This window comes from Callithrix jacchus, chromosome 9 (genome assembly GCF_049354715.1).
Source record: "Callithrix jacchus isolate 240 chromosome 9, calJac240_pri, whole genome shotgun sequence".
NCBI lineage: Eukaryota > Metazoa > Chordata > Mammalia > Primates > Cebidae > Callithrix > Callithrix jacchus.
The window spans coordinates 17,950,266-18,524,272 of record NC_133510.1 but is presented as its reverse complement, the minus strand read 5'-3'; the positions used below and the strand labels follow the sequence as shown (position 1 = coordinate 18,524,272).

The following is a 574,007-nucleotide window of genomic DNA, read 5'->3' as shown; positions in this document are numbered from 1 at the left end:
ATTACTTTTTAAATTTTTATTACTGAAATCATGCATTAATTAATTCAAGGTACATCTTAGTCAAATAGGCCATAATGCTGAATAAGAGAACATGCTTTGAGCTCCAAAAAGTTATTGTTCCCATCTGACTAACATATGCACTTAAATACAGTACTTTATTTACTAATAAAATAGTTAATAAATGGAGGAGTGCACTTTTGGTGAATGCAAATGAAAAAGGATCTATTTTCAGAAGAATCAATTTCAACTTAAGCTTATGCCCTACTGTCTGGGTTAATTTCTCAGCATGCGATTATAAAATAAATTGTTATCAGATTCAAACATGCTTACATTGAACTTCATTTGTGCTCTCTTGCAATAAGGAGACTAAGGTTTTACATCCAGTTCTGAAAGCCAGGGATCAGAGTGCAGGCCTGGTGAGAAAAGACCTGTATTTGGCTCATCTGCAGTTGAGAAAATTTAGCAGCACCGCAGATGAATCAATTAAGTTAATTCAGTTATCTTTTTATTAGAGAATAATCTAAATTAGAAAGAGAATGAACCCGGGGGAAATCCCTACAGATCAGGACCAGCATCCGATTTATAAGGTGCTTTGTGAACCAGTCTTAAGTAATTGGAGTTTTCTTTTTTCACCTTGTAATATGGAGTTCAGTTGACCAAAATAAAAATATGTGTTCATTGCCCATTTTGCCTGGTCTATCGTCTTACATATAATACACCTGATGCACTATCTTCAGTGTGCTGTGCAGTTTGCAAAGAGTTTTTTTTGACTGGAGTCCCGTGCAAATTTCAATTTTATATTTCTAAGTGATCATCTGGTTTTGAGTTTTTAAAAAAGCTAAAGAAGTCAAAGGATTAAAAATGTTTCAGTTTGGGGAAGCATGTGATTCTTATTTCACCTAGACTAGTTCATGGACTGAATCTTTTTAAGCCAGTTTTAGAAAATACTCTCTCCTTTCCCATTTTTTTAATAACAGGAAAATAGTCTATTTTGTCATGGATCTTGAAAGCTTCTGGTTCAACACCCCCAAAATCCTCAATGCAACAATGCATTGACAGTTAAATAGAGCATTAGAAGTCTACTTAGTAAAGTATCTACAAAGTGTGACGGAGTCACTAGGTTTTCTGTTTTGTTTTGTTTTTTTAAGTCTTTTGAGCTGCTAAGTGGGGCTTTTTTGTTTGCTTGCTTTTGTTTTTTAAACATCGGTCAGTAACTTGCTCTTGTTAACGCAGTTTTGGTTAGCTGTGGTGCAATTGCCAGTTCGGATATTGACCTGTCTATAATGGGCTATGCTATTATTCATATCCTCTTCGATCTCCATGTACTCAGACTTGCTCATAGTAGAGGAACTGCGGCGACTGAGGTCACTGTCAGAGGCTAAGTTAGGGGAACTGACGTGGAGCAACTGAGCCTGCTCTTCCCCCTCAGTTTCTCGGTGGTAGAAATAGTTGAAATTGGACACAATGACAGGTACGGGCAGGGCAATTGTCAGCACACCAGCGATGGCACACAAGGAGCCCACGATCTTGCCTCCAATTGTCACAGGGTACATGTCACCGTATCCTACAGTGGTCATGGACACCACCGCCCACCAGAAAGCATCGGGGATACTGGAGAAGTGCGACTCAGCTTCTTCCGCCTCGGCAAAGTACACTGCACTAGAAAACAGGATGACCCCGATGAAGAGAAAAAAGATGAGCAGCCCTAGCTCTCTCATACTAGCTTTGAGGGTCTGGCCCAAGATCTGGAGGCCCTTAGAGTGGCGGGAGAGCTTGAAGATTCTAAAAACCCTTACCAAGCGGATGACCCTGAGGATGGCCAGCGACGTGGCCTGCTCGCCCTTCTGGTTTCCTTCCTGCTCAGCTATCTCGGTGCCTAGGGTGATGAAATAAGGAATGATGGCCACAATGTCGATGAAGTTCATGATGTTTTTGAAGAAGTCCGTCTTGCTGGGGCAGGCAAAGAAGCGCACCACCAGCTCGAAGGAGAACCAGATGATGCACAGGGTTTCCACAATGAAGAACGGGTCCGTGAAGATGTTGGAATTGTAGATGACCGTGGTGTTGTCGATGCGGTGGACGGTGCCCGTGAAGTCCTTGTCATCCTTCAGCTCGGGGAGCGTCTCCAGACAAAAGATGACGATGGAGATGAGGATGACCATGACAGAGACGATGGCGATGACCCTGGCGGGCCCCGAGCTCTCTGGGTACTCGAAGAGCAGCCACACCTGGCGCTGGTACTCCTTCTCGGGCAGAGGGCGCTCCTCCTCCTTGATGAAGCCCTCGTCCTCCCGGAACTTCTCCATGGCCTCCTCGCCCAACTCGTAAAACTTGATCTCCTCGGAGAACATGTCCAGGGGCACGTTGACCGGTCTCCGCAGGCGGCCCCCCGACTGGTAGTAGTAGAGGATGGCGTCGAAGCTGGGCCGGTTGCGGTCGAAGAAGTACTCGTTCCTCAGGGGGTCGAAGTAGCGCATGCGTTTCTTAGGGTTGCCCAGCAGCGTGTTGGGGAACTGCGTCAGGGTCTTGAGCTGCGTCTCGAAGCGCAGCCCGGAGATGTTGATAACCACGCGCTCGCAGCACTCATGGTCGTCGTGGTCCGCCTGCCGGGGGTAGCTGCCATCCTGGGGGTGGCCCGGGGCGGCCGAAGCCTCGTCCACGTTCTCCCCAGACATCACCGTCATGGTGGAAGTCGGGCGCGGGGGGTGGGAGGCCAGGAGAGAGCCCGGGGTGGGAAAGAGCCAGGAGCCGGAGGTGGGGGGGACCCAAGCGGCCCCCCCACCGGAGTGCGAGTCTCCCTCACGCCCAGGGGGAGGGGATTCAAAGCGAGCAGTTCGGGAGATATGCGACTTCGCCTCGCGCTGCTTTCCCCTCCACCCTGCTTTTCACTCAATTTGGAATCCCCCTTGCCTGCTGGCCGGTGCAGCTTTTTGCCGAGGGTTGGATTTGGGTTGGGGTTGGCTTTTTTCTTTTCTTTCTTTTTTAAGATAATTTTTACTGATCCGAGGAGCCTTAACGCAGTGCTGTTCTAGCGGACCGGGCCATCGCTTCGGGGGTCGCCCTGGCCTCCCCTCCCCTCCGAGAGCCTTCCTAGGACCCGGTGCAGTGCCGGCTCAGCAGATCCCCACGCCTGCCACCCTCTCTGCTTCTCCTCGGCTCTCCCCCCTCCTACCCCTCTTCGCCTGCCGCCTTCTAAGCTCCCACCAGGGCGATCGATGGACGCTGCAGAGAAATAGAAAGTGATACGGGGGTAGAAAATCAGAAGCATTCCGATGGGACGGACCTACAGACACCGAAGAACACAGACCTCTAGCTTGAGAAAGCACTGGACGTTTGCTAGGGTTATCACACACACACGGACAGACAGACACGCAGACACCCGGAAATCCAAGTTTGGGGCTCTTCCATCCCACATTCCCCAATGCCCAACAGCCGATCTGTTTACAACTTCGTTAAACTAGAGATCGGAAAAGCGCCCAGAGACACCGGGGGAAGCTCCGGGTCCCGGGCAGCATCCCCACACCCCCGGCCTCCCCAACCCCGCGCCCCAACCCCCGCTTCTGCGGCCCGGAGCTGGGGAACCCCCTACCTGGCCAGCAGGCTTGGCGCAGGGGCGGTGCTGCGTCCGCGGAGAGCCGGCTTGGGAATGCGGCAGGTCGCCTTTGCAGTGCCCTGGCGGGAGCCCCGGCGGTCACCACAGCCAGCATCCGAGACGCGCCGGGCAAACTAGCCTCCCTGGTCCGCTCGTCCGACGCCCCTCTCAGTTGGACAATCGCGTTACGGAGCAGCAACGGCGAAAATGTTCATTTCCTACCCCCATTCTCACTGGTTGCCAGCAACCTGGAGACGCCGTCCTCTCTCCAGTGCAGGGAGTTCCGGAGGATGCAGGGCGGAAAAGCAAAATACCACCCTCTCCCGAAGCTCCGAGGCAAATGACGATAAACAGCACTCTCGCCCCCTCCTAACACTATGCGAGCCCTTGATTCGATCCCGAAGGAGGCGGGCGGGTAGGAGCCTGGATCTACATGGCTCTCCAGTTCCCTTCGCTCTCTGCACCCCTGCGAGGACCTCGCCGAGGCTACGCGGCGCGCGGGGAGCCCTTAGGAGCTTGGAGTCGGGCAGAGTGCCTGCGGCGGCGGGTCCGCTCTGTCCATTTCTGGGCGCTGCAAGATCAGCAGAAACCTGAGAAAGCGCCTGGAATACGGAGCAGCGATTGGCCCACCCGGGCGTGGGTTGGGGAGGGCGGGGGAGGGCAGGAGCGAGGAGGTGGATGGAAAATATGAGGGGGTGGTTTGCAAGAGAGCGGGGTTGTCATTCAGTTCCCACCCTCGCCAGCACAGCTTCTTCCTCTCCTACCAGAAAAGTCGACCACTAACTCTACTTCCCCTGTGACCCACCGCCCTGCCCCGCCCACGCACTGCCGCTAGCGGCGCGCGACCTTCCCCGGGAATTTCACATTGGAAATGGTCAGGTCCGACGCAATGCAGGAGGTGGTGTTTCTGGCAAAACTCCTCCGATGGGTTTGCTTTTGTGCAGTCCCACAGTAACCCTCTTCGATCGCACTGCTCTGCGCCCCATCCCGCTCTTTCCTCAAGGAGGCCCTTGCTCTCTGCGGGGTCCACCCAGCCTCCCCCCGCCGGCTGGACTCGCAGAGCTGCAGACTTTGGGCAGAGCCCAGCAGTTGAGGATCCACGGGTTCTTTCCATGTAGTTTTACTGGGCGGCGGCGGTGCTAAGAGCCTGTCCCTCTTTAACCTACGATGGGACTTGAAGTTTTCTTACGAACCGATTATTCTGAAATACAGAGAATGTGACTTGTGGGGGACCAAAGGCCTCGTGGGTTTGTGGGGTTGTCTGCCAACTTGGTGCTAATTGGGAATAATCTGAGAAGCAAGTCGCCTACTCACCTCCCACCCTCTGTCCCTCCTCCCGCAGCCTCTTTCCCCAGCCTAGTGCCTCCACTGGGCCACTTTCAAAGCTTGCAATTTATTCGGAAAGGGTCCCCCGCAGAGGCGCATGGCAGCAGGAGCCGGGGGCGTGCGCCGTGCCCTATGAGTGCGGCTGGAGCTGCGCCCCCAGAGGCGCTGCGTCTCCGCGCTTGCAGCGAGAGAAAAGGCAGCAGGCAGCTTGGTACTTCCAGGGCTGCGGAGTCTCTAAGAAGGCTGCAAGAGCCCAGAGTCGCAGCTGATTGGCTTCTCCCGCGGCCTTGAGACCACCCTTCTCACCACCGCGATTCGCGTGGCCTCCCGCCTACACCACCCACCTCCTTAATCAAAGCCAATGATTGCATCCTCCCCGCTCTGTTGTGGCTAGGGGAAAGCCGGGGCCTCTGCGGGATTGCCCGGGCAGTGCAACAGTCCCTGTCTGGAACTAGTTAAATCCTTCCTCCAGATTCAGACGCCAGCATTCCTTTCAGAAAAACAAAAGTGTATGTTCCCTCCCCTCCTTCAGATCCATACCCCAGCTTTTCTTTCATGAACAATCACTTCTCCTATACTCCTCCTTCCCATATTAAACTCGGCCCCTTTTCCACCTTCCACAGGCATATCCCTCAATCTCAACAGCTCCAAGGATCCCTACCTTTCTGCACTGCTGCTCTAGTGCAAATAAATAATCTTTTAAAATTTTTTTAAACTAAAAACAAACATATAAATATGAAGCTCCTGGCTGAAGTACCGTCAAGTCTCTTGGATTTGTTGCTGCCACTACTGCTGCAGTTAAAATCCTACTGGGGATAACCCTCCTAGACAAGGGTTTTCCAACCATATCATAGCACTACTGAGCTACTGAGCACTATTCTCCTCTTTCTCTGTCCTGCTCTTGTACCTCTTCCTCTAACTCACTGCCTTCCTTTAAATGTCCCTAAGACAGTTAAAGCTTCATGTGAATGCAGGTGTCCTGACTCAGCATTTGGAGATTGCCTTACTAGAAGGGATTCACAGACTGGATGGGATACCAGGTTCATTAATTCAGGGTTTTCTTGGTGGGCATATTAGGAAATCTTCAACATCTCTGATAGACGTGTTTACATCAGGACTGGACCTCCAAGGGATTGGAAGAAAATTGTGAGCTAGGAACACCCCCCCCTTCTCCTTCTCCTCCTCCTTTTCCTCCTCCTCCTCCTTTTTCTTCTTCAAGGCAGAGTCTCATTCTGTTGCTCAAGCTAGAGTGTACTGGTGTCATCATAGCTCACTGCAACCTTGGAGTACTGGGCTCAAGCAATCCTTCCACCTTATCCTCTAAAGTAGCTGCAAGGACAATGGTCACAAGCCACCACACCTGCCTAACTGGAACTCAGCATTCTTGATGCAAGTATTCCTTTGGAAAGGGTCTGAAGATATTTATTCATTCAACAAATATTTGCCCAGCCCCAGCTATGGGCCAGACCCTGCCCTCACACTGGAGTCACAGTTTTTAATGGAGACATATAAGGTCCCAGGTCTCATGAAGCTCATATTCTGGTGGGAGATGCCGACAACAAACACATATATCATGCACTATAATGTTAGATAAAGGAAACCAAGAAACCGGGATAGCAAGTGACAAATAGAGGTTTACAGATAAGAAGGGCTTCTGTACAGAAGTGACATTTGAACAAAAAACATCAACAAGAGACAGCAAGGAACAGGAAGATGAGAAGGACTGAGGTAAGAGCAAAGGTTCCAAGACAAGGACAGACTCAGCATATTCAGGAAATGAGAGGGCCACTATGGCCAGAAGGAAGTGACCAAGGAAGAATGTCATGTAAGGTAGGTCAGAAAGGCAGGCAGAGGCCGGATCACGCAGGGTCTCTCAGGCTACAGGAAGAATCGTTCATTTCGTTCTGAGTACAATGGGAACCTACTGGAAGATATGCATCAGTATAGTAACATGATTTCTTTAAGCTTATTCTGGCTATTAGAAACCAGACACAGAGTTGGAGGTTATTTAGCAGCATAAGCAATGACGGCTTAAACTATGGAGACTGTGCTGAGCTTATAAGGAGTTTTTGGGAAAAAATTACTTTTTAAAATAGAGATGGCAGAATTTGGGATGTGAGGAAAAAAGCATTTTAGAACTGTCTCCTAGGCTTGTGGCCTTAGTAACCAAGCGGATGGTAATATCATTTGCTGTAGGAGTGTCCCAAACAGTTTCACTCCCACCTGAATGTGAGCTCCTTGAAGTCTGAGGCCTCGGGTGTCTTAGTTGTCACTGTATTGGGCAGCTTAGGTCTCTCCTCAGATTCTCGCAAGCTCACCAGTGTCTTGTCCTGTGGCCACTTGCCCTATTGTAGGTGCTGCTGGAAAAGTCAACTCTCTGGGCGGCAGAGTTCTGCCTCCTGAATTTGACAGCACTGCAAGGCGTGGAATCTGGATTTCTCAAGACTGCAAAAAGGCCTAGGTGAACAACGCAAACCTGGGGGGGCATCAGCTCAATGGACCAAGAGGAGCTTGCCCAGTGGATATGCAAGCTAGGATGGAGCTCATCAGTAAACTCCCGCTACCTTTATTCTTTTCATGGCCAAGCAACCACGTGGTCGAATGAAAAGGCTGTGTCTCTTTGGGACTCCTGAAGCAGTAAACAGTTTCATAACTCTTCTCCTCAGATCTGCACCCTGTCCTTCCTTGTATCACTTTCCTTTTCTCTTCCTCTCAGGGTTCTGGGTTCATACCTCCCATTAAAGCATTCACACATAATCCTGTCATGGATTATCCTTTTTTTATTTATAGAAATATGCAAATGAGGATGTTGAATAGAAAGTTAAACATAACAAGATTAGAGTTCAGAGAAGAGGTCTGGTAGATCAAGGTTTCTCATCCTTAGCACACTTGGACTGAATACTTTTTATTGTTGTAGAGTGTGGTCCTGTGGATTTTAGTATATTCAGCAGCTTCCCTTGCCTCCAGCCATCAGGTGCCAGCAACACCTTCCCCAGTTGTGGCAACCAAAAGTGTTTCCAGGCATTGCAAAAATCATCCTCAGCTGAGAACCACTGGGGTAGATAGTAGTTAAAGCCAGAGTAGCAGATTAGAGCACTTGAACTTGGGGACAGAAAGGGTAGAGGAAATGTGCAGAGACTGTGCCTTAGAGCACTCTAATGCTTAGAGGTCAATACCAGAAGGAAGAGCCAGCAACAAAAACTGAGAAGAGTGATGGTGAGGTAAACAAAACAAGAGAGAGTGGGATCTGCAAAACCAAATGAGAACAGTATGTTAAGAAGAAGGGAGACATCACATTGTTACAAACTGCCAGTAAGATGAGTAGAATGCGGAACATAGAAATGACTCCCAGATTTAGAAAAATTGAGTTGAAAAGAGACTGAGGAAGAACTGAAGACAGTGGGTAAAAAACAGCTCTTGGAGTTTTGATGCCCAGGGGAACAGAAGAATGAAGTAGTAGGCTGAAGGAAAATGAAGGGTGATGAGATTTTTTTTTAGTGATGAGAGCTATTACAATATGTTTGTATGCTAAGGGCAATGATTCAGTAGAAAAGAAAGAAATATTGATGTGGTAGAAAGAGAAAAATTAGAGCAATGTCCTTGGGAAGGCAAAAGGAGAAAGGAATCTAAGACCCAAAATAAAGGATTGGCCTTGGGAAAGGACAATTTGTTTACAGAAGTGGGAGAGAGACAGAAAGCAAAAGTCAACTGCAAGTAGTTGAGAAGTGGTGGGAGTTAGTGGACATTCACCTACGCAATCAGAAGAAATGGTCTCAGTGAAAAAGAAAGCAAGGTCATCAACTGAAAGTGAGGATGGGAAAAGGGGCCTTAGGAATGAGAGGGGTGGCCAGGTGCGGTGGCTCACACCTGCAGTTTCAGCACTTTGGGAGACCAAGGCAGGTGGATCACTCGAGGTCAAAAGTTCAAGACCAGCCTGGCCAACATGGTGAAACCCACCTTTACTAAAAATACAAAACTTAGACAGGTATGGTGGCATGCACCTGTAGTCCCAGCTACTTGGGAGTCTGAGGCAGGAGAATCACTTGAACTCAGGAGGCAGAGGTTGCAGTGAGCCAAGATTGAGGCTCTATACTCCAGCCTGGGCAGCAGAACAAGACTCCATCAAGAAAGAAAAGGAAGAAAGAAAGAAAAGAAAAGAAAGAAAGAAGAGAGAAAGAGAAAAAGGAAGGAAGGAAGGAAGGAAGGAAGGAAGGGAGGGAGGGAAGGAGAAAGGGAGGGAGGGAGAGAAAGACAGAGAAAGAAAGAAAGAGGGAGGAGGAAGGGAAGGAAAGAGAAAAGGAAGGAAGGGAGGGAGGGAAAGAGAGAAAGAGAGAAACAAAGAAGAAAGAAAGAAAGAAAGAGGGAGGGAGGGAGGGAGGAAAGGAGTGAGGGAGGGAAGGAAGGAGGGAAGGAGAAAGAAAGAAAGAAGAGAGAGAGAGAAAGAAAGAAAGAAAGAAAGAAAGAAAGAAAGAAAGAAAGAAAGAAAGAAAAAAGTGGAAGAGGAAAACTGCAAAAAGACCACTTAGAACTGGAAAGCGAATGGGTTGGGGATGTAGCAGGTTTGCCTGTAGCACCAAGGGCTCAGTTGTGGTGAGGAACCATGCGTTTAAGTGACTGGGCCCTGGGTGGCTGAAATAAACTTGGAAGTGAGTCACAGTAGAATTCGTCCTGATGATCATTTATGGAAAAGTGTGCAACTAGTTCTACATGTAGTGTCCTTAGGATCCGTTTCTTAAGTGTTATGCAGTGGTAGGGCAAGAGATGGCATGAAGGGAAGTGGTCATACTAGGCAGGAATGTGCCCTTGGGCTCACCATAGATCCTGCTGAGGGCAATGTCACAAGCAGAGGAATGGAGGTCTTGCAAGATTTGAAACATAATTGTAAAAAATGTAATTGTGAAAAGTGATATAGAACCACTAGGACCTAAGGGGGAAAGCTCAGAAGTCACCAAAATTTTAACATGACAGTGAGTAATATGGAGTCCTCTTGGTGGCATTATGATTAGGCTCATTTGTGGAAGGGATCTAGGGATCTGCGAACCATTTGAAATTCTATACATATTTTAGGGTGTACATGTCTATAATTTTATTTCTAAGGACAAGATCCAAACTTAATTTTATGAAAATCTCAATGGGAGATTACACTAGTATAGTTAGAAGCCTATCTTAAATCAGAGACTAATTCTATTTCAAGCATTCTGATCCTGGATAAGTGACTATCACTTTACACATTCATCCTCTTATTTGTAAAATATAATGCCTATATCATAGGCTGCTGTGAGGGTGTAACACAATCAAATACTGATCAGTGCCTGGTATAGAGCTGATGGTCAAGGAAGTATCCGCTTCAAAAGAAAAAGCCACCAAAATGATTGGGAAACGTTGCATTAGACAGATCTTTAATAAATATTAGCTGAGAGAAAACAGTCACTAAATGCTAAAGAATTAGAGAAAAGAACAAATTCTACCTGTACCTTATACCTAACTTCAACATTCAACTATATCAGAATAACTAGTAGCAGACTTTTCCACCATAAACTAAAATATATATGCAGGGCAGCACAGAGTAATACTCAGGACAGGATGGTGATCTTTTAGAAAAGGGAAACAAATGAGGTGACCCCTATGATCACCCTGTTTTATTCCCTGGAGGTACTTTTCAGGAGCTATGCAGAGAGATGAGATACAAGCAGGATCTGACATTCTCACTCAGACAGAATTATAAATTGAGGAGGGTGAGATGACTGAAAGTCATGAGGCAAAGCACTGAAGAAAAAGGAGATACAAAGAGAAAAAGCACCAGAAATCTGCATGGAATCCCCCTTGAGTCTGTTGCTTAAAACTAAACTGTGCATGGCTAAGGTAAATCCTATGCAACTCTATGAAGCTGAGTTGGTTTAATATTTAAAAACTAGTCAATGCAGTTCACTCCATTCAGAGAACGACAGGAGATTCAAAATTGATTCCAAAACACTATTCAACAAAATTCAACACCCATTCATAATTAAAACAAAACAAACCTTTTGGCACAGTGGGAGTAAAGGGAATTTGTTTAACCTGACAAATGACATTCACACAAAAAACCTACAGCAAACATCATATTTAATTGTATAAAAGCTGAATACTTTTCTCCTAGGACTGAGAGCAAGGCAAGGATATGCACTCTTACCACTTCTATTCAACAACATATTAGAGATCCTGGCCAATGCAATAAAGGAATAAAAAGAAACAAAATATATAAAATGAAAATAAAGAAGAAAAACTGTCCTTATTTATAGACTGTGTATATGGAAAATCCTAGGGAATCTACAAAAAGCCACTAGAATATAAGTGAAGTGATCAAGGTTGAAGTACCAGCTGAGTATTTTAAAATCTGTTATTTTTGAGAGGCTGAGGCAGGTGGACCACAAGGTCAAGAGATCAAGACCATCCTGGTCAACATGGTGAAACCCGTGTCTACTAAAAATACAAAAAATTAGCTGGGCATGGTGGTGTGTGCCTGTAGTCCTAGCTATTCAGGAGGCTGAGATAGGAGAATTGCCTGAACCCAGGAGGCTGAGGTAGTGGTGAGCCGAGATCGCGCCATTGCACTCCAGCCTGAGTAACAAGAGCAAAACTCTGTCTCAAAAAAAAAAAAAATCAGTTATGTATCTAGCATTTAAAATAACATCAAAAAACATAAAATACTTAGTTTGATGTAATAAACTATGTTGTACGTTAGACCTATACATGGGAAATTACAAAATATTACTGAGATAAGTTAAAGAAGACATGAACAAATGGGAAGATATACCATGATCATGGATTGGAAGACTCAATACTATGATGATATCAATTCTCCCCAAACATCTAAAGATTCAACATGAACTTAATCAAAATACCATCAGACTTATTCACAGAAGTTTATCCTAAAATCAAGCTGATTCTAACGCTTATTTTAAAAACTACAAGGGACCTAGAATAGCTAAAAGAAGTTTTAAAAGGAACTAGGTTATAGGACTTACTCTACCTCATTTTAAGTCTTATTTTAAAGGTACAGTAATCCAGACAGTGTAGTATTGCTATAAGGAGAGACATATAGATTCATAGAACAGAATAGTCTAGAAATAGACCCAGTCATATAGGGTCAATTGATTTTCAAAAAAAGTGGCCAGGTAATGGAGAAAAGATGGTCTTCTCAACAGATGGACCTCAACCAACTGGACATTCATAAACCTTCACACACATCTCACATGCTATACAAAAATTACTCAAAATGGATCACAACCTAAAATAAAAGCTGAAGCCGTATTACTTCTAGGAAAAAAAAAGAGAAATTTTTTATAATTTAAACACAGATGCACCACAAAGTAAAAAGTTGACACATTCAATTTTATAAACATTTAAAACTTCTGTACTTCAAAAGACAGGGGTAACAAGATGAAAAGGCAAGCCACAGACTGGGAGAAAAATCCATCATACATGTGTCGGACAAAGAACTCATTGAGACAAATAAGTAACTCTTACAACTCAACAAGCAGAAGACAGATGACACAGTAAAAAATGGACAAAAGATTTGAATAGATACAAAAAACACATATGATTCCATTTGTATGAGATTCTAGACAAAGCAAACACAGATCAGTGGTTTCTGGGTATCAGGGATGAGGGGATTGACTGCAAAAGGGCATGAGTGAATTGTAGGAGTTTTATATCTTGATTGTGGTAGCAGTTACAAGGACATCTAATTTAGTCAATGCAACTGACACTTAAGGTGTCATATAATTGTACACTTAACTTAAGGTGGTTACATTTTGTTGTGTGTAAATTAGGCCTAAGTAACATTTATTTTAGTAGGACTACTTGGGCAGGCTCAGATCTTGGAGGAGTATAGACCTAGAAATTCACTAAAAAAAAATTATGGAACACCTACTATGCCTCAATTATTGTGTAATATCTCAGAGGCCAAGATAAAAAATCATATCCTCACCAGGTACGGTGGTTCACTCCTGTAATCCCAGCACTTTGGGAGGCTGAGGCAGGAGGACAACAAGGTCAAGAGATCGAGATCATCCTGGTTCAACATGGTGAAACCCCGTCTCTACTAAAAATACAAAAATTAGCTGGGTGTGGTGGTATGCACCTGTAGTCCCAGCTACTTGGGAGGCTGAGGCAGAATTGCTTGAACCCAGTAGGCAGAGGTTGTGGTGAGCCGAGATCGTGCCATTGCATTCCAGCCTGGGTAACAAGTGAAACTTCGTCTCAAAAAAAAAAAAAAAATCATATCCTCAAGGGCATATTCTAGTTGTGAAGACAAGGAAATAAGAAGGCAATTACAAGGTAACATGACAAACACTTTAATGGGACAGGTAGAGGTGCATTGAGAATATAGAAGAGTGGCCCCTATCCAAGCCTTGGGAGTGAGGGACCAATTCTCAGGGTAAGCAACAAGGTAACACATAAGATGAATCCCAAAAGATGAGTAGACAATGAGGTATGGATGTAGAAGTGCATTCTAGAACAAAGGCAGCAGCACGCTTTGAGGTCCTAGATGCACAAGTGAGTGCATAAAATGCTCAGAAAAACAGAACTTAGGTTAGTAGAGCTTCAAGGTCAGGTACAAAGACATGAGTGGCAAAAGATGAGGTCAGAGACGTGGCAGGAGCCAGGTCATAAAGCTTCTTGCTTGCTGCTATTGTGGATCCTGTTGGCTCCTTCCTGAGCTTCCAATCTTCCCTGTTATCTCCCTAAGAACTGCCTTCTACCTAGCTAGCCATGTGCCAGAAAAGAAGCCCACTGCTCCAGAGTATCTAATTCAGGAACTGGCCTGAGATGCAGTTCTCACTTAGGAAATGCGAGAAGATGTCTTCTGGAGGACTTCAGGGAGAGGCTTCCTCTGTGATAGGAAAACACTACAGAAAGACTGTTTTCCCTTCATCCTCTAGATGCCATGTCCGGATGAGTCATTGCTATATCCAAGCTGTTACCAGCCCAAATGATTAAGCCAACACTGAAGATGTCATCGCAGAGAGAGACAAAATCCCTGGAATCTGGCAACATCGGTAGGCTGCTGAATCAACCAGTCATGAAGCCTTCTTCGCATGGAACCTCCTGTTAAAAATTCAGTTACTTTCCTCATCGTCAAGTTACTGTTGAGTTTGCCCATTAAATCTCATTAAAGAACTTCTCCTTAAAAATTTTAAACAGACTTGCAAAACATCACGGATACACAATTCAGATGTAGGGCCTTTTGTCAGAACTCTTTCTGATTACACACATGAAAACTGTGACCCAAAATGGCTTACACAAGAAAAAGGGACTACTAAGAAAACAGCATTTTTAGAATAGGTTTGAAGCTTCAGGAAAGGCTTTCTCCAGCACTCAAGTTTATGACCGTGAGTTATTTTTTTCCTTCTGCATTTCTCCACCCCTCCAGGCCTCCGAGCGGATTCCACTCTCCAGCAGGCCTCTTGTGTGAATTCCCAAGATGGCTGCAACACTCCTGAGGCTATATTTCTCATACCTAGCTAGAAGTAAGTCCACTTCTCTAATGGCTCAAAAAAGGGTCTCAAAATTGGTCTCAGTGACTCTGATTGGCCTGCCCTGCGTTATTTTTTCATCCTTGAGCCAATCACTGCAGCCAGGAAGGTGGGATGTGCTGATTGGATTAAAGAAATCAGGACCCTTTCCCGGAGATGGACTGTGGTAAATCTCACCCAAACCGTGAGGTTGGAGATTTCAGAGCACTGTTAAAAAGGACAAGGGAGGACTGCACACCAGGGAGTTGATTAACAAGTGTCCAGAAAAGCCGGGATCAGAGAGAGTTCGAAATGGCTCCCTGGTCTTTGGCCTGAGCATCTTAGAGAGAAGTGTACAGATAAGGGATCACTTCAGGAAGATCAGTTAGAATAAGAACTACAGTGAGATGTAGCCACCAACTGGCCATTGATTGTCTCGCATTGAAGCTGCAGTTCCAGTAAAGTAGTGGGAACAGATACCAGGTTGCAGTAGGAAGGGAGTCTATGAAGGGAGCAAGTAATGTTAGGGCAAATCGGCATTCTTTGAAGAAATTTGAAACTAGAGGGCAGGGCCGGGCGAGGTGGCTCAAGCCTGTAATCTCAATAGTTTGGGAGGCTGAGGCGGGTGGATCACCTGAGGTCAGGAGTCCGAGACCAGCCTGGCAACATGGCAAATCCCCATCTTTAGTCAAAATACAAAAAGTAGCCGGGCATGGTGGCATGTGCCTGTAGTCCCAGCTACTCCGAGGCTGAAGCAGGAGAATCGCTTGAACCCGTAAGGCGGAGGTTGCAGTGAGCCAAGATTGCACCATTGCTCTCCAACCTGGGCAATTAAAAAAAAACAAAAACTAGAGGGCAGGAGAGAGATAGAGGTAATAAAGAGGTCCCTGAGGTCGAGGGATTTTTTTTTTTTTTTTTGTAACATTTGAGCATGCTTAAATGCTAAGAATGGTAACAGAAGAAAATATGAGCAAAAACAAGGTTGACGCTATAGGGGAGAAATGGGAAAATTAATGGAGAGCCATAGGAATAAGGAGAAGAGGGATCAAGAGTACAGCTAGAATCGTTAATCTTAGAGTAAGAGACCTCATTCACTGTAATCACCTGGAAAGAGGCAAGGGCTGATGGGAACGGATCACTGCACCTGTGAGTGGAGAGTGAATTCAGAAACTAGAGAAAGATTACATCTGAAGGTTTCCAGTTTCTGAGTGAAATAGATGTTACCTACTGATGGGCATACAAAAGGAGACCATGAAAGGTTGAAGAGAGTCCCAAAGAAGAATAGAAGAAAGTGGATTAGGAAAACACATGGAACCTGGCCATTGTGCCCCACATCATCTGGAAGGTGTGTAGTCCATTACCACAAAAACCCAGTCTTACTCACAGCAAATCACAAATCAATCAGAGTTCAATGACTGGGATAACGTACAGTCATGCATCACATAACAACCTTTTGGTCAACAAGAGACTGTGTAAGATGGTAGTCCCATAAGGTTGTAATGGAGCCAAAACCTTCCCATTGCCTAGTAACATGGTGATGTAACACGTTACTCACTTGCCCATGGTGATGCAGGTGTAAACAAGCATACATTGCTGTTGTCATATAAAAATACAGAACATACAATTATGTACAGTACATAATACCTGGTAATAATAAAACAACGGTTACTGGCTTATGTATTTACTATACTATACTTTTCATTATTATTTTATCATGTATTCCTCCTACTTATTGAAAAAGAGTTAACTGTAAAATAATCTCGGGCAGGTCCTTTAGGAGGTATTGTTATAACAGAAGAAGGTATTGTTATAACAGTTCCATGAGTGTTACTGCCCCTGAAAGCTTTCCAGTGGGACAAGAGGTGCAGGTGGAAGACAGTGATATTGGTGATCCTGACGCTCTGCAGGCCTGGGTTAGCGTGTGCCTGTCTTAGTTCTCAACAACGAAGTTTAAAAGATTTCTTAAAAATTAAAGATAGATAAAAGCTTATAAAATAAGGGTACAGAGAAAGAAATACTTTTGCCTAGCTATACGATGTGTTTATGTTTTAAATGGTATTATTAAAGAGTCAAATCGTTAAAAAAAAATTAAAGTGTATTAAGTAAAAATGTTCCAGTAAGCTAAAGTTAATTTATCTTGGAAGAAAGAAGCATATTTTAATAAATTGAGTGTAGCGTCAGTGTAGAGTGTTTATAAAGTCTGCAGCAGTGTACAGCAGTGTCCTGGGCTTCACATTCACTCACCACTCACTTGCTGACTCACCCAGGGCAACTTCCAGTTCTGCAAGCTCCATTCATGGTAAGTGCCCTATACAAGAGTACCATTTTCTATCTTTTATACCATATTTTTACATATCTTTGCCTTTTTTTCTTAAATTGAGAGAAGGTCTCACTGTGTTGCCCAGGCTGAAGTGCAGCGATGTGATCACAGCTCACTGCAGCCTTGACCTCCTGGGCTCAAGCCATCCTCCCACCACAGCCTCCCAAGTAGCTGGGACTACAGGTACACACCACCACACTTGGCTGATTTTTTGTAATTGTGCAGAGATGGGGTTTTGCTGTGTTCCCCAGGCTGATCTTGAACCCCTGGGCTCAAGCAATCCTCCTGTCTTGGCCTCCCAAAGTGCTGGGATTAAAGTCATGAGCCACCATACCGGTGCTACTGTATCTTCTCTATGCATAGATATGTTTAGATGCACAGGTACTTACCACTGTGTTACAATTGCCTGCAGTATTCAGCACAGTCACATGCTGTGCAGGTCTGTAGCCTAGGAGCAATGGGCTGGACTATACAGCCTAGGTGTGCAGTAGGCTGTGCAATCTAGGTTCCTATAACTGCACTCTATGATGTTTGTAAAATGATGAAATTACCCAATGATGCATTTCTCAGAAAGTATTTCCATCTCATGAACATATTTAACTGTTACCTCCCTTTTAAGGTGAGTCTTCCTAGTGGATCACCTTCCAATCCACTCAAACTCCACGTCAGGTGGAAGCCTAGAAGTTTTTCCTCCCCTTCTTGTCCCTTTTATTCTTTGTCCACTCCTCTGCCTTGCTCTCAGGGTCCCCACTCCATTATGCCCTTCTTTTATGGCAGATTGGAGAAACCTTTTTGTCCCTCACATCTGAGCTAGAGAGACATGTGCTTATGCTAATCCTAGCGGAGCAATGATGGAGCCTCCAGAAAGGATCACTAAAAGAAAAGCTGCCTTCCCTCTTGCTAACGTTGATCACCTCTCACAGTAATAATCAAACTGTGTTCTTCCGGCAAGCAAGAATTCCACCACTGAACCACTCATGCATCAAAATGTGCTATTTTGAAAAAGAGCCCCTCTCCACCAGAGGTAAGAGTGGGAGGAATGAAACCTTAAGAAGGACACACATAAAAGGCTCACAAGAAAGCATCAAAGGCCCAGTCGAGATCAGAAACCAGGAATCTGGAGAAATGTCTGATGTGTATGATCTTTCTCCAAAAAAATTCAGCAACTCTGGTGTTGAATAGAAAAGGAGGTTGATGGTATTGGTTTAAAAACAGTTGTTAAAATGATGCGTATGTCTGTAAGGTACAAAACAGATGAAAACACCAGAACACAGATTATAACTTCTAACTAACAATACATATGCTGGGAGTGCTTACATCTCAGAATGTTCTATAATAACTACATCTACCTGATGGCATGGAGCTTTGAGATCTCTATTCCCTAATCTTCTCTGTGCTGCAGCAGACCCAGAAATGTCTTCAGAGGTAAATTTTGCCCTTGCCATAGGTATTCCCTTAGCCCTATAACTTGTCAAACCTCAGTGCAAGAAACAATATCCACGATGGTTGAAAGGCATATGATACAGACATTTCCTAGAGCTGCTCTGTCCAGCACAATGGCCACTAGCAACATGTGGCTATTTACATTTAAATGAATTCAATCAGAATTGAACTGCTGTTCCTCGTCTACTGGCCACGTGTCAAGGGCCGAAGAGCCATGTGTAGCTGATGATTACCATGTTGGATGGTGCAGAGAGGGAACACTTTGACCATCACAGAAATTTTTATTAGACAAAGCTGCTTAGAGATTCTACCCTTGGGTTAATCCAGGCTCACAGTGAGCTCTACACAAGGGCAGCATCATTTGGGTCCCTCATAGAGTTGTTTTTATGCTTTTAGCTTGCAAAGATGAACATTACAAGAAAAAGGCCTATAAATGCATAATGGTAAGTATCATCTGGACTTTGTGGAAGCTGTCATCCACCGTGCCACCCAGTGTCTTCCGCTATGAAGATCCCTGGAAGAAATCTTCGTCTCAATGTCCGAGCTGTGGTTCTCTTAAACATCGATTATGCCTTGTGGTTCCCGTGATGCTTGAAGCTGACTGCATTTGCCTTTTTGTCTTCAGGCAAGCTTTTAAAGCTGCATTTTCAGCCCTCCTCTCGCAACCAAATAGGACCCCACATTATGCATTCTGTGTGCAGTGTGTGTGTGTGTGTGTGTGTATGTGTGTGTTTCTTGACCTCCTACGCTTTTAGGCTGCATGTATTCTTTAACTCCCTAAATCCTTCCTGACATAGACATAAAACATAAGCAAATAGATCAAACCATTGCATACATACATGCATACTTGCAGGCATACAATTATCTTTCATTCACAACTCAGATATGAGATCATTAGTAAAAACCCATATCCTTAAAACACAGCCCTTAAGAGCTCTAATTCATCCCTTTCAGTATCTTTCTCAGCCACGAGGACAGCACCCTACACCACTGCTTTGCTACATAACAGATTAACCAAGGTGTTGGTGTTATGTGACAAATAACCACATATTAAAGCACTAGGCTTTCAGAGGCTTGACCAATCCAAATGTAGTTGCCACTGGCAGGTAACAGGCAGAGCAAGGTCTGTCCCACAATGTGGCTATTTAAATGGTTTCCAGAGTGGTTGCAGTGCAGTTTTATGAATACCATATACTTTTCAGATCCTAGTCATTTAGATACAAAATGCTGATTTCAGACCACTGAAACTTTGTAACATGCTCCCCTCACCTCTCTCACTGATTCTGCAGCACACATTTTATTCACACAGTAAAGTAAGCCACGAATAAATACTGTGCTTACTTATCCAACATAATTAAAGATAGGGATGCAGTAGAAAAACCGAATTCAGAATTTCCAATTCTTTCTTTTCATATCTCACCCAAAAAAATACTCCACTCTGAATGTCTTGCATTTTTCTTCTTATCAATTAACTATTTACAATACCGAACATTCACAAGTCACATTTTTTGCTGAGGAAAAGGCAGAAAAAAATGCATTGCCCATACCCCCAATAAATTTGTTATCTTTATTGAGGAGACAAAATGTGTGAATGGAAAATGACAGCTTCCAAAAGAAGGCAAGTGATCAGTGCAATCGAATGTGTTCAAGAAGGCTTTTGGGGCGGGAGACAGGTGGTGCCTCATAGCATGACCAGCTGGAGCTTCTTTGCAGAAGCAGTGTCTCCCAAGGGCCGGCGGAGGGGAAGAGAAGGGTGCAATTTACGAGGAAGGGAAGGCAAGAGCAAAGATGCAGATGTGGGAAGCACAAGCCCTTTACGAGGAAGGGAAGGCCAGAGCAAAGATACAGACGTGGGAAGCACAAGCCCTTTCCGGGGACAATGAATAGGTCAGTCATGGAAGCGCACTCGAGTGGAGACGCAAATGAGCAGTGAAAGGACAAAACCGGGCAGGAGGGAGATGGAAGACCAAGCAAGGAACTGTGAAAACCCTGCACACTCAGCAATCTGCCCTTGAACAATCAAGTGTTATCAATAGGATACCAATTGCTGTTAGTCTCAGAAGGAAAAATAAAAGCCAATTTGCAGACAGTTTTCAGGTGATAGTAAAAGAAGGTAAGTTCCCAAAGACAGTCATCACCCAGCCCATGGTAATGGATTATTTGTTTTAAATCTTTATCTACATATCATGCTTTCTGCCTTTCAAAAGCATTATGCATTATTGCTTAATCCTCAAATAAACAATAATGGTAGGGGAAGAAAGCATTTATTATTCTCACATTCTAAGAACACTGAGTAGGAAGGGGTGATAGGCCTATGACCCTTCTGAGTTTTTACAGGCATTGTGGACACAGCCATCATACACTGGCCCCTGACTCCTAGTTCATTATTTTTCCTTTGTACCCCACTGCCTTAAATTGCTTCTAATTCATATTCACACATTTGGAATTCAGAGTCCATTGTCAGCGACTCTGGGATTTTCTGTTTAAATACCACATTCTAAGAAACACAGTAATTACAGTAGGAGGAAAGTGGGTTATTCAGAACATTCTGGTTTCGAGAAGGATAGCTGAACATTAAGAAAGATTGGTCAGCTTGTCTTGCTTGATTTTTCATGCTTAGGAGACAAATCTGTTTATTTGGGCTAGTTTGGTTTCTATTCTGCCGGAAAACAACGGGATGGATGGTTTGACATCCCAGGGGCTTTGTGAGCTGCAGTGATTCTGTGATTCTTTCCCCTAACAATTGGCTTGGATGACATTGTCAGGAGTCCAAATCTTATTGAAAGTGCATCAGAGAGGAATGCAACTGGATGTAAGCAATGTGTATATGTAGAATAACAATGTAAATATTTTATCAACTGCAGCACAACAGAATTAAATACTTTTGCTTGGACAAATGAATCTCATCTTCAAAGCCATTGCAAAGAAGCTTATATATCAGACACAATAATTTTGCAAATAGCAGAACACTTTGTGCTTCCCCAGAAACTCTACATTTCTCTAAAATCTTAGCGCATACTCAGCACTGCTGGAAACAGATTTACCTATTGTTGTTGGAAAGAAATCTCTCTTGGCAGCCTGATAGAACATACAACTCACCTATTTCAGCAATTAATCGATTCAGTCATATGCTTTTGTTTCTTCTGAGCTGTTAAGCCTCCACCCTGCCTTGACTCTCTGAGCAGTGTACAGCTACTTATTCAAGTCAGAGCCGTGACCCACTTGACTATAACCCATTTCCCGAAGGTCTCTCCCTCTGACCAGTGCCAATACTTATCCTTTACGGTTCACTTTCCAGCCCTCCCCGAAGACTCTGACCCACTGTGCTCTCAGATCTCTGATGTCAGAAGGGTCTCAGACCAGGAACGACCAGTAAGTTACGACAGGCCACCTCGACTCTGAATCCTCATGTTCTATAGCCTTCCCAGTCTCTCCTTCCCAAGAACAGGGTCCAGTGACCCTGTTCTCACTTCCAGACTTTTAATCATTTCTGAAAAGGTTTTGTATCCAATCCCTCATTCTCAGAAAACACCCTTTCTTTCTACTTTACAGAGAAAACCAGAATCCACTAAAGGGGAACTCCCACACTTCATTTATATCCAGCAAACACCTGCCCCCAGCTATGAACTGTGTCTTTTCTTCTCTAAGGCCCGTGCTTCCACCTTCTCAGGAAGCTTCACCACAGATTACCAGCAGATTCTCTCCCTTGTACTTTCAAATTCCCTCTTAAGTGTATCCTTCTGGAAGGCTTTTCCCCTACCATTTTGTGAAAATGCCTGTCTTGAAATGGAAAGAACATGTATCTGCATGACACAAATGTACACATAGCTGTGGGTAACGTAGACACGTACCTATGTCTATAGTTGATAACTGCTGATATATCTTCCAACACACCTGTGGGCCGGCGTTGACAAAACTTGGTTAAATATTGAAAATATATAAATTAATATTTATAAAACAAACAGGTTTAAGGCATAAAAAATTCAGTAAACAATACTGCACCGATCTTCAGGTTAATAAATAAAACATTGCCACCACCTTTTAAACCCCCAGGGGTCTCTGTGTCTCAACTCCTTCCCTGTCCCCTGACCAGAGCCTGTCATTTCATTCCCTTCCTTTTAAGTCTAGTTTTGCAGCATTTGTTTTCCAGTCTCACATAGCAGACTGTGTAATTTTGGGGACTTCTGAATGCACAGTTTGAACATCCCTAATCCAAAAATCTGAAATCTCAAATCTAAAATGCTCCAAAATCTGACACTTTTTGAACACCAACATGACATCATAAGTGGACAATTCCACACATAAATATTTAACACAAACTTTGTTTTATGCACAAAATTATTTAAAATATTGTATAAAGATACTTTCAGACTATGTGTATACAGTATATATAAAATATGAATCAATTTTGTTTTAGACTTGGGTCTCGACCCCAGAACATCTCATTATGTATATGCAAATATTCCAAAATTCAAAAAAATCCAAAATCTGAAACAGTTCTGGCCCCAAACATTTTAGATAGGGATACTCAATCTGTAATAGAATATTCCAAGCAGAATATGTATTGTTTTATCATGTTGTTTATTTTTTTTTAATTATTATATTTATTGCATATGTTTTTTTATTGCATTTTAGGTTTTGTGGTACATGTGCAGAACATGGAAGATAGTTGCATAGATACACACGTGGCAGTGAGATTTGCTGTCTTCCTCCCCTTCACCCACATCTGACATTTCTCCCCATGCTATCCCTCCCCAGCTCCCCCCTCCACTGTCCCTCCCCTATTCCCCCCAATAGACCCCAGTGTGTAGTGCTCCCCTCCCTGTGTCCATGTGTTCTCATTGTTCATCACCCACCTATGAGTGAGAATATGCGGTATTTCATTTCCTGTTCTTGTGTCAGTTTGCTGAGAAGGATGTTCTCCAGATTCATCCATGTCCCTACAAAGGACACGAACTCATCATTTCTGATTGCCGCATAATATTCCATGGTATATATGTGCCACATTTTCCCAGTCCAGTCTATCATAAATGGGCATTTGGGTTGGTTCCAGGTCTTTGCTATTGTAAACAGTGCTGCAATGAACACTCGTGTGCATGTGTCCTTATAGTAGAACGATTTATAGTCCTTTGGGTATATACCCAGTAATGGGATTGCTGGGTCAAATGGAATTTCTATTTCTAAGGCCTTGAGGAATCGCCACACTGTCTTCCACAATGGTTGAACTAATTTACACTCCCACCAGCAGTGTAAAAGTGTTCCTATTTCTCCATATCCTCTCCAGCATCTGTTGTCTCCAGATTTTTTAATGATCACCATTCTAACTAGTGTGAGATGGTATCTCAATGTGGTTTTGATTTGCATCTCTCTGATGACCAGTGATGATGAGCATTTTTTCATATGTTTGTTGGCCTCATGTATGTCTTCTTTTGTAAAGTGTCTGTTCATATCCTTTGCCTATTTTTGAATGGGCTTGTTTGTTTTTTTCTTGTAAATCTGTTTGAGCTCTTTGTAAATTCTGGATATCAGCCCTTTGTCAGATGGGTAAACTCCAAAAATTTTTCCCATTCCATTGGTTGCCGATTCACTCTAGTGACTGTTTCTTTTGCCGTGCAGAAGCCGTGGAGTTTGATTAGGTCCCATTTGTCTATTTTGGCTTTTGTTGACAATGCTTTTGGTGTTTTGTTCATGAAGTCCTTGCCTACTCCTATATCCTGAATGGTTTTGCCTAAATTTTCTTCTAGGGTTTTTATGGTGCCAGGTCTTATGTTTAAGTCTTTAATCCATCTGGAGTTAATTTTAGTGTAAGGTGTCAGGAAGGGGTCCAGTTTCTGCTTTCTGCACATGGCTAGCCAGTTTTCCCAACACCATTTATTAAACAGGGAATCCTTTCCCCATTGCTTGTTTTTGTCAGGTTTATCAAAGATTGTATGGTTGTAGATATGTTGAGTTGCCTCCGATGCCTCTGTTCTGTTCCATTGGTCTATATCTCTGTTTTGGTATCAGTACCATCCTGTTTTGATTACTATAGCCTTGCAGTATAGTTTGAAGTCCAGTAGCGTGATGCCTCCTGCTGCGTTCTTTTTGCTTAGAATTGACTTGGCTATGTGGGCTCTCTTTTGGTTCCATATGAAGTTCAAGGTGGTTTTTTCCAGTTCTGTGAAGAAAGTCAATGGTAGCTTGATGGGGATAGCGTTGAGTCTGTAAATTACTTTGGGCAGTATGGCCATTTTCACGGTACTGATTCTTCCTAACCATGAACATGGAATGTTTCTCCATCTGTTTGTGTCCTCTCTTATATCATTGAGCAGTGGTTTCTAGTTCTCCTTGAAGAGGTCCCTTATGTTCCATGTGAGTTGTATTCCTAGGTATTTTATTCTCTTTGTAGCAATTGTGAATGGCAGTTCGTTCTTAATTTGGCTCTCTTTAAGTCTGTTATTGGTGTATAGGAATGCTTGTGATTTTTGCATATGGATTTTATATCCTGAGACTTTGCTGAAGTTGCTTACCAGTTTCAGGAGTTTTTGGGCTGAGGCGATGGGGTCTTCAAGATATACTATCATATCGTCTGCAAATAGAGACAATTTGGCTTCCTCCTTTCCTATTTGAATACCCTTTATTTCTTTTTCTTGCCTGATTGCTCTGGCTAGAACTTCCAGTACTATATTGAATAGGAGTGGTGAGAGAGGGCATCCTTGTCTAGTGCCAGATTTCAAAGGGAATGCTTCCAGTTTTTGCCCATTCAGTATGATATTGGCTGTTGGTTTGTTGTAAATAGCTTTTAACATTTTGAGATATGTTCCATCAATACCAAGTTTATTGAGGGTTTTTAGCATAAAGGGCTGTTGAATTTTGTCAAAGGCCTTCTCTGCGTCAATTGAGATAATCATGTGGTTTTTGTTTTTGGTTCTGTTTATGTGGTGAATTACATTTATAGACTTGTGTATGTTGAACCAGCCTTGCATCCCCGGGATGAATCCTACTTGATCATAGTGGGTAAGCTTTTTGATGTGCTGTTGCAAATGGCTTGCCAGTATTTTATTGAAGATTTTTGCATCTATGTTCATCATGGATATTGGCCTGAAGTTTTCTTTTCTTGTTGAGTCTCTGCTGGGTTTTGGTATCAGGATGATGTTGGTCTCATAAAATGATTTGGGAAGGATTCCCTCTTTTTGGATTATTTGGAATAGTTTCAGAAGGAATGGTAACAGTTCCTCTTTGTGCATCTGGTAGAATTTGGCTGTGAACCCATCTGGTCCTGTGCTTTTTTTGTGTGGTAGGCTCTTAATTGCTGCCTCAACTTCAGACCTTGTTATTGGTCTATTCATAGTTTGGACTTCCTCCTGGTTTAGGCTTGGGAGGACACAAGTGTCCAGGAATTTATCCATTTCTTCCAGGTTTACTAGTTTATGTGCACAGAGTTGTTTGTAATATTCTCTGATGATGGTTTGAATTTCTGTGGGATCTGTGGTGATTTCCCCTTTATCATTTTTTATTGCATTTATTTGGTTATTCTCTCTTTTCTGTTTTATCAGTCTGGCTAGCGGTCTGTCTATTTTGTTGATCTTTTCAAAAAACCAGCTCTTGGGTTTATTGATTTCTTGAAGGGTTTTTCATGTCTCTATCTCCTTCAGTTCTGCTCTGATCTTAGTTATTTCTTGTCTTCTGCTAGGTTTTGAGTTTTTTTGATCTTGCTCCTCCAGCTCTTTCAATTTTGATGTTAGGGTGTCAATTTTGGATCTCTCCACTCTTCTCATATGAGCACTTATTGCTGTATATTTTCCTCTAAAGACTGCTTTAAATGTGTCCCAGAGATTCTGGTATGTTGTGTCTTTGTTCTCGTTGGTTTCGAAGAACTTCTTTATTTCTGCCTTCATTTCATTGTTTATCCAGTCAACATTCAAGAGCCAGTTGTTCAGTTTCCATGAAGCTGTGTCTGAGTTAGTTTTTGAATTCTGAGTTCTAACTTGATTGCTCTATGGTCTGAGAGACTGTTATGATTTTAGTTGTTTTGCACTTGCTGAGGAGTGCTTTACTTCCAATTATGTGGTCAATTTTTGAGTAGGTGTGATGTGGTGCTGAGAAGAATGTATATTCTGTGGATTTGGGGTGGAGAGTTCTGTAAATGTCTATCAGGTTTGCTTGTTCCAGGTCTGAGTTCAAGTCCTGGATATCCTTGTTAATTTTCTGTCTGGTCAATCTGTCTAATATTGACAGTGGAGTGTTAAAGTCTCCCACTATTATTGTGTGGGAGTCTAAGACTCTTTGTAAGTCATTAAGAACTTGCCTTATATATCTGGGTGCTCCTGTATTGGGTCCATATATATTTAGGATCGTTAGCTCTTCTTGTTGTATCGATTCTTTTACCATTATGTCTCTTTTGATCTCTTTGTCTCTTTTGATCTTTGTTGCTTTAAGGTCTATTTTATCAGAGACGAGAATTGCAACTCTCTCTCTTTTTTGCTCTCCATTTGCTTGGTAAATCTTCCTCCATCCCTTTATTTTGAGCCTTTGTGTATCCTTGCATGTGAGATGGGTTTCCTGGATACCGCACACCAATGGGTTTTGGCTTTTTATCCAATTTGCCAGTCTGTGTCTTTTGATTGGTGCATTTAGCCCATTTACATTTAGGGTTAGTATTGTTATGTGTGAATTTGACACTGCCATTTTGATGCCAGCTAACTGTTTTGCCCGTTAGTTGATGCATTTTCTTCATTTTGTTGATGCAGATTCTTCATTTTGTTGATGCTCTTTAGCATTTGGTATGTTTTTGGAATGGCTGGTACTGGTTGTTCCTTTCTATGTGTAGTGCCTCTTTCAGGAACTCTTGTAAAGGAGGCCTGGTGGTGACAAAATCTCTGAGTACTTGCTTGTTCACAAAGGATTTTATTTTTCCTTCACTTATGAAGCTCAGTTTGGCTGGATATGAAATTCGGGGTTGAAAGTTCTTTTCTTTAAGGATGTTGAATATTGGCCCCCACTCTCTTCTGGCTTGTAGGGTTTCTGCTGAGAGATCTGCTGTGAGTCTGATGGGCTTCCCTTTGTGAGTGACCTGACCTTTCTCTGTGGCTGCCCTTAGTATTTTCTTCTTCATTTCAACCCTGGTGAATCTGACGATTATGTGCCTTGGGGTTGCTCTTCTTGCGGAATATCTTTGTGGTGTTCTCTGTATTTCCTGGACTTGAATATTGGCCTGCCTTGTTAGGTTGGGGAAATTGTCCTGGATAATATCCTGAAGAGTATTTTCCAGCTTGGATTCATTCTCTTCATCACATTCAGGTACACCTATCAAACATAGATTAGGTCTCTTCACATAGTCCCACATTTCTTGGAGACTTTGTTCATTCCTTTTTGCACTTTTTTTCTCTAATCTTGACTTTTCATTTTATTTCATTGAGTTGATCTTCGACTTCTGATATCCTTTCTTCTGCTTGGTCAATTCAGCTGTTGAAACTTGTGCATATTCCTCTCTAAGTTGTCCATTCTTGTTATCATTTCCTCAAATCCTTTTTCAAGGTTCTTAGTTTCTGTCTTTCTTTCTTTCTTTCTTTCTTTTTTTTTTTTTTCTTTTTGAGAAGGAGTTTCGCTTTCCTTACCCAGGCTGGAGTGCAATGGCACGATCTCGGCTCACCGCAACCTCCGCCTCCTGGGTTCAGGCAATTCTCCTGCCTCAGCCTCCTGAGTAGCTGGGATTACAGGCATGCACCACCATGCCCAGCTAATTTTTTGTGTGTTTAGTAGAGACAGGGTTTCACCGTGTTGACCAGGATGGTCTCCATCTCTTGACCTCATGATCCACCCACCTCAGCCTGTCAAAGTGCTGGGATTACAGGAGTGAGCAGTTCTTAGTTTCTTTGCATTGAGTTAGAACATGTTCTTTTAGCTCATGGAAGTTTCTCATTACCCACCTTCTGAAGTCTGATTCTGTCATTTCATCATACTCATTCTCCATCCAGCTTTGTTCCCTTGCTGGCGAGGAGTTGTGGTCACTTGTAGGAGGCGAGGTGTTCTGGTTTCGGGTGTTTTCCTCCTTTTTATGCTGGTTTCTTCCCATTTTTGTGGATTTATCCACCTGTTGTCTGAGTAGTTGCTGATTTTCGATTGGGTCTCTGAGTGGACGTCCAGATTGTTGATGATGAAGTATTTCTGTTTCTTAGTTTTCCTTCTAACAGTCTGGCCCCTCTGCTGTAGGACTGCTGAGGTCCACTCCAGGCCCTGCTTGCCTGGGGTACATACAACTGCAGCAGCTGTGGAACCGTGAGGGTTGCTACCAGTTTTTTCTTCTGCTATCTTTGTCCCTGAATGATGCCCGCCAAATGTCAGTCTGATCAGTCCTTTGTAAGTTGACTCTTTGGATATATGGGGGTCAGGGAGCTGCTTGAGGAGACTGTCTGTACTTTATACTTGAGGAGACAGTCTGTACTTCATAGGAGCTCAAGTGCTGAGCTGTGAGCTCTGTTGTTCATTCAGGGCTGCTAGGCAGGTTTGTTTAAGTCTGCTGCAGCAGAACTCATAAAGCCCCTTTTTTTCCTCAGGTGCTCTGTCCTGTGGAGTTAAGGCTTTATTTATGAGTATCCATTGCACTGTCCTGCCCAGCAAGGAGACAGTCTAATCACTGCCTGCCTGTAGTGGCTATGCTGAGCTGCCATGGGCTCTGCCCTGCTGCCGTGGGCTCCGCCCTGCTGTCATGGGCTCTGCCTTGCTGCCCTGGGGAATTCCCTGTAGTCGTGTTTATATGCGTGTGGTTAGAGCTGCCGTGGTGATGGTGGCCCGCCTCTGTAGTGGCAGACTCTCTCTGTTATGGTGGGTTGCCTCGGCAACAGCAGGCTGCATCAGCAATGGCAGAGAACCTCCATAGGGGTCAAGTGCCTCGGTAATGGCGGACCCCCCTCCCCAACCGAGCTGCATCATCCTGGGTTCAGCTGTGCTTGCCGTGAAACTCTCAACCCCGAGCATTTCCAATTGCTGTTTTGTTTGTTTTTGTGAGGGTGGGACCCACTGAGCCTGATCACCTGGCTCCCTGCCTCAAAGCCCCCTTTTTTTTTTTTTTGAGTTGAACGGTTGACTCTCTCCCAGGTGTTCCAGTCACCTGCTGATAGGGCACCGGGGTCTGTGTGATTTCCTGTGCAGTGACCCGCTGTGCCGGCTGGAACAACGTTGCTGCCTGGGAATCTCATGGCCTGGCTTTCTGTTTAAGTCCTGTTTAATCAGATGAATGTGCTAATCTGCCTTCCGAAATTTCCAATTGCCAGTTTAACAGGGCAACCAAACCAGTGTATTTTGTATGGAGTGCCACTGCACTGCAGCCCCAGCCCAAACAGCCACACCGGCCCAAACAGCTGCACTGGCAGCCCGTGGGGCTCCTACACCTGGGAATCTCCTGGTCTGTGGGCAATAAAGATCCGTCTGGAAATGCGGCGTCCACTCACCCTCTGCACTTTCACTGGGAGCTGCAATCCTGAGTTGGTCCTACAGCACCATCTTCTCCCCTATCTCCATGTTGTTTTTCCTAGTCAATTTTCTGTTCCTGGAATTCAGTCATGTATTATTGTTGTGTAATAATTCAGCTTATGAATATAGGCAATGTATTTATCCATTTCACTATTGATGTATATATGAGTTATTTTCAGTTTGTTTGTGACATCATTATAAATAGGGCTAGCATGTCGTCATGTACATGTGCAAGTGTTGCTTTAAGATCTATATCTAGAATGGAAGATTTGAGCCATCAGGAATAGAGATTACCTTAGTTTATAAGGTAATGGCAAATTATTTTCCCAAAATTATTGAATCTTACTCTCCCACAAGCAGAATATAAGACTTATAGATGTTTCACATATTCACCATCACTAGCTATTGTTCAAACATTTAAAACTTTGCCATTCTGATGGATATGAAACATCTCATCATATTATTTTTTGGGGAATTGTGGCAAAATATACATCTCCTAAAATTTGCTATTATAACCATTTTAAGTGTACCATTTAAGGACATTGAGCACATTCACACTGATGTGCAGCTGTCACAACCACTCAACTCTAGAATGCCTTTCATCTAGACAAACTGAAACCCTGTACCCATTATAACTCCCCACTCCTCTCTTCTCTCCAGTCCCTGGCAACCACCATTCATTCATTCTACTTTCCGTCTCTATGAATTTGCCTACTTTAAGTACCTCACAGAACTGAACTCATGGGATGTTTCATTTTGTGATAGGCTTATTTCCCTTAATGTACTGTCCTCAGGGTTCATCCATGTTGCAACATGTGTCAGAATTTCTTTCTTCTTCATGAGTAAATAAAATTTCATTGTATGGATATACCATATTTTGCTAATCTTGAGGGACAATGGTGTTGCTTCCATCCTATTGCTATTGTGAATAGTAAATAGCAATATGTAGTGCTGCTATAAACATAAGTGTACAAACATCTGTTTGAGATCCTACTTTTACTTTTTGGGAGAACATATCCAGAAGTGGAATTGCTGGATTATAAGGTAATTCTGTTCTAAATTTTTTGAGGAACTGCCATATTGTTTTGCACATTCCCCTTATCATTTTACATTCTCACAATCAGTGCACAAGGATTCCAATTTATCCACATCCATGTCAGCACTTGCTTTTTTCTAGTTTTGTTTGTTTGTTTTTTGATACTAGCCATCCTATTGGGAATGAGGTGAAATATCTCATTGTATTTTAATTTTTATTTCCCTGACTTTCTGAAATTAAAAATCTTTTCATAATAACCATTTTCTATTGAACACCTGAAAGTCTTTTCCTATTTTTATGTTGAGTGGTCTCTTATATATTAATTTGTAACAGTTGTTTATATTGGCTTGGTGCAAAATCTATTGGGGTTTTGGTCATTACAAGTAATTAAAAGTAGTGGCAAAAGCCACAATTACTTTTGCACCAACCTAATATATGCTGGATATGAATTCTCTGTAAGTTCTATTGCTATAATATTTTCTTCCAGATTTTACTTTCTTTATACTATTTTTATGAACAGAAACTCTCAATTTTAAAATAGACAATGTAATGAATTTTTTTTTTACATTTTGCATTTCTTCTGAATTTTTTAAGAATCCTTTCCTACCCAAGGTGGAAAAAAAAGTATCTTAAATTTTATTTTAAACTCTTTTATAGTTTTCATTTTAACATTCGAAATGTGAAAATTCATCTACAAGGAATTTTGGTTTTGACATGACATAGGGACCCAGTTTCATTTTTAATGCAAAGGGTATCATATTATCCAAATAATGCTTTCATTGAAAGACTTTATTTTCCTTATTGAGCTACACTGTTAAGCTGCAGTATAAACATGGGTTTGGGTTTGTTTATGTGTTCTTTTTCCTGTATTACTGATTTATATTTTTGTGTACCTTACCAACTCTACACTATAATTTCTTAATTACTATAGTTTCACAGTCATTCTTAATCTTTTCTTCTTCAGAAATATTCTGGCTTTATTTGGCCTTTTTCTGATTCATATACATTGTGCCAAATTCCATCAAAATTAAAGAGACTGGGGCCATTATTTGCATTGAATGTAAAAATCAATTTTGAGAAGAGGTCTTCATTAGTGTCTTTCAATAAAAGTTTTATAATATTATCACAAAAGTCTTCTATGATTTTATTAGATTTATTTATAGCTACCTTATTTCATGCTATTTCAAATGACATGAAGTTTAAATATACAACTTCTAACTATTGCTAGGATAGAGAAATGCAATTAATTTTTTATGTTGATTTGCACTCAGCAAACTCATTACATTATCTAATTAATTCTAATAATATGTTTGTGGTTTCATTTGAGTTTTCTAGGTCAGAAATATGGCATCTGCAACTGATGATAAATTTATTCCTTCCTTTGAAATCTTTACACCTCATATTTCTTTCTCTTGACTTACTGTGCTATCTAGTATAATGACTAGAGGTGGTGGGCAGGATTGATTTCAACATTGCTTTATAAAGTATGATCTTTGCCTTAGGAAATTTGTATTATTTTGTATTTATTTTGATAGTGCTTATCAGATTAAGGAAGCTCTCTTCTAACATTATTTGCCTAATAGTTACTACCATTAATAGATGTTACATTTTATCACTTTTTGCATCTTTTAAAATAATTATAGTAGTTCCCTTATCTTAATTTGGGCTGCTGTAACAGAATAACATAGAATAGGTGGTTTAAACAACAAATATTTATTTCTTACAGCTCTGGAGACTAGAAGTTGATGTTCAAGACACTAGTAGAAGTGGTGTCTGACGAGGGCCCCTTTCTGAACGGCCCCCTTCTTGCTGTATCCTCACCTAGAGGCGGGACGGTGACAGAGGAAGAAGTGGTGTCTGACGAGGGCCCTCTTTCTGAATGGCCCCCTTCTTGCTGTATCCTCACCTAGAGGCGGGACGGTGACAGAGGAAGAAGTGGTGTCTGACGAGGGCCCCTTTCTGAACGGCCCCCTTCTTGCTGTATCCTCACCTAGAGGCGGGACGGTGACAGAGGAAGAAGTGGTGTCTGACGAGGGCCCTCTTTCTGAATGGCCCCCTTCTTGCTGTATCCTCACCTAGAGGAGGGACGGTGACAGAGGAAGTAAGCTCTCTTGTGTCTCTTCTTATAAAGGTACTAATCTTATCAGAAGGATACAATCCCCATGACCTAATTATCTCCTAAAGGCTCCATCTCCAAATACCCTCACACCGGGGACTAGGATTTCAACATATGAGTTGAGAAGGAGAGACACATTCTGTCCATAGCATCTCTCTTTGAATCTCTTAATATGGTGAATTTAATTTTCTCTATTATTAAACAGCACATCCATTCTTCAGTACAACCCCAATTTGCTGGTTTTGTGGTACTATTGTTAGAGTTTTTGTATCTATAGGAGATACGTGAGTGAAATTGGCCTGTGATTTTCCTTCCTTAAGATAGGTATCAAGGTTATGCTAGTTTCATAGTAAGAGTTAGGGAATCATTAGTTTTCTGTAAGGTATACTATAAATAGTTTAGTAAGATTGGAAATGTTTTACTAAATTTTTGTAGAATTCATTAACAAAGCCAACTAAGCCTGATTATTTCTTTATAAGAAAATTTTTATCTACTAATTTGGTTGACAACTTAAAGTAATAAGATTCATCAAGGCGGCTATATTTTTTTATTTGTTTTAGACCGCTATTATATATTTCCAAAGAAATCGGATTTTCAGATTTGTTGCATTGAAGTTGCTACTGGTGTCTTTTATTATATATTTAATTATGTGCACTTATAGTTATGTCTCCTTTATTTCCTTTATTCCAAATATTGTTTATTTGCACCTTCCCTTTGTTTTTATCATCAATTTTCCATGGGATTTGTCAATGTTATTAGACTTTTCAAAGAATCAATTTTATATTTATTAATCTACCCTACTATATATATCTTTTTATTTTATTAATTTCTGCTCTCCAATCCTTCTTGCAGCTTATACTACCCATTAGAGGTCATTTTTCTTCCTGAAGTGCATTGTTTAGTGCAGGTCTTCTGGCATTGAACTTACTGTTTTGTTTGAAAATGTCTTCGCTCCTTATTCTTGAATATATTCTTGCTATATATAGAACTCTAGGGTAACAGTTATTTTCTTTGGCTTCCGTTGTGTCTGCTGGGAAGTCTAATTTTAGTCTTATTGTTGCTTTTTTGAAGGTAATTTGTCTTTCTTCCTTTTAGTGCATTACCTTTGCCTTTAGGTTTCTGAAGTTTTCCTCTAATAAATCCAGGTGTCGTTTACTTTTATTTATTCATCTTGTGTAATTTATTAGGTATTTCGAATATGTGGACTTATGTCCTTCATGAGTGACTTTCTCTTCACATTTTGTCCTCATTCTCTCCCTGCTCCTTCTGGAACCATATCCTCTAGATTTCTTTACCTCTCTTCCATATTTTTCATCTTTTTGTTTCACTATGTTGTCCATTCAGAAAAGATAGTTGTCCATTCATAAAAATTATTGCTCCAAAAATTGATTCTTTAGAGAAGATATTTCTCAAAAGAGGAATGAAGACAAAGAAATGAAAGATAGATTAGAAAGTCACTGTTTTTAAAAGTGGCCTTATAATATATCTGTGGTTGACAGAAGTCAATAGAAAAGAAGAAAGAAGGAGTGAAGGAATGAACAAAGAAATAAATAATGAAACAAATTAAAATAGTATAACTAGATATATTTCTCTACCACTTTAAAGTCTAATCAAGATTTGTAGGCTTGAACCAAAAGCTATCAGTGACCTTAAGCCATCATTTAGTGCTGAAAGTGAATCCTCACGTCTCAATAAATGGACCCTATCATCTAGCAATGCTCTCCTGGTACTCTGACTAAATGCTTCTAACGTGCTTATGTAAAGCTTATTAAACATGCTTGCAAATCTAGAATATTGACCTAAATTATAACAATGGAATGCAAGCAAGATAGACGGAAGAATTTCCTGAAAGTAAGTATTGCTAAACCAGCAAATAAAAATATCTGGTGTTACATCCTTCACATACAGCATGTAAGATTTTCCATGATTGTATGATTCTCTGTGTCTCTCTCTCATCTCTGTATATGTATAATGCACTACGAAATCACACACACGAGCATGCATACACAGACGCACGGGTTCTTCTGCAGGAAAAATGAGAATGTGCAAGACATCTCTGGTACGTCATTCCAACCTAATGATTCTAGTAATCTAACTTTGGAAATCAATAGCTGAACCTCACTTTGGGTCAAAAGGAAATCTTGAGACTAAGAGACTATGAGATTGTTTTTAATACCTATAGGTAGTGGAGGAAACTCTTGACACTGTCATCAGCTCAAATTTCACTGTCACTAAGGCCACTCCTCTAAAATGGCATTTCAAGGGTCTTAAAATAAGCGTCTATTTGAACAAGTATCCAAAATCAGCAAGATTCCCAGAGCTCCTGGGGTCTCTGAGTTTACTTTGTGATAGTAACGTAGTGTCACCTTTGCATATTTTTGCTGGCATTTCCCTTTGGCAACCTCTTAATCCATCATGACTTGTGTCTGCAGTTGCTGGTAGACAGAGTTTTGGCTTTGATCGATGGGTTCTTTCTGCAAAGGGGCCATGGTTGGTCAAGGTGTTTTTCCATATCTGGAACGTATCTTTTTTTTTCTTGAGACCAGAAGACCTTACTATCAGAACATTAGAGTATCATCAGCTGGAAGCAGTGGCTCACACTTGTAGTCCCTGCACTTTGGGAGGCCACAGTGGGAGGACCCCTTGAGGCCTGACTTCAAGAACTGCCTGGACAAATAGCAGGACTATGTCTCTACCAAAAAACAAACAAACAAGATTTAAGTAGCTAGAAGTAGTGATGCATGCCTGTAGTCCTAGCTACTTTGGAGACTGAGGTGGGAAGATCACTTGAGCCCAAGAATTCAAGGCTTCAGTGAGCCACCTTGGTACCACGGCACTCCACTCTGGGCAACAGAGCAAGACCTTGTCTGAAAAAAAAAAAAAATTCTGTGTTACAAATAGGCTTTAAAAATCTTTGGGCAGGGGAAACTTTGCACAACCCTATAAAATCTGCATTCATCCCAGTACCTTGAGACCTGCTTTAGGATTTACAACACCTACTGTATTTGTGTCCCTGCCCCCCATCTCTCTCTTACCCAATCCGGCTGGCATATCAGAATTGGATTCATATTCCTGAAGTTCTGAGCAAATTTTTTCTTGATTAAGAATATCTCTGGGTAGAGAATAAAACAGTGGTTAACAGCCATGAGAGTAGGAGGGAGAAAATAAAGAGACCTGTATCTGAGAATATAAAGTAGCAGCACGTAGGGTGGACAAATCTAGAGGTCTAACGTACACATGAGAACCATAGGTAATAAAATTGTGCTGTATGAGGGATTTCTGCTACATAAGTAGCTTTTAGCTGCTCTTGACACAAAAAGGAGGTTGGAGTAACTCAGTGTGATGACAGATATGCTAATTTGCTTCACTATAGTAACCATTTTACTATCTATATGTAACTCATAACGTCATGGTGTACACCTTAAATATACACAATAACAGTATTTAAAAGAATACTTCTCAGTTATCTCCCACTTTTTAGGTTCTGTTTATTCATCTTATTTCCCACTTCTGCTGAGCCACCCCCACCCACTCCATCATTCAGGTGGGTCCCCTGACTCTGCCACTCTCACACCATCTGCTCCTTCACTTTCTTCCTTTGCTCCTGTACTCAGAAAGGGACAGGCACTGGCCAGTCCTTCCTTGATCCATCCTTCCTCTGCACTTCTCCTCCTACAAAGACCACTGTTGCTCTCCTTATCTCTGCTGGATTGCCTTGTCTAGTTTTTTGTTGTTGTTGTTTTCTTCTTCTTCTTTTTTTTTTTGAGACAGACTCTCACTCTGTTGCCCAGGCTGGAGTGCAGTGGTGCAATGTTAGCTCCCCACAACCCCCCTCCCAGGTTCAAGTGATTCTCCTGCCTCAGCCTCCTGAGTAGCCGGGATTACAGGCAGGCACCACATGCCCAGCTAATTTTTGTATTTCTAATAGAGACGGGTTTTCACTATGTTGGCCAGTCTCAAACTCCTGACCTTGTGATCCACCAGCCTCAGCTGCCCTAAGTGCTGGGATTACAGGTGTGAGCCACTGAGCCCGGCCTTACCTAGTTCTTAGTTATTCTTATCAGTGCCTGGCCAGCACTAGTCTGAAGAAGAATGAGGCAAATGCTGACAATTTCTTGCCTTCTTTTGTCTCATCCCCACTGCCATCCCCCTTCCTTATAATAATAACAACAACAACCACTATTAAATGTTTGAATTCTTTATTTTAATCCTTGCTATATCCCTTTTTACTAGACTCAGGAGAGTAAAGAAACTTTTCCACTCAGTTGCAGAGTCGAGATTCAAATCCAGGAATATCTGATCCCAAAACAATTCCACTTTACTACTTTCTGATGACCATCAATTATTACTCCCCTTATCCTTTCTCTTCTCCTTCTTTCCAATAACTCTTAGTAGGTGATTTGGTTATTTTAGATGAAACGTGGTGTAGAAGAAAAAGGCAGGCTTTGGAACCCTATAGCCCTGAATTGGAATTGCATCTTCAAGACTTACAAGAGAACCGGCTTTGGGGAAAATGACTTCACCTCCCGCCTTTCAGTTTTCTTTTCTTTTCTTTTCTTTTCTTTTCTTTTCTTTTCTTTTCTTTTCTTTTCTTTTCTTTTCTTTTCTTTTCTTTTGAGACAGAGTTTCGCTCTTGTTGCCCAGGCTGGAGTGCAGTGGTGCGATCTCGGCTCACCGCAACCTCCGCCTCCTGAGTTCAGGCAATTCTCCTGCCTCAGCCTCCTGAGTATCTGGGATTACAGGCACGTGCCACCATGCCCAGCTAATTTTTTGTATTTTTAGTAGAGACGGGGTTTCACCCTGTTGACCAGGATGGTCTCGATCTCTTGACCTCGTGATCCACCCACCTCAAAAGTGTTGAGTCGGTTTTCTTATCTCCTAAACTGAGGTCACCATGCCCTAGAACCCAGTGCAGGGCCTGGCATATTAAAAACATTCAACAAATACATGTTGATTAATTTCTCCCTCTTTCTTTCCCTTATTATTTTTGCCTTCTGTCTCTCATTTTCTCTTTTTAATTATTTGCTTTAATTCTAGCTCAGGTTGATCAAAATAGCAAATGCTATTGGGGACAGTTTGGGAAATTTGAATATTGATTTTTTTTAATATAGTAGAATGATTGTAAATTTCCACATATGATAATGGTGCGATTGCTAAGGTTTTTATTTTTAGAGATGCTTGCAGAAATATTCATGGATGCAATACTGTGATGTCTAGGACTTGTCTCCATAAAACCCAGTGAAGTTGGGGAGTGGGAAACAAAAGAGAGTATGGATGAGGATGCAACGAGATTAGCTTTGAGTTGGTAGGTGAAGCTGACCAGTGAGTGCGTGAGGATTTCTTATGCTACGTCTCTACTTCCGTGTATGTTTCAAAATTTCCGAAACGGAACATTTTCTAAAACATCCCGTGTATCAGGCTCAAGCCTCAGTATCTTCCCCCATCCTCACCGAAGTCCCCAATCCTCCCCTGGTAACATTCTGGGCAGCTTTCCTCCTTGCTTCCCCAGCACCTCCTGGGCTATTTCAGACTCAGTGCCAGCAGAGCGCCACACTGCTTCAGCCCCCGCAGTTGGCACATGGACAAAAATCTTTTCCTGACCCCAGATGGCACTGAAGCTTCCTGAGTCTGATCCTGTCAGCGTATTTTTTTCCAGGCACCTGATTCCTGGATGTGGCAGCAATAAAACCAACCGAGATTGTTTGACTGGCCCCCTCTGGAGCAGGTATTTCCCATTCCGATGTCGTCAGCCATCTGAGCATGCTGCTTCCAACAGCTCCGAGATAACAGCCGGGTAAGAATTTCACAGACTGCAGTGCATGCTTTTAGACTTCTAGCCAGGATGTCCCTAAGGGATGGAGAGCCACTGGGGTAGAAGGCATACTTACATTAGTGATTATTAATTGCAGCGCTGGTGCAAATAAACAATTTAGGGATGGCATTTTACTGGGAAGCTGGCATGAGCAAGGGGAAGAAAGCAAAGAGGAAGCACACATGGGGTTTCTTTGCTCTGCTGTTTGTCACACCATATGGACTCTTTAGGTTAAATGTACATAGCAGCTCCAGTTTTCATTGAAATAAAAAGATAAAGAGCTGAGTTATTGCCATCTTGGTTATTTCATAAGGAACGAGCAAAGAATGGTCAGCAAGGTAGGTCAGGCATGTCTGCATGGAGGGCTGGACCTGAGACCTCACTGGGTGGTTCCCAGGTAGTGCTCCAGGAAAGACCTTTGAGGGGGTGGGTATCGTCTGTGCTGTCACAAATCTAGAGGGTGGGTTATATGTAAAGCCCCTCCCACTGAGCTGTGGTTTACTTCTCAAGTCAGGTTGAATGGTAAAATCAAAATGTTAGACTTGGAGAACGAGCGTTCCAATTATTTTTTCTGAGGCAGAAATCCACCCTTGTTTCCAATGCTATGCATCACTTCATACTTTCAAAGTACTTCCGATCTGTCTCTCATTGAAGCCTCATGGTCCCTGAGGTTACGGCAGATGTTATCATCCCTGCCTGACAACTTGGGAAGCAATTAAGGCCAAGAGACATGACGATGAACTGATTTATCTAAAGCCAAACGAGTCTCTTGATTTCTAGTCTATGTTTTTCTTCCCCAAATCAACATGAGTGATTATGATCAAGAGCCATCAGGATCTTCAAGGAAATGGGCTGGGGAGAGTGGCTTGGTAGCAGGTAAAGTAGGTTCTAGTAGGCCCCACCACTGGGGTCTCTTACCTATCAAAATCAGACAACAGTTACCACTGATACTCATATGGGACAAAGATGCCAACAATAATGACAATGGCCTAGGAGCTCTGTCCCTCTGCAGTGCTGAAGGGAGCACACACCTTCCTCCTAGCCAGAGAGGACTTGTCCTCCAGTGCAGTAAAGCTCCATTGACAATCCGGCATGTTTTCCAGCACTGGGCTGGTAATTTCTGTGCTGCTTCATTAATCTAGATGCAGTGTTCCTCCTCCAAACTTTCCTCCCCACTTCCCTTTCTTCTTCCCTTCCTTTATGTTTTTAGTTAGTGTATATTCAGTACCTGCTTTCTCCCAGGCTGCACCATGAGCATAGTGAAAATATTTTCACCTGTGAACTACAGTATATTCATGCCCACCTTTGTCACTGTCTCCTTCCTGGAACACCCACTTCTCCCTTCCCTGTTAATCCACTGCCTGCTTCACCAGACAATTCAGACCACTCCATCCCCCAGCAGAGCCCTGCGCTGTGGATTACCAGTGGAACAATTTTCACCTTGGGGTTGAGTAAAAGTACTAGGTTCTTTCCTAACTCCAGGACCATTTATCTATGCAGCCTTCAGAAGTTACTTAACTTTCTGAGTCTCAGTTTCACCCATTATAAAATGGAAATTATAAAAACTGCCCAATTTACATATAAATAATCATTGCTATTAAAGCCAAGTGGAAAGTACCGAGGACGGTGTTTAGTCACTGGTTTAATATTTATGGTGTTTTATTAAATATAATTCACTAATCTAGGCACAAGATAAACCCTGCCCTCAAAGATTTATAATATAGTTTAGGAAGAAAAATGTCATCAATTACACCAGTATGAGGCCATGAAAGGTGCTAGGGAAGTTTAGAGGAGGAAGAAATAAATTCTGACTGGGGAGCTCAGAGATGGTGTCATGAAGGGGCCGGTTTGGGAGGTGGACAATGAGAGACAAGTGTGTCTGGGACATGCAGTTTGGAGGGAGGAGGCTGAAAGACAACGTGTGCTGAAGGAACGTCGTGAACAAATGGCTGGGTTTGGAGAAGGGGATGTCGTGCAAGCCCCGGAGTGGCATGTAGTTTAGTTTGGCTGAAGTGTAGGGGTTCATCAAGGAGAGTAATTCAAGATACACCCAGACATGTGGATTTGCAGTGGACTGTCAAATGCTGGGTTTCAGAAGTTAGACTTTATCTGAGAAGTCATCTAGAGCCATGGATGCTATTTGAATATGGAGTGTTCAAATACAAGAACACACTTTTGGAAGATTCCTTGAGGGAAAAAATAGAGAATGGACTAGAGATGGCATTACACAGGTGCAAGTAATAAAGTACTGTGATAGTCATTTGCTCCAAATAAGCAGTATCAATATCTGTAACTTCTTGTGATAGGTCTCCTTTCTCTGCACCATTTCACAAGTCTCAGGGCTTGCCTGGGCTCGTGGTGAGGAGCTGCTGGTCCTAACTAGTTGATGATTGAGTTCCAGTTCTGGGTTTACGCACTGAAGCCCAGTGCAGCAGCTATACAAGGTGTCAGCTTGAACAAGATTGAAAGGAGAGGCTAAGCACATTTAAGCTAACGGTGCTTCTCTCTTCCCTCCACCTTCTCTGCTCAGGTTTGGCTCTCAGAGGCTTGCGGCTTCACTCACATATAGAGATGGCTGCTAGAGAGCACATCTGGCAGGGCCCTGAGCAGATGTTCTAACCACTGGGATGTCTGAGCTCCAATGCTGAGCCTCCCCTCCTGCTCTTTTATAACAGGATCTGCTGGGCTTATTGCAGATTGGGCATAATAAAAACTGCCCTATTTACACATGAGACCATATACGGTTGTGAGTGATATGGCAACTGGCCATATCACTGGCAAGGAATCAGTAGCTTGGAGGGTTAGCTACAAACTTTCTTTCTCTCTCAGTGGGAGACCTCAGAGAATAGGAGGATGCACAGATCAACAAGTTTGTTGTTTGCTTGTTATACTGGGGAAAGGAAATGGTACCTATATACATTAGAGGACCATGAATCAATGACTAGTTACATAAAATAACCATCCACTTTAAGTGCTGGACACAGCAAACTATAGACTTTTTTCAGCCCTTGTGTTACGACTCATTATGAGGATCCCAAGTATATTCAGTGCATCTCAACATCTTGGGTTTCCTCGCTTCTTGACCAAATTTTTTACTGAAGAGGGAGGGTGAGGAGTACAGGAAACCATGAACTGGGGAGACTAACTGGTGAAGTGCACAAAGATACAGGAATTTTGATTATTAAATAATAGTAACAGCTACAACTTAATGAGCCCCTATTATGTATCAAATATTGTGTAGGACACAACAAATGTGACTTCCCTGAATATTTGTAACATTCCATTTTAAAGACAGGCAAACAAAGGCTCGGAGAGCCTTGCCATCATTCTATTTAATATTATATTAGAAAATGTATGTCAAAAGGAGAAATTATCCCATAGCATCGTGTAATAGGAGCAACAACATTTCTGCAATATTTTATTTGCAAAGCTATTCCACATGCAATGAACCATATTCCCAAGAGGAAAAAAAGAGAGAGAGAGAGAAAGAGGAACTAGGAAATTAGATCACAGGAGAATTAGGATGTGCTAAGAAATTTCCATGTGCCAGGCACATATATTATCTTGTTTAATTTCTAGGTGTTATTGCCTCTGCTTTGCAGGGGAATAAGCTCAAGCTTGGTAAGTTAAGTAACCTATGCAATGCTTACAGTTTGTGAGGGACAGAGTCAGGATGAAAATTAATATTGAATTTAATTAAAGGTGAGATAGACTGGGCCCGAGATGGGAGACACACTCTCTACATTGCAATGAGTTGCTGCGTATTGTGGTTGTAAACATCAATCAAGTATCTGTTTAGAACCTACTATTTGGCTCAAAAGAGTTGCCGAGTTCAACCTCCTTATTTACAGGTTGTTAGAGTGAAATATTCATGTAGACCCCTGAGGATGTGGCAGAAGTGGTGGCAGGTGAGAGCCTGCTCCAAGTAAGGAGCCCTTGAATGTGGCCTAGCAGGGACATGGGCACAGCAAGGAGTCAGGAAATGTGGAAAGAGTCAGAGATTTTTAATCATAGTTGAAGGTTGTTCTAAGTAAAGCCTACGACTAAACTGAAGTGAAAAGACCTGACCTTCAGAAATATGCACTGACTATTGATAAATGTGGTATAAGACCAGCTAGCAATAGAAACACAAATTCTACAAGGATGCTGAAAAGCAGAAAAGATATGATTGTCAAAAGCTTAAGAGAGGCTCTCTGGAAAATTAACAGAACCTTTTATTATTTTTGTAAAACTTACATTTGTTATGATTTTGCTAAGAAAGTTGAATGTGAAGTGAAGGCTGTCGCTGAGCGTTAGCAGCAAAATGTTAATAATAACAAAAACAGAAAGACTGAGCATTGGATATACTCTGAATTTATTCTCAGAGTAGGGGTATACTAGTAATAAATGAATATTATAAGGTAAAATAAGCATATCTTGGTGCTTGGTACATAAAAGGTGGTACTCATTAATTTTTGCTGAATAAATGAACAAATTTTCCCAGACCCTTAAAAAAGAGAGAAAGGGAAAGGTCTCCAGGTTTGCTGTAGGTAGTTTTCCCCAGCTGAAACAGGAAAAATGAGCTGTGGCAATTTGCTCTGTGAAGGGGACCGAGGGGGTCCTGATGATATTGCCATCCCAGAGTTATGAAGATAGACATTTCAGCAATACAACTTTTGTCATCAATCCAGCCATTATCACCTCACAGTGCTTTCCTTAAAGAACTTGAAGAATAGCTATGAATTAGCTCATATCATTGAAACACAAAGCTGTCTATCTTTTGCCTTGCAATGGAAGCCATGGATTTTCCCATTTGTTACACACATTTTAAATTTTCTTTTAGGAAAGGAAATAAAATATAACCTGTACTTCTAATTACTTGTGTAGTAGCACAGAATGATGCACAAGGGAAAAGATACTTTGCAAATCATTGATCCACATTAAGAATTCTTTGCCTGTTGACAAAGCACCTTGTCCATTGCAAGAGAGCAGAGAAGCATCTTCTCTCTGTATAGATCAGCAGTGAATTTGTTTTGAGGATAGTTTTTTCTTTCCGTGTTTTCCTGCTAATGGTCTTTAATTAGATCTTCCATCAGAACAAGTGGGGCTCAAATACGCTCTGGTGGAAATTCATTTTACTGAAGCATCATCTGCCAAAATAGAGAAATAGTTCAGTCCCTATTGGAATATAGGATCCTCTACCCTCTACTTTCTTTGTTCAAATGTTGTCCTCCTTCATTTCTTCTCATCTTTCCCCCATAGCTGCCAATTGCATAAGCAATGATGAGATTCATTTCTCCTCCCCACTCAACATCATCCCCAGAGGCTTCTGTGCTTTCACACAGCAACTGAAGAATTGCTGAAGTTTGGAAATAAGCAGTGAAGAACACCCAAATAGCAGAGTTGTGGAAAGGCAAGGTAAAGGACTGCAGTTCACAAGCAATGCCACAGGCTCTCCACAGCAGCGGAGAACCTTGTTGAGTAAAGTGTGGTCTGCAGACCAGAAGCACCAGCATCCCCTGAGAGCCCCACCCTAGGCCTCCCACATCAGAATCTGCATTTTAGAAAGATCCCTCCATGAGTCATATGCAGATCAGTTAGAAAAACACTGACCTAGTGCATGAACTTTAGAATCAGACAGTTGGGGATGGAGTCGTGGACTCCACCACTTCCTCACTGTGTGACCTTAGGCAGTGATATGGTTTGGCTCTGTGTCTCCACCCAAATCTCATCTTGTAGCATCCATAATTTCCATGTGTTGTGGGAGGGGCCCAGTGGGAGATGATTGAATCATGTGGGGCTTTTCCATGTTGTTGCTGTGTTAGTGAATGGGTCTCCAGAGATCTTTAAAAGGGGAGTTTTAAAGATGATTTTAAAATGGGAGTTTCTCTGCACAAGCTCTTTGCCTGCTGCCCTCCATGTAAAATGTGATTTGCTCCTCCTTGCCTTCCACCGTGATTGTGAGGCCTCCCCAGCCACACAGAGCAGCAAGTCCAATTAAACCTCTTTCTTTTGTAAAGTGCCCAGTCTTAGATATGTCTTTATCAGCACTGTGAAAATGAACTGATACAGTAAATTGGTACTGAGAGTGGGGAGTCGCTAAAAAGATACCTGAAAATGTGGAAGCGACTTTGGAACTGGGTAACAAGCAGAGGCTGGAACAGTTTGGAGGGCTCAGAAGAAGACAGGAAAATGTGGGAAAATTTGGAACTCCCTGGAGACTTGTTGAACAACTTTGGCCAAAATGCTGATAACGATATGGACGATTAGATCACTTTAGGCTGAGGTGGTCTCAGACGGAGATGAGGAACTTGTTGGGAACTGGAGTAAAGTTGACTCTTGCTATGTTTTAGCAAAGAGACTGGTGGAATTTTGCCTCTGCCTCAGAGATTTCTGAAATTTTGAACTTGAGAGAGATTATTTAGGGTATCTGGCAGGAGAAATTTCTAAGCAACAAAGCATTCAAGGTATGACTTGGGTGCTATTAAAGGCATTCAGTTCTGTTTTGTTTTGCTTTCTTGAGATGGAGTTTTGCTCTTGTTGACCAGGCTGGAGTGTGATGGTGCAATCTTGGCTCACTGCAACCTCCACCTCCTGGGTTCAAGCAATTCTCCTGCCTTAGCCTCCTGAGGAGGTGGGATTACAGGCATATGCCACCGTGCCCAGCTAATTTTTTTGTATTATTAGTAGAGATGGGGTTTCTCCATGTTGGTCAGGCTGGTCTCAAACTCCCAACCTTAGGTGATCTACCTGTCTCGGCCTCCCAAAGTGCTGGGATTACAGGCACGAGCCACTGCGGCATTGAGTTTTATAGGGGAAACAGAGCATAAAAGTTTGGAAAATGTGCAGCCTGACAATGTGATAGAAAAGAAAATCCCATTTTCTGAGGAGAAATTCCAGCCAGCTGCCGAAATTTGCATAGGTAACAAGGAGCGAATGTTAATCCCCAAGATAACGGGGAAAATATCTCCAGGGCATGTCAGAGGTCTTCATGGCAGCCTCTCCCATCACAGGCCCAGAGGCTTAGGAGGGAAAAATTGATCCACGGGCTGGCTTCAGGGTCCCCATGCTGTGTGCAGCCTGGGACTTGGTGCCCTGTGGTCCCAGCTGCTCCAGCTGTGGCTGAAAGGAGCCAATGTAGAGCTCAAGCCATGGCTTCAGAGGGTGCAAGCATCAAGCCTTGGCAGCTTTCACCTGGTGTTGAGCCTGTGAGTGCACAGAAGTCAATAATTGAGGTTTGGGAACCTCCACTTAGATTTCAGAAGATGTATAGATATGCCTGGATCTCCAGACAGAAGTTTGCTGTAGGGTCAGGGTCCTTGTGGAGTATCTCTGCTAGGGCAGTGCAGAAGGGAATGTGGGGTTGGAGCCCCCATAGAGAGTCCCTACTGGGGCACCACCTAGTGAAGCTATGAGAAGAGATCCACCATCCTCCAGACCCCATAATGGTAGATCCACTGACAGCTTGAACTGTGTACCTGGAAAAGCCACAGACACTCAATGCCAGCTTATGAAGGAAGCTGGGAGGGAGGCTGTACCCTGCAAAGCCACAGGGACACTTCCCAAGACTATAAGAACTTACCTGTTGCATCAGCGTGACCTGGATGTGAGACATGGAGTCAAAGGAGATCATTTGACTGCACCACTGGATTTCAGACTTGCATGGCACCTGCGGCCCCTTTGTTTTGGCCAATTTCTCCCATTTGGAATGGCTGTATTTACCCAATACCTGTACCCCCATTGTATCTAGGAAGTAACTAACTTGCTTTTGATATTAAAGGCTCATTGGGGGGAAGAGACTTATCTTATCTTGGATGAGACTTTGGACTGTGGACTTTTGAGTTAATGCTGAAATGAGCTGAGACTTTGGGGGACTGTTGGGAAGGCATGATTGGTTTTGAAACGTGAAGATAATGAGATTTGAGAGGGGCCAGCTATGCAATTATATGGTTTGGCTCTGTGTCCCCACCCAAGTCTCATCTTGTAGCTCCCATAATTTCCACATGTTGTGGGAGGGACCCAGTGGGAGATGATTAAATCATGAGGGTGGGTCTTTCCCTTGCTGTTCTGATAGTGAATGTGTCTCACAAGATCTGATGGTTTTAAAATGGGAGATTCTGTACACAAGCTCTCCCTTTGCCTACCACCATCCATGTAAAATCTGATTTGCTCCTCTTTGCCTTCCACCATGATTGTGAGGCCTCCTCAGTCATGTGAAACTTTGAGTCCAATTAAACCTCTTTCTTTTGTAAAGTGCCCGGTCTCAGGTATGTCTTTATTAGCCACATGAAAATGGACTAACACAGGCAGATTCCTGTTTCCACAACTTCAAGGTGAGAAGAAGAATTGCTTCTCCTTCGGTACTCTGGGGGAAGTATATGAGCAAATGCATGCTTACAGTGCTGACTAGCACATAGTTAACCTCTATTGGTGAAATGATTATGATTATGACTTTTACACGACAGTCTTGGCTAGGGAAATGTTGTGCTCCAAATTACATTGATCCTGGCCTCACCAGCCTCTATTTGGTCTATATTAAAACTGGGAAAAATGCACACTACGAATGTATCCCTCCTCACTTTTAAAAAGGAAAAAGTTTGATTAAAAACAAAACATCCTAAGATGTATTGTTTCGAGAAAAAAAAAGCAAGATGGAAAGCACTGTATAGCGAATACAACCTCTGTATACAAGTAAGAATATGCATATATGTCCATATTCCATTATATATGTTTAAAAATGCTTATTGTAGAGTGTTTTCCTATCAAAAGACCCAGTTATCACATGTTGTGGTGGAAGGAACATTGAATTTAGGGCTTCTAGGCCTGGGTGCCAATCAAAACTCCACCACTTACTTGCCGTCTCATTTTTGCCACTTCACTGGCCTGAGCTGTTGATTTGTGAAATCTTGCTTCTCAGGGTGTTGTCAGAAGTTCTGATTTGGATATGGTGTAGAGAACAGATCAAGAGACAACCACCAATGAAAAGGTAGTTTTCCATCTTGGCAGAGCTCAAGAGAAGAGGGCACACCAGGCCACAAGGGAGCATGTGAGGAACCCTGTCACTGGTCAGCGGGCAGAGGGAGAGGGCGGAGCCATGGCAGGAGCTGTGACTATGATTTCTGAAGGAAAGAATGATTGTAGGAGGGTGAGAAGGTTTAGGACTGGCTATTTTGAATAATTTCAGAGTGTTCTCAGCACAGCAGCTGTCCCTGTTTGCCTAGTCTTGGCTGTGGGGTGATTAGGGCAGATGGATACTAGCCTGGAGTGTGAGACCCCAGTAGAGGAGGTGGTTGGGGGTATGGATTCTGGCTTGGCTGGTTTGCATTGGACAGGCATGCTTGTGGGTGAGTTTTTTATTATCTCTAGCAATTGGCTGACCTTGGAAGGGACAGTCCCTCCAGGGTCTGCAAGGCCCCAGATGTCAAAGCATCAGAACACAGAAAATAAAAGCTGTGGTTAATATACCATGAAAGGATCTCATGAAAGCCCCTAGCATTACTGCTTACCGAATATTCCGAATATTTACTTACCTGCTTCCCTAGGAATTGTCTCCATCCCAGAGTAGAGAGGACTTAAAATTCAAACATACAATTAAGGGCCAAGAGTAAATCCATGAACAGATATTGAAAGCCCCTAGCACTAAAGTAGTTATCTTGTCTACACACAGGGTACTGCCCTTGAAATACCCCCAGAAAAATGTCTCTGGGGCACAACATAGAGCATTTTAAATCAATAATGTCTACTCTTTCATTCACTATTATAAGACATTTACTGAACACTTACATGCTAGCCCAATACTTAGCTTTGGGATAAGGACCTTCAGGATGTGTGCTGTGTCCTAAAGGGGCCCACAGTCCCATGGGCATATATCCTAGCACTCTGACAGGGCACGCTGGTGCTCACTGTTTTGTGGAAATACTTGGGAGAAACATCTATACTTTGATTCATAGTGAGGCATTGCTATTCCCCATCTGAAGGGGGGATGGGAGAATTTTCAAAGTGAAAGAGGTACCTGGAGTTGTAGAAATGGAAAGTGCAAAAAGTCCCAGAGTAGAATAGGGAAAAAAAGACAAAATAAAACCTAGATCTAGGTAAGGTTTCAAGGCCACTAGGTCCAACGCTGGTATTTTATCCATCTTCTGATGCTCAGACAGTGCCCAGTCACTCAAACAGGCAGAAGCAGGGATTAGATCCAAGCATGTCTCAACTGGACCTCAGTTGCTTACTCACTATAGTGCACTGTCCTGATCTCCACCCCGTTTCCTCCCCTCCTAGGAGTCTAGGACAGTATATTAGAGGACATTCAGAAAAGATCACCAGTAGAGGCAGGGAGGAGAAATGTATGTAGCAAATAAGCTCCACTGATTGATGCACAGAGCAGGTTTGCCAATTGCATGGCCCAGGGTCACCCTCAACGCCAGGCTCCAGGGAGCTACATATGAGAGGGTGTTTATATCCTACTGATCCTTCTCCTTCCTTCCAGCCACTCTACTAGCACACATGGCAGTCCTACCTGCCATCTAGGCAAGCCAACCATCAATACTATTAATAAGTTTCATATCTCTCTGAGTCTCCTCTTTTCTGGGTCGAATCATTCCAATTTATCAGCTGTCCATCTTGCTGCACGGTTTCCATCAATGTCTGCCTTTTGTGGTTGCTCTCTTCTGCACACTTGTATCTTGAGTACCCATTTTGAAGTGTCTTACACAGACCCACACACCCACGATACTCTGGAGGGGATCTATTTAGCATTGGTACTCGTTTCTATTTCCATAATCAAGTTGTTTCAGGCTTCAAAGCAATTCATCTTCATGATATCAGGCTTGTGCATTATAGACTGACTGTCCATGGATTTTCCATTCCATTCATTTTCATTTTGGAACCCACAAGGCTGCCATGTAAAGAAATTAGATTAGACAGAAGGAAAAGTGTTTCAGAGAGGAAAGGTTTTTCAGACCTGGAATGGGTGTTCTCTTAGAGATGTTCTTTCTTCATCTGGCTGTTACAAAGAAAATGGATCTGCCTCTGCGCCTCAGTGTTGGGGAAGGCCATGGGGACATGTGGCTGGATCCAGTGATTTGTGGACATTTCCTCCACTCATAAGAAAGACTAAGACAGCATCAAACTGTCATCATTTGCAGCATGATGTTCCAACAAAGCAAAAAAAAAAAAAAAGGAAAATTAATCACTGCACAAGAAAAAAGAAAAAGCTCCTCAAATGAACAAACCTGATCAAGAATCTGGAGAAGCAGGAATGTGTGCTTCCTGGTTAGACTGCCAAGACTGCAACACTTGGTGTTTTCCTTACATTATTCTTCCTTCGAGGAGGCCTGGTGCATCGCCCACATGACACCAGCTTATTTATCTTCTTGTGGTTGTGTGGTTGTATTTTCTTATGGGAAGGACATTTCAAGGGATATTTACAAGTAAGAGAATCCAAAAGACATAGCTTCAAAACACTCTTTCCTCCCCACCTGCTGAGCCAGGTTTTATAACATTATCCTTTTCAATCCAAGACTGATAACATGAAAATTAAACCATGGACATAAAATACCTTTCTTTGCTTTTTACCCCAGTTTTCCCTTGGTAAAATTTTTCTGCTCTCTTTTCTTAGTGGCCTCGATCCCATAATTGGTTGCCTTGGGCTATGTTTTATAGCACCTATCTTAGTCTGAAACAGATTCACAATATCCTCCCGATACAGAACACAGGGTGCAGTAGCACACCTGTTAGATGTGAACCCCAGTGGGGTGCGAGTTTGGGATGGGGGATGGTATGGGGAAGCATTCTGCTCCAATGCAGGTAAGCTTATTCTGCCAGGAAGTTCAAGCAATGTCTTCCACATACCCCTACTCCTTCCAGTAAGTGAGCTGCGCCAGGCCTGCTAGTGGAGGCTCCCCACATGGGAGGACAAGACAACAAACTTGTCTCTAACACCTACTTGGAGCCATGCCTTAAGGCTTGCCACTAGAGATATTTTCCTTTTTAAGATTTAATAATGGAATGTTTAAAATGTGCAAAAAAGTAATGAAATAATACAATAGACACTAAAATCAAACATATTATGATACTCACTTCAAACCTCCTCTCCAAAGACCATTAAGAATTCTGCAGAATCTCTACCCTCCATGTCCTTCCCTCTGTCCCGGACATACCACTATCCTAAAAGGTGTCTATCATTCCTAAGCATGTCTTTATGCATTTGCTGTATTTATGGTATCCTGCGGTACATAGCAAGTTTGCAACTTGCTTTTCTAAACTCAGTGTGTTTTGCTAACTGAGATGTATCACTGATGATACAGGCTGATCTCATTCATTTCTTTCATCTGCTCTACAGTATTTCATTTGCTAAACTATATTCATCATTTGTTGTTTATTAGATATAAATACTAACAGTTTGTGTACTGATCTTAGATCCAATAACCTCAATTAATACTTATTATTTATATTGTTGGTCTACAGATTATTTTTATTTTATATACTGGCAGCTCTTTCATCTGTAATAATGAGAGACCTTGTTCTTTCCTTCCAATCCTTCTTCCTTCCTTCCTTTATTTTCCTTGTGTAAACATCACTTTTAATAGAAGTGGCAATAGCGGGCATCCTTGTCTTGTTTCTAATTCTAATTTTCAAGATAATGCTTATTAGATCAGACCTTTTTTTTTTTTTTTTTTTTTGAGACAGAGTTTTACTCTTGTTACCCAGGCTGGAGTGCAATGGCGTGATCTCGGCTCACGGCAACCTCCACCTCCTGGGTTCAAGCAATTCTCCTGCCTCAGCCTCCTGAGTAGCTGGGATTACAGGCACGCGCCACCATGCCCAGCTAATTTTTTGTATTTTTAGTAGAGACGAGGTTTCACCATGTTGACCAGGATGGTCTCAATCTCTTGACCTCGAGATCCACCTGCCTCCAAAGTGCTGGGATTACAGGCGTAAGCCACCGTGCCTGGCCTAGATCAGACCTTTAAGTAAGATTTTTCTGTGAATTTTTGGTGGGCATTCTATCAAGTTAAATAAATTCTGATCATTTCTTAGTTTGCTAAGGATTTTTTTATTCTAACAAGAATTGAGTGTTGAATTTTTAAAATACTGTTTCCATATCTCTGAGATGCTAACAGCTTATTACTCTAATGTTGTGAATTATATTAGTAATGCTTTCAATAAACTCTTCTTAAACTCCTAGGATAAATTCAACTCAGCTACAATGTATTTTTTAATACATTGATGGATTTGGCTTGAGAATATTTTATTCAGGCTACTTGTACCTATTTATAACTGAAATTAGTCTATAATTTGCCCATCTTATAACTTGGCTGATTTTGACATCAAAGTTGCACAGTTGTCCCTGTTTGTTCTCTAAAGAGATTTAGATAGGATATAAATCTCCTCACTGAAGCTTTGGTAGAATTCAGTATAAAATTATGAGTATGGTGTTTTGTTCTTCACTTGTTTTGTAGGTAACTTTTTAACTACTGATGTACTTTAATAGTTTTACTGGTGTGACCTATTTTTTTATTTATTCAGTCTTGGTAAGTTATATTAATATTTTTGCCTAGATTTTCAAATGTATTGTCATACATTTAATTATAATTATTTCATGTTAAAATCTATACTGTAAATGGAATTAATTCTGTTTTCATTTCTATGATTTTGTTTTTATGCACTCTTATTTCATCAATATTGCCTAAGAATCAGCTATTTTGTTACTTTTTTCAAAGAACCGACTTTTTTAGTCATTTCTTTCTATATTTTTCTATTTTGTTAATTTTGCTCTTATTTTTATTATTTTATCTTTCTACTTCCATTAGATTACTGATTGTTCTTTTGTAACTTCTTGAGTTGGACTCTTATTTTATTAATTCAGCATTTTTACATATTTCTTATATATTTTACTAGTAGAATAAAAGGGGATTCTGAGGAGCATTTCTTTTAAATGTGTACTACTTGTATACACAATAAAATATGTCTTGGGAAGAAATACAATAACGATCACATCAAACTTAGCAGTCCGTGGGTGGTATTCCTTATAAAATGGCAAGCAGTCAATTGAAAGACAAAGGTCAATCAATTTGCTCCTGATACCTGCGAGGCAGTTGTGCTTTAAAATATCTGGAGTTGAAAAAAGTCAATCAATTTAAAGAAAAATAAAAATGATGTAAATTTGGCTATTCTTCAATGTTTAAAAAGACCAAATCCTCTAATTTTGGAGTGCAAGATTCCACACAATGACACTGGGCAGAGGTTGCTAACCATGATGTTCAAATCTTCTCTCTGTCACTCTTCTTTTGCCTTCTTCATCTATTAGTTTTTAGAAAGGTATATTTAAATGTATTTAATATTTACCTTATAATGCTGGCAATAGTTGCATTATATAATTTTAGTTTGAATTGTTAGGTGCAGTTCAGCTCAGAATTACTATACATTATTCATGAATTATTCCTTTGGTAGTTAAAGCATGACTATCTCCAAAACTGTCTTCTCAGGTCTTTTTTGGTTAGCAGGCATATGGCCATCCTGGACTTCTCTTAGATAGTATTTGCTTGGCGTGCATTTTTCCACCCCTTCATTTTCAACCTTGCTCCGTTGTTGTTACTCTTCTTTCCATCACATTAGGCTGTTCTTTTTCTCTTTCATTCTCCTCCACCAAGGTCTTGGGTTCTATAATGCTAGTGTGGCCACATGACACATATATACAAATACCCAGATTGAAACTGGAAGCTTTAAGAGAAGTTTCGATGCTCTTGGAAGCTGTTAGAACCCCCAGTCTGCATCCAGAGACAGGGGATTGGATATTGTGAGTATTGCAGACACCCGCCAGCCTGCAAGTCCATGCACAGCTAGTGTTTGATGGCCAAGAGAGATCCTGACTCTAAAGTTTAAGCACATGCAGTGCTTCTGCTGACTGATATTTATAGTTTTATGTAGGTGGGAAGGACGCTTTTTGGAACAGAGAGAAAGGTCTCAGCCCCAGGGAACCAATGTAAACCACTGTATGGTTGATCGAGTGCCTTCCTCCAGAAGATGCTTGAGAGTTTGTCTCCCAAGTCTCAATTCCTGATGATCACAGTGCTGGAGATCGAGGCAGAGTATCTCTAGCAGTAAGGGGCCTGACTCCAACCCCTGCTGAAGCAGATGATCTACTTGTACATTTGGCCCCTGCACATTGCTCTTCATTCAATGAGCAGACAGAAATCTTCTGCTTTGCTTTTTCTAAAACATCCAGGCAACATTAAGAGTCCTAAGTCAACAGGCAAGGTCCTACCTTCCCATCTCGGATCCACAAAAGAAAAAGTAAACTACACTCCATAGGATAGGAAGTGTGTGTCTGACATAATGAAGATGGGGAGTGCATTCAATGGGAGGAAGGAACAATGACTCAACTCTCTGAAGGGAGACCTACCAATGATGTACCAGGAAGGCTGACTGGTCATTCGTTTCTAGCTGTGGGTCCTAGGGAAAAATTATCCCTAGAAAGCATGCCTAGGAAAGTGGTGTGTGGTACAGAGGGGTGGGCACCATGGTTCCAGTCCTGGATCTACTATTTTTTTATTTAGTCCTCGATTTCTTCATTTGTAAGACAAGAGATGTACACCGAATCAGAATTTTCCAAAACGCCTTCATTTGACATCACTTTGACATGGCATACCCATGTGCCAACCTTAACGTGGTCACTTCTCTTCAAATTGACTTTGTTTTACTTACTACTTGCCTTGTCTTAATCAATACCATTTGTGGACTAATGGCTTTGATGCTGTAGTTGTATATTCTTTCTAAGCTACATTTAATTAAACACTCAAGTAATACAGCAGGTCCTCAAATAATGTCATTTCATTCTATGTTGTTTCCCCATAACGTTGATGAGAAAAAGAATTGCTTCCCAGAAAGGAAGTCTGTGTAGAGTCTGAATGTTCTCCCCATGTCTGCATGGGTTTTCTCTGGGCACTCTAGTTTCCTCCCACATCCCAAAGCTGTACCTGTTAGGTGAATTGATGTGTCCACATGGTCCCAGCATGACTGCGTGTGTGAATGCACCATGCACTGGGCTGGTTCCTGCCTAGCACCCTGAGCTCCTGAAAGCTCTGGCCACCTGTGATACGTAGCTGGAATAACTGGATAAATAACTATCTTATTTTTATTAATCTTTATTAAGTGTATGACTAACTCACATTTATTTCAATGTTTAATATTATTTGGGTCTTTACTAAGAAATTTGTTGATTCTTTTGAAACCAGGAATATACTTCACTGTTGTTTATATCAATTATTCTTAAAGGTGCTGTTTCCAGGAACATACAATAATGGTAAGTAAGGACTTACTGTATACGTGTTTAAAGTTTATGTCGCTCCTGGAATATCCTAGTATTCCACCAGTGATACAATATATCATGTTGGATAGTTATTGAATAGTCTCTAAAGTCCTTTCCAGTTCAGAGAGTCTGTGTTTTCATGAAATAAGCTTTGAATGATATCCCAAAGGCCCCAAAAAAGTCAGGCAGGAGGACTAGAGGAACACCGAGTAATAGACTTCAAGATCTATCATAGATGTCCTTCGCTTCTCAGGTTCATCCTTTTTGTTTGTGTCCTAGAAACTCTGTTCAGAGAAGGCTCCAGGTTGCTGAAAGCACAGTCTAAGAAATCCAAAGCTCACACTTGGAGTTCCAAACCAGGTTTATAAATAGTCCATCCAAACTAAACATAAAACCATAAGCAAGACAGGTGCTGGAAATGTGGAGAGCTCAACTTGGTTAATATGTGGGTTGGGCAGCAACGCTCATCACTACCAGATTATACACTACTGCGTGTTCTCCCCACCCCAAATGGTACTAAGCCTGGACTCCATTTGATGCTGACATTCAGCTAATTAAGAGTTTATATTTTACTTTTCCTTCATGCAGCAGAAACGTCATTCTTCCCTTCAGAGAAGTGCTCTGTGGGCCTTTCACCTACAGAGCCAGGAACACGTGTGGTTTAGGGCCTGTGTGTATTACTCCAGGCAAACAAGGCTTTTTGGAGACAAAGATGAATTACACTGAGAGAGGATCCAGAAAGCTATACTAATGTCTATACATTAACCATACCACAAATCCTTTTTGGTTATTCGTTTGGCTTTTGGTCCTCCTGTAGAATTTTGCCTGGTGTGAACTTAGACCTCCCATTAGGTAAGGGAAATCTGAGACATTATATCTGGCACAGGGGGAAAAAGTCACCTAGAAACAGGATGTCTGGGTTAGAATTAGAGTATGGGCTGCATCTGACTTTGAAAATATCACTTATCTTTATGGTCCTAAATATTTATAATCCTATAAGCTAGAACTATAATCCATGCCTTAGTAACCTCCTAAGCACGCGGGGCTTTTGTTTTATTGTCTGCTTAGTGAATACTGTTCGAGTACAGGCCTGTGATTCTGAGGCCTGAAAGAAAGAAGACCAAGATCCTATAGAAACTAGGAGTCACAGGGTGACAATGACAAGGTATTGAGAATGCAAGCCCAACTCCATCATCACGGTGACATAATCAGACTCTGTGTGCAAGCTGCTTGCAAAGGTGCATCCAATCACAGAGTCAGGGAGGAGCCCAGGTCATGAGTCTCTTCTCAGACGGCTGACTGCATAACTTATTGTCCAAACTAGTCTACTTTTAACAGCAAAAGCAGGCACTGGAAATCATTATGCCTGGACAATAAGCATAAACCAGGGCTGTCCTGGTAAACCAAGGCAGTGATCATCCCACCCATAAGTTGCAGATAGTCAAAGGGATTTTTCCTTCACCTCTGTGAGCTTCTCTACATGGAGTTAGGTAGAAATGCTAGAAAATCCATGTTGGACAGGCCTGGATGTCCTGTAGATACGAGGGGATTGGAACCTAGCGTCTACAGGGATCATAGACCTATTGTCTTACAATACAATCCAATGCAATGGTCCCAGGAGAAAGCCAGCAAAACCTCTTAAAATCCTTGTGCTCCAGTCCTGAAAGTCTCCAGACCTGATGCCTGAGTCGCCTGGATGAATGCACTGTGAATGAACCACAGTAGGGCCACCCTCCAAAGGCGCAATCTGTACGAAGTCCCAGATTCACAACCTTTTCCCAATGGCAAGGACATAGCTGCCATCATTACCAGGTGTCTCCACAATGCAGAGTGGTGAGTCCTGTTTCCCCTGGAAAATGCATCATGGCTCTTTGCAACTATGAGTCATCCACATGGTGCTTATTTCAGCCTGTGTCTGTGAGGGAAATCATAGAGGACCTTACAACCCATTCCCCTAATACGAATATGCATCGTACTTCCAGAAACCATCTCAGGAGATGTGGGCCAGAGACACTTCTATGAGTTCACCAAACCCACTGGCCTTTTCCTCCTGGGTACTTCATTTTAGTCTTTTTTGCAATAGATGGGGCCATATAACTGATTCTGGCCAGTGGAATGCAGTCATATATAATTTATGTCACTTCTAGAACTAGCCCCTAAAAATCTTCTGAGAAATCCTACTGTCTTTCTCCTTCCCTTCCTTACCTGCCAGCGACAAGCAACAGAGAACTATGGGGCTAGGAAATGGTGGGGCCTGGATCCCTGAATGACTACTTGGAACGCGGCATCCCCCATGCCCTCCTTTTTTTTACCACCTCACATGCAGCTGTGATGTGAGTGAAAAGCACAATTTATCAACTGAAGTCATGGAGATTTTGGGATCATTTGGTGCAACTCTATCCTGACCAATAAAAAAATGAAAGGAATTTTTCAAATCAGCCTGAACCAAAGCAATTAAAGAAGGCATCCTAAATGTCAGACAGAAACAGTTTGAAGGTTGCTCACAATTCTGGATTCTCTGGATCACTCTGCTCCTTCAAGAGCAGGAACGGCACAGGGCAAAGGTACGAGTGACCTACTTTTATATCCACATCCCCACAAAGGATGCAAGGATTCAACTCTCCCCAGTTTCCTCAGCTCTTTCAAGTGAAAAGAGTTGTTACCTCCCAAACTGCATGGTCTGGGCTGGGAGAGAGTCACCCCCATCAGTTACTCATCCCAGCCAGGCAGAGGGACTGCTCCCAGCCATCTCTCTCCACCAATCCCAACACAATCCAGAAAGTCTCATACACTGTTGACGGGAATGTAAGTTAGTTCAAACCCTATGGAAAAAAGTATGGAAATTTCTCAAAGAACCAAAAATAGAATCACATTTGACCCAGCAATCCCAAAGAAAAAGAAATAAAAAAGACACATTTTATCAGAAAGATACCTGTACTTGTATGTTTATCTCAGCACTACTCACAATAGGAGTCATAGAATCTACCTAAGTGTCTACCCATGGTGGGTCAGATAAAGAAACATGGTCCATGGAATACTATGCAGCCATAAAAATAATGCAATCATGTCCTTTGCAGCAACATGGATGTAGCTAGAGGCCATTATCTTAAGGGAAAAAACTCAAAAACAGAAAATCTAATACTGCATGTTCTGACTTAGAAGTGGATGCTAAACAACTGGGTACATATGGAAATTAAGATGGAAATAATAGGCACTGGGGACTATGAAAGTGGGGAGGCCAGGAAGGAGTGAAGGCTGAAAAATTACCTACTGGGCACAGTGTTCACTACTTGGGTGAAGGGGATACATACTAGAAACCTCATCATTATGTGATATATCCATGGGAGCCAGTGGACTCTGGGCCAGGAGCTGAGACATGGTTGCCTAGCGGGTGGTCATGTCTCCAGGTGGCCGGGTGTCAGCCTGGCGGCCTCTGCTGGGCCTGGGTCCCGGCTCCCCAACCTGGCCTGCACCTGCTGCAGCCGCCATGTGGTGCCCGCACTGTGGTGCCCGCACTGCAACTCGGAGAGGACCCAATGCCTGCTGGAGCTGGAGCTTGAGAGGGGCATCGAGGGCGAGGCCCCCAGCAGCCAGACCGGCATGTCCCTGGACAGCCCCTCGGCCTACCCCCAGGGCCCCTTGGTGCCCGGTTCCAGCCTGAGCCCGGATCGCTATGGGCACACGTCGGTGGGAGCCTATGGGGCTGTACTCGGGGCTGCCAAGGCAGCAGCAGTGCATGCGGAGGCCCAAGCTGCAGCACTGGACCTCCATCCTGCACAAGCCGGCCAAGGAGGAGGTCATCGAGCACTCACGCTCACTCTCCGAGTGCTATGAGCTCTCCTCGGACCTGCAGGACAAGCAGGTGGAGATGCTAGAACCAAAGCATTGGGGGGCGCCTGGTAACCTGCCACACGGCCGGCACCATCCAGACGGCATTTCGCCAGTGCCAAATGAACAAGAACTTCCAGCGGATCGTGCTGTGCAACATGAGGGTGCAGCTCTCCTTTGAGGGGCCTGAGAAAGTGCACAGCTCCCACTTCGAGGGGAAGCAGGTCTCAGTGACTAATGATGGCTCCCAGAGTGTGGTTAGTGTGGCAACCTCGGCAAGCCGACCACCCTCAAGTCTCTGGCCCCCTCCAGCGACTCCTCGAAGGCCATCACCGAGCTGGAGGACGCCTTCTCCTGACAGGTGAAATCGCTGGCGGAGTCCATCGACGACGCCCTGCACTGCCGCAGCCTGCACACCGAGGAGGCGCGGGCCCTGGAGGAGGCGCGGGCCCGGGACGCCGAGCCCCAGACGGGCCTGCACAACATGGACCGCCGCAAACTGGATAGATGACGGCCTCGTACGGCGACGTCAACCTGTACATCGACGAGGAGGAGCTGTCGCCCCCTCTGCCTCTCTCACAGGTGGGGGGCCGGCCGTCCAACACCAAGTCAGACCTGCGGCTGCAGGCTGGGGGCACCGCCCCAGACTGCTGGGCCCCGGCCCACGAGGACAAGGCCGACACTGACACAAGCTGCAGCGACTGCGGGTGGCGCACGTCCTGCTGCTCACCTTTGAGCCACCCAGCAACAGCTTGGTGGACCTCAGTGACCGCTCGGAGCAGGGCTTGCTCAAGAGGCAGAGTGCCTACGAGCGCAGCCTTGGAGGGCAGCAGGGCAGCCCAAGCATAGTTCCCACAGTGCCCCCCCCCCAACAAGAGCCTCCCCCGGGAGGAGCCTGAGATGCAGCCCCAGCCCCCCAAGCCCCTGGACAGCCACGTGGCCATCAACAGTTCCGCCAACCAGCACAGCAAGTCTGAGTCGGACTACTCAAAAGGCGACAATGACAGCATCAACAGCACATCCAACTCCAACGACACCATCAACTGCAGCTCCGAGTGGTGGTCCCGAGACAGCCTGCGGAAGCAGACCCTCAGCAAGCAGACCCAGCACAAGGAGGCCCGCAGCAGCTGGGACTCGCCTACCATCAGCGGCCACATCATCCGCAGGAGGCACTACCACAGCGGCCTGGACCTCCTCAAGAAGAAGCCTGAGAAGGGAGCCCGGTACCTCATCGAGGGTGGCTTCGTGCCCGACACGCCCGTGGGGTTGGCCCACTTCCTGATACAGTGCAAGGTCCTCCGCAGGCCGATGATCCACGAGTCCCTGGGCAACGGCAGAAGCAGTTCAAGCGCGAGGTGCTCGACTGCGTGGTGGATGAGATGGACTTTTCTGCGATGGAGCTAAGGAAATTCCATTGAAGCCCTCAGGAAATTCCGGTGCACATCCTGTCCAAGGGGAGGCTCAGGCTACTTGCATCTGCAACCCCGGAGTGGTGCGGCAGTTCCGGAACCCAGACACAGTTTTTATCCCGGCCTTTGCCATCATCCTGCTGAACACCGACAGATACAGCCCCAGTGTCAAGCCTGAGCGGAAGATGAAGCTGGAGGATTTCATCAAGAACCTCCGAGGTGTGGACGATGGCGTGAACATTCCCAGGGAGATGCTGATGGAGATCTATGTACAGATCTGTAAGCGAGAGCTGAAGCCCAGTGAGGACCATGTGTCCCAGGTGCAGAAGGTGGAAAAGAAGCCAATTGGGTCCCTGCATCCCAGTCTCAGCTGTGTGCCCTCTCTGCCCCACCGTTGGTTGGTCTGCTACTGCCAGTTCTTCAAGGTTCCAGACCCAAATAAGCCCCAGAAACTCGGACTACACCAGAGAGAAATCTTCCTGTTCAATGACCTCCTGGTGGTCACCAAGATCTTCCAGAAGAAGAAGAACTCGGTGACGTACGGCTTCTGACAATCCTCCCTGTACAGCATGCAGGTAGGTCCTGCTCTTCGAGAACCAGTACTACCCCAATGGCATCTGGCTCACCTCTTGTGTCCCAGGAGCAGACATCAAAGTGTTAATAAACTTCAATGCCCCCAACCCTCAAGACCAAAAGAAATTCACTGATGGCCTGCGGGAGTCCATTGCAGAAGTACAGGAAATGGAGAAGCGCAGGACAGAGTAGGAGCTCGAGAAGCAGAATGGCGTCATGCGGCCCAGCATGTCCCAGTGTTCCATCCTCCAGTCGGGCAACGGAACACTGAGCTGGGCCTGCCTGAATGACAGCTATACCAGCAGCAAGGGCCTCAAGCGCAGTGCCCTCAGCAGCTCCCTGTGGGACCTCTCGGAAGCCGGAGTCCATCATTAGCAGTCCTCACATATACCTGAGAGCTACATCAAGACGAGAGTGTCCATCTTGCCCACAGGAGACTATGCCCAACTCATTTTCCCTCCTGGGCTCCTTATTCAGGAGCAAGAGAAGGAAGCCCCCTCCCCAGGCCCATCTGCCCTCAGCCCCAGCCCCGCCACCCCCCCACACACATACCTGTGGTCCTGTCCTACCTGCAGCACTCTGTGGCTGGCCACCACCCGGGGCCCCCTGAGGGGCTGCTGCAAGACCCCATGCATGGGCATCACACCCAGCACTGCCACATGCAGCAGAACCCACCGCCCTACCACCACCACCCACCCCAGCACATTCAGCATGCACACCAGTACCACCACGGCCCCCATGGAGGGCACCCAGCCTGCAGGGCCCACGCCCATGGCCATCCACCGCTGCCCTCGGCCCACATGGGGCATGCAGCACACCACCACAGGCAGCCCCCTGCCCCGCCGCCCCCCACCAGCATCAAGGCCAAACCCAGTGGCATCAGCACAATTGTGTAGACAGCCTGGGCAGGGGTCCCAGGCTCCCTGAAACAGCTGCACACTACACAGGGCACACCTGTGGACCACCAGCAGCACACAAAACCCCAGGGTATTTCTGTTGCCATCTCTCTCCTTTTCCCTCATGGCCCAGCCAGAGCCCCAGGAGCCCACAAGGCTGGTGTTGTGTGGAACAAATGTCCAGAGTTCATTTAGCGTTGGCGCCCTGGGCACTGTTCACCTCAGTCTGAGGGATGGGTGGGCCTTAGCCACCATCAGCCCTGAAACAGTGCCACCAGCCAAGTAGATGTTGAACTGCCTCTCCCACTCCAGCTCTCAGCTCCCCTCACCCTAATTTACATGTATACGAAAACCCAACCTAGAAAACGAAGACATGCGATACAAAAACAAAGACAAAACAAACTCACCCCCCCCAAAAAATGTACCTTCAAACCTAAAATAAAACTTTTTAAAGAAAAGCATTTCACAAAATGGTCTGCTTAACACATCGTACTGTTTTCCAACTCTTTAGTGAGGAAGTGCTCCCCCTTGTCTGATCTAAATTTCTCTTTCGAAAGAGTCCATTTGCTCATGTAAGTCCTCAGAGAGAATGCACTCAACTTCTCACCCCCAGACATTTGCGGTCACCATCCACCCCATGGCAGTGTCCCCACGCTACCCCTGTGCTAAGCCTCTGCCCTCCCTACCAGCCACACTGTACCTGCAAGGCAGCAGCCCAAGCCCTGTGGCGCAAGCATGGAGGGAGCCAGGGAGGCAGCTCTGAGCTTTTAGTCACAGCCACTTCCTTGGACATTGCTTCACTCATGCAGATGGTGAGCCGGGTAAACAAGAAGTCCCTGATCTCCATCAGCATGTCAGCAAGCGCCTCACTCTCAGGCATCTGCTGAGCTGGGGGCATGATCTCCGTTTACAGTTTGCCCCTCCTCAGCATACCAGAAATGTGCCCTTGTGTAAACACTCAGAGCCCTTCCTCCAGGGGGGCACATGGACAGGACAGTGAACACCTTGCTCCTGGAGAGAATGAAAACATCACTTTCCTTCCTCCAGCCCTGTCTGCCCCTAATCACTCCAGTCCACCAATAGCCAAAGAGCCCTCATGAGCAGGGAGACACCTAACTGGCTCAGCTGCCAATTTTACTGAATCTGTCTTCAACTGCTACCCTTTCATTCCCCTTGGCCCTGCCACTTACTAGCTGTGTAACCATGGGCAAGTCACTTAAACTTTCTAAGCATCCGTTTCTCAAGTGAATAATAGTTCCACCTATCTCACAAGAGTCTCCCTTTGCTGAAAGGACTTGAAAAAACAAAACTCATACAGTGCCTGTGGATGCCAGGGTCTCTCTACAACTGTTCATTCCTTTCCTTTTACCTGTCCCACCCTCATGCAATCTCCTACTTGATGTTATCTCTTGTCCCAAAAAGAAGTGTGTAGGCTGGTCACAGTGGCTCATGCCTGTAATTCCAGCACATTGGGAGGGCAAGGCCAATGGATCTCTTGAGCTCAGGAGTTCGAGACCAGCCTGGCCAACATGGGGAAACCCCCTCCCAACCAAAAATACAAAAATTAGCCAGATATGGTGGTACACACCTGTAATCCAATCTACTTGGGAAGCTGAGGTGGGAGGATCACTGGAGCCTGGGAAATAAAGGTTGCAGTGAGCTGAGATGACACCCCACTGCACTCCAGCCTGGATGACAGAGTGAGACCCTGTGTCAAAAAAAGAAAAGAATTAATTTTTTTAGAAAGTGTGTAATTGCCCAATGACTGGGACAGATCTGCTTAGAGCAACGTTCTCTGCTCACTAGTGCTCGATAATCCCTTCCATCTGCTGGTCCTGAGCTTCTCACCTGTTGGTTCTTGAAACTCCAGTTACTGCTGACTTTTAAACTTCTGTCTTACATGCAGACTCATCATCAACTGCTCCTGCCTCTGACCTCTGATCTCTGACACTCTCTCCATCAGCTGGCCTTGCTCCCTCATCAGTACCTAACTGGTGGCCCTTCTCTCCTGTGGCTAATAATCTCCATGTCCAGGCTCCCAATTTATGTCAGTTGAGTGATTGAATACATGGTTGAATGAATGAGCAAATGAATAGAAGCACGATACAAACTGAAAAATGATTTGTAATCTTCTAGCCGACACTCTGGACTTGAATCTTCACACTTCATCCATCACTGTATGGGATTTGTACTCACTATTAAAAATATTCCATGACATTGTTTTTCTAGTTCTGGTAGGAGGTTGTGGCTGACACATATTTCTTAGGAGCCAGAGGAAAAATGTTGCTATCCCTTCTCTTCTGAAGGGGTGCCAGGCAAAGATAAAAATTTGCCTTCCTAAACAGAGCCTGCATAAACCCATGGCCTGGGAACCAAGATGCCGACTCCTACCCCTCATTCAGTTCCTGCATCTCCCAGTCAGTTGTGGCCTGGGCAGGTTACCTTGCCTCTCTCATCAGCTGGCTGCAAGCTCCCTCCAGGTCTGCATGAATACACGCCCAGTATGCAGAGGTGTTTGAGCCAGCTTATGCCGATTTGCTAGAACTCATTGTTAAATTTTCAGGAGTTCTGCAACCCGGTGGACATCATATTGTAGCTTGAAATTAGTCTCAGTGGGAGTATTTACCACAGGAGCTTGCAAATGCTTCTAGTCAGGGCTTTTTCACCAAAGAGTCGGTTGTTGAGCATACCACTGGTTGCACAGGCCTATTTCCTCATCTCTGAGTGCTCTGGGAAGCCCGAATGGCATGGAACCCGTAGTGAGCCTCAACTTCCTGCTCTTTAAAATGGGAGGATACTTCATTGCTTTCCAGCACACAGGCTGCACTGTCTCAGTCTCAGAAGTGTGTGGAAGAGAAGGCCTTTCTGCCACTGTGACATGAAGGAATACAGATAGAATCATAAAATCACACCACCCAGATCTTAGCCACTGCAGTTAACCTTCCTAACATACAAGCTTGATCTCATCATTTCTCTGCTCCAAAACCTTTATTTTTTTTTATTGCATTTTAGGTTTTGGGGTACATGTGCAGAGCATGCAATACAGTTGCATAGGTACACACATTGCAGTGTGTTTTGTTTGCTTTCTCCCCTTCACCCACATTTGGCATTTTTCCCCAGGCAATCCCTCCCCACCTCCCCCTCCCACTGGCCCTCCCCTTTCCCCCCTATAGACCCCAGTGTTTAGTACTCCCCTCTCTGTGTCCATGTGTTCTCATTTTTCATCACCCGCCTATGAGTGAGAATATGCGGTGTTTCATTTTCTGTTCTTGTGTCAGTTTGCTGAGAATGATGTTCTCCAGATTCATCCATGTCCCTACAAACGACACGAACTCATCATTTCTGATTGCTGCATAATATTCCATGGTGTATATGTGCCACATTTTCCCAATCCAGTCTATCATCGATGGGCATTTGGGTTGATTCCAGGTCTTTGCTATTGTAAACAGTGCTGCAATGAACATTCGTGTACATGTGTCCTTGTAGTAGAACGATTTATAGTCCTTTGGATATATACCCAGTAATGGGATTGCTGGGTCACATGGAATTTCTATTTCTAAGGCCTTGAGGAATCGCCACAGTGTCTTCCACAATGGTTGGACTAATTTACACTCCCACCAACAGTGTAAAAGTGTTCCTATTTCTCCACATCCTCTCCAGCATCTGTTGTCTCCAGATTTTTTAATGATCGCCATTCTAACTGGCGTGAGATGGTATCTCAATGTGGTTTTGATTTGCATCTCTCTGATGACCAGTGACGATGAGCATTTTTTCATATGATTGTTGGCCTCAGCTCCAAAACCTTTAATGGCTTCCTGGTGCCTCTGGGATACAGTTAAACCCTAACCTCCTTCATTATCAGCCAACCTGCCTCTTCTTTCTTCTCCTTCCACTCTTTCACGCACTATCGCCCCTTGTGGCTATTTTGCATATATGCTATATAGGCCGTTCTAATTATTGCCTGCACACTACTTGTGTCCCCTTTATTGGGTAAGGGCACGTTAACTTGCTCTTGGGAGAGAGTTGAGGCCATTATCTGGACTACAGATCTGGACTGCATGAGGAGTAGCCAGGAATTAAAAACATGATGGAAAGTATTGCTTCACCCCTGGGGCTCTGGAAACAGACTTCCTGCATGTGAGGCTCAGCTCTAGCACTTAACCTGCTATGTGATCTCAGGCGAGTTGCTTAACCTCTCTAAACCTCAGTTTTCTCATCTACAAAATGGAAATACTAGAAGAACCTACCTCCTGGAGTTGCCGTAAGGATCAAATGATTACATGCATGTCAACGACTCCGCCCAACGCCCAGTGTAGAGTTCGCACACAAGAAACATTTGCTGATACCAGTTTCATTGTGTTATCTTTGTTATGATCAACCTCAGATCATCATCATCATCACTTACATAAATAACTTAGCCTGTAAGTAAGTATCTGTCCACACATCTTTCTGAATTACTCAGCTCTTAGTGGAAATGTCTTCAGACCAGAAGTCTCAGGAAATAATTTAGTGCCATCCACCCTCATCCTCCAACACTGGTGAAGGACAGATTTTGAAGACTTCTAGAGCCCAGTTAACAGCTCTGACTTTGTACTTCCCCCACACTATGATCAGATACGTAAACCTGTAGCCAAGTAAGACATTTGCATTTGAGACCTAAGGCGGCAAAAGGAATTTTCTACTAATGAGGCTCGATCCAGGGCTTTTCCACCTGCACAGGTTATTATTAGCTCAGCCCTAGTTCTTTTCTGAAAGCACCTCCTCCTGGAAGCTGCAAATCTTCAGACCTGGAAGCTTAGGTTTGAGCCATCCCATTCCAGGACTAATCCACTCCAGAGCTTGCCAAGACAACAGAATAGCCCTGGAGAGCTGGTGGATCAGCGCAGAGACTTAAAAGGGAGGGGATGGCCGGGTGCGGTGGCTCAAGCCTGTAATCCCAGCACTTTGGGAGGCCGAGGCAGGTGGATCACGAGGTCAAGAGATCGAGACCATCCTGGTCAACAGGGTGAAACCCTGTCTCTACTAAAAATACAAAAAATTAGCTGCGCATGGTGGCACGTGCCTGTAATCCCAGCTACTCAGGAGGCTGAGGCAGGAGAATTGCCTGAACCCAGGAGGCGGAGGTTGCGGTGAGCCGAGATCGCGCCATTGCACTCCAGCCTGGGCAACAAAAGCAAAACTCCATCTCAAAAAAAAAAAAAAGGGAGGGGATGACCCAGTGTAAGCAAATGTGTTGTGAAAATTGGAAAATGCTATTCACATCCTGATGCAGTTTGATTGCCACCTTTAACACCCTTCATGGGTAGCTCATGGCATTCGAACTCCCTGGCTTGCCAGCTCCCTCCCCAATCTGACTCATCTCAAAACATCAGCTTGAGACGCAGAACTGGGTTCAACGTAAATTCAGACTCATCTGCACATATCTGAAGGCCCACTGGGGAGAATCTAACAGAGCAAGGGATTCACATGAGGCATTGATACCCACTGAGAATAAACTAATTCCGGAGACTGAACACACTCTCCATCTAGGAGCAGTGGTGCAGCATGAGTGGAAAACAGAGGGATATGGAGTGCGGTCCTGCTCATGTCACTCAGACTGCCAGCCCCGTGGACCTGAGCCCGACTCCTGCTTGATGCTGCATAGGGAAAGGGAATGAACTGAGAGGCTGTTTCATTCATGTAAAGAGTTTGGGTCTGCTTTCCCATTCAGAGTGACTTGTGAAATACATATATTTATATTCTGGTCAGCTTCTACCTCTTCCATATATATATATATATATATGGCTGATATATATCGAGCTGATATATAAATGTTGACCAGAAGCTGACGCAGGACTGGGAAGTAATCATGAGAAGCTTCACAACTGTCTTACCAGTGACTTGAGAGGAAAACAATGGTGGAAACCAAACATTAGCTGTCAAGACAAATTCTTAAGAGCGCATGGTGTGTTTTGGGGAGTAATTTTGGTTGGACAGAGGAACCTCCTAGAACATGTGGAGGCAGGCCCAGGAAGTACAGACTTTTGATGCCCATTGTGATCTGAAGTATGCCCAGGTTGGCACCAAGTCCTACAGAGAAAGGACTGTTCTTATTACCACAGAACCTCATCATCCAAATCCCACTCCACCACTTAAGAACAGTGGGCAGTTCACTTGAGCAAGTCACCTAAGCGCTCCATGTCTCCATCTTCTCTGCTACGATAATAACTACCTCCAGGGTCATTTGAGGATTAGCTAGACTAATTCACACAAGGGGCTTTGAGTGGCTTTTGCACATGGTGAGTGCTCTGTGTTAGCCACATCACCATCATTATCACCCAAAGATAAAAGGAACAGCACGATGATCCTAAGCCTGGCTCTGCACCCAGATTGTGTGGGTTTGAATTCTAGCATCCCCCTGACCCCTAATTGTGAGTAATTTACTTCTCCGTGCTTCTGTTCTCTCTGTAAGTAAGGATAATGTTATGGGACCAACAGGGTTCGTATGCCTGCTTCACAGTAACAAGCCAATGACACTGAGACAACAGGTTTTGCTGCAGAGAAAGAGTTTCATGATTGCGGGGCACCAAGTGAGGAGATAGGAAAAGACTCTCAAATCCTGGAGTTCTGGGCCAGGTGTTTTTAAGAGGCTCATGGAGGATGGGGAGCTGAAAAATTAGAGTCACTGATTGTCAGGGTAAGGGGGGTAAAATTATCAGGACTTGAAAACTTGGTGAGTCAGCTCCTGTGTTTTCCTTCAGAACAGCTGATTCAGTAGTTTCGTTGGTATGCAGGACCTGAAGGGATATCTCAGATGAAAAACTTAATGTTTCATAGTGCTCAAGTTGATGTGTCTACAGAGGAAGGAGAGGTCAGAGAGCAAGCTGGCCTAATGATTAACATTAAGTGTGGGGCAAACTTGGTTTATTTTTTTTCTCCCCTCCCTTCTCCTCTGAATAGTTTTATTAATGGGGATAGTTTCAACAATGTGAACATCTCTCCCTTAGGGTTGACTCAGGAATTCACTTGGTAGGGGTAGCAATGTCCATTATCAGACTTAATACTTCTATCCAGCATCTAGCTGGACTTGCTGGTGTCCTTACCACCCTGGCCTGGCACCCACCCATGTGACAATACTTAGCCTCACTGCTATGCATGTGCTCACACTAACTCCTTGCACGGAATACTCTCCTTTTCCCATTTTGTCTATCTAGATTCATATCTTAAAACCTGACTCAAGTCCTACTTCCTCCAAGAAGTCTTCCCCCAGCACAGTGATCTTTTACTTCTCTGATTTGGGACCTCATATGCTCCTACACAGCCCAGCCAGGTGGGCTGGGTCAGGTCCTGACCCAGGTGCCTGCTATTATCCCAAGCACCAACTCAGCACTGGAATCCATGAAGATGTTGGGGATAGGGTCATACATTGAAAACAGCCCTGCTCTCAAGGTTGAGTGAACGGGGAAAACAGACAAATGCATTTTCATCTGAGCTGACCAATGTTACAACAGATAAGTGCAGGGCTTCACAGAACACAGAGAAGCAAATCAGACTACGAGAGGCTTCTCAGGGGCACAGGACCCCCGTGCTGAGTCCTGAAGTAGGAGGAGCTGGCTGGTTCGGGCGCAGCGGCGAGAGGGAAGAAGGGTGTTCTAGGCAGTGCTACTCTCCTAAGGCAGCCATGAAAATCATAACAAACTGGATGGCTTGCAACAACAGAAAAGTATTCTCTCACAGTTCTGGAGGCCGGAAGTCAAATTCAGGGGTCAGCAGGGCCATGCTCCCTGCAAAGGCTCTAGAGAAGGATCTTCTCTTGCCTCTTCCAGCTTCTAGTGGCCACAGGCGTTTCGTAGCCATGGCTCTGATCTCTGTCTCTGACTTCACAGGGCTTCCCCCATCCCCACCTTGTCTCTCCTCTGTGTGTCTTGGGGAAGAATACTTATCATTGGATTTAAGATCCAACCAGATAATTCAGGATGATTGCATCTCTAGATGGTTAACTTAATTACATCGACAAAGATCTGTTTCCAAATAAGGGTGTGCCCACAGGTTGCAAGGGTCACAGTGTGGGCGGCCTGAGGAGGGGATGGTGGCCAGTTCATTTCCACTGTCAGCAGTGCCTCAGGGACTCAGAGTCGAAGGCTGTCACATTCACTCTGGAGCCTTCCCATGTCCTCACTGCTCGCCCTGTGCTTGCCAGCCCTCCATGGTCCTGCCTGTCTAGATCTCCCATCACTGCAGCTGTGCCACTTGCTTTTGGAGAGACTCTCAACTTGCAACTCAACTTTTCTAGACTTCTGTGATCTTAGTCAGAAAATAGATAGTAAATCTTTGACCTGCTGGTCTCACAGGCATAGGGAATTTGCAGCACTGTGGGTGTGAAAAGCACTTGGCACATTGTAAAGCATCATACCATAATGAATTAAGCCACCCTAAATCTGTTCTTGTACAAGCCACACATACAAACACATATGCATACTTACTTACTTTTATTGTTGGTTAATATTATTGCTCTATTACCTGATTTCTTCATTTCCTAGTCCCATTGTTGCATGATTTCAATTTTCGCCTATGAATTCACGTACGTTATAATGGTGTCTGAGTTCCTGGGTTGGGCAAGGAGGAATATCTCCTGCCTCTCCATGTGAAGCAGAGTTCCTGAGCTTGGGGAGAAGTCTGTTTCTTGAGGGTAATGGGTATCTAATGTAAGGTGGGCTGGTGACCGATGGACTCTTCCTCCCCAGAAGTAAGGGGTGCTTCATGACTTCTTTATAAACAGCTTTGGACCCAGCTTCTGCGGCCACTCCATGAGTGAGGAAAGCACGGAGGTGGCAGCCCTCTTCCAAGTCCCCCAAACTACCTCTGCTGAGAACACTGACTCCACCGGGTGGAGGTACAGACAGTCCTTGATGGCTCCTAGAAGCAGTGTCTGTCCCTGCTGATGTAGTTTCTTCTCTGTGTGTAGTTTGCATCCTGCTGAGAGTAGACATCATACAAGGTACATTTTTCAACAGCCTCCCAGAACCCTCCAGCTGATAAAAAGCCTAGTCACTCTGGACTCTGCATCTGATAGCCCCAAGTTCGAGGACCATCCTACCATGCCTGTCAAGAGGGCCTTGGCTTCCTTGGCCTGGGAGGGGATGTAATGCTTTCCTTGATTTTCAGGCTTTTTGTTTGTTTTCTGCCCTTGTTTTGTTCTTGAGACAGGATCTTGTTCTGTCGTCCAGGCTGGAGAGTAGTGGTGTGATGACAGCTGACTGCAGCCTCAAACTCCTGGGCTCAAGCTATCCTCTCTCCTCAGCTCCCAAATAGGTGGGACTGCACGTGCACACCAGCATACCTGACTAAGTCCACATTTCTAAACAGAAAGAGGCCACTTGAGCTTCTTGAAGGAATTCTAGCCTGGGAGCGGGGAACTTGGGTTCTAGTCGCTGTCACCAATTGGCTGTGTGACGCTAGAAAAGTTTCTTCACCTCTCTGGGCTTTAGCTCCCTCTTCCACAAAACTGTGGGGCTTAAATCTGATGATCTCTTTGGCCCCTTCCTGCTCTCATATGCTGAGGTTCTGACCTGCCGATTATCCCCAGGACTGAACTGCTCTGCTGAAGAAGGGGAGAGAGGTCACTCTTTTCCCTCAATTCTCTGTTGGGCTGGAGTGAAAAGGTCAGAGAGAAACTTTCCCCAGGGATGCTTATACCATGGCACATTTTTCTCTTTTTCTTAATTCATTCAGCAAATATATATTTGGTGCTTCATATATGCTGGCACTGGTCTAGGCACTGAGGGATTTGGTCATAAATGAAATAGATGAAAACCCGTCCTTGTGGAGCTCATGTTAGGAGACAGACAGTAAACTATAGGTGGTGAGATCTGTGACAGGTGGAAGAAACTGCAACTAAGATAAGGAGGGTGTCGCAGGGGGTGGGTGCTAGCAAGGGGAGTGACCATGTTAAATAGAGTGGTCAGGAAGGGCCTGACCGATACAGTGACCATTGATAAAGTCTGGGGGTCCTGGAGTTGAGAGTTCAGAATGAGTGAAAACCTGCATCCCTGGAGCATTGTGGAGATCTCTGTGAACAGGGAAAGAGAGCTCTGCAGCTTGGCCTGAGGCCGTCAGGAAGATGATGGTGGAGACTGTGAGGTGGGGAGCATGAGTCTTTGGAGGAGCACACTGCACTCTGGCCCCTTCCCCGCTGGCCAACAGAACCAGGGAGGCCAGGTTGTCCCGGCCCATCCACCGTGCAGAAGGTGCCTGGACTGTGTCTTAGCTCCCACCCAAGGCAGACAGCCTTACCCAGGGGTCCTGGCACTCCAAGCAGGGCCACACAGCAGCATCCCCAGCTCGCCCTTGTCTGAAGGGCAGTGCGGGTATCAGCAAACGAGCTGGAATTAGACTTCCTCACTCACTACCTCCTTCCTTCTCGAAACTCCTTGGTACAACTGAAGATGGGCAGGGAGGTCCAGAGAGCACCCCAGTTAATTTCAGAGCAGTTCCAGGCCCTGGGCCTGCAAACTAAGTTCTGTAAGGAGGCAGCAAGGAGAAGAGTGAGAGCCTCACCCAATGGGGTGGTGGCAGGACTCCTGAATGGACAGCCCTCTGTCTAGTCACAGAGAGGAAAGCTTTGGCTGTTTGGAAGCATTTTCACCAACTCTGTCTGGAATTTTCCATCCAGGCCCTTCTCCCTGACTACTCCATCCTGGTCTTGTGAATCCAGACCCCAAATCTGCAGACCTTGGAGTTACACACAAAGGGCTGGACTCAGGAGTAGGAGAAAGGGTGGGTCTGGGGGAGTCTCTGAGGACACCGTGGCTCATTACTGTCCCTGCCAAGTCGCTCTGAACGGCTCCCTTCTGATTCCTGCTTTTCTTCCTTCCTCTTTCCCTGCTGGGGAGCCCAGGACAAGATTGCTGCCTGTCACAGGGGGAGTCCATCCCACCCTGGTCCCCACCTTGCGACACACAAGGTCCCCTCTTCACCCAGGACGCCAGCTTTGCCCACTTGGGGCTGGCATCATGCCCAGTCATGACCCAAAACTTTCCACAGCTCAATTTGCAGAGGCAGGGGAGTGCCATGGAAAGAGGAGAAGGGGAAGATATTTGAGCACAGAAGTTCAGGAAAAAGAAAGAAAAGCACAGTCAATTAAATCAACTGCCACATTGGAAGGCAATGTCATTTTGGCCACTGGGATGGGAGGATAGTCAGCGGCTCTGGCTCCGAAGCCTGGGATGATTGGAGGGAGGAGCATGGTGGGTTCTTACTGTGCTCTCCAGCATGAGAAAGCAGCCCATCTGACCTGCCTGGGGACCGGGCTTCTCCCAACCTTCCCCAGGGCTCTCCTGATACCCTCTCATCCTCAGGAAGGTGCCACCATCCCCACCGCCCTGGCCTGCCCCACCTAACTCTCTCTGAAGTCCCTGTGAGAAACACTGAATGATTTGGCCTCCGTAGGGCCTTTAAAATAGACTGTGGATCCCCTGCAAAAAAAAAAAAAAAAAAAAAAAAAAAAAGTCCCTGGCTAAAAATAGCTCTCAGCCTCTAAGGGAGAAAAAAAGAAACTGCAGCAAAATTCAACTGGAGCAGTGACTTTCCTATCTCTGATGTTCCGGGTCAGTTCCAGCCCTGGAGAAGGCTGCGAGGGAGAGAGGGGAGGAGGGGGTCCTTCAAGGACAGGGGAAGGATCAGGATCGCAATCTGTGGCAAACATCTCTCTACATTCCCTGACTTGTGGTCACTGGGCCCTGCCTGGTCCAAGCAGCCGGGCAGTGCTCAAGGCAGCAGCAGGGAGCAGCAGATCCCGGGTTGGAAATAGGAGCCGTGCAGAGTGGCCACTGGGGTCCGGGGATGGAGAGGCCCCCAGGCATGGGTGCACTGCCCTAAAGAAGTGCACTCAGTGGAAGCTGGAGTCAGGACCAGATCTGATGCTGAGCGTGCCTCTGAGCCAAACAGCTCGGAATGACTAAGGGGTGAAGGAGTTGCTCTGTCTTGAAGAGCTCCTGCATCTGCACTCAGCTGAGGTGCAAAGAAGCCCTCTGGGAACGGTCACTCGGAAAGTCAGAATTCCTATCCAGGCCTTGAGTGCAGGAGAAGCAGAACCCTGCGGACTTCTTTGTGTGGGATCCTTTCTGTGCTGGCAGTGAGAGAATAGCAGAGAGACATAATTTTACCTGCTAAACATGTTTTAAGGCATACGGAAAGGGTACGTACACACACGCACACACACTTTTCATTTTCAATTCCGAAGGACAGGGTCTGCTTGTTTTGCACTTGCCGAAAAGCTGTCACCGCAACCTGGAGAAAAGTCAGGCTGCAGCTTGAGAAGGAGGAACTCCCGGTGCCTCATTTCAGCTGCGGTAGGCGCCCTCTGAACAGGGAGCTGCATGTGTTGGTCACAGGGACGAGCAAGTGTGAGTAAGGGAATGAGATCGTTGTGGGGTGGAACTCTACACCAAATCCCCAAACTAAATTTTGATAGCTAGTGTTTTGTTATCATAATTTGCCACTGAAGTGTACAGCCACATGCCCACAAAGACCCACACACACACACACACACAATGGAAATTTGTTCCTCAAATAATTACATAGGCAGCCCACCATGGATTCCAACATCACCTGGACTCCTATCTTATCTCCAAAAGCATTAGAAGGTCACCGCCATGCCAAGAAAGGGAACAAAGTGGTTTTTAGGGACTGCCAGATCATTTGTTAGGGACGAAGCAGTTTCCAAAGCTGTAGGGGAAAAAGGGAGTGATGAGAGGGGAAGGGGCCAGGACACCGCGGCAGGTTAGGGCACACGTTCCTGCTCAGCAGGCGCTGTGGCTGCTGTGCTGCCCTCTGTGGTGGTCACAATATGCCTGTCCCCAGAAGACGGCGGTTAACAGGGTGTGCGGTGGCACTCACCAGAGTTCATGACCCATACTTCTCTGCAAGTTCAGGGCAGGGAAAATACCCTCTCAGTCATTTTGTCTTCTTAACTTCAAAACCTGCTTTTCTGTCTTTTTCTTCCTTAGGAATTCCTCTGCCTTCCCCACCCCAAGGGAGCTCATCCTGATCTATGCCACCACATTCAGGGTTGACAGAGACCCGGCCAGAAGCTGGCCAGTCCAAACCCCCAGACCCGCCTCCCCTTTCCTCCAAGACCCTCCTGGGCAAGGAACGTTTGGGTCCTGCCAGCCCAGCCCTCCCCTGCTGGCATCTTCCCCAGCTCCTTGCCCTCTCTCCTGAGCTCATTCCATCTGCAAAGCCAGGATAGCGACCCTTTCTGCTTCTCATCCGTGAATGTGCTTTAAAGAAAGGGAGGAAAACCAAACGACTTAGAAAAGAAACCATCCCCCCTCGCTGCCAAGCCCTGGTTCTCGACGGTGTCTGTGCACATCAAGACGGCAGCGCTGTGCGGGGGCCTGTGCAGTGGTGCAGTGTTTTCTCAGCGGCTTCGCTCACTCTTTTCAGTACTTTTCCTCTTCTCACACCCCGGGGCCTGTGCAGAAATAGCCCTGGGTCCCCCTAGCGGCAGAAGCTCACAGAGCCGACCTGGGACGCTTCCCACATCGTGGTAATTAGCCAGCAGTTTAGTTACAACCACACTCTCATTAACTAACAGCGGGAGAAGACACGGTCCCCGTTTCCTTGGAGACCTAGCAGCGCGTGCTTCTATTGCATTGACTGGGGGCAAAAGCCCCCAGGTGGTTATCTGCGTAGTGTTTACTGCAGCGGATGGAGACCAAGACCTGGTATCACTGTGTTCCAGGCCGGTGCTACTCAAAGTGTGGTCCCTGAGCTACGCATTCAGCATCGCCTGAGAGCTTGATAGAAATGCAAATTCTCCGGCCTCTGATTCGGAGTTTCGGAGCCCAGGAGTCTGCATTTTGATAGGTTCTCCAGCTGATTCTGATCCACCAGGAAGAATGAGGACTGACCTACGCAAAGCATGCCCTGGCATTTTGTTCCTGTTAATCACCGGCAACTTCTCCTGTTTAAGAGCAGAACAAAAAGAAACTGAAAGATACTTCTTCCTTGTCCCAAGCAATATGCAATATTGTAATTATGCAATGATGCAATTATGTTCTCGATTGGAATAATATTGGATACGTATAGTGGATCCATACATGGTGTGGAATAACAATACGATTATGTGTGGATTGGAATGAGAAATGCTTTCTCCCAGGTTTGTCTCTAAGGAGATTCCCCTACCCCTCCCATTGTGGATTGGAATGAGAAATGCTTTCTCCCAGGTTTGTCTCTAAGGAGATTCCCCTACCCCTCCCATTGTGGATTGGAATGAGAAATGCTTTCTCCCAGGTTTGTCTCTAAGGAGAGTCCCCTACCCCACCCATTGTGGATTGGAATGAGAAATGCTTTCTCCCAGGTTTGTCTCTAAGGAGATTCCTCTACCCCCTCCCATTGTCATCCACTTTGCCATCTAAACCCACCTTGGAACAGAGTCACTGAAGCATGTCCAAGAGATGAAGCAGTACCGGGAAATTAGGAGCAGCAAGGACTCTGTCACCAATAGGAAGGCGGCCTCACAGAGCGCCACGAGCTGGCACTGGCCTGGCCGGCACAAAGTAAGCAGGATGAAAAAAGAAACCAGACAGCAGGCGAGTGACTGTTGACACAGGAAATGTAAACCTTAGCCCTGCACTTGCACTTTTCCAGCCAGTGCTGTGCATCAGTTACTGTCAACATTGTTGAGCTCAGAAGGGCTCAGCCTCATTTTGATGAGTCGACTGGTTCTAAGAGGCAATCTCATTTTATTTTAACCGGTGTTGTTTTTTTTTTTTAAATTGCTTGCTTATGTGGGGGATAGGGCCACTTTTGATACTATTCAAACTGCAGAAAGTAGCAAGTTGGTGACAAATGACCCATAACACAGGAAGAAAAAGTGAACATACCACTGTCTGTTGCAGGAGGAAACTTGGAGATCACCGAAATCAACTTCCTGCTTGCCAGACAGGGAAACCGAGTCCCTGAGTGGAAGACTGACACTGGAGGAAAAAGGGTTGTGTGCAAGATCACCTTTCCATGCCTCCCCTCCTCACTTCAGATCTAATGAAGTGCCTCCTCACTTCAGGGAGTCATTGAAAATAATTCAGCCTCATTCTTAGCCTGGTGACATTGCAGGAAATCTGTGAGCAAGTGGTGTTTAATTTGACCTGGAAAATCATTTTTCCAAAAGATACCTGATCTCTTTGCTGTGTCATCTCCTGGTCCCTACAGATAATTTCCCTCCACAGAGCAAACGGACCCCGCGTCATCCAGCCTCTGCATGGAGTTTTCAGGAACATTTTCCACTACTTCCTGCTGCTTCCTCTACAACCTCTTCCTGGAAGTTGCAGGCACCCATAGGCAAGGACTCCCTACGCTGCCCACTTGCTTTCACACATCAGGAGATCAGGAGCCTTTGAGGCATCGGCTCCCCAACATCTATTTAGAATCCCGGGGCAGCTGCGTTTACTTCTGCGTCCAATACCTCCAGGGGAGTGGGGCAGAAGGGCAGGTGATTGCCCATTAACTGGTCACCCAGCCACATCAGGATGGCTGGCCGTGGGGACAGCTGGCTTAGCCTCTGCCAAAGGGGAAGAGAATCCAGCAGCCCCAGAAGAAGGCAGTGCTGACTCCCAACCCTGAGTAGATTCACATCGCAGGTTGGGTTGGTCCTTCCCGGAGAGCTCTTCCAACAAGCCATTGCTCACCCATGGGCATCACTGACTGGCTAAGGAGAAATATTAAATACAAGTGGTGATGGCTCCCTCTAGTGGGCAGACGTCAGAGAGCAAATGTGGCTCTGCTGGACACTACAGGGCTGAGGTATGGGGCTCAAAGATTCTCATGCCTAGACCTCAGGTCACACACACAACTTCTAGAGGAAGTTGCGTGTTGGTTTCTAGAAGTTGTGTTTGTTTGTTCGTTCATTCATTTGTTTCATCATGTCCAGCGCGTGGAGGCCTTGGCCACAGAGACAATCACTCTTGATCTCTGACTGTAGCCTCACTGTCAGCCACAGGCCAGCTTGAAGCCAGAGCTCTCGGAGTGCTGCTCCCCAACCCTGGACACCTCTTCAGCCCTGCCTCACCGTGAACCAACCACTCTCCCTTCCCTGAAGCTTGCTTTCCTTCATTTGCTAGAGGGTGTGGCGTGCAAGTCCACCAGCTGACCTCCTGTCTCTAAAGTGCTTTGACACACGAGGACTCCATAGAGATGACTGAATAAATCATGGCTCATCGTTCATCTAAGAGGCCGCCAGCAGGATCGTTCATGGCCTTCTACACGTGGAGGGAGCCCAGCAGCCACGTGCACTTTCATGAACGTCACCACGCTTGGCTGTTGCGACAGCCATCAGATTCACCTTATCCCCACCTCTCCCACTTCCCCCCCAGCAACCAGGTTGGCTCCATCTCTCTTAGCTCTGAGATGGGGCTGAGAGCTGGATCCTCCTCTGCGGCCCACAGAGCCAAAGAGTCCAGACCCAGGGTTCAATCAGGGCTGTTGGCTTGGTCTAGGAGCCCCACGAAAATAAAGCAGAGAGTTCTAGACTTCCTTAACAGAAAGAGAAAGTCTATGCAACCCATCCCGTAATAGTGATGATAATCATGATGATGCTAACGCTTATGCCGGCAGGTACGGGGAGCACTATACTTACAGTGACTCATTCGATCATCACAGCAACCTTACGCCACAGGTCATCCCAAAACCTTCCACTCTGACCGGGACGCAGAATCACTGCAGTAAGAGCCAGAGTCACCCGGTTGCTAAAAATGCCTGCCACAGAGTGTGGATGCTTAACAGGTTTGCATGAATCTCCCTAGGCAAGAGGAGAGGGCTTCCATTCTCCAGGAAGATCCCAGAAATCGGTTCACCCTTGGTTATTCTTACCACGGTTACTAATCTCAGAATTACTAAAGTGGGAGGAGACACTGGAGAAGATCTGGTCCATTTCCCCGTTTCCCGATGAGCTAACTAGGCGGCCAGGATGTGGAGTGTTGATGTGAAACCACAGTGAGGTAGTGGCAGGGCTGCAGCTGGCCTCCAGGGCTTTATGCTTCAGCCCAAAGCTTGTTCCACTCTCCCATGTTGTGGCCACCACGTACTCGAGTGAATGAACAGCCCCAAGATCTCCCCTTCTAAGGCCCAGGAAGCTCCATGGCCGTCAGCCAGCCCAGCTGAGCTCTGGAAGCAGAATCTTTCCAATATCAGCCTACAGCACATAGGAGTGCCCTGGCAAATTGGTTCCCTGCTACCTCACCCTGAAAATAAAGACAAGAGTCACCCCTGGAGTGACGCATTCCAACGACAAGCAGACAGCAGAGAGCAGGGACAGTTGGAGGACAGCCTGGGCCATCAGCCCTCTGCTTGCAGATGCTGGGTGGCCGTCCTCCATTATCTGTCCACTCTGGAAGAGACCACCCTGGCCTCTCCTCAGGAACTATGATGGAGGTGTTCTCAGCCTCCCACTGGCTTTTCTTCTTTCCTCCAGAATGGTTTCAGGTCCTTCTGCTGAGGCCCTCCATGCACCCAGCTTTCCCTTCCCCACCACCTCTACCCCAGAGTATTTGGTCTCCTACTTCCCATTTTGGAGTAGCTTCCACCAGATGTCACTTGCCAGCTGGAGTCAGTGCCAGTCATGTCCCCAACTTTCCTAGGAGTGGCTAGGTGGGAGGAGCACCTTCCAGATAATCTGTCTCTACTGCTCTGTCGCCATAGACTTGGTGGCACTTCCCTGGCCTGAGAGCGCTTGGGGTTCTCTAGCTACTTTCTTATGGGTGCTCTGTCACATGGCCAGCCAAGAAGCAGACCTGGCCTTCTCTAGTGTGAGTATGGAGAATAGGAATGTGAAGAAGGCAGTGAATAAAATTGGGGGTGGGTGTGTGAAGGGCAGGAAGGGTGAGAGACTGAGAATGTATCACAGACGCTCAGATGCCTCCCACCCTGACTTGGGGTCAGGAGGACAAGCAGGGAAGGGCAATGGCAGTGCCCCCTCCCACTGGCTTCCTTGAGAGAAAGGTGGAGGCTGGGACATGGAGTCAGGCCCCATTAGACCTGTTAGGAAGCGTGGAGGAGGGTAGGCTGACATCAGAGCCTGTTTGGCTGGCTAGGATTGCCCCGCAGGTCAGCCTCTGGGAGCTTCTGGGAGGGGCAGCAACCAGCCTCAAGCGGCATCCAGGGATGGGGATCTGGCCTCCAGGACCAGTTGCTGGCTTGGCTGCCTTTCCCTTCTTCCACCCACCACTCAAGTTCACCACCTTGGAGACCTCCTGGCCTTCACCTTCTCTCATGCCCCCTCCACATCCAGTTCCTCCTGTTGGCATGCTCTGCAAAATGATCCAGAGCTGTCCATGTCTCACCACCTCCACTGCAGCAGCCTGGTCCAAACCAGCCTCAAGCTCTCTCCTGGATTGTTCAAACAGCCTCCTAACTGGTAATTCGGCTGCAATTTACATCTGGTCATATCCCATCTTTGCTCGGAACCCAGGAGGAATGGATTCCCCTCCAACCCAGAGTACAAGTGAAGTCCTGCTGCCTCACTGCCTCCTGCAAGCCACAGTGCCCTCCTTGCTGTTCCTGGAACATGCCAGCCATGCACCCACCTCAGGGCCTTTGCACTTGCTCCTCCTCTGAGGACGTTTCCGACCCTCCCCTGCACCACACATCCCCCTTGGCCTCATTCTGCTCTTATTGCAAACATTACCTTGTAAGTCCTACTTTCCGAGTCTCCCCTGCTTTAAGCTGCTGTCCACTCCCCATCCCAATGCAAACACACACACACTCCTGCTGTACTCTCTAGCCCCCTTGCTTGATTCTCCTCTTGCCTATATTCACCTAGCATACAACATATTTTAATTATTTATCGTATTATGTGCCTTTCTCCCCAACCAGAACCCAGCCTTCGTAGGGGCACAGGCTCTTCTTGCTTTTTTTCATTAATGAATCTCCAGCACCTAGAAAAGTGCTCAGAACGTAGTAGGCACTCAGCAAACACTTGTTGAATGAACAAATCAATGTTTGACACAGTTTAGGAAACAGACCCTCACAGGAGATGTCAGAATTGTCGGGTTTATTTAATAGGAAATTGATTGGGGTTTTCTAGTAGAGTCATTGGGTTTATTTAAAGAAGGCTGGCAGGGAAAAGGGTGTGTATGTTTGTGTGTGTGTGTGTGTGTGTGTGTGTGCTTGTGTGTTTTTCAGGGATGTTTGACAACCACTTTTACTTGTAGTAAACAATGTGTGAGCCCCTGATTATTTGTATGTAAGTGTTTTAACTGTATGTATTAACCAGACCCAACACTTCCTTCCCTTACTTCCTCACTCATTCATTCACCACACATTTGATGATTGACAGTTCTGTATCAGGTGCTCTCCTAGACACATGGCTAAGGCTACGGTCCCTGCTGTCTTCTGCAGCCTGATAATGAAGCCGCAGCACTGAGGACAATCTAGGAGGGTGTAGGCCTTAAAGCAACCTGGAGCCCCAGGTTTCCTAATTTTCTTTCCTATTCAGGAAAGTCATCCTGATCCTTTGTTTTGTCACAAAGAGGAAAAGATACTGGAATGAGTGACTAGCCGTGGAATGTCCCCGACCAGAGATCCTGGAAGAGTACAGGACTTGTTTGATTGTTGAGAAGTAACGTTACCCGCTCCCAGTGAGGACAGGCCGAGAGAGACAGCCATCAGCTACAAGAACAATGTGGGTGAACAGAAAGAATGTCCTTCTGGTACCTGGGAGACCCTGCACACAGCATCATCTGGCCTCTGGGAAGTCCACATTCAAAAAAAATAACTCTGCCCTTGATATTTGCCCAGGCATATGTGTAGCAGAGGAAGATAACTCTTAGATCATGGGTTATGCACCTTGCCTTCTTGCAGAATGTCCCCTATCTGTGGCCCAGATCACCACAGAGGGTGATCAAGCCCTCTTCCCGGTGATTCGAGAGTGGCCATCACATCCCCCGGTGCCGTGAGGATGCCGGAAAGCAGCAGGTGCTCTGAATCGTGGATACCTGCCTGCTCCTGGGGAGACCACTGGCTTGTCTGCCTCACCTGGTCGTCAGTGTTTTCTCAGGGCATAATGCACAACCTCTGAGACTTTGCCATGTATTTATTTGTCATTCTTCCACAGCCACCCTTGTCCTGGGTGGGTCTGCAGCATAGCCATGCACCTCCCAGAATCCCCTGACCACCCCATAGCTGGTCTCTGCCCACATCACCAGCTTTCACCCTCCCCCTACAGCTTCACCCTGACATTCTGGGCCCTGTCTTTAGGGACAGCGGGTCTGGTCTCAACTCTTTCTGGCTTGGTTGCTGCTCATGGGAGGCCACCAGACGGGTGTCAGGCCAGATCACTCAGTCAGTCTTCTGAAGAAGTTGAGGGTCCAGCCGCTGTCAGAATTCTATGCGTAGGTGTTCTTTCTTGAAGCACCTGCCAGCATTTTTCCTGCCAGGGATGAACCAGAACAAAAGGGCATGCAGTTAGTGATACCAGGGTACATTGTGTGAGGGAGGGAACCCAGAAACCTGGGAACACCAGTGTCCTTCCTCACCCTGCTGGCGTTTGCTTCATGCTCTCCTACCGGGCCCCCATCTCTAGACTCTCTGGTTTGCTAAAACCATACCTTCCACTGCCACCCAGTGAACCCCAGCAACTAACCAGTGACTCTGAGCTGGTGCAACCTGAAGCCATTTCTGCCCATGTTGTCCTTAATACTGCTGTCATTAATTCTCCACCTTTAATGGCCCCGGGGTCCTCTAGAGTCAAGTCCAAGCCATGTGTCGACTTCCAGGCCCCAGAAAGCACAGTCACATCTGATCTATCCAGCTGGTCTCACCGCTCCTGGACACCCTCACTGCCCACATGGTCCCAGGGGCCCCTCTCGGACACTCAACCTGCACCAGCAACAGGCGTGTTCCTCCCTCCCTGAAAGAGTTCCTGCCACCGCCTGGCTCCTCCTTACCCTGCCCCTACCCTGCCAGAATGTTCTCGAGTCTTCTTCCCACAGTGCTGAGTCCAGTCCCTCTAGGTCAGGCTGAACCCTCACCCCCAAGAACCCCTCTGGCTGCCCCCTCATGACTGATCTCTCTCTCTCTGCTCTGCACTCCTGCTGCCTTTACCATCTGGCCCACACAGTAGGTATGCGGTGATTTTCTATTGCAGTGCCTGTGAGATGTGCTGCCCCAAGTCCTGTGTTTAACATCCGCCTCTCCCGTGGCCTGGGCGAAGGTGAACTCCTCTCGCTGTCATCCCTGACACAATCCATGTGTCTCTGTGGCTACCACAAAGCACTCCAAGAGCAAGCCAACGTCTGGCTAAACAAGCAGACCAGCAATCACTGTCATTTCTGTTTCTGCACGTGAAACAGGAGCAGCAACATTAAGGTGTCCGTGACACTGCTTTGAAAAAGGTAAATAAGATTTCCATAACCTCCAGTTGGCATCATGATTGTGCCCGTGCAGTAGACTTCTGCAGAAGGGAAAGACTTCATATGTGTCATTTCAATGATTTGGGAGCAAACCCAAAGGTCCGTAACGTGGAGTAACTTGTGATGATACTGAAGCACAAATGTAAATGTAAAGCCTGGTGTTCGGGACAGTAGTTTGCCTGGAGACTGTCACTGACCCTCTGGCATCAGACTCACAAGGACATTGTCCGGGGAGCTTTTTACTGGCTTCGTCAGCGTGCAATAGCTCTTGCAAAGTGGCAGGAAAAAAGAGCAAAAATCTCTGTGTGAAATTCCAGTGGCCATCAGGCGAAAGGTGGCACCTTAGCAAATGGTCAAAGTTTCTTTGATTGTTTCAAAGTAAAATGAACAGAAAACTCATTACTCTTCGCACATACATGTGATTAAGGAAAAGCCTGCACAAGCACTTTTGCATTCATAAATGTGGAGTTCTGTCAGGTGCCTGAACACAAGTTCCAAATGCTAAGGGTCATTAGACTCAATTCTCCTGCCGTCAATGTAAATTACATGTCAGGAGCTTTCTCCCTGGACTGCTCTATGGCTCCACCTACAGTATGTTCTTAGGGAATGCACCATAATTTTTATATGAGTCCACAGAAAACATCACTGGAGAAGTCCATCTGATTTACAGTTTAAAATGGCAGATTAAAAAGTTGGATTTTTTTTTTTTTGCTCTCTCCCAGAACCCTCGAAAATAACAGTAAAGGAAATTTTTACAGAAGACAAAGGAGGTAAATTACAAAGACAATCAGAATATAAATCTCTATAAATCAGAATAGTGGATGAAATAGTTAAAAGCCAATTTGCTGATGATGGAAAGCCCCTGGAGGAATAGCATTTGACTTGGGAGAGGGGCCAGACTCAAAGCCTGGGTCCCTGCTGATGCCAATGAGATACAAGTTGACTTGCCCCCAGGAACGCATAAAGGCTGAGGAGTTGAGCGTGTCGGGTATAACAGAAGCAGGGCTGGAAGGCAGGGCTAAGAACTGGATGCAGTGAGACACACCTTTTCAGGTCTCCTTTGCAATCTCACAAAGCCAATTTGTTCTGGAGAAACTAGACCAGAAGGGCCTAGACTCAAGGAAAGCTGGCACCACATAAGGCTCTGGAGGAACCGTACTGAAAGCAGGGGGTTAAGTATGAGGGGAAGTCAGATGCTGAATGGTGAGACAGTTGGCCGCTTCCCCTGCTCTGCTCCCAGGATAATATCAAACAGGGAGATAGAGAATTTTTTCCTGGAGAAACCAAAGGATTCTGAGAAAAAAAGCCTGTAGACACTGGAGGCCCCCAGCGAGACGGCCTGACCCCAGCTTCATCCCTCTGCAGTGAGCTCACCATTCCACAAGCCCCAAAGACGCAGAGATTCCAGTAAGCTTCTTAGTACTTCACTCATGAAAATGAACAGAGATCCTCAAATTACAAACATCTCAGGAAAGCCTCCAAAAGGTCAAAACCAAAGGCAGAAACTCAGAGAAAACAGAAAATTCCAGAAGCAAGAAAAAAACTTCGCATATATTAAAAATCCTCGGATAAATAAGATGGAATATTTTAACCATGAAACAAGAACAGCCTTCTATTAAAAAAAAGAAGAAAGAAAGAAAGAAAGAAAAGAAACCACCCAAGAAGAAGAAAGTAATTCTTTGAAAATTAAAAATATGACAACCCAAATAGAAGCTTCAATAGAAGAGCTAGAAAATAAAGTTGAGGAACTCTCCCAGAAAGTGGAATAGAACTACAAAGGAGAAGAATAGAGAAAAAATAAGGAAATTTGAGAACCAGCCCAGGGGATCCAAAGTCTAATAATAGAGTTAATGAAAAAGAGAATAGGCAAAAAAACATGAAAGAAAATTATTAAAGAAACAGTTTTTTAAATGTTCAAGAATTGAAACCATGCATTTCCAGACCCAGAGTGTCCACTGAACACCCAGGACAATGGATAAACATAGACTTACATCAAGGTATAGCATCACGAAATTTAGAAATTAGGATAGCAGATTATTTTATTTTATTTATTTTTTTATTTTTTTTTTGAGACAGAGTTTCAGTCTTATTACCCGGGCTGGAGTGCAATGGCCCGATCTTGGCTCACCGCAACCTCCCCCTCCTGGGTTCAGGCAATTCTCCTGCCTCAGCCTCCCAAGTAGCTGGGATTACAAGCACGTGCCACCATGCCCAGCTAAATTTTGTATTTTTAGTAGAGATGGATTTTCACCATGTTGACCAGGATGGTCTCGATCTCTTGACCTCGTGATCCACCAGCCTCGGCCTCCCAAAGTGCTGGGATTACAGGCGTGAGCCACCGCGCCCAGCCCGGAGGTGGTGTTCAACCTCAAATGCTATCCTCATCTCTGCTATTACTTATAGCTAGAGGACTAGATCGTCCTGGAGTAGGAGGACAGAGTGGCCCCGGAAGTCAAGATGAAGGTGAGAGAGAGCCTGGTGCATCCGCACTAGGCAGAGATTATGTTTCTGGTGGGAAGTTTGCTGAACCCCACTCTCCATTTGGGTATCAGTGATAGGTATACAGAAAACTAAATAATGAAAAAGAAGGGCCGGGCGCGGTGGCTCAAGCCTGTAATCCCAGCACTTTGGGAGGCCGAGGCGGGTGGATCACGAGGTCAAGAGATCGAGACCATCCTGGTCAACATGGTGAAACCCCGTCTCTACTAAAAATTACAAAAAATTAGCTGGGCATAGTGGTGTGTGCCTGTAACCCCAGCTACTCGGGAGGCTGAGGCAGGAGAATTGCCTGAACCCAGGGGGCGGAGGTTGCGGTGAGCCGAGATTGCGCCATTGCACTCCAGCCTGGGTAACAAGAGCGAAACTCCGTCTCAAAAAAAAAAAAAAAAGAAAAGAAAAAGAAGATATTCAGTAGCTCCAGAAGAAAACAAAAGGAGTACAAGAAAGAAAAGAGAATTACAGCACTGTGCATTAAGTGGCTTGAGGAGACAGAAGAGACATACTAAAGTAGGATGAACACTGAACTATTTATTAAATATGAATATTTATTAAACTATGTCATTTATACTTCAGTGGGCTGAGAAGGGTGTGTGTCTATATTGTGGGGAGTAACGGAGGGTGGTGTGAGAAAGCTAAATCCTTATCTTCCATAAGTCAATTTTCTTAAGACTTAAAAAATGAAAATTAAAAAGCGATGTGAGTGTGTTATGGGTCTCGCATCCCTAATCCCAAAATCCAAAATCCAAAATGCTCCAAAAACTGAAATTTGTTGGTGCCAACATGAAATAGTGACCTATGCTTTCTGGTGATTCAATTTACACAAACTTTATTTCATGCACAGTTATTTTAAAATTACCTTCAGGCTATGTGTATAAAGTGTATATGAAACATAAATGAATTTTGGTTTAGACTTGGGTACCATCCCCAAGATATCTCATTATGTATATGCAAATATTCCAAAATCCAAAAATCTCTAAAATCTGAAACATGTCTGGTCCCCGTATTTGAGATAAAGGATCTGCAACCTGTACTGAGAAATCCAGTGGCAAATCTAGAAGAAACAGCTAAAGAGTTCGAAGAAGTTGTTTCGAAAGAATGCAAGATAGGGATGAGGAAGGGTAGGGCAGGGGATTATTATTGTTTTTGTAAGCCTTATTAAAATATTTTACCTTTCTGTGCTTAGACTAATATTCTAATTTAAAAGAAAAGAAATGACACATGAAAATGTCTCCAAACCGAGTCTCTAGACTGAAAAGCCTGAGTTCTGAGGTTGCCAGATTTCTCAAAAACAAACAAAAAGGAAATTTTATATAGTGAGCAATCTTTTAGTATAAGTACATCCCAAACATTGCAAAAAGTACTCCTAGTTTATCTGAAATTCAGATTTAACAGGCATCCTCTGTTTTTTCTAGGAACCCTATGCCTGATGTCTAACATATCCACAGCAATGCACGTAACCACAATCGCAAAGCACCCACAGAGAAAACCTTAACCACCTCCAGAGGGAGAGAAGTTCACCTACAAAGAAATCAGAAAAGCATGGACTTCTCACAGCAAGGGTGGAAGTTAAGAAGCAGCGGAGCAGTGCTTTCAAAATTCTAAGAAACCATGACACTCATTCTGGAATTTAACATCCATCCAGTAATTAATAAAGTTTAAGAACTGGATAAAGGCACTTTTAGGCATGCAAGTTCAAAACTGTGTTTTCTATTTACCCTTTCTTACCCTACTAAAGGGTTTGCCCCATCCAGAGAAGAAATAAACCAAGAAAGAATAAAACATATAGCCTGAGGAAAAATGACAAATGTGGGTGAAGGGGAGAAAGGAAGCAAAACACACTGCCATGTGTGTACCTATGCAACTGTCTTGCACGTTCTGCACATGTACCCCAAAACCTAAAATGCAATAAAAAATTTTTTAAAAACCGTATAATATACTGCTTGGCAATGCAGAAAATAGTCTTTAATAGTGATAATGACAGAAACTCTGAATGCTGATTTAACCAAAAAACTTACAGGGGAGGCAGTGAAAGCGGTAGAGGACATATGACTTCACGTACAAAAGCAAAAGGTAATGCTCATCATGCAGAGTCACAGCCCTTACAGTAGCCCAAAGGCCCTACACAATCGTGTCACCATGACTTACCCCACCCGAATGACCCTCCTCCTCGTTCCCCTTCCTCCAGCAGTAAAGGCCCCTTTGCTGTTCTGTTCCTCCGTTACCCCACGTCCTCCCACCTCAGGGCCTTTGCATATGCTGTTCCCTTTGCTTAGCATGCCCTTCCCCCAATATCCACAGAGTCCATTCCTCCCATCCTTCAGGCTCTGTGCTCAGTTGCCGTCTTCTCAGTAAGGTCACCCCCTTCTCCCACTCCCTTATTTAACATTGCAATTCTTCCCTGACATCCCCTGCATTACCTCTGCTGTCATTTCCTTTTCTCCATATTATCTAGAATCATCTCTGTAAAGAGCACCACCTCATTATAATGCGATGGTTATAGTAAGATTTTATTTAAACATTTGCTGGCCGGGCGCGGTGGCTCAAGCCTGTAATCCCAGCACTTTGGGAGGCCGAGGCAGGTGGATCACAAGGTCAACAGATCGAGACCATCCTGGTCAACATGGTGAAACCCCGTCTCTACTAAAAAAAAATACAAAAAATTAGCTGGGCATGGTGGCGCGTGCCTGTAATCCTAGCTACTCAGGAGGCTGAGGCAGGAGAATTGCTTGAACCCAGGAGGCGGAGGTTGTGGTGAGCCGAGATCGTGCCATTGCACTCCAGCCTGGATAACAAGAGCGAAACTCTGTCTCAAAAAAAAAAAAGAAAACATTTGCTTATTCTTCCTACTGGAATGAAGGCACCATGAGGACAGGGAATTCTGTTTGTTACATGTATCCATAATTTGTTCGCTGATGGATCCATGGTTAGAACAGAGTGACTGGTACATAGTAGGTGTTTAGAAACATTTGTTAAGTGAAAAAATAAATCAAGAAACAGCAACATAGGCATTTACTGGGAAAAAATAAAGATCAGTCCCAGAAAACAAACTTAAAATAACCGAACGTCATCCCCCAATGGACTTGGCTTCATGGTAAGAAAAAGAGAAACATGGGTAAGCTCGTTTTCCTTGCAAGTCTTATACTATTGACATGGTTTTAGATCTGTGTCTCCACCCAAATGTTATGTCAAATGTAATCCCCAGAGGTGGGACCTGGTGGGAGGTGAGTGGGTAATGGGGGTGGGTTTCTCATGAATGGTTTAGCACCATTCCCTTGGTGCCGTCCTTGAGATAGCGCATGAGTTCTCATGAGATCTGGTTGTTTAAAAGTATGTGGCACTGCCCAGCTTGCTGTCTTGCCTCGGTTTCACCATGTGAACTGCCTGCTCCCACTCTGCCGTCTACCATTAGCAAAAGCTCCCTGAAGTCCCCCCAGAAGCAGACACCTCCATGCTTCCTGTACAGGCTACAGAACCACAAGCCAATTAAACCTCTTTTCTTATAAATTATCCAGTCGCAGGTATTTCTTTATGGTAATGCAAGAATGGCCTAAGACAACTATTGTTTGGCTTTTCAAACTATGGGCATACATTAATAAAAAGTAAAGTATTTTTTAAAAACATGATCACTGTTTCGCCCTCCACCCAAATCATATTTCATTCCAATACCAAAATGAAGTGACCATTGAATTATCTACTATTTTATATTATTAAGGCCTAGAAGTCACCCTCTTCCTCCCTTTCTGTCTCTAGTTTATTCCCAAGTCCCTAAGTTTTCAGCCTTCCAAAGTTCTCAAATCCTTTCACCTCTTTCCATCTCTGTCACTATTGCCCTAGTACCCGCTTTCACCTGGTCACTGACAGCAGTTTTACGATTAGTCCACCCGCATCCACCCAGTCCCTCCAACCCATTTCACTGTGGCCAGACCAATACTTTCATCCATAATTCTGATCATATTACCCCACCTGATATGGTTTGGCTGTGTCCCCACTCAAATCTCATGTTGAATAGTAATCCCCAATGTTGAGGGAGGGACCTGGTGGGAGGCGATTGGATCATGAGGGTGGATTTCCCCCTTGCTGTTCTCATGATAGTGAATGAGTTCTCATGAGATCTGGTTGTTTGAAAGTGTGTAGCACTTCCCCCTTCGCTCCCTCTCCTGCCACCACGTGAAGTCATGTGTCCTTCTCTTTCAACCTTCCACCAGGATCATGCTTCCTGAAGCATTTTCAGTCATGTTTCCTGTACAGCCTGTGGAACTGTGAGTCAATCCAACCTCGTTTCCTTATAAATGATCAAGTCTCCGGTGGTTCTTTACAGCAGCACGAGAACTACCAAACCATTTTACGACCCCACCACGTGAAACCCAACTAAGGCATTCATCCCATGTCTCCAAGGGTGAAGATGAAACTCTTAACCTATGGACCTAGCTCCAAGCTCACCATCCTCATACTTACCCTGTTTCTCTCCTCATAAGACCTTTGGATATACGGTCCCCTCTGCCTACAATGTGGTTTCTACCTCCTCTGACTATTTAACTTTGGTTAATCATTCAAATATCAGCTAAAATGGCATTAACTTAAATTTCCCTAATTTGGACTTTCATAGCAGTTTTGTGGGTATCCGTTTCTAGTAACATATGCACAGTTACAATTTTACATTTGGGCTGAATGGATTAACATCTCCTTCAACTCCTCCTCCTCATCAGCACACACACACATAAGCTCCACAAAGGAAGAAATCATTTCTTTCATTTATCACTATATCCCCAGTGTCCAGAAGACAGGAGGACCTCAGTACATAAAGGCTGAAGAATTTGTTTAAAGCATTATGCTTCACTACAGCAACAACCAGTACATATTGCTTTGGTTCAAATAACACTTATTCTTCTGCCTCTTCCCTACCCTAAAATTCTACAACTTGGAGATCACATGTTTTTTCTTTGAAAGCCTGTTTCCCTCTCTCCTCTCTATATTGTCAATCCCATTTTTAGGTATAATTTCTGGAAATGGAAATTTACTGACGGAAAGTGTGCAAAAGATCATGTGTCGTATGAGGTTTCTATGCTGGCAAGCTAACATGGTACAAAACCCTCCTTCACACTTTGCCTTTTAGACATAATCATTGATGGTGTATTTCCAGCACTTCACACACGATCTTTAAATATGTTACCTCCCTTTGCACTTCAATACATATTCAATTGGCTGAATTCCAGTGAACATCTGATAGAGCACTTTAGGCAAATCTAACAATTTTCATCTTGCCTCAACTCTATTAAGTTTTAACACCTATGCTTTGTACTGTAGATGTCTTTATTTTCTTCTCATTTTTACAAAATAAAGACAAAAAATGCAATAAAATTGCCAAATTATTATACGTACAGCATTATTATACAGAAAAGATGATGATACAGGCTGACTGACAGGGCCACCATGAGAATGCTCATCTGTCAGCTACTGCACAAGACTCCAAATTTAGCAGAAGATGAGGGCATTAGGGAATTCTCAATGTGAACATCTAATGTGGAGCACCACTTGCTTATACTCCTTATACAATTAGGTACCACCTGATAATCCAATGTTAATGTCCTTTGTTGAGTAAAATAAGTTTAAATTCATCCTTTCTTTTTCTTCCTGCTTATCCAGGACTACATGATCAACCAAATATTCTTTAAAGTTCCTTCTAAGGAGTAAGACTAACAGGTTGTCTTCCTTTAAATAAGCTCCCCTTCAGACACAAGCTGCAATCATCATGGGGAGTCCTAAACATTTTATGTTTGCAATATATAATACAATTGAACAATTGAGAATCTTCCTTGTGTGCACTTTAAAAACACCCTATCCTCTGCCCCAAATCAGTCTCTGGCAATAGCTAGCTTTTGGGGGACACATCCTTAAATGGGCTCCACTCCCCAGAGCTTGGGCTATGCCACATCAGCAGGGAAGTCTGGGACCAGAATCTGAACCATCCCTCTTGCTGACACAGTGTGTACCACTGACCATCTCAATCTCATTGGAGTTAGGCTCAATAGCTGTTTCCCAAGCATTCTGCCATTTCTGTGATTGATGTGGAATGTGTCATCCCTTAAAACCTTGAGCTTGGTAAGATTTTCTGCTTCCCTCAGATTTGTCACCAAAGCCCTGTGCATTCACTCCCAGGAGGTGAAGAAGCGGCATGCAACACGTTAGGTCTACACTTTTAGTAGCAGCCACTCTGGCTGGTGCGAAATGGTATCTCATTGTAGGTTTGGTTTGCATTTCTCTAATGATCACTGATATTGAGCTTTTTTCATATGCTTATTGACCGCATGCATGTCTTCTTCGGAAAAGTGTCTGTTCATGTCTTTTGCCCACTTTTTAATGGGGCTGTTACTTACAGGAAAATTATCCAGACACTCTCAAGGGTCACATTATCTTTAAGAGGATATGTATGTCATAATCATCAATGAAATGCAAACTAAATACCATTTTATGTCCAAATTAATAGCTTCCTTCTCCAACTAGAATATTCAAGGGTGAATATTCAGAAGATTCAGGGGTGCATAAACACTCTCATACAGAGCTGATGATTTCTTTTCCCTGTTTGCCACTTACCATAGTCATCCATTATAATTTTTCACAATAGTTTTTTCTCTTCCTAAAAAATACTCATTATGAACAATTCACTGATTTCAGAAAACTATAAAAAAAAGAAACAAAAATTGTTCATATCCCTTCTTCCCAGAAAAAAAAAACACTTTGCCTTTGGAGTCACACCAACTTGGTCTTAGGCCAGTTGCTGGGTGGCCTCCTCTGATAAATGGAAATTATAACTGAAGCTACTCCATGATGAGAGGATCTAGGATAATGCTGATAGAAGGCACAGTGTTCTGTAACTGCTAGCTGTGACTATTCTTATTAATATTCTTCCAGTCTTTTTTCTATGTACGTATACATCCATGTCAATGGGCACTTTTTATGTTTCCACAAGGTGGCTTTAGTGTCCTGAATAGTTATTTAGGAAATACCTTGCTTTGATCAATAAATATAGTTGACTTTGAATAACTTGGGAATTCATGGCGCAAACCCCTGAGCAGTTGAAAATTTGCATGTAACTTTTGACTCCCCCAAAACTTAACTAATAACCTACTTTTGACCAGAAGCCTTGCTGATAACATGAAAAGTCATTTAACACTACTTCATATGTATTATGTACTATGTTCTTACAATAAAGTAAGCTAGAGAAAAGAAAATGCTAAGAAAATCATAAGGAAGAGAAAATATATTTACTAGTTATTAAGTGGAAGTGGATCATCATAAAGGTCTTCATCCTCATTGTTTTCACACTGAGTAAGCTTAGGAGAAGGAGGAAGGGGAACGGTTGGTCTTGCTGTCCCAGAGGTGGCAGAAGCAGAAGAAAACCCATGCATAAGTGGACTCATGCAGTTTAAACCCATGGTGTTGACAGGTCAATTGCATTCAATTTATTAAGATTATGAATCTTTCAACCAGGTCTTCCTTATGCTTTTGAGTCAATGCACAAACTTTACTATGCTATGCATTAGCACAGTTTACCTGCTTTTTTATGCATATTATGTCTGAACTCCTTGAGAGCCTTTGAAAGCAATCAGAACAGGAGAACATCTTGAAGTATATGCATTATGGACCAATGTTTTTTTTGTTTGTTTGTTTTTGAGACGGAGTTTCGCTCTTGTTACCCAGGCTGGAGTGCAATGGCGCAATTTCAGCTCACCACAACCTCCGCCTCCTGGGTTCAGGCAATTCTCCTGCCTCAGCCTCCCGAATAGCTGGGATTACAGGCACGCACCACCACGCCCAGCTAATTTTTTTGTATTTTTAGTAGAGATGGGGTTTCACCATGTTGACCAGGATGGTCTCGATCTCTTGACCTCATGATCCACCCGCCTCACCCTCCCAAAGTGCTGGGATTACAGGCTTGAGCCACCGCGCCCGGCCGGACCAATGTTTTTATTTCCCCAAAACTCATATGCTGAAGCCCTACACCTCAGGATGCCTGTATTTGAAGATGAATCTCTAAGGAAGTAGTTAAGGTTACATGAGGTCATAAGGGTGAGGTCCTGGTCCTATGGGATTGGTGACCTCGTAAAAAGGGGAGAGACACTGGAGCTCTTTCTCACTCTGTGGACAGAGGAAAGGTCATGTGCATCCTCAGTGAGAAGGCAGCTGTCTGCAAGCCATGAAGAGAGCCTTCATCAGAAACCAATTTGCTGATACCTTGATCATGGATTTCTAGCCTCCACAGCAGTTAAAAAGTAAGTCTCTGTGATTGAAGCCTCCCAGTGTACAGTATTTAGTTATGGCAGATAGGTTACGTGCTCTATTCAAAATCAGGCAATGGGTCAACAGCAAATAGACATAAGAAAGTTTCTCATTTTTCAGAGGCGACTGAGTAAATTGGACCATCATATCCCATTTCATGTAGGCTGCACTTGAAAACTATAACAGGTCAAGGAAAGCAGCTGTCTTCAGTTTCTGCTCCACAAATATTATCACCCTGTAAACTCACTGGTGGCCTCCAGTGTGTGGAAAGTGCCATGCTACCACCTCCCTGCATCAAAGGCAGAGAGTAGGGCTTCCTAGATGAGCCAGGAGCAACAGGGGCTGCAGGCAAAGCTTTAGGCTTGTTTCTGACAAAAATCTATTTGTCAAACATGTCCACTCAACTTGATTCCCAGGCGGCCCTGACATTTTTATGAAGGACATTCCAAGAACAATGGAGACACTGTTCCTTACCACCCCCTCCAAGCAGTCTGAGGAAGGGGTTCTTAGGTTCCTGGAGAGGGCCAAAGGGATGCCACTGTGGTCATGGCCACGGAGGTAGAACCTATGAGACCCTGTAGCCGAAGTCAGTCAGATGATGATAGGCACCCCATCCCTCCCCACCTTATGCCCTCTTAGAGGGTGTGCTTATTTTCTACTCTCTCAGAGTGGAACACTTGGAGAGCAGTCTCTGCAGCTTAGCACAGCAGCACCCAAACACAAAGGCTCTCTTCAAACCGCCCCTGAGCTGCAGAGCCCACTCAGGCAGTCTATGCATGCACTTCCAGCAGATGCTCAGTAAGGGACTGTAGTTCCTCGGCTTGGATTTCCATAAAAGCTTCCCAGAGGAGGAGCAACAAGGAGTGCATGGAGAGCGGTCTGCACTCACACAGGCAATAAGGGGTGTATTGTCCACTGAGGATATTAAAACAATAAAATTGGCCAAAAGTTGACTGCTTTTTATTTCCATATATGTCTGTGAGCAGAAAAATCACACACTTCTTTCTCTGCTCTCACACCACAACAATCAGCACAGACTTCTGTGATAAAATCTGTGGGGATTCCTCTGCAGCAGCACGCAAGCAATTGCAGCAGACACCAGCCAGTGTCCTCCAATTCAGTTCTGATGCTGACTACCTGGAGATAGCATCAGATCCCACGGGTTGAGGGCTCAGTTCCACAAGACTGCCCCCAACTTCCAGTGCCAGTCATAAGCCCCAGGTTGTTTCGCCTGTGCTTCTGAGGAACTGGTTTTATACACTGGAGTTCCCATGACCCCCTCCTTGGGTTTGCTTAATTTGCTAGTGTGGCTAGCAGAAACTCAGAAAACTCACTTACACTTACAGGTTTATTACAAAGGATAGTGATGAGGAGACGCACAGGGCAAGGTGTGGAGAAGGGGTGCAGAGCTTCTATGCCCTCCTGGGGTGTGCCACCTTCTAGGAACCTCAACATGGTCAGCTATCTGCAAGCTCTTTGAAACCAGCCCTTTTTGGAGTTTTGATGGAGGCTTCATTACATAGGCATGATTGATTTAACCACTGGCCATTGATGATAGCCTTGACCTTCAGCCCCTCACCCCTTGAGGGGGCAGGATTGAAAGTTCCAGCCCTATATTCCTGCATTGGTCTTTTCAGTAACCAGGTATCCTGAAACTAGCCATCAGTAAACTCACTGACATACAAAAATCATCACTTTGGAGATTCCTATGCCAGGAAATAGGATGAAGACCAGATATATATTCCATAATATCACAGTTAGCAATTATAAGCAATGTCAATGATAAAATATTTCTTGGGTGAGCTGCCCAGCCATGTTTCCCCGCAACTGGCTACATCAGACACTACTCCCACTGGGTCCCCTCAATACTAGTCTCTCCCACTCCCACCTTGCTTCAGCCAGAGGCATCATTCCAAAATGTGACCTGAGCATGTCACTTTGATCTAAAACTCCCACGTGCTCCCATGGCCTTCAGAATGAATCCCATGTCTAAGCAGCTTCAGGACTCTTCACAATCTTGAGTCCAACCTCCTTTTCTAGCCTTTCCTGAACCCTTTCTCTCACTCTGTATATCCCAAGCTCCCAGTTCCTTGAACACAGCATCCCATTCTTGAGCCCCACGCTTTTGGTCAAGCCATTTCTTTTATTAAAAATTTTATTTTCAACAATGAAAATTCCAAGTCATTTTCCAAGACCCCAGTGAAGTGTTAATTCCTCTGGGAAATCCTCCAGTGCCAAGAAACACTTACCCAGTCCGCCCGCTACACGCCTTCACAGCATCACTTACTGCAGAGTCTGCCTGATCTACTCGCTGCCAGCAGAGTCCAATCCAATTAACGAGAGTGAGGTCTTGTATAAAGACGGCGACTTTTGACCAGGTGTGGTGGCTCACACCTATAATCCTAGCATTTTGGGATGCCAAGGCAGATGGATCACCTGAGGTCAGGAGTTTGAGACCAGCTTGGCCAACACGGTGAAACCCCATCTTTACCAAAAATACAAAAAAAAAAAAAAAAATTAGCCAGGCAGTGGCACCTGTAATCTCAGCTACTCTGGAGGCTGAGGCAGGAGAATGACTTGAACCTAGGAAGCAGAGGTTGCAGTGAGCCAAGATTGTGCTGTTGCACTCCAGCTGCACAACAAGAGCGAAACTCTGTCTCAAAAAAAAAAAAAAAAGACAGTGACTTTTTATTCCATAGCTAGCTTAGGGAAAGAAGTACAGGCTTCGTGCCTCAAGGGCACCACTTTGCTTTTGGAAAGCAGGTACCTTTTAAAGGGAGCCTAGCATGAATGGCATGCAAGAGAGGAAGCTAACAGGTGGGGTACACATATTGGCTTTGGTGCCTTATCTATCAGGCAGCTGAGTTGGTGTCTTTGTGGGCAGAATGAGGTTGTAAAGGTAGCCAAAACTCTCCAGATGGGAGAGAGTTTCACAGCAGGAGGCTTTGGGTTGGAGATTGACTGTTGTCCCGTGAGGAAGTCTCCTGGTGGGAGAGTTCCACTCCAGAGGTTCTAAGCCCATAGTTAGATTAAATTGCTCTGTAGGGAGTGTCTGCTGAAGGGGAGGTAGAGGTTAGAATTACGTTTCTAAAGGGCTCAGTAGAAAATGGGGAATAGGGGGAAATGGAGAAAAAGAAAAAATAATTTTAAAAAAATCCTTATCTTTTTCTTAGAAAAATGGGAGTACTCAGTTACACTTGCATTTATTAGCTTCCCCCCTGCAGGCTCCAAGAAAGCTAAAATTCCTGAGCCCAGTAGGTGAGCCCAAGACATTGGCTGGACTACGTTTTACTGGTTAACAGAATTACTGGGCCTTAAGTCGGTCCTCATAACCAGCTCGCTTTTCAGTCCCCGGCGCCTTGGGTCAGACCAGGCCCCTTTCCTTTCTATGATTCTCACTCCATGAAATCAGCTGAGTAAGAGGGCTTAGAACCACTTTTGGATCTTGTTCTCTCTCCCTCTCCTTCCTGAAAGTCACGTCTAAAAGAGCTTGTCATAGATTTTGCCTCCAAGGTAGATGAGAGCAAGAGACCCCCACTTTGGCCTGCAGTCTCAGTTGTGGGTTTCAACTCAGCCTTTTACTAGAGAGCCCTGAATTGCAGGTGGCTGGCTCTTGCTTTGGATACTAATAAAGGGGTGCCTTGCTGCCCACTTTGGTCTTTACTCTCAGAACAGACTGGTATAAGGCATGAACAGGAGGAGGGGATCTGGGCCCTCATGTAAGCCCTAAAATTCTGCCCCTCACCCCCAAGCCCCTGCCTCTACCAATTACAGTTGTACTGCAGTCAGCTGTTCACTTGTGTCTGCCATCTAGATATGACCTTCTTAGAAGATTCAAGTTTCGCTCACTCTTAATTCTCTTTTTATATCAATTCACTTTTAATATAAATGTCTATTTTAAAAAATAAGTGGGTACAAGACACCGCAGAAGGTCCTTCTTCCACACCCTACTGGTTCCCAACTCAGTTGTCACCCCCCGCTCCTGCCTTTGTGCTCTCAGAACCCCAATTTTGTTCAGGTTTCTGGAAGCCAACACTTCAAAGAAGACAGCTTGGCTGAGAATAGTGGCTCATGCCCGTAATCTCAGCACTTTGGGAGGCCAAGGTGGGAGAACTGCCTGCACTCAGGAGTTTGAGACCAACCTGGGAAACACAGCAAGACCCTGTCTCTACAAAAAAAATAAAAATAGAAATGTATTAGCCAGACATGGTGGGTGTGCCTGTAGTCCCAGCTATTCAGGAGGCTGAGGTGAGAAGATCACCTGGGCCAGAGACATTAAGGCTACAGAGAGTCATGATCACACCACTTCACTCCAGCCTGGGTGGCAGAGCAAGACCCTGTCTCCAAAAAAAAAAAAAAAACATGAGGAATATGAAGAAGGAGAAGACAAGTCCCTCCCAGCCTAGAGGTAACTCTAAGTTAATCATGGTAATCCTAGCCTTTTGTCTATTCTGGTTGGGACAGCCCTGCCCTAACCAGAGCCTAAGGAAAGGCTCAGAGGAGACAGCTGGGGAAGCTTTCCTCATCCTTAGATCAACCCTTCCTGCCTTCACACACTGTTGTGTGAGGACATGATGCTTAGAACTGCTGCTGCCATCTGTGAGCATGAGGCAAAAAGCCAAGCAAGTCCTAAGAACAGACTCCTTCAAGCCCTAGCATCATTGGCTGTGGCAGACCCACTACAAAAATGCTCCACCTGCCCTTGGCAATGGTACCTTGAAGCTCCTCCCATCAAGAAGCAGAGTCTATTTCCTCATTGCCAAGTCTTAGTCAACAGCATTGCAGCAGAAGTGACTGCACCAACTTTAAATCTCAGAGAAAGGAGAGCTAGTCAGTCACATCCTCCTCCACCTTCCTTCCAAATCCTCTCACCTGGCAGGAAAGCCACCTAGGGTTGTATAAGAGGAGGAGGCACAGTGGGGACCAGTCTCGTTGGCAGAGAGCTTTTCTTTCCTGAAAGTCAGTGCCGAAAGACAGAAAGTCACTGAGGACCCTGCTGACCTCCCCCCACCCCCGAACCCGCCCCCCCCTCCCCCCCGCCACACACACACACCCACCATCCCACAAAACCCATGGTAGGCTGGCCCTGAAAGAGGAGAGTGAATCCTGAGAAAGGAAGTGAATATCCTGCAGAAGTCTGCTAGGGGGTGGCTTCATCTCAGTTGCAAGGCTGCTGAATAGGTAGGTGGGTAAAGGGAGTGCGGAGAATCAGCATTTGGAACTCTTCCCTGGGTGTAGCGCCACTGCCTGCATTGCCTGCAAGGCAAACCCCGCCTCCTCCCGCCGCCTCCCACTCCACCCAAAGCAGCCCAGGGACGGAGGCTGCAGGATTCTGACACAGGAAGTCTGCAGTCGCTGGGAGCCTCTCCAAGATACAGCCTGGGTGAAGGAAAAGGTTTGGAGAAGGAGAGGAGCAGTACAGAGAAACAAAAGTCCTCGGTTTGGATCGGGAGAGATTTGAGTCCGCAGTTGGTTGCAGGGTGGAGGATGGCGGCAGGGGCGGATGCCACTACCTGGTTCTGTTTCTCTTTCGCTGGCCACCTTGTTAAGCTCCCATTGGTCAGGTGTCCGGAGTGGGGCTCACCACTGCAGAGGGCTCCAGCCCTACACAGCGGCCTCCCAGGAAGGACTCAGGTGGGCTTTCAGGTTGTCGGAGTGGGAGGCAAGGGGTGAGGGAACCTTTGGTGGTGGATGTGAGAATCTGGGATGGTGGTGTGGGGCTGTGCCTGGGGGCAGCAGTGTTTGGGATGGGACTTTCAGAGCTCCTGCAGTGTACCGTGCACAGTGCTTTCTGCAGGATGGCATCGAAGGGGCTGGAGCTGGGGGCAGCATGTCTGTGTCCTCAGACCACTGTGGAGGATGTGGACTGTCCAGGCCCCAAGCTGTCTATCCCTCAGTGCTAACACCTGACTGATGGGATGGAGCGCGGGAGGGAAACGCAAGTGCCACCTTTCAGAGAGAGGCCCTCTGGGAAGGAAGAGTGGCTGCAGGAGAAAGGATGTGGCTGAGAAGGGGAAGAAAGGGCCTGGCGAGCGTCAGCACTAGGAGAAGCAACTGATTTCATCCGGAGAGAGTTTCAGGGGAGAGGAGGCTGCCCCTTCCCAAAAGAACTGGCAGGACTGGCCACAAGCCAAGTAGAGAAGGGCTGCTGCTGACTGGGGGAGAAGCTGTGCAGCCTTGGGCATTCAGTCAACCTCTCTGGGCCAAGGACAACATAATAATGCCTGCTTTACCGACCTTAGTGAACTGTTATGATGTTCCGTGGTGAAAGAGAGTTGTCAAATGTGAAGCGCAGTTAAACGTGGAGGTGCAATATCGCTGTCACCAGAAGTTCTTAGGCTGGAGGTGGGGACCCAGCTACGGCTGTGCACAAGAAGCCCTAGAGACGTGTTTTTTGTTTGTTTGTTTGTTTTAATCCTGAACTTGGAAACCGCCCTAGATCAGTTATTCACGTTAGGGCAGGCAGTCAACCTTTACCTTGTTCTGTTAAGCTCCCATTGGCCAGGAGTCCGGAAGGACAGGAAGTGGTATTTTTTAAAAAGTATCTGGGGATGCTGATATCCTGTGAAGGTTGAGACCCACTCCCTAAGACTTCCCCAAACTCCCTGAAGATGATCACTCAGAGCACATGTTAAAAAAAAAAAAATATTCTCAGGCTTCTCCCAGACCTAGTGAATCAAAATTTCAAAGGGTCCTGGCAATCTCTATATTTAGCAAACACTAAGAGCAGTGTGGACATGTTATGCTGGTGAAAAGTCTGTCGATTGGCTTCTTCTCTACTGGATAATCATACCCAGCAATGCTTCTGGACAGCGCAGGCAAATCAGCTCAGGGAGGGGAAGCACCCTCCTCAGACAGTAAGTACAGACATGCCGTGGGGGGAGGGTTACAGTAGACCACCAAATCCCCTCCAATTCCTGCTCCACCAGGGTGAAACACTCCAATTATAAAATGACACATTTCCCAGCCAAAGTGCCTGGGAACCTTAAGATAAAAAGGAAACCATGATTTATCCATAACTAATAGCATCAATTACGTGCTTTATTGTTTCATCAATAGATTGCTCAGGCTTTCTTGCTTCACACCCCGCTGACTCTGTTCCATTCATAAAATTATACAAACACATGCACACCCATGCACACTCTGCATACCCATGCACACCCATACACACTCTACACACCCATGCACACTCTGCACACCCATGCACACTGCATACCCATGCACACTCTGCACACCCATGCACTCTGCACACCCATGCACACTCTGCACTCTGCACACCCATGCACACTCTGCACACTGCATACCCATGCACACCCATGCACATGCACTCACAAGCACAGAGACCCCAAACCGCCAAACACACAGATGGGAGGACGAAGAGCATGACAGGAGCCGGTGAATTTTTATCAGGCAACTGCGTTACTCCATTTCACATTATCTGCAGTATTCCGTGCTACATTAGCGATGTTCCCTAGGAACAGGACCCCAGGGATTCCTCATGTTAGCTCTTTCATCCCACAGAGGCAATATTAGCTTAGCAGATAAGAGCACGACTCTGGAGCCCGACTGCCTAAGTTGAAATCCTACCACCCTGCTTACTGGATGCATGTGACTCTGAGCAAGTTACTTTTGTGAAAGGAGATAAAAATGGGACAACTGGGACAATTAAATGCTTTGGTACACATAAGCCCTGACGCACGTGCCTGGCACACAAGATGCTATGTGAGTGCTGCTATCCATTACTGTTGTTTCTGTTGCTTTACTATAGGTGAGAAAGGTGATACCTAGGAAATTCATTGCTCACTTCGTTCACATCTCTTGACTCTTTTGGGACTATAGGCAAGGAAGGAGTCGTAAATGTGAACAAATATCCATAAATACCTATGCTACCAGTGTTCATTGTAGCACCATTCATAAGAAACAACCTGAATGTCCAATAGGAAGTGGGTTACCAAAGCAATGCTGCATCTATATGATGGCTATGTAGTAATTGCATGAGAAAACTAGAGACATAGTATGAAGCTTTTCAAATGAAATACTGAATGATTTCTATAGATATACAGGTACAGACATAGACGAAGTTAGTCTGGGGGGGAAATACAACAGAGGTCCAACACAGAGTGTCTCTGGTTGTGGGGCTATGGGATTTTTATTTTCTTCCTTGTACTTTTCTAAATTGGAGTAATTTTTCATAATGAGCAGATATTCCTTTTAGCGTCTGAAAATAAAGCGTTCAATTGAAGCAGCTTGCTCAACGTCAGACAGCACATTAGGAGCCCACACAGGCTTCCTGTCCCTGTCCAGGGATTGTGAGGCTTCATGAGGCTGGGCTAAGAGCAGGAAGGGAAGCTGAGAGGGATGAGAATGATGGGCACACACCGAAAAGCAGCAGGACCTTGGTAGCGCTGTGTGGGGCTGGGCCCTGGCTCGGAAGCTTCCCAGGGCAGAGCTGCAAGGGCAGAGTTAGTCACTTTTTCAGGGACCTTCCTATCCCAGAGCCACTCTGTGGCATAGGGAGGTGACTCAGGCACTACAATCCAATGCCTGCCCTTGGGGCTTCTCACTGCTCTCTCCCAGAAATGGAAAAACCCAGCTTCTACTTTGTCTAAGGATACCAGAGAGTAATATCAACCTTTCTTTCCTATGTCCTTTCTGCAGATTCCTTCCATGAGTGTGGAGCCTGAGACCCAGGAAACACTGGTTTGCATCCCTGCTGGGTTGAGTTCCCCTGCTTCTCCTTAATATAGAAATGTCTTTTCATGCCCAACATTTTTCCAATCATAATGCCAAGGTGCTTGACACAGCCCAAACCAAGGAATGTTTATTTTGCAACACTAAAATAAAGAAGGATCTGAAATCACTCAATAACTAGGATAGACTTCATCTAAGAAAAATAGGAAGAAAGGAGGGAGGGAAGAGAGAAAGAAAGGAAGGGAGGAAGGAGGAGGGAGGGAGAGAAGGGAGGAAGGGAGAGAAGGAAGGAAGGAAGGAAGGAAGGAAGGAAGGAAGGAAGGAAGGAAGGAAGGAAGGAAGGAAGGGAGGGAGGGAGGGAGGGAGGGAGGGAGGGAGGGAGGGAGGGAGGGAGGGAGGGAGGGAGGGAGGGAAGGGAGGGAGGAGGGAGGAGAGAGGAAGGCGAAGGAAGGAGGGAGGAAGGGATAGAGGGAGAAAGAAAGGAGAAAGATGTTTATCATGCTTGATACTAGATAAAAATTATTGTATCACTTGCAAAACTTTGCTACAACCTGCTCAGTATATTTTTAAATGTAAAATTCTGATCTTTGTAAAATAATAGACTGGAGCATATGAGCTTTGAAATTCGGAGATTCTATATAAAGTTGAAAATCTAGTAACTCCAACTCTCTTTTGCAAAGATCACTCCAGTGGCAAAAGCCAAGCAATGAAGTCTGCCAAGTTTTCAGGGAGCCAGCTGCACATCTGATGAGTACACTTACGTATCAGCAGGATTTGCAAGCAGAAACCCAGCTGTCAAATCCAGCGGCCTCACTTTACAGTGAAGACTGATGGGAGAGCAATACGAAGGGCCACCATTTGCTGAGTGCCAGGCAGGCAACACTCGCAGGGTCACACAGCAGGTTAGTGGCAGACCCAGAATTGGATGCAATCTTCACCACCCCACAGTCCATTTGTTCTGACTTTTAGTGGCTTTAATACCAGAAACTTTTCTTCATGGCTCAAGATGTACAGAAAAGAAATCGCTACAAAGGCAACAACAGGACAAGAGCAAATACATCCTTTCTGTATTTGCCTCTGAGCATAGAAGGAACACCACGGAAGAAAGATTTGCAGCCTGGACTAGTTGATGAGGAGCAGACAGCAAGCATCAGGCCTTGCTGGGATGAGCAGAGAAGGGTCAGAGTTAAGAGCCATCAGCAGCACCCATGCCTCCCCCACCCTCAAAAAAAAAAAACTAGCAGAAAACAGCTTTCTGGGGGACTGAAATCCAAGCACCAGAGGAACCAGGTCCAACTGTGATGTATCAACACCAAAAATACTTCGGGAGAAAGGACAAATGTCACACTTGAAAACAGTGTTTAGGAATATGGAAAAGAATACTGAGAAAAACAACTCACTGCTGGTATTTGCATCTTTCTCAGATTGTGAGTAAGATTTCATAAATAGGGTAGTTAGAAAAGGTTATCATGAATGTTTTCATCAAAAGGTTTGATTCGGTTAGAAAAGTGATTGTAAAAAGAAATGCACGTTACAATTTTTGGTTTGGTTAACGATGTGCGTAGGAATTAGACTGCTAGGGCCGGGCGCGGTGGCTCATGCCTGTAATCCCAGCACTTTGGGAGGCCAAGGCGGGTGGATCATGAGGTCAAGAGATCAAGACCATCCTAGTCAACATGGTGAAACCCCGTCTCTACTAAAAATACAAAAAAATCAGCTGGGCATGGTGGCACATGCCTGTAATCCCAGCTACTCAGGAGGCTGAGGCAGGAGAATTGCCTGAACCCAGGAGGCACAGGTTGCGGTGAGCCAAGATCGCACCATTGCACTCCAGCCTGGGTAACAAGAGCAAAACTCTGCCTCAAAAAAAAAAAGGAATTAGACTGCTACACTGTAAGGCAAGCCATGCAGATGTCCTCATTTGCCTGGAAGACTGCATGAGATCTGTAGACATTTTCTAGCAAGATAGCTCTCAATCTAACAAATAAGACCATCTCTTACTGTTACCTTCTCAAAGACTTCTATTTAAGAAGACTTATAAGGACTATAGGGAAGAGGATGTCTTTTATCACATTATTCGGAGCCTTATCAAAACACCATTTCTGGTTCTGCACAACTCAAGAGGGGTATGAAGAACTTTAAGAAGGTTGACGAGAAGCCACAAAACGGTCCATTTGAAAAAAAACCTTTAATGGCTGAGGCTCCATTACTCAAATCCATTGCAACGAGCTTCAGATCTCTTTGAGTTTTTCACAATGTATTTTTGTTGGATGAGTTTTGGGGGTATGTGAGCAGATATTACTATAAAAGGGGGATGGAGATTCTGTGGTAAAAATAATTTGAGAAACACTGGGTTAAAGAAGTGAAATTGGATTATTTCTCCATGGAAAGTTATGCAGGACTGATGTTCTGCAGATCACACCTGAGGATCACATCTGAGGGACTCTGGCGTGAGTTATTCTAGGTAGTATGGTCACTTGAGTATCCATTGCAGCAGAAGACAAAACAGGACGAAGGAAGCTGAAAGTACAGCAGGAGATGTGTAACAGAGAAATGAGGAACACATCATGATAAAGGGTGCGCAAACACAAGTAGCTTGAAGGAGTCTCTATTATGGATTCTCCTTCTCTGGGCACTTTTCAGAATAGGCCTGGAATAATCTGGAAATGTTTCTAATGTACAGCAAGGCAGTGAGCTCCATGACTTTTAGAATTCTCTTCCTCCTCAAGTATTCCATGTCATTTGTCTTTATTCCCTATTTATAGTGAGTTCAGCTGACCGGCTTGCAGATTTAACACATTCCTGAAATGTTGAAGGTAAAGCAAATACCATCTCTGTAAGCTGAGTCTGTTTTCCACCGATTTGTTTTATAATTGCAAGGAAAAGCACCGACCTCACGCAGGAGAAGGAAGCATCGTACCCGCACCCTTGTGCATTCCTTCCCAGCTCATTCTCCTGCTTACGGGAGCCCACAGGTCAGCCAAGGGAAGAGCTGAGCCAACTGGTCCTTCCACACTCAGTCATTCAACCTCTCTGTGAATTCCCAAGTTTTCTGGAAGTTCTTGCTGATCTCAGCGATCCTCAATGGGTAAGTCACCTCATTGCTTATGTTCTTTCTTTAGGAATTTTAGAAAATCCCTGGGTATTCTCTTTTGCTGGCTTTTTTAGCAAGGAAACAGTTTCACTCTAAGAGGGTAGTAAGCCCCTTTACATGCGTCACCTCTGTTATGACCAAGCCATTGATAGTTGAATAGCTGAATCATGGTCACTGTTGGATCAGAAAGTCCAAATCCACAAAACAAGAGAAACTGGCCAGGCACGGTGGCTGAAGCCTGTAATTCCAGCACTTTGGGAGGCTGAGGTGGGTGGATCACGTGGTCAAGAGATCGAGACCATCCTGGTCAACATGTTGAAACCCCGTCTCTACTAAAAATACAAAAAACTCAGCTGAGCATGGTGGCGCGTGCCTGTAATCCCAGCTACTCAGGAGGCTGAGGCAGGAGAATTGCCTGAACCCCAGGAGGGGCAGGCTGCGGTGAGCCAAGATCACACCATTGCACTCCAGCCCGGGTAACAAGAGCGAAACTCCGACTCAAAAAAAAAAAAAAAAAGAGAGAGAAACTATTACCTAGATAGACATATTTCCCAAAAGACTGATTTATGAGAGCTTTGAGTGGTTTTAACTGTACCTAACATTTGGACAAGAGGCCTTGCCTATGCGGGCAAATAAGGAAGAGACCATGAAATGGTAACTTTTACTGAATACTCGCCACATACCAGGCCTGTTAGCATTATCTGCTTTAGTTCCACTGATTCACTGGCCACCATGAGGGATGTCTATTATTGGCCCAGTTTTACAGAGGAGAAAACCACGGCTCAGAGAGGTTCTGAACTCCTCCCTGGGCCACGCAGGTACACACCAGTGGGGAACAGCACTGGGAGCTGCCTCCCTCAGGGTGGACAGATATCACCCTCTGCCTGCACTGTTCACAGATAGACCAAGAGGCTCAGAACCGTGTCCTCATGTCTCCTGTCCTGCCTCACCTGACATAGCTACAGGTGTGGGAAATGCAGTGCTGCCCACCTGCAGATGTATCACTTACTGCATGCAGTGAGAAAAAGAGAGATTATAACAGAGTTTCTTGGAATTCTCCCTTTTTTATTTTTATATATATTTTTTGAGACAGAATCTCACTCTGTCACCCAGGCTGGAGTGCTCGAGTGCAGTAGTGCAATCTCGGCTCACTGCAGCCTCCACTTCCTGGGTTCAAGCAATTATGCCTATGTCTCCTGAGTGGGGATTACAGGAGCCCACCACCACACCTGGCTAATTTTTGTATTTTTAGTTGAGACAGGGTTTTACCATGTTGGCCGGGCTCATCTCGAACTCCTGATGTCAAGTGATCCTCCCGCTTTGGGCTCCCAAAGTGCTGGGATTACAGGCATGAGCCACCACACCCAGCCAGAGTTCCCACTTTTGAACATACATTTTGGAAAATATCTCCTAGTTCCTCAGCTATTTTTTTCCTTTCAAGTCTGATCAGTAATGCTCATCCCTTCCAATGCAACAGCATTCTCTTCCTTCTGCTGGGGGAAGAAATTATGATTGCATGAAGTACACTATAAGCCAGTTTAAATTCATTTTTTACTGACTACATGCTCTCTTTTAACTATATTGTGTAACTTTTTAAATGTGAAAGTACTCACTTCTCTTCAAAAGCGCCTCTGATGGGAAAATAATTGTATCATACACACACAAAACAACAACTTTTTGGAATTATGTCTGTTGGAAAAAAATTCGGCTGCAGGCATTCAAATGTGAGGCTCTTGATGGATTTTATTTAATCCTAACTTGATTGAACATTTACTGCCCTCTTGGAAAGGGCAAATATAAAGCTTAAAAAAAGGAAAGCCTTGGCCAGGCACGGTGGCTCACTCCTGTAATCCCAGAACTTTGGGAGGTATGAGATCAGGAGATTGAGACCATCCTGGGCAACATGACGAAACCCTGACTCCACTAAAAATACAAACATTAGCTGGCGTGGTGGCGTTTCTTATCTCCCTCCCTAGGAAATAATGTTGGACATGGCTCCAAATCTATGGCCATTTAGCTTTTGGACAATAAACTTCGAAGACAGCAGAGTCCACCTGAGAGCTGAAATCAACTGGGAATAACCCAGGAGAGGCAAGATCGAATCCGGGGATAGCCATGGGCCTCATGACATCGCAGAAGCAACCACACAGATGCACAGCCCGTGGCTGGCTGAGCAGTCGTTATCAGGAAAGCCACATGGTGCCACCTGGAAACCCCCGCACCGACGCCCACTCAGTCCTAGCCATCGGGAGGGGAGTGGTGCTCCAAAGTCTGACATCACAGAAACAGGAGGCGGTTCTCTAGCTGGACACATCTCTGATCGCGGAAGTCAGCCTGATTTCTCATTTTCATGATTCCGGATGGGAGCTCTGAATTGCATCACACCTTCCCCTGCCTGCTTAACTGGACGCAGAACACAGCATGCTCTCGTTACTCTGCAGTGCCTTCTGCTCTGTGCAGCCTCACAATTTCATCTCTCAAGGGTAGCTAGAACTGGCTCCTCCCGGCAAGCGGACTTCATTCCTGCTCTCATTTCTGTTTCTTCCAGCAACACACATACTCCCACCTCCATCTGACCTGCTACTTCTAAGTCAGATAGTCGAGTCTGAATCACTTAGACGAAATCCCACAGGAAGGCTCTGAGTACACCTGGAAGCACCAGTGTCCCCGGGGGTTACCAGGTGACATAAGCCAGGTCTCGTTTTCCCTAACCATGATGCTCTTTCTGTCTTTCCTTTTCTAAGCTTTGGTAGAAATGTACGTAGAGAGAAACGTCTCCCACCTACAAGAAAACATGGTTGGTGGCACAATTAAAACTGACAGGCGGGACGGGCACAGTGGTTCACGCCTGTAATCCCAGCACTTTGGGAGGCCGAGGCAGGCCTTGAGGTCAGGAGTTCGAGACCAGCTTGGCCAACATGATGAAATCTCGTCTCTACTAAAAACACCAAAAAATTAGTCAGGCATGGTGGTGGGCATCTGTAATCCCAGCTACTCAGGAGGCTGAGGCAGGAGAATCACTTGAACCTGGGAGGCAGAGGTTGTGGTGAGCTGAGACTATGTCATTGCACTCCAGCCTGGGTGACAAGAGCGAAACTCCATCAAAAAAAAAAAGAGTGACAGATGACCCAGCCTCAGAGGAAGGGACTAAGAAGTGGTGGGCACTGGGCAAAGAGGGCCTCTGTCCTTCTGCAGGGACAGAGCTGTGCCTCAGCTTCTGCTGATGGTGGGTGGAAACCAAACAGTCAGGATCAACAAGCCCACACCTTTACTTTTAAGAGAAACCAAAAATGCAGGTCTGTGTGTGAAATCTTCCAATATTTCTTAATGTTGTGTCCCATGTGGTTCACAAGCCACATGTGACAACTGAAGATCTCTTATAAGGAGAAAACTGCCCAGTTTTGGGTGCTCTGTGATTGCAATTTGGAATTGCGGGAGGCACGTAAAATCATAAACCAGGAGACTGCAGATGCAGAAAAAAGAAAAACAAAACACACACACACTTCCGAGTGAGTAGAAGGTCTGGTTGGCGAGGGTGTGCCTGGGCGCCTGTGTGTGCACACGTGCGCGCTCCTGGGTGAACGCGATCCTTCCCCTGAAGCACAGAAAGCAGTCTCTGCAGGGAACACAGCTATTTTCCCCACCATACCAGACCTTTTTTCTCTTTCCAGCAGGGCCAAATTGCCTTAAAGCAGCCGGGGAGTGCCTGGCTGATTTATGGCTCAACTACCAAGGCTTCTGGAAACGTTCTTCCTCCTGACCCTGGTCCTGTGATTTGTAAAAGAGCTCTGTAGCTGACAGTAACTCGTCTTTCTCTAGCAGGGCAACAAAGTGCAGGAAGACTCTCAAAGCTGCTTTCTGCCTCCCAAGGCATCAGAAGTCAGCGCTCCTGGGTAAGATGCTAACCCTCTGCATCCCTTCCTTCCTCTATAAAATACAGAAGACTCAGATAACCCCTTGCTTTCCAGATTTCCAATCTATGACAGTTTCCTTCTGTCCAGTCACTCAATTTAACAGAAAAAATAAAGCCTTAAGAGGTTAAGGAATCCCTTGATCAGTGAGATTGGAAGCCCATGGCTTGGCTGTTAAGGCCAGAGCCTGTATATGAGCTCCTCACTGTCCAGTGCCAAATACCTGTGGGCTGCACTAGTCCTCTGTCATTAGTCCTTCCTTAAAAATCCAGAAGTGGGTCATCTGATTCTGGGCATCTCTAGCTAGGCCCACTGCCTCTGTGCCCTGGAAACTCAGGGGAGGGAAAGACAAAATTAAAATTCATTTAATTCCATTGTCTATGGGCAGCTCTGCTAAGGGGTTTGTTCTGCTAAGGAGTTTGATTGGATTGAAAACGAATAGTTATTTTTAAGTGTGTGTGTGTGTGTGTGTGTGTGTGTTTAGATAATCCTTACAGTTCCATTTCCCATGGAAAAATATGCTAGAGTTGGAGTAAGAAAACTTGGGTCCCAGGCACAGCTCTGCCCCTAATTTCCTGTGTGATCTTGGGCAAATTATTTCACTTCTCTGCATCAGTATCCTCCTTCATAAAGAGGCATTCACTACCCCCTCCGTCTGTGACCCTCAAAACCGCCCTCTGCAATGCTCTAGGGCTTGAGGTACGGGTTAAGTGAGAATTCTCATGCTAGATTGGCTGGAAACACACTTTGTTAAAATATATACATATTACCAGTGTAACCATCCTATTCTTTCAAGATATATTCAGATTATATTTCTGTATATTAAATCACATCGTAAGAGCAATTATTTAAAGAAATTCTGCTGTGAATCCTCTAGGCAAAGAGCCTTCTGGTAAAAATAGCTAGCTATCCTGAGTCTGTTTTTTATGTCATATTTCTTTTGAATGTTTGTTTCAGAGAACAAAACTGCAGTCAGCAGGGCCCTGCCTTTCTCTGACAGGCAGATAGTTTCAGCCCCATTCTCATGTGGGTATTTGGTGTCTCTAAGGGCCCCTCTGCCGACTGGCAGAGGGAAGAGCCAGGCTTTGCTGAGAGTTTATTTCCTGCTAAAGCCTTTAACTGGTTGCCTCTTCTGAGCCTCACAGCAACTGTGTAAGGCAAGTGATGTTAGCTTCCTTATTTTGCAGATGACGAAACTGAAGCTTGGAGAGGTTAAATGAGGTACAGCTAATAAACATGATTCAGACCAATTCTCCAACTCCAAAGGCAAGCAAGCCAGCATGCTCAGAATCCTCAAACATGAGGGCAGCCACGTCACCTTGCCCTGGGATGGGACCTTTGTAAGAAGCCATAGTGGCTACGGCAGTGAGCTGAGGCTTGAAGACAGCAATCTGGCCTGCGCCAAGACCCCTACCAAGAGGCGTCATAAATGCTCTTTAGGCGGAGTGGAGGCAAAGGGAGACCCACAAGGGAAGGGGAGCTGGCTTCCTCCAACTCCAGGGCCTCCTGTCTCCTCTAGCTTAAAAGAGGGCAGAAAAGCTGAAACACACCCACAGGAGGTTAAAGGGTGCCCCCACCTGCAAAGGGGAGGGACCTGAAGGTGACTAGGGAACAGAATGGATGCTGAGGATGAGGACCAGAGCAGTGGAAGTTTGAAAGCCACTGGAACAGTGCAGGAAAACTCTGGGTCAGGATCTGGCTCATGGCTTCCGTTCCTCCTGCATTCGTCCCAAGGAGGAAGGCATGAGCAGGTGTGGCAGGAAAACTCTAGTGAGTGTCAACCACTGAAAATGTTAAAATGGGAGAGAGAGATCAGTGACGGTGGTAAGGAAGGGCTCCATAGAAAGATATTCCACATATACATGCTACCCACATATCTAATATATAGCACCATATATGTGTGTATACATGTGGATGTATGTATAAGCATGTATATGTGTGCCTATGCATGCATGCGTGTATATGTGTGTTTGTGTGTGCATATATGTGTGTATATGTGTGCATATGTATGTAGATGTTTGTGTGTGAATATATGTGTGTGTCTATATGGTTTTGCATGTGTGTATATATGTGTATGTGTATTTGTGTATATATGTGTATGTGTGTGTATACATATATATGTATGTATATGCATGTGTGTGCATGTGCTTTCAGAGACCCATAGGGGGCAAAAGCACAAGATGCCTACTGCTGTTTCATCAGAGACAAGCTGGCACATAAAGAAAAGCTTACATATACATTTAGGGGCTATGGCTTCATTCTCTCTTCTTGGCCAATAACAATTAGACCCTCACTGCATTCCATTATGTTCCACCTTCCCTGAAGAGGATGAACCACACATTACTGTGTGCCCTTAAACATATCACAACTCCTCTGAGCTTCAGTTTTCTTATCTGCCAAGGAAAAAACAAAGTTTAGCCTACCTAAGTCAGTTCATTGCCGTAGGATGATAATAACAGCTGACATCATACATTTAAACACTGTCCATATATTAATTCATTTAATCCTCAGAATAGCTCTATGAGATTGGTACTGTCATTACCCCCCATTTGACAGAGATGGAAACTGAGGCACAGAACACTTTCATAACTTGCCCAGTGTCACCCATCAAAGAAGGGATTTGAACCGCGACGATCTGGCTCCAGCAACTGGGCTCTTAACCCCTTTGTTAAATAGCAAGATGTCTGAAAGCACTGAAGGTGTTTGAAAATGCTGTGTAAATGAATGGTGCTATTCTTATTCTTGCTAGGACTACTCCCACTGGGAAGGATGCAATGCAGGGTCAGGATTCCCCGGGTGAGGATAAATCCTGCAGCCTCAGATCTGCAGCCCTGCTACCAGGTACCATGCTTCCAGTGGCACGTCCTCTCTGCCCCTCCCAACTGCGGGACTGTCTTCCTATGTTCTTTTTCAAAGCAGTGTCTCTGCTGCCAAGAGCAGGTTTGTCTGTCTCCTGGAGACAGCGGTTGTCAAGCCCTGAGAGAAAGCAAGCATGTCAAAAATAGCAGCGCCGGCAGACTGCGTGGCTGCGATTTCCTTTTGAAATGTCGGCTTTGCTCTCACCAAAGAGCCAGGGTCTGTCTGCGTTCCTTGCAGCCATTAAGATTCCAAAATGTTTTCTAGGAGGAGGCAAAGTGTATCTGCTGAGTCTCGTGACCAAGGAATGAGGAATTCTCTTTAGGGTGACAATGATGAGATTGGAGTTGGGTTTAAACATTTTTTTTTAATAAATCCCAGCAGGGCTAGGCCCCAGACAGGTCCACTGATAGCCAAGGTTAGATCAGTGCGAATGACACTTTGTGTAGGGCAGGAACCTTTCCTCTTTCGTTCTGAAAACTAGGAAGTCACTCTCCTGTTGTTACTGTGTGCCTCAAACACCACAGTCCCTTTGATAACCTTCAAAGACCATAGTTAATAGGTTTCCACTCCCCCTTTAAGGTACCAGGTGAAGCCAGGGTTTGCAGACCCAGAAGACCAAGAGACAGGGTGAAACACTCTCTCAAGCTCACAGCAAAGGGATGTGAAAAACACGACCAACCCCAAAGAGACCTCAAGCCCAGAACAGAAAAGTGGTTCATCAGGAGACCTGGCACGCTGAGACGCTAAGAGCCCCTCTGTCTTTCTTCCCCACGGCCGGTGTCTGGGAAGATCCCTCTCCCGGCCAATTGCTAAGCTCCAGACCTTATTCTGCCATGAGCTAGCTATGCAACCCGAGGCAAAATACGAAGTGGGATGGCGAGAGGAACTCCTACCACCTTGTAAATGGATTTCTTTTCCTCCCCTGAGTGACCGTGACAGGGAAGATTGGAGCACACTTTCCTTTCCACTTCCTTCCCACGGCAATAACATGCGGTCAAAACCCACGTGAGCCAGGATGGCAGCTCCTGCCAGATAGTCCTGGGAGGACCACACTCTCTGGGAATCTATCTTGGAATGTATGTCGAGTTGCAGGCAGGCAGAATGCTGCGAGCAAGGTCTCAGCCAACAGACAGGAGGAATGATAAGCTGCAGGACTGGCTGGTACATCTGAGGAAAGCACCAAGGGGAGGGAAGGGAGGGATCCGGTGAGCACAAGGTGAAGATGGCCAAGAGGAGAACAGAGTCTGGGAGAGAATCATTGAAAGGCTCAGTAAGACAAATGCAGGCTGCTACCTCCAACTTCGTTTGTTTACCCAAAGCACCAAAGACTGCTGGGACCTCCTCATAGGGCAGTTAAGCATCAGTGATGACTGTAGGGGGAGTGTGGGGAGGGGGCCAGGAAAAATAAAATCTTTATGTACCCACGAAACAGTAAAATTCAAAAACAAAATAATAACCATAGTAGATAAATAAATAAAACCTTGGCTCCTATGCTATCTCTTAAGGAATTCTGAGTTTATAAGTACAGGGACTTAGTGGGGTTTTCGGTTTATGGGAACTTTTCTTGGAGTTTTGTTTTGTTTTGTTTTTGCCAACAAAATATAAGTTCCTTGGGCAAGCTAAAGATCATATAATGAATAATGTTCAACATATATATTATAGTTCAATGCATGCTAATTATGCCCTGCCCTTATCCAAAAAATGGCATGACATAACTTTAGAGGAAAAAAATGAAAAAAAGCATGTAAACCTCATAACAATTTGATGTCAAAATGAAGCACGCATGCGCGCACACACACACACACACACACACACACACACCAGTTCGTGGTATTGTGCATGAATAGCAAGGATCAGCTGCATGTGAGCTCAAAAGTGTCCCCATGTGGCAGAAGAAAAAAACTGTCATTCTATTCTAGATATTGTCTGGTCCATTTTTAGACATGCTAAACTTCTAGATTTATAAAACCAACCCATTCTCCCAGCCCAGATAGAAAACTCCCAGAGTATTAGGTTCATTGCTTTCTTTTTTTTTCCCCACAAGTCAATGATTTGGGGATTCAATTTTTAGAATTTTATGATTATTATCACAATCCTGTTTAGAGCATTTCTATTACCCCCCAAAAGTTACCGGGAGCCAATGGTAATAGCACAACCTTCAACCCCCTAGGGGCGCCTCAGGCAGTCCCGATGTCCTGCTGCAGGTGGGAGCTAGCCCATGCTCTAAGACTTCTAGCAAGGGGTCCATCAATTCTCTTTGGGGACTGGCTGGTGAATCGTAATCCTCCTGTCGAGAAGTGTTCCCTGCACCTTGCACCACTGAGATTTATGTCCTTTCCTTTTGTTCTGCCTTCAGTACCTGAGAGAGACAGCCAGATACTAACAAAACCTTCAAGTGAATTAAGGTCAGTTCTAAGGCCATCTCCGAGCTAAGTTTTTTTCCAGGCTAACTCCCACCTTATGCCTGCCTCCTAAGCCCTCTTTTATCTGTTTATCTGACTATTTATACTGTTCCTCTGTCTTTGACCTCTCTGCCAGCCTTCTGCGGTTGGGACCCTGAGGTGGTCCAGGGCTACTCAGCAGAGGATTCATCTGAAACTTCTCAGGGTCATTCTCTACCTCCCAGCCTGCCTTCTCTCATTTCCACTTGTAGGTTCAGGACATTTCTGAGGGACATTTTTCTAAGCCCACGGCAGTCTCATCTTGCTTGGCAGGTGTAGGACTTGTCCCCAAGAGGTGAGCATGGCAGGAAAGCATAGCAGTGAGAAGTCAGGAAAAAGCAGAATCCTCCTGCTGTAGACAGACCTTAGCGAGCACAGCTGTCCTGGAGTTCAACGTGCAACCTTGACGCTAACCCTCTAGCTGCTCCCAGCCACCAACGAGGTTGAGAGAGGGAGAAACATAGGCAGGATGACACACACAGAAGGAAGAAGAGAGTAAAACAAAGGGGTTAAACCAGAAGGAAGAAAACTAGAGAAGAGGGAAAAAAGGCAAAGACAGTGAGAATGAAAAGAAGGTAAAGGAAAATGCACAGATAAAGAGATGATTTTTTAAAGAGGCCAGCAGCATCAAGGGGACAGAAATAGAGAAAAAGGAAACTGAAGCTGAAGGAGTCAAAGAAAAACATGCAGAAAAATTGAGGTAGCCCCCGAGGGAAGGGGAATGAAAAACTTGCAACTCTCCAGATGCGCACTCCCCCACCTTCTCTCTCTCCCCACCCCATTCTAATCTTGCCTGCAGGACTGAGCCAAAAATGAAAGTCCCCTCCAGTAGAACCTACCTCACCTGCAAAGGCAGCCAGCTGTCCCTCCTCGCTTCTGGGGGACGAATATCCCGTGTCTCAGGCTGAGGCTGGCAGTTCCAGGAAGTCCTCTGGAAGCTCTTGCCGGCTGGAGTCAAGTGTGGAAATGGCTTGGACGTTTCCTGTCCTGGTGTCTGTGAATCACCACCCCAGCCGTCCAGGCAACACAGAGTGCATATTCTCTCGGTGCTCAGGATACAAAATCCACATAAAGAGGCTCAGGGTCAGAGAAGGATCACTTGACAAAATTCTTCCCAGAAACTAGGTCGAGCTACAGCGTCTCAGTTTTTCTTCGATGTCTTAAGAAGAAAGCTCTTTGAGATTCCTCCCAGGAGCTAGATAGACTGCTCCCAGGGAGGAAGAAATTGCAATTCTTCATCTCTCGTGGAGGTGGGAAGAGCTTGTCTGTGCGGAGACGGGAACTCCAATATACCTAAGACTGTTATCACTCCTGGTGTGGCCCAGCCTGGCTGCCACTCCAAGGATAAGTTGTCCCCTCTAAGGGCTTCCCTTGGCAGCTCAAAAAAAAAATAATATTGATGTTGGTTTAACTGGGCAGTTGCTTAACATTCAAATTTCTGAAGAATCAGGAGTAAGATGAGGCAGCTTCAATGACTGGGTGGGGAAACTAGGAAGGAAAGTCCAGACAGGAAGCTTTGGGGCCCTGCTTCCTCCTCATCTTCCAAAAGTCCCAAATCCCTGTCCTGGCACTCCCAGCCCCTAAACCACTATGTGGGAAGTGCTCCCATTCGAGAAGCTGGGAAGATGTAGTCCCCTGGTCTCCCTGGATGCCCAAAGCAGAAGATAGAGAGAACAGTCTGGAAGGTTGCTACGGCAACCAGAGTCCCTGGTGAGCTGGGCTCTCCGCAAACCCTTTCAGGCGTGCTCTGACTTGAAAAGGAAATGTTTCCTCAGGGATGGTGATGAGGGTGATTACATACACATATACAGAGATACATGCATATCTGTCCTAACTTTTACCCTCCGCTAGGAGCTTCCCTTCTGCCTCTGGAATGGGCTCTTCTCTTCTTTCCCCAGATAGTCGGCAGTAACAAGAGAGGTTTGGAAAACTAGCACTTTCTGACCTCAGAGAAGGTTTTTGCATCATAAACACCTGTGTCTTCTACTGTATTTCAGGCATGGAGAAGCCAAGCACCCAGTCAAGGTGACCTCCAGCCATGGAAGGATCCCCCGAACACATCTAAAGAGAACCCTCCTTTCTGAAGGGTAAGAAGAAAGGCTGAGGAGCTCAGTCCAAGAGGCCAAGGAGGGATTTAGGGAGCTAATGCTCCATAATGGCCTATTCTTAGGAATCCTTGCTTGGGATCCAAGGCAGGAACTCAAGAGGAAGGCCTTTCCTGTGGGGTACAGGGAGAACTAAAAATCAAATCCGTGACTAAGATTCACACATTTGCATAGCAATGTCCCCAGCTTCCCAAACATGCCCCATGAGGTAGGGAGGGGAAGACAGTAATGCTCCCATTTAATGGGTGGGTAAACTGAGGCACAAAGAGGGACTGTGGACCCAAGTTACCCTGTAAAGCTGGGGCAAGATCGAGATTTAGATCTGGCACTCACAGAAGCCACATTGCCTCTCACGCAAACCCTCGTAAGGCTGTCCTCTTGTAAGTTGCTCTACGAGAAAATAATTTTTTTAAAAAAATTATCATCAGAGTCTGAAAGCGTAGATATAAAATTAAAAGCATGTTAACAGTCCTTTCAGTTTCAGAACTGCACCCAAAAGATCTCAGAACAGTACATCACAGTTTATCAAAGGCAAAAAACAAATGGCAATGTTATAGAGAGAGAAAAGAGGGGAGGTGGGCAGGTGGACAGATGGCAGTGGTCTCACAATGAGAGAAAATGGCTTAGGTCAAGTGGGAACGCTACCACATCACCTTACCAGTGAGAGCAGGTCAAATGCAGCTCCAAGGGGCAGAGCAGGCAAGTGTTTGCTTGACTCAGCAAAAAAGCCTCTTAGAGTGAGGCTGCGGGCAAAGGAATAACGCTTGTTCCTTATTCTAAACCACATATTTCACGCCCATAAAATAGGAAGAAACCCATGCTGCTATCCGATGTCTGGGGCTTTAAGCTGGAGTTTGCTTGAGGAAGCCTTCAACCGCAATCCTAAATCAAATTCCCAGGAAGCAAGGTACAGGGCTAGAGAAAACTTGGGGAAATGAGGGAGCAAAGGCTGCCATCTGCAACAGGATTCCTCTGCCCTTTTGAGAAAACAGTATCTGTTTAAGTGGCACCTGCTTCAGATTGTGGTCGAGCCAGTTGCTTGACTCTGTTCAGACCCTCCTCCTGACTCTGCTTCCCTTTCTCCAGCTCTTCTGTTCAGGAAGCCACTTGCACAAAAAGAGTATGTGGCTCTGAGAAAGAACCTTCTTGGAAGCTGGCGAGTCAGGGGATCAGAGTGGGGAGGACCCAATGTCGACCAAATACCAGTGCCTCTTGTGCTGGGGGCATGCCTTGCAAAATCCATTGGCCCCTTTGGTCCTAGACTAACCCCTGTGTCCTCCAAGTGGTAAAATTTGATTGTATTTTTTCTAATTCCATCCAAGTTTAGAAATGAAAAACCTATTTTGAGGCTGTGCAAATAAAGACTCTACCAAGGGTCATCTGCAGGATGCCCAGCAGGTGTTACAGAGCACTGGCGTAACAGCAAGGTGAGTGCTGCTGTCCTCCAGCTTCTTCCAGTTACCAAGTGGCCTAAAGCTAGGAAACGCACATGACCCAAAGCAAAGGACACTAAGGAGAGAACAAAGACTTAGGTATGGCTGGCTTCCATCCTGTTGACATTGCTGTTCCTAGAGATATTACAAGTCCCAGACATGAAAAATCAGTCTTGAGGGAAGGTCAGACCTGAATGTATATCTCATCCATGTGACAGAAGATGGGCATGATTGGGTGGCACCGTTGGAATTTCAAAAATGTCACATAGATGGATTAACCTTGAATACTGCAGGGATTAAGCAACAAGGTTGATAGTCCAGGTATTTGGTCCTGGATGCCAGGTAGTGGATGTAGGGGAAAGAGTCAAGAAGTCAACTGAAGCTAGAGTGAGTAGTGAAAATAAGAAGGAAGCCTAAGAGACTGTTAGCTCAGTGCTCTCCTGCTGCAGGCCCTGCCCGCATGGGTCAGACCTCGGTGAGCATTCTTTTCTCTGCATAGGCCCGGTGTGGAGTAGGAAGGTAGCTGGGTCTCCGTTCCCGGTTAGCCTCGGGGAAGTCAGTCTTGCCAAGTCCATTGTCAGTTGCCTTCATGTCCGGCGCAGGCTGCCCACAAGTGACGTGGGTATACTGGCCTTGCTCCTCCTGCTCCGTCTCCCGGTGGTAGAAGTAGTTGAAGTTGGAGACAATGACTGGCACAGGCAGGGCGATGGTGAGGACCCCAGCGATGGCACACAGAGAGCCCACGATCTTGCCCCCCACAGTCATGGGGTACATGTCCCCGTAACCTACCGTGGTCATTGTAACCACCGCCCACCAGAAGGCATCCGGGATGCTGGGAAAGAGTGAATCGTCATCGTCAGCCTCCGCGAAGTAGACGGCACTGGAGAAGAGGATGACCCCGATGAAGAGGAAGAAGATGAGCAGCCCCAGTTCCCTCATGGAGGCCTGCAAGGTCTTGCCCAGGATCTGCAGCCCCTTGGAGTGGCGCGAGAGCTTGAAGATGCGGAACACCCGGACCAGGCGGATGACTCTGAGGATGGCCAGGGACATAGCCTGCTGCCCATTCTGGCTGCCTCCTCCACTGGCTGGCTGCTGCTCCTGCTGCTGCACCAGCTCAGTGCCCAGGGTGATGAAGTAGGGAAAGATGGCTACCAAGTCAATGATGTTCATGATGTTTCGGAAGAAGGCCGGCTTGCTGGGGCAGGCAGAGAAGCGCACCAGGAGCTCAAAAGTGAACCAGACAATGCACAGGGTCTCCACCAGAAAGAAGGGGTCTGTAAAGAAGGAGCCCCCAAGAGTACTGAGTGAGGACGAGCCCCCGGTCCCCATTTCCCCAGGGGTGATGCCGTGATGAAATGTGTAGGAATCCTCTTCATCCTCTTCTTCCTCCTGACTCCCCCTGGAAACTGGGGAGACGCGGCTCACACCACCACCATTCCCTCCACCTCGACCATCTACACGGAACTGGGGCAAGGTCTCCAGGCAAAAGATGACTATGGAGATGAGAATGACCAACACTGAGACGATAGCGATGCCCCTGGCGGGCCCAGAGCTCTCCGGGTACTCGAAGAGCAGCCACACCTGGCGCTGGAAGGGCTGGGAAGGCAGCGGCTTCTCGTCCTCGCCACCCTCGGGCAGGCAGCCCTCGTCCTCCCGGAAGGCCGCCAGAGCCTCGTCCCCGAGCTGGTAGAAGCGGATCTCCTCCAGGAAAATGTCCAGGGGCACGTTGACCGGCCTCCGCAGGCGGCCCCCGGACTGGTAGTAGTAGAGGATGGCGTCGAAGCTGGGCCGGTTGCGGTCGAAGAAGTACTCGTTCCTCAGAGGGTCAAAGAAGCGGACCCGGCGGCCAGGGTCTCCGAGCAGCGTGTCGGGAAACAGCGACAGGGTGCGCAATTGTGTCTCAAAGCGCAGCCCGGAGATATTGATCACCAGCCGCTCGCTACTACAGCAGCCCCCGCCCGCGCCGGCCTCCGGGAAGTCTCCCGCATCCTGTTGCTCCCCCTCCGGCCCACGGACCTCCCCCGGCGCCGCCAGCGTAAGGGATTTCTCCGATCTCATGTCCCCTAGGCGGTGCGCTCCCCGCCACTAGGACGGCGCCCACGACACAACCTCTGGAGCGCGGCACCCGCTCCCCAGCTCCCGGCTGCGCCCTCTCTTTAGGGTGGGGCTCGCGCTCCTCCCGGTTCGCGGTCTGACCTGGCTGTCGGGTTCGTGAGCTCTGAAGCCCTGTCCCCTCAAGGCTGGGTCTGGGGAGGTGACTGGGCGCCGGGGATTTGGCTCTGCGCTTCCCGTTACCCGCGCCCGGGTGCTAGAGCTTACTGGGATGCCCGGAACCGCACACAGACGCGAGTCAAACTGGCTGCCCGAAAAGACGCGTGGCTTCGCCCCCAGAGGTGCCTGAGACCTGGTTCCGGGACACAGGGGTCCGCCCTCCAGCCGGTCTAGCTATTCCCAGTTCCCACTGCGCTCCTCCTGCCGCTCCGGACCCCCGGCTCCCGCTGGTACCGAAGCGCCAGATGCGCCTCCCTCCGGCTCGGCAAAGACTCCTGGCGGTGCTCGGCCTCCGCCCTGCGTCCACCGCTGGGCTGGGTCCGGCCAAGGTCGCGGTTCCGGCCGCCACAGCCGCCACCTCCTCCCGAGGAGCCGCGCCGCAGGCCTCGCACAGGGCCCTGGGCTGCCCCGGCCCCCTGGCGCGGGGACCCACCTCCCCACGGCTCAAGGCTTTGCTGCCGCCGCCGCAGCTGCAGCGGCTCGGCTCTCCGCTCTGCCCTTCCTTCCCAACACACACTCTCCAAGTGACGTGGCAGGCCCCGCCTGCTGCCCCCTCCCACCCCACTCCCACATCACACCCCTCGCCCAGCCAGGGGCTGCAGAGAGCCAGGGCGCCATGGAAATAGACGCACACTTGCCTCACCAGTAAGCTTTCCCGCGCTCTCCTGGCACGCCTCTCCCTTTCACACGTTCACATTCACGCCCCCCTTCACAAGCGCCGGCACCCTAATACCACACCCCCTCCACCCCCGCAATCGGCTTTTCTCATTTCGGTTACCGAGCTGACCTGCGCAGTGTATTTCATCAATAAGAAGACACACCCCGCCCCACCACACAATACAGAGCACTGTGCATCCACTCATCCAGAAATCTAAAGAAAACATTAAATCATGTATTCCTCTGTCTTTAGGAAGATTCGTTTGCCAACCTCTCCCATATCTACAGGAAAAAAAAAAATAGAGGAAGTATTTCTGAGATGTCTTGAGAGCTTCCAATTTGAATTCCAATAAAATTCTCCCTCTACCCTTGCAAGCCTAGGAGGGTGAGGCTGAAACTCTCTGAGAATTGCAAAGGGATGGTATAGAAAGGGTGGCAAGTCGATGAATGCCTTTCCCATCAGAAGTTTTCCAGGAGGAGCCCTGGGAGCCTGAGGCAACAGCCCCAGTGAGGGAGCCAGAAGATGGAAGCACCTCAGAGATAGTGCAGCCCAGACACGGGGCACCCTGGGGATCCTTTGCTTCCAGCCACCCCCCAGGGGATGCATCTGGAATTTCTGTTTATTGGGCAGCCCCAAAAAAGGAAGAAGAGGGCGAGTGGAAAAGGGGTATGTAAGATTGTTGATTGAAAAAATAATAGCTACATTTACTGGGCGTTGAATATGTGCCAGCCACATCTTTCCCAGAAAGATGTCCTCTGCTGGTAGGCCATGTTACAACAAAGACCCCTTTGGCAGTATTTGAGTAGGGCAGCACTTGTTGTCAGGGACCAGTTGACTCTCCCTAACTCTCCAGCAAGAAGGGGATAAGAATGGTTTTCCATTCATTTCTGTCTTTCTTCACCAGACCAGACAAGTTGGGGTCTAGTAGGGGAAGACTCACCTGATTTTTTCAGACTGATAGTTCCAGGTAGGGTTGACATTTGCTTCTCTGTGCCTCAATTTCCTCTTTTCTGGCTGGCTGTAGCCAAAATAAATTGGCTGACAACTATGAGGTGTGTTTGTATAGCTTCTGGTGCCTATTATTAGATCATTAGTACGCATTCGTTGAGGTTAATGATGAGAGTGACACATCAAGGTGCTCTTAAACCACAAGTTGCCTCTGAGAGTTCTTTGTATTGCACGGAGTGTTTTAAAACCACAGTGGTTCCCAGCAGCACTCGCTCTCGGAGGGCTGGAGGAAAGAGAGAACCAAGGCTCCTGGATGTGTCGGGAAGGGGTCAGGTGTTGAGTGGGTAAGAAAGATGCTGGCTTTAGAACTCACTGCATGCTCATTCTTCAGTCTTTCTCCTTGCCAGCTGAGCCAGGCAACAGCCTCTGCTCCCCTTCTGTGCTTGTACAGCTGATTTCTGGTACCAATACCCTGTGGGCTTTTTTGATCCCCCAGGAGAGAAATCAAAAGAGATCACAGCATAAAGTAGCAAAGAGAAGGTTTTTTATGAAAGCTTATGGGTGTGAGAAAGCAAACACCAAGAAAGGAAGTGGGCTGCTCTCCAAAGTCAAGGTGTGGGTTTCCTTTGTGGGGGTCTGCAGTAAGGGGAAGTCAGGGCATGTAGAGGTGAGGTTTTTCTGGCACATATGTGGTGGTTTAACATGCTGCTTCATACAACATATGCGTCATCAGCATCTGAAATCTACACCTCTGGGCATGAGTTTTAGTTTTAAAATAAAGAAAAGTTCACACTGAGGTGAAAGTTAAGCCTAGCTAGGCACGCAGAGCCTCAGGAAGGTCCCTAGTTCCCTAAACCAAGGGGTTAATTAATTTGAGGTGAATGGCTTCTTGGGCCTCTGATGCTGCCTGGCTGGGAGTTACAGCTTAAGTAAGGGACTTTTGTTCTTTTTTCTCCAAGCCACACATCACAACAGGAGAGCAGCCAGCTTGCCCGTCTCATACATTTCCACTCCATTCTCTCACCTTGCATGTCTCAGTGAAGCGAGAGAAAGCAAGTACACGGAGTCATCCAGAGGAGCTTTCTCACTTACAGCCTATGTCAATAAGTAATTTAGACTCCACACAAAAGTTGCTCTGTTTTTTTTTTTTAAAAGTTTGAAATAAAAGAAAAGGAAAACAACAAATACAATATAGAGATACTCTTTACCTTCATCCAATTATCCGTCGTTATTTTATGAGTCATAAATTGACTAACCCACGATTCTTTCGCTTTTTGTTTTCAAAATTTGTAATGAATGATTCATCTGCAGGTTGGTTTTCATCATTGCCAGTTTTATTCACGAGATTAGCAACTCGGTCAGTAAGTCTTCAGAACCAACCCTGGCAAAGCATGGGACGGCACCTGCATTCTGCAGAAGAGTACCCACCCTGATAAGGCATCAAGAACCTCCTCCATCTGGGTACCCCGTGGGTTAAGCCTGGCTGGGCTGCCTGCCACCCTACAGGCAGAGCTGATGTTCCATGGTTACCTTCACATCAAGCATGAGGTTGTGCCCCAAGAGAGGTTTCACTGTGCCAGGGGAGGTTCCCCTGAGAAGGAAAAGCCATTAGCAAATTCATGAATCAGAGTTCTGTTTTTAGTTGTTTGTGAAATAGACTCATTTTTTAGTTTAAGAAAAACCCTATCCCTAGATCACTCCTCCCAAGTGTATGTTGAGTACAGTCACACCTTCAGAAGTGCCAGTTCCCGGGTGAAGGAAGAAACAACTCTATCCGTAGACACTGCCAAGCCGCTTCCAGAGGCAGGTGATTGTTTCCCCAGCATTCACCAAGCACCAGTTTCATACCAGCAGAGATTTTCATGTTATTTTTTGTGGATTTATCTAGATTCAGATGTTTGCCATGGTCATAGCGGTGATTCATTTATTTCAAAAGCATTTATTGAGCAGCTACTGGGTGCCAGCATGGTGCCAGGTGCTGAGAATTTAGCAGTGACCTATGCACAATATCTGCTTTGATAATCATACATTTTCATGCAATGAACAAATTACATTCTAGACAGAAAATGCTTACAGTAGACAATAAGGAAGATGTTTTCCATATTGCAGTAAATGCTTTGAGGAGGATAGATGGGATGCCATGTCAGAAATGAACCTGGGGACTCAGTTTTGCAAGGGTGACTGGAAAAGTTCCCACTGAAGAGGTGGTATTTCAACTGACAATGCAAAGAGGAGAATGGAGCCTGGCACGGTGGCTCACGCCTGTAATCCCAGCACTTTGGGAGGCTGAAGCGGGTGGATCACCTGAGGTTAGGAGTTCAAGACCCACTTGACCAACATGGCGAAACTCTGTCTCTACTAAAAATACAGAAATTAGCTGGGTATCATGGCAGGTGCCTGTAGTCCCAGCTGCTCAGGAGGTTGAGGCAGGAGAATTGCTTTAACCTGCGAGGTGAAGGTTGCAGTGACCCAAGATCGTGCCACTGCACTCCAGCCTGGGTGACAGAGCAAGAGTCTGTCAAATAAATAAATAAATAAAGCAAGCCACAGTGCCAAAAGCAGAGAAGAGCATTCTGGACTGACAAGCGCAAAAGCCCTGAGCTAGAAAGGTCGTAGATATTCAAGGTCATAAAGAAGGTCCTGTGCTGGATGTAGAATCGGCAAGGAAAAGGGAGGTGCAAGATAAGACCGAAGAATTAGCTAGGGTACCATCTTATAGGGTGAGGTGTTCGGGTTTCATCTTAAGGGTTGTATGAAGCCAATGATGGTTTTCAACATCACCCACCCTGGTGATGTGATTGATTTACTTAAAGGCTGTGAGGGGAATGAATTATGAAGAGGTAGAAGAAGAAATAGAAAGACCAGAAAATTGCAGTCGTCTGGAGAAAAGATGACATTGACTTGGACCAGAGAAAGGTAGAGTGAGTAGAGCTAGAGTGGAGAGGAGGTGAGAGGAACTGAGGAGGTATGTTTAGAATATAGAATCAGCAGGAATTGGTCACCGATAGAACGTGAGAAATAAGCAGCCAATGGCAGGTTCAAGCAACTAGGTAGGTAGGTGTTGCCCTTTACTAAGAAAGAGAAGACAAGGGGTTAAACAAGTTGGGATGTGTCAGGACCTCACCTTTAGATGTATTAAATTGGAGAGGCAAATTATACATGCAAATGAAGACATCAAGGAGGCAGTTATTTATTCAGGTCTGGAATATGAATAAGAAATTTATGATTTATGAATTTAAAACACCTAGAAATATATAAATTCATGGCACGAACTTCTTTTGGAGAAACAGAATATGGACAATGAAGAGAAATGACCAGAAGCAAGTCCTTCACAGCAGTCCTCAATCGACCGATCAAGGTCAGGAGAAAGGGCAACTGGCCAAGGAGGCTGAGGGGTTCTACGTGAGGTCAAAGGAATGCCAAGAGACAGGGAGGCCCCGAAGACCAACAACTGAGACTAGACCCCAAGGGTCCCATCCTCCTGGGGCCACACTGGCCTTCCAGTGGAACACATGATCTACAGCAGGTCAGAAGCATGTCAGGGGCATCCATGGGAAGAGCCACCTAAGAATGGATGTACGTGCCCAACAAGATGAGCACAGATAACATGAAGCATCATGTGATAACCATTTTATTCTGACCTCTGCCCCAGGCTCTAAAATATACCTGTTCCAGGCATATAAGTGATCATGAATGATCTATCTGCCAGGTTTTACATTTTTACTTTGCTCTGAGAGTGTGTGTGTGTGTGTGTGTGTGTGTGGGTGTGTGCATGCGCACACGCCTGCGCTGTCATCACTCTGGTAATACGATCCCTGAAGTTTTCCTCTTTCTCTATGTAACTCTGGGAATGGTTCTCCTCCTGGCCCTGTCACCCACAGGCCTCTGGCTGTGAGGATGGGGTGGCGAGTGGTCAGCTCCCTTACCTCTTACTGAGAGAACACAACAGCACAACGCTTGTACACAAGCACACACACACCCTCCCTAGGACGACCCACCCCACTCTTGAGCTTTCCACTGTGGAATCCAAATCACTCAGAGCCAGTGAGAAGCAGAGGTGATGAGTCTGACCCCGTGTCCCTCTTCTCACTGTCTCACTCTGGATAAGGCTCTGCCCTCATCCTTCAGTTCTTCATGGAAGAACTGGAAGAACATGGAAGCCCCTCTGTCCAGACACAGCGTTCCGCCTGACCCAAACCCCTTCTTCCGGTTCCCTCGTTCACCCTTTTCCCCAGGACCTGGGTCATGTTGACGCCTCTTAACCTCCTCCTACTTTTTCTGCTGGAGTGAGAAGACAGCTTTGAATCCTAAGGAAAAAAGGGAGAAAAATGGATGTTTGGGTAATTCTATACTTTGCAGCCAATTTTTGCTATTTTTCTTTTGTTTCCCTCCCTCTGCACACACACACACACACACACACACACACATAAAAATTTGGTCATCTGAGTATTACATTAAAAAGAAATCAGGTATCTTGAACTTCGAGGGTTAATTTCCTGCAGAAGCCCCCACTGGTTCCACAAACTAACTGATGTGCCCTGCTGACACTTGAGAGCACAACGCTTCGGCCTGAAGTTCCCTTCTATTAATTTAGTCTCTGGATGCACTGTGGCCATTTCTCTCCTCCTGGGCTTCCCCTGTAAGCAAGTGGGTGCAGCTGGGGGGACAAATGCAAACACATATGCTCTACAGAAGCGCTATTTATAATTAGCTGCTTTGTCCAATTTTTAAGGAGGATGATGTCAGTTACAAAGTAGTGATGGTGATGATGATGTTCCATAATTCACTAGAGAAAAATCTCACAGCTTACACTTGAGTGAAACTGTATATTGGAAAAGAAATGCATTAGATGTTTGTACCACACCAATCAACAGCCTCAGGAAATTACTATCCATGCCAAGAAATAAATCTATAACGAACTTCTTATCCTTCGGGGAGTCTCCCAAGAGAGCTTGTTAGTATCCTAAGTTTGCCGTCTGCGTCTTCATCCAGTTCCCTTCCTGTGATCATCATTAACGCTGTTCTCCAAATGTCTCCAGCTCTCCACTTTTCAGGAACATGGAGAATTTTACTCTCTCACTCACTAGTGGCTGTGTGGTACCAGGCAAGTAGTTCTGGACGGTGAGCTATAAGCAGATGTGATGTGTGTCACTTGTGAACCAAAATATTTAATTCCCCTAGAGCTTTTTTCATGCCAGGCACAATGACCAGCTTTATTCAAGACGGTGGCTGCTCTGTCAGAGTGAGGTGTGTTCCAGGTGGGGTGGCAGGAAGCTTGGCCTCCAGCTGAAGCAATAGTAGCATGAGTGAGAAACAAACCCTTCTTGCTCTAATCCTCTGGTTATTCAGGGATTGATTTGTTCCCATGGCAGAATCAAGTCTATCTAAACTGAAGTAAGAAGCTACCGAAAGAAAAAACTTAAAACTTGTGACATTGGTTCTGTGGCCGGATGACAGACATTGAACAAACTTTGTAGGAGGCCATTGTAGGCAATCCATGTTGCAAATGGAAAAATATTTGGAAACCTGTCACCTGTGATAACTTAGAAGGCAGATGATATGCCTAAAATCTTGCATATCTAGGAGGAGGGTTGAAAAACAGCTTGTTATGCTGTATGGTGGCCACTGTTGGCTGCACCTGACAGTGTGGTACCAGATATTGATGAGCTCAGAAAAGATTTGGCCAGTTAGCAAGCAGAGATGAAATGGATAGGAGAGAGTCCAGAAAGGTGGGGGGTTTCAAGGTAGACAGAGGCAGCTGCTTCTCATTCCACAAAGAGGTAAACAAAACTTAAAAGCCCTTTATTCAAGAAAGATTGATGAGTACTTCAGCTCATGCCATGAAACAAATCAAGCACAGGGCAATTATGTCCATTGTCAGTTCCTCCGAATGGAATAAGTCATTTTAGGGCAAAAGTTTAATTGAGGTTATTGTTTCCAAAATTAATGAACTAGGCAAATTGGCTCAGGTAAGAGAGAGAAAAAATAAGACTAAAGCTCTGACATCCCACAGGTGATACATAGATCCAAGTTACTGCTGTCAGGTTCACGTTGAGAAGAACCATGGCTCCCACAGGCAAAACACACTTACTTACTCCCTAAGGAAGATAACCCCAAAGTCCTACCCAGTTTCGGTATCAAGCTGAAATGCTAGGTTCTCTACTAGTCCAGTAGTTTTGTCGTTGTCGTTGTCGTTGTTGTTTTGAGACGGAGTCTCGCTCTGTCACTCAAGCTGGAGTGCAGTGGCACCATCTCGGCTCACTATAACCTCTGCCTCCTCGGTTCAAGCTATTCTCCTGCCTCAGCCTCCTGAGTAGCTAGGACTACAGGCACGCACCACCATGCCCAGCTAATTTTTTTGTATTATCAGTAGAGACAGGGTTTCACCATATTGGCCAGGCTGGTCTTGAACTCCTGATCTTGTGATATGCCTGCCTTGGCCTCCCGAAGTGCTGGGATTACAGGTGTGAGCCGCCGCACCCAGCCAATAGTTTTTAGATTAAGGAGTGATATGTTCTAGTCTCTACATCAGTTTTGAATATGGATTTCTGCAAGTCAGAGACTTAGAAACAAAAAAGACAAATTATCTGCCTCTATCCCATAGCACAATATACAACGGCTCATTTAGAATAGGATAAAATAGGATAACTGTAATCATAGGTGTGGCTACTGGCTACTGGCATGTAGCTCTGCCTGAAACACATAGAAGATTTTAAGACAGTCATCCTGCCAAATAAACTGTGACCTGGACAAAACCATTCATGACTTTTCAAGATGTAAAGTGCCAGTCTTGCCCTAAATTATTATGGACAAGAAGCTGCCTAATAAAGCTACTCAATATCATCTGCAATTTCCATCTCTGATAGGAGCAAGGAGGGCAACAGAAAGAAGACCCTCCAGAGGGAGAAGCCATGGGCAGAGAACCGTGGGCTGGGATCTCCTCCCAGGCAGCCAAATGAGGGTCGAATTCTGTTTCACAGGGTTTCAGAGTCGTTTCGGACCAGTGCCTGCTGTGCTTCCTGCATCTTCCCCATTCCTGAATGGGAATATCGATTGCAGTTATCCCACTTCGAATGAATCATTTCTTGTCTTGTGGGAGAGAAAAGATTACTTATCTTTTTGGAGCTTAAGTCTCAGCGTGGAAAGGATCCACATTCACAGCTGATATGGACATCAGAACATGTGGCTCACTAATGCGAAAACCGCACTGTTACACGAGACCCTAGCGTTTCAGCTTGACTCCAGGACTGGGTAGCACTTTTAGGCTGTCTTCTTTAGGAAGTACCTAAGTGTATTTTGCCAGAAGGAGACAAACATTTTGTGACCCTAATGCCAAACAATGGTAGCCATTGCTGCTATTTGACAGACATTTCCAGCCTGTTCACCTCCTGGATGTACAGTAAGACTGCAGCCTTCTTGGTTTTCATATGGTTGGGTGAGGGTCACGTGACTAGTCCCAGCTGATAAGTTGTGCCTTGTGTCATATCTGGTCTGCAGCATTTAATTGCTAGTGCTCTTTTCTTCTGCCATAATGATCCATAGCACTTGGGAAGGTAGTAACACCATCAGCCTACAACCCAGATTGAAAGACATAGAGGCTGGGTGGGGTGGCTCACACCTGTAGTCCTAGCACTTTGGGAGGCTGAGGCCGGTGGATCACAAGGTCAGGAGTTAGAGACAATCCAACACAGTGAAACCCCATCTCTACTAAAAATACAAAAAATTAGCCAGGCATGCTGGCAGGTGCCTGTAATCCCAGCTACTTGGGAGGCGGAGACAGGAGAATTAATTGAACCAGGAAGGCAGAGGTTGTAGTGAGCCAAGATTGCACCATTACACTCCAGCCCGAGTGACAGAGTGAGATTCTGTCTCAAAAGAAAAAGAAAGACATAGAGCAGAACCCTAAGAGTGCCAGTAATGGCTATGTAGTCTGAGAATTAAATAGTCCTTTGCTATAACCCACTACGCTTTGTGGACTGTTCGCTACGGCAGCATAACCCTGCCTCTCCTGACCAATACGCCTGCTTGCATTCCTACTTGGAAGATAAAGACAATATGGCTGCAGAAAGAGAATTGAACATGGATCATGAAATTAAGTTCAAAAGCCTTTGTCCAACTTTGTCATTCTTCCTATTGCTTACTTCTCCTCCTATCTCAGCTTTCTGTAGAGACCCTCACTTTGTTTATATTGAGCTGGTGTGGACTTTTGTTTATTTTCTGAGCTAACTCTACCACTGAAATGATAGCAACCTGTTGTCTAACTCTGGTGTCCTATCTGCATCTCCAAAGGGGTCATGGACAGTGGCTAAGTGTTTATGATAAAGTGTTGTAATTTTCTTTATTAACTTTTCAATAAATATTGACTAAAGATAGTAATAGCTAATGGTAAGCATTTTGTGAATGCATACTGCATTCCACGTACTTTCCTAAGAGGTATGAGGTAGAAGCTTTTCCTAGCCTCCTTTTAAAAATGAGACCAGAAGGACAGGAAGTTTAATTACCAGCTCACAGAGCCAGTGGGTACCTGAGCAGGCATCAAATGCAACCATTCTACATAAATTTTAAGTTATCCAGGCATGATGACACATGCCTGAAGTCCCAGCATAGGAAACTGAGGCAGTAGGATGGCTTTAGCAGAGGGGTTGGAGGCTGCAGTGAGACTATGATCATGCCACTGTACTCAAGCCTGGGTGATATGGTGAGACCCTTCAAAAAAATGCAGCATTCTTGAGTCCAGAGCCCAAGTGGGAACCTCTCTTTCTTCAACTTCCCAAACTAGAACTACACAATTCTAGTTCTCACCATGTTAATAGATATTTACACAGAGCACTCCACCTTATAGTTCTGCTCCCGATGAAAGAACCAGCTGCCTAGAGATGTCAATTCTCTAACTCAGAAGAAAAAATAATTAGTCTGATAAAAAATTGATTTGATTTGTATACACACTCACCCCTATAAAATGAGCTTAGGACTCTTACCCTTTGTCTTAGAGAGGTTCACATTAGACATTAGAATAGTAAAGCCTTTGATACATCCCTTAATGTTATTTGACCCAGTGTTTCCCAGATGGATTTAACCACGAAACCCTATTTCTCACCAAGCCTCACATTCGGAGACACTTGTACATTATAGAACACAAGAACATAAGATCATAGAAACTAAGAACTAGGAGGATGGTGAAAATCATCTCAACCAACTGCATGATTTTGCCAATGCCAGAACAGGAGTACAAAGTGAGTGAATAATGTTTCCATGGTCTTAATGGCTATAATAACTGAAATCCAGATCTCTTAATTTCATGTTCAGCAGGACTCTACCCCAAAGGTTATAAGTAGCAAATTCTGCCAGGACGAAGCGGCAGGTCCGACAGAATCACAGGTTTCTCATGGACTCCAAGCATCCTGTTCACTTACATTGCCCATCCAAACGACCGAGGGACACAAGAATGTAACAACACAAATAGTGACCTTCATTCTGGAGAGCTTTCCAGTTTACAAGGAATGGGTCACATCTGGAGCCCTGAACACCAACGTTGGTGTCAAAAGCCTGACTCGTGGGCCTAGCTGGGCTGCTGATTCACCTGTGTCACCACATTTTCCTGCGCCTCAGTTTCCCCTCTTGCACCAAGAAGGGCTTAGACAAGAGGACTAAGGTCCAATGTAAGTTTGAATCCTAGTTCTCTAAGCCTCAGAGCCTGGATGTGTGCTCCAAATTCTAGGCGTATACCATTTCTGAGGGTCTCTGGGCATCTGCCCACTGCTGGGTAGAAAGAATCACATTTTCCAAGGAGCAACAGTGGCAGCACCTCCCTGATGACAGCAGTTTTCCCCTAGTTCCTGTCTTGCCTGATACTGCAACAGCAGACATCACAACCAGGTGCTTGATAAATGTGAGTGGATGAGTAACAATGAGGGAGAGAAGAAGGATCAAGCAACCAAGAAGAAGAGACAAAGGACTAGGTGGCTTCTGTGCAAAGAGCACCAGTTACTAAGCAAATGATCAAAGGCAGCTGCATGGGCGTGTGTGTGTGTGTGTGTGTGTGTGTGTGTGTGTGAGAGAGAGAGAGAGAGAGAGAGAGAGAGAAGTGGGGAGGAGTAGGGTGATGGAAGGAGAGCTGAATAAGACACACAAAGCCATGTCTAATTGCAGAAATTGCCCCAAATAGCAGGCACAAAGGGAAGGAATACCAAATGCCAGTCCATGGAAGAATAAAAACGCCATGACTTTCAGGGCACGTTCTGTAAAAATGGGGAAAATATTTTCCTGCCTCTTCTACCGCTGGAAGGAAGCACAAGTTCTTTGAATACGATTCCCCAAGAGATTGATCTTGAACCTCTGGCACAGCTAAGGAAATCATAGTTTTAAAATTCATATCTATTGCTTATTTTGGTAGATGTGGAATCCACGGGGCAGAGGTATTTTTAGTTCTGAAAACAAACGAAGGACTTTATGGTTAAGAATGGCCAAGCCTAGGATACGGTTTGTGATGGAGACCTTAAGGCAAGGAAGTTAAATTGCTTTGCATCAGAAAGAAAAAATTTTAAGTTTTCTCCCAGAGTCAGAAATTTGGAAAAGCCTATGGTTGAAAAAGAGAAGAAATTAGAGAAGACTAAATATCTGTTGAATAGGACAGGTCCCCAGAAGAGGATGGAAAGGCAAGGTTTCAAAGACATTACTTATAAGGCACTATTCCTGGTGGGATGCAGAGACTGGAGCAGGGATATCTGATGTCCACTTTTAGGCTGTTCTCTATCATGGGCTCAAATTTCTCTTCCAGTCTGGAAGAAGGAAAAGGAGTTTCTTCAGGAGAGGAGGAAAGGGGAGCTTAGGGAAGATACTAACAGAAAAAGAACACCCTGCTAGGTCCACTGGCTCACTTTTCCCCCTTTGATGCAATTAGATGAGAGCAGTGTGGTGAGCTGGACAGGCTGGTTGCCTGTTTCCATCCAAAGCATTTATGTCACCCCTGCGAGCACATTCCAGGCAGAGCCGCTGCTCCTTGCCTAGTGAGTCTATGTTGTAGGCATTTGGGTCTCTAAGATTCTGTTTCCCTTCCTGAGGAGCAAAGGGTGTGATTTTAATGTTCTGGTTCTCCTGCTTTACAGATGTAATGAAATAGCTGGGGCTAAATAATGCAAAACTCCTGGTCCACTGATGGTAACTTCTCTCTTTTTTTAACTACAGTCTCTAATTCACTCAAAGGAACAAATTATGTTTTATGGCCTTTTATAAAATATTCATCCCCTCCTGCAGCACTCTCAGTGGTTCAGGAAGCCTGGAAATGGCCCTGTGTAAGGAGGGTCTCATTTCCTCCCAGACGCAATTTACAGAGGCTGCCAGGCTCCTGACAACAGAGAGGGTGATGGTGCTGCCAGGGGCTGAGAACAAGGACTCCGTATAGACCTCCCGGGACATTTGGGGATTGGGCCAGGAGTGATGTGAAGCAGAAGGTGAAGGGGACCCGTCTTGCCCTTCTTTGGAGCACATCCATTTCATCCATTTCTTCTTGTAGGGGAAAGCCTGAGCCCTTCACAGACCACCTTCTCCCCGGCATCCTCCTCTCTTTTATTTGGGTGTTGTTTCCAGCCAAACCCAGGTTTAGGAAACAGTGCAGCAGCCAGAGTCCGGGGAAGGGGAGGATCAGTTTGGAGGGTGGGGTGGGAGAGGTTTCGGGAAGAAGAGGACGAGATGATGGCTGTTCTGAAGAGAAGGGAGATTCTCAAAGGTACTCCCGCCTCCTGTTCACTTACATTGCCCATCCAAACGACCGAGGATAGTGACCTTCCTTCTGGAGAGCTTTCCAGTTTACAAGGAATGGGTCACATTTGGAGCCTTGAACACTAACGTTGGCGTCAAAAGCCTGACTCGCGGGCCTGGCTGGGCTGCTGATTCACCTGTGTCACCACATTTTCCTGCGCCTCAGTTTCCCCTCTTGCACCAAGAAGGGCTTAGACAAGAGGACTAAGGTCCAATGTAAGTTTGAATCCTAGTTCTCTAAGCCTCAGAGCCTGGATGTGTGCTCCAAATTCTAGGCGTATATCATTTCTGAGGGTCTCTGGGCACCTGCCCACTGCTGGGTAGAAAGAATCACATTTTCCAAGGAGCAACAGTGGCAGCACCTCCCTGATGACAGCAGTTTTCCCCTAGTTCCTGTCTTGCCTGATACTGCAACAGCAGACATCACAACCAGGTCCTTCCTTCGGGCCAGGAGTGGGCTTTACGCACCCCTCCCCGCAGAGCCAGGCCTGATTCTCAGAGGGGGCGCGGGGGAGGAAATGTGCTACCAGATGCATTCTACACAGCACAGAGGCATAGAGGGAGGACGCAAACACACTCATCATTTCAGTGCTATTTCCCCTCATTTCCCTCTATTCTAAAGTATTCCTGTACCATTCTATATTGGGAAGTGCCATTTCTGAGGATAAAATGAAGGATGGCAGAAGCTGAAGGATCTTATACTAACAGCCAAAATACGGAGAGGTAAAAATTACAGTGGAGGACATTTCCAACTGATTTGTCATCTAAAAATCTCCAAGTACTCTGTATCCACCATTTTTTCCCAGAACCTATTAATCAGAGAAGCCTGTATCAATTCATACAGGCCTTTCATATCATCCTAGTATGTAGGTAAGAATCTGTGAGCCCCGAGTGCCTCAGGCTTTATTAACTCAAAATACACGGAATTCTCCACTTATTTCAGAGATGACTTGAGCAACATTTTATGTATGTGGAGAGAATAAGAAGAAGGCTCTTTGAGAGGACTGCCATTCCTACCCTCGCTCTTTCTTGTCATAACTGCCTTCTTTCTTTTGACCATACATACTGCAGACTTGAGAACAATCTGTTCATTTATTTAATAAATATGCATTAAGCATCTTCTATGGACCAGGTGCAATGTTGGGCCCTGCGTATAGAGTGAGGAACAAAAGAGTCACGGCCTCTGCCCCCAAGGATTGTCTATCTCGTCATATGTACACACGCACACACAGACGCATATCACCCCTTCCACGTCATGATGGTTAACAGCGAGAGTCAGCTTGATTGGAATGAAGGATGGAAAGTATCGATCCTGGGTGTGCCTGTGAGGATCTTTCCAAAGGAGATTAACACTTGCGTCAGTGGACTGGGAGAGGCAGACCCACCTCTGGGTGGACACCATCTAATCAGCTGCCAGCGCAGCTAGAATATAAAGCAGGCGGAAAAATGGGAAAAGGCTAGACTGGCTCAGCCTCCCAGCCTTCATCTTTCTCCTGTGCCGGATGCTTCCTGCCCTTGAACATGGACTCCAAGTTCTTCAGCTTGGGCCTCGGACTGGTTTCCTTGTTCCTCATCATACAGATAGCCTATCATGGGACCTTGTGATCATGTGAGTTAATACTACTTAATAAACTCCCATATATATGTGTGTGTGTGTGTGTGTGTGTGTGTGTGTGTGTGTGTGTGTGTATGTATATATATACATGTGTGTGTGTATATATATATATATATATATATATATATATATATCCTGTCCCTGTAGAGAACCCTGACTGATATACACATGCATATATGTAGGGAGAGAAAGAGAGAGTCCCCAAACAGCCCCAGCTCTTTCAGTGTTCAGGCATTCAGTCCATCCCAGGTGAGGCTTCAGACATCATAAAGTGATACAGAACAGTCCCACTGTGACTTAATTCCTGAATCACAGAATTGTGAAATATAATAATAATAAATTATTGTTTTAAGCCACTATGTGCTGGGTATCTTGTTATGGAGCAGTAGATAACTGGTTCCCTCAGGAAGTCACTCAAATAATAAGTTACAGAGTGGAGATTCAAACCCAGCTAAGCAGCTGTAATGAGCAGACTCCTAGGTAGTGAATACAATGTGAGAGCTCAGAGCAGCCCAATGCTAACCTATCCATCTGCTTTCCTGAATGCAGAACTAACACACACACACACACACACACACATGTTCATGCAGATGTACATGGGCATTGTATTAAACTGTCTCCTCACCTGAAGAACATTCTTACAGGAAAAGGATGTACATGCAGCCTCTCCCTTGGGGAGAAAGCATGTGCTTGTCTACTCAGAGAGTCAGCAGACCTTCAGGAGGCCAGGTCTGGCGCATGTAGGCCATGCTGTAGCCATGCTCTGCAGCCCAGAGAAACCAGGCATAAGGTTCCAATTTGAATTCCATTTCCATGAAAAAAACTTCCAGCCTAATCCTCTGGTCCTTCCCAAAGCCAAGAAGGGGCCCTGTGCTAGGGAAGTGCCCCACATCCCCACAAGACAGGTTTTCACTCCCCGGTCAGAAACAGGAAGACCAGGAATGTATAATGGGTACAGTTGGAGGGCTGACCTAATGCTGTCCAGAAATGCTGCAGTTGGCAGTCCCAAATTTGTCAGCTCAGAGATTGGCAGAGAAAGGAGCAAAGCCATATTTTGGGCACAGGAAAGGGAAGTTGCCATTTTTAACCCCTTCCATGTGTCCAGATTCCATTTCCCACAGCTGCTTAGGGAAAGGTCAAACCACGTGAGCATCCTGGATTCCCTTCAAGCCATGGATAGACTGGGAATGAGCAAAGGGGACATGAGCTCCAGATTGCAAAAGGAAACATAAAGAGGAGTGTTGAGTAATTTATAAGGTCACAGACGTCATATGCATCACAACAGCCACATTACCTAACTGGGGTGCCTGGTAGATAACACACAATCTATGTTTGTTGAATGAATGAAAAAAATGACCTCCATACAACTGCCTTGATGTCAAGTTCCTACAATACATCAGGAAGTGGCCTGATTGCTCCCAGAATCATGACCATGATCTTCTGAGGAAGAGTGGACACTAAAAGAGTGGGGCTCCCTTGCTCATCAAGATTATGTGGAAAGAGCACAGGCTATTGCCCCAGATGCCACCTATCAGCTGTGTGCCCCTGGGCATGCTCCTTAACCTCTCTGAGGCTGTTTTTTAAATGATGCTATTTTTTTCCCAAGTTAACGTGAAGATACTTGAAATCCTTCTCACTAAGCATGAACTTCCTAAGGTGTTTTCTTCCTTTCTCTTCACCTTGGCTTGCCACCTCTCCAGAGATAAAAGTCTTTGACTCTACGTCTCTTCATTCTTTCCCTTTCTTTCCACCTCCTTTCCCTTGCAGTCTGACATACCTGACAGCTCAGGCTTGCAGATAGACTTTAGGACCCGAGCCTCCACTGACATGCATCTGAGAAGCTGACAAGAAATATCTCAAAGGGGTTTTAAGAAAAACTATTGAAGACTTTGAGATGGAGCAGCTTGGGTTTAAATCACATCTCCTCCACTGCAGACAAGTTACTTAACTAATATGAGCTTCCAACTTCCCACCCATTAAAAAGGGAGCTACAGTGGCATCTTCACCAGCATTATTACAGGGCTGCCACTTTAGGATCTGACAGGCCGTGCCCTGCACAGGGCAGCTGGAGAGCACGAGGCTGCAATGGGACACACGTTGCCTACCCTACACCATTGCGTCCCTGTTCAAGGCTCTTTGCTCCTGAAGGAAGGAGCATTTTGTTCTGATTTGCACGAAGGTATTCTATAGGCAAAAGGTGGCTCTGGACTAGTATGAGGAAAAAGTGAGATAAAGCAAGAACATCACTTACCCTCATGCGTAATAGGAGGAAGCTTTAAAAATATACCCCAAATCTGCTTACTTTTTCTCACCACGTTACTGCTGCTGAAGTCTCTTGATGAGTCTCCTGCCAGCAGCATGCTGCAGCTGACTCATGATGGCTCACAAGAGCTGACTGCTTGCATTTGCAGGACTTTGAAGAGACCATGGTTGAACTGTTGGTAGTTTGAAATTGGCCATGGGAGGAGTATTTACACCACAGGAATTAGCAGACATTACAAACCAAGGCCTTTTTCCCTCTAAAGAGCTGGTTTATCTGCATTACCACTCACTCCACCCCCAGAAGACAATTCTCCACCCACAAGCAGAATGATTAAAAAAAAAAAAAACATAAATCCACATGTGTCATTTGGCTGAGTCAAAGACACCACCCCGTTGCACTAAATATCAAGTGTAAACTCTCAGCCTGGGTCTACACTATCCCCATGTAATTGGGCTAGCGCCTTTCTCTGAGACCTCACTGGCTAACACATCTCTCTCCTTCTCAGCTTTAGCCACACTGACCTCTGGGGAATTCCCAAACATGGAAAACTCTCTGTGGCTTCAACGCCTCTTACACTTGTATCTTCAGCCTGGAGCACTCTGCCTCCAATATACTTGCATCACTTGCTCCCTCACTTCTTTCTGGTCTCCACTTGAATGTCATGTCTTTGGAGAAGCCCTCCCTAATCACTCCATCTAAATAATATACCCCACCTATCCTCTGCCACTGTTTTATCCTTCCTCACAGCACTTATCACCCTGCCATCATGTGTATTTGTTTGCTAACAGCTTTATTGAGATGTAATTCACACACCATGCAATTTGCCCATTTAAAGTATGAAGTTCAGTGCTTTTCAGTGCATGTGAAGAGTTGTACAACCATCACCACAGTCTTACAACATTTTTATTACCTCCAAAAGAAACCCCTCTAGCCTTTACCCACAAAAGCTCCCCCAAACTGCCCTCCTCATTTCCCACTAGCCCTAAGCAATAACTACTTTCTGTCTCTATAGATTTGCCTACTCTGGATGTTTCATATAAATGGAATCATACACTATGTGGTCTTTTGTGACAGGCTTTTTTCACTTATCATGATGTTTTTAAGTGTCATGCATATTATAGCAAATATCAGTATTTCATTCTATTTCATTGTCAAACAATATTCCGTTGTATGGATACGTCACATTTTATTTACCCATTCATCACTTGATAGAAAATTGGATTGTTTCTACCATTTGGCCTTTAGGAATAATGTTGCCATGAGCATTTATGTACAAGTTTTTGTGTGGACATGTTCTTATTTCTCTTGCATATCTTCCTAGGAGTGAAATTTCTGGATCACACGGTAACCGTATCTATCTCCCTAGGAGTGGAGTTTCTGGATCACACAGTAACCGTATCTATCTCCCTAGGAGTGGAGTTTCTGGATCACACGGTACCCGTATCTATCTTCCTAGGAGTGAAATTTCTGGATCACACGGTAACCGTATCTATCTCCCTAGGAGTGGAGTTTCTGGATCACACAGTAACCGTATCTATCTCCCTAGGAGTGGAGTTTCTGGATCACACGGTACCCGTATCTATCTCCCTAGGAGTGGAGTTTCTGGATCACACGGTAACCGTATCTATCTCCCTAGGAGTGGAGTTTCTGGATCACACGGTAACCGTATCTATCTCCCTAGGAGTGGAGTTTCTGGATCACACGGTACCTGTATCTATCTCCCTAGGAGTGGAGTTTCTGGATCACACGGTAACCGTATCTATCTCCCTAGGAGTGGAGTTTCTAGATCACACGGTACCCGTATCTATCTCCCTAGGAGTGGAATTTCTGGATCACATGGTAACCCTACCTTTAACTTTCAGAGGAACTGCTTTACATTCCCACCGGCAATGTATTAGGGTTCTAATTTCTCTAAATCCTCACCAATAATTGTTATGTTGCTTTTCAAAAAAATCACTACATAGCCGTCCTAGTGAGTATGAAGTGGTATCCTGTTGTGGTTTGGATTTGCATTTCCCAGATGATCAGTGAATGTTGAGCATTTTTCATGTAGCTGTTGACCATTTGGATATCTTCTTTTGAAAAATGTCTATCCAGATCCTTTGTTCGTTTTTAAAGAGTTATTTATATATTCAAAAACAAGTCCCTAATTAGGCATATGCTTTGCTGTATTTTCTTCCAGTTTGTGGGTTTAAAATAATTAATGCACTTTCTTTTCCTCGAGCACTTTCAGGTTTACAGAAAAGTTCTTGTCTTTGCACTTTCTTGGTAGCATCATTAGAAGCACAAAGGCTTTTAATTTGATGAAGTTTAATTTACCTGTTTTTTTCTGGTGTCATAGATGAGAATCCATTGCCAAGTTCAAGGTCCCAAAGATAATGCCTATGTTTATTTTTGTTGTTGTTGTTGTTGCTTGGTTTTTTTTGTTGTTTTTTTTTTTTTTTTTTTTTTTGAGGGGTTTTCTGAGATGGAGTCTCGCTCTGTTCCCCAGGCTGGAGTGTAGTGGCACAATCTCGGCTCACTGCAACCTCTTTCTCCTGGGTTCAAGTGATTCTCCTGCCTCACCCTCCCAAGTAGCTGGGACTACAGGCATGTGCAACTGCACCTGGCTAAATTTTGTATTTTTTAGTAAAGATGGGGTTTCATCATGTTGGCCAGGCTGCTCTTGAACTCCTGACCTCGAGTGATCTGACAGCTTCGGCCTCCCAAAGTGCTGAGAATACAGGCATGAGCCACCTTGCTCAGCCATGCCTATGTTTCTTCTAAGAGTTTTATAGTTTCAGCTTTTACACTTAGGTCTTGGTTTATCTTGAGTTTATTTTTATATATGGTATGATGTATGGGTCCAACTGTGGATATCCAGTTGCCCTAGCATATGTATTTATTTTTTAAATGTACATATTTTCCTGCTTAGGCCATAAGCTCCATGAGGACAGATTTTCTGTTTTATTCACTGACAGATCTAATTTTAGCATCTAAAACATTGGCACATAGGGGGCACTCCATATTTGTTGAATAAATGAGGAATAATTAACTTGATAAATGTTATTTATTATCATGATTATTTTCTGCTTGCTTTTTTTTGTTGTTTTAGACAAGGTCTGTCTCTATTTCTCTGTTGTTCAGCTGGAGTGCAATGGTGCAGTCTACTCACTGCAGCCTCAGCCTCCCGGGCTCAGGCAGTCCTCCTGAGTAGGTGGGACTACAGGCATGCACACCATACCTGGCTACTTTTTGCATTTTTTTTTGTAGAGACAGGGTTTCGCCATGTTGCCCAGGCTGGTCTTGAATTCCTGGCATCAAGTGATTCTCCCACCTTGGCCTCCCAAAATGTTGGAATTACTATAGGTGTGAGTCACCATTATTTTACACTTTCAACCCCTCTGGGCTTCAACCCCTGCAGCTTAAAATTCCTAGGACTACGCCAAGTGCAGTGGCCACACCTGTAATCTCAGCACTTTGGGAGGCCGAGGCAGGAGGATCACCTGAGATCAGGAGTGCAAGAGCAACCTGGTTAACACAGTGAAATCGCATCTCTACTAAAAATACCAACAATTAGCTGAGTGTGGTGGCATGTGCCTGTAATCCCAGCTACTTGGAGGCTGAGGCAGGAGAGAATTGCTTGAACTCGGGAGGCAGAGGTTGCAGTGAGCCACGATCACACCACTGCACTGCAGCCTGGTCAGCAAAGCAAGACTCTGTCTCAAAAAAAAAACAAAAAATCCTAGGACTAACCAGTCTCTCCAATGTCTCCTACAGCCACCCGTGGTCCTGGGGTTTGATTCTTTCTGGTTCTGTTATCCTCCAACCAACCAGAAGGTCCACTCAGTCCTCCCACCTCCCATGTAAGCCTTCCAAGCTCTCTGTTCCCTCCCAGTTTCCTCTTCTCTCCTCTTTCTGGAGCTTCTCCCCCCTGAGCCATTCTAGCCTCTGCCCTCCAGGGACCACCTATCCTGGTTAAGAACAGTCGCCCTTCTTAGTAAGCCCTTAGCGTTTGCCTAGAGTCTCACTTCCACAAGGTGCTCTCAGGTTTGCCTTAGAGATCCCCATGAGACCCCCATGAGGCCAATCAAGCAGTCCGTGTCCTCCCTATCTTAAACATGAGAGCCTGAGCCCTGAAGGACTTCCTCAGGCTACCTGCAGGTCCCATAGTTTGTCAGGAACCAGGTCTCTGACTCCAAATGGAGACAACTCCTGTGAACAAAGGGATTTTTGTTTGCATGAAGACAGCTCTATCAGACTCTCTGAAATGCCTTCCCAAATTTCTAGTCATCCCCTTGGTTCAAGTAAGCATTTTTTTTACACCAGTTAACTTTTGACAAATGATCGCCGTATGCCCGACCCTGTGCTGTTGTACAGCATTATTCCTCTAATCCTCACTGACCTCCGAAGTTCAGAGAAGTTAATGAACTTCTAAAAAATCATGCAGCTAGCAAGGGGCAGAGTTGGAATTCAAGCCCAGGTTTTTAACAACCAAACATTGCAACTCCCTCCCATGAGGAGATTCACCTTAATAGGTTCCATTTTCCAGAAGGAAAAGCAAAACAAGTTAAAAGAAAAAGAATCTACAGAGTTCTTCTTTGCCCTAATGGAGAAGATGGCTCTGCACTGGTCCTTATCCTCCCCATTTCTGAAAAAGGAACCCTGAGCAGCTCCAGGTGCTGAGTCCTGAGTCTTCTGCACTCACCTGCATGCCTTCCTTCTTCAACCTATCCCTCCTCCCACTTCCCTCTAGCTCCTGCACCCCGCCCGATTCTCCAATCTCCCCACCCACCCACCCCAAGACCAGGCGCCTTTTGTTTTTATGTTCTTTTTCTGAATCAGAGAAAATCTGCAGCCTCCCCTCCCCCAAGTAGAGCAAGACTAGCCTGTGGCTGGATAAAAGCTCTGAGCTGTGAGCCGCAGTCATTATTTTACTTTAACTTGTCATGTCCTTTCTTCCAAACGATCCCTATTTATCACTCTGCAGCCTGCCCCTCAGCCTGCACACATGTGGCAGCGGCTCTCCTCTAACCCATTCTTGGACATCTTCAGAGAAGGACTTGCCTCCCAGGCCTCCATTAGAGCCTCCTCCCCACCGGTCCCCAGCCTTCTAATCGCAGAGTTCATTACGAAGTCTATTGCAGCTGTCAACAACTGGATGCTTAAGGATGCTTAATGGAGATGGAGCTCCGCCCCCCTCCCTCCCACCCCCCACCCCCCCACCCCCCCCACCCCCACCATGGCTCTAAAAGCAGCACCCATTGGTTAATAGTTTCTTTCTGCTGTTTTTTCAAGGTAAGGATTGAAATGGTGAAAGGGAAAAGAAATAATCCCCTGAATGTGTCTTTGAAAAGTAAATACTTGTTCAAATACAATAAAATCATCATCCCTGGAACATGCAGGAAGCGAGGCAGAATTTCCTGCATTCCTATTTATGATCTCATTAACTGGGGTGTGGAGGGGGAATGCCAAGTAGATTGAGAAGCCTGAGGACCCAAACATCTGTGGTAAGCAAAAACTTACTTGATTATAAAACACTGGCCTTAGCAGTCCCCCTACTCTCTGTTCTACTGATTTGTGTACTCAGTAGCACAAGCATGTGAATTAGTCTGGGCCTTTCTCTAAGGCCGAATTCTACTTAATTCTCTTTTAGGGGACCTATCTTGCCCTACTTATTCCTCTGATTTAATTCACTCCTCTTCTCCCTTTATCAGTCCTGATTCCGCTCACATTATAATCCTCAATTCAAGGGGGAGTTAGTGTGCACGAGTTGGGGATGGCAGAGGGAGGAGGGAAGAAATTAGTTGGAAAAGAAGCAGTAGAGATGGATAAGGAAGGCAGAGGACCCCGCTGGCAGAGCAGGGAAGCCGCGATGCATCTGTCAGACAGAGCTCTTTCCAAGGATGCCAAGGGCTAATGGACTATATATTTTTTTGAAGTATTTTTTACTGATACTAATGGACTATTTCGTATTGAGGACTTTTTCCTGATACATTCTAAAAGAAAACATTGAAGAGCCTTGCTCTCACAACCCACAATTTCCATTTCCTCCCTAAAGCATTTGTTGTTCTCTGAGGCACTCTTTGCAAGGCAAACACACACACACACACACACACACACACACACCCCAACACATGGAATACTTATGGCACACTAAACATTGCTCTAAGTTAGCAGCTACTTACCCAATTTAATTCTAGAAACAATTTTATGTTTATAGTTGGAGAGTTGAACAGACTGACCAGTTGTTCTGTAAACCACTTCCTTTTCCTCATGGACACATAGAGGGACTACATTTCCCAGCTTTTCTTGCAATTAATTAGGTGCTGTCATGTGAGTGAGTTCTGCACAGTGGATTGAGAGCAAAAGGGATGTGGGTCATTTGTGAGCTGGCCCATAAAACTACACAAACCTCAATATTCTCTATCCATTCCTCATTGTTTGGCCAAACAAGGAGGGCTCCGGGGACTGTGTTGGGTGAGGGGTTGAGAGAATCGCAGGTGGAGGGATCCCGAGTCCCTGAGCCATACCTGGAGGCAAGCTATGCAGAAGAGCCGCCTGACCAGGGACAACCACCTTGGACTGCCACATCAGCACGACATATATTTCTATTTTGTTAAACTCCTAAAATTTTGGTTACAGTAGTCAGTCTACTCTGATTAATACAACCCCCATTCTACAGCCTATGAAATTGAGACTCAAATAATTTCTATGACTGCCCCAACGTCAAATAGCTATTAAATGGCAGGGCTGGGATTCACAGCCAGATCTTCTGGCTAAAACCATTGCTTTTGCCACCATACCACAGCTGTTTCATAATTGCTTCTGCTATTGCTTTCAAGGAAGCAAAAAATCTGCTGAGACAAGCAGTCATTTTATACAAATGCATTTACAGTTCATTGATGCTGTCCTAATTAGCACCTTAATGAACATGGCCCTGGGGGAAAAGAGACCTAAAGCAGGGAGGTAATCAGGGCCAGATCCTGGACATAATATGGGAAGAGATGCTGCAAAGTCACCTTGAAGGACTCAAAGCAGCCTTAGCCAACAAGGACAATACAATTTTGGGGAGGTTGGCAGCAAGGGCAAAAAATGGGTACACTGCATTCACATTAGAAAAAGATAGACTATCTTTTTTTTTTTTTTTTTTTTTTTTTTTCAGAAGGAGTTTTGCTGTTGTTACCCAGACTGGAGTGCAATGGCACTATCTCGGCTCACCGAAACTTCCACCTTCTGGGTTCAAGCAATTCTCCTGCCTCAGCCTCCCGAGTAGCTGGGACTACAGGCACGCGCCACCGTGCCCAGCTAGTTTTTGTATTTTTAGTAGAGATTTTTGTTGATCAGGATGGTCTCAATCTATTGACCTCGTGATCCACCCGCCTCGGCCTCCCAAAGTGCTGGGATTACAGGCATGAGACCCCGCGCCCGGCCTGAGTATCTCTTCTGGCAGGAAGAAAGTCATGAAAATGCAGTAAACAAATCTTTGGAAAGTCATTATGCACAGCCGGCACACTAACCCATCACTCTTCTGTTAGAAAGTCTTGTCATTTCCCAGTGGCTATCGCATAAATTTCACCTCCTTCACTTGCAAACAAGGTTAATCATGATCTTCCACTCTTACCTACCCAGTTTTAACTCCTCCTTAAGGGGGGCAGAGGTAGAGTGTGAAGACAGTACATTATGCTCCAGCAATTTGAACTATCTTAAGTCCAAGAGCATACCACGCTTTGCAAATACTGTTCCCTCTGCATAGTCCTCCAACTCCGGTTCCAGCCTCCATAAAGATCAGATCAGGCACCATCCCATTCTCTGGTCTGGGTTTGATACCTCTCCTCAGTACCCCCATGGTCTCCTCTGCACACTACATTATATTTCTGGTCAAACACATTGCAATTGTCATTCTTTCCTCCTATCCAGACTATGTACTGTGCATCCTTCATATCCCAGCACTTCACAAGCACATGGAACACAGTAGGAGCTCAATAAATGCTATAGCGGTGTATGGGTACATGATTGAATAAGCAGAATCCTGAAGAAAAGTTACTTGCCACTGTGATAGGTAATGGGCTCCCCTAAAAATGTTCATATCCTAATCCCCGGAACTAGATTGTGTTAAATGTAAAAAGGGAATTCAGGTTGCTGACAGCTGATCTTAAGATAGGGAGATGACCCTGGATTATCCAGATGGCCCTGATGTACTCACACTAATTCATAAAAGATGGAAAAGGGAGGCCAATCAGTGTCCGAATGCTGACATGTAAGAAAGAGTTGACAAGCCACTGCTAACTTTAGAGATGTAAGAAGGCCACAAGCACAGGAAGGCAGGCAGCCTCCATAGGCAGAAGAAGGCAAAAACAAACAAAAGCAAACAACGCAAATTGTCTCCTAAGCCTTCCAGAAAGGTGTCAGCACTTCGTGCAAAGAAGTTTCAAAAGAGAAAACTGCTAGTCATTCGTCCACATTAATTAGACATCTGTGTGCAGAGAGCTGTGCTGGGGCCTGGAGGAGTACAGAGCTGTACCAGAACAAATCCTGACCTTGAGATCTAACCTTCCAGGGAATCTGGGGTAGGGAGCGGTAGACCAGGTAATGACTTACCACTAAAAGATGTTAGAAAGCCCTGAAAGAGGGAGGGAGGGAAACGAAGGAAAGATCTGTAACTTGAACATGTGGCTGAGCAGGTGTCTCTTGACAAACACAAGCACAGGGAAACGCTGAAGTAGGACGCTTGCCACGTGACAGCAACAGGGGCTTTCGAAGGCAGCCATCCTGTGTTGGCTCCAGATCAGGCTGTCCCAGGAAAGCAGAACTCACTACATATGGAAAAAAGCTTCCCAGTAACAAATCTACAGAAGAGAAGGGAATGAGGCTTAGACCAAGCTAAATCCAGAAGTCACTCCACACAGATGCCATTACACAGATGAAAGAATCAACACCCAGAGGAGGAACACTACCTTTGTTTTGAAGCCGCAGTCTTCACAGAACCACACGTCCTCAGCCCTTGACGCAATCTCTATGGTAATAGTCATTACAGGTGTCATAGCTAGTGTGTGTGGCTGCTTAATTCCCATTGTACTGTCTATTTCTTGAGGCAGGGGCTGATCTCACCTATGTTTTTAATTTTGATGAATAGTGATTAATACATGGTAATTAAAAAATAAATATTTGTTGAACAAATTAATGTAAGATCCAGAGAGGGAAAATCAAATAACAAGAGACTTCTCAAATCGAGGTACCAGGTGAGGCAGGAGAACAGGAAATTGGGGTAACCAAGGGTTAAAGCATAAGCAAAAGAACAGCAGGTGCAGCCAGTTCTAAGCAAGATTAGGCGACACACAGGCTACATCATCACTCCTGTGATAACAAGGCCGGTCTCCACTTCAGCCTCTGATTGGTCGGGGGCCAATCCTTCATAGGGTGTAACCAATTGGAAGTCTCTAAACGGCACCTGGGGTGTTACCAAAATCATATAGCTTAATAAAAACCCTAAAGAACATTGCAATCAATCGGGGCTCTTGAGCCGCTTTCTTGAGTCTGCTCCCACTCTGTGGAGTGTACTTTCACTTCCACAAATCTGTGGTTTTGTTGCTTTTTTCATTGCTTCATTCTTTGGTTGCTTTGTTTGTGCGCTTTATCCAATTGTTTGCTCAATGTGCCAAGAAGCTGGAAAACTCACAATCAAGACTTTTCATCCAGTAACATAGGGAAAAGAGATTAGTAGCGATTTTTCTTCAATAAATATTTATTACTTTATCATCTAAGATAAAGTTATGTTTATTATTTATTTTCATAGGACAGGGTCTTGTCATGTAGCCCAGGCTGGTCTCGAACCCCAATCCACTGGCTTCAGCCTCCCAAAGTGCTGGGACTATAGGCGTGAGCCACCATATCCAGCCAAGAAAGTTATGTTTTAATGAACGTGATTAAAAGATATTTTTTTTGTCTCTTTCAAAGCCTATGTTTTTCTATTCTTCAACGCTCCTGAAAACTCAAGTTGCAGTCCTCACTCAGGTGCTTACCAGTCATGTGACCTTGGACTGGTAAATTAATCACTGAGAGCCTTAGTTTCCTCATCAGAAAAGTTCAGACAATGGCACCTATTTTGTTAGATTGTCTGGAGGATGACAAGTAGCATTTGCACAACCTCGCAATGCTCAACACATAGTAGATGTTCAATAAATGATAACTCTTTTTTTTTTTTGAGACGGAGTTTCACTCTTGTTATCCAGGCTGGAGTGCAATAGCGCGATCTCGGCTCACAGCAACCTCCGCCTTCTGGGTTCAGGCAATTCTCCTGCCTCAGCCTCCTGAGTAGCTGGGATTACAGGCACACGCCACCATGCCCAGCTAATTTTTTGTATTTTTGGTAGAGACGGGGTTTCACCATGTTGACCAGGATGGTCTCGATCTGTTGACCTTGTGATCCACCTGCCTCGGCCTCCCAAAGTGCTGGGATTACAGGCTTGAGCCACCGCGCCCGGCCAATAAATGATAACTCTTACCAGCCTTCCCCTAAGCCGGGATACTTCCCTTTGTGCTCACCTGTGAAGCTTTGACTCCATCATTGCAGAGCAGCTCCAGCCTTCCAGGTTCCCTCCCATTCCACCCTGCATGAGCAGAGCTCTTTTCTTCTAACATGCTTCCATCTACCTTCCTTCTTATCAGATCAGCTGAGCCGTCTGCTATGCTGAGAAGCCGAGGGCAAGCTCAGCTTCCACACAAAACCCAGATTGAAAGAGATTCACCCACACCATTTCCCTTCAGAGTTATCCCCTAAAGTCTTACCTTTCGACACGTGACTTGTCTATATCCATAAATATGAACTAGTAAATAATGTTGGATTTCTAAAAAAAAAATATATATATATATGCTAAATTCAAAAATCAAGCTGGGCATAAGTCATGCCTATAATTTCAGCACTTTGGAAGGCCAGGGTGGGAAAATTGCTTGAGGCCAGAAGTTTGAGTTCAGACTGGGCAACATAGCAAGACCCTGTCTACAAAAATTAAAAAAATTAGCTGAATGTAGTGGCACATGCCTATAGTCCCAGCTACTCAGGAGACGGAGGCAGGGGTTAAAGTTTACAGTGAGCCAATGAGCTATGATTGTGTTACTGCACTCCACCCTGGGTGGCAGACTGAGACCCTGTCTTAAAAAAAAAAAGCTGTATCTATAAAGAGGAGTCCAAATTTTATGAAATATATAAACATGTTCAGACACATAGGTTCAAAGAAAAAAATATGAAAATAAACATAATTTAGAATTATGTCAAAGTAGTAAGATTATGTGTGGTTTTCCTTACTTGCTTATTTTGTGTTTATGTGTTTTGGAAATTTCTACAATACAATGTGGTGTTACTTTTACAGCGAGAAATAAAACAAGTATTATAAATTCATTTGTTTCTCTAGGCACTCCTTAGGGAGAAGGCAGCATGGAAAACACTTCCATTGGCTGCTGTGTTTACCTGTAGGCCCCACAGGGTCTCTCTCCCAGGACTCGCCCTCTGTCTTCCTTGCTCTTTTATTCCATTCAGGCAAATTCATTCTGGGCTCTCTTTTCTCCCAGTTCCACATCTCTGTTTGCTCATAGCCACAACCCTGGAACAGCTCAGGCCTCTCGAACAGGCAGTGTCCGCTTTCCACTCACCTCCTTGAACCCCTCTCAGTGGGAGCCTTCTCCACACCTCCTGCCACCCCTTCCAGCCCCATCTTTGATTCCCAGGGGTCCTGCTTTCTTTTCTGTATCATTCAGCTTGACTCTGCCAAGTGTGAGATGAGGAAAAAATGAAAATTAGAACTGTAGGTGGGAAGAAGGGGAAAAAAGAAAGAAACCCATAAAATTCAGAAGAAGCACGACTGCATTGGCGGAACTTTGGTATATTTAGGACAGGCATCCAGCAGCTATGAAGTCTCGAAAGACGACAGAAAGGAGTTCACAGCGTCTTCTTCTCTCTTCTCTTTGACGCTGGTAGTGGGAGGTAGGTGATTGTGTGTCTGAAAGACAGTAAACCGGATGCTCCTTGTGTGAAGACACCTGCCCTCCAAAGAAAAAGACCATCACAAAGTCCCTCCAGACAGGAGCAAGAACTCCTAGCCTCAAGGCAACAAAAACTCCTCTTTCCTGTCCCGAAAGCTGCACCTGAGAAGAGCATATTTACCTTGGTCTTTCATATTCTGACTCACGGCTTTAATTAAACTTTCTATCTGGCTATGTGTCTTTTACTACACTTGAAAAAAAATCCAATCTGTGGCTTGGAACTACTTGCACACCCAGTCTAGAGGCCCATTTATAATCACGAATATCTGGGGACCGGTATTTGTGAGTTAAAGGTACTACCGATTAAAATCACATTATAAGAGAATCTTTGTTTCTCCACAAAGTTTTCTTTTTTTAAACTTAGGATGTTTGTCTCTCTTCTTGTTGCTATTTCAGGGAAAAGAACTGCCAAATGGAGTTTTTCCATATTTGACTTAAAAAGGGGTGTGGGGGGTAGAAGTTGGTCCTTGTTATCACACGAGTGCCAACAGTTGGCCTGGAACAAGTGTTCACAGCCAGATTTTCAAATTCCAGTAACCAAGAGTCTGTAATGAAAAGACTCCTACAAATGTCTCTCTCTGAGGCCTCTGGCCAGGAGGAGTGGGGACCTTTGATCCTGTCTGGAGCCAAGAGACTCTGAGGATGGAGTGGAGACAGGCAGAAAGTTGCCAAGCACTTGGCTGGGTGTGCTTTCCCAAAGCACATCTGAGGTAAAGTCTGTCTGCCCCTGGATTTGCCAGACCGCTCCACACAGGGCCAAGGCGACCTGGACTTCAGAACAGGGGCCTGTTTATTGGACCACATTGCTTTCAGGGAGCGACTGGCCAGAGGGTCTATTTGCCCAACCTCAGCCACCCTCCCACAGGCATCTTGGCTGCTCTCTTAAGAACCTCCCTTCCTTGCCTTTTGGGTGGAAGTGGCCCTGAATTGCTGTTATTTTTCCAAACTCCTCTGTGCATAAACAAGATGTTTGGAAAAGCTCAGATGGCCACAGGTCTGCTGTGTTGGCCACCGACTGTCACTTGCAGGCAGCATCGGACAGCATCAGCGGATATGCTTCTACCTGGCTCTGATACTGCCCCAGCTACAAATCCCAGCCCCACCTCCACCCCACCATCTCTCCCTGTCTTTCTAAGAGAACTTTAGACTAATAGGGTGAGGTAGATGAGATGCCTTCACTAATTATAAGGGTGTTTCTTATCAGAATCATAAGGGATCCTCCCTGTTCCCAAAAGGTTCAAGGAAGAAAGAAGGAATCCCATAGGTGGGAATTTGACTCCCTTGACAGAGCTCTTCTCAAGATCCTAAGGGCTGGGGTAGGGCTCCAAAGAAGAATCCCTTATGGAAAATTGTCCATGAGTAAGGGTCCCCTGGGCAAAGTATTTCTGAGTAAAGGGCCTCTGTTACCTCCTTCTGACTGAACAGAAAGATACACACAAGCAGATTAGCCCACGGATCAGTGGGCAGCCAAGGCGGGCTCCACAGGAGCCAGGTGCATCCTGCACACATAAGCCCTCCCATCTGAGGGTAGGCAGAGGCAAGGAGAGCCTCTGGAGCCCTGCTGCAGGGAGGAGAATGAAAGTAGCACCCAACCAGCCCTGCCCAGCCAGTCCCCAGGCTTAGATACAGACATGTTCACACTGAGCTACCTCCAGCCATCGCCAGAGTATCCAAGGGCTGTCCAGGGCCCCTGAACCCACTGTGGCAGTGATTGGAGGCAAGCGTGACTCCCATCTACCCCGTCCCTTCCTTTGACTGTAAGCCCTGCTATCCGCTGACCCTGTGGCAGCTGCACCTCCAGCCACATCCATCCCATAGTGTCCTTCATCCCCCAAACTGTCTTTGCAGTTGCCACTCTTGTAGTCCCAAGCCAGTGCTTTCCTGTCCCCTCAGTCCACCTCCACTGTCCCCTCTGCCATGCTAGGGAACTCAATAGCAAGAGTTCCAGGCCAGGAAGGCACACAAGGCCAGGCAGGTAGTCAGTCCCCAGGACAGCAGTCTGCCTAGGACCAGAGTGCCAGCCCTCTCCTTTGGGTGTGACCTAGTATCTGGCTCCAGCTGGGCAAGAAGAGCCCATATGAAACTGATAGAGCCCCAGATTTTAAAAGCAGAGCACAACAGAGCATTCGTTCCTAGAGCATCTGAGCAGGATCCATGGCACCTACCCCATATCTGGGACCAAACTATAGGGAAAGTCTTTCAGTGGCAGGGAAGGCACTCCATGATAAAGGCTGGGGTTGGGGGCTCCGGGAAGGCGTTCCACAGATTTTGACGCTAGAGTTGGAGGTACTCTTGGATTCCCTTTGTTGTCATTGTTACTGCAATCTGCATTCTTAGAGTTTCCCCTTTCCCCAGGGATCAGAGGAAGCTGGGAGGTACATGTTGCTCCACTCCGTACTGAGTGAACTCCATCTTCAACAGACCTCTCCAACCCTGGAGAGAAGCTCTTGAAGACTGTAAAGTCACTGGACTAATTGTTGGAGATTAGTGGCTGTGACCCGGTGAGGTCTGGAAACTGCACCTGGGCTGCTGTCGACCTATCCGTGCCTCTCACAGCCAAGCATCGCACATACACACACAGGCATGAGAAGATCACAGAGGCTGCAGGGAAACTCACTGTTTCAAAAGCATTTGAAACACTTGGTCTGTTAAAAAAAGTTTTCCATTTTTTATTAAAATACCTAAAAGCACCACATTTTTATTAAAAATGCCTGAAAGATCATGTTTGATTGTTTAGTGGAGAACCCAGAGCAGTAAATTGAAGGAGACCACCTGGTGGGTTTAAGCAATGTTAGGGTAATGTTTTCCACAGATTCCCAACAGGTAGTATCTGTGGGACTCAGGAGTAAAAGAAAATCAGAACTCTCAGGAATTCTCCAAATCGTGTTATTCTTTAAGTGTTTCTAAAATTAATTATACTCTTTGCTCATTGTTACGGATATCTAAAAGTTATTCATAAATAGAAAATATTAAGTTCAATAGCATTTATCCATACTATGGTCTGTAGCAAATATTCAAACTCTGGGAAATTCCAGCAAACATGATTGTGGATATTCAGATAGTGTCATGTTCAGGTACCCCAGTAAGTCTAGCAGCACTAGCTTGAATCACAGGTTGAAACTGCAGCTTAAGAACATATTTTGCTTTCAAAACCGGATATTTCTTAAAACATCACTCATAAGATTTGTATGAATATTTGCATAAAATATACCACATATAAAAACTTACTAATATGTATTTTATTTGCAACAGTTACTCAACATTATAGGCAGACAAATCACAAACCCACATTTATAACATGGCTGTTGCTACCTCCAAGGATGATAAACTGATTAGATCATGGCTGCTTTTTTTTCTTTGCACTCCCGTCCTGGGTTTGGAAAATGTCAACCTTAATCTTGGACTGTGTCTGCGTTTCCTGCTCTTGCGTTCCACTGGACATCAATGGTTTCATCAAACCAGTCACAGCGCCACATCACTTGCAGAACTTTAATTCTCACAAGAGAATTTTAAAGCTCTTTTCTGTTTTCCCCATTTTCAACTGATTTTTCTTTGAATTTGGGATTTAGAAAACTGAAATTTCCTGAGCAATGTTCGGAAGGGATTCCCAAATGGAAAACCTGGTCAAAGTCTATTGCAGACCCATCAGGAAGGCCCACAAGCAGGCTCTCTGGAAAGTGGAGTAGAGAGCCTGATGAGGGGGGAGTAGCTGGGACGTGAGGGCCCCAGCACGAAGCCCCTGTGGCAACAGGAAAGCACAAGCCCATCTTCTTCAGTGTACTCTCAGCTAGACAATGTCCTGGAAGCAGAAGCACCAGCCTCACTTAACAGCCAGTGAAGAGCCTTCAAAGATTGGAAGAAGGTTGACAGCTTACTTTGAAAGGACAAGTCCTGACTTAGCCTTTATGACTTGAAAGAGAGAGAAGGAAAACATCAACATTAGAGGATGTTGAACTATCTGGTTTCATTAGTTAAAGCTAAAACTGTACGTACTTATTTTGTTATATAAAGTTGAGTTTCTTCCTGGGTTTTTTTTTTTGCTTTGGAAGCCAAACAGCCTTCTGGTGATATTGACAGATTTGGTTTTTATAGTTCCAAAAAGATGGCAGATTTGGAATCTTAAGACATAGTTCTCCTTGAAACCACATTTGTTAAAATGTTTGTGGGAGAAAATTGTGTTTGTTAAAATTATAATTTAAAGTCATGACCAGTTGATTTTACCCTTCAATCCTAGTGATAATTAACTCACCATGACATTATACAGAACTCACTCTATTTCATCATTCTCTATAAACGGACTGCACAGATTTCTTTAAACTTAGCAAATTAGCTAAAAGCATATTTCCTATTGTTAAAATGTATTGCAAGTAAAATAAGGGAATTCTGTAAGAGATTAACTTTAAAAGTCTAGAAATGTCAATGCATTACAGCATGGCTCCCAGCTCTGTATCCTTTAGGTCTAATGCAGATGAGAAAGTTGCTCCCTCTGAAGAGAGATTTGGGATGCTCAAGCCTCATGTGGGTGATGCTTAGGGGCTAGAGAAGAGGAACAAGCAGGCACATGATGGCAATGACCCCTGAGTCTCCAGGCCCTGCTCCCTTTGGACAAGTGTCAGAATCCTGGGGAAGTAGTGGCTCCGATAAAGAGCAGGACAGATCCAAGCTGCAGTCCTGGGATTTCTGTTTGAAATTTGACATCGTGGGGAGGAAGACAATCAAGGCTGCCTTGTAATTTTAGTTTTGGATAGGTGGAATCACAAAAGAAACAAGCCTGTAACTTTAGGGTCAACAAGAGAGGAACATTTTGTAACAGTAAACTGTGGTTCTTTAAGGCTGCTGTAGCGTGGCTTATTCCCATGAGGGGACAAATTGGGTATGGCCATCTGGAAATTGAGAGGTAATGTGGGATGGGGAGAAAATGGCCATTTGCAAGATGCCCCAGGGATTTTTCACTCTCTGAGCCAAAGAGAGGGAAAGAATGACAGGCCCATAGTTTCAGAGATCCAACTCCTGGAATCAAACACAGATTTCTCTGTTGGAGTTTTGATGACCTTTCATACTCCAGGGTCATCGACAACTTTACTCGTCAGATTTACTGTTGTTTATAAGGTAACACTGACTTGTAGTAGAGCTCCAACGTTCTCTCCAAAATTCACAGAGAGAGGCACCAGTAAATAATTAACTTGGTTGCCAAGGGAACAGTTTCCTGAGTGGACTGAAGACAGTCACTGAGACAACCTTCACATGTCCTGGCCAATGGAGGCTAGAGGCAGACAGTGACCAGATAAGCGGACTTCCATGTAGATCTTTGGGCAAGGAATGAGTACGTGATTTTAGGGCCAAGGAAGCAAATCAATACTTTCTTTGTCATAACTAACAGGCTACCCTGGAGAACAGAGCTGCTGGCAGAAGCTCGGGACCTCTGGGAAGCTGGGAAGCCTAAGGAGCTTTCTGTCATCCTCACTGTAAGTGTGAGAGAACCACAAATTTCCCTCAAAGTACACCAAACTTGAATTAAGCTGCTATTGCTTAACATTGCAGTTCAATGGGGAGAGATTTTTAATGTCTATCTGGATAGGCAGTCTTTGAGTTTAATCTTTTTTATTTTTCAACAATTCGAGATGTACAGAAAAGTTGCAAACATAATACAGAGAATTCTTATAAACCCTCTACTGTTTATCCAGATTCACTTTTCCACATTGGCTTTATCACTCCCGGTTCCATCTGTCTGTCTATCCCTCCACCTATTTTTAGTCTATCTGTCTATCTCCATCCATCCACTCCTCCATCGAATCTGCCTACTGCTCCATCCGTCCATCCATCCGTCATCTATCTATATAAAATCTCATAGATTACATCCCTCCCCTCCAACTGCATCCAGTGACTATTTTATGAATTAGAGAACATCCACTTATATACCCAGAATACAATGATCAAAATCAGGATACGATGCTATTACCTAACCAACAAACCTTGATCAACTTTCACCTATTGACTACTGCTGTTCTTTACAATCAAAGTGGGAAAAAGCCCTCAGGTCTGCGATCTAATCCGGGATCACACATTATGTTTTGCTGTCCCCTTAGTCTCCTTTAATCTGGAACACTTCCTCTGTCTTTCTTTGTCTTCCAGAGTTGACATTTTTGAAGCATACAGACCATTTCTTTTGAAGAATGTTCCTCAATTTGGGTTTGATTGATGTTTCTTCCAGATTATAGGTTCCGGTTCTGGATTTTGGCAGGAAAGCCATAGAAGTGATACTGTGTTCTTCTTGCATTATATCAGGAGGCCCATGATATCTGTTTGTCCGACAACTGGTGATATGAATGTTAATCACTCAGTTAAAATTACCATTATTTATTTTAATATTCAAATGTCCCAGATTTGGCCAGTGGAAGCCCCTTCAGCCTGGTCATTGTGGTTTGTGACATGTCCCATAATTTTTTGAGCAGTTTATAACTTCCTAAAATAGAAAGATATCCCAGCCTCAGCCCTAAAATTAGCTATTTCTCCAAAGACTCATAATTCCTTTTACTGGAAAATATTTAGAAACAAGATCTTCATGTTGCATGCTGGGTGTGATCAACGTGTGTGTGCATGAGTGAGGACATATGTGTTCATTTATAAGATAGCAATATAATTAGTTTCACTTATTTTTGTGTATACTCTTGGGTTTCTATCTTTATTGATTTTATATATTTATATTTTAAGCATTTGAAATATAATATGGTTCTAGAAGTCAAAACTATCACAAATATATAGTTAGAGAAACGTCACTCTCCCACATCCCTTCTATCCTGTTCCTATTACCAATTTTTTCTGCCCTGTTTCCAACCACCACCACCCATCGTAACCAATCTAATTATTTTCTCTTTTATTCTTCTTATGTTTTACTTTGCAGAAAGGAACAGATATAGAAATATCTTTTCCCTTATTTCTTACCTAAAAGGCACATAGTATAGATACTATTTTTCTTTTTCCACTTAACAGAAAATACTGGAAATCACCCCATATCAGTTCAGAGAGACAGTCTCTGTTCTTTGTCATAGCTGTGTAGTACTCCATTGTATGGAGGTTTTCAATTATTCTCTGATGTTCAGCTACATAGTTGTTTTTTTCAAACATTTTTCAGTTACAACAAATACTTCACAGAATTACCTTGTGTGTAAGTATTTTCTTATTTTTGGAGGTAACTCTAGAGGTGGAATTACTGGCACAAATAGAAAATGTACATACAGTATCTTTAGATATTGCTAAATATCCCCAGTTTGCATTCTTACCATTAACGTATAAGATTGCCTGTTTCCCGCAGCCCTTCCAAAAGCCTGTGCTGATCTACTTTTCAATTTTCAGCAACTTAAGTGAAAAGTCTCTTAATACAGTTTTAATTTGTATTTCTCTAAATATGAATGAGGTTGAACATCTTTTCATATGTTTAAGGATATTGTGTCTTTTACCCAACTTTCCATTGAGTACATGCTTTTTCAAAACTTTCCTGTGAATTGCATTTTCCCTTCCATTTGCCAGGCAGAAGCTAGAAGTTATACATTTGCTTAACACTCATCTTGCCCCTTGATTTTTTCATCATAAAATCTTATCTACAGTAATTTTAGTTCTTGATATGGCAGTGTTCACAGTGAAATTTTAATAAGGCTGTACATTTATAACCTGTACACCTTTAAAAGGCCATTTTTAAAAGTTTTAATTGATTAAATTCTGTATCAAAGTATCACTGTCCTGCTTGTTTAATGCAAACCTAATGATTCCCAAAATCATTCCCGGGCAGCACTGACATGGGATTAAAAGAAAAAAGTGACCCTCTGAAGAAGGGGTTCTAGGAGCACATACTTGAAGGGTAATTCCACAACACAACACAATACATACACACACACAGGGCCATCCTACCCCCTCTCCCACCATGGTGCCCAGTCCCACCACCCTCCAAGACCTTGCCAAAAATTGCCAGGCTGAGATAGATCTTCCCAACTCACCAACTAGCAGAAAATATTTATCCAGTGGACAGCCATAGAATCCCTGGTTTTAAGATTTTGCCTGCAATCTCTTCTTTGCCCCCAACAAGTGACGCCCCTGAGATTCAAGCCTCATCTTCTCCATAACTTGCAAGGGTAGGAGGAGGAAATAGGCAATTAAGTCATTAAATGTTATGACCTACTAAAAGAAAGGCTCCGATGGCCTTGGATCTTCTCACCCTTCTCAACACCCTATACCCTAGACAGCTGTTGTGACTCGAGGTGCCTTCTCCCCTCCCTTCAGCCTCCAAAATCTCTTTGGTGTGGGAGAGATTGATAATCCAAATAAAACCTCCATGGGAGGGTGAATGGATGAATTTTTAAAAGTTACTTGTCTATTTGCTGCAGCTCTCAGGACAACCCAGGCGGGAGGGAGAATTAGTGCCACCTGGAGAGCTGTCACGCTGCTGGCCTGAGGATGGCCCAGCCTCTCACGTGGAATGGCCCCCAGCAGCCTGGGGAGTCCCCGAGCAGACGAGCTGGGGAGGAGGTGTGGGGCAGATGGCGACGGTAGCTGTTGGGAAGGAAGGCTAAACAGTGTGGGCAGAAGTCAAAGATAAACTTCCATCCTCCTCATTCTCTCCCCACGTAACAGCCAAAAGATGCTGGTTATTTCAAGGAGTTTCCAAGAATGGCATTTGATGTATATCACGACCTTCCCAGGGAAGCTGGGGACGAGGCATCAGAGTTTCCTCTCCTCTCCCCAACAGAGACATCCCAGCACATGCAAAGGCCCCACCTGAAGTCACCATAAACACACACACACACGCACACGCACACGCACACGCACACACACCCCTTCTTTCTCACTGAGAAAGAAGTTGGGAGTAGAAGCCATTCCACTTGCAAGAACGAATGTCCTAGACCCAGCGCTGTCTGAGGATCACTGGCTGATAGTCCGACCCCAGTCTCTGATGGTGTGCTGGACTTTCCACACTCGCATGGTACAGGTCTGGAGCACAAGCACGTGGCTACCCAAAGGGTCCTTCTTCATCTCCAGACGCCACTTGGTATCCCTGTTTATGACAGCTCCTCCCTGGAGGGGAAGAGAGACAGAGCCAAGGTGCTGAAATGCCTCAGTAATTCATCATCTTTAGGGGCCCCTCAGTGCTCCGCAAGTCTCGCAGGGAAGAAAAGGAAGCAGAATACAGGATGAGATCATTCAGTGCTTCCTCTACCAGCCTCATGGCAAACTGACCAACCAGGCGCTGTTGCACTAGCTTCGTGTGATGCCCTCAGCCCCTCCTGAGACAGAAGCGTTGGGTCGGTACTCACTACCATGAAATGATGGCCTCTGTGAGAACCGTGGGCCTTCGCAACTTGGCCCTCCTTTCCACATCCTCACCCCTGAGCCCATGAGACCCATCAGGGTCACCTTCACCTTGTGCTTCCCTCCCTCCTCAGGGAAACTATGTTGTGCACCTGGAGCAGGAGCCACATTGAGAAATCTCAGCCTCTGAGGAAGCTTCCAGCCTCTCCTGTTGAGGGGGCATCACCAAGGTTTATGACTGAGAACACGATAGGCTTTAGTGCTAAAAAGTCAGGGTTGAATCCTTATTCTACCACATACAAACCGTGTGGGCCTGGACAAACTACCTCTCTCCAAGTCTCAATGTCTTCATCTCTAAAATGGGTTTAGAGTTCATACTAAAGTTAAAATTAGAGTTAATGCTGATGGAGCATCTTGGGCCTGACACATGAAACGGGCAACAAAACTTAGTTCATCTCTGCCACTCCCCATCCTAACAAGGGAAGAGAAACAAAGGGCCATCCTTCTCTTAGATCCTATGTGATCCCCACAAACTCCCTGAGCTTCTTCCCCCTTATCTTCATATCTAAGCAACTGACAGTCCTGCCATCTGTCCAAACCACCATCTCTCCTGGTCCTGCCCTCTGCTCCCAGCCCTCTCTCTCTACATCCCTCTCAACCCCTTTGCAGGATTCACATGAGCTGCATTCGTGCCTGGGTCAGGCTGTATCTTCTTTATGCCCTGCACTCTGCTATCATCCTCAGGGTTCATAACATTCATTCTGACGGTGCGTGAGAAACCGTGACCTGACTGTTCCCCTTCGGACAAACTGCCACCAACTTATTGAACACCAAGAGGGACTGACTGCAGCTGTAAAATCTCCAAATTTCTGCTTCCTCTCTCACCATCACGTCCCTGCTTCTCATCTCTTCTAATCACAAAGTGCCTCCAACAGCCCTTGCGCCTCTAAAATTTTCCCGTCATTGGACTCCCCCCGGCCCCAACCACCCTTGCCTCCTCTGGGCACCCATCCAGCATTGGCCATTCAGGGCAGCTCTTCAGATTCTGGAACTTCTCCTCCACCACTGCCACCACTCCTCTCTCAGTCCCTGCTTCCAGACCACAGAGCTCTCATGGACAGGGTCTGCCAGCTGAGCCGGTCTGGCTCATAAACCTGCCCACAGCAGCCTGGCCTCAGCACTCGGCTTACACCTCAGGGTTCCTCGTCCAGGCCTCCTCAGCATGCTTTGTCTGTCAGCCCCCCACCCCAACACTCACTTTAACAAAATGTCAAGAACACCACACTTCTAGTCGATCCTCACCTCCCCTGCAAGATATCAGCGATCCTGAAGACACCGCCTCACAGACGATCTCAAAGGAGCCACCCCATGCCTGCCTCATCTGCCAGCAGCCCCCTCTGTTTTTGAGCCCCAGCCATCTCGATGCTGAAGAAACACTTCCTAACATCCATCTTGTAGCTCTCCCTCTTTGCCAGTTCCTTTACTACTGCCTTTAAATATGTCCAAATGTCACAATATTAGAAGGACAAAATAAACCCAGCCCTTAACTCTACCCTCCCTTTCAACCAACATTCAGTGTTTTTCTCCCTTTCAGAATCAAATTCCCAAGCAACAAGGCAATAGCACACAGCAGTTAAGATTCCGCATTTGAATGGCGGGTGTTTACTACACTGTGCAATAATTGGATTCCTCGGTGCTCTAGTTACTTCACGGGCGAGATGGAGCTAGTGATCATATTTCTCCTAGAAGACACGTTTTAAAAGAACTGAGGCCGGGCGCGGTGGCTCAAGCCTGTAATTCCAGCACTTTGGGAGGCCGAGGCAGGTGGATCACGAGGTCAAGAGATCGAGACCATCCTGGTCAACCTGGTGAAACCCCGTCTCTACTAAAAATACAAAAAATTAGCTGGGCATGGTGACGTGTGCCTGTAATCCCAGCTACTCAGGAGGCTGAGGCTGGAGAATTGCCTGAACCCAGGAGGAGGAGGTTGCGGTGAGCCGAGATCGCGCCATTGCACTCCAGCCTGGGTAACAAGAGCGAAACTCCGTCTCAAAAAAAAAAAAAGAACTGAATGAGATCATGTTTAGCCCAATGCCTAGTGCACATAGGTATTTCAATAACTCTTGGTAATTATAATTTATTGTAACCTTTTAGACAAAGTCAGTGGCCTATTTTCTATTTCTGCTCGACTTCCATGTGGCATGAGCTTTGACGATGTTGCACACATCCGCTAGTTTCTTTCACATTGTTTTCATCCGGATCTTACACATTTTTGTTTTGCTTTTTTTTTTTTTTTTTTTGAGAGGGAGTCTCGCTGCATCACCCAACCTGGAGTGCAGTGGCGCAATCTCGGCTCATTGCAACCTCCACCTCCCATGTTCAAGCGATTCTCCTTCCTCAGCCTCCTGAGCAGCTGGGATTACAGGCGCCTGCTGCCATACCTGGCTAATTTTTGTATTTTTAGTCAAGACGGAGTTTCACCATGTTGGCCAGGCTGGTCTCAAACTCCTGACCTCGGCCCGTGATCCGCCTGCCTAGGCCTCCCCAAGTGCTGGGAATACAGGCGTGAGCTACCACACCCAGCCATTTTGGTTTTTGTTTTGGAGTGTTGCCTGTCCAAATGATGTTGAAGGGCAAAAGGTATTTTTAAAAGATTTTTGTTTTTGTTTCTCTTTCAATTTTACAAAAATAATAGATACTTCTTTAACTTGGAAAATATATTTGAAAAATATATATAACACTTTAAAATATATGACCAGGGCTCAGGGCACATGGGGGGCGCCGGCAGGTGAGGTGGGCATGGAGCAGCTACTTTGAGATCATCTGTGAGGTCATGTCCTCAGGATCACTGATGGCTTTCAGCGGGTCAGGAGGGGATGATTGACTAGAAATATATTTATAAAAAATGTATTTTAAAATATTTTATATATAAAGTACATAAAAGCACTCATAACAAGACAACATTGTATATGTGGTCTTTACATCTTGCTTCCTTATATAAATTTAATATTCCATATACATCTTTTTCAGTTTTATTAATTTTTTGAAAGAGATTGTTTCAGAATATTATTTGAGTGGCTCTACAATATTCAGTTCAAGAGATGAGCAAAGCATGCCCGACTGTTGGACCTTTACATTTTCCTAGTGTTTCACTGTGATAATTATTAAGATATTTTCCACATTAATACTGGCTCATATTCTATACTATCCGTAAGTAAAGATATTGTCCTAAAAAAGAATTAGTGCCTTAAAAAGAGCTGCAGTTAGTTTGGGTTCTGAGGAGTGTGGGGTTTTCCTACACGTGGGCAAGTTGCTTCTGGAGCCATGCCAGGCTCCATGCTTACGAGCGGTGCGTGGGAGCACTCCCTCCACACTTCCTCTTTCCCCGCACTTCCAACCTCTTACCACGAGTGCTCTCCTCCTCCTCACTACTCACTACTGTTCTTAGAGATCCTCTTTGTATTGTGAGCTATTGCTTCACCCTGAAGACGGGTGACTTTCCCCAAATCCCCCCTTATTTCAGTGGCATCACTATCTCAACACTGTGCAACTGAACTAAACGTTCATATGTCTGAATAGGCCTTCTCTTCTTAAACTGGGTCCCCTCTCCATCACTGGCTCTCTTGTGAGTCACAGGGGCCATAGCCTCGTCTGGTATACCCAAAACACAGAACCAAGAAATCAAAGAAAACAAAGGGATGATCTAGTCTCATCTCCCTCTCAATATTGGAAAATTCCTTTGGTAACTTTTTAGATTGATTTGTAAGTTGTGCCTACAAAGTAAAGTGAGAACCAGAAGAGCCCAACATTCAATCAAGTATCATTTTCATATCTGAAAAAAGTGTAGACCTAAGAGGTAAGATGGATGGAAAGAGATCAGATGGAGTGAACTCATTCAAGACTAACTCAATATTAGGTAACACACCAGAAATTGTATGATCACCTCCCTTTTTACTTTCATAGTTCTTGACATAGTGGCCATAGAAAAGGACCCAGCCTGCATGTTAGGATGGTTGGCAGAAATGCCCTGGATGTCCTGCCTTCCAGATCTCACAATCCTATCTGCCAACCCACATGTCTTTGCTATCAGTGGCCTCAGTCAGCTGAGAAGGCGATCTTCCAAAATTTTCTTGGCAAGGAAACCTTCAAAATGTTTGGAATGCATAATTATTTATTTAATAACGGTAGGCTGTTATCATGAAAAGAAAAAACAGAAAAAAAATGTGAAAAAAATGGGAATAAAATTGTATCTAAAAATATTATTTCTTTAGAATACATTGTATCTTTAACTCATGGGAGATTTAGGATAAAGTAAAGATATTAAGGGAATCAAATACATAGTACTTGCCAAAGATTCTGTGTATATTTACTTGTATATAAAGAAAAATTGGCATCTTACAGATTAATCTTGCGATAGCAATTTTAAAATGTGTCATTGAGTAATTAAATTGGTGACTTGGTGAAATTTTTCACTGACTTTATAAACATTTCCGAAACATTTAAGAGAACTTAAGAATTGATCAATTTAAAGTCAGATCACTGAAGTTCTTAAGAAATTGAATGTATTAAATTTGTTAATACAGTTCACAATGTTTAATGGCATTTAACTTATTAAATTTTAAAAATCCTCTTGTCAAAAGTTATCAGGCTTATAGATAAAATAATAAGATTTGTAAGCTGAACTTAAAAAAGAAAAGAAAGAGAAACCATGATTCTTTCAACACTCCTTTGAACCAGGTACCATGCTAAATGCTTTACACACATCTCATTACATTTTTAAATTTATAACTTATAATTTTGAATTTATAACTTTGTAAAAAAAGTGAATACTAATTTTTTAAAACAAAGTAAATTTGTAGTAGTTTTCTTCACATGAACACAAAAGTATGACTAAGGACATCAAAAACTCATATTTAGAATACAAGGAGAGGTGCTCAGACATGCTGTGCTTGGTGACTGCCATTGATGGGGAACTCACCACCATGCTAAGCAGCCTGTTCTTCTGTAGGAAACCTGAAGCTCTGGGGCCTTTAGAAAGCCCTCCCCTTGCTCCTACATAAGTCAAAATCTGCCTCCTTAATCTTTATCTATTGGTCTCAGTTCTGCCCTCCTGCAACACTAAACTAATCTACTCCCTCTTCCTCAGGAAGACAGCATCATCTTTTCTCTATCCATAGGCCTAACAAGCCTTTCAAGCTCTATCTCCAGGCCTGCCAATCTTTCATTTGCTCTGCAACCATTTGTGGAGTGCCTGCCATGTTCTAGGGCTTGTGCCAGATGCTTGAGAGAAAACAGCAAACCCCAGGCCCTGCCCTCCAGCTCACAGCCAAATGACAAAAAGAAGCAAGAGATGGTGAGACTAGGGCTATAAAAGGGCCCCTGAGAGCACATACAGGAACCACTTGCCCGGCTCCTATGGAGTCACAGACGGTTTCCCAAGGGAGATGATGTCTAAGGCCAGGGGAACACTTTGTAGTTGGCCTGGTGAAGAAGTGGGAGGAGAGGGAATAATACCCGCAAAAAGGCCTAAGGTAAGAGGGAGCCTGGACTTTCACTGAATTACCTATAGTTCCATATAATTGGAGCTTAAAATGAGACATCAGAGACTGAGAAGACATTACCCTGCCTTCTTCTAATCTATACTGTCTGGTTCAGGAAAGCTTAATCTGGAATGAAAAAAAAAAAAAAAAACCTCTGAAACTGTAAGCAAATCTTGCACATAGGTTCACATGTATATTTTCCTGGAGAGAGAGTCCATAGTTCACAACGAATTCTCAAAGGGGGCGTTAGCTTTGAAAAGTTAGAGACTGCTGAACTAGATTGTCCATGTGGCACCTGAATAAAGCACAGTCCTACATTCAGAGGCATGGTCACAGACAGACCAGTAGCTCCCTCCGGGAGATACTGTCCCTTCCTACCGAATTGGCCCAGGAGCGCAGAAGCTTTTGGAGCCACCCATCCATTGTCAATTCCCCATAGATTGCAGTCAGCCAAGACCCTTGCGTCATCATCATGAACATCTGCCAGATTCCTTCCACCCTGTCCTTTGTCATTTGGTGTTGAAGTTAAAGGCAGAGCTCCCATACTAGCTCCTGTCAGATTTCAGCCTGGTGTTCCACATTTTCTGATAATTATTAATAATAAATGGATCGCAATGGCTAATGCATATTGAACACTCCTCTGCTCCAGGCAGCACGATAAATACTTTACACACGCTTTCTCATTTAATCCTCTCAACACTGGCCTACAGAAGATATTATCTTCTCCATCATTTTATAATGAGGAAGCTGAGCTTCAGAGAGGGTAAGGAACTTGCTATAGGTGACTGAGCTAAGACGTGGGCCCAAACTCTCAACTGTTCCACTACAACAGATTCCAATATTTCTTCTCCTTAACCACCCCTGCCTTAGTCAAGAGACTCAGTGTTTCATACCCAGTTTCTTATTTCCAATCTTTTCCCTACCTGTTGCCACAAGAAGTAGTTCTCCTAAAACACTATCAAATCAAATCTGAACCTCTCATATATCTGTCCTTTAAAAAACATGTTTAACTCGCTGGACTTGCGCCTTGTAATCCCAGCACACTGGGAGGCCGAGACAGAGGGATCACGAGGTAAGGAGTTCAAGACCAGCCTGGCCAACATGGTGAAACCCAGTCTCTACTAAACATACAAACACGTGGTGCCATGTGCCTGTAATCCCAGCTACTCGGCAGGCTGAGACAGGAGAATTGCTTGAACTGGGACCCGGGAGGCAGAGGTTACAGTGAGCCATTGCACTCCAGCCTGGGCTACAGAGCGAGACTCCATCTCAAAAAAGAAGAAAAAAAAAAGGCCCACCATCGCCCCCGAGCGCGCGGCCGGCTGTCGCGGGGATGCGGAGGGGCGGCGACAGGGGCGGGACCCTGCGGGGACAGCTCCGCGCTCCCTTCGCTTTCTTCGCCCGCTTGTTCCCTCCTCCCTCGGCAGCCGCGGCGGCGGCGGCGGCGGCGGCGGCGACTGGGGATCAGACATGGTGGCGGATCTGAACCTGGAGTGGATCTGCTCCCTGCCCCGGTCCTGGATCACCAGGGGTGGCCGAGTCTTCTTCATCAACGAGGAGGCCAAGAGCACCACCTGGCTGCAACCCGTCACCGGCGAGGCCGTGGTCACCGGACACCGGCGGCAGAGCACAGATTTGCCTGCTGGCTGGAAAGAAGCATATACCTTTGAAGGTGCAAGATACTATATAAACCATAATGAAAGGAAAGTGACCTGCAAACATCCAGTCAGGGGACAACCATCACAGGACAACTGTATTTTTGTAGTGAATGAACAGACTGTTGCAGCCATGACATCTGAAGAAAAGAAGGAACGACCTGTAAGTATGATAAATGACGCTTCTAACTATAATGTGACTTCAGATCATGCGGTGCATCCAATGAGCCCTGTAGGCAGAACTTAATGAGCTTCAAAAAAAGTTCATAATTTTGGAAAGAGGTCAAATTCAATTAAAAGGAATCCTAATGCACCGGTGGTCAGCCGAGGTTGGCTTTATAAACAGGACAGTACTGGCATGAAATTGTGGAAGACACGCCTGTAATCCCAGCACTTTGGGAAGCCAAGGCGGGTGGATCACGAGGTCAAGAGATCGAGACCATCCTGGTCAACATGGTGAAACTCCATCGCTACTAAAAATACAAAAAATTAGCTGGGCACGGTGGTGCGTGCCTGTAATCCCAGCTACTCAGGAGGCTGAGGCAGGAGAATTGCCTGATCCCAGGAGGCGGAGGTTGTGGTGAGCCAAGATCGCGCCATTGCAGTCCAGCCTGGGTAACAAGAGCGAAACTCCATCTCAAAAAACAAAAAAAAAAAGAAAGAAATTGTGGAAGAAACGCTGGTTTGTGCTTTCTGACCTTTGCCTCTTTTATTACAGACATGAGAAAGAAGGGTCTCCTGGGAAGCATGCTGTTACTAGTTTTCAGATAGATTTGCTTACCTCTGAAGATCACATTAATCACAAATATGCTTTTAAGGCAGCCCATCCAAACATGCGGATCTATTATTTCTGCACTGATACAGGAAAGGAAACGGAGTTGTGGATGAAAGCTGTGTTAGACGCTGCCCTAGTACAGACAGAACCTGCGAAAAGAGTGGACAAGATTACATCTGAAAATGCACCAACTAAAGAAACCAATAACCTTCCCAACCATAGAGTGCTGATTAAACCAGAGATCCAAAACAATCAAAAAAACAAGGAAATGAGCAAAATCAAAGAAGAAAAGGCATTAGAAGCTGAAAAATATGGACTTCAGCAGGATGGTCAAGATAGACCCTTAACAAAATTGATAGTGTAAAGTTGAATTCTCTGCCTTCTGAGTATGAGAGTGGGTCAGCCTGCCCTGCTTAGACTGCACACTACAGACCAGTCAACTTAAACAGTTCCGAGAACAAAATAGTCAGTGTTAGCCTGGCAGATCTTAGAGGTGAAAATCACCCCAGTACAGGGCCCTTATACAGAGGCTGATGGAGTCATACAGGGAACAAATTCAGTGCAGCAATTGGAAGAGTGGATTAACATCCAGAAGGGGAGGAGTCATGAAGAAGAAAGCAGGGGAGTAATTTCTTACCAAACATTACCAAGAAATATGCCAAGCCGCAGAGCTCAGATTATGGCCCACTACCCTGAAGGTTACAGAACACTCCCAAGAAACAGCAAGACAAGGCCTGAAAGTATCTGCAGTGTAAACCCTTCCACTCATAACAAGACATCAGGACCTGGAGCAGAAGAGAAATGAGGTTCATGAGAGATGACACAATGTGGCAGCTGTACGAGTGGCAGCAGCATCAGTTTTATAACAAACAGAGCACCCTCCCTCGACACAGTTCTTAACCCAAAACCATGGTTAATATTTCTGACCAGACAATGCACTCTATTCCCACATCACCTTCCCACGGGTCAATAGCTGCTTATCAGGAAGACTCCCCTCAACGAACTTACAGATCGGAAGCATCTTCACCAATTCAGAGAGGAGATGTGACAATAGACCTCAGACACAGGGCCCATCACCCTAAGCATGTCTATGTGCCTGACAGAGGATCAGTGCCAGCTGGACTGAACTTTATAGTCTGTTAGTCCCCAGAGCCTCCAAGGGAAAACGCTGTCACAAGATGAAGGCAGAGGCACATTATACAAATACAGACCCGAAGAAGTAAATATTGATGCCAAGTTAAGCCAATTATGTGAACAAGATAAAGTGGCGCGTGCTCTGGAAGAGCAACTTCAGCAGCTCCACGAGGAGAAATACACGCTTGAGCAAGCTTTACTATAAGCCAGCCAAGAGATAGAAATGCAGGCAGATAACCCAGCAGCCATTCAGACAGTGGTGTTACAAAGGGACGATTTACAAAATGGACTGCTTAGTACATCAAGAAGTTCTCCAGCCACTGCCGAATTGGAACGAGCATGGAGAGAATATGATGAGTTAGAACACGACGTGACTATTACCAGGAAGCAGATGCAAGAGCAGCTAGATCACCTTGGTGAAGTTCAGACGGAATCAGCAGGAATTCAGCGAGCACAGATTCAGAAAGAACTTTGGCGAATTCAAGATGTCATGGAAGGACTGAGTAAACACAGCAGCAAAGAGGTACTACAGCAATAGGTATGGTAGGACCAAAGCCTTTCTCAACAGTTAAGTACAAAAATGAGGGTCCAGATTATAGACTCTACAAGAGCGAACCAGAGTTAACAACAGTGGCAGAAGTTGATGAATCTAATGGAGAAGAAAAATCAGAACCTGTTTTGGAGATAGAAACAGGTGGTTTCTTCAGTTGTTAAAGATTCCCATTTTCCTGTTGGAGTAGCCCCTCCAAGAACAAAATCACCAACACCCAAATCTTCGACAATAGCTTCGTATGTAACCTTGAGGAAAACTAAGAAGATGCTGGATCTAAGAACCCAAAGACCAAGAAGTGCAGTGGAGCAGCTCTGTTTGGCTGAAAGCACTCAACCTAGGATGACTATGGAAGAGCAGATGGAAAGAATAAGAGGACATCAGCAAGCGTGCCTGAGGGAAAAGAAAACAGGATTAAATGTTGTGGTGCTTCAGACCCATCACCTTTACAAAGCTCTTCAAATTTAAGGGATAATCCATTTAGGACTTCTCAGATCTGAAGGAGGGATGATAACGTGAAGGAACCGGACGCTGTCATCAGAGAAAATGATGTAAAAGCCAGACCGCAAAACTCCTGCAGCAGAAATTGTTCAACTAACAAGATGAACCCCAAAATGTGGACAGCAGCAAAGAGTTTAAAGAAAAACTGAAAATAGTTCATATGAAATGCTTTTTGAACCTGAGCCAAATGGAGTAAATTCTGTGGAAATGATGGATAAAGAAAGAAACAAAGAAAAAATGCCTGAGGATGTTATGTACAGCCCTTAAGATGAGGCACAGATCACAAATTACAAACCAGAAGGCCATCTTAAAGAAAATACAAAGAACAATGTTGATGATCAGGCAGAAAGTGTTATTTCTTACGAATCAACTCCTGAGGTTTCTAGAGGAAATCAGACAATGGAAGTGAAAAGTCTTTCCCCATCTCCTGAGTCCTCAGCATCGCCTGTTCCATCCACTCAGCCACAGCTCGCAGAAGGATCACATTTCATGTGTGTGTAGTCTCAGAAGAACTACACTGACTTCTGTTGAAACCATTCAAAGCTAAAGATGTGGACCTTCAGCAGTGTAAGAAGATAGTGTACAGTATATTTTAAATCTATGAAATTCATAGTTCTGATGCTTTTGGTCACAGAGCATCCTTTTATCACTTCTGGAAAACGTTTATTCCAAAACAGCTTTGATGGCCCGTATGTACATGCCGTAATCTCAAGGTTATTTTTCTGACACCAGCTTGCTGCTATGATTTCAGAGCACATAAGTAAAGGTGCTTTTTAATGTGCAGTCTATTGCCGGAGCTTACTTAGTTGCTGATTTCCAGATTTAGATGTTTCTTAAGTCTAGGTGAATTTATATATATATATTTTTTTTTTTTTTTGCTTTTCATTTTCTAAAGTTAGTTATTATTTCCAATGAAGCTTGTTTTCCTTTTTTTTTTTTTCTTCCCATTTTGGCTACTGCAGTGCTTTCGTTTCACGCTTGATTTGTAAAAATTATATATATATATAACATGCCATTTTATTGCTAAGTGAAGTATGTCCTGTTTTCTGCTATAATTCTTTCTCGGTCAGATTGTAATGTCTGCAGTTACTGCCACTCTACTGTCAGCTTAAACACAAATGTTATCACTTATCTTTTCTTAAAAAAAAATTTTAGGGCTGGGCGCGGTGGCTCAAGCCTGTAATCCCAGCACTTTGGGAGGCCGAGTCGGGTGGATCATGAGGTCAAGAGATCGAGACCATCCTGGTCAACATGGTGAAACCCCGTCTCTACTAAAAATACAAAAAATTAGCTGGGCATGCTGGCACGCGCCTGTAATCCCAGCTACTCAGGAGGCTGAGGCAGGAGAATTGCCCGAACCTAGGAGGCAGAGGTTGCGGTGAGCCGAGACCGTGCCATTGCACTCTGGCCTGGGTAACAAGAGCGAAACTCTGTCTCAAAAAAAAAAAAAATTTTCAAGTGTAGGTATTTTGAAGCACTGGGCTTATGCTTCATTGGAATATGTGTGTAGAGCCATAAGCAGGTTTTCAAAGCCAGTACTTACTTTGTGTACAAATGTAATTATGTTCATCATGTATATATTACACAATGAGCACATGTAATGTATTAAAGGCTACTTACTATTGTTAAAAAAAAAGATAAAGAAAGAAAAAAATCCATGTAGCTCACCTGTTTAAAATCCCAATGTATGTGCAGTCCATTCATAGCTGCCTTGGAGCATGGTTCTAAGGTGGGCTTCTCCTCTGCCTTGCCAGGATCTGTCAGGCAGCCATCACTATCACTGGCCTCTGCAATCAGTTGTCCCACAAAAAGCTCCCCAGTTAGGTGATAGTAGTTGTACTAAAAGAGAGCAGTGGACTCGCCATTGGCATCAGCAGCCAGCAGGAGACCCTAGCCAGAGGGAGGGCAGGAAGACTGATCTTGGAGCCCCTAGACATCCAGTCTCACCAGGAGCACTGAACCTTCCCGGACAACACGAAGCCACTTCTGCTTCCCTCTACTCCTTAGTCTCCCCTTGAATCCAGGGAGAAGACCAGGCCTAGGAGGGCTCCAATGGAATCATAGCTTACATGGATGAAGAAGCTTGTCTCTGAAGAAAAACCAAAACTGAACTCCAGAATCTGTCACCAAAGGCCTCAGCTATGGATTTGTCGTCAGAAAATCTTCTTTCAAATTCCTGATTTGACATGACCTTGCTCAATGAGCTTGGACCAGTAGGTTGGTCATGTGTCTCCATTTTTTCATCTAAGTGGAAATGATATCTACCGCGCATGCCTCAAAAGGTTGCTATGAGGGCAGCATGCAGAGTAAGAGGATAGATGTGAATAGCGTATGTTACAAAAAAAAAAAAGTCCCCTGGCTGCACCTTCCACACGGTGCCAGGGCCCTTCCATCCCTTGGAGGAACATCTGCCCAGCCTCTCTCCTCTCTAGCTCTGTTTCCCTCTCTCTAGGAGAAGCACAGGTGGCTTCACCTGTCCGCTTTCCCAGGCATTCAAGACGCAGAGAGAAGATGGAGGGAGCAGTGGGAGGAGGGGAAAAAGGAAGGGACCAGAGGTGACTGCCAATGCAAATATCACCATGGAGAATGAATGTGCGGTTGGTGGAGAAACCGAGAGGGTCCAGGCAAGAGCTACAGTGTTCAAGGGTACTAGAAGCAGAGACAAGGAAAAGAGATGGGGATCGGGGAGCAAGAAACGAAAGGAAACTGAGAGAGTTGAGGGCAAAGAGCTGAGGAGAAAGCCAGGGCAGGAAGGGCGTGTTGTGCGGGACAGGCAATCACATGACTCAGGCTGCATTTTTCTCTACAGTCGAACATGGAAAATCCAAAATGCAATTTCATCATCCGCACCGGTCCATAGCCTATGATGGTGTGCATTGGCTTCAAGAGTGCGTAAACATTTTTCAGGTACCAGTCAAAAGTTTTACACTTCAGGTTTTCCCAGAGTGCCATGCTGGAAGAAACGTCCCCAAAATCTATTCCGGAGTTCTGTAAATAAAACACCAAGTGTTTCTGTGCTTTGATTGATGGGAGCTCTGTTAAAGCAAACCAAGCATGGCCTGGGAAGAACTCTGCATTTCTATATTTGAGTGGATGAATTGCAACCTAACTTAATAGATACACAAGATTGGAAACGTAACTTAGGACCATGCGCCTGTAACAATAGCTGAGTCTTGTCCAATCCCGGCAGCCATACTTCAACCACTCACACACTGTCCAGTGTTCCAGCTGTGTTCAAATAAGGCAAATGTGGAGCGCTAACCAATCCAGCTGTTTCCATACTTCACTTCTGACATCTGTTCGTCACTTCCCTTTTTGTGTCTGTAAATCTTCTTCTACCTCATGGCTGCGCTGGAGTCTCTGAATCTGCTGTGATTCTGGGTGTGGCCCAGTTTGCGAATCATTCATTGCTCAATTAAACCCCTTTACATTTAATTTGGCTGAAGGTTTTCTTTTAACAGCGCCTTAACTCCACCTGTGGGCACGGGTCATACATGATGGAACTGAATATTTTTCTGATAGCCTGTGAAGTAACCTTGATGTTTTCATATTTCCAGGGAAAGTGGGAAAACCTTAAACCCTAGAAAATTCTGCTTTTCCAAACTCTTGCTCTTTTAAAGCCTGCATAGTGGGGCCGCTCAGGTGTATTTCTCCTCATAAGCTAAATTAGACTGCTCCTGTTTGAGATGATATTTACATTAATAAATCCCCAAAGCCTCCTCATGATGGCCAGAAAGGCTCTTGGGGCCAGGCACGGTGGCTCACGCCTGTAATCCCAGCACTTTGGGAGGCCAAGGTGGGCGGATTGCCTGAGCTCAGGAGTTTGAGACCAGCCTGGGCAACATGGTGAAACCTCATCTCTACTAAAAATACAAAAAAAATTAGCTGGGCCTGGTGGTGCATGCCTGTAGTCCCAGCTACCCAGAAGGCTGAGGCAGGAGAATTTCTTGAACTCAGGAGGCGAGGATTGCAGTGAGCCAAGATCGCACCACCGCACTACATACAGCCTGGGCAACAGTGCGAGACGCTCTCTCAAGGATCTTGGAAGGAGTACTCTAATGCCAACATTTGGAGATTAAAAGAGACTTTTTAGAAGTGATATTTTGTGGAGAATCAATGTAAAATAATACTGAAGAGGCAAATTAGAAAAGGAAGGCAGAAACCGCTTGTGTACCTGCCCTCCTCCCAGAATTTTCCTGTGGGGTTCATTTAAGATCATCCCCTTTCAAATTTTAGATCATCCTTTGATGGTTCAATTGTTTTACAGACCATTCTTTGTACAGGTTGGGTCAGTCACAATACGACTCCCTAGAAATAAAAAAACTAAAGATTTCCTGGAGGGTACTTGTTTTCCTAGCATACGTTGGTGTACTGGGACATCAGAATCAATTCTTACCCATCTTTCTTCAAACAATGAGCTAACTGGAGGAAGTTAGGGGCAGCTTGGATTGTGAAAGGAAGGATTTTGCTGACTTTAAAGATGGCTCAGGCATTTCTGCACGTTTTTACACTCTCCAGACCTGGAGATCCCAGTGTTAGCCTGGCTCCTAACCCTAGGAGTCCTTCCACACTTTCTCTTTCAGGTCCATTCATGGCTACCCACCTTCCTGACCCCCTGGCTTTCTGGGGGCTACATCAGAACCCACTGTGATGGAGGAATGAGTTTGTCAATGAGATGACTGCTTCCTGTGGGTCAGCATGGCTCCACATGCTCTAGCCCAGAGCCAGAGCTCAGGGACTTGAGACAGCATAGCATGCCAACCTTAAGCAGCCAGGGTATAAGATGTGGGCTGAGCTAAGAAGGCCATCACTGGCTGGGTGCAGGGGCTAAGACTTTTCATCTCAACAATTTGGGAGGCCAGGAGTTCCAGATCAGCCTGGGCAACATAGCATGACTCTGTCTCTACCAAACAAAGTTTGAAAGAATGCTATCCTCATTCTTGTGCATCCAACAAGATTACAGTGCCTTCTCCTACCATCTCACACCACGCCTGCCATGTTTGTCTCCCATTATAGAAGAGAGATGAAGAACATGGAACTTGGAAGCCAGATTTCCTTGGTTTGAATCTTACCCGCATTACCATAAACAAGTTTCTTTCAACTCTACATGCCTCAGTTTCCTCATCTGTAAAACTTAGAATAATAAAAATAAAACCTATCCATCCCCTACATATGTTGTGATAGCTAATCAGTTAATGTATAAAAGGGTCCAGAATGCAGTACTGTACTGTTACATAGATGTTAAAGCCATTATCACACCATCAGGACCTTACCCTAATCCTTTTTTTCTTTTTTTTTTTTTTTTTTTTTGAGATGGAGTTTTGCTTTTGTTACCCAGGCTGGAGTGCAATGGCGCAATCTCGGCTCACCGCAATCTCCACCTCCTGGGTTCAAGCAATTCTCCTGCCTCAGCCTCCCTAGTAGCTGGGACTACAGGTGTGAGCCACCATGCCCAGCTAATTTTTGTATTTTTTTTTTTAGTAGAGATGGTATTTCACCTTGTTGACCAGGATGGTATGAATCTCTTGACCTCATTATCCACCCACCACAGTCTCCCAAAGTGCTGGGATTATAGGCGTGAGCCACTGCACCCGGCCCTTACCCTAATTCTTTAGGGCTGTGTTGACACTTTTGTTTGTCTCGCCCCATTACGTAACCACCATCTCCTCCTCTTTCATTCTTCCGTGCTGCTGTTCAATTCCATTACTCACCTGGAGAGGTATGTTCCAGGCCAAGTAGACCATGTGTTTGTGCTCATCCATCCGGATTTCGGCCACTCACAGAGCACTGCACTTTAAGGCAGGGGTCAGATCCAAGGCACAAGGCTTGTGCTGTCTCTCTAGGTGACCAATCCAGGAGCAGGGCAAAACCTCGATCTTCCCTCCACACTGCCACACCTGCAGAAGACAAAAAAGATCACCTGTGCTTCACAGTCAGTGAATTGCATAGCTTACTGACACAGGAGACTACATTTTAGAACCAGTTTTAAAGCATGTATATTCAGTCCTCCCACTCCTGTCTTTATATTGCCTCCTATCCTTCTTATCTGACTCATCATTCCTTAGAAGTTTACCAAACTGCTTCTCTCCTGTCATCCAAACAACTACTGAAATCATACTTCCTTCAGGAAGTCTTCCTAAATGGACCAAAGGAGGGGCAGCCTCTGCTCCCTTATCCCCAAGGAAAATGCCCATGTCCTGAGAGGTGCCATGCCCTGAGCCACTCTCACTGCACTGTTTCTCATGCCCCTTCTCTCCTGCATGCTAGACATAGGGCAGTGTGGCAGACAGATGCCAAAGAGACCCTATGATTCTCCTCCTGGTGTCTATGGCCTTGTCTGATCCCCTCCCCTTGAGTGTGGGCCTGTGAACTGCTTATAACCAACAGAATATGGCAAAGATGGCAGGATGTGCTTGATTACACGTATCATGAATAAACTGCAAAATGTAGAGTCCATTTTGCCAAGAGATGCTCTCTCTTGTTGGCTTTGAAGAAGCAAGCTCCCATGTTGTCAGCTAACACACGAAAAGGGAAGACATTAAGAGTGGCTTCCAACTGATACCCAGCATAAAACCGAATGCTTCCTGAGCCTGGAAGACTTTAGGGAACTGAATGCTGCCAATAATAGTGTAAGCTTGAAGGCAGATCTTTCCACACCGAAGCCCAGATGAGAACCCAACTCCGGCTGATACCTTGAGAGCAGCCTTACAGAGGACCCCGCTAAGCTGTGCGTGGATCCGTGACCTGCAGAAACTGTGAGATAATGAATGCTTCTTGCTTTCAAACACTAAGTTTGTGATAACATTGTTATACAGCAATAGGAAACTAATTTGCATAACTTGACCAAAAGATACCATGGCTTATGACCCAATTACAAACATTTGTTTTTACCATCCTAATGGGTACAAAACATACTTGTCAAAACACGCACTCTAATATTGGGCTTAGAAAACATGATCTTCATCTCAGTAGCTAATAGGACTATCTAATCGGATTGAAGTGATGTCTCCTGTGTCTTCTCTTCATGGTTGCCTATGCGAGCTGCAGTTTCTAAGAGGTAATTAGCCCATAGCAGTGGCCGCAACCTACCACGGTCATGCCGAAGGGAGCCCCTGAGATAAGAGTGCGTAGCTTACCTCCCACTGGTTCAGTTAACATATCAAAACAGTGTCCAACTGAGTAGTCAGTCTCATTATCTGACTTTCACATTGTTTTCAACATTTTTCCACTGCTTAAAACCCTAGATTTGCCCTCCTCTGCATCCTATTTCCCAAAATAACGGAGTAAAAAAAGCAAGGCTTGAAATCAGACTGACCTATGTTTAAATTCTGGTTTCATCATTGCACACCTGGCAGCTAGAGTGCTTTGCCTCCTATCCTTCTTATCTGACTCATCATTCCTTAGACGTTTACCAAACTGCTTCTCTCCTGTCCTCCAAACAACTGCTGAAATCATACTTCCTTCAGGAAGTCTTCCTAAATGGACCAAAGGAGGGGCAGCCTCTGCTCCCTCATCCCCAAGGAAAGTGCCCATGTCCTGAGAGGTGCCATGCCCTGAGCCACTCTCACTGCACTAAGTTTCTCAAGACCCTTCTCTGCCTGCACACTAGACATAGGGCAGTGTGGCAGACAGACACCAAAGTGACCCCGTGATGCTTTGCCCCTGGCTGCCAGCTGTGCAATGATGGAGTAGGTTGAGCCCCAATTTATTCATCTGCGAAGAGGGCACAACCACTATTTGAGTTGTCAGCATGAGCTGTCAGCAGGATTAAATGCCATAGCAAGGAATCAGCTACGGCAGGCTCTGAGATAACTTGAGGTACACCTTCTCTTTCATTATCCTTCTCTGGCTCTCCTCACTGGTCCCCAGAATCATGTGGAGGTTACATCCCGCTTGCACTCAGGTATTATTCTTTCTAGCCAAACATTCAAAAATCCAATACAACCGTACTCCAATTTTCCTAGTTGATGAAGGTTTTCAACTCATATAAATTAGGGGCAAAAAATTAACTGTTGGCATTAAAAAAATCTTAAATTCAAGTTAAAAGTCAAGATTGCCTAGGCTGGGTGTGGTGACTCATGCCTGTAATCCCAGCACTTTAGGAGGCTGAGGCAGGCAGATCACTTGAGGTCAGGAGTTTGAGACCAGCCTGGCCAACATGGTGAAACCCCGTCTCTACCAAAAATAGAAAAATTAGCCAGGTGTGGGGTGTGCACCTATAATCCCAGATGCTCAGGAGGCTGAGGCAGGAGAATCACTTGACTGAGAGGCGGAAGTTGCAATGAGCCTAGATCACGCCACTTCACTCCAGCCTGGGGAACAGAGTGAGACTCTGTCTCAAAAGAAAAAGAAAAGATTGCCGTTTATGAAATAATGCTCATAATTAGCTTTCCCCAAAAATTTTCAAACTCTGCTCTTCCAATTTAGTCCCAGTTGCTAAACTCCTTTCATCATTTATCTTTTTCTCTCTCTCTTTCTCACACACACATATAGAGACATTAAGCTTCTCCTGATAATATTACTTTGTGCCATACACTCTCCTAATACTTTCCATAAATTTAATCCTCCCCATGCCGGTATCCCCCTTTAAGTAACCTGTCCATGTTTATCAGCTAGTAAATGACAGAGCTGCACTGTGAACCCAGGCAGTCACATGTTCAGTTCTGGCACAGTGCATGAATACACGAGGTGCTCAACAAATGTTGTTTTGTTGTTGTTGTTTTTGAGACAGAGTTTCGTTCTTGTTGCCCAGGCTGGAGTGCTATGGTGCAATCCCAACTCACAGCAACCTCTGCCTCGTGGGTTCAAGCGATTCTCCTGCCTTAGCCTCTCAAGTAGCTGGGATTACAGGCATACACCACCACACCCAGCTAATTTTGTATTTTTAGTAGAGACGAGGTTTCCCCATCTTGGTCAGGCTGGTCTTGAACTCTCAATCTCAGGCAGTCCGCCCACCTCAGCCTCCAAAGTGCTGAGACTACAGGAGTGAGCCACCACACCCCACCCCATCTCCCTTCTTCTTTTTTTTTGTAATCGCATTTTTAGGTTTTGGGGTACATGTGCAGAACATGCAAGATAGTTGCATAGGTACACACGTGGGAGTGTGATTTGCTGCCTTCCTCCCCTTCACCCACATCTGGCATTTCTCCCCATGCTATCCCTCCCCAACTCCCCCCGCACTGTCCCTCCCCTATTCCCCCCAATAGACCCCAGTGTGTAGTGCTCCCATCCCTGTGTCCATGTGTTCTCATCATTCATCACCCGCCTATGAGTAAGAACATGCGGTATTTCATTTTCTGTTCTTGTGTCAGTTAGCTGAGAATGATGTTCTCCAGATTCATCCATGTCCCTATGAAGGACACGAACTCATCGTTTTTGATTGCTGCATAATATTCCATGGTGTATATGTGCCACATTTTCCCTGTCCAGTCTATCATCGATGGTCATTTGGGTTGGTTCCAGGTCTTTGCTATTGTAAACAGTGCTGCAATGAACATTCGTGTGCATGTGTCCTTATAGTAGAACGATTTATAGTCCTTTGGGTATATACCCAGTAATGGGATTGCTGGGTCAAATGGAATTTCTATTTCTAGGTCCTTGAGGAATCGCCACACTGTCTTCCACAATGGTTGAACTAATTTACACTCCCACCAGCAGTGTAAAAGTGTTCCTATTTCTCCACATCCTCTTCAGCATCTGCTGTCTCCAGACTTTTTAATGATCACCATTCTAACTGGCATGAGATGGTATCTCAATGTAGTTTTGATTTGCATTTCTCTAATGACAAGTGATGATGAGCATTTTTTCATATGTTTGTCGGCCTCAGGTACGTCTTCTTTTGTAAAGTGTCTGTTCATATCCTTTGCCCATTTTTGAATGGGCTTGTTTGTTCTTTCTTGTAAATCTCTTTTAGTTCTTTGATATCAAGTAAATTCTTGATATCAGCCCTTTGTCAGATGGGTAAACTGCGAAAATTTTTTCCCGTTCCGTTGGTTGCCAATTCACTCTAATGACTGTTTCTTTTGCTGTGCAGAAGCTGTGGAGTTTGATTAGGTCCCATTTGTCTATTTTGGCTTTTGTTGCCGATGCTTTTGGTGTTTCTTAACTTTTCCTGCCCATCATCTCCATTTACACACATTAATGAGCCCCATCCCTGACATGGCCACTAGATGTCAGAATAAAGCACTCCATGGAGCTCTGATGTCCAAGATCTACTACTGGATAAAGATCTTAATAAGTGCTTAGACATTTTAAAAGGCATATATTAACACACAAACCAAGAAGCTGGATATAAGCAGAACTGCTTGATCCAAGAAAAAAGGGTGACTGTATAATCCAATAAAAGTCAATTTTTAAGATTACAAAATATTAAAGAAATAGAATTTCTTATAGAAACTGAAATGGCAGTGTTCTATGTGTATTTGAGAGAATGAAAACAGAGAGACTCAGCTTAGATGTGGAAGAGGAGAACAAAGCATAAGGAACTCAGAAATAATAACAGCTTTGGGTCCTAAGTTGAAGAATTGGGGTTCCAGCCAAATTCACCTAAAGCTCTGGTAGATAAGAAAACCCAGCCACAAAGTCTGGGGTCACCCTCAAGACTTTGCTAAGTATCATATGTAAGTAATTCTTTTTGCATTTGTATTTTGTATGTTAGAGACTACGTGCACTCCTGATGTCTATTCTGCTCTACATCTACAATTACAGAACAGACATCTGGGCACATAACCCACTAACTAAAGTCTAAACTTCCCAGACTCCTTTGCACACAGGTGTGGCCATGTGACTAGGTAATGATCAATAGAATGTGAAAAGAAACAATATACACAACTTTCAGATAGTGCTCTTAGAAAGAAAGAGCTTGCTTTCTCTTTCCCCCTTTTCTCTTCCTACTGGCTAGAATACAAATATGGTGTTGAATGTGGCTGGACCACAAACTAAAACTCTTGGTCCCTCTCACCCTCGAGCTGCCATATCAATCCTGAACTGCTTGTGTGCAGTAAGTTATAGGAAAGAGAAATTACTTTCTATCATGTTGAAGTTTCTGTTATTTTAGCCTGTCAGAGAAGCTGAATGAGCATTCTAATTAATATTATTATAAAGTCATATAAAATTCATTTTTACATTTTGACTGTACTATCATTCTTATGAAATACATTAAACAATATGTTTCTCTTCATTTCACAAATGGGAAAACTGATCGAGACCACTGTATTTGTCTGTTTTAACACTTCTATAAGGAACTATCTGAGACTGCGTAATTTATAAAGGAAAGAAGTTTAATTGACTTACAATTAAATTTAACTGACTTACATGGCTGGAGAGGCCTCTGGAAAATTACAATCATGGCAGAAGGCAAAGGGAAAGCAAGGTACCCTCTTCACAAGGTGGCAGGAAGAGAAATGAGTGCAGGAGGAACTGCCAAACACTTAGAACCATCAGATCTTATGAAAACTCACTATCGGGAGAACAGCATGGGGGAAACCCGCCCATGATTCAATTATCTTCACCTGGCCTCTCCTTTGACATGTGAGGATTACAGGGATTATAATTTAAGATGAGATTTGAGTGGGGACACAAAGCCTAACCGTATCAACAACCATCTAGAAAAAGTTCTTTTTCTCTGCCAAAGAATGAAAATGGCTTAAGATATAACCCAGACGAAACTCAAAGTTCATTTGTTAACATAAATGTGGAGTCCTGAGTGGGTCCTTATTGGGTACAGTACATGACTATGGGTCATCAGTTTCAGTTAGAAAGAAATTAAAGAGAGTGGAATGAAATAAACTCTAGATGGGAAATTACTTCGTTCCTCCAGACACCACAGTGGAACAGAGATCACCTTGTCACAGGCACAGAATTTCAGGGCTTGGAGGGGAAAAAAAGTCATCTTATAGAAGCTTAGTGCACAGTGAGTTAGCAGAGACAGCACTAGCGCTAAGGGTCAGTGTTTGTTACAATGCCACCCTGACATTCCTATTTTGTCATTTTTACCATTAAACATTTATTAAGGGTAAACTGAGTGCAACTCACCATACTAGGTGCTTGATGCAGCAGGCATGGTTTAGAGGGCTTGTATGTTGCACACAAACTCTTGAGTGGCAAAGCAGGATTTTGATTTAAGTCTGTCTGTCTCCAATACCTGTGTAATTTCCACTACTTTCCATTGCCTCTTTTAATAGAAGCAAGCAGATGTCAAGATGTAGAGTTTTCATTAGTTTTTCTTTGCTTGTTTGCTTTTTTGTTTATGCAAATGGTGTTAAGTTGTTATCATCTCAAAATAATATGTGACAAGATAGTATTGCAAGCCTCATGGGAATCCTTCAAGCCAAAAAACATACAACAGATACACAAAAAACTAAAAGCAAGAAACTAAATCATACCAACAGAGAAAATCACCTTCACTAGAGGAAGACAGGATAAAAAGAGGAAAGAAGAGACCACAAAACAACCAGAAAACAGATTTTTAAAAAAGCAGAAATAAGTCCTTACTTATCAATAACAACATTGAATGTAATGGACTTAACTCTCCAATCAAGATAGACTGCCTGAATAAATGAAAAAACAAGACCCACTGATCTGTTGCCAATAAGAAACATACTTCACCTGTAAAAACACAAATAAGCTGAAAATAAAGGGACCAAAAAAGGTATTCTGTAAGAATGGGAACCGAAAAAGAACAGGAGTAGCTATATTTATATCAGACGAAATAAGTTTCAAGACAAAAACTGTAAGACGAGGCAAAGAAGGTCAGTATATAATAATAAAGGGATCAATTTAGCCAGAGGCAACTTTAGATATATATGCACCAAACACTGGAGCATCCAGATATATAAAGCAAATATTATTAGAGCTAAATATAGAGAGATAGGCCCCAATACAATAATAGCTAAAGATTTTAACATCCTATTTTCAGCACTGGACATACCTTCCAGACTGAAAATCAACAAAGAAACATCAGACTTATAAAGTGCAATGAAATTTATATATATATATATATATGTAAAGAACCATCAGACTTAATCTGTACTATAGATGAAATGTATCTACTAGATATTTACAGACATTCATCCAACTGCTGCAGAATATACAGTATCTTCCTCAACACATGGATCATTCTCAGGGATGGATCATATGTTAGGTCACAAAACAGGTCCTAAAATATTCCAAAAATAAAAATAATAGCAAGTATCTTCTCTGACCACAGTGGAATAAAACCAGACATCAATAACAAGAGAAATTTGGAAAACAATACAGATACATGGAAATTAACAATATGCTCCTGAATGACTGATGAGTCAATGAATAAATTAAGGAGGAAATTGGAAAAGTTTTTGAAGCAAATGATAATGGAAACACAGCACACCAAAACCTATGGAATACAGCAAAAACGGTATAAGAGGGTTGTTTATAGCTGTAAGTGCCTACATCAAAAAGAGTAAAAACTTCAAACAATCTAATGATGCATCTTAGAGAACTAAAAAAGCAAGAACAAACCAAACCTAAAATTGTAATAGAAAATAATTAATAGAAACCATTTGTAAATGTTTCCTTTTGTTGCTACTGCTTTTGGCATATTTGTCATGAACTCTTTGCCCATGCCTATGTCCTGAATGCTATTGCCTAGGTTGTCTTCTGGGGTTTTTATAGTTTTGGGTTTTACATTGAAGTTTCTAATCCATCTAGAGTTAATTTTGTATATGGTGTAAAGAATGGGTCCAATTTCAATCTTCTACATATGGCTAGCCAGTTATCCCAGTGCAGTTTTATTGAATAGGAAATCCTTTCCCCATTGCTTATTTTTGTCAGGTCTGTTGAAGATCAGATAGTTGTAGGTGTGTAGTCTGATTTCTGGGTTCTCTATTCTGTTCCATTGTTCTATGTGTCTGTTTTTGTATTAGTACCATGATGTTTTGGTTATTGTAGCTCTGTAGTATAGTTTGAAGTGAGGTAGCTATTATTAAAAAGTCAAAAAATTGGCTGGGCATGGTGGCTCATGCCTGTAATCCCAGCACTTTGGAAGACTGAGGCAGGCAGATCACGAGGTCAGGAGTTTGAAATCAGCCTGGCCAACATGATGAAACCCTGTCTCTACTAAAAATACAAAAATTAACTGGGTGTGATGGCACACGCCTGTAATCCCAGCTACTCAGGAGGCTGAGGCAGGTGAATTGCTTGAACCTGGGAAACAGAGGTTACAGTAAGCCAAGATCCTACCACTGCACTCCAGCCTGGGCAACAGAGCAAGACCTCATCTCAGAAAAAAAAGAAAAGAAAAAAATTTAAAAATAACATGCTGGCAAGGTTGTAAAGAAAAAAGAATGTTTGGACACTGTTGATGGGAGTGGAAATTAGCTCAGCCATTGCAGAAGGCAGTGTGGTGATTCTCAAAGAGCTAAAGACAGAAATACCATTCAACCCAGCAATCTCTTTACTGGGTGTATACCAAAGGAACACAAATTATTCTATTATACAGACACATGCACGTGTATGTTCATTGTAGAACTATTCACAATTGCAAAGACATGAAATCAACCTAAATGCCCCTCAATCATAGACTGGATGACGAAAACGTGGTGCATATACATCATAGAATACTATGCAGCCATAAAAACTGAGATCATTTTCTTTGCAAGGACGTGGATGGAGCTGGAGGCCATTATCCTTAGCAAAATAACACAGGAACAGATAACCACATACCACATGTTCTTACATTTAAGTGGAAACTAAATGATGGGAACACATGGACACAAAGAGGGAACAACTCACACTGAGGCCTTTTGGAGGGTGGAGAGTGGGAGGAGGGAGAAGAGCAGGAAAAAGTAACCAATGGGGACTAGGCTTAGTGCCTAGGTAATGAAATAATCTGTAAAATAAACCCCCATGACACAACTTTACTGATATAACAAACCTGCGCTAGTACCCCCAAACTTAAAATGAATGTTAAAAAATAGAAAAGAAATAATACAATCAGAGCAGAAATAAATAACATTGTAATTTAAAAATACAAAAAAATCAAAGAAACAAAAATTTGGTTTTTTGAAAAGTTAAACAAAATTGACAAAGCTTTATCAAGGCTAAGAAAAAAAGAGAATATCTAAATAAACATAATCAGAAATGAAAAATTACAAGTGATGCTGCAGAAATTCAAAGGATCATTAGTGGCTACTATAAGCAACTATATGCCAATAAATTGGGAAATCTAGAAGAAATGGACAAATTCTAGACACGTTGAACCTGGTTCAATATTGTACCAGGAAAACAAAAATCCCAAACCTGAACAGACCAATAACAAATAATGAGATCAAAGCTGTAATATAAAGTCTTCCAGTAAAGGAAAACCTGGGACCCAATGGTTTCACTGCTGATTTCTACTGAACATATAAAGAAAAACTAATACCATCCTACTTAAACTTCTCCAAAAATAGAGAAGGGAATACTTCCAAACTCATTCTAGAGGCCAATATTACCCTGATGTTAAAACCAGACAAAGACACATGAAAAAAGAAGAAAGGAAGACTAGAGGCCAATATCTCTGATGAATATTGGCACAAAATATTTGCAAAATATTAGCAAACTGAATTCGAAAATACATTGGAAAGGTCACTCATCATGACCAAGTGGAATTTATCCTTGGGATGCAAAGATTGTTCAACACATGCAAATCAATCAGTGTGAAACATCATATCAACAGAATAAAGGACGAAAACCATGTGATCATTTCAATTGATGCTGAAAAAGGATTCAATCAAGCAACCTAAGTGTCCGTCAACAGATGAACAGATAAAGAAAATGTAGTACATATACACGATACAGTACTATTCAGCTATAATAAGAAAGAATGAGGTTCTGTCATTTGCAACAACATGGATGGAACTGGAGATTATTATGTAAAGTGAAACAAGCCAGGCACAGAAAGAAAAACACTGTATTTCTCACTTACATTTGAAATTTTTTTTTTTAATAAATTTTTTTTTTAATTTTTTACTGCATTTTAGGTTTGGGGGTACATGTGCAGAACATGCAAGACAGTTGCATAGGTACATACATGGCAGTGTGTTTTGCTTCCTTTCTCCCCTTCACCCACATTTGGCATTTCTCCCCAGGCTATCCCTCCCCACCTCCACCTCCCACTGGCCCTCCCCATTTCCCCCCAATAGACCCCAGTGTTTAGTACTCTTCTCTCTGTGTCCATGTGTTCTCATTTTTCATCACCCGCCTATGAGTGAGAATATGCGGTGTTTCGTTTTCTGTTCTTGTGTCAGTCTGCTGAGGATGATGTTCTCCAGATTCATCCATGTCTCTACAAATGACACAAACTCATCATTTCTGATTGCTGCATAATATTCCATGGTGTATATGTGCCACATTTTTCCAATCCAGTCTATCATCAATGGGCATTTGGGTTGATTCCAAGTCTTTGCTATTGTAAACAGTGCTGCAATGAACATTCGTGTACATGTGTCCTTATAGTAGAACGACTTATAGTCTTTTGGATATATACCCAGTAATGGGATTGCTGGGTCAAATGGAATTTCTATTTCTAAGGCCTTGAGGAATCGCCACACTGTCTTCCACAATGGTTGAACTAATTTACACTCCCACCAACAGTGTAAAAGTGTTCCTTTTTCTCCACATCCTCTCCAGCATCTGTTGTCTCCAGATTTTTTAATGATCGCCATTCTAACTGGAGTGAGATGGTATCTCAATGTGGTTTTGATTTGCATCTCTCTGATGACCAGTGACGATGAGCATTTTTTCATATGACTGTTGGCCTCATATATGTCTTCTTTCGTAAAGTGTCTGTTCATATCCTTTGCCCATTTTTGAATGGGCTTGTTTGTTTTTTTCCTGTAAATCTGTTTGAGTTCTTTGTAGATTCTGGATATCAGCCCTTTGTCAGATGGGCAAACTGCAAAAATTTTTTCCCATTCTGTTGGTTGCCGATTCACTGTATTGACATTTGAAATTTAAAAATCAAAACAATTGAACTCATGGACATAAAGAGTGGAAGGATCGTTACAAGGTAGTTGGGGGAGATGGGAATGGTTAATGGGTACAAAAGTAATAGTTACAAACAATGAATAACACAAATAAGACCTACTATTTGATGGCCCAATAGGATGACTACAGTTAATAATAATTTAATTTTGCATTTTAAAATAACTAAAAGGATATACTTGGATTGTTTGTAACACAAATAATAAATGCTTGAGGGATGGATACCCCATTCTCCATGACACAATTATTATTCATTGCATGCCTGTATCAAAACATCACATGCATGCCCTAAATATAGACACTTATACTCACAAAAAAATTAAAATTAAATTACTTTTAATTCAGGTTGTCCATTTGACCTAAACAAGCATGGGAAGTTGTCAGGGGCAGACAAGTGGCATCACTGCTGAAGCATGAAGCCAACATTTTTACAGACACACAAAAGTTGGTCAGAAATAGCACTGGTTTGAGGATTTGTTTTTTCTTTTTCTTGCTTTTTTAACAGAGACAAGGTTTCACTATGTTGCCCAGTCTGGCCTCAAACTCCTGGGCTCAAGCGATCTGCCTGCCTCAGCCTCCCAAAGTGCTGGGATTGCAGGTGTGAGCCACTGTGACTGGCTGGGTTTGAGAATTTCAGTGATATGATGATAAAAACCTGACTATTTGTCTTAGATTAGACTATATCTCAGCACACACTCAGGCCATCATGTCAGCTGCTCAGTACAGAAGCAGGTCGGCTGCCCACACATCTGCATTCCCTGAGCATGTTGCCCACTCCTGTTTCTGCTGTCTTTGGCCTTCTAGAAAGTTGTCTTCTCCAAGGTTGGTTTATCCCAGGAGATACTTGGAAAGTGCCCAGAGTCCTCAAGTGAAATAGGGACATCGATTCAATCCCAGCTTGACCGCTTCCCACCATACCTCCCAGATTATAAAGGCTGTATCAGGAGTGTCCCCTCCAGAAGTCCCATTGCCTCCATCCTTGGTCCCGTCACTTGGAAACATGAGACCGTATCCACCTTGAGTCAATTCCAGAATCCTAGAACAAGGGGTCCTTCTACCTTTCCATTTCCCATTTCTACTTTGTCCAATAAAGTGAAAGGAAATGTAGCCACCCTTAGGCTAAGTTCCACATTCTCTCCTCCATAGATGAGCATTCCACCATCCAGAGACCCGATCTCTCCCAGGAAGAGCCTGTTAGCAGCGAAGATGCCCATGATTGAAGGACTCCTACAGAGCACACAGAAAGAGTCACTAATCTCTCCACAAGGAACGGAGGTGAGGGGTGGGATGCTCAATGATTATTTGGGCTTCAGAACTCTATCTAAGTCTGTTCTTATCATGAAGGCCTTCCCTAAACCCTCAGGCTGGACTAAGTGCATGTAGCTTTCCCTGGCCCACTGTGTTATCATAACCCTTCTCAAAATACATTGAAATTACATCTTTTTCATCTAGATATCCTTACTTCATAGCCTGCTAATGCTTGAAATGGCCCAAATGCTTTCCAAGATTTTAAATTTGGGGACATTTTCATTTTAAAATGACTAAAAGAATTTTAAATTTTAGAAAGAATTTGGGCCAAGCATTAGCAGGCTATGAAGGCTTGATTAGCAAGCTATGAAGGCTTGACTTTTGCCTGAAAGTCTCTAAATAGCCCAGTGTGTCTGTGATTTCTTCACTGGGATAACTCATTGGAGTTTTTTCCCTCTATCCCTTGTCCTTTACCTCAACCCCTCCCTTCCTCACCCCAATTACTAGCACCAAAGATAAACAAAATCCATGCAGTTCATCCCCACCTTCCCAGGTGCTACCCACGTTCCCTGAACCTGCTCAGACTTAGTTCACTGGGGCAGTGACATCATGCAGATCAATCCAGGCTTGGGGCAGTGCATCGTAGCGGCACCAGAGTTTCCAGTTAAACCCATCAGCTGCCAGTTGATACTTATCCAGTTCAAAGGTGTCAAAATGAATGTTGTCAAACACAGGAGACACAGTCACGGTGTGGTCTTCTTGAATCCGAGCCAAGATTGGCTCTGCCCTAGAAGAAGAGCGTGCAGCAAGCTGCTCCAAGCACCTTGCCCTAACATTGAGCACCTCCTCCATTTAGGCTGTGCTAAGTTGTGAGTAGAACTCTGCAGAGTCCAGAGAATCTCTGTACCTTTTGAGGTAGCCGAGGCTGCTAGCAGCCAACCCGTGTCAAGAACAGGTTTGAAATTAGTACCCAAGGAGCACCCCCAGGCATTGTGAAGCAGGATTATCAGTATTTATATTTCTCCTTGAATTTATGTTATCTCTTGGTTCTCCCTGCTTCCAAAATGATGCTTCTTTCCTGTCTGATTCTTCACATTTTTTAAAGAACATAGCTCTCTTGATCATATCGTGTCATTTCAGGGCTCGGGAAAAATCTTTAAAATAAACAAAGGCTAATCTCTTCATCTTTACAGTTAAAGATACAATGTCTAGTTAAGTGAAGTGACTTATTCAAATTCACAAAGTATTTGACAGTCAGAGTTATGATCTAACTGTCGATACTCTCCACCATGCTGCTTCTCTTAGCCAAGCAAAATGCCTGCATAAAAGCATGCTCTTTTGGAGTTTCCCTTTGTTTAAGGTGTGGTGCTGACTTTCCCTATGTCCACAGTATTCTGTCTTGTGTTTAATACATGCCCAAGATCTCCTGTCTGCCCTTCCCAGAAGAATCAGCTTCCTTGAGCCTTATCATCCAACATTGACTTCAATGTGAGCGTCCAAGATGGCGACCACATCTGCTGTGGCAGCTTCCCAGCCACTGTTACGGGCTTGAGCAAGACCTTCCCTCTCAGGGTGTCATATTATTTTCAGTGGTCCTGGACACTTCTGGTTATAAAGTTTAATCTTCTCATCCAAGTGTACCTTTAGTCCTGTCAACCAAGTGCACACCTATAGAAATCTGAGTGCAATAATCAGTTTGATGCAGAAGTTTTATACTATTCCATAATAGCGGCTGGACTATCTCCAGCATAAAATGGGCAATTCTAAGAGTCAACTAGAATAGTAGTATTTCCTCTGTGCCTGCCTCTCTTCTCGCTTTCACCTGAAGTGTACTGTGATCGTTCCTAATTTCCTTGCCCTCACAGTTAACCTATCTTAGAATGATAATACTGCTTACTACCTGTTAGGCACTGTCACAGGTGCTTCTTAACATTGAGAGGTTCTTGAGAGAATGAGTAGGACAGACCTAGCCTAACTAAGGTACAGAGGCTGATGGAAAACACTGCAGGAAGGCCTGGAACATCTTCATAACTAAACTCTCAAGACTTTCTGGAAAATCCATAAATGACTAAAATTGTTTTGTTTTAGATATTTCCAGTTGATCTACTTAAGGACCAACTGGGACAGAATGCACAAATTAATCTCTTTGCCAGCTTCTAGCTAGTGAGTTTAGCTCAAAAATTATGCAAACACGATTCACTATTCCTGGACTGTTTACAGGTGGTTTTCTTTTCTCTCTTCCCTCTCTTTTAATAAAGCTTGTCTATGGCTTTGCTCCCTGGCTCAGCCTACCGCTGACTTCCTCACATGTAAGAAAAAAACCTGAATGCAAATCACTGAGCAGTATGACCCTGAGTTACTCATTGATAAAATCGATTAATTTAATTCTGAAAGAATCTCATGTGGTAGACACTACAATATCCCCACTGTGCAGATGAAGAAACTGAGGCACAAAGAGTTTTAAAAACTTTTCTGAGTCACATATCTAGTGAGTGGCATGCCCTGGACATGAGCCTATGCTGTCTTTAGCCACCAGGACACATTGTCTCAAGAACTCTGTGAGTACCTGGTTGGGTTTATCAAGTCCTCCCTCCATCTCCTCTCTCCCCATAGAATCTCACAACCAAGGAATGAGATTCTTGCTGGCCCCTCTCTCAAAAGAAGAGCATATTTGTGAGACCTACAGTGATTATGGCACCCACGTGACTATGGCAGTAAAACTTGCCCCATTTTAGATCTGCTGCACTCAAGAGTGATTGTCTCAATTATTGAAGGTGCTGAACAGAGCTACTATGTCTAAGTCTGTTTGCTTCCTCTGGGAGTAAGCTGGGGTAGCCAAGGCGGCCAGTCTGTATACCTACACAGACACTATTTTTACTCAGTAATCCACAGGAGGTGCCACTGAACCCGAATATCTAGATTCTAATTTGATCACTACATATTTCTGTGTCACTGCCCATTAGATGTGTCTGTTTTCTCAACTTAAGAAAAAAGTACCATGGTGGGCTTGGTGGCTCATGCCTGTAATTCCAGCACTTTGGGAGGCCAAGGTGGAGGATTGCCAGAGCCCAGGAGATCGAGACCAGCCTGGGCAACAGAGTAAAACTCTGACTTGTTCTTAGGGAAAAAAAAGGATATATATATATATATATAAACTCAACAAAAGTACCAGATATTCAGGATCCTTCCAACTCCAAATTTTTATGATCGTAGATTCTGAGTCACCTCCTGAGAAATAATGCCTATCATATAGCGCAAAAATTAAGGATGCCTCAACAGGTCTTCTGAAGACAACCTATGCTCCTTCCCAGCTTTGCTCTCCTGCTGGTCTCTTCTCCAAACCTGTTATTTCAAGCTGGTCAGCTCACGGGGCTTCTGGATTCCTCATTTTTGTTCACACCGTTCTTTCTGCATTCCCTAGTTCTCCACCCCAACCCAGTTTCTGAGTTGTCCTTCATTTACTCTGCTGTCTCAAGCCCTATGAAGCCTTCAAGTCCCAATGCAAGCCCATCTCCTCCAGGAAGCCTCCTTAGATCATCACACCCCCCTCTCTGTGCTTTCTGATGCTCACTGACAGTTCACCAGGTTTGTCACATTATTCTCCACACATTGACATATCTTTCCACAGATGGTCTTGCCTCATTAATTAACATGGAAACTTCTTGAACTCTATGACATCCTTTTCCCTGCCTAGTGCCGGCACATGGTAGAAACTCAACATGTAGTTGTTGATTGTGTCATTTTCCTAAAATCAGGGAGAAAATACAGCATTCCACCTACCTTGATCTAATTTCTAAAAAGCTTAGATCTCACCGAACATGTGAGTGGCATTAACATTTGAGTGATGTGAATAAAGCTTAACATCTAGGGAAAGAGAGAAAACAGGCAAAGCTCTGGCACCAGGTTGTGGCATTTCAAAAGTGCTACAAATAATACTGAGATAGGCCATAGGCGAGGAGCAGAATACTAGCTAGCATGTAATGGGAACAGGCTCTCTCCTGAGCCCTTTACGCACATGATTTAATCCCAAAACTGGCCCTACCAGGTAGACACCATTATTTCCTGATGTTACAAGTGCAGAAACTGAGGTTTGAAGTGGTTGAGTCAGTTGCCCCCACATTCACATGCATAGTGAGTTTCTCTTTTGACATGCATACTAGAGAGTTCCATTTATTTTCCTGTTTAACATAAAACAGATATTCGAGTTGTGCCTGGTGTAGGCCCAATTTGGCTGGTGTTTCCGTGGTTAATGAGAGAGACTGTCTAATTCCTGTCCCTGTAACACCAGAGAATGGCTGACAGTCCCCTCTTCTGTGACCATCCAAACAAATCATCTCTGTGGAAAACACAAATTGGCTTCAGACCCAAAGAGTGTGTTATGATGGAGTGCAATTTAGAACAATAAGAAAGCTTTCTTTTTTTTTTATTTTTTTATTTTTTAGAGATGGGGTTTCACCATGTTGGCCAGGCTGGTCTTGAACTCCTGACCTCGTGATCCACCCATCTCAGCCTCCCAAAGTGCTGGGATTACAGGTGTGAGCCACCGCACGTGGCCTTGGTTTTTCTTTATGTGTCCACCCTATGTTTGTAATGTTGGATTTTTTTTATTTTATTGTTCCACAGGAAAAAGTCCTAAATTAAGTCATATCTATACCCCATGGAACACAGAGGTATAAGTTGATTTTTTTTTTCACAGAAAAATATATCTTTCACAGTATTCCAGCTCAACCCTTGCACTTGCCTCATGAAGACCCTGAGTCCCAAAGAGGTGAGGGGACTTGCCTAAGGTTGTCTCTGCCAGGGAGCAGAGCCAGTGTCTTCAGAAGCCCAGGGCAGAGGTCTTTCTAATCAAGCTCCTATTTTTGGCTTGGAAAACCAGGTATGCAACTTGCTAACAGTCTCCATGCCCAGAAGTGAATGAAGCCTGTCTCTTTTCTCTGGTTTTCAGTGGAATTTTACTCCAAGAATTGTACCTTCTTATTTTTTGTTTAGTTCCATTGGAAGTACAAGAGAGGAAGGTATGCAAAGGATGAAGGTAAGCGTTTTTAGTGTGGAAGTCTAAAAAGGAAGGTTAAGCAATCATTTTGTTTGTTCTCTCTCCTGAGAGACAGGTTGAAAGTACAATAACCTATCTTGTACTTACGGATCCCCAGGGAAGGAACATATTCTGCCTCCAAGGAGCTGCCACTTCATAGCACTCATAGTCAGAAAACTTTTCCTTACTGCTAGCCCGAACCTCTACTTTAAGTTTTCATAACTTAATTCTGCTCTCTTTTATTTGTTGCACAAAATCAATAAAACTAAGAGCCAACACTTGGTGAGAGGCTACCATGTGCTAAATGCTAAATGCTTTACATAATTCATGTTTTTTTTGGGTTTTGTTTTTGTTTTTGTTTTTGTTTTGAGACAGAGTCTCGCTCTGTCACCCAGGCTGGAGTGCAATGGTGCACTCAAGGCTCACTACGACCTCTGCCTCTTGGATTAAAGCAATTCTCCTGCCTCAGCCTCCCAAGTAGCTGGGATTACAGGTGCTTAGCACCAAGCCTGGCTAATTTTTATATTTTTAGTAGAGACAGGGTTTTACCATGTTGGTCAGACTGGTCTCAAACCTTGTGATCCATCAGCCTCAGCCTCCCAAAGTGCTGGATTAGAGGTGTGAGCCACTGCACCCGGCCCATAATTCATGTATTATAATAGGAACATAGTGGTTAGAACTAGGGCTCAGGACTCTGAAGTTCACGGTCAAATCTCAATTTTGTCACTTACCAGCTGCAGGATATTGAAAAAGTTCCTTCATTAGTCCATGCCTTAGTTTTGTGCATCTGTATAATGGGTCAAAAAGTAGTTCCTTCCTCATAGGGTGGTTGTAATGATGAAAATAGTTAACACATATAAGGTGCTTAGAACAAGCAATGTTAGCTACCATGATGATCTCATTTAATTCTCACTATAGTTCATAAAACAGTCATTATCAACATTTCATATTTAGTGTATGAAAGAAAGCCAGAGCATGAAGACGTTGAGTTACCCAAGGACATAACACTTATAAAGGAGAAGCCTGGATTATGAACTCAGAAAATGAGGACTCAGGTCCACTGTCTTCCACATCTCTTCCTTGGGTGGGCTAGACTCAGGGCAGGGGGCACCCTGTGGGCAAGAGCTGTTACCATTTTGAAGAGTCAGCACCCAAAGCTCTCTTTTCTTCAGGCTTAGTGATCCAGGAAGAGTGGTCTATACCTCAGAAGGAGCAACTCCAGGTCCCTTCCTGGCATCTGGGGTCCTCCTCTAGACTCTGTTTCACCCCACAGTCTCCTTCATGGTGACTGGGAGGTGTGCAGGTAGATTTGGAGACACACAGTCCTGGCCTAACCCCCAGTTCTGCCACTGGCTTGCAGTCCAGTTTAAGCACAGTGTGTGATCTCTCAAAGTCTTAGTTTCCTCATCTGTGTAATTGAGATAATATCCTCTGTCTTGACTTGTGAAGATTAAATGTGGCTAGCACAAATAGACCCTCAACTAATAATCTTCTTGTTTTCCCTACAAGAGAAACCCAGGGTGTCATAAACTCTAAGCCAAACCTCTTTCCAGCCAAGCACAGATGACAAGTGATAATTTTTACAATTATTCTTTATCATGTTGCTCACCATTTGAGCTGAAATCATCTACCAAGATTATTTCCTTCAACAATCGAGATGGTGTCCGGATGATAATACTGGTGATGGCCCGTTGTATAACAGACAGAGCTACTCTTTGGGGATTTTCATATTTCTTTGTTTTAATTGATAAATAATAATTTTGTCTATTTATGGGGTACAGTGTGATGTTTTGATATATGTGTCCATTGAGGAAAGACGAAATCAAGTTAACCAACATATCTGTCATCTCAGCAACTTCTTTTTTTGGCAAGAAGAATGTTAAAAATCTATTACTTAGTAATTTCAAACTGTAACTGCGGTCACCATGCAGTTTTAGAGCATTAACACTTACTCCTCTGGTCTAAGATTACAGCCTTTCCGCAGCCTCTCTCCTTTCTTCATTCCTTCCCTTCCACTTCCCAGCCTCAGAAACCACCTTTTTCCTATTTCTATGAGAATGACTTTTTAGATTATTTCCAGGACATTTTCTTCCAGGCTTCTTCCTTGTGCTTGTTTTTGTTGTTGTTTGTTTGTGTTGTATTCTAACACACTCGCAGTTTTAAATTCTGTTTCTTTAACAATTAACAGTGGACCTTCGCCAGTTCACATTTTTTCGTGTTGCCACATAATTGTCAGTAAGTGAACATTTCACATCTCCCAGCCCTCCTTTTTCTAACAGGCAGAACAGGGTATATTCTTGTTTAATGCACATGCACAGCGCTTGACTTTTGGTGCGTTTAACATTTCTCCCCTTCCCAACACCTGAGCCAATAAATGGCCATCTTGAACCAGCATCCGCTTGGTTAGTGAGGAGCTGCTTTGTTTCATGGACACATTCTTATGTTTCTTTTGCAGGTACCGAGTTTTGGCAATTGGGGATGAAAAAGATCAAACCAGGAAAGAGGATGAACTTAACAGGCAAGTGCTGGTATGTAGAGTCGCTTTTCCTCAGCTACTTAACTTGGTGGCTGACAACCCGTTGCACTGGGCCTGTTACTCTAGGGCCAAATCTACCCCACTACAAAACCAGTCAGTCCAATCCAATGGGCAGACTGAGTTTTACTGGCACACAGTCATGCCCATTCTATACGTTGTCTATGCTGCTTTTATGTGAGAACATCAGAGGTGAGTACAGTTGACCTTTGAACAATTTGGGGGTTAGAGGATGCTGACCCCCTGTACAGTCAAAAATCCACATATCACTTTTTTTTCCTTCTGAGACAGAGTCTGTTTCTGTCACCCAGGCTGGAGTGCAGTGGGGCCAGGCTGGTGTTGAACTCCTAGCCTCAAGTGATCTACCCACCTCGGCCTTTCAACCTGCTGGAATTACAGGTGTAAGCCACCACTACTGGCCCTATGTATAACTTTTGACTCCCTAAAATTTAACCACTGATCGCCTACTATTGACCAAAGCCTAGCAACAACAAACAGTTGATTAATATAAGGTGTAAAGCCACTGTGCCTGGCCCCACATAGAACTTCTGACTCCCTAGAACCTAACCACTGATAGTCTACTGTTGACCAAAAACCTTGTCAATAACAAACAGTTGATAAATACATATTTTGTATATGTACTATATACTGTGCTCTCTATATACTTTACAATAAAATAAGCTAGAGAAAAGGAACTTGAAAAAATAAGGTAACTCACACCTGTAATCCCAACACTTGGGGAGGCTGTAGTGGGCGGATCATCTGAGGTCTGGAGTTTGAGACCAGCCTGGCCAACATGGTGAAACCCCTGCCTACAAATATTAGCCCAGTGTAGCGGGAAACTGTAATCTCAGCTGGTCGGGAAGCTGAGGCAGGAGAATCGCTTGATCCTGGGAGGTGGCAGTTGCCGTGAGCTAAGATCACGCCATTGTACTCCAGCCTGGATGACTTGAATGAAACTCTCTCTCAAAAAAAAAAATAATAAGGAAGAGAAAATCTAATTACTCTTCACTAAGGGGAAGCAGATCATCTTAAAGGTCTTCCTTGTTGTCTTTATTTTGAGTAGGCTGAAGGGACAGGAAGAGAAGGGGTTGATCTTGCTGCTTCCAGACTGGCAGAGGTGAAAGAAAGTCCATATATAAGCGGAATCTGCACAGTTGAGACCGCATTGCAGAAGGGTCAGCTCTAGTTGCGACAGATTCTATAGAGCCCACCACGACTAAAACATGTATTATTGGACCCTTTAGAGGAAAACTTTCTCACCCCCTGGCCTGAAGTATCACTGGCCAAGCCTAAAGGTAGGTTGAGGAAAGGATTCAAACTCCCAACCCATGAGCCTTCCAAGCAAAACTCTGTTCCAAAAGCTCAGGTTTTGTTTTTCCATCTTGGATAATCAACAGTCACTTTGATTTTAGCTCTGTATTTCAGTGAGAAACATTTTTTCTTGGAAAAAAACTTGTTTAGAATTAGAGGGAAAGAAACGAGAAGTACTAACCATGTTTGTTAGTTCTCATGTAAACTCATTCCAGGAGGTCACCCCTTATCCACTAAATAGAAACTCTTCTCCTGCAAAAACGTGACCTGTTAGTAAAGCCTAGAAACCGTCATTTATCGTGTTTTCTTTTGTGAATAGTTTTGGTGTTTGTGTCCCTTTTGTGAGATTCAAGTTTTCTTCCCTGAGAACTGCATCCGCCCGACATGAGCAGGGCTCATGGCCTCATGGTGCCCCGCCTTCCCCTCTCTTTCAGTGTGGGTGACATCCACTTTCTGGTGCTCCAGAACCTGATCCGGAGCACGCTGGCCCTCTCGGACAGTCAGATGAAGTCTTACCAGTCATCCCAGGTGGGTACCGGCTGCCCGGCAGCACAGTGGGGACATGGGCCCTTCCCAGGCCGGGCTCATGAGGTGCTGGCCCCTGCTGGTCTCCACCATGGGCTAGCAGGGGCTGATTCCCCCAACATGCCAGCCCACACATCTTTCGACTTTATTTTCTTATTGTTTATATTTTTATTTCTTTGTATTTATTGTGTATGTTTACGGCATATCAAACTAGAGGATTTGATATTTGTATACATTGCAGAATAATCACCACAGTCAAGCTGATTAGCACATCCATCACCCAACATAGCACCTTGCGATCTCTCCTCCTGGCACATTTCAGGTGTAGAGCATCAAACTGTCACCTGTCATTACCCAGCTGTGAGCCTCCAGGGCTCAGCATCTTATAGAATTGAAGGTGTGCAACCCTTGGCCAGCTTCTCCTCATCTTTCTCTTTAGTCCAGTGACCATCACAATCCTTCCCAGAGCTGAAGTTGTTAAGTCTAATGTTTAAGACAGAAAACGAAGCAGGAGAGGAAATGAGGCGTGGCAAAAGAAATGAGAGAGTAATTGAGCTTTTCAGATCATCACCTGTGAATGCCAAGATATTCTGGTCATGGTAGGTCACTGGGTGGGAAAGCTGCCTTTCCTGTGGACACTGAGTCATCTGTCTCCCAAGGACACAGGTCCCTGAGGCTGCTCTAGTGTGGCTGAAGGAAGATGACAGTGAGGAAGGGAAATGGTATCACACCCCCGGTGGAGCATAGGAAGTCAGTGCTCTTACTACTCTTTTACAAATGTGGACACTCGAGGTTCAGAGAAGTTAAATCATACGCCTGAGACCGCACAGCTAAGTCATCACCAAGGACCCCAACAGAGAGGTGCTGAGGGGCCCCAGCCAGAGCTACCCAGGGCCTCATACTCCCCCGTCATCGCAAAAGTGAGTTCTAAGGATCCGTTCATTTTGCATTTCATCTCTAAGCCTAAAAATCTGCTCCTGGCTTACATTAACAAGTCGACCTGATTGGGAATATGAGGGAAAAGAAAAAGAAAACAAAGGGACTTTTCTGTTCCCACTGATGAGTTTGGATGGTTGACGACCCGATGGTTAGGGTGCCTGGGAGTCCACAGAGAGATCTTGTAGCATGTGGAGCCCAAGCCCCATCATCAGAGACTCCAGTTAGGAGCAGCAGAGTAGGGCCCTGACAAGAGTGTGCCACCGCCCCCAGTCCTGAAGGGGCCCATGGGCCAGCCTTGCAGAAACAGCAGTGTCAACCCTGCGGGGGACCGCACGTGCTTGTTGCATTCCCAGGCACGTGCTTGTTACTTTGGCCACAGTGGGTCAGGGAGGACGGGGGGAAACGGAGCTGGTTCAGGAAAATGCCCTGCTTCAGAGCAGCACCCTGGCCCTAGTCTTAGCTGTGGCCAGGCCTCAGCACACCCAAGACTGAGTGTGCCTGTGATCTCTCCTGTTTCAGTCATCACCTGGAGGGTCTCTGTGCCTCCTGCAGGGACACGTGGGACCATCAATCAGAGAAACCCAAGAAATGTCCTCCATATGCTTGCCATGCCTCGTGTTTTATTTCCTCATGCCTGTTTTTCACATCCGGCCAAGGATACACATTTTGAAGTGGAAGGCCAGTATCAGTGCCATGCACCCCTCTGCCACCCCAGCATTTTGCAGATGAAGAAAGCAAAGTTCTGTCTGAGCCTGAACTTGCAGAGAAAATCATACATGGTATCGGGTAGAAGTTCCAAATAAACAGTCCACAGACCACATTCTGTTGGTCTCACACTTGTTTAAAAGGTAAAAAACAATTTTGTTTTCAAATTAACTTCCAACATTGCACATAGGAGTCCAAATTTCTGACTTCTGGCTTTGGGGTGGGCCTTCCAGCTCTTCTGCTCATTAGGGGCTCAGAGCTGGCGGGGACTTTGGGGATTTTTTTATTGCATTTTAGGTTTGGGGGTACATGTGAAGAACATGCAAGATTGTTGCGTAGGTACACACATGGCAGTGTGATTTGCTGCCTTCCTCCCCATCACCTATATCTGGCATTTCTCCCCATGCTCTCTTTCCTCGACTTTCTACCCCCTGCTGTCCCTCCCCTATTTCCCCCTGACAGACCCCAGTGTGTGATGCGCCCCTCCCTGTGTCTGTGTGTTCTCATTGTTCAACACCCACCTGTGAGTGAGAACATGTGGTGTTTGATTTTCTGTTCCTGTGTAAGTTTGCTGAGAATGATAGTTTCCAGGTTCATCCATGTCCCTACAAAGGACACAAACTCATTGATTTTTAAGGCTGCATAGTATTCCATGGTGTATATGTGCCACATTTTCCCTTTCCAGTCTATCACCAATGGGCATTTGAGTTGGTTCCAGGTCTTTGCTATTGTAAACAGTGCTGCAATGAACATTCGTGTACATGTGTCCTTATAGTAGAATGATTTGTAATCCTTTGGATATATACCCAGTAATGGGATTGCTGGGTCAAATGGAATTTCTATTTCTAGGTCCTTGAGAAATCGCCACACTGTCTTCCACAATGGTTGAATTAATTTACACTCCCACCAGCAGTGTAAAAGTGTTCCTATTTCTCCACATCCTCTCCAGCATCTGTTGTCTCCAGATTTTTTAATGATCGCCATTCTAACTGGCGAGAGATGGTATCTCAATGTAGTTTTGATTTGCATTTCTCTAAAGACAAGTGATGATGAGCATTTTTTCATATGTTTGTTTGCCTCATATATGTCTTCTTTTGTAAAGTGTCTGTTCACATCCTTTGCCCACTTTTGAATGGGCTTGTTTGTTTTTTTTCTGGAAAATCTGTTTTAGTTCTTTGTAGATTCTGGATATCAGCCCTCTGTCGATTCTGGTTATTAGCCCTTTGTCAGATGGGTAGATTGCAAAAATTTTTTTCCCATTCTGTTGGTTGCCGATTCACTCTTATGACTCTTTCTTTTGCTGTGCAGAAGCTGTGGAGTTTGATTAGGTCCCATTTGTCTATTTTGACTTTTGTTGCCAATGCTTTTGGTGTTTTAGTCATGAAGTCCTTGCCTATGCCTATGTTCTGAATGGTTTTGCCTAGGTTTTCTTCTAGGGTTTTTACAGTGGTAGGTCTTAAGTTTAAGTCTTTAATCTATCTGGAGTTAATTTTAGTGTAAGGGGTCAGGAAGGCATCCAGTTTCTGCTTTCTGCACATGGCTAGCAAGTTTTCCCAACAGCATTTATTAAACAGGGAATCCTTTCCCCATTGCTTGTTTTTGTCAGGTTTGTCAAAAATCAGATGTGTGGTGTTGCCTCTGAGGCCTCTGTTCTTTTCCATTGATCTATATCTCTGTTTTGGTATGAGTACCATGCTGTTTTGATTACTGTAGCCTCATAGGATAGTTTGAAGTCCGGTAGTGTGATGCCTCCCGTTTTGTTCTTTTTGCTTAGAATTGACTTGGCTATGTGAGGGGGATCTTTTTCACTGTACCCCACCTCCTAACCAGAAAGCCCAGTCCCATGGCAAAAGCCACACCCTCTACGTTCCAGTCAGGCCTGTCCCCAATATTATCCCACTGCTTTTTCCTTCTCCAGTTCCATCTCCAAGTGACATCTGGGCTCTGATGTGTAGTACCGAAGGCCTAGTTACTCTGCCTCGACCCCCAGGGGCGTGGAAAGTCACCTGAGAAAGACCACCTAGCCTGCGAGGCCTTCCTCCCCCAGCAGGAAGCAGGACACTTCTTTAGTGACTTCTTCAGTGGCTCCTGAGTGAGGACTGGAAGGCCAATAGCAATGTCAGAGCCCCATAGGGGTCCCCTTGAGGCCCCTGAGGATCTCAAGGTTCTGGGAAGCCAGTTGAAGGCCGCAGAATGGCTCACTGTGCCTGTGACAGCCCAGCCTCTTGGAAATATGAATGGGCAAACCACACCCCCCAACTACCCACACATGGCCTGAGCACTCCTATCCCATTGTATGAGAATACACCCATTCACTAATTACATTCAAATGGAAGAGAAGAGCAGAGTCAGAGAAGGCTTGTCACAAGGACTGAGATGCAGCTTCTCTCCAGTGCTCTGGAAAAGGATGATGCTATAATGGCCACTCCCAGCTTCTGCCGTCCACACATGGAGAGTGTTTCCCCATAAGGCCTAATGGTCCGCATGTCCAGGACTGACGCATGGCTGCTGTCTAGAGGAAGCAGAGTTGCACAGGCTTCAGTCAGGCAAGCTCTGGGGAACACCTGAGTGCTGCCCCAGAGCCCCAGCTGACCACCATGCTAGTCCCCGGTCCCCTTGTGTCCCTCCGCTGAAAGAAAGGTGCAGTGGTGAGGCTGATCTTCTCTCCTCAGTTCCACTCCTGCCTGGCAGTGTGACCTTGGAGGACCACTTAAAGTCCATGTGCCTCAGCCTCCTCTGGCACTCAGGGTTCTTGGGCAGTACCTAAAATCCTTAGACCATGACAGGGATTTTTCTTGGCCGGTGCTTTTGAGGAGACAGTCCTGTAGGAGCGCTTTCAGAAGCTGGCAGATGCTGGATACTCGGGAACTGCTGGTTGCTTGTCCTTTTCAGAAGCTTGGAGGAATAGAGACTCTGCTGACCACACAGTACTTTGAGCTGCTCTTCCACTAGGTGGGACCCAGATCCACAAGACTTAGCAGGCTGAGCCATGAAGTCACCATGGCATGTCCAGCAGAGGCACCTTCTTCTGCCTAGGCACTGGGTAGCAGCAGCAAGAGTTGAATCGAGGCCAGGCGTGGTGGCTCATGCCTGTAATCTCAGCACTTTGGGAGGCTGAGTCGGGATGACAGCGTGGGTCCAGGAGTTCGAGACCAGCCTGGGCAACATGGCAAAACTACATCTCTACAAAAAATACAGCAATTAATCAGACATAATGCCTGTAGTCCCAGCTACCCAGGAGGCTGAAGCAGGAGGATTGCTTGAGCCAGGAGGTCGAGGCTGCAGTGAGCTATGATGTTGTCCCTGTACTCCAGCCTGGGCAACAAAGTCAGAGCCTGGCTAAAAAAAAAAAAAAGAGTTGAATCTGTGTTCTCCTGGGACTTCTAAACAAGAAGTAAGCAGATGAGATCATTGCAGGTAGCTGCTATGGAGAAATTTAAACAGGATAATACAAGGCAGTTGACCACAGAGAAGAATGGAGAAGAATTTGTTAGAGGGGAAGTATTTGGCCTGAGACTTGAATGTTGAGGAATCAGCCCTGCAAAGATTTAGGGGAGTGGCAGGGTGAAGGCCTGAGGTAGGATGCCTAGGCTTTTCCAAGACATGTAAGAAGGCCCAGGAGGCTGGAGGGCAGTGAGTAAGGGGTGGTGTTGCAGGAGGCGAGGCCAGAGTGGCAGGCAGGTGGGCCCCACTCACCGTGCTCCCTGTCCTTGGAAAGGACTGGTTGTTGTCGCATACTGCAGAGGGAAGTCCTTGGGGGGTTTCAGGCAGGGCAGGAATGTGTTGTCCGACTTAGGCATCAGAGGATGATTTTGGCTGCTGTGGAGAATGGTCAGGGGTTAGCAGGAGGTGATGTGTGGAAGGAGGGAGACCAGTCAGCTGGGAATGATGGTGAGAAACAGCGGTGGCATGGACTAGATGGGCCAGGGCGGGTGGCACGAACTCGATGCACTAGAAGGTAGAGCCAACCCGAAGTACTGATGGCTGGGTGGGAGGCCAAGGGACACCAGGGTCAACCAGTTGATTCTGTGCTGATTCCTCTGTCTTTGTATCCAAAATAAATGGGCTTTGGAGGGAATAAACCCAGTCTCGTCAGTTCCCTGTCCTTTGTGGTCTGTGGAAGTGTGATGTGATGGTCTGAGACATGGGATTGCAGACTTCCTTAGCCCCCCCATACACATACACACTACCACACGCCACATGCCAGCCTGGGCCTCCCCCAGTCTGTCACTTCCTCTGTAAAGCATCGGTCACAGCCTCTGCATCCACATACCCTGACCGGCCGGAGAACCGTACTCACCCTCGCCACGCTGTCTTGCAGACTTTCCGCCTCTAGTTTATTTTTGTTTCTCTCATCAAGTGGTGTGAAATCCGTTTTGCATTTAATAAGTAGCCAGGCTGGAAGTCCACCCTCTTGGTCGGGCTTAGCCTCAGTCCCTCTTCCGTGTAGCCCCAGGACCCAGGAAGCCTCCCAGGCCCATTTGCAGCACCAGCAGCTGGTGCAGGGTTGGGGTGCAGAGGTGCATTCAGACAGGCCTCCTCCTGAAGTGTTCTTGCAATGTGGCTTCGTGTGGCAGCAGGTGTGGTATCATCAGCCTCCTGACCACATGCAGAGGAAACCCCTGAGAATATTCCCACGCTGCCAGCTTGATGGTTTCCCCTTCACGCCATTCTCCTTGCCTAACCTCCGGTCAGCACGGGGCTATAGTCAGATGCTCAGAAGCAACACCGAGAATCTTCTTTCGGTTCTTCGATCCCATCCCTGCCCTGTGATGGCAGACACCTTCTCCTCCCTAAACCCTCACCCTGAATGACCCTTCGGCCTCTGGAAAGTAGATTTCACAGCAGAAGATACATGTCTGAATCCAACAAGGCCATTTGTCACAGAGCCACCGCTCTGACTGCATGTCCCCATCTGAACCGAGGGTAGTGGCCAGCAAACAAGGAAGGCCCCTTGGGTCCCTCCCTCTAACCCTGGTAGCAGGGTCATGGAATGCTGCTCCCTGGACAGAGCCAGGGAAGTGACTCACCAGGCTTATGACATTGTGACAGCGAGCTTAAGCACACATGTCCCCTGCTTTCTATATGAGACCAGGGCTGGCTTTGTACGGAGATTGTTACAGAAAGCATGTTCACCATCTCTAGTTCAGCAGCTGTGTACTGTGAGCACTGGTGAGGTGAGCCTGCCAGCGCCCTCCTGGAGTGCCGCGTAAGGCCACATTGAGTTAGATGAGACAGGACTCTTCCTGGAAGATGCTCAGGCAGGCAGGGAAAAGAGACACACACTGCCAGCTGGGAACGCAGCGCCTTCATTTGGGATGGGAAAGAGAGCTTTAGGGGAGAAGTGGGGCGTTTCACGTCGTTCTCACCACAATGATTTGGTGGGCTCATAGCCTGTCCAAATGAAGGCTTCCCATGGCCACCCCCAGGCCCTTCCTTTTTGTCTGTGTAGGATTTCTACGTGGTGGTTTCCAAGCACCATCTGTACGGATTCATTCCAGTTTTTGGACAGAATGCGGGCTGCCAGCAAGTTGGATCGGCCTGATCGTTTCTCTTTCAAAGACCAGGATAATAACAAGCCCACGAATGACATGGTGGCCTTTTCATTGGACGGCCTTGGGGGAAATTGTGTGGCCGTCCTGACTGTCTTCTCTCTGAGCCTTATTTCCGTGGACATCAGGATCCTGGAGCAGATCATCATGGTAGACAAATCAATGCTGGAGAATGAGGTCAACAAAAGGTAAGAGCCGGGCGTCCGCGACATCGGGTCTGGACACATGCTAGGCATTGGCCAGACAAAGGACAGCAGGGGTCAGCAGTGCCTTCTGGGAGCTTGCAGGATGGGCTTTGCAGATGAGTGACAGGATTACAGTCCAGTCCAAGGCATCCTCTGCTGGTGCCTCCCGGGTGCTATGGGAATCCACCAAAGAGAAGAACGCAGCACAGCAGGGAGGGGAGGAGCAGGGAAAAGAAGGGAGGATTGGTCCTGAGGGCCTGGCAGCGGAACTGGGGCTTTGCAGGGAAGTGGGTGTTTTCTGGACTGAGAGATGGGCAAGAGGAACAGTCCTCACAGAGATGTGGATATGTGACAAGGGGTGAGCGGGGTGCACTTGAAGGTGGGGAGGGGATGCATCTAGGGCAGCCATACACCCCAGCCGTGGTAAAAAAGCACAGCCAGATGCTGGGGTGGCCACCGCTGCTGGGACCACTGCTGAGGCCCAGCCATAGAGGCCTCTCAAGGGAGGGGACAGGCTACAGTAGCAGCAGGCTGGCTGTTGCTCAGGCTGGAGCGCAGTGGCGTGATAATAGCTCACTGTCACCTCAAGCTCCTGGGCTCAGGTCGTTTTCATGCCTCAGTCTCCTAGGTAGTAGTTTGGTATGTGCCACCATAACCAGCTAATTTTTAAACATTTTATAGAGACAGGGCTTCACTCACTTGCCCAGGCTAATCTCAGGCCTCAAGGGATCCTCCCAACATGGCCTCCCGAAGCTCTGAGACAACAGGCATAACATATGCCCTGCCTAGTGTGTATAATATTCTAAATCCTTCGTTGTCATTTCAACAGTGTTCTTAGCATCTTTACCAGGAGTAGTTTCTATGTCAAGAAACTCAAGAAACAACCTTTGCTCATCTATAAGAAGCAACTCATCTGTTCAAGTTTGATTCTGAGATTGCAGCAATTCCATCCCTTCTTCAGGCTCCGCCTCTACTTCTAGTTCTCTTGTTCTTTTCACTGCATCTGCAGTTACTTTCTCCACTAAAGACTTGAACCCTCGGAGTTATCCATGAGGGTGAGAATCAACGTCTTCCAAACTCCTGTTGATGTGGGTATTTTGACCACCTCAAAATAGAAGGGTGACCCTTTTCCAGAAGATTTTCAATTTACTTTGTCCAGATCCATCAGACAAATCACCATAGTAGCTATAACCTTAAATGTATTTCTCTCTCTCTCTCAAGACAGAGTTCACTCTTGTCGCCCAGACTCGTGTGCAAGACTCGTATGTGATCTCGGTTCACTGCAACCACCTCCAAGGTTCAAGTGATTCTTCTGATTCTCCTGTGTCAGCCTCCCGAGTAACTGGGACTACAGGTATGTGCCACTACACCTGGCTGACTTGTGTACTTGTAGTTGAGATGGGGTTTCACCATGTTGGCCAGGCTGGTCTCAAACTCCTGACCTCAGATGATCCACCCACCTCGGCCTCCCAAAGTGCTGGGATTACAGGCATCAGCCGCCATGCCTGGCCGAGGAATGTTTTTTGTCTGAGCAGTAGGTCTCTAGAGTGGGCTTAAAATATTCAGCAAGCCACATTGTAAACAGACGTGCTGTCATCCAGCTTGCTGACCTATTTATAGAGCACAGGCAGAATAGATTTAGCATAATTCTTAAGGGCCCTAAAAATTTGGGGATGGGAAATAACCATTGGCTTCAACTCAATGTCACCAGCCACATTAATTTACAAGAGAGTGGCCTGTCATTTGAAGCCTTGAAACCGGGCACTGACTTTTCCTTTGTACCCATGAAAGTCCTAGATGACATCTTCCAATATAAAGCTGTTTAGTGTACAGTGAAAATCTGTTTAGTGTATACACCTTCACACTGATCCTGGCTAGATCTTCTGAACAACTTGCTGCAGCTTCTCCATCCACACTTGCTGCTTCACCTTATACTTTTTTGTTATGGAGATCGCTTCTTTTTTCTTTGAGACAGAGTCTCGCTCCATCACCAGGTGCGAGGCAGGAGTGCAGTGACGTGACCTTGGCTCACTGCAACCTCTGCCTCCCGGGTTCAAGGAATTCTCCTGCCTCTGCCTCCTGAGTAGCTGTGACTACAGGAGCACCACCACTCCAGGCTAATTTTTTTGTAATTTTAGTAGAGACAGGGTTTCACCATGTTGGCTAGGATGGTCTCGATCTCTTGACCTCATGATCCACCCACCTCGGCCTCCCAAAGTGCTGGGATTACAGGCATGAGCCACCGGGCCCGGCCTGGAGACGGCTTCTTAAACTTCGTGAACCAACGTCTGCTAGCTTTCAACTTTTCTTCTGCAGCTTCCTCACCTCTCTCAGCCTTCATAAAATTGAAGAGAGTTAGGGGCTTGCTGTGGACTAGGCTTTGGCATAAGGGAATGTTGCGGCTGGTTTGATCTATCCAGACTGCTGAAACGTTCTCCATGTCAGCAGCGAGGCTGTTTTTGCTTTATTATTGCTCGTGTGTTCTCTGGAGTAGCACTTTGAATCTCCTTCAAGAGCTTTTCCTTTGCCCTCACAGCTTTGACTAACGCTGGCTTTCAGCTGCCTTGGCTGTCACCATGCTTTCCTCACAAACCCGATCATTTCCAGCTTTGGATGTAAAAAGAAAGATGTCGAACTCTCCCTTTCACTTGCACACAGAGGGGCCATTGTAAGGTTATTAACTGGCCTGATTTTAATATTGTTGTCTCAGGAATAGGCAGTCCCAGGAGAGGGAGGGGAGTAGGAAACGGCTGGTCACTGGAGTTGTCAGAACACACGTGACATTTATCAGTTAAGTTTGCTGTCTTATGTGGGCATGGTTCATGGTGCCCAAAGCAATTACAGTGCTAACGTCAAAGATCGCTGATCACAGGTCACCGTCGCAGATGTGATAATCATGAAAAAGTGAAGGTATCATGAAAATTACCAGAGCATTTCAGACACAGATGGAGCACAGGTGTTGAAAGCGTGGCAGCGGTAGACACCCTCGAGGCAGACTTGCTGCAAACATTCAGTATGTAAAAACAAACCCAAAACCACAATATCCATGAAGCACACTACAGTGAAGTACTTGTGAAGCTGATGGTGTTCATTTTATGTTTTGTAACCACAATTAGAAATCTGTACTTTGGAGTTTGGACTGGGCAAAAATGCAGTAGTAACCTATCGATTATGGCCTTAGCAGAGATGTCTTCCACAGGAAGCAACAGAAGCCAGCATGGGAAATGCAGGAGCCCTCCTTGGCTTACCCCAGTCCTCGGCCTCTGTGCCCTTCACTTTATATCTTGAGCAGGAAAATCGTAGTGGCCAGGAGAAATCCAGTCAGCTGTTGGACTCCAGTCAGCTGTAGTCAGGGGCCTAGGGTCACAGATGAGGAGCCTGACTCCCAGGGACCCAGCCTGTCCACCCAGCAGGCAAGCCCTGTGCGCTGGAGCGTGCCTTTCCTAAGTGTGGTCTGCATTGGTCGGGGGAGGAGGGCCTGTCAGGTTGCCTCTGATCTTCCTCTGTGTCCTCCCAGCCACTCCTCTTGAAGAGCTACAGTGGGAACCTCCTGCCTCCCTGACACGTTCACCAAGCTGATAAACCCCCAGGAAAACACCTTCAGCTTAGAAGAGTTTGTCCGCCGGCTGGAGCTCTCTGGGTATAGTCCCGAAGACCCGACTGCTGCCTTGGAGATCCTGGAAGCCATTGTAGCCATGGGTTGTTTTGGGACTGACAAGGAGGAGCTGCGCAGATGGTTCTCGGCTTTGGAGCAGCCAGGTGGTGGGCGTATCAGGACGTTCCCAGACTGCATCCAGGTGAGCTGTGCTTTAGGTTAGCTGGATGTCACTGAAGCGGAAGTTGCAGCTCCCAGGCCAGGTGCACGCTGAGGATGGCCTTGATGTGGGGCATAGCACAGTGCATTCTTTTTAAGCACTGAATTATTTGTTAACGTTTGAAAACTGGGGCATTTCACGTCCGCTTTGAGGGTGCAGCTGTGGCTCTCTGAAGGTCACACAGCTGACACGGTTCGGGAGCAGCCAGGCTGAGCCTAGAGAGGAAGAGAGGCTGCTCCACAGCACGTGGCTAGAAGGAGCAGCCCCAGGGCTGGGAGCTGGGCCCACCTCGTGGATCTGCTGCTCAAGGACTTAACTTGCCCGAGAGGGAAAGCCACTCTGCTCGTCCCCCATCACCAGCGAGAACAATTCCCGGCTCCCCACTGATTCCTCGTGTCTCCTGCCCCCCCAGGCCCTCCTGGAGCAGCAGCAGGTACTGGAGGTCGGCAGCAACACTGTGTGCCTGGTGGCCATAGGCTCTGCCTGGCCCTGGCTCCCGCACTCTGTGAGGCTGAAAGACAGAGAGGAGGACGCCCATGCCCAGAGAGAAGACCCTCAGGCTAGAACCCTGGAGGGGTCTTCCAGCCAGGACGGCCCTCCTGAGAAGCAGGCACCCCCTCCTCACAGCCCCCAAGGCACCAAGAAGTACGCCATATGGGCCAGTGAGATTGAAGAGACCCCTGCTAAGAGGCCAGCGCTCCAGGACTCAGATTGCCCCCAGCCTCGGGCCTGGAGCAGAAGAATGGGCAGAAGCCCAGGCCCCGTCTCCACCCCCAGCTCTTGAAGACACTGCTGCAGCTGAGGCTGTGCAGGAGACCAAGAGGATGTCGGGGAGTTCAGTTCCCCAGGCCAAGAGCAGCTGAGCGGCCAGGCCCAGCCTCCAAAGGGCACTGAAGACCCCAGAGGTACCGCACGCCCTGTCCAACACCCCACCTGTGCTTTCCCTCCCCGCTTCCCTGATGGGTCCCACACCTTCCTCCCAGATAGGGGACCTGCCACTGGCACAAAAGGGGCTTGATTTCAGCTTCTCAGAACCTGAGCCCTGCGGAGAGGATGCTGCCTACAAATGCATTTCCAGGGGAGGGCAGAGGCCTCCCACACCCCAGGCAGCGCTGTGAGTTCAGCAGGAGCTCAGGCAGTGGGTCTGGGTTGTGTGCCGCGGCGGCTGCTGCAGGGTGGTGACAGTGTGAGGGTCTCACCTTCTTCGGGCAGCAGCATGCCCTTTCCTCTCCTGCACCATCTGTCAACAGTGGCCTTCTCATGTTGCTTCTCTGGGCATTTTTGTTTTCTTTGGGGTGCTTTTGCCTTGGGTTTTATACTACCCTTGTGGTCAGGGCTTCTGGGTGGGAAATGAGGGGTTTGTCGGCTTCCTCCGGTCTGGGGCTTGTCTGGGCCTGGGGTGCTGCTTGCACTCGGCGCTGTCTGGGGCAGTCTCCCCTGCCCCGCCACCTCCAGGGTGGCCACTCTGTGGGGAGACGATCATTTCTCCTTTTTTTGACACTTCATTCCTGAGCCTCGCGGTACCCAGCTCATGCTGGGTACTGAGTACCATGCTGAAGGTGGGAAGGCAGAGATGGCTTCCCTGCCTTTCCGAGCCTCTCACATCCTCTTCCTCTTCCCTCAGGGTTCACAGAGAGTTTTGGAGCCAGCAGCATCTCCCAGGCAGTGCGGGAAAGGTGAATGTGGGGTTCTGGTCCGGGGCCTCGGGTGGGGCTCTTGAGCGGGCCTGAGTATAAGGATTTGCATGAGGGTCTTTGAGGGTCTCTCCCCAGGTCCTGGCTCTGATAGTTTGCCCAGCACCGTGCTTCTCGGCAGGGACACTTGGAGGGGTGCAGTGGGCGAGCAGCAGGTGTGCTGGGTGCTGGCAGCACCCAGATCACCTTGGAATGAGCACTGTGCTTCCAGGATGCCCAGGGCGCTGGCAGAGAACCACACCTGGCGCGGTCAGCTGCACCTCACCGCCGAGCTACTTATGGCCCACAGGCCCCTCACCTGCTCCTGCAGATGAGCCAAAGGTCCACAGAGGGATTAGCCCCGAATGCCTAGCTGCCCCCAGGGACAGCCGTGCCCCAGAATTAGAGGAGGCAAGGGGGCCACAAAAGCCCCTCTGGTAGGGGTGCCTCCCATGTGTGCACTGACCCCTGATCGGCAGGGCCCGAGTGCTCTGTATCCTGGCTTTCAGAAGCTTAGTTGTGCCCCTGCCAGGGCCCAGACATGGTGATAAGAGCCGAGTGTCCAGCTCTTCTAGGTCCACCTCGCTCCTGGGCCCCAGGTGACTATTCAGTCACTGATTTAGTAGCAGAAATATCTGTTCCAAAGAAAGCGTGCCTGGAACCCTGCACATGGCACAGAGGAAAGCTTCAAGGTTACGCTCCTGTGAGCTTCACCAGAGGCTGGAGGTGGCTGCTGCCCAGGCTGCCAGGAGAGCTGGCAAATCCAGGAGTCCCAACCCTTGGCCCTCTCCTGCCAGTGTGGGGGGACCTGGGGCATGGGCACACCGAGGCCTCGGTTATAGCTGCATCTGAGCAGAACCCCACATCGTGATTCCATCCAGCTGGAGGTTATGGGCCCCTCTGTCCAGACAGGAAAGAAGTGGGGAGTTTGGAGAACAGAGAGCAGGAGGTGGCCAATCTTAGCCCTGTGACCTGGGCTGGGCCTAGGATACCCCCAAGGCTCAGTGTCTGTCTGAACCAGCTTCCCTCCTGCCCCTGCCAAGCCCTTGCCCTGCAGGGACTGTGAGAGCGTCTCCTTCATCGGCCGGCCGTGGCGTGGCATGGACGGCCACCTGAACCTGCCCATGTACAAGGGCATGATGGAGGCCATGCTGTACCACATCATGACCAGGCCTGGCATCCCCGAGAGCTGCCTGCTGTGCCATACCAGGGGGTTCTGCAGCCTGTCGCCGTGCTGGAGCTGCTCCAGGTTCGAGGCCTTCCCGGGCTCAGCAGGAGCTGGAGGCGGCTGTGTGGACTCGAGGGCACGGCCGTGATGTGCAGGCTCCAGGCAGCATGCAGGACCACCATACTGCTTACCTGCACCTCCTCCCCCAGCCTGTTCTGGGCTGTCCCTCAGTGTCCTTTAGCTGCTCCACGCTGCTGGCCAGGCTGGAAGATGGGGTGCCTGGGGTGCTTGTCTCTGATGCTTTCTCTATGTGAGGAGTCAATAAATCACAAGCTCACAGGGCCCCTGGGTCAAGGAGCTGCACCCTGGTATGGCTGCTTCCTGCTCAGCTGACAGCTGCCCTGTGCTCCTAGGACCCAGCATGGCTGGGGCCTCCAGCTCCTCTGGCAGCTAGGAGCTTGAAGTTCAGTGTCAGATTCCCCATGGGCCAAACAAAACCTCACCTGGAAGCCAGTCTTGGCTCCCAGGAAGATGGGATGCAGCCCCACTGCAGGCCTGCATGACATTCAGCATGGTGGCCCCACACTCAGGCCACTGCCTCTCCTGCCAGGGCCTTTGCCTGAACCCTCCTGGTACATCCCCACTTGCCTTATGCCCGGTTCAGGTGCCCCCTGCTCTGGGAAGTAGCTTCCTCATACAGAGAGTTCATTCCATTCATGCTTGAAGAATAAATCAATAAGCGGCGGTGTAGGACCCTTATAACCTGTGTGTCTGGTGTCTACAGGGCCTGGAGTCCCTCGGCTGTGTCTGGAAGTGCTGGCTGAGAAAGCCGAGGGCTGTCTCACTCTTCTCAACACCTGTGGTGGAAGAAGTGGAGGTGCCCTCCAGCCTGGGCGAGAGCCCCATGGCCTTCTACAAGCCCACCTTGGACTGTACCCTCCGGCTGGGCAATGTGTTTCCCCTCAAGATCAATTGGAACAAGTGGATCCACCTCTAGGACCCCTGTGGGCATCCCCTCCTCCCAGCCACCACCTGCCAAGCCACCCCACCTGGTGCTTGGCAGATGCCACCGTGCCCCGGCCTTGGGTCTGCTGAGCCTCCTGCAGCAGGGGAGGGGTGCTCCGGCCAGAGCCACAGCCCGACATGTTTTCCACTCTCCTGGAACTCTGGAAAGAGGGCTTCTCCACCTGCCAGAGCCCCAGGCTCTTCTGGGCCTGCCCCTTGGGAACTGGCCTCATCACACCAGGAATTGGTAATCTTGTCTCAGGGTCTCTGGAGTTGGCCTCACCTGTGCACACCTCACATTCCAGACTCCACCCATCTCGGCAGCGTCTCCTGGCTCCTTGAGTGCCCGAATGCCACTGAGAGCAAGAGCCTTATGGGATACACCTTGCAGAATAGGGGCAGTGTGCCCTGCTGCCCATGGGGACTGTGGCCCCTCCCCAGGCAGAACATCCCAATGCCTGGGTGGGACTGAGCCCCCCAGAGCTGAGTCTGGGGCTTCCTTTCTGGCCTGGGAGTCACCTGGCAGGCCCGGCTGGGCTGGCTCTCGTGTCCCTCTGCCTGGCTACTGATTCCCCGTGGGCCAGAAATGAGTCCCTGTAGGTTTCAGTTTTGTTTGTTTTTTTGTTCTTTCACCTTTTTTCCTCTGGGAAAAAAAAAAAAATCCCCGTGGAATGGATTTATTTATTTTTTGATTAAAGAGAAGTAAAATCCATTCTGTTTCGTGTGTTTCCTAAAGAACCACTGATTCCCTTAGGGGACTCCCCACTTTCGGCTGCAGAACAACCTGGAGTGGCTGTTCCCGTTGAAACCAAAGGAAGAGGGAAGGCCCTAATGCTAAGCTTGGCAGCCCCGCCCAGCCACAGCCAGCAGGTGAGAGACGGCCTCCGGGATGTAGAGGGGCACGGGCAGCCTCCTCACCACCTTCTCAGTGGCCCCAGGCCTGCCCCCTACAGAGCTGCTCCCAACCCAGCACCAAGCCCACGGTCACCTCCGCTGAGCAAAGCCAGTGCTGTCGGCAGGGCCTGCAGGATGGACCTGACCCCTTGAAGTTCTCTTGAATGCACATGATTACATTTTTTAAGTTAGTTGTCAACATTTTTTAAATGTAGAGTTTTCATATTTAAAAAAAATTCAGATGTCTATCTTCTTTTAAAATGTTCCAGTAACAATGGGCTTAGCTTTCTGCCTGTGACAGAAGTGCTGAGCAGAGGCCACTCCCTGTAGGTGGGATGTGCCCCGCCCCAGCCATCTGTGTCTCACACCCACCTGCAGCTTCTCTCACCTAGAAAAGTGTCCTCCCCGGGGAACATGTGCCCTTAGGACCCCTGACCTGACCCACCTTCCAACCCAGGAAGGGCCACTCTGGGTTGCACTTGTGGGCGAGGAGGGATAAAGACAGGGTCTTGGGGGTCAGAGTCCTGAGGGTGAGTCCTGTTCCCGTTGAAACCAAAGGAACAAAACCTCACCTGGAAGCCAGTCTTGGCTCACAGGAAGATGGGATGCAGCACCGCAGCTGCTCAGGCCTTAGCATCCTTTTTTTTCTCTCTCTCTCTTTAAAGTTTCGTTTAAACTTTAAAGTTTAAAAAACAGTAGTGTTCTCTGGGATTTTTTGAGGCAATCATGTAGAATAGTGGATGCGGTCTTCTTCATAAAATACTGAGCTAATGCTAATTATTTGGGAATGTGTGATGTTTGGAAGAAAGGTTTGGGAATCCAGCAAATGATTCTTAAAATACTGAGCACCGCATCCACATTTCAGAGCCTTAGTTTTCTCATGTGAGAATGGGGGGAAGAGCTGAAGAGCACTGGGTGCAAGTGCATGGTCCAGTTTAACCAGCTTTCCTTCCTGCCTGTGCCTCCCAGATGAGGGAGAGTGTGGGCCTGTGTTGGGAAATAGAATGTAGGGTTGGTGGGGACAGCACTCAGATGGTGAGATGGGGCTTCTGTGAACACCGGCCCACATTCCTACAGCTGTTGCCCAGGGATAATCTTGTTCCCTCTTCCCTGCCCTCCTACCCATCATGAAGCCTCTCATCTGCCCACTCATCTATCCATCCGTCCATTCATCTGTCTAACCATCCATCTGTCCATCCATCCATTCATCCATCTGTCCGTCCACCCATCCATTATTCTGTCCATTTGTCCATCCATCCATCTGCCCATCCATCCATCTATCCATCCACCTGTCCATTAATTCATCTGTCGATCCATCCATGCACCTGCCCATTCATCCATCTGTCCACTTACCCATCCATCCATTCATCTGCCCATCCATCCACCCATCCATTCATCTATCCATCCACACATCCATCCATCCACCCACTCATCTATCCATCCATTCGCCTATCCATCCATCTGCCCATCTACCCACCCACCCCCCATTCATCCATTCATCCACCTACTCATCCATCTATCCATCTATGCATCTACACACCCATCTATCCATTTATCCACCTACCCATCCATTCATCCATCCATCCATCCATCCATCCATCCATCTATCCTTCCAAGGCTGCTCTCTGCCCCTCCAAGCTCTGCACAGAAGTCCCCAGAAGCCACAGCATTCATCAGTAGTTGTGAGTTGAGATGCCTTCAGGGGCCAGGCAGGTAAGAAACGAGAGGAAAGGGGCCTTGGGTTAAACACTAGGGAGTGATAGTAACTGTGGAAAACTAAAACGCGTATGCCCAGGCTGTGAAGGAATGCAAATCTGGCAGACATGTTCAGCACTATCTACCAAATAAAACCTACAAAGAGGCAAAAATGGGTCTCTGGCCCTTTTGGAGCTGCCAGAACAGTGCTAGATGGTTGCTCCAGGTCTCCTGCAGAGAGAGCTTGGAATGCACAGCTCAGATGGGCTCCTGCACGAGGCCTGAACACCTTGGCTTTGTGTCCTTCCCTGTATCCCACAGTCCTGTGTTCCTCTCTTAATTCTATTTTCTTTTTCTTAGATAAGCAAATATATGAATGCATTCTCTGCCAAATCCAACGTTTCAAATCCTGCTGAAGCCTCTGGACCCCTCTCCTTGAGGGCCCCTCCCAGTTTCCCTCTTCCCATTTCCATTTATATTCATCTGTGCACACCCTGGGAAGCCCAGGCCTGTGATGCTGTGTGACATAAAACACGCCCTCAGTGCAGCTCACTGCCATTCAGGGACTCCCTCCATGTCTGCATTGGCATGGCTGTTATGGGAGTGTTTTGAGGAAGTAGCCATGGCCTTAGTGGAAAAACACCCGGAAAAGCTTTACCAGAAAGCCCTTCTCCACCGCAGCAATGCCCCTGTGTCCCACTCCTCAAACAAGGCAGTTCTGCAAATGTTTCCGTGGGAAATCATTAGGCATCCATCTGACAGTCCTGACAGGGCTCCCTCTGACTTCTTTTTGTTTCCTAATCTTAAAAATACACCTTTGAAGGGCACCTTTTTTCAGTTAACAATATAAAAAAGATGGCATCGCCATGGTAAAATTCCCAGGACCCTCAGTTCTTTAGGGAGGAGCTAAGTGGCTGGTCTCCTTGCTCACCAAAGTGTCTTGACCTTGATTGAACTTACATTGAAATGTTCTGTTTCTTATTTTTATCCTTGAATTCCATTGTCCATGAACGTTTTGTTCATGTATCTGCACATACATGCTGTATATGTATGTATTTGGCTGTGTGGATATGTGTGTGTGCGTGTGTGTCTGTGTGCGTGCGTGTAATCTCCTTCCTCACCTCCCAGTGCCCAACACAGGTCCATCCACCCAAAGGGTGATGTAAGCCTTGTTGAATTAAACCCCTGCCAGTTCACCCCATCCTCATCTCCTCTATTCCCTACCACAGAGGGCTGCTGACGATTGTCCTGGATCCATGCATTTTTGTGTCATTTCCTCCCTGACAGCAGAGTGTGAGGGCTCCACCGTCAGCCAACACCTGCAGATGGCAGTGCTGCCCAGCAGGTGGCAGCAGCCGCCCAACTGTCTCTGTTTTCCATTGCTTCCTCTTGGTTTCCCGTGTCTGTGCCCTTGGTCCATTTCTGTCTCCAGGGTGCGGCCAGTAAGAGCTGACTGGGACGAGGCATGACTTCTCCAAAAAATCGATGATGTCCTAGCAACAAGATTTTCTGAGCCTGCCAGATGCCAGACACTGTTCTGGGTGTGTTACACACACTAACTCCTGGCCCCTCAACAGCCCTAAGACGTCTGTCTCATCAGTATACCCATTTCATAGATGAGGAAACTGAGGCACAGGAGGTAAAGTTATGTCCACAGGGCTGGAGGCTGGAAAGCGGATCTGCTGGCATTCCAGGCTGCCAGCCTCAGGGACCTCCCGTCACACTGCCTTCCAGGGATGGGATTTGTTTGGGGTGGTGAGGGAGCCAGCATTGTGCTGGGAGACTAAGAGTAGGATGAAAGAGTTTCTTATCCAGGATCATCAGTTTTTTTTTTTTTTTTGGACAGACTCTCTCTCTGTCACCCAGGCTGGAGTGCTGTGGCACCATCTCGGCTCACTGCAACCTCCAGCTCCTGTTCTCAACAATTCTCGTGCCTCAGCCTCCTGAGTAGCTGGGATTACCACCATGCCCAGCTAATTTTTGTACATTTCGTAGAGATGGAGTTTTGCCATGTTGGCCAGGCAGGTCTCAAACTCCTGCCCTCAGGTGATCCACCTGCCTCAGCCTCCTAAAGTGCTGGGATTACGGGCGTGAGCCACACTGCACCTGGCCTGGGGCCTTCAATTTTCAAAAGAAAAACCTTCACGTTTGTCACTCTTAAAGATGAGGGAGACCTATGGTCGTCCCATGGTTTCAGCAATGGAGAAAGGGCTCTGGCTCTGGTTGCAGACTTCCTGGGAGGCCTGTTTCATCTCTACACCTCATTCTGTGCCCTTTCTAGGTCTGGGGCAGATGGTTCCCTCCTCTCCACATACTGCTTTTCCAGTGTCTACTCTACCATTGATTGATTGATTGATTAATTCATTCATTCTATATTTTTTAGTACCTGTTTCATACCAGGCACTATTCTAGGCTCTGAGACCCAGTGGAGACTAAATCCCTGCTCTAGTGGGGATAGACAGTAAACCTGATGGGTAAATAACAGACATATTGGAGGGTGTAATAAGTGTGATGGAAAAACCGGCCAGGCGCAGTGGCTCAAGCCTGTAATCCCAGCACTTTGGGAGGCCGAGGCGGGTGGATCACGAGGTCAACAGATCGAGACCATCCTGGTCAACACGGTGAAACCCCGTCTCTACTAAAAATACAAAAAATTAGCTGGGTACGGTGGCGCGTGCCTATAATCCCAGCTACTCAGGAGGCTGAGGCAGGAGAATTGCCTGAACCCAGGGGGCGGAGGTTGCGGTGAGCCGAGATTGCGCCATTGCACTCCAGCCTGGGTAACAAGAGTGAAACTCCGTCTAAAAAGAAAAAAACAAAACCAGGCAGTGGGGTGCTGCACTTTGAATAAAGGGCCCAACCCAGGTAGGCCGCATAAAGAAGGTGACGTCTGAGCAAAGACTTGACTCCATCCTCTCACCTTGCACAAATGTGTGGGTGTTTTCTGACTGCAGATGAGTCTTCTCCTTGTTCTTCCCTGTTGAGAATTTGAAGGAAGCGCCTACTCCTGTACTGTGAGTGGAATGGACTCCTGAGAGGGCAGGTGCATATGCTCACTGCTCCATCTTCCACTGGAAGTCCCCTTCCTGAGTTCTGTCGGTGCACCTGGGGCTGGGTAGGCTGTGCAGGGCTGTGCCATACCATGGGGCCAGCAGCCGGGTCCAGGCAAACCACATCCCCAGACAGGAGGGAGGAAGGGGCTTTCACCTCCAGCTAGGGGGCCAAAAGGCACTTGGGAATGGGGCAGGCCCTGATGGACTCCAGGAAAATCACTGCCTCTTTCTGGGCCTTGACTTCCCTCCACCTCCTTCCCTTGTTAGAGCATCTGCAACGCCCAGACAGCATCCCAGGCTGAGATCTCACAGGAACTGTAGATGGTTGGGGAGCTGGGTTTACGTGTTCTTTGAATCACTGCAGAGGGCAAAGGAGGGAAGCATTTATGAACTCTCTGGGAAGGAGACTGGGAAAGGCTGGGGCCACAGCCCTATTCTCTTATAACCCAGAGCCTAGCTCAAGATGATAGAAAGATAACCCACTGCTCACTGGGCATGGTAGGTCACACCTGTAATCCCAGCACTTTGGGAGGCTAAGGTGATTGAATCACTTCAGGTCAGGAGTTCGAGACGAGCTTGACCAACATGGTGAAACCCTGTATCTACTAAAAATGAAAAATTAGCAGGAGTTGTTGAGGCATGCCTGTAATCCCAGCTACTCGGTAGGCAGAGGCAGGAGAATTGCTTGAACCTGGGAGGCGGAGGTTTCAGTGAGCCGAGATCATACCACTGCACTCCAGCCTGGGTGACAGAATGAGACTGTCCAAAAACAAAAAAACACAAAGACAACTCACAGCTAATAAGGACTTGTCCCACCTCTCTTTTCATTCCCTGAGCAACCTGAGAGGCTGATTTCTAACCCCTGCTTTATAAAAGAGAAAACTGAGGCTCAGCGACAGCAAATGACTTGCCCAGGTCATTCATGAGAAATGCTAGAGCCTGATCATCTTGTCCCTTTGAATGGGGTCTTCTCCACATCTCATCATGAACTATGATTCTCAATGTTGGAGGTGAGGCCTGGTGGGGGAGAGGGGGTGATGGGATCATGGGGGCATATCCCTCATGAACAACTTAGCACCATCCCCTTGGGGGGATGTCAGTGCACGGGAGATCTGGGCGTTTGTTTGTTTGTTTGTTTGTTTGTTTGTTTGTTTTTGTTTTTTGATGGAGTCTGATTCTGTGGTCCAGGCTGAAGTACAGTGGCACGATCTTGGCTCACTGCAACCTCTGCCTCTTAGGTTCAAGCACTTCTCTTGTCTCAGCCTCTCAAGTAGCTGGGACTATAGGCACACATCACCACACCCAGCTAATTTTTGTATTATTATTTTTTTTTTTAGTAGAGGCAAGGTTTCACCATATTGGTCAGCCTGGTCTCAAACTCCTGACCTCAGGTGATCTGCCCGCCTCAGCCTCCCAAACTGCTGGGATTGCAGGTGTGAGCCACAAAGTCTGACTGATCTGGTTGTATAAAAGAGTCTATATCTCCACTTTACTCTCTTCCTCCTGCTCATGACGTGCCAGCTCCTCCTTCACCTTCCTCTGTGATTGGAAGCTTCCTACATAGCCTGCAGAACTGTGAGCCAATTAGGCCTCTGTGTAAATCACCTGGTCCCTGGTATTTCTCTCTCTTTTTTTATGTTTATGTTTTGAGACAGGATCTCACTCTGTCACTCAGGCTGGTGCACCGTGGCGCCATCTCAGCTTACTGCAACCTCTGCCTTCTGGGTTCAAGTGATCCTCATGTCTTAGCCTCCTGAGTAGCTGAGATTACAGGCATGTGCCACCATGCCCAACTAAATTTTGTATTTTTAGTAGAGACAGGGTTTTGCCAGGTTGGCCAGGCTGGTCTTGAACTCCTGGCCTCAAGTGATCTGCCCACCTTGGCCTCCCAAAGTGCTAGGATTGCAGGCATGATTCTGGCCCTGCCTGGTATTTCTTTATAGTGACACAAGGACTAATACAGCATTCTTCCTTAGGATGGAAGGAGAGTCGTTACTGTGGGGATAATATCAGAATAATGCTAGAACACTTTCTGCTGCAAGGGAGAGAAATCCACCAACCAGCATAAGCAAAAAAAAAGGAAATGTATCAGCCCATTGATTCAGTCAGGATAGGCGGGGTTATGCTGTGATAACAAACAGCCCCATTGCAGAAGCTTAAAACAACAAAGGATTGATTTCTTGCTCACAATACATGTCTGTCACAGGTGAACTGAAATTTCAGTCTGTATCTACTCATTCAGGCAGATGGAACAGTCACCATCATCATCTGTCTCTGTAACAGAGAGGAAAACACTCTAGGGGGCGTGGCAGCCATCTGAAAAATGCTCTGCCCCAAAGTGAGACTTACCAATTCTGCTCACAACTGGCTAGTCCCTGCCAGTCACTTGGCCCCATCTGGCTACGGATGGTCAGGAGGTACAATCCTGCCATGTGCCCAGAAGGCCAAAACCTGGAAATATTTGGTGAACAGCATAATGACGTCTATACTCATGTATCTAAATGGTCCAGGAGAAATGTGGTTTCAGGCATGGCTGGATCCAGGAGCTCAAGAGCTATTACCAGGACTATGTCTCCGTCTCTCAGCTCTGCTTTCTTGTGTGTTTCTTGCTACCCCTCCCAGTCCCCTCCTTACAGCTCAGTAATACCAGCAGAACGAGAATATGAACCAGCTAGGGTACATCTGTCCCTAAACTGTACTGTTGCCAGGGGGAAGGAATGTCCTATTGGCCAGGCCTGGGTCATGTAGCCACAGTTCCAGAGTGAGACTCAGCCACATCCCTGGGCTACTGCACGGGAAGATGCAGCAGGCACGCACAGGGGTCTGTCAAACCTTCCTAACCTCTTGATTTACGTGCTTTCCAGCAGAGCATGGTGAAAAAGAACTGAAATTGGCACCAGGAGCCCAGAGTTCTGGTTCCAACTCCGACCACTCATTCAGTGTGTGACCTCAGATCATCATCCTGTGCTGTGCCTTCGTTTCCTCTGTCAAATGGATGAGTCGGCCCCTCAGAGCTTGCAGATGGCAAGGTGAGGAGTGTGCCAGCTGGGAAAGTGTTGCGATGGGTCTCCCTTCCTCTTAAGTGAGGGTGCTTAGCGATTCTGGCATGGTCTTTGGAAGGTGAGGAGCCACCAGTCCCATTTGTTTCTGACCCTTAGTCATACTCCAGGCCTTTGTCCAAGCTCTTCCCTCTTCCCCAAATAGCTGGTACATCTAACAACTCCTATACATTTTTCATTTTTATTTTTTTTTTTTGAGACAGAGTCTTGCCCTGTTGCCCAGGCTAGAGTGCAGTGGTGCCATCTCTGCTTCCTGCAACCTCCGCCTCCTGGATTCTCCAGTCTCAGCCTTCCGAGTAGCTGGGATTACAGGCGCGTGCCACCACACCCAGCTAATTTTTATATTTTTAGTAGAGACTGGGTTTTACCATGTTGCTCAGGCTGGTCTCGAACCCCTGACCTCAAATGGTCCATCCACCTCAGCCTCCCAAAGTGCTAGGATTATAGTCATGAGCCACTGCTCCCAGCCTCCTATTCATTTTTCAAAGTCCAACCAACAGCACCTCCTCCCTGAAGCCCCCTGGCCCTCTTGATGTGCTGTCTGGGTTACCATCAGTAAGTGATCTGGGACTCGCTCATATCAGCCAAGAGAGCAGATTGTGCAGATCTCTTCCCGACTCTGTGTTTAGACTGAAATCAGGCACTTGAAATTACACCACGGAAATAAGCAAATGCTACAAATCAGGCTTTATTGAGTGCCTACTATGTGCCAGGCTGGGACTAAAGGCAGTGAACAAAATAGAGTTTCTGGCCTGTAGGCTGTGTCTTGTCTTCACCTTCGTCTCCAGTATCTGTTTATCTCTATCTATCCGACCAACCATTCTTCCTTCAAACGTGTTATCAAAGCCATTAAGAGTAATAGCAAAGACGTTTGCACCAACCTAATACGATCCTTCTATCTATTCACACGTCCATCCATCCTCTGTCCACCCTCCCACCTACTAATGCGTCCTTTTAGGTGAGCCAGCTCTTGTCTCTTTTTTTTTTTAAAAGACAGGGTGTTGATCTGTGACCCATGCTGGAATACAGGGGGGCAGTCACAGCTCAGTGCAGCCTCAAACTCCTGGCTCAGGCGATCCTCCCACCTTAGCCTCCTGAGTAGCTGGGACTACAGGCAAGCACCACCACGCCTGGATAATTTTTTTAAAAATAATTTTTGTAGAGATGGGGTCTTGCCATGTTGCCCAGGCTGGTCTTGAACTCCTGTCCTCAAGTGATCCCCTTGCTTCGGCCTCCCAAAGTGCAGGGATCACAGGCATGAACCACTATGCCCAGTCTCCAACTTCACTCCCCCATGTTTATGAGCTGAGTTTCTTTCATAGGTGGAATTCTAAGGGGTCTCATCTGCTCCAGTCCAGAGCACCCCCCATCTGGCCTCAGTCAGGCTCTCCCCAGCCATCTGTGTTCCCCTCCCTCACCCAGCGAGCTCTGGGTGCAGGAGAGCTGTGCTGGTTTCCTGAGAGCCTGTGGCTTATGTGGTACCTGCAGGTGGCTCCTGGAACCTGCTGCCCCCAAAAGGGTGTGAAAACCACAACACATCTGAACCCGAGTCCCTAGGGTGCAGATGTGGGTGTAGGGGTGGTGAGGGCTGCTCCCCCATGCAGAAGCTGTGCTTCCATTCTCACTCCTATCCAAGTCTCACACAGCCCGATCCCAGGCTCACAGTCCTACTCTTATAACCATCAGCATTCTAGAACATTCCAGCCTCCTGCCAGGCACTGAGGACTCTCATGCATTCTCTCAGTGACCTCTCCCAGCTACCCCACTTCACAGATGAGTTGTGAGGGAGCCTTCGACAGGACTGACTTCTGCTGACTTTCAACCCAACCCTGCTCCAAAAGCCAGAGCTGGCTCCCCTGGCATGGCCCTGCAGCCTGCAGTCTGGCCTTTGTGGGGGACAGCAGGACTGGGCCTGCATGGGGGTCCTCCTCCAGGCTCCCAAGACTCCCCAGGGTGCAGGTGCAGATGCAGGTGCAGGTGGTGAAAATATTTGGTGAACATCATAATGGCTTCCATTCTCATATCTAAATAGTCTGGGAGGAATGTGGTTTCAGGCATGGCTGGATCCAGGAGCTCAAGAGCTATTACCAGGACTATGCCTCCATCTCTCAGGCTCCAGGATGGAATCACACTGCTGCTGTAACCTTGCTTGGGTTTCAAAAAGCCAAGCCACTTCTAAGATGGGCACCCTTTGGGGAAAAACAACATATTTCCTTTAAAAATGTGTGTGTGTGTGTGTGTGTGTGTGTGTAGAGAGAGAGAGAGAGAGTGAAAGAGAGGAGAGAGAGATGAGTTTTATGCAATACCTAGCACCTACATCTAGCTTCTATACTAAACTGATATTTAGTAAGGTGCCTTGAAAATGTTGCTAAGGGGCCAGGCGTGGTGACTCACGCCTGTAATCCCAGCACTTTGAGAGGCCGACTGAGGCAGGCAGATCATTTGAGGTCAGGAGTTTGAGACCAGCCTGGACAACATAGTGAAGCCTGTCTCTACTAAAAATACAAAAATTATCCAGTCGTGGTGGTGCATGCCTGTAATTCCAGCTACTCGGGAGGCTGAGGCAGGAGAATAGCCTGAACCCAGGAGGCAGAAGCTGCAGTGAGCTGAGATCACACCACTGCACTCCAGCCTGAGCAACAGACTGAGACTCTGTTTCAAAAGAAAAAAAAAATGCTGCTAAGAATATTTTCTTAGCTTCTTAATTTACATTTCAACAGGTTCTGTGACAAATCATTGACACACACACAACTTGACTTCCCTCTAATTCTCCAGGATGACGCTGAATTGAATTGTTGAATTGGGGCAGGTGGGGGGGCCACAGCATGAAGTGTGGCTGCAGGGCCCTGCCTCGTTTCGGCCTGCACCCTTCCTCCATGAATGCCACGGGGGGAGGGTCCCATGAGACTTGACCTGGCACATAATTGGTGTTTAATAAATATCTCTTGGGTGCACAAACGGAATTTTTTAAAACTTAGAAGCAGAAGTCAGAAAAAGAAATCTTGGTTGGTGGGGAGCTGTTTCCAAGAGACAAGACAGACTGTTTTAAGCCTGGAAACCCCCCCAAGTGGTCCCCTGGAGGCAGGACAGCCCCACGGGTGCCCAGGCTGTCAGGAATGATGTGTGTTGTCACCCCCGCCCACCTCCTGTGCGAGCCTCTGCTGTAGCCACAGAAAGAAGGAAGCTGACATATACTGAGGCTCTGCTCTGGGCTGCATACTATACACAGGTGACATCACCAGTTTCCTGCAGGTGGGTCATGCCTTCTGCATTGTCCAGACAAAGAAACTCTAGCCCAGAGAGGGGAGGCGACTTGGTTCAGGTAGCACAGCCAGAAGGTATCAGAGTCGGGATTCAGACATTCCTCCATTGGTCTCCCAGAATCTTCCCAACCTGGGGCGGGGTCACCGTGGGCTCACTGCAACCTCTTTCCCTTCCTGCTGGCAGGTGATAAGGAAATGTATGAACTTCTTGCAGCTCCTAGAGGCAGATGCTGGAGGGCTGGGCTTGGCCTCTGCCACAAGCAATGCCCTGATCCCACAAGGCCCTGGAGGGGCCGTAGACCAGTTGGTAACACAAGACCCTGGAAAGGAGGAAGGCTGTTGTCATCTGTTGCCCACAGATACGTTTGCTGTGCACCCTGGTACAATCAGGTGAGCTCCCTGGGTCCAGAATGCATAGAGTACCATGGGCATTCTCCAGGCCAGGCCCACTGGCACGTGCATTCACACACACACATGGACGTGTCACTGTGCCCGCACCTGAGACACACATGCACCAAGATCCAGCGACACATGCACACACATGCACCTACACACACATGCACATACATGCACCTCACACACGCACATATGCACACACACATGCACCTACACACACACACCTACAAATGCACATACGTGCACACACACATGCACATGCACACACACAGATAATGTAAACATCACACTGGGCCCATCTGGGAGCCCAAAGGCTGCAGGTGTCTTCAATCACACCCCAGGTGACCTTGACTCTGGCTCAGGACCCAGTAGCCAGTGGCCAGCCCTGGACAGCCAGTCAGCCTCACTAGCTGGCCTAGTCCAGGGCTCTAGAGTGGCGACAGAATGACCACCCACTGGCGGAGGTAGCTCGGGGGCGGGGCCTATGTCTCCAGGACTGGTGAAGTCACACTCCACAGGGCTGCTACAGTCAGAGCCCACAAAGCCACTGTCAAATGGGTCCATATCCAGGCCGGCTGGGGGCGAGCCTGCCTCACTCTCTAAGGCCCCTCCGGGTGACTGGCCACCCCAGCGCAGTCCCCCAGCCCAGTCCTCCCCATATGCAAGGGGTGGCTTTAGTCTGTCCAGGAGGCTTCCCAGGGGCCCTCCTAGCCCAGGACTGCCAGCCGAGACACAGCCACCAGAGAGGATTGTGGTGCCCGCGTCCAATAGTGGGTCTTCTAGGCCTGGGCTGGGCTCATGGCCGGCATCCAGATCCAGGGCTGGGTAGCCATCATCCTCACAGCTGCAAGGCCCGGTACACAGCCCCTCTGCATCTAGCACAGTCACTGTGTTGATGGACAGCAGGCCGTATGGCCGGTCCCTCTCCTCGCTGTAAGCTGAGCCCCCTGAGTTCTGGGCCATGGCCCAGGAGCTGGGCTTGGGTGCGCTGTCAGACTCCACCAGCTCTGCTGGTTCTCGCAGGTCCGTGAGCTGCAGCCTCTTGGCCGGACTCCGTGGTAGGTGGCAACTGTACACCTCCAGGGCTGAGGGCACTTCTGGGCTCCAGGGTCCCAGCTCCAGGATGGAGGCAGTGAGGGTTGCATCCACCCATTTCTATGAGAGAGAAAAAGAGAGTGAGTCATAGCACAGGACAAGGGTAAGGTGAGGGTTTACTTATTTTTGTACTTTTATTCTTTTGAGACAGGCTGACTCTGTTGCCCAGGCTGGAGTGCAGTGGCACCATCTTGGCTCACTGCAACCTCTGCCTCCCAGGTTCAAGCAATTCTCCTGCCTCAGCCTCCCAGGTAGCAGGTACTAATAGGCATGCACCACCACACCCAGCTAATTTTTGTATTTTTCATAGAGCTGGGGTTTCACCATATTGACGAGACTGGTCTTGAACTCCTGACCTCAGGTGATCCACCCACCTTGGTCTCCCAAATTGCTGGGATTACAGGGGTGAGCCACTGTGCCCCAGCCAAGGTGAGCGTTCAAACTGACAGAAAGACATAGATGCAGAGACAAAGAGACATCAAGAGAGAAAGAGACATGAATACAAAGACACAGAGAGAGGCAGGAGGAAGAGAGAGGGAGAGAGGGAGGGAGGGAGGGAGGGAGGGAGGGAAGCAGGGAGGGAGGGAGGAGGGACAGAGGGAGGGAGGGAGAGAGGGAGAAATCAGGACCACGTTGTGCTCCCACCATAGTGGGGGTCCCCACTGGTGTCCCCCTCCTACTCCGGGCCTCAGTTACCCCACTCATAGAAGGGAGTTGCTACCCTTAGTAGCCTGACCATTCAGACAACTGGTGGCCCCATAGCCCAGGCAGGGGCTAAGATTCCTGAGTCAAGGAGACATGAGAGCAGGAGGGCCTGAGGTCTGAGTGACACCTTAGCCATCTCCTCCTTCCCCTCCTCCTTGACGTTTCTTGAAACCCAGCACTCTCTTGGTTTCTGTGTCCCCATCAGACAGACACTTGGCCCCGGGCACAAGTCTTGTCTCTTCCGTCTATGGCTGTATCCCCAGTGATTCCACTCCCTGCTCAGTGATTCCACTCCCAGGAGGCCGCTGTGTGCAGAGGACCACAGTGCCCACCTTTCAGATGATCACTCAGGGCTCACAGGACTTGAAAAGTCAGGAGCCCCCAGGGTTGATCTATCCACCGGCTGCAAAGGCCACTCTCTTGCCCACACAGGCTGAGTCATGGTTTTGAGACCTTGGGATGGCCAGTCTCCTGCATAATTTTTAAAGCACTTAGTGGGTACCAGGCCCCCAGCTACATGTTTTCCATGAATGGTCGCTCCCAACCCTCACAATGATTACTCCCATTTTACAGATGAGGACATTGAGTTTCAGAGAGGTTAAGCAACTCACCCAAGGTCACACAGCCAGTGAATGCTGGAGCTGGGATTCAAATTCAACCCCCCCCAACTCCAAAGTCCATGTGTCCCTTTGAGTCCATATGCAGCTCAGGATAAAGAAGAGCTTCTGTTATCCATCAGCTCATTCATTCATCCAAAACACATTTATAGGCCACGTGCAGTGGCTCGTGCTTCTAACCACTTTGGGAGGCTGAGGAAGGAGGATCATTTGAGCCCAGGAGTTTGAGACCAGCCTGGGCCACATCACACAATTCTGTCTCTACAAAACATAAATCAATCAAGCACGGTGGCACCATCCTGCAGTCCCAGCTACTTGAGAGTCTAAGGCAGTAGGACCAAGCCCAGAAGGTCAAGACTGCAGTGAGCTATGATCACCACTGCACTCCAGCCGGGACAACAGAGCAAGATCCCATCTCAAAAACAAAACAAAGCATGTATTAAGTTCCTGCCAACACTGTTGCAGGCACTGGGGATTCAGCAGAGCAAGGCCGACCAGGGACCAGATACCTTAGAACTGACGTACCGCAGACAGAAGCACAAAACAGCCAACAGGGTGTTTTCTCTTTTTTCTTTCTTTTTCTTTTTGAGACAGGGCCTTGCTCTGTTGCCCAGGAGTGTAGTGGTGTGATCAGAACTCACTATAGCCTCGACCTCTTGGGCCCAAGCAATCCTTCCCGCTCAGCCTCCCAAGTAGCTGGGACTACAGGCATGCATCACCGTACCTGGAAGATGTTTGTAGTGTTTGGAAAGACAGCATTTTGCCATGTTGCCCAGGCTGGATTCCAACTCCTGGGCTCAAGTGATCTGCCTACCTCAGCCTCCCACAGTGCTGGGATTACAGGCCCAAACACAGGCTACATTTTTTTTTTTTTTTGAGATGAAGTGTCACTCTGTCACCCAGGTTGGAGTGCAGTGGTACGGTCTCGGCTCACTGCAACCTCCGCTTCCCAGGTTCAGGCAATTCTCCTGCCTCAGCCTCCCAAGTAGTTGGGATTACAGGTGTGTGCCACCACGGCCAGCTAATTTTTGCATTCTAAGTAGAGGCAGGGTTTAGTTATGTTAGCCCGGCTGGTCTCAAACTCCTAGCCTCAATAGATCTGCCCGCCTCGGCCTCCCACAGTGCTGGGATTACAGGTGTGAGACAGCCCTGCCCCAAACAGAATACTTTCTGACAACAATGGGTGCTATAAAGAATGGGACACTGGACCTCAGGCAGAGGGACCACATCCTCTGGTAAGAAGGAGCCAGCCAGCCAGCAGGAGAAAAGCCATTCCAGGAAGAGGGCACTGCCAGTGCAAGGCCCTGGAGGATAAGAGATGCTGAGTGTGAGGAATAGGGAGGTCAGTGTGGTTGGAGTGGAGAGAGGCAGGGTGGGGGGTCAATAACGAGAAAGTCCAGGCTGGGAGGCTTGGAAAGCTTTTATTCAGCAGGAACTTCTACTCCAGCAAATTTAGCAGAGGACTCAGTCTACACATCCCTGTTGGGCCTAGAGAGAGCGGTCATGTTCGAAACCTGAACATCTAGATAGGGAAATTAATATCTGGTGAACTCCTATACATACTTCAAAACCCATCATCTTTGTCCGGTGAAAGTTAAAAAGCCACCACATTTTCCCTAACCCCATCCCACCAGCGTCCCCAGAAGTCCAACCAGAGGAGGAGACGAGGTTAATTTAGCTCTTATCCTAGCCCTCAGCACAGGCTCTTATGAGGTATTCAGTGGGTGTTGGGGCCAGGCACAGTGGCTCACACCTGCAATCCCAGGACTTTGGGAGGCCGAGACAAGCAGATCACTTGAGTCCAGGAGTTTGAGACCAGCCTAGGCAACATGGAGGGACCCCGATCTCTACAGAAAATGCAGAAAGTTAGCTGGGCATGGTGGTGCATGCATGTAGTCCCAGCTACTCTGAAGGCTGAGGTAGGAGGATCAACTGAGCCCGGGAAGGTCGAGGGTGCAGTGAGCCGTGATCCCACCATGACATTCCAGCCTGGAGGACACAGTGAGACTGTCTCAAAAAAGTGGACATTGGACAGAAAGGAGAGAAGGAAACCCAAAATACCTAGCACCCTTCCTGAGGGACAGCCATCCGGTTGTTGGGACCAGCTGGGACAGATTTAGGCTTGGTCCAAGAAAGAATGGCCCAAATTTCCAAAATTGAGAGCTGCTGCTCTAAATGAGGTAGTGAGTTCCTGGTCCCTGGGAGGTATGCAAGCTGAGCCTGGACACAACTCATCGGGGATGGTGCAGGAGAGGGGATACCTTCCCTGGGAAAAGGTTGGTTGGACCAGGTGACTCCCCCCAGCCCTGCCTCAAATCTTTCCCAGCCCTGACAGTCTAAGCTTCTGCCCTGGCCCTGAGCATTAAGCTGACACCAGCTCCCCTGCCCCTGGCTTCCAGCCATGACCGGCTGCTCTGTCCTTGAAGGCAAGAACAGTATGAAGAGCTGAAGGACGAGGTCACCTCCTGTAGCCTCCACAGGTTGGCCCACAACGCCACGCATGCCACGTGTACCTGCCACATGGATGTGTTCCACTTCGTGGCCTATGACATTTTCAGTGTCAACATCACAGATCGGTCTGGCAACTACTCCCAGGTGTGTGGCAGCTTTGTCCTGGCTGACAGCAGTGAGTATCCGGAGCCCCCAAGCTTAGGGTGGGGCTCAGCCTTAGCCCACTGAAGCTGCCTCTCCAGGCTCAGGTGATCCTCCCACCCCAGCTTCCATGGGACAACAGGTGTGTGCCACGATGCCCAGCTAATTTTTGTATTTTTAGCTGTGATGGGATCTTGCCATATTGCTCAGGCTGGTCTCAAACTCCTGGGCTCAAGTGATCCACCCGCCTTGGCCTCCCAAAGTGCTAGGATTATAGGTGGGGGCTGGGCCCCTTACTTGCTGCCCTCTGGGCCAGTCTTTCCCTTTCATCAGATCTAACCTGGCCTATGTCCTCACCAGGTCTTAGAGTTCTGCTTTTGCTCTCGCTATTTTTTACTAAAGTGTGAAGGGTTGATATTAGGTTTGAGCAATATGAAAGGAGCTGGTGTGGGACCTGGGACTTCTGGGCTTGTGTTCTGACTCAGCCCTGCCCCTCGGTGTGACCACAGATGAGGCACACCTACCTCTGGGACAGCTTTCCTACTAAGCAAATGTCCTTTTAACCCTGACTCTCTGGGATCCTGTCCCCATAATAAGGCAAGTGGGGGACACTGAGTCACACAGAAAACCCTCCTGGGTTTTTCCCTTCATAAGCTCCAGGGAGGCCTGTAATTTCCCTCCAGGCTGGAGGTAGAGGGGGGATCCCAGGGGTAGGAGGACCTGGTTGATGGGAGCAGTTATATCTGTGAGTTCAGAACCAGGGCAGGTGGCAGGACAAGGTGGTTCACACCTGAAATTCCAACACTTTGGGAGGCTGAGGCAGGAGAATTGTTTGAACCTGGGAGACGGATGTTGCAGTGAGCCACGATCATGCCACTGCACTCCAGCCTGGGCGACAGAGTGAGACTCCATCTCAAACAAAACCAAACCAAACCAGGGCAGGCCATGGAAGGGCCTGGAAGGTAGCTTTGGCGTGGTGGGCATGGTGTGTGTGTGTGTGTGTGTGTGTGTGTGTGTGTGTGTGTACCCAAAGCAGCCCCAGACACACATACACACGCTGCAAAAAGAGCCTGTCCTTGGGGAGTCCCCGCCCTGAGCTTGGGAGTTTCTGCCCTGAGATTCCCAGGAGAGGGGCTGGGTGATAAGAGGGTGTCTGTGATCCACACTCTGGGGGGGTCAGGTTTGCACCTCTTTGCTGAGGGGGTGTCGCACCACAGAGGGTGAGAGTAAACACACTCTGCACATGCACACTCACACACATTCCCAGGGTCACAGACTCACACACACACACAGACTCAAACTCACAGACGTCTCCCCAGCCCCAGCCTGCATGGCGAGGACAGAGGCCCACACTGTCTCTTTTGCTCTCTCTTTTTATTTTTTAAGACAGAGTCTCCCACTGTCACCTGGGCTGGAGTGCAGTGGCACCATCTCGGCTCACTGCAACCTCCACCTCCCAGGTTCAAAGGAATCACCTGCCTCGCCCTCCCAACTAGCTGGGATTACAGGCATGCACCACCATGCCCAGCTATGTTTTGTATTTTTAATAGAGATGGGGTTTTACCACATTGGCCAGGATGGTCTCGATCTCCTGACCTTGCGATCTGCCCACGTTGGCCTCCCAAAGTGCTGGGATTACAGGCATAAGCCACCATGCCTGGCATCTTTTGCTTTCTCACACACACACACACACACACACACACTCTATCTCTTTCACACACACACACATACACTCTTACATGCACACTCATGCACATGGATATTCACACATGCACTCCATCACACATGTGCACACATATATGCACATGTAGTCTCACACACATGCACACACACTCTCACACTCACATATACACTCACTCTCTCTCTCTCTCTCCCCCCCATGAATCTGGGATACAGAACATGAGGTCTCCTGCACATGCATGCACCCTCTGGAGCAGGGGCCCCTACAGCCTCTCCGAGTGAACTGAGGCAGGCAGCAGCCCCACTGCCCAGGCCACCCCACACCCCTCACCCCCACAGCTTCTCAGAAGCAGAGGCGAACTCAGGGCATCTGAAAAATGCTCTGTCCAAGAGTCAGACTTACCACTTCTGCTCACAACTGGCTAGTCCCTGCCAGTCATTTGGCCCCATCTGGCTACAGATGGTCTGGAGGTACAATCCTGCCATGTTCCCAGAACAGGGGGCACCTGAACCGGGCATAAGGCAAGTGGGGATGTACCAGGAGGGTTCAGGCAAAGGCCCTGGCAGGAGAGGCAGTGGCCTGAGTGTGGGGACACCATGCTGAATGTCATGCAGGCCTGCAGTGGGGCTGCATCCCATCTTCCTGGGAGCCAAGACTGGCTTCCAGGTGAGGTTTTGTTTGGCCCATGGGGAATCTGACACTGAACTTCAAGCTCCTAGCTGCCAGAGGATTTGGAGGCCCCAGCCATGCTGGGTCCTAGGAGCACAGGGCAGCTGTCAGCTGAGCAGGAAGCAGCCGTACCAGGGTGCAGCTCCTTGACCCAGGGGCCCTGTGAGCTTGTGATTTAGTGACCCCTCACATAGAGAAAGCATCAGAGACAAGCACCCCAGGCACCCCATCTTCCAGCCTGGCCAGCAGCGTGGAGCAGCTAAAGGACACTGAGGGACAGCCCAGAACAGGCTGGGGGAGGAGGTGCCGGTAAGCAGTATGGTGGTCCTGCATGCTGCCTGGAGCCTGCAAATCACGGCCGTGCCCTCGAGTCCACACAGCCGCCTCCAGCTCCTGCTGAGCCCGGGAAGGCCTCGAACCTGGAGCAGCTCCAGCACGGCGACAGGCTGCAGAACCCCCTGGTAGTGGCACAGCAGGCAGCTCTCGGGGATGCCAGGCCTGGTCATGATGTGGTACAGCATGGCCTCCATCATGCCCTTGTACATGGGCAGGTTCAGGTGGCCGTCCATGCCACGCCACAGCCGGCCAATGAAGGAGACGCTCTCACAGTCCCTGCAGGGCAAGGGCTTGGCAGGGACAGGAGGGCAGCTGGTTCAGACAGACACTGAGCCTTGGGGGTATCCTAGGCCCGGCCCAGGTCACAGGGCTAAGATTGGCCACCTCCTGCTCTCTGTTCTCCAAACTCCCCGCTTCTTTCCTGTCTGGACAGAGGGGCCCATGACCTCCAGCTGGATGGAATCACAATGTGGGGTTCTGCTCAGATGCAGCTATAACCGAGGCCTCGGTGTGCCCACGCCCCAGGTCCCCCCACACTGGCAGGAGAGGGCCAAGGCTTGGGACTCCTGGATTTGCCAGCTCTCCTGGCAGCCTGGGCAGCAGCCACCTCCAGCCTCTGGCGAAGCTCACAGGAGCGTCACCCTGAAGCTTTCCTCTGTGCCATGTGCAGGGTTCCAGGCACGTTTTCCTTGCAACAGATATTTCTGCTACTAAATCAGTGACTGAACAGTCACCCGGGGCCCAGGAGCAGGGTGGACCCAGAAGAGCTGGACACTCAGCTCTCATCACCATGTCTGGGCCCTGGCAGGGGCACAACTAAGCTTCTGAAAGCCAGGATACAGGACACTCGGGCCTTGCCGATCAGGGGTCAGTGCACACATGGGAGGCACCCCTACCAGAGGGGCTTTTGTGGCCCCCTTGCCTCCTCTAATTCTGGGGCACGGCTGTCCCTGGGGGCAGCTAGGTGTTCGAGGCTAATCGCTCTGTGGACCTTTGGCTCATCTGCAGGAGCAGGTGAGGGGCCTGTGGGCCAAAAGTAGCTCGGCGGTGAGGTGCAGCTGACCGCGCCAGGTGTGGTTCTCTGCCAGCACCCTGGGCATCCTGGAAGCACAGTGCTCATTCCAAGGTGACCTGGGTGCTGACAGCACCCAGCACACCTGCTGCTCACCCACTGCACCCCTCCAAGTGTCCCTGCCGAGAAGCACGGTGCTGGGCAAACTATCAGAGCCAGGACCTGGGGAGAGACCCTCAAAGACCCTCATGCAAATCCTTATACTCAGGCCCGATCAAGAGCCCCGCCCCAGGCCCCGGAGCGAGAACCCCACATTCACCTTTCCCGCACTGCCTGGGAGATGCTGCTGGCTCCAAAACTCTCTGTGAACCCTGAGGGAAGAGGAAGAGGATGTGAGAGGCTTGGAAAGGCAGGGAAGCCATCTCTGCCTTCCCACCTTCAGCGTGGTACCCAGCACCCAGCATGAGCTGGGCACCTCGAGGCTCAGGAACGAAGTGTCAAAAAAAGGACAATGATCGTCTCCTCACAGAGTGGCCACGCTGGAGGCGGCAGGGCTGGAGATACTGCCACAGACAGCGCCAAGTGCAAGCAGCACCCCAGGCCCAGACAAGCCCCAGACCGGAAGAAGCCAACAAACCCTTCATTTCCCACCCAGAAGCCCTGACCACAAGGGTAGTATAAAACCCAAGGCAAAAGCACCCCAAAGAAAACAAAAATGCCCAGAGAAGCAACATGAGAAGGCCGCTGCTGACAGATGGTGCAGGAGAGGAAAGGGCATGCTGCTGCCCAAGGAAGGTGAGACCCCCACACTGTCAGCACTCTACAGCAGCCGCCAAGGCACACAACCCAGACCACTGCCTGAGCTCCTGCTGAACTCACAGCGCTGCCTGAGGTGTGGGAGGCCTCTGCCCTCCCCTGGAAATGCATTTGTAAGCAGCATCCCCCCCTCAGGGCTCAGGCTCTGAGAAGCTGAAATCAAGCCCCTTTTGTGCCAGTGGCTGGTCCCCTATCTAGGAGGAAGGTGTGGGACCCATCAGGGAAGTGGGGAGGGAAAGCATAGCTGGGGTGTCAGACAGGGGGTGCAGCACCTCTGGGGTCTTTAGTGCCCTTTGGAGGCTGGGCCTGGCCACTCAGCTGCTCTTGGCCTGGGGAACTGAACTCCTGGACATCCTCTTGGTCTCCTGCACAGCTTCAGCTGCAGCAGTGTCTTCAAGAGCTGGGGGTGGAGACGGGGCCTGGGCTTCTGCCCATTCTTCTGCTCCAGGCCTGAGGCTGGGGACAAGTCTGAGTCCTGGAGCGCTGACCTCTTAGCAGGGGTCTCCCCAATCTCACTGGCCCATATGGCATACCTCTTGGTGCCTTGGGGGCTGTGAGGAGGGGGTGCCTGCTTCTCAGGAGGGCCATCCTGGCTGGAAGACCCCTCCAGGGTTCTAGCCTGAGGGTCTTCTCTCTGGGCATGGGCGTCCTCCTCTCTGTCTTTCAGCCTCACAGAGTGCAGGAGCCAGGGCCAGGCAGAGCCTATGGCCACCAGGCACACAGTGTTGCCGCCGACCTCCAACACCTGCTGCTGCTCCAGGAGGGCCTGGGGGGGCAGGAGACACGAGGAATTGGTGGGGAATCCTTCTCGCTGGTGATGGGGGAGGAGCGGAGTGGCTTTCCCTCTCTGGCAAGTTAAGTCCTTGAGCAGCAGATCCACGAGGCGGGCCCAGCTCCCAGCCCTGGGGCTGCTCCTTCTAGCCACGTGCTGCGGCAGCCTCTCTTCCTCTCTAGGCTCAGCCTGGCTGCTCCTGAACCATGTCAGCTGTGTGACCTTCAGAGAACCACAGCTGCACCCTCAAAGCGGACGTGAAATGCCCCAGTTTTCAAACGTTAACAAATAATTCAGTGCTTAAAAAGAATGCACTGTGCTATGCCCCACATCAAGGCCATCCTCAGCGTGCACCTGGCCTGGGAGCTGCAACTTCCACTTCAGTGACATCCAGCTAACCTAAAGCACAGCTCACCTGGATGCAGTCTGGGAACGTCCTGATACGCCCACCACCTGGCTGCTCCAAAGCCGAGAACCGTCTGCGCAGCTCCTCCTTGTCAGTCCCAAAACAACCCATGGCTACAATGGCTTCCAGGATCTCCAAGGCAGCAGTCGGGTCTTCCGGACTATACCCAGAGAGCTCCAGCCGGAGGACAAACTCTTCCAAGTTGCAGGTGTTTCCCTGGAGTTTATCAGCTTGGTGACCATGTCAGGGAGGCAGGAGGTTCCCACTGTAGCTCTTCAAGAGGAGTGGCTGGGAGGACACAGAGGAAGATCAGAGGCAACCTGACAGGCCCTCCTCCCCCGACCAATGCACAGACCACACTTAGGAAAGGCACGCTCCAGCGCACAGGGCTTGCCTGCTGGGTGGACAGGTTGGGTCCCTGGGAATCAGGCTCCTCATCTGTGACCCTAGGCCCCTGACTACAGCTGACTGGAGTCCAACAGCTGACTGGATTTCTCCTGGCCACTACGATTTTCCTGCTCAAGATATAAAGTGAAGGGCACAGAGGCCGAGGACTGGGGTAAGCCCAGGAGGGCTCCTGCATTTCCCATGCTGGCTTCTGTTGCTTCCTGTGGAAGACATCTCTGCTAAGGCCATAATCGATAGGTTACCACTGCATTTTTGCCCAGTCCAAACTCCAAAGTACAGATTTCTAATTGTGGTTACAAAACGTAAAATGAACACCATCACCTTCACAAGTACCTCACTGTAGTGTGCTTCATGGATATTGTGGTTTTGGGTTTGTTTTTACTTACTGAATGTTTGCAGCAAGTCTGCCTCGAGGGTGTCTACCGCTGCCACGCTCCCAACACCTGTGCTCCATCTGTGTCTAAAATGCTCTGGTAATTTTCATGATATCTCCACTTTTTCATGATTATCACATCTGCGACGGTGACCTGTGATCAGCAATCTTTGATGTTACCACTGTAATTGCTGTGGGGCACCATGAACCACGCCCACATAAGACAGCAAACTTAACTGATAAATGTCACGTGTGTTCTGACAACTCCAGTGACCAGCCGTTTCCTACTCCCCTCCCTCTCCTGGGACTGCCTATTCCTGAGACACAACAATATTGAAATCAGGCCAGTTAATAACCTTACAATGGCCCCTCTGTGTGCAAGTGAAAGGGAGAGTTGGACATCTTTCCTTTTACATCCAAAGCTGGAAATGATCGGGTTTTGTGAGGAAAGCATGGTGACAGCCAAGGCAGCTGAAAGCCAGCATTAGTCAAAGCTGTGAGGGCAAAGGAAAAGCTCTTGAAGGAGATTCAAAGTGCTACTCCAGAGAACACATGAGCAATAATAAAGCAAAAACAGCCTTGCTGCTGACATGGAGAACGTTTCAGCGGTCTGGATAGATCAAACCAGCCGCAACATTCCCTTATGCCAAAGCCTAATCCACAGCAAGCCCCTAACTCTTCAATTTTATGAAGGCTGAGAGAGGTGAGGAAGCTGCAGAAGAAAAGTTGAAAGCTAGCAGACGTTGGTTCACAAAGTTTAAGAAGCCGTCTCCAGGCCAGGCCCGGTGGCTCATGCCTGTAATCCCAGCACTTTGGGAGGCCGAGGTGGGTGGATCATGAGGTCAAGAGATTGAGACCATCCTGGCCAACATGGTGAAACCCTGTCTCTACTAAAATTACAAAAAAATTAGCCTGGAGTGGTGGCGCTCCTGTAGTCCCAGCTACTCAGGAGGCAGAGGCAGGAGAATTCCTTGAACCCGGGAGGCGGAGGTTGCAGTGAGCCGAGGTCGCGCCACTGCACTCCTGCCTCGCACCTGGTGATGGAGCGAGACTCTGTCTCAAAAAAAAAAGGAGTCGTCTCCATAACAAAAAAGTATAAGGTGAAGCAGCAAGTGTGGATGGAGAAGCTGCAGCAAGTTTTTTAGAAGATCTAGCCAGGATCAGTGTGAAGGTGTATACACTAAACAGATTTTCACTGTACACTAAACAGCTTTATATTGGAAGATGCCATCTAGGACTTTCATGGGTACAAAGGAAAAGTCAGTGCCCGGTTTCAAGGCTTCAAATGACAGGCCACTCTCTTGTTAATTAATGTGGCTGGTGACTTTGAGATGAAGCCAATGGTTATTTCCCATCCCCAAATTCTTAGGGCCCTTAAGAATTAGGCTAAATCTATTCTGCCTGTGCTCTATAAATAGGTCAGCAAGCTGGATGACCGCACGTCTGTTTACAACGTGCCTTGCTGAATATTTTAAGCCCACTCTAGAGACCTGCTCAGACAAAAAACATTCCTCAGTCAGGCATGGCAGCTGATGCCTGTAATACCAGCACTTTGGGAGGCCGAGGTGGGTGGATCATCTGAGGTCAGGAGTTTGAGACCAGCCTGGCCAACATGGTGAAACCCCATCTCAACTACAAGTACACAAGTCAGCCAGGTGTAGTGGCACACACCTGTCGTCCCAGCTACTCGGGAGGCTGACACAGGAGAATCAGAAGAATCACTTGAACCTGAGGTGGTTGCAGTGAACCGAGATCACACACGAGTCTTGCACACGAGTCTGGGCGACAAGAGTGAACTCTGTCTCGAGAGAGAGAGAAATACATTTAAGGTTATAGCTACTATGGTGATTTCTCTGATGGATCTGATCAAAGTAAATTGAAAATCTTCTGGAAAAGGGTCACCCTTCTATTTTGAGGTGGTCAAAATACCCACATCAACAGGAGTTTGGAAGACGTTGATTCTCACCCTCATGGATAACTCCGAGGGTTCAAGTCTTTAGTGGAGAAAGTAACTGCAGATGCAGTGAAAAGAACAAGAGAACTAGAAGTAGAGGCGGAGCCTGAAGAAGGGATGGAATTGCTGCAATCTCAGAATCAAACTTGAACAGATGAGTTGCTTCTTATAGATGAGCAAAGGTTGTTTCTTGAGTTTCATGACATAGAAACTACTCCTGGTAAAGATGCTAAGAACACTGTTGAAATGACAACGAAGGATTTAGAATATTATACACACTAGGCAGGGCATGTGTTATGCCTGTTGTCTCAGAGCTTCGGGAGGCCATGGTGGGAGGATCCCTTGAGGTCTGAGATTAGCCTGGGCAACTGAGTGAGGCCCTGTCTCTATAAAATGTTTAAAAATTAGCTGGTTATGGTGGCACATACCAAACTACTACCTAGGAGACTGAGGCAGGAAGACGACCTGAGCCCAGGAGCTTGAGGTGACAGTGAGCTATCATCATGCCACTGCGCTCCAGCCTGAGCAACAGCCAGCCTGCTGCTACTGTAGCCTGTCCCCTCCCTTGAGAGGCCCCTGTGGCTGGGCCTCAGCAGTGGTCCCAGCAGCGGTGGCCACCCCAGCATCTGGCTGTGCTTCATTACCACGGCTGGGGTGTATGGCTGCTCCAGATGCATCCCCTCCCCACCTTCCAGTGCACCCCGCTCACCCCTTGTCACATATCCACATCTCTGTGAGGACTGTTCCTCTTGCCCATCTCTCAGTCCAGAAAACACCCACTTTCCTGCAAAGCCCCAGTTCCGCTGCCAGGCCCTCAGGACCAATCCTCCCTTCTCTTCCCTGCCCCTCCCCTGTCCCGCTGTGCTGCATCCTTCTCTTTGGTGGATTCCCATAGCACCCGGGAGGCACCAGTAGAGGATGCCTTGGACTGGACTGTAATCCTGTCACTCATCTGCAAAGCCCATCCTGCAAGCTCCCAGAAGGCACTGCTGACCCTTGCTCGCCTGTGTCTGGCCAATGCCTAGCATGTGTCCAGACCCGATGTCGCGGACGCCCGGCTCTTACCTTTTGATGACCTCATTCTCCACCATTGATCTGTCTACCATGATGATCTGCTCCAGGATCCTGATGTCCATGGAAATAAGGCTCAGAGAGAAGACGGTCAGGACGGCCACACAATTTCCCCCAAGGCCGTCCAATGAAAAGGCCACCATGTCATTCATGGGCTTGTTATTATCCTGGTCTTTGAAAGAGAAACGATCAGGCCGATCCAACTTGCTGGCAGCTCGCATTCTGTCCAAAAACTGGAATGAATCCGTACAGATGGTGCTTGGAAACCACCACGTAGAAATCCTACACAGACAAAAAGGAAGGGCCTGAGGGGTGGCCATGGGAAGCCTTCATTTGGACAGGCTATGAGCCCACCAAATCATTGTGGTGAGAACGACGTGAAATGCCCACTTCTCCCCTAAAGCTCTCTTTCCCATCCCAAATGCAGGCGCTGTGTTCCCAGCTGGCGGTGTGTGTGTCTCTTTTCCCTGCCTGCCTGAGCATCTTCCAGGCAGACTCATCTAACTCAATGTGGCCTTACGCGGCACTCCGGGAGGGCGCTGGCAGGCTCACCTTACCAGCGCTCCCAGTACACAGCTGCTGAACTAGGGATAATGAACACGCTTTCTGTAACAATCTCCGCACAAAGCCAGCCCTGGTCTCATATAGAAAGCAGGGGACATGTGTGCTTAAGCTCGCTGTCACAATGTCATAAGCCTGGTGAGTCACTTCCCTGGCTCTGTCCAGGGAGCAGCATTCCATGACCCTGCTACCAGGGTTAGAGGGAGGGACCCAAGGGGCCTTCCTTGTTTGCTGGCCACTACCCTCGGTTCAGATGGGGACATGCAGTCAGAGCAGTGGCTCTGTGGACTTGGACATGTATCTTCTGCTGCGAAATCTACTTCCCAGAGGCCGAAGGGTCATTCAGGGTGAGGGTTTAGGGAGGAGAAGGTGTCTACCATCACAGGGCAGGGATGGGATTGAAGAACCGAAAGAAGATTCTCGGTGTTGCTTCTGAGCATCTGACTATAGCCCCGTGCTGACCGGAGGTTAGGCAAGGAGAATGGCGTGAAGGGGAAACCATCAAGGTGGCAGCGTGGGAATATTCTCAGGGGTTTCCTCTGCATGTGGTCAGGAGGCTGATGATACCACACCTGCTGCCACACGAAGCCACATTGCAAGAACACTCCAGGAGGAGGCCTGTCTGAATGCACCTCTGCACCCCAACCCTGCAGCAGCTGCTGGTGCTGCAAATGGGCCTGGGAGGCTTCCTGGGTCCTGGGGCTACACGGAAGAGGGACTGAGGCTAAGCCTGACCAAGAGGGTGGACTTCCAGCCTGGCTACTTATCAAATGCAAAACGGATTTCACACCACTTGATGAGAGAAACAAAAGTAAAGTAGAGGCGGAAAGTCTGCAAGACAGCGTGGCGAGGGTGAGTACGGTTCTCCGGCCGGTCAGGGTATGTGGATGCAGAGGCTGTGACCGATGCTTTACAGAGGAAGTGACAGACTGGGGGAGGCCCAGGCTGGCATGTGGCGTGTGTTAGTGTGTATGTGTATGGGGGGGCTAAGGAAGTCTGCAATCCCACGTCTCAGACCGTCACGTCACACTTCCACAGACCACAAAGGACAGGGAACTGACGAGACTGGGTTTATTCCCTCCAAAGCCCATTTCTTTTGGATACAAAGACAGAGGAATCAGCACAGAATCATCTGGTTGACCGTGCTGTCCCTTGGCCTCCCACCCAGCCATCAGTACTTCGGGTTGGCTCTACCTTCTAGTGCATCGAGTTCGTGCCACCCACCCTGGCCCATCTAGTCCATGCCACCGCTGTTTCTCACCATCGTTCCCAGCTGACTGGTCTCCCTCCTTCCACACATCACCTCCTGCTAACCCCTGACCATTCTCCACAGCAGCCAAAATCATCCTCTGATGCCTAAGTCGGACAACACATTCCTGCCCTGCCTGAAACCCCCCGAGGACTTCCCTCTGCAGATGTGACAACAACCAGTCCTTTCCAAGGACAGGGAGCACGGTGAGTGGGGCCCACCTGCCTGCCACTCTGGCCTCGCCTCCTGCAACACCACCCCTTACTCACTGCCCTCCAGCCTCCTGGGCCTTCTTACATGTCTTGGAAATGCCCGGGCATCTTACATCAAGCCTTCGCCCTGCCACTCCCCTAAATCTCTGCAGGGCTGATGCCTCAACATTCAAGTATCAGGCCAAATACTTCCCCTCTAACAAATTCTTCTCCATTCTCCTCTGCGGTCAACTGCCTTGTATTATCCTGTTTAAATTTCTCCATAGCAGCTACCTGCAATGGTCTCATCTGCTTACTTCTTGTTTAGAAGTCCCAGGAGAACACAGATTCAACTCTTTTTTTTTTTTTTAGCCAGGCTCTGACTTTGTTGCCCAGGCTGGAGTACAGGGACAACATCATAGCTCACTGCAGCCTCGACCTCCTGGCTCAAGCAATCCTCCTGCTTCAGCCTCATGGGTAGCTGGGACTACAGGCACTATGTCTGATTAATTGCTGTATTTTTTGTAGAGACGTAGTTTTGCCATGTTGCCCAGGCTGGTCTCGAACTCCTGGACCCACGCTATCATCCCGACTCAGCCTCCCAAAGTGCTGAGATTACAGGCATGAGCCACCACGCCTGGCCTCGATTCAACTCTTGCTGCTGCTACCCAGTGCCTAGGCAGAAGAAGGTGCCTCTGCTGGACATGCCATGGTGACTTCATGGCTCAGCCTGCTAAGTCTTGTGGATCTGGGTCCCACCTAGTGGAAGAGCAGCTCAAAGTACTGTGCGGTCAGCAGAGTCTCTATTCCTCCAAGCTTCTGAAAAGGACAAGCAACCAGCAGTTCCCGAGTATCCAGCATCTGCCAGCTTCTGAAAGCGCTCCTACAGGACTGTCTCCTCAAAAGCACCGGCCAAGAAAAATCCCTGTCATGGTCTAAGGATTTTAGGTACTTCCCAAGAACCCTGAGTGCCAGAGGAGGCTGAGGCACATAGACTTTAATTGGTGCTCCAATGTCACACTGCCAGGCAGGAGTGGAACTGAGGAGAGAAGAGCAACCTCACCACTGCACCTTTCTTTCAGCGGAGGGACACAAGGGGACCGGGGACTAGCATGGTGGTCAGCTGGGGCTCTGGGGCAGCACTCAGGTGTTCCCCAGAGCTTGCCTGACTGAAGCCTGTGCAACTCTGCTTCCTCTAGACAGCAGCCATGCATCAGTCCTGGACATGCGGACCATTAGGCCTTATGGGGAAACACTCTCCATGTGGTGGACGGCAGAAGCTGGGAGTGGCCATTATAGCATCATCCTTCCCCAGAGCACTGGAGAGAAGCTGTATCTCAGTCCTTGTGACAAGCCTTCTCTGACTCTGCTCTTCTCTTCCATTTGAATGTAATTAGTGAATGGGTGTATTCTCATACAATGGGATAGGAGTGCTCAGGCCATGTGTGGGGAGTTGGGGGGTGTGGTTTGCCCACTCATATCTCCAAGAGGCTGGGCTGTCACAGGCACAGTGAGCCATTCTGCAGCCTTCCACTGGCTTCCCAGAACCTTGAGATCCTCAGGGGCCTCAAGGGGTCCCCTATGGGGCTCCGACATTGTTATTGGCCTTCCAGTCCTCACTCAGGAGCCACTGAAGAAGTCACTAAAGAAGTGTGCTGCTTCCTGCTGGGGGAGGAAGGCCTCGCAGGCCAGGTGGTCTTTCTCAGGTGACTTTCCACGCCCCTGGGGGTTGAGGCAGAGTAACTAGGCCTTCAGTACTACACATTAGAGCCCAGATGTCACCTTGAGATGGAACTGGGGAAGGAAAAAGCAGTGGGATAATACTGGGGACAGGTCTGACTGGAAGGCAGGGACTTGGCTTTTGCCATGGGACTGGGCTTTCTGGTTAGGAGGTGAGGTACAGTGAAAAAGATGCCCCTCGCATAGCCAAGTCAATTCTAAGCAAAAAGAACAAAACGGGAAGCATCACACTACCAGACTTCAAACTATACTATGAGGCTACAGTAATCAAAACAGCATGGTACTCATACCAAACAGAGATATAGACCAATGGAACAGAACAGAGGCCTCAGAGGCAACACCACACATCTACAACCATCTGCTTTTTGACAAATCTGACAAAAACAAGCAATGGGGAAAGGAGTCCCTGTTAATAAATGCTTTTGGGAAAACTGGCTAGCATGTGTAGAAAGCAGAAACTGGATGCCTTCCTGACACCTTACACTAAAATTAACTCCAGATAGATTGAAGACTTAAACATAAGACCTACCACCATAAAAACCATAGAAGAAAACCTAGGAAAAACCATTCAGGACATAGGCATAGGCATGGACTTCATGACTAAAACACCAAAAGCATTGGCAACAAAAGCCAAAATAGACAAATGGGACCTAATCAAACCCCACAGCTTCTGCACGGCAAAAGAAAGAGTCACTAGAATGAATCAGCAACCAACAGAATGGGAAAAAATTTTTGCAGTTTACCCATCTGACAAAGGGCTGATATCCAGAATTTACAAAGAACTCAAACAGATTTACCAGAAAAAATCAAACAAGCCCATTCAAAAGTGGGCAAAGGATATGAACAGACACTTTACAAAAGAAGACATAAATGAGGTCAACAAACATATGAAAAAATGCTCATCATCACTGGTCATTAGAGAGATGCAAATCAAAACTACATTGAGATACCATCTCACGCCAGTTAGAATGGCGATCATTAAAAAATCTGGAGACAGCAGATGCTGGAGAGGATGTGGAGGAATAGGAACACTTTTACACTGCTGGTGGGAGTGTAAATTAGTTCAACCATTGTGGAAGACAGTGTGGCGATTCCTCAAGGACCTAGAAATAGAAATTCCATTTGACCCAGCAATCCCATTACTGGGTATATACCCAAAGGACTATAAATTGTTCTACTATAAGGGCGCATGCACACGAATGTTCATTGCAGCAAAGACCTGGAACCAACCCAAATGCCCATCAATGATAGACTGGATTGGGAAAATGTGGCACATATACACCATGGAATACTATGCAGCAATCAAAAATGATGAGTTCATGTCCTTTGTAGGGACATGGATGAATCTGGAGAACATCATTCTCAGCAAACTGACACAAGAACAGAAAATGAAATACTGCATATTCTCACTCATAGGCAGGTGATGAACAATGAGAACACATGGACACAGGGAGGGGAGCACTACACACTGGGGTCTATTGGGGGAATAGGGGAGGGACAGTGCGGGGGGAGTTGGGGAGGGATAGCATGGGGAGAAATGCCAGATGTGGGTGAAGGGGAGGATGGCAGCAAATCACACTGCCACATGTGTACCTATGCAACTATCTTGCATGTTCTGCACATGTACCCCAAAACCTAAAATGCAATTAAAAAAAAAAAAAAAGAAGGGAGATGGGGTGGGGTGTGGTGGCTCATGCCTGTAGTCTCAGCACTCTGGAGGCTGAGGTGGACAGATTGCCTGAGATTGGGAGTTCAAGACCAGCCTGAGCAACATGGAGAAACCTCATCTCTACTAAAAATACAAAATTAGCTGGGTGTGCTGGTGTATGCCTGTAATCCCAGCTACTTGGGAGGCTGAGGCAGGAGAATCACTTGAACCCAGGAGGCAGAGGTTGCTGTGAGTTGGGCTTGCACCATAGCACTCCAGCCTGGGCAAAAAGAATGAAACTCTGTCTCAAAAACAACAACAAAACAACATTTGTTGAGCACCTCGTGTATTCATGCACTCTGCCAGAACTGAACATGTGACTGCCTGGGTTCACAGTGCAGCTCTGTCATTTACTAGCTGATAAACGTGGACAGGTTACTTAAAGGGGGATACCGGCATGGGAGGATTAAATTTATGGAAAGTATTAGGAGAGTGTATGGCACAAAGTAATATTATCAGGAGAAGCTTAATGTCTCTATATGTGTGAGTGAGAAAGAGAGAGAAAAAAAGACAAATGATGAAAGGAGTTTAGCAACTGGGACTAAATTGGAAGAGCAGAGTTTGAAAATTTTTTTGGGAAAGCTAATTATGAGCATTATTTCATAAATGGCAATCTTTTTTTTTCTTTTGAGACACTCACTCTATTCCCCAGGCTGGAGTGCAGTGGCGTGATCTAGGCTCATTGCAACTTCCACCTCCCAGGTTCAAGTGATTCTCCTGCCTCAGCCTCCTGAGCATCTGGGATTATAGGTGCACACCCCACACCTGGCTAATTTTTGTATTTTTGATAGAGATGGGGTTTCACCATGTTGGCCAGGCTGGTCTCAAACTCCTGACCTCAAGTGATCTGCCTGCCTCAGCCTCCTAAAGTGCTGGGATTACAGGCATGAGCCACCACACCCAGCCTAGGCAATCTTGACTTTTAACTTGAATTTAAGATTTTTTTTATGTCAACATAAAAAAAATTTTTTGCCCCTAATTTATATGAGTTGAAAACCTTCATCAACTAGGAAAATTGGAGTAAGGTTGTATTGGATTTTTGAATGTTTGGCTAGAAAGAATAATACCTGAGTGCAAGCTGGATGTAACCTCCACATGATTCTGGGGACCAATGAGGAGAGCCAGAGAAAGATAATGAAAGAGAAGGTGTACCTCAAGTTATCTCAGAGCCTGCCGTAGCTGATTCCTTGCTATGGCATTTAATCCTGCTGACAGCTCATGCTGACAACTCAAATAGTGGTTGTGCCCTCTTCGCAGATGAATAAATTGGGGCTCAACCTACTCCATCATTGCACAGCTGGCAGCCAGGGGCAAAGCATCACGGGGTCACTTTGGTGTCTGTCTGCCACACTGCCCTATGTCTAGTGTGCAGGCAGAGAAGGGGCACGAGAAACTTAGTGCCGTGGGAGTGGCTCAGGGCATGGCACCTCTCAGGACATGGGCACGTTCCTTGGGGATAAGGGAGCAGAGGCTGCCCCTCATTTGGTCCATTTAGGAAGACTTCCTGAAGGAAGTATGATTTCAGCAGTTGTTTGGATGTCAGGAGAGAAGCAGTTTGGTAAACTTCTAAGGAATGATGAGTCAGATAAGAAGGATAGGAGGCAATATAAAGACAGGAGTGGGAGGACTGAATATACATTCTTTAAAAATGGTTCTAAAATGTAGTCTCCTGTGTCAGTAAGCTATGCAATTCACTGACTGTGAAGCATAGGTGATCTTTTTTGCCTTCTTCTGCAGGTGTGGCAGTGTGGAGGGAAGATCGAGGTTTTGCCCTGCTCCCGGATTGGTCACCTAGAGAGACAGCACAAGCCCTGTGCCTTGGATCTGACCCCTGCCTTAAAGTGTAGCACTCTGCGAGTGACTTGCCTTGAATTTCCTTGCCTGGAATTGCCCTGCCCTGCCCTGCCGTGCCCTGCCCTGCCTTGCCATGCCTCGAATTGCCTTGCCTTGCCCTGCCCTGCCCTGCGCAGGATGAGCAGCGGTGAAGGATGCTCCTGGGGTCCCTGGCTGGGAAAGGTATTAGGGGTCGCACGTACCTAGGCTGAGGCAAGAATACGTGTCCGGGGTAGCAGTGGCACTGGTAGCCTTTCACTGTCCATTAAGGAGCTTCTTCTGCGCGACCTTGAACTCGTGCCCACCAGGCGCCGGGAGGTTAGCGGGCAGCATCTGCTCGCTGAGTCGGGTCCCTGCCGCTCCTGGCCCTGCAGACTGGGAAATCTTAAAACTCCTCTTTGGAGTTTATAGGTGACGGCAGCCAGGCGGGAGCCTGTCTATGCGGATGTACCGACTCTGGAGCGGCTTCCATCACCAGCCTGCGCATGCGCGCTCCTGGAAGACCCAGCGGCACCGCCTCTACTTCCGATTGGCTCCGCGTGAGGGGCCGACCTCTGAAAACATCACGGCGGCGCGCCTCTGGTGACGTCACGGCCGGCGCCTCCGGTGACGTCACGGCGCACGGAGACGGGCCTCCGGCGACGTCACAGAGGCAAGCCTTACGCGACTTACGTGAAGGTGTGTTGCCTAGGAGCTGTGTTGTCTTCTCCCCAGAGCAGAGTCCGGTAACCTCCATCTCCGCTGCGTCCTGTGTGCTGCAGGCTGGAGAAGGGTAGGTAACAAACTCCGACCCAGCACAGTATTTATGTGGGTTAAAAAATAGAAAAAGTGTGTCCGGACACTAGGGAGGTGGGAAGTTTTCTTCAGGTCAGGAGTTCAAGAGCAGCCTAGCAAAGTGGTGTGACCCCATTTCTGTAGTCCCACCTCAGCCTCCCAGCTAGTTGAACCCCAAGGTTCAAGGCTGCAATGAGCTAAGATTCTACCACCGCACTCCAGCCTGCGAGACTGAGGTAAACCCTGTCTAAAAAAATAAAAAAGAAAACTATCCAAGTGTGCAACATTGGGGGACTGCTTAAAGAAAAATTGAGGCTGCCTGGGCCCTGTAATCCCAGCATTTTGGGAGGCTGAGGCGGGAGGATGGCTTGGAATCAGGAGTGTGAGACTGGCCTGAGCAACATGACAAAACCCCGTCTCTACAAAAGATACAAAAATTAGCCAGGCACAGTGCATGCCTAGCCTAATATTTTGTATTTTTGTGTAGAGATGGGAGGGGGAGATCCTCCCATTTTGCCCAGTTTGGTCTTGAACTCCTGAGTACAAGCCATCTTCTCACCTTGGCCTTCAGAGTTGTTGGGATTAAAGGTGTGAGCCACGGCGCCCCACTTGGTTTAGGCTATTTAGTAACAAAGTCCGTGGCTTGGCTTGCTGGCTCTGTAATTCCAGCACTTTGGGAGGCCAAGGCAGGTGGATCACCTGAGGTCAGGAGTTCGAGATCAGTGTAGCCAACGTGATGAAACCCAGTTTCTACAAAAATTAGCCGCATGTGGTGGCACATGCCTGTAGTCCCAGCTACTAGGGAGGCTGACACAGGCGAATTGCTTAAACCCAGGAGGCAGGGGTTGCAGTTAGTCAAGATCACATCACTGAACCCTAGCCTGGTTGACAGAGTGAGACTCCAGAGTTTGAGACCAGCCTGGGCAATGTAGTGAAACCCTGATTCTTCAAAAGAAACAAATAAAAAAGGCAGGTGTAACTGTGTCCACTTGTGTCCCCTGCCACTTAGGATGCTGAGGCAGGAGGATCACCTGAGGCCAGGAGCAGGTCTGCAGTGAGTAGGGTCATCCCACAACCCTCCATCCTGAGCAAAAGAATGAGACCATGTCTCTAGATAGCTAGCTAGATAATTGGTAAGTAGTTTTCTATCACAATTTTTTCTCTACATTTGAGCATATTTTTCTAAAGTAGCATTCAACACAACAGCATTTTACAGTGTTATTAGATGTTAATGTGATTATGTTTTTCTGAAATACAGTATCCTTTACAAAAGCAGTTTTTGTCTGTCAAAGCGCACGGATAGGTCCTCAAGTGAATTTGCCTGATGTTAGTGACCTTGGTACCATTTCCTCCCGTTGATTGCAACAGTCAGTAATTTGAGGTCACCGTTACCCTTGGAGGAAGAGCCCAAAGGCAACAAGTAAGGGCACTGGTGTCCAGTCCCTTCAAGAAGCATTTTCACCTTCCCTTAAGGTTTCCCTTGATGAACATGGAAGTACTGTATGTAGAATTGACTGTTCCAGCATCTTTGTATATTAGGCCAAAGTTATATGTCTTCCTTTTATGAGAGGCACCCTGGTAAGCTAGGGGAGTTACACATGAAGTCTGATCTTACCTTCTCTGTCCAGAGATGCAAGATGGTCCAATCAAATAACATTCTCTGAGCCTGTTTCTCTTTTACTTATTTTATTTATTTTTTATTTTTTAGAGACGGGGTCTTGCTCTTTTGCTGTGGTGTCATCTTAGATCACTGCAACCTCCAACTCTCGGGTTCAAGTGATTCTCCTGCCTCAGCCTCCTGAGTAGCTTGGACTACAGGCACGTGCCACCACATCCAGCTAATTTCTGTATTTTTAGTAGCGATGCGGTTTCACCATTTTGGCAGAGATCGTCTTGATCTCTTGACCTCATTATCCACCTGCCTTAGCCTCTTAAAATGCTGTGATTACAGATGTGAGCCACCACACTTGCCCTGAGCTCATTTTTTTAGCTGTAAAATAAGAATAACAACTGTACTAATCTAAAAAGACAGCTTATTGTATTGTCTTTTATTTTCTATGAAACTGTCTTTAACACAATAATTATTTTCTTTGCCGTGCCACATTTGTTTTTGTTTTGTCTTTGTTTTTCTTTTAGATGGAGTCTGTTTTGTTTTGTTTTTGTTTTCTTGAGATGGAGTCTCGCTGTTGTAGCCCAGGCTGGAGTGCAGTGGCATGATCTTGGCTTATCCTGTATCATACCCACAGAGACCCTTTTTTTCTCCAGGGCCTGGGAAGCAGCCAGGTTCCATGAGTTAAATGCAGATCTGAACCATACTGAGCTGGGATTAAAGTACACACCCTCCTCTTCTGAAAAGTAGCTAAGGATTCCAACTTGGTGTAGTGGAGAGTGTGGCAGAGCCAGACCAGACAAGGACCGATCACCTGGAAAAGCATGTTGTCAAAGGCCTTGGTGAGTGCTGAGTGCCAGAGCTCACACCGGTAATCCCAGCACTTTGGGAAGCTGAGACAGGTGGATCGCTTGAGTCCAGGAGTTTGAGTAGAGCCTGGGAAACATGGCAAAACCTGTCTCTACTAAAAACACAAAAATTAGCCAGGTGTGTTTTGAGATGAAGTCTGGCTCTCTCACCCAGGCTGGAGTGCAGTGGCACAATCTTGGCTCACTACAACCTCCGCCTCCCCCTCTTCAGGTTCAAACTGTTCCCATGTCTTAGCCTTCCAAGTAGCTGAGATTACAGGCATGTGCCATGCCACCACACTAGCTAGTTTTTTTGCAGAGACAGGGTTTCACCATGTTGACCAGGCTGGTCTCGAACTTCTGATCTCAAGTGATCTGCCCACTTTGACCTCCCAAAATGCTGGGATTACAGGCATGAACCACAGCACCCAGCCCCTTCAGGTGCGTTTTGAGGCTTCACTATGATACTAGTTTCCTGTTTCTGCTGGAACAAATTACCACACACTTAGGGCTTAAAACAACATAGACGTAGCTGGGCATGGTAGCTCATACCTGTAATCCACTTTGGGAGGCTGAGGCGGGCGGATCACCTGAGGTTGGGAGTTCGAGACCAGCCTGACCAACATGGAGAAACTCCACCTCTAATAAAAATATAAAAATAGCTGGGTGTGATAGTGCATGCCTGTAATCCCAGCTACTCAGGAGGCTGAGGCAGGAGAATTGCTTCAACCTGGAAGGCGGAGGTTGCAGTGAGCCGAGATCGTGCCATCACACTCCAGCCTAAGTAAAAAGAGGGGAACTCTGTCTAAAAAAAAAAAAAAAAAAAAAGCAACACAGATGTATTCGCTTATGTTCTGAAGGCCAGAATTCTAAAGTCGGTCCCACTGACTCAAGGTGGGAGCAGGGCAGGTACCTTCCCAGGCTCTGAAGGAGAATGAGTTTCTGGCCCTGGAGGCTTCCTGGAATCCTCAGCTTGTGCTGCCCTTCTTGAATGACTGGAGGTTCCTGCTTCCATCACTACACTTCCCATCGCTCTCCATCACCTGCTCTGCTCTGGTAAGGATCTGGGTGAGTACATCAACCCCACTGTGACTAGCCAGAATAATCTTCCTGGCCAGAAGTCCTTAACTTCATTATATCTCTAAAGCCCCTTTTACCATATGAGGTCATGTTCACCGGTTCCTGGGATTAGGTTATGAGCATCTTGGGGCATTACTATCAGCCTATTACAGGTATGCTGCAAAACTATTACACCTTCCTGGTGTTTCAGTGATTGGGAGGAAAAGGGTTTGGATTTTTGCTTTGGGGTTTTCTTTTTTGACATGGAGTCTTGCTCTTTTGCACAGGCTGGCTGCAGTCTTCGTTCCCTGCAACATTTGTCTCCTGGGTTCAAGTGATTCTTCTACCTCAGCCTCCTGAGTACCTGGGACTACAGGTGCCTGCCACCATGTCTGGTTAAGTTTTGTATTTTCGGATGAGATGGGCACATGGAGGGGGCAGTGGAAGGTGGGGGAGGGGACGGAAGTTTCTGCTATGTTGCCCTCATCTCAGAGTGATCCACTTACCTCTGCTCCCTAAGTGCTAGGATTACAGGCCTACATGGCCTCACTGGCTGCTGTAAAGTCTTATTTCCACACAAGTGAGATATGTGTTAGGAAGTTTGCTAAAAGACCCCTGGAGACATTGTCGTTGTGGCCTCCTTGTTATTTAATTTGATGGATCTTTTCTCCCCTCCTCCTTTTTAGAAATTAAAAGGATAAAAAGAGGTACTAAACTTTAAAACTTTTCCTACAGTCTCCAATTAAACTAATTATAAGAACCACCAAAAAAGGGAAACATTTTTTCAAAAGCAGTAAAATGATATGGACTGTTGAGATGTAAAATATAGGAAATAAGTCATTATACGTTAATGTTGCTCTGACGTAGGGACATATTATTGACAATCAACCTTTGCTCAATTTTCAGAGAAATGCAATGATGGTATCGCTGATCTATGTAAACACATTGAAGAACTATCTGAAAGAAAATATGGTATGTCTAAACTGGAAAAGTCCTGTAATACTTTGTTCATGAGTGTTTATACAATGGAGTCACAGTTCATCTTGTAGTGTCTGTCTAAATATTAGAAACTTTCTTTCTTTCTAGATTACTGTAAAGCTAAGGAAAAATTGTATTTCTTAAATTATCAGTTAGCATTTCTTTTAAACTTTCAGCATGAATATTGGCGATTTATGTACATATTTATTGCAAAGCCCTGGATCTTAGGGATTTAATTAATTTTTTAAACTAATTATTTCTCTTTATCTGCTTTGTTAAATTTGGTATTTGGTTGGGCATGGTGGCTCATGCCTGTAATCCCAGCACTTTGGGAGGCCAAGGTGGGCAGATCATGAGAATAAGAGCTTGGCCAAGTCTCTTATTCTGTTTGAGCCTTAGTATGCTCTTTAGTGGTCGTGAGAACTGAAGATCTATATTAAAGATTTGATAGCATGCTACACTGCTTCACATAATACTGGATATATAAACACATAATAAATTCATCTTGCTTATGTTTTAATTTACTTATTTATTTTTTGAGGCAGAATCTTGCTCTGTTGCACAGACTGAAGTGCAGTGGCATGAGATCTTGGCTCACTACAACCTCTGCCTCATGGTTTCAAGCAATTCTTCTGCCTCAGCCTCCCAAGTAGCGGGAATCATAGGTGTGCACCACCATGTTCAGTTAACCTGTGTATTTTTGGTAGAGACAGGGTTTCACCATGTTGGCCGGACTGGTCTTGAACTCCTGACCTCAAGTGATCTACCTGGCTTGGCCTCACAAAGTGCTGAAAATTCAGGTGTGAGCCACTGCACCTGGCCTATGATTTTATGATATTGTTAATTTAGTACTATTCTGAGTAAAAATCATTTGCTATTCAAGTTTTATGAATTCACTGTTTTATAAATTGACTGATAATTTTTATAAATATCAGTGCTTTTATCAGGTGAAACTGATTATGTTGTGGGGATTTTGTTGTGATGGTGGTTTATTAGATTATTTTGTTTAAAGACAATGTTCAGCTGTTGTGAAATTATAACAAGTGAAATTATAAAAACTATCTTCACACTTTATAATTTTAAAGCATTATTAATGGTAATTGCCTTAGGGAAAGATACTTTTTTTGTAATATGAAAGTATGATATTCAAGTTTAGTGTACAGCAAAGGATATTAAATATAAGCACTAATGTGCACTTGAAACATGAGTACAAATATCAGTGTTTAGCAGATAGACCTTAACACATACTGATAGCAAAGAAATGGAGCTGTTTTGATGGGAGACTGTTGGTTATGTTTGATTTGAATATTCCCCATGCTCTTGACTTTTCTTTTTTTTTTTTCTTTCTTTGAAACAGAGTCTTCCTCTTTCACTCAGGCTGGAGCGCAGTGGTGGGATCTCAGCTGGCCGAAACCTCCACTTCTCAGGTTGAATTTATCCTCTTGCCTCAGCCTCCCTAGTAGCTAGGACTACAGGTAAGTGCCACCATGCCCAGCTAATTTTTGTATTTTTGGTAGAGATGGGGTTTCAGCATGTTGGCCAGGCTAGTCTCAAACTCCTGACCTCAGGGGATCCACCCACCTTGGCCTCCCACAGTGCTGAGGTTACAGGTGCGAGCCACTCCCACCTGGCTAACACTTGACTTTTTTCTTTTTTGAGATGGAGTTTTGCTCTTGTTGCCCAGGCTGTAGGGCAATAGCTCAATCTCGACTCACTGCAACCTCTGCTTCCCGGGTTCAAGCTATTCTTCTGCCTCAGCCTCCAGAGTAGCTGGGATTACAGGCATATGCCACAGTTAATTTTATATTTTATTAGAGATGGGTTTTTTCATGTTGGTCAGTCTAGTCTGGAACGGTCTACCTCAGGTGATTTGCCTGCCTCAGCTTCCCAAAATGTGGGGATACAGGCATGAGCCACCATGCCCAGCCAGCAGTGGCACAGTCTGGTCTCACTGCAACCTCTGCCTCCCTGGTTGAAGCGATTCTCCTGCCTCAGCCTCCTGAGTAGCTAGGATTACAGATGTTTGCCACTATGTCTGGCTGATTTTTCTATTTTTTTTTTAGTAGAGATGGAGTCTCAAACTCCTGACCTTGTGATCTGCCTTCCTTGGCCTCCCAAAGTGCTCAGATTACAGGTATGAGCCACATTGCCCAGCCTCTTTCTCTCTTCTTACTGTGTCTTCCTTACAGGTAATCCCACCCTGCCCACCTCTTAAAAATATTATATTGTCTGTGTTTTTGACACCCTCATTCCTGGCCCTGAAGGTGCTCCTCATACCAGACCTCTATGTTTGCCTATCTGCTTGACCCCTCCTCAGGCTTCATGTGTCCCAGGCAAAGTCCCCATTTCCATCTCCATGAGCTCCTCTCAAGGTCTACCAGCTACCCAAGCCAGATGCCCAGGAGTTACTCTGAGGTATGATTGTCTCCCTTCCCGTATCCAGCCTTGCAAGGCCTGCTGACTCTACCCGAACACAAAGCCCAGGTTCTACCCCATCCTACTTCACTGCCCTCCAGTGCTCAGAGCCATGCCACAGAGCAGCCCGGTCAGGCTCATTGTAAGTAGGAGGTGGAGCCTGTCATTCTCTGGACTGTCATAGGTAGTGCCTTCCACTGTTTGTGGAGTAAACCTCACAGCCCCTGATTGGGTCTGCAGGGGCATCAGTGAGCTGCCCTCTGCCATTCCTCTGCTTTTCCCACATGCCGTCTGTGGAGTGCTTGCTCTGTGCCAGCCACTCTGATCATTTGTGTGCCTTTCTTCTTCTCAGGTCACAGCCTCCTGGCACCATTGCGCTGAGGACTGGTGTTTGTGGACTGCTGTTAGTTGAGGGCTTTCTGTGCTTCTCATTTCTATTAGCATCACAGTTGAAACGTCATCATGTTGGAGAGGACTTTACTGAGCACTGTCTCATCTCAGCCTTGAGGCTCACTGACTCATCCTCCTTTCATTTTTCACAGAGCGCTGCTGGCTTTTTCCTCCTGCTTCGGCACAGTGGCTCTAACAGCCCAGATCATGCCTGTCTTGTTTACTTCTCAAGCAGGTTCTCAAGTGATTCTCCTGCCTCAGCCTCCCAAGTAGCTGGGATCACAGGTGTGCACCACCACACCCAGCTAATTTTATTTTTAATTTGTAGTAGAGATGGGGGTTCCACCATGTTGGTCAGGCTGCTCTGAAACTCCTGATCTAAGGTGATCCATTCACCTTGTCCTTTCAGAGTGCTGGGATTACAGGTGTGAGCCACTGAGCCTGGCCAGGAATGGATTATTTTTATGCTTCCCCTTTTGAGACATTGCCATGGCATTTGTAAACTGTCCTGGTGTTGGTGGGAGTGTAGTAGCAGTGAGGACGACCAGAGGCCACTCTTGTCACCATCTTGGTTTTGGCTGGCCGCTTTACTGCAACCCATTTTATCAGCAAGGTCTTTATGAATTGTATCTTGTGCTGACTTCCTTCCTCAGCCTGTGACTTAGAATGCCTTAACTATCTGAGAATGCAACTCAATAGGTCTCAGCCTCATTTTACCCAGCTCCTATTTTAGATGGAGTTGCTCTGGTTCAAATGCCTCTGAAAGGGGAAAGGAAATCTTGGGATTTTCATTGCTGTGAACCACTGCACATATTGAGGAAATAATCACTACTTCCAACCTCATAATCCTGAAGTCATTTGGTACCTGTGAGTCAGGTGTTGGAAACTGGGCAGTGTGGAAGACAGTGCCCTGCCCCATGCATTCTGGAACATTTAATCTGGTGGGGAAATGTGTAGTAAGTAGGAGATATTTACTATGGAAGAAGGGGTTATGGTCTGGGAAAGAATTAAGTGGAATAAGGGGGATAAAGAGGCAGAGGGTGTGATTGGGACAGCCTCAGTGATGCGTGATGAGCACATTCTGCAGTTGGTCTCACCTCTTTCTAAAACTTCCAGTTTTCACTCTCAACCCCAACAAATGGTTCTTTTTTATTTTATAGAAAGTTTGTCAGAATTAGGTTTATATATTTCCTTGTTGAATTAACAGAATAATTTGATTTAACATCACTGTCTAGTATGACTGAAAGCTTCTAATCTTTTACTGCTATTTATGGGCCTTCAAATTTGATGCTAATAACATGAAGTAAGAATTTAAGACAACTCTTTAGGTGTTACAGGAAAGCCAGTCTAATAACAAAGAAATTAATTTATTAATTAATTTCAAGTTGACATTCCAGTTGAGTTGTGGAGGTGGGGGAGGCATTTTGGTAAATGAGTTCAGAAGTAAGGAGAAAGATCTGGCAAGAGATATCATTTTGGATTTTGTAGTAGTGTTTTGATAGCAGTCGTTGATAACACCAAAATAATTTATCAGTGAGCTCGCTGACAGCTCCCTGACTTTTCAAAGAAACAGGGTCGTGTTATGTTTTCTGGGCTGGGCTAGAACTCGTGGGCTCAAGTTATCCTCCTCAGTCTCCTAAGTAGTATCTAGGGCTACAGCCGTGTGCCACCATGCCCAGGTTTGAGCCACTCCCAGCCATCATGTTGCAAAATATTTAAATATTACATTCAGAGGTGCATGGGAGATCTGTATATAAATAGCACCATGTAAATTGCTTGAATGTTTTTGTTTAGAGTTTTGTTTGGATGTGGCTTCAGAGCAGGGATTAGTAAATTCATTTTTACTATTTTTTTCTTAAGGCAGATTCTCACTCTGTTGTTCAGGCTGGAGTGCAGTAGCTCACTGCAGCCTCTGCCTCCCAGGTTCTACTGATTCTCTTGCCTCAGCCTCCTGAGTAGCTGGGACTACAGGTGCCTGCCACCACACCCAGCTCTTTTCTATTTTTTTATTATTATTTTTTGATAGAAACAGGGTTTCACCATGTTGGCCAGGCTGGTCTTGATCTCCTGATCCAAGTGATCCCCCTGCCTTCGCTTTTCAAAAAGTTGGGATTACAGGCATGAGCCATGGTGCCTGGCCATTTTATTTTATTTTTTTTTTACATTTTAAAATTACAGTTTCTATACCTATTCAGAAGTAGAGAAAAGAGTACTATGAACACTAAAATACTTATTCCTCAATTTCTGTGATCATTATCATCTCTTAATTGTTAGATGTGTTTTGAAAGAAATGGAATGGATTTGGTTACTGGTTTTGTTTCTGGAGCGGAGAGAGACAAAGCAGAATGACTCCCACTGTTTAGATTTCCTAAAATGGAAGGATTGCCAGCAGATCATATTTCTGGTCTCCCATAGCAAATGTTTTCCTTCTTACTTTTTTTGTTTTTTTTTTTTTTTTTTTGAGATGGCATTTTGCTGTATTACCCATCCTGGAGTTCAGTGGTGTGATCTCAGCTCACTGCAACCTCCACCTCCTGGGTTCAAGCAGTTCTCCTGCCTCAGCGTCCCATGTAGCTGGGATTACAGGCACAAACAACCATGCCCATCTAATTTTTGTATAGTAGAGGTGGGGTTTCACCCTATTGGCCAGGCTGGTGTTGAGCTCTTAACCTTAGGTGATCTGGCTGCCTCAGCCTCCCAAGAATCTGGGATTACAGAAACGTGCCACCATGCCCAGTTAATTTCTGTGTAGGTAGTAGAGATGAGGTTTCACCACGTTGGCCAGGCTGCTCTCAGACTCCTGTCCTCGAATGATCCACCTGCCCTGACCTCCCAAAATTCTGGGCTTACAGGTATGAGCCACCCACGTTTGGCCAGTGATTGACTTTCATTTATTTATTTATTTATTTATTGAGATGAAGTTTCACTCTCATTGCCCAGGCTGGAGTGCAATGGTGCGATCTTGGCTCATGGCAACCTTCACCTCCTGGGTTCCAACAATTCTTCTGCCTCAGCCTCCCGAGTAGCTGGGATAACAGGTATGTGCCATCATACCCAGCTAAGTTTGCATTTATAGTAGAGACAAGGGTTTTTAATGTTGGTCAGGCTGGTGTTGAACTCCTGACCTAAGGTGATCTGCCTGCCTTGACCTCTCAAAGTGCTGAGACGACAGTTGTGAGCCACCACACCCGGCCCAGCTCTTGACTTGTTATACCTGTTGTATTATTTTAATGTTGAGTAAATAAATGCTAGCTCAGATGTTGTAGTTCAGGAGAATCTTCTGTTTCTGGTACTTTTGAAAATTATGTTTATAACTCCAGTAAGTGTTTTTACGAGTCCAGTAAGGTTACACTGATGTTTATGTTTTGCAAATACTACCTTTCCCATCTAGTACTATATGTATTATGTCATACTAGCTGATGTGTTTTTCTGGCTTTATGATGTGGTTCAGATTGCTGTAGAAAGTCTGGCTGTATCTACATTGGCTTAAAGTAATGGGATTTTGTTTTTTGAGCTGGAGTTTTGCTCTTGTCACCCATTCTGGAATGCAACGACATGATCTCGGCTCACTGCAACCTTCGCCTCCCAGGTTCAAGTGATTCTTCTACCTCAGCTTCTGGAATAGGTGGGATTACAGGTATCCACCACCACGCCTGCCTGATTTTTGTATTTTTAGTAGAATTGGGGTTTCCCCATGTCGTCAAGGCTGATCTGGAACTTGTGACCTCAAGTGATCCATTTGCCTTGGGCCTACCAAAGTGCTGGGTTACAGGTATTAGACACAACACCTGGCCTATGTTTATATTGTATTGTTAATTTAGTACTATTCTAAGTAAAAATAATCTGCTATTAAAGTTTTATAAATTGACTAACAGTTTTATGAATGTAAGTGCTTTTTATAAGATGAAATAGATTATGTTTTGGGGCTTTTTTGTGATGGTGATTTATTAGATTATTTTGTTTAAAGACAATAATTTGCAGCTGTTGTGACATTATAAAAAATCTTCACATTTTATAATTTTAAAGCAACATTAGTGGTAATTACCTTAGGGAAAGATACTTTTGTTTTGATCTGTAAGTATGATATTCAAGTTTAGTATACAGCAAAGGGTATTAAACTTCACTCAGCACTAATGTGTTATATGGTGCACTTGAAACTTTAGTACAAATGTCAATGTTTAGCAAATAGACTTTAACACATAATGATAGCAAAAAATGGAGCTATTCTGATGGGACATTGTTGGTTATGTTTAATTTTACTACTTCCCATGCTCTTGACATTTTTTGTTTCTTTGAGAGAGTCCTGCTCTGTGACCCAGGGTGGAGGTCAGTGGCATGATCTCAGCTCACTGCAATGTCCACCTCTCAGGTTCAAGCAATCCTCCTGCCTCAGTGTCCGTAGTAGTTGGGACTACAGTTAAGTGTCACCATGCTAAGCTAATTTTTGTATTTTTAGTAGAGATGGGATTTCACCATGTTGGCCAGGCTGGTCTCGAACTCCTGACCTCAGGTGATCCACCCACCTAGGCCTTGCAAAGTGCTGGGGTTATAGGTTTGAGCCTGTTCAATGACTAGCTCTTGAATTTAATTTTTTTTTTGAGATGTAATTTGGCTTTTGTTGGCCAGGCTGGAGTACAATGGCTTGATCTCAGCTCACCACAACCTCCTCCTCCTGGGTTCAAGCAATTCTCCTGCCTCAGTCTCCCAAGTAGCTGGGATTACAGGTGTACACCACCATGTCTAGCTAATTTTTTTTTTCTGTTAAGTAAAGATGGGATTTTTCCATGTTGGTTAGGCTGGTCTCGAACTCCAGACCTCAGGTGATCTGACCACCTCGGCCTCCCAAAGTGCTGGGATCACAAGTATCAGCCACAGTGCCCATCCCAGCTCTTGATGTTTTATAGATGTTGTATTATTTCAATCTTGAGTAAATAAATGCTAGCTGAGATGTTGCAGTTCAGGAGAATCTTCTGTTTCTATTAGTTAATTTTTTATAAGTCCAATAAGGTTACACTAATGTTTATGTTTTGAAAATATTACATGTTCCATTTAGTACTGTATATATTAAATAACATTAGCTGGTATGTTTTTCTGGCCTTATAATTTGGTTCAGACTGTTGTAGAAAGTCTGGCTGTATCTACACTGGCTTAAATATTAGGATTATTTCTTTCTCTATTGTATTTAATTTTTTTGAGCTGTAGTTTCCGTCTTGTCCCCCATGCTGGAGTGCAATGGCATCATCTTCTCTCAGTGCACCTGCTACCTCCTGGGTTCAAGTGATTCTCCTTCCTCAGCTTCCCGAGTAGCTGGGATTGCAGGCACCTGCCTCCACACATAGGTAGTTTTTGTATTTTTAGTAGAGATGGGTTTTCCCATGTTGGCAAGGATGGTCTCGAACTACTGATCTCATGTGATTCACTGACCTCAGCCTCCCAAAGTGCTGGATTACAGGTGTGAGTCACCATGCCCAGCTGTAATGGGATATTTTACTGTAGACTTTGATAATCAGAATTTTAGCATTTTGGAGGTTCTTTTAATTTGTTTCATACTATTTTTTGGACTCAATTACAATAACAGAACAAATTATAAAACAAAGAGCAATGCAGGGCATGGTGGCTCATGCCTGTAATTCTAGCACTTTGGGAGGCCAACGCGGGTGGATCATGAGGACAGGAGATCAAGATCATTTTAGCCAATATGGTGAAACCCCACCTCTAGTGAGTGTACAAAAATTAGCTGGGCATGGTGGCAGGCACCTGTAGTTTCAAATACTCAGGAGGCTGAGGCAGGAGAATTGTTTGAACATGGGAGATGGAGGTTTCAGTGAGCTGAGATTGTGCCATTGCACTCCCACCTGGCAACAGAGCAAGACTTCGTCAAAAAAAAAAAAAAAGTAAAGAGCAATACAGATTGAATAATTCTTTTCTACAAATTGTATTTAAATGATATCCCTTTTTTTTTTTTTTTTTTTAGTTACAGCTCAAGCTGTAAAAACCAAAGGTCCAGGATGATCTTGTACTTTTATTCCAGTCTCATGTGGAAGATCTTTATGCAGAAGGACTTCCCAAGGGATTTTATTCTGAGACCAAGTTTTCACTCTTGTCATCCAGCCTGGAGTGCAGTGGCATGATCTCGGCTGGCTGCAGTCTCTGCCTCCTGGGTTCAAGCAATTCTCCTTCCTCAGCCTCCTTATTGGCCAGGCTGGTCTCAAAATTCTGAGTTTGTGATTTACCTGCCTCGGTCTCTGAAAGTGTTGGGATTACAGGCGTGAGCTGTTGTACTCAGCCTACTTTACATATTTTTGTCTTTCACTTTTTAATTTTTCTGGGTCCAACCCTAAGTCAGTCATGCCAGTGTTAGCTTTTGAAACATGAACACTGCCCACATCTGACTGGCATGCAATTGACATTTTCTTTCAGAGTTCTGATTGGCTCCATATCAGGGGAGGTCTGTGATGTCAGAAGGGTGGGTTTTCAGGGAAGTCACAGGGACAGTACAGGGCCTGGAGATGTGTTGTTTTCTCCTCAGAGTGAAGCCTGGTAACTGCAATGTCTCAGGTAGGTTCTGTGTGTTGCTGGCTGGAAAAGGGCAGTTGACAAAGTCTGACCTGGTACAGTGTTTATTTAGGTCAAAAATAGAAAACTGTGTCCAGGTGTGTCTGAGGTAGGAGGAATCCCTTCAGTCCAGGAGTCCAAGAGCAGCCTGGGCAACATGGTGTGACCCTGTATCTGTAGTCCCACCTCAGCCTCCCAGCTACTTGAACCCCAGGGTTCAAGGCTGCAATGAGCTACGATCCCACCACAGAACTCCACCCTGTGAGACTGAGGTAAACCCTGCCTAAAAGAACAAAAAGAAAACTCTCCAAGTGTGCAAGAGTAGGAGACTGCTTAAAGAAAACATGAGGCTCCCTGGGCCCTGTAATCCCAGCGCTTTGAGGGCCGAGGCGGGAGGATGGCTTGGGCTTAGGAGTTTGAGACCAGCCTGGGCAACATGATGAAACCCTGTCTCTACGAAAGATGTAAAAATTAGCTAGGTGCGGTGCACACCTGGCCTAATTTTTGTAGAGATGAGGGGTGGTCTAGCTATGTTGCCCAGGCCGGTCTTGAACTCCTAGGTTGAAGCAACCTTCTTACCTTATCTTTCAAGGTTGTTGGGATTACAGGCCTGAGCCACTGCCCCCACCTGGGTTAGGCCATTTAATAACATAAGAAAGTGCTCGGGCAGCTCAGTGGCTCATCCCTCTAATCCCAGTACTTTGGGAGACTGAGATGAGTGGATCACCTGAGGTCAGGGGATCGAGACCAGCCTGGCCAGAATGGTGAAACTCTGTCTCTACAAAAAATACCAAACTTAGCTTGGGGTGGTGGTAGGCTCCTGTATCCCAGCTACTCAGCAGGCTGAGGCAGGAGAATCCTTTGAACCTGAGAAATGAAGCTTGCAGTGAGCCAAGATCGTGCCACTGCACTCCAGCCTGGGCGACAAGAGTGAAACTCTGTTTCAAGAAAAGAAAGTTAAAGAGCAAGACAGATTCAATAATTATTCTTCGCTGCAAATTGTGTTTAAATGATATCCCTTTTCCTTTTTGTCCTTCTACCTCAAGCTGTAAAAGCCAAAGGTCTGGTGATGATTCCATACCCTTTTTTCCAGTCTCATGTTGAGGATCTCTATGAAGAAAGCCTTCCCAAAGGAATTTGTTTTTCTTTTTCTTGAGACAGTTTTCACTCTTGTCCCCCAGGTCAGAGTGCTATGGTGTGATTTTGGCTCACTGGCTCTTGGGTTCAGGCAGTTCTGCCTCACAGTCGCCCACCACCATACAAGACTAATTTTTGTATTATTAGTAGAGAAGGGATTTTTCTATGTTGGCCAGACTGGTCTTGAACTCCTGACCTCAGGTGATACTAGGTGGAATAAGGGGGATGAGTGTGATTGGGGTAGCCTTTATGATATGTGATGGGCATGTTCTGCAGTTGACTTCTCTTTCTACAACTTCCACCTTTTACTCAGCTCTGACAATTGGTTCTTTTTTATTTTATAGAAAGCTTGTTAGAATTAGGTTTATATAGTTTCTTGTTGAATTGACAGAATAATTTTATTTAACATCATTCTTTAGTGTGACTGAAAGCCTGTAATTTTTTAACCATTGTTTGTTTATGGGCATATTTCTTTTTACAGATATGATAACTATTTCATTTTGTGTGTTTCTTATTCCAAAGAGTTCCTGTACTAGATCCTTTCAGATTTGGTGCTAATAACATGAAGTAAGAATTTAATACAAATCTTAGATGTTAGAGGAAAGCCAATCTAAGATCAAAGAAATTAATTTCTTTCAAGTTGAGGTGTGGAGGTAGAGGAGGCAATTGGATAAATGAGTCCAGAAGTAAGGAGAAAAATCTGGCAGTCGATGTAATTTTGGATTTTATAGTAGTGTTTCGATAGCCTTGTTGATATCACCAAAATAATTCATCAGTGAGCTCCCTCACAGCTCCCCATTTCTTTTTAAAGAAACCAGGTCTTGTTATGTTGTCTGGGTGTGACTAGAACTTTTGGGCTTATGTTATCCTCCTGCCTTAGTGTCCTAAGAGGCTGGGGCTACAGGCATGTGTTACCATGCCCAGCTTTGAACCACTCCCAGCCAACAGGTTGCAAAATATTTAAATTTACATACAAAGGTGCAAGGGAGATCTCTATATAAATAGCACCATGTGAATTGCTAGAATCTTTCCTTTTAGAATTCTGTTTGGATGGTTTCAGAGCAGGGAATAGTAAATTAATTTTTACTTTATTTTTGTTTTTGTTTTTGGTATTTTTTTAAGCAGATTCTCACTCTGTTGCCCAGGCTGGAGTCTAGTGGCATGATCTTGGCTAACTGTAGCCTTTTCCTTCTGGGTGCAAGTGATTTTCTTGCCCCAGCCTCCTGAGTATCTGGGATTACAGGTACCTGTCACCACATTTGGCTAATTTTGTGTGTGTATTTTTGGTAGAGACAGGGTTTCACCAGGTTGGTCTCTGAACTCCTGACCCAACTGATCCACCTGCCTCGGCCTCCCAAAGTTCTGGAATTGTAGGAGTGAGTTGCTGCTCCCGACCATTTTTTTTTTTTTTATATTTTAAAATTACAGTTTATATACTTATTCAAAAGTAGAGAAAATAGTACAATGAACACTAAAATACCCATTCCTCAATTTCTGTGATCATTAAAATGTCCACATTTTGTTCTGCTATTCTTTTACCTCCCTCTGCAGGAATATTATAAAGCAAATCGCAGTCATCACATTATTTTATCTGTTCAGTGTGCATTCCCGAACAGCCACTCTCTCATCATATCTGACAGATTTAGGAGTGATTTTTTGGTGTCAGCTCATATGTAGCCCTTAGTTGAGTTTCCTTACTCTTATCTGAATAGTATCACATTTCCTCATTATCTGAAAAAAATTTGTTTTAAATCTGGCTTTAAACAGTCTTCATGTGTTAACTTTGGTTGTTATGCCTCTTTTAATCTAAATCAGCCTCTGCTTACTATTTTTAATTTCGATTCGCTGAATTCTTTGTGGAAAGTTAATTCTCATTAAATAGCATGCTCACGATATTGAAGGGTTAAAGAACACTGATCTCATGGCTGCAGCGCAGATGAAAGCGTAGCCTGAAATGCACTACTGTAAGGCAGCCAATGGAGGACGGTTATTACAGTCACGGGCAGATAGTAGCAAAAAGCTTCTTCCAAATAATGTTTATGACTGGGCACATTGGCTCATGCCTGTAATCTTAGCACTTTGGGAGGCCAAGGTGGGTGGATCAGCTGAGGTCAGGAGTGTGAGACCAACCTGGCCAACACAGTGAAGCCCTGTCTCTACTAAAAATATACAAAAATTAGACAGGCATGCTGGTCGGCACCTGTAATCTCAGCTACTTGGGAGACTGAGGCAGGAGAATTGCTTGAACCCGAGAGGCAGAGATTGCAAGGAATCAAGATCATGCCACTGCACACCAGCTTAGGTTATGTTCCTCATTGTCTATAATGATTTTCTTTCTTTCTCTTCTGTTTAAGGATATTGAAAAACAAAGTTTAATCTTTGAAGATCTTTGAAGATGGTTTTTAAGACCAAAAATTTGAAGGACATGCGAATGATGTGTGTGTGGAAGAACTACTGGAAGACATTCCTTTCAGAAGTCCCTCATGATAGGGAATCCCAAGGCTGGAAAACATCATTCAAGTGGGCAATCAAATTACATTTGTTATTAAAAGGTAAGATGATAATCTGCAGACACAAATTCAGTGTCTTCCCTAAGAAGAGATGAATTTGATTAATTTGGGCCTTTTGTTTCCCTCTCATCATGACTTCTTTATACTTACAATTCACATTTAGTTTCTCTTACTAAACAAACATTTATTAAGTATAAGTATCAGATGAATAAAATATGCCCTTACATATAGGCACATAGAGTTGGGCTAGGGTGTTATCAACTTTTAGAGAGTGATTGTAGCTAATTGACTCCTTGTTCATTCTTGCATTTATTCGGTATAGAAGTAGTAACAGAGGTTTTAAGTTAACCTGCTTGTGGATAATTAACATGGTTGAAAGAGTGGTTTTAAGAATGATAAAAACTTGTGGTTCTGAGGTCCAGAATAAACACCATTAAGAAGTAATTCTTTTTCAACCTCCCCCTTAGAGGAGCAGCTAGCATGAAGTTTACATGAGTAAACGCAGTAGAGAAAAAGGAATGTGGGGTAAACAGACTCAACCAGGGAAGCTTTTATCATCTTAATCTTCACCTTATGACTTAAAGCTCGAATGTAAGAACTGGCTGTCTTCAGCCTGGCTCATTAAAACTTGGCTTTTCAAACGTTTGATACTGCATTCTATACTTCCTTAATATTTCCTTTAATATTTTTCCAGCCACCCTGAGTGAATCCCAGCACTGCCCTACATAAAATATATTTTTAATTATACTTCCTATTTGATGTCTGACTCCCCCTCCTCCTTCACTAAAAGGTAAGTAAGGGAAGGGATTTTGTCTGTTCTGTTCTGTTCTGTTCTGTTCTGTTCTGTTCTGTTGTAACCCTAAATCCCTAGAAGGTGCTCAGTAAATATTTGTTGTTTGAATGAATAAATCAGCCTATTATTGAATCAGTCAGTCTCCTGTGGAAGGACTTCTCATACCAGTGGTGCATATCTGTATGATAGCTGGCACAGGGACGATGTGGTCAGAATGGCTCTATGTGGACTAGTTTTGCTTAGCATAATCCCAGCGGGCTCCTATTGGGGTTAAGCCACAGTTTCAACCTTACTAATTAGTATCATTCTTTAATCATAAAGCCAGAGGATGTTAAGATTGGAATTGATCTGGGAGACTATTCAGTCTGCTTGTCTATTTATTGATGTGAGAATAACAGAGCCTAGAGAAAGTAAGCTGATTACTCACAATCATAAAACTTCAGAGGACAACCTGAAATTAGGCTTCTGATGTCAGATTCTGTAGTGTTTCCTTCGTGTGTTCCCCCTGGCTGAGACAGTTCATGGGCTTTCAGGTTTGACATTTTTCTCTCCAGTCTCCAAACAGAAGCTTTTATCCGGACATTCTAGGTTAGCATAGATGGATAATGACCCTGCAATGTGTGGATAATCCCAAAGGTTGACCACTGTGGATGGGAACTATCCCAGATGTGTCAGGAGTACCACAGGCATGCTCACTTCTCTATTCATTGGAGCTGTATACAGTGGAAAGGAAACACACGTCAAGACACTTTGCTGCTTCAGTTCTTTTATTACATGTCACAGTCCAATATGTCTCCATTTAAATTCAGATTTTTTGATGAATCATCAGACCAGCTGCAGACCCTTTTGTTCAGAAGTCTTGATCTCACCAACTGTTCATTTTCTTAATGGACTTCCTTACTTCAGGCATTTGTGTGTAGATGGTCTATTGTGGAGTTGTCAGAGGGGTGTGGAGCCCTCTCTTTGGGACAGTCAGTTCTCTTCGTGTAGCATGTCCTGAAGCAGGGCTGTCTCCATTCTCTTTGTGTGTGAAGTCTTCTGTTAAGCAGGGTAAAGTGAGAGAGGACTCCTAAAGAGAAAAACTCCTCCAGCATTTGCCGAAACATGTTTGTGAACTGACCAAGATGTAATTGGATGGCATGAAAAAGGCTAAAATTTATTTAATTTCTTGCTATCTGGTTTGTGGTACATGGTGCCCTAAATTGAGTTTAGAAGAAACTTTGCAGATGGAATTTTGTTCTGTTGCCCAGGTTGGAATGTAGTGGTGTGATCTCAGCTCACTGCAAACTTTGCCTCCTGGATTCAAGTGATTCTCCTGCCTCAGCCTCCCAAGTAGCTGGGATCACAGGCACCTGCCATTATGCCTGGCTAGTTTTTATATTTTTAGAAGAGATGAGGTTTTACTATATTGGCCAGGCTGCTCTCAAACTCCTGACTTCAAACGATCTGCCCACCTCGGCCTCACAAAGTGTTGGAATCACAGGTGTGAGCCACTGTGCCTGGCCGATGGTGTCATATTTAATTCTAGTCCCTGTGGCCTCCTTTACAATACCAGGCATGCATGGAGCCCATGGTTTTGCTGCACCTAGTTTTACTCAAACAAAGGCTCTGGACTTTCATAGTTTACACTGACATATTCTAGTTTGCCTCTGAAATGTACTCTGAGGATGCAGACTTCCAGATAGTCATTCTTGGCTTCCAGATAGTTATTTTTTGGTGAAGAGAATTTCAAGTCTTTTGAGTATAGTAGCCACACCACTTAGCTTCATTTTGGTTTGGTTACAAAATTTATTTTAGCTTAGTTTTCTTAGATTAAGGGGGCAAAGACAGAGCAGAAGCTTTTGGGAGGCTGAGGTGGGTAGATCACGAGGTCAGGAGTTTGAGACTGATGTGACCAACATGGTGAAATCCTGTCTTTACTAAAAATACAAAAGTTAGCTGAGCATGGTGGTTCGTACTTATAATCCCCACCACTTGGGAGGCTGGGGCAGGTGAATTGCTTGAACCCAGGAGTCTCTTGAGAAGTTGGGACTACAGCACATGCCACCATATTCAGCTCATTATTTTTATTTTTAGTGGAGACAAGGTTTCTCTATGTCACCCAGGCTGGTTTCAAACTCCTGGACCTAAGTGATTCACCTGCCTTGGCCTTTCAAACTGCTGCAGTTACAGGTGTGAACCACCATGCCTGTTTTTCTTCTCATTTTTCTCTCTTCCCTTCCTTCTTTGGTAGATGGAAATGTGTCATGTACCAGCTATTCATCCAATGACTGCTCCTCAGTTCCAAATTCACTGTTGACTGCCTGCTCTGCAAACGTAGAGGTGGGTTCCTTAAATGCTTCCTCTGTCAACTGGCGCGTTATTAAATGTTGTCAGTACATGGTACTAGAGGGGCATTATAAGAGGCTTTTCTTTCTAGTTGTGTGCAAATCTTCACAGGCACTGAGCTTTTCCAGCACCAGGCTCCTGCCCTGCATGGTGCTTAGCAGCACACAGTGACCAGCAGTTTCTCTGCATTTGCCTGGGTGGTTTTCTAGTGAGACAACTGTTTACTAATAGGTTAAGCTAGCACCCTAGATGGTGGATTTTCAGCAAACTCCAGAGGGCATATTGCTAGCATGTTCCACCATGTGGTAATGCAGCAATTCTGCCATTGAATTACCCATGACTGTGCCTTCTTTAAGGGGGGGTCTGGATCTCAGCCTTAGTGGGGAATCCCTTCCTTGCTCACTCTGTCTCAGTGTAGGGACAGTAGGAAGTTACTGCTCCTTGTAACAGCTGGTCCTATAATTTGTTTTTTTAGGCAGGGTCTCTCTTTTGCTTAGTCTAAAGTGCAGTGGTGAAATCATGGCTCACCACAGCCTTAACCTTCTGGGCTGAAGCAATTTTTTCACCTCAGCCTCCCAAGTGACTATGACTACAAGTGTGTGCCACCACACCTGGCTTTTTTTTTTTTTTTTTTTTTTTTTTTTTTTTGTAGAGCCAGGGTCTCACTATGTTTCTGAGGCTGGTCTCAAACTGCTGGCCTCAAGCAGTCCTCCTGCCTTGGCTTCCCAAATTGCTGGAATTGTAAGCGTGAGCCACCATGTCTGTCCTCTGCTAGCCCTATGTTCTCTAGAGTTCTCTTTCCTTTTGTAGCCAATCTCTCATATGGTGTTCCCTTGTTATATAATTAATTTTTTTATTTTAAATTTTACCAGTTTAAACTTTGGGTGATTTTTGTCTTTTGATTGGACTCTGACAAATACAGAACTGATGCTAGGAAGGGTTCTGGGAGAAAGACCCACACAAATGGGATCTGGACATAGGTTTGGTTATCCAAGGGGCAACGTTGAGCTCCTTGTCAATGGAAATGGGATGCTGGTGATTTTTAGGAAGTGACCTCATAATGTTTCAAGCTACCACTTCCTGTTGATTGTGATGAAATGCCAGCTGAGACACATGCCTTAGGAGCTAAGTGACTTCTGTACTTGACCACTATGAAGACTGCTGTGGAGAGGGTCCTTTTGGATGCAATGGAGCAGGGGCACCTAATCCCTGAATCACAGGCCGGTACTTGGCCACACAGCAAGAGGTGAGCAGCAGGTGGGTGAGCAAAGCTTCATCTGTATCTATGGCCACTCCCCTCTTTGCCACCTGATCTCCACCTCTTGTCAGGTCAGTGGCAGCATTACATTCTCATAGGCTCAGGAACCCTATTGTGTAACTGTGCATGCAAGGGTTCTACCTTGCTGTGTCTTTATGAGAATCTGATGCCTGATAATCTGTCACTATCTTTCATCACCCCCAGATGGGACCATCTAGTTGCAGGAAAACAAACAAGTTCAGGACTCCCACTGATTGTACATTATGGTGAGTTATATCATTATTATATACTACAATGTAATAATTACAAAGTACACAATAAATGTAATGTGCTTGAAATATTCCAAAACTGCCCCCTGCCCCCAGCCTGTGGAAAAATTGTCTTCCATAATATTGGTCCCTGGTGCCAAAAAAATGGGACTGCTGCACTTGAGCACTCACAGAGAGAGAAACACAAAGCTCAAGTCTTAGCATAGGTCATGGTCTGAGATCCAGAGAACTTCCGTGATAGCCCAAACACAATTCCTTATTGTTTCCACAGGGTTGATAATATTGAAAATCAAACACAAACTTAAATGTGTGAATTGCTGAATTACAGTGACAGTTGAATTCACTGCATCACCAAGGTTCTCATGAGAACCTGGGGGCACTAATAGGTGAAGAATGGGATTCTTTTTCTTTTTGAGACCGTCTCCCTGTGTTGCCCAGGCTGGAGCACAGCAATGTGATCTTGGCTCACTGCAGTCTCAACCTCCCGGGCTTAAGCTAGCCTCCTGCCTCAGCCTCTGGGGTAGCTGAGTTATGATCACAGGTATGAGCCACCACACCCAACTAATATTTTGTGTTTTGTAGAGATGTGGTTTTACCACATTGCTCAGTCTGATCTTAAACTCCTGGGCTCAAGACATCCACCCACCTTAGACTTGTAAAGTTTTGAGATTATAGGCAGCAGCCAGCATGCCTGGCCCTGTTTTCTTTGGTACTGGTTTATTTTGAAGGCCTCCAATTGTCTTCCTGACTTCTAGGCTTGCTGACTTCAGCCTATTCACTGAAGCCAGAGGAATTTTTCTAAAAGGCAAGTTTGGATCACAATGGGTCTTGATTAAAACCTGCTGGTGACTGCCCATTGCCTTTAAGATAAAATCAAAGTAATTTGGCCACAGGGCCTGGTAAGAGCTGGCCTCGGTTTACCTTTCCAGTTTTATCCTGCACCACCCTCCCCATATGCCTACCCTCCAGACACATGGAATGTCAGTTTCTTTGGGGGACTTTACTGGTGTCCTTCAGGAAACCCTCCCCTACCCTCATCATCACTCTTTGACTCTCATCTTTAGCCTCAGCCGAGGTGCTCACCCCATTCTCTATGATGCGACAAGAAGCCCCTTGGGAGCATTTCAGGCCCACTCTGTACTTCTGTCATTGTGCTCCTCACAGTCTGGTAAGTGTTGGCATACGATTGCTATATTAGTCTATTTTGCATTGTTATAAGCATACATATGAGGCTCAATAGTTTATAAATAAAAAAGGTTGGCCAGGCACAGCAACTCATGCCTGTAATCCCAGCACTTTGGGAAGCCGAGGCGGGCGGATCACAAGGTCAAGGGATTGAGAGCATCCTGGCCAACATGGTGAAACCCCATCTCTACTAAAACACAAAAATTAGCTGGGCTTGCTTGTGCATGCCTGTAATCGCAGCTACTCAGGAGGCCGAGGCAGGAGAATTACTTGAACCCAGGAGGTGGAGTTTGCAGTAAGCCTACATCGTGCTACTGCACTCCAGCCTGGATGATATAGTGAGACTCCATCTGAAAATAATCATCATAACAAACTTAGCTAGGTGTGGTGGTACATGCTTGTAATCCCAACTACTTGGGAGGCAAGATCACTTGAGCCCAGGAGATGGAATCTGCAATGAGTCATAATCACCTCACTTTACTTCAAGCCTGTGTGACAGAGGTGAACTCTGTATCCAAAAAAGAAAATAGTCATTGGGGAAAAAAGACTAAACAAGCAAAGGTGTCAGGAGAGTCCTGTGAATGTGGGTCATGTCAGCAGAGTGTAGGGACTACTGGGCAGGAGGGACTTGAAGAACGGGGTGGTGGAGACAAGGTCATTCATCCTAAACAGTTTGCCCTGTAGCATGTAGGTCAAATATCCCATGTTGGCCGCTGGTGACTGAACTGGGCTTCCTGTTTCTGTGTTTGGTTTGATCATCACAATGTTGAAAAACCTTTGAAGTGAATACCTTGCCATTTGCTACACTTCCTCCTGGGCTCTGGCATTACTCCAGGCTCCTTTCTTCATGTAGATTGCTTGATCTGCTGAGAGCTGTGTTTGTGCTCCCTGCAGATGGGTGGGTAGGAGGCGATTTAAGGAGGAACATTTAACATATGAGATTTTATATATGTATATATGTATATATATGTGTGTGTGTGTATGCATATATATGTGTGCATATATATATGTATGTGTATATATATGTGTGTGTATATATGTGTGTGTGTGTGTGTGTGTATATATATATATTAAAGTAAATAGACTGGGTGTGGTGGCTAAAGCCTATAATTCCAGCACTTTGTGGGGCCAAGGCAGGAGGATTAGTTTGATCTAGGAGTTCAAGACCAGCCTAGGCCACATAGTGGCCTTCTCTACAAAAAATTTAAAAAATTAGGCATGGTGGCATGCACCTGTAATCCCAGCTACTTGGGAGGCTGAAGTGGGAGGATCGCTTGAGCCCAGGAGTTGAAAGCTGCAGTGAGCTGTGATCTCACCACTGTGCTCCAGTCTTGGTAACAGAGTGAGACCCAATCTCAGAAGAAAAAAAAAGAGAGAGATAAATAGATCCAGCACTAGTGGGAGTATACTTTTGAGTGCTCTTTAGGACAAAATTATATTTTAATATTTTTTTTTTCCTTAAATTTTTTATATTCTAGCAAACCATTTTTTCCACAAGGAGAAATAAATGTCATCCAAAGAGCCCTAGGAGCAAGGGCAGACTCAGAAAGTCAGAAGCACTGTAGTCATTTTGAGCAGCTTCTATCTTCGGACTGCTAAGCTGGCAGTGCCAGGCTGGGTCCATTTTTTTCTCCTCTTTAATTTCTTAAACTGAAAGAGTCCTGCTAGAATCTGAAGTCATATCTGTGGGTCAGCATTGAGTCAGCAGTTTGCTATGTTGTGAGGTCGTAGCCTAGGAACTACAGAATACAAAATGCAAGAGAAAGCTGGAATAGAGCATCTCTCAGGGAAATGAGAGCCAGAGATACGGCAGTGCCCCATGGAGACAGCCAGCTGTTATTTGGCAGTGCCTTGTGGAAAGGCTGTACTTTGGTTAGATCTTTACAATCTGGAATGTGACCTTTAATATTATTAGTCCACAAACTCCAGTTTCTCATTTTTTCTGCATAGGTCAGTGTCGTGGGGAGTGGTTCATCTTAGCAGAATTTCCTGGTTTTCATGGAAGGTGTTCCATTTGTTAATTGACAAAGGAGGCATATTTCTCCTCTGGTAACCAGAAGATTTATGTCTTTTCCCTCGGGACTCCCTTGAAGGTTCTTGGGAAACTAAGCAGAGGATTAGGAAAGGCTGTGAACACGCTTGCTGATCCCTTCCTGTCCTACAAAAGAGCACACCTCTTCTGTAACCAAAAGACCCTTTTCATTACTGGAAAGGCTGGACAGACTGAGGGGTGTGTGTGTGTAGACACGGTCTCACTCTGTCACCCAGGCTGGAGTGTAGTGGTGAGATCATTGCTCACAGCAGCTTCCACTTCCTGGGTTCAACTCTTCTCCCACTTAAGCCTCCAGCGTAGCTAGGACTATAGGAATGTGCTGCCATGCCCAGCTCATTTTTTAATTTTTTTTTTTGTAGAGATGAGGTTTCACTGTGTTGCCAAGGCTGGTCTTAAACTCTTGGCCTCACGGGATCCTCCTGTATTAGTCTCCCAGTGGGCTGGGATTATAGATATGAGGTACCTCACCTGACCTGTGATGAGTTTTTGACAATGTCGTTGCTTTTTTACAGAAGCACCTAAGCTGAAGAGTCCCTTGAGAACAAGTACTATCCCATGGTTTCATAAACTTTCTTCCATTTGTGGTTCTTGACAAGTTAAATTTAAAGTGCATCTTATCAAGATGGATAAACCCAAGTTTTCCAGAGCTGGAATATAGAAAATGGATGGACATATAAGTCCCACTCACCCATAGCCAAGGCATGGAGACCTGAACACAGCTAGGCCCTGGACATCACCTTTCATTGTGAGTAGGCTGGTTGGTAAGTGCCCACTGGCAATAGTTTATGTAACAGCAAGTGAAGGAATCAAGAGTCAACAAAACATTTTCTGTCCCAATTCTAGCATTAATTTGATTAGATAATTATTCTATGAAGAATTTTCATATGCCACAGTTCTGATCAACATCTCAAGTGAACGGAAAAATTATATTTAAAAGTCAACCTTCTTTCTCACTCTGTTGCCGAGACTGGAGTGCAGTGGTGCAATTACGGCTCACTGCAGCCTCAGCCTCCTGGGCGAAAGCAATCCTTCCTCAGCCTCACAAGTAGCTGGGACTACAGATGCTTGCATGGATTTTGGTATACGTGGATATTGGGCAGCTGGAACCAATCTCCCCATATACCAAGGGACAAATTGTATCTGTTTTGTTTTGTTTGGTTTTTGAGACAGTCTTGCTCTGTTGCCTAGGCTGGAGTGCAATGGCACAATCTCAGCTCACTGCAACCTCCACCTCCCAGGGTTAAGAGTAGGCTAAGATTACAGGTGCCTGCTATTATGCTGAGCTAATTTTTGTATTTTTGTAGAGACAGGGTTTTATTATGTTGGCCAGAACATAATGGTCTTGAACTCCTGACTTCAGGTGATCTACCTGGCCTCAACCTCCCAAAGTGCTGGAATTATAGCTGTGAGTCACTGTGCTGGGACTTTTTTTTCTTTTTGAGATGGAGCTTTGCTCTTTTTTTCCCAGGCTGGAGAGCAATGGTGCACTCTCAGGTCACCACAACCTCCACCTCCCAGGTTCAAGTGATTCTCCTGCCTCAGCTTCCTGAGTAGCTAGGATTACAGGCACCACCGCACCTGACTAATTTTGTATTTTGTAGTAGAGATGGGGTTTCTCCATGTTGGTCAAGCTAGTCTTGAACCCCTGACCTCAGGTGATCCACCTGCCTTGGCCTCCCAAAGTGCTGGGATTACAAGTGTGAGCCACCGCACACAGCCTCTATCTGTTTTTACAATTATGCTGTTAAATACATGATGTTCCAAGACAGTGGTAAATTTTTAATGACAATTTTTAATTGAGTGGAATGACCATAAAAATAATAAAAGTAGCAGCTAATATTTACTGAGCTGTTACTAGGTGCCTATAAACACCATAGATTTTTAAATTCCCCATAATTCTTCCTTATTTACCTAACCGCTCTGTCTTAAATTACTCGTGCTTGCTTCAGTAGCACATATCCTAAAGTTGGAACAATAGAGAGATTGGCATGGCCTCTGTGCAAGAATGACGTGCAGATTTGTGAAGTGTTCCATATGTTTATAAAACAGAAAAATATTACTCCTAGATTTTCACTGTTTGTGCGATGACCTTTTGTTGAGGTTGAATTGTATCCGAAGATGATATTTCCAGAAATGAGATTACTGTGAGTCACAGGACGTTAGCATTCTTATTATACTTGATGTAAACTGCTGAGCTTTTAGGCATGGTGGCTGTCGGCCTATAATTCCAGCACTTTGGGAGGCTGAGGTAGGAGGATCGCTTGAGGCCAGGAGTTGGAGGAGGCAGTACAGTGAGTCACTGTATTCTATTTTAAAAATTTCCAAGCTTTACCCTGGTGGAAGGCTTGTATACAATTTAAACATCACTAATAGTAAAAGAAAATGCCCATTTCACTGCACCTTTGCTGGCACAGGGTACAATAACAAGTTATTTATTGTTTGCTTATTCTTAGTAAATAAAACACCTCATTAATACTTTATTTTTGTTACATTTTAATATATATTTTCTTATATTAGCTTATTAGCTTTCTTTTTTTTTTTCTTTCTTTCTTTTTCAGATGAAGTTTCACTCTTGTTGCCTAGGCTGGAGTGCAACGGCACAATCTCTGCTGACTGCAACCTTTTTTTCTTGGATTCAAGCCATTCTCTTGCCTCAGTCTGCAGAAGAGCTGGAATTACAGGCATGTGCCACCATACCTGGCTAAGTATTTTCAGTAGAGACAGGGTTTTTCCATGTTTGTCAGGCTGGTCTCGAACTCCGTACCTCGTGATCCAACTGACTCAGCCTCCCAAAATGCTGGGATTACAGGTGTGAGCTACTGTGCCCAGCTAGCTTTCTTTTTTGCTCCCCCTCCTTTTTTTGGAGACCAAGTCTCTGTAGCCCAGGCTTGAGTATGGTGGTACAGTCTCGACTCAGTGAAGCCTTGATCTCCTGGGCTCAGGCGATCCTTCCACCTTAGTAACTGGGACTATAGGCACATGCCACCATGTCTGGCTAATTTTTTTGATTTTTAATAGAGGCGAGGTCTTGCTATGTTTCCCACTCTGGTCTGGAATTCCTGGCCTCAAGCAATTCTCTGACTGCCCCCTTCCAAAGTGCTGCTATTATAAGCGTCAGCCACCAAGGTTGGGCTGTCCATGTCTTTTCTGTTTATTTGTAGAGTTAACATGTCTTTTACGAATTAGATGATCTATATATTTAGTCTTTTATTAAAGTATAAATATAGTAAATACTTTTAAATGAAGAAGTGAAAAATTTCCTTTACTCTTCAGACCCATAATCTTATCTCAGGAAATAATTGGCCATATTCTTCAAATACATAGGGGCTGATTGAATATCAATTCTCATTTTCATATTTCGTGGACATCTGTGTCAATTTCTATTGATGTATCTGAATCCTTTTCATGGTTGGCTAATGTTTTATTATATGGATATATCACAGTTGACCAGTCAGCCTCTATAGCCATTTAGGCTCCTTCTAATATTTGCTTTGAGTTCCTTATGTCATTAAAAATTAACCTCCTCAGCAGGTGTGGCAGCTCACACCTGTAATCCCAGCACTTTGGAAGGCTGAGGTGGGAGAACTGCTTGAGGGAAAAGCATCACCACCGGCCTCGTCAACATAGCAGCACATTGTCTCTAATAAAAATTAAAGATAACGTGAGCTGGACATTGTGGTCCACACCTGTAATCCCAGCTACTGGGGAGTCTGAGACTGGAGGATCACTTGAGCCTAGGAGGTCGAGGCTGCAGTAAGCTGTGATCACACCACTGCACTCCAGCTTTGGTAACAGTAAGAATGTGTTTCTTAAATAAAGTAAAAATTAGGTTGGAAGATTGCTGGAGTTCTGGAGGTTGAGGCTGCAATGAGCTGTGATTGTACCACTGCGGTCCAGCCTAGGGAATAGAGCAACATTGTTTCTCAAAAAAGTAAAATACAATAAAAATTAACCCTTTAACATATTTCCCAGTAACACCTTCCCTCTTATGTTTTTCCTAGAAGCTTTTGAATTTAGTTTACTTTTCACATATCTTTTAAAAACTTTTATGGGATTGCCTGATTTATTTTTAAAGAATGTCTTTTTGTCACTTCCAGCTGGATCTACCATGAAAGACATCAGAGTTCAGGAGGAGACTGGGCATCATGTTATTCAGGTACAAAAAGACTTGGACAATAACTCAAAAATGATCAAACAATAGTGCATGCGTCAAGTGCAATGGGAAGCTCTTCTGGAGAGTAGGAGAAGCTTCCAGATAAGGTGACAGTGAAACTGGCTGTTGAAAGATGAGGAAGAGCTGTGTGAGAGTAGGGAGCGAAGGGGGATGTGGAGGGATGGGGAATGGTCAGGGCAACCAGCACTTTAAAGACCTGGACAATTAAGATGGCGCATTTGGTTCAGGGAATGGGGAATTAAGTGTGGCAGGAATGCTTTGGAGAGACAGTAATTTGCTTGTATGGAATTTTGCCTGAGAGACCTCACTACAGTTTCTAATCTGGTGATGTTATCATCCATCACTGTCCCTGTCAGATAGTTTGGAATAGGTGTGATGATCACAGTAACATCAAGCATAATATTTCATGACTTCTCACAAAATCACAGGCAGGTACCAGTTATCCCCATTTCCTGAATGAGGTGATACAGACTTAGGGATAATGAGTGATTTGCCCAAGCTCACATGGATATTAAGCTGAGTCAGATGTAGGGACTGGTTTGACTTTAATGCTTGCTCTTTTCATGAGCACCATGTATTGCTTCTCTTATGCGGTTAGGCAGGTAGGTGAAAGGAAAGCCCGTGTTTCTCTCGTCACACACTTTGACTGACTGTGTGTGTGGAGCTTATACACCAAATTCTCCAGTGTTCTGGATATTAACTGGGTATCCTACAATGTTATTCTGACACTACCTGGAGCTGGCGCAGACCCTGCAGGTTAGGCGTTTAGTCCCATGAGACTACCCTCACTTCAGATGCCAATGGCAAGTATTAGGTTTTCACCTGTACTTCTGACCAACCTATTACAAATCAGGGGTTCTCATGACCCCCGTCTTTGATTTAATCATTTACTGGAACAGCTTATAGAACTCAGAAGAACAGTTTATTTTCTTTTTTTCTGAGAGACAGGGTCTCATTTTGTTGCCCAGGCTGGTGTGCAGTGTTGCAGTCATAGCTCACTGCAGCCTCAGCTGCCCGGGCACAAGTGGTCCTCCTTCCTTCCTAGTAGCTGAGTCTGCAGACTGCACCACATCTGGCTTACTTATTTATTTATTTGTTTTTAGCAATGGGATCTTGTTTTGTTGCCCAGGCTGGCCACAAATTCCTGGGCCCAAGTGATCTTCACACCTCAGTCACTTAAAGTGCTGGAATTACAGATGTGAGCCACCACATCTGGTGAGTTCATATCCTATTTTTTGTTCACTGTAAAGGATATGTCTCAGAAACAGCCAGTAAAAGAGATGTGCATGCCGGAGGCAGTGGCTCATGCCTGTGATCCCAGCACTTCGGGAGGTTGAGTTGGGAGGATCGCTTAAACGCAGGAGTCTGAGTTCAGCCTGGGAAACATGGTGAAATCCTCTCTCTATAAAAAATACAAAAATTAGCTGGGCATGTTGATATGCACCTGTAATCCCAGCTACTCAGGAGGCTGAGGCAGGAGAATCACTTGAACCCAGTATGCAGAGGTTGCAGTAAGCTGAGATCACGCTACTGCACTTTAGCCTAAGCTGCTGAGCAAGATTTTTTCTCAAAAAATAAATGAAAATAAATAAATAACTAGGTGTGGTGGTGTGCACCTGTTGTTCCAGCTACTAGGAAAGCTGAGGTGAGGATGCATTGAGCTGGGGACTGGGGAAACTTAGGTTGTGGTGAGCTGAAATTGTGCCACTGCACTCTAGTCTGGACAAAAGAGCCAGACCCTGTCTTTAAAAAAAAGAAAGAGGAGAAAGAAAGGAAGGAAAGGGAGAAAGAAATGAAAGAAAGATGGATGCCCAGGGGAAGGTAAGTGGGAGATGCACAGAGCTTCCATGCCCTCTGTTCAACATGCCGCCCTCCCAGCACCTCCTGTATTCAGCAACCAGAAGCTCTGCAAACCCTGTTGCTCAGGGTGTTTACAGAGGCTCTATTATGCAAGCCTGATTGATAAAATCTTTGGCCATTGGTAATTAAGTCAATCTTCAGCCTCTCTCACCTCGTGGAGTTCAGCAGGTGAGGCTAAAAGTTCTAAGCCTCTAATGTGGTTGCTTTCTCTGGCAATCAGCCCGCCTCCTGAAGAAATCCAGGAGCGTGCAGCCATCCAGTCATCTCAACCACATCCCCAAATGCATTCTTAGCATACTGGAGATCACAAAGTTCTTAGAGTCTCTTGTGTTAGAAAGCTGGGACCAAGACCAAATATTAAAACTAAAGATGCTCCTATCACCTCTATCACTGAGGTCTTATAAGCATTCAAAGCTCTGTGCCAGGAACCAGGGACAGAGAGCAAATATATATTTATTTTCTTTTTTTTTGAGACAGACTCTCCCTGTGTCATCCAGGCTGGAGCACAGTAATATAATCATAGCTCACGATAGCTTTGACCTCCTGAGCTCAAGTGATCTTCCCACCTCAGACTTCAGAGTAGCTGGGACTACACATGCATGTCACCCATGCCGAGCTCATTTTTGTAGAGACGAGATTTAGTTATGTTGCCCAGGCTGATCTCAAACTCCTGGGCTAAAGCCGTTATTTCACCTGAGCCTCTGAAGTAGCTGGGACTGCAGGTGCACACCACTATGTCTGGCTAATATTGATTTTTATAATTTTGTAGAGGTGGGATCTCACTATGTTGTCCAGGCTAGTTTCAAACTCCAGGCCTTAAATGTTCCTCCTGCCTTGACTTCCCAAAGTGTTGGGGTTATGGGTGGGATCCACCATGCCCAGCAGCCACAAAGATCCTTATAAAAGAAAGAGGTTAGAAGAGTGAGAATTGGAGCAGGAGATGTGTTGGTGGAAGCAGAGTTAGAGAGGGAGATTTGCAGATGTTTCACTTCTGGCTTTGAAGATGGAGTTAAGGGCCATGATCCAAGGAATGGGAGTGGCTTCTAGAAGCTGGAAAAGCCAAGGGAACATTTTAGAGCCTCCAGAAGGAATGCAGCCCTGCTGACACCTCAACTTTAGCCTTAATAGACCTAATTTGGGCTTCTGATTCCCAGAAGTGTAAGTTGGTAGATTTGTGGTGTTTTTAAGGGACTAATATAGGGTAGTTTCTGGCAGCAGCAAGAGGAAATAAACCTGACGCCAAGCATCGTGGGTGATGTTGGTAATCCCAGCACTTTGGGAATCCCGGCAGGAGGATCACTTGAGGCCAGGAGTCCAAGATCAGCCTGGGAAACATAGTGAGACCCTGTCTCTACAAAAAATTAAATTGACTGGGTGTGGTGGCTCACTCCTGTAATCCTAACACTTTGGGAGGCCGAGGATCACCTGAGGTCATGAGTTTGAGACCAGCCTGGTCAACATGGCAAACCCCCATCTCTACTAAAAATACAAAAATCAGCCAGGCATAGAGGCACACACCTGTGATCCCAGCTGCTTGGGGGGCTGAGGCTGAAGAATCACTTGAACCTGGGAGGTGGAGGTTGCAGTGAGCTGGGATTGCACCATTGCACTCCAGCTTGGGCAAGAAGAGTGAAACTCCATTTCAAAATAAAACAAATTAGCCAGGCATGATGGCATGCACCTATCGTTCCAGCTACTAGGAAGTCTTGAGGTGGGAGGATCAGTTGAGCCTAGGAATTCAAGGTTGCAGTGAGCTGTGATTGCAGCACTCCGCTCCAGCCTTGGTGATAAAGTGAGATCTTGTTTAAAAAAAAAAAAAATGAACACGGTGTGAGTGGGGACAGATGGCAATGCTAAATAGAAAGTTCAGGGGTGGCCTCCTAAGTGAAAATTGAGCAAAGACTTGGAGGGGAAGGAGCTGGCCGAGGTGCTGAAAGATGAGCATTGTGGGCAGAAACAACAGAAGAAAGTGTCTGAGGCTCTGGAAGGAGGTCAGTGGAGCAGGAGATGGGGAGAGAATTAGGGGAGGAGGCCATGGAGTTGCTGGGTGGGGATCAGTATAGATCGTGTAAGCCCTGGGAGGTTATTGCTGGGGCTTTGGCTTTTACTGTGAGATGGGAATTGTGGGAGGATTCTGAGCAGAGAGGCGACATGATCTGTCTCCTCATGTAAAAGCATTCTCTGGCTGCTGAGTTGAGAAAGACTGGGAAGATTTGGGTGGAAGCATGGGGGTCAAACTGTGGTAACATCCAGGTGGAAGATGATAGTGGTCCTGACCAGGGTCATGGGGGTGGTGAGAGTTGGTCAGAGGAGAGAAGTAGGGGAGGAGTCCAGGGAGTTGCTAGGTGGGGATCTTCAGTACATGGTAAAGACAGTGAACAGGATTTCCTGACAGACTGGATGTGGGGTGTGAGAGAAGGCAGGGGTCGAGGTTGAGTTTGTTTCTTACTGAATTCTTAAGTAATTTTTAAAAACTCTACTGCCTTTCCCAGTGTTACCAAATATGGGATACTAGATTAAAGAAATCTCTTCAGGTGCAGTGCAGTGGCTCATGTCTGTAGTCCCAGATGTCTGGGAAGCAGAGATGGGAGTATCTTTTAAGGGCAGAAGTTCAAGACCAGCCTGGGCACCATAGCAAGACCTCCTCTCTACAAAAATATTTTTCAAAATTTAATAAAATAAATGTAGCTAGGCATGGTGATGTGTACTTGTAGTCTCAGCTACTCAGGAGGCTGAGGTGGGCAGATCTCTTGAGGTCAGGAGTTTGAGGCCAGCTTGGGCAACATAGCAGGACTCTGCACTCTACAAAAAAAAATAAGAAATTAGCCAGGTATGGTGGCACTCAACTGTAGTACCAGCACTGGGGAGCTGAGGCAGGAAGATGGCTTGAGCCCAGGACATTGAGGCTGCAGTGAGCTATAAGTGCACAGCTGCACTCCAGCCTGGGTGGCAAAGCAGGACCTTGTCTCGCAATACAAATAAAGTAATGAAAAATATCAAGTCAGAGCCTTTTGGCTCTGCAGCCCTTGCAACCCTGGAGCCATGCCGTGGGGTTTTTATCACTGGGAATGAGGAGACCCCTGCCCAGTGTTGTTGCCTGACTAATCAGTGTTTTAAAAAATATGTTAATCGGGCCGGGTGCAGTGACTTACGCCTGCATTCCCAACACTTTGGGAGAATGAGGTGGGTAGATTACCTGAAGTCAAGAGTTCAAGACCAGCTTTGCCAACATGGCAAAACCTTATCTCTACTAAAAAACAAAGATTACTTTGGGAGGCCGAGGCAGATGGATCACAAGGTCAAGATATCGAGACCATCGTGGTCAACAAGGTGAAACCCCGTCTCTACTAAAAATGCAAAAAATTACCTGGGCATGGTGGCACGTGCCTGTAATCCCAGCTGCTCAGGAGGCTGAGGCAGGAGAATTGCCTGAACCCAGGAGGCGGAGGTTGCGGTGAGCCGAGAACGCGCCATTGCACTCCAGCCTGGGTAACAAGAGCAAAACTCCGTCAAAAAAAAAAAAAAAATACGAGACAAAAGAACAAAGATTAGCCAGGCATGGTGGCAGGTGCCTGTAATCCAAGCTACTTCAGAGGCTGAGACAGGAGAATCCTTTGAACCGGGAGGTGGGGCAGAGATTGCAGTGAACCGAGATTACAAGCTTCATTCCAGCCTTGGGAAAAGAGCGAGACTCTGTCTCAAAGAAACAAAAGGATTACTTATATTACTACTTAATAATTTTATTATTGTTTAATATGGAGTTTTGCTCTTGTTACCTAGGCTAGAGTGCAATGGCATGATCTTGACTCACTGCAAACTCTGCCTCCCGGGTATAAGCAGTTCTCCTGCCTCAGTCTCTCAAGCAGCTGGGATTACAGGTGCCTGCCACCACACCTGGCTAATTTTGTATTTCTTAGTAGAGACAGGGTTTCAGCATGTTGGAGGGCTAGTCTCAAACTCTTGACCTCAGGTGATCCACCCACCTCGGCCTCCAAAAGTGCTGGGGTTATAGGCATGAGCCATCTCACCCAACCAGTTTTATTATTAATAGGTAACGAGTAATAAGTATTTTTAAATGTTTGTTTCGTATTAGTTATATTAACATGTAACGTATTTATTATTAATATGTAATTAATAAAAATATTTTTAAAAGTTTGTTTTATTTTTTAACTTTAATGTAATTATTTGTGCAAAGAAAAAATCTTAGAAATCTTACATAAAGTTAAAAAATGTAACGGGATGCTAGACCCCAAAAGATTTAGAAGCATTACTCTGAGAACTTCCAGTTTAAAAATATTCACAGTAAGCCACATACAACTTGCTACGTGATCTATTTTGTTTTCTTTTTTGTTTTAGGATATGGGGTCTCACTCTGTCACCTAGGCTGGAGTGCAGTGGTGCAATCACAGGTCACTGCAGGCTTGCACTCCTGAGCTAAGGATCCTCCTGCCTCAGCCTCCTCAGTAGCTATACATGATGACACCTGGTTAATTTTTAAATGTTTTCATACACATTGGATCTCACTTTGTTGGTCAGGCTGGTGTCAAACTCCTGGCCTCTAGTGACTTTTCCACCCCTGCCTCCCATCCTATAGGCATGATCCACCACAAGGAGCACTTGTTCAATTTTCTAAAAAAATAAAAATTTCTAAAGTAAGCTTGTGGCAGGAAGATAAAAGTAAAAAACAGAAGAATACATTCTAATGATTTATTCCCACATATTCTTTGGAAAGCAAGGACTTTTAGTAGACACATTGTTTACAAAGACAAAGAAACAATGTTTTACAGGTACTTCAACACACACTATAATGTTCTTACTTGTCTGACATCGGTTCTTTTTTGTATTTTTAGTAGAGACGGGGTTTCACCATGTTGACCAGGATGGTCTCGATCTCCTGACCTCGTGATCCAACTGCCTCAGGTCAAGCTCTTCGGGCCCGCCTTGAGCCTTCCGATGACCTGGACAGGCCCAGCTCTTTCCTCCCAGTGGCCTCTGCAGGCCTAGCTTTTGCCTCACAGGTATTCCTTGAACCGGTTTCTACTTGCCTCCTGGTAGCCTTGACAAGCCCAGGTGTTGCCTCACTCTAACCTCATTAGGACCAGCTCACGGTGGCCTCTCCAGACCCAGCATCTGTCCCGTGACAGGCTGTCCAGGCCAAACCTTCTTCTAGTCACCCTCTTCAGGCACAGCTTCTGTCTCACACTGGACTCTTTAGGTACAGCTCATGCCTTTCGGCGGCCTCTTGAGGCCCAGTTCCTGCATCTCTGTGGCCTCTCCGGACTGACAGATTTCTCAAATCTGCCATTCCAGGTCCAACTCCTGCCTCTAGTCGGCCCCAATAGGCTTAAACTCTGCCTCACAGCAGACACCCCAGGCCAAGCGTGTGCCTCACCACAGTGCCCCCAGGCCAAGCTCCTGCCTTTCGGCAGCATCTGCAGGCCCAGCTAATGCCTCCCAATGGCCTGTCTAGGTGAAGCTCATGCATCACAACGGCCATTCTGATCAAGCTTTTACTTTTTGGCAGTGTCTCCAGGCCCAGAACTTCCTTTTGATGTCCAGCTCTTCCTCCCAGTTGCATCTCCAGGACCAACTCCTGCCTGACACCCTCCTTTGGATCAGCTCCTACGCAGCTCTTGGTGGCCTTTGTAGGCCAAAAACTTTCTCAACTCAAGTTCCCCAGCAGAAACTTCTGAGGAACAATGGCTTAAACAGGCATAGCTACTGGATGACAATAGACTCTCCAGGACCAACTCTTACCTCATGAAGGTTTCCCTGGCAAAGCTCTTGCCAGCCTCCCAGCAGCCTTGAGAGGCCCAGCTGCTGCCTGACACTGACTTCATTAGGCCAAGCTCCTACCCACTAGGTGTTCTCTCCAGGCTCAAAACTTCCTCATGTGGGCCCCTTCTGGGCCAGCTCCTGCCTCCCAATGGCCCCCTTGGACGCCGTCGGCCTCCCCAGGAGACCCAGCCTCTGATCTCTCCTGGCGGCATCCTCAGGCTTGGCTCCTACTCCTGGCCATGTCTACAGGCCCATGTCCTGCCTCCCGACAGCCTCTTTTGACTCGGCTCCTGACCAGCTCCCGGTGGCCTGGACAGGCCGAGCTATCACCTGACAATATCCTCTCCGGGGCCAGATCTGGCATCCCTGCAGCCTCCTTATGACGAGCTGCTACCTGCCAACGGCTTCCCCAGGCCAAGATCCTGACTGCCTTCCTGCCTGCATCCTGCCTCCACAGGCCCACTACCTCCCTCACAGTGGCCATTGGGGCCCAGCCCATGCCTGTGGCAAACCTCTCCGGACCCAGCTCTCACCTCACACTGGCCTCGGTCTAGGCCCAGGTCCTCCCTCGCAGCGGCCTTCCTCACCCCAGCTCACCTATCATCGTCCCTCCCAGGCCAGCTCCTGACTCTTGGCAGCCTGTCCAGGCCCGAAGGTTCCTCTCCAGGCCCGGCCCTTGTAGGCCCGGCATCTGCCTGCACCAGGCCCCTCCGGGCCCAGACTCCACCTTTCAGTGGACCCTCCAGGCCCAGCTCATGGCATCACCGTGGCCTCTGCTCAGGCTCAGCTCCTGCCTCTGTGACAGCCTGTATCCACAGGCCCCGCCCCCAGCCTCCCCATGGCCCCATCGGGTCAAGCCGGTGCATCCCGGTGGTCCTCCTGGGGCCAGAATTGGACTGCTGACTTCCTCTCTGGGCCCAGGACATCTTCAGGTAGGCCTCTCAGGGCCCAGCTCCACCTCTCGGCGGCTATGGGCCCAACTTCCAAATTTGCCTCGCAACAACCTCTGTGGACTCGACTCCTGTCCAGCTCCCGACAGCCTTTGTAGGCCCGAAAGCTCAGACTTGACTCAGGCTCTCCAGGCCCAGCTGGCTCATGCCTCACGAGTGGCCTCCCCAGGCTCGGCTCGTGCCCTCCGAGGGCATCTCTAGGCCCCAGACGTTCCCGAGTCGGCTTCTGCAGGCCTGGCTGCTGCTGCCTCCTCCCCCTGGCCTCGGGAGGCACAAGCATTGGGTCCTGAAGTCGGCCTCTCCAGGCCCAGCTCCTACTCTCCTGGCGTCTCCTTCCCATTGGTGGCAAACATCCTCACATGGGTGCCTCCAGGGCCAGCTACTGCCTCCCAATGGCCCCCTGGGGCCCAGCTTCTGCCTCCCCTCGGCCTCTCCGGGAGGTCCGGCCTATGTCTTCCTTCTGGCGGCCTCCGCAGGCCCGGATGCTCCTCCTGGCCTCGTCTACTGGACCACATCCTGCCTCCCGATAGCTGCTTTTCGCTCGGCTCCTGATCAGCTTCCAGTGGCCTTTCTTCTGTAGGCCCGAAGCTTTCTCAAGTGGGGCTTTCCCGGCCTCTGTTCTGCCTCCTGGTGGCCTTGACAGGCCCTGCTACCACCTGACATTGGCCCCTCTGGGCCCAGCTCTGGACTCACCGCAGCCTCCCCAGCACCAGCTGCTGCCTGCTGGTGGCTTCCCCAGACTCAAGATCGTGCCTGCCTGCATTCTGGCTGCATCCACAGGCCCAGCACCTCCCTCACAGTGGCCCATTGGGGCCCAGCTCGTGCCTGTGGCAAACCTCTTTGGACCCAGCTCTTGCCTCACTCTTGGCTTGAGTCTAGGCCCAGGCGCTCCCTCGCAGGGGTCTTCCTCAGCCCAGCTCGCCTATCACGGACTCTTTGAGGCCAGCTCCTGCCTCCCGGCTTCCCCAGGCCCAGCTCCTGCCTGCGCCAGGCCCATACTGGGCCCAGCCTCTGCCTTTCAGTGGACCCTCTGTGGCTTGGCTCCTCCCCAGCTCCTGGAGGCCTTTGTAGGCCCAAAAGCTCAGGCCCTCGACTCAGGCTCTCCAGGACTACCCAGCTCATGCCTCACACTGGCCTCTCCAGGCTTAGCTTCTGCCCACCCAGTGTTCCTATAGGCCCCAGATGTCCCAGAGTCAGCTTCTCCAGGCCCGGTTTCGGACTCCTCCTATTGGCTTCTGCAGGCCCAAGCATTGGGTTCTCAATTTGGCCTCTCCAGGCCCAGCTCCAGTTCTCCTGGTGTCTCCTCCCCATGGGTGCAAACGTCGTCACGTGGGTTCTTCTAGGGCCAGCTCATGCCTCCCAAAGGCCCCCTGGGCTTACTCCTGCCTCCCATCAGCCTCTCCTGAAGGCCCAGCATCTGCCTCTGTACTGGCGGCCTCTCAAGGCCTGGATCCTCCTCCTGGCCACGTCTACGGGCCCAAGTTTTGCCCCCGGCAGCCTCTTTTTTTTTTTTTTTTTTTAAAGAGATGGAGTTTTGCTCTTTTTTCCCAGGTGCAGGTACAATGACGTGATCTCGGCTCACCTCAACCTCCGCCTTTTGGGTTTAGGCAATTCTCCTTCCTCAGCCTCCTGAGTAGCTGGAGTTACAGGCACACGCCACCATACCCAGCTAATTTCTTTTTCTTTTTGTTTTGAGACAGAGTTTCGCTCTTGTTACCCAGGCTGGAGTAGAATGGTGCGATCTTGGCTCACCGCAACCTCTGCCTCCTGGGTTCAGGCAATTCTCCTGCCTCAGCCTCCTGAGTCACTGGGATTACAGGCACATGCTACCGTACCCAGCTAATTTTTTTTTTTTTTTTTTTTGAGACAGAGTTTTGCTCTTGTTGCCCAGGCTGGAGTGCAATGGCACGATCTTGGCTCACAGCAAAGTCTGCCTCCTGGGTTCAGGCAGTTCTTTTGCCTCAGCCTGCTGAGTAACTGGGATTACAGGCACACACCACCATGGCCAACTAATTTTTTTTGTTTTTGAGACGGAGTTTTGCTCTTGTTTCCCAGGCTGGAGTGCAATGGCATGATCTCAGCTCACTGCAACCTCTCCCTCCTGGGTTCAGGCAATTCTCCTGCCTCAGCCTGCTGAGTAGCTGGGATGACAGGCACGCACCACCATGCCCAGCTAATTTTTTGTAGTTTTAGTAGAGACGGGGTTTCACCATGTTGACCAGGATGGTCTCGATCTCCTTGACCTCGTGATGCACCTGCCTCGGCCTCCCAACGTGTTGGGATTACAGGCGTAAGCTACTGTGCCTGGTCCCCAGCAGCGTCTTTTGGCTTGGCTCCTGGCCAGCACCCGGAGTCGTTTTGTCTGTTGGCCCAAAGCTTCCTCAGTGTCCCTTCTGTTGAGGCCACCGGGAGGCAGAAGGGACGCCCAGAAGGCCCCACCTGAGGAAGCTTTGGGCCGACAGACGAAAGGCCTCTGGGAGCTGGCCAGTAGTCGAGCCAAAAGAGGCTGCCAGGGGCAAAACTTGGGCCTGTAGATGTAACCAGGAGGAGGTGCCAGGCCTGGTGTGGCTGCCAGTAGGGAGGCAGAGGCTGGGGCTCCTGGAGAGGCCACCTGATGGGAATCAGGACCTGGGTTCCAGGGGCCACTGGGATGCCAGAGCTGGCCCCGGAGGGGACCATGTGATGATGTATTGTGCCCACGTTGGGGGGTGCCGCCGGGAGGGCAGGAGCTGGACCTGCAGATGCGGACGTCATGACCCGGTGCTTGGGCCTCCTGAGGCCAGCAGGAGGACAAAGCAGGACTGGGCCTCAGGGCTGAGCTCTGGAGTCCCCCCAGCTTCCCCAGCCCCAGCTGCTGCCTGCTGGCTGCTTCCGCAGGCCAAGATCTTGCCTGCCTGCCTGCATCCCGGCTGCATCCACAGGCCCAGTGCCTCCCTCACACTGGCCAGTTGAGGCTCAATTCATGCCTTTGCAGGACGTCTCTGGAGCCAGCTCTCGCCTGGTGCTGGCCTTGAGTCTGGACCCAAGTCCTCCCTCGCACCAGCCTTTCTTGGCCCAGCTCGCCTCTCATAAACTCTCTGGCCAGCTCCTGCCTCCCACCGGCCTGTCCAGGCCCGAAGCTTCCTCCGGGCCCTGCCTCTCCAGGCCTGGCTTTTGCCTGTGCTAGGCCCCTCCGGGCCCAGCCTCCGCCTCTCAGTGGACCCTCCAGAACCATCTTGTGGCCTCATCGTGGCCTCTCCTCAGCCCAGCTCCTGCCTCTGTGGCAGCCTGTCTTCACAGGCTCAGCTTGTAGCCTCCCAGTGGCCCCAGGCGGCCCTTCCATGCCCAGCGTTGGCCTTCTGGCATCCTCTCCTTGTCCAGAGTGTCTTCAGGTCAGCCTCTTGGGGCCCAGCCCCTCCTTCCGGCGGCTTCTAAGGGCCAACCTTCCAATCTCACCTCGCAGCAACCTTTGTGGACTCTGCTCCTCCCCAGCTCCCGGAGGCCTCTGTAGGCCCGAAAGCTCAGGCCCGTGACTCAGGCTCTCAAGACTACCCAGCTCATGCCTCACGCTGGCCTCTCCGGGCTCAGCTTCTGCCCAGCCAGGGTTCCTACAGGTTTCAGATGTCCCAGAGTCGGCTTCTCCAGGCCCGGGTCCGGACTCCTCCTATTGGCTTCTACAGGCCCAAGCATTGGGTTCTCAATTCGGCCTCTCCAGGCCCAGCTCCAGTTCTCCTGGCATCTCCTCCCCATGGGTGCAAAACATTGTCACATGGGCCCGTCTAGGGCCAGCTCATGCTTCCCAAAGGCTCCCTGGGCTTAGCTCCTGCCTCCCATCAGCCTCTCCTGGAGCCCCGTCCTCTGCCTCCATGCTGGCGGCCTCTCCAGGCCTGGATCCTCCTCTTGGCCATGTCTACGGGCCCAAGTTTTGCCCCTGGCAGCCTCTTTTTTTTTTTTTGAGATGGAGTTTTTCTCTTGTTACCCAGGCGTGAGTGCAATGACCTGATCTGGGCTCACCTCAACCTTTGCCTCTTGGGTTTAGGCAGTTCTCCTGCCTCAGCCTCCTGAGTAGCTGGGATTACAGGCATGCACCACCATGCCCAGCTAATTTTTTGTATTTTTTTTTTTTTTTTGAGACCTATTTTCGCTCTTGTTACCCAGGCTGGAGTGGAATGGTGTGATCTCGGCTCACCACAACCTCCGCCTTTTGGGTTCAGGCAATTCTCCTTCCTCAGCCTCCTGAGTAGCTGGGATTTCAGGCACCCGCCACTCTGCCCAGCTAATTTTTTTTTTGGTTTTTTTGAGATGGAGTTTTGCTCTTGTTGCCCAGGCTGGAGTGCAATGGCATGATCTCGGTTCACCACAATGTTTGCCTCCTGGGTTCAGGCAATTCTCCTGCCTCAGCCTCCTCAGTAGCTGGGATTACAGGCATGCACCACCATGCCCAGCTAATTTTTTGTTTTTTGTTTTTTGTTTTTTTTGAGACCTATTTTCACTCTTGTTACCCAGGCTGAAGTAGAATGGCGTGATCTCGGCTCACCACAACCTCCGCCTTTTGGGTTCAGGCAATTCTTCCTCAGCCTCCTGAGTAGCTGGGATTACAGGCACGGGCCACCATGCTCAGCTAATTTTTTTATTTATATTTTTGAGTTGGAGTTTTGTTCTTGTTGCCCAGGCTGGAGTGCAATGGCATGATCTCGGTTCACCGCAATGTCTGCCTCCTGGGTTCAGGCAATTCTCCTGCCTCAGCCTCCTGAGCAGCTGGGATTACAGGCACGCGCCACCATGCCCAGCTAATTTTTTGTATTTTTAGTAGAGACGGGGCTTCACCATGTTGACCAGGATGGTCTCGATCTCCTGACCTCGTGATCCACCCGTCTCGGCCTCCCAAAGTGCTGGGATTACAGGCGTGAGCCACTGCACCTGGTCCCCAGCAGCGTCTTTTGGCTCGGCTCCTGGCCATCTCCTGGAGGCCTTTCATCTGTCGGCCCAAAGCTTCCTCAGGTGGCACCTTTCGGGCGTCCCTTCTGCCTCCCGGTGGCCTCAACAGAAGGGACACCTAGAAGGCCCCACCTGAGGAAGCTTCGGGTCGACAGACGAAAGGCCGAGCCAAAAGAGGCTGCCTGGCGCAAAACTTGGGCCAGTTGATGTGGCCAGGAGAAGGTTCAGGCCTCGTGAGGCTGCCAGTAGGGAGGCACAGGCTGGGCCTCCTGGAGTGACTGCCTGATGGGAACAGGACCTGGGCCCCATGGGGCCACTGGGATGCAGGACCTAGCCCCGGAGGGGACCACGTGATGATGTATTGCGCCCAGGTTGGGGGGTGCCGCCGGGAGGGCAGGAGCTGGACCTGCAGACGCAGACTTCATGACCCAATGCTTGGGCTTCCCGAGGCCAGCAGGAGGACAAAGCAGGACTGGGCCTCAGGGCTGAGCTCTGGAGTCCCCGCAGCCTCCCCAGCCCCAGCTGCTGCCTGCTGACTGCTTCCGCAGGCCAAGGTCTTGGCTACCTGCATCCTGGCTGCATCCACAGGTCCAGCACCTCCCTCACACTGGCCAGTTGAGGCTCAGTTTGGCCCGAAGCTTCTCAAGTGGGGTTTCTGCCTCCATTCTGCCTACCAGTGGCCTTGACAGGCCCTGCTACCGTCTGACATTGGCCCCTCTGGACCCAGCTCTGGATTCTCTGCAGCCTCCCCAGCACCAGCTGCTGCTTGCTGATAGCTTCCCCACACCGAGATCCTGCCTGCCTGCCTGCATTCTGGCTGCATCCACAGGCCCAGCGTCCCCCTCACAGTGGCTCATTGGAGCCCAGCGCTTTCCTCAAAGTGGCTCATTGGAGCCCAGCGTCCCCCTCACAGTGGCTCATTGGAGCCCAGTGCTTTCCTTACAGTGGCTCATTGGAGCCCAGCGCTTTTCTCACAGTGGCTCATTGGAGCCCAGTGCTTTCCTTACAGTGGCTCATTGGAGCCCAGTGCTTCCCTCACAGTGGCCCATTGGGGCCCAGCTCATGCCTGTGGCAAACCTCTCCGGACCCAGCTCTCGCCTCACTCTTGCCTTGAGTCTAGGCTCAGGCGCTCCCTCGCAGGGGTCTTCCTGAGCCCAGCTCGCCTATCACAGACTCTCCCGAGCCAGCTCCTGCCTCCCGGCGGCCTGTCCAGGCCCAAAGCTTCCTCTCCGTGGCCACATGGGGCCAATCTGATGCCTCCCGGTGGCCCTCCCGGGCCCAGCATTGGCCTGATGGCATCCTCTCTGGGCCCAGAACGTCTTCAGGTAGGTGTTTTGGGGCCCAGCTCCTTTTCTTGGCCATGTCTACAGGCTCAACTTTTGAATTTTCCTTGCAGCAACCTCTGGGGACTCGGTTCCTCCCCAGCCCCTGGCAGCCTGTATAGGCCCGAAAGCTCAGGCCCTCTGTCTGATCACAGCTCAAAGGGGGGAAAGGAACTAATGTTCTCAGGCTCTGGTCACCTAATTCCTGCCCTCCTTTGCAGGGTGGGTCCCAGGGATACAACCCACACTGGCTGTTTGTTCACTTGCTAGCGCCACCTGGCAGGTTCCTCCCTTGGGCAGACTGATTCAGGTGCTTCCCTTTTCTGATTTCCTGGCTTGAAGCCGGCGCTCTGCAGCTTCACAGTGAAGCTCAGCCGACAGTACAGAGAGCTCAGGGACCAAGAGGCTGGAAAGTGCCAATGGTGGTTGAGGGTCCTGGCCTGAGTACAAGGACCATTTCGTGATTGTTGTCACCACCACAAAGAGCAGTGTCCATCCCATAGCACAGCCTCAGCTCCACTACTTTTGCTGTGTCCCAGGCCTTAGAGGGGCTGCCATCCTCAGGGCCGACAGCTGACCTTGGCAGCAAGGAGCGAGCTACAGTTTCCCTCACGAGACTCCAACATCCCTTTGGGTCCTGCCCATTCAGTCTAGATCCTGGTCTTTGTCAGTGCTTTCACAGCAGATGGGTGGCAGGCAGTGTGATCCTGGACTTTGATTTATTTTGAGTCACTGTGTTCAAGTCAGGCTTGTAGAAGATGGTGCAGGGATATATGTGGAGGGCGTGCTGGATATTGGGGACATTAGGGCAAGGCAAGGAGACTGAAAGAGCCTCTGCAGCCATCTCTTCCCTCGGGCAGAATCATGAGGTGGCAGTGTGGGTCCTCGTGTGTGGTTGACGCTCTCCCCATCTCGCCCTGCAGAGAGGCCGGACTTGACAGACGCCATCATCCTCCGGAAAGGGGCCTCAGTGGAGCACATGGTGAGTTGACAAGACCTGCCCTAACAGGAGGTGGGAGCTCTGTGTGCCCCTTGGAGCGCTGTTCTGCCTGAGGTGCCCTGGGCCAGGGGTGGGCTCTGCTGGTCTCAATCTCAGATGATGACACACAGGCTCTGGAGTTGGACAGTCTGGGGCTGCATCTGCAGTACCACTTCCTAGCCATGTGCTATACCTCCAGCCTCTCCTGTGAGGTGGGATGTGCTGCCTGCCCCCCCTGGGTCATCAGGAAGATACATTGGATGAAGTCCAGCATGTAGGGCACTGAGCACGCTGCCTGTAGTGCATAGATGCCAGTAACCCTGCTCCCATGCCATTCAGGCATCAGCCAAGGAGTGGGGAATGGCACTGGCTCAACACAGAAGACAGGACAGGTTTCAAGGAGGCCACCTGAGCTGGCTTGTAGAACTAGCAGGTCTGGCAGTGAGGAGTTGGGGTGGGGAGCATCCCAGATAGGGGAGCGGGCATGCACAGGCCCCAGAGGAGGTGCTATTGGCTCAGGGAGCATGAGGCTGCCTTTCTCTTTCCAGAATTCTGTCACATGAACATGACCCTGCAGGCATTGGTGGTGGCCAAGTGTTGGGTCACATGGCTGTGCTTGGGCTGTTGCTTTCCCAGGTGTTATTTTCCTCAAGCTGATTTCTTCTTGGGATCTGTATCATGGAAGCAAGGGACACTGTCCCTCTAGCCCCTTATGACAGTGGTGGCTGGGATTGTAATCTGGTCTCATGCATTCATTCCTTCTGAAAGCCCAGCCCCAGGTCTCTGGGTGCCACCCTGGAGGTGTTGAACAAATGAGGCCATGCAATGTCCCATCTCTCTAAGACCTAGGCTTGAGATCACAGCAGGAGGAGCCAAGAAGACTCACGATCACCCTCCTGAATCCCTTCAGACACTCACAAGTGGCAAGCTGAGTAAAATGTAAGACCCATTTGTAGGCCCGAATCAGCCACCTTCCCATCTCTGTCAGGGAAGTGGACCTGCAGGCCTTGAGCTTAAATGAGGCCTCCAAAAGTGCTGGGATTACAGGCATTAGCCACTGTGCCTGGCCCTCCCCCACCTTTGAGGTCAGGGATGGTCAGACGACTGCAGACGTCCTGCTGCCTGGGGCCCTAACCTTATGCCAGCATTCACCCCCAGGACACACACCCCGGGGATATCTTTCTTGGCCTTGCCCTTGGCCAGTCCAGGCTGAGGTGACCCCTCTGCCCCCATTCCTCACCCAGGGCACCAGCACCAAGTACAGTTCGCAGCGGGTGGGTCTGACCCACACCATGGAGCATGAGAAGGTCATCCAGATCGTGAAGAAGGAATGGCGCCTGCCAGGCCTCCCGCCCACCTGCCTCATCTCCCTGGGGGCGTCGGTCCTACTGGGACACACAAACACCCAAACAAAAATACAAATACACACACTTCTCTGACACTCGGGGTGGGGGCCCTTCCAGGAAGAAACCCCCTTGTGTCTTCCACTCAAGGCTCTCCAGGCTTGGAAGCAGAGCTTAGTGGCTTCAAAGGCCCAGCTGACACCCTCCACAGCCTAAGGGGTGTCATAAAGTGCCTCCCTCTTTCTGACCCTCCCAGGGCAGCTCCTGCCCAGCACAAAACCCCCAGACCCTGGCTCTACACACCTGGGCCAGGGACTTCTGAGTTTAGAATCTGTTTTCTAAGTCCCCAGTTCTCCTGGCTCTTTTTTCTGAAATAAAGGATTGAAAACCATTCCTGTCCAGACTGAGAAGACTTTGTAACCTTGCTGAACAGTAGCCAGGTTGAGTCAGGTGGGCACAGGTCAAGCATTGAGGGTAGCAGTGGGCCTGGGAGTTGGAGAGGGTGGAGCCTGGATCCCCAGGGCAGCCCCAGGCCATGGGTGGCAAGGAGAATGCAGGGTTCCTCAGCCAGGCACAGGCAGGCTCTACCCAGGGAGTTGGTCATGGGTGTCAGGCCCAGACTGGCCCCTCCAGAGGGACCTGGCTGCCAAGGTGGGCAGCATCCCAGGAGGCCTTTGTGACCATCTGGGTGGCAGGGAGGCTCCCCCATGAGAACAAGGTGGCTGACCATTTCCTGTTGCCTCAGAAGCCAGGAGGAGAGGGGCTGGCAGGGGCTCGTTGAGTACCTATAATGTGCCAGGGACAGTGCCGGCACCCCACGGTATTCTACTGTCCCTTGGAAGCTGGTGCAGGTTGCACAGTTTTTAAATGCAGAGCCTAGATGTAAGACCTGTGAGCAGCAGCAAAGGCTTCCCGGAGGAGGTGTGCCTTTTCGGAGGGATGCAGCAGGTTCTGTGAGGCTGTCAGGAGAGGTAGAGAGCTCCAGGGGGGCCTAGGGCCCAGCTGGAATATGGAGCAGGCCCAGGCCCGGGTCCTGGGCTGTTTGCAGCTCCGCTGTCAGCTGCTCAGTCTTTTCTAGAGACAAAACAGGAATAATAGACATCATTAAATATACATGGGGCCCCAGGCGGTTGGCCTGGTGGGCTGGGCCTCCCTTCCCCATAACACCGAGCTGCTCTGCTGGGCCGATCGTGCTCCTGGGCCAGCCAGAGGACCCCCATGTTGCGGCATGCAGGCTGGGAGCAGGCCACAGGACCCTAGCCTTGAGTCCTTGGGGTTGGCCACTAGCTACCCTCCCATCCCAGACTGCAGGGGCAGCAGCAGAGCTGGGGCCTTGCCCCTAACTCACCTTGAGGCCCTTCGCTGCCTCCCTTTGTTCATCTGTGAGGGGTGTGATGCCCACGCAGCCCCCTCCTGGTGATGGTGGGATACCAAGACAGGCAAGGGCTCCTTGGCCCCTCTCCCAACAGCCCTGATGCCTGGCCGTGAGGCCCTAAGTGAGGGTTTCTACCTGGGTGGTGGCCATTCCCACTTCCACTTTACAGGCAAGGGCTCTGGCCCTGGGTGAGGTGGGGAAGGCCTTGAGTTCACACAGTGTCAGGCTGAGTCTGGGCCTTGGGTTAGATCCAGGCCTGTTCTGTCCCCCTGGCTGGCTGACAAGGGTGGGGGGAAAATGAGGCCAGAGGCTGGGGGGTCCTCAGGCAGTGAGGGCTCGGGTGAGTGGCTTCTGCCACTGGGCTGCATGTTCCTGGGCTAGGTCTGTTGTGTGTGGGAGTCAGGCAGGCACTACAGCTCTGTTGTGTCCTGGGCTTTCTGGATCTGTGGGCAGGATGGCTGTATGGTCTACATTTGCATGTGAGAGAGTGAGCGAGAGATCATGCAGCCGTGTATGCCCAGGTCAGTGTGAAGCAGTTCATGGTGCCCTTAGGGCTGGGGAAGCTCCCTGAGACCCCCTCAAAGGTCCCAGACCCCCCCAACCTGAGCAAGCTCCAGGCTTGGGCCTCACCCTGTCAGCCACCTTGTTCTCATCACTCATGCTCCCTGGCAATCACAGGCGAGGGTATGCACCCTCACCCAGGCCATGCCCAGGCAGCAGAGCTGCACTCAGCTCCCAGCTGGCATCCCTGCAGCGTCCCGGGGGTCATCTGCCCACAGCTTTAGAAGACTCAGGTACAGAGGAGCCAAAGAAATGCATATTATTCTGTCCCATGCTTGTGCATTCTCATTCTCCTTCTTTTTTCCTCTCCAGCTTAGATTCCACAGTTTTCTGTTTCAGATCCCTCCTTTGGCAAGAAAGCCAAGTCGAGAGCCTCTGCTTCCCACTCTGTCCTTCTCCTAGACGGCTCACCCCACCTCCAGCCTCCATCTCGCCAGACCTGGGTCTGAGCAGCCTTTTTGACTCTCCACTGCACTGCCCCATAGCCATCCAAATGCTCCATGTCCCAGACCAAACATGGCATTCCCACCCCACCTGGCCTCACCTCAGAGACACTCCGCACACCCTCCAGCAGCACCAACCCAACCCCAAGTTCACCTGGCTCCCCCTCATCCCAGCTCCATCTAGCCCCTCACCGGGGCCAGCATGTTTCACCTCATCCTGAATGTGTCCACTGGACTCCATCACAGCATGGTCCCAGTCACGCCACTGTCCCCGCTCCACTCTTTTCACATGGTGGCCTGAGCTGCCTTTTCTCCTGCTTCCTAAGAAGCCATGTGAGCCAGTGGTTGAGACCGTGGACACTCTGGAGCCAGATTTCCCAGGCTCAACTCCACCTACAAGCTCTGTGGGCCCATGTCCTCCTCTGCAAAGTGGGAAGAATAATCATACCCACTTCAGGAGGTTGTAGTGAGTTGAGTTCTGTGTAGCCTGGCAGTTCTGAACACAGGCCTTGCCGTCACAGGTCCCATTGCTTCCTCACTGTGGGCTCTCCGCTGAGGGATCTAACCTGAGATCAAGCCCTTCATCTCTAAAATGTGAAGAACAGTTGCTGTCCTACCTATGTGAGAATCTAGTGTGATACTTCAGAAAAGCATTTAGCACCAAGCCTGGCACACAGTAAACATCTGGAAATGTGGAACAGTGACCAAAGTCCCATCCCTTCCATGACTGATTGGGCTAGTCCCTGCCTGCCACCCTGGCCGCCTCTCATTTCACATGCCCTCAATCACTCTGCTCTAGCCATAGACTGTCCCTGAAGCCCCTCTTACTACCTGGCCTTTGCACATGCTGTTCCACTTGCCAGGAATACTGTTCCCTCTTCCATGTGATCAGCTCCCTCTTATCCTTATCTTGGCTCAGGGTTGCCTTGTCGGGAGAGTCTTCCTGGACCTCCAATGCAGTGTTCGCCCGTCTGGGGTCATGCCCTGACCTTCACAGCTCTTCTTATTGGTGTGACTCTTTGTTTAAAGCCTGCATCCAGGATAGGCATGGTGGTTCATACCTGTAATCCCAACACTGGTAGGCTGAGGCAGGAGTAGTGCTTGGGGGCAGGGAGTTCAAGACCAGCCTGGGCAACTTAGTGGGACCCTGTCTCTACAAAAACTGAAAGCAGTAGCCAGGTGTGGTGGCACACACCTGTGGTCTCAGCTGCTCGGGCAGCTGAGGTGGGAGGATTGCTTGAGCCTGAGAGCTCAAGGCTGCAGTGAGCTGTGATTATGTTACTGTACTCCAGCCTAAGCGACGGAACAAGACCCTGTCTCAAAAAACAAAAACAGAAAACAGTCTGTGTCCCCTACAACTCAGGGAACTTCATGAGAGCAGAGATCAGGTTTGCTTTCACTCCACTCTGCCAACCCTGAGTGCCCTGCATAGTGCTTGGCACATAACACATGCACAACTAATGCACAGCTAATATTTAAAGAATCAATAAATGAGAGACTAGTAGCCTGACACCCACTCTGCCTGCACAGAGGTCAGGGACCCTGAGAGGGAGGCAGGACCTGGAACCTACCAGAGAAGGGGCAACCTCAGCTGACTTCTTGCCTGAGGTTCCAGAGACCAAGAGGGCTCAGGTGGGCAGGACTTGCTGCCAGCAGTCACCCAGACCATCTCACTCAGAGCAGAGAGGCAGAGGCCTGTAGCAACGATGTTGGCAGATATAACAGCTGCTTACCCAGGCCAGCCACTGTGACCGGCTCTCCACCATTTCATGTAATGCCCAGGTCAGCCTTGGTAGGGGCGGTATCTACACTCACGGATGAGGAGACTAATGCTGAGGCTGCATGACTTGCTATGGGTCTGATCCAAGTGAGGAATGAGACCTGACCCAGAGCTCTGAGCTGCGGGCCTCCTCATCCCCTGGGCTAGAGCTGGGCTTGCCTCTCCGAGTGGCAGATCTTCATCTGGACAATGGGGTTTTGCAGGGGAAAGATGCCTGCCTGCGGGTTTGAGGCATGACTTGGGCAAGCCCCTAGACAATGGTGGCCTCTCTGCCTTTCTTTTTTTCTTTTTCTTTTTCTTTTCTTTTTTTTTTTTTTTTTTTTTTTTTTTGAGGAGAAAGAGAATAATATTTATTGGGCATACCACACACAAGTTAGATTTTTTTTATTATAAATAGCACCAGTCGCTCTGACCCTGATTTATTTTTTTATCTTTTTATTGCATTTTAGGTTGTGGGGTACATGTGCAGAACATGCAAGACATTTGCATAGGTACACACGTCGCAGTGTGTTTTGCTGCCTTCCTCCCCTTCACCCACATTTGGCATTCCTCTCAAACTTTCTTCTGGACAGACAAGGCTCCCTGCTTGGGGCAGACAGAAAGTACGGCTCTGGGAGGTGCTCCTGGTTCTGAAGAGCCAGCCCTGCCCCACTTTTCCCCAGCAAGTCTTCTGACCTCCCTCTGCCTCACTTTCAACAAATGTTATGTGGCTGTGGGGGTGGAGTTGCATCTGTGACATCTCAGGCCCTGACATTCTTCCTGAGAGCCTGTCTAAAGTGGTGTTTCCACTCACTGTCTCCAATTTTTTTTTCCATTTTCACATTTACAGTGTTGTCGGGGGTGGGGACAGTGTCTCGCTCTGTCTCTCAGGCTGGAGTATAGTGGCACAATCTCGGCTCTCGGCAGCCTCCACCTCCCAGGTTCAAGTGATTCTCCTGCCTCAGCCACCACACTGTGCATGCCTTTAGCTGGGATTACAGGTGTGCACGTTAAGACTGCTTAACGTCTCTATTTCCTTCTCTGATAGTGGGGAGATTAGTATCTGTATTGGAGTTGTTGTAAAAGGTTAAAGGTAATGTGTGTGATATGCCCACCCACTACCCGGTATATTAATGCTTATAAAAGATGGCTGTTCTTAGGCTGTCAGTACATGTTTGTTGATTAATAAGTTTATTTTTTATATGATTATGTAACTTTATAATTTTTATACATACATGCTAAACTTACTTTTTCTTCCTGAATGACAAACTTTTTTACGTTTATTTTTCAAATAAGTGACTTCGATAGACTCTGCTCCAGCTGCTGTCAAATCAGAATCTCATTCCTCGCCAAAAAAGGATTCTCTTTCTTCAGATGTCACTAGCAAACTATTACAAATACGCAGTCCTTCAGCTGAAAATAAGAGACCTAAATGGGTCCCACCAGGTATGGTATATTTATCAAGGGCAGTAACTTGGAAAATTATCACTGGTAAATTGTTTTCCTAGTTATAAATGTCATGTGTGAGCATTTCCCTATATTATTACATATTCTTCATGCTGCATTTATTTAACCATTCCCTTATTGTTAGACATCCAGGTTTATGATTTTTAGTGCTGTAAGTAAGATTGCAATAAGCACAAATGTCCTTATTTCAGGAATCTCTGAGCACATTACTGATTATTTTCCCAGGATAAAATTTCTAGTAGGATAATTACAGTGTTAGAGAGTATAAACATTTGAGATTCCTGATATATGTATTTCTGGCAGCACATCTTTTGCCCAAGACCTGCTTGACCTCCATAGTCTGACTGAAGCCTTGGGATCTATATGTGGCAATTCTAGCATTTAGCAAATGCTCTAGCAAAGTCAACCTCTGACTTTTACAAATTTCGCTTCTCTTTGTTTTCTTTTGCTCCACAGCCAAGCCTCATGGATCCTTCAAGAATTCTCTAAACTTCACCCTTCTTGACATTACTAAAACCCTAATCCAGGCCCAAATTGTTGCTGCCTTCCTAACCAGTCTTGTCTTTACTTTCTCTCATCCATGGACCCTCTAATTCAGTGAAACTGTCCATTCAGTGAAACACTTTTTGTCTCTCAAACATGTTATATGTTTTTTTGTTTGTTTGTTTGTTCTTTTTTAACTTTTTATTGGATTTTAGGTTTGGGGGTACATGAGCAGAGTGTGCAAGACAGTTGTGTAGGTACACACATGGCAGTATGCTTTGCTTTTCTTCTCCCCTTCACCCACATTTGGCATTTCTCCCCAGGCTATCTCTCCCCACCGCCCCCTCCCACTGGCCCTCCCCTTTTCCCCCCAATAGACCCCAGTGTTTAGTACTTTCCTTTCTGTGTCCATGTGTTCTCATTTTTCATCACCCGCCTATGAGTGAGAATATGCGGTGTTTCGTTTTCTGTTCTTGTGTCAGTTTGCTGAGGATGACATTCTCCAGATTCATCCATGTCCCTACAAATGACACAAACTCATCATTTCTGATTGCTGCATAATATTCCATGGTGTATATGTGCCACATTTTTCCAATCCAGTCTATTATCAATGGGCATTTGGGTTGATTCCAGGTCTTTGCTATTGTAAACAGTGCTGCAATGAACATTCGTGTACATGTGTCCTTATAGTAGAACAGTTTATAGTCTTTTGGATATATACCCAGTAATGGGATTGCTGGGTCAAATGGAATTTCTATTTCTAAGGCCTTGAGGAATCGCCACAGTGTCTTCCACAATGGTTGAACTAATTTACACTCCCACCAACAGTGTAAAAGTGTTCCTTTTTCTCCACATCCTCTCCAGCATCTGTTGTCTCCAGATTTTTTAATGATCGCCATTCTAACTGGCGTGAGATGGTATCTCAATGTGGTTTTGATTTGCATCTCTCTGATGACCAGTGACGATGAGCATTTTTTCATATGATTGTTGGCCTCATATATGTCTTCTTTCGTAAAGTGTCTGTTCATATCCTTTGCCCACTTTTGAATGGTTATATGTTTTACTCTCTCAGGGCCTCTTTTTATCCTCCTCTGCCTGGTATATTTTTATTCATATGTTCCCTCTCCTAAGCCCTTCCAATTCTACTCCTGTTTTTCTTTTGAGTGGCCTTTTTTGATTCATCCACAGTCGTCACTCCCCTGATGACTAGTATTCAGCTTTAGGCCTGAACTGTGAGGCTGCCATGATTACTTAACTAACAGAGTCTTAATTTCATCATATGAAATATTGGAAACAGATGTAATCTTTAACGTGCATTCTGGTTTACAAATTCTAAGATTTTTAATGAGGACCTAAAAGCTCTTTGGAGAAGGAAAGGAGGGAAGGTTAATTACTGAAATAATGATGTCATAAAATTCAAAGAGTAATACTTAGTATATTTCCAAGAATAAATAGTGCTTCCCCAATGAAAGAAATGTAAAAGAAATGACATAACTGTAGAAATTTAAAAGGAGCATAATAAAAAACATACAAGGAAACAGTAGAATGATGGATAAAGAGTTAATATCATAGAGCACAAAGTGCTTATAAAGTCAGTATGTGACAAGGTCAGGCAAGTGATGTAATGGGTGAGTTGGGCACATGCAGTAGACTTGGGTGAGTAGGAATTTTGCTGGACTCAGGAGCACAAACCCTTTGGAAGGAAGCAGCTGCTACTCAGCTCTGTCTTATAAAGGATTAAGGATTATGGGCCTGGTATTTCTAGATCTGATTTTTGTTTTCAAGAGTAGCCAGAAATTCAGATTTTAATATGAAATCTGCTAATCTTTGTAAGTTGACTTTTTTTAAAAGCACCATGTGAACCAAACAATATATCTGAGAGCTAGATTTGGCCCACACATTGCCAGTTTGTTACCTATCTTATACAACTGGAGAAGACCGCCAAGATCCCAAAAGTAAAATCAGCCAGTGGCATAAATATACCAGTGTCCCCAAGAACTATTAATATGACTAGAAAATAGGAAGAATTTCAGTCTTGCTGGTAATTAAAGAAGTGTAAATTAAAATAAAATATTATTTTATATCTCTCAAACTAGAAAACGATAAAGCAGTATAGTCCGAGTTACAGGGTAGCAGGTGTAATTATTTATTTTAAATTTATAATACTGTTGTGTAGGTGAGCAACTACAGTCACCATCAACTGTGAATATTAATGGGGATAATTTTGAAATAGATGGAAATAATTGCTACATTAGGGTAATAGTATAAATGAAACTAGTATAAGTAAATAAAAACAATGTTTGCCAGTTTAAACGGTATGTAATAATTGAAAACTAGACTATTCAAGGACTACTTGTAAAAATTGAAGGACCTTTAAAATGCATTTGCTTTTTCTTTGACTTCAGAAATTATCATTGTATGCATTTCTTTTTTTTTTGAGACGGAGTTTCGCTCTTGTTACCCAGGCTGGAGTGCAATGGCGTGATCTCGGCTCACCACAACCTCCGCCTCCTGGGTTCAGGCAATTCTCCTGCCTCAGCCTCCTGAGTAGCTGGGATTACAGGCACGTGCCACCATGCCCAGCTAATTTTTTGTAATTTTTAGTAGAGACGGGGTTTCACCATGTTTACCAGGATGGTCTCGATCTGTTGACCTCATGATCCACCCATCTCGGCCTCCCAAAGTGCTGGGATTACAGGCTTGAGCCACCGCGCCCGGCCTGTATGCATTTCTTTATGCCTTTACAGCTAGTGTTATTCATTCCCAGCTTTCCTTTTTCAGCTTTCTTGAAGTTTAAGTGTCATTACCTTGACTTCTGGGATGTTTGGAAATAGGCAATATTGTATTATTTCTGCTCTTTAGCACATTTCGTTCTTTTGATTTAGTCTGTTGTTTGATAGACTCTGGAAAGCAGAATAATGAGAATAATGCTCAACTACCTTTTTTCTTTTTTGCTTCTTGTTTGTTAAATTAATCTTTGTTAAGAGATTTCTGACATCATCAGCATCACATCATATGTTTCCTTTCAGCGGCATCTGGAGGTAGCAGAAATAGCAGCAGCCCACTGGCAGTAGTGTCTGTGAAGTCTCCGAATCAGAGTCTCCGTCTTGGCTTGTCCAGATTAGCACGAGTTAAACCTTTGCATCCGAATGCCACTAGCAGCTGAGTGTGGTACCAGAGGAATGTTTGGTTGAGAGAATTGCAGCTTTACAAGGGTGTTTATATTTAATTTGTGTTTATATTTGGGGCAGGTATTGTCATATAAAGGAATCCATTACCATGTCCTATAAATGATCTCTAGCTATTTTAAGTTTATGTTCTCTGTAAAGCTCTTTAAGCCTTCAGTGAGTTTTGTTTATAAGAACTGTCTTCTCATGCCTTTCCTTGTGAAAAGCATATTCTATTTTTCTATCAGTTCTACATGAAGGAAGTCCACATCACATGCTGTTCTTTTCTAGTTACATGATGTGCCTTTCTGGCTTTAGCTAGTTTATAGCACCTTAACTGTTCAGTTTTATGTAGCAGAGGAAACATTCTTATTTTTCAGAAGACATTTCTGAAATCTTATATGCTACTGAAGCTACCTTGTCAGTTTTATTGCAAAGGTTTTTTGTATTTTAGCCAAATCTTTTTATAGTATGAATTTGGAAATATTTTACACACTAAAATGGTTGTGGTTTTATGGATGCATCTCCTATGTAGATGGTTATTCTATAGCAAATAGAATTTAAAGACATTTTATTAAATCTTCATTGTCAAAACCTTTAATAAAAGTGGATATATTTTGAAATGCTCTTTTTCTTGATGCCACTACATTCACCTGTTCCTGATTGTCCACATTTCATGATAAAATGAGAGCTCTGCAGAGAATGTTACCCTTTTTGTTGTAAATATGAACAAGGGAAAGCTGTTTCTTCAAGTAGTAACTTTTTGTTAAATTCTTTAGAAAGCAGTTGTCAAGCACTTAGTCATCCCTATTGTGATATTAGATAATACAGGTTTTCAGGAAGCTTAGATTTGAATTTATGTTAAAAAACAATTTATGTTGAAAAACAATTAATATTTCATATTCATGGTGAAAATTTCAACTAGCTTCTGATCAATTTTTAATAAAAAATTTCAAATCATGTTAACTTAAAAAATATATAATACTTAACTCAGTTTTTCTTGGTTTATTGAAATATCCATGTTAATGTGAAAACAATTAATTTAGAATTGTGATTAAAGTGAGCATTTGTCTACCGCTATTGTATACTTTTTTCTTATCTAGTGTATATTTTTATAGTGTCATATACCAGCCCCCTAACCTGCCCCACCTGTCTCCTTTTTAGAAACATAATTTCCAGTTATGTAGCACTGAGGTTCTCTATCTGGTGCAGATCAACAATAAACAAGAGCCTACTCTGTATTAGGTACTGATATATTGAGTACCTAATACAGAGTATAGGTATATAATTGATTAATCATCTGGCACTAGCTTAATGACCTGTTTTGCTATGTTATTCATATTTATAGTTTATTTTTTTGAGGGGGGTGTTGAAAATCGCCTGATTTTAAAGTACGTTAAAATCAGCCTGGCTGAAGGCACTGATACCTTCAAGTTGCCAAACCCCATCTTACCCTGTGCATTAATTATACTCTGATGAAAGCATTTCATTTCCTTGGCTCACATGAGACATTTCTTTGTCAATTTCTTCCCATCTCCATGCCTACTCTTCATTATTTTGAAGCCTTCTAATCTTCTGTCACCTGTAGCTACTTCTTACCAGTTTCACGTTCTATGAAAACTCCAGTGGTCACTTATGCAACAGTGACTGCTACGTCAGGATCTTTACCCTACACCTTGCTCTTGACACAAAACCTGTGGATGGTCCACTGATGATTTGATGTACTGGATCAGTCATTGAATTCAGGCAGATCACGAGGTCAGGAGATAAGACCATCCTGGCTAACACAGTGAAACCTCGCCTCTACTCAAAATACAAAAAAATTGGCCGGGCTTGGTGGCGGGCACCTATAGTCTCAGCTACTCAGGAAGCTGAGGCAGGAGAATCGCTTGATGCTGGGAGGCAGAAATTGCAGTTAGCTGGGATCACACCACTGTACTCCAGCCTGGGTGACACAGTGAGACTTCATCCCCTCCCCCCCCAAAAATTCAACCTCTCCTACCCCTGACATCATCCCTACCGTGTTTTCTGTTGGTAAACGAATGGCCCTGCGATCACTGCAGGTGCCAAAGGTAATCCTGGGATTGAAAATTCTCTCCACCTTCACATCCAGTCACCAAATCTTACTCCATTTCCTAAATTTCTGAAAGCTAGCCTTCCATGTGTGCTCCCTTACTCTGAAACACCAATACTCACTGTTTCTAACAGGGCTCCTTGCCTTGATTCCTAACCTACTCGGGCCTGCCTTCCATTGTTACTGCCATAGAGGGTTTTGTAAAATAAAGTCAGCGTGAACACCCATCTACAGTCCACACACACAAATCTTACCCTGGTCTAGTTCACAAGCTACTTCGTGTCTGGCTGGCCCCTTCCTGCTGTTTCACCCTTGTCGGCCCATGTACACCTTTGATCCCTGCCCCACTAAACTGGGTGCTGCCACAATGGTGCCATGCTTTTCCATGGCTCTGGCCTTCAGACTAGGACTTGCTTCCTTTATGTAGCTAACTGCTACCCGTCCGTGAAGAGTCAAATTCAACTCAGCTCTTTCAGAATGTCTTTTCTGCCTGGACCACACTGTGTGCTCCTCTCCAGGTCAACCTACTGTCATTCAATTATAAATTTCCCTTTCATGTCTTCCTACAACCTGGTGCAGAGTAAGCACTCAAAAAGTGTTCAGCTGATTAATGGATTTAACCTGGAACTTTTGCGACGCATTTTTTTTTTTTTTTCTCAAAAAAAACTTCTAGATAGAGACGAGGGTGGTGGGGCGGGGGGCGGTCTCACTACATTGGCCAGGCTATTCTTGAACTCCAGACCTCAAGTGATCTCCTGCCTGGAACTGCCGAAGCGCTGGGATTGCAGGTGTAAAACCACCGCGCAGGGCCAGAACTTTTGATGCAATTCTGATAACCACATGCTTTGTTTGAAGAAGGGAAGAGTAGGGATGATTTCAAGTGTCTGGTCTGGGCAACCAATATTAAGCTCTTTTTGCTGGGATTTTGTTCAATTCTTGCCCTGTATTTTAAAGAACTGGGGCAAGAGAATGCGAGTAGGAGGATGAGAAATATGTTCTTTTGGCTGCTGCTCTGCAAGGTGGTTTGGGACTGGACCATATCCTGAGGAAGCCCTTTCAGCTCCGGAGTCACAAAAGGGCGGATGCCGTTTCTATAGCGACGGGAGGGGCCGTGGCCGTGTCGCGCGCTCTGCCTCGCGCTCCCAAGCCTCCCGCAGCGGTTGGCGGTTAGCGCCGGCCTCGGGCAGCTCCACTCGCCATCTACCCGCACCAGAATAAAAGGACCGCGGAGGCTCTTAGTTCGCGAGCATTCCGGCAAGACTACGAGCCAGCTAGGGTCCGCTACGCTCTTCTAGGTGACAAAGCTGGGAGACGGGGTCGTGGGGAAGAATGAAAAGCGCGCGGAATGCAAGAGTAGACTGGGGAGTGTGGGTCAGAGAGAGCCGGGCGGGGTGTGGTGCGCAGACTTGGAAAATACAGCTGCATCCTCGGAATCCAACATCAGTATACTTTTCTGTTAAGATGCCGATGCATCGCCGACTCCAGCTGAGTGCAGGACAGGGAGTGAGGGCTTCTGAGAAACTCATCACACCTACCCTGGAACTGTCCTTCCAGCCCTCACTGGGACGCCAGACTTTCTTCCTCCCTTTCTTTCTCTTATTTACTGCGTGTCCACTTGGTAGTCCTAAGTCTGTCCATGACCACACGCCTCGCATTGAGGCTCTGGCAGGCATTAACCATGTTCCCACCCAGCCCATATGCCTGGGCACCTCTGCTCAACCAGAGCCCAGCGCCGGTCACAAAAGCACGCTAAGGTGTGTGGAGATCATACACCCAGAGCTGCCGCTCACAGGAGATTCCCAGTATTAGCAAATCTCTCCTTTAAAAACAGATGAACGATGCACAATTTGAGGGGTTCTGAAGGCTATTTTGTGACATTTGCTGCATTTGAAATGTTCAGCAGCTCCTCAGAGCTTAGGAAAATTGTGACCCCTCTGACATGTCTTAAGCAACTGACAGTATCACCAATATTTTGTTTGTTTGTTTTTTTGAGACAGAGTTTTGCTCTTTGCCCAGGCTGGAGTGCAATGGTGCAATCTCAGCTCACTACATTCTCCACCTCCTGGGTTCAAGCTATTCTCCTGTCTCACTCTCCTAAGCAGCTGGGATTACAGGCATGCACCACCATGCCTGGCTAATTTTTTTGTATCTTCAGTAGAGATGGGGTTTCTCCATTTTGGTCAGGCTGGTCTTGAACTCCCAACCTTAGGTGAACCACCCACCTCGACCTCCCAAAGTGCTGGAATTACAGGTGTGAGCAACCACACCGGGCCACCAATATTAATTCAAGCTTCACTGTCCAGGCTTCACTGTCTAGGCTTAAGTGGAGACTTGGCAAAAGCAGGAGGCCATTTAGGGGAAAAGTTCAAACAGCGGAAACAACAAATGGAAATACCTTTTGTCTTGCTTGAGCGATTGAATCACCTACACGTGGTTGGTATGTAAAACCTCGTAGTTTTAAGAAATTCTTCAAGCATGGGCTCTGGCTGATTGCTTCTATTGCTTACATCTATGGTTTCTCGTTTGTTTTGGTTCTTATGGAGAACGCAGAGATAAACCGGAAGGGAATCTCTAGCAGTATGCCAGCCACTCTTCCCTGACTTTGCCTTCTCCAGCTCCACATATTGTTTAGAACTCGGCTAGAATCCATACTTCTCAAGCATGTGGAGGACCCAGCACTGGGAACTAGTGGTTTTAGTTGACTCCAAGCCCATTGTGAGTGTGTTGTGATAGCTCCCCAAAGAGCAGATGCTGGTGGAGGCTGCAGTAATAGAAATGCGATGACCGCATCAGAGGATATGGTCTTGCTGCCTGACTTAGCAGTGATTAGAACATAATCCAGGCTCTGGAGACTGTAGCCACTTTGAGATCATAGAAAACTATAAAATAAGAGCAACCACAAGGCAGGCTGTCTCTGTCAGGCCTGGATGTGCCATCATATGAAGACAGGTTTGAAAAAACTTCACAGAATGCCTGGAGATGAGGAGGTGCAGGGGAGGGAAGCAGGCGTTTTTCTACTCAGGTTTGGAACATGCAAGAACATGTAGGAAAGAGACAGATTTGTTCATTTGTACTCTGCAGAGGACAGCAAGGATCAGTGGGGGAAATTTTGCTCAATATCATTTGTTTTTCTAAGAAATATTTATCAAGCACCAACCATATGTAAATTAACAGCTGAGTGTGAAGTGGGTTGCCTAGAAAAACAGTGCACTCTGTCACAGAAATATTCCAGCCTAGATAGAGTGATTGTCAGGGATGTCATAGGAAGGATTCTTCCCCTGGGTGGGAAAATGGATGAGATCGTCTCCAAAACCACTTCTAACTCCAGAGTCTGGGAGTCAGTGCAGCAAGACACAAAGGAAATATAAAAAGCATTTTAATTCTTTTCCACATAGCTCACCACATATTTTGAGGATAAAAAGGGAGCATTTGCAAAGCTTTGAGCAAGGGTTAAATTGTACTGTTAGAAGCCAGATTTCATGCATTAAAAAAAAGAAAGGCACAAAATAGTTTAGTAATCACAGAGTTATCCAAGGGATGGCAAAGTTGGAATAAGTCACAACAGATATTTTTTTTCAGTCTTGTCAGTATTTTTGTAGATTTAAAGAAATGTAGACCCGAAAAGGACTTTAGAAATCATCTGGTCCAGTCTCATCATTTTGCAGATGAGGAAACTGAGCACAGAGAGGATAAACGACTCATTCAAATTCATGGCACTGTGTGTTAGGGGGTTTTGAGACAAGACTCCATGATTCCACAGCATTTCCTTTAGGGCTTGCTCCTTCTCTACCTCCAGAGTTGTCAGAGCTGAACAGAGGAAAGGGCTCTAGTTGTTTGGAAGATTTCACATTTACTGTTTTGTTTTGTTTTTTTTTTAAGATGGAGCACACTCTGTTGTCCAGGCTGGAGGGTGGTGGTGTGATCTTGGCTCACTGCAACCTCTGCCTCCCAGGTTGAGATTCTCCTGTCTCAGCCTCCCGAGTAGCTGGGATTATAGGCGCATGCCACTGCACACGGCTAACTTCCTTTGTATTTTTAGTACAGGTGGGGTTTTGCCATGTTGGCCAGGCTGGTCTCAAATTCCTGACCTCAGGTGATCCACTCACCTCGGCCTCCCAAAGTGCTGGGATACAGGTGTGAGCCTCCGCGCCCTTTGCACATGTTCTTTCATAGTCTCCTACATCTCTGTGAAGTAAAGGAAGAGAACACTCCACACAGAGTCTTGACAGGAAAAACTATTGTATTCATTTTTGCCCAATATTGAGATTTTACAAATCCCATGTCCAGTTGATGGCCAAAATTCTACCTGTTCTGTCTCCCAAATCTTTCCCAAGTTCATACTTCTATCCTCACTGTCACTGCCTTAATTGAGGCTCTCATTACCTCTTGTCTAGACACCCCAAATGCCTTCCTAGTTCCTCCAGATTGTGCTTCATGATGTTATGAGGGAGATGGTACCAGAATACAAATCTCATCTTAGCCCAGGCTTAGCGTAGCCACGTAGGCCCTAAGACTCCAACTTGGACCATGTGACCCTTTACAATCTAACCCACCTCCCTGGCCCTCCACCAGCAATGTCCAAGGAGAGTGCTCAGAATTTCTGGAAAAGACAATGTTCTTTCATGTCTATGTTCTTTGTGTGTCCTCCTCCATCTGCCCTTGACACCCCTGCCTGCCCCCCTCATTCTTCAGAGATGGTTCTGTCCCGCTTAAGCATGAAGGCTTCCTCAGCTCCCCCAGCTGACCGAGTCCACACCTTGAAGCATGCTCTGTGAGCTGGTTGCACAAGCCTGCATTATTAATACATCGGTCACATGCAGCATCATGATCTACTTACTTCTATATAGCTCCTTTCCTGGATAAGGAGTTCTCTTTGAGGGCAGAGACCATGTCTTGTTCATCAGTGAAATTGTCTCAGCAAATGTTTATAGAAAGAAAGGAAAGGAAGGAAGAAGTGAAACTATGATCATAAGCAGAGAAGCTACTGGTAATTTTTGTTTGCTTTTGTGCAGGATATTTTCATATCGTATGTATGTGTGTGTGTGTTAAAATTAACGTTCCCACTCACCTCCCCCAGCCCTACTTCTCAGAAGTCACTATTATAGTTCATTTCTTCCAGATTTTTCAATATGGCCTTGTAAAGTCATGCTTGCATTTTGGTTTTTGTTAAATAAATATAGACTTATATTACACACATATTCTACTGTGTTTTGCTCAATACATTATGGGCACACTTAAAGATCTTTGTAAATGACTGCATTATATTTCATAAAACATATGTGTGCCAAGTTTTTGAACTTTCCATTATGGACAGCTTCTGATTTTTCAATAGTTATGCTGCAGCAAATGCTAGCCTGACTCATCCTCAGTCCTCTGAATACTTTCAAAGTAGTGGTGCCATCATCATTTACACAGTGTGTGCAAGAGCCTGCCAGTGGAGTGATTTGTAGAAGCTGTGATAACATTTGCATTGGTTCCCGTTCTGCTCGTTTCTTGTATTCTTGATTCCCTTAGCTCTTGGTTAAGGTTAGAGGCTGAAAAGGGACTTGTAAAGGACACAGAGCAAGCAGTTTCAGCGGTGCTTTGCTAATGTAACAGGGAGTGGGAGTGTCCTGAGAGCCCTCCAAGACTCACCTTCCACTTACAGAAATTACACTAGATTCCATAAATGTGTGCAATGTTTTTTTGTCTTGCAGTAAGTTAATTATTCATAGAACTGTGCTCTGAACAGAGAATGCAAACATGACCAAATGATGTTTAGAGAAAGTGTTTCCACCAACTGTCCCCCTTTTTTTTCTATAGGTGTTAAACTATCCAAATAGCCCACAAATATGCCCATCTTATAGGAGACTTATGTTTGTGGCAAAAGCATGAAGTTTACTCTCCAGTGAACTAGAGGAAATGGGATTTTTCCCCCTTAGTTTCTTAAACCAAGAATCATTTGATTCTCTCCTTTTTTCCTGGCTTCTGTCTTTTGCTCTGACCTCCTGACCTCACGTGGCCATGAGAAGGGAAGCAAGGGAGAAGCAGAGACCTTGCTCCTGCTTTTAGGCCTGTTGCCTTCTTTTCTTCAAACCTGCCTGCTGTCTTTTGTCCCTGAGTGTGAGGGCCATTGCTTAGGTTTACTCCTGCCAATTACTTTTTACTCCCCTTATTGCAGGACTCACATGGATGCTAAAAAGCCAAGGACATGAGATTTGACTTCATCCATGGGTTTGAAAGAAAAGTTAAAGTATGCTAAGGTAAGATCTTTGAATTTTCATTGGGAAAGTGAGATATTGCAAGGACGTAGGGACTCAGGATCCAGTGCGGATGGTTGTACTCCAAGCACCTCTGGGGACAGTGCAAAGGGAAAGGTGTGGGGGATCATGCTGACTGGCAGGGCCAAACCTGGGGTGGGTGTGGAAGGAAAATCAGCAGAAGGGCAAGACCTTAATCTGACAGTTGAGCTGTATTCCAGAAGACCGTGGGTGAGGGCATCCACGGTATCTTTTATTCTGCCCTATATAAGCGGGATCCTACCAGAAGTGTCCTGGAATAGTTCAAGAACATTTCCAGAAAAGATCTGCTTTTTTTTCCTAACACAGACATGGTGTCTTTCCCTTTACTCTGGCTCAAAAACTAGTGCAGTGCCACTGCACTGAAGTTAAAGTTGTGATGGGATGACTGTGATAACCATCTATGGGATCAACTTCTAAATCAGGGGTATTTTTATTTTTATTTATTTATTTCTTTTTGTTTTTTTTTTGTTTTGTTTTTTTTGAGACGGAGTTTCGCTCTTGTTACCCAGGCTGGAGTGCAATGGCGCGATCTCGGCTCACTGCAACCTCCGCCTCCTGGGTTCAGGCAATTCTCCTGCCTCAGCCTCCCAAGTAGCTGGGATTACAGGCACGCGCCACCATGCCCAGCTAATTTTTTTGTATTTTTAATGGAGACGGGGTTTCACCATGTTGACCAGGTTGGTCTCGATCTCTTGACCTCGCGATCCACCCGCCTCGGCTTCCCAAAGTGCTGGGATTACAGGCGTGAGCCACCGCGCCCGGCCAATCGGGTATTTTTAAAATCCAGCAGCACTCAGTTTGAATTTCTTAGTTTGTTCAAAAGATCACATTGTTTGGGGTCTTTGTCCTGAAAGTTTTGCAGCAAACTTCAGCCCAAAGCACTCAGGTTTGACTTCTGAATCCTGCCTGCACCACTGATTGGGAGAAGCGGAGTTCGACAGCCTAGAAGGACTAGCAAAAACCGTCCTCGTATAAATCACATACACTTCCTGAAAATTAGGACTTTAGTTTCCTCTTCTAAGCGCTCTTCCTGATTTAACCCTAGGATTGTCCCTCTGGGGATTAGAACTCATCCAAATAGACCCTAAGGCTCTAGCCCGCTACTGGTACCACTGCCACATATAACAAAACACATTTATTTTGCAATTTACAGGTGCAATTTTGAATACTTAAAACAAACTTACTTTGATAAAATAAAAAGTACTGTAAAATAGTTGAAAAAATAAGCCTCCAGCAAAACATGATAATATAAGAAAGATGCCATTCTTTTCAAGTGTTAAAATATGGTGCAAACAGAACAGTCTTGGTTATGATTTTATTTTAGCAAAATCATCATGAGGTTTGCAACTTGCACTTTTTTAAGCTGCTAGAGTGCACATTTATTGAATGCTGAGGTGACACATGTGCCTTAGTGGCAACTGCTATTATTATTCTCATTTTACAGAGGGGAGATTGATATACAAGCAAGGCCAACTAGCTTATGGGTATAATGCCAGTGAGTGGAGGATGGAATTCAAACCCATCTTCTCTTTTAATTGCTATTTTTTAAATTTTTGAAAGTAGAGACAAGGGCCTTGCTGTGTTGCCCAGACTGGTCTTGAATTTCTGGGTTCAAGCAATCATCCCACTTTGATCTCCCAAACTGCTGGGATTACAGGTGTGAGTCGCCACACCCGACCAAATCCATATGCCTCTCTGTTGCATAATGACAGCTCTGTTAAATGTTTTTCTGTAAAGTTCCTTGTACATTACAATTAATTTTAAAGAAAGCAAACTCTGTTGCAGTTACAATGATAGAAATTGTCAAAAATAAAGTAAGTCTGGGCATGATGATTCACACCTGTAATCTCAGCACTTTGGGAGGCTGAGGTAGGAGGATCACTTGAGCCCAGGAGTTTGACATCAGCCCGGATAACATAGCAAGACCCCGTCTCTGCAAATAGTAATGACAATAATAAATTAGCTGGGTGTGGTGGTGCACACCTCTAGTCCCAGCTACTTGGGAGGCTGAGGTAGTAGGATCACTTGAGCCCAGGAGGTTGAGGCTGCACTGAGCCGGGCTTGCACCACAGCATCCAGCCTGGGCAACAGAAGAAAACTCTGTCCCAAAATAAATTAAAATAAAATAAAAATGCCATATTCAAAATTGATTTGCTCATGTTGTATTTTACAATAATTACTGGCAAATTTGCAGTATCATTTAAAAATACTCTTTAAACTTAAAACTACTGTCTTCGTATTGCTAGTCATTCTAATGGGTCTTAAATAAATCTTTTACTGTCTATTGGTTTTCCTCAGTGGACTTCTCATCCAATTGAATTTAATAGGGTTGAGTAAGGAAATGCAAACAAGTCAGTAACTGGTTTCTGCACATGAAGTCTTGGGTTTCAGTGGACAGTTACGATACTAACTGGAGAAAGAAAATGAATTGTATGAATCATAATCCCTTCATCTAAGAAAACGCTGAAGAGAGAGCTATGGATCTTACCATGTCTACTGCCCCAAGCAGGTGTTAAGAGGACAACTTAAATATTTAAATAAATGAATCATAATTTATGTTTTCACAGTATTTAAAGTTACAAATGATAAGTGTGATATTTATAATAACCAAGTATTCACATATTTTAATATGGATCTTGGTAACATTTCAGCCAAGGGAAATTTTTAAATGTGATTTCACTTGACTTTAAGAGGATAGTGTAGCCCTCTCTCTAGTAATCTGGAGTTCTTTTCAGAATGCCCTATTCATTTGGCTAACACGAGGTAAGACCTTGATGCCAGTGGAGGTTCCCTATCCTTTTTGCTTAGCTGGCAAGGATCAAAGAACTCTCAGCCTCTCAGGAGGCTGGGAGCGGTGGCTCACGCCTGTAATCTCAGCACTTTGGGAGGGAGAGGCGGGTGGATCACCTGAGGTCGGGAGTTCGAGACCAACCTGACCAATATTGCGAAACCCTGTCTCTACTAAAAATAAAAAATTAGCCGGACCTGGTGGCGTGCACCTATAATCCCAGCTACTCGGGAGGCTGAGGCAGGAGAATCTCTTGAACCCGGGAGGCGGAGTTGTGGTAAGCCAAGATCGGACTCTCAGGAAAATGCTCCGTGTTGTATTTATCCTAACTGCCGGCAGGGGGAACAGAGGTCTTTTGGTCCTCAGTCATCCCAACCAGTAGGCTGGAGGACTTCTGGCTTTTCTGCATGTCAGCGATGCCTCAGCTGGTTTCTGGGACTTGAGAAGCTATCTGAGCTCCTGGATCACAGGTTAGGCTATGTCAGGAAGAGAACCTGGGAGAGAGTCCTAGGGAGGGAAGCTGTTAATTTAGGATATTACATTACAATCTCCCTGACAACCACAAGATGCTACAAAGTACATCCAGAATCATCCTGAAGACACATCTGCAGTTTCAGCATCAGAAGCACAGGTACTTTTTCTCAGTTAATTTCTTAGATCCTTTCACTTGCCGAATATCACCTCCTTAGAGTGGGTTTCCTTTCCCACCCTTTCTAATTACAAATCTGTTTGCTTACTTGTTTATTGTCTGTCTTGCCCCCCAGAACTGCACTGTCCAATATGGTAGCCCTTGGAACATGGCCCTCTGCATGTCTCCTACTGGGGGCGTGCTGTGAGTGTCAGATGCACACCAGATTCCGGAGACTTGGTGTGAAAACAATAAATATAAAATGACGCATTAGTAATTTTTTATAGTTGGGTTAATATTTTGTCTTATTTTATCTATATCATATTGTAGTTTATATTTTATCATATGCCAATACCTCAATAAAGTTGTAAAATAATTTTATATTGTTTATATTTTAAGATAGTATTTTGAATATGTGTTAAATAAAACATTATTACAATTATTACAATTAATTTCATCTGTTTCTTTTTACCTCTTTAATGTGGCTACCAGAAAATTTTAAATTATATGCATGACTCATATAATATTTCTGTTGGACATTGCTGCTCTAGAATGGACACTGCACAATGGCAAAGTTTTATTGGACTGGTTCAGTGCCAGACCCCCAGAACCTAGGTCAGTGCCTCGCACAGAATAGCACTTGATGTGTACTTGTGGAATAAAAACTAGGAGTGTGTTTATTCATTTGTTCCCCCTACAAATATCTACTGTCTATTCATTTCAGATGTAGTTCTGGGGGCTAGGGATGCAGTGGAGAACAAAACAGGCCATAAAACACTCATAAACTGTAAAATTGGGATTCTTTGTAGGAAGACCAGATGTTTTGATTAAATGCTGAGAATGGTAACGACTCACCTTTATTTTCCCTGGCAGTTAAAGAGTTGGAATTGAATAGACCAGAGATTCTTAGCCTTGGTTGTGTGTTGGGAACACCCAGGGAAGTTTTAAAGACTACTGAAATCAGAATATTTGGGGGTCATGTACATTTTTTAAAAAGCTCTTTTCTATCACGTGGGGACAGGTGTCCATTTCATCATCAGCTCTAGACCTCAGTTAGGTCATTGTCTCTGACCCTTTGCTGTTTGTGAAACTGGAATAATTATTCCTGCATTCTCTGATTCCGGTGATATTAAATGAGGTAAGAGAATGTGAGCTCTCCGGCTGGCAAATGTTGGAAGCCCAATAAATATTGGTTGCTTTTACCTTTCCTCTGTCTCTCCATTTAACAGAAAGGGGCTTCCTGTAAGAGATGGGCTTATCAACGAGTGTCACACAGTGGAAGAGGGTATCTGAGGGCCATTCATTTTTTCATTTCCCTGTCTCATCAGCACTCCCTATACAAAAAGCAGGAACAAAACAAAACCCTAATCTGACCATTTGGTGTTGGGCAAAGAAATGGAAATCAGATGAAACTGAAGAGAGGGCAAGCAGCAGAAATGTTAATTGCTAGTTTTGTCTAGGTTTTTAAGGTGGAACACTATTATTTATGGTAATGCATTCACTTTTTTTTTTTTTTTTTTTTTGAGACAGAGTTTCTCTCTTGTTACTTACCCAGGCTGGAGTGCAATGGCACGATCTCGGCTCACCGCAACCTCCGCCTCCTGTGTTCAGGCAATTCTCCTGCCCCAGCCTCCCAAGTAGCTGGGATTACAGGCATGTGCCACCATGCCCAGCTAATTTTTTGTATTTTTAGTAGAGACAGGGTTTCACCATGTTCACCAGGATGATCTCGATCTCTTGACCTCGTGATCCACCCGCCTCGGCCTCCCAAAGTGCTGGGATTACAGGCTTGAGCCACCGCACCCGGCTTTCACTTTTTTTTTTAATTGAGATGGAGTCTCGCTCTGTTGCCCAGGCTGGAGTGCAGTGCCACGATCTAGGCTCACTGCAACCTCTGCCTCCTTGATTAAAGTGATTCTTCTGCCTCAGCCTCTGGAGTAGCTGGGACTACAGGTGTGTGCCATCACACCCAGGTAATTTTTGTATGTTTAGTAGAGATGGGTTTCACCATATTGGCTAGGCTGTTCTCAAACTCCTGATCTTGTGATCCACCCTCCTTGGCCTCCCAAAGTGTTGGGATTATGGGAGTGAGCCACCGCGCCCAGCCTGCATTCAACTTTTAAATGCAAATGGAAGACTCAGACTAGAAGAACTTGTAATGATCATTACAAGTTAACATTAAAACATCTAAAATATAATCACAAGCAGCCAATCTAAAAAATCAGTGGCTCAATGAACATAGGCATACACTTGTATATAATATCTACATTTGGGATGAATTGGGGCCCTGAAGGAGAGTTTTACATACTCTTCCCCATTCTTCCCCAGGGCCCCATTCTTCCCGAGATCTACATGGGAAGTACCAGTTTCTTTGTTCTGCATTTTCATTGGTGCTTTGATTTCTAATAAAAGGAAGGAGAACAAAGATTTGAAATTACTTTTGGTTATGTCAAAGGAATGTGAAATGAGCAGGAATTGTTGGGGGGCACATGTCTTTTAGTACAAGAATTAATCAGAGCAATAGATACTTCTATTGAAAGCTTCTTCAGGCTATGACAAATAGAGTAGCAGTTCGACATTGGAGGTGAGAATAGAGATGTTCAGAATGCAATCCGTGCCTTTCCCGTGTGTTATAGCCGTGTATGCTCGCTTCTTTCAACAATTTTGAGGTGGTCATCGCCTCCATTTGACAGAGAAGGAAACTGAGATCCAGAGATTTATATAGCAAGGTACCCAAAGTCGTTCTGGGAATAAAAGCTGAAATCAGGATTCAGATTTTATTCTGTAATTCATACTTCCTTTTCAAGAAATAATTCTCATGATTAAGTGTTGAGTATATGTGAAAGAATATTAAAGAGATATGTGTAAGGTATAAAGAATGATACTGCAGTACCATGGCCACTTTTGTGTGGACCTAACACAAGATTTTACAAAAGCAGTCCCCTGTGTGTCCCTTCCCACTGCATCTTGTCCTGTTCATTGTCCCCTGAGATAACTATTCTGTTGAGTTCTATATCTATTATTCCACTGATGATCTGTCTCTAAATCTTCTAAACTATGTGTTAGCTAATTTTGCATGTTTTTGATTTTTACGTACATGGAATCATACTGTTACACGTTCTTCTGAAACTTGCTTTTTATGCTTAGTGCTAAGCCAGTGTATACTGGTATAACATTTGGCTGGCTTTCACTGGGATAGATCAGGCCTCTTCTGATTGATCATTAATTGATCATTACCTGTGCCCTGAGTATTTAAATACTATGAATAAGATGATGATCCTCTGTTCTAGGAACACTGGTTATCAATTCATTTAACTGCCGTGTTTCATTATACAGAAACACCACATTTTTAAATCAGTTTTGTAATTAATGGACATTTTGTTTTTTCTTGTGTATTTGCAATTTATTTATTTTTTAGTTTTTTTTTTTTTTTTGAGATGGAGTCTCACTCTATCACTTAGGCTGGAGTGCAGTGGCGAGATCTGCAACCTCCACCCCAGGTTCAAGTGATTCTCCTGTCTCAGCCTCCCAAGTAGCTAGGATTACAGGCATCTGCCACCATGCCCAGCTAATTTTTGTTTTTTTGGTAGAGGCAGGGTTTCACTATTTTGGCCAGGCTGGTCTCCAGCTCCTGACTTCAAGTGATCTGCCCACCTTGGCCTCCCAAAGTGCTGGGATTGCAGGTGTGAGCCACCATGCCCAGCCGTGATTTTTTTTTTTTTTTTGACAAGAGTCTTGCTTTGTCTCCCAGGCTGGAGTATAGTGGTGCGATCTCAGCTTACTGCAGCCTTGCCTCCCGGGTTCAAGTTATTCTTGTGCCTCAGCCTCCCAAGTAGCTGTGATTACAGGTGTGCACCACCACGTGCAACTAACTTTTGTATTTTTAGTAGAAATGGGGTTTCTCCATGTTGGCCAGGCTGGTCTCTCAAACTCATGACCTCAAGTGATCCATCAGCCTTGGCCTCCCAAAGTGCTGGGTGAGCCACTGTGCCCGGCCATATTTGCTATTTAAAATCATGCAGCTATGAGCATTCTTGCTCATGTTTCTTAGTGTGTCTGTATAGACATTTCTAAGGTGTCTTCCCAGGAGGGAAACTGCTGGGTAACAGGATATGTGAATGCTTAACTTTACCAGATAATGACAAACTGTTTTCCAAAACACTGGTACCAATGTACCTTGTCAACAGCAGTGTGCACACAGTTCAGTCATTCCACGTCCTTTTTAGTACCTGATATTGTGTGACTTTTAAGTTTGCCATTTACTAACAATAATTAATTTTGTTGTTGTTGTTTGTTTGTTTTTTGAGATAGAGTCTTGCTCTGTCACCCAGGCTGTAGTGCAATGGTGTGATCTTTGCAATTCTTCTGCCTCAGCCTCCCGAGTAGCAGGGACTACAGGCACATGCCACCATGCCTAGCTTTTTTTATATTTTTAGTAGAGAAGGAGTTTTACCATGTTGGCCAGGATGGTCTTGATCTCCTGCCTCGTGACCCACCCCCCTCAGCCTCCCAAAGTGCTAGCATTACAGGCATGAGCCACCACGCCTGGCCAATTTATTGCATTTTAACATGTATTTTGATGATGATTGTTAATGGGACTGAACCTTTCTTCATATATTTATTGGCCATTTGTGTTTCCTGTTCTTCGAAATGCCCTGTCGTGCCTTTATTGTTTAAATATTTTTCTGTGGTGTTGTTTGCCCTTTTTATTGATTTGTAGAATATTTTACATATTCTGTCTACTAATCCTTCCTCAGTTGTATGTGCTACAAATACCTTCTCCTAGTTGTGGGCTTGTCTGTTTTTTACTTACTTAATTTTAAAGAGGAGTTTTAGGTTCCCAGAAAAATTGAGCAGAGAAGTACGCTTTCCATATACCCTATTCCTCTGTACAGTTTCTCCTATTATTAACATTTTACATTCATGTGTAGTTGGTGCAATTGATGGACCAAGATTGATACATTATTAACTGATGTTCATAGTCTACATCAGAGTTCCTCCTTTGTGCTGTACATTCTATTGAGTTTGACAAAGGCATAGTGTCATTTATCTACTATTATAGGATGATACAGGATAGTTTCACTGACCTAAAAATAGTCCATTGTCCATCTGTTCATTCCTTTCCCCCACAACAAACCCCCTGGCAACCACTCTTTTCCATCTCCTTAGTTTTGCCTTTTCTAGAGTATTGTACCATAGAATCATGCAGTACGTTGCCTTTTCAGACTGCCTTTTTACATTTAGCAAAGTTCTCCACTTTTTCATGGCTTGATAGTTTATTTCCTTTTATCAGTGAATAATACCACACTGTATGGATGTACCAGTTTGTTTATCCATTCACTGATTGAAGAATAATTTGGTTGCTTCCAATATTTTAGCAGTTATAAACAGATTTGCCATAAGCATTCATGTGCAGGTTTTTTATATGGATATACATTTTTTAGTTAATTTGGGTAAATGCCAAGAAGCATGATTGCTGGATTGTAGGTTAAGGCTACATTTAGCTTCAAAAGAAACTGCTACATTATCCTCCAAACTAGCTGTACCATTCTGCCTTCCCACCAACAACAAATAAGAATTCCTGTTATGTCACCTCCTTGCCAGCATTTGATGTTGTCAAAGTGTGTGGTTTTGGGCATTCTAGTAGGTGTGTAGTGGCATCTCGTTGTTTTAATTTGCAATTGCCTAATAATATAATATTGAGGATCTCTTCACATGCATATTTGCCATCTATATATCTTATTTGGAGAGCTGGTGTTTATTCAGATATTTTGCCAGTTTTTAACTGGATTGTTTCCTTATTGTTGAATTTTAAGAGTTCTTTGTATTTGTAGACACAAATCCCTTATTAGATATGTGTTTTGCACTTATTTTCTACCAGTCTGTGTTTTCTCTTTTCATTTCCTTAACAAAGTCTTTGCGAAGAAGTTTTAATTTTAATGAGGTCCAGCTTATCCATTTGTTTCATCATGATCATGCTGTTTTCATTGTAGCTAAAAAGTCACTACTGAACCGAAGGTTATCTAGATTTTCTTCTATGTCATCTTCTAGAAGTTTTATAGATTTGTGATTTATAGGTAGGTCTATGAGCCATTTTGAGTTAATTTTTGTGGAAGGTATAAGGTCTGTGTCTAGATTAATACTTTCTTCTGTGGTGTTCCATTGTGCCAGCACTGTTTTTGTTTGTGATAGGTCTTGCTGCATTTCCCAGGCTGGTCTCAAACTCCTGATCTCAAGTGATCTTCTGGCCTCAGCCTCTGAGTAGTTGGGACTACAGGTGTGTATCACCATGCTGGGCCTAGTACTATTAGTTGAAGAGACTCCTTTCTCCATAATTGATTTTGCTCCTTTGTCAATGATCAGTTGACTCTGTTACTGTGGGTCTGTTTATGGGACCTGTGTTTGTTCCATTGAACTATTTGTCTGTTCTTTCTTCAGTGCTACACTGTCTTGATCGCTGTAGCTTTATAGTCAGTCTTGAGGTTGGGTCATCAGTCGTCTAACTTTGCTGTTCTTCAGTTTTGTATTGGCTATTCTAGGTCTTTTCTTTTTCCATATGAACTTTAGAATCAGTTTATTGATGTCCATGGAATAACTTGCTGGAATTCTGATTGGGATTGTGTGGAATCTACAGATTAAGTTGGGAAGAACTAACATCTTAAGGAGATTTAGCCTTCCGACCATGAACATGGAAAAGATCTCAATTTATTTAGATAGTCTTTGATTTCTTCTGTCAGAGTCTTGTAGTTTTTCTCAGATAGATCTTATACATATTTTGTCATATTTATAGCTAAGTTTTTCAATTTCTTGGGAGTGTTAATGTAAATGTTAATGTGCTTTTGATTTCAAATTCCAATGTTCATTTCTGGTATGTAAGAGAGCAGTTGATGTTTGTGTAGTAATCTCTTTTATCCTGCAGCTTTTATATACTCTTGGGTTTTCTTTTTACTTTCTTTATGTTGTTTTTTGATAAACAGAAGTAATGAATGAAAAGCCGGTGCATTTATGGTATGCACTTTTTGCCTTAATAAATCGTTCCTTACTCTGAAGTTATACAGACACTGCCTTCTGAAAGTTTTATAATTTTGCCTTTCATTAGTTTTGAAAAATTCTTCTAGCCATTTTGTGATTATGTCTTTTATATTCTTTCTCGTCTTCTGAAACTCAAATTAAATGTTTGTTAGACCTTGTTTTATCCTCTACATCTATAATCTCTGACTAGATTTTTCATCTCTTTGTCTCTTTGCTGTTTGCTGGTTAATTTCTTCAAACCCGTCTTTTCCAGTTTGCTCACACTCTTTGGCTATGTGTAACATGTTATTAAGCCCATTCATTTGGTTTATAAATTCCACTGTCATAATTTCTAGTTTTGAAAGTTCTAATTTGTTCATTTTTAAATCTGTTTGGTTATTTGCATGGAGTCTTACATTTACTCACGTTTTTAGGCTCTTTAATTTCTTCAGGCAAGTTATGCAGAGTTAACTTATAAGTTTTACCTGATAATTCCAATATTTGGATGTTATATTTGGAAATATATGTACTTGGAAATGTGGGGGGCAAGATCAGATTCCGGTGTTCATAGTTTCTGCTAATTCTCACCCACAGCACCTTGTTGTCTTGTATCTTTTAACTTTTTCTTTTCTGTTTAAAAATGTGAGCTTACTACTCTTGTTTTGTGGAAAAGCCAGCTGAGCCTGAGAGAGTGTAAATGGTTTGCCAAAGCCACATAGCCAGCAAGTGGCAGAGTAAGAATGCCAGTCAAAATCCATCTGACTCTGAAGTCTGTGTACTTTTCTCTATCCTGTGAAGCCTTCAAGACCCTTGGCTGATGAACCCTTTTATTAAATCACCCCATATGTGATTACTGAGAGCCAAGCATTGTTTTCGGTGCTGGGATACAAAAATAAACAATGCACCTCTCCTTTCACAGAATGCACAGTCTAATGGGAGCATATACACAAGTGACAGTGAGGCATGGCAGTGCTCTCATGCAGGTAGAATCAGTTCTCTGGGAGCCCAAAGTTTTATGAAGCAATTGGCAATGCCCAGGGTACCATTTCATGCTTCACTGACATGTCAGCCACTTTTGTACTGTCACATGGCATGTGTTACAGGACTCCTTATTCATATTTTCTTCTGAATGGATCATTCCCCCTAGAGTTACGAAAAGAGGCTGCATGTGGACCCGAGGGAGGGCATTTTAGGTAGAAGAAATAACATATGCAAAAGCATGCAAAGGCATTCTCTCTAAATCGATACAGAGCCTTAGAAATCATCTACTCAAACCCTCCTATATGATGCATAAATACACGTTATGCTATAGAAAATTTAGTGTCTAATTTATAGAATGAATGTTTTCTAAATGTCTCCATTGTCAACTGTGTTCAGGCTGAGAACATGTTTTATCAGAGTAAAAGCATGATCTTATTTTTAATCATGCTTGCCACTTGGTTTCCTGGCAGAACACAGAGGTCAGAGGAGATCACTGGGTGGCAGCATGAGACAGGAAAAAGAGCCTAGAGGGCTTAGGTTCTGTATTTGGGCTTGCTGCTGTTAATCGTGTTATCTTGGACAAGTCACTTGGATAATCTTTGCCTCTCTCCATCTGTAAAATAAGGGCAATATACAACTCATGCCCTAAGATCACATTCAGCATCATGATTTTCCAAGGTGCATTTAACAGAAGTCCAAAAGATGAAGTATCTTCCCAAGACTCTGCACTGAATGCATTAGAAATTGACTCCAGCTGTCTGGACAATAGATGTCAGGATCTCCTCTTTCCACCTCTACCAGAGACAGAGCTGGTAGGGCAGGACCCCAGGAAGGCTACTACATCCATAAGATGAAAACTGGTCCTCCCAAGAGGCTGGCTACATTCATCCCACTAATGGGTCTCGGGGGTGCCACTGTGGCTGTCGGTGTGATCTGAAGGCGGCTCCTCCTCATCTAGGCTTCCTGGGCTTTCTCGTGCACAGCAAAGGGGCTTTAAAGGTAGACTCTTAGCTTCAAGTGGCCGTGGGAGAGATGCTGTGATTTGTTTCGGGTCAGTAGCAGCCAGGGTAGCTTAATCCTTTATGGGGGCTCTTAGGAGCCCAGGCACCTCTCTTCCTCCCTTTCAGTTCTTTGTGATGCTCTGCTGAGCCTAATTGTCTAACTAGTTGCATTCTGCAGAAAATCCCCAAAGAGTTTCTTTCTTGCTCCCGGTCACACCCACGTGCTGTGTGAATGTGTTTGTTTTTAACTCCTAGTAGTCCTGGCCTCTGAGAAGGATGACAGAGCCTGTAAGGAAGAAGCTGTGAGCTGATATCACAGATATTGAGCTTCACTTACCCATCCAACCACCAGGCACTTGGGGATTTTTTTTTAATGGGAAAGAGGTGTCAGCTGAGAAAATAGAAAAATCACGTGTGAAGTATGACTGAGGCGGGATGGTGTGATGGAGGTGTGCCTTTCTGAAAAGGCTGGGTGGCCTGAGGCCTGCAGTGTCCAGTTGCTCTCTTTTCTGAACTGTCCATATGAGGACATCCAGCATTCAGTCCAAGGTAATAAGATGAATCAATGCCTCTGGAGTTCTGCTCTAACTAGCCCTAAATAGACAAGTCCTATTATCCTTTGGGTCGTGGTGTGGAAGTGCAGGACATATACTCCCCTGTGGCCCTTGGGTAAACGGAACTTTTTACCCAGGGTGAGAGAGCCTGTGCATGCTGGGGGTCAGGGCGTGACATGATGAGAATGCAGAATAGAGGGAAGGCAGACCATGTAGGGACAAGACACCGAAGTGGACTTGGGACTGGGAATTCCACCCTTCAGGGTTCCTCTTTCATCCACTCTGACACAGAGATTACACGGTCAGGTCAGCGTGATTTGTAATGGGAGCAGGCTTCTGCCAGGTAGGTCCTTCTTTCCTACCATGAACCATTTCTTGTCTCCTTTGAGTACCAGTTCATTTATTTGGAACAAAGTGCTTCCTTTTCCAGGGTTCTCTTTGTAATTGCAGTTGCCTTTGAGAGGCAGGCATGAGCAGAGAAGATTCTCTTGTGTGAATTTGCTTATTAGAGGCTCTTCTTCCAAAAGAAAGGCCAGGGAACAGGGGATCACTGTTTCCTGGTGGGAACAGAAGCCACTAGGAGCCGGGAATGAGTCTAGAATGGGGCAAGGGCGGACTGCCCACCAGGAGGGGGAAGGACTGAAGTCAAAGCTCAGCTGTCTCCCTGGGCGGCCTACAGTTGTCTCAGATCTTTCAGGACAAGTGCTAGGTCCTGAAAATTCCTGCTCCTTCCCTCCTTCTCTCCTCTCCTTCCCTCTCACCTTATTTTCCTCCTCCTTTAGTGCATATTAAATGCCTACTACAGGTTGAGTATCCCTTATCTGAGATACTTGGGAACAAAAGTGTTTTGAGTTTCAGATTTTTTCAGATTTAAGAATATTTGCACATACAAAATGAGATCCTTTTGGGGATGGGACCCAACTCTAAACACAAAATTCATTTATGTTTCAGATACACTTTATGCACATGGCCTGAAGGCAACTTTATACAATATTTTAAATAATTTTGTGCATGAAACAAAGTTTGTGCACATGAGTGATGTCATTGTTGACACTCAAAAGGTTATGGATTTTGGAGCATTTCAGGTTAGGGATGCACAATCTCTAATGCAGGATGTCATGTTAGGCTTTGAGATAAGACCCAGGGCTTTGATTAAAGAGTCTTACAGACCAGCAGAAGAAACTAGTAGAACAACCTTGTCTAATAAGCCTTTGCCCGGTGCCGTGGTAGAAGTATAGAGCATGGGGTAGCGAGTGGCTCACGAATATGATCACAGAGGCTTCCTGGGGAAAGTGCTGCTATGGCCGGGGCCTCAATGCGGGTGAATGATCAGGACATGGACTTGGTGACGTCGTGGTGGGGTGAATGATAAGAGAACATTCCAAGCAGAAACAGAGCAGGAATGAAAGTGCCGAGATGGGGAACAGTGCCATATTTGAAAATGGCAGGAGCCAAAAGGCAGGGTTAGGGCTATGAAAAGGGTTGAGGCTGGGGGTGCTTTGTGAGCCTGGGAAGTCGCTAGGAGATACAGGCAACTTACTAACATGATCAGATGCTCATGTTTCATTTCTGAGGGCACTCAGGAGGCAGGGTAGAGGATAGGAGGGACTGGGGAGAGGCGGAAAAGCTGCTTAAGAGACGATTACGGTAAGGCTTGAACTCCGGATGTAGTGGGCAAAGAATCGTGAGGGGTATCTTTATTCTCACATAATTATGCCACTCACAGTGAGAAATCGTGACAATTTGAAGTTTGAAAAAGTGTTCTGCCTCTTACTTTTCTTGATTTATTCTTTTGAGACAGACTCTCGCTCTGTGGCCAAGGCTGGAACGCAGTGGCATGATCTCAGCTCACTGCAACCTCCGCCTCCCGGGTTCAAGCGATTCTCATGTTTCAGCCTCCCAAGTTGCTGGGACTATAGGCACCCGCCACCATGCCCAGCTAATTTTTGTATTTTTAATAGAGATGGGATTTCACCGTCTCTACTGAAACCATTGGCCAGGTTGGTCTTCAACTCCCAACCTCAGGTGATTCACCTGCCTCGGCCTCCCAAAGTGTTAGGATTACAGGTGTGAGCCACCACGCCCAGCCCTGACTCCCTTTTGAAAGTGAGATGATTGTCAGCTTGTTTTCATTAATATGAATTTGCAATTGAGGCACTTCCCTGTGACATCCTACAAAGAAGCAGTGTCAGGAAGAAGACACTCAATGAAACCCTACTCCCTCCTGAGACATGCAGCAGGTCCAAGCTTGGCTCTGGAGCCAGTCCCAGCTCACTTTGGGCTCTTGTCATGATGGCATGGGCACTGACACGCAGGGTAGGCTCTGTGGGACCCTCGGATGACCCAGCCAGAGGGACTGGTCTTGAAGTTCCAGAGCTGGCACATCATGGAAAGCCTAATGTTTGTTGCCATGGAATCTCCTGGGGGAGTATGAGAAGAATTCATAAAAAGTTGGAAAGGCGACATAAACATCAATGACATAAAGGAAAACACAAGTTCAGAGGTGGGAGAGACTAGTTCCAAAGGAGGGGATTATATTAGAATGTGGCTCACAAATCTGTCCATACAGAACTCACTTGGGGGAGCTTAAAATATGGGTTTCTGGGCTCTACCTCCAGGGAGCCTGAACTGTGTGATCTTCTGTGCTTAGTGCACTGCCTGGAACATGGACATGCTCAGTAAATGCATTAAGAATGAACGCATCTCCAAGGTCCATTCCAACTCAGTGATTCTGTGTGTCCTTCTGGCTTGGGAGGCAGGAGGGAGGTGTTGCTGGAAGAATCTTTGAGGCAAGAAGAAGAGCAGGATCACAGGACCAAGTAACTGGACAGAACAGTTTGGCACCTTTGTGCCAAATGGCTACTTTGCATAAATGTCAGGTGCAGAGTAGGGGCGGGTGAGCACACTGGTTTAGACTTTCCCCCTTCCTTTAATCATCAGCTTTTAAGCTGAACTCAGCTTTTATTAGAGGAAGGTGAGCTAGCTGAAACAGGCAGATGGAATTTGCTGTTGTTGTTTTTTTCTGAGAAAACAAAAGAAGTGTGAGAAACCAAGTGCTTAGCTAGCTCAAAAAACAGACACGTGTGAGGGCAGAAGAGGGACCCTGGGTTAGGACTTGAGACTGGAGCACCCCTCACCCCCCATCGGCCCACTTGTGGTGTGTTGACGCACTGTCTGGGTCCTCTGGGTCTATCGCCTAGTGATGGCAAGCAAGCCAGAAAGCCCAGGGAATCCCAAGACTCCAATGTGGGCCCGTGTGTAAGAGAATCTTAACCACCTCAGGCTACCTATGAGCCCAGCATCTCCAGTACCCTCTCTTGATTCCCACAATTGCTGTTTCCATAGACTGAGGCTCTCCTAGCACAGTTTCCCTGATGCCTCCTAGAGCCTGTTCCACTCTCTCCGGGCTCTCATGGAGAAAGTGCTCCTGCGCTTATTACTGCCTTCTCCTCCCTTGCATTGTGTGGAACCATTTACACTTATCTGCTATAATATCCTTTGCTTTTAAACAATGGTATTGTTGATGATAAAAGCAGTGCACATCGATACAAAAAGTTGGGAATAAAGAAGCTTCACAGTTTAGTTCTGGCTGTTTAGAAGGCTTCTGTGAGCTGTGATGGTCACAAAACGGAGAACTGAAAAGAGCTTTGGCTGGGGGCATGATGGCTCATGCCCGTGATCTTAATACTGGGAGGCCAAGGCAAGAGGATTGCTTGAGCTCAGGAGTTCGAGAAAGCCTGGGCAACATTGCAAGATCCCGTCTCTACCAAAAGTAAAGATAAAAATAATTGGCTAGGCTTGGGAGTGTGTACCTGTAGTCCCAGCTACTTGGGAGGCTGAGGTGAGAGGATCACTTGAGGCTGGGAGGTAGAGGCTGCAGCCTGGGTGACAGGGCAAGACACCATTTCTAGAAACAAGAGCCTCATTGGCTTTCTCTGATGTCCTTTCATCTTATCTCCTGTCCCTTCCAGAGGCTTCACCCAGCCGTTCTCCAGTGCCCAGGTCTTGGACTGCACAAGAAGCATCCCCTATGCTCTGGATTTTGTGAGTAAACTCTTTTTTACATAGAGGATTGTAGATTTAGATAAAACAGCTCAGGAATATTGAGGAGATTCCTGTTTTATTGGCTTAGAAATAACAATGTAACGAAAGCTCACTTTATTAAAGAAAAATCATCTTGCCACTGTGAATATGGGAGAGCACATCTACTTCCTCCTGCCTCTGGGGGATGCCTTGGTTGAATTACCTGTTATTATAAGGCATTGTGTGCCTCTTGAGGAAGCTGCTTAAAGACAGCCAACAGGCCCGGTGCAGTGGCTCAAGCCTGTAATCCCAGCACTTTGGGAGGCAGATGTGGGTGGATCACGAGGTCAACAGATCGAGACCATCCTGGTTGACATGGTGAAAACCCATCTCTACTAAAAATACAAAAAATTAGCTGGGCATGGTGGCATGTGCCTGTAATGCCAGCTACTCAGGAGGCTGAAGCAGAAGAACTGCCTGAACCCAGGAGGCGGAGGTTGCGGTGAGCCGAGATTGCGCCATTGCACTCCAGCCTGGGTAACAAGAGTGAAACTCCATCTCAAAAAAAAAAAAAAAAAAGACAGCCAACAATCAGCAAGTTCATAAACTTGTATGACCTATGGGTATCTGAGAATGGAGTACAGGTGTGCAGAGATGTAGAAGCCACCAGTCCTTGGGGTCACTTGGCCACCCGGGGCTGCTAAACTCCTGGGCTGCATGCACATGTGTACACACACACACACACACACACACACACACACACACACATATCCCTTTGCTCTGTCAGCTAATTTCTGAGTTCATCGTTTTCCTGTTCACAGGAAATAAGCAAAGGTCGGTCTCTCCATTTTGCAAATAAGGAAAATGAACTCTAGCAGACAACTTTAGCATATGCAAAGCACTGGTTTAAGCCCTTTACACATATGAACTCCCTTAATCCTCCCAACATTTTGAGATTGCACTAATATTATCCCCACATTGCATGAGGAGAGGCTAATAACTTGCCCAGGTACAAACAATGAGTAGCAGAGCCAGCAATCAAAATGGAAGAGTGTGATTTCAGAGTCCATACCCATGAGCATTATTTTATCACATTGCTGCCCATGGGGTCTTTCTGAAGTACTGCTGTGCACATGTAACTCTCAGCTGTACGAATTGTCAGTGGTCCACTGTTGCCCACAGGATAAAGACCAAGTGTCTTAGTCTTTCAGTGCTTTCCACACCTGCAATCAACCCCTGTTCCTGCTAACCCAGCATGAGCAGTGAAGAGCCCTGGAGCGTGCCTGGATGGTGCTGTCTCACTGAGCAAGCATGCTCTCTGCCTGTCCTCTCAGTTCAAGCCCAGACCAAACCTCACCCATTCAGGAAAGCATCCCTTCTTCCACCATCCTTCTCGGCTGACTGTATTCACAGTGATCTTTTCCTTCTTTGTTGGTCCTCACTGTTCATGCCCTTTGTTTCGTATTTAGTTTGGGTTATATTCTGTTAATGTGCCTTTCATTTATCTGTCCAGTCTCCCTATGGCATCCTCAATGTCAGCCTGTTATTGAAGATGCTTATTTTCATCCCCGCAAACCTATTTGATGAGAAATTGAGACTCAGTGAGATTTGCAATACAATATTTGCTCAGATATCATTTTCCATTCAATAGTGAAATCCTAAATATAGCGCATTAGTGAATTAACATGGTCTGAGACCATGCCCCATGCTCTATGCAACCCTCTCTCCCTCAGACTACCTCCCCATTCCAGGACGTCAAGATTGACTGTCCTAAACAGTCCTCATCATCACTGCTCTGTGCAGGACTTAGCTGTGCTGGATGGTATTAAGTGTTGTACCCAGTTGTTATTTCAATGAGGTCAGATTTTCATAGAAGCGGGTATGGCACCAGCTGTGTCTCAGCCTTGGATAAACAACCTTCCATTGCACAGGGGAGGTCTGAAAGAAGGAGAACCCCTGGTTTGGCTCAAAGACCAGAACTTCCATTCAATATGCAGCCTGTTGCTGCTAAACTTGTCATTTGAGTGCCAGCTTCACAATTTCTGCCATGTCTACATAGTCCGCACACTCTGCTTTATTACTTTCTTATAGAGACAGGGTCTCTATCTGTTGTTCAGGCCGGGGTACAGTGGCATGATCATAGTTCAGGATAACTTGAAAATCCTGGCCTCAAGTGATCATCCCACCTCAGCCTCTCAAAGCACTAAAATTACAGGAGTGAGATACCATGTGTGGTCTTATATTTTTTAACTTAAATTTTAATGTCATCCTAAATAATAACAACCACCATGTTATAGGTTCAATGTGCTCGTTACAGTTTTTCAAATGGATATTACAGAAAATGCATACCCAGTAGATAGCTTTTTTTTTTTTTTGAGACAGAGTCTCACTCTGTCACCAGGCACCAGGCTGGAGTGCAGTGGCAGGATTTCGGCTCACTGCAACCTCTGCCTCCAGGGTTCAAGCAATTCTCCTGCCTCAGCCTCCTGAGTAGCTGGAACAACAGGTGTGTGCCACCATGCCCAGCTAATTTTTTGTATTTTTTAGTAGAGACAGGGTTACACCATGTTGGCCTGGATAGTCTCAATCTCTTGACCTCGTGATCTGCCCACCTCGGCTTCCCAAAGTGCTGGGATTACAGGCATGAGCCACCGTACGCGGCCAACTCTTTTTTTTTTTTATTTTTTAAGACAATCTTGCTCTGTCACGAGGCTGGAGTGCAGTGGTGCAATCTCGGCTCACTGCAATCTCCACCTTCTGGGTTAGAAGCAATTCTTCCTGCCAAAGCCTCCCAAGTAGCTGGGACTAAAGGTTTGTGTCATTATGCCCAGCTAAGTTTTGTATTTGTAGTAGAGACCGGCTTTCACCATGTTGGCCAGGATGGTCTCAATCTCTTCACCTCATGATCTGCCCGCCTGGGCCTCTCAATGCTGGGATTACAGGCTTGAGGCACTGCGCCCAGCCAGGTAACTGTTTATCTGTGTACTGCACACATTATGTCACCTTCCTCTGCAGTGTGCTTGCCACCCTCTGGGACACACTGCTCTAGTATTTTGATTTTCTTCTCCTCACCCTTTCTAAGTGGGAAGTCTCTTCTGATCAGGTCACTGGTGTCCAGGCTGGGTGTCTGTGTTCTGGTAGATTCCACCATGACGCCTTCAGAGCCACACTCAGGGTGAAAAGACTTCCAGGCAAGGCAATGAGCATTTTCTTTCCTAAAGTGCAAGAGCAGTTCAACTGTTGCTCCTTACCATATCCAGGGTCTCTAGTTAAGATTTTATTGGGAAAAAAAGGCCATACTGATTATTTTTAAAGCATGAAAACCATAGGCCAAGCCCATCCAGGATGAACACTTTGGGAACGGTCATCTGTTTGGATAATCATACATTCACACATTCATTCAGTGCTTATTGGAGCCTCCCTTGGCTCTTCCTAGCTTAGGGGTCAGGAGAGCTGGCTTTAAGCATAGTGTGTTCATTGTAATGAAACAAAAATGTGCAGCTTGGGATGATGCCATGCCAAGCACCGTTCCTGTTTCCTTCCACTTGATCCAGCTTGAAGGTAAACTTTCGGTTCAAGTCCAGAAGCTGCCTTCCAATATCAAGCACTCCAGAATGACCCAAGCCCTTCATAAGGTAGGGAGTGCTGGTCAGCTTCTTTTCCCTAGGAGACAATGAGGAGAGGAGGATAGCAAGGGTGGCTTTGAACAGGCAGGTCTGGCCAGTTTATCACAACACGTATCATAACATGATGACAGCACTCTATCCACATCACCATGCCCCGTCTCCACATGATTTTTAAAAATGTTTTTATTTTAATTGTTGTGGATACATAGTAGGTGCACATATTTATGGGGTACATGAGATGTTTTGATATAGACATGCAATGTGTAATAATTACATCATGGAGAATAGGGTCTCCACCCCCTCAAGAATTTATCCTTTGTGTTACCTACAATAAAATACAATTAAATTACTATTGATTATAGTCACCCTGTTGTGCTATCAAACATGAGGTCTTATTCAGTCTGCGTTTTTATACCCATTAACCATCCCCACCTTTTCCCCCCACTACTGCCCTTCCCAGCCTCTGATAATCATCCTTTTAATCCCTATCTCCATTAATCCAATTGTTTTGATTTTTTAGATACCACAAATAAGTGAGAATGTGTGATGTTTCTCTTTCTGTGCCTAGCTTATTTCACTTAACATAATGATCCTTAGTTCTAACCATGTTGTTGCAAATGACAGGATCTCATTCATTTTTATGACTGAACAGGTATTCCATTGTGTTTAAATATCACATTTCTTCACTCATCTGTTCATGGACACTTAGGTTGCTTCTAAATTGTAGCTATTGTGACCTCTCTCCTGATTAGTCAATCAATCAGTGCCTGAGGGCAGGGATCCAAGAGAGTCGGTCAAATCAATAATGTAGTCATATAGGAAACGGAAGCTTAAGTTGCACTGAGGAAGATTTGTATGATATAACAGGAAGGACTTCCCTGTGTTTGGGTGGGAAGATATTGCAGTAATAATGATAATGGCCACCACTTACAGAATACTCCACAGAGATGGACTCATTTACCTCACAAAAGCCTTATGAGGTGCCCCATTTTTGTTCCTATGGTAGTGATGAAATAATTGAGGTTTAGAGAAAGAGTCAATGTGACCTGATGAAAGCCTACAGCTAGTAAGGAGTACAGCAGGGACTCAAACCCAGAGCCCAGGTAGTTGTTGACTCTGCTGCTCTGGAATCTGCTTTTCTCGCCAAGAACTTTAAGAATAGCATTATGTCCAGATTTGGGTTAGGCTCATTCTTTTTTTTTTTTTTTTTTGAGATGGAGTTTTGCTCTTGTTACCCAGGCTGGAGTGCAAATGGCGCAATCTCAGCTCACCGCAACCTCTGCCTCCTGGGTTAAGGCAATTCTCCTGCCTCAGCCTCCTGAGTAGCTGGGATTACAGGCACATGCCACCGTGCCCAGCTAATTTTTTGTAATTTTTAGTAGAGACGGGGTTTCACCATGTTGACCAGGATGGTCTCGATCTGCCGACCTCGTGATCCACCCGCCTCAGCCTCCCAAAGTGCTGGGATTAAAGGCTTGAGCCACTGCACCTGGCCTAGGCTCATTCTTGATGGGGGTTGGGGGGGCTAGAAGAAACGACCCCTGTGGACATTTTCTTGCCAAAGGCTTTTGTAATGTATGCAATTTCTCCTTCTTAGAACACCAGGGTTACTTCACTCCCCATTGTGGACACTAAGGGGAAGAAGAATATAATAAGCTTCCCACACATTAGCAGCCAAGTCCTGCTGAAGTCATCCCTGCTGTATCAGGTGAGTGCGGGAGGATGGGACCCTGAGCAGGTACGTGAAAGACCTGGTTTTAGTCCAAAATCAGTTCTATAAAGGCCCAGGATGGTGGGGACATCCAGCTCTTCAACACAGTATCCGCTGAAGGGTTGGATACCAGCACAGTATCCACTGAAGAGTTGGATTCTAGGGGAGAAGCTTAGAGGTGAGAAGGTTAGAGGTGCATCAGAGGCTCCTGGCTGATGCACCTGCGCCTTCACATGCCCCCGGGCACACACGCAGACATTTGCCTTCTTACGGCTGCCAGCTTTAAATTGTGCCCTCCAACTGTCACTGTGCAAGGTGGTCCTTTGCTGCATCGAGAGGAACTCACATAGCAAGCAGAGCCCCCAGGAATGCAAGTGCCCCGTTCATCTACACTCTGAGAAAGGGCAGGTCTTGCTGCTCACTCCACTTGGGGTGTGGCTGCAGCATAATCTCTCACCCTTTGTGAGTAATAATATACCTTGGACAAACACAGTGGCTTCAGGTTGAGCAAAGGATCTCTTTTCCATGCCTTAAGTTATGGTTTCTCTAATTAAGTACCCAATTTATAAGAAAGATTAGCTTACCTCTTGCATCAGCATGACCTGGATGTGGGACATGGAGTCAAAGGAGATTACTCCACGGCTTTAAGATTTAATGAGTGCCCTGCTGGGTTTAAGACTTGCACAGGGGAGTGCAGTGGTGCATGGGGCCTGTAGACCCTGTACTTTGGCCAATTTCTCCCATTTGGAATGGGAACATTTACCCAATGTCTATATTCTCATGGTATCTTGGAAGTAACTAACTTGCTTTTAATTTTACAACTTCACAAACAGAAGGGATTTGCCTTGTCTCAGATGAGACTTTGTACTTGGACTTTTGGGTTAATGTGGAATGAGTTAAGACGTTGGGGGACTTTTGAGTTAATGGTGGAGTGAGTTAATGGTGGAGTGACTTTGGGGAACTGTTGAGAAGGCGTGATTGGTTTTGAAATGTGAAAATGAGGTGAGATTTGGGAAGGGCAGGGTGGAATGACTTGTGATTGGTTCTGTGTCCCCACCCAAATCTCATCTCAAATTATAATCCCCATAATCCCTACATGTTCAAAGAAGGACCTGGTAGGAGGGGATTGGAACATGGAGACAGTTCCCCCTATGCTGTTCTTGTGTAAGTGAGTTCTCACAAGATCTGAGGTTTTATAAATAAGGGGCTCTTCCCCACTTTGCTTGCTCTCCCCTGCTGCCATGTAAGACATGACTGCTTCCCCTTCTGCTATGATTGTGAATTTCCTGAGGCCTCCCTAGACATGCCGAACTGAATCAATTAAACCTTTTTCCTTTATAAATGACCCAATCTCCAGTATTTCTTTTTTTTTTTTTTTAATTTTGGGCCAGGGTCTTCCTGGGCTGGAGTGCAGGGATGCAATCACACCTCACTGCAACCTCAAACTGCTGGGCTCAAGCAATTCTCCAACCTCAGCCACCCAAAGTATTGGGATGACACATGTAAGGCATTACACGCAGCCTCACATTTAAAGGGGTTTCAATAATGAGTTCAGGGCCAACTGCAGAGGCTCATACCTGTAATCCCCACAATTTAGGCGACTGAGGCAGGAGGATCCCTTGAGCCCAGGAGTCCAAGATCAGCCTGGACAACACGGCAAAACCCTATCTCTACAAAAAATACAGAAAAGTAGCCAGGCATAATGATGCACTCCTGTAGTCCCAGCACTTGAGAGGCTGAGGTGGGAATAATTTGAGCCCAGGAGGTGCAGTTAGCAGTGAGCTGAGATTGCACCACTGCACTCCAGCCTGTGAGATATCAAGATTCCATCAAAAACAAAAATAAAAATAAAAACAAACCCAAACCACAATGAGTTCATTTCTCCTGATATAAAGCAAGTTTTGAGTGCAAAAATTTATTTTGATTTTTAGAAAGTTAAGTAGTTTAAGAATGTGTATTCTTAAAAAGAGCACTGCACATGCAGAGGCCTGGGCCTTATCATCACCCTGACAAGCTAAACTGCCTCATCAACACCGTCCCTGCAAAGTTTCTGTAGAAGTTGATTCATCAATTAAAGGTCAGATCTGTGCATACACAGCTTGAAGAAACTGCCAGCAGTTCATTGCTAATTACCAGGACAAACATTTGTATTTCAAAGTTGACCAACAGGATGACAATTCTCAAAGCTCTAAAAATATTTTGTCCTACTAAATGCTAGCCTAGCTTATGACTGTTACCCATCCATGGTTACTAACAGTCAAAGGTAACACTGCTTAGAGCAACAAATGCCACAGGCACTGGTCTCAATAAATGCCTCTTTGTCTGTCACTATAAAAGCTGGTCTGGTCCCAACTCAGTATCAAGGATATTATTCCAGACAGCCCAGGACTATCAATTCAGAAGTTTCCTGAGCACATAAGTGCTTCGGATATGCTTGCAAGGGCTCCTGAATTGGAGTTTTCTGCATCATCTCTATAAAAACACTGTTTCACCTCTAAAGTCACTGAAGAATTGAAGCAGACCCTTGGGAAGTTTCCTAAAGGAGTGGGAGTGGCTCCAAAAATAACCTGCCTTTTAGCACCAGGCCACTAACCCAGAGAATTCACTTCATGGTGGGAGAGTCACTCAAAGCCTGCTATGAACCTAACCCCCCAAAAGGTGATGGAAAAGGCTAGAGGAAACCCCTAAACAATTGACCATGCCTTGTATCTTTCTCTAGAAACCCAATCAACTAACGGAATAGCCTATTTGAAATTTTAAAATGTAGATGCTACTCATGAGGGCTGTCATCGACGTAGGAAAGTTATTAACTCCAGTGGATGCTACGTTTCTTTCCCTGTATTAAAAAAGTTCCTCACATTTAATAATTTTGGTTAATTTAGATCAGTTTTGATTGAACAGACAGCATGAATCAAACTTAGTTCAAACCTTAATGATATTGTAATATTTACTAACAGCCAGTTCTCAATATAAAAGGTTTATGAATATTCTAATATTTCTACTTTAAAAACTTGCTTAACAAAAAAATCAAAGAAATGCTCTTTTGAAGAACAAAGTTTCAGGGCATGGAGGAAAGAGAAAGTGACCATTACAAATTCTTCATAGAACCACCAGGAATCTTGAATCCATTTAAATACAAATATAGAAGATCAGATTCTGATCTGACATTGTTTCTGCATTTTTAGAAACACTTTTCACTCACAAATCCAAGGTTGCAATGCCATTAAAAATATCTACAGGAAAGCACTGGTGTGAAATACAATATTATAATAGTTATTGCATTAAAGTAGTTACTTTTCTGTATTCTTCACATGTCCCACTATATGGCTATATAATTTTTATAATAAAAAATCATAAGTTATGGAAGCATTCAAGGTTACAAAGCACTGTTGACTTTATAAAAGAATTTTTAAAACAAATGTGCAGAAAGAAGCCATTCGACTATGATAGAGAAGCCGCCAGGTGGAAAGGCTCATGAGGTCCCAGGAGGAGCTCCAGGGGGAAGCTCATTGTTGGCCTTTCCAGCAGTGCTGTCCCTGGACACCAGAAGCAGTGGGAGCCCCTTGCCTGTGGCACCACGGACTCCCACCAAGGCACGTATGATGGACACTGTACTTCTATACATTTATTAGCGTTGGGTATATGGGGACTCTCAGGGCACTTCTGAAATGCATACTTGATTCCTTTTTACATCGAGGAAAGTAAGATTCACATACAAATACCAAGATGACCAATGAATGGTGGCCTCACTGGCAAAAGCAGCCATTGTAGGTAACCACATTGCCTCCCTAGCTTTCTGTAACCCATGGGATTGGGGAAAGGTTAAGTAACATTTCTTTTTCAAATTCATTTCAAACACTCAACTATGTTCATTCAAAAAACAGCAACTATATGCACAAGACTAAACAGAAATCATTCACACTGACAGCTCACGAAGGGGGCTCTCTGTACCCTTTCAGGAGGGTTTGGGGCAATAAAGCCAAAATCTGTATTTAAAACAGGTGTGTCTCATAAGATAAATTTTTAACTTACTCATTAAAGGTCCTAGTGGACATTCCAAACTAGTAACTTATACATAGGGAGAGAAAACATAAATGCTTACTGTATAGTTATACAAAAATAGAAATCTATCAATAGAGTCCAATCCTCAAGAAAGCACACAATTTGTGCCCAAAGGCTGTATATATATCAAGGAAGGGTGACTTCCTTCCTTGATCTCTAAACAACATCCTATCCATGTTGGGGGTATCGAGAGGTTGGGCATTTACCTAATGCCACAGGGTCCACTGGCGGGGGTCACAGCTGCTGGTTGGTGAATAAGGATTTAGTCTCCCTGCAGACAGGATTGACACAGAGCGGACAGCTCAGTGTCAGCTGCTTGGAGCACAGCTCTTTTAACTGGATGTGTGAATGCACCAAGTCAGCCAGGGCCTGGAAGACAGACAAGAGGCGAGGAGGCATCAGAAGCACAGGGTCTGCTTATCTGCCCTGCCCCCTCCTCCATCTGCCCAGGCCAGAGCTCTGGCTTGAGGTTTCTTTTCATCTGAGCGGTGAGCATTTTGGATCAAATTCTACAATATCTTCCTTTCCTGAGAATCCTCAGCTTAGAGAAGTTAAAACAGAGATTTCAGGAAATGAAATCCTCTTACCCCACCCTCTAGACCTTTTCTCTGGAAAGTAGGTTCGAAATTAGACATAGTTATAGGTGGGTAGAAATCAGAAATTTGGGGGTATCTGAAGGAAGACTGAACAGATAAGGATAAAATTTGATTTTATTTTTCTAATTAATTGGAACTCCAAATGTTCTAATATGTGAGAAAAACCAATATTCTGCAAGAGTTTCTCAGGGGATTACTCTCTGGTATGTTCTACTAAAATGGTTGGAACACTGTAGATACCTTAGAGAACAATGGATTTCCATTACGAGACTCTGCTTTTCCAATGTTTTCAACTTCACACGGAATCAAATGAGAAAAGGGAGGAAAAACACGACATGTTTTATTTTCCTCTTTTTTTTTCAAAGAAACTGCTAAAAAAAAATTCACATAGACACACACACACAATTCAAACTCTGACTTCAAGTGTTTGCAGATTTGCTCAAGAGTGAAAAGCATCATGGGGCAGGGCTGTGCGTTGATGCTGTTATCATAAATTATTCCTCAACTCCTTCCCCTCCCTGTCATCTTCCCACAGGTGATTTGTTTTTGAATCCTCTTTGTGGCTACACTTGATGAAATTCTCAGTTGAAATCTGCTTACCATTCTTTTTTTATTCTATTTTATAATGCATAATTTTACAGACTCTCCCTAAGTACAATGTTGCTTTAAATATAGACCTTTTCATACTTGTTTTGATCCCAAGTGTGAAAATGAAGTAAATTAACTTATTGACTATAAAATGGATATTGGACCCAATTCAGAGTTGGGTTTTAAAATATATTCCTTTTGTTTGTTTGTTTGTTTTTTGAAATGGAGTCTTGTTCTGTTGCCCAGGCTGGAGTGCAGTGGTACTATCTCTGCTCACTGCAACCTCCACCTCCTGGGTTCAAGGGATTGTCCTGCCTCAGCTTCCTGAGTAGCTGAGATTACAGGCACCCACCACCATGCCCAGCTAATTTTTGTATTTTTGGTAGAGGCAGGGTTTCACCATGTTGGCCAGGCTGGTCTTGAACTCCTGACCTCAAATGACCCACCCACCTCAGCCTCCCAAAGTGCTGGGATTACAGATGTGAGCTACCAAGTCTGGCCTAAAATATACTCTTATTGAGAAAAAGCTAGAGGAAAACATGGGAGGATTGTTTCAGTACCATCCCTATTTCCAGTTCCAAAAATATTCACTGCGTAATAGCTGAAATTGGTCTAATAATGATTTACTCAGATAGGATTCTTTTGTTTCCCTTTTCTTCTGGTAGCTTTTCAGTACTTGGTCATTTGTTTGTTTATTTATTTATTTATTTATTGAGAAGGAGTCTCGATCTGTTGCTCAGGCTGGAGTGCAATGCCACAATCTCAGCTCAAACTAAACAAAACGATGTCAGCCACAGTGACCCCTGGGTCACCTGGGTCAATGAACACACAGGTTTCCTCTCCCACTGATGACATGGAATTGACTCAATGTGTTGAGATTATTACTCAGATGATGTATTGATCAGAAGATTGAGGACACCATACATGCAAACAAATATAGTAAACAATATTTCTGAATGATACAGTTGATTTTTTTCCTTCAATGTAAGCTTCCCTTAAAATAAAAAATGGGAAGAAACCCAGCCAAAGCTATAAGGTGCAGGACACTTTTGTGGATTATGTTTTTTAAAAGTTCTGTGTAACTGAGTTTTATGAATCACATGATGACCTTTATCTGGAGGAAAATATCACCTTTGAAATACAAGACCTGTCTTAATAGTGGAAAGAATGGAAGCTTTATTCACTTGTCTCAAAACTCAAAACAGGTTTGTTGGTTGTTGTTTAGGCTGTTAGAGAAACAGCAGTGAGAGAAGCGTTTCCAGAAGCCATTATCATAAAGCCATAGGACATCTTTGGAAGAGAGGAAACATTGCTTAATCATTTTTCAAGTATGTATTCTTCCTTAATGAAAAAATATATCCTTGGTCTGTCAATCAGAGAAAACTGTTAGCTTGTGCAACTTCAACATGGTTAGTCAGTATCCCTCTCTTCTCTCAGAAAGAGGGGCATGTAGGCTAAAACCTTAAAGATGACTGAATGTAGTCTGATGCAGGGAGTTGGGGAAGAGTATTGCATGCAGAGGGAACAGTAGGTACAGGGGCCCAGAGGTGAAAGGGCATGTTGGATTCCATGTTCAGTTGAACCAAGTTTTCTCAGTAGTGGCAGTATTGACATTTTCAGCCAGATAATTCTTCGTTATGGGGGCTGTTGAAGAATGTTTGGCAGCATTCCTGGCCTCTAGCCACTAGATGTCATTCATAGCACCCTCCAGTTAGGACAACTGAAAATGTCTCCAGAGGGGTTGTCAATGTCCCCTGGGGGCCAAAATCACTATTACTACTATTGTTTTTGAAAACCGAAATGGCAGAATATTAGCAATTCCATGTGATACAGCTTAATAATTTGTGACGGTTAATAAGAGAGTTGGGAGGAGTGGTAAGAGACGAGTTTAGCAAGCTGTGGGCAAAGACAAGTCAGAAAAGCCTCAAGCTATCTGAAGGGAAGTACTTTCCTACTGTGGAAAATACGTGGATAGCAGGTATTATTTGAGCTCTTGAGAAGGCTCATTCTTCAAGAAGCTTTCTGCGAATAGATAATGCCATTATTTTAACTTTGTCACATTTTCTTTGTTAAGATCAGTGTGGCCTTCTTCCTTTCTTCCTCCTTCCTTCCTTTTTCCCTTCTTTCCTTTCTTCCTGTCTCTCTGTCTCTCATTCTATCTCCTTTTCTTTATTTTTTTTGAGATGGAGTTTCGCTCTTGTTACCCAGGCTGGAGTCCAATGGCCCGATCTCAGCTCGCCGCAACCAATGCCTCCTGGGTTCAGGCGATTCTCCTGCCTCAGCCTCCCAAGTAGCTGGGACTACAGGCGTGCACCACCATGCCCAGCTAATTTTTTGTATTTTTGGTAAGACGGGGTTTCACCATGTTGACCAGGATGGTCTCGATCTCTTGACCTCATGATCCACCCACCTCGGCCTCCCAAAGTGCTGGGATTACAGGGGTGAGCCACCGCGCCCGGCCCTCTCCTTTTCAAGTATTACTTCAACATACATTATAATTTTTTATAGGTCTCAGATGTATCCAAAGGAATTATTAATGCAGTTAAGGACCCTGATGCCAGAGGGAAGACCTTTACTTCTGTTGGGTAAGTGCTTAGTTTTTTAATTTAAAATTGTGCTATTATAATGAAAGAATCAATATCTAAATTAGTTACTAACAGATTTATTTGTTGCACTTTTATAATATCAGAATATTGCTTGCATTAAGTCAGAATTTGAGGGAACCTGAAATCCACTTTAATGAATAATTCTTCTGTTATCAAAGTCTGAGAACCACTGCCTAAGACTATTATATTTACTTAGTTCAGTGACCCTTAGGGATGGTTTTGTATGACTCCAGTGATGTTTTTAATATATAAAAGAATATTGCTGTAAATTCTAAAACACAAACAGAACACCTTTAGGGAGTGAGTATGGTTACAAAACCACATTAATTTTGATGGATACCCCCAGAAGCTGAAAATGGGTGCTTTATAGCACAATTACTAGTGCTGTGCAAGATTGATTATTTCTTTTATGCTCCTTGCTAAAATTTGCTCTCAGAAAAAAATGGGTACAGTTAGAGTATGTGATTTATCTGAAATTAGTAAATCATGTCACAGCTAGGCTTAAGGCTTTTTTTACTGAATTATCTAAAAGTCAAACTAAGACTTCATCTGCCAAGTTGAGAGGTATCAGTTCACCTAGTAAGTGGTTCAGAATCTTGTCATTCTGCGAAGCAACCTAATGACACTTGGCATTCTACGACAGGTAAGGATAAGGCTCAAGATTTAAGGAATAGCGTAATTCCTAAGAAATATTTGCCTCTAGAGGGAAATGATACTCTTCTCTTTAAGCAAAGAGGCATGGTATATATTCTCAGAATTATGAATCTATGCATTGTTATGTTCCACTATTATTCTTTAGTAAACCATTTGTTTTCAGTGCAAAAAGCTCTTAGTTTTCCATGTCAACTAGGAGCTGCAAAATGTATGTCTTCCTTTCAGTTCCCAGTTTGGTATATTAGCATGCAATCAGTTATATACTCTAGGTAAGAATCACAAAAAAAAAATGTATTCAATACAGGTTTCATAAAATATTAAACACAAAAGACATTAGTTCCAATTAAGAGGTACATGGACTAGAATTTCAGGGAATAAATGAACAGAAATGGCTTTGTGAATTGTACTTGCTCCAGCTCTGGATGAGTTGAACATTTTCCTCTTTACCTTTGCCCAGTCACTATCATCTTGTCTGGGCTCCAGTGAGTCATTCTTCTTCAGCATAGTGATGGAAAAAGTAATACTAGACATTGCAGGGTAAATATTTTTCCTTGTGAAATAGTAGATATGCATCAACACATTCCTTGTCTCTTCGGCCCTAGGAAAAAACTCCCTGATATTTTGAGGCTAAGGCAGAGGCTTAAGACTGTAATTTTGCTCCTAAGTTTTTTGTAGTTACTAATTATATTATCTTGATCCATTCTATTTGTCATTCATTCATAAAATGCCTATTGATACACACTCATACACATGACCGTGATAATGAATAAACACATTCAACAAAATTATGATGTATAAGATCAGCATAGAAAAATCAATTTCCATATACTAGCAAATGAACCATTTGAAAATAAAATTAAAATAATTTTATTCACAGCACATCAAAAATAACAGAATATTTCAGTATCAATTTAATAATTAAATTTATTATACCTAATAAGTAATAAGACATCCCATGTTCATGAATTGGATGAGTCAGTATGATTAAAATGATAATTTCCTTCAAATTAATCAACAAATTTAACTTAATTCTATCAAAATTCCAAAGGACTTCTTTGCAGAAATCGACAAATTGATTTTAAATTTATATGGTAATGGAAAAGACCAATAATAGACAAAATCATTATGTTTCATAGTTTCAAAACTTAATAGCTATAATTCTCAAGAGAGTGTGGTACTGACCTAAGAATAGGCATACAGATGAATTAACCAGAATTGATAGTTCAGAAATAACTCTTGATGGACAAGTCATTTTTGAAAAAGGTGCTATGGCATTTCAAAGGGGAAAGGATAGTCTTTTCAACAAATGGTTTTGGAATATCCACATTAAAAAAAGAGGAACTCCTATCTTGCATTGTACATGAAAAAATTAAAGTAATTAAGAGAATTCAGTGTAAGAGTTATGAAACCATAAAAATTTTGGAAGAAAAATAGAAAATCTTGTAGACCTTGGGTGCTATGGTGTCAAAAAAAAAAATGGATACGTTAAGCTTCACCAAAATTAAAACTCTAGTGTTTCAAAACACACCATTAAGAAAATGGAAACTCAAGTCACAGAGCAGGGGTGGGAAATATTTGTTAATTACATATCTGATAAAGGAGTATTATTCAGAATATACAAAGAACTATTAGAACTCAGTGAGAAGACAACCTCATGAGCAAAAGATATGAATAGGCATATCACCCACAGGAGATATATTTAATGGCTAAAAAGCACAGGAAAAGATGCTCCATATTACTAGTGAAAATGCAGATCAAAACCATCAAGAGATACCAGTTCACAGAGAGAAAATAACAAATGCTGAGGAAGACATAGAGTAATAGGAACCTTAGACATTGCTGGTAGTGGTGTAAAACTGTACAGCCACTTTAGAGAACAGTTTAATATCTTCTTGAAAAGTTAACCATAAATTTACCACATGGCCTATCAATTTTATTCCTAGACATTTAACCAAAAGAAATGAAAATTCTTTTCATTTGAACAGAATGCTCAATGAAGTCACCCCCGCTCTGCGACTTGAGTTTTCATTTTCTTAATGGTGTGTTTTGAAACACTAGAGTTTTAATTTTGGTGAAGCCTAATGTATCCATTTTTTTTGACACCATAGCACCCAAGGTCTACAAGTTTTTCTATTTTTCTTCCAAAATTTTTATGGTTTCATAACTCTTACACTATTTCATTCTTTTTTACACAAAGATTTGCACATGAATGTTCATAGCAGAATTATCATAAATGCTAAAAATTGAAACCATCCCACATTCTCATCAACTGATGAAAGGAGAAATAAAACATAGTAGCACTCCCATATAATTGAAGTTCAACAATAAAAAGGAATGAAACATTGAAGTTACATGTATGAACCTCAAAAACATGGTAAATGAAAGAAGCTGGACAGAAGAGATCACATGTTGTATGATTCCATTTATATGAAATGTCTATAAAAGGCCAACTGTAAGTAGATTTGTGATTGCCTGAGCCTGGGAGTAAAATGCAGGACTAAATGGCTGTGGAGGATCTTATCAGAGTAAGGAAAAATATTCTAAAACTGGTTTCTGGTAATGATTGTGCAACTTGGTAAATGTATGAAAAAAATCATTGCATTACATGATTAAAATGGATGAATTTTAATGTATATAAATTATACCACAATAGTGAATAGCATGGGTAAGATTTCGGCCTTTGTGGAGCTTATAGATTAATGATGAGACACGTAAGTAATAATTAAGCAAAATAATTAAAATAAGTGACCAAAAAGGAAAGTCCAGTGAATTGGAAAGAAAATCAGAAGGAGGGAGTTGATAACTATATTGGGTGCAGCCAGGAGGTTGAGTGGAGATTCATGGGCACCTTAGTGACCTTAATAACCTCATTTGAACATTGGGCAAAGGGTGATCGGATTGCAGTGAGATTTGAATGGCAGGATAAGAAGTGGAGGCAACAGTTAGGTAACTATTTGGAGAAGTTTGTAAAAGGAAGCAAAGGAAAGGGGTAAAAAAGAGAAGGCTGTGAAACATGAGTCTTGTCAAGGGAGACACCACCTGGATTTGGAAGATTGTACATCTTGTTTATAAATTGCTAAGAATGGTCCAGGAAAGAGATAAGCGTTGATGACTCAGGAGATGGGGACACCAAGAAAGGAGCAGAGTCCTTTAGGAATTGAGAGGAGTTGGATACAGAGTGCAAATGAGGGTTTGACTTTTGCAAAAAGACAACATTTTCTTCAATTTAATGAGGAAAATAATTCAGGATATATGCAGATGCAGGTAGGTTTGAATGTGAGAATTGAAGGGAGTATCCAGCCGGGCTCGGTGGCTCACCCCTCTAATCCCAGCACTTTGGGAGGCCGAGGCAGGTGGGTCATGAGGTCGAGAGATCGAGACCATCCTGGTCAACATGGTGAAACCCCATTTCTACTAAATACAAAAAATTAGCTGGGTATGGTGGCGCGTGCCTGCAGTCCCAGCTACTCAGGAGGCTGAGGCAGGAGAATTGCCTGAACCCAGGAGGCAGAGGTTGCGGTGAGCCGAGATCGCCGCGCCATTGCACTCCAGCCTGGGTAACAAGAGCGAAACTCCATCTCAAAAAAAAAGAAAAAAGAAAAAAAGAAATTAAAAAAAGGGAGTATCTTTTCCTGTTACAATTTGAGGTTAGCTAAAAGGCAGGATGGAGTGGGTCAAAAAAGGTGTGCGGAAAAGCTGAGGACAGAGAAGATACAAAGTATCCCCTGGGAGAATAGCAAAGAGCTTTTCCTAGGAGAACATGTAGGGCTGCCAAGCCGAACGGCGTGTTTTATTTGAAATTACTGAGAAAAACTATAAGGAGAAGTCAATTCGCTCAATTCCATTTCTTCTATAGTTTTGTCCTTCTGGGGTTTCAGGCTCAGAGAAGGCAGATGTTTGGGTTAACAAGAGTAAGGATTTTGCCTGGCAATTTTAGTGGTTACAGGCCTGGGAGACAAGGTTTTGCTGAGGATATTTGCAGAGGAAGTAACTAATGCTGGGCCATGAAATCTAAGCTGGGAGGGATGCAGGCTTCAATGTATCTTTCTCTTTGAGCAAGGGCACTTAAACTAGTCTTTCAGTTGCACTTAATGGAAAACAAAGTGCTTCAGAACAGCTGAAGAGGAAACCTATTATGTAGAATTAATTAGTTTACCCATAGTACCAGTTTTTTTTTTTTTTTCTTTTTTTTGAGACGGAGTTTCGCTCTGGTTACCCAGGCTGGAGTGCAATGGCGCGATCTCGGCTCACCGCAACCTCTGCCTCCTGGGTTCAGGCAATTCTCCTGCCTCGGCCTCCTGAGCAGCTGGGATTACAGGCACGTGCCACCATGCCCAACTAATTTTTTGTATTTTTAGTAGAGACGGGGTTTCACCATGTTGGTCTCGATCTCTTGACGTTGTGATCCACCCACTTCGGTCTCCCAAAGTGCTGGGACTATAGGCGTGAACCACTGTGCCCGTCCATGGTACGTACTAGTTTTGTTAGTCATCGTAAAAATTCAAGTTGTTCTTGGCGTAGCATGTATTATATGCTGTGTAATGATCCTTACAAATCCTTTTGGAATTTGTAGAAATGTACTTTAAAACCTTTGTCTGATATTTTCCCTAGCTGACAGTTTCTTGTTTGTTTTTTTTTTTGAGACGGAGTTCCGCTCTTGTTACCCAGGCTGGAGTGCAATGGCGCGATCTCGGCTCACCGCAACCTCCGCCTCCTGGGTTCAGGCAATTCTCTTGCCTCAGCCTCCTGAGTAGCTGGGATTACAGGCATGCGCCACCATGCCCAGCTACTTTTTTGTATTTTTAGTAAAGACGGGGTTTCACCGTGTTGACCAGGATGGTCTCGATCCCTTGACCTCGTGATCCACCCGCCTCGGCCTCCCAAAGTGCTGGGATTACAGGCTTGAGGCACCGCGCCCGCCCAGTTTCTTGTTTTTTAGTAAAGTATGTCAGAATAGGCCGGGCGCGGTGGCTCACGCCTGTAATCCCAGCACTTTAGGAGGCCGAGACGGGCGGATCACGAGGTGAAGAGATTGAGACCATCCTGGCCAACACAGTGAAACCCTGTCTCCACTAAAAATACAAAAAAATTTGCGGGCGTGGTGGCGCACGCCTGTAGTCCCAGCTACTCCGGAGGCTGAAGCAGGAGAATTGTTAGAATGCGGGGGGGCGGAGGTTGCAGTAAGCCGAGACTGCGCCACTGCACTCCAGCCTGGCGCCTGCCGACAGAGCCACTCTGTCTCAAAAAAAAAAAAAAAAAAGTATGTCATGATAATGAGGTTCTCACTGAATTAACTTCACTCAGCTCTTGGTTGTCATAGATTTTATTTCATGAAACACAAGTGAATTAGGAGATGGGTGAAGAAATACCAAAATATATTATAAGCAATGGCACTTATTAATGCTAGGTTAAAATTGTACAGAACTATTCAGATTAATGAAATAGAGCAGAAAGTCCAGAAACATTCCCATTGTATGTAAGGACATAGTATGTGATAAAGGTGACGTTTTGGTATAGGGAAAGATTCAGTAGAGTAAATGATTCTGTAAATAGCATTGAAGCAATTGGCTTACATTTTGGGAAAAATATGATTACATGTTTATCTTATGTCATGTACAAAAATATGTCACAGAAGGAACTTTATAGTAAAAAAATTTTTTTAATAAGCTTTAGACAAAATATGTGGAAATTTATGTCACTGCAGAGGAATTTTCTAAATATGAAACCAAGCCATAAAGAAAATCAGTAGTTTTGGTTGAATTAAACTATTAAAATTTTATGTGCACAAAACACTGTAAATAACACTAAAGGTAAAATACAATCAATAAAAGGTATTTCCAACAATATCACTAAAATATAGAGAATTCTTAGAAATTATTTGTATAGACAGGGACTCCAGGAGGAAAGAAAGGATAAATATATAAATGACCAAAAATACATGAAGAAATAACCTCTCATATTAAAAACATAATAATTAAAACATATGATACTTTTAACATAACAGATTGGCAAAATTTTTGTTTTATTATGACATCTCATTTTGGATGGAGGGGGCATTCTAACATTTTCTATAAATTGATAGAACCATTTTGAAAAGCAGTTTAGAAGTATTCAGTAAAAGCCTTAAAATTTCAAAGTCTACATTGAGCCAGTTCCACTTCTACAAATATATTCTAAATGCATAATCATGATAAGTACAAATATTTATTATAAGAATGTTCAATAAAGCATTATTTTATAAAAAATTTTTAATAGCAAATATCTCAACTGGCAACTGATAAAATAATTGGGATTACATGAATTGTAACTGTGCAGTCATGAAACATGGAACAATATATTGAATGATGTGGTGTTAAATGAAAAGTCATTACAGCATAGAATGGATTGTGTGTTTATAAACACAAAAATAATGTGTGCATGTAAGGGGATGAGAAGGATATAGATCAAATATATTAATTGTCTTTCATAATGGGATTATGGGTGATTTTTCTTTGTGCTAATCTGTATTTAGTACAGTAAATATATGTTTCCTTTTTATGAGAAAAATGCTATTTTGTTATAAAGGAAAATTTGTGAGAAGTATGCAGCTGAAAGAACTGTCTTTTTGTAGGCCAAATCGGTACCTCCTCTTTGAGCTGGTGAAGTACATCTATGCTGTGACTCACAGATTATTCCTCCCGTACCCCATAACCACGTTTTGCCTATTGGTAAGTAGAGTGCTCCTTTTGTGCGACTTCTGAAAAAGTTAACTCCACACACTTGTTCTTAATGTTCTCCCTTAGGGTTATAGGGTGTGTGAAGGACTAGACTCCACCTATCCTAGTATTATGCCATTAGCTCAAGGAAGAAGCAGAAATAGATTAACGCCAGTAAGAAAAATGTGTTGGGAGATTAAATCTGCAGTCCTTCACCTTTTCCAATTTAAAACCATTGAGTTTAATTTTGGAGAAATCACTTGCTTGGCACATACATAAGAGGCAGTCAGATTCCCCTGTGTTTCATGTTACTCATTATTAAATCAACCTTATGCTACTGGGGAAGGGAGTCAGGCTAATACAGACTTGGATTTGTGGTTGCCTTTTCTTTCCTTGCTTCTTAGTTCACTTCTTCCTTTTGTGGGTTAAATATCTTTGACTTGGCTGGGAGTGGTGGCTTATGCCTGTAATCCCAGCACTTTGGGAGGCCAAGGTGGGCCTATTGCTTGAGCTCAGGAGTTCAAGACCACCCTGGGCAATATAGCAAAACCCCATTTCCACAAAAAATACCAAATTAGATGGATGTGGTGGGCATATGCCTATAGTCCCAGCTACTGGGGTGGAGTGGGGGATGCAAGAGGACTGCTTGAGCTTGGGAGTTCAGGGCTATAGTGAGCTGAGACTGTGCCACTGCACTCCAGCCTAGGTGACAGAGCAAAACCCTATTTCAAAATGAAATCTTATACTTATCATGTCACACCCTAGTTGTCTGGTTAAGGGGACTGTCACATCCATTGTGTCATAAACTGATCTTCATTTGGATTTTCATTCATTCATTCAACAAGTATTTATTGAATGCCTACTATATCTTAATGTATTAGGTACTCAGAATGTTACAATAAACACTCAAAAATCTTATGGTCTAACGGGGTACCAGAAAAATAGACCATTAGAATGCAGCATGATAAAACAGTATTTATTGAGTGTTGTACCTTTCAGCCTATTTACTTGTCTCCTTTAATACTTACAGTTATCTATAAAGTAAGGAGAGTATATGGAGTGAGTGGAAGAGGAGGCCACAGAGTAAGAAACTTACAAGGAGGCTGAAAAAAAGTGATCAGACATTTAGGTGGGAAATGAGAGTTTGAAATTCTAGGTACCAAAGGGAAGTGAGTGCTTTAAGGAGGAATCGATGTTTTAAGAAGGGAAACATTGCTGTTCATTCACATGTATCTCAAGCCCCTGGAACAATGCCTGGTACACAGTAGGCACTCTGTTAATATTGATAGAATGAAGTCTTGCAGAAATCAAATAAAGGACCCAAAATGTCTACAAATGACCATTTGTGACCATGGCTTCAGAGCCGTGAAAGGGATGTAAGCCAGATTGCAATGAGGTACTTTCATGGTTGAACATACAACTGAGTTAGAGTTGGCATATGTATGCCCATGACGTGGCCTCCCGAGGACACTAGAAGAGAGACCTGAAGTGATCTGTTAGCATAGAATGATGGCACAGAGAGTTATAGATTTGTAAGGAGTGTTTTTTTTTTTTTTTTTGAGACGGAGTTTCCCTCTTGTTACCCAGGCTGGAGTGCAAAGGCGCGATCTCGGTTCACCACAACATCCGCCTCCTGGGTTCAGGCAATTCTCCTGCCTCAGCCTCCTGAGTAGCTGGGATTACAGGCATGCGCCACCATGCCCAGCTAATTTTTTGTATTTTTAGTAGAGACGGGGTTTCACCATGTTGACCAGGATGGTCTCAATCTCTTGACCTCGTGATCCACCCGCCTCGGCCTCCCAAACTGCTGGGTACAGGCTTGAGCCACCGTGCCCGGCCAAGAGTGTTTTTATTAAGCTATGTTAGCCTAGTAAATTGTCTTTTTCTGCCATTGAGGAATCTGAAGCTTACATGTTGCTGGAGAAATTCTAGCCAGCTTCTTTATTCATTTATTTATACTATGCACTAGAATGATGGTTTTCTAGCTTTTTAAATAGCTGTGGAACCTTGTGTTCACTGAATTTTTACATCACGACCTGCTGGGTAAATCCAGTAAAAGAACTGGTCTAGTTGCAGTGATGGCTGATACTCAGCACATACACTCTCAAACTCTTGGCCCCCAGGATTCCATGGGGCACCAGCAAATTCCCAGCGTCCCTCAGGTGCTAGTTTAAAACTACTACTGGCACAGTGGTGCACACCTGTAGTCCCAGCTACTTGGGAGGCTGAGGTGGGAGGATCACTTGAATTCAGGAGTTTGAATCCAGCCTGGACAACATAGTGAGACCCTGTCTATGGAATAAAAAAAAAAGGAAAGAAAAGAAAAACCCACTGGCCTGAGGAAGCTCACGTAGACTTTAAGAAGCCCTTCAGTTTTCATTAGCAGTGAAGAGATGGCAGTAATCAAGATAGGTGGCTTTTCTTGTCCTGGGTTTATATTGTCATCCTGATTTAAACCATAGATTTTAGGTTTCTCCTTGCTTTTGGATTTTTTTTTTCCTCAAGGGCCCCAGCTTTTAGGGATTACATTTTATATTTTACACACCATTTAGCTTGTCCTGTGTCTGTAAAGGCAGCATATTTGAATATCTGAGGTTTAGATTAGATTGCATTTCACAGATTGGTTGAATATTGGAGTTTCTCTGTTTTGCTGTTTCTTGGTTTCATTTCATTTTAAGTTAAGATCTGCTGTTTCTTTGGAGGAGAACAAGGTGTGCTAGCAGTTACAGCAGCCAGCTGAGTTGGCTTGAGAGGAGAAGGACTGAAAAGCAGAGGTAGCCTCAGAGGTCAAGGTGCCAGGATGTTGGTTATTTTCTTAAAAACGAACCCACCAACAGAAAACCACCATTCAGACTGTTCTACAGCAGTCTGTCTTCCTGTGGTTCTTACAGGCTAGCTTAAATTTTGGGTAGAGAGATGCTTATCACATTGCCATATATCCATTTCTCTTCCAGATGGATAGCAAGAATATTTGAAGTAAGTCCATTTGAACCATGGACAACAAGGGAGAAAGTGGAGCGAGTGAGTGTATGTGTGGAAAGCATCCACCTGGGCAGACAAGAAGTTAGACTGATTTTGGTTTGCCCTGCGTGCTTGTTTCCCTGCTCTTGTCTGTTTGCCATTCTTGCTGTTTGTGGTCAACCCCTCTGCTAGCACTGAAACTCATCCAGCTGCTCTACTCCAGGGGGCGGCTCCTCCACACCTGCCCATCATTAACAATGTTTCTTTCTCTGCTGGATCATTCCCATCAACAGGCAAAAATGCCTAATAGCTCCTCTGCCAAAGCCTCTGTTCCTCCCATCACCCTTCTAGCTACTTTGCTGTTGTGTCCCTTCACATCCTAACCCCTCCTAACATCCTGACAAAACTGTTGCCAGTTTTCTCATCCTTTCCTTAACCTATTCCAGTCAGACTTTTATTCCCATTTCTCTCCTAAACCTCTTTTCAAGGCACACAGTGTCCGTGCTGCCACATCCGGTAGTCAGTTCTCAGACCTCATCTCATGTTCCTGTGCATTTGCTGTTAGGGAAGATGCAAAATAAAGTGATAATACTATACCATATCTACCTTTGAAGACCTATGGACCATATTGACAAGCAGCAGCCAGGTTGTCCCCTGAATGCTACCTAAAAGCTAAAGTGTAGAGAATACGAGAAAACAGTGCTTAGGGAACACGTGGAAGTCAGCAGCTCTCATACTTTTTTCAGACCAGCTGTGTCTGGAGAGCTGAGGCCATTTCTGTGATGTCTCTTTTGTGGTTTTGAAAGATCAGGCAGGATAACTGGTGGTCAGACACTTCAGTTTATCTTACACTAAAGGGTCTCTTACATTTATAATGGAGAATATGCTGATACGGTGGCAAGCGTGGGTTTTGAATTTGGTTTGCAAACTGGCTTATAGAACTCTGGTAATGTGCCACATTTTCCCAATCCAGTCTATTATCGATGGGCATTTGGGTTGGTTCCAGGCCTTTGCTAATGTAAACAGTGCTGCAATGAACATTCATGTGCATGTGTCCTTATAGTAGAACGAGTTATAGTCCTTTGGATATATACCCAGTAATGGGATTGCTGGATCAATTGGAATTTCTATTTCTAAGGCCTTGAGGAATCGAAAAAAAAAAAGAACTGTGGTAAAAGAATTGATGACTTTCAGGTGGGTAGGATGAGGGATTGATGCTGCTGTAGGTGCAGATGGATTCCATTATGTCCTTTTGAATAATCCAAGATCTCTGCAAACTTTACAGTTCATTGTCTTTTCCTAGAAACAAGATGGGTTTAGTTTTCTAGCTCTACAGTGAACATTAGTCAACCCAGGTTGAGTATAGCTAGAGCAAAAAGAGGTAATTGGGTTTTTTTTTTTTTTTTAATGAGCGAGGAACAAATGCTGTGTTACCTCCTAAATTCAAAGTTAAAATTGAGTCAGAATGCCCATGCTTAGAAAATAGGGACCTGAGAGAACTGAGGAATGGACTAGCTCTGCTTTAGCCCTGATTTTATTCCTAAACCCTCCTGTTAAGCCTCCCCTGGCAAGTGTAATGACTTGTGCTTCCCTGCCCTAGATTTATTTCTGTGAAAATCTGTACATAGAATGGCTCATGTAGTGCCAACATCCTGTGCTTGTGGCTACGACTGGGAACCTTGATCTGATACTTGGTGATCTTGCCCTTCTTTTGTCTTAAGCCCTCATTCTGTGTTCTACTTTTATAGTGATTTGCATGAATTGAAAATTGCCACATATTCTTTGAAAGCAATGAAGTCTCAATAATAGGACTCATGCCAGCTTGAATGTTTAAATGCATGCTAGGGTTTGAATCTCTACATTCTCTATACTTAATTTTAAGTCTTTAAGAGCTTGAAGACCTTATTCTAACTTTATTAGTTTATACCTCCTGTTTGTTTAACAAAATACGTTAGCATGGGTAATCTGTAAATAGCAGAGGTATATTTCTCACAGCTCTGGAGGCTGGAAAGTTCAAGATCAAGGTGCCAGTGGGTTTGGTGGTTGGTGAGGGCTGTTCTTTCTACTTCTAAGATGGTGCCTTCAGGCTGTGTCCTCATACGGTGGACATGGGTAGAAGGGCAAAAAGGGACTAGGGCACTCTCTTCAGCCTCTTTATAAGAGCACCAGTCCCATATATGAAAGCAAGCCCTCATAATCTAATCACCTCCTAAAGACCACCCCCCCCTTAATACTGTTGCATTGGGGACTAAATTCAGCATGAATTTTGGAGGACACAAACATTCAAACCATAGCACTGACTAAGGAAACAATTTGGCCATCCTAAGCTAGTGGGTATCACCCTCTCAGTGTATGGAAATTGCATATAACCAGGAACTAGGAGCTGGGCATTAGATCTGGGTCACTCATATCCTCTCTTCATAAGGAGGGATGAGCTGAATCTCCATTTATAGGGGCTGTCCCCATGGAGACTTGAAGCCATACGCTTCTCAGGATTCAGGTTGCACATTACCTGATTGTCACAGTTGATTTGAGCCTGCAAGACTGTAAACCCATCCCGTTATCATGTTTTCATTCCTCATGCACATACATTTATCATTAAACCTTTGTGATTAAGCAAATCTATTTACCTTCTGATTCTATTTTAAATTCCTTTCATGTTCTTCCTTGGCCCTCCTGTGTATATCCCTCAGCTTTGCTAGGCCTTAAGATCATCGCACACTCTTCATCATAAGAATAAAAATAAATTCTGTGATGGAAGCATATATGGGAATATATGCAAAGATCTCTGAGAAGAGAAAGAAGAGTCTCTGAAAGGATCAGGAAAAACTCCATAGAAAATGGATTTTTAAAGCTACAACTTGATGTTAACCTGCTGAAATGTGTGTGGAGGAGGGTTAGGAGGAAGCAAGCATTCATGTTGTGAAGAGAACAGCACAAGCAATTGCAGTGGGTCATGAGTGAGTGGGTGGTTAAGAGTGGGAGACAGAGCCAGTGAGTTGGGAGGGGCACAGGTGAGTTTAACCTTTACCATGGAGGTGACGTAGAGCAGGTGAATTCCGTACAGATTTGGCTTTGAATATGAATTCCACTGCTTCTCAGTTATGAGATTGGACAAGGCACTTGACCTCTTTTTGTCAGCCTCCGTTTTCTTGTTTATAAAATGGAGGTGATAGTAGTAACTACATGATGGGATTGTATTGAGAAATTAAACGAGATCATGCATGTAAACTGCTGAGCCCTGCGCACTGAAGAACTAAGTAAATCTGAGCCATTATCATTTAAGTAGGGAGCATCATGCCTTACTGAGTCCATACATTTGTTTCTTGACTTAAAATAGCTGCCATTCCTGAGAGGGAGGGATTCCTATTTTCTAAATGATGGAAACAGGGACTTGCAGAAGGTAAATTGCCACTTAGTAAGTAGCTGAATTGGTTTTCCAACCTGGATCTATCTGGCTACAAAACTGATACCTTGTTCCAGGAAGGATTTAAGGATGCTCAGGAGGAAGACATTCCCAGAGTCACACTCTAGAAGATCAAGGAGTGAATGGGAGATGTAGTGGAATGGAGGGCATATTTGAAGAAACCTTTCCTGTGAAGGAAAATCCAAGACAGAATGATGTAAGGAGACACTTTAACTTGAAAAGATTCTTGTGAGAGAAGGAAACGGGCTATTTGCAATAGAGGAGAGAGACTAGAACAAAGTTGGAACTCAACTTCATGGAAGCAGAGGGTGGTGGAGTTTTCGAGGGCTGAGTGAGATAGTGTAAAAGCACTGGGGACAGGAGGCCATCTGAATCCCGTAAGGGCCAGGGTGAGGGGTTCATGGGTTATCTGTCTTTGCTGATTGGCTTTATCCAAAGGAAGAGTAAACATCCTTAGGAAGTAGTCCTGCAGCATGGAGCAAGATGCCCACCAAAGTTAGGCACATCCCACAGAACATGGAAGAAAGGGGTGCTATTTCCTTTTGTCATGACATTTCAGAGAATGGTTCCCCTGGGTCCTTGAGAACGACATTCCTGGGTTGTAAGAAGGCTAAGGAGGCCGGGCGTGGTGGCTCAAGCCTGTAATCCCAGTACTTTGGGAGGCCGAGGCGGGTGGATCACGAGGTCAAGAGATCGAGACCATCGTGGTCAACAAGGTGAAACCTCATCTCATTAAAAATACAAAAAATTAGCTGGGCATGGTGGTGCGTGCTGGTAACCCTCCTACTCAGGAGGCTGAGGCAGTAGAATTGCCTGAACTCAGGAGGCGGAGGTTGCAGTGAGCCAAGATCGCGCCACTGCACTCCAGCCTGGGTAACGAGCGAAACTCCATCTCGAAAAAAAAAAAAAAAAACCAAGAAGGCTAAGGAAAGTTGTATGTCTCAAAGGGGAACAGAAATAATTTGTAATTTTAAGTTTTCTGAACAAAATGCTCTGAGGGAAGTTGGGGTCTAATGTTAGAGATGTAGTTTGGATGTCCTCACCCAAATCTCATGTTGAAATGTCATCTCCAGTGTTGGAGTTGGGGCTTAGTGGGATGTGATTGGATCCTGGGGTAGATTTCTCATGAATGGTTTAGTCCATCTTCTTGGTACAATCCTCAAGACAGTGAGTTCTAGCAAGATCTCATCGTTTAAAAGTGTTAGGCACCTCTCCTCATCCCTTGCTCCTACTCCTGCTATGTGAGATGCTTGCTTTCCTTTCACCTATTGCCATGACTAGAAGCTTCCTGAAGCCTCCCCAGAAGCAGATGCCCATGTTATGCTTCCTGTACAGCCTGAAGAACTATGAGCCAATTAAACTTTCTTTCTTTATAAGTTACCTAAGCTCAGATTTTTTTTATAGCAATACAAGAATGGCCTCATAGAGTTAGGAAGAAGCCTGTCTGAAGTACAGTCAGGCTGAGGGGAGCTTTAAGGCCATCTTGATGGGGGGAAGTCTTTCAGTACCCTAATGCAAGCATATGGTGATGTTGGCAGAGAGGAAGGGCATAACTTGTGGTGCTTGGGGTGCCTGGCCCTAGAGGGAACAGAAGGGCCAGAATCCAGAGCACAAGTGGGATTGTATGGGCTGACAAGTAAAAGTATATGATAGCAATAGTGTATGATAGCATGTGTGCAAGTCCATTTTGTATTGCCACAAAAGAATACCTGAAGTTGGGTAATTAATAAAGGGGTTTATTTGGCTCGCTGTTTTGCATGCTCTACAAGCATGGCACTAGTGTCTGCTTGGCTTCTGGTGAGGCCTCAAGAAGCTTTTACTCATGGCAGAAGGAAAGGGGAGCCAGTGTGTCACATGGCAAGAGAAAGAGCAAGAAGTGGGGATGGTGCCAGGCTCCTTTAAACATGAAACTCGTTACCACTGGTAAGGCACAAAGCCATTCGTGAGGCGTCCTCACCCATGGCCCAAATACCTCCAAGCAGGCCCCACTTCTAACATTAGGGATCACATTTCCCATGAGATTTGGAGGGGACACACGTTGAAACTATATCAGCATATTAAACAAAACCATTCCTCACGTGGTCAAAGTACAAACTATTTTTTGTTTTTGTCTTTTGTTTTGTTTTGTTTTTTTGTGATAGAGTCTTGTTCTATTTTGCCCAGGCTGGAGTGCAGTGACATGATCTCAGCCTCTGCCTCCCAGGTTCCAGCGATCCCCCGTCTCAGCCTCCCAAGTAGCTGGGATTACAAGCATGTGCCACCGCACCCAGCTAATGTTTGTATTTTTAGTAGAGACGGGGTTTCACCATGTTGGCCAGGCTGGTCTTGAACTCCTGACCTCAGGTGATCTGCCTGGCTCGGCCTCCCAAAGTGCCGGGATTACAGGCATGAGCCACCGCACCTGGCCAGGACTTTATGTTTTATCACTAGGCTTTCCTTTAAAATCTCTGTGCTAGGCCGGGTGCTGTGGCTCACGCCTGTAATCCCAGCACTTTGGGAGGCTGCGGTGCGAGGATAACTTGAGCCCAGGAGTTTGAGACCAGCCTGGGCAACATAGTGAAACCCCATCTCTTTAAAAAAATGAAATAAAATCTCTCTATGAGAATATAAGGCACTAGAAGCAGGACTTTTTATCTGTCATATTCACTGCTATGTCCCCAACACCTAAAACAGTGCCAGGCGTCTGTTGAATAAATGAATGAATGAGGTGGGAAGTCTTTCCTTACACTTAGATGAAAACTCCATCATTCCCCAAATTGTCTGGTCTTGTTCAGGTAATTATTTCAATTCTATAATAAAATCTTGTTATAATATGCTCAGTTTGATAATTAGGATGCCCAGTGTTGTATAATAATTAAAGCCTTAAATTTCCTCTCTCCCCTACAGCTGGGGTCAAAGAAGACCATGTGGCTGGCTACTTTTCTGTATTTTCATTTATCTCCACCCCCAGTTTACCAGCAGTGGCTATCCTCTCTCAGGCTGGGCCAGGGGTCAGAAGGGTAGTCTTACAAGGCAAGGGTCTTTGCTGGCAGATGTCTGGGCCTTTTTAACAGCAGGTGTTTAAAGCTGAATTGGGTTGTAGTTTCAGGAAAGTGATGTTTTGGGATGGTAACTGAAGTAGTTGTTGAGGATAAAGTATCATATTAATAAAACATTTCCCATTAGCACCTTGGCACAAAATTAAAACTAGCTGTACCTCACTGATAAGGACCTGGATGGTTGAGTAATGATGATTTATCGAGTAATGATGAATGATTTATCGGGGGTAGGGGGTGTAGGGGGAATTGGGTGGAAGCAGAAGTAACAAATTCAAATTAAGGAGTCATAAGGTCATTGAGATTATCTAGTCTCACCTCCACATTTTATAATTGAAGAAATCGAATATAAAACAAGAGAAGAGAAGTGACAGCTTTATAGCATGTGGTTGGGGAAAAACATATCTTTTCTGGGGCTAGACAGTCCATAAATAGGAGTTGGAAATGGAAGTGTAGGGGAAATTCCATTGTAGTTCAGTGGAAAACTGCATTGTCTGGAGGCTAGACTCTGGACTAAGGCATTTCTTTCCTGGCTGATTTTGATTCTATGGGAGCTATCTTAAAACTCTGTAAGCTGTAGGTAACTGATAGCAGAGCAAAGTAATTCTTGTCCATAGATGTGTAAACCGTGTCTTAGTGCAGAGTCAGCCTACTTCCCTTCCCCAGTTTTGCTTCTATTAGCACATTTACTTCAGTAATTTTGATCTTTGGATTCTACTTGGACATTCCTCACTAAAAAATTAAATAACATTTTTGGCATGTGCTCTTCTTTTGCATCTGTTTGAGTTGCAACTTTTACCTTTATTTCAAAATTATCCTTTTTTTTTTTTTGAGATGGAGTTTTGCTCTTGTTTACCCAGGCTGGAGTGTAGTGGCGCGATCTCAGCTCACCGCAACCTCTTCCTCCTGGGTTCAGGCAATTCTCCTGCCTCAGCCTCCCAAATAGCTGCAATCACAGGCACGCACCACCATGCCCAGCTAATTTTTTGTATTTTTAATAGAGACGGGGTTTCACCATGTTGACCAGGATGGTCTCGATCTCTTGATCTCATTATCCACCAGCCTCGGCCTCCCAAAGTGCTGGGATTACAGGCTTGAGCCACCACGCCCAGCACAAAATTATCCTTTAACCAAAAGGACAGTGGTGAACTAGCCAGCCGGAGCTGCTCACTGTCAGTAATTTTTACCAGGGAGTGTCTGGTAACCCTTGGAAAAAGAGTCCAGAGTCCGTTTTTCCAAGGGGACATCTGGATCTAAGAAGTGCTGTATGGTGACCTGAAGTTGATCAAGTACTCCTCATATATTTTCTCATTTTCACCACAGCCTTGTGAGGTAGATACTGTCATGCCATTTTATGGGACAGCCACAAATAGGCCAAGCGTCAGAGAGTAAATGGCAACAGCAGGACCAGACCCAGGTTTTCTGTCTAGTGCAGTTTTTCTGGGAGCAGTGAGAGGTGGAGGAGGAATCTAAAGGGCTTGCTTTACAATTTTGCCTGGAGCCAGTCCACACCAGAGCCATGTGAGGTCACAAGAAATGCAAGTTGGGAAACAGAGTGGGATGGGGTATTTATAAAGAAGGTTCCATAACCCTCCATGTACTCCAAGTAACCTTGGATATGAGCTCCGTTTGGCTTTTTTGTTCTGTTTTGTTTTGTTTCCAAGCAGGTTTTTAAAGGCAAAAGGGGGAACAAGGCGTGAGCTGATACAAAGTTGTTTGTCAGGAATTCTCATTGGTTTATACAAATAACATTGGTTAGTGATTGGCTGTACATGGTTGAGTTACAGAGTATGAGCTATGGTGTTCAGCATGTGGCACTGTTAGATTATAACTACTTGTGTTAGTTGGTCTAGAATCCATACAGCAGGCAGCTTCAGGAGGTGGTTACTTAGCTCAAGGCAGGTGAGTGGGACATGACTGCTGTCTCATTTCAAGGGCTCTCTGAGCCAGGTCAGTTAGAGCAGGTTCACATTCCTCAGATAAAAGTTTATTTGGTTTCTCATTTAAATGATTTTTATCAGTGATTACTGGGTTTTGAAGCCTAATAACTTAGATTCTTTCTCTAGGAGAGTCTGAATCTAATGGTTGTAAACCAAAGTAAAAATAAAACCATAAATAAATTAGTAGGAAAGCTGGTGGGATCAGAGGGTGGATAAAAACAGCCTTTACACTTTTGAGCTCCATAATACATTTCACAGCATGAAACAATCATTCATTTACCTAAAAAATTGTTGACCTCCTGCCAAATATATTTTTACAGGTAAGGAGAAATTGGTAGATTTACCTACAGTTGCATAGCTGATATGTGGCCAAACATCAAAATCCAGAGATCTAAACCAGTATGTTTTGTACTCATAATTATATGCTCTGACATAAAACAAAAAGGCAGATTAGATTTCATGCTAATTACTGATAAATCTTTCTGTGATGCTGGTTCAATTGCCTTCATTGATTATTGCAGAATTTTCTATTTGATTCTCTTTGCTGAACTCTCATGACATTTTAGATATGCTACATGTTAGGGATTCCAAGCTAATTAAGAAATTGACACTACTCCAAAGACCTCCTAATTGGTGTCTTTACCTTTGATCTCTACTCATTCTGAATCTCATTATTGTCTAAATTTTCTAACATAAAAGCTTGAATTTTTGTTTTCTTTTTTCTTTTCTTTTTTTTTTTTTGAGACGAAGTTTCCCTCTTGTTACCCAGGCTGGAGTGCAATGGCGCGATCTCGGCTCACCGCAACCTCTGCCTCCTGGGTTAAGGCAATTCTCCTGCCTCAGCCTCCTGAGTAGCTGGGATTACAGGCACGTGCCACCATGACCAGCTAATTTTTTGTATTTTTAGTAGAGACGGGGTTTCACCATGTTGACCAGGATGGTCTCGATCTCTTGACCTTGTGATCCACCCGCCTCGGCCTCCAAAAGTGCTGGGATTACAGGGTGTTTTCTTATTTAAGAATGCTAAGTGATTCTCCTGTAATAAAGTAAAAACTCCTGAGCAGGGCCAGAGTTGGAATAAGGGGCAGAAAGGAAATTTAGTTCAATAGGGTTAATGATGTTCATTTTAGGCACGTGGACTTGTGATTCTGAGGAATCAGGAGGTGTTTCAAAGTTCACAGCCGGCATTGTGGCTCAAGTCAGTTCTGAAGGTAACAGATTTAGGGACCAATGCTGAATCCATGGGGGAAACAAGAGCCCTTGAAATGGGATACGAGTAGGAGATAATGCTGAGGATGCTGGGAGAATAATCTAGAATCAGGGTTCCAGGATCTTGGCATAGCCACCTCAAATCCTTTCTGCATCAGGCCTCATTTCCCTTTGCTTCTGAAGAAAAGGGAAAAATTAATACAAATGGTCCCCCAACTTACCATGGGTTCTGTCCCAATCAATGAGAAATTGAAAATATTGTAAGTTGAAAATGCACTTAATATACTTAGCCTACTGAACACCATTGCTTGCCCTAGCCTACCTTAAACATGCTGAGAACATTTACATTGAGTTACTCCTGGACAAAATTATCTAACAACAAGCCTTTTTTAATCATAAGGTGTTAAACATCTCATGTAATTCATAGAATATGGTACTGAAAGTGAACACCAGAATGGTTGTATGGGTACTCAAAGTACAACTTGTACTGAATGCATATTGCTTCTGCATGACCGTAAAGTTGAGCAATTGTGAGTTGAATCATATAGTAAGTTGGGGACTATCTGTGCTGCATCAAGGGCCCCAGGATGTGAACATAAATCATGTAAATCATTCTCATTCCTGGATAAAAATCTGTTTCGGGAAAGAAGATAAATTAGCATGATACACATCTGCAAATTACATTTGCCCAGTTTGAAGATGAGGGTCCAGCATAGTGTGACAAAGCGTGTTTTCTCATCAACACCGTAAGTAGTTCTGCAGACGACATGCTGCTCACTTTGCCCAAATTTGTGATTATTTCCTCAGGAAATGGAATTACTGGGCTAAAGGGAGTTAACATCTTTAAAGTTCTTGTTAACCACTGAGAAACTGGCCATGAGAAATACTGAATAATGCATATACATGTCAATTGCAGCCCATCATTACTAATGCTAAATATATCCTCAAAAAGTTTTTTGTTTAATAGGGTATAGAGGACATTTAATTTTTTAATCAATATGCCTTACTTTGATCATGAATAATTGCCCTGCCTTGCCTTGCCTCAAATTGCCTTGCCTGGAATTGCCCTTCCCTGCCCTGCCTTGCCTTGAATTGCCTTGCCTGGAATTGCCCTGCCTGGGACAGCCCTGCCCTGCCTTGCCATGGCTTGAATTGCCCTGCCTGGAATTGCCCTGCCCTGCCTTGACTTGCCTTGAATTTCCTTGCCTGGAATTGCCTTGCCCTGCCCTGCCCTGCCTTGCCTTGCCCTACCTCAAATTGCCTTGCCTTGCCTTACCTCAAATTGCCTTGCCTTGCCTTGCCCTTCCCTGCCCTGCTCTGCCCTGCCCTGCCCGGCCCAGGATGAGCAGTGGTGAAGGATGCTCCTGGGGTCCCTGGCTGGGAAAGGTATTAGGGGGTCACACGTAACTAGGCTGAGGCAAGAAGAATACACGTCCGGGGTGGCAGTGGTGCTGAACAAGTAAGGGCACTGGTGTCCAGTCCCTTCAAGAAGCATTTTCACCTTCCCTTAAGGTTTCCCTTGATGAACATGGAAGTACTGTATGTAGAATTGACTGTTCCAGCATCTTTGTATATTAGGCCAAATTTACATGTCTTCCTTTTATGAGAGGCACCCTGGTAGGCTAGGGGAGTTACACATGAAGTCTGATCTCAGCTTCTCTGTCCAGAGATGCAACATAGTCCAATCAAATAACATTCTCTGAGCCTATTTCTCTTTTACTTATTTTATTTATTTTTTAGAGATGGGGTCTTGCTCTTTTGTTGTGGTGTCATCATCTTGGATCACTGCAACCTCCACCTCTTGGGTTCAAGTGATTCTCCTGCCTCAGCCTCCTGAGTAGCTTGGACTACAGGCACGTGCCACCACATCCAGCTAATTTTTGTATTTTTAGTAGCGATGCGGTTTCACCATTTTGGCAGAGATCGTCTTGATCTTTTGACCTCATGATCCACCTGCCTTAGCCTCTCAAAATGCTGTGAATACAGATGTGAGCCATTACACTTGCCCTGAACTCATTTTTTTAGCTGTAAAATAACAATTGTACTAATCTAAAAAGACAGCTTATTGTATTGTCTTTTATTTTCTATGAAACTGTGTTTAACACAGTAATTATTTTCTTTGCCGTGCCACATTTGTTTTTGTTTTGTCTTTGTTTTTCTTTTAGATGGAGTCTGTTTTGTTTTGTTTTGTTTTGTTTTTGTTTTCTTGAGATGGGAGTCTCGCTGTTGTAGGCCAGGCTGGAGTGCAGTGGCATGATCTTGGCTCATCCTGTATCATACCCACAGAGAGACCCTTTTTATCTCCAGGGCTTGGGAAGCAGCCAGGTTCCATGAGTTAAATGCAGATCTGAACCATACTGAGCTGGGGTTAAAGTACACACCCTCCTCTTCTGAAAAGTGGCTAAGGATTCCAACTTGGTGCAGTGGAGAGTGTGGCAGAGCCAGACCAGACAAGGACCGATCACCTGGAAAAGCATGTTGTCAAAGGCCTTGGTGAGTGCTGAGTGCCATAGCTCACACCTGTAATCCCAGCACTTTGGGAAGCTAAGACAGGTGGATCACTTGAAGCCAGGAGTTTGAGTAGAGCCTGGGCAACATGGCAAAACCTGTCTCTACTAAAAACACAAAAATTAGCCAGGTGTGGTGGCACTTGCCTTTAATCCCAGCTACTCAGGAGGCTGAGACAGGAGAATGGCTTGATCCAGGCAGGCAGAGTTTGCAGTGAGCCAAGATCATGTCACTGCACTCTAGCTTGGGCAACAGAGTGAGACTCCATCTCCAAAAAAAAAAAAAAAAACCCATAAAGAAGAAAGGTCTACTTCTGGGGATTGGGTGGGGGACTGCTGACCGAACTGGAAACTTTGTTCAGGTGGGGTTGTTTGTTTGTTGTGAGATGGAGTCTGGCTCTCTCACCCAGGCTGGAGTGCAGTGGCACAATCTTGGCTCACTACAACCTCCGCCTCCCCTTCTTCAGGTTCAAACAGTTCCCATGTCTTAGCCTTCCAAGTAGCTGAGATTACAGGCATGAGCCATGCCACCACACCAGCTAGTTTCTTTGCAGAGACAGGGTTTCACCATGTTGACCAGGCCAGTCTCGAACTTCTGGCCTCAAGTGATCTGCCCACTTTGACCTCCCAAAATGCTGGGATTACAGGCATGAACCACTGCACCCAGCCCCTTCAGGTGGGTTTTGAGGCTTCACTATGATACTAGTTTCCTGTTTCTGCTGGAACAAATTACCACACACTTAGGGCTTAAAACAACATAGATGTAGCTGGGCATGGTAGCTCATGCCTGTAATCCAACACTTTGGGAGTCTGAGGCGGGCGGATCACCTGAGGTTGGGAGTTCGAGACCAGCCTGACTAACATGGAGAAACTTCACCTCTACTAAAAATACAAAAATAGCTGGGTGTGGTAGTGCATACCTGTAATCCCAGCTACTCAGGAGGCTGAGGCAGGAGAATTGCTTCAACCTGGAAGGCGGAGGTTGCAGTGAGCCGAGATCATGCCATCACACTCCAGCCTAAGTAAAAAGAGGGGAACTCTGTCGTTAAAAAAAAAAAAAAAAAAAAAAAGCAACACAGATGTATTCCCTTACAGTTCTGAAGGCCAGAATTCTAAAGTCAGTCCCACTGACTCAAGGTGGGAGCAGGGCAGGTACCTTCCCAGGCTCTGAAGGAGAATGAGTTTCTGGCCCTGGAGGCTTCCTGGAATCCTCAGCTTGTGCTGCCCTTCTTGAATGACTGGAGGTTCCTGCTTCCATCACTACACTTCCCATCGCTCTCCATCACCTGCTCTGCTCTGGTAAGGATCTGGGTGAGTACATCAACCCCACTGTGACAAGCCAGAATAATCTTCCTGGCCAAAAGTCCTTAACTTCATTATATCTGCAAAGCCCCTTTTACCATATGAGGTCATGATCACCGGTTCCTGGGATTAGGTTATGAGCATCTTGGGGGGGTCACTATCAGCCTATTACAGGTATGCTACAAAACTATTACACCTTCCTGGTGTTTCAGTGATGGGGAGGAAAAGGGTTGGGATTTTTGCTTTGGGGTTCCGTTTAAGCTTTTTTTTTCTTTTTTGACATGGAGTCTTGCTCTTTTGCACAGGCTGGCTGCAGTCTTTGTTCCCTGCAACCTTTGTCTCCTGGGTTCAAGTGATTCTTCTACCTCAGCCTCCTGAGTACCTGGGACTACAGGTGCCTGCCACCATGTCTGGTTAAGTTTTGTATTTTTGGATGAGATGGGCACATGGAGGGGGCAGTGGAAGGTGGGGGAGGGGATGGAAATTTCTGCTATGTTGCCCTCATCTCAGAGTGATCCACTTACCTCTGCTCCCTAAGTGCTAGGATTACAGGCCTACATGGCCTCACTGGCTGCTGTAAAGTCTTATTTCCACACAAGTGAGACATGTTTTAGGAAGTTTGCTAAAAGACCCCTGGAGACATTGTTGTTGTGGCCTCCTTGTTAGTTAATTTGATGGATCTTTTCTGCCCTCCTCCTTTTCAGAAATTAGAAGGATAAAAAGAGGTACTAAACTTTAAAACTTTTCTTACAGTCTCCAATTAAACTAATTATAAGAACCACCAAAAAAGGGAAACATTTTTTCAAAAGCAGTAAAATGATATGGACTGTTGAGATGTAAAATATAGGAAATAAGTCATTATACGTGAATGTTGCTCTGACGTAGGGACATATTATTGACAATCAACCTTTGCTCAATTTTCAGAGAAATGCAATGATGGTATCGCTGATCTATGTAAACACATTGAAGAACTATCTGAAAGAAAATATGGTATGTCGAAACTGGAAAAGTCCTGTAATACTTTGTTCATGAGTGTTTACACAATGGAGTCACTGTTCATCTTGTAGTGTCTGTCTAAATATTAGAAACTTTCTTTCTTTCCAGATTACTGCAAAGCTAAGGAAAAATTGTATTTTTTAAATTATCAGTTAGCATTTCTTTTAAACTTTCAGCATGAATATTGGTGATTTATTTACATATTTATTGCAAAGCCCTGGATCTTAGGGATTTAATTAATTTTTTTTTTTTTTTTTTTTTAAACTAATTGTTTCTCTTTATATGCTTTGTTAAATTCGGTATTTGGTTGGGCATGGTGGCTCATGCCTGTAATCCCAGCACTTTGGGAGGCCAAGGCGGGCAGATCATGAGAATAAGAGCTTGGCCAAGTCTCTTATTCTGTTTGAGCCTTAGTATGTTCTTTAGTGGTCGTGAGAACTGAAGATCTATCTCGAAGATTTGATAGCATGCTACACTGCTTCACATAATACCGGGTATATAAATACATAATAAATGCATCTTGCTTATGTTTTAATTTCCTTATTTATTTATTTTTTGAGGCAGAATCTTGCTCTGTTGCACAGACTGAAGTCCAGTGGCATGAGATCTCGGCTCACTACAACCTCTGCCTCATGGTTTCAAGCAATTCTTCTGCCTCAGCCTCCCAAGTAGTGGGGATCACAGGTGTGTACCACCATGCTCAGTTAACCTGTGTATTTTTAGTAGAGACAGGGTTTCACCATGTTGGCCGGACTGGTCTTGAACTCCTGACCTCAAGTGATCTATCCGGCTTGGCCTCACAAAGTGCTGGAAATTCAGGTGTGAGCCACTACATCTGGCCTATGATTTTATGATATTGTTAATTTAGTACTATTCTGAGTAAAAATCATTTGCTGTTAAAGTTTTATGAATTTACTGTTTTATAAATTAACTGATAATTTTTATAAATATCAGTGCTTTTATCAGGTGAAACTGATTATGTTGTGGGACTTTTGTTGTGATGGTGGTTTATTAGATTATTTTGTTTAAAGACAATGTTCAGCTGTTGTGAAATTATAAAAAGTATCTTCACACTTTATAATTTTAAAGCATTATTAATAGTAATTGCCTTAGGGAAAGATACTTTTTTGTAATATGAAAGTATGATATTCAAGTTTAGTGTACAGCAAAGGATATTAAATCTAAGCACTAATGTGCACTTGAAACATGAGTACAAATATCACTGTTTAGCAGATAGACCTTAACACATACTGATAGCAAAGAAATGGAGCTGTTTTGATGGGAGACTGTTGGTTATGTGTGATTTGAATATTCCCCATGCTCTTGACTTTTCTTTTTTTTTTTTTTCTTTGAAACAGAGTCTTCCTCTTTCACTCAGGCTGGAGCGCAGTGGTGTGATCTCAGCTGACTGAAACCTCCACTTCTCAGGTTGAATTTATCCTCTTGCCTCAGCTTCCCTAGTGGCTAGGACTACAGGTGAGTGCCACCATGCCCAGCTAATTTTTGTATTTTTGGTAGAGATGGGGTTTCAGCATGTTGGCCAGGCTAGTCTCAAACTCCTGACCTCAGGGGATCCACCCACCTTGGCCTCCCACAGTGCTGAGGTTACAGGTGCGAGCCACTCCCACCTGGCTAACACTTGACTTTTTCTTTTTTGAGATGGAGTTTTGCTCTTGTTGCCCAGGCTGTAGAGCAATAGCTCAATCTCGACTCACTGCAACCTCTGCTTCCCGGGTTCAAGCTATTCTTCTGCCTCAGCCTCCAGAGTAGCTGGGATTACAGGCACATGCCACAGTTAATTTTATATTTTATTAGAGATGGGTTTTTTCATGTTGGTCAGGCTAGTCTGGAACGGTCTACCTCAGGTGATTTGCCTGCCTCAGCTTCCCAAAATGTGGGGATACAGGCATGAGCCACCATGCCCAGCCCAGCTCTTGACTTTTTATAGCTGTTATGTTAGTTGAGTCTTGAGTAAATAAATGCTAGCTTAAAAGTTGCAGTTCAGGGAATCTTCTGTTTCTGTTATTAAAAAATTATTTTTGTAAGTCCAATAAGGTTACACTCATGTTTATGTTTTGAAAATATTACCTCTTCCATTTAGTACTATATGCATTAAATAATATTAGCTGGTATGTTTTTCTCACTTTATAATGTGGTTCAGATTTCTTTAGACAGTTTGGCTGTATCTTCATTACCTTAAAGTCATGGGATCTACCTATCTTTTCTTTTCTTTTTGAGCTGGAGTTTTGCTCTTGTCACCCATGCTAGAATGCAATGGTGATCTTAGCTCACTGCAACCTCTGCCTCCTAGGTTTAGGTGATTCTCCTATCTCAGCTTCCCAAGTAGCTAAGATGACAAGCACTCACCACCATAACTGGCTAATTTGTGTATTTTTCATAGCGATGCAGTTTTGACATGTTGGCCAGCCTGGTCTTCAATTCCTGACCTCAGGCGATTCACCTGCATTGGCCTTCCAAATGCTAGGATTACAGAGGTAAGTCACCCTGCCTGGCTGTAATGGGATATTTCACTGCAAACTTTGATGAACAGAATATTAGCATTTTTGGTGTTATTTTTATTTTTCTCACACTATTTTTCTTTGGACTGAATTACAATAACAGAAGTAAAGATCAAATTATAAAAGTTCAAGAGCAATGCCTGGCTCAGTGGCTCATGCCTGTGATCCCAGCACTTTGGGAGTCCAAGACAGGTGGATCACGAGGTCAGGAGATCAAGACCATCCTGGCCAACATGATGAAATTTCATCTCTACTGAAAGTATAAAAATTAGCTGAGCATGGTGGTGGGCACATGTAGTCCCAGCTACTCAGGAGGCTTAGGCAGGAGAATCACTTGAACCCAGGACATGGAGGTTGCAGAGAGCTCAGATTGCGCCACTTGACTGCAGCCTGGCAACAGAGCGAGACTCCATCTGAAAAATGAAAAGTTAAAGAGCAATACAGGCTGTGTTTAAATGATCTCCTTTTTTCTTTTTGTCCTTACAGCTCAAGCAATAAAAGCCACTGGTCTGTTGATGATCCTGTACCCTTTTTTCCAGTCTCATGTTGAAGACCTTTATGTAGAAGGACTTCCCAGAGGAATGTTTTTTCCTTTGTGAGACAGAGTTTTCACTTTTGTCGCCTCGGCTGGAGTGTAGTGGCATGATCTCGGCTCACTTTAACCTCTGCCTCCTGGGTTCAAGCAGTTTTACTGCCTCAGTCTCCATATGGGCCAGGCTGGTTTCAAAATCCTGACCTTGTGGTACACCTTCCGTGGCCTTCCAAAGTGCTGGGATTACAGGCATGAGCCACTGTGCCCAGCCTATTTTATGTATTTTTTTATCTTCCCCTTTTCAATTTATCTGGGTCCAGCTTTAAGTCAGTGATGGCAATGTTAGCTTTTGAAACATGAACACTGCCCACACCTGACTGGCTGCAACTTACATTTTCTTTTACAATGTTGTGTTACTTTTGCTGAAGAAAATGGTATCCATGTCTTGCTTTTAGGCCTGAGATTTTCAAAGCACATGTGGGAATATGTGATTGTTTTTATAGATATGTAGAGCAAATAGCCTTGAATGCAATGCAATATTAAAGGATCCCATTTGCGATTTTTGTAGTATGCTTCAAAGAGCTGTGTGTTGCCAAATTACCACTTTACTTGTGAGGACACCTGCTCCATGAAGCAACTTATGAGGCAATTTGCAATGATTTTTTCTTGTTACTCTGTAGAAACCTCAACTGAAGATTTAGTTGTGCTCAAGCATTCAGATTGTCTTAATTTTTTTCTGAGAGGGAGTCTTGCTCTGTCACCCAGGCTGCAGTGCAGTGATGTGATCTCAGCTCAATGCAACCTCGCCTTCTTGGGTGCAAGCAATTCTCCAGCTCAGCCTCCTGAGTAGCTGCGATTCCAGGTTCCTGCCAACACGCCCAGCTAAGTTTTATATTTTTAGTAGAGATGGGGTTTTACCATGTTGGCCTGGTTGGTCTCAAACTTTTGACCTTGTGATCTGTCTGCCTCAGCTTTCCAAAGTGTTGGGATTACAGGCAGGAGTTACTGTGCCCAGCCTGTCTTTTCTTTTCAAAACCACCCTTGGTGATTAAATATTAAATATGTACTAATGGATATTACTTTGCTAAATATTGCCTAGTGAATATTAAATATTCTCACCTTTTAGACATGAGCGATGAATTCAATAACTGAAGATTTACAGCTTGATAAACCAGCTTCAGGAGGTACTTCTTCAGTCTTAAGTCAGATGAGAAGATTATGTGCAATAATTATTGAATGATTAACATTGATTTCTTTAATGGTACCTTCCACATGAAATAATATGTCTCTAACTATTAATTATTTTCCAGGATAAGAGAATTCATGTTGTCAAATTCTAATACTCTCTAAAACAGTCAACTCATTTTCTTGTATTAACCCATTATAAATACATGTAGATACTGGATTATGGGTAGACAGAAGTAAAACAACAATCTTTGTCCTACTTCTCAGATGCGAGATTTATTTGGCATAGTGCATCAAACAGTTTATTGTTCAAGTCTATGCCAGTCAAGTGAACAAGCATTCATCAAATGCTCGTGATACCCAGAACATAAGAAGGTTTCCTTTTGGAGTATGGAGCCATACATATCATGTCTTAACTGTTAGATGTGTTTTCAAAGAAAGAGAATTTATTTTCTCACTAGTTTTGGCTCTGGTGTGGTGTAGGGACAAAACAGAAGGGAATTAAACTGTTTAGATTTACTAAAATCTAAATTTTAGATTGCCAGCAAGATCATGTCCCTAGTCTCTCCATAGAAAATGTCGCCTGCTAGCTATTTGTTTATTTATTGAGATGGAGTTTTGCTGGGTTGCCCATGCTGGACTGCAGTGGCATGATCTCAGCTTGCTGTATCCTCCCACCTTCTGGGTTCAAGCAAATCTTCCTACTTCATGTTTCAAGTAGCTGGGATTACAGGCACCTGCCACCATGGCTGCCTAATTTTTGTATTTGTAGTGGAGATGGGGTTTCGCCATGTTGGCCAGGCTGGTCTTGAACTCCTGACCTCAGGTGATCTGCCCGCTTTGGCCTCCCAAAGTGCCGGGATTACAGGCGTGAGCCACTGTGCCTGGCCTGGTAGCTGTTCTTGAGCACACCGAGTTGTGCTTTTTTCCAGCTTTAATGAATGTCTGGTTCTTCCTTTTTTTGTTCAGTGTTAGCATTGTTTCAGTGATAAGTACATTCTGGAATCTTAGAAATAATTTTAGTCACAGGAACGAAAAAATACTGCCTATCTTATAATAATATTTAGATTGGGCATGGTGACTCACGCCTGTAATCAAGCACTTTGAAGGCCAAGGTGGCGGATCACCTGAGGTCGGGAGTTCAAGACCAGCCTGACCAACATGGTGAAATCCCATCTTAAAAAATAATAATAACAACAATATTTAACAACCCAAGTTAGTAAACCGATTACATTGAGAAAGCTTGTATTTTTGTGATTTTTGACAGCAAAGGAAGAATGGTGTACCAGAATCACCAAATTAAGAAAGACAGTAGATCAGCTTTTCTGCAAAAAAATTTGGTAAGCCTTTTTTTCCTCCTTTAAAGTATGTTACTGAGTAATGTCTTTTGTTTTGTTTTGTTTTGTTTCATTTTCTTTATATGGAGTCTTGCTCTGTCACCCAGGCTGGAGAACAGTGGCTCTCTGCAACCTCCGCCTCCCAGATTCAAGTCATTTTCTTGCCTCACTCTCCCGAGTACCTGAGATTACAGGTACACACCACCATGTATGGCTAATTTTTGTATTTTTTTAGTAGAGATGGGTTTCACCATGTTGGCCAGGCTTGTCTTGAACTCCTCATTCTGTGATTCCCACGTTTTGGCCTCCCAAAGTGCTGACATTACAGATGTGAGCCACCACACCTGGTGGTAATGTTTTTCATGATGTTTTATCTTAGGAAAGTAAATACAATGAGTAGGACTCAGCTCAAGCTTTCTCTTACTTTTTTTTTTTTTTGGTGATGGAGTTTCAGTGTTGTTGCTCAGGCTAGAGTGCAGAGTGGCACTGGCTTGGCTCACTGCAACCTTCACCTCCCAGGTTCAAGCGTTTGTCTTGCCTCAGCCATTCAAATAGCTGGGATTGTAGGCACCTGCCACCATGCCTGGCTAATATTTGTATTTTTAGTAGAGATGGGGTTTCATCACTTTGGCCAGACTAGCCTAAAACTCCAGACCTGAGTAGATTCCTCCTCCTCCCAACATGTTGGGATTACAGGCATGAGCCACTACACCTGGACTCTCTTACTTTTTTTTTTTTTTTTAAATTTAGATGGAGTCTCATTCTGTCACCCAGGCTGGAGTGCAATGGGGGGATCTCAGTTCACTGCAACCTCTGCCTCCCAGTTTCAATGATTCTCCTGCCTCAGCCTCCTGACAGCTGGGATTGTAGGCATGACAACCACACTCGGCTAATTTTATATTTTCAGTAGAGACAGAGCTTTGCCTTGGTCAGGCTCCTCTCAAACTCCTGACCTCAGGTGGTTCAGCTGCCTCAGTGTTCCAAATTGCTGGGATTACAGATGTGAGCCACCATGCCTAGCCATCCTACAGTTTTTAATATGCATGGATTATGGAAATTTTAATCCTACATAAGAGGAGAGAGTTGGGTAACGGAACCCCATATGCTTTTTACTGAGTAAATGTTTCTGTACAGTCAAAGGTTTTCTGCAGGAGGATTGACACCATTGGGAAGCCTGTTTTCTTTGGGCTTTAGCTGTGCCTGGGTGCCACTCTGTAGTAACGGGGAGAGCTTCGGCAGTAGCCACCACTGGGCATTTGAAGGTACAACCTCAGCCAACCTGTCTTTTCTATCTTGTTCCATAAATACTTCATCAACACTTCAGAATACTTAGTTTTAATTTTTCATTCAACATCTTTTGCCACCCAAAGTTACTCTCTGCCCCATTTTTATTCTGCTTCTCAGCAGAATTCTAGGTTATTGTTCTCTGCCCCACCCCCATTTTTTATAAAAACGTTCAAATCTTGTGGACTCTTCCTTGGCTCCTCTCTGTCTCATTTTCAGTCTCTCAAGGCCCCTGCCCTCATCCTCTCTACACTAGAGAGTGCCAGCCGGCAGCTTCATCCTGAGCTAGCGCTCTCTCTCTCTCTCTCTCTCTCTCTCTCTCTCTTTCATCTTTCTCTTGTCACCCAGGCTGGAGTGCAGGGGCACAGTCTCGGCTCACTGCAGTCTCTGCCTCTCTGGTTCAAGCGATTCTCCTGCTTCAGACTCCTGAGTAGCTGGGATCACAGATGTCCACCACTATGCCTGGCTAATTTTTCTATTTTATTTTAGTAGAGATGGGGTTTCACCATGTTGGCCAGACTGGTCTCAAACTCCTGACCTTGTGATCTGCCTTCCTTGGCTTCCCAGAGTGCTCAGATTACAGGCATGAGCCACTTTGTTCAGCCACTTTTTCGCTTATTACTCTGTCTTCCTTACAGATAATCCCACCCTGCCCACCTCTTAAAAATATTATATTGTCTGTGTCTTTGAGACCCTCATACCTGGCCCTGAAGGTGCTCCTCATACCAGACCTCTATATTTACCTATCTGCTTGACCCCTCCTCAGGCTTCATGTGTCCCAGGCAAAGTCCCCATTTCCCTCTCCATGAGCTTCTCTCAGGGCCTACCAGCTACCCAAGCCAGATGCCCAGGAGTTACTCTGAGGTATGATTGTCTCCCTTCCCGTATCCAGCCTAGCAAGGCCTGCTGACTCTGCTCGAACACAAAGCCCAGGTTCTACCCCATCCTCCTTCACTGCCCTCCAGTGCTCAGTTAGAGCCATGCCACAGAGCAGCCAGGTCAGGCTCATTGTACGTAGGAGATGGAGCCTGTCATCTGGACTGTCATAGGTAGTGCCTTCCACTGTCCTTGGAGTAAACCTCACAGCCCCTGATTGGGTCTGCAGGGGCATCGGTGAGCTGCCCTCTGCCATTCCTCTGCTTTTCCCACATGCCGTCTGTAGAGTGCTTGCTCTGTGCCAGCCACTCTGATCATTTGTGTGCCTTTATTCTCAGGTCACAGCCTCCTGGCACCGTTGTGCTGAGGGCTGGTGTTTGTGGACTGCCATTAGTTGAGGGCTTTCTGTGCTTCTCCTTTCTATTAGCATCACAGTTGAAACGTCATCATTTTGGAGAGGACTTCACTGAGCACTGTCTCACCTCAGCCTCGAGGCTCACTGACTCATCCTCCTTTCATTTTTCACAGAGCGCTGCTGGCTTTTTCCTCCTGCTTCGGCACAGTGGCTCTAACAGCCCAGATCGTGCCTGTCTTGTTTACTTCTCAAGCAGGTTCTCAAGTGATTCTCCTGCCTCAGCCTCCCAAGTAGCTGGGATCACAGGTGTGCACCACCACACCCAGCTAATTTTATTTTTAATTTGTAGTAGAGATGGGGGTTCCACCATGTTGGTCAGGCTGCTCTGAAACTCCTGACCTAAGGTGATCCATTGACCTTGTCCTCCCAGAGTGCTGGGATTACAGGTGTGAGCCACTGAGCCTGGCCAGGAATGGATTATTTTTATGCTTCCCCTTTTGAGACATTGCCATGGCATTTGTAAACTGTCATGGTGTTGGTGGGAGTGTAGTAGCAGTGAGGACGACCAGAGGCCACTCTTGTCACCATCTTGGTTTTGGCTGGCCGCTTTACTGCAACCCATTTTATCAGCAAGGTCTTTATGAATTGTATCTTGTGCTGACTTCCTTCCTCAGCCTGTGACTTAGAATGCCTTAACTATCTGAGAATGCAACTCAGTAGGTCTCAGCCTCATTTTACCCAGCTCCTATTTTAGATGGAGTTGCTCTGGTTCAAATGCCTCTGAAAGGGGAAAGGAAATCTTGGGATTTTCATTGCCGTGAACCACTGCAAGTATTGAGGAAATAATCACTACTTCCAACCTCATAATCCTGAAGTCATTTGGTACCTGTGAGTCAGGTGTTGGGAACCGGGCAGTGTGGAAGACAGTGCCCTGCCCCATGCATTCTGGAGCATTTAATCTGGTGGGGAAATGTGTAGTAAGTAGGAGATATTTACTATGGAAGAAGGGGTTATGGTCTGGGAAAGAATTAAGTGGAATAAGGGGGATAATGAGGCAGAGGGTGTGATTGGGACAGCCTCAGTGATGCGTGATGAGCACATTCTGCAGTTGGTCTCACCTCTTTCTAAAACTTCCAGTTTCACTCTCAACCCCAACAAATGGTTCTTTTTTATTTTATAGAAAGTTCGTCAGAATTAAGTTTATATATTGTTGAATTAACAGAATAATTTGATTTAACATCACTCTCTAGTATGACTGAAAGCTTCTAATCTTTTACTGTTATTTATTTATGGGCATATTTCTATTTACAGCTATGATAATTATTTCACTTTGTGTGATTTTTCAAAAACAGGTGTTTCTTATGTCAAAGAGCTCCCTTCAAATTTGATGCTATTAACATGAAGTAAGAATTTAAGACAAGTCTTTAGATGTTACAGGAAAGCCAGTCTAATAACAAAGAAATTAATTTATTAATTAATTTCAAGTTGACATTCCAGTTGAGTTGTGGAGGTGGGGGAGGCAGTTTGGTAAATGAGTTCAGAAGTAAGGAGAAAGGTCTGGCAAGAGATATCATTTTGGATTTTGTAGTAGTGTTTTGATAGCAGTTGTTGATAACACCAAAATAATTTATCAGTGAGCTCCCTGACAGCTCCCTGACTTTTCTTTTTAAAGAAACAGGGTTCTGTTATGTCTTCTGGGCTGGGCTAGAACTCCTAAACTCAAGTTATCCTCCTGTCTCAGTCTCCTAAGTAGTATCTAGGGCTACAGCTGTGTGCCACCATGCCCAGGTTTGAGTTACTCCCAGCCATCATGTTGGGAAATATTTAAATGTTACATTCAGAGGTGCATGGGAGATCTGTATATAAATAGCACCATGTAAATTGCTTGAATGTTATTGTTTAGAGTTCTATTTGGATGTGGCTTCAGAGCAGGGATTAGTAAATTCATTTTTACTCTTTTTTTCTTAAGGCAGATTCTCAGTCTGTTGTTCAGGCTGGAGTGCAGTAGCTCACTGCAGCGTCTGTCTCCCGGGTTCAACTGATTCTCTTGCCTCAGCCTCCTGAGTAGCTGGGACTACAGGTGCCTGCCACCACACCCAGCTTCTTTTTTTTTTTTTTTTTTTTGGTAGAGACAGGGTTTTACCATGTTGGCCAGGCTGGTCTCGAACTCCTGACCCAAGTGATCCCCCTGCCTTGGCTTTTGAAAGAGTTGGGATTTTTTGGTGTCAGCTCATTGTTTGTTTTATATTTGGATCCAAACAATCTTCCTGTGCTAACTTTGGTTATTATGCCTCTTTTCATCTAAACCAGCCTCTGCTTACTATTATTTCATATTCCACGAATTCTCAGTGGAAAGTTATTTCTTTTAAAACAGCATGGTTACAAGGTTGAAGGGGTAAAGAATATTGATCTTGTGGTTGCAGTGCAGATGAAAGTGTAGCCTGAAATGTGCCGTGTGCAGCAGCAATGGAGGGGGGTTATTACAGGTCACCAGCAGAGAGTAGCAAAAGGCTGCTTCCAGATAGTACTTATCGGCTGGGTCCAGTGGCTCATGCCTGTAATCCCAGCACTTTGGGAGGCCGAGATGGGCGAACCACCTGAGATCGGGAGTTTGAGACCATCCTGCCAAAAATGGTGAAACCCGGTCTCTACTAAAAAATACCAAAATTAGCCCAGGCATAATGGCAGGTGTCAATAATCTTAGCTACTTGGGAGGCTGAGGCAGGAGAATTGCTAGAACCTGGGAGGTGGAGGTTGCAGTGAGCTGAGATCATGCCACTGTACTCCAGCCTGGGTGACAGAGCAAGACTACTTCATCTAAAAAAAAATGCTACTTAGGTTGTATTCTTTATCTTCTATAATAATTTTCTTTCTCTGTCTTCCTAAGGGTATTAAAAAGAAGTTTTATCTTTTAGGATCTTTGAAGATCTTTTTTAAGACCAAAACTCTGAAGCACGTTCAAATGATTTGTATGTGGAAGGACTACCGGAAAACATTTCTTTCAGAAGTCCCTTGTGATACGGAATTCCGAGGCTGGAAAACATCAGGTAAATGGGCGACTAAATTAAATTTTTATTAAAAGGTAAAATAATCTGCGGAAACAAATTAAGAAGAGATTAATTTGATAAAGATGGGCCTTTTGTTCCCATCTCGTCGTGACTTCTTTATATTTACAATTAATATGTAGATTACTATTTAGATTGAACAAGCATTTATTTAGTGTAAGCATTAGATGTGCAAAATTGCGTCTGACAAGAAGTATTTGGGCTTCCTGTCATTGGGGGCTTAATACTAAGAAAAATACAATGAAAAGTTATTGAGCATTTTTGGGGAATAAAGCAAGGATGGCATATCCCCTTACTGTCTCATTGAAGATCAATGAGAAAGTAAAAGCAAAGTATTATAAGTTCCATCAAAGAAAACCGTTTAAGTTTTTGTTCTTGATGTTATTTCTCTAATAAACAGCTGCTATCATTTCAGACCACTTGCTATGTAGGCCCTTAGGAATTTTTCACTAGAAGGCATGTAAAGAAAGACGAGCATTTGTAAGGGATTTAACGTTCATCATTTGACTGCATGACTCATCCCCAGAGCTGTAATTTTACTAACAAATTTTTCAGAAGCCAGTTAGCAGCTGCACCTCGCCAGCCAGCCACCCTCAACATCCAGTGCTCTTTTGTTCTTCTGTTTCTCCTCAAACTTGGTTACTCTCACAAAGTCCTTGCATTTCTTTTCTTTCCTTTTTTCTTGCTCCGTCACTCAGGCTGCAGTGCAGAGGTGTAATCACGGCTTGCTATAGTTTCAAACTCAAGTAATACTCCCACCTCAGCCTCCCAAGTAGCTGGGACTACAGATGTACACCACCACGCAAAGCTAATTTTTTTATTATTTATTGTAGAGATGGGATCATGCTGTGTCGCCCAGGATGGTCTTTAACTCCTGGCCCCAAGTGGTCCTCCTGCCTCAGCCTCCCAAAGTTCTGGGATTATATGCAGGTACAAGCCACCTGTGCCCAGCCTCCTATTTATTTTAAATAACAGCTTTATTGAAATATAGTTAACATACCTTACACTTCATTCATCAAAGTATGCAATTCATTGGTCTTTAGAGTAGTCATGGAGCTGTGCATCTGTCACCACAATCAATTTTAGAAGCTTTCATTGCCCTATAGAGAAATCTTCATTTCTTTGCCATTAGTTCCTACTCCCCCTATACCCCTGTGCTCCCATAGGCAACCGGTGATGTATTTTCTGTCACTATAGAGTTGCATAATCTGGACCTTTTATATAAATAGGATTGTGCAATATGTGGGGATCTTTGGTGGCTGGCTTTTTTTTTCACTCCTAGCATAATGTTTACAGAGTTTCTTGATGTCATGGCATGTGTCAGTATTTCTCTCCTTCTATGGCTGAACAGTATACTCCATGGTAGAGTCACACTACATTGTATTTATCTGTTCATCAGTTGATGAACATTTGGGTTGTTTTCCTGTATTGGCCATTATGAATAATACTGCTCTGAAGATTCATGTACAAGTTTTTTTGTGGACATATATTTTTATTTCTCTGGGATATATGCCTAGGAGAGAAATTGTTGCATTCTATGATACTGTAAATTTAGGCTTTTCAGAAACTGTTTTTCAAAATGGTTATACCAGTCAGGTGTGGTGACTCACATCTGTAATCCCAGCCACATGAGAGGCTGAGGTGTGAGGATCACATGAACCTATGAGTTAAAAACCAGTCTGGGCAAGATGGCAAGACCCTGTCTTTATTTTAAAAAATAAAATGAAAATGACAAGAAAAGAAACACCCAAACAAAGTGGTTAAACCATTTTATGTTCCCACCAGTAATGTATGTGGGTTCCAGTTTCTACGTTTTTACCAACATTTCTTCTTTAGAGGCAAGATCTCACTGTGTCGCCCTGGCAGGAATGCAGTGGTGTGATCATGGCTCACTGCAGCCTCGAACTCCCAGACGCTCATGATCCTTTTATGTCAGCCTCTTGTGAAGTTGGGACTACCTTCAGATGCCACCACACTCAGCTAATTTTTGTATTTTTAGGACAGACAGTGTTTCACTATGTTGCCCAGTCTGGTATCAAACTGCTGGACCCAAGTGATCCACCTGCCTTGGCCTCCCACACTGCTGAGATTACAGGTGTGAACCACCATCCCTGGTTATCTCTCTTTTTTGTCTCTTTCCTTCCTTCCTTTGGTAGATGGAAGAAAATAGTATCCATGTCTTATTTTTAGGCCTGAGACTTAATGCATATGAGGGAATATATGATTGTATTTATAGATGTTTAGTGGGAGATAGCCTTGAACACAATGTGATATTAAAGGATCCCATAAAAGATATTTGTAGTATGCTTCAAAAGAGCTGTATGTTTCCCAGTTACCACTGTACTTGTGAGGACACATGCTCCATGAAGCACCTGATGAGAAAATTTGCAATTGTTGTTCTGTTTTGTTACTCTGTAGATTTAGTTGTGCTCAAGCATTCAGATGACCTTTTCTTAATTTCTTTTTCTGAGACAGAGTCTTGCTCTGTCACCCCGGCTGGAGTGCAGTGGTATGATCTTGGCTCACTGCAACTTCTGCTTCCTGGGTTCACGCAATTCTCCTGGCTCAGCCTCCTGAGTAGCTGCGTTTACAGGCACCTGCCACCACTCCAGGCTAAATTTAGTGTTTTTAATAGAGACGGGGTTTCACCATGTTGGCCAGCCTGGTCTCAAACATTCAACCCGTGATCTGCCTGCCTCGGTCTTTCAAAGTGTTGGGATTACACGTCTGAGCCACCGCCCCCAGCCTGTCTTTTCTTTTCAAAACCACCCTTGATGATTAAATGTTAAATATGTACTAGTGGATATTACTTTGCTGAATATTGCATGGTGAATATTAAATGTTTATTCTCACCTTTCAGACATGAACCTGTTAATTCTACACGTGAAGATTTACAACTTGATAAACCAGCTTCAGGAGGTAGGTCTTCAGTATTAACTCAGATGAGAAGATTGTGTGCAATAATTATTTAATGCTTACCATTGATTTTTTAATGGTACCTTTCATGTGAAATAAAATGCCTCTAACTACTAATTATGTGCCAGGACAGGAGAATTCGTGTCGTCCAACTTCTGTTACTCTCTAGAAAAGTTAACTCAGTTTGTTTGTATTAAGACATTATAAATATGTGCAAATACTGCATTTATGTGTAGACAGAACTAAAATAACAGTATTTGTTCTACTTCTGAGATGCAGTATTTATCTGGCATAGTGCATTGAACAGTTTATTATTGAAGTCTACACCAGTCAAATGAACGAGCCTTCATCAACTGTCTGTGATACCCAGGACATAAGGTTTCCTCTTAGAGTATGGAGCCATGCATATCATCTCTTAATTGTTAGATGTGTTTTGAAAGAAATGGAATGGATTTGGTTACTGGTTTTGTTTCTGGAGCGGAGAGAGACAAAATAGAATGACTCCCACTGTTTAGATTTCCTAAAATGGAAGGATTGCCAGCAGATCATATTTCTGGTCTCCCCATAGCAAATGTTTTCTTTCTTACTCTTTTTTTTTTTTTGAGATGGCATTTTGCTGTATTACCCATCCTGGAGTTCAGTGGTGTGATCTCAGCTCACTGCAACCTCCACCTCCTGGGTTCAAGCAGTTCTCCTGCCTCAGCGTCCCATGTAGCTGGGATTACAGGCACAAACAACCATGCCCATCTAATTTTTGTATAGTAGAGGTGGGGTTTCACCCTGTTGGCCAGGCTGGTGTTGAGCTCTTAACCTTAGGTGATCTGGCTGCCTCAGCCTCCCAAGAATCTGGGATTACAGAAACGTGCCACCATGCCCAGTTAATTTCTGTGTAGGTAGTAGAGATGAGGTTTCACCACGTTGGCCAGGCTGCTCTCAGACTCCTGTCCTCGAATGATCCACCTGCCCTGGCCTCCCAAAATTCTGGGCTTACAGGTATGAGCCACCCACGTTTGGCCAGTGATTGACTTTCATTTATTTATTTATTTATTTATTTATTTATTTTTTGAGATGAAGTTTCACTCTCGTTGCCCAGGCTGGAGTGCAATGGTGCGATCTTGGCTCATGGCAACCTCCACCTCCTGGGTTCCAACAATTCTTCTGCCTCAGCCTCCCGAGTAGCTGGGATAACAGGTATGTGCCATCATACCCAGCTAAGTTTGCATTTATAGTAGAGACAAGGGTTTTTAATGTTGGTCAGGCTGGTGTTGAACTCCTGACCTCAGGTGATCTGCCTGCCTCGACCTCCCAAAGTGCTGAGACGACAGTTGTGAGCCACCACACCCGGCCCAGCTCTTGACTTGTTATACCTGTTGTATATTTTAATGTTGAGTAAATAAATGCTAGCTCAAATGTTGTAGTTCAGGAGAATCTTCTGTTTCTGGTACTTTTGAAAATTATGTTTATAACTCCAGTAAGTGTTTTTACGAGTCCAGTAAGGTTACACTGATGTTTATGTTTTGGAAATATTACCTTTCCCATCTAGTACTATACGTATTATGTAATATTAGCTGATGTGTTTTTCTGGCTTTATGATGTGGTTCAGATTGCTGTAGAAAGTCTGGCTGTATCTACATTGGCTTAAAGTAATGGGATTTTGTTTTTTGAGCTGGAGTTTTGCTCTTGTCACCCATTCTGGAATGCAACGACATGATCTCGGCTCACTGCAACCTTCGCCTCCCAGGTTCAAGTGATTCTTCTACCTCAGCTTCTGGAATAGGCGGGATTACAGGTATCCACCACCACGCCTGCCTGATTTTTGTATTTTTAGTAGAATTGGGGTTTCCCCATGTCGTCAAGGCTGATCTGGAACTTGTAACCTCAAGTGATCCATTTGCCTTGGGCCTACCAAAGTGCTGGGTTACAGGTTATTAGACACCACACCTTGCCTATGTTTATATTGTATTGTTAATTTAGTACTATTCTAAGTAAAAATAATCTGCTATTAAAGTTTTATAAATTGACTCTTAACAGTTTAATGAATGTAAGTGCTTTTTATTTTTATTTTTATTTTTTTTTCCTTTTTTTTATTGCATTTTAGGTTTGGGGGTACATGTGCAGAACATGCAAGACAGTTGCATAGGTACACACATGGCAGTGTGTTTTGCTTTCTTTCTCCCCTTCACCCACATTTGGCATTTCTCCCCAGGCTATCCCTCCCCACCTCCCCCTCCCACTGGCCCTCCCCATTTCCCCCCAATAGACCCCAGTGTTTAGTACTCTTCTCTCTGTGTCCATGCATTCTCATTTGTCATCATGTTTTGGGGTTTTTTTGTGATGGTGATTTATTAGATTATTTTGTTTAAAGACAATAATTGCAGCTGTTGTGACATTATAAAAAATCTTCACATTTTATAATGTTAAAGCAGCATTAGTGGTAATTATCTTAGGAAAAGATACTTTTGTTTTGGTCTGTAAGTATGATATTCAAGTTTAGTGTACAGCAAAGGGTATTAAACTTCACTCAGCACTAATGTGTTATATGGTGCACTTGAAACTTTAGTACAAATGTCAATGTTTAGCAGATAGACTTTAACACATAACGATAGCAAAAAATGGAGCTATTCTGATGGGAGATTGTTGGTTATGTTTAATTTTACTACTTCCCATGCTCTTGACATTTTTTGTTTCTTTGAGAGAGTCCTGCTCTGTGACCCAGGGTGGAGGGCAGTGGCATGATCTCAGCTCACTGCAATGTCCACCTCTCAGGTTCAAGCGATCCTCCTGCCTCAGTGTCCGTAGTAGTTGGGACTACAGGTAGGTGCCACCATGCTAAGCTAATTTTTGTATTTTTAGTAGAGATGGGATTTCACCATGTTGGCCAGGCTGGTCTCGAACTCCTGACCTCAGGTGATCCACCCACCTAGGTATTACAAATTGGTGGGGTTGTAGGTTTGAGCCTGTTCAATGACTAGCTCTTGAATTTAATTTTTTTTTTGAGATGTAATTTGGCTTTTGTTGGCCAGGCTGGAGTGCAATGGCTTGATCTCAGCTCACCACAACCTCCTCCTTCTGGGTTCAAGCGATTCTCCTGCCTCAGTCTCCCAAGTAGCTGGGATTACAGGTGTACACCACCATGTCTAGCTAATTTTTTTTTTCTGTTAAGTAAAGATGGGATTTTTCACGTTGGTTAGGCTGGTCTCGAACTCCAGTCCTCAGGTGATCTGACCACCTCGGCCTCCCAAAGTGCTGGGATCACAAGTATCAGCCACAGTGCCCATCCCAGCTCTTGATGTTTTATAGATGTTGTATTATTTCAGTCTTGAGTAAATAAATGCTAGCTGAGATGTTGCAGTTCAGGAGAATCTTCTGTTTCTATTAGTTAAAAAAAATTATTTTTATAAGTCCAATAAGGTTACACTAATGTTTATGTTTTGAAAATATTACATGTTCCATTTAGTACTGTATATATTAAATAACATTAGCTGGTATATTTTTCTGGCCTTATAATTTGGTTCAGACTGTTGTAGAAAGTCTGGCTGTATCTACACTGGCTTAAATAATAGGATTATTTCTTTCTGTATTGTATTTAATTTTTTTTGAGCTATAGTTTCCATCTTGTCCCCCATGCTGGAGTGCAATGGCATCATCTTCTCTCAGTGCACCCGCTACCTCCTGGGTTCAAGTGATTCTCCTTCCTCAGCTTCCCGAGTAGCTGGGATTGCAGGCACCTGCCTCCACACATAGGTAGTTTCTGTATTTTTAGTAGAGATGGGTTTTCCCATGTTGGCAAGGATGGTCTCAAACTACTGATGTCATGTGATTCACTGACCTCAGCCTCCCAAAGTGCTGGATTACAGGTGTGAGTCACTGTGCCCAGCTGTAATGGGATATTTTACTGTAGACTTTGATAATCAGAATTTTAGCATTTTGGAGGTTCTTTTAATTTGTTTCATACTATTTTTTGGACTCAATTACAATAACAGAACAAATTATAAAACTTAAAGAGCAATGCAGGGCATGGTGGCTCATGCCTGTAATTCTAGCACTTTGGGAGGCCAACGCGGGTGGATCATGAGGACAGGAGATCAAGATCATTTTAGCCAATGTGGTGAAACCCCGCCTCTACTGAGTGTACAAAAATTAGCTGGGCATGGTGGCAGGCACCTGTAGTTTCAAATACTCAGGAGGCTGAGGCAGGAGAATTGTTTGAACATGGGAGATGGAGGCTGCAGTGAGCTGAGATTGTGCCATTGCACTCCCACCTGGCAACAGAGCAAGACTTTGTCAAAAAAAAAAAAAAAGTAAAGAGCAATACAGATTGAATAATTCTTTTCTACAAATTGTATTTAAATGATATCCCTTTTTTTTTTTTTTTTTAGTTACAGCTCAAGCTGTAAAAGCCAAAGGTCCAGGATGATCTTGTACTTTTATTCCAGTCTCATGTGGAAGATCTTAATGTAGAAGGACTTCCCAAGGGATTTTATTCTGAGACCAAGTTTTCACTCTTGTCACCCAGCCTGGAGTACAGTGGCATGATCTCGGCTGGCTGCAGTCTCTGCCTCCTGGGTTCAAGCAATTCTCCTTCCTCAGCCTCCTTATTGGCCAGGCTGGTCTCAAAATCCTGAGTTTGTGATTTACCTGCCTCGGTCTCTGAAAGTGTTGGGATTACAGGCGTGAGCCATTGTACTCAGCCTACTTTACATATTTTTGTCTTTCACTTTTTAATTTTTCTGGGTCCAACCCTAAGTCAGTCATGCCAGTGTTAGCTTTTGAAACATGAACACTGCCCACATCTGACTGGCATGCAACTGACATTTTCTTTCAGAGTTCTGATTGGCTCCATATCAGGGGAGGTCTGTGATGTCAGAAGGGTGGGTTTTCAGGGAAGTCACAGGGACAGTACAGGGCCTGGAGATGTGTTGTTTTCTCCTCAGAGTGAAGCCTGGTAACTGCAATGTCTCAGCTAGGTCCTGTGCTGCTGGCTGGAAAAGGGCAGTTGACAAACTCTGACCCGGTACAGTGTTTATTTAGGTCAAAAATAGAAAACTGTGTCCAGGTGTGGCTGAGGTAGGGGGAATCCCTTCAGTCCAGGAGTTCAGGAGCAGCCTGGGCAACATGGTGTGACCCTGTATCTGTAGTCCCACCTCAGCCTCCCAGCTACTTGAACCCCAGGGTTCAAGGCTGCAATGAGCTATGATCCCACCACAGAACTCCACCCTGTGAGACTGAGGTAAACCCTGCCTAAAAGAACAAAAAGAAAACTCTCCAAGTGTGCAAGAGTAGGAGACTGCTTAAAGAAAACATGAGGCTCCCTGAGCCCTGTAATCCCAGCACTGTGAGGGCCGAGGCAGGAGGATGGCTTGGGCTTAGGAGTTTGAGACCAGCCTGGGCAACATGATGAAACCCTGTCTCTACAAAAGATGTAAAAATTAGCTAGGTGTGGTGCACACCTGGCGTAAGTTTTGTAGAGATGAGGGAGGTGTACATTCCTGAACAGCCACTCTCTCATCATATCTGACAAATTTAGCAGTGATTTTTTGGTGTCAGCTCATATGTAGCCCTTAGTTGAGTTTCCTTACTCTTATCTGAATAGTATCACATTTCCTCATTATCTGAATCTATGAAGAAAGCCTTCCCAAAGGAATTTGTTTTTCTTTTTCTTGAGACAGTTTTCACTCTTGTCACCCAGGTCGGAGTGCTATGGTGTGATTTTGGCTCACTGGCTCTTGGGTTCAGGCAGTTCTGCCTCACAGTCGCCCACCACCATACAAGACTAGTTTTTGTATTATTAGTAGAGAAGGGATTTTTCTATGTTGGCCAGGCTGGTCTTGAACTCCTGACCTCAGGTGACACTAGGTGGAATAAGGGGGATGGGTGTGATTGGGGCAGCCTTTATGATATGCGATGGGCACGTACTGTAGTTGACTTCTCCTCTTTCTACAACTTCTACTTTTTACTCAGCTCTGACAATTGGTTCTTTTTTATTTTATAGAAAGCTTGTTAGAATTAGGTTTATATAGTTTCTTGTTGAATTGGCAGAATAATTTTATTTAACATCATTCTTTAGTGTGACTGAAAGCCTGTAATTTTTTAACCATTGTTTGTTTATGGGCATATTTCTTTTTACAGATATGATAACTATTTCATTTTGTGTGTTTCTTATTCCAAAGAGTTCCTATACTAGATCCTTTCAGATTTGGTGCTAATAACATGAAGTAAGAATTTAATACAAATCTTAGATGTTAGAGGAAAGCCAATCTAAGATCAAAGAAATTAATTTCTTTCAAGTTGAGGTGTGGAGGTAGAGGAGGCAATTGGATAAATGAGTCCAGAAGTAAGGAGAAAAATCTGGCAGTCGATGTAATTTTGGATTTTATAGTAGTGTTTCGATAGCCTTGTTGATATCACCAAAATAATTCATCAGTGAGCTCCCTCACAGCTCCCCATTTCTTTTTAAAGAAACCAGGTCTTGTTATGTTGTCTGGGTGTGACTAGAACTTTTGGGCTTATGTTATCCTCCTGCCTTAGTGTCCTAAGAGGCTGGGGCTACAGGCATGTGTTACCATGCCCAGCTTTGAACCACTCCCAACCATCAGGTTGCAAAACATTTAAATTTTCATACAAAGGTGCAAGGGAGATCTCTATATAAATAAATAGCACCATGTGAATTGCTAGAATCTTTCTTTTTAGAATTCTGTTTGGATGTGGTTTCAGAGCAGGGAATAGTAAATTAATTTTTACTTTATTTTTGTTTTTGTTTTTGGTATTTTTTTAAGCAGATTCTCACTCTGTTGCCCAGGCTGGAGTCTAGTGGCATGATCTTGGCTAACCGTAGCCTTTTCCTTCTGGGTGCAAGTGATTTTCTTGCCTCAGCCTCCTGAGTAGCTGGGATTGTTTTTGTTTTTGGTATTTTTTTAAGCAGATTCTCACTCTGTTGCCCAGGCTGGAGTCTAGTGGCATGATCTTGGCTAACTGTAGCCTTTTCCTTCTGGGTGCAAGTGATTTTCTTGCCTCAGCCTCCTGAGTAGCTGGGATTACAGGTACCTGTCACCACATTTGGCTAATTTTGTGTGTGTATTTTTGGTAGAGACAGGGTTTCACCAGGTTGGTCTCTGAACTCCTGACCCAACTGATCCACCTGCCTCGGCCTCTCAAAGTGCTGGAATTGTAGGAGTGAGTCGCTGCTCCCGACCATTTTTTTTTTTTTACATTTTTAAATTATAGTTTATATACTTATTCAAAAGTAGAGAAAATAGTACAATAAACACTAAAATACTCATTCCTCAATTTCTGTGATCATTAAGATTGTCCACATTTTGTTCTGCTATTCTTTTACCTCCCTTTGCAGGAATATTATAAAGCAAATCGCAGTCATCACATTATTTTATCTGTTCAGTGTGCATTCCCGAACAGCCACTCTCTCATCATATCTGACAGATTTAGGAGTGATTTTTTTGGTGTCAGCTCATATGTAGCCCTTAGTTGACTTTCCTTACTCTTATCTGAATAGTATCACATTTCCTCATTATCTGAAAAAAATTTGTTTTAAATCTGGCTTTAAACAGTCTTCATGTGTTAACTTTGGTTGTTATGCCTCTTTTAATCTAAATCAGCCTCTGCTTACTATTTTTAATTCCCATTCCCTGAATTCTTTGTGGGAAGTTAATTCTTATTAAATAGCATGCTCACGATATTGAAGGGTTAAAGAACATTGATCTCATGGCTGCAGCGCAGATGAAAGCGTAGCCTGAAATGCACTACTGTAAGGCAGCCAATGGAGGACGGTTATTACAGTCACGGGCAGATAGTAGCAAAAAGCTTCTTCCAAATAATGTTCATGACTGGGCACATTGGCTCATGCCTGTAATCTTAGCACTTTGGGAGGCCAAGGTGGGTGGATCAGCTGAGGTCAGGAGTGTGAGACCAGCCTGGCCAACACAGTGAAGCCCTGTCTCTACTAAAAATATACAAAAATTAGACAGGCATGCTGGTCGGCACCTGTAATCTCAGCTACTTGGGAGACTGAGGCAGGAGAATTGCTTGAACCCGAGAGGCAGCGATTGCAAGGAATCAAGATCATGCCACTGCACACCAGCTTAGGTTATGTTCCTCATTGTCTATAATGATTTTCTTTTTTTCTTCTCTGTTTAAGGATATTGAAAAACAAAGTTTAATCTTTGAAGATCTTTGAAGATGGTTTTTAAGACCAAAAATTTGAAGGACATGCGAATGATGTGTGTGTGGAAGAACTACTGGAAGACATTCCTTTCAGAAGTCCCTCATGATAGGGAATCCCAGGGCTGGAAAACATCATTCAAGTGGGCAATCAAATTACATTTGTTATTAAAAGGTAAGATGATAATCTGCAGACACAAATTCAGTGTCTTCCCTAAGAAGAGATGAATTTGATTAATTTGGGCCTTTTGTTTCCCTCTCATCATGACTTGTTTATACTTACAATTCACATTTAGTTTCTCTTACTAAACAAACATTTAGTATAAGTATCAGATGAATAAAATACGCCCTTACATATAGGCACATAGAGTTGGGCTAGGGTGTCATCAACTTTTAGAGAGTGATTGTAGCTAATTGACTCCTTGTTCATTCTTGCATTTATTCAGTATAGAAGTAGTAACAGAGGTTTTAAGTTAACCTGCTTGTGGATAATTAACACGGTTGAAAGAGTGGTTTTAAGAATGATGAAAACTTGTGGTTCTGAGGTCCAGAATAAACACCATTAAGAAGTAATTCTTTTTCAACCTCCCCCTTAGAGGAGCAGCTAGCATGAAGTTTACATGAGTAAACGCAGTAGAGAAAAAGGAATGTGGGGTAAACAGACTCAACCAGGGAAGCTTTTATCATCTTAATCTTCACCTTATGACTTAAAGCTCGAATGTAAGAACTGGCTGTCTTCAGCCTGGCTCCTTAAAACTTTTCAGCTTCCCAAACGTTTGATACTGCATTCTATACTTCCTGAATATTTCCTTTAATATTTTTCCAGCCACCCTGAGTGAATCCCAGCACTGCCCTACATAAAATATATCCTTAATGATATTTCCTATTTGATGTCTGACTCCCCCTCCTCCTTCACTAAAAGGTAAGTAAGGGAAGGGATTCTGTCTGTTCTGTTCTGTTCTGTTGTAACCCTAAATCCCTAGAAGGTGCTCAGTAAATATTTGCTGTTTGAATGAATAAATCAGCCTATTATTGAATCAGTCAGTCTCCTGTGGAAGGACTTCTTATACCAGTGGTGCATATCTGTATGATAGCTGGCACAGGGAGGGATGTGGTCAGAATGGCTCTGTCTATGTGGACTAGTTTTGCTTAGCATAATCCCAGCGGGCTCCTGTTGGGGTTAAGCCACAGTTTCAACCTGATTAATTAGTATCATTCTTTAATCATTAAGCCAGAGGATAAGATTGGAATTGATCTGGGAGACTATTCAGTCTGCTTGTCTGTTTATTGATGTGAGAATAACAGAGCCTAGAGAAAGTAAGCTGATTACTCACAATCATAAAGCTTCAGAGGTCAACCTGAAATTAGGCTTCTGATGTCAGATTCTGTAGTGTTTTCTTCATGTGTTCCCCCTGGCTGAGACAGTTCATGGGCTTTCAGGTTTGACATTTTTCTCTCCAGTCTCCAAACAAAAGCTTTTATCTGGACACTCTAGGTTAGCATAGATGGACAATGACCCTGCCATGTGTGGATAATCCCAAAGGTTGACCACTGTGGATGGGAACTATCCCAGATGTGTCAGGAGTACCACAGGCATGCTCACTTCTCTATTCATTGAAGCTGTATACAGTGGAAAGGAAACCCAGATCAAGACACTTTGCTGCTTCAGTTCTTTTATTACATGTCACAGTCCCATATGTCTCCATTTAAGTTCAGACTTTTTGATGAATCATCAGACCAGCTGCAGGCCCTTTGGTTCAGAAGTCTTGATCTCACCAACTGTTCATTTTCTTAATGGACTTCCTTACTTCAGGCATTTGTGTGTAGCTGGTCTATTGTGGAGTTGTCAGAGGGGTGTGGAGCCCTCTCTTTTTGGGACAGTCGGTTCTCTTTGTGTAGCATGTCCTGAAGTGGGGCTGTCTCCATTCTCTTTGTGTGTGAAGTCTTCTGTTAAGCAGGGTAAAGTGAGAGAGGACTCCTAAAGAGAAAAACTCCTCCAGCATTTGCCGAAACATGTTTGTGAACTGACCAAGATGTAATTGGATGGCATGAAAAAGGCTAAAATTTATTTAATTTCTTGCTATCTGGTTTGTGGTACATGGTGCCCTAAATTGAGTTTAGAAGAAACTTTGCAGATGGAATTTTGTTCTGTTGCCCAGGTTGGAATGTAGTGGTGTGATCTCAGCTCACTGCAAACTTTGCCTCCTGGATTCAAGTGATTCTCCTGCCTCAGCCTCCCAAGTAGCTGGGATCACAGGCACCTGCCATTATGCCTGGCTAATTTTTATACTTTTAGTAGAGATGAGGTTTTACTATATTGGCCAGGCTGCTCTCAAACTCCTGACCTCAAACGATCTGCCCATTTCGGCCTCACAAAGTGTTGGGATCACAGGTGTGAGCCACTGTGCCCGGCCGATGGTGTCATATTTAATTCTACTCCCTGTGGCCTCTTTTACAATACCAGGCATGCATGAAGCCCATGGTTTTGCTGCACCTAGTTTTACTCAAACAAAGGCTCTGGACTTTCATAGTTTACACTGACATATTCTAGTTTGCCTCTGAAATGTACTCTGAGGATGCTGACTTCCAGATAGTCATTCTTGGCTTCCAGATAGTTATTTTTTGGTGAAGAGAATTTCAAGTCTTTTGAGTATAGTAGCCACACCACTTAGCTTCATTTTGGTTTGGTTACAAAATTTATTTTAGCTTAGTTTTCTTAGATCAAGGGGGCAAAGACAGAGCAGAAGCTTTTGGGAGGCTGAGGTGGGTAGATCACGAGGTCAGGAGTTTGAGACTGATGTGACCAACATGGTGAAATCCTGTCTTTACCAAAAATACAAAAGTTAGCTGAGCATGGTGGTACGTACTTATAATCCCCACCACTTGGGAGGCTGGGGCAGGTGAATTGCTTGAACCCAGGAGTCTCTTGAGAAGTTGGGACTACAGCACATGCCACCATATTCAGCTCATTATTTTTATTTTTAGTGGAGACAAGGTTTCTCTATGTCACCCAGGCTGGTTTCAAACTCCTGGACCTAAGTGATTCACCTGCCTTGGCCTTTCAAACTGCTGCAATTACAGGTGTGAACCACCATGCCTGTATTTCTTCTCATTTTTCTCTCTTCCCTTCCTTCTTTGGTAGAGGGAAATGTGTCATGTACCAGCTATTCATCCGATGACTGCTCCTCAGTTCCAAATGCACTGTTGACTGCCTGCTCTGCAAACGTAGAGGTGGGTTCCTTAAATGCTTCCTCTGTGAACTGTTGCATTATTAAATGTTGTCAGTACATGGTGCTAGAGGGGCATTATAAGAGGCTTTTCTTTCTAGTTGTGTGCAAATCTTCACAGGCACTGAGCTTTTCCAGCACCAGGCCTTGCCCTGCATGGTGCTTAGCAGCACACAGTGACCAGCAGTTTCTCTGCATTTGCCTGGGTGGTTTTCTAGTGAGACAACTGTTTACTAATAGGTTAAGCTAGCACCCTAGATGGTGGATTTTCAGCAAACTCCAGGGGGCATATTGCTAGCATGTTCCACCATGTGGTAATGCAGCAATTCTGCCATTGAATTACCCATGACTGTGACCTCTCCAAGGGGTCCTGGATCTCAGCCTTAGTGGGGAAATCCCTTCCTTGGTCACTCTATCTCAGTGTAGGGACAGTAGGAAGTTACTGCTCCTTGCAACAGCTGGTCCTATACTTTGTTTTTTTGAGGCAGGGTTTCTCTCTTTTGCCCAGTCTAAAGTGCAGTGGTGAAATCATGGCTCACCGCAGCCCTAACCTTCTGGGCTGAAGCAATTTTTTCACCTCAGCCTCCCAAGTGACTAGGACTACAAGTCTGTGCCACCACACCTGGCTTCTTTTTTGTAGAGCCAGGGTCTCACTGTGTTTCCGAGGCTGGTCTCAAACTGCTGGCCTCAAGCAGTCCTCCTGCCTTGGCTTCCCAAATTGCTGGAATTGTAAGCGTGAGCCACCATGTCTGGCCTCTGCTAGCCCTATGTTCTCTAGAGTTCTCTTTCCTTTTGTAGCCAATCGCTCATATGGTGTTCCCTTGTTATATAATTAATTTTTTTTATTTTATTATTGTACCAGTTTAAACTTTGGGTGATTTTTGTCTTTTGATTGGACTCTGACAAATAGAGAACTGATGCTAGGAAGGGTTCTGGGAGAAAGACCCACACAAATCGGATCGGCATAGGTTTGGTTATCCAAGGGGCAGCGTTGAGCTCCTTGTCAATGGGAAATGGGATGCTGGTGATTTTTAGGAAGTGACCTCATAATGTTTCAAGCTACCACTTCCTGTTGATTGTGATGAAATGCCAGCTGAGACACATGCCATAGGAGCTAAGTGGCTTCTGTACTTGACCACTATGAAGACTGCTGTGGAGAGGGTCCTTTTGGATGCAGTGGAGCAGGGGCACCTAATCCCTGAATCACAGGCCTGTACTTGGCCACACAGCAAGAGGTGAGCAGCAGGTGGGCGAGCAAAGCTTCATCTGTATCTATGGCCACTCCCCTCTTTGCCGCCTGATCTCCACCTCTTGTCAGGTCAGTGGCAGCATTAGATTCTCATAGGAGCAGGAACCCTATTGTGTAACTGTGCATGCAAGGGTTCTACCTTGCTGTGTCTTTATGAGAATCTGATGCCTGATAATCTGTCACTATCTTTCATCACCCCCAGATGGGACCATCTAGTTGCAGGAAAACAAACAAGTTCAGGACTCCCACTGATTGTACATTATGGTGAGTTATATCATTATTATATACTACAATGTAATAATTACAAAGTACACAATAAATGTAATGTGCTTGAAATATTCCAAAACTGCCCCCTGCCCCCAGCCTGTGGAAAAATTGTCTTCCATAATATTGGTCCCTGGTGCCAAAAAAACTTGGGACAGCTGCACTTGAGCACTCACAGAGAGAGAAACACAAAGCTCAAGTCTTAGCATAAGTCATGGTCTGAGATCCAGAGAGCTTCCGTGATAGCCCAAACACAATTCCTTATTTCTTGTTTCCACAGGGTTGATATTATTGAAAATCAAACTCAAACTTAAATGTGTGAATTGCTGAATTACAGTGACAGTTGAATTCACTGCATCACCAAGGTTCTCATGAGAACCTGGGGGCACTAATAGGTGAAGAATGGGATTCTTTTTCTTTTTGAGACCGTCTCCCTGTGTTGCCCAGGCTGGAGCACAGCGATGTGATCTTGGCTCACTGCAGTCTCAACCTCCCGGGCTTAAGCTAGCCTCCTGCCTCAGCCTCTGGGGTAGCTGAGGTATGACCACAGGTAGGAGCCACCACACCCAACTAATATTTTGTGTTTTGTAGAGATGTGGTTTTACCACATTGCTCAGTCTGATCTTAAACTCCTGGGCTCAAGACATCCACCCACCTTAGACTTCTAAAGTTTTGAGACTATAGGCAGCAGCCACCATGCCTGGCCCTATTTTCTTTGGTACTGGTTTATTTTGAAGGCCTCCAATTGTCTTCCTGACTTCTAGGCTTGCTGACTTCAGCCTATTCACTGAAGCCAGAGGAATTTTTCTACAAGGCAAATTTGGGTCAAAATGGTTCTTGATTAAAACCTGCTGGTGACTGCCCATTGCCTTTAAGATAAAATCAAAGTAATTTGGCCACAGGGCCTGGTAAGAGCTGGCCTTGGTTTACCTTTCCAGTTTTATCCTGCACCACCCTCCCCATATCCCTACCCTCCAGCCACAGGGAATGTCAGTTTCTTTGGGGGACTTTACTGGTGTCCTTCTTCAGGAAACCCTCCCCTACCCTCATCATCACTCTTTGACTCTCATCTTTAGCCTCAGCCGAGGTGTCTCACCCCATTCTCTATGATGCGACAAGAAGCCCCTTGGGAGCATTTCAGGCCCACTCTGTACTTCTGTCATTGTGCTCCTCACAGTCTGGTAAGTGTTGGCATACGATTGCTGTATTAGTCTATTTTGTATTGTTATAAGCATACATATGAGGCTCAGTAGTTTATAAATAAAAAAGGTTGGCCAGGCACAGCAGCTCATGCCTGTAATCCCAGCACTTTGGGAAGCCGAGGCGGGCAGATCACAAGGTCAAGGGATTGAGAGCATCCTGGCCAACATGGTGAAACCCCGTCTCTACTAAAACACAAAAATTAGCTGGGCTTGCTTGTGCATGCCTGTAATCGCAGCTACTTAGGAGGCCGAGGCAGGAGAATTACTTGAACCCAGGAGGTGGAGGTTGCAGTAAGCCTACATCGTGCTACTGCACTCCAGCCTGGATGATATAGTGAGACTCCATCTGAAAATAATCATCATCATAACAAACTTAGCTAGGTGTGGTGGTACATGCTTGTAATCCCAACTACTTGGGAGGCAAGATCACTTGAGCCCAGGAGATGGAATCTGCCGTGAGTCATAATCACCTCACTTTACTTCAAGCCTGTGTGACAGAGGTGAACTCTGTATCCAAAAAAGAAAATAGTCATTGGGGAAGAAAGACTAAACAAGCAAAGGTGTCAGGAGAGTCCTGTGAATGTGGGTCATGTCAGAAGAGTGTAGGGACTACTGGGCAGGAGGGACTTGAAGAACGGGGTGGTGGAGACAAGGTCATTCATCCTAAACAGTTTGCCCTGTAGCATGTAGATCAAATATCCCGTGTTGGCTGCTGGTGACTGAACTGGGCTTCCTGTTTCTGTGTTTGGTTTGACCATCACAATGTTGAAAAACCTTTGAAGTGAATACCTTGCCATTTGCTACACTTCCTCCTGGGCTCTGGCATTACTCCAGCCTCCTTTCTTCATGTAGGTTGCCTGATCTGCTGAGACCTGTGTTTGCTCTCCCTGAAGATGGGTGGGTAGGAGGCGATTTAATATATGTGTATATGTATATATATGTGTGTATGTGTGTGTGTGTATGCATATATATGTGTGTATATATATATGTATGTATATATATATGTATGTATATATGTGTGTGTGTATATATATATATGTGTGTGTTTGTGTGTGTATATATATATATATAAAAGTAAATAGACTGGGTGTGGTGGCTAAAGCCTATAATTCCAGCACTTTGTGGGGCCAAGGCAGGAGGATTAGTTTGATCTAGGAGTTCAAGACCAGCCTAGGCCACATAGTGGCCTTCTCTACAAAAAATTTAAAAAATTAGGCATGGTGGCATGCACCTGTAATCCCAGCTACTTGGGAGGCTGAAGTGGGAGGATCGCTTGAGCCCAGGAGTTGAAAGCTGCAGTGAGCTGTGATCTCACCACTGTGCTCCAGTCTTGGTAACAGAGAGAGACCCAATCTCAGAAGAAACAAAAGAGAGAGAGAGATAAATAGATCCAGCACTAGTGGGAGTATACTTTTGAGTGCTCTTTAGGACTTAATTATATTTTAATATTTTTTTCTTCCTTAAATTTTTTATATTCTAGCAAACCATTTTTTCCACAAGGAGAAAGAAATGTCATCCAAAGAGCCCTAGGAGCAAGGGCAGACTCAGAAAGTCAGAAGCACTGTAGTCATTTTGAGCAGCTTCTGTCTTCAGACTGCTAAGCTGGCAGTGCCAGGCTGGGTCCATTTTTCTCGTCTTTAATTTCTTAAACTGAAAGAGTCCTGCTAGAATCTGAAGTCAGATCTGTAGGTCAGCATTGAGTCAGCAGTTTGCTATGTTGTGAGGTCTTACCCCAGGAACTACAGAATACAAAATGCAAGAGAAAGCTGGAATAGAGCATCTCTCGGGGAAATGAGAGCCAGAGATACGGCAGTGCCCCATGGAGACAGCCAGCTGTTATTTGGCAGTGCCTTGTGGAAAGGCTGTACTTTGGTTAGATCTTTACAATCTGGAATGTGACCTTTAATATTATTAGTCCACAAACTCCAGTTTCTCATTTTTGCGGCATAGGTCAGTGTCGTAGGGAGTGGTTCATCTTAGCAGAATTTCCTGGTTTTCATGGCAGGTGTTCCATTTGTTAATTGACAAAGGAGGCATATTTCTCCTCTGTCCATAAGAGAAGATTTATGTCCTTTCCCTCGGGACTCCCTTGAAGGTTCTTGGGAAACTAAGCAGAGGATGAGGAAAGGCTGTGAACACGCTTGCTGATCCCTTCCTGTCCTACAAAAGAGCACACCTCTTCTGTAACTGAAAGACCCTTTTCATTACTGGAAAGGCTGGACAGACTGAGGGGTGTGTGTGTGTAGACATGGTCTCACTCTGTCACCCAGGCTGGAGTGTAGTGGTGAGATCATTGCTCACAGCAGCTTCCACTTCCTCAGTTCACCTCTTCTCCCACTTAAGCCTCCAGCGTAGCTAGGACTATAGGAATGTGCTGCCATGCCCGGCTCATTTTTTAATTTTTTTTTTTTTTTTTGTAGAGATGAGGTTTCACTGTGTTGCCGAGGCTGGTCTTAAAACTCTTGGCCTCACGGGATCCTCCTGTATTAGTCTCCCAGTGGGCTGGGATTATAGATATGAGGTACCTCACCTGACCTGTGATGAGTTTTTGACAATGTCATTGCTTTTTTACAGAAGCACCTAAGCTGAAGAGTCCCTTGAGAACAAGTACTATCCTGTGGTTTCATAAACTTTCTTCCATTTGTGGTTCTTGACAAGTTAAATTTAAAGTGCATCTTATCAAGATGGATAAACCCAAGTTTTCCAGAGCTGGAATATAGAAAATGGATGGACATATAAGTCCCACTCACCCATAGCCAAGGCATGGAGACCTGAACACACCTGGGCCCTAGACATCACCTTTCATTGTGAGTAGCTCTGAGATAACACTTCTGGTTGGTAAGTGCCCACTGGCAATAGTTTATGTAACAGCAAGTGAAGGAATCAAGAGTCAACAAAACATTTTCTGTCCCAATTCTAGCATTAATTTGATTAGATAATTATTCTATGAAGAATTTTCATATGCCACAGTTCTGATCAACATCTCAAGTGAACTGAAAAATTATATGTAAAAGTCAACCTTCTTTCTCACTCTGTTGCCGAGACTGGAGTGCACTGGTGCAATTACGGCTCACTGCAGCCTCAACCTCCTGGGCGAAAGCAATCCTTCCTCAGCCTCACAAGTAGCTGGGACTACAGATGCTTGCATGGATTTTGGTATACATGGATATTGGGCAGCTGGAACCAATCTCCCCATATACCAAGGGACAAATTGTATCTGTTTTGTTTTGTTTGGTTTTTGAGACAGTCTTGCTCTGTTGCCTAGGCTGGAGTGCAGTGGCACAATCTCAGCTCACTGCAACCTCCACCTCCCAGGGTTAAGAGTAGGCTAAGATTACAGGTACCTGCTATTATGCTGAGCTAATTTTTGTATTTTTGTAGAGACAGGGTTTTATTATGTTGGCCAGAACATAATGGTCTTGAACTCCTGCCTTCAGGTGATCTACCTGGCCTCAACCTCCCGAAGTGCTGGAATTACAGCTGTGAGTCACTGTGCTGGGACTTTTTTCTTTTTGAGATGGAGCTTTGCTCTTTTCTCCCGGGCTGGAGAGCAATGGTGCACTCTCAGGTCACCACAACCTCCACCTCCCAGGTTCAAGTGATTCTCCTGCCTCAGCTTCCTGAGTAGCTAGGATTACAGGCACCACCGCACCTGACTAATTTTGTATTTTGTAGTAGAGATGGGGTTTCTCCATGTTGGTCAGGCCAGTCTTCAACCCCTGACCTCAGGTGATCCACCTGCCTTGACCTCCCAAAGTGCTGGGATTACACGTGTGAGCCACCGCACACAGCCTCTATCTGTTTTTACAACTATGCTGTTAAATACATGATGTTCCAAGACAGTGGTAAATTTTTAATGACAATTTTTAATTGAGTGGAATGACCATAAAAATAATAAAAGTAGCAGCTAATATTTACTGAGCTGTTACTAGGTGCCTATAAATACCATAGATTTTTAAATTCCCCATAATTCTTCCTTATTTGCCTAACCGCTCTGTCTTAAATTACTCGTGCTTGCTTCAGTAGCACATATCCTAAAGTTGGAACAATAGAGAGATTGGCATGGCCTCTGTGCAAGAATGACGTGCAGATTTGTGAAGTGTTCCATATGTTTTTAAAACAGAAAAATATTACTCCTAGATTTTCACTGTTTGTGCAATGACCTTTTGTTGAGGTTGAATTGTATCCGAAGATGATATTTCCAGAAATGAGATTACTGTGAGTCACAGGACGTTAGCATTCTTATTATACTTGATGTAAACTGCCGAGCTTTCAGGCATGGTGGCTGTCGGCCTATAATTCCAGCACTTTGGGAGGCTGAGGTAGGAGGATCGTTTGAGGCCAGGAGTTGGAGGAGGCAGTACAGTGAGTCACTGTATTGTATTTTAAAAATTTCCAAGCTTTACCCTGGTGGAAGGCTTGTATACAATTTAAACATCACTAATAGTAAAAGAAAATGCCCATTTCACTGCACCTTTGCTGGCACAGGGTACAATAACAAGTTATTTATTGTTTGCTTATTCTTAGTAAATAAAACACCTCGTTAATACTTTATTTTTGTTACATTTTAATATATATTTTCTTATATTAGCTTATTAGCTTTCTTTTTCTTTCTTTCTTTCTTTTTCAGATGAAGTTTCACTCTTGTTGCCTAGGCTGGAGTGCAACGGCACAATCTCTGCTGACTGCAACCTTTTTTTCTTGGATTCAAGCCATTCTCTTGCCTCAGTCTGCAGAAGAGCTGGAATTACAGGCATGTGCCACCATACCTGGCTAAGTATTTTCAGTAGAGACAGGGTTTTTCCATGTTTGTCAGGCTGGTCTCGGACTCCGTACCTCGTGATCCAACTGACTCAGCCTCCCAAAATGCTGGGATTAGAGGTGTGAGCTACTGTGCCCAGCTAGCTTTCTTTTTTGCTCCCCCTCCTTTTTTTGGAGACCAAGTCTCACTCTGTAGCCCAGGCTTGAGTATGGTGGTACAGTCTCGACTCACTGCAGCCTTGACCTCCTGGGCTCAGGTGATCCTTCCACCTCAGTAACTGGGACTATAGGCACATGCCACCATGTCTGGCTAATTTTTTTGATTTTTAATAGAGGCGAGGTCTTGCTATGTTTCCCAGTCTGGTCTGGAATTCCTGGCCTCAAGCAATTCTCTGACTGCCCCCTTCCAAAGTGCTGCTACTATAAGCATCAGCCACCAAGGTTGGGCTGTCCATGTCTTTTCTGTTTATTTGTAGAGTTAACATATCTTTTACTAATTAGATGATCTATATATTTAATCTTTTATTAAAGTATAAAAATAGTAAATACTTTTAAATGAAGAAGTGAAAAATTTCCTTTACTCTTCAGACCCATAATCTTATCTCAGGAAATAATTGGCCATATTCTTCAAATGCATATGGGCTGATTGAATATCAATTCTCATTTTCATATTTCGTGGACATCTGTGTCAATTTCTATTGATGTATCTGAATCCTCTTTATGGTTGGCTAATGTTTTATTATATGGATATATCACAGTTGACCAGTCAGCCTCTATAGCCATTTAGGCTCCTTCTAATATTTGCTTTGAGTTCCTTATGTCATTAAAAATTAACCTCAGCAGGTGTGGCAGCTCACACCTGTAATCCCAGCACTTTGGAAGGCTGAGGTGGGAGAACTGCTTGAGGGAAAAGGATCACCACCGGCCTCGTCGACATAGCAGCACATTGTCTCTAATAAAAATTAAAGATAACGTGAGCTGGACATTGCGGTCCACACCTGTAATCCCAGCTACTGGGGAGTCTGAGACTGGAGGATCACTTGAGCCTAGGAGGTCGAGGCTGCAGTAAGCTGTGATCACACCACTGCACTCCAGCTTTGGTAACAGTAAGAATGTGTTTCTTAAATAAAGTAAAAATTAGGTTGGAAGATTGCTGGAGTTCTGGAGGTTGAGGCTGCAATGAGCTGTGATTGTACCACTGCGGTCCAGCCTAGGGAATAGAGCAACATTGTTTCTCAAAAAAGTAAAATACAATAAAAATTAACCCTTTAGCATATTTCCCAGTAACACCTTCCCTCTTACGTTTTTCCTAGAAGCTTTTGAATTTAGTTTACTTTTCACATATCTTTTAAAAACTTTTATGGGATTGCCTGATTTATTTTTAAAGAATGTCTTTTTGTCACTTCCAGCTGGATCTACCATGAAAGACATCAGAGTTCAGGAGGAGACTGGGCATCATGTTATTCAGGTACACAAAGACTTGGACAATAACTCAAAAATGATCAAACAATAGTGCATGCGTCAAGTGCAATGGGAAGCTCTTCTGGAGAGTAGGAGAAGCTTCCAGATAAGGTGACAGTGAAACTGGCTGTTGAAAGATGAGGAAGAGCTGTGTGAGAGTAGGGAGCGAAGGGGGATGTGGAGGGATGGGGAATGGTCAGGGCAACCAGCACTTTAAAGACCTGGACAATTAAGATGGTGCATTTGGTTCAGGGAATGGGGAATTAAGTGTGGCAGGAATGCTTTGGAGAGACAGTAATTTGCTTGTATGGAATTTTGCCTGAGAGACCTCACTACAGTTTCTAATCTGGTGATGTTATCATCCATCACTGTCCCTGTCAGATAGTTTGGAATAGGTGTGATGGTCACAGTAACATCAAGCATAATCGTTCATGAATTCTCACAAAACCACGGGCAGGTACCAGTTATCCCCATTTCCTGAATGAGGTGATACAGACTTAGGGATAATGAGTGATTTGCCCAAGCTCACATGGATATTAAGCTGAGTCAGATGTAGGGACTGGTTTGACTTTAATGCTTGCTCTTTTCGTGAGCACCATGTATTGCTTCTCCTATGCGGTTAGGCAGGTAGGTGAAAGAAAAGCCCGTGTTTCTCTCGTCACACACTTTGACTGACTGACTGTGTGTGTGGAGCTTATACACCAAATTCTCTAGTGTTCTGGATATTAACTTGGTATCCCACAATGTTATTCTGACACTACCTGGAGCTGGCGCAGAACCTGCAGGTTAGGCGTTTAGTCCCATGAGACTGCCCTCACTTCAGATGCCAATGGCAAGTATTAGGTTTTCACCTGTACTTCTGACCAACCTATTACAAATCAGGGGTTCTCATGACCCCCTTCTTTGATTTAATCATCTGCTGGAACAGCTTATAGAACTCAGAAGAACAGTTTATTTTCTTTTTCTCTGAGAGACAGGGTCTCATTTTGTTGCCCAGGCTGGTGTGCAGTGTTGCAGTCATAGCTCACTGCAGCCTCAACTGCCTGGGCCCAAGTGGTCCTCCTTCCTTCCTAGTAGCTGAGACTGCAGCCTGCACCACCACATCTGGCTAATTTATTTATTTATTTTTTTAGCGATGGGATCTTTTGTTGCCCAGGCTGGCCACAAATTCCTGGGCCCAAGTGATCTTCGCACCTCAGTCACTTAAAGTGCTGGGATTACAGATGTGAGCCACCACGTCTGGTGAGTTAATATCCTATTTTTAATTCACTGTAAAGGATATGTCTCAGAAACAGCCAGTGAAAGAGATGTGTATGCTGGATGCAGTGGCTCATGCCTGTGATCCCAGCACTTCTGGAGGTTTTGTTGGCAGGATCGCTTAAACGCAGGAGTCTGAGTTCAGCCTGGGAAACATGGTGAAACCCTCTCTCTATAAAAAATACAAAAATTAGCTGGGCATGTTGATATGCACCTGTAATCCCAGCTACTCAGGAGGCTGAGGCAGGAGAATCACTTGAACCCAGTATGCAGAGGTTGCAGTAAGCTGAGATCACGCTACTGCACTTTAGCCTAAGCTGCTGAGCAAGATTTTTTTCTCAAAAAATAAATGAAAATAAATAAATAACTAGGTGTGGTGGTGTGCACCTGTTGTTCCAGCTACTAGGAAAGCTGAGGTGAGGATGCATTGAGCTGGGGACTGGGGAAACTTAGGTTGTGGTGAGCTGAAATTGTGCCACTGCACTCTAGCCTGGACAAAAGAGCCAGACCCTGTCTTTAAAAAAAAGAAAGAGGAGAAAGAAAGGAAGGAAAGGGAGAAAGAAATGAAAGAAAGATGGATGCCCAGGGGAAGGTAAGTGGGAGGTGCCCAGAGCTTCCATGCCCTCTGTTCAACATGCCGCCCTCCCAGCACCTCCTGTATTCAGCAACCAGAAGCTCTGCAACCCTGTTGCTCAGGGTGTTTACAGAGGCTCTGTTATGCAAGCCTGATTGATAAACTCTTTGGCCATTGGTAATTAAGTCAATCTTCAGCCACTCTCACCTCCTGGAGTTCAGCAGTTGAGGCTAAAAGTTCTAAGCCTCTAATCATGTGGTTGCTTTCTCTGGCAATCAGCCCTCCTCCTGAAGAAATCCAGGAGCTTGCAGCCACCCAGTCATCTCAACCACATCCCCAAATGCATTCTTAGCATGCTGGAGATCCCAAAGTTCTTAGAGTCTCGTGTGTTAGAAAGCTGGGACCAAGACCAAATATTAAAAGTAAAGATGCTCCTATCACCTCTATCACTGAGGTCTTTATAAGCATTCAAAGCTCTGTGCCAGGAACCAGGGAGAGAGAGCAAATATATATTTATTTTCTTTTTTTTTTGAGACAGACTCTCCCTGTGTCATCCAGGCTGGAGCACAGTAATATGATCATAGCTCATGATAGCTTTGACCTCCTGAGCTCAAGTGATCTTCCCACCTCAGACTTCAGAGTAGCTGGGACTACACATGCATGTCACCCATGCCGAGCTCATTTCTGTAGAGACGAGATTTAGTTATGTTGCCCAGGCTGATCTCAAACTCCTGGGCTAAAGCGTTATTTCACCTCAGCCTCTCAAGTAGCTGGGACTGCAGGTGCACACCACCATGTCTGGCTAATATTGATTTTTATACTTTTGTAGAGGTGGGATCTCACTATGTTGTCCAGGCTGGTTTCAAACTCCAGGCCTTAAATGTTCCTCCTGCCTTGACTTCCCAAAGTGTTGGGGTTATGGGTGGGATCCACCATGCCCAGCAGTCACAAAGATCCTTATAAAAGAAAGAGGTTAGAAGAGTGAGAATTGGAGCAGGAGATGTGTTGGTGGAAGCAGAGTTAGAGAGGGAGATTTGCAGATGTTTCACTTCTGGCTTTGAAGATGGAGTTAAGGGCCACGATCCAAGAAATGGGAGTGGCTTCTAGAAGCTGGAAAAGCCAAGGGAACATTTTAGAGCCTCCAGATGGAATGCAGCCCTCCTGACACCTTAACTTTAGCCTTAATAGACCTAATTTGGGCTTCTGATTCCTAGAAGTGTAAGTTGGTAGATTTGTGGTGTTTTAAGGGACTAATGTAGGGTAGTTTCTGGCAGCAGCAAGAGGAAATAAACCTGACGCCAAGCATCGTGGGTGATGTTGGTAATCCCAGCACTTTGGGAATCCCGGCAGGAGGATCACTTGAGGCCAGGAGTCCAAGATCAGTCTGGGCAACATAGTGAGACCCTGTCTCTACAAAAAAATTAAATTGACTGGGTGTGGTGGCTCACTCCTGTAATCCTAACACTTTGGGAGGCCGAGGATCACCTGAGGTCATGAGTTTGAGACCAGCCTGGTCAACATGGCAAACCCCCATCTCTACTAAAAATACAAAAATCAGCCAGGCATAGAGGCACACACCTGTGATCCCAGCTGCTTGGGGGGCTGAGGCTGAAGAATCACTTGAACCTGGGAGGTGGAGGTTGCAGTGAGCTGGGATTGCACCATTGCACTCCAGCTTGGGCAAGAAGAGTGAAACTCCATTTCAAAATAAAACAAATTAGCCAGGCATGATGGCATGCACCTATCGTTCCAGCTACTAGGGAGGCTTGAGGTGGGAGGATCAGTTGAGCCTAGGAATTCGAGGTTGCAGTGAGCTGTGATTGCAGCACTCCGCTCCAGCCTTGGTGATAGAGTGAGATCTTGTTTAAAAAAAAAAAAAAATGAACACAGTGGGAGTGGGGACAGATGGCAATGTTAAATAGAAAGGTCAGGGGTGGCCTCCTAAGTGAAAATTGAGCAAAGACTTGGAGGGGAAGGAGCTGGCCGAGGTGCTGAAGGAGGAGCATTGTTTGCAGAAACAACAGAAGAAAGTGTCTGAGGCTCTGGAAGGAGGTCAGTGGAGGAGGAGATGGGGAGAGAATTAGGGGAGGAGGCCATGGAGTTGCTGGGTGGGGATCAGTATAGATCGTGTAAGCCCTGGGAGGTTATTGCTTGGGGTTTGGCTTTTACTATGAGATGGGAACTGTGGGAGGGTTCTGAGCAGAGAGGCGACATGATCTGTCTCCTGATGTAAAAGCATTCTCTGGCTGCTGAGTTGAGAAAGACTGGGAAGATTTGGGTGGAAGCATGGGGGTCAAACTGTGGTAACATCCAGGTGGAAGATGATAGTGGTCCTGACCAGGGTCATGGTGGTGGTTAGAGATAGTCAGAGGAGAGAAGTAGGGGAGGAGTCCAGGGAGTTGCTAGGTGGGGATCTTCAGTACATGGTAAAGACAGTGAACAGGATTTCCTGACAGACTGGATGTGGGGTGTGAGAGAAGGCAGGGGTCGAGGTTGAGTTTGTTTCTTACTGAATTATTAAGTAATTTTTAAAACTCTACTGCCTTTCCCAGTGTTACCAAATATGGGATGCTAGATTAAAGAAATCTCTTCAGGTGCAGTGCAGTGGCTCACGTCTGTAGTCCCAGATGTTTGGGAAGCAGAGATGGGAGTATCTTTTAAGGGCAGAAGTTCAAGACCAGCCTGGGCAACATAGCAAGACCTCCTCTCTACAAAAATATTTTTCAAAATTTAATAAAATAAATGTAGCTAGGCATGGTGATGTGTACTTGTAGTCTCAGCTACTCAGGAGGCTGAGGTGGGCAGATCTCTTGAGGTCAGGAGTTTGAGGCCAGCTTGGGCAACATAGCAGGACTCCGCACTCTACAAAAAAAAATAAGAAATTAGCCAGGTATGGTGGCACTCAACTGTAGTACCAGCACTGGGGAGCTGAGGCAGGAAGATGGCTTGAGCCCAGGACATTGAGGCTGCAGTGAGCTATAAGTGCACAGCTGCACTCCAGCCTGGGTGGCAAAGCAGGACCTTGCCTCACAATACAAATAAAGTAATGAAATCTCAAGTCAGAGCCTTTTGGCTCTGCAGCCCTTGCAACCCTGGAGCCATGCCGTGGGGTTTTTATCACTGGGAATGAGGAGACCCCTGCCCAGTGTTGTTGCCTGACTAATCAGTGTTTTAAAAAATATGTTAATCGGGCCGGGTGCAGTGACTTACGCCTGCATTCCCAACACTTTGGGAGAATGAGGTGGGTAGATTACCTGAAGTCAAGAGTTCAAGACCAGCTTTGCCAACATGGCAAAACCTTATCTCTACTAAAAAACAAAGTTTACTTTGGGAGGCCGAGGCAGATGGATCACAAGGTCAAGATATCGAGACCATCGTGGTCGACAAGGTGAAACCCCGTCTCTACTAAAAATACAAAAAATTACCTGGGCATGGTGGCACGTGCCTGTAATCCCAGCTGCTCAGGAGGCTGAGGCAGGAGAATTGCCTGAACCCAGGAGGCGGAGGTTGCGGTGAGCCGAGAACGCGCCATTGCACTCCAGCCTGGGTAACAAGAGCAAAACTCCGTCAAAAAAAAAAAAAAAAAAAAAAAAAAAACAAGACAAAAGAACAAAGATTAGCCAGGCATGGTGGCAGGTGCCTGTAATCCAAGCTACTTCAGAGGCTGAGACAGGAGAATCCTTTGAACCGGGAGGTGGGGCAGAGATTGCAGTGAACCGAGATTACAAGCTTCATTCCAGCCTTGGGGAAAGAGCGAGACTCTGTCTCAAAGAAACAAAAGGATTACTTATATTACTACTTAATAATTTTATTATTGTTTAATATGGAGTTTTGCTCTTGTTACCTAGGCTAGAGTGCAATGGCATGATCTTGACTCACTGCAAACTCTGCCTCCCGGGTGTAAGCAGTTCTCCTGCCTCAGTCTCTCAAGCAGCTGGGATTACAGGTGCCTGCCACCACACCTGGCTAATTTTGTATTTCTTAGTAGAGACAGGGTTTCAGCATGTTGGAGGGCTAGTCTCAAACTCTTGACCTCAGGTGATCCACCCACCTCGGCCTCCCAAAATGCTGGGGTTATAGGCATGAGCCATCTCACCCAACCAGTTTTATTATTAATAGGTAACAAGTAATAAATATTTTTAAATGTTTGTTTTGTATTAGTTATGTTAACATGTAACGTATTTATTGTTAATATGTAATGAATAAAAATATTTTTAAAAGTTTGTTTTATTTTTTAACTTTAATGTAGTTATTTGTGCAAAGAAAAAGTCTTAGAAATCTTACATAAAGTTAAAAAATGTAACGCGATGCTAGACCCCAAAAGATTTAGAAGCATTACTCTGAGAACTTCCAGTTTAAAAATATTCAGAGTAAGCCACATACAACTTGCTACGTGATCTATTTTGTTTTAGGATATGGGGTCTCACTCTGTCACCTAGGCTGGGGTGCAGTGGTGCAATCACAGGTCACTGCAGGCTTGCACTCCTGAGCTAAGGATCCTCCTGCCTCAGCCTCCTCAGTAGCTATACATGATGACACCTGGTTAATTTTTAAATGTTTTCATACACATTGGATCTCACTTTGTTGGTCAGGCTGGTGTCAAACTCCTGGCCTCTAGTGACTTTTCCACCCCTGCCTCCCATCCTATAGGCATGATCCACCACAAGGAGCACTTGTTCAATTTTCTAAAAAAATAAAAATTTCTAAAGTAAGCTTGTGGCAGGAAGATAAAAGTAAAAAACAGAAGAATACATTCTAATGATTTATTCCCACATATTCTTTTGAAAGCAAGGACTTTTAGTAGACACATTGTTTACAAAGGCAAAGAAACAATGTTTTACAGGTACTTCAACACACACTGTAATGTTCTTACTTGTCTGACATGGGTTCTTTTTTGTATTTTTAGTAGAGACGGGGTTTCACCATGTTGACCAGGATGGTCTCGATCTCCTGACCTCGTGATCCAACTGCCTCAGGTCAAGCTCTTCAGGCCCACCTTGAGCCTTCCGATGACCTGGACAGGCCCAGCTCTTTCCTCCCAGTGGCCTCTGCAGGCCTAGCTTTTGCCTCACAGGTATTCCTTGAACCGGTTTCTACTTGCCTCCTGGTAGCCTTGACAAGCCCAGGTGTTGCCTCACTCTGACCTCATTAGGACCAGCTCACAGTGGCCTCTCCAGACCCAGCGTCTGTCCCTTGACAGGCTGTCCAGGCCAAACCTTCTTCTAGTCACCCTCTTCAGGCACAGCTTCTGTCTCACACTGGACTCTTTAGGTACAGCTCATGCCTTTCGGCGGCCTCTTGAGGCCCAGTTCCTGCATCTCTGTGGCCTCTCCGGACTGACAGATTTCTCAAATCTGCCATTCCAGGTCCAACTCCTGCCTCTAGTCGGCCCCAATAGGCTTAAACTCTGCCTCACAGCAGACACCCCAGGCCAAGCGTGTGCCTCACCACAGTGCCCCCAGGCCAAGCTCCTGCCTTTCAGCAGCATCTGCAGGCCCAGCTAATGCCTCCCAATGGCCTGTCTAGGTGAAGCTCATGCATCACAACGGCCATTCTGATCAAGCTTTTACTTTTTGGCAGTGTCTCCAGGCCCAGAACTTCCTTTTGATGTCCAGCTCTTCCTCCCAGTTGCATCTCCAGGACCAACTCCTGCCTGACACCCTCCTTTGGATCAGCTCCTACACAGCTCTTGGTGGCCTTTGTAGGCCAAAAACTTTCTCAACTCAAGTTCCCCAGCAGAAACTTCTGAGGAACAATGGCTTAAACAGGCATAGCTACTGGATGACAATAGACTCTCCAGGACCAACTCTTACCTCATGAAGGTTTCCCTGGCAAAGCTCTTGCCGGCCTCCCAGCAGCCTTGAGAGGCCCAGCTGCTGCCTGACACTGACTTCATTAGGCCAAGCTCCTACCCACTAGGTGTTCTCTCCAGGCTCAAAACTTCCTCATGTGGGCCCCTTCTGGGCCAGCTCCTGCCTCCCAATGGCCCCCTTGGACCCCGTCGGCCTCCCCAGGAGACCCAGCCTCTGATCACTCCTGGCGGCATCCTCAGGCTTGGCTCCTACTCCTGGCCATGTCTACAGGCCCATGTCCTGCCTCCCGACAGCCTCTTTTGACTCGGCTCCTGACCAGCTCCCGGTGGCCTGGACAGGCCGAGCTACCACCTGACAATATCCTCTCCGGGGCCAGATCTGGCATCCCTGCAGCCTCCTTATGACGAGCTGCTACCTGCCAACGGCTTCCCCAGGCCAAGATCCTGACTGCCTTCCTGCCTTCCTGCCTGCATCCTGCCTCCACAGGCCCACTACCTCCCTCACAGTGGCCATTGGGGCCCAGCCCGTGCCTGTGGCAAACCTCTCCGGACCCAGCTCTCACCTCACGCTGGCCTCGGTCTAGGCCCAGGTCCTCCCTCGCAGCGGCCTTCCTCAGCCCAGCTCACCTATCATCGTCTCTCCCAGGCCAGCTCCTGACTCTTGGCGGCCTGTCCAGGCCCGAAGGTTCCTCTCCAGGCCCGGCCCCCGTAGGCCCGGCATCTGCCTGCACCAGGCCCCTCCGGGCCCAGACTCCACCTTTCAGTGGACCCTCCAGGCCCAGCTCATGGCATCACCGTGGCCTCTGCTCAGGCTCAGCTCCTGCCTCTGTGACAGCCTGTATCCACAGGCCCCGCCCCCAGCCTCCCCATGGCCCCATCGGGTCAAGCCGGTGCATCCCGGTGGTCCTCCTGGGGCCAGCATTGGCCTGCTGACTTCCTCTCTGGGCCCAGGACGTCTTCAGGTAGGCCTCTCAGGGCCCAGCTCCACCTCTCGGCGGCTATGGGCCCAACTTCCAAATTTGCCTCGCAACAACCTCTGTGGACTCGACTCCTGTCCAGCTCCCGACAGCCTTTGTAGGCCCGAAAGCTCAGACTTGACTCAGGCTCTCCAGGCCCAGCTGGCTCATGCCTCACGAGTGGCCTCCCCAGGCTCGGCTCGTGCCCTCCGAGGGCATCTCTAGGCCCCAGACGTTCCCGAGTCGGCTTCTGCAGGCCTGGCTGCTGCTGCCTCCTCCCCCTGGCCTCGGAAGGCACAAGCATTGGGTCCTGAAGTCGGCCTCTCCAGGCCCAGCTCCTACTCTCCTGGCGTCTCCTTCCCATTGGTGGCAAACATCCTCACATGGGTGCCTCCAGGGCCAGCTGCTGCCTCCCAACGGCCCCCTGGGGCCCAGCTTCTGTCTCCCCTCAGCCTCTCCGGGAGGTCCAGCCTATGTCTTCCTCCTGGCGGCCTCCCCAGGCCCGGATCCTCCTCCTGGCCTCGTCTACTGGACCACATCCTGCCTCCCGATAGCTGCTTTTCGCTCGGCTCCTGATCAGCTTCCAGTGGCCTTTCTTCTGTAGGCCCGAAGCTTTCTCAAGTGGGGCTTTCCCGGCCTCCGTTCTGCCTCCTGGTGGCCTTGACAGGCCCTGCTACCACCTGACATTGGCCCCTCTGGGCCCAGCTCTGGACTCTCCGCAGCCTCCCCAGCACCAGCTGCTGCCTGCTGGTGGCTTCCCCAGACCAAGATCGTGCCTGCCTGCATTCTGGCTGCATCCACAGGCCCAGCACCTCCCTCACAGTGGCCCATTGGGGCCCAGCTCGTGCCTGTGGCAAACCTCTTTGGACCCAGCTCTTGCCTCACTCTTGGCTTGAGTCTAGGCCCAGGCGCTCCCTCGCAGGGGTCTTCCTCAGCCCAGCTCGTCTATCATGGACTCTTTGAGGCCAGCTCCTGCCTCCCGGCTTCCCCAGGCCCAGCTCCTGCCTGCGCCAGGCCCATACTGGGCCCAGCCTCTGCCTTTCAGTGGACCCTCTGTGGCTTGGCTCCTCCCCAGCTCCTGGAGGCCTTTGTAGGCCCAAAAGCTCAGGCCCTCGACTCAGGCTCTCCAGGACTACCCAGCTCATGCCTCACACTGGCCTCTCCAGGCTCAGCTTCTGCCCACCCAGTGTTCCTATAGGCCCCAGATGTCCCAGAGTCGGCTTCTCCAGGCCCGGTTTCGGACTCCTCCTATTGGCTTCTGCAGGCCCAAGCATTGGGTTCTCAATTCGGCCTCTGCAGGCCCAGCTCCAGTTCTCCTGGTGTCTCCTCCCCATGGGTGCAAACGTCGTCATGTGGGTTCTTCTAGGGCCAGCTCATGCCTCCCAAAGGCCCCCTGGGCTTAGCTCCTGCCTCCCATCAGCCTCTCCTGAAGGCCCAGCATCTGCCTCTGTACTGGTGGCCTCTCAAGGCCTGGATCCTCCTCCTGGCCACGTCTACGGGCCTAAGTTTTGCCCCCGGCAGCCTCTTTTTTTTTTTTTTTTTTTTTTTTTTTTAAAGAGATGGAGTTTTGCTCTTGTTTCCCAGGCGCAGGTACAATGACGTGATCTCAGCTCACCTCAACCTCCGCCTTTTGGGTTTAGGCAATTCTCCTTCCTCAGCCTCCTGAGTAGCTGGAGTTACAGGCACACGCCACCATACCCAGCTAATTTCTTTTTCTTTTTGTTTTGAGACAGAGTTTCGCTCTTGTTACCCAGGCTGGAGTAGAATGGTGCGATCTTGGCTCACCGCAACCTCTGCCTCCTGGGTTCAGGCAATTCTCCTGCCTCAGCCTCCTGAGTCGCTGGGATTACAGGCACACGCTACCGTGCCCAGCTAATTTTTTTTTTCTTTTTGAGACAGAGTTTTGCTCTTGTTGCCCAGGCTGGAGTGCAATGGCACGATCTCGGCTCACAGCAAACTCTGCCTCCTGGGTTCAGGCAGTTCTTTTGCCTCAGCCTGCTGAGTAACTGGGATTACAGGCACGCACCACCATGGCCAACTAATTTTTCTTGTTTTTGAGACGGAGTTTTGCTCTTGTTTCCCAGGCTGGAGTGCAATGGCATGATCTCAGCTCACTGCAACCTCTCCCTCCTGGGTTCAGGCAATTCTCCTGCCTCAGCCTGCTGAGTAGCTGGGATGACAGGCACAAACCACCATGCCCAGCTAATTTTTTGTATTTTTAGTAGAGACGGGGTTTCACCATGTTGACCAGGATGGTCTCGATCTCCTTGACCTCGTGATGCACCTGCCTTGGCCTCCCAACGTGTTGGGATTACAGGCGTGAGCTACTGTGCCTGGTCCCCAGCAGCGTCTTTTGGCTTGGCTCCTGGCCAGCACCCGGAGTCGTTTTGTCTGTCGGCCCAAAGCTTCCTCAGTGTCCCTTCTGTTGAGGCCACCGGGAGGCAGAAGGGACGCCCAGAAGGCCCCACCTGAGGAAGCTTTGGGCCGACAGACGAAAGGCCTCTGGGAGCTGGCCAGTAGTCAAGCCGAAAGAGGCTGCCAGGGGCAAAACTTGGACCTGTAGACGTGGCCAGGAGGAGGTGCCAGGCCTGGTGTGGCTGCCAGTAGGGAGGCAGAGGCTGGGGCTCCTGGAGAGGCCACCTGATGGGAATCAGGACCTGGGTTCCAGGGGCCACTGGGATGCCAGAGCTGGCCCCAGAGGGGGCCATGTGATGATGTATTGTGCCCACGTTGGGGGGTGCCGCCGGGAGGGCAGGAGCTGGACCTGCAGACGCGGACGTCATGACCCGGTGCTTGGGTCTCCCGAGGCCAGCAGGAGGACAAAGCAGGACTGGGCCTCAGGGCTGAGCTCTGGAGTCCCCCCAGCCTCCCCAGCCGTTGGGGGGTGCCGCCGGAAGGGCAGGAGCTGGACCTGCAGATGCGGACGTCATGACCTGGTGCTTGGGCCTCCCAAGGCCTGGCTTTTGCCTGTGCTAGGCCCCTCCGGGCCCAGCCTCTGCCTCTCAGTGGACCCTCCAGACCCAGCTTGTGGCCTCATCATGGCCTCTCCTCAGCCCAGCTCCTGTCTCTGTGGCAGCCTGTCTTCACAGGCCCAGCTTGTAGCCTCCCAGTGGCCCCAGGCGACCCTTCCATGCCCAGCGTTGGCCTTCTGGCATCCTCTCCTTGTCCAGAGTGTCTTCAGGTCAGCCTCTTGGGGCCCAGCCCCTCCTTCTGGCGGCTTCTAAGGGCCAACCTTCCATTCTCGCCTTGCAGCAACCTTTGTGGACTGGGCTCCTCCCCAGCTCCCGGACGCCTTTGTAGGCCCGAAAGCTCAGGCCCGTGACTCAGGCTCTCAAGACTACCCAGCTCATGCCTCACGCTGGCCTCTCCAGGCTCAGTTTCTGCCCAGCCAGGGTTCCTACAGGTTCCAGATTTCCCAGAGTCGGCTTCTCCAGGCCCGGGTCCGGACTCCTCCTATTGGCTTCTGCAGGCCCAAGCATTGGGTTCTCAATTCGGCCTCTCCAGGCCCAGCTCCAGTTCTCCTGGCATCTCCTCCCCATGGGTGCAAAACATTGTCACATGGGCCCTTCTAGGGCCAGCTCATGCTTCCCAAAGGCTCCCTGGGCTTAGCTCCTGCCTCCCATCAGCCTCTCCTGGAGCCCCGTCCTCTGCCTCCATACTGGCGGCCTCTCCAGGCCTGGATCCTCCTCTTGGCCATGTCTACGGGCCCAAGTTTTGCCCCTGGCAGCCTCTTTTTTTTTTTTTTTGAGATGGAGTTTTTCTCTTGTTACCCAGGCGTGAGTGCAATGACCTGATCTGGGCTCACCTCAACCTTTGCCTCTTGGGTTCAGGCAGTTCTACTGCCTCAGCCTCCTGAGTAGCTGGGATTACAGGCATGCACCACCATGCCCAGCTAATTTTTTGTATTTTTTTTTTTTTTTGAGACCTATTTTCGCTCTTGTTACCCAGGCTGGAGTAGCATGGTGTGATCTCGGCTCACCACAACCTCCGCCTTTTGGGTTCAGGCAATTCTCCTTCCTCAGCTTCCTGAGTAGCTGGGATTTCATGCACCCGCCACCGTGCCCAGCTAATTTTTTTTTTGTTTTTTTTGAGATGGAGTTTTGCTCTTGTTGCCCAGGCTGGAGTGCAATGGCATGATCTCGGTTCACCACAATGTTTGCCTCCTGGGTTCAGGCAATTCTCCTGCCTCAGCCTCCTCAGTAGCTGGGATTACAGGCATGCACCACCATGCCCAGCTAATTTTTTGTTTTTTGTTTTTTTTTTGAGACCTATTTTCACTCTTGTTACCCAGGCTGAAGTAGAATGGCGTGATCTCGGCTCACCACAACCTCCGCCTTTTGGGTTCAGGCAATTCTTCCTCAGCCTCCTGAGTAGCTGGGATTACAGGCACGCGCCACCATGCTCAGCTAATTTTTTTATTTTTATTTTTGAGTTGGAGTTTTGCTCTTGTTGCCCAGGCTGGAGTGCAATGGCATGATCTCGGTTCACCGCAATGTCCGCCTCCTGGGTTCAGGCAATTCTCCTGCCTCAGCCTCCTGAGCAGCTGGGATTACAGGCACGCGCCACCATGCCCAGCTAATTTTTTGTATTTTCAGTAGAGACGGGGCTTCACCATGTTGACCAGGATGGTCTCGATCTCCTGACCTCGTGATCCACCCGTCTCGGCCTCCCAAAGTGCTGGGATTACAGGCGTGAGCCACTGCACCTGGTCCCCAGCAGCGTCTTTTGGCTCGGCTCCTGGCCATCTCCTGGAGGCCTTTCATCTGTCGGCCCAAAGCTTCCTCAGGTGGCACCTTTTGGGCGTCCCTTCTGCCTCCCGGTGGCCTCAACAGAAGGGACACCTAGAAGGCCCCACCTGAGGAAGCTTTGGGTCGACAGACGAAAGGCCGAGCCAAAAGAGGCTGCCTGGTGCAAAACTTGGGCCGGTTGATGTGGCCAGGAGAAGGTTCAGGCCTCGTGAGGCTGCCAGTAGGGAGGCACAGGCTGGGCCTCCTGGAGTGACTGCCTGATGGGAACAGGACCTGGGCCCCATGGGGCCACTGGGATGCAGGACCTAGCCCCGGAGGGGACCACGTGATGATGTATTGTGCCCAGGTTGGGGGGTGCCGCCGGGAGGGCAGGAGCTGGACCTGCAGACGCGGACTTCATGACCCAATGCTTGGGCTTCCCGAGGCCAGCAGGAGGACAAAGCAGGACTGGGCCTCAGGCTGAGCTCTGGAGTCCCCGCAGCCTCCCCAGCCCCAGCTGCTGCCTGCTGGCTGCTTCTGCAGGCCAAGGTCTTGGCTACCTGCATCCTGGCTGCATCCACAGGCCCAGCGCCTCCCTCACACTGGCCAGTTGAGGCTCAATTCGGCCTGAAGCTTTCTCAAGTGGGGTTTCTGCCTCCGTTCTGCCTACCAGTGGCCTTGACAGGCCCTGCTACCATCTGATGTTGGCCCCTCCGGACCCAGCTCTGGATTCTCTGCAGCCTCCCCAGCACCAGCTGCTGCTTGCTGATGGCTTCCCCACACCAAGATCCTGCCTGCCTGCCTGCATTCTGGCTGCATCCACAGGCCCAGCGTTCCCCTCACAGTGGCTCATTGGAGCCCAGTGCTTTCCTTACAGTGGCTCATTGGAGCCCAGCGCTTTCCTCACAGTGGCTCATTGGAGCCCAGTGCTTTCCTTACAGTGGCTCATTGGAGCCCAGCGCTTTCCTCACAGTGGCTCATTGGAGCCCAGCGCTTCCCTCACAGTGGCCCATTGGGGCCCAGCTCGTGCCTGTGGCAAACCTCTCCGGACCCAGCTCTCGCCTCACTCTTGCCTTGAGTCTAGGCTCAGGCGCTCCCTCGCAGGGGTCTTCCTCAGCCCAGCTCGCCTATCACAGACTCTCCCGGGCCAGCTCCTGCCTCCCGGCGGCCTGTCCAGGTCTAAAGCTTCCTCTCTGGGCCTGGCCTCCCCAGGCCCAGCTTCTGCCCGTGCCAGGCCCATACCGGGCCCAGCCTCCGCCTTTCAGTGGACCCTCCAGGCCCAGCTTGTGGAATCACCGTGGCCTCTGCTCAGGCCCAGCTCCTGCCTCTGTGGCAGCCTGTATCCACAGGCCCCACCCCCAGTCTCTCCGTGGCCTCATGGGGCCAAGCTGATGCCTCCCGGTGGCCCTCCCGGGCCCAACATTGGCCTGCTGGCCTCCTCTCTGGGCCCAGAACGTCTTCAGGTAGGTGTTTCGGGGCCCAGCTCCTTTTCTCGGCCATGTCTATGGGCTCAACTTTTGAATTTTCCTTGCAGCAAACTCTGGGGACTCGGTTCCTCCCCAGCCCCTGGCAGCCTGTATAGGCCCGAAAGCTCAGGCCCTCTGTCTGATCACAGCTCAAAGGGGGAAAAGGAACTAACGTTCTCAGGCTCAGGTCACCTAATTCCTGCCCTCCTTTGCAGGGTGGGTCCCAGGGATACCACCCACACTGGCTGTTTGTTCACTTGCTAGCACCACCTGGCAGGTTCCTCCCTGGGGCAGACTGACTCAGGTGCTTCCCTTTTCTGGTTTCCTGGCTTGAAGCCGGCGCTCTGCAGCTTCACAGTGAAGCTCCGCCGACAGTACAGAGAGCTCAGGGACCAAGAGGCTGGACAGTGCCAATGGTGGTTGAGGGTCCTGGCCTGAGTACAAGGACCATTTCGTGATTGTTGTCGCCACCACAAAGAGCAGTGTCCATCCCATAGCACAGCCTCAGCTCCTCTCCTTTTGCTGTGTCCCAGGCCTTAGAGGGGCTGCCATCCTCAGGGCCGACAGCTCTACAGCTTTACCTGCTCATGCGTAGAACAGCTTTACAAAGGTTAGGACACGGCTCAGGGTCACACCGCAAACGATTAAGCCACGGTCCACCCTCGACCTGGTGCCTCCAGAGCCTCGGTTCTCTTCTCTTCATGGTGAAATCCCTGCTGGACTTCCTGGCAATCCCTAGCTCCTCTCTGCAAGGAGTGAGCTCTGGGGCCCAGCCTTTGCCCTTGGTCCCATCACAGCCCCCAGCCATCTCCCCATGGCAGCCCTTCATCAGACACAAGCTACAATTCTCCACAGCACGGTCTTGCCAGCCCCCAGGAGAGATGCTGACCCTGGTTGACTGTGACCATGATTGGTGTCCAGAGGCGCTGGCAGCAGGAAAGTCAAGCTGCCATCAAGAGTAATGGGCTTGTTTCCCTGTGGGCACCGGCGAGCCAGCTGGCCTTGGTGCCCATGTTGGCCAGTGGAAATTGTCCCCTTTAATAGTGAGAAGTGGAGACCCAGCCTCTGAACTCACAGGGGCCCCTGCCTGACTGGCCGCCTCCCTCTTTGCAGCTGAGGCATGAAGCTGAACTTGGACTACCTGCTGGAGATGCTTTGGGAGTACTTGGCCCTGACCTGCATCTACACCAGGAAGAGAGGACGTGAGTTACACTGAGTGTAGCTGAGAAACAGGCTGAGCTTCATCCTCCCTAAAAGGCTGCCAGGCCTGTGGGTGGTGTCCAGAGACCCCGGCACCAGCTGTGGCCTTGCTTATTTAGACACATCGCAGCTCTTTTCCCTTCTCAGCACTGGGCACTGCTGGTTTTGAGGGTGCCCTGGTGGGGCAAGGCTACCTCGGGGTCCTCACTGGCTACAGCAGTTAGTGCCATCCTGACCTCCCCTCACAGTGACAGACCCCACCGCAGGAGCATTAGTGACCTGAATCCACAAGAGCCCTCCCCGTGTCTGACCCCCACCCATCCTCCTGGTGGTTACACACACACATATGACCTGGGGTCCCAGCTGCTGAATTCAGAGCACTTTGCATCAACCCTGACCTTGGCAGCAAGGAGCGAGCTACAGTTTCCCTCACGAGACTCCAACATCCCTTTGGGTCCTGCCCGTTGAGTCTAGATCCTGGTCTCTGTCAGTGCTTTCACAGCAGATGGGTGGCAGGCAGTGTGATCCTGGACTTTGATTTATTTTGAGTCACCGTGTTCAAGTAAGGCTTGTAGAAGGTGGCACAGGGATATATGTGGAGGGCGTGCTGGATATCGGGGACATTAGGCCAAGGCAAGGAGACTGCAAGGGCCTCTGCAGCCATCTCTTCCCTCGGGCAGAATCATGAGGCGGCAGTGTGGGTCCTCGTGTGTGGTTGACGCTCTCCCCATCTCGCCCTGCAGAGAGGCCGGACTTCACAGACGCCATCATCCTCCGGAAAGGGGCCTCAGTGGAGCACGTGGTGAGTTGACGAGACCTGCCCTAACAAGGGGTGGGAGCTCTGTGTGCCCCTTGGAGCGCTGTTCTGCCTGAGGTGCCCTGGGCCGGGGTGGGATCTGCTGGTCTCAATCTCAGATGATGACACACAGGCTCTGGAGTTGGACAGTCTGGGGCTGCGTCTGCAGTACCACTTCCTAGCCATGTGCTGTGCCTCCAACCTCTCCTGTGAGGTGGGATGTGCTGCCTGACCCCCTGGGTCATCATGAAGACACGTTGGATGAAGTCCAGCATGTAGGGCACTGAGCACGCTGCCTGTAGTGCATAGATGCCAGTAACCCTGCTCCCATACCATTCAGGCGTCAGCCAAGGAGTGGGGAGTGGCGCTGGCTCAAACAGACGTCAGGACAGGTTTCAAGGAGGCCTCCTGAGCTGGCTTGTAGAACTAGCAGGTCTGGCAGTGAGGAGTTGGGGTGGGGAGCATCCCAGATAGGGGAGCGGGCATGCACAGGCCCCAGAGGAGGTGCTATTGGCTCAGGGAGCACGAGGCTGCATTTCTCTGTCCAGAATTCTGTCACCTGAACATGACCCTGCAGGCATTGGTGGTGGCCAAGTGTTGGGTCACATGGCTGTGCTTCTGGGCTGTTGCTTTTCCAGGTGTTATTTTCCTCAAGCTGATTTCTTCTTGGGATCTGTATCATGGAAGCAAGGGACACTGTTCCTCGAGCCCCTTATGACAGTGGTGGCTGGGCTTGCAATCTGGTCTCATGCATTCATTCCTTCTGAAAGCCCAGCCCCAGGTCTTTGGGTGCCACCCTGGAGGTGTTGAACAAATGAGGCCATGCAATGTCCCATCTCTCTAAGACCTAGGCTTGAGATCACAGCAGGAGGAGCCAAGAAGGCTCACGATCACCCTCCTGAATCCCTTCAGACACTCACAAGTGGCAAGGTGAGTAAAATGTAAGACCCATTTGCAGGCCCGAATCAGCCACCTTCCCATCTCTGTCAGGGAAGTGGACCTGCAGGCCTGGTGCCGCCTCTGCCCCAGGGACACTGGGCTGAGGCGTTTTGTCTCCCACTGGGGCCTGGAAGACTTGTGGGCATGTAGGGGGAGGAGCCACATCGCACAATTGCAGAGTCCCTTCCCTGCCGCCCTCCACTGTCCCACCATCAGTGTGGCAACCAGAGGTCCACACTCTCAGGGCAAATGCTGGCTGCCCCTCCAGGGTCTCCTTCCAATTTCACGTGACATCTGGGACCCCTGTGACCTTCATCCCTACCAGGAAGCACTGGAGGGTGTACGCTGCTCTGGGAGTTTGGGGTGATGTGATATGTGGGAGGCTTCAGGTCACAGGTGGGGCCAGGAGGAGTGAGAGACAGTGTGGTTGAGCTTGGGATGGGGTTAGGTGGAGCCTCACCTCTGTCTCTCTCCTGTCCTCCAGTGCTTCTGCATCCACCGGTCACTCGCCAGCCAGTTCAAGGATGCCCTGGTGTGGGTAAGTGTCTGGGCGGGAGGCAGGCAGGGGCTTAGACCCAGCAGAGCCCCCGGATTAGGCATGGAGCAAGGCATTCACATTCCTCTGCATGGTGTGTTTTTCCTGTTTTTCCTGTGGGGATTGGCATGACTGTGTGTCTGTCCTCCATAGAATGTATGTGTTCACCCAGGCTGGACATGGGCCTTCCCCACCCTTTTCCTTTTTTTTTTTTTCTTTGAGACAGGGTCTGGCTCTGTCTCCCAGGCTGGAGTGCAGTGGCACAATCGCAGCTCACTGCAGCCTTGACATCCTGTGCTCAAGCAATCCTCCCACCTCAGCGTCACAAGTAGCTGGGAGTATAGGCACACACCAGCATGCTTGACTGATTTTTCATGGAGATGGGATCTTGCTATCTGGCCCAGACTGGTCTGGAACTCCTGAGCTCAAGTGATCCTTGAGCTTAAATGAGGCCTCCAAAAGTGCTGGGATTACAGGCATTAGCCACTGTGCCTGGCCCTCCCCCACCTTTGAGGTCAGGGATGGTCAGACCACTGCAGACATCCTGCTGCCTGGGGCCCCAACCTTACGCCGGCATTCACCCCCAGGACACACACCCCGGGGATATCTTTCTTGGCCTTGCCCTTGGCCAGTCCAGGCTGAGGTGACCCCTCTGCCCCCATTCCTCACCCAGGGCACCAGCACCAAGTACAGTTCGCAGCGGGTGGGTCTGACCCACACCATGGAGCATGAGGAGGTCATCCAGATCGTGAAGAAGTAATGGCGCCTGCCAGGCCTCCCGCCCACCTGCCTCATCTCCCTGGGGGCGTCGGTCCTACTGGGACACACAAACACCCAAACAAAAATACAAATACACACACTTCTCTGACACTCGGGGTGGGGGCCCTTCCAGGAAGAAACCCCCTTGTGTCCTCCACTCAAGGCTCTCCAGGCTTGGAAGCAGAAGTTAGTGGCTTCAAAGGCCCAGCTGACACCCTCCACAGCCTAAGGGGTGTCCTAAAGTGCCTCCCTCTTTCTGACCCTCCCAGGGCAGCTCCTGCCCAGCACAAAACCCCCAGACCCTGGCTCTACACACCTGGGCCAGGGACTTTTGAGTTAAGAATCTGTTTTCTAAGTCCCCAGTTCTCCTGGCTCTCCTTTCTGAAATAAAGGATTGAAAACCATTCCTGTCCAGACCGAGAACACTTTGTAACCTTGCTGAACAGTAGCCAGGTTGAGTCAGGTGGGCACAGGTCAAGCATTGAGGGTAGCAGTGGGCCTGGGAGTTGGAGAGGGTGGAGCCTGGATCCCCAGGGCAGCCCCAGGCCATGGGTGGCAAGGAGAATGCAGGGTTCCTCAGCCAGGCACGGGCAGGCTCTACCCAGGGAGTTGGTCATGGGTGTCAGGCCCAGACTGGCCCCTCCAGAGGGGCCTGGCTGCCAAGGTGGGCAGCATCCCAGGAGGCCTTTGTGACCATCTGGGTGGCAGGGAGGCTCCCCCGTGAGAACAAGGTGGCTGACCATTTCCTGTTGCCTCAGAAGCCAGGAGGAGAGGGGCTGGCAGGGGCTCGTTGAGTACCTATAATGTGCCGGGACAGTGCCGGCCCCCCACGGTATTCTACTGTCCCTTGGAAGCTGGTGCAGGTTGCACAGTATTTGAATGCAGAGCCTAGATGTAAGACCTGTGAGCAGCAGCGAAGGCTTCCCGGAGGAGGTGTGCCTTTTCAGAGGGATGCAACAGGTTCTGTGAGGCTGTCAGGAGAGGTAGAGAGCTCCAGGGGGGCCTAGGGCCCAGCTGGAATATGGAGCAGGCCCAGGCCCGGGTCCTGGGCTGTTTGCAGCTCCGCTGTCAGCTGCTCAGTCCTTTCCAGAGACAAAACAGGAATAATAGACATCATTAAATATACATGGGGCCCCAGGCGGTTGGCCTGGTGGGCTGGGCCTCCCTTCCCCGTAACACCGAGCTGCTCTGCTGGGCCGATCGTGCTCCTGGGCCAGCCAGAGGACCCCCATGTTGCGGCATGCAGGCTGGGAGCAGGCCAGGGGACCCTAGCCTAGAGTCCTTGGGGTTGGCCACTAGCTACCCTCCCATCCCAGACTGCAGGGGCAGCAGCAGAGCTGGGGCCTTGCCCCTAAGTCACCTTGAGACCCTTCGTTGCCTCGCTTTGTTCATCTGTGAGGGGTGTGATGCCCACGCAGCCCCCTCCTGGTGATGGTGGGATACCAAGACAGGCAAGGGCTCCTTGGCCCCTCTCCCAACAGCCCTGATGCCTGGCCGTGAGGCCCTAAGTGAGGGTTTCTACCTGGGTGGTGGCCATTCCCACTTCCACTTTACAGGCAAGGGCTCTGGCCCTGGGTGAGGTGGGGAAGGCCTTGAGTTCACACAGTGTCAGGCTGAGTCTGGGCCTTGGGTTAGATCCAGGCCTGTTCTGTCCCCCTGGCTGGCTGACAAGGGTGGGGGGAAAATGAGGCCAGAGGCTGGGGGGTCCTCAGGCAGGGAGGGCTCGGGTGAGTGGCTCCTGCCACTGGGCTGCATGTTCCTGGGCTAGGTCTGTTGTGCGTGGGGGTCAGGCAGGCACTACAGCTCTGTTGTGTCCTGGGCTTTCTGGATCTGTGGGCAGGATGGCTGTATGGTCTACATTTGCATGTGAGAGAGTGAGCGAGAGATCATGCAGCCGTGTATGCCCAGGTCAGTGTGAAGCAGTTCATGGTGCCCTTAGGGCTGGGGAAGCTCCCTGAGACCCCCTCAAAGGTCCCAGACCCCCCCAACCTGGGCGGGCTCCAGGCTTGGGCCTCACCCTGTCAGCCACCTTGTTCTCATCACTCATGCTCCCTGGCAATCACAGGCAAGGGTATGCACCCTCACCCAGGCCATGCCCAGGCAGCAGAGCTGCACTCAGCTCCCAGCTGGCATCCCTGCAGCCTCCCGGGGGTCATCTGCCCGCATCTTTAGAAGACTCAGGTACAAAGGAGCCAAAGAAATGCATATTACTCTGTCCCATGCTTGTGCATTCTCTCATTCTCCATCTTTCTTCCTCTCCAGCTTAGATTCCACAGTTTTTTGTTTCAGATCCCTCCTTTGGCAAGAAAGCCAAGTGGAGAGCCTCTGCTTCCCACTCTGTCCTTCTCCTAGACGGCTCACCCCACCTCCAGCCTCCATCTCGCCAGACCTGGGTCCGAGCAGCCTTTTTGACTCTCCACTGCACTGCCCCATACCCATCCAAACGCTCCGTGTCCCAGACCAAACGTGGCATTTCCGCCCCACCCGGCCTCACCTCAGAGACACTCCGTGCACCCTCCAGCTGCACCAACCCAACCCCAAGTTCACCTGGCTCCCCCTCATCCCAGCCCCATCTAGCCCCTCACCAGGGCCAGCATGTTTCACCTCATCCTGAATGTGTCCACTGGACTCCATCACAGCATGGTCCCAGTCACGCCACTGTCCCCGCTCCACTCTTTTCACATGGTGGCCTGAGCTGCCTTTTCTCCTGCTTTCTAAGAAGCCATGTGAGCCAGTGGTTGAGACCGTGGACACTCTGGAGCCAGACTGCCCAGGCTCAACTCCACCTACAAGCTCTGTGGGCCCATGTCCTCCTCTGCAAAGTGGGAAGAAGAATCACACCCACTTCAGGAGGTTGTAGTGAGTTGAGTTCTGTGTGGCCTGGCAGTTCTGAACACAGGCCTTGCCGTCACAGGTCCCATTGCTTCCTCACTGTGGGCTCTCCGCTGAGGGATCTAACCTGAGATCAAGCCCTTCATCTCTAAAATGTGAAGAACAGTTGCTGTCCTACCTATGTGAGAATCTAGTGTGATACTTCAGAAAAGCATTTAGCACCAAGCCTGGCACACAGTAAACATCTGGAAATGTGGAACAGTGACCAAAGTCCCATCCCTTCCATGGCTGATTGGGCTAGTCCCTGCCTGCCACCCTGGCCGCCTCTCATTTCACATGCCCTCAATCACTCTGCTCTAGCCACAGACTGTCCCTGAAGCCCCTCTTACTACCTGGCCTTTGCACATGCTGTTCCACTTGCCAGGAATACTGTTCCCTCTTCCATGTGATCAGCTCCCTCTTATCCTTATCTTGGCTCAGGGTTGCCTTGTCGGGAGAGTCTTCCTGGACCTCCAATGCAGTGTTCGCCCGTCTGGGGTCATGCCCTGACCTTCACAGCTCTTCTTATTGGTGTGACTCTTTGTTTAAAGCCTGCATCCAGGATAGGCATGGTGGTTCATACCTGTAATCCCAACACTGGTAGGCTGAGGCAGGAGTAGTGCTTGGGGGCAGGGAGTTCAAGACCAGCCTGGGCAACTTAGTGGGACCCTGTCTCTACAAAAACTGAAAGCAGTAGCCAGGTGTGGTGGCACACACCTCTGGTCTCAGCTGCTCGGGCAGCTGAGGTGGGAGGATTGCTTGAGCCTGAGAGCTCAAGGCTGCAGTGAGCTGTGATTATGTTACTGCACTCCAGCCTAAGCGACGGAACAAGACCCTGTCTCAAAAAACAAAAACAGAAAACAAAGCCTGTGTCCCCTACAACGCAGGGAACTTCATGAGAGCAGAGATCAGGTTGGCTTTCACTCCACTCTGCCAACCCTGAGTGCCCTGCATAGTGCTTGGCACATAACACATGCACAACTAATGCACAGCTAATATTTAAAGAATCAATAAATGAGAGACTAGTAGCCTGACACCTGCTCTGTGTCTGCACAGAGGTCAGGGACCCTGAGAGGGAGGCAGGACCTGGAACCTACCAGTGAAGGGGCAACCTCAGCTGACTTCTTGCCTGAGGTTCCAGAGACCAAGAGGGCTCAGGTGGGCAGGACTTGCTGCCAGCAGTCACCCAGACCACCTCACTCAGAGCAGAGAGGCAGAGGCCTGTAGCAACGATGTTGGCAGATATAACAGCTGCTTACCCAGGCCAGCCACTGTGCCCGGCTCTCCCAACATTTCATGTAATGCCCAGGCCAGCCTTGGTAGGGGCGGTATCTACACTCACGGATGAGGAGACTAATGCTGAGGCTGCATGACTTGCTATGGGTCAGATCCAAGTGAGGAATGAGACCTGACCCAGAGCTCTGAGCTGCGGGCCTCCTCATCCCGTGGGCTAGAGCTGGGCTTGCCTCTCCGAGTGGCAGGTCGTCATCTGGACAATGGGGTTTTGCAGGGGAAAGATGCCTGCCTGTGGGCTTGAGGCATGACTTGGGCAAGCCCCTAGACAATGGTGGCCTCTCAGCCTTTCTTTCTTTCTTTTTCTTTTTCTTTTCTTTCTTTTTTTTTTTTTTTTGAGGAGAAAGAGAATAATATTTATTGGGCATGCCACACACCAAGTTAGATTTTTTTTTATTATTAATAGCACCAGTCGCTCTGACCCTGATTTATTTCTTTATTTTTTTTATTGCATTTTAGGTTTTGGGGTACATGTGCAGAACATGCAAGACATTTGCATAGGTACACACGTGGCAGTGTGTTTTGCTGCCTTCCTCCCCTTCACCCACATTTGGCATTCCTCTCAGCCTTTCTTCTGGACAGACAAGGCTCCCTGCTTGGGGCAGACAGAAAGTATGGCTCTGGGAGGTGCTCCTGGTTCTGAAGAGCCAGCCCTGCCCCACTCTTCCCCAGCAAGTCTTCTGACCTCTCTCTGCCTCACTTTCAACAAATGTTACGTGGCTGTGGGGGTGGAGTTGGATATGTGACATCTCAGGCCCTGACATTCTTCCTGAGAGCCTGTCTAAAGTGGTGTTTCCACTCACTGTCTCGAAATTCTTTTTTTCCATTTTCACATTTACAGTGTTGGGGGGGGTGGGGACAGGGTCTCGCTCTGTCTCTCAGGCTGGAGTACAGTGGTGCAATCTGGGCTCCCGGCAGCCTCCACCTCCCGGGTTCAAGTGATTCTCCTGCCTCAGCCACCACACTGTGCACGGCTTTAGCTGGGATTACAGGTGTGCACCACCACACCCAGCTGATTTTTGTATTTTTTAGTAGAGATGGAGTTTCGCCATGTCGGCCAGGCTGGTCTTGAGTTCCTAGCTTCAAGTGATCCACCTGCCTCGGCCTCCCAAAGTGCTTGGACTACAGGTGAGAACCTCCATGCCCAGCCCACATTTATACTTTTAAATGTGACATTTTTGTTTGTTTTTTGACTCAGAAATGCACTCATATGGATCAAAAATCAAACTAATGTAGAAAGATTTACAGGGAGATAACCATTCTCATTAATTTCTTGTGTAGCTTTTGCTGTATTTTTTTTTGAGACAGAGTCTCACTCTGTCACGAGCTGGAGTGCAGTGGCATAATCTTAGCTCACTACAACCTCCGCCTCCTGGGTTCAAGCAATTCTTATGGCTCAGCCTCCTGAGTAGCTGGAACTACAGACACACACCATCATGCCTGGCTAAATTTTGTATTTTAGTAGAGACCGGGTTTCACCGTGTTGCCCAGGCTGGTTTCAAACTCCTGAGCTCTGGCAGTTTACCCACCTCAGCCTCCCAAAGTGCTAGGATTACGGGCTTGAGCCTCCACACCCAGCGCTGTATTTCTTTTATTTGTTTGTTTTGACACAGGGTTTTGCTCTGTGTCAGAGGCTGGAGTGCAGTGGTGTGATCACAGCTCACTGCAGCCTCAAATCCTGGCTCAAGTGATTCTCCCACTTCAGCCTCTTGAGTATCTGGGCCTACAGGCACTTGCCAACACTCCCCGCTAATATTTTAGTTTGTTTGTTTTTTAGGGACACGGTCTCATTATATTGCCTAAGCTGGTTTCAAACTACTTGGCTCCTCCCATTTCAGCCTCCGAAAGTGCTGGAATTACAGGCATGAGCCCCTGCTCCCTGCTGCAATATTTCTAATATGGAAACAAAAATAAATACAAGCTGAGCATGGTGGTACACACCTGTAATTCCAGCACTTTGGGAGGATGAGGTGGGCGCATCACTTGAGGCCAGGGGTTCAAGACCAGCCTGGCCAATATGGCATAACTCCATCTCTACTAAAAATAAAAAAATTAGCTAGGCATGGTGGTGCATGCGTGTAATTCCAGCTACTCGGGAAGCTGAGACAGGAGAATTGCTTGAATCCAGGAGGTGGATGTTGCAGTGAGCTGAGATTGTATCACTGCTCTCTAGCCTGGTTGGCAGAGTGAGACTGTCTAAAAAAAAAAAAAAAAGCAAATACAAGAACACAAACATATTCTTCACACACACACACACACACACACACACTTCCTACAGAAAGGCCTCAGTAAACACTGTAGACAGCAGTCTGCTTCCTGCACTAGGAGGTCCTGGAGATTGCTCCCTACCAGGACACAGAGACCATCCACATTCCTTGTTATAGCTGTGCCATGCTCCATCCTGGAATGCACCATGGTGTACTGTGGCAACGAGCAGCTCCATTTGTGTGTCATTCCCCATAAGGACATGTAGGAGGGATTCCCAGGGGTGGAATACGTGTTTCCTTCCTTCCCTCCCTTCCTTCTTTCCTTTAAAAAAACTGTATTTAATCTGCACTCCATACAATTAACCCACCAAAGTGTACAATGCTGTGGTTTTAGCATGTTCACAAGTGGGCCCGCCTTGTGACCAACACAGTCCTTTCTTTTCTTTCTTTTTCTTTTTTTAGATGGAGTTTTTTTTGCTCTGTCGCCCAGGCTGGAGTACAACAGCTCCATCTTGGCTCACTGCAACCTCTGCCTCCTGAGTTCAAGCAATTCTCCTGTCTGAGCCTCCTGAGTAGCTAGGATTACAGACATGCACCACTATGCCCAGTTAATTTTTGTAATTTTAGTAGAGATGGGGTTTCACTATGTTGGTCAGGCTGGTCTCGAACTCTTGACCTCATGTGATCCACCCACCTGAGCCTCTCAAAGTGCTGGGATTACAGGCATGAGCCACCATGCCAGGGCCTGGTCTTGTTTTTCTTGAGTCCTCTTCCATCAGGCGTCACTTCCCTTGTCCCCACCAATGTACTGGGACCACCCTTGTCACAGTCACCCCTGGAGCTCTAGGGAGCTGAATTCAGTTGTCAGCTCTCCATTCTTGACTAACCTGAGCCACGTGCCCATCTGTCACAGCAGCCCCACCCTCCTGTGAAGCACCCCCAGACCCCATTCCCTTCTGTCTCTCCAACCTCCCCCTCTGGCTGGCTTCCTGTTCACTCACTGCCTCCTTGGTTCCTAAGCACTGCATCCCTGTGGCTTATTCCGTGGCCTCTCTTCCCTCTACACGCATTCCCTCCCTGGTGGCATCCTCCAGAGCTGTGGCTTCAATGCCATCTAGATGCCGATGACTGATACTACTAGTCCTGATGGCTGTGATGGCCCCTTGGCAGTGCCCAGTGCCTAAAGCTGACTCCTGGGCCCTACCTCCTCAACTTGCTCTACCTGCAGCCTTCCTCACCCTGGCCGATGACCTGATGGCCTCTCCATTCTCCCTGCTGTTCAGTAAGGAAACCTGGGAGCCATTCTGCACCCTCCCCCACCCCCATCAAATCCTGTCAGCCCTACCTGCCACATGTCCCCAGCATCCTACCACTTCTCCACACCTTCACTGTTGGCAGCCTACTACAGGAGGACTTCAATGGAAACTCCCACACTGGCCTCCCTGCCTTCCCCCTCACTCCTGCAGCTGCTCCTCCCACAATGGTAGAGGCTCCTATCAAGACTGAGGTATTTTGCTAGGCCCAGTAGCTCACCCTTGATAATCCCAGCACTTTGGGAGGTCAAGGCAGGTGAATCACCTGAGGTCAGGGGTTCGAGATCAGCCTGGCCAACATGGCAAAACCTCATCTCTACTAAAAATACAAAATTAGCTGGGCATGGTGGTGTGCACCGGTAATCCGAGTTCCTCAGCAAGCTGAGGAAGGAGAATTGCTTAAACCTGGGAGTCAAAGGCCAGGAGCAGTGGCTCAGTGAGGCTGAGGCAGGTGGATCACCTGAGGTCAGGAGTTTGAGACCAGCCTGACCAACATGGTCAAACCATGTCTCTACTGAAAACACAAAAATTAGCTGGGCATGGTGGTGTACACTTGTAGTCCCAGCTACTTGGGAGATTGAGACAGGAGATTCTCTTGAACCTGGGAAGCAGAGGTTGCAGTGAGCTAAGATCACACCACTGCACTCCAGCCTGGGTGACATAGCAAGACTTCATCTCAAACAAAAAAGACTTGAGGTCTAATTCCATCCCTTCTCTGCCAAAAACCCTCCTCCCATGGCTCCTGCCTCATTGGCAGTTGAAGCTGACCCCTCATTGTGGCCTACAGGGCCTGTACGTGTGCCCCAAACTCTGACCTCACCACCCAGTGCACTCTCACTGCCCTCCAGCCACTGGCCTGGCTGCTCCTCCACCTGCTTGAGACTGTGCACTACCCACAGGTTCTCTTCATGGCCCCTTGGCCACTAGCCCTTCTGTGACGTCCTGTTTAATGTCATACCCCCACTTCTTGCTGTCCCTTCCACAGCACTTATACCCCGTTATCTGTGTTACTGATTGTCCGTGCTGATTGGCTCTCCCTCTGCCCACATATGGTAACTCCATGAGGGCAGGGTTTTTCTCTGTTTTGTTCACAGCTGTGTTCCCAGCACTTAGACGGTGCCTGCTATGCAGCACACTTCCCACAGAGGCTTTTGAATGAATGAGTGAGTAAATGCTGGCTACAGGACCCTTAGGGAAAGGGGCCAGGCTGACTGAGGAATCCAGGTTGGGGTGGGGATAGGCAAACACTGCAGAGGCCTTGGTGCCTGTTGGAGGCCCAGCTGGGCTCTGGTTTGTCCAGTGGCTTGGTCAGGGCCCTCCCCTTCCAGGCAGGAGCAGGATCTGGGGCCCGATGGACTATGCCACTGGCTCGGTCCAGTGTCCTACACCACTCCGAGCCCAGTGATGACCCAGGAGCTCAGTTGGCAGGAGTGCCTAGTAAGGAAGGTAGTTCTAGACCCGGCCAGGCCTGGGTTCTACCTTCTCAACCCAGGTGACCTCAAGCAAGTCCCTTCTCCTTTCTGAGTCTGAGTTTCCTCATTGGAGACTGGAGATACTAATAGTTCATATCTCACAGACCTGCTGTGAGAGTCTCATGAGACCACTACACCACATACCTGGCTGGGGCCGCCCTCTGGAAACTGACTCCAAGAGGAGCTGGGGCAGGTGTTGATATCTCTGGGCTTAGAAAGAATGTCTCGGCTGGGCGCAGTGGCTCACACCTGTAACCTCAGCACGTTGGGAGGCCAAGGTCAGTGAATCACCCGAGGTCAGGAGTTCGAGACCAGCCAGGCCAACATGGCAAAACCTGTCTCTATTAAAATCACAAAAACTACCCAGGGGTGGTGGCACTGGCCGGTAATCCCAGCTAAGCTACTTGGGAGACTGAGGCACAAGACTTGCTTGAACCCAAGACATGGAGGTTGCAGTGAGCCGAGATTGCACCACTGCCCTCCAGCGTGGGCAACAGAGTGAGACTCTGCTGAAGGGAAAGGAGGAGAGGGGAGGGGAGAGGAAAAGAAAGAGCAACTCCCCTGTCCTTCCTTTTTCCTCAAGAGGGCAAGAGCCACTGCCCAGAAGCAGAAGGGAGAGTGGGCAGCCCCTCAAACTCCTGCACTGCAGGAGGCCCACTTCCTGCACGCATCCCCGAACTTGCCCCAAAAGCACTTCATCCAATTTATCTGGTTTCCATAAAGCCCCACTCCCCATTGAGGTGAGACTGCCTACAGCAGGCACCACCAGTCCCTGGCGCAACTCCTCTGAGTGGCTGGGCACCGACAGTCTCTGGGTGAGTCTTGGGGAGGAGGAACAGGAAGAGGAAAGTAAAGAGCCAGAGAAAGTGAGCAGGGGGAAGAGACAGAGGGAAAGGGGAGATCTCACCTGCTGCCCAGTCCCCTATCCACTCCTGCCACTTGTCTGGGAAGGCCTCCCATGTCCGTTTCACAGCTGAGCACGCTGAGGCTCTGAGGCCACTGATCTGAGGGTGTGGAGCTGGCAAGTGGCAGAACCAGGGCCAGAACCTTGCTGCTCTGGGGTCTCTAATGCTAAACTTTAAGCAACCAAAGAATTCGCTCTGGGACCAAAAGACTGAACAGGAGTTCAGTGAGTAGAGAGCCTGATGTCATTTGAGGTCCATCTTGAGAACAGAGAGGAGGAAGAAGAGGAGGAGAGATGGTTCTGGGGCTTCATGTCTCAGAGCTGCCACTCCGCACCCCCGATGGCCTGCCGTTTCTCCCACCCCCTACCTCTTTTAGTGCAGGTTCTCAAAAGTGAATTAGACTGGCCACCAACCAGACTTCAGACATGCAGCCTTAGGTCAGGCCACATGAAGCAATCAGCTCTGCCCAGAGAAGGCAGAAACCACATGGCCACAGCCTACTCAGCCAGGGCAGAAAGTAAGGGGAGAGGACAGGGGTAGGTAGGGACCCCAGGCAGGCGCCAGCAGGAGGTATCTCCAGTTACCCAGTAGTTCCATCAGGTCTTGCTCCTTTTTGCTGAAGGAGACGGGGTATAGCTTATCACTCCCATTCTTCAGAGGGAACTGAGCACCAAAGAGGACAAAGGGCTTTCCTGGGCCCACACAGCCAGTTAGTGACAGAGCCTTGAGTCAGAGCCAGGCCTGACTCACCCTCCATTTCTGCCCCTCTACACCCGCTCCCCGCACACAAAAGTGGAGTTTCACTGAAACACCCCGATACCCCCACACACACCCCCACACAGAAGTGGAGTTCCACTGAAACAGCCTTCCTTGCTGTGCCTTCTGAGCTGGCAGCCCGGTTCCCCTGCTCATGTATTATTCAGCTCCTGAGACCCAGGCAGCTCGCTACGCTGACCAAAGCCCAGCACCTGCTCTGCCCATTCCCCTCCTCCCTTGCCCAGGACCTAGAGGGTCCAAGGTTCTCCAAGATGACTTGGTGGGCTTTGACCATCCCACCCTACGCCCCACTTGTGGCCCAGTTGCAGGTGTGCTGGTGATTTAGGACAGGTGGCATCCCATCTCTGTGGCTCAATGTCTTCGTCTGTGAAGCCGAAGTGACCCAAAGGCTCTCTTCAGGGGCTTGAGCCAGCTGTGGTCCAGGGAGGACCTGACCAGGACCAGCACTGATGTTCCCATGACGACTCCAAGGCCAGAATGTCCCACCCAGCACAGGCCTCACAGGCAGGCTTCCCCATCCCGGTAAACAACACCCACACACTTTCCGCCACTGCCCTAGGGTGAAACCCAAGGCGGCTCTAGAGGAGATGAATTATGGATCCACCCTCCCGGAGTCTGGCCCGGCCCCCCCCCACGCCACCCGGGGCGAGTCCAGTCTGCTTCCGGCCTAAGGAGGCCGCGTGTCCAGCCGCAGGCAGGAGACAGAGCAGGTCCCCGGGTCTCCAAGTCCCTGAGCCGGTGACACTGGCCCCAGGCCCAGCAGGGAGCAGGCAGCCACCATGGTGGAGGAAGATGAGAAGAAAGCCAAGAAAGGGAAGAAGGCGCCAGAGCCGGAGAAACACACAAGGAGCCTGAAGGGGACGTCGCGGCTGTTCATGGGCATCCGCAATCACACACCCAAGATCTCCAAGAAGGACAAGTTCCACAGAGTCTCGGCCTTTTTCGGGGCCTCCACACCGGCCCCAAGAAGAGCAAGCGCAAGAAGGCCCGCACCGTGCTCAAGTCCAGGTCGAAACTCATGACGCAGATGCACATGGGCAAGAAGGAGCGGGCAACGAAGGGCAAGAAGCCGTCCTTCATGGTGATCCGCTTCCCCGGCCGCCAGTGGCTACCGCCGCCTGCAGCCGTGCGCCCGGTCACTCAGCAAGGCGTCCACCGCCATCAACTGGCTCACAAAGAAGTTCCTCATCAAGCAGGCCGAGGAGTTGGGCAGCGAGCAGGCCTCGATGGATACCTGGCTGCAGAGCTCGGGCTCCCGCGTGGGCTCCCGCAAGCTGCCCTTCCCGTCGGGTGCCGAGATCCTGCGGCCTGGGGCCGGCTCCGGAGGTTCCCCCGCAGCCGCAGCGTCTAGGCGTTTGCGAGCCCCTGGGCTTCCGGCCTTTCAAGGACGAGGCTCCGTTCCATCACTCAGGCTCCCGCAAGTGGCTGTAGGGGCTCGAGGGCTTCCAGGACCTGAGTGAGTATTATGACTGCCTCCGCGCCTGCTACGACCTGCAGTCGCTCCACCGCTATGAGGAGCAGGAGCCCTACGTGGCGGGCCTCGGCCCCTACAGCCCGGCCTGGCCACCCTACGGTGACCACTACTGTGGCTACCCGCCCGAGGACCCCTACGACTACTACCACCCGGACTATTACGGTGGCCCCTTTGATCCGGGGCACACCTATGGCTACAGCCACGACTACGACGATTTCGAACCCCCGTATGCGCCCCCATCGGGGTACTAGTCTCCTTACAGCTACCACGATGAGTACGAGGGCGAGGCGCACCCACAGGGCTACTACCTGGATCCCTACGCGCCCTGCCCGCCCTATGACCTCCCGTACCACACTCGCTACGACGTATTTTACTTTAATCCCTACGGGGTCCCCTACACCGTCCCCTATGCAGAAGGTGTCTATGGCGGTGGGGACGAGGCCATCTACCCCCCTCAGGTGCCCTATTGTTACCCGGAGGAGTCGGCCTCGACCCTTCTGTACCCCTGGGTACCACCGCCCATCCCGTCGCCCCACAACCTGTATGCCCAACCCATGGATGGCATTGCCGAGCTGGAGGAGCCCGAGGACGCGGGCGGGGAGCTTCAGGGCACCTCCTTCCGCCTGCGCAGCGCCGCCTTCTTCGAGCAGCAAGGCACGGACGAGCCCGCCAGGTCCAAGCTGTGTCTCATCCGCAAGTTCCGCCTCTTCCCGCGGCCCCAGGTGAAGCTGTTTGGGAAGGAGAAGCCGGAGGTGCCCCTGCCACTCTCTCTAGACACTCCGCTGCCCGTGGGAGATGCAGACCAAGAGGAAGATGAGGAAGAGCTGCCCCCAGTGCCCGCCGTGCCCTATGGCCACCCTTTCTGGGGCTTCCTCACGCCACGCCAGCGCAACCTCCAGCGTGCAAAGCTGTCGGTCTTCAGCGTCCTCAGCGTCCACCGAGGCCTGGGCTTCGGCCCCGAGTTGACCGCCCCGCGCCTCGGCCGCCACCTCGCTGGCGCGGTTCCTCAAGAAGAGGCAGTCGGAGAAGAAGCCCATCCCGCGGCTCAGGGGCAGCCGGAAGGCCCAGGCCGGCGACCCCGCGGTCAGGGAGGCGGCCTACAGACGCTTCGGCTGCAAGCTGGCTGTCATGGACCCGGAGCGGCCCAGCACACGTATTGTGCTGATGAGAGCCCAGCCGCGCGCTCCCAGCGGCAACGACACGCGCCGCCCGCCGGTCACCGCGCCCACGCCCTCGTCCAGGACCCTCTCCCACTGGAGCTCCCACTCCCGGGCCCCCGCCCGCGCCGCCCCTCTCCCCGGTGCTCTCCCGCCTGCCCCGGCCGGCCTCGTCCTAAGGCTCCCTCCGCAGCCACCTGCCGCCCTGGGCCGCCCCAGCGCTTGTGCCCCCTCCGCCGCAGGCCAGCTGGTGGGCGTTCCTGGAGCCCCCTGCCGTGAGCCCGGAAGTACCCCCTCCCCGACCTACTGGCCTTCCCCGGGCCCCAGTGCTCCTTCTGAGGCTCCTACCGGCAAGGGGCGGCCTTCGGCTTCCGGGTGGCCTCCACAGGGGCGTCGCGGGGGCGTGGTCCCCGCTGGCCTCGCCCCAGCCCTCGCTGAGGAGCCTGCCGGGCCCGGCTACGGCTCGCCCTTGGCACCTCCGTCGCCTCAGCTGTCCATGCACGCGGGTCCCTACCAGCTGCCCTTCCCGCCCCCGGCCCGCCGCCCCCACTCGCTGCGGGAGCCCCCAGCCCCACGCCGAGCCTCCGGGCGCCTGGGCCCACCCGGCTCGCTCAGGTCGCCCTCACCGCCGCTACTGCTAGGCCACAGCCAGCGGCGCCGCTCCCTCAACCTGCCCTCGGGCCTCCCGCACGCATGGGGGCGCCTCAGCGAGCCGCCCACTGGAGCTGTGAAGCTGCGACTGCGCCGGCCCTTCCACCAACCGCCGGGGCCGGGGCCTGGCAGGCGCCCCTGGAGCAACGGGAGAGCCCGGGAGAATCCAAGAACTCAGAGACGCCCTGGACCGTGCCCCCGCTGGCCCCCAACGCCCACCATCCCCCTTGCCCGGAGGTGCAGGCATCCGCGAGGCTTTTCCAGACCACCCCCTGTGCTGGAAAACCCCTTTCTCCAGCATGTGAGCCCTGTGCCGTCCCCCACTCTCCAGCTGATGGACTCAGCTGCTGATATGACCAGGGTCTTCCTGGACAGACACCATGACCCAGGGCCTGGACAGCTCACCAAATCTGCTGGCCCAAGTCCTGAGAAGCCTGAAGAAGAGACCACCCTGGGGAACCCCAGCTGCCAGCAGAGACCAAGCCTCCAACCCCAACACCTCCCAAGAAGTCCTCCCAAAGCAAGACACTAAGGCCCAGCCTCTCATACCCACTGGCTGAGTGTGACCAGACCAGGGCCACATGGCCATCATGGCACCACTGCGGGACACTGCCCCAAGCCCCAGGCCCCTTGGTGCCCATCAGTGCCCCAGAGCCTTTGCCCAAGGGGGGTGAGCACCGCCAGGCAGGCCCTGGGCATTTTGCTGTGGTCATGCCTCGTGTGCAGAAGCTGAGCTTGCAATCCTGATCAAGTCTAAATCTCTCAGGTTCCAGAAGAATACAGGGAAGCCCAGAGTCAGGAGTACTTTGCCCAAAGTCGCTCAGGGTTGTCTGTCTCCATCTCATCAATGATGAGTCAGGCATGGGGGCGGGGGTGGGGCAGGTAGGACTTCTGCCCATCAGCAAATCCTTTTCACCTGCAGCAAAACCTCACTGGGTGGGTTTTTCCACCCAGTCAAGCCGGCTCCCCCTTTCAATGTGACCGTGACCTTCTCAGGACAGTATAATATCTCCTGGCACTCGGAGTATGAAGGCCCTGACTTCATGCTGAAGGGCAAGCTTCAGTATGAGCTGCAGTACAGGAACCGCGGAGACCCCTGGGCTGTGGTGAGGAATGTGGGGATCAGTGCAGCTAAGTGGGTGAAGGGGAGGGGAGAGAAGGGAGTGCAAGGGCATCTGTGTGGGAGAGATGTGTGAGCATCGTCATCCATGGCCAAGAACAGAGAACAAGGGTGCGAGCGCTCCCTTACAGCGGGCCACCCTCCCTCTCCTCACTTCTCCCCAAGGTAGGAGACCTCTGAATAATCTGTCCTCTCCATGCCTGTCCCCTCCACTGTCAGCATTCCAAAGAGACTGTCCCTTCCCCAGGCTTTACCCCAGGTCTAGTGTAGTCACAATAGAAGACATTTCAGGAACGCGGCCATCTGGAAGCTTCCCACTTGCTTAGAATGGCCATAGTTGGAGAGTTCCAGAAGTATCAGTGATTAAGAAGGTCCAGCCTGGTGCGGTGACTCACACCTGTAATCCCAGCACTTTGGGAGGCCAAGGCGGGTGGATTTCGTGAGGTCACGCGTTTGAGACCAGCCTGGACAACATGGTGAAACTGTTTCTACTAGAAGTACAAAAAGTAGCTGGGCATGGTGACATGAACCTGTAATCCCAGCTACTCTGGAGGCTTAGGCAGGAGAATTGCTTCAATCCAGGAGGCAGATGTTGCAGTGAGCTGGGATTGTGCCACTGCACTCTAGCCTGGGCAACAGAGCAAGACTCGATCTCAAAAACAGAAAAAAAAGTCCAGTGTTAGGGGGCCCATTGTTTCAAACATGAAGGCTTTGAGAGGTGTCCTTCCAGCCCACTATTTAGCACAGTCACAAGTGGGACCCTGCTCTAAAAAATAAAAATAGTAATAATGATAGAACCATCACAGATGAAGAGTTCTAGAATTGCCCATCCTTTAGAATGGTCCCAGCTGAAGATGTCCATGAGTACCATACTTTAGAAAGTTCCCAGTGGAAGATTTCCAGAGGTATCTATTGCTAAGATGTCTGTAAAGACTTCTAGAAATGCCCACTGTTGGGAATGTCAGTATGTCAACTCTTGGAATTTTCAACAGTTGAAGACATTCTCAATTGATGTATTGAGACTTATTCCAAGCATCAGTTGAGAATGTCTTCAACTGTTGAAGGATTCCAAAAGTATGCATTGCCTGGGATACTGCCAGACCATTGCCACTCCTGAGATATGCCCAGTCCTGCAGGGAGAGTTCACTGCCAGGACCGTCAATGGGTGAACTGGAGTCAAAGAGAAATCAAACAGAACATCCTATCACAGGCAAGGGCCAGGCAGTGCTGGTGAGTCTGTGCTGCCCAAGCCTGAGTCCAGCTACTCAGGCATAAGCCTGATTCTTGTGGGAAAAGAAGAGATGCACAGCCCCTCTGATGGAGGCTGGGAAAGAGGTGGCTCAGCTGGAGGCAGGGGCTGGCCTGGTTGCACCCTGACCTGGTGCGTCCTTTCCTTGTACTGGCAGAGTCCAAGGAGAAGGCTGATCTCAGTGGACTCAAGAAGTGTCTCCCTCCTCCCCTTGGAGTTCTGCAAAGACTCAAGCTATGAGCTGCAGGTGTGAGCAGGGCCCATGCCTGGCTCCTCCTACCAGGGGACCTGAAGCAAGTGGAGTGACCCGGTCATCTTTCAGACCCAGTCAGAGGGTAGGTGTGAAGCTGGGATGGACACCCCACTCCTGGTACCAAATCTTGTCCTGGTCTAGCCGCCCTAAGCCCTGAGCTTTCTGGCACAGCTCAGAGGTATTCAGTTCTTCATCCCCAGATGTAGCCCTTCAGTGCCATTTCTAGAGCCCCTGCTGACCAGGCTCTGTGCTGGATGCCAGCTGCTGCTGCTTCTGTTAGGCATTTGATACCCCTAATTCTGAAGTGGGAATCAGCCCCATCTTTCAGATGAGATAACTGAGGCTCAGAGAAATAAAGTTACTTGTCTGGGATGAGCAATGAGAACGTAGATTTGAACCACCTCACTTCAAGACACTAGCAGTAGCAGCCTCTCCCACCCCTTTCCACTCTACCCCAGACCCATTTCCCACCATGCTCACCCCACATCTGGTCGAGTTGGTGCCATTTAACCCTTTGCTTCCTTCCCAGAGTTAAAGGAAGGCTCTCTCACCTGCTGCTTCTCCTCCTGTTTGTCATAGTCTTCATTCCTGCCCTGTGCTGAACACCAGCATGGAGGCGAGGCCATGAGAAAGGCAGGGAGGTGGTCGGGCTGGGCTGCTGCCCCTCTATGGTACACCTAGGGTTGGAGAACCTGCCTGTCATCATGACCACAATGACGGTGATGGGATAATAACCAGCTCACAGCCACTGCATGCTGGGCACCGTGCAGGGCACTCACTTCACTCCCATGCCTATGAGATACTGCGTTGCCCTATTTTACAAATGGGAAACGGAGGCATGGAGAGGTCAAGAAATTTGCCCCAAAGTCACACAGTCCGAGGTGGAGAAATTGGAATCCCTGGTCCTTAAAACAGGGACTGTCCATGAAATTTCTTTTAAGCTTTAAGGCCCGAGGGGGCATCAGGGGCCACCAGATGGTTGTGAAGAGGTAGGTGCAATACTCCACACCTCTGAAATGGCCTCTCTCTTGCCCACCCCTGGTTGCAGATAAAGAAGTCGTGACTCAGAAGGGGCAGCATTTGCCCAGCACAGCACAGGCAGCCAAGAATGTAACCTCAATACCCCTTCAGGACCCAAGGGAGACTCGCTGCTCCCAGATGGGAGAACCAAGCCCTTTCACTGCTTCTTCTGGAGCACCCCAACCCCCACCATGAAACAAGAGGATGCTGTGGTGGGCCAACCCAGAGGTGCCAAGCAATCTTCTGAGGTCCCACAGGGTTCTGGCCAGATTCAGGCCTGTTACCTGAAGTCCCGCATTTATCCCCCATGGAAAGACAGCCTGATCACCTGATGATTATGCAATGGTTCTGATTGGGCATCCAGCATTTTGTAAAAAAAAGGTGAGATTTGCAATTGCAGAGAGGTGCCTGGGAGACAGGTTATTAGAGCCAGCCTCTGCCTCTAAGCTCCCAAAGCTCCCAGGATTGGCGGGGATCCGTATCTAGTGCCAAATAGCCAATCTTGCCCCACCCCTCACAGTGCGCAACGTGCCCCAATATGTATCTGTGGCCGTGGCCACCTGGGAGAGACTGTCAGATAAACTGGGCTGCCTTTCCCCATTATCCCTGACTCATGGCTGAGATGCAGCCAAGGTTCAGGCTCCCAGAGCAGGGGAAGAGGGGCCCAAGAGACCCCAGGGCAGGTCTCCCCAGACACTCACAGGGGATTCTTTCCCAGGGCCCACACATTGCACTGCTGCACCTGCTGCAGCCCATAGGTTCTCAACATTTGGTATGGGTTCACCGAACACTGAGGCCTTCCCCGATGTATGCCTGCTGTGCAGACGGTGGCCTCAGCACTATGGCTCCTCACAGCCCTCTGTTCTCCCTTCCCTACATGGGAGCCTGGCTCCCTGTTTCCATCCAGACAGATATCTGGCTACCTGGACTTGACATGGCCACCTAGAGCCCTTTTCCAGCTTGCTGGGCTATCTGCTCTAACAGTGGAATCTCAGGCACTGCACCAGGCTGAGCTGGGAGGAGTCTGGGGTGAGCAAAACCCCACAGCCATCTGACTTCTTTTGTTCATAGTTGGGTCCAGGCTCCTAGTTTTGCTTCCGGTTGATGGAAACCACCTGGGAGTGGGCAGTTGGGGGGCTGAGGGGATCTTTCTGTGGCCAGAGCCCTCTGAGTGTCCCTGTCTTCCACCCTGTGACTGTGGGCCTCTGTTCTGTCATTCTCAGGCTCAATAGGTTCCTCTTCCACCCCTCTGGCTGTCCCCACTCTGGGATCCAGGTCTATGGATTCTAGGACTCTGGAAGTTCTATCTGTCAGGTCCCAGGTGGTGGAAGTGTCACATATTTCTGGATTCCGTCTCCAGCTTTCTGCCTCTGGCATCCACCATTCTAAGACTGTGTTTTAAGACTTCAGATTTTAGTTCCAGGCTCTGACATTCTATGCTGAATTGACAAAACTCAAGAGTTCAAACCAGAGGCCCCAGGGGCTAGGGTCCAAAAAGAAATCTGTGCATCCCACCCGGCCCCAGGAGGCAGCTGCCTTCCTGACCCAGGCCCAGGGCAGGGGAGCCCCAGGCCCTATGTAGATGAGGTTCTGTTCAAATCTAATCTTGAGGTTGGACAGCACGGTGGTTTCCTGGAGGTCTCTGGAAGGGCACAGAAAGAAACGGTCAGTGCCCCCAGGGCTGGTCCTGGTATGGGTCTCCCTCCCCGCCTCAGTGCAGTGCCGTGATCAGATAGGCCTGAGTTCAAGTCCTATTTCTGACACCAACCAGCCAGGAGACCTTGGGCAAATTACTTCACCGCTCTGTGCCTGTTTCTTCAACTGTCTGACAGGTGTGATAATCATTTCTTCATCTGTCTAACAGGTATCATAATCAACAGGTATGATACTCCAGTGGGGGGCTGTGGGACACACATAGTCACAGTGATTGGATAATGATGCTGACCTATACACCCTCATGTTTTGAGCACCTACAATGTGCCAGCCTCCTCACAGCAACCACCCCACTCCCATCTTATGGATGAGAAACTGAGATGCAGAGAAGCAAATTGATTTCTCCAAGGTCCACCAGCTGGTGAGTGGTGGGGCTGGGATTTGAACCAAAGTCCATCTAACTCACAAAGCACACCACGTTTAGTCTTTGTGACACTTCACGACTGAGGCTCTGAAAATGTCCTGGGAGGTGAGAGGCAGGTGTAGGACGAGCTGCTCTGGCTGGGAGGGTGGGAACCCTATGGTGACCTCTTGCTGACCGTGCCGGCCCTGCCCACTCACTCCAGCTGTGTCGTGTCCTCCACACCATCCTCCCTGTGCTGCTCGTGGAACCGCATGGATGGCAGGTTGCGGATGGAGTATATCTGTGAGAGAGAGAGGCTGTGTCTGCAGGTTGCGGGGCAGCCCCCACCCCAGTTGGCACCGGCTCGGTCATACCTGGGGCCCACCACCATTGTTTGGGAGGAAACCCCAAGGTCAGGTGAGTCCTGCAGGTGTGTCCTTGCTACAGAATGCTGTGGCCCCTGGAACCTGCATGCGACCCTCATATATGAGACACATGCATGCCCTCAGTGCCCAAGCAGGCGCTCCCATGAGCTCCCAAGGGTCCTGCCCCGGAGGGTGAGCAAAGGCATGTGCAGGTACATGGGTACACCTGCCAGCTCCCTCCCAACCGCAGCTCTCCCAGCACCAGCAGACCCCACGTGTTGGCTTGTGTGACAACTCGATGGATGCTTGTCTCCTGGTGCATGGGGCCTCCAGGAGGGCAGAGATGGAGACTGTCTCAGCACCACACCCCCATGCTCATGCCGGGGAAAATGTGTGGACGCCTGCATATGGACCCACGCTCAATGGCATTTCTAGCTCATACAACTCCCAGACACACAGGTGTTCTTGTTGGCCTGCGGGCATGCATGCAGGTCCATAAGGCCCATCCGGGGACACACAGTGTGCAGGCACATGCTCTACCTGTCCACTTGGCACATACATCTGGGTGGACAGCTGGGTCCCCCCTACCCTGGAGGTCTGGAGAATGGAAGTCCTGATGCCACCTTTGGGCTGCAAGGTCTCCTCTGTGAACACACGTCTGGGCACATTGGCAGAGGGTGAGCAAACAACCCTGACCCCCCGGGATGCCACATCTGCTCAGATCTCATACACTTGCTTTCGTCATTTGGCTGTGGTTCACACTCACACACACTTGGGCACGCAGGCCTGAGCAGGATCCACATGATTGCAAGCACACACGTGTGCACCCTCAGCCTTTCCAATCCCAGCTGCACCCTGAGCAGGCGAGGAAAGAGGACACCAGGAGGGAGCCCTGCATGCCTATCGCTGGGCTGCTAAGTAGGGCACAGCGAGTATCAATCACCCTTTCGGCCCTGGCCTCTGGCCCACCCATCTGCCCACGTGCTTGCCAGCAGCCGCAGACCCTGAATAATTCAGCCACTCACGTATTCCAGGGTGAGGAGGGCCCAGGTATCCTTGCCCCTCACCCCTAGACACCCTGCGCCCAGCTCCCGCAATGCTGCAGCCCACATGGTATGGGGTACCCACCGCCGGGACCAGGGCCCCCCAGCAGCCAGGCTGCCCCAGTTGCCATTGTTGAGTCCTGCTGGCTGCCCCTCCCACCAGGCACCATCTGCAGAGGCTGAGAAGCACTCCCTGCCCCTGCTTGCCCCGCCCACCCCTGTGCATCCTGGTGGCCATGCCCTTCTGCCAAGGGCCACCCAGCGTCAGGCTCGAGTTCCGCCTTGAGTGTGGCAGCCAGGCGTGCGTACCCCTCAGAAGGGGCTGCCTGCCCTGCACCTGACATGGGGTTCCAGAAGGACTCCTGGCTCAGTTTTCTCTTTGGCAATGAGGAGACTGGAAGGTTGGACCCTGAGCCTCTCACACTAACCAATTCCAGAATCCTGCAGCCCAGGAGACTTCAAAGGGCAGCAAAAACCCTGAGGAAAGAGGAGGTTCTAATTTGGGGGAGGGTTAGTGGGAGGCAGGAGGAACAGCACAGACCTGGGTGTGCAGTGGGACAGGATGGACGTCCTGCAGTTTCACATCTGGCTTGGCCAGAATCTCTGAGGGGAAGTTAGGGGCCTGACTTGTCACCCAGATTGGATCGGGGAGGGCTGCCCAGGGCCTACAGATGAACAAAGATGCTTCCCCAGAGTGACTTGGAAGCAGTTTCCCATGTCTCTGTCCTGTGCCTGCCTGTGCTGGGCATCCCCGTGTTCAATCCTCCAGAGGTCTGGGAGGCCCAGGCTGTTCTTCCCAACTTCTAGACCCAGAGACTGAGGCCCCTGCAGGCAGCAGCTCTCCAAGGTTGCTGCACAGGGCTCCTCAGGCTGTTTCCCTTTCCCTGTTTCCTAGGCCAGAACCCACAAACCCTCCCTGAAATCTGTGCCCCCATACCTTGCTCTGCCAGCTTCGGGGGCTGACTTCCTCCCAGGGCCTGCTGAGGGACAGGCAGGTGGCTCCAGGGCCCAGATGGCAGGACTGAAGGTAGGTGTGGCCAGGGTCCGGAGACTCCAGGCTCTCAGCTTGGGTTCCCGGGCTGGCTGCACTTGAGGCTTCAGGGTTGCAGGCCCAACTCGCTGGAAAGAGCAGTCCCTCAGCAGGCCCTGGGAGGAAGTCAGCCCCCGAAGCTGGCAGAGCAAGGTATGGGGGCACAGATTTCAGGGAGGGTTTGTGGGTTCTGGCCTAGGAAACAGGGAAAGGGAAACAGCCTGAGGAGCCCTGTGCAGCAACCTTGGAGAGCTGCTGCCTGCAGGGGCCTCAGTCTCTGGGTCTAGAAGTTGGGAAGAACAGCCTGGGCCTCCCAGACCTCTGGAGGATTGAACACGGGGATGCCCAGCACAGGCAGGCACAGGACAGAGACATGGGAAACTGCTTCCAAGTCACTCTGGGGAAGCATCTTTGTTCATCTGTAGGCCCTGGGCAGCCCTCCCCGATCCAATCTGGGTGACAAGTCAGGCCCCTAACTTCCCCTCAGAGATTCTGGCCAAGCCAGATGTGAAACTGCAGGACGTCCATCCTGTCCCACTGCACACCCAGGTCTGTGCTGTTCCTCCTGCCTCCCACTAACCCTCCCCCAAATTAGAACCTCCTCTTTCCTCAGGGTTTTTGCTGCCCTTTGAAGTCTCCTGGGCTGCAGGATTCTGGAATTGGTTAGTGTGAGAGGCTCAGGGTCCAACCTTCCAGTCTCCTCATTGCCAAAGAGAAAACTGAGCCAGGAGTCCTTCTGGAACCCCATGTCAGGTGCAGGGCAGGCAGCCCCTTCTGAGGGGTACGCACGCCTGGCTGCCACACTCAAGGCGGAACTCGAGCCTGACGCTGGGTGGCCCTTGGCAGAAGGGCATGGCCACCAGGATGCACAGGGGTGGGCGGGGCAAGCAGGGGCAGGGAGTGCTTCTCAGCCTCTGCAGATGGTGCCTGGTGGGAGGGGCAGCCAGCAGGACTCAACAATGGCAACTGGGGCAGCCTGGCTGCTGGGGGGCCCTGGTCCCGGCGGTGGGTACCCCATACCATGTGGGCTGCAGCATTGCGGGAGCTGGGCGCAGGGTGTCTAGGGGTGAGGGGCAAGGATACCTGGGCCCTCCTCACCCTGGAATACGTGAGTGGCTGAATTATTCAGGGTCTGCGGCTGCTGGCAAGCACGTGGGCAGATGGGTGGGCCAGAGGCCAGGGCCGAAAGGGTGATTGATACTCGCTGTGCCCTACTTAGCAGCCCAGCGATAGGCATGCAGGGCTCCCTCCTGGTGTCCTCTTTCCTCGCCTGCTCAGGGTGCAGCTGGGATTGGAAAGGCTGAGGGTGCACACGTGTGTGCTTGCAATCATGTGGATCCTGCTCAGGCCTGCGTGCCCAAGTGTGTGTGAGTGTGAACCACAGCCAAATGACGAAAGCAAGTGTATGAGATCTGAGCAGATGTGGCATCCCGGGGGGTCAGGGTTGTTTGCTCACCCTCTGCCAATGTGCCCAGACGTGTGTTCACAGAGGAGACCTTGCAGCCCAAAGGTGGCATCAGGACTTCCATTCTCCAGACCTCCAGGGTAGGGGGGACCCAGCTGTCCACCCAGATGTATGTGCCAAGTGGACAGGTAGAGCATGTGCCTGCACACTGTGTGTCCCCGGATGGGCCTTATGGACCTGCATGCATGCCCGCAGGCCAACAAGAACACCTGTGTGTCTGGGAGTTGTATGAGCTAGAAATGCCATTGAGCGTGGGTCCATATGCAGGCGTCCACACATTTTCCCCGGCATGAGCATGGGGGTGTGGTGCTGAGACAGTCTCCATCTCTGCCCTCCTGGAGGCCCCATGCACCAGGAGACAAGCATCCATCGAGTTGTCACACAAGCCAACACGTGGGGTCTGCTGGTGCTGGGAGAGCTGCGGTTGGGAGGGAGCTGGCAGGTGTACCCATGTACCTGCACATGCCTTTGCTCACCCTCCGGGGCAGGACCCTTGGGAGCTCATGGGAGCGCCTGCTTGGGCACTGAGGGCATGCATGTGTCTCATATATGAGGGTCGCATGCAGGTTCCAGGGGCCACAGCATTCTGTAGCAAGGACACACCTGCAGGACTCACCTGACCTTGGGGTTTCCTCCCAAACAATGGTGGTGGGCCCCAGGTATGACCGAGCCGGTGCCAACTGGGGTGGGGGCTGCCCCGCAACCTGCAGACACAGCCTCTCTCTCTCACAGATATACTCCATCCGCAACCTGCCATCCATGCGGTTCCACGAGCAGCACAGGGAGGATGGTGTGGAGGACACGACACAGCTGGAGTGAGTGGGCAGGGCCGGCACGGTCAGCAAGAGGTCACCATAGGGTTCCCACCCTCCCAGCCAGAGCAGCTCGTCCTACACCTGCCTCTCACCTCCCAGGACATTTTCAGAGCCTCAGTCGTGAAGTGTCACAAAGACTAAACGTGGTGTGCTTTGTGAGTTAGATGGACTTTGGTTCAAATCCCAGCCCCACCACTCACCAGCTGGTGGACCTTGGAGAAATCAATTTGCTTCTCTGCATCTCAGTTTCTCATCCATAAGATGGGAGTGGGGTGGTTGCTGTGAGGAGGCTGGCACATTGTAGGTGCTCAAAACATGAGGGTGTATAGGTCAGCATCATTATCCAATCACTGTGACTATGTGTGTCCCACAGCCCCCCACTGGAGTATCATACCTGTTGATTATGATACCTGTTAGACAGATGAAGAAATGATTATCACACCTGTCAGACAGTTGAAGAAACAGGCACAGAGCGGTGAAGTAATTTGCCCAAGGTCTCCTGGCTGGTTGGTGTCAGAAATAGGACTTGAACTCAGGCCTATCTGATCACGGCACTGCACTGAGGCGGGGAGGGAGACCCATACCAGGACCAGCCCTGGGGGCACTGACCGTTTCTTTCTGTGCCCTTCCAGAGACCTCCAGGAAACCACCGTGCTGTCCAACCTCAAGATTAGATTTGAACAGAACCTCATCTACATAGGGCCTGGGGCTCCCCTGCCCTGGGCCTGGGTCAGGAAGGCAGCTGCCTCCTGGGGCCGGGTGGGATGCACAGATTTCTTTTTGGACCCTAGCCCCTGGGGCCTCTGGTTTGAACTCTTGAGTTTTGTCAATTCAGCATAGAATGTCAGAGCCTGGAACTAAAATCTGAAGTCTTAAAACACAGTCTTAGAATGGTGGATGCCAGAGGCAGAAAGCTGGAGACGGAATCCAGAAATATGTGACACTTCCACCACCTGGGACCTGACAGATAGAACTTCCAGAGTCCTAGAATCCATAGACCTGGATCCCAGAGTGGGGACAGCCAGAGGGGTGGAAGGGAGCCTCTGACCTGAGAATGACAGAACAGAGGCCCACAGTCACAGGGTGGAAGACAGGGACACTCAGAAGGGCTCTGGCCACAGAAAGATCCCCTCAGCCCCCCAACTGCCCACTCCAGGTAGTGGAGTTTTGCCGTCAACCGGAAGCAAAAGTTCCTGGAGCCTGGACCCAACTATGAACAAAAGAAGTAGGATCATGGCTGTGGGGTTTTGCTCACCCCAGACTCCTCCCAGCTCAGCCTGGTGCAGTGCCTGAGATTCCACTGTTAGAGCAGATAGCCCAGCAAGCTGGAAAAGGGCTCTAGGTGGGAATCCCAAGTCCAGGTAGCCAGATATCTGTCTGGATGGAAACAGGGAGCCAGGCTCCCAGTGTAGGGAAGGGAGGGACACAGAGGGCTGTGAGGAGCCATAGTGCTGAGGCCACCGTCTGCCCAGCAGGCATACATCGGGAGCATCCTAGTGTCGGTGAACCCATACCAAATGTTGAGAACCTATGGGCTGCAGCAGGTGCAGCAGTGCAATGTGTGGGCCCTGGGAAAGAATCCCCTGTGAGTGTCTGGGGGAGACCTGCCCTGGGGTCTCTTGGGCCCCTCTTTCCCCTGCTCTGGGAGCCTGAACCTTGGCTGCATCTCAGCCATGAGTCAGGGATAATGGGGAAAGGCAGCCCACTTACTCAATCTGACAGTCTCTCCCCAGGTGGGGCCACAGCCACGGATTGGAGGCCACTGTGGTTCAGACCAGGATGGGGTGGGAGCATTCCCCCAACAGGGTGAGGGGTGGGCAAGATTGGCTATTTGGCTGGATACGGATGCTCCCCGCCCAATCCCTGGGAGCTTTGGGAGCTTAGAGGCAGAGGCTGGCTCTAATAACCTGTCTCCCAGGCACCTCTCTGCAATTGCAAATCTCACCTTTGCCAAAATGCTCGATGCCAATCAGAACCATTGCATAATCATCAGGTGATCAGGCTGTCTTTCCATGGGGGATAAATGCGGGACTTCAGGTAACAGGCCTGAATCTGGCCAGAACTGCTGTGGGACCTCAGAAGATTGCTTGGCACCTCTGGGTTGGCCCACCACACACATCCTCTTGCTTCATGGTGGGGGTTGGGGTGTCCCAGAAGAAGCAGTGAAAGGGCTTGGTTCTCCCATCTGGGAGCAGCGAGTCTCCCTTGCAGGCTCCTGAAGGGGTATTGAGGTTACATTCTTGGCTGCCTGTGCTGTGCTGGGCAAATGCTGCCCCTTCTGAGCCACAACTTCTTTATCTGCAACCAGGAGTGCACAGAGAGGCCATTTCAGAGGTGTGGAGTATTGCACCTACCTCTTCACAACCATCTGGTGGCCCCTGATGCCCCCTCGGGCCTTAAAGCTTAAAATTCAGTGGACAGGATCACAGCTGAGATCCCTGTTTAAGGACCCAGGGTTTCAATCCCAATTTCTCCACCTCGGAGCTGTGTGACTTTGGGCAAATTTCTTGACCTCTCCATGCCTCCGTTTCCCCATTTGTAAAATAGGGGCAACGCAGTATCTCAAGCTCATAGGGCTGCCATGGGAGTGAAGTGAGTGCCCTGCACGGTGTCCAGCATGCAGTGGCTGTGAGCTGGTTATTATCCCATCACCGTCATTGTGGTCATGATGACAGGCAGGTTCTCCAACCCTAGGTGTACCATAGAGGGGCAGCAGCCCAGCCCGACCACCTCCCTGCCTTTCTCATGGCCTCGCCTCCATGCTGGGTGGGTCTTCAGGCCCCAGAGGGCAGGAATGAAGACTATGACAAACAGGAGGAGAAGCAGCAGGTGAGGGTTCCAGCCTTCCTTTAACTCTGGGAAGGAAGCAAAGGGTTAAATGGCACCAACTCGACCAGAGGCCATGTGGGGTGAGCATGGTGGGAAATGGGTCTGGGGTAGAGTGGAAAGGGGTGGGAGAGGCTGCTACTGCTAGTGTCTTGAAGTGAGGTGGTTCAAATCTTGTTCTCATTGCTCATCCCAGACAAGTAACTTTATTTCTCTGAGCCTCAGTTATCTCATCTGAAAGATGGGGCTGATTCCCACTTCAGAATTAGGGGTATCAAATGCCTAACAGAAGCAGCAGCAGCTGGCATCCAGCACAGAGCCTGGTCAGCAGGGGCTCTAGAAATGGCACTGAAGGGCTACATCTGGGGATGAAGAACTGAATACCTCTGAGCTGTGCCAGAAAGCTCAGGGCTTAGGGCGGCTAGACCAGGACAAGATTTGGTACCAGGAGTGGGGTGTCCATCCCAGCTTCACACCTACCCTCTGACTGGGTCTGAAAGATGACCGGGTCACTCCACTTGCTTCAGGTCCCCTGGTAGGAGGAGCCAGGCATGGGCCCTGCTCACACCTGCAGCTCATAGCTTGAGTCTTTGCAGAACTCCAAGGGGAGGAGGGAGACACTTCTTGAGTCCACTGAGATCAGCCTTCTCCTTGGACTCTGCCAGTACAAGGAAAGGACGCACCAGGTCAGGGTGCAACCAGGCCAGCCCCTGCCTCCAGCTGAGCCACCTCTTTCCCAGCCTCCATCAGAGGGGCTGTGCATCTCTTCTTTTCCCACAAGAATCAGGCTTATGCCTGAGTAGCTGGACTCAGGCTTGGGCAGCACAGACTCACCAGCACTGCCTGGCCCTTGCCTGTGATAGGATGTTCTGTTTGATTTCTCTTTGACTCCAGTTCACCCATTGACGGTCCTGGCAGTGAACTCTCCCTGCAGGACTGGGCATATCTCAGGAGTGGCAATGGTCTGGCAGTATCCCAGGCAATGCATACTTTTGGAATCCTTCAACAGTTGAAGACATTCTCAACTGATGCTTGGAATAAGTCTCAATACATCAATTGAGAATGTCTTCAACTGTTGAAAATTCCAAGAGTTGACATACTGACATTCCCAACAGTGGGCATTTCTAGAAGTCTTTACAGACATCTTAGCAATAGATACCTCTGGAAATCTTCCACTGGGAACTTTCTAAAGTATGGTACTCATGGACATCTTCAGCTGGGACCATTCTAAAGGATGGGCAATTCTAGAACTCTTCATCTGTGATGGTTCTATCATTATTACTATTTTTATTTTTTAGAGCAGGGTCCCACTTGTGACTGTGCTAAATAGTGGGCTGGAAGGACACCTCTCAAAGCCTTCATGTTTGAAACAATGGGCCCCCTAACACTGGACTTTTTTTTCTGTTTTTGAGATCGAGTCTTGCTCTGTTGCCCAGGCTAGAGTGCAGTGGCACAATCCCAGCTCACTGCAACATCTGCCTCCTGGATTGAAGCAATTCTCCTGCCTAAGCCTCCAGAGTAGCTGGGATTACAGGTTCATGTCACCATGCCCAGCTACTTTTTGTACTTCTAGTAGAAACAGTTTCACCATGTTGTCCAGGCTGGTCTCAAACGCGTGACCTCACGAAATCCACCCGCCTTGGCCTCCCAAAGTGCTGGGATTACAGGTGTGAGTCACCGCACCAGGCTGGACCTTCTTAATCACTGATACTTCTGGAACTCTCCAACTATGGCCATTCTAAGCAAGTGGGAAGCTTCCAGATGGCCGCGTTCCTGAAATGTCTTCTATTGTGACTACACTAGACCTGGGGTAAAGCCTGGGGAAGGGACAGTCTCTTTGGAATGCTGACAGTGGAGGGGACAGGCATGGAGAGGACAGATTATTCAGAGGTCTCCTACCTTGGGGAGAAGTGAGGAGAGGGAGGGTGGCCCGCTGTAAGGGAGCGCTCGCACCCTTGTTCTCTGTTCTTGGCCATGGATGACGATGCTCACACATCTCTCCCACACAGATGCCCTTGCACTCCCTTCTCTCCCCTCCCCTTCACCCACTTAGCTGCACTGATCCCCACATTCCTCACCACAGCCCAGGGGTCTCCGCGGTTCCTGTACTGCAGCTCATACTGAAGCTTGCCCTTCAGCATGAAGTCAGGGCCTTCATACTCCGAGTGCCAGGAGATATTATACTGTCCTGAGAAGGTCACGGTCACATTGAAAGGGGGAGCCGGCTTGACTGGGTGGAAAAACCCACCCAGTGAGGTTTTGCTGCAGGTGAAAAGGATTTGCTGATGGGCAGAAGTCCTACCTGCCCCACCCCCGCCCCCATGCCTGACTCATCATTGATGAGATGGAGACAGACAACCCTGAGCGACTTTGGGCAAAGTACTCCTGACTCTGGGCTTCCCTGTATTCTTCTGGAACCTGAGAGATTTAGACTTGATCAGGATTGCAAGCTCAGCTTCTGCACACGAGGCATGACCACAGCAAAATGCCCAGGGCCTGCCTGGCGGTGCTCACCCCCCTTGGGCAAAGGCTCTGGGGCACTGATGGGCACCAAGGGGCCTGGGGCTTGGGGCAGTGTCCCGCAGTGGTGCCATGATGGCCATGTGGCCCTGGTCTGGTCACACTCAGCCAGTGGGTATGAGAGGCTGGGCCTTAGTGTCTTGCTTTGGGAGGACTTCTTGGGAGGTGTTGGGGTTGGAGGCTTGGTCTCTGCTGGCAGCTGGGGTTCCCCAGGGTGGTCTCTTCTTCAGGCTTCTCAGGACTTGGGCCAGCAGATTTGGTGAGCTGTCCAGGCCCTGGGTCATGGTGTCTGTCCAGGAAGACCCTGGTCATATCAGCAGCTGAGTCCATCAGCTGGAGAGTGGGGGACGGCACAGGGCTCACATGCTGGAGAAAGGGGTTTTCCAGCACAGGGGGTGGTCTGGAAAAGCCTCGCGGATGCCTGCACCTCCGGGCAAGGGGGATGGTGGGCGTTGGGGGCCAGCGGGGGCACGGTCCAGGGCGTCTCTGAGTTCTTGGATTCTCCCGGGCTCTCCCGTTGCTCCAGGGGCGCCTGCCAGGCCCCGGCCCCGGCGGTTGGTGGAAGGGCCGGCGCAGTCGCAGCTTCACAGCTCCAGTGGGCGGCTCGCTGAGGCGCCCCCATGCGTGCGGGAGGCCCGAGGGCAGGTTGAGGGAGCGGCGCCGCTGGCTGTGGCCTAGCAGTAGCGGCGGTGAGGGCGACCTGAGCGAGCCGGGTGGGCCCAGGCGCCCGGAGGCTCGGCGTGGGGCTGGGGGCTCCCGCAGCGAGTGGGGGCGGCGGGCCGGGGGCGGGAAGGGCAGCTGGTAGGGACCCGCGTGCATGGACAGCTGAGGCGACGGAGGTGCCAAGGGCGAGCCGTAGCCGGGCCCGGCAGGCTCCTCAGCGAGGGCTGGGGCGAGGCCAGCGGGGACCACGCCCCCGCGACGCCCCTGTGGAGGCCACCCGGAAGCCGAAGGCCGCCCCTTGCCGGTAGGAGCCTCAGAAGGAGCACTGGGGCCCGGGGAAGGCCAGTAGGTCGGGGAGGGGGTACTTCCGGGCTCACGGCAGGGGGCTCCAGGAACGCCCACCAGCTGGCCTGCGGCGGAGGGGGCACAAGCGCTGGGGCGGCCCAGGGCGGCAGGTGGCTGCGGAGGGAGCCTTAGGACGAGGCCGGCCGGGGCAGGCGGGAGAGCACCGGGGAGAGGGGCGGCGCGGGCGGGGGCCCGGGAGTGGGAGCTCCAGTGGGAGAGGGTCCTGGACGAGGGCGTGGGCGCGGTGACCGGCGGGCGGCGCGTGTCGTTGCCGCTGGGAGCGCGCGGCTGGGCTCTCATCAGCACAATACGTGTGCTGGGCCGCTCCGGGTCCATGACAGCCAGCTTGCAGCCGAAGCGTCTGTAGGCCGCCTCCCTGACCGCGGGGTCGCCGGCCTGGGCCTTCCGGCTGCCCCTGAGCCGCGGGATGGGCTTCTTCTCCGACTGCCTCTTCTTGAGGAACCGCGCCAGCGAGGTGGCGGCCGAGGCGCGGGGCGGTCAACTCGGGGCCGAAGCCCAGGCCTCGGTGGACGCTGAGGACGCTGAAGACCGACAGCTTTGCACGCTGGAGGTTGCGCTGGCGTGGCGTGAGGAAGCCCCAGAAAGGGTGGCCATAGGGCACGGCGGGCACTGGGGGCAGCTCTTCCTCATCTTCCTCTTGGTCTGCATCTCCCACGGGCAGCGGAGTGTCTAGAGAGAGTGGCAGGGGCACCTCCGGCTTCTCCTTCCCAAACAGCTTCACCTGGGGCCGCGGGAAGAGGCGGAACTTGCGGATGAGACACAGCTTGGACCTGGCGGGCTCGTCCGTGCCTTGCTGCTCGAAGAAGGCGGCGCTGCGCAGGCGGAAGGAGGTGCCCTGAAGCTCCCCGCCCGCGTCCTCGGGCTCCTCCAGCTCGGCAATGCCATCCATGGGTTGGGCATACAGGTTGTGGGGCGACGGGATGGGCGGTGGTACCCAGGGGTACAGAAGGGTCGAGGCCGACTCCTCCGGGTAACAATAGGGCACCTGAGGGGGGTAGATGGCCTCGTCCCCACCGCCATAGACACCTTCTGCATAGGGGACGGTGTAGGGGACCCCGTAGGGATTAAAGTAAAATACGTCGTAGCGAGTGTGGTACGGGAGGTCATAGGGCGGGCAGGGCGCGTAGGGATCCAGGTAGTAGCCCTGTGGGTGCGCCTCGCCCTCGTACTCATCGTGGTAGCTGTAAGGAGACTAGTACCCCGATGGGGGCGCATACGGGGGTTCGAAATCGTCGTAGTCGTGGCTGTAGCCATAGGTGTGCCCCGGATCAAAGGGGCCACCGTAATAGTCCGGGTGGTAGTAGTCGTAGGGGTCCTCGGGCGGGTAGCCACAGTAGTGGTCACCGTAGGGTGGCCAGGCCGGGCTGTAGGGGCCGAGGCCCGCCACGTAGGGCTCCTGCTCCTCATAGCGGTGGAGCGACTGCAGGTCGTAGCAGGCGCGGAGGCAGTCATAATACTCACTCAGGTCCTGGAAGCCCTCGAGCCCCTACAGCCACTTGCGGGAGCCTGAGTGATGGAACGGAGCCTCGTCCTTGAAAGGCCGGAAGCCCAGGGGCTCGCAAACGCCTAGACGCTGCGGCTGCGGGGGAACCTCCGGAGCCGGCCCCAGGCCGCAGGATCTCGGCACCCGACGGGAAGGGCAGCTTGCGGGAGCCCACGCGGGAGCCCGAGCTCTGCAGCCAGGTATCCATCGAGGCCTGCTCGCTGCCCAACTCCTCGGCCTGCTTGATGAGGAACTTCTTTGTGAGCCAGTTGATGGCGGTGGACGCCTTGCTGAGTGACCGGGCGCACGGCTGCAGGCGGCGGTAGCCACTGGCGGCCGGGGAAGCGGATCACCATGAAGGACGGCTTCTTGCCCTTCGTTGCCCGCTCCTTCTTGCCCATGTGCATCTGCGTCATGAGTTTCGACCTGGACTTGAGCACGGTGCGGGCCTTCTTGCGCTTGCTCTTCTTGGGGCCGGTGTGGAGGCCCCGAAAAAGGCCGAGACTCTGTGGAACTTGTCCTTCTTGGAGATCTTGGGTGTGTGATTGCGGATGCCCATGAACAGCCGCGACGTCCCCTTCAGGCTCCTTGTGTGTTTCTCCGGCTCTGGCGCCTTCTTCCCTTTCTTGGCTTTCTTCTCATCTTCCTCCACCATGGTGGCTGCCTGCTCCCTGCTGGGCCTGGGGCCAGTGTCACCGGCTCAGGGACTTGGAGACCCGGGGACCTGCTCTGTCTCCTGCCTGCGGCTGGACACGCGGCCTCCTTAGGCCGGAAGCAGACTGGACTCGCCCCGGGTGGCGTGGGGGGGGGCCGGGCCAGACTCCGGGAGGGTGGATCCATAATTCATCTCCTCTAGAGCCGCCTTGGGTTTCACCCTAGGGCAGTGGCGGAAAGTGTGTGGGTGTTGTTTACCGGGATGGGGAAGCCTGCCTGTGAGGCCTGTGCTGGGTGGGACATTCTGGCCTTGGAGTCGTCATGGGAACATCAGTGCTGGTCCTGGTCAGGTCCTCCCTGGACCACAGCTGGCTCAAGCCCCTGAAGAGAGCCTTTGGGTCACTTCGGCTTCACAGACGAAGACATTGAGCCACAGAGATGGGATGCCACCTGTCCTAAATCACCAGCACACCTGCAACTGGGCCACAAGTGGGGCGTAGGGTGGGATGGTCAAAGCCCACCAAGTCATCTTGGAGAACCTTGGACCCTCTAGGTCCTGGGCAAGGGAGGAGGGGAATGGGCAGAGCAGGTGCTGGGCTTTGGTCAGCGTAGCGAGCTGCCTGGGTCTCAGGAGCTGAATAATACATGAGCAGGGGAACCGGGCTGCCAGCTCAGAAGGCACAGCAAGGAAGGCTGTTTCAGTGGAACTCCACTTCTGTGTGGGGGTGTGTGTGGGGGTATCGGGGTGTTTCAGTGAAACTCCACTTTTGTGTGCGGGGAGCGGGTGTAGAGGGGCAGAAATGGAGGGTGAGTCAGGCCTGGCTCTGACTCAAGGCTCTGTCACTAACTGGCTGTGTGGGCCCAGGAAAGCCCTTTGTCCTCTTTGGTGCTCAGTTCCCTCTGAAGAATGGGAGTGATAAGCTATACCCCGTCTCCTTCAGCAAAAAGGAGCAAGACCTGATGGAACTACTGGGTAACTGGAGATACCTCCTGCTGGCGCCTGCCTGGGGTCCCTACCTACCCCTGTCCTCTCCCCTTACTTTCTGCCCTGGCTGAGTAGGCTGTGGCCATGTGGTTTCTGCCTTCTCTGGGCAGAGCTGATTGCTTCATGTGGCCTGACCTAAGGCTGCATGTCTGAAGTCTGGTTGGTGGCCAGTCTAATTCACTTTTGAGAACCTGCACTAAAAGAGGTAGGGGGTGGGAGAAACGGCAGGCCATCGGGGGTGCGGAGTGGCAGCTCTGAGACATGAAGCCCCAGAACCATCTCTCCTCCTCTTCTTCCTCCTCTCTGTTCTCAAGATGGACCTCAAATGACATCAGGCTCTCTACTCACTGAACTCCTGTTCAGTCTTTTGGTCCCAGAGCGAATTCTTTGGTTGCTTAAAGTTTAGCATTAGAGACCCCAGAGCAGCAAGGTTCTGGCCCTGGTTCTGCCACTTGCCAGCTCCACACCCTCAGATCAGTGGCCTCAGAGCCTCAGCGTGCTCAGCTGTGAAACGGACATGGGAGGCCTTCCCAGACAAGTGGCAGGAGTGGATAGGGGACTGGGCAGCAGGTGAGATCTCCCCTTTCCCTCTGTCTCTTCCCCCTGCTCACTTTCTCTGGCTCTTTACTTTCCTCTTCCTGTTCCTCCTCCCCAAGACTCACCCAGAGACTGTCGGTGCCCAGCCACTCAGAGGAGTTGCGCCAGGGACTGGTGGTGCCTGCTGTAGGCAGTCTCACCTCAATGGGGAGTGGGGCTTTATGGAAACCAGATAAATTGGATGAAGTGCTTTTGGGGCAAGTTCGGGGATGCGTGCAGGAAGTGGGCCTCCTGCAGTGCAGGAGTTTGAGGGGCTGCCCACTCTCCCTTCTGCTTCTGGGCAGTGGCTCTTGCCCTCTTGAGGAAAAAGGAAGGACAGGGGAGTTGCTCTTTCTTTTCCTCTCCCCTCCCCTCTCCTCCTTTCCCTTCAGCAGAGTCTCACTCTGTTGCCCACGCTGGAGGGCAGTGGTGCAATCTCGGCTCACTGCAACCTCCATGTCTTGGGTTCAAGCAAGTCTTGTGCCTCAGTCTCCCAAGTAGCTTAGCTGGGATTACCGGCCAGTGCCACCACCCCTGGGTAGTTTTTGTGATTTTAATAGAGACAGGTTTTGCCATGTTGGCCTGGCTGGTCTCGAACTCCTGACCTCGGGTGATTCACTGACCTTGGCCTCCCAACGTGCTGAGGTTACAGGTGTGAGCCACTGCGCCCAGCCGAGACATTCTTTCTAAGCCCAGAGATATCAACACCTGCCCCAGCTCCTCTTGGAGTCAGTTTCCAGAGGGCGGCCCCAGCCAGGTATGTGGTGTAGTGGTCTCATGAGACTCTCACAGCAGGTCTGTGAGATATGAACTATTAGTATCTCCAGTCTCCAATGAGGAAACTCAGACTCAGAAAGGAGAAGGGACTTGCTTGAGGTCACCTGGGTTGAGAAGGTAGAACCCAGGCCTGGCCGGGTCTAGAACTACCTTCCTTACTAGGCACTCCTGCCAACTGAGCTCCTGGGTCATCACTGGGCTCGGAGTGGTGTAGGACACTGGACCGAGCCAGTGGCATAGTCCATCGGGCCCCAGATCCTGCTCCTGCCTGGAAGGGGAGGGCCCTGACCAAGCCACTGGACAAACCAGAGCCCAGCTGGGCCTCCAACAGGCACCAAGGCCTCTGCAGTGTTTGCCTATCCCCACCCCAACCTGGATTCCTCAGTCAGCCTGGCCCCTTTCCCTAAGGGTCCTGTAGCCAGCATTTACTCACTCATTCATTCAAAAGCCTCTGTGGGAAGTGTGCTGCATAGCAGGCACCGTCTAAGTGCTGGGAACACAGCTGTGAACAAAACAGAGAAAAACCCTGCCCTCATGGAGTTACCATATGTGGGCAGAGGGAGAGCCAATCAGCACGGACAATCAGTAACACAGATAACGGGGTATAAGTGCTGTGGAAGGGACAGCAAGAAGTGGGGGTATGACATTAAACAGGACGTCACAGAAGGGCTAGTGGCCAAGGGGCCATGAAGAGAACCTGTGGGTAGTGCACAGTCTCAAGCAGGTGGAGGAGCAGCCAGGCCAGTGGCTGGAGGGCAGTGAGAGTGCACTGGGTGGTGAGGTCAGAGTTTGGGGCACACGTACAGGCCCTGTAGGCCACAATGAGGGGTCAGCTTCAACTGCCAATGAGGCAGGAGCCATGGGAGGAGGGTTTTTGGCAGAGAAGGGATGGAATTAGACCTCAAGTCTTTTTTGTTTGAGATGAAGTCTTGCTATGTCACCCAGGCTGGAGTGCAGTGGTGTGATCTTAGCTCACTGCAACCTCTGCTTCCCAGGTTCAAGAGAATCTCCTGTCTCAATCTCCCAAGTAGCTGGGACTACAAGTGTACACCACCATGCCCAGCTAATTTTTGTGTTTTCAGTAGAGACATGGTTTGACCATGTTGGTCAGGCTGGTCTCAAACTCCTGACCTCAGGTGATCCACCTGCCTCAGCCTCACTGAGCCACTGCTCCTGGCCTTTGACTCCCAGGTTTAAGCAATTCTCCTTCCTCAGCTTGCTGAGGAACTCGGATTACCGGTGCACACCACCATGCCCAGCTAATTTTGTATTTTTAGTAGAGATGAGGTTTTGCCATGTTGGCCAGGCTGATCTCGAACCCCTGACCTCAGGTGATTCACCTGCCTTGACCTCCCAAAGTGCTGGGATTATCAAGGGTGAGCTACTGGGCCTAGCAAAATACCTCAGTCTTGATAGGAGCCTCTACCATTGTGGGAGGAGCAGCTGCAGGAGTGAGGGGGAAGGCAGGGAGGCCAGTGTGGGAGTTTCCATTGAAGTCCTCCTGTAGTAGGCTGCCAACAGTGAAGGTGTGGAGAAGTGGTAGGATGCTGGGGACATGTGGCAGGTAGGGCTGACAGGATTTGATGGGGGTGGGGGAGGGTGCAGAATGGCTCCCAGGTTTCCTTACTGAACAGCAGGGAGAATGGAGAGGCCATCAGGTCATCGGCCAGGGTGAGGAAGGCTGCAGGTAGAGCAAGTTGAGGAGGTAGGGCCCAGGAGTCAGCTTTAGGCACTGGGCACTGCCAAGGGGCCATCACAGCCATCAGGACTAGTAGTATCAGTCATCGGCATCTAGATGGCATTGAAGCCACAGCTCTGGAGGATGCCACCAGGGAGGGAATGCGTGTAGAGGGAAGAGAGGCCACGGAATAAGCCACAGGGATGCAGTGCTTAGGAACCAAGGAGGCAGTGAGTGAACAGGAAGCCAGCCAGAGGGGGAGGTTGGAGAGACAGAAGGGAATGGGGTCTGGGGGTGCTTCACAGGAGGGTGGGGCTGCTGTGACAGATGGGCACGTGGCTCAGGTTAGTCAAGAATGGAGAGCTGACAACTGAATTCAGCTCCCTAGAGCTCCAGGGGTGACTGTGACAAGGGTGGTCCCAGTACATTGGTGGGGACAAGGGAAGTGACGCCTGATGGAAGAGGACTCAAGAAAAACAAGACCAGGCCCTGGCATGGTGGCTCATGCCTGTAATCCCAGCACTTTGAGAGGCTCAGGTGGGTGGATCACATGAGGTCAAGAGTTCGAGACCAGCCTGACCAACATAGTGAAACCCCATCTCTACTAAAATTACAAAAATTAACTGGGCATAGTGGTGCATGTCTGTAATCCTAGCTACTCAGGAGGCTCAGACAGGAGAATTGCTTGAACTCAGGAGGCAGAGGTTGCAGTGAGCCAAGATGGAGCTGTTGTACTCCAGCCTGGGCGACAGAGCAAAAAAAACTCCATCTAAAAAAAGAAAAAGAAAGAAAAGAAAGGACTGTGTTGGTCACAAGGCGGGCCCACTTGTGAACATGCTAAAACCACAGCATTGTACACTTTGGTGGGTTAATTGTATGGAGTGCAGATTAAATACAGTTTTTTTAAAGGAAAGAAGGAAGGGAGGGAAGGAAGGAAACACGTATTCCACCCCTGGGAATCCCTCCTACATGTCCTTATGGGGAATGACACACAAATGGAGCTGCTCGTTGCCACAGTACACCATGGTGCATTCCAGGATGGAGCATGGCACAGCTATAACAAGGAATGTGGATGGTCTCTGTGTCCTGGTAGGGAGCAATCTCCAGGACCTCCTAGTGCAGGAAGCAGACTGCTGTCTACAGTGTTTACTGAGGCCTTTCTGTAGGAAGTGTGTGTGTGTGTGTGTGTGTGTGTGAAGAATATGTTTGTGTTCTTGTATTTGCTTTTTTTTTTTTTTTTAGACAGTCTCACTCTGCCAACCAGGCTAGAGAGCAGTGATACAATCTCAGCTCACTGCAACATCCACCTCCTGGATTCAAGCAATTCTCCTGTCTCAGCTTCCCGAGTAGCTGGAATTACACGCATGCACCACCATGCCTAGCTAATTTTTTTATTTTTAGTAGAGATGGAGTTATGCCATATTGGCCAGGCTGGTCTTGAACCCCTGGCCTCAAGTGATGCGCCCACCTCATCCTCCCAAAGTGCTGGAATTACAGGTGTGTACCACCATGCTCAGCTTGTATTTATTTTTGTTTCCATATTAGAAATATTGCAGCAGGGAGCAGGGGCTCATGCCTGTAATTCCAGCACTTTCGGAGGCTGAAATGGGAGGAGCCAAGTAGTTTGAAACCAGCTTAGGCAATATAATGAGACCGTGTCCCTAAAAAACAAACAAACTAAAATATTAGCGGGGAGTGTTGGCAAGTGCCTGTAGGCCCAGATACTCAAGAGGCTGAAGTGGGAGAATCACTTGAGCCAGGATTTGAGGCTGCAGTGAGCTGTGATCACACCACTGCACTCCAGCCTCTGACACAGAGCAAAACCCTGTGTCAAAACAAACAAATAAAAGAAATACAGCGCTGGGTGTGGAGGCTCAAGCCCGTAATCCTAGCACTTTGGGAGGCTGAGGTGGGTAAACTGCCAGAGCTCAGGAGTTTGAAACCAGCCTGGGCAACACGGTGAAACCCGGTCTCTACTAAAATACAAAATTTAGCCAGGCATGATGGTGTGTGTCTGTAGTTCCAGCTACTCAGGAGGCTGAGCCATAAGAATTGCTTGAACCCAGGAGGCGGAGGTTGTAGTGAGCTAAGATTATGCCACTGCACTCCAGCTCGTGACAGAGTGAGACTCTGTCTCAAAAAAAAATACAGCAAAAGCTACACAAGAAATTAATGAGAATGGTTATCTCCCTGTAAATCTTTCTACATTAGTTTGATTTTTGATCCATATGAGTGCATTTCTGAGTCAAAAAACAAACAAAAATGTCACATTTAAAAGTATAAATGTGGGCTGGGCATGGAGGTTCTCACCTGTAGTCCAAGCACTTTGGGAGGCCGAGGCAGGTGGATCACTTGAAGCTAGGAACTCAAGACCAGCCTGGCCGACATGGCGAAACTCCATCTCTACTAAAAAATACAAAAATCAGCTGGGTGTGGTGGTGCACACCTGTAATCCCAGCTAAAGCCGTGCACAGTGTGGTGGCTGAGGCAGGAGAATCACTTGAACCCGGGAGGTGGAGGCTGCCGGGAGCCCAGATTGCACCACTGTACTCCAGCCTGAGAGACAGAGCGAGACCCTGTCCCCACCCCCCCCAACACTGTAAATGTGAAAATGGACAAAAAGAATTTCGAGACAGTGAGTGGAAACACCACTTTAGACAGGCTCTCAGGAAGAATGTCAGGGCCTGAGATGTCACATATCCAACTCCACCCCCACAGCCACGTAACATTTGTTGAAAGTGAGGCAGAGAGAGGTCAGAAGACTTGCTGGGGAAGAGTGGGGCAGGGCTGGCTCTTCAGAACCAGGAGCACCTCCCAGAGCCATACTTTCTGTCTGCCCCAAGCAGGGAGCCTTGTCTGTCCAGAAGAAAGGCTGAGAGGAATGCCAAATGTGGGTGAAGGGGAGGAAGGCAGCAAAACACACTGCCACGTGTGTACCTATGCAAATGTCTTGCATGTTCTGCACATGTACCCCAAAACCTAAAATGCAATAAAAAAAATAAAGAAATAAATCAGGGTCAGAGCGACTGGTGCTATTAATAATAAAAAAAAATCTAACTTGGTGTGTGGCATGCCCAATAAATATTATTCTCTTTCTCCTCAAAAAAAAAAAAAAAAGAAAGAAAAGAAAAAGAAAAAGAAAGAAAGAAAGGCTGAGAGGCCACCATTGTCTAGGGGCTTGCCCAAGTCATGCCTCAAGCCCACAGGCAGGCATCTTTCCCCTGCAAAACCCCATTGTCCAGATGACGACCTGCCACTCGGAGAGGCAAGCCCAGCTCTAGCCCACGGGATGAGGAGGCCCGCAGCTCAGAGCTCTGGGTCAGGTCTCATTCCTCACTTGGATCTGACCCATAGCAAGTCATGCAGCCTCAGCATTAGTCTCCTCATCCGTGAGTGTAGATACCGCCCCTACCAAGGCTGGCCTGGGCATTACATGAAATGTTGGGAGAGCCGGGCACAGTGGCTGGCCTGGGTAAGCAGCTGTTATATCTGCCAACATCGTTGCTACAGGCCTCTGCCTCTCTGCTCTGAGTGAGGTGGTCTGGGTGACTGCTGGCAGCAAGTCCTGCCCACCTGAGCCCTCTTGGTCTCTGGAACCTCAGGCAAGAAGTCAGCTGAGGTTGCCCCTTCACTGGTAGGTTCCAGGTCCTGCCTCCCTCTCAGGGTCCCTGACCTCTGTGCAGACACAGAGCAGGTGTCAGGCTACTAGTCTCTCATTTATTGATTCTTTAAATATTAGCTGTGCATTAGTTGTGCATGTGTTATGTGCCAAGCACTATGCAGGGCACTCAGGGTTGGCAGAGTGGAGTGAAAGCCAACCTGATCTCTGCTCTCATGAAGTTCCCTGCGTTGTAGGGGACACAGGCTTTGTTTTCTGTTTTTGTTTTTTGAGACAGGGTCTTGTTCCGTCGCTTAGGCTGGAGTGCAGTAACATAATCACAGCTCACTGCAGCCTTGAGCTCTCAGGCTCAAGCAATCCTCCCACCTCAGCTGCCCGAGCAGCTGAGACCAGAGGTGTGTGCCACCACACCTGGCTACTGCTTTCAGTTTTTGTAGAGACAGGGTCCCACTAAGTTGCCCAGGCTGGTCTTGAACTCCCTGCCCCCAAGCACTACTCCTGCCTCAGCCTACCAGTGTTGGGATTACAGGTATGAACCACCATGCCTATCCTGGATGCAGGCTTTAAACAAAGAGTCACACCAATAAGAAGAGCTGTGAAGGTCAGGGCATGACCCCAGACGGGCGAACACTGCATTGGAGGTCCAGGAAGACTCTCCCGACAAGGCAACCCTGAGCCAAGATAAGGATAAGAGGGAGCTGATCACATGGAAGAGGGAACAGTATTCCTGGCAAGTGGAACAGCATGTGCAAAGGCCAGGTAGTAAGAGGGGCTTCAGGGACAGTCTGTGGCTAGAGCAGAGTGATTGAGGGCATGTGAAATGAGAGGCGGCCAGGGTGGCAGGCAGGGACTAGCCCAATCAGCCATGGAAGGGATGGGACTTTGGTCACTGTTCCACATTTCCAGATGTTTACTGTGTGCCAGGCTTGGTGCTAAATGCTTTTCTGAAGTATCACACTAGATTCTCACATAGGTAGGACAGCAACTGTTCTTCACATTTTAGAGATGAAGGGCTTGATCTCAGGTTAGATCCCTCAGCGGAGAGCCCACAGTGAGGAAGCAATGGGACCTGTGACGGCAAGGCCTGTGTTCAGAACTGCCAGGCCACACAGAACTCAACTCACTACAACCTCCTGAAGTGGGTGTGATTCTTCTTCCCACTTTGCAGAGGAGGACATGGGCCCACAGAGCTTGTAGGTGGAGTTGAGCCTGGGCAGTCTGGCTCCAGAGTGTCCACGGTCTCAACCACTGGCTCACATGGCTTCTTAGAAAGCAGGAGAAAAGGCAGCTCAGGCCACCATGTGAAAAGAGTGGAGCGGGGACAGTGGCGTGACTGGGACCATGCTGTGATGGAGTCCAGTGGACACATTCAGGATGAGGTGAAACATGCTGGCCCTGGTGAGGGGCTAGATGGGGCTGGGATGAGGGGGAGCCAGGTGAACTTGGGGTTGGGTTGGTGCAGCTGGAGGGTGCACGGAGTGTCTCTGAGGTGAGGCCGGGTGGGGCGGAAATGCCACGTTTGGTCTGGGACACGGAGCGTTTGGATGGGTATGGGGCAGTGCAGTGGAGAGTCAAAAAGGCTGCTCGGACCCAGGTCTGGCGAGATGGAGGCTGGAGGTGGGGTGAGCCGTCTAGGAGAAGGACAGAGTGGGAAGCAGAGGCTCTCCACTTGGCTTTCTTGCCAAAGGAGGGATCTGAAACAAAAAACTGTGGAATCTAAGCTGGAGAGGAAGAAAGATGGAGAATGAGAGAATGCACAAGCATGGGACAGAGTAATATGCATTTCTTTGGCTCCTTTGTACCTGAGTCTTCTAAAGATGCGGGCAGATGACCCCCGGGAGGCTGCAGGGATGCCAGCTGGGAGCTGAGTGCAGCTCTGCTGCCTGGGCATGGCCTGGGTGAGGGTGCATACCCTTGCCTGTGATTGCCAGGGAGCATGAGTGATGAGAACAAGGTGGCTGACAGGGTGAGGCCCAAGCCTGGAGCCCGCCCAGGTTGGGGGGGTCTGGGACCTTTGAGGGGGTCTCAGGGAGCTTCCCCAGCCCTAAGGGCACCATGAACTGCTTCACACTGACCTGGGCATACACGGCTGCATGATCTCTCGCTCACTCTCTCACATGCAAATGTAGACCATACAGCCATCCTGCCCACAGATCCAGAAAGCCCAGGACACAACAGAGCTGTAGTGCCTGCCTGACCCCCACGCACAACAGACCTAGCCCAGGAACATGCAGCCCAGTGGCAGGAGCCACTCACCCGAGCCCTCCCTGCCTGAGGACCCCCCAGCCTCTGGCCTCATTTTCCCCCCACCCTTGTCAGCCAGCCAGGGGGACAGAACAGGCCTGGATCTAACCCAAGGCCCAGACTCAGCCTGACACTGTGTGAACTCAAGGCCTTCCCCACCTCACCCAGGGCCAGAGCCCTTGCCTGTAAAGTGGAAGTGGGAATGGCCACCACCCAGGTAGAAACCCTCACTTAGGGCCTCACGGCCAGGCATCAGGGCTGTTGGGAGAGGGGCCAAGGAGCCCTTGCCTGTCTTGGTATCCCACCATCACCAGGAGGGGGCTGCGTGGGCATCACACCCCTCACAGATGAACAAAGCGAGGCAACGAAGGGTCTCAAGGTGACTTAGGGGCAAGGCCCCAGCTCTGCTGCTGCCCCTGCAGTCTGGGATGGGAGGGTAGCTAGTGGCCAACCCCAAGGACTCTAGGCTAGGGTCCCCTGGCCTGCTCCCAGCCTGCATGCCGCAACATGGGGGTCCTCTGGCTGGCCCAGGAGCACGATCGGCCCAGCAGAGCAGCTCGGTGTTACGGGGAAGGGAGGCCCAGCCCACCAGGCCAACCGCCTGGGGCCCCATGTATATTTAATGATGTCTATTATTCCTGTTTTGTCTCTGGAAAGGACTGAGCAGCTGACAGCGGAGCTGCAAACAGCCCAGGACCCGGGCCTGGGCCTGCTCCATATTCCAGCTGGGCCCTAGGCCCCCCTGGAGCTCTCTACCTCTCCTGACAGCCTCACAGAACCTGCTGCATCCCTCTGAAAAGGCACACCTCCTCCGGGAAGCCTTCGCTGCTGCTCACAGGTCTTACATCTAGGCTCTGCATTCAAATACTGTGCAACCTGCACCAGCTTCCAAGGGACAGTAGAATACCGTGGGGGGCCGGCACTGTCCCGGCACATTATAGGTACTCAACGAGCCCCTGCCAGCCCCTCTCCTCCTGGCTTCTGAGGCAACAGGAAATGGTCAGCCACCTTGTTCTCACGGGGGAGCCTCCCTGCCACCCAGATGGTCACAAAGGCCTCCTGGGATGCTGCCCACCTTGGCAGCCAGGCCCCTCTGGAGGGGCCAGTCTGGGCCTGACACCCATGACCAACTCCCTGGGTAGAGCCTGCCCGTGCCTGGCTGAGGAACCCTGCATTCTCCTTGCCACCCATGGCCTGGGGCTGCCCTGGGGATCCAGGCTCCACCCTCTCCAACTCCCAGGCCCACTGCTACCCTCAATGCTTGACCTGTGCCCACCTGACTCAACCTGGCTACTGTTCAGCAAGGTTACAAAGTGTTCTCGGTCTGGACAGGAATGGTTTTCAATCCTTTATTTCAGAAAGGAGAGCCAGGAGAACTGGGGACTTAGAAAACAGATTCTTAACTCAAAAGTCCCTGGCCCAGGTGTGTAGAGCCAGGGTCTGGGGGTTTTGTGCTGGGCAGGAGCTGCCCTGGGAGGGTCAGAAAGAGGGAGGCACTTTAGGACACCCCTTAGGCTGTGGAGGGTGTCAGCTGGGCCTTTGAAGCCACTAACTTCTGCTTCCAAGCCTGGAGAGCCTTGAGTGGAGGACACAAGGGGGTTTCTTCCTGGAAGGGCCCCCACCCCGAGTGTCAGAGAAGTGTGTGTATTTGTATTTTTGTTTGGGTGTTTGTGTGTCCCAGTAGGACCGACGCCCCCAGGGAGATGAGGCAGGTGGGCGGGAGGCCTGGCAGGCGCCATTACTTCTTCACGATCTGGATGACCTCCTCATGCTCCATGGTGTGGGTCAGACCCACCCGCTGCGAACTGTACTTGGTGCTGGTGCCCTGGGTGAGGAATGGGGGCAGAGGGGTCACCTCAGCCTGGACTGGCCAAGGGCAAGGCCAAGAAAGATATCCCCGGGGTGTGTGTCCTGGGGGTGAATGCCGGCGTAAGGTTGGGGCCCCAGGCAGCAGGATGTCTGCAGTGGTCTGACCATCCCTGACCTCAAAGGTGGGGGAGGGCCAGGCACAGTGGCTAATGCCTGTAATCCCAGCACTTTTGGAGGCCTCATTTAAGCTCAAGGATCACTTGAGCTCAGGAGTTCCAGACCAGTCTGGGCCAGATAGCAAGATCCCATCTCCATGAAAAATCAGTCAAGCATGCTGGTGTGTGCCTATACTCCCAGCTACTTGTGACGCTGAGGTGGGAGGATTGCTTGAGCACAGGATGTCAAGGCTGCAGTGAGCTGCGATTGTGCCACTGCACTCCAGCCTGGGAGACAGAGCCAGACCCTGTCTCAAAGAAAAAAAAAAAAAGGAAAAGGGTGGGGAAGGCCCATGTCCAGCCTGGGTGAACACATACATTCTATGGAGGACAGACACACAGTCATGCCAATCCCCACAGGAAAAACAGGAAAAACACACCATGCAGAGGAATGTGAATGCCTTGCTCCATGCCTAATCCGGGGGCTCTGCTGGGTCTAAGCCCCTGCCTGCCTCCCGCCCAGACACTTACCCACACCAGGGCATCCTTGAACTGGCTGGCGAGTGACCGGTGGATGCAGAAGCACTGGAGGACAGGAGAGAGACAGAGGTGAGGCTCCACCTAACCCCATCCCAAGCTCAACCACACTGTCTCTCACTCCTCCTGGCCCCACCTGTGACCTGAAGCCTCCCACATATCACATCACCCCAAACTCCCAGAGCAGCGTACACCCTCCAGTGCTTCCTGGTAGGGATGAAGGTCACAGGGGTCCCAGATGTCACGTGAAATTGGAAGGAGACCCTGGAGGGGCAGCCAGCATTTGCCCTGAGAGTGTGGACCTCTGGTTGCCACACTGATGGTGGGACAGTGGAGGGCGGCAGGGAAGGGACTCTGCAATTGTGCGATGTGGCTCCTCCCCCTACATGCCCACAAGTCTTCCAGGCCCCAGTGGGAGACAAAACGCCTCAGCCCAGTGTCCCTGGGGCAGAGGCGGCACCAGGCCTGCAGGTCCACTTCCCTGACAGAGATGGGAAGGTGGCTGATTCGGGCCTGCAAATGGGTCTTACATTTTACTCACCTTGCCACTTGTGAGTGTCTGAAGGGATTCAGGAGGGTGATCGTGAGCCTTCTTGGCTCCTCCTGCTGTGATCTCAAGCCTAGGTCTTAGAGAGATGGGACATTGCATGGCCTCATTTGTTCAACACCTCCAGGGTGGCACCCAAAGACCTGGGGCTGGGCTTTCAGAAGGAATGAATGCATGAGACCAGATTGCAAGCCCAGCCACCACTGTCATAAGGGGCTCGAGGAACAGTGTCCCTTGCTTCCATGATACAGATCCCAAGAAGAAATCAGCTTGAGGAAAATAACACCTGGAAAAGCAACAGCCCAGAAGCACAGCCATGTGACCCAACACTTGGCCACCACCAATGCCTGCAGGGTCATGTTCAGGTGACAGAATTCTGGACAGAGAAATGCAGCCTCGTGCTCCCTGAGCCAATAGCACCTCCTCTGGGGCCTGTGCATGCCCGCTCCCCTATCTGGGATGCTCCCCACCCCAACTCCTCACTGCCAGACCTGCTAGTTCTACAAGCCAGCTCAGGAGGCCTCCTTGAAACCTGTCCTGACGTCTGTTTGAGCCAGCGCCACTCCCCACTCCTTGGCTGACGCCTGAATGGTATGGGAGCAGGGTTACTGGCATCTATGCACTACAGGCAGCGTGCTCAGTGCCCTACATGCTGGACTTCATCCAACGTGTCTTCATGATGACCCAGGGGGTCAGGCAGCACATCCCACCTCACAGGAGAGGTTGGAGGCACAGCACATGGCTAGGAAGTGGTACTGCAGACGCAGCCCCAGACTGTCCAACTCCAGAGCCTGTGTGTCATCATCTGAGATTGAGACCAGCAGATCCCACCCCGGCCCAGGGCACCTCAGGCAGAACAGCGCTCCAAGGGGCACACAGAGCTCCCACCCCTTGTTAGGGCAGGTCTCGTCAACTCACCACGTGCTCCACTGAGGCCCCTTTCCGGAGGATGATGGCGTCTGTGAAGTCCGGCCTCTCTGCAGGGCGAGATGGGGAGAGCGTCAACCACACACGAGGACCCACACTGCCGCCTCATGATTCTGCCCGAGGGAAGAGATGGCTGCAGAGGCCCTTGCAGTCTCCTTGCCTTGGCCTAATGTCCCCGATATCCAGCACGCCCTCCACATATATCCCTGTGCCACCTTCTACAAGCCTTACTTGAACACGGTGACTCAAAATAAATCAAAGTCCAGGATCACACTGCCTGCCACCCATCTGCTGTGAAAGCACTGACAGAGACCAGGATCTAGACTCAACGGGCAGGACCCAAAGGGATGTTGGAGTCTCGTGAGGGAAACTGTAGCTCGCTCCTTGCTGCCAAGGTCAGGGTTGATGCAAAGTGCTCTGAATTCAGCAGCTGGGACCCCAGGTCATATGTGTGTGTGTAACCACCAGGAGGATGGGTGGGGGTCAGACACGGGGAGGGCTCTTGTGGATTCAGGTCACTAATGCTCCTGCGGTGGGGTCTGTCACTGTGAGGGGAGGTCAGGATGGCACTAACTGCTGTAGCCAGTGAGGACCCCGAGGTAGCCTTGCCCCACCAGGGCACCCTCAAAACCAGCAGTGCCCAGTGCTGAGAAGGGAAAAGAGCTGCGATGTGTCTAAATAAGCAAGGCCACAGCTGGTGCCGGGGTCTCTGGACACCACCCACAGGCCTGGCAGCCTTTTAGGGAGGATGAAGCTCAGCCTGTTTCTCAGCTACACTCAGTGTAACTCACGTCCTCTCTTCCTGGTGTAGATGCAGGTCAGGGCCAAGTACTCCCAAAGCATCTCCAGCAGGTAGTCCAAGTTCAGCTTCATGCCTCAGCTGCAAAGAGGGAGGCGGCCAGTCAGGCAGGGGCCCCTGTGAGTTCAGAGGCTGGGTCTCCACTTCTCACTATTAAAGGGGACAATTTCCACTGGCCAACATGGGCACCAAGGCCAGCTGGCTCGCCGGTGCCCACAGGGAAACAAGCCCATTACTCTTGATGGCAGCTTGACTTTCCTGCTGCCAGCGCCTCTGGACACCAATCATGGTCACAGTCAACCAGGGTCAGCATCTCTCCTGGGGGCTGGCAAGACCGTGCTGTGGAGAATTGTAGCTTGTGTCTGATGAAGGGCTGCCATGGGGAGATGGCTGGGGGCTGTGATGGGACCAAGGGCAAAGGCTGGGCCCCAGAGCTCACTCCTTGCAGAGAGGAGCTAGGGATTGCCAGGAAGTCCAGCAGGGATTTCACCATGAAGAGAAGAGAACCGAGGCTCTGGAGGCACCAGGTCGAGGGTGGACCGTGGCTTAATCGTTTGCGGTGTGACCCTGAGCCGTGTCCTAACCTTTGTAAAGCTGTTCTACGCATGAGCAGGTAAAGCTGTAGAGCTGTCGGCCCTGAGGATGGCAGCCCCTCTAAGGCCTGGGACACAGCAAAAGGAGAGGAGCTGAGGCTGTGCTATGGGATGGACACTGCTCTTTGTGGTGGCGACAACAATCACGAAATGGTCCTTGTACTCAGGCCAGGACCCTCAACCACCATTGGCACTGTCCAGCCTCTTGGTCCCTGAGCTCTCTGTACTGTCGGCGGAGCTTCACTGTGAAGCTGCAGAGCGCCGGCTTCAAGCCAGGAAACCAGAAAAGGGAAGCACCTGAGTCAGTCTGCCCCAGGGAGGAACCTGCCAGGTGGTGCTAGCAAGTGAACAAACAGCCAGTGTGGGTGGTATCCCTGGGACCCACCCTGCAAAGGAGGGCAGGAATTAGGTGACCTGAGCCTGAGAACGTTAGTTCCTTTTCCCCCTTTGAGCTGTGATCAGACAGAGGGCCTGAGCTTTCGGGCCTATACAGGCTGCCAGGGGCTGGGGAGGAACCGAGTCCCCAGAGTTTGCTGCAAGGAAAATTCAAAAGTTGAGCCCATAGACATGGCCGAGAAAAGGAGCTGGGCCCCGAAACACCTACCTGAAGACGTTCTGGGCCCAGAGAGGAGGCCAGCAGGCCAATGTTGGGCCCGGGAGGGCCACCGGGAGGCATCAGCTTGGCCCCATGAGGCCACGGAGAGACTGGGGGTGGGGCCTGTGGATACAGGCTGCCACAGAGGCAGGAGCTGGGCCTGAGCAGAGGCCACGGTGATTCCACAAGCTGGGCCTGGAGGGTCCACTGAAAGGCGGAGGCTGGGCCCGGTATGGGCCTGGCACGGGCAGAAGCTGGGCCTGGGGAGGCCAGGCCCAGAGAGGAAGCTTTAGACCTGGACAGGCCGCCGGGAGGCAGGAGCTGGCCCGGGAGAGTCTGTGATAGGCGAGCTGGGCTGAGGAAGACCCCTGCGAGGGAGCGCCTGAGCCTAGACTCAAGGCAAGAGTGAGGCGAGAGCTGGGTCCGGAGAGGTTTGCCACAGGCACGAGCTGGGCCCCAATGGGCCACTGTGAGGGAAGCGCTGGGCTCCAATGAGCCACTGTGAGGAAAGCGCTGGGCTCCAATGAGCCACTGTAAGGAAAGCACTGGGCTCCAATGAGCCACTGTGAGGAAAGCGCTGGGCTCCAATGAGCCACTGTAAGGAAAGCACTGGGCTCCAATGAGCCACTGTGAGGGGAACGCTGGGCCTGTGGATGCAGCCAGAATGCAGGCAGGCAGGCAGGATCTTGGTGTGGGGAAGCCATCAGCAAGCAGCAGCTGGTGCTGGGGAGGCTGCAGAGAATCCAGAGCTGGGTCCGGAGGGGCCAACATCAGATGGTAGCAGGGCCTGTCAAGGCCACTGGTAGGCAGAACGGAGGCAGAAACCCCACTTGAGAAAGCTTCAGGCCGAATTGAGCCTCAACTGGCCAGTGTGAGGGAGGCGCTGGGCCTGTGGATGCAGCCAGGATGCAGGTAGCCAAGACCTTGGCCTGCAGAAGCAGCCAGCAGGCAGCAGCTGGGGCTGGGGAGGCTGCGGGGACTCCAGAGCTCAGCCTGAGGCCCAGTCCTGCTTTGTCCTCCTGCTGGCCTCGGGAAGCCCAAGCATTGGGTCATGAAGTCCGCGTCTGCAGGTCCAGCTCCTGCCCTCCCGGCGGCACCCCCCAACCTGGGCACAATACATCATCACGTGGTCCCCTCCGGGGCTAGGTCCTGCATCCCAGTGGCCCCATGGGGCCCAGGTCCTGTTCCCATCAGGCAGTCACTCCAGGAGGCCCAGCCTGTGCCTCCCTACTGGCAGCCTCACGAGGCCTGAACCTTCTCCTGGCCACATCAACCGGCCCAAGTTTTGCACCAGGCAGCCTCTTTTGGCTCGGCCTTTCGTCTGTCGACCCAAAGCTTCCTCAGGTGGGGCCTTCTAGGTGTCCCTTCTGTTGAGGCCACCGGGAGGCAGAAGGGACGCCCAAAAGGTGCCACCTGAGGAAGCTTTGGGCCGACAGATGAAAGGCCTCCAGGAGATGGCCAGGAGCCGAGCCAAAAGACGCTGCTGGGGACCAGGTGCAGTGGCTCACGCCTGTAATCCCAGCACTTTGGGAGGCCGAGACGGGTGGATCACGAGGTCAGGAGATCGAGACCATCCTGGTCAACATGGTGAAGCCCCGTCTCTACTGAAAATACAAAAAATTAGCTGGGCATGGTGGCGCGTGCCTGTAATCCCAGCTGCTCAGGAGGCTGAGGCAGGAGAATTGCCTGAACCCAGGAGGCGGACATTGCGGTGAACCGAGATCATGCCATTGCACTCCAGCCTGGGCAACAAGAGCAAAACTCCAACTCAAAAATAAAAATAAAAAAATTAGCTGAGCATGGTGGCGCGTGCCTGTAATCCCAGCTACTCAGGAGGCTGAGGAAGAATTGCCTGAACCCAAAAGGCGGAGGTTGTGGTGAGCCGAGATCACGCCATTCTACTTCAGCCTGGGTAACAAGAGTGAAAATAGGTCTCAAAAAAAAAACAAAAAACAAAAAATTAGCTGGGCATGGTGGTGCATGCCTGTAATCCCAGCTACTGAGGAGGCTGAGGCAGGAGAATTGCCTGAACCCAGGAGGCAAACATTGTGGTGAACCGAGATCATGCCATTGCACTCCAGCCTGGGCAACAAGAGCAAAACTCCATCTCAAAAAAAACAAAAAAAAAATTAGCTGGGCACGGTGGCGGGTGCATGAAATCCCAGCTACTCAGGAAGCTGAGGAAGGAGAATTGCCTGAACCCAAAAGGCGGAGGTTGTGGTGAGCCGAGATCACACCATGCTACTCCAGCCTGGGTAACAAGAGCGAAAATAGGTCTCAAAAAAAAAAAAAAATACAAAAAATTAGCTGGGCATGGTGGTGCATGCCTGTAATCCCAGCTACTCAGGAGGCTGAGGCAGTAGAACTGCCTGAACCCAAGAGGCAAAGGTTGAGGTGAGCCCAGATCAGGTCATTGCACTCACGCCTGGGTAACAAGAGAAAAACTCCATCTCAAAAAAAAAAAAAAAGAGGCTGCCAGGGGCAAAACTTGGGCCCGTAGACATGGCCAAGAGGAGGATCCAGGCCTGGAGAGGCCGCCAGTATGGAGGCAGAGGACGGGGCTCCAGGAGAGGCTGATGGGAGGCAGGAGCTAAGCCCAGGGAGCCTTTGGGAAGCATGAGCTGGCCCTAGAAGGGCCCATGTGACAATGTTTTGCACCCATGGGGAGGAGATGCCAGGAGAACTGGAGCTGGGCCTGGAGAGGCCGAATTGAGAACCCAATGCTTGGGCCTGCAGAAGCCAATAGGAGGAGTCCGGACCCGGGCCTGGAGAAGCCGACTCTGGGAAATCTGGAACCTGTAGGAACCCTGGCTGGGCAGAAACTGAGCCTGGAGAGGCCAGCGTGAGGCATGAGCTGGGTAGTCTTGAGAGCCTGAGTCACGGGCCTGAGCTTTCGGGCCTACAAAGGCGTCCGGGAGCTGGGGAGGAGCCCAGTCCACAAAGGTTGCTGCAAGGCGAGAATGGAAGGTTGGCCCTTAGAAGCCGCCAGAAGGAGGGGCTGGGCCCCAAGAGGCTGACCTGAAGACACTCTGGACAAGGAGAGGATGCCAGAAGGCCAACGCTGGGCATGGAAGGGTCGCCTGGGGCCACTGGGAGGCTACAAGCTGGGCCTGTGAAGACAGGCTGCCACAGAGACAGGAGCTGGGCTGAGGAGAGGCCATGATGAGGCCACAAGCTGGGTCTGGAGGGTCCACTGAGAGGCAGAGGCTGGGCCCGGAGGGGCCTAGCACAGGCAAAAGCCAGGCCTTGGGAGGCCCAAGCACCAGGTCATGACGTCCGCATCTGCAGGTCCAGCTCCTGCCCTTCCGGCGGCACCCCCCAACGGCTGGGGAGGCTGGGGGGACTCCAGAGCTCAGCCCTGAGGCCCAGTCCTGCTTTGTCCTCCTGCTGGCCTCGGGAGACCCAAGCACCGGGTCATGACGTCCGCGTCTGCAGGTCCAGCTCCTGCCCTCCCGGCGGCACCCCCCAACGTGGGCACAATACATCATCACATGGCCCCCTCCGGGGCCAGCTCTGGCATCCCAGTGGCCCCTGGAACCCAGGTCCTGATTCCCATCAGGTGGCCTCTCCAGGAGCCCCAGCCTCTGCCTCCCTACTGGCAGCCACACCAGGCCTGGCACCTCCTCCTGGCCACGTCTACAGGTCCAAGTTTTGCCCCTGGCAGCCTCTTTCGGCTTGACTACTGGCCAGCTCCCAGAGGCCTTTCGTCTGTCGGCCCAAAGCTTCCTCAGGTGGGGCCTTCTGGGCGTCCCTTCTGCCTCCCGGTGGCCTCAACAGAAGGGACACTGAGGAAGCTTTGGGCCGACAGACAAAACGACTCCGGGTGCTGGCCAGGAGCCAAGCCAAAAGACGCTGCTGGGGACCAGGCACAGTAGCTCACGCCTGTAATCCCAACACGTTGGGAGGCCAAGGCAGGTGCATCACGAGGTCAAGGAGATCGAGACCATCCTGGTCAACATGGTGAAACCCCGTCTCTACTAAAAATACAAAAAATTAGCTGGGCATGGTGGTTTGTGCCTGTCATCCCAGCTACTCAGCAGGCTGAGGCAGGAGAATTGCCTGAACCCAGGAGGGAGAGGTTGCAGTGAGCTGAGATCATGCCATTGCACTCCAGCCTGGGAAACAAGAGCAAAACTCCGTCTCAAAAACAAGAAAAATTAGTTGGCCATGGTGGTGCGTGCCTGTAATCCCAGTTACTCAGCAGGCTGAGGCAAAAGAACTGCCTGAACCCAGGAGGCAGAGTTTGCTGTGAGCCGAGATCGTGCCATTGCACTCCAGCCTGGGCAACAAGAGCAAAACTCTGTCTCAAAAAGAAAAAAAAAATTAGCTGGGCACGGTAGCGTGTGCCTGTAATCCCAGCGACTCAGGAGGCTGAGGCAGGAGAATTGCCTGAACCCAGGAGGCAGAGGTTGCGGTGAGCCAAGATCGCACCATTCTACTCCAGCCTGGGTAACAAGAGCGAAACTCTGTCTCAAAACAAAAAGAAAAAGAAATTAGCTGGGTATGGTGGCGTGTGCCTGTAACTCCAGCTACTCAGGAGGCTGAGGAAGGAGAATTGCCTAAACCCAAAAGGCGGAGGTTGAGGTGAGCTGAGATCACGTCATTGTACCTGCGCCTGGGAAACAAGAGCAAAACTCCATCTCTTTAAAAAAAAAAAAAAAAAAAAAAAAAAAGAGGCTGCCGGGGGCAAAACTTAGGCCCGTAGACGTGGCCAGGAGGAGGATCCAGGCCTTGAGAGGCCACCAGTACAGAGGCAGATGCTGGGCCTTCAGGAGAGGCTGATGGGAGGCAGGAGCTAAGCCCAGGGGGCCTTTGGGAGGCATGAGCTGGCCCTAGAAGAACCCACATGACGACGTTTGCACCCATGGGGAGGAGACACCAGGAGAACTGGAGCTGGGCCTGCAGAGGCCGAATTGAGAACCCAATGCTTGGGCCTGCAGAAGCCAATAGGAGGAGTCCGAAACCGGGCCTGGAGAAGCCGACTCTGGGACATCTGGGGCCTATAGGAACACTGGGTGGGCAGAAGCTGAGCCTGGAGAGGCCAGTGTGAGGCATGAGCTGGGTAGTCCTGGAGAGCCTGAGTCGAGGGCCTGAGCTTTTGGGCCTACAAAGGCCTCCAGGAGCTGGGGAGGAGCCAAGCCACAGAGGGTCCACTGAAAGGCAGAGGCTGGGCCCAGTATGGGCCTGGCGCAGGCAGGAGCTGGGCCTGGGGAAGCCGGGAGGCAGGAGCTGGCCTCAAAGAGTCCATGATAGACGAGCTGGGCTGAGGAAGACCCCTGCGAGGGAGCGCCTGGGCCTAGACTCAAGCCAAGAGTGAGGCAAGAGCTGGGTCCAAAGAGGTTTGCCACAGGCACGAGCTGGGCCCCAATGGGCCACTGTGAGGGAGGTGCTGGGCCTGTGGATGCAGCCAGAATGCAGGCAGGCACGATCTTGGTCTGGGGAAGCCACCAGCAGGCAGCAGCTGGTGCTGGGGAGGCTGCGGAGAGTCCAGAGCTGGGCCCAGAGGGGCCAATGTCAGGTGGTAGCAGGGCCTGTCAAGGCCACCAGGAGGCAGAACGGAGGCCGGGAAAGCCCCACTTGAGAAAGCTTCGGGCCTACAGAAGAAAGGCCACTGGAAGCTGATCAGGAGCCGAGCGAAAAGCAGCTATCGGGAGGCAGGATGTGGTCCAGTAGACGAGGCCAGGAGGAGGATCCGGGCCTGGGGAGGCCGCCAGGAGGAAGACATAGGCTGGACCTCCCGGAGAGGCTGAGGGGAGACAGAAGCTGGGCCCCAGGGGGCCGTTGGGAGGCAGCAGCTGGCCCTGGAGGCACCCATGTGAGGATGTTTGCCACCAATGGGAAGGAGACGCCAGGAGAGTAGGAGCTGGGCCTGGAGAGGCCGACTTCAGGACCCAATGCTTGTGCCTTCCGAGGCCAGGGGGAGGAGGCAGCAGCAGCCAGGCCTGCAGAAGCCGACTCGGGAACGTCTGGGGCCTAGAGATGCCCTCGGAGGGCACGAGCCGAGCCTGGGGAGGCCACTCGTGAGGCATGAGCCAGCTGGGCCTGGAGAGCCTGAGTCAAGTCTGAGCTTTCGGGCCTACAAAGGCTGTCGGGAGCTGGACAGGAGTCGAGTCCACAGAGGTTGTTGCGAGGCAAATTTGGAAGTTGGGCCCATAGCCGCCGAGAGGTGGAGCTGGGCCCTGAGAGGCCTACCTGAAGACGTCCTGGGCCCAGAGAGGAAGTCAGCAGGCCAATGCTGGCCCCAGGAGGACCACCGGGATGCACCGGCTTGACCCGATGGGGCCATGGGGAGGCTGGGGGCGGGGCCTGTGGATACAGGCTGTCACAGAGGCAGGAGCTGAGCCTGAGCAGAGGCCACGGTGATGCCATGAGCTGGGCCTGGAGGGTCCACTGAAAGGTGGAGTCTGGGCCCGGAGGGGCCTGGTGCAGGCAGATGCCGGGCCTACGGGGGCCGGGCCTGGAGAGGAACCTTCGGGCCTGGACAGGCCGCCAAGAGTCAGGAGCTGGCCTGGGAGAGACGATGATAGGTGAGCTGGGCTGAGGAAGGCCGCTGCGAGGGAGGACCTGGGCCTAGACCGAGGCCAGCGTGAGGTGAGAGCTGGGTCCGGAGAGGTTTGCCACAGGCACGGGCTGGGCCCCAATGGCCACTGTGAGGGAGGTAGTGGGCCTGTGGAGGCAGGATGCAGGCAGGAAGGCAGGAAGGCAGTCAGGATCTTGGCCTGGGGAAGCCGTTGGCAGGTAGCAGCTCGTCATAAGGAGGCTGCAGGGATGCCAGATCTGGCCCCGGAGAGGATATTGTCAGGTGGTAGCTCGGCCTGTCCAGGCCACCGGGAGCTGGTCAGGAGCCGAGTCAAAAGAGGCTGTCGGGAGGCAGGACATGGGCCTGTAGACATGGCCAGGAGTAGGAGCCAAGCCTGAGGATGCCGCCAGGAGTGATCAGAGGCTGGGTCTCCTGGGGAGGCCGACGGGGTCCAAGGGGGCCATTGGGAGGCAGGAGCTGGCCCAGAAGGGGCCCACATGAGGAAGTTTTGAGCCTGGAGAGAACACCTAGTGGGTAGGAGCTTGGCCTAATGAAGTCAGTGTCAGGCAGCAGCTGGGCCTCTCAAGGCTGCTGGGAGGCCGGCAAGAGCTTTGCCAGGGAAACCTTCATGAGGTAAGAGTTGGTCCTGGAGAGTCTATTGTCATCCAGTAGCTATGCCTGTTTAAGCCATTGTTCCTCAGAAGTTTCTGCTGGGGAACTTGAGTTGAGAAAGTTTTTGGCCTACAAAGGCCACCAAGAGCTGTGTAGGAGCTGATCCAAAGGAGGGTGTCAGGCAGGAGTTGGTCCTGGAGATGCAACTGGGAGGAAGAGCTGGACATCAAAAGGAAGTTCTGGGCCTGGAGACACTGCCAAAAAGTAAAAGCTTGATCAGAATGGCCGTTGTGATGCATGAGCTTCACCTAGACAGGCCATTGGGAGGCATTAGCTGGGCCTGCAGATGCTGCTGAAAGGCAGGAGCTTGGCCTGGGGGCACTGTGGTGAGGCACACGCTTGGCCTGGGGTGTCTGCTGTGAGGCAGAGTTTAAGCCTATTGGGGCCGACTGGAGGCAGGAGTTGGACCTGGAATGGCAGATTTGAGAAATCTGTCAGTCCGGAGAGGCCACAGAGATGCAGGAACTGGGCCTCAAGAGGCCGCCGAAAGGCATGAGCTGTACCTAAAGAGTCCAGTGTGAGACAGAAGCTGTGCCTGAAGAGGGTGACTAGAAGAAGGTTTGGCCTGGACAGCCTGTCAAGGGACAGACGCTGGGTCTGGAGAGGCCACTGTGAGCTGGTCCTAATGAGGTCAGAGTGAGGCAACACCTGGGCTTGTCAAGGCTACCAGGAGGCAAGTAGAAACCGGTTCAAGGAATACCTGTGAGGCAAAAGCTAGGCCTGCAGAGGCCACTGGGAGGAAAGAGCTGGGCCTGTCCAGGTCATCGGAAGGCTCAAGGTGGGCCTGAAGAGCTTGACCTGAGGCAGTTGGATCACGAGGTCAGGAGATCGAGACCATCCTGGTCAACATGGTGAAACCCCGTCTCTACTAAAAATACAAAAAAGAACCCATGTCAGACAAGTAAGAACATTACAGTGTGTGTTGAAGTACCTGTAAAACATTGTTTCTTTGCCTTTGTAAACAATGTGTCTACTAAAAGTCCTTGCTTTCAAAAGAATATGTGGGAATAAATCATTAGAATGTATTCTTCTGTTTTTTACTTTTATCTTCCTGCCACAAGCTTACTTTAGAAATTTTTATTTTTTTAGAAAATTGAACAAGTGCTCCTTGTGGTGGATCATGCCTATAGGATGGGAGGCAGGGGTGGAAAAGTCACTAGAGGCCAGGAGTTTGACACCAGCCTGACCAACAAAGTGAGATCCAATGTGTATGAAAACATTTAAAAATTAACCAGGTGTCATCATGTATAGCTACTGAGGAGGCTGAGGCAGGAGGATCCTTAGCTCAGGAGTGCAAGCCTGCAGTGACCTGTGATTGCACCACTGCACCCCAGCCTAGGTGACAGAGTGAGACCCCATATCCTAAAACAAAATAGATCACGTAGCAAGTTGTATGTGGCTTACTCTGAATATTTTTAAACTGGAAGTTCTCAGAGTAATGCTTCTAAATCTTTTGGGGTCTAGCATCGCGTTACATTTTTTAACTTTATGTAAGATTTCTAAGACTTTTTCTTTGCACAAATAACTACATTAAAGTTAAAAAATAAAACAAACTTTTAAAAATATTTTTATTCATTACATATTAACAATAAATACGTTACATGTTAACATAACTAATACAAAACAAACATTTAAAAATATTTATTACTTGTTACCTATTAATAATAAAACTGGTTGGGTGAGATGGCTCATGCCTATAACCCCAGCATTTTGGGAGGCCGAGGTGGGTGGATCACCTGAGGTCAAGAGTTTGAGACTAGCCCTCCAACATGCTGAAACCCTGTCTCTACTAAGAAATACAAAATTAGCCAGGTGTGGTGGCAGGCACCTGTAATCCCAGCTGCTTGAGAGACTGAGGCAGGAGAACTGCTTACACCCGGGAGGCAGAGTTTGCAGTGAGTCAAGATCATGCCATTGCACTCTAGCCTAGGTAACAAGAGCAAAACTCCATATTAAACAATAATAAAATTATTAAGTAGTAATATAAGTAATCCTTTTGTTTCTTTGAGACAGAGTCTCGCTCTTTCCCCAAGGCTGGAATGAAGCTTGTAATCTCGGTTCACTGCAATCTCTGCCCCACCTCCCGGTTCAAAGGATTCTCCTGTCTCAGCCTCTGAAGTAGCTTGGATTACAGGCACCTGCCACCATGCCTGGCTAATCTTTGTTCTTTTGTCTTGTTTTTTTTTTTTTTTTTTTTTTTTTTTTGACGGAGTTTTGCTCTTGTTACCCAGGCTGGAGTGCAATGGCGCGTTCTCGGCTCACCGCAACCTCCGCCTCCTGGGTTCAGGCAATTCTCCTGCCTCAGCCTCCTGAGCAGCTGGGATTACAGGCACGTGCCACCATGCCCAGGTAATTTTTTGTATTTTTAGTAGAGACGGGGTTTCACCTTGTCGACCACGATGGTCTCGATATCTTGACCTTGTGATCCATCTGCCTCGGCCTCCCAAAGTAAACTTTGTTTTTTAGTAGAGATAAGGTTTTGCCATGTTGGCAAAGCTGGTCTTGAACTCTTGACTTCAGGTAATCTACCCACCTCATTCTCCCAAAGTGTTGGGAATGCAGGCGTAAGTCACTGCACCCGGCCCGATTAACATATTTTTTAAAACACTGATTAGTCAGGCAACAACACTGGGCAGGGGTCTCCTCATTCCCAGTGATAAAAACCCCACGGCATGGCTCCAGGGTTGCAAGGGCTGCAGAGCCAAAAGGCTCTGACTTGAGATTTCATTACTTTATTTGTATTGTGAGGCAAGGTCCTGCTTTGCCACCCAGGCTGGAGTGCAGCTGTGCACTTATAGCTCACTGCAGCCTCAATGTCCTGGGCTCAAGCCATCTTCCTGCCTCAGCTCCCCAGTGCTGGTACTACAGTTGAGTGCCACCATACCTGGCTAATTTCTTATTTTTTTTTGTAGAGTGCGGAGTCCTGCTATGTTGCCCAAGCTGGCCTCAAACTCCTGACCTCAAGAGATCTGCCCACCTCAGCCTCCTGAGTAGCTGAGACTACAAGTACACATCACCATGCCTAGCTACATTTATTTTATTAAATTTTGAAAAATATTTTTGTAGAGAGGAGGTCTTGCTATGTTGCCCAGGCTGGTCTTGAACTTCTGCCCTTAAAAGATACTCCCATCTCTGCTTCCCAAACATCTGGGACTACAGACGTGAGCCACTGCACTGCACCTGAAGAGATTTCTTTAATCTAGCATCCCATATTTGGTAACACTGGGAAAGGCAGTAGAGTTTTAAAAATTACTTAATAATTCAGTAAGAAACAAACTCAACCTCGACCCCTGCCTTCTCTCACACCCCACATCCAGTCTGTCAGGAAATCCTGTTCACTGTCTTTACCATGTACTGAAGATCCCCACCTAGCAACTCCCTGGACTCCTCCCCTACTTCTCTCCTCTGACTATCTCTAACCACCACCATGACCCTGGTCAGGACCACTATCATCTTCCACCTGGATGTTACCACAGTTTGACCCCCATGCTTCCACCCAAATCTTCCCAGTCTTTCTCAACTCAGCAGCCAGAGAATGCTTTTACATCAGGAGACAGATCATGTCGCCTCTCTGCTCAGAACCCTCCCACAGTTCCCATCTCATAGTAAAAGCCAAACCCCAAGCAATAACCTCCCAGGGCTTACACGATCTATACTGATCCCCACCCAGCAACTCCATGGCCTCCTCCCCTAATTCTCTCCCCATCTCCTCCTCCACTGACCTCCTTCCAGAGCCTCAGACACTTTCTTCTGTTGTTTCTGCAAACAATGCTCCTCCTTCAGCACCTCGGCCAGCTCCTTCCCCTCCAAGTCTTTGCTCAATTTTCACTTAGGAGGCCACCCCTGACCTTTCTATTTAACATTGCCATCTGTCCCCACTCCCACTGTGTTCATTTTTTTTTTTTTTTTAAACAAGATCTCACTCTATCACCAAGGCTGGAGCGGAGTGCTGCAATCACAGCTCACTGCAACCTCGAATTCCTAGGCTCAACTGATCCTCCCACCTCAAGCCTCCCTAGTAGCTGGAACGATAGGTGCATGCCATCATGCCTGGCTAATTTGTTTTATTTTGAAATGGAGTTTCACTCTTCTTGCCCAAGCTGGAGTGCAATGGTGCAATCCCAGCTCACTGCAACCTCCACCTCCCAGGTTCAAGTGATTCTTCAGCCTCAGCCCCCCAAGCAGCTGGGATCACAGGTGTGTGCCTCTATGCCTGGCTGATTTTTGTATTTTTAGTAGAGATGGGGGTTTGCCATGTTGACCAGGCTGGTCTCAAACTCATGACCTCAGGTGATCCTCGGCCTCCCAAAGTGTTAGGATTACAGGAGTGAGCCACCACACCCAGTCAATTTAATTTTTTGTAGAGACAGGGTCTCACTATGTTGCCCAGACTGATCTTGGACTCCTGGCCTCAAGTGATCCTCCTGCCGGGATTCCCAAAGTGCTGGGATTACCAACATCACCCACGATGCTTGGCGTCAGGTTTATTTCCTCTTGCTGCTGCCAGAAACTACCCTACATTAGTCCCTTAAAACACCACAAATCTACCAACTTACACTTCTAGGAATCAGAAGCCCAAATTAGGTCTATTAAGGCTAAAGTTAAGGTGTCAGGAGGGCTGCATTCCATCTGGAGGCTCTAAAATGTTCCCTTGGCTTTTCCAGCTTCTAGAAGCCACTCCCATTTCTTGGATCGTGGCCCTTAACTCCATCTTCAAAGCCAGAAGTGAAACATCTGCAAATCTCCCTCTCTAACTCTGCTTCCACCAACACATCTCCTGCTCCAATTCTCACTCTTCTAACCTCTTTCTTTTATAAGGATCTTTGTGACTGCTGGGCATGGTGGATCCCACCCATAACCCCAACACTTTGGGAAGTCAAGGCAGGAGGAACATTTAAGGCCTGGAGTTTGAAACCAGCCTGGACAACATAGTGAGATCCCACCTCTACAAAAGTATAAAAATCAATATTAGCCAGACATGGTGGTGTGCACCTGCAGTCCCAGCTACTTGAGAGGCTGAGGTGAAATAACGCTTTAGCCCAGGAGTTTGAGATCAGCCTGGGCAACATAACTAAATCTCGTCTCTACAGAAATGAGCTCGGCATGGGTGACATGCATGTGTAGTCCCAGCTACTCTGAAGTCTGAGGTGGGAAGATCACTTGAGCTCAGGAGGTCAAAGCTATCATGAGCTATGATCATATTACTGTGCTCCAGCCTGGATGACACAGGGAGAGTCTGTCTCAAAAAAAAAAGAAAATAAATATATATTTGCTCTCTCTCCCTGGTTCCTGGCACAGAGCTTTGAATGCTTATAAAGACCTCAGTGATAGAGGTGATAGGAGCATCTTTACTTTTAATATTTGGTCTTGGTCCCAGCTTTCTAACACACGAGACTCTAAGAACTTTGGGATCTCCAGCATGCTAAGAATGCATTTGGGGATGTGGTTGAGATGACTGGGTGGCTGCAAGCTCCTGGATTTCTTCAGGAGGAGGGCTGATTGCCAGAGAAAGCAACCACATGATTAGAGGCTTAGAACTTTTAGCCTCAACTGCTGAACTCCAGGAGGTGAGAGTGGCTGAAGATTGACTTAATTACCAATGGCCAAAGAGTTTATCAATCAGGCTTGCATAACAGAGCCTCTGTAAACACCCTGAGCAACAGGGTTGCAGAGCTTCTGGTTGCTGAATACAGGAGGTGCTGGGAGGGCGGCATGTTGAACAGAGGGCATGGAAGCTCTGGGCACCTCCCACTTACCTTCCCCTGGGCATCCATCTTTCTTTCATTTCTTTCTCCCTTTCCTTCCTTTCTTTCTCCTCTTTCTTTTTTTTAAAGACAGGGTCTGGCTCTTTTGTCCAGGCTAGAGTGCAGTGGCACAATTTCAGCTCACCACAACCTAAGTTTCCCCAGTCCCCAGCTCAATGCATCCTCACCTCAGCTTTCCTAGTAGCTGGAACAACAGGTGCACACCACCACACCTAGTTATTTATTTATTTTCATTTATTTTTTGAGAAAAAAATCTTGCTCAGCAGCTTAGGCTAAAGTGCAGTAGCGTGATCTCAGCTTACTGCAACCTCTGCATACTGGGTTCAAGTGATTCTCCTGCCTCAGCCTCCTGAGTAGCTGGGATTACAGGTGCATATCAACATGCCCAGCTAATTTTTGTATTTTTTATAGAGAGAGGGTTTCACCATGTTTCCCAGGCTGAACTCAGACTCCTGCGTTTAAGCGATCCTGCCAACAAAACCTCCAGAAGTGCTGGGATCACAGGCATGAGCCACTGCATCCAGCATACACATCTCTTTCACTGGCTGTTTCTGAGACATATCCTTTACAGTGAATTAAAAATAGGATATTAACTCACCAGACGTGGTGGCTCACATCTGTAATCCCAGCACTTTAAGTGACTGAGGTGCGAAGATCACTTGGGCCCAGGAATTTGTGGCCAGCCTGGGCAACAAAAGATCCCATCGCTAAAAAAATAAATAAATAAATTAGCCAGATGTGGTGGTGCAGGCTGCAGTCTCAGCTACTAGGAAGGAAGGAGGACCACTTGGGCCCAGGCAGTTGAGGCTGCAGTGAGCTATGACTGCAACACTGCACACCAGCCTGGGCAACAAAATGAGACCCTGTCTCTCAGAGAAAAAGAAAATAAACTGTTCTTCTGAGTTCTATAAGCTGTTCCAGCAGATGATTAAATCAAAGAAGGGGGTCATGAGAACCCCTGATTTGTAATAGGTTGGTCAGAAGTACAGGTGAAAACCTAATACTTGCCATTGGCATCTGAAGTGAGGGCAGTCTCATGGGACTAAACGCCTAACCTGCAGGTTCTGCGCCAGCTCCAGGTAGTGTCAGAATAACATTGTGGGATACCAAGTTAATATCCAGAACACTAGAGAATTTGGTGTATAAGCTCCACACACACAGTCAGTCAGTCAAAGTGTGTGACGAGAGAAACACGGGCTTTTCTTTCACCTACCTGCCTAACCGCATAGGAGAAGCAATACATGGTGCTCACGAAAAGAGCAAGCATTAAAGTCAAACCAGTCCCTACATCTGACTCAGCTTAATATCCATGTGAGCTTGGGCAAATCACTCATTATCCCTAAGTCTGTATCACCTCATTCAGGAAATGGGGATAACTGGTACCTGCCCGTGGTTTTGTGAGAATTCATGAACGATTATGCTTGATGTTACTGTGACCATCACACCTATTCCAAACTATCTGACAGGGACAGTGATGGATGATAACATCACCAGATTAGAAACTGTAGTGAGGTCTCTCAGGCAAAATTCCATACAAGCAAATTACTGTCTCTCCAAAGCATTCCTGCCACACTTAATTCCCCATTCCCTGAACCAAATGCACCATCTTAATTGTCCAGGTCTTTAAAGTGCTGGTTGCCCTGACCATTCCCCATCCCTCCACATCCCCCTTCGCTCCCTACTCTCACACAGCTCTTCCTCATCTTTCAACAGCCAGTTTCACTGTCACCTTATCTGGAAGCTTCTCCTACTCTCCAGAAGAGCTTCCCATTGCACTTGACGCATGCACTATTGTTTGATCATTTTTGAGTTATTGTCCAAGTCTTTGTGTACCTGAATAACATGATGCCCAGTCTCCTCCTGAACTCTGATGTCTTTCATGGTAGATCCAGCTGGAAGTGACAAAAAGACATTCTTTAAAAATAAATCAGGCAATCCCATAAAAGTTTTTAAAAGATATGTGAAAAGTAAACTAAATTCAAAAGCTTCTAGGAAAAACGTAAGAGGGAAGGTGTTACTGGGAAATATGCTAAAGGGTTAATTTTTATTGTATTTTACTTTTTTGAGAAACAATGTTGCTCTATTCCCTAGGCTGGACCGCAGTGGTACAATCACAGCTCATTGCAGCCTCAACCTCCAGAACTCCAGCAATCTTCCAACCTAATTTTTACTTTATTTAAGAAACACATTCTTACTGTTACCAAAGCTGGAGTGCAGTGGTGTGATCACAGCTTACTGCAGCCTCGACCTCCTAGGCTCAAGTGATCCTCCAGTCTCAGACTCCCCAGTAGCTGGGATTACAGGTGTGGACCGCAATGTCCAGCTCACGTTATCTTTAATTTTTATTAGAGACAATGTGCTGCTATGTCGACGAGGCCGGTGGTGATCCTTTTCCCTCAAGCAGTTCTCCCACCTCAGCCTTCCAAAGTGCTGGGATTACAGGTGTGAGCTGCCACACCTGCTGAGGTTAATTTTTAATGACATAAGGAACTCAAAGCAAATATTAGAAGGAGCCTAAATGGCTATAGAGGCTGACTGGTCAACTGTGATATATCCATATAATAAAACATTAGCCAACCATAAAGAGGATTCAGATACATCAATAGAAATTGACACAGATGTCCACGAAATATGAAAATGAGAATTGATATTCAATCAGCCCATATGCATTTGAAGAATATGGCCAATTATTTCCTGAGATAAGATTATGGGTCTGAAGAGTAAAGGAAATTTTTCACTTCTTCATTTAAAAGTATTTACTATTTTTATACTTTAATAAAAGATTAAATATATAGATCATCTAATTAGTAAAAGATATGTTAACTCTACAAATAAACAGAAAAGACATGGACAGCCCAACCTTGGTGGCTGATGCTTATAGTAGCAGCACTTTGGAAGGGGGCAGTCAGAGAATTGCTTGAGGCCAGGAATTCCAGACCAGACTGGGAAACATAGCAAGACCTCGCCTCTATTAAAAATCAAAAAAATTAGCCAGACATGGTGGCATGTGCCTATAGTCCCAGTTACTGAGGTGGAAGGATCGCCTGAGCCCAGGAGGTCAAGGCTGCGGTGAGTCGAGACTGCACCCCCATACTCAAGCCTGGGCTACAGAGTGAGACTTGGTCTCCAAAAAAAGGAGGGGGAGCAAAAAAGAAAGCTAGCTGGGCACAGTAGCTCACACCTCTAATCCCAGCATTTTGGGAGGCTGAGTCAGTTGGATCACGAGGTACGGAGTCCGAGACCAGCCTGACAAACATGGAAAAACCCTGTCTCTACTGAAAATACTTAGCCAGGTATGGTGGCACATGCCTGTAATTCCAGCTCTTCTGCAGACTGAGGCAAGAGAATGGCTTGAATCCAAGAAAAAAAGGTTGCAGTCAGCAGAGATTGTGCCGTTGCACTCCAGCCTAGGCAACAAGAGTGAAACTTCATCTGAAAAAGAAAGAAAGAAAGAAAAAGAAAGCTAATAAGCTAATATAAGAAAATATATATTAAAATGTAACAAAAATAAAGTATTAACGAGGTGTTTTATTTACTAAGAATAAGCAAACAATAAATAACTTGTTATTGTACCCTGTGCCAGCAAAGGTGCAGTGAAATGGGCATTTTCTTTTACTATTAGTGATGTTTAAATTGTATACAAGCCTTCCACCAGGGTAAAGCTTGGAAATTTTTAAAATACAATACAGTGACTCACTGTACTGCCTCCTCCAACTCCTGGCCTCAAACGATCCTCCTACCTCAGCCTCCCAAAGTGCTGGAATTATAGGCCGACAGCCACCATGCCTGAAAGCTCGGCAGTTTACATCAAGTATAATAAGAATGCTAACGTCCTGTGACTCACAGTAATCTCATTTCTGGAAATATCATCTTCGGATACAATTCAACCTCAACAAAAGGTCATTGCACAAACAGTGAAAATCTAGGAGTAATATTTTTCTGTTTTAAAAACATATGGAACACTTCACAAATCTGCACGTCATTCTTGCACAGAGGCCATGCCAATCTCTCTATTGTTCCAACTTTAGGATATGTGCTACTGAAGCAAGCACGAGTAATTTAAGACAGAGCGGTTAGGCAAATAAGGAAGAATTATGGGGAATTTAAAAATCTATGGTATTTATAGGCACCTAGTAACAGCTCAGTAAATATTAGCTGCTACTTTTATTATTTTTATGGTCATTCCACTCAATTAAAAATTGTCATTAAAAATTTACCACTGTCTTGGAACATCATGTATTTAACAGCATAGTTGTAAAAACAGATAGAGGCTGTGTGCGGTGGCTCACACGTGTAATCCCAGCACTTTGGGAGGTCAAGGCAGGTGGATCACCTGAGGTCAGGGGTTGAAGACTGGCCTGACCAACATGGAGAAACCCCATCTCTACTACAAAATACAAAATTAGTCAGGTGCGGTGGTGCCTGTAATCCTAGCTACTCAGGAAGCTGAGGCAGGAGAATCACTTGAACCTGGGAGGTGGAGGTTGTGGTGACCTGAGAGTGCACCATTGCTCTCCAGCCCGGGAGAAAAGAGCAAAGCTCCATCTCAAAAAGAAAAAAGTCCCAGCACAGTGACTCACAGCTGTAATTCCAGCACTTCGGGAGGTTGAGGCCAGGTAGATCACCTGAAGGCAGGAGTTCAAGACCATTATGTTCTGGCCAACATAATAAAACCCTGTCTCTACAAAAATACAAAAATTAGCTCAGCATAATAGCAGGTACCTGTAATCTTAGCCTACTCTTAACCCTGGGAGGTGGAGGTTGCAGTGAGCTGAGATTGTGCCACTGCACTCCAGCCTAGGCAACAGAGCAAGACTGTCTCAAAAACCAAACAAAACAAAACAGATACAATTTGTCCCTTGGTATATGGGGAGATTGGTTCCAGCTGCCCAATATCCATGTATACCAAAATCCATGCAAGCATCTGTAGTCCCAGCTACTTGTGAGGCTGAGGAAGGATTGCTTTCGCCCAGGAGGTTGAGGCTGCAGTGAGCCGTAATTGCACCAGTGCACTCCAGTCTCGGCAACAGAGTGAGAAAGAAGGTTGACTTTTACATATAATTTTTCAGTTCACTTGAGATGTTGATCAGAACTGTGGCATATGAAAATTCTTCATAGAATAATTATCTAATCAAATTAATGCTAGAATTGGGACAGAAAATGTTTTGTTGACTCTTGATTCCTTCACTTGCTGTTACATAAACTATTGCCAGTGGGCACTTACCAACCAGAAGTGTTATCTCAGAGCTACTCACAATGAAAGGTGATGTCTAGGGCCCAGGTGTGTTCAGGTCTCCATGCCTTGGCTATGGGTGAGTGGGACTTATATGTCCATCCATTTTCTATATTCCAGCTCTGGAAAACTTGGGTTTATCCATCTTGATAAGATGCACTTTAAATTTAACTTGTCAAGAACCACAAATGGAAGAAAGTTTATGAAACCACAGGATAGTACTTGTTCTCAAGGGACTCTTCAGCTTAGGTGCTTCTGTAAAAAAGCAATGACATTGTCAAAAACTCATCACAGGTCAGGTGAGGTACCTCATATCTATAATCCCAGCCCACTGGGAGACTAATACAGGAGGATCCCGTGAGGCCAAGAGTTTTAAGACCAGCCTCGGCAACACAGTGAAACCTCATCTCTACAAAAAAAAAAAAAAAAATTAAAAAATGAGCCGGGCATGGCAGCACATTCCTATAGTCCTAGCTACGCTGGAGGCTTAAGTGGGAGAAGAGGTGAACTGAGGAAGTGGAAGCTGCTGTGAGCAATGATCTCACCACTACACTCCAGCCTGGGTGACAGAGTGAGACCATGTCTACACACACACACCCCTCAGTCTGTCCAGCCTTTCCAGTAATGAAAAGGGTCTTTCAGTTACAGAAGAGGTGTGCTCTTTTGTAGGACAGGAAGGGATCAGCAAGCGTGTTCACAGCCTTTCCTCATCCTCTGCTTAGTTTCCCAAGAACCTTCAAGGGAGTCCCGAGGGAAAGGACATAAATCTTCTCTTATGGACAGAGGAGAAATATGCCTCCTTTGTCAATTAACAAATGGAACACCTGCCATGAAAACCAGGAAATTCTGCTAAGATGAACCACTCCCTACGACACTGACCTATGCCGCAAAAATGAGAAACTGGAGTTTGTGGACTAATAATATTAAAGGTCACATTCCAGATTGTAAAGATCTAACCAAAGTACAGCCTTTCCACAAGGCACTGCCAAATAACAGCTGGCTGTCTCCATGGGGCACTGCCGTATCTCTGGCTCTCATTTCCCCGAGAGATGCTCTATTCCAGCTTTCTCTTGCATTTTGTATTCTGTAGTTCCTGGGGTAAGACCTCACAACATAGCAAACTGCTGACTCAATGCTGACCTACAGATCTGACTTCAGATTCTAGCAGGACTCTTTCAGTTTAAGAAATTAAAGACGAGAAAAATGGACCCAGCCTGGCACTGCCAGCTTAGCAGTCTGAAGACAGAAGCTGCTCAAAATGACTACAGTGCTTCTGACTTTCTGAGTCTGCCCTTGCTCCTAGGGCTCTTTGGATGACATTTCTTTCTCCTTGTGGAAAAAATGGTTTGCTAGAATATAAAAAATTTAAGGAAGAAAAAAATATTAAAATATAATTAAGTCCTAAAGAGCACTCAAAAGTATACTCCCACTAGTGCTGGATCTATTTATCTCTCTCTCTCTTTTGTTTCTTCTGAGATTGGGTCTCTCTCTGTTACCAAGACTGGAGCACAGTGGTGAGATCACAGCTCACTGCAGCTTTCAACTCCTGGGCTCAAGCGATCCTCCCACTTCAGCCTCCCAAGTAGCTGGGATTACAGGTGCATGCCACCATGCCTAATTTTTTAAATTTTTTGTAGAGAAGGCCACTATGTGGCCTAGGCTGGTCTTGAACTCCTAGATCAAACTAATCCTCCTGCCTTGGCCCCACAAAGTGCTGGAATTATAGGCTTTAGCCACCACACCCAGTCTATTTACTTTTATATATATATATATATACACACACAAACACACACATATATATATATACACACACACATATATACATACATATATATATACATACATATATATATACACACATATATATGCATACACACACACACATACACACATATATATACATATACACATATATTAAATCGCCTCCTACCCACCCATCTTCAGGGAGAGCAAACACAGGTCTCAGCAGATCAGGCAACCTACATGAAGAAAGGAGGCTGGAGTAATGCCAGAGCCCAGGAGGAAGTGTAGCAAATGGCAAGGTATTCACTTCAAAGGTTTTTCAACATTGTGATGGTCAAACCAAACACAGAAACAGGAAGCCCAGTTCAGTCACCAGCAGCCAACACGGGATATTTGATCTACATGCTACAGGGCAAACTGTTTAGGATGAATGACCTTGTCTCCACCACCCCGTTCTTCAAGTCCCTCCTGCCCAGTAGTCCCTACACTCTTCTGACATGACCCACATTCACAGGACTCTCCTGACACCTTTGCTTGTTTAGTCTTTCTTCCCCAATGACTATTTTCTTTTTTGGATACAGAGTTCACCTCTGTCACACAGGCTTGAAGTAAAGTGAGGTGATTATGACTCACGGCAGATTCCATCTCCTGGGCTCAAGTGATCTTGCCTCCCAAGTAGTTGGGATTACAAGCATGTACCACCACACCTAGCTAAGTTTGTTATGATGATGATTATTTTCAGATGGAGTCTCACTATATCATCCAGGCTGGAGTGCAGTAGCACGATGTAGGCTTACTGCAACCTCCACCTCCTGGGTTCAAGTAATTCTCCTGCCTCGGCCTCCTAAGTAGCTGCGATTACAGGCATGCACAAGCAAGCCCAGCTAATTTTTGTGTTTTAGTAGAGACGGGGTTTCACCATGTTGGCCAGGATGCTCTCAATCCCTTGACCTTGTGATCTGCCCGCCTCGGCTTCCCAAAGTGCTGGGATTACAGGCATGAGCTGCTGTGCCTGGCCAACCTTTTTTATTTATAAACTACTGAGCCTCATATGTATGCTTATAACAATACAAAATAGACTAATACAGCAATCGTATGCCAACACTTACCAGACTGTGAGGAGCACAATGACAGAAGTACAGAGTGGGCCTGAAATGCTCCCAAGGGGCTTCTTGTCGCATCATAGAGAATGGGGTGAGACACCTCGGCTGAGGCTAAAGATGAGAGTCAAAGAGTGATGATGAGGGTAGGGGAGGGTTTCCTGAAGAAGGACACCAGTAAAGTCCCCCAAAGAAACTGACATTCCCTGTGGCTGGAGGGTAGGGATATGGGGAGGGTGGTGCAGGATAAAACTGGAAAGGTAAACCAAGGCCAGCTCTTACCAGGCCCTGTGGCCAAATTACTTTGATTTTATCTTAAAGGCAATGGGCAGTCACCAGCAGGTTTTAATCAAGAACCATTTTGACCCAAATTTGCCTTGTAGAAAAATTCCTCTGGCTTCAGTGAATAGGCTGAAGTCAGCAAGCCTAGAAGTCAGGAAGACAATTGGAGGCCTTCAAAATAAACCAGTACCAAAGAAAATAGGGCCAGGCATGGTGGCTGCTGCCTATAGTCTCAAAACTTTAGAAGTCTAAGGTGGGTGGATGTCTTGAGCCCAGGAGTTTAAGATCAGACTGAGCAATGTGGTAAAACCACATCTCTACAAAACACAAAATATTAGTTGGGTGTGGTGGCTCCTACCTGTGGTCATACCTCAGCTACCCCAGAGGCTGAGGCAGGAGGCTAGCTTAAGCCCGGGAGGTTGAGACTGCAGTGAGCCAAGATCACATCGCTGTGCTCCAGCCTGGGCAACACAGGGAGACGGTCTCAAAAAGAAAAAGAATCCCATTCTTCACCTATTAGTGCCCCCAGGTTCTCATGAGAACCTTGGTGATGCAGTGAATTCAACTGTCACTGTAATTCAGCAATTCACACATTTAAGTTTGAGTTTGATTTTCAATAATATCAACCCTGTGGAAACAAGAAATAAGGAATTGTGTTTGGGCTATCACGGAAGCTCTCTGGATCTCAGACCATGACTTATGCTAAGACTTGAGCTTTGTGTTTCTCTCTCTGTGAGTGCTCAAGTGCAGCTGTCCCAAGTTTTTTTGGCACCAGGGACCAATATTATGGAAGACAATTTTTCCACAGGCTGGGGGCAGGGGGCAGTTTTGGAATATTTCAAGCACATTACATTTATTGTGTACTTTGTAATTATTACATTGTAGTATATAATAATGATATAACTCACCATAATGTACAATCAGTGGGAGTCCTGAACTTGTTTGTTTTCCTGCAACTAGATGGTCCCATCTGGGGGTGATGAAAGATAGTGACAGATTATCAGGCATCAGATTCTCATAAAGACACAGCAAGGTAGAACCCTTGCATGCACAGTTACACAATAGGGTTCCTGCTCCTATGAGAATCTAATGCTGCCACTGACCTGACAAGAGGTGGAGATCAGGCGGCAAAGAGGGGAGTGGCCATAGATACAGATGAAGCTTTGCTCGCCCACCTGCTGCTCACCTCTTGCTGTGTGGCCAAGTACAGGCCTGTGATTCAGGGATTAGGTGCCCCTGCTCCACTGCATCCAAAAGGACCCTCTCCACAGCAGTCTTCATAGTGGTCAAGTACAGAAGCCACTTAGCTCCTATGGCATGTGTCTCAGCTGGCATTTCATCACAATCAACAGGAAGTGGTAGCTTGAAACATTATGAGGTCACTTCCTAAAAATCACCAGCATCCCATTTCCCATTGACAAGGAGCTCAACGCTGCCCCTTGGATAACCAAACCTATGCCGATCCGATTTGTGTGGGTCTTTCTCCCAGAACCCTTCCTAGCATCAGTTCTCTATTTGTCAGAGTCCAATCAAAAGACAAAAATCACCCAAAGTTTAAACTGGTACAATAATAAAATAAAAAAAATTAATTATATAACAAGGGAACACCATATGAGCGATTGGCTACAAAAGGAAAGAGAACTCTAGAGAACATAGGGCTAGCAGAGGCCAGACATGGTGGCTCACGCTTACAATTCCAGCAATTTGGGAAGCCAAGGCAGGAGGACTGCTTGAGGCCAGCAGTTTGAGACCAGCCTCGGAAACACAGTGAGACCCTGGCTCTACAAAAAAGAAGCCAGGTGTGGTGGCACAGACTTGTAGTCCTAGTCACTTGGGAGGCTGAGGTGAAAAAATTGCTTCAGCCCAGAAGGTTAGGGCTGCGGTGAGCCATGATTTCACCACTGCACTTTAGACTGGGCAAAAGAGAGAAACCCTGCCTCAAAAAAACAAAGTATAGGACCAGCTGTTGCAAGGAGCAGTAACTTCCTACTGTCCCTACACTGAGATAGAGTGACCAAGGAAGGGATTTCCCCACTAAGGCTGAGATCCAGGACCCCTTGGAGAGGTCACAGTCATGGGTAATTCAATGGCAGAATTGCTGCATTACCACATGGTGGAACATGCTAGCAATATGCCCCCTGGAGTTTGCTGAAAATCCACCATCTAGGGTGCTAGCTTAACCTATTAGTAAACAGTTGTCTCACTAGAAAACCACCCAGGCAAATGCAGAGAAACTGCTGGTCACTGTGTGCTGCTAAGCACCATGCAGGGCAAGGCCTGGTGCTGGAAAAGCTCAGTGCCTGTGAAGATTTGCACACAACTAGAAAGAAAAGCCTCTTATAATGCCCCTCTAGCACCATGTACTGACAACATTTAATAATGCGCCAGTTGACAGAGGAAGCATTTAAGGAACCCACCTCTACGTTTGCAGAGCAGGCAGTCAACAGTGCATTTGGAACTGAGGAGCAGTCATCGGATGAATAGCTGGTACATGACACATTTCCCTCTACCAAAGAAGGAAGGGAAGAGAGAAAAATGAGAAGAAATACAGGCATGGTGGTTCACACCTGTAATTGCAGCAGTTTGAAAGGCCAAGGCAGGTGAATCACTTAGGTCCAGGAGTTTGAAACCAGCCTGGGTGACATAGAGAAACCTTGTCTCCACTAAAAATAAAAATAATGAGCTGAATATGGTGGCATGTGCTGTAGTCCCAACTTCTCAAGAGACTCCTGGGTTCAAGCAATTCACCTGCCCCAGCCTCCCAAGTGGTGGGGATTATAAGTACGTACCACCATGCTCAGCTAACTTTTGTATTTTTGGTAAAGACAGGATTTCACCATGTTGGTCACATCAGTCTCAAACTCCTGACCTCGTGATCTACCCACCTCAGCCTCCCAAAAGCTTCTGCTCTGTCTTTGCCCCCTTGATCTAAGAAAACTAAGCTAAAATAAATTTTGTAACCAAACCAAAATGAAGCTAAGTGGTGTGGCTACTATACTCAAAAGACTTGAAATTCTCTTCACCAAAAAATAACTATCTGGAAGCCAAGAATGACTATCTGGAAGTCAGCATCCTCAGAGTACATTTCAGAGGCAAACTAGAATATGTCAGTGTAAACTATGAAAGTCCAGAGCCTTTGTTTGAGTAAAACTAGGTGCAGCAAAACCATGGGCTTCATGCATGCCTGGTATTGTAAAAGAGGCCACAGGGAGTAGAATTAAATATGACACCATCGGCCGGGCACAGTGGCTCACACCTGTGATCCCAACACTTTGTGAGGCCGAAATGGGCAGATCGTTTGAGGTCAGGAGTTTGAGAGCAGCCTGGCCAATATAGTAAAACCTCATCTCTACTAAAAGTATAAAAATTAGCCAGGCATAATGGCAGGTGCCTGTGATCCCAGCTACTTGGGAGGCTGAGGCAGGAGAATCACTTGAATCCAGGAGGCAAAGTTTGCAGTGAGCTGAGATCACACCACTACATTCCAACCTGGGCAACAGAACAAAATTCCATCTGCAAAGTTTCTTCTAAACTCAATTTAGGGCACCATGTACCACAAACCAGATAGCAAGAAATTAAATAAATTTTAGCCTTTTTCATGCCATCCAATTACATCTTGGTCAGTTCACAAACATGTTTCGGCAAATGCTGGAGGAGTTTTTCTCTTTAGGAGTCCTCTCTCACTTTACCCTGCTTAACAGAAGACTTCACACACAAAGAGAATGGAGACAGCCCCACTTCAGGACATGCTACACAAAGAGAACCGACTGTCCCAAAAAGAGAGGGCTCCACACCCCTCTGACAACTCCACAATAGACCAGCTACACACAAATGCCTGAAGTAAGGAAGTCCATTAAGAAAATGAACAGTTGGTGAGATCAAGACTTCTGAACCAAAGGGCCTGCAGCTGGTCTGATGATTCATCAAAAAGTCTGAACTTAAATGGAGACATATGGGACTGTGACATGTAATAAAAGAACTGAAGCAGCAAAGTGTCTTGATCTGGGTTTCCTTTCCACTGTATACAGCTTCAATGAATAGAGAAGTGAGCATGCCTGTGGTACTCCTGACACATCTGGGATAGTTCCCATCCACAGTGGTCAACCTTTGGGATTATCCACACATGGCAGGGTCATTGTCCATCTATGCTAACCTAGAGTGTCCAGATAAAAGCTTTTGTTTGGAGACTGGAGAGAAAAATGTCAAACCTGAAAGCCCATGAACTGTCTCAGCCAGGGGGAACACATGAAGAAAACACTACAGAATCTGACATCAGAAGCCTAATTTCAGGTTGACCTCTGAAGCTTTATGATTGTGAGTAATCAGCTTACTTTCTCTAGGCTCTGTTATTCTCACATCAATAAACAGACAAGCAGACTGAATAGTCTCCCAGATCAATTCCAATCTTATCCTCTGGCTTAATGATTAAAGAATGATACTAATTAATCAGGTTGAAACTGTGGCTTAACCCCAACAGGAGCCCGCTGGGATTATGCTAAGCAAAACTAGTCCACATAGACAGAGCCATTCTGACCACATCCCTCCCTGTGCCAGCTATCATACAGATATGCACCACTGGTATAAGAAGTCCTTCCACAGGAGACTGACTGATTCAATAATAGGCTGATTTATTCATTCAAACAGCAAATATTTACTGAGCACCTTCTAGGGATTTAGGGTTACAACAGAACAGAACAGAACAGACAGAATCCCTTCCCTTACTTACCTTTTAGTGAAGGAGGAGGGGGAGTCAGACATCAAATAGGAAATATCATTAAGGATATATTTTATGTAGGGCAGTGCTGGGATTCACTCAGGGTGGCTGGAAAAATATTAAAGGAAATATTCAGGAAGTATAGAATGCAGTATCAAACGTTTGGGAAGCTGAAAAGTTTTAAGGAGCCAGGCTGAAGACAGCCAGTTCTTACATTCGAGCTTTAAGTCATAAGGTGAAGATTAAGATGATAAAAGCTTCCCTGGTTGAGTCTGTTTACCCCACATTCCTTTTTCTCTACTGCGTTTACTCATGTAAACTTCATGCTAGCTGCTCCTCTAAGGGGGAGGTTGAAAAAGAATTACTTCTTAATGGTGTTTATTCTGGACCTCAGAACCACAAGTTTTCATCATTCTTAAAACCACTCTTTCAACCATGTTAATTATCCACAAGCAGGTTAACTTAAAACCTCTGTTACTACTTCTATACTGAATAAATGCAAGAATGAACAAGGAGTCAATTAGCTACAATCACTCTCTAAAAGTTGATGACACCCTAGCCCAACTCTATGTGCCTATATGTAAGGGCGTATTTTATTCATCTGATACTTATACTAAATGTTTGTTTAGTAAGAGAAACTAAATGTGAATTGTAAGTATAAACAAGTCATGATGAGAGGGAAACAAAAGGCCCAAATTAATCAAATTCATCTCTTCTTAGGGAAGACACTGAATTTGTGTCTGCAGATTATCATCTTACCTTTTAATAACAAATGTAATTTGATTGCCCACTTGAATGATGTTTTCCAGCCCTGGGATTCCCTATCATGAGGGACTTCTGAAAGGAATGTCTTCCAGTAGTTCTTCCACACACACATCATTCGCATGTCCTTCAAATTTTTGGTCTTAAAAACCATCTTCAAAGATCTTCAAAGATTAAACTTTGTTTTTCAATATCCTTAAACAGAGAAGAAAAAAAGAAAATCATTATAGACAATGAGGAACATAACCTAAGCTGGTGTGCAGTGGCATGATCTTGATTCCTTGCAATCGCTGCCTCTCGGGTTCAAGCAATTCTCCTGCCTCAGTCTCCCAAGTAGCTGAGATTACAGGTGCCGACCAGCATGCCTGTCTAATTTTTGTATATTTTTAGTAGAGACAGGGCTTCACTGTGTTGGCCAGGCTGGTCTCACACTCCTGACCTCAGCTGATCCACCCACCTTGGCCTCCCAAAGTGCTAAGATTACAGGCATGAGCCAATGTGCCCAGTCATGAACATTATTTGGAAGAAGCTTTTTGCTACTATCTGCCCGTGACTGTAATAACCGTCCTCCATTGGCTGCCTTACAGTAGTGCATTTCAGGCTACGCTTTCATCTGCGCTGCAGCCATGAGATCAATGTTCTTTAACCCTTCAATATCGTGAGCATGCTATTTAATAAGAATTAACTTCCCACAAAGAATTCAGGGAATGGGAATTAAAAATAGTAAGCAGAGGCTGATTTAGATTAAAAGAGGCATAACAACCAAAGTTAACACATGAAGACTGTTTAAAGCCAGATTTAAAACAAATTTTTTTCAGATAATGAGGAAATGTGATACTATTCAGATAAGAGTAAGGAAAGTCAACTAAGGGCTACATATGAGCTGACACCAAAAAAATCACTCCTAAATCTGTCAGATATGATGAGAGAGTGGCTGTTCGGGAATGCACACTGAACAGATAAAATAATGTGATGACTGCGATTTGCTTTATAATATTCCTGCAAAGGGAGGTAAAAGAATAGCAGAACAAAATGTGGACAATCTTAATGATCACAGAAATTGAGGAATGAGTATTTTAGTGTTTATTGTACTATTTTCTCTACTTTTGAATAAGTATATAAACTATAATTTAAAAATGTAAAAAAAAAAAATGGTCGGGAGCAGCGACTCACTCCTACAATTCCAGCACTTTGAGAGGCCGAGGCAGGTGGATCAGTTGGGTCAGGAGTTCAGAGACCAACCTGGTGAAACCCTGTCTCTACCAAAAATACACACACAAAATTAGCCAAATGTGGTGACAGGTACCTGTAATCCCAGCTACTCAGGAGGCTGAGGCAAGAAAATCACTTGCACCCAGAAGGAAAAGGCTACAGTTAGCCAAGATCATGCCACTAGACTCCAGCCTGGGCAACAGAGTGAGAATCTGCTTAAAAAAATACCAAAAACAAAAACAATCCCAGCTACTCAGGAGGCTGAGGCAAGAAAATCACTTGCACCCAGAAGGAAAAGGCTACGGTTAGCCAAGATCATGCCACTAGACTCCAGCCTGGGCAACAGAGTGAGAATCTGCTTAAAAAAATACCAAAAACAAAAACAAAAATAAAGTAAAAATTAATTTACTATTCCCTGCTCTGAAACCACATCCAAACAGAATTCTAAAAAGAAAGATTCTAGCAATTCACATGGTGCTATTTATTTATATAGAGATCTCCCTTGCACCTTTGTATGAAAATTTAAATGTTTTGCAACCTGATGGTTGGGAGTGGTTCAAAGCTGGGCATGGTAACACATGCCTGTAGCCCCAGCCTCTTAGGACACTAAGGCAGGAGGATAACATAAGCCCAAAAGTTCTAGTCACGCCCAGACAACATAACAAGACCTGGTTTCTTTAAAAAGAAATGGGGAGCTGAGAGGGAGCTCACTGATGAATTATTTTGGTGATATCAACAAGGCTATCGAAACACTACTATAAAATCCAAAATTACATCGACTGCCAGATTTTTCTCCTTACTTCTGGACTCATTTATCCAATTGCCTCCTCTACCTCCACACCTCAACTTGAAAGAAATTAATTTCTTTGATCTTAGATTGGCTTTCCTCTAACATCTAAGATTTGTATTAAATTCTTACTTCATGTTATTAGCACCAAATCTGAAAGGATCTAGTATAGGAACTCTTTGGAATAAGAAACACACAAAATGAAATAGTTATCATATCTGTAAAAAGAAATATGCCCATAAACAAACAATGGTTAAAAAATTACAGGCTTTCAGTCACACTAAAGAATGATGTTAAATAAAATTATTCTGCCAATTCAACAAGAAACTATATAAACCTAATTCTAACAAGCTTTCTATAAAATAAAAAAGAACCAATTGTCAGAGCTGAGTAAAAAGTAGAAGTTGTAGAAAGAGGAGAAGTCAACTACAGTATGTGCCCATCGCATATCATAAAGGCTGCCCCAATCACACCCATCCCCCTTATTCCACCTAGTGTCACCTGAGGTCAGGAGTTCAAGACCAGCCTGGCCAACATAGAAAAATCCCTTCTCTACTAATAATACAAAAACTAGTCTTGTATGGTGGTGGGCGACTGTGAGGCAGAACTGCCTGAACCCAAGAGCCAGTGAGCCAAAATCACACCATAGCACTCCGACCTGGGTGACAAGAGTGAAAACTGTCTCAAGAAAAAGAAAAACAAATTCCTTTGGGAAGGCTTTCTTCATAGATTCAGATAATGAGGAAATGTGATACTATTCAGATAAGAGTAAGGAAACTCAACTAAGGGCTACATATGAGCTGACACCAAAAAATCACTGCTAAATTTGTCAGATATGATGAGAGAGTGGCTGTTCAGGAATGTACACCTCCCTCATCTCTACAAAACTTACGCCAGGTGTGCACCACACCTAGCTAATTTTTACATCTTTTGTAGAGACAGGGTTTCATCATGTTGCCCAGGCTGGTCTCAAACTCCTAAGCCCAAGCCATCCTCCTGCCTCGGCCCTCACAGTGCTGGGATTACAGGGCTCAGGGAGCCTCATGTTTTCTTTAAGCAGTCTCCTACTCTTGCACACTTGGAGAGTTTTCTTTTTGTTCTTTTAGGCAGGGTTTACCTCAGTCTCACAGGGTGGAGTTCTGTGGTGGGATCATAGCTCATTGCAGCCTTGAACCCTGGGGTTCAAGTAGCTGGGAGGCTGAGGTGGGACTACAGATACAGGGTCACACCATGTTGCCCAGGCTGCTCCTGAACTCCTGGACTGAAGGGATTCCCCCTACCTCAGCCACACCTGGACACAGTTTTCTATTTTTGACCTAAATAAACACTGTACCGGGTCAGAGTTTGTCAACTGCCCTTTTCCAGCCAGCAGCACAGGACCTAGCTGAGACATTGCAGTTACCAGGCTTCACTCTGAGGAGAAAACAACACATCTCCAGGCCCTGTACTGTCCCTGTGACTTCCCTGAAAACCCACCCTTCTGACATCACAGACCTCCCCTGATATGGAGCCAATCAGAACTCTGAAAGAAAATGTCAGTTGCATGCCAGTCAGATGTGGGCAGTGTTCATGTTTCAAAAGCTAACACTGGCATGACTGACTTAGGGTTGGACCCAGAAAAATTAAAAAGTGAAAGACAAAAATATGTAAAGTAGGCTGAGTACAATGGCTCACGCCTGTAATCCCAACACTTTCAGAGACCGAGGCAGGTAAATCACAAACTCAGGATTTTGAGACCAGCCTGGCCAATAAGGAGGCTGAGGAAGGAGAATTGCTTGAACCCAGGAGGCAGAGACTGCAGCCAGCCGAGATCATGCCACTGTACTCCAGGCTGGGTGACAAGAGTGAAAACTTGGTCTCAGAATAAAATCCCTTGGGAAGTCCTTCTACATTAAGATCTTCCACATGAGACTGGAATAAAAGTACAAGATCATCCTGGACCTTTGGCTTTTACAGCTTGAGCTGTAACTAAAAAAAAAAAAAAAAAGGGATATCATTTAAATACAATTTGTAGAAAAGAATTATTCAATCTGTATTGCTCTTTACTTTTTTTTTTTTTTTTGACAAAGTCTTGCTCTGTTGCCAGGTGGGAGTGCAATGGCACAATCTCAGCTCACTGCAGCCTCCATCTCCCATGTTCAAACAATTCTCCTGCCTCAGCCTCCTGAGTATTTGAAACTACAGGTGCCTGCCACCATGCCCAGCTAATTTTTGTACACTCAGTAGAGGCGGGGTTTCACCACATTGGCTAAAATGATCTTGATCTCCTGTCCTCATGATCCACCCGCGTTGGCCTCCCAAAGTGCTAGAATTACAGGCATGAGCCACCATGCCCTGCATTGCTCTTTAAGTTTTATAATTTGTTCTGTTATTGTAATTGAGTCCAAAAAATAGTATGAAACAAATTAAAAGAACCTCCAAAATGCTAAAATTCTGATTATCAAAGTCTACAGTAAAATATCCCATTACAGCTGGGCACAGTGACTCACACCTGTAATCCAGCACTTTGGGAGGCTGAGGTCAGTGAATCACATGACATCAGTAGTTTGAGACCATCCTTGCCAACATGGGAAAACCCATCTCTACTAAAAATACAGAAACTACCTATGTGTGGAGGCAGGTGCCTGCAATCCCAGCTACTCGGGAAGCTGAGGAAGGAGAATCACTTGAACCCAGGAGGTAGCGGGTGCACTGAGAGAAGATGATGCCATTGCACTCCAGCATGGGGGACAAGATGGAAACTATAGCTCAAAAAAAATTAAATACAATACAGAAAGAAATAATCCTATTATTTAAGCCAGTGTAGATACAGCCAGACTTTCTACAACAGTCTGAACCAAATTATAAGGCCAGAAAAATATACCAGCTAATGTTATTTAATATATACAGTACTAAATGGAACATGTAATATTTTCAAAACATAAACATTAGTGTAACCTTATTGGACTTATAAAAATAATTTTTTTTAACTAATAGAAACAGAAGATTCTCCTGAACTGCAACATCTCAGCTAGCATTTATTTACTCAAGACTGAAATAATACAACATCTATAAAACATCAAGAGCTGGGATGGGCACTGTGGCTGATACTTGTGATCCCAGCACTTTGGGAGGCCGAGGTGGTCAGATCACCTGAGGACTGGAGTTCGAGACCAGCCTAACCAACGTGAAAAATCCCATCTTTACTTAACAGAAAAAAAAAATTAGCTAGACATGGTGGTGTACACCTGTAATCCCAGCTACTTGGGAGACTGAGGCAGGAGAATCGCTTGAACCCAGAAGGAGGAGGTTGTGGTGAGCTGAGATCAAGCCATTGCACTCCAGCCTGGCCAACAAAAGCCAAATTACATCTCAAAAAAAAAATTAAATTCAAGAGCTAGTCATTGAACAGGCTCAAACCTACAACCCCACCAATTTGTAATACCTAGGTGGGTGGATCACCTGAGGTCAGGAGTTCGAGACCAGCCTGGCCAACATGGTGAAATCCCATCTCTACTAAAAATACAAAAATTAGCTTAGCATGGTGGCACCTACCTGTAGTCCCAACTACTACGGACACTGAGGCAGGAGGATCGCTTGAACCTGAGAGGTGGACATTGCAGTGAGCTGAGATTATGCCACTGCCCTCCACCCTGGGTCACAGAGCAGGACTCTCTCAAAGAAACAAAAAATGTCAAGAGCATGGGAAGTAGTAAAATTAAACATAACCAACAATCTCCCATCAGAATAGCTCCATTTTTTGCTATCGTTATGTGTTAAAGTCTATCTGCTAAACATTGACATTTGTACTAAAGTTTCAAGTGCACCATATAACACATTAGTGCTGAGTGAAGTTTAATACCCTTTGCTGTACACTAAACTTGAATATCATACTTACAGACCAAAACAAAAGTATCTTTTTCTAAGATAATTACCACTAATGCTGCTTTAACATTATAAAATGTGAAGATTTTTTATAATGTCACAACAGCTGCAATTATTGTCTTTAAACAAAATAATCTAATAAATCACCATCACAAAAAAACCCCAAAACATGATGACAAATGAGAATGCATGGACACAGAGAGAAGAGTACTAAACACTGGGGTCTATTGGGGGGAAATGGGGAGGGCCAGTGGGAGGGGGAGGTGGGGAGGGATAGCCTGGGGAGAAATGCCAAATGTGGGTGAAGGGGAGAAAGAAAGCAAAACACACTGCCATGTGTGTACCTATGCAACTGTCTTGCATGTTCTGCACATGTACCCCCAAACCTAAAATGCAATTAAAAAAAAGGAAAAAAAAATAAAAATAAAAATAAAAAGCACTTACATTCATTAAACTGTTAAGAGTCAATTTATAAAACTTTAATAGCAGATTATTTTTACTTAGAATAGTACTAAATTAACAATACAATATAAACATAGGCAAGGTGTGGTGTCTAATAACCTGTAACCCAGCACTTTGGTAGGCCCAAGGCAAATGGATCACTTGAGGTTACAAGTTCCAGATCAGCCTTGACGACATGGGGAAACCCCAATTCTACTAAAAATACAAAAATCAGGCAGGCGTGGTGGTGGATACCTGTAATCCCGCCTATTCCAGAAGCTGAGGTAGAAGAATCACTTGAACCTGGGAGGCGAAGGTTGCAGTGAGCCGAGATCATGTCGTTGCATTCCAGAATGGGTGACAAGAGCAAAACTCCAGCTCAAAAAACAAAATCCCATTACTTTAAGCCAATGTAGATACAGCCAGACTTTCTACAGCAATCTGAACCACATCATAAAGCCAGAAAAACACATCAGCTAATATTACATAATACGTATAGTACTAGATGGGAAAGGTAATATTTCCAAAACATAAACATCAGTGTAACCTTACTGGACTCGTAAAAACACTTACTGGAGTTATAAACATAATTTTCAAAAGTACCAGAAACAGAAGATTCTCCTGAACTACAACATTTGAGCTAGCATTTATTTACTCAACATTAAAATATACAACAGGTATAACAAGTCAAGAGCTGGGCCGGGTGTGGTGGCTCACAACTGTCGTCTCAGCACTTTGGGAGGTCGAGGCAGGCAGATCACCTGAGGTCAGGAGTTCAACACCAGCCTGACCAACATTAAAAACCCTTGTCTCTACTATAAATGCAAACTTAGCTGGGTATGATGGCACATACCTGTTATCCCAGCTACTCGGGAGGCTGAGGCAGAAGAATTGTTGGAACCCAGGAGGTGGAGGTTGCCATGAGCCAAGATCGCACCATTGCACTCCAGCCTGGGCAACGAGAGTGAAACTTCATCTCAAAAAATAAATAAATAAATAAATAAATAAATAAATGAAAGTCAATCACTGGCCAAACGTGGGTGGCTCATACCTGTAAGCCCAGAATTTTGGGAGGCCAGGGCAGGTGGATCATTCGAGGACAGGAGTCTGAGAGCAGCCTGGCCAACGTGGTGAAACCTCATCTCTACTACCTACACAGAAATTAACTGGGCATGGTGGCACGTTTCTGTAATCCCAGATTCTTGGGAGGCTGAGGCAGCCAGATCACCTAAGGTTAAGAGCTCAACACCAGCCTGGCCAACAGGGTGAAACCCCACCTCTACTATACAAAAATTAGATGGGCATGGTTGTTTGTGCCTGTAATCCCAGCTACATGGGACGCTGAGGCAGGAGAACTGCTTGAACCCAGGAGGTGGAGGTTGCAGTGAGCTGAGATCACACCACTGAACTCCAGGATGGGTAATACAGCAAAATGCCATCTCAAAAAAAAAAAAGAGTAAGAAAGAAAACATTTGCTATGGGGAGACCAGAAATATGATCTGCTGGCAATCCTTCCATTTTAGGAAATCTAAACAGTGGGAGTCATTCTGTTTTGTCTCTCTCCGCTCCAGAAACAAAACCAGTAACCAAATCCATTCCATTTCTTTCAAAACACATCTAACAATTAAGAGATGATATGCATGGCTCCATACTCTAAGAGGAAACCTTATGTCCTGGGTATCACAGACAGTTGATGAAGGCTCGTTCATTTGACTGGTGTAGACTTCAATAATAAACTGTTCAATGCACTATGCCAGATAAATACTGCATCTCAGAAGTAGAACAAATACTGTTATTTTAGTTCTGTCTACACATAAATGCAGTATTTGCACATATTTATAATGTCTTAATACAAACAAACTGAGTTAACTTTTCTAGAGAGTAACAGAAGTTGGACGACACGAATTCTCCTGTCCTGGCACATAATTAGTAGTTAGAGGCATTTTATTTCACATGAAAGGTACCATTAAAAAATCAATGGTAAGCATTAAATAATTATTGCACACAATCTTCTCATCTGAGTTAATACTGAAGACCTACCTCCTGAAGCTGGTTTATCAAGTTGTAAATCTTCACGTGTAGAATTAACAGGTTCATGTCTGAAAGGTGAGAATAAACATTTAATATTCACCATGCAATATTCAGCAAAGTAATATCCACTAGTACATATTTAACATTTAATCATCAAGGGTGGTTTTGAAAAGAAAAGACAGGCTGGGGGCGGTGGCTCAGACGTGTAATCCCAACACTTTGAAAGACCGAGGCAGGCAGATCACGGGTTGAATGTTTGAGACCAGGCTGGCCAACATGGTGAAACCCCGTCTCTATTAAAAACACTAAATTTAGCCTGGAGTGGTGGCAGGTGCCTGTAAACGCAGCTACTCAGGAGGCTGAGCCAGGAGAATTGCGTGAACCCAGGAAGCAGAAGTTGCAGTGAGCCAAGATCATACCACTGCACTCCAGCCGGGGTGACAGAGCAAGACTCTGTCTCAGAAAAAGAAATTAAGAAAAGGTCATCTGAATGCTTGAGCACAACTAAATCTACAGAGTAACAAAACGGAACAACAATTGCAAATTTTCTCATCAGGTGCTTCATGGAGCATGTGTCCTCACAAGTAAAGTGGTAACTTGGCAACATACAGCTCTTTTGAAGCATACTACAAATATCTTTTATGGGATCCTTTAATATCACATTGTGTTCAAGGCTATCTCCCACTAAACATCTATAAATACAATCATATATTCCCTCATATGCATTAAGTCTCAGGCCTAAAAATAAGACATGGATACTATTTTCTTCCATCTACCAAAGGAAGGAAGGAAAGAGACAAAAAAGAGAGATAACCAGGGATGGTGGTTCACACCTGTAATCTCAGCAGTGTGGGAGGCCAAGGCAGGTGGATCACTTGGGTCCAGCAGTTTGATACCAGACTGGGCAACATAGTGAAACACTGTCTGTCCTAAAAATACAAAAATTAGCTGAGTGTGGTGGCATCTGAAGGTAGTCCCAACTTCACAAGAGGCTGACATAAAAGGATCATGAGCGTCTGGGAGTTCGAGGCTGCAGTGAGCCATGATCACACCACTGCATTCCTGCCAGGGCGACACAGTGAGATCTTGCCTCTAAAGAAGAAATGTTGGTAAAAACGTAGAAACTGGAACCCACATACATTACTGGTGGGAACATAAAATGGTTTAACCACTTTGTTTGGGTGTTTCTTTTCTTGTCATTTTCATTTTATTTTTTAAAATAAAGACAGGGTCTTGCCATCTTGCCCAGACTGGTTTTTAACTCATAGGTTCATGTGATCCTCACACCTCAGCCTCTCATATGGCTGGGATTACAGATGTGAGTCACCACACCTGACTGGTATAACCATTTTGAAAAACAGTTTCTGAGAATGCAACAGTATCATAGAATGCAACAATTTCTCTCCTAGGCATATATCCCAGAGAAATAAAAATATATGTCCACAAAAAAACTTGTACATGAATCTTCAGAGCAGTATTATTCATAATGGCCAATACAGGAAAACAACCCAAATGTTCATCAACTGATGAACAGATAAATACAATGTAGTGTGACTCTACCATGGAGTATACTGTTCAGCCATAGAAGGAGAGAAATACTGACACATGCCATGACATCAAGAAACTCTGTAAACATTACGCTAGGAGTGAAAAAAAAAGCCAGCCACCAAAGATCCCCACATATTGCACAATCCTATTTATATAAAAGGTCCAGATTATGCAACTCTATAGTGACAGAAAATACATCACCGGTTGCCTATGGGAGCACAGGGGTATAGGGGGAGTAGGAACTAATGGCAAAGAAATGAAGATTTCTCTATAGGGCAATGAAAGTTTCTAAAATTGATTGTGGTGACAGATGCACAGCTCCATGAATACTCTAAAGACCACTGAATTGCATACTTTGATGAATGAAGTGTAAGGTATGTTAACTATATTTCAATAAAGCTGTTATTTAAAATAAATAGGGGGCTGGTCACAGCTGGCTTGTATCTGCATATAATCCCAGAACTTTGGGAGGCTGAGGCAGGAGGACCACTTGGGGCCAGGAGTTAAAGACCATCCTGGGCGACACAGCATGATCCCATCTCTACAATAAATAATAAAAAAAATTAGCTTTGCGTGGTGGTGTACATCTGTAGTCCCAGCTACTTGGGAGGCTGAGGTGGGAGTATTACTTGAGTTTGAAACTATAGCAAGCCGTGATTACACCTCTGCACTGCAGCCTGAGTGACGGAGCAAGAAAAAAGGAAAGAAAAGAAATGCAAGGACTTTGTGAGAGTAACCAAGTTTGAGGAGAAACAGAAGAACAAAACAGCACTGGATGTTGAGGGTGGCTGGCTGGCGAGGTGCAGCTGCTAACTGGCTTCTGAAAAATTTGTTAGTAAAATTACAGCTCTGGGGATGAGTCATGCAGTCAAATGATGAATGTTAAATCCCTTACAAATGCTCGTCTTTCTTTACATGCCTTCTAGTGAAAAATTCCTAAGGGCCTACATAGCAAGTGGTCTGAAATGATAGCAGCTGTTTATTAGAGAAATAACATCAAGAACAAAAACTTAAACGGTTTTCTTTGATGGAACTTATAATACTTTGCTTTTACTTTCTCATTGATCTTCAATGAGACAGTAAGGGGATATGCCATCCTTGCTTTATTCCCCAAAAATGCTCAATAACTTTTCATTGTATTTTTCTTAGTATTAAGCCCCCAACGACAGGAAGCCCAAATACTTCTTGTCAGACGCAATTTTGCACATCTAATGCTTATACTAAATAAATGCTTGTTCAATCTAAATAGTAATCTACATATTAATTGTAAAAATAAAGAAGTCACGACGAGATGGGAACAAAAGGCCCATCTTTATCTAATTAATCTCTTCTTAATTTGTTTCCGCAGATTATTTTACCTTTTAATAAAAATTTAATTCAGTCGCCCATTTACCTGATGTTTTCCAGCCTCGGAATTCCGTATCACAAGGGACTTCTGAAAGAAATGTTTTCCGGTAGTCCTTCCACATACAAATCATTTGAACGTGCTTCAGAGTTTTGGTCTTAAAAAAGATCTTCAAAGATCCTAAAAGATAAAACTTCTTCTTAATACCCTTAGGAAGACAGAGAAAGAAAATTATTATAGAAGATAAAGAATACAACCTAAGTAGCATTTGTTTTTAGATGGAGTAGTCTTGCTCTGTCACCCAGGCTGGAGTACAGTGGCATGATCTCAGCTCACTGCAACCTCCACCTCCCAGGTTCTAGCAATTCTCCTGCCTCAGCCTCCCAAGTAGCTAAGATTATTGACACCTGACATCATGCCTGGGCTAATTTTGGTATTTTTTAGTAGAGACCGGGTTTCACCATTTTTGGCAGGATGGTCTCAAACTCCCGATCTCAGGTGGTTCGCCCATCTCGGCCTCCCAAAGTGCTGGGATTGCAAGCATGAGCCAGTGGACCCAGCCTGTAAGTACTATCTGGAAGCAGCCTTTTGCTACTCTCTGCTGGTGACCTGTAATAACCCTCCTCCATTGCTGCTGCACACGGGCACATTTCAGGCTACACTTTCATCTGCACTGCAACCACAAGATCAATATTCTTTACCCCTTCAATCTTGTAACCATGCTGTTTTAAAAGAAATAACTTTCCACTGAGAATTCGTGGAATATGAAATAATAGTAAGCAGAGGCTGGTTTAGATGAAAAGAAGCATAATAACCAAAGTTAGCACAAGAAGATTGTTTGGATCCAAATATAAAACAAACAATGAACTGACACCAAAAAATCCCAACTCTTTCAAAAGCCAAGGCAGGGGGATCACTTGGGTCAGGAGTTCGAGACCAGCCTGGCCAACATGGTAAAACCCTGTTTCTACCAAAAAAAAAAAAAAAAAAAAAGAAGCTGGGTGTGGTGGCAGGCACCTGTAGTCACAGCTACTCAGGAGGCTGAGGCAAGAGAATCAGTTGAACCCGGGAGACAGACGCTGCAGTGAGCTACTGCACTCCAGCCTGAACAACAGACTGAGAATCTGCCTTAAGAAAAAAAGAGTAAAAATGAATTTACTAATCCCTGCTCTGAAGCCACATCCAAATAGAACTCTAAACAATAACATTCAAGCAATTTACATGGTGCTATTTATATACATATCTCCCATGCACCTCTGAATGTAACATTTAAATATTTCCCAACATGATGGCTGGGAGTAACTCAAACCTGGGCATGGTGGCACACAGCTGTAGCCCTAGATACTACTTAGGAGACTGAGACAGGAGGATAACTTGAGTTTAGGAGTTCTAGCCCAGCCCAGAAGACATAACAGAACCCTGTTTCTTTAAAAAGAAAAGTCAGGGAGCTGTCAGGGAGCTCACTGATAAATTATTTTGGTGTTATCAACAACTGCTATCAAAACACTACTACAAAATCCAAAATGATATCTCTTGCCAGACCTTTCTCCTTACTTCTGAACTCATTTACCAAACTGCCTCCCCCACCTCCACAACTCAACTGGAATGTCAACTTGAAATTAATTAATAAATTAATTTCTTTGTTATTAGACTGGCTTTCCTGTAACATCTAAAGACTTGTCTTAAATTCTTACTTCATGTTAATAGCATCAAATTTGAAGGGATCCAGTGTAGGAGCTCTTTGACATAAGAAATACCTGTTTTTGAAAAATCACACAAAGTGAAATAATTATCATAGCTGTAAATAGAAATATGCCCATAAATAAATAACAGTAAAAGATTAGAAGCTTTCAGTCATACTAGAGAGTGATGTTAAATCAAATTATTCTGTTAATTCAACAATATATAAACTTAATTCTGACGAACTTTCTATAAAATAAAAAAGAACCATTTGTTGGGGTTGAGAGTGAAACTGGAAGTTTTAGAAAGAGGTGAGACCAACTGCAGAATGTGCTCATCACGCATCACTGAGGCTGTCCCAATCACACCCTCTGCCTCATTATCCCCCTTATTCCACTTAATTCTTTCCCAGACCATAACCCCTTCTTCCATAGTAAATATCTCCTACTTACTACACATTTCCCCACCAGATTAAATGCTCCAGAATGCATGGGGCAGGGCACTGTCTTCCACACTGCCCGGTTCCCAACACCTGACTCACAGGTACCAAATGACTTCAGGATTATGAGGTTGGAAGTAGTGATTATTTCCTCAATACTTGCAGTGGTTCACGGCAATGAAAATCCCAAGATTTCCTTTCCCCTTTCAGAGGCATTTGAACCAGAGCAACTCCATCTAAAATAGGAGCTGGGTAAAATGAGGCTGAGACCTACTGAGTTGCATTCTCAGATAGTTAAGGAATTCTAAGTCACAGGCTGAGGAAGGAAGTCAGCACAAGATACAATTCATAAAGACCTTGCTGATAAAATGGGTTGCAGTAAAGCGGCCAGCCAAAACCAAGATGGTGACAAGAGTGGTCTCTGGTCGTCCTCACTGCTACTACACTCCCACCAACACCATGACAGTTTACAAATGCCATGGCAATGTCTCAAAAGGGGAAGCATAAAAATAATCCATTCCTGGCCAGGCTCAGTGGCTCACACCTGTAATCCCAGCACTCTGGGAGGACAAGGTCAATGGATCACCTTAGGTCAGCAGTTTCAGAGCAGCCTGACCAACATGGTGGAACCCCCATCTCTACTACAAATTAAAAATAAAATTAGCTGTGTGTGGTGGTGCACACCTGTGATCCCAGCTACTTGGGAGGTTGAGGCAGGAGAATCACTTGAGAACCTGCTTGAGAAGTAAACAAGACAGGCACGATCTGGGCTGTTAGAGCCACTGTGCCGAAGCAGGAGGAAAAAGCCAGCAGCGCTCTGTGAAAAATGAAAGGAGGATGAGTCAGTGAGCCTCGAGGCTGAGGTGAGACAGTGCTCAGTGAAGTCCTCTCCAAAATGATGACATTTCAACTGTGATGCTAATAGAAAGGAGAAGCACAGAAAGCCCTCAACTAATGGCAGTCCACAAACACCAGCCCTCAGCACAACGGTGCCAGGAGGCTGTGACCTGAGAAGAATAAAGGCACACAAATGATCAGAGTGGCTGGCACAGAGCAAGCACTCCACAGACGGCATGTGGGAAAAGCAGAGGAATGGCAGAGGGCAGCTCACTGATGCCCCTGCAGACCCAATCAGGGGCTGTGAGGTTTATTCCAAGGACAGTGGAAGGCACTACCTATGACAGTCCAGATGACAGGCTCCATCTCCTACGTACAATGAGCCTGACCTGGCTGCTCTGTGGCATGGCTCTAACTGAGCACTGGAGGGCAGTGAAGGAGGATGGGGTAGAACCTGGGCTTTGTGTTCGAGCAGAGTCAGCAGGCCTTGCTAGGCTGGATACGGGAAGGGAGACAATCATACCTCAGAGTAACTCCTGGGCATCTGGCTTGGGTAGCTGGTAGGCCCTGAGAGAAGCTCATGGAGAGGGAAATGGGGACTTTGCCTGGGACACATGAAGCCTGAGGAGGGGTCAAGCAGATAGGTAAATATAGAGGTCTGGTATGAGGAGCACCTTCAGGGCCAGGTATGAGGGTCTCAAAGACACAGACAATATAATATTTTTAAGAGGTGGGCAGGGTGGGATTATCTGTAAGGAAGACAGAGTAATAAGCGAAAAAGTGGCTGAACAAAGTGGCTCATGCCTGTAATCTGAGCACTCTGGGAAGCCAAGGAAGGCAGATCACGAGGTCAGGAGTTTGAGACCAGTCTGGCCAACATGGTGAAACCCCATCTCTACTAAAAAAAATAGAAAAATTAGCCAGGCATAGTGGCGGACATCTGTGATCCCAGCTACTCAGGAGTCTGAAGCAGGAGAATCGCTTGAACCAGAGAGGCAGAGACTGCAGTGAGCCGAGACTGTGCCCCTGCACTCCAGCCTGGGTGACAAGAGAAAGATGAAAGAGAGAGAGAGAGAGAGAGAGAGAGAGAGAGAGAGAGAGAGAGAGAGAGAGAGCGCTAGCTCAGGATGAAGCTGCCGGCTGGCACTCTCTAGTGTAGAGAGGATGAGGGCAGGGGCCTTGAGAGACTGAAAATGAGACAGAGAGGAGCCAAGGAAGAGTCCACAAGATTTGAACGTTTTTATAAAAAATGGGGGTGGGGCAGAGAACAATAACCTAGAATTCTGCTGAGAAGCAGAATAAAAATGGGGCAGAGAGTAACTTTGGGTGGCAAAAGATGTTGAATGAAAAATTAAAACTAAGTATTCTGAAGTGTTGATGAAGTATTTATGGAACAAGATAGAAAAGACAGGTTGGCTGAGGTTGTACCTTCAAATGCCCAGTGGTGGCTACTGCCGAAGCTCTCCCCGTTACTACAGAGTGGCACCCAGGCACAGCTAAAGCCCAAAGAAAACAGGCTTCCCAATGGTGTCAATCCTCCTGCAGAAAACCTTTGACTGTACAGAAACATTTACTCAGTAAAAAGCATATGGGGTTCCATTACCCGACTCTCTCCTCTTATGTAGGATTAAAATTTCCATAATCCATGCATATTAAAAACTGTAGGATGGCTAGGCATGGTAGCTCACATCTGTAATCCCAGCAATTTGGAACACTGAGGCAGCTGAACCACCTGAGGTCAGGAGTTTGAGAGGAGCCTGACCAAGGCAAAGCTCTGTCTCTACTGAAAATATAAAATTAGCTGAGTGTGGTTGTCATGCCTACAATCCCAGCTGTCAGGAGGCTGAGGCAGGAGAATCATTGAAACTGGGAGGCAGAGGTTGCAGTGAACTGAGATCCCCCCATTGCACTCCAGCCTGGGTGACAGAATGAGACTCCATCTAAATTTAAAAAAAAAAAAAAAAAAAGTAAGAGAGTCCAGGTGTAGTGGCTCATGCCTGTAATCCCAACATGTTGGGAGGAGGAGGAATCTACTCAGGTCTGGAGTTTTAGGCTAGTCTGGACAAAATGATGAAACCCCATCTCTACTAAAAATACAAATATTAGCCAGGCATGGTGGCAGGTGCCTACAATCCCAGCTATTTGAATGGCTGAGGCAAGACAAACGCTTGAACCTGGAGGTGAAGGTTGCAGTGAGCCAAGCCAGTGCCACTCTGCACTCTAGCCTGAGCAACAACACTGAAACTCCATCACCAAAAAAAAAAAAAAAAGTAAGAGAAAGCTTGAGCTGAGTCCTACTCATTGTATTTACTTTCCTAAGATAAAACATCATGAAAAACATTACCACCAGGTGTGGTGGCTCACATCTGTAATGTCAGCACTTTGGGAGGCCAAAACGTGGGAATCACAGAATGAGGAGTTCAAGACAAGCCTGGCCAGCATGGTGAAACCCATCTCTACTAAAAAAATACAAAAATTAGCCATACATGGTGGTGTGTGCCTGTAATCTCAGCTACTCGGGAGAGTGAGGCAAGAAAATGACTTGAATCTGGGAGGCGGAGGTTGCAGAGAGCCACTGTTCTCCAGCCTGGGTGACAGAGCAAGACTCCATATAAAGAAAATGAAACAAAACAAAACAAAACAAAAGACATTACTCAGTAACATACTTTAAAGGAGGAAAAAAAGGCTTACCAAATTTTTTTGCAGAAAAGCTGATCTACTGTCTTTCTTAATTTGGTGATTCTGGTACACCATTCTTCCTTTGCTGTCAAAAATCACAAAAATACAAGCTTTCTCAATGTAATCGGTTTACTAACTTGGGTTGTTAAATATTGTTGTTATTATTATTTTTTAAGACGGGATTTCACCATGTTGGTCAGGCTGGTCTTGAACTCCCGACCTCAGGTGATCCGCCACCTTGGCCTTCAAAGTGCTTGATTACAGGTGTGAGCCACCATGCCCAGTCTAAATATTATTATAAGATAGGCAGTATTTTTTCATTCCTGTGACTAAAATTATTTCTAAGATTCCAGAATGTACTTATCACTGAAACAATGCTAACACTGAACAAAAAAAGGAAGAACCAGACATTCATTAAAGCTGGAAAAAAGCACAACTCGGTGTGCTCAAGAACAGCTACCAGGCCAGGCACAGTGGCTCACGCCTGTAATCCCGGCACTTTGGGAGGCCAAAGCGGGCAGATCACCTGAGGTCAGGAGTTCAAGACCAGCCTGGCCAACATGGCGAAACCCCATCTCCACTACAAATACAAAAATTAGGCAGCCATGGTGGCAGGTGCCTATAATCCCAGCTACTTGAAACATGAAGTAGGAAGATTTGCTTGAACCCAGAAGGTGGGAGGATACAGCAAGCTGAGATCATGCCACTGCAGTCCAGCATGGGCAACCCAGCAAAACTCCATCTCAATAAATAAACAAACAGCTAGCAGGCGACATTTTCTATGGAGAGACTAGGGACATGATCTTGCTGGCAATCTAAAATTTAGATTTTAGTAAATCTAAACAGTTTAATTCCCTTCTGTTTTGTCCCTACACCACACCAGAGCCAAAACTAGTGAGAAAATAAATTCTCTTTCTTTGAAAACACATCTAACACTTAAGACATGATATGTATGGCTCCATACTCTAAAAGGAAACCTTCTTATGTTCTGGGTATCATGAGCATTTGATGAATGCTTGTTCACTTGACTGGCATAGACTTCAACAATAAACTGTTTGATGCACTAGGCCAAATAAATCTCGCATCTGAGAAGTAGGACAAAGATTGTTGTTTTACTTCTGTCTACCCATAATCCAGTATCTACATGTATTTATAATGGGTTAATACAAAGACAATGAGTTGACTGTTTTAGAGAGTATTAGAATTTGACAACATGAATTCTCTTATCCTGGAAAATAATTAATAGTTAGAGACATTATTTCATGTGGAAGGTACCATTAAAGAAATCAATGTTAATCATTCAATAATTATTGCACATAATCTTCTCATCTGACTTAAGACTGAAGAAGTACCTCCTGAAGCTGGTTTATCAAGCTGTAAATCTTCAGTTATTGAATTCATCGCTCATGTCTAAAAGGTGAGAATATTTAATATTCACTAGGCAATATTTAGCAAAGTAATATCCATTAGTACATATTTAATATTTAATCACCAAGGGTGGTTTTGAAAAGAAAAGACAGGCTGGGCACAGTAACTCCTGCCTGTAATCCCAACACTTTGGAAAGCTGAGGCAGAAAGATCACAAGGTCAAAAGTTTGAGACCAACCAGGCCAACATCTCTACTAAAACCCCATCTCTACTAAAAATATAAAACTTAGCTGGGCGTGTTGGCAGGAACCTGGAATCGCAGCTACTCAGGAGGCTGAGCTGGAGAATTGCTTGCACCCAAGAAGGCGAGGTTGCAGTGAGCTGAGATCACATCACTGCACTGCAGCCTGGGTGACAGAGCAAGACTCCCTCTCAGAAAAAAATTAAGACAATCTGAATGCTTGAGCACAACTAAATCTTCAGTTGAGGTTTCTACAGAGTAACAAAAAAAAATCATTGCAAATTGCCTCATAAGTTGCTTCATGGAGCATGTGTCCTCACAAGTAAAGTGGTAATTTGGCAACACACAGCTCTTTGAAGCATACTACAAAAATTGCAAATGGGATCCTTTAATATTGCATTGCATTCAAGGCTATTTTCCTCTACATATCTATAAAAACAATCACATATTCCCACATGTGCTTTAAAAATCTCAGGCCTAAAAGCAAGACATGGATACCATTTTCTTCAGCAAAAGTAACACAACATTGTAAAAGAAAATGTAAGTTGCAGCCAGTCAGGTGTGGGCGGTGTTCATGTTTCAAAAGCTAACACTGCCATCACTGACTTAAAGCTGGACCCAGATAAATTGAAAAGAGGAAGATAAAAAATACATAAAATAGGCTGGGCACAGCGGCTCATGCCTGTAATCCCAGCACTTTGGAAGGCCAAGGAAGGTGTACCACAAGGTCAGGATTTTGAAACCAGCCTGGCCCATATGGAGACTGAGGCAGTAAAACTGCTTGAACCCAGGAGGCAGAGGTTAAAGTGAGCCGAGATCATGCCACTACACTCCAGCCGAGGCGACAAGAGTGAAAACTCTGTCTCACAAAGAAAAAACATTCCTCTGGGAAGTCCTTCTATATAAAGGTCTTCAACATGAGACTGGAGAAAAGGGTACAGGATCATCAACAGACCAGTGGCTTTTATTGTTTGAGCTGTAAGGACAAAAAGAAAAAGGGAGATCATTTAAACACAACCTGTATTGCTCTTTAACTTCATTTTTCAGATGGAGTCTCGCTCTGTTGCCAGGCTGCAGTCAAGTGGCGCAATCTCAGCTCTCTGCAACCTCCATGTCCCGGGTTCAAGTGATTCTCCTGCCTAAGGCTCCTGAGTAGCTGGGACTACATGTGCCCGCCACCATGCTCAGCTAATTTTTATACTTTCAGTAGAGACGAAATTTCATCATGTTGGCCAGGATGGTCTCGATCTTCTGACCTTGTGATCCACCCGCCTTGGACTCCCAAAGTGCTGGGATCACAGGCATGAGCCACTGAGCCAGGCATTGCTCTTGAACTTTTATAATTTGATCTTTACTTCTGTTATTGTAATTCAGTCCAAAGAAAAATAGTGTGAGAAAAATAAAAATAACACCAAAAATGCTAATATTCTGTTCATCAAAGTTTGCAGTGAAATATCCCATTACAGCCAGGCAGGGTGACTTACCTCTGTAATCCTAGCATTTGGAAGGCCAATGCAGGTGAATCGCCTGAGGTCAGGAATTGAGGACCAGGCTGGCCAACATGTCAAAACTGCATCGCTATGAAAAATACACAAATTAGCCAGTTATGGTGGTGAGTGCTTGTCATCTTAGCTACTTGGGAAGCTGAGATAGGAGAATCACCTAAACCTAGGAGGCAGAGGTTGCAGTGAGCTAAGATCACCATTGCATTCTAGCATGGGTGACAAGAGCAAAACTCCAGCTCAAAAAGAAAAGAAAAGATAGGTAGATCCCATGACTTTAAGGTAATGTAGATACAGCCAAACTGTCTAAAGAAATCTGAACCACATTATAAAGTGAGAAAAACATACCAGCTGATATTATTTAATGCATATAGTACTAAATGGAAGAGGTAATATTTTCAAAACATAAACATGAGTGTAACCTTATTGGACTTACAAAAATAATTTTTTTAGTAACAGAAACAGAAGATTCCCTGAACTGCAACTTTTAAGCTAGCATTTATTTACTCAAGACTCAACTAACATAACAGCTATAAAAAGTCAAGAGCTGGGCTGGGCATGGTGGCTCATGCCTCTAATCCCCGCATTTTGGGAAGCTGAGGCAGGCAAATCACCTGAGGTAGACCGTTCCAGACTAGCCTGACCAACACGAAAAAAAACCCATCTCTAATAAAATATAAAATTAACTGTGGCATATGCCTGTAATCCCAGCTACTCTGGAGGCTGAGGCAGAAGAATAGCTTGAACCCGGGAAGCAGAGGTTGCAGTGAGTCGAGATTGAGCTATTGCTCTACAGCCTGGGCAACAAGAGCAAAACTCCATCTCAAAAAAGAAAAAAGTCAAGTGTTAGCCAGGTGGGAGTGGCTCGCACCTGTAACCTCAGCACTGTGGGAGGCCAAGGTGGGTGGATCCCCTGAGGTCAGGAGTTTGAGACTAGCCTGGCCAACATGGTGAAACCCCATCTCTACCAAAAATACAAAAATTAGCTGGGCATGGTGGCACTCACCTGTAGTCCTAGCCACTAGGGAAGCTGAGGCAAGAGGATAAATTCAACCTGAGAAGTGGAGGTTTCAGTCAGCTGAGATCACACCACTGCGCTCCAGCCTGAGTGAAAGAGGAAGACTCTGTTTCAAAGAAAAAAAAAAAAAGAAAAGTCAAGAGCATGGGGAATATTCAAATCACACATAACCAACAGTCTCCCATCAAAACAGCTCCATTTCTTTGCTATCAGTATGTGTTAAGGTCTATCTGCTAAACACTGATATTTGTACTCATGTTTCAAGTGCACATTAGTGCTTAGATTTAATATCCTTTGCTGTACACTAAACTTGAATATCATACTTTCATATTACAAAAAAAGTATCTTTCCCTAAGGCAATTACTATTAATAATGCTTTAAAATTATAAAGTGTGAAGATAGTTTTTATAATTTCACAACAGCTGAACATTGTCTTTAAACAAAATAATCTAATAAACCACCATCACAACAAAAGTCCCACAACATAATCAGTTTCACCTGATAAAAGCACTGATATTTATAAAAATTATCAGTTAATTTATAAAACAGTAAATTTATAAAACTTTAACAGCAAATGATTTTTACTCAGAATAGTACTAAATTAACAATATCATAAAATCATAGGCCAGATGTAGTGGCTCACACCTGAATTTCCAGCACTTTGTGAGGCCAAGCCGGATAGATCACTTGAGGTCAGGAGTTCAAGACCAGTCCGGCCAACATGGTGAAACCCTGTCTCTACCAAAAATACACAGGTTAACTGAGCATGGTGGTACACGCCTGTGATCCCCGCTACTTGGGAGGCTGAGGCAGAAGAATTGCTTGAAACCATGAGGCAGAGGTTATAGTGAGCCAAGATCTCATGCCACTGCACTTCAGTCTGTGCAACAGAGCAAGATTCTGCCTCAAAAAATAAATAAGTAAATTAAAACATAAGCAAGATGAATTTATTATGTATTTATATATCTGGTATTATGTGAAGCAGTGTAGCATGCTATCAAATCTTCGAGATAGATCTTCAGTTCTCACGACCACTAAAGAGCATACTAAGGCTCAGACAGAATAAGAGACTTGGCCAAGCTGACCTCATGATCTGCCCGCCTTGGCCTCCCAAAGTGCTGGGATTACAGGCATTAGCCACCATGCCCAACCAAATACCGAATTTAACAAAGCATGTAAAAAGAAACAGTTAGTTTAAAAAAAAAAACAATATTAATTAAATCCCTAAGATCCAGGGCTTTGCAATAAATATGTAAATAAATCGCCAATATTCATGCTGAAAGTTTAAAAGAAATGCTAACTGATAATTTAAAAAATACAACTTTTCCTTAGCTTTGCAGTAATCTGGAAAGAAAGTTTCTAATATTTAGACAGACACTACAAGATGAACTGTGACTCCATTGTATAAACACTCATGAACAAAATATTACAGGACTTTTCCAGTTTAGACATACCATATTTTCTTTCAGATAGTTCTTCAATGTGTTTACATAGATCAGCGATACCATCATTGCATTTCTCTGAAAATTGAGCAAAGGTTGATTGTCAATAATATGTCCCTACGTCAGAGCAACATTCACGTATAATGACTTATTTCCTATATTTTACATCTCAACAGTCCATATCATTTTACTGCTTTTGAAAAAATTTTTCCCTTTTTTGGTGGTTCTTATAATTAGTTTAATTGGAGACTGTAAGAAAAGTTTTAAAGTTTAGTACCTCTTTTTATCCTTTTAATTTCTGAAAAGGAGGAGGGCAGAAAAGATCCATCAAATTAAGTAACAAGGAGGCCACAACGACAATGTCTCCAGGGGTCTTTTAGCAAACTTCCTAAAACATGTCTCACTTGTGTGGAAATAAGACTTTACAGCAGCCAGTGAGGCCATGTAGGCCTGTAATCCTAGCACTTAGGGAGCAGAGGTAAGTGGATCGCTCTGAGCTGAGGGCAACATAGCAGAAACTTCCGTCCCCTCCCCCACCTTCCACTGCCCCCTCCATGTGCCCATCTCATCCGAAAATACAAAACTTAACCAGACATGGTGGCAGGCACCTGTAGTCCCAGGTACTCAGGAGGTTGAGGTAGAAGAATCACTTGAACCCAGGAGACAAAGGTTGCAGGGAACGAAGACTGCAGCCAGCCTGTGCAAAAGAGCAAGACTCCATGTCAAAAAAGAAAACCCCAAAGCAAAAATCCCAACCCTTTTCCTCCCAATCACTGAAACACCAGGAAGGTGTAATAGTTTTGTGGCATACCTGTAATAGGCTGATAGTGACCCCCCAAGATGCTCATAACCTAATCCCAGGAACCGGTGAACATGACCTCATACGGTAAAAGGGGCTTTAGAGATATAATGAAGTTAAGGACTTTTGGCCAGGAAGATTATTCTGGCTTGTCACAGTGGGGTTGATGTACTCACCCAGATCCTTACCAGAGCAGAGCAGGTGATGGAGAGCGATGGGAAGTGTAGTGATGGAAGCAGGTACCTCCAGTCATTCAAGAAGGGCAGCACAAGCTGAGGATTCCAGGAAGCCTCCAGGGCCAGAAACTCATTCTCCTTCAGAGCCTGGGAAGGTACCTGCCCTGCTCCCATCTTGAGTCAGTGGAACCGAATTTAGAATTCTGGCCTTCAGAACTGTAAGGGAATACATCTGTGTTGCTTTTTTTTTTTTTAACGACAGAGTTTTCCTCTTTTTACCCAGGCTGGAGTGTGATGGCACGATCTCGGCTCACTGAAACCTCCGCCTTCCAGGTTGAAGCAATTCTCCTGCCTCAGCCTTCTGAGTAGCTGGGATTACAGGCATGCACTATCACACCCAGCTATTTTTATATTTTTATTAGAGGTGGAGTTTCTCCATGTTGGTCAGGCTGGTCTCGAACTCCCAACCTCAGGTGATCCGCCCGCCTCAGACTCCCAGTGTTGGATTACAGGCATGAGCTACCATGCCCAGCTACATCTATGTTGTTTTAAGCCCTAAGTGTGTGGTAATTTGTTGCAGCAGAAACAGGAAACTAGTATCATAGTGAAGCCTCAAAACCCACCTGAAGGGGCTGGGTGCAGTGGTTCATGTCTGTAATCCCAGCATTTTGGGAGGTCAAAGTGGGCAGATCACTTGAGGCCAGAAGTTCGAGACTGGCCTGGTCAACATGGTGAAACCCTGTCTCTGCAAAAAAACTAGCTGGTGTGGTGGCATGGCACATGCCTGTAATCTCAGCTACTTGGAAGGCTAAGACATGGGAACTGTTTGAACCTGAAGAGGGGGAGGCGGAGGTTGTAGTGAGCCAAGATTGTGCCACTGCACTCCAGCCTGGGTGAGAGAGCCAGACTCCATCTCAAAACAAACAAACAACCCCACCTGAACAAAGTTTCCAGTTCGGTCAGCAGTCCCTCACCCAATCCCCAGAAGTAGACCTTTCTTCTTTATGGGTTTTTTTTTTTTTTTTTTTTTGGAGATGGAGTCTCACTCTGTTGCCCAAGCTAGAGTGCAGTGACATGATCTTGGTTCACTGCAAACTCTGCCTGCCTGGATCAAGCCATTCTCCTCTCTCAGCCTCCTGAGTAGCTGGGATTAAAGGCAAGTGCCACCACACCTGGCTAATTTTTGTGTTTTTAGTAGAGACAGGTTTTGCCATGTTGCCCAGGCTCTACTCAAACTCCTGGCTTCAAGCGATCCACCTGTCTTAGCTTCCCAAAGTGCTGGGATTACCGGTGTGAGCTATGGCACTCAGCACTCACCAAGGCCTTTGACAACATGCTTTTCCAGGTGATCGGTCCTTGTCTGGTCTGGCTCTGCCACACTCTCCACTGCACCAAGTTGGAATCCTTAGCTACTTTTCAGAAGAGGAGGGTGTGTACTTTAATCCCAGCTCAGTATGGTTCAGATCTGCATTTAACTCATGGAACCTGGCTGCTTCCCAAGCCCTGGAGATAAAAAGGGTCTCTCTGTGGGTATGATACAAGATGAGCCAAGATCATGCCACTGCACTCCAGCCTGGCCTACAACAGCGAGACTCCATCTCAAGAAAACAAAAACAAAACAAAAAAAACAGACTCCATCTAAAAGAAAAACAAAGACAAAACAAAAACAAATGTGGCACGGCAAAGAAAATAATTACTGTGTTAAACACAGTTTCATAAAAAATAAAAGACAATATAATAAGCTGTCTTTTTAGATTAGTACAATTGTTATTCTTATTTTACAGCTAAAAAATGAGTTCGGGGCAAGTGTAATGGCTCACATCTGTAATCACAGCATTTTGAGAGGCTAAGGCAGGTGGATCATGAGGTCAGAAGATCAAGACGATCTCTGCCAAAACGGTGAAACCCCATCACTACTAAAAATACAAAAATTAGCTGGATGTGGTGGCACATACCTGTAGTCCAAGCTACTCAGGAGGCTGAGGCAGGAGAATCACTTGAACCCAAGAGGTGGAGGTTGCAGTGATCCAAGATGATGACACCACAACAAAAGAGCAAGACCCCAACTCTAAAAAATAAATAAAATAAGTAAAAGAGAAATAGTCTCAGAGAATGTTATTTGATTGGACTATGATGCATCTCTGGACAGAGAAGCTGAGATCAGACTTCATGTGTAACTCCCCTAGCCTACCAGGGTGCCTCTCATAAAAGGAAGACATATAAATTTGGCCTAATATACAAAGATGCTGGAACAGTCAATTCTACATACAGTACTTCCATGTTCATCAAGGGAAACCTTAAGGGAAGGTGAAAATGCTTCTTGAAGGGACTGGACACCAGTGCCCTTACTTGTTCAGCACCACTGCCACCCCGGACGTGTATTCTTCTTGCCTCAGCCTAGTTACGTGTGACCCCCTAATACCTTTCCCAGCCAGGGACCCCAGGAGCATCCTTCACCACTGCTCATCCTGGGCCGGGCAGGGCAGGGCAGAGCAGGGCAGGGAAGGGCAAGGCAAGGCAAGGCAATTTGAGGCAGGGCAGGGCAGGGCAAGGCAATTCCAGGCAAGGAAATTCAAGGCAAGTCAAGGCAGGGCAGGGCAATTCCAGGCAAGGCAATTTAAAGCAAGGCAGGACAGGGTAGGGCAGGGCAATTCCAGGCAGGGCAATTCAAGCCATGGCAAGGCAGGGCAGGGCTGTCCCAGGCAGGGCAATTCGAGGCAAGTCAAGGCAGGGCAGGGAAGGATAATTTGAGGCATGGCAAGGCAGGGCAGGGCAGGGCAATTCCAGGCAAGGCAATTCAAGGCAAGGCAGGGCAGGAAAGGGCAATTCCAGGCAAGGCAATTTGAGGCAAGGCAAGGCAGGGCAATTATTCATGATCAAAGTAAGGCATATTGAATAAAAAATTAAATGTCCTTTATACCCTATTAAACAAAAAACTTTTTGAGGAATATATTTAGCATTAGTAATGATGGGCTGCAATTGACATGTATATGCATTATTCAGTCTTTCTCATGGCCAGTTTCTCAGTGGTTAACAAGAACTTTAAAGATGTTAACTCCCTTTAGCCCAGTAATTCCATTTCCTGAGGAAATAATCACAAATTTGGGCAAAGTGAGCAGCATGTCGTCTGCAGAACTACTTACGGTGTTGATGAGAAAACACGCTTTGTCACACTATGCTGGACCCTCATCTTCAAACTGGGCAAATGTAATTTGCAGATTTGTATCATGCTAATTTATCTTCTTTCCCGAAACAGATTTTTATCCAGGAATGAGAATGATTTACATGATTTATGTTCACATCCTGGGGCCCTTGATGCAGCACAGATAGTCCCCAACTTACTATATGATTCAACTCACAATTGCTCAACTTTACGGTCATGCAGAAGCAATATGCATTCAGTACAAGTTGTACTTTGAGTACCCATACAACCAACCTGGTGTTCACTTTCAGTACCATATTCTATGAATTACATGAGATGTGTAACACCTTATGATTAAAAAAGGCTTGGTGTTAGATAATTTTGCCCAGGAGTAAGTCAATGTAAATGTTCTCAGCATGTTTAAGGTAGGCTAGGCCAAGCAATGGTGTTCAGTAGGCTAAGTATATTAAGTGCATTTTCAACTTACAATATTTTCAATTTCTCATTGATTGGGACAGAACCCATGGTAAGTTGGGGGACCATTTGTATTAATTTTTCCATTTTCTTCAGAAGCAAAGGAAAATGAGGCCTGATGTAGAAAGGATTTGAGGTGGCTATGCCAAGATCCTGGAACCCTGATTCTAGATTATTCTCCCAGCATCCTCAGCATTATCTCCTACTCGTATCCCATTTCAAGGGCTCTTGTTTCCCCCATGGATTCAGCATTGGTCCCTAAATCTGTTACCTTCAGAACTGACTTGAGCCACAATGCCGGCTGTGAACTTTGAAACACCTCCTGATTCCTCAGAATCATAAGTCCACCTGCCTAAAATGAACATCATTAACCCTATTGAACTAAATTTCCTTTCTGCCCCTTATTCCAACTCTGGCCCTGCTCAGGAGTTTTTACTTTATTACAGGAGAATCACTTAGCATTCTTAAATAAGAAAACACCCTGTAATCCCAGCACTTTTGGAGGCCGAGGCGGGTGGATCACAAGGTCAAGAGATCGAGACCATCCTGGTCAACATGGTGAAACCCCGTCTCTACTAAAAATACAAAAAATTAGCTGGGCATGGTGGCGCATGCCTGTAATCCCAGCTACTCAGGAGGCTGAGGCAGGAGAATTGCCTTAACCCAGGAGGCGGAGGTTGCGGTGAGCCGAGATCGCGCCATTGCACTCCAGCCTGGGTAACAAGAGCAAAACTCCATCTCAAAAAAAAAAAGAAAAGAAAAAGGAAAACAAAAATTCAAGCTTTTATGTTAGAAAATTTAGACAATAATGAGATTCAGAATGAGTAGAGATCAAAGGTAAAGACACCAATTAGGAGGTCTTTGGAGTAGTGTCAATTTCTTAATTAGCTTGGAATCCCTAACATGTAGCATATCTAAAATGTCATGAGAGTTCAGCAAAGAGAATCAAATAGAAAATTCTGCAATAATCAATGAAGGCAATTGAACCAGCACCACAGAAAGATTTATCAGTAATTAGCATGAAATCTAATCTGCCTTTTTGTTTTATGTCAGAGCATATAATTATGAGTACAAAACATACTGGTTTAGATCTCTGGATTTTGATGTTTGGCCACATATCAGCTATGCAACTGTAGGTAAATCTACCAATTTCTCCTTACCTGTAAAAATATATTTGGCAGGAGGTCAACAATTTTTTAGGTAAATGAATGATTGTTTCATGCTGTGAAATGTATTATGGAGCTCAAAAGTGTAAAGGCTGTTTTTATCCACCCTCTGATCCCACCAGCTTTCCTACTAATTTATTTATGGTTTTATTTTTACTTTGGTTTACAACCATTAGATTCAGACTCTCCTAGAGAAAGAATCTAAGTTATTAGGCTTCAAAACCCAGTAATCACTGATAAAAATCATTTAAATGAGAAACCAAATAAACTTTTATCTGAGGAATGTGAACCTGCTCTAACTGACCTGGCTCAGAGAGCCCTTGAAATGAGACAGCAGTCATGTCCCACTCACCTGCCTTGAGCTAAGTAACCACCTCCTGAAGCTGCCTGCTGTATGGATTCTAGACCAACTAACACAAGTAGTTATAATCTAACAGTGCCACATGCTGAACACCATAGCTCATACTCTGTAACTCAACCATGTACAGCCAATCACTAACCAATGTTATTTGTATAAACCAATGAGAATTCCTGACAAACAACTTTGTATCAGCTCATGCCTTGTTCCCCCTTTTGCCTTTAAAAACCTGCTTGGAAACAAAACAAAACAGAACAAAAAAGCCAAACGGAGCTCATATCCAAGGTTACTTGGAGTACATGGAGGGTTATGGAACCTTCTTTATAAATACCCCATCCCACTCTGTTTCCCAACTTGCATTTCTTGTGACCTCACATGGCTCTGGTGTGGACTGGCTCCAGGCAAAATTATAAAGCAAGCCCTTTAGATTCCTCCTCCACCTCTCACTGCTCCCAGAAAAACTGCACTAGACAGAAAACCTGGGTCTGGTCCTGCTGTTGCCATTTACTCTCTGACGCTTGGCCTATTTGTGGCTGTCCCATAAAATGGCATGACAGTATCTACCTCACAAGGCTGTGGTGAAAACGAGAAAATATATGAGGAGTACTTGATCAACTTCAGGTCAGCATACAGCACTTCTTAGATCCAGATGTCCCCTTGGAAAAACGGACTCTTTTTCCAAGGGTTACCAGACACTCCCTGGTAAAAATTACTGACAGTGAGCAGCTCCGGCTGGCTAGTTCACCACTGTCCCTTTGGTTAAAGGATAATTTTGTGCTGGGCGTGGTGGCTCAAGCCTGTAATCCCAGCACTTTGGGAGGCCGAGGCTGGTGGATAATGAGGTCAAGAGATCGAGACCATCCTGGTCAACATGGTGAAACCCCGTCTCTTATTAAAAATACAAAAAATTAGCTGGGCATGGTGGTGCGTGCCTGTGATTGCAGCTATTTGGGAGGCTGAGGCAGGAGAATTGCCTGAACCCAGGAGTAAGAGGTTGCGGTGAGCTGAGATCGCGCCACTACACTCCAGCCTGGGTAACAAGAGCAAAACTCCACCTCAAAAAAAAAAAAAGGATAATTTTGAAATAAAGGTAAAAGTTGCAACTCAAACAGATGCAAAAGAAGAGCACATGCCAAAAATGTTATTTAATTTTTTAGTGAGGAATGTCCAAGTAGAATCCAAAGATCAAAATTACTGAAGTAAATGTGCTAATAGAAGCAAAACTGGGGAAGGGAAGTAGGCTGACTCTGCACTAAGACACGGTTTACACATCTATGGACAAGAATTACTTTGCTCTGCTATCAGTTACCTACAGCTTACAGAGTTTTAAGATAGCTCCCATAGAATCAAAATCAGCCAGGAAAGAAATGCCTTAGTCCAGAGTCTAGCCTCCAGACAATGCAGTTTTCCACTGAACTACAATGGAATTTCCCCTACACTTCCATTTCCAACTCCTATTTATGGACTGTCTAGCCCCAGAAAAGATATGTTTTTCCCCAACCACATGCTATAAAGCTGTCACTTCTCTTCTCTTGTTTTTTATTCGATTTCTTCAATTATAAAATGTGGAGGTGAGACTAGATAATCTCAATGACCTTACGACTCCTTAATTTGAATTTGTTACTTCTGCTTCCACCCAATTCCCCCTGCACCCCCTACCCCCGATAAATCATTCATCATTACTCGATAAATCATCATTACTCGACCATCCAGGTCCTTATCAGTGAGGTACAGCTAGTTTTAATTTTGTGCCAAGGTGCTAATGGGAAATGTTTTATTAATATGATACTTTATCCTCAACATCTACTTCAGTTACCATCCCAAAACATCACTTTCCTGAAACTACAACCCGATTCAGCTTTAAACACCTGCTGTTAAAAAGGCCCAGACATCTGCCAGCAAAGACCCTTGCCTTGTAAGACTACCCTTCTGACCCCTGGCCCAGCCTGAGAGAGAGGATAGCCACTGCTGGTAAACTGGGGGTGGAGATAAATGAAAATACAGAAAAGTAGCCAGCCACATGGTCTTCTTTGATCCCAGATGTAGGGGAGAGAGGAAATTTAAGGCTTTAATTATTATACAACACTGGGCATCCTAATTATCAAACTGAGCATATTATAACAAGATTTTATTATAGAATTGAAATAATTACCTGAACAAGACCAGACAATTTGGGGAATGATGGAGTTTTCATCTAAGTGTAAGGAAAGACTTCCCACCTCATTCATTCATTTATTCAACAGACGCCTGGCACTGTTTTAGGTGTTGGGGACATAGCAGTGAATATGACAGATAAAAAGTCCTGCTTCTAGTGCCTTATATTCTCATAGAGAGATTTTATTTCATTTTTTTAAAGAGATGGGGTTTCACTATGTTGCCCAGGCTGGTCTCAAACTCCTGGGCTCAAGTTATCCTCGCACCGCAGCCTCCCAAAGTGCTGGGATTACAGGCGCGAGCCACAGCACCCGGCCTAGCACAGAGATTTTAAAGGAAAGCCTAGTGATAAAACATAAAGTCCTGGCCAGGTGCGGTGGCTCATGCCTGTAATCCCAGCACTTTGGGAGGCCGAGCCAGGCAGATCACCTGAGGTCAGGAGTTCAAGACCAGCCTGGCCAACATGGTGAAACCCCGTCTCTACTAAAAATACAAACATTAGCTGGGTGCGGTGGCACATGCTTGTAATCCCAGCTACTTGGGAGGCTGAGACGGGGGATCGCTGGAACCTGGGAGGCAGAGGCTGAGATCATGTCACTGCACTCCAGCCTGGGCAAAATAGAACAAGACTCTATCACAAAAAAACAAAACAAAACAAAAGACAAAAACAAAAAATAGTTTGTACTTTGACCACGTGAGGAATGGTTTTGTTTAATATGCTGATATAGTTTCAACGTGTGTCCCCTCCAAATCTCATGGGAAATGTGATCCCTAATGTTAGAAGTGGGGCCTGCTTGGAGGTATTTGGGCCATGGGTGAGGACGCCTCACGAATGGCTTTGTGCCTTACCAGTGGTAACGAGTTTCATGTTTAAAGGAGCCTGGCACCATCCCCACTTCTTGCTCTTTCTCTTGCCATGTGACACACTGGCTCCCCTTTCCTTCTGCCATGAGTAAAAGCTTCTTGAGGCCTCACCAGAAGCCAAGCAGACACTAGTGCCATGCTTGTAGAGCATGCAAAACAGCGAGCCAAATAAACCCCTTTATTAATTACCCAACTTCAGGTATTCTTTTGTGGCAATACAAAATGGACTTGCACACATGCTATCATACACTATTGCTATCATATACTTTTACTTGTCAGCCCATACAATCCCACTTGTGCTCTGGATTCTGGCCCTTCTGTTCCCTCTAGGGCCAGGCGCCCCAAGCACCACAAGTTATGCCCTTCCTCTCTGCCAACATCACCATATGCTTGCATTAGGGTACTGAAAGACTTCCCCCCATCAAGATGGCCTTAAAGCTCCCCTCAGCCTGACTGTACTTCGGACAGGCTTCTTCCTAACTCTATTAGGCCATTCTTGTATTGCTATAAAAAAAATCTGAGCTTAGGTAACTTATAAAGAAAGAAAGTTTAATTGGCTCATAGTTCTTCAGGCTGTACAGGAAGCATAACATGGGCATCTGCTTCTGGGGAGGCTTCAGGAAGCTTCTAGTCATGGCAATAGGTGAAAGGAAAGCAAGCATCTCACATAGCAGGAGTAGGAGCAAGGGATGAGGAGAGGTGCCTAACACTTTTAAACGATGAGATCTTGCTAGAACTCACTGTCTTGAGGATTGTACCAAGAAGATGGACTAAACCATTCATGAGAAATCTACCCCAGGATCCAATCACATCCCACTAAGCCCCAACTCCAACACTGGAGATGACATTTCAACATGAGATTTGGGTGAGGACATCCAAACTACATCTCTAACATTAGACCCCAACTTCCCTCAGAGCATTTTGTTCAGAAAACTTAAAATTACAAATTATTTCTGTTCCCCTTTGAGACATACATCTTTCCTTAGCCTTCTTGGTTTTTTTTTTTTTTTTTCGAGATGGAGTTTCGCTCGTTACCCAGGCTGGAGTGCAGTGGCGCGATCTTGGCTCACTGCAACCTCTGCCTCCTGAGTTCAGGCAATTCTCCTGCCTCAGCCTCCTGAGTAGGAGGGTTACCAGCACGCACCACCATGCCCAGCTAATTTTTTGTATTTTTAATGAGATGAGGTTTCACCTTGTTGACCACGATGGTCTCGATCTCTTGACCTCGTGATCCACCCGCCTCGGCCTCCCAAAGTACTGGGATTACAGGCTTGAGCCACCACGCCCGGCCTCCTTAGCCTTCTTACAACCCAGGAATGTCTTTCTCAAGGACCCAGGGGAACCATTCTCTGAAATGTCATGACAAAAGGAAATAGCACCCCTTTCTTCCATGTTCTGTGGGATGTGCCTAACTTTGGTGGGCATCTTGCTCCACGCTGCAGGACTACTTCCTAAGGATGTTTACTCTTCCTTTGGATAAAGCCAATCAGCAAAGACAAATGACCCGTGAACCCCTCACCCTGGCCCTTACGGGATTCAGATGGCCTCTTGTCCCCAGTGCTTTTACACTATCTCACTCAGCCCTCGAAAACTCCACCACCCTCTGCTTCCATGAAGTTGAGTTCCAACTTTGTTCTAGTCTCTCTCCTCTATTGCAAATAGCCCGTTTCCTTCTCTCACAAGAATCTTTTCAAGTTAAAGTGTCTCCTTACATCATTCTGTCTTGGATTTTCCTTCACAGGAAAGGTTTCTTCAAATATGCCCTCCATTCCACTACATCTCCCATTCACTCCTTGATCTTCTAGAGTGTGACTCTGGGAATGTCTTCCTCCTGAGCATTCTTAAATCCTTCCTGGAATAAGGTATCAGTTTTGTAGCCAGATAGATCCAGGTTGGAAAACCAATTCAGCTACTTACTCAGTGGCAATTTACCTTCTGCAAGTCCCTGTTTCCATCATTTAGAAAATAGGAATCCCTCCCTCTCAGGAATGGCAGCTATTTTAAGTCAAGAAACAAATGTATGGACTCAGTCAGGCATGATGCTCCCTACTTAAATGATAATGGCTCATATTTACTTAGTTCTTCGGTGCGCAGGGCTCAGCAGTTTACATGCATGATCTCGTTTAATTTCTCAATACAATCCCATCATATAGTTACTACTATCACCTCCATTTTATAAACAAGAAAACGGAGGCTGACAAAAAGAGGTCAAGTGCCTTGTCCAATCTCATAACTGAGACGCAGTGGAATTCATATTCAAAGCCAAATCTGTACGGAATTCACCTGCTCTATGTCACCTCCATGGTAAAGGTTAAACTCACCTGTGCCCCTCCCAACTCACTGGCTCTGTCTCCCACTCATAACCGCCCACTCACTCATGACCCACTGCAATTGCTTGTGCTGTTCTCTTCACAACATGAATGCTTGCTTCCTCCTAACCCTCCTCCACAAACATTTCAGCAGGTTAACATCAAGTTGTAGCTTTAAAAATCCATTTTCTATGGAGTTTTTCCTGATCCTTTCAGAGACTCTTCTTTCTCTTCTCAGAGATCTTTGCATATATTCCCATATATGCTTCCATCACAGAATTTATTTTTATTCTTATGATGAAGAGTGTGCGATGATCTTAAGGCCTAGCAAAGCTGAGGGATATACACAGGAGGGCCAAGGAAGAACATGAAAGGAATTTAAAATAGAATCAGAAGGTAAATAGATTTGCTTAATCACAGAGGTTTAATGATAAATGTATGTGCATGAGGAATGAAAACATGATAACGGGATGGGTTTACAGTCTTGCAGGCTCAAATCAACTGTGACAATCAGGTAATGTGCAACCTGAATCCTGAGAAGCGTATGGCTTCAAGTCTCCATGGGGACAGCCCCTATAAATGGAGATTCAGCTCATCCCTCCTTATGAAGAGAGGATATGAGTGACCCAGATCTTATGCCCAGCTCCTAGTTCCTGGTTATATGCAATTTCCATACACTGAGAGGGTGATACCCACTAGCTTAGGATGGCCAAATTGTTTCCTTAGTCAGTGCTATGGTTTGAATGTTTGTGTCCTCCAAAATTCATGCTGAATTTAGTCCCCAATGCAACAGTATTAAGGGGGGGGTGGTCTTTAGGAGGTGATTAGATTATGAGGGCTTGCTTTCATATATGGGACTGGTGCTCTTATAAAGAGGCTGAAGAGAGTGCCCTAGTCCCTTTTTGCCCTTCTACCCATGTCCACCGTATGAGGACACAGCCTGAAGGCACCATCTTAGAAGTAGAAAGCACAGCCCTCACCAACCACCAAACCCACTGGCACCTTGATCTTGAACTTTCCAGCCTCCAGAGCTGTGAGAAATATACCTCTGCTATTTACAGATTACCCATGCTAACGTATTTTGTTAAACAAACAGGAGGTATAAACTAATAAAGTTAGAATAAGGTCTTCAAGCTCTTAAAGACTTAAAATTAAGTATAGAGAATGTAGAGATTCAAACCCTAGCATGCATTTAAACATTCAAGCTGGCATGAGTCCTATTATTGAGACTTAATTGCTTTCAAAGAATATGTGGCAATTTTCAATTCATGCAAATCACTATAAAAGTAGAACACAGAATGAGGGCTTAAGACGAAAGAAGGGCAAGATCACCAAGTATCAGATCAAGGTTCCCAGTCGTAGCCACGAGCACAGGATGTTGGCACTACATGAGCCATTCTATATACAGATTTCCACAGAAATAAATCTAGGGCAGGGAAGCACAAGTCATTACACCTGCCAGGGGAGGCTTAACAGGAGGGTTTAGGAATAAAATCAGGGCTAAAGCAGAGCTAGTCCATTCCTCAGTTCTCTCAGGTCCCTATTTTCTAAGCATGGGCATTCTGACTCAATTTTAACTTTGAATTTAGGAGATAACACAGCATTTGTTCCTCGCTCATTAAAAAAAAAAAAAAAACCCAATTACCTCTTTTTGCTCTAGCTATACTCAACCTGGGTTGACTAATGTTCACTGTAGAGCTAGAAAACTAAACCCATCTTGTTTCTAGGAAAAGACAATGAACTGTAAAGTTTGCAGAGATCTTGGATTATTCAAAAGGACATAATGGAATCCATCTGCACCTACAGCAGCATCAATTCCCTCATCCTACTCACCTGAAAGTCATCAATTCTTTTACCACAGTTCTTTTTTTTTTTCGATTCCTCAAGGCCTTAGAAATAGAAATTCCAATTGATCCAGCAATCCCATTACTGGGTATATATCCAAAGGACTATAACTCGTTCTACTATAAGGACACATGCACATGAATGTTCATTGCAGCACTGTTTACATTAGCAAAGACCTGGAACCAACCCAAATGCCCATCGATAATAGACTGGATTGGGAAAATGTGGCACATTACCAGAGTTCTATAAGCCAGTTTGCAAACCAAATTCAAAACCCACGCTTGCCACCGTATCAGCATATTCTCCATTATAAATGTAAGAGACCCTTTAGTGTAAGATAAACTGAAGTGTCTGACCACCAGTTATCCTGCCTGATCTTTCAAAACCACAAAAGAGACATCACAGAAATGGCCTCAGCTCTCCAGACACAGCTGGTCTGAAAAAGTATGAGAGCTGCTGACTTCCACGTGTTCCCTAAGCACTGTTTTCTCGTATTCTCTACACTTTCGCTTTTAGGTAGCATTCAGGGGACAACCTGGCTGCTGCTTGTCAATATGGTCCATAGGTTTTCAAAAGTAGATACGGTATAATATTATCACTTTATTTTGCATCTTCCCTAGCAGCAAATGCACAGGAACATGAGATGAGGTCTGAGAACTGACTACCGGATGTGGCAGCACGGACACTGGGTGCCTTGAAAAGAGGTTTAGGAGAGAAATGGGAATAAAAGTCTGACTGGAATAGGTTAAGGAAAGGGTGAGAAAACTGGCAACAGTTTCGTCAGGATGTTAGGAGGGGTTAGGATGTGAAGGGACACAACAGCAAAGTAGCTAGAAGGGTGATGGGAGGAACAGAGGCTTTGACAGAGGAGCTATTAGGCATTTTTGCCTGTTGATGGGAATGATCCAGCAGAGAAAGAAACATTGTTAATGATGGGCAGGTGTGGAGAAGCCGCCCCCTGGAGTAGGGCAGCTGGATGAGTTTCAGTGCTAGCAGAGGGCTTGGCCTCCCAAAGTGCTGGGATTACAGGCATAAGCCACCACTCCCAGCCAAGTCAAAGATATTTAACCCACAAAAGGAAGAAGTGAACTAAGAAGCAAGGAAAGAAAAGGCAACCACAAATCCAAGTCTGTATTAGCCTGACTCCCTTCCCCAGTAGCATGATAATGTTGATTTAATAATGAGTAACATGAAACACAGGAGAATCTGACTGCCTCTTATGTATGTGCCAAGCAAGTGATTTCTCCAAAATTAAACTCAATGGTTTTAAATTGGAAAAAGTGAAGGACTGCAGATTTAATCTCCCAACACATTTTTCTTACTGGCGTTAATCTATTTCTGCTTCTTCCTTGAGCTAATGGCATAATACTAGGATAGGTGGAGTCTAGTCCTTCACACACCCTATAACCCTAAGGGAGAACATTAAGAACAAGTGTGTGGAGTTAGCTTTTTCAGAAGTCGCACAAAAGGAGCACTCTACTTACCAATAGGCAAAACGTGGTTATGGGGTACGGGAGGAATAATCTGTGAGTCACAGCATAGATGTACTTCACCAGCTCAAAGAGGAGGTACCGATTTGGCCTACAAAAAGACAGTTCTTTCAGCTGCATACTTCTCAAAAATTTTCCTTTATAACAAAATAGCATTTTTCTCATAAAAAAGGAAACATATATTTACTGTACTAAATACAGATTAGCACAAAGAAAAATCACCCATAATCCCATTATGAAAGACAATATATTTGATCTATATCCTTCTCATCCCCTTACATGCACACATTATTTTGTTTTTATAAACACACAATCCATTCTATGCTGTAATGACTTTTCATTTAACACCATATCACAATTGTCTTTCCACATCATTCAATATATTGTTCCATGTTTCATGACTGCACAGTTACAATCCATGTAATCCCAATTATTTTATCAGTTGCCAGTTGAGACATCTGCTATTAAAATTTTTTTATAAAATAATGCTTTATTGAACATTCTTATAATAAATATTTGTACTTATCATGATTATGCATTTAGAATATATTTGTAGAAGTGGAACTGGCTCAATGTAGACTTTGAAATTTTAAGGCTTTTACTGAATACTTCTAAACTGCTTTTCAAAATGGTTCTATCAATTTATAGAAAATGTTAGAATGCCCCCTCCATCCAAAATGAGATGTCATAATAAAACAAAAATTTTGCCAATCTGTTATGTTAAAAGTATCATATGTTTTAATTATTATGTTTTTAATATGAGAGGTTATTTCTTCATGTATTTTTGGTCATTTATATATTTATCCTTTCTTTCCTCCTGGAGTCCCTGTCTATACAAATAATTTGTAAGAATTCTCTATATTTTAGTGATATTGTTGGAAATACCTTTTATTGATTGTATTTTACCTTTAGTGTTATTTACAGTGTTTTGTGCACATAAAATTTTAATAGTTTAATTCAACCAAAACTACTGATTTTCTTTATGGCTTGGTTTCATATTTAGAAAATTCCTCTGCAGTGACATAAATTTCCACATATTTTGTCTAAAGCTTATTAAAAAAATTTTTTTACTATAAAGTTCCTTCTGTGACATATTTTTGTACATGACATAAGATAAACATGTAATCATATTTTTCCCAAAATGTAAGCCAATTGCTTCAATGCTATTTACAGAATCATTTACTCTACTGAATCTTTCCCTATACCAAAACGTCACCTTTATCACATACTATGTCCTTACATACAATGGGAGTGTTTCTGGACTTTCTGCTCTATTTCATTAATCTGAATAGTTCTGTACAATTTTAACCTAGCATTAATAAGTGCCATTGCTTATAATATATTTTGGTATTTCTTCACCCATCTCCTAATTCACTTGTGTTTCATGAAATAAAATCTATGACAACCAAGAGCTGAGTGAAGTTAATTCAGTGAGAACCTCATTATCATGACATACTTTTTTTTTTTTTTTTGAGACAGAGTGGGTCTGTCGGCAGACGCCAGGCTGGAGTGCAGTGGCGCAGTCTCGGCTCACTGCAACCTCTGCCCCCCCGCATTCTAACAATTCTCCTGCTTCAGCCTCCGGAGTAGCTGGGACTACAGGCGTGCGCCACCACACCCGCACATTTTTTTGTATTTTTAGTGGAGACAGGGTTTCACTGTGTTGGCCAGGATGGTCTCAATCTCTTCACCTCGTGATCCGCCCGTCTCGGCCTCCTAAAGTGCTGGGATTACAGGCGTGAGCCACCGCGCCCAGCCTATTCTGACATACTTTACTAAAAAACAAGAAACTGGGCGGACGCGGTGCCTCAAGCCTGTAATCCCAGCACTTTGGGAGGCCGAGGCGGGTGGATCACGAGGTCAAGAGATCGAGACCATCCTGGTCAACATGGTGAAACCCCATCTCTACTAAAAATACAAAAAAGTAGCTGGGCATGGTGGCGCATGCCTGTAATCCCAGCTACGCAGGAGGCTGAGGCAGGAGAATTGCCTGAACCCAGGAGGCGGAGGTTGCGGTGAGCCGAGATCGCGCCATTGCACTCCAGCCTGGGTAACAAAAGCGGAACTCCATCTCAAAAAAAAAACAAACAAGAAACTGTCAGCTAGGGAAAATATCAGACAAAGGTTTTAAAGTACATTTCTACAAATTCCAAAAGGATTTGTAAGGATCATTACAGAGCATATAATACATGCTACGCCAAGAACAACTTGAATTTTTACGATGACTAACAAAACTAGTACGTACCATGGACGGGCACAGTGGTTCACGCCTATAGTCCCAGCACTTTGGGAGACCGAGGTGGGTGGATCACAACGTCAAGAGATCGAGACCATCATGGTCAACATGGTGAAACCCCGTCTCTACTAAAAATACAAAAAATTAGTTGGGCATGGTGGCGCGTGCCTGTAATCCCAGCTGCTCAGGAGGCCGAGGCAGGAGAATTGCCTGAACCCAGGAGGCGGAGGTTGCGGTGAGCCGAGATCGCCGCGCCATTGCACTCCAGCCTGGGTAACCAGAGCGAAACTCCGTCTCAAAAAAAAAAAAAACAAAACTGGTACTATGGGTAAACTAATTAATTCTACATAATAGGTTTCCTCTTCAGCTGTTCTGAAGCACTTTGTTTTCCATTAAGTGCAACTGAAAGACTAGTTTAAGTGCCCTTGCTCAAAGAGAAAGATACATTGAAGCCTGCATCCCTCCCAGCTTAGATTTCATGGCCCAGCATTAGTTACTTCCTCTGCAAATATCCTCAGCAAAACCTTGTCTCCCAGGCCTGTAACCACTAAAATTGCCAGGCAAAATCCTTACTCTTGTTAACCCAAACATCTGCCTTCTCTGAGCCTGAAACCCCAGAAGGACAAAACTATAGAAGAAATGGAATTGAGCGAATTGACTTCTCCTTATAGTTTTTCTCAGTAATTTCAAATAAAACACGCCGTTCGGCTTGGCAGCCCTACATGTTCTCCTAGGAAAAGCTCTTTGCTATTCTCCCAGGGGATACTTTGTATCTTCTCTGTCTTCAGCTTTTCCGCACACCTTTTTTGACCCACTCCATCCTGCCTTTTAGCTAACCTCAAATTGTAACAGGAAAAGATACTCCCTTTTTTTAATTTCTTTTTTTCTTTTTTCTTTTTTTTTGAGATGGAGTTTCGCTCTTGTTACCCAGGCTGGAGTGCAATGGCGCGGCGATCTCGGCTCACCGCAACCTCTGCCTCCTGGGTTCAGGCAATTCTCCTGCCTCGGCCTCCTGAGTAGCTGGGACTGCAGGCACGCGCCACCATACCCAGCTAATTTTTTGTATGTAGTAGAGATGGGGTTTCACCATGTTGACCAGGATGGTCTCGATCTCTCGACCTCATGACCCACCTGCCTCGGCCTCCCAAAGTGCTGGGATTAGAGGGGTGAGCCACCGAGCCCGGCTGGATACTCCCTTCAATTCTCACATTCAAACCTACCTGCATCTGCATATATCCTGAATTATTTTCCTCATTAAATTGAAGAAAATGTTGTCTTTTTGCAAAAGTCAAACCCTCATTTGCACTCTGTATCCAACTCCTCTCAATTCCTAAAGGACTCTGCTCCTTTCTTGGTGTCCCCATCTCCTGAGTCATCAACTCTTATCTCTTTCCTGGACCATTCTTAGCAACTTATAAACAAGATGTACAATCTTCCAAATCCAGGTGGTATCTCCCTTGACAAGACTCATGTTTCACAGCCTTCTCTTTTTTACCCCTTTCCTTTGCTTCCTTTTACAAACTTCTCCAAATAGTTACCTAACTGTTGCCTCCACTTCTTATCCTGCCATTCAAATCTCACTGCAATCCGATCACCCTTTGCCCAATGTTCAAATGAGGTTATTAAGGTCACTAAGGTGCCCATGAATCTCCATGCTGCCACCCACTCAACCTCCTGGCTGCACCCAATTATTCATTAAAGTGGATTTCAGGTTCCCTCAAATTCTGACTTAATGCAAGCAATATCTGATATTATAAAAGTGCAACAAATAAATCTGTTAGTAACTAATTTAGATATTGATTCCTTCATTATAATAGCACAATTTTAAATTCAAAAACTAAGCACTTACCCAACAGAAGTAAAGGTCTTCCCTCTGGCATCAGGGTCCTTAACTGCATTAATAATTCCTTTGGATACATCTGAGACCTATAAAAAATTATAATGTATGTTGAAGTAATACTTGAAAAGGAGAGGGCCGGGCGCAGTGGCTCACCCCTGTAATCCCAGCACTTTGGGAGGCTGAGGTGGGTGGATCATGAGGTCAAGAGATCGAGACCATCCTGGTCAACATGGTGAAACCCCGTCTTACCAAAAATACAAAAAATTAGCTGGGCATGGTGGTGCACGCCTGTAGTCCCAGCTACTTGGGAGGCTGAGGCAGGAGAATCGCCTGAACCCAGGAGGCATTGGTTGCGGTGAGCTGAGATCGGGCCATTGGACTCCAGCCTGGGTAACAAGAGCGAAACTCCATCTCAAAAAAAATAAAGAAAAGGAGATAGAATGAGAGACAGAGAGACAGGAAGAAAGGAAAGAAGGGAAAAAGGAAGGAAGGAGGAAGAAAGGAAGAAGGCCACACTGATCTTAACAAAGAAAATGTGACAAAGTTAAAATAATGGCATTATCTATTCGCAGAAAGCTTCTTGAAGAATGAGCCTTCTCAAGAGCTCAAATAATACCTGCTATCCACGTATTTTCCACAGTAGGAAAATACTTCCCTTCAGATAGCTTGAGGCTTTTCTGACTTGTCTTTGCCCACAGCTTGCTAAACTCGTCTCTTACCACTCCTCCCAACTCTCTTATTAACCGTCACAAATTATTAAGCTGTATCACATGGAATTGCTAATATTCTGCCATTTCGGTTTTCAAAAACAATAGTAGTAATAGTGATTTTGGCCCCCAGGGGACATTGACAACCCCTCTGGAGACATTTTCAGTTGTCCTAACTGGAGGGTGCTATGAATGGCATCTAGTGGCTAGAGGCCAGGAATGCTGCCAAACATTCTTCAACAGCCCCCATAACGAAGAATTATCTGGCTGAAAATGTCAATACTGCCACTACTGAGAAAACCTGGTTCAACTGAACATGGAATCCAACATGCCCTTTCACCTCTGGGCCCCTGTACCTACTGTTCCCTCTGCATGCAATACTCTTCCCCAACTCCCTGCATCAGACTACATTCAGTCATCTTTAAGGTTTTAGCCTACATGCCCCTCTTTCTGAGAGAAGAGAGGGATACTGACTAACCATGTTGAAGTTGCACAAGCTAACAGTTTTCTCTGATTGACAGACCAAGGATATATTTTTTCATTAAGGAAGAATACATACTTGAAAAATGATTAAGCAATGTTTCCTCTCTTCCAAAGATGTCCTATGGCTTTATGATAATGGCTTCTGGAAACGCTTCTCTCACTGCTGTTTCTCTAACAGCCTAAACAACAACCAACAAACCTGTTTTGAGTTTTGAGACAAGTGAATAAAGCTTCCATTCTTTCCACTATTAAGACAGGTCTTGTATTTCAAAGGTGATATTTTCCTCCAGATAAAGGTCTTCATGTGATTCATAAAACTCAGTTACACAGAACTTTTAAAAAACATAATCCACAAAAGTGTCCTGCACCTTACAGCTTTGGCTGGGTTTCTTCCCATATTTTATTTTAAGGGAAGCTTACATTGAAGGAAAAAAATCAAATGTATCATTCAGAAATATTGTTTACTATATTTGTTTGCATGTATGGTGTCCTCAATCTTCTGAACAATACATCATCTGAGTAATAATTTCAACACATTGAGTCAATTCCATGTCATCAGTGGGAGAGGAAACTTGTGTGTTCATTGACCCAGGTGACCCAGGGGTCACTGTGGCTGACATCGTTTTTTTTAGTTTGAGCTGAGATTGTGGCATTGCACTCCAGCCTGAGCAACAGATCGAGACTCCTTCTCAATAAATAAATAAATAAATAAACAAACAAATGACCAAGTACTGAAAAGCTACCAGAAGAAAAGGGAAACAGAAGAATCTTATCTTAGTAAATCATTATTAGACCAATTTCAGCTATTACACAGTGAATATTTTTGGAACTGGAAATAGGGATGGTACTGAAACAATCCTCCCATGTTTTCCTCTAGCTTTTTCTCAATAAGAATATATTTTAGGCCAGACTTGGTAGCTCACATCTGTAATCCCAGCACTTTGGGAGGCTGAGGTGGGTGGGTCATTTGAGGTCAGGAGTTCAAGACCAGCCTGGCCAACATGGTGAAACCCTGCCTCTACCAAAAATACAAAAATTAGCTGGGCATGGTGGTGGGTGCCTGTAATCTCAGCTACTCAGGAAGCTGAGGCAGGACAATCCCTTGAACCCAGGAGGTGGAGGTTGCAGTGAGCAGAGATAGTACCACTGCACTCCAGCCTGGGCAACAGAACAAGACTCCATTTCAAAAAACAAACAAACAAACAAAAGGAATATATTTTAAAACCCAACTCTGAATTGGGTCCAATATACATTTTATAGTCAATAAGTTAATTTACTTCATTTTCACACTTGGGATCAAAACAAGTATGAAAAGGTCTATATTTAAAGCAACATTGTACATAGGGAGAGTCTGTAAAATTATGCATTATAAAGTAGAATAAAAAAAGAATGGTAAGCAGATTTCAACTGAGAATTTCATCAAGTGTAGCCGCAAAGAGGATTCAAAAACTAATCACCTGTGGGAAGGTGACAGGGAGGGGAAGGAGTTGAGGAATAATTTATGATAACAGCATCAACGCACAGCCCTGCCCCGTGATGCTTTTCACTCTTGAGCAAATCTGCAAACACTTGAAGTCAGAGTTTGAATTGTGTGTGTGTGTCTATGTGAATTTTTTTTTAGCAGTTTCTTTGAAAAAAAAAGAGGAAAATAAAACATGTCGTGTTTTTCCTCCCTTTTCTCATTTTATTTCGTGTGAAGTTGAAAACATCGGAAAATCACAGTCTCGTAATGGAAATCCATTGTTCTCTAAGGTATCTACAGTGTTCCAACCATTTTAGTAGAACATACCAGAGAGTAATCCCCTGAGAAACTCTTGCAGAATATTGGTTTTTCTCACATATTAGAACATTTGGAGTTCCAATTAATTAGAAAAATAAAATCAAATTTTATCCTTATCCGTTCAGTCTTCCTTCAGATACCCCCAAATTTCTGATTTCTACCCACCTATAACTATGTCTAATTTCGAACCTACTTTCCAGAGAAAAGGTCTAGAGGGTGGGGTAAGAGGATTTCATTTCCTGAAATCTCTGTTTTAACTTCTCTAAGCTGAGGATTCTCAGGAAAGGAAGATATTGTAGAATTTGATCCAAAATGCTCACCGCTCAGATGAAAAGAAACCTCAAGCCAGAGCTCTGGCCTGGGCAGATGGAGGAGGGGGCAGGGCAGATAAGCAGACCCTGTGCTTCTGATGCCTCCTCGCCTCTTGTCTGTCTTCCAGGCCCTGGCTGACTTGGTGCATTCACACATCCAGTCAAACGAGCTGTGCTCCAAGCAGCTGACACTGAGCTGTCCGCTCTGTGTCAATCCTGTCTGCAGGGAGACTAAATCCTTCTTCACCAACCAGCAGCTGTGACCCCCGCCAGTGGACCCTGTGGCATTAGGTAAATGCCCAACCTCTCGATACCCCCAACATGGAGAGGATGTTGTTTAGAGATCAAGGAAGGAAGTCACCCTTCCTTGATATATATACAGCCTTTGGGCACAAATTGTGTGCTTTCTTGAGGATTGGACTCTATTGATAGACTTCTATTTTTATATAACTATACAGTAAGCATTTATGTTTTCTCTCTCTAGGTATAAGTTACTAGTTTGGAATGTCCACTAGGACCTTTAATGAGTAAGTTAAAAATTTATCTTATGAGACACACCTGTTTTAAATACAGATTTTGGCTTTATTGCCCCAAACCCTCCTGAAAGGGTACAGAGAGCCCCCTTCGTGAGCTGTCAGTGTGAATGATTTCTGTTTAGTCTTGTGCATATAGTTGCTGTTTTTTGAATGAACATAGTTGAGTGTTTGAAATGAATTTGAAAAAGAAATGTTACTTAACCTTTCCCCAATCCCATGGGTTACAGAAAGCTAGGGAGGCAATGTGGTTACCTACAACGGCTGCTTTTGCCAGTGAGGCCACCATTCATTGGTCATCTTGGTATTTGTGTGTGAATCTTACTTTCCTTGATGTAAAAAGGAATCAAGTATGCATTTCAGAAGTGCCCTGAGAGTCCCCATATACCCAACGCTAATAAATGTATAGAAGTACAGTGTCCATCATACGTGCCTTGGTGGGAGTCCGTGGTGCCACAGGCAAGGGGCTCCCGCTGCTTCTGGTGTCCAGGGACAGCACTGCTGGAAAGGCCAACAATGAGCTTCCCCCTGGAGCTCCTCCTGGGACCTCGTGAGCCTTTCCACCTGGCGGCTTCTCTATCATAGTCGAATGCCTTCTTTCTGCACACTTGTTTTAAGAATTCTTTTATAAAGTCAACAGTGCTTTGTAACCTTGAATGCTTCCATAACTTATGATTTTTTATTATAAAAATTATATAGCCATATAGTGGGACATGTGAAGAATACAGAAAAGTAACTACTTTAATGCAATAACTATTATAATATTGTATTTCACACCAGTCCTTTCCTGTAGATATTTTTAATGGCATTGAAACCTTGGATTTGTGAGTGAAAAGTGTTTCTAAAAATGCAGAAACAATGTCAGATCAGAATCTGATCTTCTATATTTGTATTTAAATGGATTCAAGATTCCTGGTGGTTCTATGAAGAATTTGTAATGGTCACTTTCTCTTTCCTCCATGCCCTGAAACTTTGTTCTTCAAAAGAGCATTTCTTTGATTTTTTTGTTAAGCAAGTTTTTAAAGTAGAAATATTAGAATATTCATAAACCTTTTATATTGAGAACTGGCTGTTAGTAAATATTACAATATCATTAAGGTTTGAACTAAGTTTGATTCATGCTGTCTGTTCAATCAAAACTGATCTAAATTAACCAAAATTATTAAATGTGAGGAACTTTTTTAATACAGGGAAAGAAACGTAGCATCCACTGGAGTTAATAGTTTTCCTACATCGATGACAGCCCTCATGAGTAGCATCTACATTTTAAAATTTCAAATAGGCTTTTCCGTTAGTTGATTGGGTTTCTAGAGAAAGATACAAGGCATGGTCAATTGTTTAGGGGTTTCCTCTAGCCTTTTCCATCACCTTTTGGGGGGTTAGGTTCATAGCAGGCTTTGAGTGACTCTCCCACCATGAAGTGAATTCTCTGGGTTAGTGGCCTGGTGCTAAAAGGCAGGTTATTTTTGGAGCCACTCCCACTCCTTTAGGAAACTTCCCAAGGGTCTTCTTCAATTCTTCAGTGACTTTAGAGGTGAAACAGTGTTTTTATAGAGATGATGCAGAAAACTCCAATTCAGGAGCCCTTGCAAGCATATCCGAAGCACTTATGTGCTCAGGAAACTTCTGAATTGATAGTCCTGGGCTGTCTGGAATAATATCCTTGATACTGAGTTGGGACCAGACCAGCTTTTATAGTGACAGACAAAGAGGCATTTATTGAGACCAGTGCCTGTGGCATTTGTTGCTCTAAGCAGTGTTACCTTTGACTGTTAGTAACCATGGATGGGTAACAGTCATAAGCTAGGCTAGCATTTAGTAGGACAAAATATTTTTAGAGCTTTGAGAATTGTCATCCTGTTGGTCAACTTTGAAATACAAATGTTTGTCCTGGTAATTAGCAATGAACTGCTGGCAGTTTCTTCAAGCTGTGTATGCACAGATCTGACCTTTAATTGATGAATCAACTTCTACAGAAACTTTGCAGGGACGGTGTTGATGAGGCAGTTTAGCTTGTCAGGGTGATGATAAGGCCCAGGCCTCTGCATGTGCAGTGCTCTTTTTAAGAATACACATTCTTAAACTACTTAACTTTCTAAAAATCAAAATAAATTTTTGCACTCAAAACTTGCTTTATATCAGGAGAAATGAACTCATTGTGGTTTGGGTTTGTTTTTATTTTTATTTTTGTTTTTGATGGAATCTTGATATCTCACAGGCTGGAGTGCAGTGGTGCAATCTCAGCTCACTGCTAACTGCACCTCCTGGGCTCAAATTATTCCCACCTCAGCCTCTCAAGTGCTGGGACTACAGGAGTGCATCATTATGCCTGGCTACTTTTCTGTATTTTTTGTAGAGATAGGGTTTTGCCGTGTTGTCCAGGCTGATCTTGGACTCCTGGGCTCAAGGGATCCTCCTGCCTCAGTCGCCTAAATTGTGGGGATTACAGGTATGAGCCTCTGCAGTTGGCCCTGAACTCATTATTGAAACCCCTTTAAATGTGAGGCTGCGTGTAATGCCTTACATGTGTCATCCCAATACTTTGGGTGGCTGAGGTTGGAGAATTGCTTGAGCCCAGCAGTTTGAGGTTGCAGTGAGGTGTGATTGCATCCCTGCACTCCAGCCCAGGAAGACCCTGGCCCAAAATTAAAAAAAAAAAAAAAGAAATACTGGAGATTGGGTCATTTATAAAGGAAAAAGGTTTAATTGATTCAGTTCGGCATGTCTAGGGAGGCCTCAGGAAATTCACAATCATAGCAGAAGGGGAAGCAGTCATGTCTTACATGGCAGCAGGGGAGAGCAAGCAAAGTGGGGAAGAGCCCCTTATTTATAAAACCTCAGATCTTGTGAGAACTCACTTACACAAGAACAGCATAGGGGGAACTGTCTCCATGTTCCAATCCCCTCCTACCAGGTCCTTCTTTGAACATGTAGGGATTATGGGGATTATAATTTGAGATGAGATTTGGGTGGGGACACAGAACCAATCACAAGTCATTCCACCCTGCCCTTCCCAAATCTCACCTCATTTTCACATTTCAAAACCAATCACGCCTTCTCAACAGTTCCCCAAAGTCACTCCACCATTAACTCACTCCACCATTAACTCAAAAGTCCCCCAACGTCTTAACTCATTCCACATTAACCCAAAAGTCCAAGTACAAAGTCTCATCTGAGACAAGGCAAATCCCTTCTGTTTGTGAAGTTGTAAAATTAAAAGCAAGTTAGTTACTTCCAAGATACCATGAGAATATAGACATTGGGTAAATGTTCCCATTCCAAATGGGAGAAATTGGCCAAAGTACAGGGTCTACAGGCCCCATGCACCACTGCACTCCCCTGTGCAAGTCTTAAACCCAGCAGGGCACTCATTAAATCTTAAAGCCATGGAGTAATCTCCTTTGACTCCATGTCCCACATCCAGGTCATGCTGATGCAAGAGGTAAGCTAATCTTTCTTATAAATTGGGTACTTAATTAGAGAAACCATAACTTAAGGCATGGAAAAGAGATCCTTTGCTCAATCTGAAGCCACTGTGTTTGTCCAAGGTATATTATTACTCACAAAGGGTGAGAGATTATGCTGCAGCCACACCCCAAGTGGAGTGAGCAGCAAGACCTGCCTTTGCTCAGAGTGTAGATGAGCGGGGCACTTGCATTCCTGGGGGCTCTGCTTGCTATGTGAGTTCCTCTCGATGCAGCAAAGGACCACCTTGCACAGTGACAGTTGGAGGGCACAATTTAAAGCTGGCAGCCGTAAGAAGGCAAATGTCTGCGTGTGTGCCCGGGGGCATGTGAAGGCGCAGGTGCATCAGCCAGGAGCCTCTGATGCACCTCTAACCTTCTCACCTCTAAGCTTCTCCCCTAGAACCCAACTCTTCAGTGGATACTGTGCTGGTATCCAACCCTTCAGCGGATACTGTGTTGAAGAGCTGGATGTCCCCACCATCCTGGGCCTTTATAGAACTGATTTTGGACTAAAACCAGGTCTTTCACGTACCTGCTCAGGGTCCCATCCTCCCGCACTCACCTGATACAGCAGGGATGACTTCAGCAGGACTTGGCTGCTAATGTGTGGGAAGCTTATTATATTCTTCTTCCCCTTAGTGTCCACAATGGGGAGTGAAGTAACCCTGGTGTTCTAAGAAGGAGAAATTGCATACATTACAAAAGCCTTTGGCAAGAAAATGTCCACAGGGGTCGTTTCTTCTAGCCCCCCCAACCCCCATCAAGAATGAGCCTAGGCCAGGTGCAGTGGCTCAAGCCTTTAATCCCAGCACTTTGGGAGGCTGAGGCGGGTGGATCACGAGGTCGGCAGATCGAGACCATCCTGGTCAACATGGTGAAACCCCGTCTCTACTAAAAATTACAAAAAATTAGCTGGGCACGGTGGCATGTGCCTGTAATCCCAGCTACTCAGGAGGCTGAGGCAGGAGAATTGCCTTAACCCAGGAGGCAGAGGTTGCGGTGAGCTGAGATTGCGCCATTTGCACTCCAGCCTGGGTAACAAGAGCAAAACTCCATCTCAAAAAAAAAAAAAAAGAATGAGCCTAACCCAAATCTGGACATAATGCTATTCTTAAAGTTCTTGGCGAGAAAAGCAGATTCCAGAGCAGCAGAGTCAACAACTACCTGGGCTCTGGGTTTGAGTCCCTGCTGTACTCCTTACTAGCTGTAGGCTTTCATCAGGTCACATTGACTCTTTCTCTAAACCTCAATTATTTCATCACTACCATAGGAACAAAAATGGGGCACCTCATAAGGCTTTTGTGAGGTAAATGAGTCCATCTCTGTGGAGTATTCTGTAAGTGGTGGCCATTATCATTATTACTGCAATATCTTCCCACCCAAACACAGGGAAGTCCTTCCTGTTATATCATACAAATCTTCCTCAGTGCAACTTAAGCTTCCGTTTCCTATATGACTACATTATTGATTTGACCGACTCTCTTGGATCCCTGCCCTCAGGCACTGATTGATTGACTGACTAATCAGGAGAGAGGTCACAATAGCTACAATTTAGAAGCAACCTAAGTGTCCATGAACAGATGAGTGAAGAAATGTGATATTTAAACACAATGGAATACCTGTTCAGTCATAAAAAGGAATGAGATCCTGTCATTTGCGACAGTATGGTTAGAACTGGGGATCATTATGTTAAGTGAAATAAGCTAGGCACAGAAAGAGAAACATCACACATTCTCACTTATTTGTGGTATCTAAAAAATCAAAACAATTGGATTAATGGAGATAGGGATTAAAAGGATGATTATCAGAGGCTGGGAAGGGTAGTAGTGGGGGGAGAGGTGGGGATGGTTAATGGGTACAAAAACGCAGACTGAATAAGACCTCATGTTTGATAGCACAACAGGGTGACTATAATCAATAGTAATTTAATTGTATTTTATTGTAGGTAACACAAAGGATAAATGCTTGAGGGGGTGGAGACCCTATTCTCCATGATGTGATTATTACACATTGCATGTCTATATCAAAACATCTCATGTACCCCATAAATATGTGCACCTACTATGTATCCACAAAAATTAAAATAAAAACATTTTTAAAAATCATGTGGAGACGGGGCATGGTGATGTGGATAGAGTGCTGTCATCATGTTATCATGCATGTTGTGATAAACTGGCCAGACCTGCCTGTTCAAAGCCACCCTTGCTATCCTACTCTCCTCCTTGTCTCCTAGGGAAAAGAAGCTGACCAGCACTCCCTACCTTATGAAGGGCTTGGGTCATTCTGGAGTGCTTGATATTGGAAGGCAGCTTCTGGACTTGAACCGAAAGTTTACCTTCAAGCTGGATCAAGTGGAAGGAAACAGGAACGGTGCTTGGTATGGCGTCATCCCAAGCTGCACATTTTTGTTTCATTACAATGAACACACTATGCTTAAAGCCAGCTCTCCTGACCCCTAAGCTAGGAAGAGCCAAGGGAGGCTCCAATAAGCACTGAATGAATGTGTGAATGTATGATTATCCAAACAGATGACCGTTCCCAAAGTGTTCATCCTGGATGGGCTTGGCCTATGGTTTTCATGCTTTAAAAATAATCAGTATGGCCTTTTTTTCCCAATAAAATCTTAACTAGAGACCCTGGATATGGTAAGGAGCAACAGTTGAACTGCTCTTGCACTTTAGGAAAGAAAATGCCCATTGCCTTGCTTGGAAATCTTTTCACCCTGAGTGTGGCTCTGAAGGTGTCATGGTGGAACCTACCAGAACACAGGCACCCAGCCTGGACACCAGTGACCTGATCAGAAGAGACTTCCCACTTAGAAAGGGTGAGGAGAAGAAAATAAAATACTAGAGCAGTGTGTCCCAGAGGGTGGCAAGCACACTGCAGAGGAAGGTGACATAATGTGTGCAGTACACAGATAAACAGTTACCTGGCTGGGCGCAGTGCCTCAAGCCTGTAATCCCAGCTTTGAGAGGCCCAGGCGGGCAGATCATGAGGTGAAGAGATTGAGACCATCCTGGCCAACATGGTGAAAGTCGGTCTCTACTACAAATACAAAAATTAGCTGGGCATAATGACACAAACCTTTAGTCCCAGCTACTTGGGAGGCTTTGGCAGGAAGAATTGCTTTGAACCCCGGAGGTGGAGATTGCAGTGAGCCGAGATCGCACCACTGCACTCCAGCCTGGTGACAGAGCAAGATTCTGTCTAAAAAAAAAAAAAAAAAAAAAAAAAAGAGTTGGCTGGGTGTGGTGGCTCATGCCTGTAATCCCAGGACTTTGGGAAGCCAAGGTGGGTGGATCACGAGGTCAAGAAATTGAGACTATCCAGGCCAACATGGTGTAACCCCGTCTTTACTAAAAAATACAAAAAATTAGCTGGGCATGGTGGCGCACACCTGTTGTTCCAGCTACTTGAACCCTGGAGGCAGAGGTTGCAGTGAGCCGAGATCCTGCCACTGCACTCCAGCCTGGTGCCTGGTGACAGAGTGAGACTCTGTCTCAAAAAAAAAAAAAAAAAAAAAGCAAGCTATCTACTGGGTATGCATTTTCTGTAATATCCATTTGAAAAACTGTAACGAGCACATTGAACCTATAACATGGTGGTTATTATTTAGGATGACATTAAAATTTAAGTTAAAAAATATAAGACCACACATGGTATCTCACTCCTGTAATTTTAGTGCTTTGAGAGGCTGAGGTGGGATGATCACTTGAGGCCAGGATTTTCAAGTTATCCTGAACTATGATCATGCCACTGTACCCCGGCCTGAACAACAGATAGAGACCCTGTCTCTATAAAAAAGTAATAAAGCAGAGTGTGAGGACTATGTAGACATGGCAAAAATTGTGAGGCTGGCACTCAAATGACAAGTTTAGCAGCAACAGGCTGCATATTGAATCGAAGCTCTGGTCTTTGAGCCAAACCAGGGGTTCTCCTTCTTTCAGACCTTCCCTGTGGAATGGAAGGTTGTTTATCCAAGGCTGAGACACAGCTGGTGCCATACCCGCTTCTATGAAAATTTGACCTCATTGAAATAACAACTGGGTACAACACTTAATACCATCCAGCACAGCTAAGTCCTGCACAGAGCAGTAACGATGAGGACTGTTTAGGACAGTCAATCTTGACGTCCTGGAATGGGGAGGTAGTCTGAGGGAGAGAGGGTTGCATAGAGCATGGGGCATGGTCTCAGACCATGTTAATTCACTAATGCGCTATATTTAGGATTTCACTAGTGAATGGAAAATGATATCTGAGCAAATATTGTATTGCAAATCTCACTGAGTCTCAATTTCTCATCAAATAGGTTTGCGGGGATGAAAATAAGCATCTTCAATAACAGGCTGACATTGAGGATGCCATAGGGAGACTGGACAGATAAATGAAAGGCACATTAACAGAATATAACCCAAACTAAATACGAAACAAAGGGCATGAACAGTGAGGACCAACAAAGAAGGAAAAGATCACTGTGAATACAGTCAGCCGAGAAGGATGGTGGAAGAAGGGATGCTTTCCTGAATGGGTGAGGCTTAGTCTTGGCTTGAACTGAGAGGACAGGCAGAGAGCATGCTTGCTCAGTGAGACAGCACCATCCAGGCACGCTCCAGGGCTCTTCACTGCTCATGCTGGGTTAGCAGGAACAGGGGTTGATTGCAGGTGTGGAAAGCACTGAAAGACTAAGACACTTGGTCTTTATCCTGTGGGCAACAGTGGACCACTGACAATTCGTACAGCTGAGAGTTACATGTGCACAGCAGTACTTCAGAAAGACCCCATGGGCAGCAATGTGATAAAATAATGCTCATGGGTATGGACTCTGAAATCACACTCTTCCATTTTGATTCCTGGCTCTGCTACTCATTGTTTGTACCTGGGAAAGTTATTAGCCTCTCCTCATGCAATGTGGGGATAATATTGGTGCAATCTCAAAATGTTGGGAGGATTAAGGGAGTTCATATGTGTAAAGGGCTTAAACCAGTGCTTTGCATATGCTAAAGTTGTCTGCTAGAGTTCATTTTCCTTATTTGCAAAATGGAGAGACCGACCTTTGCTTATTTCCTGTGAACAGGAAAACGATGAACTCAGAAATTAGCTGACAGAGCAAAGGGATTTGTGTGTGTGTGTGTGTGTGTGTGTGTGTGTGTACACATGTGCATGCAGCCCAGGAGTTTAGCAGCCCCGGGTGGCCAAGTGACCCCAAGGACTGGTGGCTTCTACATCTCTGCACACCTGTACTCCATTCTCAGATACCCATAGGTCATACAAGTTTATGAACTTGCTGATTCTTGGCTGTCTTTTTTTTTTTTTTTTTTTTGAGATGGAGTTTCGCTCTTGTTACCCAGGCTGGAGTGCAATGGCGCAATCTCGGCTCACCGCAACCTCCGCCTCCTGGGTTCAGGCAGTTCTTCTGCTTCAGCCTCCTGAGTAGCTGGCATTACAGGCACACGCCACCATGCCCAGGTAATTTTTTGTATTTTTAGTAGAGATGGGGTTTCACCATGTCAACCAGGATGGTCTTGATCTGTTGACCTCGTGATCCACCCGCCTCTGCCTCCCAAAGTGCTGGGATTACAGGCTTGAGCAGCTTCCTCAAGAGGCACACAATGCCTTACAATAACAGGTAATTCAACCAAGGCATCCCCCAGAGGCAGGAGGAAGTAGATGTGCTCTCCCATATTCACAGTGGCAAGATGATTTTTCTTTAATAAAGTGAGCTTTCGTTACATTGTTATTTCTAAGCCAATAAAACAGGAATCTCCTCAATAGTCCTGAGCTGTGTATCTAAATCTACAATCCTCTATGTAAAAAAGAGTTTACTCACAAAATCCAGAGCATAGGGGATGCTTCTTGTGCAGTCCAAGACCTGGGCACTGGAGAACGGCTGGGTGAAGCCTCTGGAGGGGATAGGAGATAAGATGAAAGGACATCAGAGAAAGCCAATGAGGCTCTTGTTTCTAGAAATGGTGTCTTTCCCTGTCACCCAGGCTGCAGCCTCTACCTCCCAGCCTCAAGTGATCCTCTCACCTCAGCCTCCCAAGTAGCTGGGACTACAGGTACACACTCCCAAGCCTAGCCAATTATTTTTATTTTTACTTTTGGTAGAGACGGGATTTTGCAATGTTGCCCACACTTTCTCGAACTCCTGAGCTCAAGCAATCCTCTTGCCTTGGCCTCCCAGTATTAAGATCACGGGCATGAGCCATCATGCCCCCAGCCAAAGCTCTTTTCAGTTCTCCGTTTTGTGACCGTCACAGCTCACAGAAGCCTTCTAAACAGCCAGAACTAAACTGTGAAGCTTCTTTATTCCCAACTTTTTGTATCGATGTGCACTGCTTTTATCATCAACAATACCATTGTTTAAAAGCAAAAGATATTATAGCAGATAACTGTAAATGGTGCCACACAATGCAAGGGAGGAGAAGGCAGTAATAAGCGCAGGAGCACTTTCTCCATGAGAGCCCGGAGAGAGTGGAACAGGCTCTAGGAGGCATCAGGGAAACTGTGCTAGGAGAGCCTGTCTATGGAAACAGCAATTGTGGGAATCAAGAGAGGGTACTGGAGATGCTGGGCTCACAGGTAGCCTGAGGTCGTTAAGATTCTCTTACACACGGGCCCACATTGGAGTCTTGGGATTCCCTGGGCTTTCTGGCTTGCTTGCCATCACTAGGCGATAGACCCAGAGGACCCAGACAGTAAGTCAACACACCACAAGTGGGCCGATGGGGGGTGAGGGGTGCTCCAGTCTCAAGTCCTAACCCAGGGTCCCTCTTCTGCCCTCACACGTGTCTGTTTTTTGAGCTAGCTAAGCACTTGGTTTCTCACACTTCTTTTGTTTTCTCAGAAAAAAACAACAACAGCAAATTCCATCTGCCTGTTTCAGCTAGCTCACCTTCCTCTAATAAAAGCTGAGTTCAGCTTAAAAGCTGATGATTAAAGGAAGGGGGAAAGTCTAAACCAGTGTGCTCACCCGCCCCTACTCTGCACCTGACATTTATGCAAAGTAGCCATTTGGCACAAAGGTGCCAAACTGTTCTGTCCAGTTACTTGGTCCTGTGATCCTGCTCTTCTTCTTGCCTCAAAGATTCTTCCAGCAACACCTCCCTCCTGCCTCCCCAAGCCAGAAGGACACACAGAATCACTGAGTTGGAATGGACCTTGGAGATGCGTTCATTCTTAATGCATTTACTGAGCATGTCCATGTTCCAGGCAGTGCACTAAGCACAGAAGATCACAAGGTCCAGGCTCCCTGGAGGTAGAGCCCAGAAACCCATATTTTAAGCTTCCCCAAGTGAGTTCTGTATGGACAGATTTGTGAGCCACATTCTAATATAATCCCCTCCTCTGGAACTAGTCTCTCCCACCTCTGAACTTGTGTTTTCCTTTATGTCATTGATGTTTATGTCACCTTTCCAACTTTTTATGAATTCTTCTCATACTCCCCCAGGAGATTCCATGGCAACAAACATTAGGCTTTCCATGATGTGCCAGCTCTGGAACTTCAAGACCAGTCCCTCTGGCTGGGTCATCCAAGGGTCCCACAGAGCCTACCCTGCGTGTCAGTGCCCATGCCATCATGACAAGAGCCCAAAGTGAGCTGGGACTGGCTCCAGAGCCAAGCTTGGACCTGCTGCATGTCTCAGGAGGGAATAGGGTTTCATTGAGTATCTTCTTCCTGACACTGCTTCTTTGTAGGATGTCACAGGGAAGTGCCTCAATTGCAAATTTATATCAATGAACACAAGCTGACAATCATCTCACTTTCAAAAGGGAGTCAGGGCTGGGCGTGGTGGCTCACACCTGTAATCCTAACACTTTGGGAGGCCGAGGCAGGTGAATCACCTGAGGTTGGGAGTTGAAGACCAACCTGGCCAATGGTTTCAGTAGAGACGGTGAAATCCCGTCTCTATTAAAAATACAAAAATTAGCTGGGCGTGGTGGCGGGTGCCTATAGTCCCAGCAACTTGGGAGGCTGAAACATGAGAATCGCTTGAACCCGGGAGGCGGAGGTTGCAGTGAGCTGAGATCATGCCACTGCGTTCCAGCCTTGGCCACAGAACGAGGCTCTGTCTCAAAAGAATAAATCAATAAAAGTAAGAGGCAGAACACTTTTTAACTTCAAATTGTCACGATTTCTCACTGTGAGTGGCATAATTATGTGAGAATAAAGATACCCCTCACGATTCTTTGCCCACTACATCCGGAGTTCAAGCACCTACTATAAGGGTCTCTTAAGCAGCTTTTCCGCCTCTCCCCAGTCCCTCCTATCCTCTACCCTGCCTCCTGAGTGCCCTCAGAAATGAAACATGAGCATCTGATCATGTTAGTAAGTTGCCTGTATCTCCTAGCGACTTCCCAGGCTCACAAAGCACCCCCAGCCTCAACCCTTCTCATAGCCCTAACCCTGCCTTTTGGCTCCTGCCATTTTCAAATATGGCACTGTTCCCCATCTCGGCACTTTCACTCCTGCTCTGTTTCTGCTTGGAATGTTCTCTTATCATTCACCCCACCACGACGTCACCAAGTCCATGTCCTGATCATTCACCCGCATTGAGGCCCCGGCCATAGCAGCACTTTCCCCAGGAAGCCTCTGTGATCATATTCGTGAGCCACTCGCTACCCCATGCTCTATACTTCTACCACGGCACCGGGCAAAGGCTTATTAGACAAGGTTGTTCTACTAGTTTCTTCTGCTGGTCGTAAGACTCTTTAATCAAAGCCCTGGGTCTTATCTCAAAGCCTAACATGACATCCTGCATTAGAGATTGTGCATCCCTAACCTGAAGTGCTCCGAAATCCATAACCTTTTGAGTGTCAACAATGACACTACTCATGTGCACAAACTTTGTTTCATGCACAAAATTATTTAAAATATTGTATAAAGTTGCCTTCAGGCCATGTGCATAAAGTGTATCTGAAACATAAATGAATTTTGTGTTTAGAGTTGGGTCCCATCCCCAAAAGGATCTCATTTTGTATGTGCAAATATTCTTAAATCTGAAAAAATCTGAAACTCAAAACACTTTTGTTCCCAAGTATCTCAGATAAGGGATACTCAACCTGTAGTAGGCATTTAATATGCACTAAAGGAGGAGGAAAAGAAGGTGAGAGGGAAGGAAAGGAGAGAGGGAGGGAAGGAGCAGGAATTTTCAGGACCTAGCACTTGTCCTGAAAGATCTGAGACAACTGTAGGCCGCCCAGGGAGACAGCTGAGCTTTGACTTCAGTCCTTCCCCCTCCTGGTGGGCAGTCCGTCCTTGCCCCATTCTAGACTCATTCCCGGCTCCTAGTGGCTTCTGTTCCCACCAGGAAACAGTGATCCCCTGTTCCCTGGCCTTTCTTTTGGAAGAAGAGCCTCTAATCAGCAAATTCACACAAGAGAATCTTCTCTGCTCATGCCTGCCTCTCAAAGGCAACTGCAATTACAAAGAGAACCCTGGAAAAGGAAGCACTTTGTTCCAAATAAATGAACTGGTACTCAAAGGAGACAAGAGATGGTTCATGGTAGGAAAGAAGGACCTACCTGGCAGAAGCCTGCTCCCATTACAAATCGCGCTGACCTGACCGTGTAATCTCTGTGTCAGAGTGGATGAAAGAGGAACCCTGAAGGGTGGAAGTCCCAGTCCCAAGTCCACTTCGGTGTCTTGTCCCTACGTGCTCTGCCTTCCCTCTATTCTGCATTCTCATCATGTCACGCCCTGACCCCCAGCATGCACAGGCTCTCTCACCCTGGGTAAAAAGTTCCGTTTACCCAAGGGCCACAGGGGAGTATATGTCCTGCTCTTCCACCCCACGACCCAAAGGATAATAGGACTGGTCTATTTAGGGCTAGTTAGAGCAGAACTCCAGAGGCATTGATTCATCTTATTACCTTGGACTGAATGCTGGATGTCCTCATATGGACAGTTCAGAAAAGAGAGCAACTGGACACTGCAGGCCTCAGGCCACCCAGCCTTTTCAGAAAGGCACACCTCCATCACACCATCCCGCCTCAGTCATACTTCACACGTGATTTTTCTAGTTTCTCAGCTGACACCTCTTTCCCATTAAAAAAAAAATCCCCAAGTGCCTGGTGGTTGGATGGGTAAGTGAAGCTCAATATCTGTGATATCAGCTCACAGCTTCTTCCTTACAGGCTCTGTCATCCTTCTCAGAGGCCAGGACTACTAGGAGTTAAAAACAAACGCATTCACACAGCCCGTGGGTGTGACCGGGAGTGAGAAAGAAACTCTTTGGGGATTTTCTGCAGAAGGCAACTAGTTAGACAATTAGGCTCAGCAGAGCATCACAAAGAACTGAAAGGGAGGAAGAGAGGTGCCTGGGCTCCTAAGAGCCCCCATAAGGGATTAAGCTACCCTGGCTGCTACTGACCCGAAACAAATCACAGCATCTCTCCCACGGCCACTTGAAGCTAAGAGGCTACCTTTAAAGCCCCTTTGCTGTGCACGAGAAAGCCCAGGAAGCCTAGATGAGGAGGAGCCGCCTTCAGATCACACCAACAGCCACAGTGGCACCCCCGAGACCCATTAGTGGGATGAATGTAGCCAGCCTCTTGGGAGGACCAGTTTTCATCTTATGGATGTAGTAGCCTTCCTGGGGTCCTGCCCACCAGCTCTGTCTCTGGTAGAGGTGGAAAGAGGAGATCCTGACATCTATTGTCCAGACAGCTGGAGTCAATTTCTAATGCATTCAGTGCAGAGTCTTGGGAAGATACTTCATCTTTTGGACTTCTGTTAAATGCACCTTGGAAAATCATGATGCTGAATGTGATCTTAGGGCATGAGTTGTATAATGCCCTTATTTTACAGATGGAGAGAGGCAAAGATTATCCAAGTGACTTGTCCAAGATAACACGATTAACAGCAGCAAGCCCAAATCCAGAACCTAAGCCCTCTAGGCTCTTTTTCCTGTCTCATGCTGCCACCCAGTGATCTCCTCTGACCTCTGTGTTCTGCCAGGAAACCAAGTGGCAAGCATGATTAAAAATAAGATCATGCTTTTACTCTGATAAAACATGTTCTCAGCCTGAACACAGTTGACAGTGGAGACATTTAGAAAACATTCATTCTATAAATTAGACACTAAATTTTCTATAGCATAACGTGTATTTATGCATCATATAGGAGGGTTTGAGTAGATGATTTCTAAGGCTCTGTATCGATTTAGAGAGAATGCCTTTGCATGCTTTTGCATATGTTATTTCTTCTACCTAAAATGCCCTCCCTCGGGTCCACACACAGCCTCTTTTCGTAACTCTAGGGGGAATGATCCATTCAGAAGAAAATATGAATAAGGAGTCCTGTAACACATGCCATGTGACAGTACAAAAGTGGCTGACATGTCAGTGAAGCATGAAATGGTACCCTGGGCATTGCCAATGGCTTCAGAAAACTTTGGGCTCCCAGAGAACTGATTCTACCTGCACGAGAGCACTGCCATGCCTCACTGTCACTTGTGTATATGCTCCCATTAGACTGTGCATTCTGTGAAAGGAGAGGTGCATTGTTTATTTTTGTATCCCAGCACCGAAAACAATGCTTGGCTCTCAGTAATCACATATGGGGTGATTTAATAAAAGGGTTCATCAGCCAAGGGTCTTGAAGGCTTCACAGGATAGAGAAAAGTACACAGACTTCAGAGTCAGACGGATTTTGACTGGCATTCTTACTCTGCCACTTGCTGGCTATGTGGCTTTGGCAAACCATTTACACTCTCTCAGGCTCAGCTGGCTTTTCCACAAAACAAGACTAGTAAGCTCACATTTTTAAACAGAAAAAAAAAGTTAAAAGATACAAGACAACAAGGTGCTGTGGGTGAGAATTAGCAGAAACTATGAACACCGGAATCTGATCTTGCCCCCCACATTTCCAAGTACATATATTTCCAAATATAACATCCAAATATTGGAATTATCAGGTAAAACTTATAAGTTAACTCTGCATAATTTGCCTGAAGAAATTAAAGAGCCTAAAAACGTGAGTAAATGTAAGACTCCATGCAAATAACCAAACAGATTTAAAAATGAACAAATTAGAACTTTCAAAACTAGAAATTATGACAGTGGAATTTATAAACCAAATGAATGGGCTTAATAACATGTTACACACAGGCAAAGAGTGTGAGTGAACTGGAAAAGATGGGTTTGAAGAAATTAACCAGCAAACAGCAAAGAGACAAAGAGATGAAAAATCTAGTCAGAGATTATAGATGTAGAGGATAAAACAAGGTCTAACATACATTTGAGTTTCAGAAGACGAGAAAGAATATAAAAGACATAATCACAAAATGGCTAGAAGAATTTTTCAGAACTAATGAAAGGCAAAATTATAAAACTTTCAGAAGGCAATATCTGTATAACTTCAGAGTAAGGAACGATTTATTAAGGCAAAAAGTGCATACCATAAATGCACCGGCTTTTCATTCATTACTTCTGTTTATCAAAAAACAACATAAAGAAAGTAAAAAGAAAACCCAAGAGTATATAAAAGCTGCAAGATAAAAGAGATTACTACACAAACATCAACTGCTCTCTTACATACCAGAAATGAACATTGGAATTTGAAATCAAAAGCACATTAACATTTACATTAACACTCCCAAGAAATTGAAAAACTTAGCTATAAATATGACAAAATATGTATAAGATCTATCTGAGAAAAACTACAAGACTCTGACAGAAGAAATCAAAGACTATCTAAATAAATTGAGATCTTTTCCATGTTCACGGTCGGAAGGCTAAATCTCCTTAAGATGTTAGTTCTTCCCAACTTAATCTGTAGATTCCACACAATCCCAATCAGAATTCCAGCAAGTTATTCCATGGACATCAATAAACTGATTCTAAAGTTCATATGGAAAAAGAAAAGACCTAGAATAGCCAATACAAAACTGAAGAACAGCAAAGTTAGACGACTGATGACCCAACCTCAAGACTGACTATAAAGCTACAGCGATCAAGACAGTGTAGCACTGAAGAAAGAACAGACAAATAGTTCAATGGAACAAACACAGGTCCCATAAACAGACCCACAGTAACAGAGTCAACTGATCATTGACAAAGGAGCAAAATCAATTATGGAGAAAGGAGTCTCTTCAACAAATAGACTAGGCCCAGCATGGTGATACACACCTGTAGTCCCAACTACTCAGAGGCTGAGGCCAGAAGATCACTTGAGATCAGGAGTTTGAGACCAGCCTGGGAAATGCAGCAAGACCTATCACAAACAAAAACAGTGCTGGCACAATGGAACACCACAGAAGAAAGTATTAATCTAGACACAGACCTTATACCTTCCACAAAAATTAACTCAAAATGGCTCATAGACCTACCTATAAATCACAAATCTATAAAACTTCTAGAAGATGACATAGAAGAAAATCTAGATAACCTTCGGTTCAGTAGTGACTTTTTAGCTACAATGAAAACAGCATGATCATGATGAAAAAAATGGATAAGCTGGACCTCATTAAAATTAAAACTTCTTCGCAAAGACTGTTAAGGAAATGAAAAGAGAAAACACAGACTGGTAGAAAATAAGTGCAAAACACATATCTAATAAGGGATTTGTGTCTACATATACAAAGAACTCTTAAAATTCAAGAATAAGGAAACAATCCAGTTAAAAACTGGCAAAATATCTGAATAAACACCAGCTCTCCAAATAAGATATATAGATGGCAAATATGCATGTGAAAAGATCCTCAATATTATATTATTAGGCAATTGCAAATTAAAACAACGAGATGCCACTACACACCTACTAGAATGCCCAAAACCATACACTTTGACAACATCAAATGCTGGCAAGGAGGTGACATAACAGGAATTCTTATTTGTTGTTGGTGGGAAGGCAGAATGGTACAGCTAGTTTGGAGGATAATGTAGCAGTTTCCTTTGAAGCTAAATGTAGCCTTAACCTACAATCCAGCAATCATGCTTCTTGGCATTTACCCAAATTAACTAAAAAATGTATATCCGTATAAAAAACCTGCACATGAATGCTTATGGTAAATCTGTTTATAACTGCTAAAATATTGGAAGCAACCAAATTATTCTTCAATCAGTGAATGGATAAACAAACTGGTACATCCATACAGTGTGGTATTATTCACTGATAAAAGGAAATAAACTATCAAGCCATGAAAAAGTGGAGAACTTTGCTAAATGAAAAAAGGCAGTCTGAAAAGGCAACGTACTGCATGATTCTATGGTACAATACTCTAGAAAAGGCAAAACGAAGGAGATGGAAAAGAGTGGTTGCCAGGGGGTTTGTTGTGGGGGAAAGGAATGAACAGATGGACAATGGACTATTTTTAGGTCAGTGAAACTATCTTGTATCATCCTATAATAGTAGATAAATGACACTATGCCTTTGTCAAACTCGATAGAATGTACAGCACAAAGGAGGAACTCTGATGTAGACTATGAACATCAGTTAATAATGTATCAATCTTGGTCCATCAATTGCACCAACTACACATGAATGTAAAATGTTAATAATAGGGGAAACTGTACAGAGGAATAGGGTATATGGAAAGCGTACTTCTCTGCTCAATTTTTCTGGGAACCTAAAACTCCTCTTTAAAATTAAGTAAGTAAAAAACAGACAAGCCAACAACTAGGAGAAGGTATTTGTAGCACATACAACTGAGGAAGGATTAGTAGACAGAATATGTAAAGTATTCTACAAATCAATAAAAAGGGCAAACAACACCACAGAAAAATATTTAAACAATAAAGGCATGACAAGGCATTTCAAAGAACAGGAAACACAAATGGCCAATAAATATATGAAGAAAGGTTCAGCCCCATTAACAATCATCATCAAAATACATGTTAAAATGCAATAAATTGGCCAGGCATGGTGGCTCATGCCTGTAATGCTAGCACTTTGGGAGGCTGAGGTGGGTGGGTCACGATGCAGGAGATCAAGACCATCCTGGCCAACATAGTAAAACTCCTTCTCTACTAAAAATATAAAAAAAGCTAGGCATGGTGGCATGTGCCTGTAGTCCCAGCTACTCGGGAGGCTGAGGCAGAAGAATTGCAAAGATCACACCATTGCACTACAGCCTGGGTGACAGAGCAAGACTCTATCTCAAAAAACAAACAAACAACAACAACAAAATTAATTATTGTTAGTAAATGGCAAACTTAAAAAGTCACACAATATCAGGTACTAAAATGGATGTGGAATGACTGAACTGTGTGCACACTGCTGTTGACAAGGTACATTGGTACCAGTGTTTTGGAAAACAGTTTGTCATTATCTGGTAAAGTTAAGCATTCACATATCCTGTTACCCAGCAGTTTCCCTCCTGGGAAGACACCTTAGAAATGTCTATACAGACGCACTAAGAAACATGAGCAAGAATGCTCATAGCTGCATGATTTTAAATAGCAAATATGGCGGGGCACAGTGGCTCACCCAGCACTTTGGGAGGCCAAGGCTGATGGATCACTTGAGGTCATGAGTTTGTGAGACCAGCCTGGCCAACATGGAGAAACTCCATTTCTACTAAAAATACAAAAGTTAGTTGCACGTGGTGGTGCACACCTGTAATCACAGCTACTTGGGAGGCTGAGGCACAAGAATAACTTGAACCCGGGAGGCAAGGCTGCAGTAAGCTGAGATCGCACCACTATACTCCAGCCTGGGAGACAAAGCAAGACTCTTGTCAAAAAAAAAAAAAAAATCACGGCTGGGCATGGTGGCTCACACCTGCAATCCCAGCACTTTGGGAGGCCAAGGTGGGCAGATCACTTGAAGTCAGGAGCTAGAGACCAGCCTGGCCAAAATAGTGAAACCCTGCCTCTACCAAAAAAACAAAAATTAGCTGGGCATGGTGGCAGACGCCTGTAATCCTAGCTACTTGGGAGGCTGAGACAGGAGAATCACTTGAACCTGGGGCGGAGGTTGCAGATCTCGCCACTGCACTCCAGCCTAAGTGATAGAGCGAGACTCCATCTCAAAAAAAAAAAAAAAAGGAAAAAGGAAAAAAAAAATAAATAGCAAATACACAAGAAAAAACAAAATGTCCATTAATTACAAAACTGATTTTAAAATGTGGTGTTTCTGTATAATGAAACACGGCAGTTAAATTAATTGATAACCAGTGTTCCTAGAACAGAGGATCATCATCTTATTCATAGTATTTAAATACTCAGGGCACAGGTAATGATCAATCAGAAGAGGCCTGATCTATCCCAGTAAAAGCCAGCCAAATGTTATACCAGTATACACTGGCTTAGCACTAAGCATAAAAAGCAAGTTGCAGAAGAACGTGTAACAGTATGATTCCATGTACATAAAAATCAAAAACATGCAAAATTAGCCAATACGTAGTTTAGAAGATTTAGAAACAGATCATCAGTGGAATAATAGATAAAGAACTCAACAGAATAGTTATCTCAGGGGACAATGAACAGGACAAGATGCAGTGGGAAGGGACACACAGGGGACTACTTTTGTAAAATCTTGTGTTAGGTCCACACAAAAGTGGCCATGGTACTGCAGTATCATTCTTTATACCTTACATGTATCTCTTTAATATTCTTTCACATATACTCAACACTTAATCATGAGAATTATTTCTTGAAAAGGAAGTATGAATTACAGAATAAAATCTGAATCCTGATTTCAGCTTTTATTCCCAGAACGACTTTGGGTACCTTGCTATATAAATCTCTGGATCTCAGTTTCCTTCTCTGTCAAATGGAGGCGATGACCACCTCAACATTGTTGAAAGAAGCGAGCATACACTGCTATAACACACACGGAAAAGGCAGGGATTGCATTCTGAACATCTCTATTCTCACCTCCAATGTCGAACTGCTACTCTATTTGTCATAGCCTGAAGAAGCTTTCAATAGAAGTATCTATTGCTCTGATTAATTCTTGTACTAAAAGACATGCGCCCCCCAACAATTCCTGCTCATTTCACATTCCTTTGACATAACCAAAAGTAATTTCAAATCTTTGTTCTCCTTCCTTTTATTAGAAATCAAAGCACCAATGAAAATGCAGAACAAAGAAACTGGTACTTCCCATGTAGATCTCGGGAAGAATGGGGCCCTGGGAAAGAATGGGGAAGAGTATGTAAAACTCTCCTTCAGGGCCCCAATTCATCCCAAATGTAGATATTATATACAAGTGTATGCCTATGTTCATTGAGCCACTGATTTTTTTAGATCGGCTGCTTGTGATTATATGTTAGATGTTTTAATGTTAACTTGTAATGATCATTACAAGTTCTTCTAGTCTGAGTCTTCCATTTGCATTTAAAAGTTGAATGCAGGCTGGGCGCGGTGGCTCACTCCCATAATCCCAACACTTTGGGAGGCCAAGGAGGGTGGATCACAAGATCAGGAGTTTGACAACAGCCTAGCCAATATGGTGAAACCCATCTCTACTAAACATACAAAAATTACCTGGGTGTGATGGCACACACCTGTAGTCCCAGCTACTCCAGAGGCTGAGGCAGAAGAATCGCTTTAATCCAGGAGGCAGAGGTTGCAGTGAGCCTAGATTGTGGCACTGCACTCCAGCCTGGGCAACAGAGCGAGACTCCATCTCAATTTTTAAAAAAAAGTGAAGGCCAGGTGCGGTGGCTCATGCCTGTAATCCCAGCACTTTGGGAGGCCGAGGAGGGTGGATCATGAGGTCAAGAGATCGAGACCATCCTGGTCAACATAGTGAAACGCTGTCTCTACTAAAAATACAAAAAATTAGCTGGGCATGGTGGTGCGTGCCTGTAATCCCAGCTACTTGGGAGGCTGGGGCAGGAGAATTGCCTGAACCCAGGAGGCGGAGGTTGCGGTGAGCCGAGATCACGCCATTGCACTCCAGCCTGGGTAAAAAGAGCGAAACTCTGTCTCAAAAAAAAAAAAAAAAAAAAAGTGAATGCATTACCATAAATAATAGTGTTCCACCTTAAGAACCTAGACAAAACTAGCAATTAACATTTCTGCTGCTTGCCCTCTCTTCAGTTTCCTCTGATTTCCATTCCTTTGCCCAACACCAAATGGTCAGATTAGGGTTTTGTTTTGTTCCTGCTTTTTGTATAGGGAGTGCTGATGAGACAGGGAAATGAAAAAATGAATGGCTCTCAGATACCCTCTTTCACTGTGTGACACTCGTTGATAAGCCCATCTCTTACAGGAAGCCCCTTTCTGTTAAATGGAGAGACAGAGGAAAGGTAAAAGCAACCAATATTTATTGGGCTTCCAACATTTGCCAGCCGGAGAGCTCACATTCTCTTACCTCATTTAATATCACCGGAATCAGAGAATGCAGGAATAATTATTCCAGTTTCACAAACAGCAAAGGGTCAGAGACAATGACCTAACTGAGGTCTAGAGCTGATGATGAAATGGACACCTGTCCCCACGTGATAGAAAAGAGCTTTTTAAAAAATGTACATGACCCCCAAATATTCTGATTTCAGTAGTCTTTAAAACTTCCCTGGGTGTTCCCAATACACAACCAAGGCTAAGAATCTCTGGTCTATTCAATTCCAACTCTTTAACTGCCAGGGAAAATAAAGGTGAGTTGTTACCATTCTCAGCATTTAATCAAAACATCTGATCTTCCTACAAAGAATCCCAATTTTACAGTTTATGAGTGTTTTATGGCCTGTTTTGTTCTCCACTGCATCCCTAGCCCCCAGAACTACATCTGAAATGAGTAGACAGTAGATATTTGTAGGGGGAACAAATGAATAAACACACTCCTAGTTTTTATTCCACAAGTACACATCAAGTGCTATTCTGTGCGAGGCACTGACCTAGGTTCTGGGGGTCTGGCACTGAACCAGTCCAGTAAAACTTTGCCATTGTGCAGTGTCCATTCTAGAGCAGCAATGTCCAACAGAAATATTATATGAGTCATGCATATAATTTAAAATTTTCTGGTAGCCACATTAAAGAGGTAAAAAGAAACAGATGAAATTAATTGTAATAATATGTTTTATTTAACACATATTCAAAATACTATCTTAAAATATAAACAATATAAAATTATTTTACAACTTTATTGAGGTATTAATTGGCATATGATAAAATATAAACTGCAATATGATATAAATAAAATACAATAAAATAAGACAAAATATTAACCCAACTATAAAAAATTACTAATGCGTCATTTTATATTTATTGTTTTCACATCAAGTCTCTGGAATCTGGTGTGCATCTGACACTCACAGCACGCCCCCAGTAGGAGACATGCCAAGGGCCATGTGCCAAGGGCTACCATATTGGACAGTGCAGTTCTGGGGGGCAAGACAGACAATAAACAAGGAAGCAAACAGATTTGTAATTAGAAAGGGTGGGAAAGGAAACCCTCTCTAAGGAGGTGATATTCGGCAAGTGAAAGGATCTAAGAAATTAACCGAGAAAAAGTACCTGTGCTTCTGATGCTGAAACTGAAAATGTGTCTTCAGGATGATTCTGGATGTACTTTGTAGCATCTTGTGGTTGTCAGGGAGATTGTAATGTAATATCCTAAATTAACAGCTTCCCTCCCTAGGACTCTCTCCCAGGTTCTCTTCCTGGCATAGCCTAACCTGCGATCCTGGAGCTCAGCTAGCTTCTCAAGTCCCGGAAACCAGCTGAGGCAACGCTGACATGCAGAAAAGCCAGAAGTCCTCCAGCCTACTGGTTGGGATGACTGAGGACCAAAAGACCTCTGTTCCCCCTGCCGGCAGTTAGGATAAATACAACACGGAGCATTTTCCTGAGAGTCCGATCTTGGCTTACCACAACTCCGCCTCCCGGGTTCAAGAGATTCTCCTGCCTCAGCCTCCCGAGTAGCTGGGATTATAGGTGCACGCCACCAGGTCCGGCTAATTTTGTATTTTTAGTAGAGACAGGGTTTCGCAATGTTGGTCAGGTTGGTCTCGAACTCCGGACCTCAGGTGATCCACCCGCCTCTCCCTCCCAAAGTGCTGAGATTACAGGCGTGAGCCACCGCTCCCAGCCTCCTGAGAGGCTGAGAGTTCTTTGATCCTTGCCAGCTAAGCAAAAAGGATAGGGAACCTCCACTGGCATCAAGGTTTTACCTCGTGTTAGCCAAATGAATAGGGCATTCTGAAAAGAACTCCAGATTACTAGAGAGAGGGCTACACTATCGTCTTAAAGTCAAGTGAAATCACATTTAAAAATTTCCCTTGGCTGAAATGTTACCAAGATCCATATTAAAATATGTGAATACTTGGTTATTATAAATATCACACTTATCATTTGTAACTTTAAATACTGTGAAAACATAAATTATGATTCATTTATTTAAATATTTAAGTTGTCCTCTTAACACCTGCTTGGGGCAGTAGACATGGTAAGATCCATAGCTCCCTCTTCAGCGTTTTCTTAGATGAAGGGATTATGATTCATACAATTCATTTTCTTTCTCCAGTTAGTATCGTAACTGTCCACTGAAACCCAAGACTTCATGTGCAGAAACCAGTTACTGACTTGTTTGCATTTCCTTACTCAAACCTATTAAATTCAATTGGATGAGAAGTCCATTGAGGTAAACCAATAGACAGTAAAAGATTTATTTAAGACCCATTAGAATGACTAGCAATACGAAGACAGTAGTTTTAAGTTTAAAGGTATTTTTAAATGATACTGCAAATTTGCCAGTAATTATTGTAAAATACAACATGAGCAAATCAATTTTGAATATGGCGTTTTTATTTTATTTTAATTTATTTTGGGACAGAGTTTTCTTCTGTTGCCCAGGCTGGATGCCGTGGTGCAAGCCCGGCTCAGTGCAGCCTCAACCTCCTGGGCTCAAGTGATCCTACTACCTCAGCCTCCCAAAGTGCTGAGATTACAGGTGTGAATCATCATGCCCAGACTTACTTTATTTTTTGACAATTTCTATCATTGTAACTGCAATAGAGTTTGCTTTCTTTAAAATTAATTGTAATGTACAAGGAACTTTACAGAAAAACATTTAACAGAGCTGTCATTATGCAACAGAGAGGCATATGGATTTGGTCGGGTGTGGCGGCTCACACCTGTAATCCCAGCAGTTTGGGAGATCAAAGTGGGATGATTGCTTGAACCCAGGAATTCAAGACCAGTCTGGGCAACACAGCAAGGCCCTTGTCTCTACTTTCAAAAATTTAAAAAATAGCAATTAAAAGAGAAGATGGGTTTGAATTCCATCCTCCACTCACTGGCATTATACCCATAAGCTAGTTGGCCTTGCTTGTATATCAATCTCCCCCTCTGTAAAATGAGAATAATAATAGCAGTTGCCGCTAAGGCACATGTGTCACCTCAGCATTCAATAAATGTGCACTCTAGCAGCTTAAAAAAGTGCAAGTTGCAAACCTCATGATGATTTTGCTAAAATAAAATCATAACCAAGACTGTTCTGTTTGCACCATATTTTAACACTTGAAAAGAATGCCATCTTTATTATATTATCATGTTTTGCTGGAGGCTTATTTTTTCAACTATTTTACAGTACTTTTTATTTTATCAAAGTAAGTTTGTTTTAAGTATTCAAAATTGCACCTGTAAATTGCAAAATAAATGTGTTTTGTTATATGTGGCAGTGGTACCAGTAGCGGGCTAGAGCCTTAGGGTCTATTTGGATGAGTTCTAATCCCCAGAGGGACAATACTAGGGTTAAATCAGGAAGAGCGCTTAGAAGAGGAAACTAAAGTCCTAATTTTCAGGAAGTGTATGTGATTTATACGAGGACGGTTTTTGCTAGTCCTTCTAGGCTGTCGAACTCCGCTTCTCCCAATCAGTGGTGCAGGCAGGATTCAGAAGTCAAACCTGAGTGCTTTGGGCTGAAGTTTGCTGCAAAACTTTCAGGACAAAGACCCCAAACAATGTGATCTTTTGAACAAACTAAGAAATTCAAACTGAGTGCTGCTGGATTTTAAAAATACCCCTGATTTAGAAGTTGATCCCATAGATGGTTATCACAAAGTCATCCCATCACAACTTTAACTTCAGTGCAGTGGCACTGCACTAGTTTTTGTGCCAGAGTAAAGGGAAAGACACCATGTCTGTGTTAGGAAAAAAAAGCAAATCTTTTCTCGAAATGTTCTTGAACTATTCCAGGACACTTCTGGTAGGATCCCGCTTATATAGGGCAGAATAAAAGATACCGTGGATGCCCTCACCCACGGTCTTCTGGAATACGTGTCAGATTAAGGTCTTGCCCTTCTGCTGATTTTCCTTCCACACCCACCCCCAGATTTGGCCCTGCCAGTCAGCGTGATCCCCCACACCTTTCCCTTTGCACTGTCCCCAGAGGTGCTTGGAGTACAACCACCCCCACTGGATCCTGAGTCCCTACGTCCTTGCAATATCTCACTTTCCCAATGAAAATTCAAAGATCTTACCTTAGCATACTTTAACTTTTCTTTCAAACCCATGGATGAAGTCAAATCGCATGTCCTTGGCTTTTTAGCATCAATGTGAGTCCTGCAATAAGGGGAGTAAAAAGTAATTGGCAGGAGGAGTAAACCTAAGCAATGGCCCTCACACTCAGGGACAAAAGACAGCAGGCAGGTTTGAAGAAAAGAAGGCAACAGGCCTAAAAGCAGGAGCAAGGTCTCTGCTTCTCCCTTGCTTCACTTCTCATGGCCACTTGAGGTCAGGAGGTCAGAGCAAAAGACAGAAGCCAGGAAAGGAGGAGAGAATCAAATGATTCGCGGTTTAAGAAACTAAGGGGGAAAAATCCCATTTCCTCTAGTTCACTGGAGAGTAAATTTCATGCTTTTGCCACAAACATAAGTCTCCTATAAGATGGGCATATCTGTGGGCTATTTGGATAGTTTAACACCTATAGAAAAAAAAGGGGGACAGTTGGTGGAAACACTTTCTCTAAACGTCATTTGGTCATGTTTGCATTTTCTGTTCAGAGCACAGTTCTATGAATAATTAACTTACTGCAAGACAAAAAAACATTGCACACATTTATGGAATCTAGTGTAACAGTAATTTCTGTAAGTGGAAGGTGAGTCTTGGAGGGCTCTCAGGACACCCCCACTCCCTGTTACATTAGCAGAGCACCGCTGAAACTGCTTGCTCTGTGTCCCTTACAAGTCCCTTTTCAGCCTCTAACCTTAACCAAGAGCTAAGGGAATCAAGAATACAAGAAACGAGCAGAACGGGAACCAATGCAAATGTTATCACAGCTTCTACAAATCACTCCACTGGCAGGCTCTTGCACACACTATGTAAATGATGATGGCACCACTACTTTGAAAGTATTCAGAGGACTGAGGACAAGTCAGGCTAGCATTTGCTGCAGCATAACTATTGAAAAATCAGAAGCTGTCCATAATGGAAAGTTCAAAAACTTGGCACACATATGTTTTATGAAATATAATGCAGTCATTTACAAAGATAGATCTTTAAGTGTGCCTATAATGTATTGAGCAAAACACAGTAGAATATGTGTGTAATATAAGTCTATATTTATTTAACAAAAACCAAAATGCAAGCATGACTTTACAAGGCCATACTGAAAAATCTGGAAGAAATGAACTATAATAGTGACTTCTGAGAAGTAGGGCTGGGGGAGGTGAGTGGGAACGTTAATTTTAACACACACACACATACATACGATATGAAAATATCCTGCACAAAAGCAAACAAAAATTACCAGTAGCTTCTCTGCTTATGATCATAGTTTCACTTCTTCCTTCCTTTCCTTTCTTTCTATAAACATTTGCTGAGACAATTTCACTGATGAACCAGACATGGTCTCTGCCCTCAAAGAGAACTCCTTATCCAGGAAAGGAGCTATATAGAAGTAAGTAGATCATGATGCTGCATGTGACCGATGTATTAATAATGCAGGCTTGTGCAAACAGCTCACAGAGCATGCTTCAAGGCGTGGACTCGGTCAGCTGGGGGAGCTGAGGAAGCCTTCATGCTTAAGCGGGACAGAACCATCTCTGAAGAATGAGGGGGGCAGGCAGGGGTGTCAAGGGCAGATGGAGGAGGACACACAAAGAACATAGACATGAAAGAACATTGTCTTTTCCAGAAATTCTGAGCACTCTCCTTGGACATTGCTGGTGGAGGGCCAGGGAGGTGGGTTAGATTGTAAAGGGTCACATGGTCCAAGCTGGAGTCTTAGGGCCTACGTGGCTATGCTAAGCCTGGGCTAAGATGAGATTTGTATTCTGGTACCATCTCCCTCATAACATCATGAAGCACAATCTGGAGGAACTAGGAAGGCATTTGGGGTGTCTAGACAAGAGGTAATGAGAGCCTCAATTAAGGCAGTGACAGTGAGTATAGAAGTATGAACTTGGGAAAGATTTGGGAGACAGAACAGGTAGAATTTTGGCCATCAACTGGACATGGGATTTGTAAAATCTCAATATTGGGCAAAAATGAATACAATAGTTTTTCCTGTCAAGACTCTGTGTGGAGTGTTCTCTTCCTTTACTTCACAGAGATGTAGGAGACTATGAAAGAACATGTGCAAAGGGCGCAGAGGCTCACACCTGTATCCCAGCACTTTGGGAGGCCGAGGTGAGTAGATCACCTGAGGTCAGGAATTTGAGACCAGCCTGGCCAACATGGAAAAACCCCACCTCTACTAAAAATACAAAGGAAGTTAGCCGCGTGCAGTGGCATGCGCCTGTAATCCCAGCTACTCGGGAGGCTGAGACAGGAGAATCTCAACCTGGGAGGCAGAGGTTGCAGTGAGCCAAGATCACACCACCACCCTCCAGCCTGGACAACAGAGTGTGACTCCATCTTAAAAAAAAAAAAAACACACAGTAAATGTGAAATCTTCCAAACAACTAGAGCCCTTTCCTCTGTTCAGCTCTGACAACTCTGGAGGTAGAGAAGGAGCAAGCCCTAAAGGAAATGCTGTGGAATCATGGAGTCTTGTCTCAAAACCCCCTAACACACAGTGCCATGAATTTGAATGAGTCGTTTATCCTCTCTGTGCTCAGTTTCCTCATCTGCAAAATGATGAGACTGGACCAGATGATTTCTAAAGTCCTTTTCGGGTCTACATTTCTTTAAATCTACAAAAATACTGACAAGACTGAAAAAAAATATCTGTTGTGACTTATTCCAACTTTGCCATCCCTTGGATAATTCTGTGATTACTAAACTATTTTGTGCCTTTCTTTTTTTTGTGCACGAAATCTGGCTTCCAACAGTACAATTTAACCCTTGCTCAAAGCTTTGCACATGCTCCCTTTTTATCCTCAAAATATGTGGTGAGTTATGTGGAAAAGAATTAAAATGCTTTTTATATTTCGTTTGTGTCTTGCTGCATGAAAGATTGAAGATTGATAATAAACTCAGCTCAGAGCTAGAGGGAATGTTCCTTTGAGAACTGAAACCAAAAGTTTGGCCATCCTCATTTTCATCTTACGTGCGGGTCAGTGTTCCCCTTCCTCTTCCTCTCTTTCCTCGAGTGTTCAACAGCCTTTTGCCTAACTCATTTCTTCATTTGGTCAAGAGCTTTAGTGTAACTTAATGATCTTAAGTGTATGTCTATTTTTGTCTCATATGATTGTATTTTGGGAACATAAATAGTAAGCCTGCTTTCTTAACATTTCCTTTTGGGGTCAGGACAGTGACTTGTCTATTGAAAACTGGGTACAAATTTGCGGAAGGAAGAGAAATCTAAAATAGATTAATTCATCAAAAAATCTCAGAGCATCCACTGTGTGCCAGCTACTGTGCTAAGCATGGAGGATTCAAAGATAAATAAAACAGAATCCTTGTTTTCAAAGAGTTCGAAGTCTCGAGGGCAAGACAGATCACAGAGGTGCCAGCCTTACTGCCGTGCATAGGCTTTCATATTAATACATACACATTATCTATGCATAAAGGACTTCAATATCCAGGAAGGAAACAAATCTTTTGAGATTTATCTGTTATGATTTTAGTATTTCTACTACAATTGGCAGTAGCTTGATCTTTATGCCCAGGGGCTGTCTTTGGGGCAGAAAGTGTGGCAATGTAGGATTTGCAGGGATTCCCTTTGCATTCTGTGAACAGGAGATAATGTATTTAATGAAATTCAGTTATATTCATTTGTAATTGATACCTAATAGATGTATATATTTATACATTTATATAATATATCATCAAGCCAGGGCTTCCAAGTGTTCTCTACTAGTTATTTGGAAATATACAACAGATTATTGGTTACTATTGTCACTCTGCTGATTTATTGAACACTGTGTCTTATTTCTTCTATCTAACTATATTTTAAGTCACAGTCATTTCAGCCATAGAGAATTCCTTGGACCCTTTGCATATATCCCTGAAACTCTTGAAGGTTCACTGACTCCCAGACTCTGGAGTTAGAAGTGGTTTTGGAGACGATCTCATCCATTTTCCCACCCAGGGGAAGAGTCCTTCCTATGACATCCCTGACAATCACTCTATCTAGGCTGGAATATTTCTGTGACAGAGTGCACTGTTTTTCTAGGCAACCCACTTCACACTCAGCTGTTAATTTACATATGGTTGGTGCTTGATAAATATTTCTTAGAAAAACAAATGATATTGAGCAAAATTTCCCCCACTGATCCTTGCTGTCCTCTGCAGAGTACAAAGGAACAAATCTGTCTCTTTACTGCTCAAGAGTTCTTGCATGTTCCAAACCTGAGTAGAAAAAAGCCTGCTTCCCTCCCCTGCACCTCCTCATCTCCAGGCATTCTGTGAAGTTTTTTCAAACCTGTCTTCATATGATGGCACATCCAGGCCTGACAGAGACAGTCTGCCTTGTGGTTGCTCTTATTTTCTAGTTTTCTATGATCTCAAAGTGGCTACAGTCTCCAGAGCCTGGATTATGTTCTAATCACTGCTAAGTCAGGCAGCAAGACCATATCCTCTGATGCGGTCATCGCATTTCTATTACTGCAGCCCCCACCAGCATCTGCTCTTTGGGGAGCTCTCACGACACACTCACAATGGGCTTGGAGTCAACTAAAACCACTAATTCCCAGTGCTGGGTCCTCCACATGCTTGAGAAGTATGGATTCTAGCCGAGTTCTAACAATATGTGGAGCTGGAGAAGGCAAAGTCAGGGAAGAGTGGCCGGCATACTGCTAGAGATTCCCTTCCGGTTTATCTCTGCGTTCTCCATAAGAACCAAAACAAACGAGAAACCATAGATGTAAGTAATAGAAGCAATCAGCCAGAGTCCATGCTTGAAGAATTTCTTAGAACTACGAGGTTTTACATACCAACCACGTGTAGGTGATTCAATCGCTCAAGCAAGACAAAAGGTATTTCCATTTGTTGTTTCCGCTGTTTGAACTTTTTTCCTAAATGGCCTCCTGCTTTTGCCAAGTCTCCACTTAAGCCTAGACAGTGAAGCCTGGACAGTGAAGCTTGAATTAATATTGGTGGCCCGGTGTGGTTGCTCACACCTGTAATTCCAGCACTTTGGGAGGTCGAGGTGGGTGGTTCACCTAAGGTTGGGAGTTCAAGACCAGCCTGACCAAAATGGAGAAACCCCGTCTCTACTGAAGATACAAAAAAATTAGCCAGGCGTGGTGGTGCATGCCTGTAATCCCAGCTACTTAGGAGAGTGAGACAGGAGAATAGCTTGAACCCAGGAGGTGGAGATTGTAGTGAGCTGAGATTGCACCATTGCACTCCAGCCTGGGCAAAGAGCAAAACTCTGTCTCAAAAAAACAAACAAACAAAATATTGGTGATACTGTTAGTTGCTTAAGACATGTCAGAGGGGTCACAATTTTCCTAAGCTCTGAGGAGCTGCTGAACATTTCAAATGCAGCAAATGTCACAAAATAGCCTTCAGAACCCCTCAAATTGTGCATCGTTCATCTGTTTTTAAAGGAGAGATTTGCTAATACTGGGAATCTCCTGTGAGCGGCAGCTCTGGGTGTATGATCTCCACACACCTTAGCGTGCTTTTGTGACCGGCGCTGGGCTCTGGTTGAGCAGAGGTGCCCAGGCATATGGGCTGGGTGGGAACACAGTTAATGCCTGCCAGAGCCTCAACGCGAGGCCTGTGGTCATGGGCACACTTAGGACTACCAAGTGGACACGCAGTAAATAAGAGAAAGAAAGGGAGGAAGAAAGTCTGGCGTCCCAGTGAGGGCTGGAAGGACAGTTCCAGGGTAGGTGTGATGAGTTTCTCAGAAGCCCTCACTCCCTGTCCTGCACTCAGCTGGAGTCGGCGATGCATCGGCATCTTAACAGAAAAGTATACTGATGTTGGATTCCGAGGATGCAGCTGTATTTTCCAAGTCTGCGCACCACACCCCGGGCTCTCTCTGACCCACACTCCCCAGTCTACTCTTGCATTCCGCGCGCTTTTCGTTCTTCCCCACGACCCCGTCTCCCAGCTTTGTCACCTAGAAGAGCGTAGCGGACCCTAGCTGGCTCGTAGTCTTGCCGGAATGCTCGCGAATTAAGAGCCTCCGCGGTCCTTTTATTCTGGTGCGGGTAGATGGCGAGTGGAGCTGCCCGAGGCCGGCGCTGACCGCCAACCGCTGCGGGAGGCTGGGAGCGCGAGGCAGAGCGCGCGACACGGCCACGGCCCCTCCCGTCGCTATAGAAACGGCATCCGCCCTTTTGTGACTCCGGAGCTGAAAGGGCTTCCTCAGGCTATGGTCCAGTCCCAAACCACCTTGCAGAGCAGCAGCCTAAAGAACATATTTCTCATCCTCCTACTCGCACTCTCTTGCCCCAGTTCTTTAAAATACAGGGCAAGAATTGAACAAAATCCCAGCTAAAAGAGCTTAATATTGGTTGCCCAGACCAGACACTTGAAATCATCCCTACTCTTCCCTTCTTCAAACAAAGCATGTGGTTATCAGAATTGCATCAAAAGTTCTGGCCCTGCGCGGTGGTTTTACACCTGCAATCCCAGCGCTTCGGCAGTTCCAGGCAGGAGATCACTTGAGGTCTGGAGTTCAAGAATAGCCTGGCCAATGTAGTGAGACCGCCCCCCGCCCCACCGCCCACCACCCTCGTCTCTATCTAGAAGTTTTTTTTTGAGAAAAAGTTCCAGGTTAAATCCATTAATCAGCTGAACACTTTTTGAGTGCTTACTCTGCACCAGGTTGTAGGAAGACATGAAAAGGGAAATTTATAATTGAATGACAGTAGGTTGACCTGGAGAGGAGCACACAGTCTGGTCCAGGCAGAAAAGACATTCTGAAAGAGCTGAGTTGAATTTGACTCTTCACGGACGGGTAGCAGTTAGCTACGTAAAGGAAGCAAGTCCTAGTCTGAAGGCCAGAGCCATGGAAAAGCATGGCACCATTGTGGCAGCACCCAGTTTAGTGGGGCAGGGATCAAAGGTGTACATGGGCCGACAAGGGTGAAACAGCAGGAAGGGGCCAGCCAGACACGAAGTAGCTTGTGAACTAGACCAGGGTAAGGTTTGTGTGTGTGGACTGTAGATGGGTGTTCACGCTGACTTTATTTTACAGAACCCTCTATGGTAGTAACAATGGAAGGCAGGCCCGAGTAGGTTAGGAATCAAGGCAAGGAGCCCTGTTAGAAACAGTGAGTATTGGTGTTTCAGAGTAAGGGAGTGCACATGGAAAGCTAGCTTTCAGAAATTTAGGAAATGGAGTAAGATTTGGTGACTGGATGTGAAGGTGGAGAGAAGTTTCAATCCCAGGATTACCTTTGGCACCTGCAGTGATCGCAGGGCCATTCGTTTACCAACAGAAAACACGGTAGGGATGATGTCAGGGGTAGGAGAGGTTGAATTTTTTTTGTGGGGGGAGGGGATGAAGTCTCACTGTGTCACCCAGGCTGGAGTACAGTGGTGTGATCCCCGCTAACTGCAATTTCTGCCTCCCAGCTTAAAGCGATTCTCCTGCCTCAGCTTCCTGAGTAGCTGAGACTACAGGTGCCCGCCACCAAGCCCAGCCAATTTTTTTGTATTTTGAGTAGAGGCGGGGTTTCACCGTGTTAGCCAGGATGGTCTTTATCTCCTGACCTCGTGATCTGCCTGAATTCAATGACTGATCCAGTACATCAAATCGTCAGTGGACCATCCACAGGTTTTGTGTCAAGGGCAAGGTGTAGGGTAAAGATCCTGATGTAGCAGTCACTGTTGCATAAGTGACCACTGGAGTTTTCATAGAACGTGAAACTGGTAAGACAAGTAGCTACAGGTGACAGAAGATTAGAAAGCTTCAAAATAATGAAGAGTAGGCATGGAGATGGGAAGAAATTGACAAAGAAATGTCTCATGTGAGCCAAGGAAA

General features: G+C 46.3%; 7 protein-coding genes, 6 long non-coding RNA genes, 3 other non-coding genes and 7 pseudogenes across 155 annotated transcripts in view; 14 read left to right on the top strand and 9 right to left on the bottom strand.

Annotated features, from left to right (window-relative positions):
* Positions 1–4,158, bottom strand: part of KCNA1 (potassium voltage-gated channel subfamily A member 1) — an 8,342-nt gene extending 4,184 nt beyond the window's left edge. The window contains exons 1-2 of the mRNA XM_035255480.3: positions 3,590–4,158; positions 1–3,222 (exon numbers count right to left, since the gene is read on the bottom strand). The exon at positions 1–3,222 is cut by the window's left edge and continues 4,184 nt beyond it. Coding sequence (XP_035111371.2) covers positions 1,197–2,684 — 1,488 coding nt within the window. The 5' untranslated portion in view covers positions 2,685–3,222; positions 3,590–4,158 and the 3' untranslated portion in view covers positions 1–1,196. The remainder of the gene's footprint in view (positions 3,223–3,589) is intronic.
* A 34,357-nt stretch (positions 4,159–38,515) lies between these two features.
* LOC128928525 (uncharacterized) lies at positions 38,516–87,401 on the top strand. The gene is made up of 2 exons (XR_008473710.2): positions 38,516–38,575; positions 86,882–87,401. It is a non-coding gene; the product is annotated as an uncharacterized LOC128928525 (long non-coding RNA).
* LOC118144410 (IQ motif and SEC7 domain-containing protein 1 pseudogene) lies at positions 55,693–62,069 on the top strand (annotated as a pseudogene).
* Positions 80,595–121,077, bottom strand: KCNA6 (potassium voltage-gated channel subfamily A member 6). Of its 4 annotated transcripts, none has more exons than XM_054238039.2 (3): positions 115,582–121,077; positions 95,996–96,399; positions 80,595–81,988 (listed from the first exon to the last, which is right to left on the bottom strand). In XM_054238039.2, the coding sequence occupies exon 1, from the start codon at positions 120,336–120,338 to the stop codon at positions 118,746–118,748; it is 1,593 nt and encodes a 530-aa protein (XP_054094014.1). In that variant the 5' UTR covers positions 120,339–121,077; the 3' UTR covers positions 80,595–81,988; positions 95,996–96,399; positions 115,582–118,745. The 4 variants fall into 4 exon arrangements, with proteins under 4 accessions (XP_054094014.1, XP_054094013.1, XP_009001697.1 ...); XM_054238038.2 differs by having other exon boundaries at positions 115,587–121,077; XM_009003449.5 differs by lacking the exon at positions 95,996–96,399.
* Positions 99,084–122,260, top strand: LOC144577859 (uncharacterized). 3 transcript variants are annotated; one of them, XR_013522623.1, is made up of 6 exons: positions 99,084–99,380; positions 102,405–102,537; positions 103,118–105,525; positions 109,351–109,424; positions 112,192–112,283; positions 116,740–122,260. It is a non-coding gene; the product is annotated as an uncharacterized LOC144577859 (long non-coding RNA). The 3 variants fall into 3 exon arrangements; XR_013522625.1 differs by adding an exon at positions 110,630–110,663 and having other exon boundaries at positions 103,118–109,424; XR_013522624.1 differs by having other exon boundaries at positions 103,118–109,424; positions 110,630–112,283.
* A 36,463-nt stretch (positions 122,261–158,723) lies between these two features.
* GALNT8 (polypeptide N-acetylgalactosaminyltransferase 8) lies at positions 158,724–194,551 on the bottom strand. The gene is given in 9 exon segments (XM_078338143.1): positions 158,724–158,876; positions 170,934–171,207; positions 172,099–172,253; positions 174,977–175,162; positions 187,379–187,493; positions 188,104–188,302; positions 188,984–189,163; positions 194,159–194,262; positions 194,502–194,551. Coding segments are annotated over 9 exon segments (1,416 nt in total).
* Positions 166,073–166,924, top strand: LOC100394875 (pleckstrin homology domain-containing family A member 5 pseudogene; annotated as a pseudogene). Its single transcript, XR_013522273.1, has one exon. The product of XR_013522273.1 is annotated as a pleckstrin homology domain-containing family A member 5 pseudogene (transcript).
* On the top strand, positions 166,614–167,980 carry LOC144577725 (pleckstrin homology domain-containing family A member 5 pseudogene; annotated as a pseudogene).
* LOC128928054 (pleckstrin homology domain-containing family A member 5 pseudogene) lies at positions 168,083–169,766 on the top strand (annotated as a pseudogene).
* A 9,142-nt stretch (positions 194,552–203,693) lies between the features above and the next one.
* On the top strand, positions 203,694–210,340 carry LOC118142799 (general transcription factor 3C polypeptide 1-like; annotated as a pseudogene). The gene is made up of 5 exons (XR_013522428.1): positions 203,694–203,737; positions 204,018–204,305; positions 207,835–208,099; positions 208,434–209,022; positions 209,742–210,340. The product of XR_013522428.1 is annotated as a general transcription factor 3C polypeptide 1-like (transcript).
* A 10,988-nt stretch (positions 210,341–221,328) lies between these two features.
* Positions 221,329–246,668, bottom strand: LOC144577855 (interleukin-21 receptor-like). Of its 2 annotated transcripts, none has more exons than XM_078338587.1 (5): positions 246,316–246,668; positions 238,825–239,112; positions 235,819–235,959; positions 235,034–235,312; positions 221,329–225,478 (listed from the first exon to the last, which is right to left on the bottom strand). In XM_078338587.1, the coding sequence occupies exons 4-5, from the start codon at positions 235,133–235,135 to the stop codon at positions 224,654–224,656; spliced, it is 927 nt and encodes a 308-aa protein (XP_078194713.1). In that variant the 5' UTR covers positions 235,136–235,312; positions 235,819–235,959; positions 238,825–239,112; positions 246,316–246,668; the 3' UTR covers positions 221,329–224,653. The 2 variants fall into 2 exon arrangements, 1 of the variants encoding a protein (XP_078194713.1); XR_013522588.1 differs by lacking the exon at positions 221,329–225,478 and adding an exon at positions 230,692–233,401.
* A 129-nt stretch (positions 246,669–246,797) lies between these two features.
* Positions 246,798–264,276, top strand: LOC118144222 (uncharacterized). 15 transcript variants are annotated; one of them, XR_013522618.1, is made up of 9 exons: positions 246,798–246,884; positions 250,238–250,399; positions 250,690–250,778; positions 251,309–251,374; positions 252,738–252,855; positions 253,444–253,514; positions 253,698–253,795; positions 257,126–257,223; positions 257,700–257,823. It is a non-coding gene; the product is annotated as an uncharacterized LOC118144222 (long non-coding RNA). The 15 variants fall into 15 exon arrangements; XR_013522610.1 differs by having other exon boundaries at positions 250,204–250,399; XR_013522612.1 differs by having other exon boundaries at positions 249,152–250,399.
* Positions 264,277–264,289: 13 nt separating this feature from the next.
* Positions 264,290–303,926, top strand: LOC103791152 (uncharacterized). 18 transcript variants are annotated; one of them, XR_013522594.1, is made up of 17 exons: positions 264,290–264,429; positions 265,082–265,177; positions 267,414–267,502; positions 268,555–268,754; positions 268,971–269,032; positions 269,307–269,576; positions 270,100–270,203; positions 272,786–273,018; positions 274,832–274,954; positions 276,371–276,429; positions 283,158–283,325; positions 283,832–291,277; positions 292,198–292,256; positions 293,097–293,192; positions 293,498–298,735; positions 299,031–299,180; positions 302,714–303,926. It is a non-coding gene; the product is annotated as an uncharacterized LOC103791152 (long non-coding RNA). The 18 variants fall into 18 exon arrangements; XR_013522603.1 differs by lacking the exons at positions 268,555–268,754; positions 269,307–269,576 and adding an exon at positions 277,551–277,662; XR_013522591.1 differs by lacking the exon at positions 268,555–268,754.
* LOC144577896 (U6 spliceosomal RNA) lies at positions 274,210–274,313 on the top strand. The gene has a single exon (XR_013522754.1). It is a non-coding gene; the product is annotated as a U6 spliceosomal RNA (small nuclear RNA).
* Positions 303,927–306,080: 2,154 nt separating the features above from the next.
* LOC118144223 (uncharacterized) lies at positions 306,081–431,276 on the top strand. Of its 50 annotated transcripts, XM_078338553.1 has the most exons (38): positions 306,081–306,220; positions 311,086–311,167; positions 328,141–328,213; positions 331,747–331,827; positions 333,416–333,526; positions 340,001–340,103; positions 341,284–341,360; positions 348,646–348,742; positions 364,905–365,108; positions 365,417–365,505; positions 366,036–366,101; positions 366,672–366,791; positions 367,466–367,583; positions 368,509–368,602; positions 369,924–370,342; positions 371,611–371,683; positions 371,788–371,874; positions 375,548–375,598; positions 377,111–377,242; positions 380,121–380,179; positions 381,270–381,367; positions 381,843–381,965; positions 388,329–388,526; positions 389,178–389,273; positions 391,494–391,582; positions 393,030–393,091; positions 393,372–393,641; positions 394,168–394,272; positions 396,868–397,100; positions 398,924–399,046; positions 400,464–400,522; positions 407,253–407,420; positions 407,927–415,304; positions 416,421–416,509; positions 417,188–417,309; positions 418,149–418,233; positions 418,727–418,780; positions 419,451–431,276. In XM_078338553.1, the coding sequence occupies exons 33-38, from the start codon at positions 414,543–414,545 to the stop codon at positions 419,488–419,490; spliced, it is 1,152 nt and encodes a 383-aa protein (XP_078194679.1). In that variant the 5' UTR covers positions 306,081–306,220; positions 311,086–311,167; positions 328,141–328,213; positions 331,747–331,827; positions 333,416–333,526; positions 340,001–340,103; positions 341,284–341,360; positions 348,646–348,742; positions 364,905–365,108; positions 365,417–365,505; positions 366,036–366,101; positions 366,672–366,791; positions 367,466–367,583; positions 368,509–368,602; positions 369,924–370,342; positions 371,611–371,683; positions 371,788–371,874; positions 375,548–375,598; positions 377,111–377,242; positions 380,121–380,179; positions 381,270–381,367; positions 381,843–381,965; positions 388,329–388,526; positions 389,178–389,273; positions 391,494–391,582; positions 393,030–393,091; positions 393,372–393,641; positions 394,168–394,272; positions 396,868–397,100; positions 398,924–399,046; positions 400,464–400,522; positions 407,253–407,420; positions 407,927–414,542; the 3' UTR covers positions 419,491–431,276. The 50 variants fall into 50 exon arrangements, 44 of the variants coding, with proteins under 44 accessions (XP_078194679.1, XP_078194676.1, XP_078194692.1 ...); XR_013522587.1 differs by lacking the exons at positions 369,924–370,342; positions 371,788–371,874; positions 375,548–375,598 and adding exons at positions 313,505–315,237; positions 315,644–315,760 and having other exon boundaries at positions 417,251–417,309; XM_078338550.1 differs by lacking the exon at positions 369,924–370,342.
* Positions 398,304–398,407, top strand: LOC144577895 (U6 spliceosomal RNA). Its single transcript, XR_013522753.1, has one exon. It is a non-coding gene; the product is annotated as a U6 spliceosomal RNA (small nuclear RNA).
* LOC144577857 (uncharacterized) lies at positions 412,821–419,454 on the bottom strand. Its single transcript, XR_013522621.1, has 2 exons — positions 418,703–419,454; positions 412,821–417,976 (listed from the first exon to the last, which is right to left on the bottom strand). It is a non-coding gene; the product is annotated as an uncharacterized LOC144577857 (long non-coding RNA).
* Positions 431,277–431,465: 189 nt separating the features above from the next.
* Positions 431,466–436,658, top strand: LOC100895573 (unconventional myosin-XV pseudogene; annotated as a pseudogene). Its single transcript, XR_013522427.1, has 2 exons — positions 431,466–434,762; positions 436,183–436,658. The product of XR_013522427.1 is annotated as an unconventional myosin-XV pseudogene (transcript).
* Positions 436,659–438,542: 1,884 nt separating this feature from the next.
* LOC144577856 (unconventional myosin-XV-like) lies at positions 438,543–441,873 on the bottom strand. Its single transcript, XM_078338589.1, has 3 exons — positions 441,700–441,873; positions 439,573–439,655; positions 438,543–438,940 (listed from the first exon to the last, which is right to left on the bottom strand). The coding sequence occupies exons 2-3, from the start codon at positions 439,626–439,628 to the stop codon at positions 438,733–438,735; spliced, it is 264 nt and encodes an 87-aa protein (XP_078194715.1). The 5' UTR covers positions 439,629–439,655; positions 441,700–441,873; the 3' UTR covers positions 438,543–438,732.
* A 20-nt stretch (positions 441,874–441,893) lies between these two features.
* On the top strand, positions 441,894–476,642 carry LOC144577858 (uncharacterized). The gene is made up of 2 exons (XR_013522622.1): positions 441,894–441,945; positions 463,121–476,642. It is a non-coding gene; the product is annotated as an uncharacterized LOC144577858 (long non-coding RNA).
* On the bottom strand, positions 441,895–452,273 carry LOC144577724 (unconventional myosin-XV pseudogene; annotated as a pseudogene). The gene is made up of 2 exons (XR_013522252.1): positions 443,874–452,273; positions 441,895–441,987 (listed from the first exon to the last, which is right to left on the bottom strand). The product of XR_013522252.1 is annotated as an unconventional myosin-XV pseudogene (transcript).
* LOC108590228 (uncharacterized) lies at positions 453,993–572,255 on the bottom strand. 50 transcript variants are annotated; one of them, XM_078338517.1, is made up of 39 exons: positions 572,136–572,255; positions 570,997–571,130; positions 566,158–566,239; positions 562,050–564,283; positions 549,612–549,684; positions 546,046–546,126; positions 544,347–544,457; positions 537,770–537,872; positions 536,513–536,589; positions 532,422–532,518; positions 520,581–520,693; positions 519,943–520,128; positions 518,638–518,841; positions 518,259–518,347; positions 517,663–517,728; positions 516,197–516,314; positions 515,173–515,266; positions 512,092–512,164; positions 506,493–506,624; positions 503,561–503,619; positions 502,374–502,471; positions 501,776–501,898; positions 495,214–495,411; positions 494,467–494,562; positions 492,158–492,246; positions 490,649–490,710; positions 490,099–490,368; positions 489,468–489,572; positions 488,550–488,594; positions 486,638–486,870; positions 484,692–484,814; positions 483,216–483,274; positions 476,318–476,485; positions 468,435–475,811; positions 467,230–467,318; positions 466,430–466,551; positions 465,506–465,590; positions 464,959–465,012; positions 453,993–464,288 (listed from the first exon to the last, which is right to left on the bottom strand). In XM_078338517.1, the coding sequence occupies exons 34-39, from the start codon at positions 469,194–469,196 to the stop codon at positions 464,249–464,251; spliced, it is 1,152 nt and encodes a 383-aa protein (XP_078194643.1). In that variant the 5' UTR covers positions 469,197–475,811; positions 476,318–476,485; positions 483,216–483,274; positions 484,692–484,814; positions 486,638–486,870; positions 488,550–488,594; positions 489,468–489,572; positions 490,099–490,368; positions 490,649–490,710; positions 492,158–492,246; positions 494,467–494,562; positions 495,214–495,411; positions 501,776–501,898; positions 502,374–502,471; positions 503,561–503,619; positions 506,493–506,624; positions 512,092–512,164; positions 515,173–515,266; positions 516,197–516,314; positions 517,663–517,728; positions 518,259–518,347; positions 518,638–518,841; positions 519,943–520,128; positions 520,581–520,693; positions 532,422–532,518; positions 536,513–536,589; positions 537,770–537,872; positions 544,347–544,457; positions 546,046–546,126; positions 549,612–549,684; positions 562,050–564,283; positions 566,158–566,239; positions 570,997–571,130; positions 572,136–572,255; the 3' UTR covers positions 453,993–464,248. The 50 variants fall into 50 exon arrangements, 43 of the variants coding, with proteins under 43 accessions (XP_078194643.1, XP_078194650.1, XP_078194629.1 ...); XM_078338524.1 differs by lacking the exons at positions 562,050–564,283; positions 570,997–571,130 and adding exons at positions 534,673–534,791; positions 536,753–536,889 and having other exon boundaries at positions 518,626–518,841; XM_078338503.1 differs by lacking the exons at positions 562,050–564,283; positions 570,997–571,130 and adding exons at positions 508,139–508,201; positions 513,432–513,489.
* Positions 485,331–485,434, bottom strand: LOC118150966 (U6 spliceosomal RNA). The gene has a single exon (XR_004739075.1). It is a non-coding gene; the product is annotated as a U6 spliceosomal RNA (small nuclear RNA).
* Positions 572,256–574,007: the final 1,752 nt, after the last annotated feature.

What these genes read in the sequence shown, in the direction of transcription:
- LOC118144223 (XM_078338541.1), top strand. Translation starts at nt 414,543, where the DNA reads ATGTTGGCCCCTCCGGACCCAGCTCTGGATTCTCTGCAGCCTCCCCAG. An exon ending in TGGGCCCAGAACGTCTTCAG is followed by an intron (nt 415,305 to 416,420) that starts GTAGGTGTTTCG and finishes CCCTCTTTGCAG; the next exon opens with CTGAGGCATGAAGCTGAACT. An exon ending in CTACACCAGGAAGAGAGGAC is followed by an intron (nt 416,510 to 417,187) that starts GTGAGTTACACT and finishes TCCCTCGGGCAG; the next exon opens with AATCATGAGGCGGCAGTGTG.
- KCNA6 (XM_054238039.2), bottom strand. Translation starts at nt 120,338, where the DNA reads ATGAGATCGGAGAAATCCCTTACGCTGGCGGCGCCGGGGGAGGTCCGT.
- LOC144577856 (XM_078338589.1), bottom strand. Translation starts at nt 439,628, where the DNA reads ATGCGGTTCCACGAGCAGCACAGGGAGGATGGTGTGGAGGACACGACA. An exon ending in GAGGACACGACACAGCTGGA is followed by an intron (nt 438,941 to 439,572) that starts GTGAGTGGGCAG and finishes GTGCCCTTCCAG; the next exon opens with AGACCTCCAGGAAACCACCG.
- LOC144577855 (XM_078338587.1), bottom strand. Translation starts at nt 235,135, where the DNA reads ATGGGTTGTTTTGGGACTGACAAGGAGGAGCTGCGCAGACGGTTCTCG. An exon ending in CGTTCCCAGACTGCATCCAG is followed by an intron (nt 225,479 to 235,033) that starts GTGAGCTGTGCT and finishes TCTCTCTCATAG; the next exon opens with AAATGGGTGGATGCAACCCT.
- LOC108590228 (XM_078338517.1), bottom strand. Translation starts at nt 469,196, where the DNA reads ATGTTGGCCCCTCCGGACCCAGCTCTGGATTCTCTGCAGCCTCCCCAG. An exon ending in TGGGCCCAGAACGTCTTCAG is followed by an intron (nt 467,319 to 468,434) that starts GTAGGTGTTTCG and finishes CCCTCTTTGCAG; the next exon opens with CTGAGGCATGAAGCTGAACT. An exon ending in AGACACTCACAAGTGGCAAG is followed by an intron (nt 465,013 to 465,505) that starts GTGAGTAAAATG and finishes CCTGTCCTCCAG; the next exon opens with TGCTTCTGCATCCACCGGTC.